General features: G+C 39.7%; 10 protein-coding genes across 24 annotated transcripts; 6 read left to right on the forward strand and 4 right to left on the reverse strand.

Annotated features, from left to right (window-relative positions):
* The first annotated feature begins 265 nt into the window (after positions 1 to 265).
* On the forward strand, positions 266 to 2,189 carry CCDC71L (coiled-coil domain containing 71 like). The gene has a single exon (XM_063308007.1). It carries the CDS (start codon positions 583 to 585, stop codon positions 1,396 to 1,398), a length of 816 nt encoding a protein of 271 aa, XP_063164077.1. The 5' UTR covers positions 266 to 582; the 3' UTR covers positions 1,399 to 2,189.
* Positions 2,190 to 45,389: 43,200 nt separating this feature from the next.
* NAMPT (nicotinamide phosphoribosyltransferase) lies at positions 45,390 to 71,788 on the forward strand. Its single transcript, XM_063308009.1, has 11 exons — positions 45,390 to 45,551; positions 53,745 to 53,901; positions 56,376 to 56,479; positions 57,239 to 57,367; positions 58,258 to 58,416; positions 59,703 to 59,839; positions 61,310 to 61,535; positions 63,121 to 63,240; positions 64,698 to 64,838; positions 64,930 to 65,064; positions 66,733 to 71,788. The coding sequence occupies exons 1-11, from the start codon at positions 45,492 to 45,494 to the stop codon at positions 66,844 to 66,846; spliced, it is 1,482 nt and encodes a 493-aa protein (XP_063164079.1). The 5' UTR covers positions 45,390 to 45,491; the 3' UTR covers positions 66,847 to 71,788.
* A 13,244-nt stretch (positions 71,789 to 85,032) lies between these two features.
* On the forward strand, positions 85,033 to 92,508 carry SYPL1 (synaptophysin like 1). Its single transcript, XM_063308010.1, has 5 exons — positions 85,033 to 85,228; positions 86,757 to 86,875; positions 88,409 to 88,613; positions 89,976 to 90,164; positions 91,599 to 92,508. Exons 1-5 carry the CDS (start codon positions 85,160 to 85,162, stop codon positions 91,725 to 91,727), a joined length of 711 nt encoding a protein of 236 aa, XP_063164080.1. The 5' UTR covers positions 85,033 to 85,159; the 3' UTR covers positions 91,728 to 92,508.
* A 7,062-nt stretch (positions 92,509 to 99,570) lies between these two features.
* CDHR3 (cadherin related family member 3) lies at positions 99,571 to 136,962 on the reverse strand. Its single transcript, XM_063309359.1, is given in 20 exon segments — positions 99,571 to 100,079; positions 101,400 to 101,448; positions 102,934 to 102,969; positions 107,812 to 107,997; positions 110,863 to 111,107; positions 112,556 to 112,724; positions 114,338 to 114,567; positions 116,014 to 116,112; positions 116,239 to 116,332; positions 116,950 to 117,118; positions 118,072 to 118,261; positions 120,632 to 120,786; positions 121,328 to 121,432; positions 121,561 to 121,655; positions 127,028 to 127,122; positions 128,976 to 129,144; positions 130,771 to 130,982; positions 134,412 to 134,545; positions 135,594 to 135,667; positions 136,900 to 136,962. Coding segments are annotated over 20 exon segments (3,078 nt in total).
* A 19,585-nt stretch (positions 136,963 to 156,547) lies between these two features.
* Positions 156,548 to 242,263, forward strand: ATXN7L1 (ataxin 7 like 1). 3 transcript variants are annotated; one of them, XM_063308032.1, is made up of 12 exons: positions 156,548 to 156,766; positions 157,369 to 157,437; positions 194,158 to 194,262; positions 211,442 to 211,664; positions 220,852 to 221,129; positions 225,488 to 225,570; positions 228,202 to 228,458; positions 229,576 to 229,768; positions 232,211 to 232,332; positions 234,855 to 235,788; positions 236,805 to 236,879; positions 239,747 to 242,263. In XM_063308032.1, the coding sequence occupies exons 1-12, from the start codon at positions 156,652 to 156,654 to the stop codon at positions 239,786 to 239,788; spliced, it is 2,496 nt and encodes an 831-aa protein (XP_063164102.1). In that variant the 5' UTR covers positions 156,548 to 156,651; the 3' UTR covers positions 239,789 to 242,263. The 3 variants fall into 3 exon arrangements, with proteins under 3 accessions (XP_063164102.1, XP_063164101.1, XP_063164103.1); XM_063308031.1 differs by lacking the exon at positions 156,548 to 156,766 and having other exon boundaries at positions 157,325 to 157,437; positions 229,594 to 229,768; XM_063308033.1 differs by lacking the exons at positions 156,548 to 156,766; positions 157,369 to 157,437; positions 194,158 to 194,262 and adding an exon at positions 208,063 to 208,307.
* A 3,004-nt stretch (positions 242,264 to 245,267) lies between these two features.
* EFCAB10 (EF-hand calcium binding domain 10) lies at positions 245,268 to 253,599 on the forward strand. The gene is made up of 4 exons (XM_063308013.1): positions 245,268 to 245,484; positions 250,983 to 251,147; positions 252,320 to 252,404; positions 253,367 to 253,599. The coding sequence occupies exons 1-4, from the start codon at positions 245,388 to 245,390 to the stop codon at positions 253,401 to 253,403; spliced, it is 384 nt and encodes a 127-aa protein (XP_063164083.1). The 5' UTR covers positions 245,268 to 245,387; the 3' UTR covers positions 253,404 to 253,599.
* An 868-nt stretch (positions 253,600 to 254,467) lies between these two features.
* On the reverse strand, positions 254,468 to 269,069 carry RINT1 (RAD50 interactor 1). Its single transcript, XM_063308012.1, has 14 exons — positions 268,948 to 269,069; positions 268,023 to 268,218; positions 267,254 to 267,495; positions 265,736 to 265,909; positions 265,503 to 265,655; positions 263,707 to 263,863; positions 262,456 to 262,566; positions 262,130 to 262,355; positions 260,423 to 260,560; positions 259,147 to 259,346; positions 257,783 to 257,997; positions 255,609 to 255,789; positions 255,396 to 255,514; positions 254,468 to 254,714 (listed from the first exon to the last, which is right to left on the reverse strand). The coding sequence occupies exons 1-14, from the start codon at positions 269,028 to 269,030 to the stop codon at positions 254,492 to 254,494; spliced, it is 2,418 nt and encodes an 805-aa protein (XP_063164082.1). The 5' UTR covers positions 269,031 to 269,069; the 3' UTR covers positions 254,468 to 254,491.
* Positions 269,070 to 273,262: 4,193 nt separating this feature from the next.
* Positions 273,263 to 291,601, reverse strand: PUS7 (pseudouridine synthase 7). The gene is made up of 15 exons (XM_063308014.1): positions 291,202 to 291,601; positions 290,480 to 290,564; positions 290,258 to 290,359; positions 288,929 to 289,073; positions 284,592 to 284,703; positions 283,605 to 283,682; positions 282,821 to 282,949; positions 281,790 to 281,915; positions 280,084 to 280,145; positions 279,801 to 279,961; positions 278,506 to 278,632; positions 276,645 to 276,746; positions 276,063 to 276,192; positions 274,135 to 274,226; positions 273,263 to 274,038 (listed from the first exon to the last, which is right to left on the reverse strand). Exons 1-15 carry the CDS (start codon positions 291,570 to 291,572, stop codon positions 273,902 to 273,904), a joined length of 1,959 nt encoding a protein of 652 aa, XP_063164084.1. The 5' UTR covers positions 291,573 to 291,601; the 3' UTR covers positions 273,263 to 273,901.
* A 15,824-nt stretch (positions 291,602 to 307,425) lies between these two features.
* Positions 307,426 to 421,270, forward strand: SRPK2 (SRSF protein kinase 2). 5 transcript variants are annotated; one of them, XM_063308016.1, is made up of 18 exons: positions 307,545 to 307,560; positions 307,747 to 307,831; positions 344,078 to 344,141; positions 376,858 to 377,009; positions 383,811 to 383,919; positions 384,408 to 384,495; positions 384,824 to 384,911; positions 386,375 to 386,481; positions 387,943 to 388,108; positions 390,643 to 390,668; positions 392,218 to 392,464; positions 396,977 to 397,465; positions 402,649 to 402,749; positions 402,842 to 402,949; positions 411,870 to 411,939; positions 413,104 to 413,196; positions 413,549 to 413,641; positions 419,680 to 421,270. In XM_063308016.1, the coding sequence occupies exons 3-18, from the start codon at positions 344,104 to 344,106 to the stop codon at positions 419,862 to 419,864; spliced, it is 2,160 nt and encodes a 719-aa protein (XP_063164086.1). In that variant the 5' UTR covers positions 307,545 to 307,560; positions 307,747 to 307,831; positions 344,078 to 344,103; the 3' UTR covers positions 419,865 to 421,270. The 5 variants fall into 5 exon arrangements, with proteins under 5 accessions (XP_063164085.1, XP_063164089.1, XP_063164087.1 ...); XM_063308015.1 differs by lacking the exon at positions 344,078 to 344,141 and having other exon boundaries at positions 307,426 to 307,560; XM_063308019.1 differs by lacking the exons at positions 344,078 to 344,141; positions 419,680 to 421,270 and adding an exon at positions 414,342 to 414,455 and having other exon boundaries at positions 307,426 to 307,560.
* Positions 421,271 to 424,009: 2,739 nt separating this feature from the next.
* On the reverse strand, positions 424,010 to 478,874 carry KMT2E (lysine methyltransferase 2E (inactive)). 9 transcript variants are annotated; one of them, XM_063308023.1, is made up of 27 exons: positions 478,530 to 478,874; positions 468,873 to 468,956; positions 467,841 to 467,881; positions 465,818 to 466,002; positions 464,739 to 464,853; positions 463,171 to 463,400; positions 461,420 to 461,500; positions 460,115 to 460,173; positions 458,078 to 458,250; positions 457,169 to 457,207; positions 455,683 to 455,892; positions 451,426 to 451,556; positions 449,312 to 449,429; positions 447,198 to 447,307; positions 446,267 to 446,513; positions 442,798 to 442,896; positions 438,261 to 438,425; positions 437,285 to 437,593; positions 436,135 to 436,389; positions 435,667 to 435,808; positions 434,987 to 435,240; positions 434,551 to 434,607; positions 433,149 to 433,718; positions 431,626 to 431,918; positions 426,989 to 427,077; positions 426,665 to 426,756; positions 424,010 to 425,631 (listed from the first exon to the last, which is right to left on the reverse strand). In XM_063308023.1, the coding sequence occupies exons 4-27, from the start codon at positions 465,886 to 465,888 to the stop codon at positions 424,126 to 424,128; spliced, it is 5,415 nt and encodes a 1,804-aa protein (XP_063164093.1). In that variant the 5' UTR covers positions 465,889 to 466,002; positions 467,841 to 467,881; positions 468,873 to 468,956; positions 478,530 to 478,874; the 3' UTR covers positions 424,010 to 424,125. The 9 variants fall into 9 exon arrangements, with proteins under 9 accessions (XP_063164093.1, XP_063164091.1, XP_063164095.1 ...); XM_063308021.1 differs by lacking the exon at positions 478,530 to 478,874 and adding an exon at positions 471,554 to 471,941; XM_063308025.1 differs by lacking the exon at positions 468,873 to 468,956.
* Between the last annotated feature and the right edge of the window lie 90,040 nt (positions 478,875 to 568,914).

Here is a 568,914-nt window from a genome sequence, read left to right on the forward strand (position 1 = left end):
CATCCAGATCTCCCCCGAGCTGTGGAACCCACAGAGAGCCGCCCAGTAACCCCATCATTCCCATTCTCCAGGGAGCGCCTCTTGTTTATTTTGGGAGGAAGAAGGTAAGCCGAGTAAAGGAGGCCACTAACTCCGGAGCCTCTTCGAGGGACCTACTCCTAGGAGTTTCTGAGGGGCTCTGATACTTCAGGGGCGGGGCTTCTCGCCGTGACGCAATTCAAACAGGCCAATCCACCCAAGCCAAGGATGTGGGTAGGCGTGAGACATGCAACCTCCCCGCAGGGTCTTTAAAAAGAGCTCCATTTTGTGCCGGCTGTCCGGGAGATGGTGGGCTAGCGATCGGCATCTGCCCTGTTGCAGCGGCAGAAGTTGCGCCCGGAGGGAGAGGGAGGAGAAAAAAAAAAAAGGAAGTGCCTCTCGCCGGGGAGGAGGAAGAGGAAGGCTGCTGCAGCTGCAGCGAGAGCGGCGCAGCAAAGAGAAAGCGGGAGCGCTCGCGGACCCCGCGCAGTAGCTGCTGGACGGCGGGTGGCGGCGCTGGAGAGGACGCGAGCGAGCGGCCGCCGCCGTGGCGCGCGAGGGAGGATGAAGCCGGCGGGGACTGGACGCGCCCCCACGGCCGGAGGGGGGGCGGCCGTGGCCCCGGACGCCGCGCCCACCGCCCTGGGGGCTTGCCCGGGCTTGGAGGCGCCCGGCGCGGCGGCGGCGGAAAAAGTGGTCCACTCGCGCTCGCAGGTCCTGTTCTGCAGCGGCACCAAGGCGCTGGGCGACGCCTTGAAGCTCCTGGTGCCCCAGTCGACGGCGTTCATGAGCTCGGACGCCGAGCTGTGGGACTTCCTGTGCAGCCTCAAGCACGAGTTCTCGCCGGTCATCCTGCGCAGCAAGGACGTCTATGGCTACGCCTCTTGCCGGGCGGTCGTGCCGGACCTGCCCCAGGGCTTGGCGGCGGGCGCCAGGGCCAGCAGGAGGAGAGGAGCCGCCGCCAAGGGGAAGCGTCCGCGGGGCCACGCCAAAGGCAGAGGAGGCGGCGCGAAGCGAGCGGTCAAGAAGCGCGGGGAGGACGGGGCGGCTCCGGCCCCGTCGGGAGGGGACTCGCCGCCGCCGCCGCCCCGAGAAGCCGCCCCCGAGAAGCAGCAAGAACCGTCGCCGCCCTGGACCAAGTTGGAGGCCTGGCAGCCGGAGGCGCCTCCTCCCCAGGGGACGATTTCCGACGGGAGGTTCCTCGAGGAAACCCGGAAGGCGGCCCTCCCGCCGCTCGCCGCCTTCCCCCCCTTCAAAGTGCGCGGCAACATCTGGAATCGGCGCAGCCTGGAAGCCACCCGGCGCCGCGCGCAGCGCATCTTGCGGGTCAACCTGGCGCCCGTGGTGAGGCTGCGCCGGCTCCCGGGACTCGTCTGCTGAGAGGCGCGCGTGGGCGGTGGAGACGGTCTCCCCCCTGCCCGACGACCGCCTCTCCGGACCGCGAAGCGAGAGGAGACCCCTGCCAGTCGACTGTTTACAATTCCTTTGGGCTGGATGGCGTCCTCCTTTTTAGTCAATTAACTGCACTTTAGGGCACAGATACCAAAGTAGTCACTGGGTCTACTAAAAAGAAATGAAGGGGTGGCCCACCTTTCCTTTCCCACCCCTCGGCTTTTCGTGTCTCTTTCAGAAGCCTGGCTGGTTGCCTGTCCACTTAATCAAGTCGGAAAGTTGGGACTCAGACTTGGCTTATCTGGATCAACTTTAGCCTGCACAAGCTATTCAACCCAGAGAAGAGATGCAATCTAGCTTCAGCCATTAGTCTCACTTTCTTTCCAAGGGCTACCTCACTTTTCTGGGAAAGCACCGTTACTACCCATTCTTCCAAAGGAACTTTCTTTCCTAGCACAATAAAATGCCAATCAAGGTTTTATTTTTATTTTTTTCCTTTTAAGACGTAGCCAGTGGACTGTGATGTGTGACCTTTGTACTATTGCACTGTATACTCAGGGTTATTTGAATATACAAAGTGTTTTCCAATTTTGGATGACGCATCAGCTTTGACCAAGGACATTCAAGGAATGAAAACGTAGACCTCGTGATTGATACAATAGTGCAAAATATTTCATGCTGTTACCACCCCCACCCCCCTTTTTTGTAATTTGGACTTGATAATACAGAGTTTTGATACGGTAACATGATTTGTATGTAATAAAATTTTATAGCTGAAATGAGTTACTATTCCTGTAACAGCTTCAAGAGGTGCGTTGTATTAGATACATCCATTTTATATCATATTTGCTTTAGAGAAGCTCCTATCCTACTTTATTTGAAGTAAAAAATTTAATAAAATTTAAAATCAGAATTTGTATCTGCAGCATAGTTCAAGAAGAAATGTGCTATTTGCATAGAACAACTTCAAATGAGTGTTAAGGCACCATTGTCATTCTGACACATGCAGCATTTTGAAAAGCTATAGGGTGTTGTTTGGGACTGGAAGCTAAACAGGGATGAACCTGGTTAACATTAGGATATCTCAGGGTGGTAGACTAAAACTGGGAACTCTTGAAAAGGAAGGAGAGAAAGAAAAAAAGGTAATTTCTATTTCTAAGGAAACTGCATAGGTATGTCAAGGGCTCATTGGGGGGAGTGTCTTTATATTAATCAAATGCACTACTTAGAAGATCTAGGTATCAGTGTTGATTTTCCCATGAACTAATTACTCCAGGTTGCTCCTGCTATGTGGCTTTGGGCATTTGGGGGGGGGTGTTGAGGGGCTGCTGCTAGATCCAGATTGGAACAGAAGCCTGCTACAAAGAAAAACAAATTGGCTGTGAACAGGAGTGTTCATCTCAGACTAATGGTAGCGAGGAGACAGCTTGGGAAGCAACACAATCAGCAAAGCAACTTCTTTTGAAGACTTGGACTGACAAATTCTTTTTAGCACAGCAGCCATTTGAGGAAATACTAAACAGCTACAGTAATAAGATGTCAAACAGTAAATGGAATCAAGACCAGGCAGATGAAAGGTCTTTTCTGCATAGTGCATTTTTTCCTCCTTCCTCATGAACCTTTGGCTCTTCATGAAGGATTTTGCAGTTGATGTGGATATTTGCCAAAGATGTAGAAACTAAGTTTATGGGCCTGGGAATCTGGGTTAAAGCTGAATCTAAAGTTGAGAACGATCCCTTTTTGCTCCCTTCTGACCCAGTACCTTGCGGCCTCACTCTATTTTGTGCGCAGTAGCAGTAAGTGCCACTGGCTGAAAGCCATGAACCATAGAGTGATTGGGATTGTGGTTTTCCAGACTCCCAAAGTACCTCACTCCCAATGACTTTGAAAATGACTGGGAAATCCTAAAATCTTTCCCCAGATCTTAGTACTTCTGTAATAACAAGACTATTTGACTCTTCTCTCCACCTTCAGAAACAATTAGCCACTGAAATCTTAAGTGGCTCTTCAAGCTGGAGACCTTTCTGGACTTCAGCTACCATATTGCAGGCAAGAGAAGAGACAGGGAGACAAGATCTACTTGCAAGATTAGTTCCCAAAGAGCTGTCTTTTTTTTTTAAAATAGCAATTAGTTGCAATTGAGGGGACAAAAATAAGAATTTATGGACGTTTGTAAGATCTCTTTTTCAGTGGGTAACTTGGTAGCTGTGCTGATTAGCACGGGTTCAAAAATTGGGGATGAAATTTAAATTCTGTCTTCTAAGATCCTGGGCTGTAACCAGTTGAGGCTAGTTTTCTGAAAAGGTGCCTACCAAGAGAAAATAGAAAAGAGATTATTTGCTAACTACAAATTCTAACATCCCTGACCGTTGAGCTTGCTGATTGAAGTTTTCTGGAAGTCGTAGCTTAGCAACATCTGGAAGGTCACAGCTTTCCCACCCCTGATTTGGAGTACCTTCGGAAACTCTCTTTATGAGGATTCCAAATTCTCTGATACCCATATCAAATACACTACAGAATAATTTCCTGTATTGCAATTTTTACATAAACCAGCTGAATATTTTATGGCAGATAAATTTAAGATGCTATGCATGATTCCACCATGCATAAAAGATAGAGTGTTTCTGGAAAATATTCTAACTAAATGAGTTCTTACTTTGAATATAAGAAGAAACAATCCGAGGTCTACAATAGTTCCTTAGTTTCTTAGACAACAATTTAAATCTAAACCTGACTACCAGTTTCTTCCTGGTTTGGGGGAGAGTCCCCCAGTTAAGACTCTCATAATCTCTCAGGTCCTTCCATAGTCTAGATGGCATGTTAAATTATTGTTCAGATCTCCCCCAAGAAAAATTCTCATATAGTCAGTCCATTTTAATTAACTTAAATACTAAAATTCATGAACTTTCTCAATATGGTAACAGAGATTCCTAACAAGGCACTTTTGAACTTCTATACTCTTATAGGGGCAATAATTACTGACTTTTGTACACAGAGAGTTTCCATATTCATATTCAGCGATTCAGATTTACTTGGCTACTTGTTTCCAACTTCCCTTCCACAAATAATCCAGCAATACACAATTATTTCAAGTCATAGGAGTTGTCTACTTTTGGGCTCTCAACAGAAAAAAGAGGTTTGAGTTTTCCATCGCAGTAGGGTAAGATGCTGATTTTCTACAGTTAATGCAGCTGTAGTACTGTATTGTACTGTATGTCTGCCTACAGAACTATTATGTGGATCATCAAATTTCATTCCAGGCTCTAGTTGCTAAGTCTTTCTCATTAGAAGGTGACTGATATTCAAGGTAATATTTATGTGCCACTGTCATAGGAGCACTTAGATGCCTCTCTCCGTGTATCTGCCTTCTCAGGAGCATCTCAGATTTAATCTATAATCAACTAAATCTGTTCTGCCAGAAACCTTCTCAGATAGTCAAATAGTTTAAGGCTAGTCATTTCACAATCCAGTCATAGCAACAATTCAGTCAAAACTCAGCATCTGTATCAGTTTCTACTTTATAGCTGGGTTTACGCAACATACTAATCCAAAATATTCATAGAACACATTTTAATTTAGAGCAGCCTTTCTCAACTTTTTGACCCTGGAGGAACCCTTGAAATATTTTTCAGGCCTCAGGGAACCCCCCCTGCACATTCAGGTTCAAATACAGGCCAGAAGCTACAAAATTATTATATTCACTTCATGTCTAGGCCTGTATATATATGCATTAACAATGTTCTTAAACTAAAAATAAAGAATGAAACTTACCTCTTTAATGTGAAGTTGCCCAAATTTGAAATGATTTTTTAAATAAATCATGATCTTCCAGGGAACCCCTAGTGACCTCTCATGGCACCCTAGGGTTCCACAGAACCCTGGTTGAGAAACCCTGGTTTAGAGTGATGTGTGAATCCAGTCTATGACATATAATGTACTTGTCCAAAAACTAGTTTGTGGTAAGGACAAGGACATAAATGGACAAGTGAAATCAAGATTTAGCCCTCTGTTTTTAGGAAGCATAATTTTGCTGAATATGTTTTGCATCATCTTTTAGCATCAATTCCTGGGAGTGAAATTCACAAAATCAAAGGAGACTGTGATCTCATTGATACATTTTTTAATTAATGGCTTGTTGAATAAGCTTCAATTGATTAGGTTCATACATTATGCTATTCCATAAATTATTGTTTACAACAACAACAGTCTTTATTGCAGTCATTAACCAGCACAATTGTTTACAAAACACAACGGTATTCACACAATATTACTTTCACTTTATTACTTTATTGTCATATACATCTGGATAGTGTTGATACCGAAATGATGACATCAACAAATACTTATATTTTGTTCAGTCCTTCACTATGATGTTCCAGTTGGGACCAAGATCTTTTTATGGTTCATCCCTTCAGCTTGTTGGGGATTGTCCAAGTTGCTGTGTGTAAGTGTAGGGCCACACAAACATCTACATCTATCTTGGCCAAGAAACCAATCATGTACATAAAATTAACAAGAAATATCTCACAGAAGAACAGCAGCACAGCTCTGCTGTTAATCACACAATGTGTTAAAGCAAAATCAAACCATATTATGGTTTAATATAAAGGATGAACCTCCTTATGTTTTCAAACCCCCTTATTGTCTCAGCTACCAGGAAGAGAAAAAAGGCAGAGAGTCTGAACCTTCAAGTATTTCTATGAACTGCAGTTGTGACCTTATAAAAGTCCTGGATCAACGATCAAGAGTCAACAGAACAATCAAGAGTTCACAGACTCTTCATCAGGTTTGTATATAATAGGTGGGAATAACAGAGTTAAAGAAAAGTCAGTTCTTCATAAGCCTCATGTTTTTTGTATAAAAGTCTAGAAGAAGGTCTTTGTCCAAAGAACTATTTTCAAATGCTAAGTATCAACCCAAACTACTAAGTTTGGTAATAAAGAGCCTAGAAAGATCTTTGATTATTTTCACTTAAGCAGAGTTTTCATCAGAATCTCCCAATTTACAAACACTCACAAGATTCTCAAGAGTTCTTACACGAAGGCTATTGTTCAGTATTACTTATATTTCTTGATATGGTTTCATGAATTCTTTTATGTCATTAAGGCAGAAATATATATTTTATAGCGATCATCTTCACTTCCTACATCAAAAGATTCCTTTGGGTAAGCTGAAACACACAAGGAAAATATGCCATACGCTTAGATGTGTTTAGTGGCCTTGAGAGATGCTTAACTCCAACATTCATTATGAAAAAAAAAAGATTCAAGGACCTTTAGGCTGGCTGAAAAAGGAACTGCTTTTCTCTAGGCCAGTGTTTAGCTAGCTGGGGAATTCTGGAGTTGAAGTCAACCCATCTTAAACTTGCCAAGGTTGGGAAACAGTGCTCTAGGCTATTAGGCATGACCTCCTTGGATCCTGTCTGACGCACTCATCTAAAAGGCCCAGCAGCTTCCTTCATCGCTGATACTACCATGCCTCTTTTAGAAACCTCTAAGGTAGGGTTTCTCAACCAGGGTTCCATGAGAGGTCACTAGGGGCTTCTTGGGAGATCATGATTTATCTAAAAAATTATTTCAAATTCAGGCAACTTCATATGAAAGAGGTAAGTTTCATGCTTTATTTTCAGTTTAAGAATACTGTTAATGCATATTTACAGGCCTACACATGAAACAAATGTAATAATTTTGTAGCTTCCAGCCTATATTTGAGCCTCAGTGTGTAGGGGGTCCCCAAGGCCTGAAAAATATTTCAAGGGTTCCTCCAGGATCAAAAGAAGTAGTGTGCTATTGCTTTCTTCCACCATGTTTTTTTTCAATGGCCCAACCTCACCAACAACCTTGATCTTTTCCTGGTTCTTTCCCGTCCACCTACTAACCAGGTCCCACCTTACTCACCTTTTCAACAGCCAGGGTTAGCTCAGGACTGCTGCTAACTATGGTGCATTCATGAGAAGTCTGGTTTTATCAAAGCCCCCTTTTTTACTAGATAAACTGCATTTAGCTTTGATTCTGTTGTACACTATTGCTGGGAGACATCAAAATCCTCAATTCACTTCCCATTTTTATTTACTTGAGCGAAGATTTACAAACGTGCAATCTATTACAGTGATAGTGAAGAAAAAGAAAAGATACCATTCTGATTTGGCAAAAGTGTTCTGTTTGCCTAACACATTCTAACCATGCCTATTTCAATAGGCAGTTTTCAATTAATACCTTCAGTACGGTTAAAGAAACAAGACAATATGATTCCAGCATCAATGCTGGCAGAAAGCAAGCTGTCAATAAAATAAACTGCATAAAAAGAATATGATGGTGTACTGTTTTCTGAATTATGACCTGTTTAAGCTGAATAGTTGTGCTATTTTTATATTTATAGAAATAGATGTTCAGAGAAGAATCATTTGGTAATATGACCTTTTCATAGCATCTTTAGATTTACAAGGTAAGCTGATTGTTCAAGGACAGGCTCTGAAAAGGCATTTGCTCTTTTAATTTAATATTCATAATTAAATTATTGAGACATCTGTACAAGGAAATAAAAAAGGTATCTCTTGAACAATATGCATTAAAGATTTGTATGTGATGCAGTGAGTTCAACAGCTGGAAAACTGGCCAATGATAGTGGTATATGAAGTATTGATGAAGAAATCACATAAGGGTTTTGAATGTGGCTTTAGATTTTTTGAAAGTTCTGTATGCAATATATACATAGAAGGAAATGAAGGAAGTAGGCTGTGGAGCCAGAGGAACTGGACAGTCACTAAAAAATTGGCAGAGACACCATTGAATCCACAATCTAACCCATTAAGTGAGTCACCTAACTCTCTATGTACATTTTTGTGACCTTGACGGCTGCCATAAGGAGGTCACTGGTTTTGCCACTGCTGTTAGATTCATCACAATCTGGATTCAATACTCATTGAACTGGTCTCATAAGAGGTTGCAGATAAAAGCCATCGAGTCTGTATATGATTGTGGCAAGGTATAAATGTGATGATAGATAGATAGATAGATAGATAGATAGATAGATAGATAGATAGATAGATAGATAGATAGATAGATAGATAGATAGATAGATAGAGGTCATTGTCCTTGAATGGTGCAGAAGGGCAGGCCCTATATTTTGGACAATCAGAGAACTGCAGGAGACCACAAGCAACTGTGCCTTTCTTTTCAGCCTTCCCAACTTGCTATTCATGCAACAACTTTCTGGCTCCTTCTGCCAGCCCACGCTCTGAGAACTGTGTGGTTGTACTGGTAGAATTCATCTAGTCTGCTGAGCCACTACAATATGATTTGCAAGCTGTATATTAGAGAACTTCAAAATAATTTGGAAGCTTCTCAAGGCTTCTTAGTGTAAAGCAACCAAAGGAAAACATGTTTCCCTAACAGGCAGAATGACCACTCTGACTCATTGCCTTCTTTGTACCTTGCATGACAATGCAGTGGGTGGATTTTATTTGTTCTCCTTGGAACTTACACAGTGGAAATATCTTATCAAAAGCTTTGATTGGATCATAGGATGAGGCATAAGTCCCAGAAGAACTTTGATTATGTAACCCTTAATGAAATCAGTCAGGTAATTCCAAATTTAAATAAACATTCACTGCTTGATGACTCCCAGCTAGTGATGTCTGTGGGGTGTCAGTGTGTGTGTGTATGTGCGTGTGTCAAAAAAGTCAAAATATGAAATGGTATGTGGGGGTGACCTTGGGAGATAGGAGGAAGAGCTGCAGACTAGGGAGTAGTTAGGCAGCTGAGCCCCCAGAAGGAATGGGAGAGTGGCAAACGTCTCAGAAGGGACCCTCCCTAGTTTCTTGGGCTGTAAAGGCAAAGTGAGGGGGATATTACTTTCAGACTTGCAAGATTCTGTTAAGATATATCGTGCAGAGAGGGCATGTTATGGACCCTGTCTGTAAGACAATTCCGTTTGGCGGGGTCCAGGAAGCGGGCCTTCTCTGCAGTAGCTCCCGCCCTGTGGAACATGCTGCCCCCAGAGGTGAGACTGGCCCCATCGCTCCTGGCCTTCCGGAGGAGTCTGAAGACCTGGCTCTGCTGCCTCGCTTGGGGCGGAGAGGGGAATAGATCTACATGGGGATGGCTGCTACAGACCACTCCTCCCACATATGGACTGTTTTAGATTCTCCTGCCACTTGGACTTCTTTACTTTTTTACTCTTATTTATATTTATTAGAGTAATTTTATATTTGTATATTCTATTTTTATTGTATGGTCGTGTCATGAGTAAGGATGGCGAGCAGGGGGCTCCCATCCAGACTGTCAAGCGCATGCGTAGCACTGAGGAATTGGTCAGCCATTCAAAGAGACGCAGATCGGGACCACCTTAACCTTTGGGGTTTATATGTCTGGGTTTTCCCACGCTTCTTCAGTTTGTTAGGATTCCTGTTAAGTACTAGCAATAAATATTAGAGACCAGTTCCTTGTCTCAGTGTGTTTCCTGGCTGTTAGGACAGGTCGTGATTTTAATCAATTATTGTAAACCGCCCAGAGTCCCCCGATGGGAGGAGATGGGCGGGGACAAATTAAACAAACAAACAAACAAATAATAAGGTATATTGCAATGTGCTCTACATGGGGTTACCCTTGAAGAGTATCCGGAAGCTTCAGCTGATCCAGAATGTGGCTGCGCAGGCAATTATTGGTGCCCCAAGATTGGCACACACGACACCACTGCTGCTCGAGCTGCACTGGGTGCCAGTTTGCTTCCATGTCTAATTCAAGGTGTTGGTTATGACCTTTAAAGCTCTACATGGCTTGGGGCCAGGCTACCTGAGGGACCATCTTATTCTCATAACATCGACCCGTCCCACCTGGTCATGCAGGGAGGGCATGTTGCGGACTCCATCGGTAAGAGAATTTCATTTGGCGGGGTCCAGGAAGTGGGCCTTCTCTGCAGTGACTCCCGCCCTCTGGAACACTCTGCCCCCAGAGGTGAGGCAGGCCCCATCTCTGCTGGCCTTTGGGAAGAACTTGAAGACCTGGCTCTGCCACCTCACCTGGGGTGGGAAGGGGAGTAGTTCTTCCTGGGGATCGATGACACCTTAGAGCCCTCCTCACTGAATTAGATCTTATTGCCACTTGGATTTTATACTTATTTTTATCTTCTATTTATATTTGGCAATTTGTATTTGCATTTTTGTATGTTCACGGTTTTAATGTTAGTTTTACTGTAAACCGCCCAGGGTCCCTCTTTTCAGGGCAGATGGACGGTGATAAAATTTGAAAAATAAATAAATAAATTTAGTTTATTCTCTTCTACACTATGCATGTTTGTTGAGAAATTCAGCTGAAGAGACCTAGCTTAATACTAAGTATATTTCATACAAGACTACAAAATCCATGACTCTCAGCCAGCAGCTGGTCATGGGACTGGAAGTCTAATCTGAGAAAGGCTAGCATAAGACTTTGCTAATAGTAGTGAAATGGAAGGAGAACACAGAGAAACAGCATTGGCATTTCTTTTAGAACAGCAGCATTTAGACATACACTATTGTATTGATTATGGTTCCACCTCCGCTTGGATTTTATATTTATTTTCCTATTTATATTTTTAACTATAAAAATATGTTTTGGATATGTTTTTACCTTTATTTTATTGTATGTTTTTACCTTTATTTTATTATAAACTGCCCCGAGTCCCCCACTGGGGGGAGATGGGCAGTGATTTAAATTTAATTAATTAATTAAATAAATATATGTGTCTAACAGATAAATTGGGTAGTAATATGGCTTTTGTTTGTGACCGAATAGCATAGGGTAGAAGTCAGAAAATGTAGAAATTGGGTCCCAATTTGACAAAGCTTCTCTTTCACACTAGCAGCAACATCTCTCTGCAAGATTGTTTGCATCTCTAATTAAGAGCCAAATGTTCAGCCTGAACACTAAAACCAGTGTTCAAAACAATTCATCTCACAGGACCCCAATGATACTGCTGCTCTTTATGCTGCACATTTGTGTGCATGCACACCACCTTGATGGATTCATGCATTCACAATTTGCCACTTCACCCATGTTGATAGTGAGCATTAGGAAAACGGAAAACCAGGGACCTTTCCTTCTCAATAATTTCAGGTATTTTATTTTTAGGGAGCTTTTTCTCCATTAAGTTGCCTGCCCCTGAACTGCTCTGTATTTAGCTGAAGAAGCAGAATTACCAGGTCTTCCCAGGTCTTCCCAGGTAATAGGGTCTAGGAGACAATACAAGCCAAGAGCAGAAGAAGAGCATCTTCCCATTTCTTAAAGGAGGATTGTACAGCTTAAGGTTTCTCATTCTAGATGAAACCAATCTTGGAAATGTTCAGCTCTCACACCCCCCAACAAATGTGAGCATATGACATGTTTGTATATGAATGTGCATAGATGTATTTATGCATTCATACCTGGCAGAAGCCACATTAAAAAAAAAAGCAGGGGCAGGACAAATATAATTATATTAATTTAATCAAAAATTATTAATTTAAAATTTGCCCATAAAAATGATATCAGCATATACAATGAATGAAACCCCACCTGCATATATCAACCTTTTTGGTGACAGGGTTAAGAAGAAAGGGTAACTGCAGTGAAGCTGAGAGGAAGAGGGGTACTAAATGTGGGTGGAGGTTGAGTTGAGAGGAAGTGAAACTGGATAGGGAATGAAAGAAGAGAAATCCTGTTTAGATGTGTACAAAAAGAGTTAAAATTCACCAGGCAAGCAGCAAGAATTAACCTCTCAACTCCAAAGCTGACTGAAGACCATCGATCTTATCTTGAAAGCCTCCTCAGCATGGTCTGCAGCCATCTCTACCTCCTACCCATTCCTTTGTTCTCAACAGGGTCCTTGCAGAAAACGTAAGCCAAATTCCCCTTTCCCTACATAATTATCTGGAGAAAATAAGTTGTCTTGCTGTTTGGGTAAATGCAATGTAATTATTTAACTGTTCAATTTTAAGACACACATCACATATAGTGGTACTCACTATAAACCTAACCAATCTCCCACATTTCAGCTGATTCCCAGGAGTACAAAAAATTATGAACTATGTGAATGATCACCTCTACTTTCATATACATACATTATGTACACACAAATACTTATATCTCATACAAAGAAAGACAGTAGGACTACACAGAGAGATTTGTTGAAGGTGGGCCATTAACTAGAGAAAGAAATAGAGGATTATGGCATTTGATTATCCTCTGGTACACCATTTATTCCACTCAACCCTAGCCACAGGTTGTGCACCCATGCCGTAAAGAGATGCAGATGCCTTACTTTAGCACTTGTGATAGAAAAGCATCCAACTGCAGGCTAGCTTTGGGGACACACATTAAGATCAAGTAGAAATAGTGTTTAAAAAATAATACTTGTTGGTTATTAATTATGAAACAACCCAAGATTGGGTACTCTGTATCCAGGCATCTCTTGTTCTCTTCCAGCACTTTCCAGCCACTACTGTCCCTTTAGAACAATGTTGCTCAACCTTGGCAGCTTGAAGATGCGTGGACTTCAACTCCCAGAATTCTCCACCCAGCATGGCTGGCTGGGGAATTCTGGGAGTTGAAGTCCACCCATCTTCAAATTGCCAAGGTTGAAAAACACTGCTTTAGAATCTGCTATCTGAGCCTGAACCTTCATCCTATCTTAAGGTAGGCCAGAAAATAAAGGAGGTGTTCCCAGATGATAGAACACCCAATACAGAGAAGGCAGCAATAGAGAGACCTTCCTATCAGGAACGACTTGCATTCTTATAATTGAAGTTACCAAAGACTCAATTTAGGATCATCTCATTGTAAATATATGCACTTTCACTATATTTTGGTCCCTATCAAAACCCAAACTTTGATATATGCTAAAAATATATAGGATCCCAAAGGTCTTCATGTTGGAGGAATGTGCAGGGTGAGGGCCAATCCTGCACATAAGACAATGAGTCTATATGGGGCTTCAGAATCAAAGATCCCATTTATCTATACCAGATTTAGACCAGTTTTCATTAAAAATAATCCCAGCATAGCGTACTAACAAAATGAAATCAATAAAACATACAACAATCTAAATCCAAATCATAAAATGTCCCAGAACTTAACACCATAAAAAATTTTAAACATTAAAACCACAAAAATAGGACCATGTCGGTAGGAACAGAGACACACTAAATAATGCAGCAGCATAAATTCAGTCCAAGGACAGATAGGTAGATCTTTAGTTGATGTTGAAAGCTAAGTAGACTTGGTGCCTATCTCAACTAAACAGGGAAGGAACTCCATAATCAGGATCCTTGGATCCATGCTTAATAGCCAACGAGTATGAATTTTTTTAAGAGACTATCCCCCTTGATCTTAATTGCTAGGCAGGTATAAAAAGGATCCATCATAGTTGTTAATCACAAAGCCTCTGTATCTCAGTACAGGCCTGACTCAGTATAAGTTTGACTTCATAGCACAGAGGTAGCTCCTTCCAAGCAGGTGAAATGTGTTCATGGTTGCCTCTTCCATCAACCATACTCCAGCATGTTCCGATAGTTAAGTTCTGCCCCAACTTAACCTCATCCTGAGGGTAATCACTGTAGCCAAGCTATCCATGTCCAGGAACAATTAGCAAACTAGCCAGGTGTGAGAAAAGAAACTCCCAATTAGAGAGACTGGGATTACTGAATCTCTGTTGATAAATGTGGAAGTGGGAATGCTTCCTGACAACAAACCTGCTCCCTTAGATGAAGCTCTAACTCATCCAGAGCATCCAACTTGCCAAATTACCAGACACAGAAACCACCTATTCCCAATCCCTCCATCTTATTGGGAATTCAGCTTCAGTTTATTACTCCTTTTCCATCCAGGACACTGTTGCATCCAGACACGAATCTAGCACCTGCATATCTTGTTCTGACTCATTTTTTTAGTCCACAGTGTTGCAGGGCACATAATGTCATTGCTCAGCCAGATGAACACGTTTTCATCAAAAAAGTGTGCATTGTGTGGAGACAGTGAAATATTGAAGCTTCAGCTTGCTTGTGTCTTGTTGGGGGTGGGAACCGTTCACTTAATCAACAGTGAACGGTTCCTTTTTCCAGTGCCTTTTTCTCCTCTGAATGGGTTTTTATAAAGATAAGTGTCACGTAGATCAAACATTTATGCTCATCAGATCATTTCCTCTTCATCCCCTTTGTGCTCTTAGTTCTTCAAATGTTCTTGTTCTCATTGGTTTCTGATCAAAAGTGGGAGCTTTCTATAATGTTTGAATCAAAAAGATTATGAAGCTAGATGAATAGCAAAGAAAATGTCTTTTCAATTGACTCAAATGGAAATGGGTAGAATGGTTTTGTCTGACTGATCAGCTTTATTATAAGAGTGCTATTTTTGCCAACCCCATAGCATTTTTTTTTCAATATAGTGAAAACTGACCTTCTTATTTTGTCTGTTGCTTATTCTCAAAGCAGAAAAATGAAATTAAAATGTTTATATACCTGGACAGCACTCTTACCGTTGCTAGTCCCAGCTCCTGCCAACCTAGCAGTTTGAAAACATGCAAATGTGAGCAGATTAATAGGTACCGCTTCGGTGGGCAGGTAACGGCGTTCCGTTCAGCCATGCCAGCCACATGACCACGGAAGTGTCTACGGACAAACGCTGGCTCTTCGACTTTGAAACGGAGATGAGCACCGCCCCCTAGAGTCGGACACGACTGGACTTAATGTCAAGGGAAACCTTTACCTTTACCTATAGCTACACTTAGAGAAACCTCTATGCTTAGATTTCATATAACATCATTATTCTATCAGTAATCTGTCAGTATTCCATTATCAACAACAGTTTAAATTGGGTTGAATACACATTTAATGTTTGCCTGATTTCTGTTAAAATCAGTATGAAAGGATCAAACTCAAACCCCAAATGGGGGTTCAAACTAACATATAGGGATTGAATTCACTTAACTTTACACTTCAAAATTTTAAAAGTAAATAATGTGTGTGTGTAAGAAAAGCATGCCTCTTCTATTTCCTTTTATTATAAAAACAGATCAAAGCAAGACAAAACACAATCCAAATCCAAGTGATATCAAATGGAAAATTTTAGGAGACTTATACATGCCAGGCGGTTTAAGAGCCTCCAATGTTTTACTCAATTGTTCCTCTAGTTTTAACTGATATTAAGGACGTACTTCTTCTCAGAACAGAGAGACACACTTGCCTTTTAATTTGAAGGTTGTATAGTCTTCTAAAAAAAGTCTGATTCAGAAAATTATAACCGTTTGTCCAGATTACAAACATCCTCTTCTGCAAGAAGAGTTTGAGAGGCCAATAATCTAGTTCTTCATCTACTCTGAAGAAGTAAATTACACAAGTCATTATAATCTGGATTCAGACTCCGGTTTGATACTGAAATACCCTTAATTGTTCAGATAAGTTATCTTTGTTGGAAGGAAGCAAGAGCATTTTGACCTTGCTAATTCTCCTCAATCACCTGGAAATTTTGATAGCGTCCACCATGGTATTTGGCTCAAAGGGCTTTCGGAGGTGGGAGCAAGAAGCAGGGAGGTACAACAGATTCAGTTAAGTGACTGAGGCTGGTTTCAGAAAGCAGAACAATGGATTACAGCTTTACACAACAGCATTTCAATAGAAGAGAATATCTGTAGCTCAGGGTTGAACTGTGGAGTCCTTGGTGCTCTCTGAGCTTGGTTGTTTGCTTGCAGACGTTTCACTACCCGACTAGGAAACATCATCAGTGCTGGTGAGTGTGGGGTTTGCTCCCTGTTCATATACAGTGGCTTGCCCTGCCAGTGTTGGTGGGGGTGTGGTTCTCTCCTTGGTAGCTCCTTGATTAGGGCATTGTTTTCTGCTTGATTGTTTGCCTGGTGTTAATCCCTGCTTATCTGGGTGTTGGCTGCTGGAGAGGGTGTGTTCTGGTCTTTTTGTTTCCTTCTTAGCTTTTTAATTGTCTCTTTCGAATAGTGTGTACATGTGGTCTGTTGATGGCTGATGTGTCTGAGTGCCAAGCTTCCAGGAATTCCCTAGCATTTTTTGGATTTAGCTTGGTCTAGGATGCTCACAGTTTCCCAGTTGAAACTATGGTTGAGCCTGTCCATGTGTTGTGAGAGTAAGGAGTTCTCATTGTGTCTTCTGACTGCTAGTCGGTGTTCATGGATGCGCTCTGCTAGTCTTCTGCCTGTCTGTCCTACTGTACATAGTGGCTGTTACAGTCCTTACACTGTATGTTGTAGATGACTCCTGTTTTTTCTTCTTGGGCTAGTGGGTCTTTTGGTTTACTTAAGATGTTTTGGAGAGCTTTAGTTGGTTTGTGTGCTACAGTAATGCCGTATGGTTATCTTTGTCATCTTTGGCTTTTTGTATGTATTGTGTTCCATGATAACCATGGTTCAGCCTTTGTCTGCTGGGAGGATGGTAATGGCTTGGTCCTTCTTTAGGTTTTTGAGGGCTGCTCTGACCTCTGCTTTGGCATTTATGCCCCCACAAATTCAATCTCTCCCCACTCTATTCTTTTAATATCTACTTAAAACAGTTGGATGAGGTCATCACTTCATTTTGAGCAAAGAGTTATCAATATTTTGATGATTCTCAACACCGTCTCTCTACATTATCTGAAAAGATGAGGCACAGCAAATTTGGATGTACACTTGCAATTCATAATGGACTGAACAAAAATCAAGAAACATAACCTGAACCCTGCCAAGACAGACATCCTGAGATTAGATGATTCTCATGTTTGGAATTTGGTGTATATCCTGCCCTAGAAGAATTGCATTATTTCTTGACAAAGCACATCAATAGCTTAGAGTAGGGGTTATCTGGGGAGTGAAAATGGAGGTGGTGGAGATCTCCTGTGGTAGATTCCATGACTTCTCCTTCCTTCCTATTATGAGGGTAGAGCTGTGGAAGCACTCTCAAACGATAGGGTAAAACAGGATTTGGAATCCATTCAGCTAAAACATAATGTTTACAGCAATGAAAAAAGAACACTTACTAAAATTGATAAATGTCAGGAAGGTGAGTAATCAGAAAGTTGTCACTGTTTCCCGCTATACAACGATCCTTGCAATAGTTCTCCCATTCCTAGTTCTTGGTGCCTGGGAATGGATTACTCATAAACTTTAATCTCAGTTACTTCATGAGAAACTCTTGGGATGATTAATTTGGGTGGGGCTAATAAAAGTGCTTCATATATAGAATAAGCAGCTCACAGTTCTCTCTCAGAATGTATTTGGAGATTCAAGTAATACATGATGCTGTGGCTATATTTAATTTTATTAGTCAATTTGGGGTTTTGACCCAGCACCAAACATTTTAATGCTGAGTATATTTCAACAGCAAGTAAAACAGAACATCTGTCGGGGATTGAGATGATAGATAGATAGATAGATAGATAGATAGATAGATAGATAGATAGATAGATAGAGAAATCTGTTGAAATATCTCATTGAGTTTAATGGGATTTGGCTCCAAAACAAGAATGTATACTGTCCAAGTAGCCTGGGATGGCCCTCCTCTCATAAGAGTCCATTGGAATTGGGTAGCTAATAAATGTAGATGAATAATAATAACAATAATTACTGTCACTACAAAAGAGTTTCCATCAATAGACCTCTAGCTGAGACTCCTTTATTCTTTCCACAAGCATTGTGGAAAACATAATCAAAGCTACAGAGAAGAGAGAATTAGGCTAGCAACTATTACATTTAGTCAGGAGTCACCCCTGAGTAAATGTCTTATCTAAAAAATATGAAGCTATCCCAGGAATTGCTTAGCTACTTTCATTACATTGGGGACAACCATCTTCACTGTTTCCCCAGCCTTCTTTGCCAAAGCAGTCTCTCTTCTCTGTCTCTACAGCAGTGATTCTCAACCTTGGCAACTTTAAGACGGGTGGATTTCACTCCCAGAATTCCCTGGCCAGATGGCTGGCTGGGGAACTCTGGGAGTTGAAGTCCACCTGTCTTAAAGTTGCCAAGGTTGAGAAACACTGCTCTACAGTATTAATAGTTTAGGGGAGGGGGGAAATCCAGGATAGTCTAAACAGGGTTGGAGCCACTGTGGAAAGGCTGGGGTGGGAGACTGAGGGGGTGGGGGGGAGAAACTTTTCCAGAGTCACCAGAGCTAGGCTGCAACAATCTGTGTGATAGCTAGATAATACAAAAGGTTTGTGTTTGTTCGTTTGTTTGTTTTCTGAATCTCTTTGCTACTAATTAGTTGTCATTAGAATTTTAGCAGCCCAGCTCTGGTAGCTTTAACTTGTCTTTCCCCTTCCTGGACTAAGGTGTTCTAGGCCACCATTCTGTTTCTGGCACCAGTTAAGCCCTGTCTTAACCCTCTGCTCATGGTTGACCAAGTGAAGATACTTTAGCTCAAACCAACCCCAGGGCTGTTCTAGATTAAACGTAGGCCTCTCTATCCCCACTGTTGATGGGCTTTTCATGTTTGCACATCATGTTAACACTGCCACACCACCACATCATGTTAACACCATCACACAACATCAGTTCAGACTACTCTATTCATGGCAATGGTGGAAAGGTCATCATGACTTTTAATTTCTTCTATGACCCCTTCACCACGTACAAAACAAAGCATACTCCCAGAGTTCTGTATCTCATTCTAGTATATTTAGTGTCATAGATGACCAAATTAAGGCTTGTGCAAGGACAATTCAGCCTCTTTATAGGGGGGTTTATTGCAGTAGGAGACATAAGTGGAAGCCCCATCTCCCAATACCTTAGCATTTGTCATATTTGTTAGATCTTTATGCAGTTTTGAAAGGTGATTCACCTCAACAGGACAGCCTTGTCTAGTTGGAGGTTCTCAATTGCAAGATGTATGAGTGCTTTAGATGGAAAATGCTTGCAGCCCCTTTCAGCCATTAAGGATTAATAGCACAAAGGTCTAAGAGCAGGCACGTGGAAACATTGAGAGCAGGACTTGTTTGCACTCCCTAAATGTTTCATACAGCTGCAATCTGTGTCACTGTTCTGCAACCTGGGCTCCTCCAAATATGAAGTCCAGATGTAGAGGTTTCAAGAGTGGTCAAAGATCTGAAAGGGAGCAAGGTGGGAATGGCTGACAGATGCCTACAGCCTTCAGAAGCTTCCTACTGTAAGTGAAAATTAGGCCGTAGCAGAAAATCATTCAGGCAGGGAATTTGCTAAGGCCACATGGTTAAATTTCAATCAGAGCAGCCAAACCAGTTTCCTAGCCCTGTAAAGAAGAGACACGTATGGAAAGTCCAATTTGAAGGGCTCAATGGCCACAAGAAGTAGAAGTGCAAGATTAGACAGCAAAAGAAGAGCATCTGGAAGGGTCTCATCCTCAGTCTAGAAGATAGGTGCAACCTTATCTAGAGGGGAGGGAAGGCAGATTCTTGTCTTGCTGGCCAGAATCATTTTAGAAAGGGAAATGAAGAAAGCAAAGTTAAATTAATCTTTCCCACTTCAGAAAACACTGCAATGCATCTTTCTCCAACCCAATGCCCACATGATATATTGGGATTGCCACTCTCAGAATTCAGACAGCATGTCCTTCATTGGGGGGTTGTTATTCCACATCTGGAAAGCACCTGGCTGGGAAAGGTTGCCCTAATGCCACAGCTGCAGGAGCTCTACTGAGTGGCTAGGGCAGTGTTTCTCAACCTTGGCAACTTGAAGATGTATGGACTTCAACTCCCAGGATTCCCCAGCCAATCTTGCCACTGTTGAGAAACACTGGGTTAGGGAGATTATCATGAGGCCTTTGTGCTCTTCCAAGGCCCTGTTCTATATCTCCTTTGTTCTCCAACCAAAGGTTTCTGTTTATGCCAGGGCTATGGACTTGAAGAAAGAGCTGGGAACTGATCTATCAATATATTTGTGGAATCTGTTGTTGCAATTCATGCATCACTTTAGTTTGGCTCCAATGGCTTAAATTTTCCCTGGCAAATTTTATCCTATTTTACTAAACATCCACTGCAGTGTTTCTCAACCTTGGCAACTTTAAGACGTGTGGACTTCAACCTGCTGGATGGGGAATTCTGGGAGTTGGAGTCCACCCATCTGAAAGTTGGCACGGTTGAGAAACACTGATCCACTGTATCTTAATTTGGAGGATTGGTATTCATTGCTGATGTTTGCTCCAGCAGACCTCATCGTTTTTGCTTTGATTTCCACTCACACATTTACAGTCCAAAGTTAAACCTCAAGCTATGGTTTTCTTGACCACATCATGAAAGGCATTTACCATTCCTTTGCGGATATTTTTCTCTGCCTTTCCAGCCTATTCTAGTATTTCTGTGACATCTTTTACCCAAATACTAATCAGGCCCAAGCTTACACAGTTTCCAGTCTTTGCCACTATTGTGCTATCCTCCAAATGCCTTCACTGAGATTCCTCTGATGTCCAGATGGTTTAAGAAGCATAAATTATTCTGCTATTACTATAATAATAGTAATGGTAACAACAATAAAAACAACCACAATAACAATGATACACTACAGCACTCCTTGTTGCATAAGCTCAGAACATGGCAATGTTTAGATGTTAGGGCTCTTCCTAAAGATGCAAATGTCTAGTTGTTTCAGCTGCATTTTCCAAAATAAAGGCACCCAGAAACGCTGTGCTGAGTCTGTGGGTTTCACTTTGTTATCCGATCATAGTAAATAATGTAAAATAAATGAGGTAGAAGTAGAGCTCGAAGCAAGTTCTGTTACTAGAGAACATTGCTGCCCATTGACTTGCCGACAGAGGGCAATATTGAAGCAAGTTTGCTACAGTCTCATCACCCAAAAGAGAACCAAACATTGCTCAAGTGAAGACAGATCAGCTAGACCGTTACTAACTCCTTTTTGCTTCAATAAGCAATAAGCAAAATTATATCCTCTGAGTTAATTGCTTCTACAGAGTACTGGAGCCCAAGTGAAGGGTAATGCAGGGGGGAAATGATAAGAGAGGGAAAGGTTCACCACCGCCGCGGCAAAAACTATACTACGGTATCCTCTTTCAACATTTTACAACAGTTCAGAGGGAACTTGCATCTGAAAACCCGTTGTACCTTCTTCAAGTAGCCAGGCTCAGAGTATGGTATTTGATAACTCCCAATCTTTTGCTATGTCCTCAAGAGTGTCCCAAAATTCATCTTGATTCTGATAGGCTCTCTTTAGACAGAGTTCTGGTTCGGCCTCCTGGCCTCACAGGACTTGGTCAGCATGTTTTTTTAGTCACTATCTTTCCATGAAATCTATCCAAAGGGCCGAGCACCCTTCACAAAGGATTTGCAATCTTAAGAAAATGCTTATCAATAATTCTCTATCAACATGGAAGAAATTAAACGAGGGAATGAAAAGTTGGGCTAAAAAATATTTCAATATTTTAGGGCAATTTGCAGTGGTTAAAATGAAAATCCTTGCAAGGCTCAATTTTCTGTTTCAATGCCTCCCAGTGGAAATTCCAGAACAGAACTTAAGATAATGACAATAAATATGTAAACAGAAAGGTTTTCTATTTATTTATTTATCTGGTCAAAAAGAAAGAACACATTCTCTCCAGCAGCCAACACCCAGATAAGCAGGGATTAACACCAGACAAACAATCAAACAGAGAAAAATACCCTAATCAGGGAACTACTAAGGAGAAAACCACACTCCCACCAAAACTGGCAGGGCAAGGTACTGTGTATAAACAGGGAGCAAAGCCCACACCCACATGTTACCTAGGTGGGTAGTGAAACATCTACAAGCAAACAGCCAAGCTCAGAGAGCACCAAGGACTCTACTTTTCAATCCTGAGCTACAGATATTCTCTTCTATTCAAAGTTCTTCTCTTCTGCCCTGGCAGTAATAATATATTCAGTATATTAGATTATAATCGGCTAAAACTAGCCATGTTCTGCTTTTCTATGGCAGTCAAAACCAGCTGTGGAAGAAGGGATAGCTTCCTCAAATGCTAATGCCTCCACCAATATCCCTTGCACCAGGAACACTGAGACACAACTTTTCAGTTGCAGGTGGATATAGTGACATTGTCATGCAAAAATCAGGCAGTGATCTTGATTGCATCAACTTAAATGCCATCATTGGGAGGGAGGAAATGGCTGCTAAATCCGAAGTGATTGCAAGAGAATGGGCTATTTAAAGATCTCCAACACAAACAATGGATGGCCATAACAAAATTTGCATGTGTAAGGTGGGTAATCTTGTAAATAGAGAGTGTAAGAGGGAAGCATGGTGTTGGGGCATGTAGTCTTAGTATGTTTAACTTATGAAACCTTAATCAAATGTTTGGGATGTTGAAACTCCCCCATGGACCCCAGAGCTGAGTGCCATGCCCATGCAGCCCCTTTTTGGCAAATAACCTGGGTCTCCTTTGTAAGAGCCAGTTTGGTGTAGTGGTTAAGACACCAGGCTAGAAACTGGGAGACCGTGAGTTCTAGTCCTCCTTTAGGCACAAAGCCAGCTGGGTGACCTTGGGCCAGTCCTTATCTCTCAGCCCTAGGAAGGAGGCAGTGGCAAACCACTTTTGAAATCTTGCCAAGAAAACTGCAGGTCCTTGTCTAGGCAGTTGCCAGGAGTCAAGACTGACTCAAAGGCAACAACGCACATCTTTGCCAAAGCCAGAGTGTGAGGATTCTATGTGCAATAAAGTTGAATTCTTTTCCTCTTATTTAGGTGTTCCTGTAGTCTTGGAATTATTCAAACTGGGGAACAAGGAATTGCTTTTTCTGGTTTGCTACAGTGGCTAGGGCCCAAAAGTGCAAAGCTGTTAAGTGAGAAAAAGAGGGAAACTAAATGCTTTTTTGAACAGAACTGTCTAAATGATGCATGTAAGAGGAAATGGAAGAGACCAGGGTGGGATGGGAGATGGATCTTGGAAACAAAGGTAGGGCACAAAGACATAATACTTTTCTGTGGCAAGCCCCTGTAGACACACTTGAAGGGAAGATTGGCTATGAGGAATACAACTACTGAACAGAATTGGGAAAACTTCCAGCATTCTGAGTTAATAAGTGTCAGGGTCAGTCTCGCTTCGCAATAAGACACAGACTCACTTAATGGGTATTAAGGATTTCTGGTTTATTGGAATGATGGCTGACAGAACGAAAAACGGGAACGGGGGTTGTGGTGTGGAGGTGCCCCTTTTATACCCTCTCGTAGGGCCCCGGGCTCCTCCACCCTTCATTGTCCCAATCCCTCTTGATGGGATCCTTGATGGCTGCCTGGGCGTTTTCCCAGTGTCTTCCTTTGTCCCCTCGAATCGGGAGTGTCCTCCAGGGCACCAGGTGCGGCTTATCTCTGCTCGTCCGATGTCCTTCTTTTCAGCTGTCTATGGGTCCATGGGTGTGGGTGCTTTGGGTGCTTGTTTTAATCCCTGGTTTAATTATCTTCTTCCTCTATTCCTTAATGATCATGATCTACGTTGTGAGGCTCTTTGTGCCTTGCAACGAGGTCATGACATGCTGCCCCCCAAAGATGTCTTTATGGTGCTGGTTTCTCTGGGTATGCCTCGTGGAACTGTCTAGCTAGTTGTCTTGCCATGACATGTTGTGCCTGGACCCACTCTGGGTGTGAGAAATGTTTCCATCTCACGAGGTATTGTAGTGTTCCTCTTTGCTTTCTTGAGTCCAGTATCTCTTTTACTTCAAAATGCTGGTGGTTGTCTATCATTACGGGTGGGGGTGGAGGTTCTTCCGTATGCCATTTGGATGTGCTTGTTGGTTTCAGTAGTGCACAGTGGAATACTGGGTGGACCCGTCTCAAGTTGTGGGGCAGTTCCAGTTTGAAAGTAACTGGATTGATTACCTGTGTGATTTTGAAGGGTCCGATGAATTTCGGTGCCAGTTTCTTCGAGAGTTGTGAGGTTTTTATGAACTTAGTGGAGAGGTAGACCCTATCTCCCACTTTGTAATTCGGTGCCTCTGCCCTGTGGTTGTCCGCATATTTTTTGTACGTGGTTTGTGCGTCTGCTAGGGCCGTTTGGATGATTGGCCAGGTTGTTGCCAGCTGTGCCGCCCAGTCGTCTGGTGAGCAGGGCGGGGTTTCAGGTTGCGGCAGTTCTGGTATCGGTACAAAGTCCCTTAATGCTGCCAGCTCCCGCTGGGTCATGGCATATATTTTGGGTTTGGGTAGGGGTACCCCTGGGACCAGTTCAATGGTACAGTCCGTTTTCCTGTGGGGGGGGAGTTTGTCCGCCTCTTTCTCGCCGAAGACGTCGGCGAAGTCCGCGTATTTGGTTGGCAGTCCTTCTGGCAGTGCCGTCTCTCTGTGCTCTGCAGTCGTCGTTGCCCCCCCCATGGCCGCTCGGGGGACCCTGTTCCCTGAAGGTGCTTGATAACGCCCGTCAGCAAACTTAATCTCTCTGGTTTTCCAGTTGATGACTGGGTTTTGCTGCACGAGCCATGGGATCCCCAGTATGAGTAGGGGTTGCCCCACCGGTGCCACGATGAAAGCCAATTTTTCCTCGTGGCTGCCGAGCCTTAGCGCGGTTTCTCCGGTGTATTGGGTGACCGGGCCCCCTCCCGCTGCGGATCCATCGAGTTGCGTGAACACCAATTGGTGCTGAAGTGGATAGCAGCGGAGGTTAAGCGCGGCTACCAGGTCTGGGTGCATTAGGCTTTTGGAGCAGCCCGAGTCAATTAGTGCCCAGACTTTTTCAGTCTTATCCCCATGGGTGAGGGTGACACGGACGTAGTGGGTGGGGCATTCCTCACTCACCCCTTTGTTGTTGCGCCTGTCACTGTCCTCCACCTGTCCTTCGGCGCCCCTTAGGCCAGGTGGTTGTCGTTTCCCGTCGGCTCGTTGGGATTGCTTCCCTCCTCCTCTGAGCTGTAGGGGAAGTGTCTGCGTCGGTACTCCCCCTTCGCTGCTGGTCGCTTTCTTGGCGCTGGGGTTGGTGTGGTTTGTGCCCTCCTCGTGCTCTCTCTGGGTGTCGATTTGGGGCATGCTGCTGCCTTATGGTCTTCCTTGCCACACGTGAAGCACTGCCCTTTGGCGAAGCGCCGGTCCCGTTCCTCCTTCCATGGTTGGGGTCTCACCTTCCCCTGCCTTGCAGCTGTGTGTGGGGGTCTCGCTGCCTCCGTCTGCTGTGTTTCCCTCTTGGCGTGGAGGAACGTGTCATGGGCGTCCTCTGCTTCCCCCGCCAGCCGGATCCATTCCGTCAGAGAGTTGGGATTGTCGCGGCAGAGTGCCCACCAGAGAACGTTTAAGTTGAGCCCTTGTTTGAATTTCTCAATCAGAGTCGATTGAGACCAGGTGTCCACTTTTCCGGCTAGGGCTTGAAACTCCATACCATACTCTGCCACGGAGCGCTGGCTTTGTCTGAGTGTTTTCAGCGCCCTTTTCGCTTTTTCTTGCTCCAGGGGGTCCCTGAAGTGCAGCTCCAGCGCCTGCAGGAATTCTGTGCTGACCTGCAGCGCCCGGGCGCCTGATTGGCACAGCTGGACGTACCAATCGGCAGCCCGGCCTTTCAGCCTCCGTGCGCCCTGGGTGGCGGTTCGTCTCGTGCTTCCTCCGGGGTTGCCTGCAAGCCTGGAGAGGGTCCCTTCATCTCGCCCCCGGTGGCCCGCGGGCTCCGGGGCGCCGGGGTGGTTCCCTCCCCCTCCACTTCCCCCGAGCTGGATCCCATACTTACCGGGGCGTTACACCGCCCGGACCTCAGCCACATCCCGCCTGGGGGGAGCGGGGCTTCGTCACCGGGTGCCGAAGGGTTGCGCTGCCTCGCTCCGTGGGTTTCCATACCTAGCTGGGTCCCTCACAAGCTTGTTGGATAGGTGCTAGGTAAAAAAAATTTTGGGGTTCCCGGTTTTATGTCAGGGTCAGTCTTGCTTCGCAATAAGACACAGACTCACTTAATGGGTATTAAGGATTTCTGGTTTATTGGAATGATGGCTGACAGAACGAAAAACGGGAACGGGGGTTGTGGTGTGGAGGTGCCCCTTTTATACCCTCTCGTAGGGCCCCGGGCTCCTCCACCCTTCATTGTCCCAATCCCTCTTGATGGGATCCTTGATGGCTGCATGGGCGTTTTCCCAGTGTCTTCCTTTGTCCCCTCGAATCGGGAGTGTCCTCCAGGGCACCAGGTGCGGCTTATCTCTGCTCGTCTGATGTCCTTCTTTTCAGCTGTCTATGGGTCCATGGGTGTGGGTGCTTTGGGTGCTTGTTTTAATCCCTGGTTTAATTATCTTCTTCCTCTATTCCTTAATGATCATGATCTACGTTGTGAGGCTCTTTTGTGCCTTGCAACAAGGTCATGACAATAAGTTACTAAAATGAGTTAATTAAGGGACTAATTTCCTAAGATGGTCACTAGATATTTACAAAAAATCAATCAATCATTCAATCAGTTTTTAAGTTCACTACTGCAGGACTTAAATCATAAGCACACATACACACCTTCCAACAGAAGAGAATATATGTAGCTCAGCGTTGAACTGTGGAATCTTTGGGGCTTTACACTACTGCATATAAACAGGGAGCAAACCCCACACTCACTTGCACTGGTGATGTTTCCTAGTCTGGTAATGAAACGTCTGCAAGGAAACAATCAAGCTCAGAGAGCACCAAGGACTCCATACACACACCTTGTTCTCAAGGTTACCATTTTAATTCATTTGAAGAGTTTCTGATGTACAATCAACACAGCTTATTAGGTTGATCATACAACTGGAGATACTACACCATAAGAACAATCAAAATGCAAATTGTAGCACCAGAGTCTCCTTTAGACTACCCAACTTGTCATCTGTTGGACTACAAATTCCATCATCTCTCTCAAAATGGGATGCCTGGATCATTCCCCCAGTTGAAGGTTGTCATAAGCAACCAACAAGAAATAAGTTCCCAAGAAACACTGACTTTGAAGTTGTGTTAACATCATTCTATAAAACCCAGAGAACAATTTTTTTATGGTTACCTCCTGGAGTCTAGTCATATTCAGGAAGAGAAAGGATTTAAAAAAAAAAAAAATGGTGGTAGGTTGTACTTTCTTCTCACATTTTATGTAAGTTAATAACTGAATGAAGTTAATAGTGTACTTATATTATTCTTTTTTTTTTTGCTGTTATCTATTTGTATTTTTATTGTTTGGACAATTCAAATATGTCAAAGAAATAAATCTGCACCTTATTTAAATTTGGTGTCTCCAACACAATCACATAACTACTTTGGCAAAATCTCCCTTTCTATATATTTTCCTTCCCCTGGCTCGTAGGGAATTTTCATTGAGAAAAAGGAGGAGGAAATCGTTTATGCTATTTTATGCCTTGTGTCTTTGAGTGATTTCAGTATTAAATGCATATATCATAATGAAACTCCAAACTTTGGTGAACTTTAATGATTAGAAGTGATCAGTAACAATCAGGGATCAATTCTTTAAACATCCCCCAAATAAGTAAATGTTTCTTCACAGATGTACAAAGTGAATGCTGGCAACATATCTGGTGAGTGTCACTAGACTGCAATATATCTCTTGAGTTTCTAGACATTTTTAATTTAGGAATATCAGAAACTGCCTTATATTGAGAATATTCACCTTTGTTACTCATCCAGCACTATTTATAGTATTCTGTTCTAGTTGTATTTCAACCCCCATGCAAGCTGGGAGCTGAAGTCCAATATGTCTAGAGGTAGGGGCATCTACAGAGGTGGGAGGCGTATATATATAAAAAAAGTCAAGATGACAACTGCAACCACACAAAGCCCCACCGTTTTTTGCAAAGTTTGTAAAAAAGGGGCAGGACTGATCCTGAGATGGTGGCTCTGATCTTAATTTTTTTGACCCCTCCCCCCCAGTGGATGACTCTGTCTCAGAGGGTAACACAAAGGGATGCAGACCAATTTATTAACGAAGGGCTGTCCAGTCAAACATGGTAGGGAAGAAGGGAGTAGAGAAAAGTGGTCCAGAGAGACAAAGACAGCCTGTTGCTTTTGTGTTCTCTTTCCTGCCATTCATCTGGATCCAAGTCAGTTTGGAGAGAATGCCTCTAGGTAACAATGTGTGAGTCTTCCCTTCCTTGTGCCTTCTTCAAGCACCCTCCCACCCAGCATCCCTTATAAGGGGTCAAGCATCAGCTCTTGGGGTGCCCATCTGAATTCCTTCACCCCTGACCCTGTTGCTGTGAGCAGATCCTTCCTTCTCGCTCCCCTCTGCATTGTCTCATCAGCAACGTTGGTCGCAGTGTTAAATTTTATCCAAAAAAATCTAATAAGCCCCACTCCTCAATTAATAAGGGGCTTCCACAAGCCCCTGTGACACATCTCCAGCATAGCTCTGGCAATGTATGGAAGACTGTCTTGTGACTGCTCCCCAGGGATTCAAATTCTTGCCTGGTTTTCTTTATTCTAAAAACGTTTGTATGCAAAGTCTGCACTTCGTCACTGGCTCATTCCTAACATGCACCTTGGAGTCTCATTGTTCATATGTGATGAGCTACCATCAGCCTATTTTTCTTTATCACTATATGAAAAATTAGTTTTTAAATGAGATGCAGATTTGCTGCATTAGATAAGAATCAGAATACAAATCAGACTTCTCAGCCTCATATTGTTTCATGTTGGACAAAATGCATTTCCCATTTTTTCAGCAAAACAGATGTCTGTGTACACATTTACCTTTACGGATGTGAAACCATGCTGTCTACTGAAGTGAAAAGAGAAGTTCTTCAGTACAGGGCTGAACAAATGGGGTGACACTGATGCCACTGCCCTCAGTTCTCTCTTTCTTTACGGGATGAATGAAGAATTTGGCCTACGAAGAGAGAGCTTGCCCAGGAGTGAAAAATTAACAACCTTAAAATGAAAATTAGAAGCTCCCTTTGACTGTTTTACACAACACGTTTATCTAGTTCAGGGGTTCCAAACTGGGTGGCAGCCTTCTGGGCAGGTGGGGGGAAGCATGAAGAAATTCCCATTTTCAATTTTCACTACAACCCACCCCCTTCCCCAGTAATTTTCAAGTGAAGATTCTAATGGACTAGGAAGATCTGTAATAATTAGTTCTCTAACTGATAAAGATTCAGGAGATGGTTGGGTAAACCACCAGTTGCAAGCTCCTGTGTTTTCACTGGTTCCCACCAAAGCAGTTAAAAAGATGATCAAGAAGTCTTCACTTTACAGTAATGTATTTTGGGATATATTGGGGGAGATATATAGATATTTGAATAATAAATAAAATATTGATTTTTCAGTGGAAAAGAGTTCAGTTGCTAGAATTCTTGTAACATCCACTCTTCTTAGTAAAGCTTCTTTACTACTCAAGAGATTCTGTGAGAATTACACTCAGAAAAGAATTACTTTTGGTTCAGATGCCAAAGAGGCTAACCAGATCATGGGACTGAGGGTAGGAGGGAAAGAGGCAAATGCTGTGAAGATTGATGGGGTGTGGAGGGAAGTTAGGGCTAAGCAAGCAGATGGGAAGAATGGAGAGAAGGTGCTGCAGGCTTTAGTTTGCGGGCAGTAGGAAGATCAGCACTGGCATGAAGGCTGATGGCACATTAGTGGTGTCAGTGGTATCATACCATACCATAAATTGCTAATCGAATTGCTTTCATTTATTTGCCTTTCATCATGTAGGTGGACCTGTTCAGTTAGTGGAAATGGTGGTAGAAAGGGCATTCTTGATTTTTATAGCCCGCCTTTGAACATCTGGACTGGCACTGCTTTAGTGGGAATTGCTTTTGCTAGGTGACAATACTTATATTTTATTTAATTTATTTTCTATCCCTTTATTGTTTTTATAAATAACTCAAGGCGGCTAATACCTAATACCCCTTCCTCCTCCTATATATGTAAGAGTTAAACTAAATGCCTGTGCCAGGGTCTCTAAATTAACTTACATCTGTTAGATTTATCAAAATTAAGAACCAGGCGATTTTGTCTGCAGTACCAAAATATTGCTGCTATTGCTCTTTTCAGCCCTATGGGACTTTGTGAAATTATGGTGGCATCATCAGTGTAGAGGAGCATAGGGATTTTGTGACCTGCTAGTTTAGGTTTATGAAGGAATCTTTCTGGGCAAACCCGGATTATGAAGAAGGTCCACCACTGAACTGTCGTACAAGTTGAAAAGGGGGGTGGGCAAAAATACTTCCCTGTTGCCCTCCTGAACATTTACTGTGCCAGAGAGGGACCCTTGGAGATTGCACCTCCCTCTTAAGGTGGTGTTGGAGTATAATTTCTGTATCGGAAAGAGGAGGTACCCATCAATAGTTGTGTTTTTTAATTTTTCCCAAAGGGCATTCCTGGAAATTGAGTCGAACACATGTTTAAAATCTAGAAAGGCCACAAAGAGGGAGGATTTCTTTTAATGAGAGCATTTTTGTACAAGATGGTGGAGCACTGGAATGTGGTCATTTGTTGCCCTCCCTTGTCCAAATCCTGCCTGCTCACCTTGGAATACGCCCTCTGTCTCTATCCAGTCTTGGAGCTGATGATTTAGTTGTTTAGCATATAATTTGCTAATAACACTCAAAAGGCTGATAGACCTGTAAATTGCATGGATCATTCTTATTGCCCTTTTTATAAATTGGGATTATTATTACCAGCCCCCAGTCTTTTGGAACATGACTGATCTATGAATGTAAATAGGGATGCTAGCAGAGGCACCCACCAGCCGAGATGCTTTTTAATTATTTCAAGGCAAAACACAATCAACACCTGGAGCCTTGTTCACCTTAAGGCAGTGTTTCTCAACCTTGGCAATGTGAAGATCTGTGGACTTCAACTCCCAGAATATTCCCCAGCCAACATGGGGAATTGAAGCATGGAGAGCTGAAGTCCACACATCTTCACATTGCCAAGGTTGAGAAACACTGCCTTAAAGGATTCAATTGGGTTACCTCTTGCACAGAGACAGGGGGCCAATTCTGAACTTTGTCCAGGTTGGACCTCACTCTCATTTATGTTACTAGCAGGGTCCATGTACAACCCCCTAAAATATTCCTCCCAGGCTTGAATTGGTACTTGATTGGTGTGTGTGTGTTAATTCTTTTCTTAGTCCTCTGGTGGTTTGCCAGAAGAGGGAAGAATCCCTCTTCCTGACTGATTTAATTAGTTTCTGCCAGGTCTTCTTCATTGCCCATCTTTTGTTTTAGGAGGGCGTGTTGAGCCTTTAAATTCCTTAGGGAAAGTGGTTGGTCCTCAGAAGGAAAAAGGTTTACTCTTTCTATACTCTGTATGATATGACCTTTTCAGCTGTGCACAGTCCTGATCAAACCATTTTTTATGTTTTACATCCCAGTTACTGGAGTGTTACTTTGTTTCTTTGACAAAAGAAGATTTCAGACTAAAAATTAACATTAATAAAAATTAGTCTTTGCTAAGAGAGCCAGCCAACAATCCTGGAGAGTTGAAGGGCATAAGTAAGAGCAGGTTACTGCATTTAAATAACTTGGGGTGGTTTTCTACTCTAAAGGCACCTGGAAAGTACATCAGAATCACGTAGTGCAGCTGGCTCTTAAGACAAGTGCTATTAAGTGTTTCTTTTATACAAGTGGAGGACAATTATCCCTGTGGGATTAAAACTTTTTGAGGCCAAACCACTGGCCCAAATCCTTTATAGGGCGTGAGTAGGAATTTATGCGAAGAAGGATGCACTGGAAACAGTGCAAACAAATTTTTTGAGATCAATCCTTGCTGCACCCAATGGAACAGCAAATGCCCAGTTAAGGCTTGAATCAGGAATGTCTGCAATCCAGGTAAGGGCTTGGAGGAAGATGATAAACTACCTTTTCAGTCACACTGACCTCTTTAGTTTTAACAATTTTCCTTGTCTCTGGAAACAGGCTGTAGAGCAGAAGTTGGCATTATATGGGCTTTCTGTACCATTCCTAATTTCTTTAGGATATGACCAAGCCAAACAAATGCTCACTCAACAATAAGGAATAGGGAATTTCAGACTGAAGTTAATAGGCTGCCCCAATATGGTAGAAATTGGATAGATAAGGGCACTTGGGAACCAGCAAGATACCTACAAAATCTAACTTTCCCCAAGCTGAGAACAGCATTTTTCAAAGTCAGGCATAACATTTTACCATCCTCACTGCTGCAAGGCAGAGACTCCAAAACCCCATTAACTGAGTGTACCTGCCCATGTGCTGCTAAGGAGACTGAAACCATTTTGCATGTATTGTAAGCTCTAAAGGGATATCAGGTCTGCTTATATTCTGTCCCTAATACGTAACTTTCCAGGAAGGCCAGACAATTTCTACGTGAACCATCTTCTAGAAGATTTGAAACCATTTATCACCTGTGCAATAGCCAAATTCTGTGTTGCTGCAATGAACATAAGGCATAACTGGTTACAGAAATAATCACTTCTGTTTTATTTATCATTTTAGATTTAAGGTCCTGCAGCGAGCAAATCTTTACCTTGAGGAATATCATAGAACAGTGCATCGAGTATCGGCACCCATAGCCATCAACTTTGTTGACTTTAAGAAAGCTTTTGATAGCATCCATCGTGGGTCCCTTTGGCAGATCCTGTGTCTATATGGCGTACTGTGAGACTAGGCTGAATCTGCCATTACCTAAAGATGAGCAGATACATAAGCAGAGAGGACAAAAGCCAGGAAACTTGTCTAAAAGATCCCTTCGGGGAGGTAGATAAGAAGGAAGCAAGTCATTAAGGAAGCAAAGGAAAAATGTCATCTGAACCAGACAAAGGAAGTTGGGCCTGAGCACATGCAGAACTCCCCACCCCCAATCCCATCTACAGCTACCAAACTTGTGAAATCAACAAAGCAAGGACTTTTGGGGATAAAAGGGATCCCAAAGCCCGCCCACTCCTTGGGTCGTCTTTGGATCCAGACTTGGCAGCTTCCATCCCTCTAGCTAGTGCCTGGCAGCTTAGTTGGACATGGGTAAGTGTGGATGAGTGTGTGTGTGTGTGTGTGTGTGTGTGAGAAAGAGCAATGCACCTTGTAACCAGTAAAATTTTGCTGTTCCTTTAAATTCACTGGGTCTTCTTGTATTTCAAGGAACCTGTTGTGCCTCAGAGTTCAGTTGAAAGTTATTTGTGTGTGTCCCTAATTACTTCCCGGCTGTTGACCAGGGCTGTGTGTCTTTTCTGCTCAAGCTGCACCTATCTGGAAAACCCAGGTAGAAAGCCAGGGGGGCTGACAAGATCTGCGCACCTCAACAAGCTGTGAGTCTGAGTGATTGGTCATAAGCCGAACCTGGGAGCTTGTGTGTGTAACAGTACTGGCAGTCTTCATTACCATCTTTAAGAATTTGTACCAATGATCAAGTTGCTGTGTTAAGACTGAGAATGGTCATACGGACTTTTTTGAGATTACCACTGGGGTTAGACAAGGTTGTATCTTGTCCCCACTCCTCTTCCTTGTGGCCCTTGATTATGTCATGCAGCGAGCTGAAGCATGCACTGGGACAGGCATCCACTGGACTGACCAAAGTCACCCTGGCGACTTGGATTTTGCCAATGATATGGCCTTGCTTGAGGAAGATGAGTCAAAATTACATGCCACAATTGTCTTGGATGGTGAGGCAAACAAAGTTGGTCTCAGGATAAGCCCCAAGAAATCAAAGGTCATGCACGTGAGCTCCATGGCCCCAGTACGAGGAATTGTACTCGGACTGCAGCAGCTAGAGGAAGTAGAGAGGTTCACCTATCTAGGTAGTGTGATTGTCCGGAATGGTGGTGCAGAGGTGGACATTAAGTGCCGCATTGGGAAGGCGATAGCCATTTTCCCAAGGATTAACATGTTCTGGTCCTCGCCATCCATATCACTGAAGATTAAACTACATCTGTTCACTTCTATTGTGATCCAGACAGCTGCTTATGCCAGCGAGACTTGGAAGGCATCAGCAAGTATCAACAAGAGGCTTGCCATCTTCCAACAGAGATGCCTTTGCCGAATCTTAAAGATCCAATATTTTGACCACATCATCAATGAGGAGGTGCTCCGAAGGAGTGGCTCGTATAAACTTTATAACATCATCACTTGTAGAAGACTCTAACTGGCTGGTCACATTTTTCGCATGGAGAACAACCGGATCCCTAAAGTGGTAATGAGTTGGACCCCCCCGCAATGTTAAACAACAAGGATGCCCTCAAATAACATGGCGAAGAACACTGATACAATACCTGAAGGCATTGAATAGCACATGGAAGGATGCCAAAGCACTCACCCAAGAGCGAAAGAGTTGGAGAACCCTTACTGCCTGATATGCCATGTAGCATTGATCCAGGACGAGAGAGAGAGAGCTGTCTTGTTTTTAGATGATACATATTTTACTTCATAGTCTGTAATATTTTAGATTTACGCTTGCACAAGTTATTAATACACCATTATAGCAGTATATGTCACAGTTTTATGTTATTTTACCTTTATTATGCTAGTATTTTAGAAGCCAGTTTGGTGTAGTGGTTAAGGCATCAGGCTAGAAACCGGGAGTTCTAGCCCTGCCTTAGGCACAAAGCCAGCTGGGTGTCCTTGGGCCATGTAGAAATAAATGCAGCAGCTACTAGGATAGCAAGCTAGTAGCAGCACTTAGCTGACTTTGGCAAAGCAGAGACAGAGCTGATTAGTATTTTGATGGAAATCCACAGGAAACTCCACAGCTATAAATTAGCCTAGGAAGCCAAAAGGAAAATAATAATAATAATAATAATAATAATAATAATAATAATAATAATAATAATAATACACCTTCCTGGAAGATGTCAATAGCAAATCACTTTCAACCTGCTGCCTAGGAGCCTACATGAAGTCCATGTAGCCCATGAAGTCACTAGGAGTTGAGTTCACCTCAAAGAACTTTCCTTTTGCTATTAGGACAGTGGTGGCTTTGCTCTAGTGTGCCCTGGCAAAGTACAGGTCAGTAGTGAAATGGTCTTATGTAACAGCTTTACTACAAAGATACTTTTTCAAAGTTCAGGGCAACAGAACAAAATTGGGCAAAGGCTCCCAGGAGCAAAGTCCATGCTGCTTTTATAAAGCATCTTCTCTAATGCTAGGGAAATAAAGCCAATTTGTTGATTTAAGAGTCTCATTGATGCTCAGCTTATATGTATTTCTCATTTTACACAGATTCTACTAGCTAAAATGAAAGCGAGTGACAAAATGCTGAACCTGGACCCAGTATGTGAAATCTGTCAAACGCATCTCATTTGGGATACTTGTTTTGCTTCTACAGTCCAATCTTTCTATTAAAAACTCAAGCGTGCTTTCTATATGTTCCCAGCCAGTGTCTCATTTCAGCAATGATCAAAGCAACTAACTCCTTCATAATCATACCAGCCTCTGGGCTGTTGTGAGAGATGGTGTTGTTTGAATGGAGGGATGGCCTGTACATTGCAGAGCATAAAGCAGCTTCTCCCACTTGGATGCCCTCCAAATGTGTGAACATCATTTCCTAGAATTGTCTGCAATTTTCTGGGGAAGAAACTTAAACGAGGGCACCAAGCAGTCAGGGCTTAGCCTTTTAACTTCTGCTGCAAATCTGGCCAACAAAATGTTGCGGTGTGGTGTCCCCTCTTGATTGCACAAAAGAGCAGCTGATGCCACAGACCAAGCCCTTCTCAAGTAGATTAAGACCTGTGCCCCTGGGCTTTGTCTGGCTTTAGTATCACATGTTATGTGAATCCACTTGATTTTTACTAGATTCATTTTAAAAAGCTGGTGTGCTGCAAAGAAAACATTAACATCCATACAATCGTTACTTACAAGAATGCTTCTGGGGCCCACCATCTGTATCCTTAGAAAACAATAATGACAGATGGATGAGGACCAATGCTTTGCTAAGCAATGCACTCACCTACCCTAATGCACTCACCTAAAAGGAGGGCACAGAGTATCCCAGGGATAATAGGCTGGAAGTTATAGTAGAAAGCAACCTCAGGACTGCTTTCTAGTAAATAGGTGTTCTTTGACTCACTTTGCTAATCATAGCAGCCACTTAGTGCCTAGTGAAGCCTTCTGAAGGCAAACGTTTTGTGAAACTATCCATGACATGCTCAAAATTCCAAATGTGCTCATTGGCCCCAAAAGATTGTGACATCTAGTCCAGGACATCTTGCATGTGGCTTCCTGGACCTTGATCATCTTACTCCAGCTTCACCTTTACTTATTTGGACCTATTCCTTGTCTTAGAAACAAGCTATCCACCTCCATTTTATTCTCTTTCTCATGATTTACTGTAGATGGAAACACGAGAAAGGTAGTAAAATGGAGGTGGATAGTTTCTGTTAATTTATTATCTGCAGAGAGACAAATTTACAGAAGGCCTATCAATATAGGTCAGACTACTAGCTGTCTAGGTCCATGCAACATATTAAAAATAAGGCTATTGCTGGTTTGGGACTTACTGCAATGTATGGAAACCACCTCCCTTTCATATGACTTAGCACAGTGGAGAAACTCATTGAATTGTCGTTTATTCAACAAAAAACACCTTAGCATGATATATAAACCAAGCTAAAGTGAGCTGTACTGAGCAGCATATTAATATACTTTTTTCCCTCTAGATTCGACTGTACCATTTACAGATTCAGACCATCAGACCTTGCTTAAAAAAACAACTCCAGAATACCAGTGATTTTATTTATTACATTAATAACTGACTACAGTACAATCAGAAGCAACTCTCAGCCGTTTTCCCATCAAGGAATATAAATCTTTTAATGGCATATATGTACCAGTAGGTAAGATACCCTAGTTATCCTATAGAAAAACAAGGTGTCTTCCCATATAGTTACTTCCGAATTTGGATAGGTGTGTGTCTTAGTCACTGACAACATAGGAAGCTGTGGACCCAAAGGGCAATGGCTGCAGACATCACTGTTGCAAAATCTGAAGTAATCTTGGGCTGATTTGGCAAAAAGAGAATTTACCCTTTTTACATCTCCAAAAGAGGAGTGTGGCTTCTCGCAGATATACATGCTTACATACTGTTTGCATGCACATCTACATGTGTGTCACATAGCCACATGGGGCTGGGGAAATCTCCCAGGTTGGTTTCGGTGTAGTTGTTAATCCTCAGTTGACAAGGATGGGCTAATGGTGACTTAGAGAACAGATGTACTGTAAATGCATGAAAGCTTTAGACTCGGTTTACCTATTAGGCTCATTCAATAAACTAAATGAAGCTAACTATGACAAAATATGTAAGAATGTAAAAAAATGACTTAAACATAAACACCTTCAGAAATACAGAAGATAACTGTAGATCAGTTAGATAGATGAAATAATACTATTTCTTGTCTGTTTTCTTAGCTAGGAAGTGGAAAAATTCTGGTGTACAAGAGGAAGGATGATATTCTTTTCTTGTCACAATACATAGGGCTGACAGACATTGCATATCACCACCAGAGGGCAACAAAGGGACACAGAAAACTTTTACACCTTGTTGCCAGCAAGTGGTCATATGGAGCTAGCAGTCAATTATCCAGATAAATGATGGCCTTCCCTTTTTTTGTGTTGAAACAGAAACTGGCAGCCCTTTGTCAGGGGTGCTTTAATTTGGTTTCCAGCCTGATCAGGGAAATAGATTCAGTGGCCAACTGGTAGTTCTAAAAGCCAAGTCCAACAAACTGAATTTGAAAATTAAAAAATTATGCCTATCAATATAGAAATTTCAGTATTGGAATGATATAATGATTTCATACATCAATTAAAAGCCTAGTCATCTTTTGAGCCTGAAATGTCTGGATGCTCATCAAGGGCAGTCTTATGTAGAGCAGACTGTAGTAACTGAAATGTGACTTAACTAATGTAGAGGGCTGAGACTAGGGTACAAATAACCACTGCCAAATCAGACTAAAAAACTGCAGCTAGTGCATTAAACCTAATTACAGATTAATTTCCTGCAAGTGCTACACCTGAAGAGGTCAAAATAAGAGCAAGGTGGTTGTGAAATGCTGCCTATACTTATTTGCTTTTGGATTATTCAGTGAAAAGGAAAAACGTATTCAGAAAGTATCAGTGAAGCAAGAAATACTCCCCTAAGAAATGTAAATTAAATATTCTGCTACGTGCGTTATATCTTTTTATGCAAATATGACTGGACAGCGGTGGTGCTGCGGGTTAAACCGCTGAGCTGTCGATCGGAAGGTCGGCGGTTCGAAACCGTGCGGCAGGGTGAGCTCCCGTTGCTAGTCCCAGCTCCTGCTCACCTAGCAGTTCGAAAACATGCAAATGTGAGTAGATCAATAGGTACCGCTTCGGCGGGAAGGTAACGGTGTTCCGTGTCGTCATGCTGGCCACATGACCCGGAAGTGTCTACAGACAACGCCGGCTCTAAGGCTTAGAAACGGAGATGAGCACCGCCCCCTAGAGTCGGACACGACTGGACTTTACGTCAAGGGAAACCTTTACCTTTACCTTATGACTGGACAGCAATGAATGCTTGATTTGTTTCTACCTCAAAGAAGCAGCTTGTTCTAGGGAAAATATCACAAAACAAATCTGCTTTAAATCTCCATTTATTGCCATGATGTAGATGAACTGTGGGCAAATTAGTTTGACTTTGGCTCATACAAAAAGTGAATCTATGACTACAATATTGAAACAGATCAGTTAAAAAAAATGACAGTAACACACAACATGCCTCATTAGGGAGAAAATTCAGCCATATCTTAATGGCTGAAGTAGTAGTAAGTTCAGGGTTCCTTCCTGACCCCAAACCCCATCTCTCTGGTCTTCCTGGTGGATTCTTTCTCCTTTGCTATGCTTGTATTCATGCATAATATATCCAACTGGTACATATACACAGATACATCAATCTTCCTAGCATCTTCTTTCCCTTTAATTGTCACCAAGGGCCTTGCTTTTCCTTGCTCTCTCTCACCTTGCAATGCCCCAGAACACTTCTGCCCAAAATGTATGTGTTCTGGAATCATGCCTAAGAGATTCCAGTCCTGACACAGATCATCCAATACCCTCTCTTCTGTTGGTGGATCATCCCTACAATCACTCCTTCCCTATCCTGAGTCTGGCCTTCCCTCAAGCTATTTCCAATTTTTCATTCATTCTTCCGTTCACATAAGATGGGTACCCAAAACCGTCACACTATGCACAGGCTAGCCAACATTCACTTTATCACATTCACTCTCAAATGAGTACATGCAGAACACAGCTAAACAGCCCATGCAAAGTGAACAAAATGACCAGTTGCGTTGTATTTCTCATTTTAAACAATTTTAAGGTTCGTACTGCTCCAAGCCGGTTGCTGGATGATTAGGAAATTGCTTAGATGGTTTGTTTCACACTTAAGTTTTGCTTAGTATAATGTGTGAATCCAGTCATTATCATCTGTAAACTAATTCAATCACCTTCTTTATGAACAAAGCTAACGTTTGGCCAATAAACCATGGCTAAAGAAACCATGACAAAGAACATATGAACCTTCTCACTGTGATGGAAACAAATTAGGTGGCCCTCGACTTGGCCTTTTTATCAACACTCTGGGTGTATCCCGAGTAACACTTGGATGGTAACATTTGGATGTAATGTGAGTAATTTTCTCCTGGAATATATCCCTTCCTCCACCCTTATTAATTGCAAAATATTTTGGCCTGCGAGACACTTTTGATATTAGGTCACCCTGCTGGTAATCTTTGGAGACAGTTAATAGAAATTGCTACTTGCCCGCAGTCACAGAAGCAAGGGATTTCTACCTCATCATATTCCAACTCCCTCCAGCCAGCACTTATTTATCATTAAACTGTTAAAAGTCCAATATTTGCAGCACAACCCTGGACACATATCTATTTAGAGCAAGTATTCTGAGGGATGGTGTGCAAATTTGGAGTCACACATTTGGGTAGGCCTGCACAAGCAAAGCAAGGCCTTTCAGAGTTTGTTCCTGCCCTGCCTGAAGAAGCCAGCAGCAAAGTCAGGATGTCTGACAGTTGCTGCCACAATGAGCCAACATGGGTCCAAAATAAATGAGAGTGTCTGCCTAAAAAATAAATCCCAGACTTTTTGAAGATCATTCTGTGACAGCAGCCATTTGAAGTTCCATGTAACATAGTTACATTCGTCAGAGAATCAGGATTAATTCCAGCTTCTTGCTCCATGCAGTGAATGGCACCTCTGCATAAGTGGTGCAATTTCTGGTAATTTAAACTATGATTCCACTGTGATCCATGGACTTTACTTCCAAGAATAGGATTACAGGACTGCCACTCAAATCCTCTTTGCAGTTGTTGAGAACTGAATTCAGCAGGAGCCCTTGTTAGAGAATGTGCTCCCGAACACAAGCAGAGTGATAAAAGAATACCGAACAATTAAGTTCCAAAACACCCCTTTAAAAATGCTCACTGTACAGTATAGATGTCTTGTGTTGTGGCCAAAACCTGGCTCACCTAAAGCAACCAAATCACTTTGAAGATGCAATGTAAATTTATTAAGCATGCAAATAACGACAGTGTACAGCGGGCTTCCAGCAAAGCACTGGCAGCTTGCTGACCAGCCTTGAGTGAAAGCAGAACCATAACTTATGTACCTTGGCCTACTACATTTCAAAGACAAGACAAAGAAAAAGGCAGACACAGTGTAAATTACAGCATGGTGTTAGAATGTTTTGGATAAATGCATCTGGGTGACCTTCTCATTATTTATCCCTTCCTATTAGGTCAGCATGCTAGCTATACTATCTCTGAGAGTTGGTCAGTGAATAGAAAAGAATTTGGTTCACAGGGCCACTGGCTCCTGACTGATCCTTCCTCTTTGCCGTTTAGGGTCAATTCAGCTTGCTGAGAATGTTTTATTACAAAGGCACTTTAAGCAGTTCACAGGTATACAGATCACAGGTAAGCAGTTTTGGGGGGGGGCTGATCTCACAGATCTGGTGGCAAATGCAGCTCATAAGTATATGGGGGTACCTTTTACCAGCACACTTGGATGCAGAGTATGGGTTTAGCCCATTTATCAATGAATGCCAAACATCCACTGAAGTAAAAAGTAGATTATGAAGCACATGAGTACAGAAAAGCCTCTTTTCTATGTAAACTACATCTTGAAGCAGAAGGAATGAGAAACACGAAGCTCCCTTTTGTCTCTTAAACACAAGATCTCAGTTAACTAAAAAGAAGCCAGGTGAGAAACAGACACACGGATAGGTGTGAAGACCCTTCTCCTTATCCATCTCTCCTAATTTGCCCTAGTGATCAAAACAGTCTCATAGGTGCAAGATGATGATGCACTTTCCTATAACGATCCACTACAGAAATTCGGGATAGCTTTTCAAAGTACTTTGCATAGCCACCTGAGAAACTGATCTTCAAGGATTTCCCTTTTAAAAGGGAGAGGCCTTTCACTGCACACAAAGGGGCCACTGTCCAGTCGGTGGCATGTAGCTCACCAAATATCAAATTACTATTTATAAAGTTTAAGTGCTTAAAATAGAACACCTCTAGCAATTCTTTAAGTGTTCAGAAAGTCCTTTTAGCACAGGAGTCTTTTAAATATTTTGATCTTTGGGGCTTTGATTTTTCTGTAGCTACGTCAAACTACAGAATGAAAAGAATCACTAGTGAAAATTTATCCCTTTGTGCAAATAGCCACAGAACTCTGTAGCGCCTTTTGAAACTCTCCTGGTTAATTAAACATTAAAAACCCTGCCAAGAATATGATTTACAGGGTATCAATAGAAAATATGGTTTTATATAATTAACAGCTTAAACAGATCTCCACATTTCTCAAAGAATACTTGTACTTCAAACTATCCCGATTGGAAATACATCTGAAAAAAAAAAATCTTTATCTCTATCTCCAAGATATAATCTCTCCCTTTTGGGGGAGATGGGCGGTAGCAAAATTTGAATAATAAATATAAAATAACCCAAAAGAATTCAAAACACTTTGTTACCTGGAGAAAATTTAAATAGTACCCCCATGAAGGTGGAACTATAAAACTAAATAACTTGCTGTCCCACAGTCTTTCACCAGTCTAAATAAGTTTCTCCAATTTTACATAATAACTCCACTCTTTAAGCTTCTGTTGAAAGGTTGTCTATGTATTAATCCTATTGTTAAAGATACGGTGAAGAAAAATGCCTCTATTTGTCAATAAAAAACGGTTTTACTTTTTTGGCATTTTAATGGAGATTAATTTAAGGAGCAATGAGTTTCCACATTAACACTAGAATTTGGGTTTCCCCAGGCATTGTTCTAAACTACTACATACTAGCTCTCTTTAATATGCACTACACGATTCTTTGTTTTCTGAGATTATTCCAACCAATCTTGAGGGCCAGGAAAATTTTGAAATGATTGGGCACCAAATTCTATCATATTATCTGCCACGTTCAGCACTTCAGGGAACCTGAGTTCTGAGTCTAGTAGCTTTATTCAGTAGCTATTATCTAATAGCTATTAAGAACCCAATGACTGGAAATAGGCCAAGAGTAATAAAAGCCATTTTCTGTTAGATATTTAGCACAACGTTTCTCAAAGCACAACTGAGTCAGTGCAGTATACTGGCTGAGGTACTGGACAAGCAGGTTCACATCCACCATCAACCTTGGAAACTCACTGGGTGAGTTTTGCCTCACTGCTCTCATAGCTCAACCTGTCTCACAGGGTAGCGATTGTGGATAAATTGAACAGAGATCTCCATATAAGTTGCGTTGAGCTCTTAAATGGGATGTGAGTCACATACATAAATATAATAAGTACAGTATACACATCAATATAAGCTTGAACAAAGGACTAAATAAAACAGTGCTAAATAATAGTTATATAGTAAAATTAGTACATATAAAATTAAATATAAAGAAGAATAAACTAATAACAGATAGAACAACCAGCCTTAGAACTGGCAATGCGTATCAAAATGGCGGGTAGCTTTTGCCTTTTAAGATCAACCATCAACAATAAAGGAACAAGCAATCAAGAAATACACCGCAGACTAGCACTTGGTAGAGCAGCCGTGAAGTCCTTGGAAAAGATATTCAAATGCCATGATGTGTCTATACCTACAAAGACCAGAATTTTGCAAGCCATGGTATTCCTTGTGACACTCTATGGAAGCAAAAGGTGGACTTTGAAGAAGCAGGATAGGAAGGGTAGTGACCCTTTTGAACTCTGGTGTTGGAGAACACTCCTGAGAATACTGTGGACAGCCAAGAAAACAAACGAATGAACAAATTAACCCAGAGTTCTCACTTGAGGTACAAATGACCAGGCTCAAATGATCCTACTTTGGATATATTATACGAAGGCCTAGCTCTCTGGAAAATACACTAATGCTGAGAAAGGTGGAAGAAAAGAGAAGAGGAAGACCAGCAGAAAGGTGGATGGACAGACTGTTACAGTGGTGATGAATGTTGGGAGACCTGAAAGAAGAGGTTAGGGGTAGATTGTCATGGGAAAAAATCTACCTATGTGGTCGGTAGGAATAAAAAACAACTTGATGGCACATAGTCAGTCAGTCAAGTAACATAGTAGCTAAGCAACTCTGGAAAGTTGATCAACAGCTATGAATAATGCCTAAGTAAATATGACAAGTGAAATAGATTAAACATTTAGGATTGAATGCAATTGTTTTGTCATGAGCACTGATGGTGAGCAGGAGGGGGCCCCTATCCAGGGGGGAAAACGCATGTGTAGCAGAGAGACTTTGAGCTGTCATTCAAAGAGACACAGAACAGACCCGCCTTGATTTTTGGGGTTTATCCGTATGGGTTTTCTCACGCTTCTTCAGTTTGGTAGAATTTTCTGTCTACTGTAGCAGTAATAAAACACTAGAGACTTAATTCGTCTCCGTAGGGTTCCTGCTTGTCAGGACATGTTTCTTGCCAACAGGTGATACTGCTTTTACAAGAGATTGCTGAACCTTGCCTGTCTGGAAAAAACGAATTTGTTTACTTGTATTATGCAATGTACTACTTGTATTTTTTTTTTCCTATTTTGCTTGAAACCTTGGTCACCAGTGGCACCCATCTTAAAGAATGTAGGGCTAATTTTTAGCCCCTCCCCCCGTTTTGAAGTCACACAAAGCCACACCTTTTGCACGCCGATTCTAACGGGACATGGAAGCAGAATATGAAGGGCAGCCTTTAAGGTACATGGCTCTATAGACTGGATTAACACTTTATACTAAGCCAAAAATAAGCCAGGTTATGGCTTAATGCAGTGTTTCTCAACCTCAGCCGGTTTAAGATGAGTGGACTTCACCTCCGGCTGGCTGGGGAATTCTGGGAGGTGAAGTCCACCCATCTTAAAGCCACTGAGGTTGAGAAACACTGGCTTACTGGGACCCAGCCTTTTCTGCTTAACGGTTTCCTCTCCCGAGGGGTCTCCCCATTCAGCTCCGTCGCACCTAAGCTGCCCTGGGGTTGGCGTGTCCTCTGAGGGTCAAATTTTGATTTACTTTTTTAAACGAAGGGGGCTTCCCTGCTTAAAACTGGCGCCTTTCTCCTCTCCTTCCGCAGGTGCGACGTAGCGCCATGGCAAAACCCGACGGGAGAAGGCGCGAAGCAACAAAGCGACCCGTGCACACGTGCAGACGGACCCGAGTCCCTCCGCCTTGGAGCGACCGTCCCTCGCCCACCTCGAGGTCGAGAATCGAAAACAGGAACCCGTTCGTTTGCTGCGCGTGCGCACTCCTGCCCGCAGGCCTCACCGAGCATCACCTCACGCCCGTCCCGCCTCCCCCACCGCTCGCCCACCGAACCACCCTATCCCGTCCAACGAGAGGGAGCGACGAGGAGCCCCTCCGTGACGTCAATCTCTCAACTCCGCCCCTCTTTAGTTCCTAGAGCGGGGAGATTACGAACCCAAACAGACGCGCGAACGCGTCCCGCGCTGCTGGCGCGACGTCACTCCCCCGGCCTGGCCGTCCTCCCTGCGCGGCGGCGATGGGAGCCAATCGACGAAGAGAGCGAGAGTCCTGCTCACAGTGACCTCACAGCTCCTTTCTGCCCGACCCGCCCTTCCCTCTCGGGGATGTCGTCCAATCCAGGCCCTCGGGCCCGCGTGACGTCACAGCCCCGCCCCACGGTCCCGGAGGGTGGGCAACGCGAAAGGCAGCGGAGCCTTTTTCTGCCTCCCTTCCTCGCGCTCAGGGGCCGCCGGCGGGGCGCGTCGGACGCGGTGCCCTTCACCCTCCCCGCTGCCCTTGCGCCTGCCCCGGCCCCAGGCAGCATGGAAAGCGCTGCGCTCGGAGCCGAGTTCAACATTCTCCTGGCGACGGACTCCTACAAGGTTGGGGGGGGATCGAAGGCGGGGAGGGGGGTTCCCCGCCCGGCCTGACTCTCCTTCCGCGCGTGGCGGGCGGGCAGCGCGCCTGGCAGTGGCGCTGAGCCTCCGCGGGCGCCCAGCCGCGCTGCCCGCCCTCTCCCCCGCGGCCCGGGCTGCCCACCCCTGGCCGCCCGGCGCTGGCTGAGCTCGGGGGCGCTGGGTGCCCGAGGCGACGTGTGTGACGGCCCGCAGGCCGGGCCTCCCTCTGCGGGAGGGGGTAGCTGGAAGGGGGTCGCGCGGGTCTCGGTGCTCCGGGGGCCCCCTCGGGAACGGCGCGTCGTGCTTGACCGCTGCGGGCGGGCCTCTCCAGAACGCCCCGCGTGCCCCGCCTGGGCGGGCGCAGATGCGCAGATCCCTCCCTTTGGCCCTAGTTGGGGAGCCGTGCAGGTGGCATGGCGACGCGGGAGCGCCCTGGAGAAGACCGGGCGAGGAGGCGCAGGGGGAAGATTGACCTGGGGCGGCGGGGTCGGAAGGATGGCCGGGGAAGCGCGTCTTTAGCCCTGCATTGCAACCCACCCCGACCCGTCTCTCTTTTTGCCTGGAGCTCGGCTGGGCGCAAAGATGGAAACTCGGAGTTGTACCGGGCACGTGTTTGACCTATGCGGAGCGCGGGCAGGGGATCGGAGCCCTAGGGCTGCTCCCCCAACCCCGGCGCAGAAGTTTCCAGTGGTAGGAAAGCACGCGGAGAAGGGGAGAGCAATTGAGCAAGATAGAAAGTGAAATTTGGGCAGGCAGGAGCTGCTTCAGCTCAGAAGCTCAGTCATTCATGTACGTAACACTCCCCCATCCTGGGAAATCGAAACATACAGTAAATCCTTATACTGAGAGAGTAACCCACCTCTGCATCGCTAGGGGAGTGCAAAGGGCTAATTTTAGGTGATTAGGAAGGGAAGGAGCTATCATTGTTTTTGAGGACGGATAATCCTTTGCAAGCAGTGTTTCTGATTTGCAAACTGTAAGCTTGAAGTAACTTTGCTTCTTGCTCTCTATCAGGATAATTGTCTCTACTGATTTGTAGAAAGAAGAATTTTACAGCTATAAAGCCTTATAAGCTGCTAGTGCTTCCTGATTACAGATGTTGCTTAGACAACAAAATCAAACCGTTTGGGCTTTTAAAAATATAATTATTTGCATCATTGTAGAAGACCAAAATAGAAAAAAAAATGAAATTGATTTTGACTATTGACCATAGGGAACTTTTTTTTAATCATAAGGGGTTTGGGTTGGATTCCCTTATTGGCTGTATTTGAGTATTTTACTTGTTGCATTGTAATTACAGTAATAGTTTATATACTGTGCTCCAGCATTTTTATTCTATTATATAATTGTCAACATGGGAACAGCTGGTGTAGAAACCATTTCATATATCCACTGGATTATCTATCAAGTTGAGCCAGTTGTAGAGTCCCTGAAGCTATGAGTTATACAACATGTAAATCTATAGCCTGACTGCTTCAAAGGAAGCTGGAAAGTTTAGTTTGACTGAGATTGCGGCCAGTATTTAAACTTGCGATGCAACCTTTCTCAACACTCAATTAGATGTGTTGTGCCAAGGTATAAGCTTCATAATCTCTAAGCAGCATGGAGGTGGTGAGTGTTGCAGTCCCAACACATCCAGGGGAAATCAGTTTGGGGTAGCAATTCACTTACAGCAGGCATTGAAGCTGGACCTACTTTATGCACAATCCAGAGAGAGGTGAATACTTTTAAGACTTGTCAATTTCAACAGGGAACAGTAGAATACATTATGTCCTATTTTAATGAACAGGATGCACAATCCCATAATATATATTCAGAATTAAACTTCACTGTTACAAACTGGAAGGGATGGTAATTTAAATCTTACTTGCAATCCTCTTTTGGAAAATGAAAAGAGACAGGATAGGCTTCCTCCAGTCAGGCACAATCTGTCCAGCTAGGGAGCACATCTATCGGGGACATCACTGTTTAGCCCAGCTCTTGTGGTGGGGCAGAAATGGATCTTCCTGCCCAAAGCCCAGATATACAGAAACCTGAGCCATTGGAAAGCACAAAATATCCACTGGGCAGGGGAATTAATGGGAAAAACACACTTTGCCTGCCTGCTTGCTATATTTATATACTGCCATAATCAACATAGACCCCCAGAGATGTTATTTATTTAATTTTATATCCCACCTTTGTTATTTTTATACATAACTCAAGACGGTGAACATACCAAATAGTCCTTCCTCCTCCTATTTTCCCCACAACAACAACCCTGTGGGGTGAGTCGGGCTGAGAGAGAGTGACTGGCCAAAGGTCACCCAGCTGGCTTTGTGCCTAAGGCGGGACTAGAACTCTCAGTCTCCTGGTTTCTAGCCCAGCAACTTAACCACTAGACCAAACTGGCTCTCATACGTAAAACAGTATTAAAGCCCAAACAGTATTGTTAAAAAAAACTCACCATAAAAAGTAGATACAAATGATAGTCCCTTCTTCATCCCCAGATATTCTCTAGAGTAGTTCCATTTTTACAAACTGCCAGAAGGCCGCTAACATGGCCAGTTCACTGACCATGGGAGGGAGGTTATTCTATAGCATAGGGACTGTAACAGAAAAACATTGTCTGTGGACCCTCACCGTCTTCCCCTCTTAGGGGACTGCTGATAGATTTTGCTGGGGTGCACATACCAGATGGGTCATTTCTACACAGAGAAGCCAGTCCTGCAGATACCAAGAATACCATCTGGAATCCATCCATTGGTTTTAAATAAAGCCAGAACTCCAGATACTAAAAGGAGTTTATTGGGAAAATAAAAATACGGGAAATATAAGGGAGGGTGACAATCGCATGTACTAAATTCCAAATCAGTTGGTCAGCCTAATTAAGCTAGTTGTATATTACATCCATAATCCAAGATCCTGGATTTTGGAACATGTTCAGAATTCATGGCAGACGAGCTTAAGAGAAAATATCTGGGTCTTCCAATTGGATGTTGCTTGGCAGGCCCTCCTTGCTTCTTCCTGTTTCATCTTGTTCCTTCTTTACCCTTTTGAGCACTTTCTCAATTTTATAAAATGCAGAGGGTAAGTGAAATAAATGAAGAATCTATATTCTTTATGAATATAAATCCTCTCTTTATTCTTTATGAGTAGAGATCCCTTTGGAGAAAGAGACCATTGCTTTACTTTAGCCAATCAAGCAAAATGGCCCATCTTGGATGTCATGGATCGAGTGAATAAATTCAGAACTTACCTGGTAGTTAGAACTGCCTTCCTAATTATTGTTTTGCACTGCCTCGTTTTTGCCAGCTATGCAATTTTATGAGAACAATTGTATAGGGGAGGGTTTGGGGAAATTAAAAATGAATGCTGTTCAGGCTTCTCAGCATAAGGTGAATTTACCAGTTATTTTGGGGATACTGTAACAGAAAAGAATGGGTCAGGAAATTGTCACAAACTTAACTTCAAGCCAGTGAGTCAAAAGGTATGGCCATAAGTGCTTAACTTTGGACTGGATTTTTCTGGCAAGAAATCTTACAAATATAGATCCTCAGCAAAGTGTGATACTCTTATATTTTAACTTTAAAATTAACATAGGGAGCTGTCTGATATTGGCACAGTGTAGTGTGTAGTCTGCATCCACCTTCCCTAAATTTGTGCCCCACCTAAATTTGGGCTACAGGAACCAGTCTTATCCAAATCATGATAGCTGGGGATGGTGGGAGTCATAATCAAATACATTTGAAAGGTACCATCTGGAAGAAAGCTGGATAGATAGGGTCTGAAACTGGAAATGCTATGGAGACCTTTCTTTTTCTTTTAATGCAAAGCACATGCTTTACCACCAAACTAAATTTTGATGTAGATAGAGATTGCTGCTGCTCTTTGTGTGTATGTATAGTTATCTGTATGTTGTTAAGATTTTTCTTGGTATATAGACAAAGTTGTCACAACTTCTGACATGAAAATGTGACTAGTGTTGTGTCATTAAATCCCTTGTTCTTATCCAAGCAACTACTGCTGAGCAGTCTTCTTCAAAAGCCTTTGTTACTAGCTTTGAGAAAAGAGAAATAAACCCCTTTTTTCAGATGCTGGAATTAAAAACATAGACTATTATCGTTTTAGCAGAATAGCAAACATGTGCTTTCAACCGAATGGATTGTAAGGGAAAGTGATCTGTTTTCCCACTACTCCACATACTTGCCTGCATTGGATCCATGAGTTAGTAAAGGCAAGGTTGCTTTTCCAGATAAATAAAGGTACTTCCTCTGCTGGATGTTGCAGTAACTGACTGCAGTGTTTTACCCTGGGTGTCTTCTGAAGAAAGTGCTAGCAAACTCATCGTATTTCATAGTCCATAGTATTAAACTTTGCTTTTAACGCCACAGTGGATCTTACTTATAACTGAATAGCCACAGTTCTATCAAAGTAGTCACCATCTGCTATCTGGACAGGTGGTTATGAAAGAGGCATTGAAAGGAAACAGCAATTTGGCATATTGTGCCCAATATGTATGTGCGTATGTATGTCAGAGTTATTTGAGGAATTTTCCATCTCACTTTTGATACAAACTGACCTGATTCGTACTTCACAACTAATGTACAGACTGGAATTTAGTCAGTCAGACTTTAGTTACAACTATAGGCTACATCAGAAACAAAAATAGTTACCATAGGTTACAACATGACACAAAATATCAAATCAAATCAAATTTCATATAAAATATACCACTCACCCTTTTATGGAGAGCCAAAAGTAAATTGTTTTTCCGCATAACCAACCAGTTAATATTTTCCTTAAAACTAAGTCTTAAAAAAAAAAAAAAAAAAGCCTGCCCCCTCAAATATCGAGGCATATCTTCCACTACATCATTCCCACATTTGCAGGCTCTGGAGTCCCGTGGTTATTTTTTTAATAGCTTTCTAAAACTGTCAAACCCAGTTTTTAAAAAAATCTAAGGGGAATATCTGAAAGAAGCTTCAAATAACATTTACATTCACATAGGGTTGACCCCTGGATAGAGCAATCTTTTTTTGCAGGGGGCTACAAACACTACTGTGCTCTGTAAGCTGGGAGGTGGTAGGGAGATCACTACGAAGGAAGCACAAGCCAAGCCAAGAATTAAAAGAGATTACTTTGGGAATGACCACCAAAGGAAAGAAGTGACTGAGAAATAGTCCAGGCAGTATTCAACAGTGCAAAAAAAAGGGGGGGGGCAACAAATAATTTTTTTGCAGTGGCATTTAAATCATATTTATTGGAAATGCGGACCAGTCTCTAGCTTTGTTTGGTAGAGAAAAATATATTTATCCTATTTTTATTTATTTTTCAAATTTCTATCACCGCCTATCTCTCCCCAAAAGAGGACTCTTTTGACTTGAGAAGACAAAAGCTTCAGGGAAAACCCTGAATTAGGTGTTGGATTAGATGTTAGATTAGATTTTAGAATTAAATGTCTATTTAAGAATGTTTTGATTTTTTAAAAAAGTCCTCAAATAGTTACAACACATACAATCAAAAGGAATAAAGCAGAATAAAAATTCATTAAAAACCAATACTGGGAGAGTTAACATTTGGGGACAGCTGATACTGTGTTATAGTTTGATGCAGTAATGCATCTTTTAAAAAATTATCAGCCAAAGATGCATAAAACCTATGAGCCTTGAGGCCTGATACGCTATCGTGGAAGGGAGGTCATTCCACAGGCAGCTGGGATTTCACAAACAGGGATGCAGAGGATGGGAACACACATCCCCACTGAATATTGTTGATGTCTGGGGGCCAATGTAGTGAGAGACCCTGTTTGGTAACCTGGACCCCAGCTGCTTAAGGCTTTGGATACTTTGACAGCTTGAATCTCAGTACAATACATGGCAACACATGTTCTTTTGTAGGAGAGTTGTAATGTCTGTGGTATGGCACTTCAGGTCATAATCTAGCTGCTGTATTGTGTACTTAGCTTCCAGACCAGCTCCCAGGAACAACTTCATGTAGAATACTTTACAGTAAACCAACTTTGAGGTTATAGTGCATGAATCATTGTCATCAAGTGGCCAAACTATCCTTGCCCCAAGATAAGAAGTGCTCCTGAGAGCCAATTTGGTGTAGTGGTTAAGGCACCAAGCTAGAAAGTGGGAGACCGTAAGTTCTAGTCCTGCCTTAGGCACAAAGCCAGCTGGGTGACCTTGGGCCAGTCACTTTCTCTCAACCCTAGGAAGGAGGCAATGGCAAACCACTTCTGAAGTCTTGCCAAGAAAACTGGAAGGACTAGTTCAGGCAGTCACCAGAAGTCAAAACTAACTTGAAGGCACAAAAAAAAAAAGTGCTCTTAGCCACCAAGGTTGCTTAGGCCAATGATAGATTTGGACCATTCCTTAAATGCTAACTAGTTCCTTCAGGGAAACTGCAAGATCTTATCAACTAGGTTTTCTTCTCCTTCAAGGATCAGACAGTTTTCTGCTCAAAAAGTTACCAAAATGCATAAGTTCAGGAGGAATATGTTTAGAAAGTCTTAGCCTGAGAGAAATAATTCTAAAAATTAAATATTTTTGCACATTTTTTAAAAAAATCACTGATTTTGGCACTGCAAATGCTTCTTCAAAAGACAAAATAGTTAGGAAGCAGAATAATATAGATGGTTTTGTTCTCATAACTATTTGAAAGAGTTTCATCTTTAGTATGATGATAATTACAGCTTGACGGGTGGTATTAAACAAGCAAAAAGACCCCCCAAGCCCCTTGATCATGTGAAATTTTAAAACATTGGGTAATATAGGCAACAATCTTTGTCATGGAAGACAGTGACCTATCTTTTCTAGTTTAGATGCTACTAATTTTGTATTTGGAATGAATGTGTACAATACTGGCATTTGTACTGTATATGTTACATCGGAAGTTTAAGGATTTTTAAACCTATGAGTCTGATTGATTATATTTTCACTATTTTAATTCTGTACCTTATCAAACGTTGTCTTACAGTGTTGGAAATGCAAACACTACAGCATTGTGCTGGTGTATCAGAAACAGAGAGTGAAACTGACCAGGCTAATTCATTGCTCTTGCTGACAGAAATGCAAAAATTAAAAAAAAAATTAAAAGCATAAGTGGTGGAAAGGAAATTTTGACTTTTAAAAATCTTTTAATCTACAGCCTTAATTTTTCAGGTAAGGGAAATAAAATGCTTTTGTCTTGAAAATGTCAGAGTACGTATTTTAAAATAAGTTGGGAAATTTCCCTTAAGAACGTGTCATAAAATTGACATTCTGGGTAAAAAAAAAAAAAAAAAAAAGTTTGAATTTTTTGGATGACTGAGTTTAAGCAAAATGTGCCAATGGAAAGTTACCAGAATCATTTTCTGAAAAAGTCTTGGTCAAAATGTGAACCAAAGAGCTTTTTTTTTAAAAGAGCTTTTTCTAATACTTCTTTAGGTTTAAGTACAACGTTATAATTGAAGCAAAACGTTCTATTGACCAGTATATCAAAATCTGTATCATTAATATTTGTGTCCTATTGTAGAAAATGAGATTTCATTTACATCTTTTGTCCCCTCTGTTTATTTTTAGTTCTTACATATAATATTGTTACTCAGTCTTGCCGAAAGCATATCACGTATGGGAGAGGTGTAAAAGGTGCTTGTTTATTGACAACACTTTTGAGATGTATAGTGCAAATAAGAAACACATGGCTATATTGGATGATAACATAATCACACCACGCTCCACCCAATGAATTACTCGTGAGCAAAGCTTATGATAACCTGTGCTAGAATGAAATGTTCAGTCAATAAAAGCATGCTGCTGCTAGTAAATCTAATGGTGAAGCTGCAGAGTGAGGATTAATCATGTCCATCAGGTTTCACCTTCGCTTAGAATCCTGGTCAGTTTCACTTCTCAGTTGTGGAAAAGTCTGTTTTGTGGGCTGTATATATAAGACACAGTAGCAAATCTATAATGTTTGGAATGAAACAGGACATCCAAAATCACCTGCTCCCTCCGTTGCCAGCAACTGAAATGGAGTGATGAATGCTTCTTGCTTCCAGATCTGGGGAGGGTTGAGCAGCCCCACGTTTGTCAGGCAAGAAGATGAAAGTGAAAGAAATGCTTGTAGCACCAGTGGTTTAATTCAGATAACCTTTTTCTTTCTTTCTTTCTTATGGACTGAAATGTTTTCTTACTCAGGGTTATCTTATTGTAGGTGACACATTATAAACAATATCCACCTAATACAAGCAAAGTTTATTCCTACTTTGAATGTCGTGAAAAGAAGACGGAGAACTCCAAATTAAGGAAGGTCAAATATGAGGAAACAGTTTTTTACGGGTTGCAGTACATACTTAATAAATACTTACAAGGTATTTTTTTTCCTAGATTTTCAAATGCCACATTTCCATATTGTCACTGTCATTCCCTGTTGTCATTTCTTTGCTACTTTTTGTGGAGTAAGAGTAACTTTTGAAGTGTCTTAAGTTGGACTTGTATTAAGGATAAATCGTAAAAGAATCCTTGACTTGTCATATGCACTGCAATTGTTTTATCCTGAATTAATTGCTTATATAAATATAAGATCTGGGTTCAGGTATGTCTTAGCTTTTTAATGTTTATTCGCACTTATAATAACAGTTCCTAAAGTTTGAAGAACAGCCTATTCCAGGCCTTCTAAATACAACTTAACCAGATATATTAAATTTTCATGCAGAGAGTACATGCACACTTCCTTGTTTAAGTTACATCCTTATGCTCTAGTGTGCTTTCAGGGGAACTGTTCGTCATGTTCAGCTGCTGAAATATTTGAGAAACAACGAACCAAGCTACTTTTCATGAAGTTCAGTTACATATATTTTGGAGGAAAATTGTTTTATGCAAAAGTGCAAATTCATAATACTTAAAAGTGTGATATCTTGACATTTATGCTTAAAAACTAGTTTTGATTGTTTCCAAATTCCAATTTCTATTCAAGTTAAGTTTTATTAGAACTATGCTTATTTTATTATATTGACTTAAGTGGTAAAATGGATTTGTGTAAAGGATGAAGGCTATAAATATGTAATAAAATATTACTGTTCCTTTTGCTGAAATATAGCATGGGAATGTAGATGCTTGAAGATTCCAATCTCAAGAGGAAGTTTTTTCATCAAACATAAAAAGAAGGCATGTCTGAACTCCCATAAAATTGTACATTTTATGGTCAATCTCCAGTAATCTGTTTTTGGGCAATGTGCTTGAATGCATGGTGAAATCTCAGTTCCAACTATTTCTGGATCAGGCAGATTACAAAATCAATTTTAATTGAACTTCAGCCCTAGCTATAGAACAGAGATCATTTGCGTCACTTTAGTGGATTATCTGTGCCAGGATTGAGATTGGGGAAAGTACTTGATCAGTTGAGCTAGATTTCTCTGCAGCTGTTGATACAATTGACTAACTGCCTGGCTGGAATGGAGCTTGGAGGTACCATAAAATGGTATTTCCCTTCATTCCTGGAAAGTTCCAGAAAGTAACACTGAAGGACTCCTGTTCAGCATCTTGTCTGTTGTCCATGGTGTCTTCTAGGGTTCTTTCTTATCTCCTCTGTTATTTAACATTTAAACTATATTACCAATTGAGTTATTCAGGATCTGGGAATTTATTATCACCCATTACACTATTAACACCCAATTATTATCTATCCAGTTAATGTATTTGGATTCTGGGTCCAAATATCAATTACATTGATAGAATGGATGTGATTAAATACATTGAAGATTGCTTTTAAGCGGTAGAAAGGAATCTTGGATGTATTGTACTCTCTTAGAAAATCTTGGGATGGTTCGGATGTGTGTTTGAATTCATCTTAAAACTGGATGTCATCCATGCTTTTTCAAACTAAGATAAGTGCATTTATTTCTGAAGCTGGCCAGCCTGGCCTTAATTACATCTCATCTGAACTACTGAAAAGCCTTTGAAAAGGGTCTGGAAACGTAGCCAGGTGAAAATACATTAGGTCACTATATGTAGAATCTGATTTACGTTACAACAGTTTCATGGATTACCATTCTGTTTCTGGGCATAGTTAGGATTTTGCACCAGGGTAACTAAATGAGCATATATGCTTGCCCAAGTTTGAAGTTATTCAGCAGGAGATATCTTTATTTGCTCCAATAACTGAAGTATGTTTGGCAGGAATTCAAGATCCTTCTTAGAGGTGGTTTCTAAGTTCTGGAAATCCTTGTTCTTTTTCTGACCACCTGCCAGCAGATAGATATTTTTACTTAGGCCTTCAGCCATACTAGCCAGCTGTTACAGTCACTCTAAATGATGCACACAGTTTAATAGTTAAATTGTTTTTGTTAATGTGTATTTTACTGTTAGTTGCCTTGAGCATCACTTGGGAATGAATACATCTAAGAAAACTGTCCTCTGATACAAAAACTTGGACAAATAGGAGTTGCTGTCAATCGTCTGTTAAAAGGTCAATGTGGCTTCTTGATTTATCATAGTAGCTTCTCCAAAAGCAACAGCAGTGGAAGTAATAATATTCTAAAAAATAAACTGGGCTGAGATACTGCAATGGAGCTGTTTTTCAGATTATCATTTCCATATCAATCTGCATAAAACCAGTTTGCCTGAATCTGAGGAATAGTTTTAAGATTGGGATATATTCCCACTTCTGGCTAACCATATAATAAATGGAGAAAAGTCAATTAGCCATAATCCAGAATAACTGCACACATTAACCAGTTTCTTCTAGAGCATAATACAAGTTATTGTGTAACCAACTTTTAGAGTAGATTCTCATTCTTAAACAGCACTTCTTTAAGTATATAATACAGTTTAAATTGTTTCATAGGCAAAGTGGTAACCAAAGAGAAAATACAGATAGCCAAAGAGGTATACAAGGAACACTTTCAGGATGATGTCTTCAATGAAACAGGATGGAACTATATTCTTGAGGTAAAAAGAAACTGAATTAATATTTACATTTGGTAGAACATTGTGTCCCTCTGCACATACATAGACTTACTGAAAAGAGGGTTGTCCATGAAACTGTCAGAAATTATCTCTCAGTTTGATAGAGCTATTAGATGCTTATTTTTTTAAATGAAAGTTCATAGAGTAAAGCAGTGTGCCTTTCACATGGCAAATGGAAATTTAAATGTCAAATAGAAGGAATTGGCTTCTCTGTAGAAAAATTTGGAGAGTTGAATGTGCTGGCCAGTTGTTCATATGGAATATGAAATAAGACTGTCTAAAAGAGCTTTTTAATGTTTGTTCTGTGAGTAAAGATCTCTTAGTAATTTATATGTGTCTTTCAAGCATGGTAAGTTAGTTCTATCTCAAATATTATGGTCCTTTAAATCAGAAGTTTTGAATTTTTTCCTGGTATGTCACAATCTATTTCTTATGGAGGCTTGCCTTCCTTGTGGAAATCATTATTTTGTTCCAAAGCAGCATTCTGTTAATACCCAAGATACGTTGAATCTTGCTAATGTAGTTAAAACAAGAGCAAAGATTGTAACTGAAAAGATGACATTTATTCAATATTCTTTTGAGGCAAACCAGAGAAATCTGTAGCAGTAACTTTGGATATCTGAAAGCTGTTAGATAAAAAGTATCTATTTATATTAAAACCTATTTTTCATTCAGTGAAATAGATGGTGGTATTTGACTATTTTCCAAATCATTATTCTCTATTTCTTTTTTATATAATAGAAGTATGATGGCCATCTTCCTATAGAAATAAAGGCTGTTCCTGAGGGCTTTGTCATTCCAAGAGGAAATGTACTTTTCACAGTTGAAAACACTGATCCAAACTGTTACTGGCTTACAAACTGGATTGAGGTAAGTAGCGCTGAATTTTAAATAAATAAATGGGAGCTATGATGGAGATGTAAAAAAATTAGGCATAGAGTGTAGAAACTGAATTGGATGAGTTCCCACACCCCCAGAACGCTAGACCCCAGGTTCAGTAAACAAACTTGAGTTGAGGAAGATTTGTGATAAGATAAAAAGAAATACTATTTACAGCATGTAGTTATATTATGAAATTGCTTCCTTAAGATTTAGTAAGATCCAACACCTTTCTACAATTAAATCAGTTCATAGAAGATACAATCAATATGCTTCTCTTGTTGAGGAACAAGTGAGTTCTCTTGTACTCATATCCTGTTCCTGAACTTGCAATAACATCTAGGTTCCCACTGTAGGAACAGAATTCTGGATAGAGGGGCCCAGGGTTTTTCAACCAGGGTTCCGTGGAACCCTAAGGTTCCACAAGAGGTCACTAGGCGTTCCCTGGGAGATCATGATTTATTTTAAAAATTATTTCAAATTTGGGCAACTTCACATTAAGGAGGTAAGTTTCATTCTTGATTTTTAGTTTAAGAACACTGTGAATATATATATACAGGCCTACCCATGAAATGAATATAATAATTTTGTAATTTCTGGCCTATAGTTGAGCCTGAATGTGCAGGGGGGGTTCCCGGAGGCCTGAAAAATATTTCAAGGGTTCCTCCAGGGTCAAAAATTTGAGCAAGGCTGGATGGGCCTATAATCTGGCCAGCAGGAGTATGGTAATCTGTAAGTATATGTGATTACCATGTGCCATACCTAACTTTCAGTGCTGTGTTGGTAGTTCCCATTCCTTACTACATTTCAGTTTTTATTTTCAGTCTGCTTCAGAGTTGGAATCTTCTCTTTTGTTTATGGTGTACATTATCTTTTACTAGACTATTCTTGTTCAGTCATGGTATCCAATCACAGTGGCCACAAACTCCAGAGAACAAAAGAAGATATTGGCAAAATACTTGTTAGAAACCTCAGGCAGTTTAGAAGGACTGGAATACAAACTTCATGATTTCGGTTACAGAGGGGTCTCTTCACAAGAGGTAATGCTCAGTTTGTTTGTTTGTTTATCTTTAAAGCATTTGCATGCCACTTCCCATTGAACATCCTCAAAGGGTTTACCATAAAATACCAACACTTAAGCACTATCTTTAAGCAGTTGAATAAAGATGTACATGAAAACATCGTATAAAATATACAAAGTGAAATAAATTATAGCATTGGGAATTAAAAACTACAGGAAAATGTTAAAACTACCATAGCAGCACTGACACATTGTTTGAAAATCTGGGAGAACAATGATCTGCTGAAAAGACAATAAACGTGACACCAGGTGGACATTCCTGGGATAGACATTCCAAAGTCAGGGATCTACCACTGAAAGGATCTGTCCTCAAATAGCCATTTGCTGAACCTCAGAATGGAAAGGTTTTTAGAGCAGCCCGTTTAAGGTGATCTTAGGTCAGTGTTTCTTAACCTCCACAACTTTAATGCTGGCTGGGGGAATTCTGGGAGTTGAAGTCTGCGTGGCTTAACATTGCGGAGGTTGAGGAGCACTGTCTTAGGTTATAGGTAGGAATGTATGGAGTGGAGGCGTTCTTTCAGATGCTGTGGTGTCAAGCTGTGAAGGCCTTTATATATTAATGTTGGGGACTGGAAACCATCTGAGAGCCAGTGAAGAGTATAAACAGTATGGTCTGTTCTGTTCATATCACCCAGCTACAGTTAGTACTCTTGCCATAGTATTTTGTAGGAACTGAAATTTCTGAATCATAAAGCTTATATCTCAGTAGGAAGCGGTCTGACTATGACAAGGGAATAGATGAGATATCCCCTACTTTCAGGTCACTGTAGGAAAAAAAAAATCCAGAATGTGATTTGCCACCTCTTTTGAACCAGTATCAAATTGAGACAGATCCATGTTGTCAAGGCAGCCATGAAGTCCTCAGCATCCCCATCCAAAGCAAATCTTGCAAAATAAATATGCGGAAAGTTGGATCATAAACAGGAATATTTTGTGGAAAGTTAATTCTGCATCTGGATTTGGTAAACTTTGAATACACAATGTTTCTTTTCTATATAATACTAAATTGTAGTAAAAAATGAATGGCACTTGTTATCTTAATTTATATTTATCTTAATTTATATACTTTTTATATACTTTTACATAAGTAAAATAAAAGTATGTAATTTTATGTACTGTTACATATGTATTGTAAAACTGGAGAAAGAACTACTTAATTAGATTCTACTGTTCATTAAGATAGAATGCTCTAGTAATACTCATTTTGGATGAGTGTGCCTGCAATTTGAAATCATGTTTTTTCAGACTGCAGGAATAGGAGCTTCTGCACATTTGGTGAACTTCAAAGGAACTGATACCGTAGCAGGGATTGCTTTAATTAAGAGATATTATGGAACAAAAGACCCTGTTCCCGGTTATTCTGTTCCAGCTGCTGAACACAGGTATCTGTTTATTTTATTGACACTATGTATATAGCAGCCTATTCTTCCTGTTACCCTCAGCAGGTGATAACACATCAAGCCAATCTTAGGTTGATCTTGAAAAAGCTAAGCAACATCAGACCTGGTTGGTACTGGAGAGGGGCCATTAGGGAACCAACGGCTTAGGGATTAGATTTGGAATTTGAATTCACATCTCAGGAAAAAAAAGCTATGGTAAACTACTTCTATCTTGCCCAAAACCCAATGTGGTATATTCACTTAGCTATCAGGTATCACACCATCATTGAGGGAGACTTTAATTTTTACTCTTCCTATGTTTGCAATCAGATTTAGGTCCTGCTGCAAATATGGCTGCCACAACTACAGAAGGCTATTTTATATACATATAAAGGTTATATACATATAAACCACTCATGCGACATGGTTGCAGTTAATTCGCAATTCTGATATCAACCAGTAACTTCTGGTAGTATTCTTTTTATCTGCAGCTTTATTTGATGAGTTGAGTACCTTGCATATAAATTCATTAAAAAAGTAATGAAAGATTCAAGTTGTTGAATTAATTCATACTGCCATGTACATTTGTTTTTCCAGTTCCTTTTGGAAATCTATCAAGCTACTACAATTTATTCAAAAAATGATATTCTTCTCATTTCAAATGCATTGGTACATTTTGTTGTGCCCTGTTTTGGGATTATTTTTAGTAAAAAGCAGGGTAAGAATTGTTACAAACAGTGTTTGTCCAAAGTTTCTTTGATTTAGGGCTCCTGTGGTTCATTGCTTTGGGGGAGGGCATTTGGATTGCTTAAGTGCTGTTCAGCGTATGTCAGAGAAATATAATGTGGGAATAAAATAGTATAAAACTGGTACTCCTTTTTCAGTTAGAGATCATCATCTTGAGATCATGTTGAGCTTATGCTTACAAATGTTGAAGCACCTTTGATTGCACTCTAAGTAAAAGTTCAGTGCTATTGGTTAATCCCATAAAAAGATGGGTCTCTTGTTACTGTTTAGTCAAAATATACACTCCTTTTAAAATTCATTTTTACATGCCCTCTACATGAAAGCATACATGCCTGTTATTTTTCTAATCAGCTCATTTGGAAATTTTTGTAAGAAGAGTCTTCATGGTTAGTTCTTTTGGGAAATCTATACTATACTATAGAAATGGATGATCTAAGATTAATCAATCTACAGGGTGAGCTGTTTGAGATAGGAGTTGTGGAAAGCTTCCATAAGGCACTGAAGATTTTTAGCTGTTTCACATGAACAAAAACATTATCTAAAGTTGCTTCAAGAAAACAGCACTGTTTGCTACCTTAGGGACTTTTGATCACAAACAGAAGTATAAAAAAGTAAATAAGTATAATTATATCAGAATGAATTGTTGTTGCCTAACATATGGTTGTGAAGGAAAATACAGTTGGACTAATGTACACATCAATTTAATAAAATCTTTTGTTCTTCCAGTACTATAACAGCTTGGGGAAAAGACCATGAAAAAGATGCTTTCAAACATATTGTGACACATTTTTCTTCAGTGCCTGTATCTGTGGTCAGTGACAGTTATGACATTTACAACGCTTGTGAAAAAATATGGGGTGAAGATTTAAGGCATTTAATTGAATCAAGAACTGCAGAAGCTCCCCTCATCATTCGGCCAGATTCAGGAAATCCTCTTGACACTGTGCTAAAGGTAATGGCTCAGAGTTATCTCAAGATTTTAAAATTAGATAGTAAAATCAATTATTGCTAAATCACTAAACCAGTGCATACTGCTTAGCTGCTTGAACCAGGCTTCTGTGTTCTTCAGCCCACCCATACATCCCAAATAAAAACCACACAAAATTAACTGAATTGCCAGGATGCGAAATGAATACAATAAGTAGTGGTTTTGTTTGATACATATCTTGCTTTTCCTTCAGGAGCCCAAGGCACTTTCTCCTCCATTTTTTCCCACAGCTCTGTAGGTTGGGTTGAGTGAGAGGATCTAAAAATCACCCAGTGAATTTCCATGGCCAAAGTGAATTTTAAGAGAAACAACACCTTATTTCATCTGTGCTTCTTTAAAAGTGGATAATTTCATTTTACTGATATGAGGAAGAGCTTGATAAACGATCACAAATGTTTCACCTACAGCTTATGTTCAGGAATATAACTCTACCCCATTTGTTTAAATTGGCACTGGTTTCCCACAGACAGGTGCTGCATAATGTAAACACTTCTGAAAATATATTTACAGCTGTATTTAATTCTCAGTGTAGCTATTCTGTCTTTCTAAGAAACTTGAATGTATTTTTAGAAGATAATCTCAAAAAACTAAACTCCAGCAGCAAAACCATGAACGTTAAAATGTAAAACAAAAGCACCCAAAACATCAAAAGTACATTCCTTCCTTTATCTAATGCCGAAGACAATCCTTACAAAGATGCCTGAAGGCTAGAAGGAAGGAATATATAATTAATGTCTTATATGGGGTGACCTCTCCATCACCAGCACCTCCGTGTAATATTACTAACTGTCAGTCTTCTTATCCTAAATAAATAAGAATATCATCATCAGCATTTAAAAAAAAATTAGGAACCCAGTGGTGAAATTGTTGGCTTTTTATTGCGGTTTCCACTTCTGCCTTAGAATGACTCAAGGCTCTGGTCTTTCTAATTTAGTTTGTTCCTCATCTCTGTGGCAGAGAATTTCTCATCAATGGGCCAAATGTGGATCAATGCAGAATGCCATCCCTCATCCCAGATCACAGCCCCTCAAATAGCATTGGCTGGGTTACTGATACTAATTAGTCCTTCTTGATATTCCTTTGTTTAAAAAGCTGATTGAGGGAACCTTGAGGGCAAACAACATTTGGAGGCAAATATCTTTTCACACTCATGTCCATTTTTTGGTACATCTGTGGCTACACATTTTTTGGTACATCTGTGGCTACACTTTTTTTGGTACATCTGTGGCTACACATTTTTTGGTACATCTGTGGACCAGTTTCTACTGACAGATGCAGGTAACATGCATGGTCCTGAAAGATACACCACAGAATGACGCAATATTCTCCATACAAGCATGCTTTGTCACAGTCTTAACCCAAGGTTTCCTTCAAAGAATAATTTTAAGCAGTGACAGTGTTTGGATTTTTCTTTCTTTAGATATTTTTGGTATATAACTTCAGTTTTGAATTCGTTTGAATTTGTTATCCAGAGGGTTTATTTAATGGAATGACTGATTGAATTGCTTAACATTTACATTGGGCTTTGTTTCTGTGTTTGTTCTGGTAGGTTCTGGAAATTTTAGGGAAGAAGTTCCCTATTGTAGAAAATGCAAAAGGTTATAAAGTGTTGCCACCTTACCTCAGAATTATTCAAGGAGACGGTGTGGATATCAACACGTTGCAAGAGGTGGGGTTTTCTGATTAATGTGCAGATAGGTACTTCAGTTACCTTTTAACAACTGTACCTTAACTTGTGGTTATGTTCTCAAACTTGTCTATTCAAACATGTTTTTTAAAAGTCTGAGAAATATTTCTCTTTCCCTATAAAATTCAATAGAAAAATAAGGTACGTCTTAATAGCCTAGTTCTTAAAAAGCTGTATTTGCAGAGAACAGCTGAATCCATAGCTAAAATTCCTCTAGTTACCTTTTTTCCCTCCTGCATGTTTCTTTTGCTGGCACTTTCCCCTTCTTTCAATTTTCACTCATTGCTAGTGCAGTTTTTTGCAATCCAGGAGTCCCCCAGTGGTTGTTGACATCTGACTGGATGCATGTTATCTGACATGAAATTTCAGTTGGGACAAAAGCTTCTAAGATCTCATGTCTATCATGAAATCTTGCAAAACCTTGCCATATCCTCTTTGTTCTAAATTACAGGAAGTAGAGTAGAGAGAAGCCAGAAATCTTGCAGGCCCTGTTGAATGACCTTGGGGACAAAATGGTGCCACATGATGCTATGCTGAAGGTCACAGTCTTGGCCTGTAATGCTTTTTGATGACCTTGTTCTGTGTGTAACTTGACATGTACAAAGCATTATTTAACCTTGAACAGACTCTGTTCAAAGGAAAATAGCAATGTCTCCCTGTTGCTGTCTTTCAGCTGGGAAAGAAGTTGCGTACATTTTCAAACTTGTTCCTTGTAGTTTGGACTTTATGTACTAGGAGATAAGTAGCTGGATGCAAAGGATTGTCCTGCACAAACTGACCTTTCCAGATTGAATAACAACAGTGTACGGCCGTTGGATATGTCTTGGGCCACCCAGTCAATACCTTTGTCTTTTTTTCCATTTATTTTTAAGTAGATGTGCATTTTCTTTTTAAACCTTGGGCACCTATAGAACTTTCAGCCACCCTGTGTTTCCTTACATAAAATTCTTCTGGGCTGTATGAGAATTCTTCACAGAAAAAAAGGAAAAGGCCATGGCAACCACAAACGGGTTTTCCTATTTTTCAGCCAGCTGACACCAAAAGGAGAAATGAGAAAGGCAAGGGCACTCCCAACATTTGGTGATTGACATTGCCTCCATAGACTTTATTTGTGGTGATGAGAAGAACTCTTCTTAAAATTCCAGAGGTGCCCGTGCCTTACAAAATGTTGGAAAGATTAGCATAGGGGTTGGGAGAGGGTTAACCATGGATTTCTTAGCTACTTCAGAAGATTTCTTAAAAGGCACTGGACAACTATTATCTTCTCTTTCATAGTCTACATTTCTGTTTTTGTAAGTTATGCTTACCCACAAAAGGTTTATGCACAATTTTTCTTTTTGAAAAAGTAGAGTCAGTGCACGTGGATTATGAGGCATATGCTTAATTTAGAAACTGTACCTTACTCATGCAATGCTTAAAGCATTTTCTGTGACTTTCAGATAGTGGAGGGAATGAAACAACAGAAATGGAGTATTGAAAACATTGCCTTTGGCTCAGGAGGAGGCCTACTGCAGAAATTAACTAGAGATCTCTTGAACTGCTCCTTCAAATGCAGTTACGTGGTTACCAACGGCCTTGGGGTATGTTCTCTAAATGTAATTTTTACCGTAGAGAAAAACAGGAATTCACTGAGGTCAGTGTGTACAAACTCATTTTGAATTTGGGTTCTAGGTAGATGTCTTTAAAGATCCTGTAGCTGATCCTAACAAACGTTCAAAGAAAGGAAGATTGTCTTTACACAGAACCCCAAACGGAGACTTTGTTACACTAGAAGAAGGCAAGGGAGATCTAGAAGAATATGGACAGGTATGTTAAATGCTTAAATTTCCCTTGCGGTCTTGAGGGAATGGGGATAAATAGCTTGTAATGGTATTTTAGAATAGAAACACAAACATGCTCACGGTAATTCTAAACTAGCACATCAGTGGTGACATGATTTGGCACCTAGAGAATAGAAAAGCAATTCAGAGTTTTCAGTAGTTTCTGCCTTTTAATACTTAGTTATATTTCTTTTGTATACACACACACACACAAAACATGCAAGAACGTACTTGTGCCCTACACTAATGAAAACTAGCATTATTTATGTATTGAATTATTAATGTTTTTTCAGTTAACCGTAAGGGAAAAACAGTACAGCGATTTCAAAGTAGTCTTTCAGTCAAGAACCCAGCAATACAATAACTTGTTCAAAAATGAAAAGATAGGTAACATCCTGCAGATCATTGCAGAATTGATAAAGATGTTTATCCTTCCGCTTAAAGTAACAGGGTTTTTGTAACTGCAGAAGTACCAGAAAGGCACTTCATGCTACGACCAACCCCTGCTTTGTTTCAAATCCTCTTGTTATATCTCTTTTATAACATGCTGTATATTTTATGTGTGTGTGTGTGTGTGTGTGTGTGTGTGTGTGTGCATATATATATATATTTATGTTTGTGTGTGTGTGTGTGTATGTATATTGTGTATATATATAACAGAGTCTCTCCGTTTGGAGGAGATGGGCGGTGACAATTTTGATAAATAAATATTTTGCTTTACACCACCCACCCCAGTTCATGGAGGATAAGACTCTCAGTGGCCATTAGCCAAATTAATAATCTCTGGTGACAAAGATGATGCACATTTTGTTTGTGACCATCCTGTAGACATCTGAATGAGTGCTGTGGGGATAGAATACTAGTTAGACCGATCAAAAATGACTCTCGTATTCTTAAATTTTGTATTCAGAAGGCTTGTGGTCTAATCTCTAGCTTTTCCAGGAAAAACTGCTATCTAAATACTTGGCTACTGTGGGTGTTATTAAGCTATACCAACCAACGATCTGGCTCTGCTTTTAGATCCAGAGAGTAATATGTGTGGCCAGGCTGTTACATACAGTGCATTAATTTATTTCTAAACTGCCCCGTATCACATATCTCAGAGTCAATAGATGGGTCCTACAGCAGCCATTAAAAAATAACCTTAAATAACAAACCAAAATATCACATTCCGGAGACTTGCATAACTAGCTGAGCCATAACCTGTTACCTAAAGTAGGTCATTGTCGGTGCCTGCTAAACCTCTGAAGAGAAGGCCATAACTGGAGTGGCATAGCTGCTGTGGAATATATATATTTGCTAGTGATAAGATAAGAGGTTGAAAAGCTCCACAGCAGATCAACCAAGGAAATAATAGCATTTTTCCATCAAATAACCTGGGCTCCAAAGTGTTTTGGCTTTAGATGTCTTCACTAACACCTTCAATTCTCATCACCAATAAATTGGCAGATACCGTGGTATATTGTAATTGTAAATTAAAGAACCATTATTGTGGGGGCTAATAAGCTGCTCCAGGTGGTGTTCCCATATAGAGGAAACCTGCCTAAACCATAACACATGTGAGACCTGTAGCGGCCTGTTTAAGTCACTTACTTTTTTTGGTAGATGATGCATTATTTTTACTAAAGCTGCAACAAATAATGTTCATTTGCAGGATCTCCTTCATACAGTGTTTAAGAATGGAGTAGTAACGAAGACGTACTCGTTTGACGAAATAAGAGAAAACGCCAAGTTGAAGACTAGTGAATTTTCCATGGCATCTCACTAAAGTTTCATTCCATGTTGGTATATGTGCAACAATTATGTACTGATAATAGTTTCTTGTAGAGATCTGTGTGTTTGTGTTTGCCACATCCTAGCCAAATTATTTGTTGGTTTATGGACATCAGTGCCCTAAATTTTTTAATTCTTTTTTTTTTTTTTTGGCCAGTCTAAAACTGAAATATTTACAGCTGAAAACATGGTCCGTGTAGTTCTAGGGCCCTTTGCTAGTAGTGATTCGATCTGGTATGGATCTCAATGAGACAGTGATGAGATGTTTTATAAATAAATATATATATATATATACATATATATATATATTAGCATATCACAAAACAGATTTACCTAATAGTATCATCGCTTTATGTTTATAATTAACCTGTATTTTTGTACAAATAAGATTGTGTAAAATATATTTAAAGTTTCAATAATTCTGTCTTTCCAAGTTTTCATGATTTTTATGAGCACAGAATTTCAAGGAAATAGCCAGGGGTGGGAAAACTCATTGCCTTTTTTGTCCATTGATCAGCAAATAAAACATGGCCTTAAGTTTTATGGTGAGAATTGTGCTGCTTGAAAGTTTTAATCAGGATAGCGCGCTCGGAACTCAGAGAATGGACTGGGTGGTTCTGCCATTAAAAGCTAAACTTCTGTATCCATCGAAATGGTGTGATGCATGACTTTGATAAATGCATCCCTTTGTTTGAGAGCAGGAGATATTAATGGAATGCCAAATATTGAGTAACGTCTTGCTGCAACAAATATTGCCAAGTTCACCTCACTCTTCAAAAAGTGAGGCTGCAACCTTATGCCCGCCCACATAGGTATAAAATCCAGTGGAACTCAGTGGGATTTATTCCAATAAACTTGCATGACAACTGACAGCAAAGCTATGAAATTTCCTTCCAACTGGAACAGAATCGTGTAAAATAGTGACAGGTGTGCAAATGGTTATATTATTTGGATTTTATTTTTCCATATATTGTAACAAACTCCAAAACAAAATACTGAACTGAATAGTGCACTTTTAAAACTTTTTTTGTATTTTGGTCTTCAGTTTTGCTTTTTTGTCAGATTGGATGTTAAATTGTATAGATGTCTTAAATATTTTTTGTTAAATAATTCTAATAAAACATGATTCTAGCCAAACTCTTTTTACACTGATAGCTTTCCCTAAAAAAAGAAAACACTATGCAGAGGTTAAGTATTTCAAAAGAAACTAAATGCAATGAATGAGACTTTTTTCATGACTGCACTTGAATAATTTTCTACACATGCTCTGAATTGCTGAATTAAGAACAAATTTGTTTATGTTAAGGCAGGCTGTATTAAATTCTCAGGTGTATAGCCATACATAAGGATGGTTATTGGAAAAAGGACTTATCAGTCTTTGAGGTGGCAATAAAGTTTTGATTTGAGGGCTATGATTTTTTAATCACTGTATATCTGGAATTTATATTAAGTTTAAACTATTATTTGGAAAACAGTTCAGAAGAGCTCTTAACAAAATAAACTAAAGCAAGAGAATATGCTCTTAAACATGTTTGGAAAGCCATATTTTAATGTTCTGCTCTGAAATATATTTAATTGTCAGATACGTTAGGACAATTATGCCCAATCTCAATCATTTATTTTGCTTAATAAGGTTTTGAATATTATGTGTGCTTAAACATGGGATGGATGTATTGTTATTTGATTAGTTTTTTAAGCAATGAGTTGCATGCCCAGAAATAAACATACTTAAATACTTACTTAAACATACCCATCAGACTGTTCTTTAGGAGTATGCAGTGTTGTGTTATGCACAGAAAGGGAGTAGGAAATAGCCAGATAATTTAAAAGCATGAAGAAATAAAAGGAAATGGGGCTAAATCTAACCTTATTTCAGCCCCATTCACTATGACTTTTCACCCTTCCTTCTACCTTGTCCACTGAACTTCATTCAATCAGTGTCTTTTATCTCTTCACCTCTGATGATCTCAACAATGCCATTCGACCATGACTTTCTCAGAATTCTCTTCCTCACGACTCCTTTATTCTTCTTTCATGTATTGTTTGTATTACAGTTCGATTCTTGTTCATTCTCTAAATGTGACTTTAGCATACTTTTCTCATACTAGTCATTCACTTCTATATTCAGTCCGCATTCATTCAACGCCAATTCATTCATGACCTCTTTCTTCTTGTTTTACTGTGCATACTTGAAGTACCCCACTCTCACTGCATGAAACTTTGGATTTCTCCTGACAGACCTAAGTCTCACTTCCATATAATGAAGCAGGTAGAAATATGCTCTTAAATACATTTTGTTTCTTTCAACAAATATTTTTCAAAGCAAACCACTATTGCTACCTTTCTACCAGCATTTGCACATCCTAAAATTTCTCCATCAATTTTTCTGCCTTTAGTATATGTTCTATCAAGGTACATAAATTCATTGATTTGGTATAGTTTTGTCATATTGTTACCTTGCAATCTTACTTCACTTTCCCTATCAAACACAACTACTTTGGTCTTCAATGCGTTAAGTTTCAGATTCATGTTCTTTTAAGCTGAATTCTTCCAAATACTCTCCCAGGCATGTTCAACAAATGAAAAACTAACAACACTACAAACTCCTTGTGCTTTTTGCATACCTTTCCCTTTGTATAAGGCAGGGTTTCTTAACCTTAGCAACTTTAAGATGGGTGGACTTCAACTCAACTTCAAGCTGGCTGGGGAATTCTGGGAGTTGAAGTCCACCCATCTTAAAGTTGCTAAGGTTAAGAAACCCCAGTATAAGGGAACAATAATGGTATTCTTCCAGTCAGGCATGGATGCTGTCTTCACATTGCACATTAAACAAGTTCCACAACCATTCTGTAAGCAAGCCTTTGAGATGGGCAGCCATATAAAATAAATAGCTAGCTAGCTACCTAGCTAGCCTCTTTGGTACCTGAACATTTCTCTAGTTACACCATCTACACTAGTAGCTTGCAATTTTTCAGCATCCTCAGAGCATTTAGGACTTCCATTTCATCTGTTTTTATCCTTGGGCATCTAGCAAGGAAATTCATTTTAGATCCCACAGATACCCATGCCAAAATCTAAAGGACTTCTTCCAGCATTCGCTGGCTTCAGTTTCATCCCAAATCGTTTCAGCACTTTCAGATGGAGGCATCTCATTTTTGCAGCAAATCATATTCCTGTAGGCATTTGCTTTACTCATCCACAGCCTTTTTCACTTAATTCCACCTGGCATCCCTTTTCATACTTCTTATAAATGTAACACAGAGCGCTCTTGTGGCACTCTGTAACATAATTCTTTTCACTCTCTTTCAAGCATTTTCCGCATCCTTTTTTCTCACATCGACCTTCCATTCATTCTGTTGCAAGAATCGTCAGTCTTCTAATACTCTTTCACGCAGGACTCATTATTTTGCCAGCAGTTCTACTACTTTCACTATTTTCTTTCACATACTTCCTTTTCCTCAAGATCCACTACTAAATCATTGCTCATCCCAGATTCAGAATCTTTCATCACTTTCATATTCTTCAGTAACTCTTTCCGATTTTCTTCAAAAACAATGAAACCAGTGACCTTTTTAATTCATTACTTTTCCTTGTGTACACAATACTCTTGCCTAAACCTTGTTTTTGAAACTTGGTTCTAAGCAAATCTTCCTTTTTCCGTTCTCATTCTTCTTAGATCTTTTTCTGTATTTGCTCATCTTGTTCCCACCCATCTATTCATGTCTCCTACCAGATTTTTTTTCCTCCCAAATCACAGTCATTCAGAATGTTGCGTAGTTTTCCCTAAAGCTCATCACTGGTTCGATTTTTACCATTTTCTGGAGCATCATGCAGCTATTACTTGCCTATGGATTCCTACTTTCATGCACATCCACAACAATCCAGAAAACCCTATTTCACACTCTCTGATAAACACCTTCACTGCCCTGCGTGTATTCAAATCCACACAGGCATCCTTCGTATCTATTACATACTCAAAATTTACATTTTTGTATTTGGCTTTGAAAAGGCCTTCTTAAACATGATGAATTTTCTTCGTGTATATTGGGAATTTATATAATTAATGTTCGTGTGTAAATTATTCACTGATATAGTTGTAGGGATGTGAAGGTCCAGATTAAAAGATAATTTTTTGGGAGGAAACGAACGTTTTGTTCTTTGCTTCATTTTTAAGTAAGCTTTGTATCTGTTGAGGGGAAGATTTCCCAAGGATTCCTATACCTGCCAAACAGTATTGAGCTCTTACTGACAAATTTAATGTGAAGATGATTGGCATCTGGAAATGCGAAGCACTTTGGTTTTAAATGCAATGTTACTGTACAGCAGTGTTTCTCAGCCATGGCATCTCGAAGATGTGCGGACTTCAACTCCCAGAATTCCCCAGCCAGCCATGCTGGCTGGGGAATTCTGGGAGTTGAAGTCCGCACATCTTCCAAGTTGCCAAGGTTGAGGAACACTGCTGTACAGTATAGAGTTTGAATCTTGAATGTCCTAATTCTTCTACACAGAGAAACTGTCTTTTTGGGTTTATCTTTAAACAATTAGGTTTGTAGAAACTGGTTTTTAAGCTGCTTTTTCATTTTAGTATAAATGTCTTTAGGATTTGCAGTGGGGAGATATTTTGTGTTTCCTCTAAAAATAATTTATTTATAACCTATATTTAAGGTAAGAATTTTTTAGGATTTTTTTTTCTGAGAATGATCATGATACAGGTAATGAATCTTATGATAAAGAGGATCTACACTGGGAAGCTTTAAAATGGATTTATTGTCTGCCAGAAAAATCTAACCATAAATAGAACTTCCTCTAGTTTTACATTCCTTCTTAGCCAAGTGAGTATTCTTCACCTAGATTCTGTGTTGAAGTAGATATCATGTACTGGCATCTAATACAAATGTAATAAACGTGGAAATAAAGTTTTAGTTCCAGGAGTAAAACCTAAAGCTACTTGACTTTATTTTAGATACAGGTTGATAGACAAGCTTATGACTGCTATATCCATTATGAAACCTCTTCTAATACAGAGGGGGAAACGCTGTAACGAGGAAGCTCTGTGCTCTTTGGAGAGGCCGTATTCTCTAGGCACTAGTCTGGAGGCTGGAAATATATCCACCTGTAGCCTGACCTTCCCCTGAATAGTGAAGCACAATAACAGTTGGACTCAAGTGATACGAGATTCCCCGTAGATCTGCTTAACAGTCATACTGGCAGCCCTCCTTTGTCTTTCTGGAAGGCACATGAAATAATATTGTAGGTGTATACGTAACATTCTGAGCAACTCCTTTTAATTCTTGGCATCAGTCTTAGAGTAAAAATAGGTTAGGTCCCCAAAGAACTCTCAGAATTTCCCTGTGTCATCCTTCTGTAACCCAACTGGCTTTATTCCAACGTACAGTTCTTAAGCTTGTTAAAAAGATGTGACTACATTCCCTAGCTGATGATCTTTGGAGAGCAACAGCAAAACATGCAAGCATTTCACTAAAAATACAGTATTCATGTTAATACTTTGTATAGCACCAATCCTGATTGTCTGTCTGGGTTTTAGTTCATGTGGTAGCCTATATTCCTCTTGCCTTGATGCTATGAACTCAGTATAGATGTTCCTAAGCAGATACCAGCGAGCTATAGATAAAGCAATGTGCACTGCACACAATAATTTTGTCTAATTGCACCAAATTTTCTCACTAGATAGAATTTAAAGCACTGTATTTAATGCTGAAGAGCTGAATGGTAGAATAGTCAAGACTAACTGTAGTTGCTGTGCTTAAGTCTTTGTAAACTGCTGTGTAAAAATGCATTTGTGTTTGCACGGTGGCCTTCAATTCTTGGTCAAAACTATATTCCATATGATGGATCAAGCTGAGTCAAACTTCAAATAATTTTGAATGGATCTGATCTTCAATAGAGTTAATAAACTTTGGGTCTTCCACCATGGTAGCATAACTCCTGGTTCGTCCTCCAGAGTAGAAGAAGCTAAATGAATTGTGAAAATGGTCTCTAAATGTCAGGACTGATTAGCAATAAACTACATAACTTTCCTTACTGGTTTTGAGAGTTCACCAGATATTTTTCACAAGATGATTTTGCTTTAAAGGAGCTACATTTTGGGGAAGATAATTTTTTTTTCCTTCTTAGCGTTTTCCTGCGGGTGCAAGGTCTGTTTTTCGGATCAACCAAATGTTGATTAATTGGTTGCGACAGGAATTGACCAACCGGCTTGTCCGAGCCTGACATCGTAGGCTGAGAGGGAGTGACTGGCCCAAAGTCACCCAGCCAGCTTTTGTGCCTAAGGTAGGACTAGAATTCACAGTCTCCTGGTTTCTAGCCTGGATCCTTAACCACTAGACCAAACCAGCTCTCTATGGGAAGATACATTCTTGTTGCTTAATATCTTAAAACTACAAACACTGCCAGCTTTTCTGGCAAATGGTAACTGCTCTAAAGATTTAAGGAATATTTGCTGGAATCCTGACTCTCTTCCACTGATTAAATATCTGTGTTTCTAGTGGAAAGAAATGGGTCGAAGGAAAAGGATGCTCAACAAGGAATTTTTTGGCAACTTTTTCTTTACTACTAGTAAGTTCCTTTGTAATGTAAATTTTCTACCAGATATAGTGCAGAATGAAGATGAAGTTACTGCCTCTACTTGGCCTATTCTGATTACTTGATAACCCCTTAAGCTAGAACACTCTCTTGGCTTCATTCGTCCCTATATTTTTAGCAATTGCTCTATGAGCTCACATGGCTATTTTCAGCAAAAAACACCTCGTGAGGAAGGCATATTTATAGCATCATGCTTGTCTTGGCTACTGAATTTTGTGAGAGGTGCTGTTATAAATAATATACTATTTCATTGACCAACTAGAGCCCATTGTAACTATAGAACAGGTTTCTTAATTGTCCTGAGATAATTGGAGATCAGATACCAACAGCAAGGCAGATGAAAGGGTACTATTCCTTACCTATTTTCTTAGCCAGGAAATCTATAACTAATTTAATGACCTATGCCCCTTTTTACTAATAGGTTGAGTGTTTAATGAGTTGGTGAATATATTGAAAAAGCTATATATTGTTATTCTTGTAATATGCTTACTGTGTAAAGGAGAAATCTGGATTCAATGATACAACATTCAGTTGAACGTCCAGCTCTCTACAGATTGGCAAAGTTATGTTGACTTTTTGGTATACTCTTTTAAATTGTTAAGAGTTCTAAAGCCAAAGATCTCTAGAAATTTAAATTCTCAGATAAGCTCTGCCTTTTGATCTAGTAGAAACTGGTCTAAGACACTTATCTAAAAGTCCAAAAATAGAATACTTGCTTTCTAATGGCAGCTTGGTTGAATATTATAAAATGAAATATAACAGTATCTCACTGGATATCATGTTAGCATCCAGACATACCAATATTTCTGTTAAAATAGCTTTACTCAAAATGTTTTTCTCTAGCCAACAGTTTTAAATGAATAGGTGATTTATAAGTGGACTCCCTAGAGATATATGAATGAATTATAACCTGATTTATTTAATCTGAGATATTGCAGGTATCAACTAAAGCTGACTTCCTTTTTTAGTAAAAGAGGGAATGTGACTTTTCTGAAGAATCAGTCTTTTTAATTTTACCTGAAGTTTAGGTTCTAGTATTCTAATATTTAGGGTCTAATATTGGAATGAAAGCTGTTCTGGTGGAGTGGTTAATGGCCTTGGAGACCATGGAAACCAGGAGACCACGAGTTCTAGTCCTGCCTTAGGCATGAAGTGGGTGACCCTGGAGCATCCCTTCTCTCTCAGCCCTAGGAAGAAGGCGATAGTGGCAAGCAATTTCTGAAAATCTCACCAAGAAAACTGGACTTGTGCAGACAGTCGCCAGGAGTCAAGACTGACTTGAGGGCACACATGCAAAAAAATTTAATACTCTAATACCAAGTGGGTGCCCTTTCTTTATGACTCCTTTGCAGGGATGCTGAGGCTTCCTGCTATAGGGATTCACTGCTTTTGAAGGAAACAGGATGAATGATGTTGGCAGACACACAAGTGCAACAGATTACACTTAATAGCAGTGTGGAATGGTAGCTGCCAGCCCCTTATTGCTCTCTTTCCCACAGCATAACTGACTGACTAAAATGCTTGCTTGTACTTACCAATGATGGGCTAATTCTCACAATTAGCAGAAGGAAGGGGAACGTTCTTTTCTGGCTTGGATACTATACAATACATGGTAGGAGAAGGCTCACGTGATTGAATAATCCACCTATTCCCCCTTTCTTCACAAGTATTCCCCTACCCCCCCCCCTTTTTTTTTTTTTTGCTAAGGATGAATGTGAAAAAAGACTGCCAAAGACTAAGAAATGGAAGAAAGCAAACTGGATGGTGGAAATGGCCAAGAACAGGACAGAAGCCAAAGTCAAGCAGAACAAAGGTTTTAATAACAAAAGTTAATAAGGAATTACAGAAAGGTATTAGAAGAGACAAGGAGCACTATTACAATGACATCTGTAAAGATGCTGAAGATGGAAAAACAGACATGGAAAACAACAGAAGTTCTCATTCTTGGGAATAGTGTTGATAGGCAGGAAAAAAAATAATGGATCATTGAAAAATTAATCCAGATTTTCACTAGGGGGATGCATGATATATTTTGGACACGTTATGTGAAGGCGGATCTCCCTTGAGAAGTTTATAATACTGGGAGAAGCTCCTCCTAAGAGAAGAGAATTACCAGCAGCAAGGTGGATGGACTTAATTGTCATTGCAATGAATGTACCCATGTGAGACTGCAAATGCTGTTAGAGAGAGATTGTCCAGGAGAGAATCTATGCAGTTGCTAAGAGTCAAATTGACTTGACGGTACTTAATCAATTATATATAGTTGTAGAGAAGTAGCTTTTCTTCCACTGCTGTTTGTAAGAACTGAGTCATGGGTCAGTACTCTTTGCTTTATCATGTTAGTGACTGTGCCTGCTAGTTTGAAAAAGACTGTGAAGGCAAACACATTATCGGCTTCAGATAATACTGAATATTATCTAATATTGTGTGGAGAACACCGGTACTTAATCAGTGGTATCAGACCAAAAGGCAACTTCGTGCAGTATAATCTTCCTACCCCATCAGATTCCTGAGGACAAGTCTGACCCAACAATACTTAAAGGTCAATATATCTTGGTAAATAAAGACTTGATAGAATATAGCATATGTTTTTGCTCACGCTGTACTTCTCCAAGTGTAATACAAAACCAAAGGGGAGTCTTTAGCAGCAGAAATTAACTTGGGTGTTAAATGCAGCTTCTTTTCCAATAGCTGGAGACCTTAGAGTTGATTGATATCAGTCTTAGCTGTGTTTATAAGAACTTTTAATATGCAGATTTCACACTGTTTCAACAGCTGAAGAGGTTGTTGAGCTGAATGATTGAAACCGAAGCCTAGGAGGAAAAAGATGTGGTTGGGGATGGTGGGTGATTGAGAACCTTGCTCACAAGGACAAGAGAATGAAAGGGAACAAAATTAAAGCTGATTTTCAAAGACTGGCCATGTAGTGAATGCCTGTTTGGAAAAAAAATCTTTAACCACCCAAATGACAGTTTTCCTCTGACTGGGCGGCAGATCTACAATGAAATCCATAGAAATTTCCTCCCAGGGGCGGGAGGGGCTGGCCACCGGCTGTAGAAGCCCCTGTGGCTTCCCTGGTTTTCGTTTTGACATGGCACAAACAGAACAGGAAGAAACATAGTCTTTAACATCATGACGCAGAGTTCGCCACCAAAATTGGCGCCGAACCAAATGTAAGGTTTTTACGAAACCAAAGTGTCCAGCAAGCTTGTCATCGTGAGAACGGTGTAAAACATCAGCCCTCATAGCCTCTGGCACATAGGCACCGTTCTCAAAGGAAACCTTGTCCTTATTTGCCAGGACCCAAGGGTCAGATTGCAGTGCCTGGAGGAAATTTGTAATTGACAAGGACCTTGCCTCCACTGCTTCCTAGGGAGGGGAGGAGTGGGGAGATGCCTGTGCACGGGTCCTGCTACAGGTGACAGCAACCAACCCCAGTTGAGGTTCAGTAAGAACAGTCCCCACTATGTCTGAAACCTGCCCAGAGTCCTGGGGCAGGTGTGACAAAGCATCAGCCAAAAAGTTTCTTGTCCGGAATGAACTTCAGTTGGAAGTCAAAACGACTGAAGAACTGAGCCCAGCGAATCTGTTTAGGACTGAGACGCCGGGGTGTGCGCAGGGCTTCTAAATTCCTGTGATCTGTCCAAACCTCGAAAGGGCATTTAGCGCCTTCCAGGAGGTGACGCCAGGCTTCTAAGGCAGGTTTTACAGCAAAAGCCTCTTTCTCCCAGACATGCCACCGGTGTTCAGTTTCTGAGAATTTCCTGGACAGATAGGCGCAAGGTTTCAAATGACCGTCAGAATCTTTCTGAAGCAAGATTGCCCCAATTGAAAAATCAGAAGCGTCCACCTGAACTACAAAGGGGTGCTCTGGGTCAGGGTGTAACAAAATAGGCTCAGCAGTGAAAAGGGTTTTCAACCGCTCAAATGCAGTCTCGCATTCAGGAGACCAAGTAAGCAGTGCCCCAGGATTTTTAACCTTGCGCGTCTCCCCCAAACCTTTGGTGCGCAGCAAGTCAGTGAGGGGCAGAGCAATCTCAGCGAATCCCTGGATGAAGTGGCGATAATAGTTATTGAACCCAAAAAAACTTTGTAGTTGGCGCCGGGTGCGTGGCCACTCCCAATTCAGGACCGCCTGAATTTTTTCAGGGTCCATTTCAATGCCCTTGTCAGAGACACGGTAGCCAAGGTAATCAAGCCGTGATTTGTGGAATTCACATTTAGAAAGTTTTGCATAGAGCTTTGCCTGTCGAAGCTTGCTTAACACCTGTTTCAGAAGGCGCTCATGCTCCTCCACAGTGTCAGTGTAAATGAGAACATCGTCTAAATAAACCAGGACCCCCTTAAACAAATGATCATGTAACACCTCATTAATCAATTGCGTGAAAACACCTGGGGCACCAGCCAACCCAAAAGGTAGGACTTTGTACTGAAATGACCCCAATGGGCAATTGAAAACCATTTTCCACTCGTCACCAGCTCTTATGCGAATGCGAAAGTACGCTTCGCGAAGGTCGAGCTTGGAGAAAATTTTCCCCTTTGACAAATGGGCTAATATGTCTTATGAGAGGCAGAGGATATTTGTTACAAACTGAGACGGAATTTAACCTGCGATAGTCTGTACAAAGATGAAGCATGCCATCCTTCTTTTCACGGAAAAGCACAGGGGCTCCCACCGGGGAGTTTGCAGGTTCAATAAAACCCCTTGACAAATTCTTGTCAATAAAGTCTCTCAATGCGGCAAGCTCCTTCTGGGTCATCGGGGAAATTTTCGGCTTGGGCAGCTGAGCGCTGGGAACCAGCTCTATAGCACAGTCAGTCTTTCTGGGGGGGGGGGTAGCTGGTCAGCCTCCACTTCCCCAAAGACGTCTGCAAAGTCCTGGTACAGGTCGGGTAAGCCCTCCAGGTGTGGAGAACTAGGGCGTGGAGTGGCGAGCGCAGCCCTTCCAACCCCCACACTTTCCGGTTTCTCTGGTTTAGGAGCTTAGTAGAAGCCATCCTCAAAAGTAATAGTTCGGTGCACCCAATTTATGTACAGACTGTGCCAAGTCAACCAGGGGATTCCCAAAATCACCATGGGATTGCCAACTGGGGCCACAATGAATTTTAAAGCTTCCTTGTGGCTGCCCATTTGCATCGCTACATTTCCAGTGAAATGAGTTGCTGGACACCCTCCCCCCCTGCCGTTGACCCGTCAAGCTGGTTGAAAATCAAGGGCTGCTGGAGAGGAAAACTAGGCAAGTCTAATGAAGCAACTAGATCAGGGTGGATGAGGCACCTCGAACACCCAGAGACAACCAGAGCCCAAACTTCCATGGTTCTAGTGCGGGAGCCCAACTTCACTTTCACTGCTAGAGTGGGGCAATCAGCACTCACCATAGCGTCCTCGTGCCCATCCTCCTCCACCTGCCCCAGGGCGCAGTTCAGGGCAGGTGGCTGGCATTTCCCGCCGGCTCCTTTGTAGCATCCTCGACCTCTGTGAAGAGGTACATGTCTTCTTCGACATCGGCAGCTCCCTTGGACGCGGTCATTCGGCGTGATGCTGGGGGCGACTTGGCCGGGACTTTCGTTGCTCGATCTCCGGTCTTGAGTTTCGGGCAATCTGTCGCTCGATGGCCTCCTTTCCCACATCGAAGACACTGTCCTCGCGCGTAGCAGCGATCCCTCTCCTCGTCTCCTGCTTGGTAGCCTGGTGAGGCAGTCGTCGCTCTGCTTCAGGGTCCCCGCATCAGGGTTGGTGGTTTTTCGGTTCGCCATGTCTGCATGTAGGTGCTCTGGGCATGCTCAGCCTTACCGGCCAAACAGATCCACTCGTACAGTGACTCCGGGTCGTCTCTGCCCAGCGCCCATCTGAGGACGTCTCGGTTAAGTCCTTCTTTAAATCGCTCTATGAGCGTTGACTGGGACCAGTCAGGAACTTTGCCCGCCAAGGCTTTAAATTCCAGGGCATAGTCGGCCACCGACCTGTGGCCCTGGGTGAGGTCCTTGAGTGCCTCTTTAGCCTTTGCCTTGGCCAGGGGGTCCTCAAAAAACAGCTTCAAGGCGAACATGAAGTCTTCAAACGACCTTAGTTCAGGGGCGTCAGCCTCCATTAACTGGACGTACCAGTCAGCTGCTCTGCCTTTCAGCTTAGGGGTAATGGCCGATATTTTAGCCTCCTCAGACGTGAAATACGACCCAAATTGTCTCATGTAGGTCTTCACGTTGGTTAGGAAAAAGGATAGTTTGGTGGGGTCCCCATCGAATTTGACGGCAAAGTCTTTTACCACCTTCCCCGTTGGAGGGGAATCAACTGCGGGCTGGGCAGCAGGGCCCCAGGTCACCCCAGAGGACCCTCTTCGGGGCGAAGCTCCATCTCAGTGTCACCTCCTGCCCCGGGTTATCGGTGGTCCGTTGGGAGGAAGGGGAGAGGGTTGTGTGGAGCGAGGACTCTCGTCTCAGCTTCCCTGGTCACCCATTGCGATAGACAGGGTTTTCAACAGATCCTCCAACGAATCCATCCTTGCCTCCAACCTTCTCATCCTTTCAGGGGTCACCGCTTCCTCCCTCCGTCGAATGTCCGGCCGTCCCTCTGATGCCACTTTGGTCGATTCCATCTCTGGGGTTAGCGGGAACCGGTACTTCCAGGAAGCCCTGGATGTCTCTGCCTTGGGTTCCCCCTCATCGCTAGATCCCCCCACCTCAGGGCTTGAACTGGAGCCCCTCGGGTAGAACGAAATGTTGGGGGGGAGAGGGCTCTGCGGTGTTGTGTCCACTTGCGGTTCCAGCACCCCGGACATTGGTTTCAGCTCTGCCATCGTTAACTACTTTCCTCACAAGAATTGCACTTGGCAGGAGTTAACAGGTATCACAAAAGATTCTCAGCTTTATGTAATGAATGCCTATTCCAAAATAATTCTCAGACTCACAAGCCAAAGCTTCATAAAATCTGGTTTTATTGTAGAATAGAGTGCAAACACAAAGAAAGCTGAGAATGAGAAAAGCGTGCCTAAATTAAAACTAAATATCCCCCGATACAAATGAAGTCCCACCCCCACCCCCGTACAATCGTCTCAAATTCACAATACCAGGTGCTCCTAATGAGTTCTGCTGATCAACAGGAAAAGACCTTGAACATAGAAGATAACCCAAACACATTCCATCTTAACGAGTACAGATAGAGAGCTTGGTGCAAGGTCCCTCAGCAGCTCCCTCCCAACTAGATACGCGCGTCAGCGCCTTGGCATGCGAAACGTTACGATGTACAATGCACATTGAAACGATGAACATGACAGGCCATAAACCACAATTTTCTACTGTTTGCTCTGTGTTACTGCTTGATGGTTTCCTGCCAACATCATGTGATGGCTTGTTTGGATTTCTCTCATGGCCTTTTAATACTTTCCAGGGTTACATAATGTTTCTCTAATATATCATTCTGGAAAATCAGAAGTGCAGCATATTCCAAATAGATGAAATAGGCCAAGAGAGAAATAAGAAGTTGGATATATTCCGTTGGATAAGATAGGACTGTAGTCAGAATCTATGCCAGAAGACGGCCCAGAGGAAGCATGAGATTCTTCTTTCGTATCCAGACCAAACAAGCTGCCAATATGACGCCACCTTCTTGGCTTTGTCATTGGCCAAAACTAAGTCATTTTCAGTGCATACTATTGGTAATAATCGGCAGGTCAGCAGGTAGGTCAAATTCTGTATCTCTCCACATTCACACAGCATGACATGGGGATACAGAACAGAGGCTGAACAAAAAAAGTGGGAATTTGCAACAAAATGTTGCTGCATATTCCCCTAAGTTCAGCTTTCCTCCCAGCCAGTGAGCACTCATAACAATTGAGCATGGATTCTTGCTAGGCTTAGTTCTTAATTCCTTAGTTCCCTACCCACTAATTTTTAATTATTTACTTATTTCCCTCCCCACTTCACCAAACCAGCTGGTGTTCCTTTCTTACATACAAGCCAAGAGTCATTTGAAATGAACCGGCCCCAATTCTATATTTAGTACACACAAAAATTGATGTGTGAAATCCTTCCCCTCAGGACAATTATAAAACCAATTATACCCTAATAATTATACTAATTATACACTAAATTAATATGTATTGGTTAAAAAAAACCTGATTTAACCAAACCAACCGATAGCAGGTGGGTTATTATAACTGTCCCTCCAGATGATGAATTGGGGGTTTTTTTCTGTATTGAATCTGATTCTTGGTTTTTATATGCAATATTGCTATTGAATCATTTTTAATGTGACATCAAGGGAAATTAGTACACCCGCAGAGATGTAAGCAAATTAACTTACTTGGTGTGTGGGTGTGGGTGTGTGAAGTGGGTTTTGTCATACTGACTCTGGTAATTTTAAGTAAGCAAAAAAAAAGTTTGCTGTTGTGACTGTCATAGGTAACAGCACACAGTAGTGTGACATAAAAAGAAAATAAAAACAATAGTAATAGACTTGTCTCAGTATGGCCTTAGCTTTCATGTCCCAGAAATTAATAAACTGTTCATAGTTATGGTCAACAGAGGAAGGTTATATCAGTACAATTACTTAGTGATCTGATACAGCAAAGCAAATCTTATTTTACTTCTGATTATTGCAAGCTTCAAACAGACCAAAGAGTGTCTTTCTCCCGTTAGAGAACTGGAGCCTTATCAGCAGTAGATTCATTGACAGAAACGTCTACTGGGGTAGAGGTTAAAGACACTGGATTAGAAAGTGGGAAACAGTGAGTTCCAGTCTTGGCTTTGCCATGAAGCCATCTGGGTGACTTTGGGCCAGTCCTTCTCTCTCAGTGGAGGAAGAATAAGGCAAAGGCAAACCACGTCCAAAAATATTGCCAAGGAAACTGTAAGGGCTTGTCCAGGCACTGATCAGACCGACTTGAAGGCAGCCAAAAGAAAGAACTGCAAAATGCATTAAAAAGGGGCAACGTGCAAAGAAAACAAGCAGATCTAAAACCAGTGCTACCATTTGCAACTTAAAGATTTATTTCTGAGTTTAAAAGAGAGCCTAGCCAAAGTGGGGACCTGTCTGCTAAGAGTCAACAATCATTTCTGCAATCATTTTGCATCTTGGTTTGTCTACCACCCACAGTTCCTCTAAATCCTATCATAGAAGGGGCAGTAGAGGACATAGTGAATGAGCTTCTAAAGTTGGCTGGCCTGACGGACATTCGAGGGGGCATCTGCAAAATCTCCTTTTTGATATGCTGAAGGCACAGTCTGTAAGCGAAGGACGTAAACGCCTTCCTCAGTAAAGCTCCGAGAATATTAACCGGATACTGGAAGAGGTTCTGTTTCTTACTTGGCAGCACCAGCATGAAAACTGAGAGGACTCTACTGCTGTGCCTCTGATAACTGGTGAAATATATTCTATTCATTTTCTTTTAAGGTACTGTAACAAGTTCTGGATTGTAAAGTTCCAAACGATCATTAGGTGGCTGCAAAGAGAGTTTACAGCCCATCTGCAGCCATCAACCACTGCAATAACTCCTTAGATGTCCACTAAAGGCACCAAATCTATTCCAAACCTTAACTGGCTGATACATTTATTTGGACCAATCAGATTAATAGAAAAGGGTGTGGTGCAAGGCATCTTACTGATCCAGAACTCTTGCTCAGATTTGCTGTTACCAAAATCAAGGAAGAGGAAAAAAGGAAGATGTACAAAATATAAAATGGATACTTAAAGCAGCCACGAAATACAAGGTGTGGACTCAAGATAAGGTCCATGTAGAGCTGTGTTTCTCAACCTCAGCAACTTTAAGATGTGTGGACTTCAACTCCCAGAATTCCCCAGCCAGTGAGGCTTAGACTGAGAATGGCCAGTCTTTCAGGATTGGTTCTTCTTTACCTTTAATGGTTGCACTGGGGAGTTAAAGCAAGTGCAAAGGTATTTCACTGCTGTAAAAAGTATTGGTAATGTGTAGAGCCCTGACATTTTCTGCATATATCTTAAAGTTACAGGCAGGAGTCCTGCTCCGGAAGCAAAAATAGCCATCTTCTTTTTTATTTCTTTCTAGTAGCACTTCAGAGTCCCTGGGAAGGCTGAGGCCAACCTGCTCCAGCAAAATCCTGTTTTATGTTACACCTGCTCACCAACTTCTACAAAGAAAAACCAGCAGTTTTCACTTTTATATCTGTGCTTTTCTGAAATAAATGCACATGTTTTTCAGGGATAGGAGTGCTTCAGCAATATTTGCAGGGGTGTGGTAGGAGGTGGTCAAAAAAGTCAGGTTGGTGTTTGTGACCAGACAGTTGAACCTTTTTTTATATGTGTTGTACACGTAATGCGGAAGACTTTGATCACACAATCATGACTTTTTTGACTCTCCCCTACAAACACCTTTATACATATGGGCTGAATTCACAGGGTGTTTTGACAAGATACTGAACCACAAACTAGCTGGCCACATTTTACGCTAGCAAAATATGTATTCACAGCCGTATTACGCTAACCCAGAATGGGCTCGTTTTAATTTAGCATTTTATAGGAGTCAGTTGTGGCTTTTTCAATAAAATGGAGTTTAAAAACCATGGCTTAATGCAATGTATGCAGGGCTTGGATGACTGTTCACACTAAAGAGAATCACAATTTTCCCCCGTTTTTGGTTCCTTAATGCTTTCTTAAATGCAAAGACATAAAACTTAAGCTCCAATTCTTGAAAAAATAAGTGCTTCTTTAATGCAGGATAGCTGCCTCTACTGCTGCTGCTGACATTTTAAATATTAGATTTAAAACACTCTGTTCATTTCTTTGAAAACAGTTAGACAGGTATCCCTCTTCACTGGCAAGATAAAGGCTCCCTTTGTAAAATTACCCATTGTGTAAAGAGAGTGAAAGAGTGAAGTTTTCTTCAAGTTGAATTCAGTTTCTGGTGACTTCATGGCTTATAAGTGCCTTTTTCTGGGATAGTTTTTTAAAACTTCTTAGTCTGGTCTACCACCTTCAGTATCTCTTAGTGGTCTCCCATCCATCCAGGTCCAATCCTGCTTAGTTTTTCAAGGCTGGCTGGGTGCTGCCAACACAGCCTGCTCTCCAGAGGCAGAATCTTTTGCAGGCAACCTTTTAGCCCATTAAGCTTCCCTGGTTCTGGAATAACACAGTTCTCCCATCAGGTCAACTTAACCAAGAAAGAAGAAACTCTCCTGCACTGGGCTTCCAAAAATGGAATTTCCTCCAGCAGGGGAAATATTTAACCCAACAAATATGTAAGCAGAAGAGAGCCAGTTTGGTGTAGCGACGAAGGTGCTGGGCTAGAAGCTTGGGAGGCTGTGAGTTCTAGTCCTGCCTTAGACATGAAAACCAGATGAGGGACATTGGGCCAGTCTCTCTCTCTCAGCCCAACCCACCTCACAGGGTTGTTGGTGGGAGTGTTAGGTATGTACCCCTCCTTGAATTGACAAAACATAAATAAATATGGGTGTTAAGCAGTCCATCCTTGGAGCTTCTGACAGCCCCGCACTGTCTGTGCAGATAACGTCCCTTCCAGGCCATTGTGAGATGACAGTTGGGGAAGGAGGAGAAGGGCTTCCTATTGGCCAAGGGGTGTGGGCGGAGCCTGGGGTGGCAGGTTCTATAGGACCAGAGAGGTCCACCTGATGCTCCTGGGGACAGTGAGCTTGGAGACAGGACTGAGCAGAGCTTCTGGCCCCTTGCCCCACCATCTCTTCCGTGCTCTGATCTCTTCTTCCTCTCGCAGAACATGAGTGATTTTCACCTTGACCTTAGCCCCCTCAAAGAGCCCCTGGGTTTCATCAAGCTTCTTGAGTGGGTGAGTTGTTGTGGGGAGGAGGTTGATCATGCATGGCTTCCCTTGAGGAGGTGCTTTGCAAGTTGCACTGGGGGGCACAGGGTGAATATGACCCCCAAAGCTGTTTTTGCAGGATGTCCTAAACCTCAGAGCAAGCTGCTGTAATTTAGGGGAGTGGGTTGGGCAAACTCGCCTCCTGTGGGTAAATTCAGAATATTGGATCAATTCTTGTAATTGTGGAATAAGTGGGAGGGGGTACATAGAGTCTCTCTCCCGAGCTTTAGTGGAATAGGAAGCACAATGTTTCTAGGCCAAAAAGGCTGCGAGGCCTGTTCTTTTCTCTGCCCCAGAAATGGTGTAGTCGTTTCTCTTCAGTTACAACAGCTTTCTTGCTAGGCCTGGGGCAAACCAGGTTTTTTTCTGGCTGGTCTATAAAGTTCCCTTTGAATATTTATTCTTGTCCAAGGGGGATGCTCTTTGTAATCAATGTACTTTTACTACAAAATCATGGGATTAAATCATGGGAAAATTTCTCTTGTTCCTCTATAATTACATTGGACAAACAAGGGAAGCTCCTATCTTAAACCTTAAAGTTTTGAACCTAAGATTTCAAACATTTGTATATTATTTTAGTAAGCATTGCTGCATCACGTTGTATAGCGTTTTCATATTTATGACTGGCAAATATTTCTGATGAAAACCAGGTTACTCATGTGGTGTATATGCTGAGTTCTTACTTGATTGCATATAAGCTGGGTTCATACATCATGATGGGCCATGGTGTGTTGTAGCCCTGACAAGCCATAAATACTGGTTTATAGACAACAGCTTGGTACATGCAGCATGTTAAGCCAAAGCCTAACAAATCACAGTCTAGCATACTGTGCTGTATAAATTAGCACAGACCAAATTAGGCATTGTGTTTAATACTAGGCAAATGGATAATGTGTGAAGTTATTTGATAAATGTATTAAAATTGAATCCAATAATGCCCAACAAAATATCTGTCGTGTTGCAAAAAAACAAACCTCAACGCTATTTATTCTTGTTCCTTATTTGAACACCTTAAAGTACATTTTTAAGAGACTGCGGCTGAGTTTACACCACATTCCAAGCCATTAACACTCATTAGGTTCACACATTCAGCACAACTGTGTTTTAACCATGGGTTATTGAGCAAACTACAACTGGCTGGCTTTGCACAACCAGCTAAACCATACACCATTGTGTTTGGGTTTGCATAACATGCTGAACCAAAGCCTAACAAAAGGCACTGTTGTGTAACAAATTGTGCAAAGCGGTGATTACTCTACCCTATTATCTCAGGCTGGTTTTTAACTTTTGTGTTATAACAGACTTGTTGTTCACACACCCAGTTTGTGCTTGTTGCACCTGAAAATCCCTTGCTTGAGGCCTTTTACCCCACCTGACTTTAATTTCCCTTTTTGAGCCTTTTAATTAAAAAGGAAGCTCTACCTTTAGAAGCAAGTCACTACTCTGTTATCTCCCTTTGCAATAATGCTAGAATCAGAATGTTCTTTTTCCACAGCTCTTTTCCGTATTTGCATTTGCTTCTTGTGGAGGATATAAAGGTGTCACTACGCTTCTAGTTTCCTGTCAAGGGCTGGCGAACAAAACAGTAACAGCCTCTTTTAGTTATCCTTTCAGGTGAGTTCCTCATATGTGTGTAAATCCCATCAGGCTATAGGTTGTGAACAGGTTTCCCACTAGAACTGGTTTGCTCTAGAATGGGTCTTTATCCTTTTTTCCACCATGGACCCCTCAGAGAATCTGGTGGAAAATGTATTTAACGACATAAAATGTAGTTAAAATGTGTTTAGCTACATAAAATACCTAGATATCAATACCTAGACAGCAAAATAAACCAATTATACTCAAATACAGTTATTAAGAAATAACATATATGTGATAGAGTAATATATGTGCCTCTTTGTTAATCTGTTAAATCAGTGTTTTTCAAACTTGGCAACTTTAAGATGTGTGGAAAATGCTGGCAGGGGAATTCTGGGAGTTGAAGTCCACACATCTTATAGTTGCCAAGTTTGAAAAGCACTGTGTTAAATCCATGACAAGGTAATACTCTTTTCTAGGGTATAATAAATTTAGAGAGTGAGCTTTTGTTTGGAAGTTAACAGACATTTTTGGAATCTAGAGGGCATAAATTACTTTGTCGCCTACAGCATTATTGGATGAAAAGCTAAATTTTAGTTCGAGTGAAAATAAAGCTCTACATTGTTTTCCTACCCAAATTCACACATCTCCTGAGATCTACCCAGGGACCCCAGGCAAGAAACCCTGCTCTAAAAGATAAGCAGCTGAAAAATAGCTCAATGTTCCTAAATAATTATTTGGACAAGTTTCCCTGTAGTGGTGGCAATTGTGTAAATGTATGTACATGCTCAAGCAATAGTCTCTTTAATATTTTTTTGGCAGTATTCTCTGAAAAAATACCTGGTTTTATGGATTTTTCCAAAAACCTGTGCCTGGCAAGAGTTCTGTACAGGAGTGCTGATACTGGACAGACTTTCTAGCCAAACAACCTTGTATTGCAATTTTTGCTCAAACTGCTTTCAAGAGCACAGATGTGCACAGAATGAGCCTCATTATGTCACCTGTGTTGCTTGGTGTCAGGATAAACTGCTAAATCTTATTTGTTCAGTTTATCCAATCAGTCTTCATGATGGCTTAATCTGGGTTTAAAAGATAATACTAATATTAAAGTTGTTTTTAAAGCATGCTTAAGATAATGTATTTAGTTTTTTAGGGTTTATATATTTGCCTGCCCTATGCACATTTCAACTTTGAGAATATTACATAATCCAGTTTTCTTCAGGAACATTCGTGGGGGAGGGATAAAAAATGTCAAGATGGCGGCCATGTCTATGGGATCAAAGCCCCACCCTTTTATACATGCATTGTGCATACAACTTACATTAAAAACAGATGGGTCTTTGAGCCCATTGTCATGGTTGCCATCCTGACTTATTTGACCCTGCCATGGATGCCTCTGCTTTTCTTCAATATGTTACCAAAAACATGAGATATGCCCTCCTAATGTTCTATTGCACAGAAATTTGACTTCAGCATTCCAACTATATAGATTTTTATTTGTTAATACGCTTTTACAATAGTAGATTATCCTGATAATTCTGAGACGTTCTCCATCTTCTGTTTGTGCAGGTTGAACAAAGTTATATTTACTTCACCAGATCCTACCCGATGCAATGGCACTTGGACAGATTTCTATCTTGTGGGCAACTTTTCCTCCTCTGCACAGTTCTTCGTCACGTTTGCAGTCCTGATCTTCTTCTTCTGCATGGCGGCCCTGGTGCTGTACCTTGGTTATATGCACGTATATCGGAATGGTAGTAATTTCCCAATGATCGTAAGTTGTTAAGATTCAGGTTGGATAATAAAAGGGGGAAAGATATTATTTTGGATAGCTTTGAAGTTAACTCAACACTACATAGGGTTTACTATTAACTCTGTAAGTCAAGAGTCCATTGGAGTTGGGTGGCTAATGAAATCAAATAAATAAATAATAGTTTCCAGGCTTCCAAAAATAGACTTAAGACATTATTCAGAATCTACTGGAGAGTGACATGGGGTAGTGGTTGGACTAGACAAATCGGATTCAAATTTATGGAAGTGAGTTCTCCTCCATAGCGTTAGATAATTACTCTTGGTTCCTAACATTTGCTGGGTCCATGAAGATGCGGCAATCAATGTTCAGTCCACTGGAGTGTCTAGAAAAAGGTCAAGATAAAATTGCAAGAGATTCCTGATTATATTTAGGGTACATGGCTGTTGCTTTACACAAACTCTATCCACTGGAAGTTCAATCTGTCATTTAGAAGTACCCTTCATTTGGGATAGTGAATTTCTCTTCAGGTTCATGACTGAACCTGAAGATGACAAATCTCACATTGAAGTGAAATGCAAGACAGAACCGTGCATCTTCCATTTCTAAAAAGCTTCTCCAAAATTGTGCCTTCCTGTTTTGTTGGGATTATAATTGTCACACTTCTAGCACACATCTGGAGGGGAGGAGGCTGATCCAGAGCTGTGTTTGGGATATTGTTTTGTGCTGATGGAAGGAACTGCAGCTAAAGATTTCTGAAAACAAATCTCTACCAAGGTATATCCTATTTCCAATAGTTTCTGCCCATCTAGTAAGATCAGGCCGGGGGAAGTCCAGGTCTTCTTGATTAAACAATGTCATCTATCAGGACCTAGGGAGGGTGTCCTCTGGAATCACATTCCCTTGGAGATTCATGTGTCTCCCACTCTGACCATGTTCTGAAAATCTCTGAAAAGCTGGCTGCTCTCCTAGGCCTTGGGGCAGGGTGGTTGTCAGCCCATAGAAGTTACCTTTTTGCTACAGTTGTATGGTGTTTTTTCTCCCCCTGGGTTTATTTTTCTGTTTTACTGTTTCCTCCTTTTTAAAAATGTACTTTCACTTTGTGCCTCCTTCTGTGTGCAAATAATTTTCTGGGAGAAAGAACAGTAAGCCAGCTGCAGAATCCATAGGATGGAGCCCTCTCCATGCAGATGAAGAAATGCAACATGTTAAATATGAAAGACTATAGAAAGCAGGTTGTTCAGGTTCCTTTACTGTTCCCCACATCCTCTTCCTTTTCGTAGCTGTATATTTCAAGTGGTAGCAAGGGGAGTGGTTCTTTCAGTTCCGTAATCAGAAGTTTTGATACATCAACGAAACTGGTAATTTGACTCTCTTTGTCTCTAGGATTATGTTTTCACTCTCAGTGCTGTCTTTCTGTGGCTAGTCAGCAGTGCTGCCTGGGCAAGGGCCCTGGTTGATATCAAAGTATCAACCGGTCCGCACGTTGTGGAAGAAATACCGGCTTGCAAAATGCTTGGGACATCCTGTGTGTTTGCTTCCGTTTCCAGCATGGGAAGTTTGAATGTGTCCGTGGTATGTATGTCAGATATGGTTTAGTGGTGTGGATATAGCTGTTAATCAAACTAGAACAGGTGTTCACAGAGTTGGGTCAGAAAAGTCAAGATGGTGACTGCAATAGTGCAATTGAAGCTCTATCTTTTTTTTTTTTTATATGCATGAAATGTGTGACATCCATAAAAAACAGACTGAGCTATGATCGCACCATCGCGACCGCTATCTTGATTTTTTTGACCATATCCTGCGGACACCCGACTGCAACCGAACTAAGTAGTGGAACTTGGGGGAAGCTGGATACGAAACAAGAGAACAATGAACAGAACAGCACTTTGCTGTGTAATAAGGCTAAAAGGGGATGATGTTGGTTTATGGTTTCAAAATGCTACTCTTAAAATGAAGCTAAAATTACTTCCTTGGATACTTAGCCCCAAAGGAAAAAAATATCCTACTGTTATAATGAGAGGGCAATTTTTAATCAGGGAAAATTATCTAGAAGGGTGCTAGGAATGAGCAAGAAGGGCTTCCCATTTCTGGAAACTACTTGTGAAAGATTTTTAGGCTGTATGGAGAATGGAATGGTTGATGGGAAGACGAGGAAACACACTGTAAGTCTCTTTTCCTTAGAATTTATAGTACAGTTCTAGGTTTCATCATCTTTACCCTGTACTTTAATCCCAAACTGGCCCATCCACAGTTGCTTCTGAAGTGAAATGCACTTAGTTTATAATCTGGGTGGTCTTAACCCCAAAAGGGTTGATGGGAAATGTAATCCATCACTTACAGAGTTTTTAGCGAAGGATCAGTAACTGAAAGACAAAACTGAATTTAGTTCCCTAGCTGTCACTATAAATATTGGCCAGGCTTGATACTGGGAAGTGAAACTTGGTCACAAGTGCCAGGATCATATGATTTGGTCTTAGAAATTCTGCAGCATTACCCTTATAATCTGCGCACTTTGTTTAGGACACTTACTTTCCATGTCATAAAAAAACAAACTCCAGAATGATGCTGAAGAGTTTATGCTTCTAGAACAGTGTTTCTCAACCTCAGCAACTTTAAGATGTGCAGACTTCAACTCCCAGAATTTCCCAGCCAGCCAGTGTTTCTCAGCCTCAGCAACTTTAAGACAAGTGGACTTCAACTCCCAGAATGGCTGGCTGGGGAATTCTAGGAGTTGAAATCTGCACATCTTAAAGTTGCTGAGGTTGAGAAACACTGTCCTAGACAGTTCACAATCTTTGCAGCCTGTCTCCAATTTTGTGGCCATAATATAAAGGGGCTGGGTGCACTTCTCTAGAAAAATAGAGGCATCTACTACTTATATGCCCCAAATCTTTAAATGTAGATCTGATGTAGAATATGTCTTTTCATCATCTCATTAAAACATGATGTAAAACATGGATTGATTCGGTTATAATACAGAACTAACTAAGACCTCTATTCTTGCAGGTTTTTGGCTTGCTAAATATGATTCTGTGGGGAGGAAATGCTTGGTTTGTATACAAGGAGACTAGCCTGCATAAACCTAACAGTAATTCCCCAAACTCTGGGTTCTATCCCCCTGCATCAGGAATCTGAACAGTTGTAGATTTATGCTAAAATGGCCACGTTTCATATTGTTTACCAGTTTGAATACACTGCATTTCAAAATCTTTTACTATTAACCTTCACAAATGTACAACTCGGAAAAACACCTGGTGTGGATAGGAAATGAGTACTTTGAAAGAATTTATTTACCTTAATTGGATACTCTTAATTCAGTCAAACTCACAGACGATGTCTACCTGGAAAAGAATCTTTTTGGCAAAATACATTTCTGTTGTAATTGTTAAAAAAAACTGCATTTGACTTAATTCTTGCCTGTATGATCATATTCGTGTTATGCTGTACTTATGTTTTGTCATAATCTGAGAGACTTGAAATAATTGTTGCACATTATACTGATAAACTGCTTTATCAATAGGCAAATTAACTGTCTGCTTAAACAGTTGTCTGGTTTAAAAAGTTTCCTCCACACCAGAAAAGGTATTTTTATATTTGTGATTTCAGTGTAATTGTTCAACTGCTACTATAGAAAAGAGATTGGAAACAACTTGAATGCCATGTGATGTAATAGCAGAAGTAAATCTAAGTGTGTGGGTTGGTAATCAAATTACCACCAGTGATGTATTTTAAATTGGAAAAGCCCTCTCTGACCTTGAGAATGCAAGTTATGTGGGGGGAAGCACACAACTCATACGAAAATGCTCAATTACTTATAAGTTTGACGGTTTAAAAAATGGATGCTTAATGTTTTCAAGCATTGTCTCTGACATGTACTCCTGTACTTTGGATTCAGTTTACCCTAATAAATTGACGTTTCTAGAAATCTGGCCTGTTGTCTGAAAAATATTGTATAGCAGGAACATGCAAAACCTAAAGCAGTTTTCCTTCCACTCTGGAATACCAGTGTGCAGAGACCAGTTCATCCTTTCAATTATTGATTAGATTTACAGTATATCCTGCTCAAAGCGTCGTAGATAGTACTGTCTTCTATTTTTCTCCACAACAGCAACCTTGTGAAGGAGGCTTGCTTGAGAAAGAGTGGCTTGCCCAAGGTGGGTTTTCAGGGCTGAGGGTAGGTTAGAAGTTAGATTTTCCTTCTCCAGACCCAATACTTGAACTACCACACATGCTTGTATGTATCCCTTGAGTACGTGTTAGGAAAAAGCTTCATGTATGGAAGAGTGTTGGCAACCTCTCCTTTTGTCCTTAGTCCTTTCCATCTCAGTCAAAGCACTGGCATTATTAGGATTCTGCTGCAGTAAAACTTAACGTGAGCAATGCCCTGCTGGATGTCCCCTTGGCCCATCTAGTCCAGCAGTCTGTTCTCACGGGCCAACCAACTGCCCCAGGAAGCCCACCAGTCTCCCAGCAGAAGGCCTTCAGAGGCAGTCCCACTAATGGAGCTGAATCACCTAATAGCCACAGATCCCCCATGACTTCCACGAATTGGTCTAACCATTTTCTGAAGCCAGCCAAGCTGGTAGCCAGCACCACATCTCATGGTAGTGAATTCCAAAGTTGAATTGCATGATGTGGGAAAAAACTGGGATGCAACTTAACTAGAAGCACAAAGAACTTTGTTATTGCTATTACAGTTTGGTGTAATATCCCCTTAGATGCCGATTATTGCACACACAGCTATTTATTCTGTGTCTTGTCAGTCCTATATAAGTGGCTGGGGGTGTCAAAAAAGTCAAGATGGCAGCCACGACAACAGGATTGCAGCTCTGCCCCCTTTTAGGTGTCTCGCAAAGTGTAACATCTCATTAAACTCAACACAGGCTGAACAATTTTCATTCATGTCTGTTATGTCCAAAGTCCCCTGCTGTGTTCTGTAGGATATCTTAAATCTAAAAAGTTCACGAATCCCTTAGCTTAAATGAATGATTTTATTTCTAGGCACTAAGAAAGCTTTATCACTCCACTAGGAGTCACTGTTGCTGCATTAAAACATCTTGAGAGGCTGGAACATCTTACCACCACCATCCCATCCATGGCAAGTATTTTGAAGGTCAAAAACTGCCAGATCTCTAACAAGCACAGATAATAGAAATTCAAAACAAAGCCAGCACATTGAAATAGCAGGTGTTATTTGTTCCAGACCTTGAAAGTTATTCATATTCTGCATGGAGCTCTCATTTTAACAAGGGTATTGAGATCCTTGTTAAAATATAAGGCAGAATGCTAAGTATAGTTCAGGCTGTTCTGCCACAGGTTTTAAAAAGCTCTTAACTCAGCTTTACTTGAATTTAACTAAACTAACTCAGCAATAGTATATGTAAAGTGAGGAGCTGTATAGTTTTCTTTCCTGGAATGCTATGAATGTCTGTGACCAATGGCACTTGAGGATACGAAGTAAAAGATCACCATTACGCATTTTTGTTCCCTTTATTTTTAAAAGGAAATTCCCGTAGAGGAAGTACTTTGAGTAAGTGATGTATGATGTAGGTAGCGAACAGTATTATGATTAGATTGCAGTGTGTGTGAGAACTTAAGGCAAAGGCAGGCTGTGGGAGGCTGGTTGTGGCTAAACAGCCAATCAAAATGGTTGCATTTTGAAAGCATCTGCTCCTTACTAAGACATTGGCTACCTCACCTCCAAAATGCTAGAAATACTAAATAAAGAAGACAAAGTTGTCAGGAATGAACCCTTCTTCACCATGAGCTTCCATACCAAACCTCTCAGCTTGTTCTGCTAAGAATTAGCTCTGAGGAAGACCAAGGCAGGATGGTAAGAAGAGGTCTAAAGCACAGAAAAGCAAGAAAGGAAATGCTGGTCCCAGCACAGCCTTAAAAAGTCCCCACCATCAGAAAGAAGAGGACAACCAGAAGCAAAGTGGATTGACTCAGTTACAGTAGCCATGAGTGCACTGTTGGAGGAGCTGAAAGACCAGCTTAAGGACAGATTATTATTGAGAAAAATCTATATATGTGGCTGCTAGGAGTCGACAATGACTTGATGGCACGTAATCTATCAGTCAGAAAGATAAGAGTAGGTGACTGTGAAAGAGCCTTCATCAGAGGTCATCAACTAGCACTGACCTTGCAAAAATTGCTGAATTATCAAATGCCACAAGTAGCTCAAATTAACCAAGAGAAAACAAGGCACCCCACTGTTAGATACCTCCAAAAAGGGCCTGAAGATGCAGACACCCTCTGTGGTTTTCCAGAATTAAAAAAAACCCTTTTATAAAATGTTACACAATAGGGCTGGCTGTGCATGCTTTACAAATGATTCAGTAACACAAAGATGAGTCCAGCTCCTCTGCTGTTACTCCCTGAAGTAGGCTGACTTGGGGGTGGGGGGCTTCCATGCATGCTTGGGGAAAAAAAAGCCCCCCCCTTTGAGACCAGAGCTAACTTCCATGAGTAGTCTGAAACGGTCCTTCCAACCTGTGCACAGGGTTAGTCAATGTTTTGAGAAGATGAAGGGTATTGAAAAAGCCCAACTAATGCTTCCAGCAAGCCAAACACATGGCACCCCACCCAGCCATATTTTGTTTTGAAACACATGACTTTCCTTATTTGTGTACTGATGATATTCAACTTTACATTGCCACCCCAGGCTGGACCACTGCTATCCTGACAGCCACAAGTTGGGAGGGAGGGGGTTGAGGTGGGAAGAAAGAATATTAGATTTAGTTAATGTTTGTCCAAAACATTCTGGTTTCCATCTCCAAAAGGCTTTTATAATTTCAAAGCACATTAATTCATTTTTAGAAACTTCCTGAAACTATACAGATCCCAAATTCAAGGCACAAAACATTCAAATGTTTCAAGATTTCAGTGGGGATAACTTAATCTAAAGGAAATAGCTTTGACCTGTCACAAACCTCCCACAAAATGCTTGCATCTTTTCTTGATAGAGATTTTCATTCAAAATCCGATCATCCTATAACATCCCATTTATTTCTATAGTGCTCAGCTCAAATGGATTCTTAGTGGTATGTACAAAATATAAATTCAGCTACATTAATACAATAGATAGCCACCTAGAGGAAGAGAAAGGCATCCACACAATCACCCCATCTTACATCTCATCCCCAAATGTCTGCTCAAATCAGAAGGATGCTCCTTGGGCCTCTGGGGGAAGATGTTCCATGATAAGGAGGTTAAAACAGAGGACTGCCAATGGACCCATGGCTTCTTGTACCCACCTAGGGATGCGACCCTGAACATCCTCTCACTGCATGATGGTCCTTAAGGTAATGTGAAACCAAGCCATGTAGGGCTTATAGGTCAAAACCAGCACTTCAAATTGAACTTTGAAGCCCACTGGCAATCAATGCAGCATCTGGAACAGGGGTGTAATATTTACATACATACTAGTGGCTTTCAACCACTAATGAACTGACTGCTGCATTTTGCTTAATTATAGCTTCTCAATCACTTTGAAAAACAGCCTCATGTTGTAGTCACTTGGAAACCAGAGTGTTTTGGACAAACATTAACTAAATCTAATATTCTTTCTTCCCACCCCGACCCCCTCCCTCCCAACTTGTGGCCGTCAGGATAGCAGTGGTCCAGCCTGGGGTGGCAATGTAAAGTTGAATATCTTCAGTACACAAATAAGGAAAGTCATGTGCTTCAAAACAAAATATGGCTAAAGACAAGGAACTGAAGTCTTCTCTCTTCTCAGGATTGAGTTTTATTGACAAATGATTACTTAATTACAAAATGAACTTTTGGCAGCCTTATACATACACGCAGAGACATTACAGAGATAAACATTTCAATACAAACAAGAACAATTGTATTAAGTTCTTTCAAAGTTATATGGGATGGATGACAACTATTAAGAGCTGCTTTTCTACAGCCCTGCTGAAGACATTTCAAATCTGTGTTGAAGGAAATGGATTGACATGATAGCAGCACTTTTTTCCTTTATCAGAATGTCATCCCTGCAGAAATTTCAGGCATGCTGTTCACAGGAAATCAAGGGAACCAATGGGACAAATTTGCTCCAAAGAGCAACCCTGTGGCATTAGTGATCTTTCACCCCTCTAACAACTGCAGATTCCTAATCAAATCTAGACATGTCAATAACAACTGCAGATTCCTAGCAAAATCAGTAACAGTAATAATAGTTTATTAAATTATTATGCTGCCCAACTCCCAGCAACTTGGGTCTCGACTGCCCAATGGTTGCAAATCACTTGTTTCCTATCTCTGATCTTACGTGGTTTTTCTAATCACTGGAAGACCAAATAAACAACTTTAAATTTCCTTAATTAATGGAATTGAATGAACTGATTTTTATTTAAATGAAATGAATTAAACACCATGCATCAAAACTCATCCTGAGAATTGATGTTCCCCCACATTTATATAATTAGAATAGAGGAATTTGTATAGCCTTATCTTCCTGGAGCTTAAGCCTCTTCTAAAACAGCTTGAACTGGTGATGATAATTATAACAAGCACTAAAAGCCAATGTTCTTTCCTTAAGAATATCCAATGGCCAACTCAAGATATTAGGCTACCAGAAGTAGAAATGAGCAAACTGAGTAAATAATACTGTAGAAAAGCATTGTAAAGGTGCAGATCATTGAGAAAGTCTACCTCTGTGGTCACTAAAAGTTGATACCAACTTGATGGCACATCATCAAAAATCAATCAAAGACATCATTATTACTGGTGTGTAACATTTCCAAATTTATTTACTGGATACTATTGCCACGTGACTGAGGCATTGTTTTTTCTGTACTTAACATACTCCAGCAGTGGACAGCCTGGGATGACTTAAGTCAGCTGTCCCAGTAGCCTTATTTTTAGGCCACTACCACCCCCAAGTCCTCTCTTCCCTATTTTATTTCTACTACCAACAAAATGCTATTAAACACAGTGGCATGACTAAAGTCATGTCTCCACCATACACCAAGTTTGGATGCCATATCTCTCCTCACCTATTTCTCACCCCTTTTTCACTCACCTGTATTGCCACAGGTGAAGGAAAACCAAAAAGAAAATAGGGACAGAATGCCTACAGCAATTCTAACTAAATCCACGGTTCATAATTCATAGAATTACTAAGGTGGAGCTACTAACGAAGGCTATTTCAAGTGGTCTTGCTAAGAATGACCCCCTCAAAGTTAATACTCTGAATCATTTAAGTGGTTTTCCCTGTTCGTATGACACACTAAGCCCACATATGACCCAGTAAAATATGGTATTTGAACCAGGCCACTATATCTAAAATACACTTCTCTAGAAATGCCATTTTTTAATATTGCTGTCAGATCATCATGCTGAAGTTTTTTGCTATCTTATTAAAATGCAGAGCAACAGTCTAAGGTCTGCATGTATAAGCATGGCATTAACCATGCATCAAAGATATCTTCTGCAGAACAGTACAGGCAGTCCTCGACTTATGACCAAAATAGGGACTGGAAAATTCATCGTTAAGTGGTGTGTTCATTAAGTGAAGCACCACGTGACCACACCTGATGTTACGACCTTTTCTGGTGCGGTCATTAAGTGAGGTTCCCCATTGACTTTGCTTGTCAGAAACTGGCTGGGAAAGTCACAAATGGTGATCGTGTGACCCTGGGACATGTCAGGAGAGCTGCTTGGGGCTTGGAGACATTCCAGTGAGGAGGAGGGTGAGCAGAGAGCCGGGAGCAAGCAGCAATCTGAGCGGTTAGAGGAAGCAGGGTCAAGCGGCGAGCAGCGAGAACAGGCGCTGCTGATGGACGAGGATGTTGGACCGCTGCCTCCCCCGAGGGCGAAGAGCAGAGGCGAGCAGAACAACAGAGGCGATTGGAATTCCTCACACGTGAGAGGACATGCCCTCTTCTCGAACGGAGGCTATAGAAAGAGCGCCATGAGCCAGGAGAGGTTGTCAGGGGCACTGTTCATTTATAGATCCTTTGCCTTGCCTTGAATCTGAAACAGAATTGCCTTGTAATAATATTGACTAGGTCCATGGCTAATTACAATTACCTTGGATTGTAGCTTGCTGGAAAGCTGAGTTTTACTCCCTCATAAAGACTAATTATAAGAACATTTTGACTCTGACAGAAATTCTTGGAGCGGGGGCAAATTAACTGAACGGGTGAGGTACTGCTTTTATTGATTGTCATTGTTAATAAACCTTAAATCGTGTCTGTGCGTGTGTGTGCGCCTTAGTCAGAACAGGACAGGACGCTGCAAATACATGCTGGTTGCCAAGTGCCTGATTTTCATCACGTGACTATGGAGACACTGCAATGGTCGTAAGTGTGAGGACAGGTCGTAAGTCATTTTTTCAGCACTGTCATAACTTTGAACGGTCACTAAATGAATGATTGTAAGTTGAGGACTGCCTGTATTTTTGTTCTTTTACAACCAAGTCTTTACTGGTTTTCCTGTTGCATTTTGGGAAGAGATCTGATTTCATTCATCAGATTAATAAAAAGTCAAAGATGCTCTGAAAATGTGTAAGTTGCTCATGTTCCTGTGATGTGTAGTTTTGAGTAGTTGGACTAGATGGTTAGAATTGTTATCATGCAGAAGCTGCTATTGGGGAGCATTCTTCCTGGGTACAGCACAAATCTGGAAGTAAGTCTACAATAATTCTCTGCTGGAGATGGTCTTGAAGGGAATATTCAGAAGCCATTACAAAAGCAACAAGGGCAGAAGCATTCCTTTAGCCTGGGACATAAGATAGTATTAGGAAGAGGTTCAGACTGGCTCTCCCTGAAGCAAAAAGAGAAAGGGATGGTAAAATACAAGCAGACTTACAAAATTCTGTTACTGCAGCCTATCTCCATAAAGTATACTTCTAATCTTCTTGTGGAGTTGGTCTCCTGATCTGGTCTATTAACAGGGCTGACAGGCACCCAGAATAGCTGCCTCGTTTTCTGGGTTACAATCCTATTACACTTGATTCTGTTTTTTAAGATTGATTTTGATATTTTGGGTATATTTTGGGAGAGGGAATGGGGGACCTGCGTGAGGGAATGGGTGAAGGTGATCTTTTGCTCAGCGGGTCTTCTTTTGGCTTCTGTAATTTTAGGTTGCCATTTGGAAAACTTTCAGTCTTTTTGCCTGAGGCCCTTGGTTCCAGGTGATTTTGTCTTCTGGTTTCGTCTTCTGTTTTGAATAGATCATCTGTTTGATCACTCTTGGGAGGTTTCTTCTGCTTAAGATCTCCTTGACTACCACCAGTCTCAGCCTCTGCTTTGGGCAGATCCCTTTTACCACTTTTTGGAGGTCTCAGCTTCTGCTTGAGATCCCCTAGACCACCACTAGCATTAGCTTCTGCTTTGGGCAGATTGCCTTCACCACTCTTTGGAGGAGCTGTTAGTTCTACAAGATCCTTTACTTCAGTCTTGGAAGGCACACTGATATCTTTCCATCTTCGCGCCCCCGATTTTGAATTATATTCATACAGTTTGCCAGTAACTGTGGAGGAAATGATTAATTTAAAAATTCATTTTCAGAGTGGAAGGGATATGATTATTTATGACTGCTTATTTGACTTGGAACCCTCTATAATCTGATGGGATTCTCAGCACGTTACAACAAAATATATAACATAAAATGTTATAAAATAAATAAAATAAAATACTGTGGGTAATATATCCATAAATAGTAAAGCAAAATCAACAAAAATCTAAACCTCCATTTTAACCACCTTCTGAAATGGGACCCCAAGGAGACCAAATTGATCTCAATAGGAAGACTGGTCTAAACAACAGGTGTTGCCACAGAGAACAATGTCTCTATGCTTCATTGCCCTGACCTTGCAGAACTGGGGCACCACCAACACTCCTCCTGCAACAATCAAGTTGCCCAGTTAGAGAATGTGGTCTCTAAAGTGGTTACAGAACATTGTTTCTGTAAAAAATGACAATTTAATCCACAGCAGCCACAACAATTATTTAAGGTGTCTAAAGTTCACCAAAGATTCTTGGGTAAGTTATTAACAAGAAGGGGGGCACAGCCACCAGTGAGGAATAAATGAAATACCAGATAAAGGTACAACACTTCCAACTCAAGAGTAGCCCAAAACTGCCAATGTTTATTGCATAGTTTGTACACCATGCAGGAAAATGGCTAATTCAAGGACCAGCCATGTCATACATCTCAGTGAACTGGCTGCACTTCAATATGGACACAGCAGCTGGTATCATTCACTGGTATCTTTCATAAGCAGAAGGAAGCTCTTCAGGCTTGTCCTGTGTACAAGAGCCTCTAGCATGGACTTCCAAAATGAATCAGCTGTTGCAAGAGGAAAACTATGTAATCAATAGGCAAACTACCTGTTGGATTATAGCAAATACGATTTCTTGTTTCGTCAAACACATTTTATGTAACTACAATTCATTTAAGTTTTAGATATTATCACTTCTTTGTAATTTTAGATATTATTATATCATTTTAGCGTCTATTTCATAATTTAAATATAGACTGCACCCTGGACCTCACTCATAGATGTTAGTTAGGTTGTTTTATAAATGTATTTTAACTCTGTCTAAAATTTATTTTATTATCTATTAAGATAAATTTATATATTCACTATGCACTCTGCTTGTACTGGTTGACGACTATAATAAATTGATTGATTGATTCAGCACGCTTGATAATTTGGCTTTTCTCTTAAATGAATGTGTGGCATTGATATTTGCTTTGGAAGTATAAATGTCTTGCTCTAATAAGACTTAAGCTGTTTAATTTCAAAACCATTTTGCTCTTCTCATCCCCTTTTAGTAGTTGTAATACCTGGGTCTATTGCTTCCCCATCAAAAACAGGATTTAAGTTGGTCATTTCCTAAAGAGAGAAACAAAATGCTAATTTAGTACCATTAATTAAAGTAATGGGGGAAAAAGCTGACCAGAATGCAATCAAGTAGATTTCTACAATCTGCATGTTGTATTATAGCAATTTGGATTTAATCAAAGTTCACAATAAAATAACTGTAGTTTAGGCTACTGCTATTACATATTTGGATCATTTTGCCAAGATGCAGAGATAACTTTTAGACTTTAATGTTATTAATTGTTTAAAAATCTTGATAGGTTTTCCATCTAGAAGCAAACTTTCATTTTGCTTGATGGAAGTAAGAAGAACAGATATTATACTCCAATTGAATTGATATTATGCACACTCCGTATGTTGGCACAAGGCACTGAAGTATGGATACACTTCCCCCTTCAAGATGAGTTGAAGGTACAACTGTCACTCAAGAGAAAGATCCTAGGGTTGGTCCCAAATTAAGAAGCTTTTTCAGATGAGGGTTGAAGATAAAAAAGCAGAAGAATAAATAGGAGGTAATAAAGGAAATGCAACAATTCACTCTCAGAGCGTTTGCCATCAACAGTACTAAAGTGGATCCTCAGATTGATTTATATGTATGTAAAAAAGGGCATGCATTTTGCAAATCAATTCCTTGTAGGGCATCAATTGGTAATGTTCATACTGTTTCCAAGACAGCTCTATCATTAGGCAGTGACCTCAGATGGCAAATTCTGGGAGGTGTTAACACTAGAGCGTGACCTGTCAACAGTCATATGGCAAAAATGGGTGGGACCACAAAACCATGTGGGAGACAGGCTCAGGAGTTTTAATGAGTGAAATGGTTGCTGTAATCATCTGCAAAGGTTAACCAATGATTTTGCCCACTAAAGCCCCCCAACCTTCTCAAAGGAAGCATTTTTGGTCCTACCTACTCCGGGGGCCACAAAAAGGATATCGGAGGATGGTGGGTGCAATGTAGAATAAGAGAGCAGGACACAACCATAAGGTTAGTCTAGCATCTTTAAACTATTCTGCTGCCTTCAGGTGAGCTAGAAAATGCTGCCCCAACATCAGTGTTATATAAAAAAAATCAACTAGCAATTCAGGCAGGATATATACTGTACATGGACTATAAACCACCTTGGAATGCGGCAACTAGGAAGTGATTGAGCATTTCTTGTTTATGTTTTGCCAAGGGAAGTGTGACTTCCAATTCCAGGAAGTCTTGTGAATTGAACTAAGGGTGTGAACTTTTAAACTGGATCTAGAAAGACAAAAAGGAAATGCAGCTCTAAATTACTTTAATTTTGTGCTGTTTTCCACTGTTAACTGCTTTGAAGAGGGGAATATAAATTTTTATAAAAATAAATGATCAAGATTAAGCAGGAAGGAAAGAAAGAATTGCAGTATCTTTCCAGGCTGTAATGTAAACCAGAATAAATGTTGGTATTATACTAACCCTAAGTAGGCAATGGTATACTTTTTAATTTTTCTATTTCAATTTTAAAACACACTTACCCATATTACTTCTTTCTTTGTTTTCTTCACTTTCTTCTTTTCTGTAGGAAAAAAAATCATTATGCTGCTTTTCCTAACATTTAACTTTATGAGATAAACAAGAGGTAAGTTAAAAGTATCAAATCAAATCAAATTCTTTATTACAGGTCATCAACCTAGACTAAATAAGAGTTACTACATAAAACCTACAGTAGAGCTAAACAATAGAGCATACAAAATAAGACATACAAGATAAAAAGTTAAAAGTAAAAGTTAAGCACTTTCAAAGAACTTAAATTAATATACATGTGCAATGCAGATTTTAAAAGGGGCGAGGCTTTGATTACCCAAGTTGTGCCCACCTTGACTTTTCTCACCCTCCATGGACAGCTCTCCATGAACTCCTGAATCAACTTGTCTTAAACATGCTTAATGTTAGCTGAAACTTGTGCAACTAATAACATGAATAGACACTGATCACTTAAGTTATTAGCACCCAATAAGACTTAGGAGAATATCAATTTATGATTATCTCTCCAATAGATAGCTGCCTTTGAGTAAATAGAAAAAGAGTTTGTGAAATCAGTCATGCATCTTGAATTCTGAATTCTCATCTGATTTGCTGAAAATGCTCTCTCTCAGCCAGGGAACTGAAGAAACATCCCCACTCTTTCCAAAATTGTCTACCTTTCCTAAAGAGCAGAAGCATTACAGTAGGCCTTCATCATTAACAGCAGGACACTGCTTGTATGTATTACAGAATTCGTATGTACTGTACTATATTAGGTAAAGGGTAAAGGTTTCCCTTGACATTAAGTCCAGTCGTGTCTGACTCCAGGGGGCAGTGCTCATCTCCGTTTCAAAGCCGAAGAGCCGGCGTTTGTCCGTAGACACTTCCGTGGTCATGTGGCCAGCATGGCTAAACGGAACGCCGTTACCTGCCCGCCGAAGCGGTACCTATTAATCGGCTCACATTTGCATGTTTTTGAACTGCTAGGTTGGCAGGAGCTGGGACTAGCAACGGGAGCTCACCCCGTCACGCAGATTCAAACCGCCGACCTTCCGATCGGCAAGCTCAGCAGTTTAACCCGCAGCACCACCGTGTCCCTGTGCACTGTACTATATTACATAGTGTATATTTCCTTTGTAAAATTATATTTATTCCCTACTCCAATTCACCGTTTAAAAAGGTACGTACACATGACTTAGGTCAAATGTGGAGAAGAATGCACAATCAAATGAGCAAACTCAAGTGATCTCTGTAGAACTGCCTTTGAAGAATACTCAGAAGTTTCAACAGATGAAGGGTGTCATAATGACTGCCATACGTGAAGTGGGCTATGGTGTCATATGACCTCACCATTTCCTGAAGGAAAGTCTCCTCTTCTGTGTAGCTACCAAAATCTGAGTCTTCTCAGATACTTCTCCAGATACTCTTACAGATGAGATGAAGCGGATGGAAATTAGGGAGAAAGTCTTTTAATGCTGGAATTATAATTACAGAACGCTCTCCACAGACATAATGCACCTGTAGCTTTGTGGTAACCAGAGCTCACATTAAATATTTGGAAAAAGTGCAAAGACTGATGAAGGTGAGGCAATGCTATTCAATACTACACATGCTATGTGTTTCCCAGCTCAAGATGGTGAAAAACGGCACTACTGAGTTTTAGACAGCATGAGGTACCAAGTTGTGTGCCTTTTCCCATAATCCTTCCCCCTAACAGGACTCAATTACTGATGGAATGCCAGTTGGTGAGTGTTCAGACAGGGTCTTCTTCACTGTGATGCTCAGACTCAGGATTCTCTGTCACAAAAACTTATTTTCATCCCTCTTTGATGATAATTCAGCCTAATTATTCTGCTGGATTTTCAAATCCATAATCTGGTGTTGCTTCTGATTTTTAACATGGTCCTATCAGATTGTTTTTTAAATTTTAAAAATTGAATTCCGATTGTATCCGTTTTATCACTCTGAGCTACCTTAACATTTGAGAACTCTTCGGGACTGTAGCATAGGTGGGTAACATCCACACACAGATATACATTCAGTTTATTCCTAATGCATCTTTGAACTAGCAAAAAGACATAGACGTGAAAGTCTGTATATATATGATAAGAGGCTTTAAATTTTGACTGATTATGTGCCATCAAGTTGGTGTTGACTCTTAATGACCACATAGATAGATCTTCTCCAGGATGATCTGTCCCCAACCTGGCCCTTCAGATTTTCCAGTGGTATACCTATTGCTGTTGATCATCCTCTTCATTTTCCTTCCACCTTTTCCTGCACTACAGACTTCTTAAGAGAATTCAGCCTGAAGATTATATGTCCAGAATATGGTAATTTGAGTTCAGTAATTTGTATCATGAGTGAGAAATCTGGACTGATTTGTTCTATGATCCATTTGTTTGTTTTCTTCACTATCCATGGTATTCTGAACAGTCTTTTCCAACACCAACGTTCAGAATGTCAACATTCTTTCTATCCTGCTTCTTCAAAGTCCAACTTTCACTTCCATAGAGTGCCACAGGAAAAACAATTGCCTACACTTTTCTGATCTTTGGAGGTATAGACTCATCATGGCATCTGAATATCTTTTCCAAGGCCTTCATTACTACTCTACCAAGTGCTAAAGTGTGATATATTTCTTGATTGCTGGTTCCTTTACTGTTGATAGTTGATCCTAAAAAGCAGAAGCTATCGACCACTTCCATATCTTCATTGTCAATTCTGAGGCTGGCTCTAAGTTACATATCAAAATTCTATTTTGCTCTGTTAAAATTACAATATTATATCTGCAATCTAATCCAGTTCACAAGATTTTAAACTGTGTGATTCTAGGTCGAACTGCAACCAAAAAACATATAGAGTTTGAAAACATTGTTAACATATTAACAGTGAGACAGTGTTTTCAGATCCAGGAAAGCAATAAAAAAGAACATACCTGGGATGTCTATCCTGTCATAAAAAAAGAGATTATTATTATATTAATGGTCATTAGACAACAGAGTAAACAAAGCAGGATTGAAAAGTATTGACAACAACGAGTTCAAGTTTTGGAGGATGGACACACACTTTAGTTTCTGCCAGTCTGACCAATATCATTTTTGAGCAATATAATTAAATGCTCAGGAAGACCTTAAAATTAAAGAATTTTAGATTTAAGAATTTTAAAATTAAAGAATTAAAAAGACCTATCGGCCGACCTCCAAAGAGATGGGAAGATCCAATAGTCAAGGACTTTGGAGAAGAAAAGCCAGGATTTGAGACGAATGGAAAGCAAGTTGCAACCAGCAGGACTCTGTCCAGTGACAGTCTGGTCAATCAAGGTGATCAAGGTGCTAATTAAATGCATATGCAAGGTGAATATTGTGCCCTTCAATAACATGTGACAGCTTAATGTTTTAATGCCTTTGTTTTGGGGGGGGGGAAATATGATATGAGGGATTTTAACATCCCATTCCCCATTTTCCATGTTGTTGAAGATAATGGAAGTTGTAGCCCAAGAGCATCAAGTTGGGGAAGACTGTTTTAGGTTGTCCATCCAGCTAACATGTTTATTCCTGTTCCAGAATATCAGGGGGATTGTAAGCAGTTGGTTTATAGCGCAGCAACTGCATAGCTGTTGTGTATTTCTTGCACGAGATCCAAATCTTTCTTGTTTTACATACATACATTTTTCAAATTCAACAATAGGAATAGTGTGTGATCAACAGTGTGATTAGGAGCTATAGTGGGCCTTGAGTTCAGTAAAGTAGATGTCATGTATCTATGGAATAAAAGCTTATATAGTATCAAGGAAGGTCCCTTAGTTCTATTTGTATAAACATATATTTGAGAGAGAGCTCTCTGTAAAATTATACTTTCTGGAAATACTTTCTAGAGGGAGTGGAAAACTTTATATTCATTAACAATAGTTCAGAATTAAGATCAAATTGCTCTCAGGCCATAAGATGCAGAGACTGGGTTCGTACAATAAAAACAAGTGATAGAAAGCAGACCTAAAACACCATTCCTCAACTTGGTTGCCCTCTAGACATATTGTGAGAATTATAGGAATTGAAGCTGAACATTTTAGAAGGCACCAGGTTAGGAAAGTGTGATCAAAGCATTCTTCAAATCACGAACTTAGCTTGTGTAGCTCCTGCACATGTTACAGAACATTTTCTGCTTGCAGAAATCAACAATAGCTAGTGTATATCATTAAAACAAATTACTATATTCTGTAATACATTTCTTAATTTCTGTTGTTGAAAATTACCTAAATTAGGCCTCTATGTGAAGCTCAGGTCTATTGATCTAGCACTTTTATCTCAGCTTTCTTGAATAATTGTTAAATTTATATCCAATATTAATACAACATTCATTCTTTTTCATTTTGGGTATTAAAAATATACTGCTGTGAAAACATACATTCTACCAACTTTTCAAGCTTCTAGGACCTGGTTCAAATAGAGTGTTAAGCCATAATGTCATCTGTTTGGTGTTGGATTAGTGCAGTTTCTCAACCTTGGCAACTTGAAGATGTGTGGACGTCAACTCTCAGAGCCCCCCAGCCAGCATGCTGGCTGGGGAATTCTGGGAGTGGACGTCCACACATCTTCAAGTTGCCAAGGTTGAGAAACTGGATTAGTGTGTTCTGCAATTCCAGTCCATTCTGATTTTTTCAACAAATGGTAAAGAAAAAAGATTGTGATGTTTGAACTCAACCTGAATTTAATGCATTTGGGTTGCTTAGAAACGTAAGTATAACAGAACAATTAGGGGTCTCAGACCAAAGATCCGCTACTCTAATCTCATTAAGGGATATAGATTCTTAATGGGAGTGTTCCAGAACAGAGGAGATATACATTGCAAACACTGTACTATAAGTTGCATGATTTTATTTCAGTTACTTACAGTGGCTTTTTGTCAGCTTTGGGTTTTGGTGGGCAATGGGAACGGAGGTATTTTGCCAGCAAAAAGGTTAGATACCCAAGCAATCCAAGCAGCAACAGACTGCCAAGGACTATGAAGAATGGCACATACCAAGCTGATGAAGCATAGACATTTTCTCTGCTGGTCACAATGGTAACACCAGGCTTGTAAGGAAAAAATGGGGGTTGGAAATGAAATTGTTCTTAATTACCATGAACTCAAAAATATTTTCTTAGGTGGAGATCAGTACCATACTATTGCATGGAAAGCTCATTTGCCTAGTGATTTATTTAGGAACACTAATTTTAAGTTAGCAATTGTCATATATCATACCTGTCCAATGAACACTGCTCATTAGCTTCCATAACACCCTGTTTCTACAGCTACCATTCCTTTTCATTCATGGATCTTGCTTGCTTGTAAAGTGGATAGTGGTGGTACTCTATCTTACTGAATATTAGGGCTGTGCAATGCTCCAGATTCTGTTCCAAAAAGGGCTTTAGAGTTCATACAAGCATAACACCCATCTGTAACTCTATAAAGCAGGTGTATGTTTTCCCAGGATCTCATAGCAGTTGCAAGGGACAACAGCACAATACCAGGAAAAAATGCAGTTGCTTTAAGGAGCTGCCAACTGGGGGTGTGGTCAAGCTGCTGTGAACCCCAAATAATTTTTTTCTAAATTATTTTTAAAGTGCTGCACATACAAACTACATAAGTACCCATTATATGCCATGACCCTGCGGGATTTGCCTAACAACGGCAACTGAGACTGCTGCAACTGCTGTTGTAAGTCGGCGTGGTCACATGACATCACACTTTATGACTGTTTAGCAAAGGAGTTGCTGATCCCAACTACCGTTGTTAAGCAAGGACTACCTGTATTGACAGACATTTGGGAAGTGCTGTGTAGCCTGATCAATACTGTACCATACAAGGAATGGACATACTATATAAACCCGTCTCTACTGTTAACCAATTTGGTACTTCAAAACAGACCATGCTGTAACTAATATAGATTTATTAATAACATTATTTAGATTAATAGCCAGCCTTTCCCAAGTCTGCAGATTAATACTATCTCAAATAAAGTGGATCCAGCTGTTTCCTTATTCCTGCACCTGCCCAAAGCTCTTATTTTTATTTTTTCATTCATATGTTCTGCATAAAGTCTTGAGGATTATTTTCCTGCCCCATAGGTTATACTCAGAAAAAGCCTCCTGTTTTTCTTTGATTGCAATGAGAATGCAAGGAAATCAAGAGAACAGATTTTTCATATTTTTTCCTATGTTTTTTCTCTACTTGGGAGTTTCTTGCAAATATTTCTGGCAAAATATTATCACCATCCAAGCATTTCTAAGACTGAATTACCTTTGTTCTTCCTTTCTGTCATATGCTCAATAAGTGCTATTAGAATAGTTGAATATTTGACTTAAGCAACTATTTGGGGTTATGCAAAAATCTTGTCTGATCTCTCACAATATCATCAAAAACTTGTAAAAAATTCTGCAATCTCACATAAAATTTTACAAGGTTGGAGTGTGCTTGTGTGTGATCTGGTGGAATTTCTTTTCAGCTATATCTTTTTAATGTGGGATTCACAAACCCGTAAATGCCACGTTGCTATTATCTAAACTGAAATTCCATAAATGTGCTTATGTTATTCACACTTGGTTGCTATCTTCTGCCTATCCTGGGCAGAGCTGATGCTGTATCAAGTAATCATATTCAAAGCCACAATGGAATAGGTATAGAGTACCATTTGACTATATAAGAGTTGACTTGCTGCATTAAGTTGGAATTTTATGCATTTCCAGGTAAATACATTTCAGAGGATGGAAATGGCCTTGAAGGCAAAAGTGGCTGCGTTAGGGAAACACAAACTTAGCCCAGAAAAACAGGAAGGCGTGAGAAAGAAACTCCACCTTGACTCTCTTTGGTATATGAGGGAGGGAAGGGGAAATGCTGTCCGGCTTTCAAAATTCTGTTATTATATCAATAAGGTAGAGTTCTAGTACTTCTTGTGTCTATTCATGAGCTGGTCTACCTTGAGGGGCTGTCAGATACGAGTAAGTAACAGTTCTGTGCCTGAGCCTGGCACCCTGGGTGTGGGATGGAGCCTGTTTCTTGTCTAACGTTGAGGGCTTTTTATGATTTATTGATTTATTTATTTTCCACCCCACCTTTACTATTTTTATAAATTACTCAAGGCGGCGAACATACCTCATACTCCTTCCTCCTCCTATTTTCCCCACAACAACAACCCTGTGAGGTGGGTTGGGCTGAGAGAGAGGGACTGGCCCAAGGTCACCCAGCCGGCTTTTGTGCCTAAGGCAGGACTAGAACTCACAGCCTCCTGGCTTTTAGCCCACTGGACCAAACTGGCTTGCTGGTCTACATATGCATACATGTAAAAAGCTGGATTCTCTGGCTGCAGCGTGTTTTATTTCTTGTTTATTTACTATTGTGTGTGGGTGTGTGTGTGTGTACACATACACATATAGTATATTAATTTGTTTTTAATGATGTGAGCTGCCCAGGGTCATGTACTTGAGATGGGTGGCCATATAAATTGAATGAATGAATGGATGGATGAATGGATGACTAAATATATAAATAAATAACTTTGACTCCAATGTGTGGGACTATATATTTCAGGGATGCACAACTTCTCTCAGTTTAAAGGTCACACCTGGCCTTCTCTGGAATATCGGATCAGAGACACTGCTGTGAGATGGGTGGCCATATACATGCCTGTGAGATGGGTGGCCATATACATGGCATGCAGGAATAAATAAATACATAATCAATGTCACCACCCCCACACAGTCATCAATCTGTTTGTAACAATCAGCAGGTTACAGGGGTCTGGTAAAAATGAGTCAAGATGGTAGCCACAGTGGTGTAATTGAAGCCCCGCCTGTTTTTTATGCATGCACCAGGCAGACCTTTGATTGTGCCATCGTGGCCACCATCTTGCCTCTTTTTTCCATACTTTGCAGATGATCCTGACAACCAAGCAAACTTACTGTGCTAGGAATCACAGTGGTAGGGCTTGGAATGACTCTGATGGTCAAGGTTACCGTGCCAGTTTGAACACGAACTGTAGCTCTTTCGGTTCTTGATAACAGGTTATCATCTGTTACAGAAACTAACAGCCGGTATTCCCAAACTCTGTCCAGGCCTGTCACATAATCAAATGGAGTTGCAAATACCAGCCTTGAGATATTCGAGCCAGCGTTTGGTGAAAAGGTGAAATGGTTATTCACATTACCTAAAAGCAGAGCCAAAGACAAAATGCAGAGAAAAATATATATTTCAAAAAATAAATGAAGATAGCTGGTGATTTAATTCACTGGAAGGTGGTGGCTCTCTGATATGAACCAATTAACGTAGTGATTACTGTATTTCGCTGAAATCTTAAAGCCGGAGTTTTCCTCCCAATTGATATGCATTCTAAGTATGTGAGAACAGTTTATGGTCAATTAGAAACTGGAAGTGTTTCTCTACCTTCCTGGACTTGATCTGCTCTTAAGCTGATCTCTCCAACTCACCCCCCACCCCAGCTGTTAAATATTATGTAATAAAAATTAATTCTTTAAACAGCTGCTTCAAATGAACCAGACAAAAGCAGCTAGATAGCACCCCAGCCCAAAGCCGTATACAGCCTCAAAAGTCATCTGATCTCAGTTGCTAAACATTAATGGCATAATTTCCTGCAATGTTGTGATGGGAAGCACACCAAAGTTGTATTAAGGCCTGTAAATAAGCTTAACATATTTTTTAAAAACCCAGACCAGAAAAAGTTCTAACCTCAACCCCCTTGCATCATCAACTTGACAAGTGTAGCCCCTGCCCCCTGCCAGAAATGTTAAACTCCCCTGTTAAAAAAAGGACTTCAATACTTTCCTTCAAAAATGCTATGCGTATGTATAAAAAGGCAGGGATATACATGACGAATGCATTTTTGCGATTAAGTTCATTATGCATGCTGAAGTGTCAATAGCTTTTACAGCTTCTTGCAGGTTAAAAAGATAGTAGCAAACAATTTTTCAATTACATGCAAAATAATTCTTGTCGAGTATGAACAGGAAAGCCTTACTTTATCATTCGAGCCAACTGGCAAACTATAAGTTCAGATTGCTGTGTAACCTCACAGCACTGAGAGAATTCTTTTCGGTATTGATACTCCCCTAAATGAACTACAAGCATCCTATTAAAGGTGTCCAGTTTGATCCAGTAGCTGGATCACGAAAAGGCTGATGACGGAAAACTTGTCTGGAGCTAGTGATCATTCAGGGAGAAATGATCTCCTAGTGGAATCTAGATCAACTACATCTGGCATTTTTCCAGAGCTTTAGTAGTGTCAGCCTTGCAAGGCAGTCCAGACAAGAAGCACACCCAGAAGTACTTAGTTCTAACTTTATTGTAAGGCTAAATTAACAGAATCTTGCAAATACATCTCCCCCGCTTGCCTTTACAGCCCAAGAAACTAGGGAGGGTCCCTTCTGAGATGTTTGCCATGCCCCCATTCCTTCTGCAGGTTCTGCTGCTGCTTGTCTGACCTTGTCTTGTCTGCAGCCCTTCCTCCTGTCTCCCAAGGTCATTCCCACCTACCATTACAAGTAGCCACCAATTCTAAAACCCAAATAACATGTGTTATAATGTATATTCTACTAGCAACTAATGGCATAAGATATTCAAAGAAAAAGGATAAAATACCTGAAGTAATAGTGTATCGGAATGATCTCGGACTTGAATCCCGATCCACACAAGAAATACTGAAACCGTTAATAATGCCCAACCTTAGATCCACCGGCATATTCAGCAACTGTGAATTAGGTGTGCACTTTGGTGGTTCATCATTTGCTTCAAGAACATTTATCATTACCTAAAGGAATAATTTGAAAAAATAACATCTGAGCAATCAAGGCGGCTTTCTAGTCTATAGATTCAGGGTGGGCTCTACTAGTAGATGCAACAGAGCACTTGGATCTGAGCAGCAGATACTAAGAAAGGGGACGTCATGGCAAGCTCTCAGAGGACCAACAGCTTGGAGTAAGACATAACTTATCAGTCAGGGAGAGGCGACACCTTCATCTCAAGCAACACAACATCTTGTATCAAGCACTGTACTTTCTGAAGAGATCTAATCCACTTCCATCCAGCTTTGCATATGACATAGTGTTATATATTATTACTACATATTCTCAACCACCATGAGTTCCTCCAGATGTGGTGGCATGCAAGCATAATTTTAAAATGGAGCAGAGATAAAGGGCCTGGTCTGCCAATTCTGTCTTTATGTTAGAAAAAGTGCTTGAACTCTGATCTAAACAAAAGAACAAGAAAAGGGAAAAGAAATGCCTCATCAAGAAAAAACTGTGCTTCTAGTTTGAATCAGTTGGTTATGAAGGTCCTCAGAGTAGGTCTCCTCTTCTGAGGGTATGGGAAAAATTGAAATGAAAATGCCACTTGTAAAATGTGGACGTTGCGCTGCAGATCCACAGCTGTGCCACTGATATGTGGAAGCTGAATGCGATGGTTTTTAAAGTGCATGGCATGCCCTGCCACTTCCATTGCCTTGTTCTGTTGCAACAGATCATGAGAATGCTAATACTTATAACTCTGATAGTAGATCCAATGACTGAGCATTTATCTTAAACCATCAGCTCTGCTCTGGCTTGAAGCATTGCCTTAGAAAGTATTGAATGCATCCAACAGGAATTTGAAAGTGCCTTACAAATCCCAGAATCAAGGAACTTTTGATGGACATTGTGTAGTGCAATGTAGACTTTTGGGGTCTTCTGCTACTTCATTCTTCCCCACATTCTGATGTCAGCATGTGTTTTTCATAGTACAGGTAGTCCTCACTAAACAACTGTTCGTTTATAATGGTCCAAATTATGATGCCTCAGAAAAAGTGCTTTATGACCTGTACTCACACAACTGTGACAAAAAATTGTACCACCCCCGCAGTCACATGCGATTTGGGGACTTGGCAGCTGGCTTGCATTTATGGCCGGATGCAGCATCCTGCAGTCACGTGATCATGATTTGCAACCTTTTTTGCCAGTTTCCGGCAAAAAAAAGTCCATTGGGGAAGTTGGATTCGCTTAACGGCCAGGATGATTCACTTAATGACCCGTGATTAACAACTGTCGTAAAAATGGTCGTAAAATTGGGTCTGGTCACACAATGATTCACTTAATGACCGTACCGCTTAACAACCAGTTTTCCAGTCCCTATTGTGTTTGTTAAGTGAGGACTACCTGTATAGATATCCACATTCTGAATTGGTTCCATTTTGAAGATCCCCTGTGATGCAGACTTCAGGAAGGCGATGCTGAGAATTAATAACCCTCCCCCAGTTCAAACAAGGTCATGCACATTTTCCTTCTATGAATGTCACATCTGGCAAGTCCTACTGTGTTTCCTACCGAGGAAAGAAATGTAGATTGCAAAGAACAATAAGCTCTGCATTCAGCTCGCTAGTTTACTCACAGATGAAATTGCGTTCTTGCCATTGTTGTCAGAAGCTTGCACTTTGAGGATGTGCACTTGACATTCTTCATAGTCTAATCTCTTTGTATTCCTCAAAATCCCCAGCTGGGGATGAATTGAAAATAAGTGTGTGACTTCCACACTGCTTTCTCCATACAAAATTGAGTAAGATATTCCAGTGGAAGGTACATCTTTGTCAGTTGCAAACACTCCTCCGATAAAGGATCCAGCTGAAATGAAATAGCAGCACTTTAAGAAGACACACAGGCAGTTTTGTGGGTGTGTGGTATGTGCAGAGCTTGTGCAGACTTCAAAAAATGATTCAGAAACAGTGCTTCAGATCAGGGGTCAAAAAATCAAAATGGCAGCTACAGCTGCATGGTCAAATCCCCACCCCTTTTTAACACGAATCTGTAAAGTATGTTTAAAAGGGGGCATGGCTTCAGTCACATAGTTATAGCCACCATCTTGACTTTTTTGACATCTTCCATGGACTCCCTGCTTCAGACTGTGGACACTTACAGCAGTTCTCTGCTGTTCATTGAAGTACCCCAAGTTTTTTTAGGCTCCTATGGAAGCCTGACAAAAGAAATTTAAATAATCATTAAAGTTAATAGGACTCCTAAAAAAACAAGTCATTTTTTTCCAGGATTGCAAAGGGGTCTTAAAAACATTTGGGATGCTTTAAGGAATAATAGGGAGATGCTATGCTGGCCAATGGTACGTGGTACTTCTGAATCTCAGAGTGTGTGTGCGCCCATGAGCACATGTACAATACTAATTATTATTTATTTAATTTCTGTACTGTACTAAAAAGATGAAAATCAGCAACCTCTTACCACCACATATGAAACCACTTTAAATTGATAAATCGGACTGAAAAGCACAATCTTTATGGGTGTTTTTGACTCTCTTAAAGGCATATGAAGTCTATCCCAGTATTTATTCTACATTTTTCTATCCAGACATCAAAACAAGCTGCATGGAAAATATACTGAAGAACTTGTGAACTGAGAAGCCAGAAGAATCATGATTTCCTTTGGCTGAGACTTAGCTAAATTACTGTTAACTTTGACTGTTGTCATCTTAAGGGTTTTGAGGGGACTGGAGCGGTAATTTATGTAGCTGCTGATTTCAGGGATATCCTGAGGGCCAAAAAAGTCAAGATGCAGCCACAATCATGTGATTGAAGCCCCGCCCCCTTTTATAACACACATAAAAAGGGAAAGGCTTTGATTGCATGGAGGTGGCTGTCATCTTGACTTTTTTGACCCCCATGGACCATGCTGGCATATTTTCAAAATCTTTGCTGATTTAATTTTATTTATTATAAGTTAATTCATGCTTTCTTTAAAAAGGCAAGATAGGTGTTTTGGAAACAACATTACAGCTTTCATACTGCTATGTTTACATAGTGATTTTAACAGATGTTTGTTTCACTGACTTTCAGAAAGTTAAAAAAAACCTTTAAAAAAAAAGAGGGAGGGAATAGGTGTATTAAATTCTGAAGAGGCTTCAAACACTTCATTCCAATGGTTTATTTGGTCTTAAAAAAGCATTCGCCCCAATAGAGCTGTCTGCTTGACTGATACAGAGAAGTTAATAGACTCAGCATTCGTCTGAGAGAATTCTATTTTATAGCCTTGTAAATTTCTGAAAAAGTTACCATAACTTACGTGATGTTGTTTCAGATACATTAAAAATGTACGAAGAGCTATTGAAGACTGGGTTAAACTCATTCACCGGTTTAATTATGATGTAAATGTAGATTAGCTCTGTAAAATACAGCAAGGAAGAAAAGCATGAAGGATGACATAGAACTTCAAGTCCCATTTAAAGAGATCTCTTCTTCCAAAAAAAGAATGGGGAAAAAGGGGGCTGGAAGGAAAGTTGATACTCACCAGAAAAGTAAGGCCAAGAAATATCCCGGATGACGGTATTCAGGATATATTGTCTCTGGTCTGTTGTATTTTCCAAGTTTAGATTTCCTTTGAGCTTAAAGGAACATACTTTCATTTGATTGCTGTATTATTTTTCTTTACTGTGATTTGTTATCACATTTTTCTATCACTTCTGAGCTGCTCCAGGGGGATTTGTAGTCTTAAGGGGCATGGTGATAAAAATAATTAAGGGGGGGGAAAAAAGCTGGCTTCCTGCATAATGCAGTTGTGTAGAACTGTGTTCCATATAACTATGTCTCAAATACAAAGTGACCTTGATTTGATATTTATGGTTCTATTCTGGTTCTTCCTTAGGAAAGTGGGGCTGTAGCAACTCTGTGGTCCTCCTGAAATGTGTCAAGAATCTCAACGAGTCTAGATTAGGTTAATATTCAGTGGAATATGTTTTGGCTTCATTCTAAATAAATTGCTTGATTTTGCTTCTTAATACTTAAAAAGTCCTAGCCTTAAAGTTCCAATTGGGAGAATGTTTTTTGATAACGGTCTTCTTGAAATAGATGAAACACTTACATGTCTCCACATTAAATCTTGAGCAGCTTTAATGCTACTTTGATGTGAAATGTTTCCCTCACCGCACTTCATATGCTGATCATAATTGAAAAGGCACTCATTCTCCAAGTTTAACTAATATAAAGCAATTAAATAGCAGACCTTAATTATTCCAGAATGAGGAGGATCCTGGGTGAATTTATTACTTCCAACTCCAGACAGTTCAGTGAAGTTAAACAGGTTGTTTGGTGACTCAGCATCAACATCTTTACAATAATTCTGTAAATTTATAATTTCTAATCCAGGGGAGTCCATTTCAGAAATTATCTTCCTACTTAAGAAAAATAAATTAGCTATGGAATTTATTCCAGGTTTTCTGGTTCTTTGCATACCTTTCTTAAATGTCTAAAAGAGCTTCTCACATGTTAGAAATACCATTTTTCTGGGAGCATGATCACATCAGAAAAGGGATGAGACTAGGAGCACCTGAAGAGGTCTTTCAATGATTTTTCATGGGCCTTGGAGGAAATTATTATCCTTTCTTTGCTGCTCTTCTTCCCACTTTTTAGCATCAATATAAACAGGGGTATCTGGGGAGGGGGTTGTCAAAAAAGTAAAGATAGTACCACAACCATTTGATCAAAGCCCTTGCAATGAACTGCAGAGCATTTACAATTAAATGTGTGGGGTGGTATAGAGGAGTAGCATAGCTGTTGGGAACTATATGTCTATTGAGGTTTGTGAAATGGCATGATTAAAGTGATCTCACACATAAACTTATTTGGCTTTCGTCTTTTGTCAATCTGCCAGCCCAATCTAGAATCCGACTAAGCTTTCTGCAGTGTTATAGAATTCCACACACCTGCATCACAAATCAAAAACTAGGTGGAGCTTCAGTTGGCCTCCATCTTGATTTTTTTCACCATATCCTGCAACGCCCCCCACCTTCTAGAGGAAATGTGCCATAAAGGTGTTAAAATATTGACATAAAGCATCAAATATCATCTCCTTCTCATCCTTCAATAAACCAGAAAGGACAACATAGAGCCCTCACTTATATGTGCTGCGCATACCCCCTCAACTGTGCCACCAGAAATGACCGGATCATTATAATTAATATGAAATAATTGCCTCCTTTAAATTACTTTAACAGTTGGTAATGTTACTACCTAATACACAGTTTGATACACTGAGCACTAGGCTAAAAAGTTTGAAGTGTTTATCCTTAGCTCTAATAAAATTGCCTGAAGTTTAAGGAATTTAGAGAGTACAAAATATTATTACCTGTGATTGTATTCATTGCATATTGGTGGATTGTCATTGATATCTTCAATAATTATAAAAATACTGGTTTCAGCTGTTCTTCCACGAGTAGGGCTATCCTCAACATGAATTATCAAAGAAACATTGGGAGAAGTTTTGACTGGAAAAGCTTCACGATCTATCCGTCCAGCCACCAGAACCGTACCAGTTACTAAAACAGAAATAAGCCATAAGCATTTCCAGGGGCAAGCACAGATATAATCTTTGATTATGACAGAAATAATTTATATTTGTTTAGTGAGGTTGTTCCACATTTTACCCACCTTGGATCTATACATTCAGCGTGTTCCCCTTTCCGGTATGAGATTTATATCGTTGCTAACAAAGGTGCCCACAGAAAGTCAGGATGGTGTCTGCAACCTTATGATCAAAGCCATGCTCCTTTTTCATCTATGTTGCAAAGGAGAGGGGCTTTGATTGCTGCCATCTTGACTTTTTTGACCCCCCCACTTTCACTGTTTATATTGTTGCTAAAAAGTGGAAAGGAAAGCGGCAAAGTAAAGATCATAATTTCCATCAAAGGCCATGAACAGTCATTAAAAGCACGTTAGGGACTACTGAAATGGAAGAGAAAAATTCAATCCATTAATGAAAAAAGTCAGCAAAAAGTTGATCGCTGGCTCCAGAAATATTAATTTTTATAATTCAAGATTCTTGAAGAGAAGCTGTCAGAATTAGCAGGGGAGTTGGAATTAGCTATCCTTTTGCAAACTTAAATTGACTGGCCTATCAGTGCTTATTTGTACTCATTAAACTTTATGAAACCGCACAGGAATTCCCTATCTTTTGAACAACTCCACATTACACCCTATGCAGAATGTTATATGCCATAATGCATTTCTGGCAACAGGGACAGGAACCATGAGTATTATAAATAATGTGGCTATAGCTGTAATAAGTATGCATCTAAAGCTGATTTTATTCAGCCATTTAATTCAGCTCCCATTAGATTATTTGATAGATGTTCTAATAAAGTATGAAAAATGATACTGCAAGTAATACTTTTCATTATTTAAACTTGACAGGACTTTGAATTTTGGTATGAATCTTATCCCCTTCCAGAAATACCTTCTCACCCCACACATGCACATATACACTCATTTCCTGAAAACTTAATCTGTTTTTGTCTGAACATTGTGGCTCTGTTTGAATGTCACAATAAGCCATTATCTGTTATAAGGAGAATGTGGTACAATGACACTTGGTGTCACTTGTAACTGTCCTCATTCTTGTCTCCTCTACTGGCTTGACTGCAGAGAAGAACTTGAAAGCTTTTCCTGCCATGTTTTATTAATAATTAATTGATTATTTTATTAATGATAAGTCTAGTGTTATGTCTGAACCTCAAACTGTGGCTAGGTTAAACTATGATTTGTTGAAACAAGCTATCCTCCTGAGCTTTGCTTGGAAACTGGCTTTTTCAACAAACCATAGTTTTAGCTGTCATAGTTTAGTTCGTCAAAATGGATTTGAGAAGGTTTTAGACTTTTTTGCGTGAAACAGAAAAAAACAATCTTATGATATATGGTTTTGATAATTAGACAGGATAGATTATAGAAAGAAGAGAGACATGGCAATAAACCATCCAAATCAGGCCAAGCTGATGGGAAAGCCCAGCAAGGAAAACAAAACCACAGAGCAAGAAGGATTTGAAAGCCATCTAGTCCAACACTTGCTTGAAGTAGCAAACTTAACCCTTAAAGCACACCCAACAGATAACTGGCCAGCTTCTTCTCGGAAAACTCAAATGAGAGAGACATCTCCTTCCTGGATCCATTGGCTGCACTGTCAGACCTGTCAAAGTTAAGAAGTTAAACTAGCTCGGCTGCAAAAATCAGGATGGCCTGATTAGTAGGTTCTGTGTCTCTTGGCTGCCTTCAAGTGGTCAGTCAGAAATTTGCAGCCTACGTATGGTTGGCGTCTTCAACTGTACAGGCGGTCCTTGACTTAGGACCACAATTGAGACTGGAATTTCCATCGTACGTTGCTGCAGATGTAAGTTGAGTCACCATGTGATCGGACCCAATTTTATGACCACTTTACAGCTGTTGTTAAGTGAATCCAGCTTACCCAATGGGTGTTTTTTGGTGGAAAACGGCAAAAAATATCACAAAATGCAATTGTGTGATTGCGGGACCCTGCAACCAGTAATAAATGCAAGCTGATTGCCAAGTGCCCGAAATGTGATCATGTGACTGCAGGGGGTGGTGCGACATTTTGTGACACTCGGAAGTGCTTTACAGGCAGTAAAGCACCCATTCTGAGGCCGTTGTAACTTCGGACCAAATGGTCATTAGTCAATGACTACCTGTAACCAAACTTTTTCATTTGGTCTTTTCTTGTGCAGTAGCAGAGAACAGAGATCCATCTGCTCCCAGCGTCACCACCATCTCCATCCTCTCTTCTTCCCACAAAGCATACTGCATTCCTTCCATCTTGTGGGACCGGTTTTCCACACTCCACAACTTTCCCAGCCCTATAGCTCTCCTCTGGATTCCATTCAGTCAGATAAATTCCTTACCTGGATTGATGTAAAAATTAGGGATCGCTTCAGGAGCACCCAGGCTGAAGCGAAGGCTATGAATAAAATCTTTACCATCTGGATCCTCAGCTGTTACATTGGCAACAAAAGTTCCTGGTGGTTTTTCTTCAAGAATCCTGAAAACATTATTTTTCCTACGATAGATAAGACAATACAATTGGATATGTTTGATCAGGTGACGCTGATATTACTTAAAATGTAACTGGTATTAAGGGTACCAAGGGTTACAATATAATAGTAAAAATTAATTATATTTAATATATCCAGTGCTGGACCTTAGAACATATCCCTGCTTCAAGAAGTTGTCTTCTTCCTCTCCTTCTCTTAATGAGAAGTAGCAGATAGGCCTCTCTAAAATGGTGCATGAATGCAAACAGGAAAGTCAAGATGACCGCAGCAACCACAAGATTGAAGCCAGACCTTTTTGACTCACATTACCAAAGGGCAGGGCTTTGATGTGCAGTTGTAGGCACCATCTGACTTTTTTGACCCCCTCACAGATGCCCCTAGAGGCAAAGGTAAGCAAGTATGGGCTTTTCTTCACGACATAAAATGGAGCAATTTATAGCTGATTTTTTTTTTTTAATCTGATCTCAAAGCACCATCCAGACCTCTATGCTCAATTATCAAGCCTAAAGAGAAAAGTTTTGATGCAACTGGGATTTTTCTACTTACATGTTGAAGACAGGGTTTTCATCGTTAGTGTTTATGATATTGACCATCAGGGTCCTCGTAACACTAACACCGAGGTGGTCCGTTATGGTAACATTTAATGTATAGCTGTCAAAACAAAATAAAACATAAAGTATCCTTCTGTGGCTTAGATGCAGGATTGCTCTACTAGCCAATCCTTGTTTAAAATATCAAATCATCATTTCCTGATTTCTGGATCATTAATATGATCTTACCTGGTTCGATCCTTCTCAAAATCAAATGACTTCAAAGTAGAAACCGTTCCAGTTGGAGAAATTGCAAAGAATGGGAAATCTGAATTCAGGGAAAACTGGAAGAAATAATCAGATGTAATGGGACCATTTGTGACATAATATGTTTATTAAAAATACAAAAAGCCAGCACAATCAGTGTTCCCACTTCAGCTGGGAGTCTACTCGTAGTTAATTCTCAAGTTACTTTTCAGCACATTATGGCCTCTGTAGACCATTCCCAGATTGCATTACCAACGCTTGGTGGAAAAAGAACGCCAATTTCCCCTTTTGTTCAAAAATAGGGATAAAATGAGTATTTTGTTGCTTTAACACACACACAGACACACAAGCAGCAGTCTGATTTTTCCTTTTTTTTAAAAAAAAGGAATGGTAGAATGGGTGTTTGGTTGCCTTAAACTTTCCTAAAAACTCCTTTGGATGCCCCTCCTCCCAATCCAAAACTAAATCCCAAATTTTGGCCCTGACCATCCTGGTGACATCACCATAACCTCACAGGCTAGGTCTTCTCTTCTGCATAAAATAATATGGCTGCAGAAACATTGCAGATTGAAGAGCCACTTCTGAAGATGTGCCTTTCTACTGCTTGGAGGGGTCGTATTGAAGATGCCAAGGATCCACAAAACCTGATTCTTAAAGGTGACTTTTTAAATAAAATAATAATAATAACTAAGTTAGCATGCTATAGAGGACAGTGCCAACCTCAAGCATAATCTTTATGTCAAGAATGGTTCTCAAGATCCATGTCTCCCAAAGGTTTTCTCAGAAAATCAGAATGATTCTATTTGGTGTGGACTTCTGACAGTCTGTTAAAACATGAGAGAGATAAGCTGACATGGTAGAGCATCTTGGGAAGTAAGAGTGGGAGCAACTTCATTAGTTTGGCCTTTAGTAAATGTGTTGATGGGACTAGTGATGCTCACCATAACTGCCCTCTAAGAGGGTGCCCATAATGTGCCCTCAAGACTCCAAATGGGCCCAACTGGCTTTAAAAGTTTGAAGCCCTTGGTATTCAGTCATAACGTGATTTCTTTTGGCCCTACTTGCAAATTTAGCAATATTGGTTTATTAATAACCATGGCTAAGGAAACCATGACGAAATGTGATCTGCAAATCAGGTCTATATCTCATCTGGCTGGTCAGTTACAGATCTGCTCTATCATGATGGTCTCTTTTTATATTAATAAAGTTCTCTTTTTATATTAATAAGGTTCTCTCTATTTAGACAGAATACCGTATCTCATAGATGACCAGATAGATCAGGAACAAGATGTTTGGTAAATATACAATATATATATATATATATTTTTTTGAACTTCAGCAAAGGATCGTTACCTTGTTGTGGTGCTGGAGCTCACCTCAATGATGCCATGAGCTAAACCATGAAGGGCCACCCAAGACGGGAAGGTCATGACAGAGAGGTCAGACTAAATGCGATCCCTGGGGAAGGTAATGGCAACCCACCCCAATATTCTTGCCGTGAAAACTAAATGGATCAGTACAACCAGAGATATGTTGGTATACCATCGGAAGATGAGACTCCCAGGTCAGAAGATGGTCAAAATGCTACTGGGGAGGAACAGAGGATGAGTTCAACTAGCCCCAGACGTGATGACGCAGCTAGCTCAAAGCCAAAAGGATGGCTAGCGGCCGACAGTGCTGGTGGTGAACGGCGAATCCGATGTTCTAAGGATCAACACACCATTGGAACCTGGAATGTAAGATCTATGAGCCAGGGAAAATTGGATGTGGTTATTGGTGAGATGTCAAGATTAAAGATAGACATTTTGGGCATCAGTGAACTGAAATAGACTGGAATGGGCCACTTCACATCAAATGACCACCAGATCTACTACTGTGGACAAGAGGACCACACAAGAAATGGAGTAGCCTTCATAATTAATAGTAAAGTGGCTAAAGCAGTGCTTGGATACAATCCAAAAAATGATAGAATTATCTTGATTCGAATTCAGGGCAAGCCATCTAACTTCACAGTGATCCAAATATACGCCCCAGCCACAGATGCTGAAGAAGCTGAAGTAGAGCAGTTCTATGAGGATCTGCAGCACCTACTGGACAACACGCCTAAAAGAGACGTTATTTTGATCACAGGAGACTGGAATGCTAAGGTGGGCAGTCAAATGACACCTGGAATTACAGGTAAGCATGGCCTGGAAGAACAAAACGAAGCAGCACATAGGCTGATAGAATTTTGCCAAGACAACTCACTCTGCATAACAAACACTCTCTTCCAACAACCTAAGAGATGGCTTTATACATGGACTTCCCCAGATGGACAACACCGAAATCAGATTGACTACATCCTTTGCAACCAAAGGTGGCGGACATCTATACAGTCGGTAAAAACAAGACCTGGAGCTGACTGTACTTCAGATCACGAACTTCTTATTGCACAATTTAGGATCAGACTAAAGAGATTAGGGAAGACCCACAGATCAGCTAGATATGAGCTCACTAATATTCCTAAGGAATATGCAGTGGAGGTGAAGAATAGATTTAAGGGACTGGACTTAGTAGATAGGGTCCCGGAAGAACTATGGACAGAAGTTCGCAACATTGTTCAGGAGGCGGCAACAAAATACCTCCCAAAGAAAGAGAAAACCAAAAAGGCAAAATGGCTGTCTGCTGAGACACTAGAAGTAGCCCAAGAAAGAAGGAAAGCAAAAGGCAACAGTGATAGGGGGAGATATGCCCAATTAAATGCAAAATTCCAGAGGTTAGCCAGAAGAGATAAGGAATTATTTTTAAACAAGCAATGTGCGGAAGTGGAAGAAGACAAGAGAATAGGAAGGACAAGAGACCTCTTCCAGAAAATTGGAAACATTGGAGGTAAATTCCAGGCAAAAACGGGTATGATCAAAAACAAAGATGGCAAGGACCTAACAGAAGAAGAAGAGATCAAGAAAAGGTGGCAAGAATATACGGAAGACCTGTATAGGAAGGATAACAATATCGGGGATAGCTTTGACGGTGTGGTCAGTGAGCTAGAGCCAGACATCCTGAAGAGTGAGGTTGAATGGGCCTTAAGAAGCATTGCTAATAACAAGGCAGCAGAAGACAATGGCATCCCAGCTGAACTGTTCAAAATCTTGCAAGATGATGCTGTCAAGGTAATGCATGCTAAATGCCAGCAAATTTGGAAAACACAAGAATGGCCATCAGATTGGAAAAAATCAACTTATATCCCCATACCAAAAAAAGGAAACACTAAAGAATGTTCAAACTATCGAACAGTGGCACTCATTTCACATGCCAGTAAGGTAATGCTCAAGATCCTGCAAGGTAGACTTCAGCAATACATGGAGCAAGAATTGCCAGATGCACAAGCTGGGTTTAGAAAAGGCAGAGGAACTAGGGACCAAATTGCCAATATCTGCTGGATAATGGAAAAAGCCAGGGAGTTTCAGAAAAACATCTATTTCTGTTTTATTGACTATTCTAAAGCCTTTGACTGTGTGGACCATAACAAATTGTGGCAAGTTCTTAGTGGTATGGGGATACCAAGTCATCTTGTATGCCTCCTGAAGAATCTGTATAACGACCAAGTAGCAACAGTAAGAACAGACCACGGAACAACGGACTGGTTTAAGATTGGGAAAGGAGTACGGCAGGGCTGTATACTCTCACCCTACCTATTCAACTTGTACGCAGAACACATCATGCGACATGCTGGGCTTGAGGAATCCAAGGCTGAAGTTAAAATTGCTGGAAGAAACATTAACAATCTCAGATATGCAGATGATACCACTTTTATGGCTGAAAGCGAAGAGGAACTGAGGAGCCTTATGATGAAGATGAAAGAAGAAAGTGCAAAAGCTGGCTTGCAGCTAAACCTCAAAAAAACCAAAATTATGGCAACCAGCTTGATTGATAACTGGCAAATAGAGGGAGAAAATGTAGAAGCAGTGAAAGACTTTGTATTCCTAGGTGCAAAGATTATTGCAGATGCTGACTGCAGTCAGGAAATCAGAAGATGCTTAATCCTTGGGAGAAGAGCTATGACAAATCTCGATAAAATAGTTAACACTGACAACAAAATAGTTAACACTGACAACAAAGGTCCGCATAGTTAAAGCAATGGTGTTCCCCGTAGTAACATATGGCTGCGAGAGCTGGACCATAAGGAAGGCTGAGAGAAGGAAGATAGATGCTTTTGAACTGTGGTGTTGGAGGAAAATTCTGAGAGTGCCTTGGACTGCAAGAAGATCAAACCAGTCCATCCTCCAGGAAATAAAGCCAGACTGCTCACTTGCGGGAATGATATTAAAGGCAAAACTGAAATACTTTGGCCACATAATGAGAAGACAGGACACATAATGAGAAGATGCTGATGCTAGGGAGAGTGGACAGCAAAAGGAAGAAGGGCCGACCAAGGGCAAGATGGATGGATGACATTCTGGAGGTGACAGACTCGTCCCTGGGGGAGCTGGGGGTGTTGACGACCGACAGGAAGCTCTGGCGTGGGCTGGTCCATGAAGTCATGAAGAGCCGGAAGCAAATGAACGAGTAAACAATAATATTTTTTAAAAGTTAGAATGGGTAACTGACCTCCCAACTTTTTGTAACACCTTAAGGACCTGGCTTTTCCCCCAAGCACTGGGTCAGGAGGATTTGCGTTCTTGCCTGTTGTGATTGTGTGTCTGTTGGATTCTTGGCAGAATTTTTTGGCATGAGTTTTCTTAATTTATGGTTGTTATTGGTTGTTTCCTGTTTTACCTCTATGTTGCCCTGAGAGGGCGGCTATATAAATCATCACAATTAAATAAATACAATGACAAAATATGAACTGCAAATCAGGTCTTACTCATCTGGCTGGTCAGTCACAGATTTGCTCTATTGTGATCGTCTCTTTTTATACTATTATATTATATTATTGTATTTATATTTAAACATACTGTACACAAGCACACATACACAAACATACACACACAGCACACCTATTTTAACTGACCTTCTCCTTGGTTGTATTCATAGTAAAACCAACAACTATTCTTCCCACTAAAGCCAGTTTGGTGTAGTGGTTAAAGTCCTGGACTAGAAATCAGGAGGCCATAAATTCTAGTCCTTCCTTAGGCATGAAAGCTGGCTGGGTGACCAGTCATTCTGTCTCCACCCAACCCACCTCACAGGGTTGTTGTGGGGAAAATATGAGGCCAGAGTATTAGATATGTTTGCCGCCTTGAGTTGAGCAAAAATAGAGGTGAGATAAAAATCTAATCAACAAATAAAACTGGAGGATAAACACTCCATTGCCCCAGCTCTTTGATCTCATATCACTTTGACAAATTGGTTCAAAGGCTTTGTTGACCCAAGTGCAATAACAAGCCTTTTGTTAAAGTAATGTTTGTGAGGACTGAATTCAGCAGGTAACTGTGTTCACGGATTTTAACATTAGTTGAATTCTACTCACCTTGACTTCCCTAGAGGGTCTTTTTTCAGGATCCCCTGCATGAATTTGATAAATAGGTCCTGCTGGTGTGTTTTCCAAGATGTAGACCACAACAGCTGTACAGATAAAAGTAGTATACATTAATTTAAAGGGATTAAAACTATCCTATAGAAGCAAAAGTGACAACTTGTGATTCACTTCTTCCTTTTTTTCTGGAAGGACCCTTCTGCCTCCTCTTGTTTTTCCCCTCCATTATGCAATTTGGTTTGGGGGTTTGTGAGCCCAAAGGCGGGGTTTCTCTCTTTTTCAATCAATCTACGCTGCTTTCAACCCAGCCAACCTTGGCTGATCTTCAAACAGCTAAACAGGGTCAGACTTGTTTCATACTTGGATAGAAAACTACCAGAACATTGAAAAGTAGCATGCTATGAGGGGAAGTTGAAACAACATCCCAGAATAAGCTGTGGCAAAATAATTTCAGTATTTTTGCCAAGAGAACAATATGGACATATCAGTGTAAGTGGCTGGTGTTGAGTTCATCTCAAGAAAAAAGCTACTTTTGAGGACTCTAAATATTGGAGAACTGAGAAAAAAATAAAATTAATTAATTAATACATGGTGGTGCTATTTCAGACACCCATTGTCATTATCTCAATTTTTTTTTTACGTTGTTGTTTTATATTTTCAGTGAAGCTTTTTCAGACAGTCTGGTTTATATCTATCAATCTTATCACCTATCTTCACTGTTATGCAGATACTGAAGATCCCTACAAAATCTACTCAGCCTCCTGGATCCTTTTGGCCGTTCCCACTACTCTGATAGGAAATTCAAGATTGAGGGCCTTTCAGGATCAAGTCCCATATTTTTGGAATTGGTTTTCCTTTACTCTTCAGATGTAATTTTTTTTTTTTAGTCTGGGCTGTTTGATTCAGAGGAACAGGGCTACTCCTGTGATTAGAGGACTAGCTTCTGGTCTGGCCTCTACAACAGGTCTCTCTGGCTTTTCTGTTGTACTAGACAACCTGTGATCCATTGGGTCATCATTTCAGAAAAATTTCCTTACCAGGTTCCCCAATGCCTTCAACAATGGCAGAGCTTCTAATGTACTGGAAAAGTTCTTTAAAATTCAGGGAGAGATGTATGTGCCTTGAAAGTAGCCAATGCTGAACTACAGTCAAACATCAGGAGTTAACCAGAGGAAATATTTTATGATATTTTGTATTATGTCATAAAATGTTTTATAAAATTTGCCAAATTTCTATTCCACAGGAGTCATGGGTCCCAGTTATTGAATGCATTCTGTAAGTTAGTCCATTTGAGGTACCTTGGTTCAAAAACTGTTGCCCTATAATGCATCATTTCGCCCAGTTAAAGGTTACAAAGTATCAAACAGACACAAGAGTTTTAGTAGCATATAGATATTGTTTAAGTTAACTTGATTGAAATAGTGGTATAGGCTTTTTACCATCTAGTTTATTCTTTGTATTCTCAAGTGGTTACCTGTTTGGTATATCACCACTCCCTTAGAGTTAGAGCTGTCAAGGTTTTAATGTATCTATTTTCTATTTTTGTATATTCTAATTAATTGGTATTCCTTTATTTCTGTTCCATGCTTGGTTTTTAAGAGTGATGTTATTATTGTACATAAATGCTGTAAATAAAATAAAATGAATCTAGTATACCTAGTTTCTAACCATAAGTATGGCCGTAGCAGCTGACAGAGTAAGAAATATTGTATTGCCCAATGTCAATGCATGGTAACTGTCATATTTCTGCTCATGTGAACACAAGCTTGCTTTCCTCTAATCAGGAAGCATGCAAGTTGCATAATGCCATTGTTTATTCTTACACACTACCATGGTAAATTTTAAAAGAAGTGCTTCTTCATATGTAATCTATTTTTAAAGAATGGAAATCAGCTGTCAGCAGTATGGCAAACTCTTGTTTTAAACCAAGCTGGCATCTTACTTTGAGTTGCCAAGTTGCCTAGAAACACTGGGGATTCATTTACATCAAGCACTTGGATAGTCAGAATCTGTAGATCAGTTGCCCCAGCGGTATCAGCAACAAGGATCTGCAGTTCAAATGCATGGGGCATAGTTTCATAATCGAGAATGGGATTTCCTGTAGTAACAACCTGAAATGATAAAAAAAAGACAAATTATGAGCAAATATCAGATGAGGGTCAGATTGGATTGCATTAAAATCAGTTTGTTTAAATTAGGGCACTTCCACAATACCATTGTCTCTGCTTCTCAATGCCTACAAAGTACTTTGAAGCCAACGTGTGATTACAGGTAGTCCTCAACTTACAATCACAATTGGGACCAGCGGTTCCATTGCTAAGCAATGTGGTCATTAAGTGAGTCGTGCTTGATTTATGACCTTTTTTGATGCAGTTGTTAAGCAAATCACAGTGGTTGTTAAGCAAATAATTCAGTTGTTAAGCATGGCTTCCCCCATTGACTTTGCTTGTCAGAGGCCCCCTGGGAAGGTTGTAAATGGTGATCACATGAACTCAGGATGCTGCAACTGTTATAAATACCTGCCAGTTGCCAAGCACCCAAACTTTGTTTATGTGACTGTGGGGACGCTGTGACGGTTGTAAGTGCAAGCACCGGTCACCAGTTACTTTTCTTAGTGCCATCATAACTTCAAATGGCTGTTAAATGAATGGTCGTAAGTCAAGGACTACCTGTATCCTGAAATACTGAAGGCATGCAGGAAACACCAGGAGCCAATCAGTGCTCACCTTCCAGCTGACCAATCAAAGAATGCAGAAAGTATAATCCAATCAGTGTCCTTTCCCCTGAACTATTGCAGATCCTGCAGGAGGAAACCATCTCCTCACTCTACCCAGAAGGGAAATAAAATAAATTGTCAGTGCCTGCCCGTCCCACTTGTTTGTTCTGTGTACATTTGTTTGGTTGCTTCAGAAAAAAGAAAAGAAAAAAGAAAACCCTGAATAGATGCTATGGAGATATGCCTTCTTGTTTTCTTTTTACACTCTCAAACTAGCAAGCCAAAGATGGCTCTAAAGCAATGTTTCTCAACCTTGGCAACTTTAAGATGTGTGGACTTCAACTCCCAGAATTCCCTAGCCAGCCATGGCTGGCTAGGGAATTCTGGGAGTTGAAGTCCACACATCTTAAAGTTGCCAAGGTTGAGAAACACTGCTCTAAAGTTAAATTCAGTGCAGTAGTCATGAAGTGCAACACATTTCAGTAAACACAACTTCAGAGCCAGCAGGACCACCCCCTTTCTCAAAGAGGCATTTACTACTGCACTACTTATTCAAAGTATCTGATAGTCCTCAGTGATCTCTTCTAACAAACAGTTTTGCAAGCACTAGTAGCCACAGATGTGACCTGGTTAAATTAAAGTTATAGGTTCCTGCAAAACGTTATTAGTTTCAGAGAGCTCTTGGGGGCCTTTGCTTCAGGTAAAACCAAATCTTGATTTTCTTCAAGTAACAACCTGAGTGTTTGAAGTACTAGCAATTACGGTAATATTAACGTGATCCAGGTTGTCGGCGGGGTCCACAAAAATCAAGATGGCGGCTGCAACCATATGAACAAAGCCCCACCCATTTTTTACATGAGTTCCTTGGGCAACACATGCAAAAAGGGCTGGAGCTTCATTCTTGTGGTTGGGCCATCACCCTGACTTTTGTGACCCTCCTGTGGACACCCCTGGAAGGGATAACCAAGAATATCTGTTCCCTGCTACCAGCCTTTGCTTCTGCAGCTAAGCAAGGACGTACCTGGTATAAAAGTGGAGATATGGGGTTGATCCTGAAAGCTTTTGTGAGTGGGTTGGAATTGATTATTAAAGGATACTCATATGGTATTGAAATGTCTGGCAAAAGACCTTCTGTTAAGTTGACACGGAAAGTATGCACCACAGTACCAGATTCAGAATTTTCAGTAACGTTGCCTGTTGCAGGTAAACCAGAAAAGTTGAGGGTTCCCCCCCCTGCAGATTAGAATAAAATAGGTATTGTTGAGAAGCATTATTTCATGGTGCAAATTGTTCAACACGTGTACTTTGCATACCAATACCTCCCCATTAAGAAGAAACAACTGTGTTTTCAGAGGTGTCTGCGGGGTGGTGGGACAAAAGAAGATGGTGGCTGCAATTGTGTAATTGAAGACCTGCCCCTTTCTTATGCACAAACAGGGACATGGCTTTGATTGCATAGCTGAAGTCACCATTTTATTTTTATGTTTTTTACCCCCCTACAAATGCTCCAGCTGTTTCCTCTTCTAGTCTGTGTGCAAGGGTATCTGCTGAGGTACAACTCTTATACCCAGGCATAAATGGTCCAAAAATTCAGCTTACTTGAGCCACCTTTTCTCATTTGATATCATTTAGATCCATTAGACTTTTCCATCAACCTCAAGCTCCCCAACTTTATGCTGTCCAGGTATCTTGGAAAGTGCCCATCAGCCTAAGAAAGGATGACTAGCAAGCCAACGTATCTGGAAGGCATTGGATTAATAATACAGGTAGTCCTGGCTTAACAACCATTTGTTTAGTGATGGTTCAGACTTATGACGATACTGAAAAAACAACTTATGACTGGTCCTCACATTTACAACCATTGCAGCATCCCCACAGTCATGTTATCATGATTTGGGAGCTTGGCAATCGGTTCACATTTATGACTGTCACAGTGTCCTGTGGTCACATGTTCTCCATTTTCAACCTTCCTACCCAGCTTCTGGCAAGCAAAATCAATGGGGAAACACGTGATTTGCTTAATGACCGCATGGGACTCACTTAACGACCACAGTGATTCCCTTAACGACCGCCACAAAAGAGTCATAAAATCAGGTTGGATTCGCTAAATGATAGCTTCACTTAGCAACTAAAATTCCTGTCCCAATTGTGATAGTTAAGTGAGGACTACCTCTAAGGCAATTACTTTTACGATTACCATTATTGCAACTCTTTTGTAACTCATGGGGGGCAGGGCTGGAGGAAGGCCAACTGATGCTCCAAGCACAGCCCTATAATGGTGCCCCTTGACAGAAGTGAAACTCTCAGGACACAAGATGGAAACAAATGTGATATCTGACGATACCTTCAAACCAAATTTTTAAACTTTAGTCACTTACATGCCAAAGAAAACCCTTTTTTTAAAACAATGCAGATTAAAATTGAACATAGCAAATACGGACACTTACAAAAACTTTGACAGAAGTTGAGTGTGGCAGTGAAAGAGTTAAGGGCATGATAGCTAGGGGAAAAAACTGTGCAGTGCCCCCTTCCCTTGGTGCCCTAAGCATGTGCTTATTTTGCTTAATGGTTCATCCAGGGCTGATGGGGAGGTTTTCATGCAAGTAACAGAAGACCCAAAGCTGGAGAGAACTTTATTGTATCGGACTGCATCTATATGAGTTTATGTTGAGTAACTGCTGTGCCTCATTAAGATAATTTTACAGGGCTGGGGTACCAACTGTCTCCCATTAGTAACTGTGCTGTATTTTCCTACCATTTAGTTTGTATTTTTTTTCTTGCTACCTAAAATCTGAAAAGGAAGGAAGGAAAGAAGGAACAAAGATACTCCTGGTCTGAGCACTTTCTTTTAATTAAACAAAAACAGAAGACTAGTAGAAATCTTAGGCTCCACCTACAGGTTATACAGTAAAGCTGAATCTAAAATCACCTAGTAACAAACCATTTTAATGACACTATCAACACAGATATTCAAGCTAGAGCAGTGTTTCTCAACCTTGGCAACTTGGAGACGTGTGGACTTCAACTCCCAGAATTCCCCAGCCAGCATGGCTGGCTGGGGAATTCTGGGAGTTGAAGTCCACACGTCTCCAAGTTGTCAAGGCTGAGAAACACTGAGCTAGAGAGTGAATCACATTATGAATCTACATTTGGATATTATTAGCTGGAGGTAAAGACAAATAATATACTGTAGAATAGAGCATGTCTTTCCTATCATGGCTACAGCGATAAAGCCCAAACGGCTAGGACTCTCAGTCCCAGTTGGAATGACAGTACCCAAACAATTGGAACTACAGTTCCCAGAATTCCTGGCCCCTCTGTTGGGAATTCTGCAAGTGGTGGCCCCACCCATCTGCTTCACATCAGATAGGAAGGCTGGTCTCTTTCCTTTTAATTTTATATGCTGCACAGGCTGGCAGCTGACCAAATAAACTCTTAAAGCAATTTACAGTGAACCACTAAAAGGAATTATAACTGCAATAAAGAGTTAAGTTCCATAGCCAATGGCAATAAAATAAAATTAGATTGGTGCAAGTACAAAGCCAATTAATACAAGATATCAGTCAATTAGCCATAAAAGTTTTCTGAAATGGAAATGCTTTTGCTAGCTTTCTAAAAACAGTAAGTAAGAGATGTGTGAGATGGTTTTTACTGCATTATGTTGATTTTCCCGTGTTTTCACGTTGCCCATATGTGGTCTTTATTGGAGTTGGATTGTCTATAAAGCTGAAGTCTTATGATAAAAAGCAAGGGCATGTCCAGTGAGAACAATACAATCCATCCTTCTCCATAGCTGCAGCTGACAAATTCCAAGCCCAAAACATAAAAGGAAGTTTAGAGCTAAACTTTAAAGCTAGGTTTAATCAGGCAGAACAGAGTTTGTGGTCCTTGGTGCAGAATTCTGCTGGACGAACTGAAACTTATCTGTTGCCGGGATTCGTGCTGAAAATGTAGGACTAAGGATCAGTTCATGCAATCCCCTGTTTTTAAGCAGAAGAGTGTAGTGAATATTATTTAGAATCACTTAAATCAATTAATAATGTCAATTATTTATTCATGCATTTATTGCTTTTTAATATAATGACAGAAAAAGGGAAAAATAAAAAAAAGATACAAAGATCCGTATGTTATAAAAATACATAACAGGTGCTTAAAAATAGAAAAAATATAACAGAAAAAAATAAAACTATGAAATATGTCATTACAACAATAGAAAATTACAATTATATATATATATATATTTCTAATACAATTAGAAAATTAATTATGACATCCCTGTTAATCGATCTTGAGTATGCTCTGTTTTCAAAATTAAGAATATGGGTGAATTGTAAGGGATCTTATCTGCACTGATTGAAAATGGACTGATTTTTAGGCCTTGGGCATGTGTTATATTCTTCTTTGGGAGGTTTATTTCTAAGTTACGTTATTGTTTTGATTTTCATCTGTACACTGGCAAGAGTTACTCATGTGAGTTGCGTAGCTAGGTAAAATGTTAAAATGTATACATAAATTTAGCCAAAGGGGTGGTGGGGTGGTGGTGGACCACAAGGGGACTATGTCTAACTCAGTGTACCAGTTACCAAAAAATTAAAACTATCCTGAGAGATCATTAGTAGAACAAGTCTGTTATGTCTGAGATAAATAAAAGTAGTCTCTTACCAGATATTTCTATTACCAAAATAAAGAAGCAAAGGCAGAGCCCATTCTGTGTCGTTCTTAAAATGCAGCCATCCATGATGAAACAGATTCTGAGACTGCTCCCTCCGTCAACTGCAGTTCCATTGATTATTCTCCTTATCAGGCAGTGAGAACCAAACAAAGGTTTTGCCGTAACTAGGGAGGTCCTATAACATGAGCCTGTTTACTCTCCTATGAATAGGGCACTGATAGCATTCCCATATGAAGTTAATGAAATTTATACAACAGAAGGGACAGCAGAGAATACACACACACACACACACACACACAAATATGTCTAGATTTGATTATCTTCGTTGCCTTCTCCTTTCAGTCTTAAATAATACATGGCAAAACGACATTCATGAGATAGAAAAGCCAAAGGAAATAGAATCTCTCTACAGGCTAGGACAATAAATGCCTCCACTAAAATAGCTTTTTAGAATTACCAATAGATGATGTATAACACTATGGTTTTATGATTAGAGTATTATGATTATTTAATGGTTAGTAATGATTAAATATTACAATTTGTATGAGTATTGTTTTATTATGTCTTATGTTGCTGCTACGGGAGGTTTAGAGTCTGGCTGATTGAAGCAGTATAAAAGCATCTGTTAACAATAAACAACAAATAAATATACACTATCAACAGGATTAAATAAAAGTAATAATTTGGAGTGTGGTAAGTTTTGAAGTCTTGGTGCTTTGTGGTCAAGGTAGCATGGGTAAATGTAATAATATTTAATGGAGTAAATTATAGGATATATCAACCCTTTCGATCTCATGGTTCTCCTGCTGAGTTATGCCAAGGATCTCAGATACGAAGAGAACATTATGACAAGAGCTGCATTCCTCTTCTTCTGCTTGGACCATTCTTCTACCAAAGAAAGCTTTTGAGAGTCACCACATCAGCTAGGTGACAATACTGTGGCACTTGTTGGAACCCTAGACCCGATGACTCCCTCAGATGCCTATCTTTGGAACCCCAAAATGAAATCAAAATTAATTTATTTTAAAAAGTGAAAATCAGGCAAAATGTTACATTCCTTCTCCCAGCGCTGTAAGATTTGGGGTGAAAACACTAAAACCTTTGGAGATTTGACTATCTTCTCATATTTGGTTTTTCTTTTTTAAGTTATATTCTTATTTTGGCATTTGTACCAGAGACCACCAGCAGTACCCTTATGGACCACCAGTGGCTCCTCAAACCACAGTCTGGGAATCTCTATGCAAATCTATTGGGATTGTCAATGAGACTGACACACCACAACCAAACAGCTTCTCAAGCTGCCCCTAAAAGTGGTTAATACAGTCAGCTGCTTATGTGTCACTTTCATCCGCAACACTGGGTGTTCCCAACTGGAAAAAAAAGTGTGGGAAATGTTTGTGTACACGTCTTCCTGTGCAATTGTTTTTTTTTTCCCACAAAGGCAAAAAAGTGTAATATTTTTAATGGAAAAAAGGTGTATTTTTCCAATCTTTGTCTGGCATTCTCCCTGACATCCAGGCCTAATATATAGCCTAAAAAGAAATATACACCATGAGTGATAAGACTTGTATTTGTCTTAACAAAGAAGGCAGTTAAATGCATCTAGCAGATGTAGAGATTACTAGTTTACAGACTAGTTCATGGGGATGTCCGCAGGGGATGTCAAAAACATCAAGATGGAGGCCGCAACCATGTGCTTGAAGCCCCTTCAATCATACAGTTGTGGCTGCCATCTTGATATTTTGGAAACCTCCTGTGGATACTCTGGCTAGTTCACATACTGCTGCATGCTGTATTGGACACCCTCTTGAGCTGATAAGATTGGCAAATACCCAAGGGTCTATTCAAAATAGCAAACAGCCAGAGAAAACAGAGTCACTAATTGCTGTTCCACAAACCATGAGGTTTCTATGTACACAGGTGGTTGCACAAGTATCTCAACCAAGGTACACTTTCTCAAGAAAATAAATAAGCAATAGTTCATCCAGCCATCATAACACATTGTGCCATTACTGAAATCATTTTGGTAACCCAAGAAAGATGCCTTCACAGCTATCAGAGAGACAACAGGGAATTAGAATGAGCTATCTTTTCAATACCACTAGAGTTGTTTGATTCCATGCTGAGTTGTTGCAAAACTTTGCTTTTCATCCCCTGTCAAAAAGTTTCAATCAGAGTGCATTACATAAAAAAAGCAATATTTTCCTCGGGCTCTGAATCTGTCTGAACTCCATCATTTTTGAAAGCAGTTGTACCATAGAACTATAGAGTTTCTGTCCTCAACTGAATGGTGAGGGCAATTTTCTCTGAAAAAGAAAAGAGCCACAGACATGATCAGTGTTTCTGTGGTAGAAATAATCAACATGATGGCTTAGTGGCCTGGGAGTGAAGAGCTCCAGGGCAGTTCATTCTGGGATCAGAGACAGAAGGCTATGGATTGTCATCCAAGCAACAACATCAGTAAAAGATCACTCCTACCTGAAGTGACTCTTCAAGCCAATCTGTAGCTACCATTTTGTCTGTCTCGTTCCAGTTTCTCATTCTCCCTCTACACTCTTCCCTTTAGAGCAGTGTTTCTCAACCTTGGCAACTTCAAGATGTGTGGACTTCAACTCCCAGAATTCCCCAGCCAGCATGCTAGCTGGGGAATTCTGCGAGTTGAAGTCCACACATCTTGAAGTTGCCAAGGTTGAGAAACACTGCTTTAGAGTCTTGTCCATCTGGACTGTAAGCCTGAGGATAGGCCCTATTTCTCTTCTTTAATAACCTTTGGAAAAGTTGGGTAGAAATTCACCCAGTAAATAAAGCAAGAGGAAATGTGTAACTGACAAGCAATAGAATATGCAGGAAAAGACTAACAGCTTGCAATGTTCTTTATTTTTTTAAAAAAAGTTTGGAGGTTGAGCTTTATAAAAAAGGAATTGTGTGGAAAAAAAAGTGGATACAGAGATGTTTAAGGTCACTTGGTAAACCTGGTCAGTATGGAATTCAGGTAATGAAAAAGGAATAGTCTTTGGCAACACATAATTAGCTCGAGACACAGTATCCATTGAAAGCACAGGGACATCTCATTCATCATGATCATCATGCAAATGACTTAAATTATGTCTCGTCTGCAGATGCACATAGCTTACATAATTCACTTCCACAAATTAGCAATACTGTAGCTACCAAATGGAGGGCATTAAAAGAGAAATCCACAAATGCAAGGCGGATAGGATATCTGTTGCACCAGCTGAGATATTTAGATGCCTTCAGTAGGATCAGACGCAGCATCCTGTCCAGAACAACCTGACCAGGAGCAGAGCAGGAGGAGGTGTTTGTCTTTGTGTCCAACATAAACTTCCAGATGCAAATTTCTTCCACGAATGGGATGGAGGAATAAAGATTTTGGGGAGACAGGGGTCAGTCCAGTCCAATTCTCTATTACTGTGAGGGAAAAATCTGACGCTAATATCTTGCCTGAAGATCATTGCAGGCATTTATTCTGTACACCGCATGTGCCTGTTCGCTAATTGTTGTGAAATGTTCCGGAGCCAATGAAAAGCCGCATGTCAAAGAATGAAAAACATTCTGATGACTTATTGCTGGTCCAGGCCCTTCCCAATCAGTTTGTTTGGGACTGCTCTGTTCCAGAAAGAGGCTTTTTCCTTTGTACCTTCATTCTTCACAGCAACTTAAGGGCCTTCCAAAACAACTCTCTCTCTCTCTGCCAAACAATTCCTTTGTACAAGTGGCTGCCAAACAATTGCAAAGTGCTTTTGAACAACCCTAGGACAGGTACATTTTCCTCTACTATGTTACAATAGCTTTTCAGTAGCAGTTAAATATTTACATAGCAATGAAACAAATTAGTGTCATGATTTATGGTGAGTTAGCAAAGTGGGGCCTTCTTTAAAAATCTTCTGTGGATCTGCTCAAAGCAAATCCAGGAAAGTGTGGAGAAATACTTCTTACTTAATCGGACCGAATTTGAAATCTCCACGGCTATTTGACATTTTGGGAATGAATCTGAGATAGACAGCAAATACAGTTTGGCATGAGGAGTTAGTAGTGATTTAGTGTGAATTATACAGAAAAATCAGATTTTTTTTAAGTAGAAGTAAAAACAGTCAAAGGGAGGAAGAACAACATATACCAGTAAACAACAGCATAAATTATTCTAATGATATATAATACTATGGCAATAAACAGAAATTTTGCAACTCTCCCAGGGATCTCAGGATGCTGGTTTGACAGCAAAAGATGGATATAATTCTCTGTTCTTCCAAATCTGCTAATTACAAGGTTAGAGCATGGAATTCTATGGAAAGTGCAATGTAGATACTCAAGAATTACTTTCTTGAACTTCACATGAGCATATTTACTTAGAGATGGGGATACTATTATTTTTTCTCTCCAGTACCGCCTATAGTGCCTTTTCTCACAATCAGACAGGAAAGAATAAGTCTTGAGTAAGTTTTTCTGTTTGCTTTTAAATTAGCCTGCTGAAGAATTAACTCCAGCAAATCAGCAGGAATGGTAACATATATAGGCAGCCCAAGGTAACTGAGTAAGAATAGAAGATCACAGCATGTCTAATCAATCTTTACAGGTAGTCCTTGTTTAACGTCTACTTGTTCAGTGACCATTCAAAGTTATGATGGCACTGAACGAGGGGTACTTATGACAGGTCCTCGTAGTTGCAGTTGTCATAACATCCCTGCGGTCACGTGATTGCAATTCGGGCGCTCAGCAACCGGTTTGCGATTACGATGGTCATAGCATCCCATGTAACATGATTGCCGTCTGCGACCTTCACTGCCAGGTTCTAACAAGCAAAGACAGTGAGGAAGCCAGAAATAGGTCACAAATGGTGTTCACGTGACTGCGGGACACTGCAACTGTGCAGGATTTGCCTAACAATGGCAACTGGGACTGCCAGAACTGCCATCGTAAGTCAGCACGGTCACATGACATCGTGCCCTATGACTGCGTCGCTTAGCAACAGAGTTCCAGGGCCCAATTACCATCAGTAAGTGTACATCAGGATTTTTCACACTGGGTTCCATGGAACCCTCCAGTTGTACAAGAACTTCATGGAGTTCCATAAGAAACTAAAGGTGGGAAAAAAGTTCAAACACAGCCAATTTTCTATTGCTTTGCCTTTTGATCAGGGGTTCTGGGAAATCTGATTTTAGCTAACAGGTTCTACAGGCTGAAAAAACTTTGAAAACCCCTGTAATACGCTAGTTTACAGAGGGGAGAATGTTCAAATGAGTGAGAGAGACAGCTCTGGAGAGGCTTAAGCATAAAAGTCTAGTAGGTACACTGCTGGCCCAAAAAGCTTTCCATTAATTCCCAGCTTCCAGAGGCTCTGTGATCTTTTTGAAGACATAGAATGCTAACAAACACTGGGTCAAAGAGCCACATTGACCCAAAGTTTTTAGAGCTGGATATTCCAGGATGAGTTGAAATTTTCCTAACAAATCAGAGCAGCTAGCAATCCCCTTGTAAAATTTAGCCAACAATTAAGATGAGAAATATAGACCCTCACTGCATTTCAAATTGTGTAGATGTGTTAGAGATGCAACAAGGGACCTGAAATAAGAGTCTTAGAGATTTGGACTGGGCTCAGGAGCAACTGCAGGGTATGGTTTAAAAAATCAAGATGGAAACCACAACAAGAAACTCTACTTATTTTCTTGACTTTTTGACCATATATTGTGGACACCCCTGAGTCTGGAAGATTTTTCTTTCTGTAGGTGCATACCTGGAAACCATACAGCATCTGAAAGACTGTTGGTACTTTAAAGATCTTAATGGCCACTAGCATGTAATAGCCTCCTTATGAATAAAAAGAAACCATCATACCCTTTGTATTTCAGTCACCCCTTTCAGTAGCTGACCTAATTTGTTGCAAGGACTTGACTTACCCTCTTAAGTTTTGAGTTTATTTGCTAATGAAATTTACAGGACCAGATCCCTTTTGAAAAAAACAAAAACAAAAAAGTGAGATTCAGAGGAGGTAATAATCAGTTTTTCCTCATCGCTGTACTAAGGCCAAAATGCTTCTCCTGAGTTCAATCTGTCATAGTAAGAATGGTCACCTCATCAGCATGAAGAAGTATGGGTAATACAATCCACCACACCTAACTAGGAGGGAGAAATTTCACTTTTAGTTTGAGCTGGAGCTATAGTATTCAAATAAATATCAGGGAAAAAATACAATTCTCTTTCACTCTCCTTTCTGAGATGGGATTGCAGGAGGGAGAGGGTTGTGACTGCCAAATCCAATCTGCATGGAAATATTTTCATACAGTTTCTAAATTAGGAGAAGCAATCTCAAATCTTTTTGCTATATTTTTCCACAGAAAGTATAAAGTATCCCACTGAATGTTAATCTTCGCTCTCTAAATCCTGTTTGCTTGTTGGTCTTGTTCAAGCAGGTCCAGGAGTTTTCAGACCAATTAACTTGCATTATGATTTAGTATCACATCCAAAAGACTAACTGGGAGATCAATGCTGGGTCAGGCCTATTGCCTCTTTTATATACAGGAACTGTTATAGATTGGTTTCAATACTTGGGGATCTGCAAATTATTGTTAATGGGCATAAACATAGATGCAGAATTAGCTCATCTGATTGTGTTTCCTGCCTGGTTTACCTGGGAGGGCTGACATCAATCTTGCAAATCTGAAAGTACAAATCTCCCGCCCTCCCTATTTATTGCTTGAGTTGTCAAGGCAGGTCTTTCCTAAGTTTCTTTCTCTGTCTGCTGCTCTGTTGTGGGCTCCTTTCTCTTTTATCTGATCTTTCCCTAGGAGGCATCTCTTCCCCCTGTCTTCCAAGGTCACCCTCACCATCACCCTTTGGGACAGTCATTTTCTCTCAGCCCAACCTGTGTGGGGATAAAATGATCCCATGTAAGTTGCCTTGAGCTCTTGGACAAAAGGCAGGACATAGTTTAATTTATTAAACTTGTATGCCACCCACCTCTCAACAACTCTGGGCAGCTCACAACAATCAAACAAAGACATTGCAATAAAATCTATTATTAATATTATTATTGTTGAAAGTCCTGGCAAATCCAGCATGCCTCATTAACATGTAAATTGAGTTGTCCCACAATGCAACTCTGAGGAAGCTGTTTGTTGCCACTCCCACTTCCTCTTCCTCTCTTCCTTCTTCTCCACCAGAAGCAAGCACAGGGATGTGTGCTGCTCTCCTCCATTCTGGGCACCATCTGGTGGGCCTGGAATTCCCCTTTCTTCCACACAGCTCTTGGCAGCTGTAGGGCTGAGAGTTTAGGGCAAAACTAAGAATTTAGAAAGAAGAACGAAGGAACTTCATCTTTTCCACCAAGATGGATGTAGCAGAAACAACATTAAAGTCAGTAAGAAATTCCTTTTATTTATCTCAACCTAATGCGTCTAAGCGTGTGATTCTTTATGCTTGGGAGGGCTGAGTGTGTAAGATCCATAACCTGTATTTCTCTGGCATGCTCACTGAAGCTATTTTAAAGATAATCTTTTTCTGTGCCAGCTTCTCAGCTGTGTTATAAGCTGTGCTCCAATTCGTTGGTCCTAGCAGGCCACTAAATTTGCTTCAATTATTATTATACACAACATGAAATCACAGCTGCCAGTTCTTTAGCTGGTGTTGGCCTTCATTCGCATCTAGTTCTTCCCAAGAACCTAGGATGTTGTAATGTATCGGCGTAGTATATGTGCGGATCCTGTAACTGACAGATGGAAATTTTGTCAATGCGCAGATTTTCTAAGTGCTGTCCACATCTTTCTGGTATAGCACCCAGTGTGCCGATAACCACTGGGGCCACCACGGCCTGTTCATGCCATAATCTTTCCACTTCGATTTTCAGAACTTGATACTTTGTGATCTTCTCCAAATATTTGTCTTCTGTTCTACTATCCCCTGGTATTGCCACATCAATTATCCACTTTCTTCTTTTCAACCACAGTTAAATCTGGTGTGTTATGCACCAAGTCTTTATCAGTTTGTATTCTGAAATCCCACAATATTTTAATCTGCTCATTTTCAACGACCTTTTCAACTATGTGTTCCCACCAATTTTTCATTACTGGCAAATGATAATATTTACACACGTTGCAGTGAATCATTTTGGTGACTTGTGTTATGTCGCTGTTTATAGTCAGTTTGTGCAATTTTCTTGCATGAGTTGAGTATATTATCTACTGTTTCTCCTGCTTCTTTGCACAATCTGCATTCTGAATCATTTTCAATTCTGGCCTTGATTGCACTAGTTTGAATAGCTTGTTCCTGAGTAGCCAAAATCAGGCCTTCAGTTTCTTTTTTCAGTGTTCCAGTTGTAAGCCATTGCTAGGTTTTATCTTTATCCTCTTTCCCCTCTTTTGTAGAAATTGACCTTGTAATGCTTTTCCTTGCCAGCATTCTGTTCGTGTTATTACATTATTTCGATATTGACGTTGTGTTTCCTATACATTCAGTAAGTTCCAATTTTTAACTTGTATCAGTGCTTGTTCTTGTCTTTTACATAATCAGCCGATGCATGACTTTCTTCGACAGTTTGTTTGACTTCAGCAATGGACTCTGTCTCCATTTATGCGGGGCAGGTATAATCTATCAGTATCACTATGGGGATGTAATGCATAGTGCATAGCCATCAATTTTCTTGTTTTTGGTCCAAACTGTCCAGTTCAGCTTGTGTCCAGTTAATAATTCCAGCAGTGTATCAAATAACAGGTACTGATGGCTTTGATGGTGCTTCCACCATTCAATTTTGGTGTTTCCACCATTCAATTTTGTCTTTAACAATTGTCTCACTCTTTGGATGTATTCTTTACTGATCACCTGATTAACTTGTCTATGCTTCATGTTATCCAACAGTAAAATGCCCAGATACTTACAGGCTTCATCCTGATGGCTCCTGATGCTTTGGCCATTCAGCATTCCAATTCCATTACTGTTCGTGATTTTATCTCGATTTATGAAGGACATTTCTCTAGGCCAAATTCCATTGATACATCTGTGCTAAAAATTCTTACACTATTTGTCAGTGATGATTTCTGATTTTTCATAAAGCTTCAGATCAACCATATAAAGCAAATGTGAGATTTTTATTAGCATTTTTTGCTGTTTGGTAGCCAAGATTTGTTTTCTTCAAAATCACTGAAAGTAGGATCATAGCAATGACAAATAATAAGGGTGATAATGAGTCACCCTGGAATACGCCTCTCCTAATGTTCACAAGACCATATTTTTCATTTCCAACCACCAATTCTGTCTTCTACTGCTTCATTATTTTTTCTATAAACATTCTAATATTTTCACTGACACCAGTTGTTTCCAAACATTTGATGATCCAACTACGTGGTAATGAATCAAACGCCTTTTCATAATCAATCCAGACTGTATGTAAATTGGTTTTTCAAGCTTTTGCAATTCTCCAAAACCATTTTATCAAACAGATCTTTTGTACCCCTGCTTTTCCTTTTATTTCCTTTCCATTCTATGGAAGGATGTTATTTTCTTCCAAATAATCTTGGATTTTGTCTGCTATATGATTATTATTCTCATATGCAACTGCAGCCAGAAAGCCACAAAACCCATTTTAGCATAAGCATGTGATGTGAAGCCAAAACATGGGAAAGTCATGCCATTTTATTCTGGATATTATTTATTTCATATAAAAACATCAAGAATTTGGCAAAGAGTTCATGAGAGGAAGTCGGACTATAGGAAGAGCTGAGCTTGTCAGTTACATATATAGTATATCATTCTAGAACAGCAAGGCTGGCTGGGGAATTCTGGGAGTTGAAGTCCACGCATCTTCAAGCTGCCAAGGTTGAGAAACACTGTCCTAGAATATAAAACAAACATAATAGGCATTCTGAGAAGAATGCACTTCCACACACTGAGCAGGTGAGTATTTGCAGCAGTTTTACGCATTAACACATTTGAGCATGGGTCATCCCTGAAAATATTACTGCTGGCATTACATCAAAGGAATGTTGTGGATATATTTTGTTTTCAAGCACATTTGCTTGGAAACAGGACTGAATGCCTGTCAGTCTAACATTTGTTCAGGCTGACACATGTGTTTATTTGTGATTGTTAGGAACAGAAATCCCAGATGGGAAAGGGCTCAAAACCCCCAATTCGTATGATTGTAAGACAAAGCAATGATATGCCTGCACCAGAGTCACTAGTGGCAATATTGCCACCTAGTGTCACAAGGCCTCACTCTAGCATTTTGATTAAACATTGTAAAGCAATACCGTACCCCTGACTTTCTGGTCATTCTCAGAAGGAGGTTATCAAGAGGATTTTTCAATGAAATATTCTTCCTCTCCTTCGAGTGAAATACACTTGATTTTAATCAAAATATAGCAGAATTACGACAGCAGATGATTACATTCTGACGTATATTTCAATCACAGCTTTTAAAGTTTAAAGAACTAAATGGATGTAAACTGTGTGCGCCACAACCCTAAAAGCCATTATCAAATAAATGTTTTTATACATTTTATGTCTACTTAAGCATTATAATCTGATTTTCAACCAACTGGAAGAGACAAAGGTTTGATCCAAAGCACACTTATGTGCAGTGGAATTCCACTGGATGCAATAGAGTTACATAGTAAGAATACTAATCGGGGAATTAATTTCTACCTAATGTCTTGAGGATATTGCAGTAATTAGGTTGTTAACCAATTAATATATTTCAATAAACATGACAAGATAGCAATGGATCTTTTGAATATATTTAATGAAAACAGCAACAATTCTTGTCAAAAATTACCCCACAGACATTTTATGTATTACTTGGGAATAAGTTGATATGCGTACATTGGTTTTATCAAATGATGCATGTTGTTTTAATGAATTCATTGCCACTGTACACCATTCTGTGAAAAGCAAATAGTTTATTGATGCATGTGTCCTTAGAAATAAGACCCACTAATATTGGAATTGCAGCTGGAACCCAAACATCAACTCTAAATGTGTATTTCATCAGTTGACTGCCAATTTATTTTGTGATGTTCCAATTATTATGTCATTCCTTGGAAGGTAAGATGCACCATTCTAATTTATCTGAAAACCTGTAGGCTGAATCAGGGTGTTTTGTCACTTGATCATAGCAAGCAAGTTTGGGAAGGTATCCATATCTGAATAAATACACCTTATGCTAAAATAATTAAATTATGTTTCTTCTGTGGCAGAATTATTATGGGAAATGTTTAATAGATTTAGAAAAAGAAAAGCTTAAAAAGTTTTGAAAGCAATAATTAACAGAGGAAGGGAGAAAGACTGGATTGGCATAACCTACTAAGGCAAAATTAACCAACCATATTCTAGATCAGCAAATTTGGCAAGCACTTAGTGATGGTTGGGGACAGGTCATCATGGAGAAAATCTATCTATGTGGTTGCTATGAGTTGATGACTTGATGGCACGTAATCATCACCATGTTATACCAACATAGAAAAGTAGTTTAACTGAATAATGATTACATGAACCACTTAAGAGGGTTATATGAGACCAGGTAAAAAGACTAGGGCTCAAGATAGTTAATATCCTTTTCCCCATTTAAATGATCACCAGATGATGTTACCTAGCAGTAAGGAAGAACAACTCAAGTTTTGATCTGCTAGATCTGTGTTGCTCTAACCCTGAGCTAGAGGCATGTGATCACCCATAAACTAATCTGTATAACAAATAAACTGGAGTGCTGTCTTTCAAGATCCCTTCCAACTTTGGACACTGCAGAAGAGAACTTCTTGTTAAAATATGGAATTGAGTAAGCCTGCATCCAAACCATCTCCAGATCTGGGATATGTCTAGAATATCAGCAGAGTTAGGCCAGACTGAAAAAAGCCTAAGTGACACCTGACGGTTCTCGCCTTGTTCATACATGTAATACAACATCAGTTCATACCGTACAATCCAGAAATGGCAACCAGTTGGTTAACCTTAGAGAAGCCAGGCCATGATTAAAAGGACCCCCTGGACCCAGAGGAATCACTTTCCAATTACTCCACCTGGTTGCTTTATTATTTTTTGAGCTATATTATGCCTTTCCTCCATGAGCAAAAAGCAGCATATTTAAGATTCCCTTTCCCTGTTTTTAGAATTTTAAGCAAAACAGATCTAAGCCAAAAGGTGGTTTGTAGATTTCTTACTTAGCATAATGTATGAATTCATTTTTATGCCTTAGAGTTATGTAAGAACCAGGCCTCTATAAGCTATTCATCAAACCATAGTTAAAGAAATCCAGGCTTACCTTTATGTTGGAATCCTGCTACAGAATCCAAGGTGAGGGCCAAAACCAGTTCTCTAATTCCTGCTGTTAGCCATGAGCATTCTAAAACGACTGAGGTGGTTTCTGCTTGTTCCACCTATCTTCCAGCAGCACCTTATTTGACATCCATCCTCTAAACCTGGAGTGTGAGAAAAATAGGTCTTTCATGCCCTTGCGTGGCCTTTCTGGCAATCAGAAGGTCAAAAAGCCAATTGTGTATAATGCAACTTCCTGGTGCTATAGTGTAGAGACATGATATCTAGAGGATTCAGTACTTCCTTCTTCTCTGGGAGATAAACAAATCTCACCACAGATAAACAAAATCAAACTTTATTTTAAAAAAGAAAAGATAAAACATGTAGATCTTTTTTAAACATTTAATATTAAAATGCAAACATTCAGTGTTGAAGAAGATAAATTGCAGGATTGCCCATGTCATGAGAAAAACAGCTAGTAAATTACATAAACCCAAGAAAAATCCAAAAGAAAATACACTGTTCTAGCCAGACTCCAAAATGTCAGTGAACGGCTCTAAAGGAGGGTATTGCAAATTAATATTACAAATTATGAAGAGATTCTACAGAGGAAAATATATCCCAGCCTGAAGATGGAAGCTGCAAGTTGAACAACCAATTTTATAAGTTATGCCGGGGGGAAAAAAAAAGTCAGGAAATTTTGAGATGCTAGCACTACAAAATCAAATCTAGCATAGATTCCTTCTACACCTATATCTATAGAAATAGAAGTCTTCTACCCAGAAGTTTCCTTTTCTTCCCTGGGTTTCCCCCACATTCCTGGAAATTCCAAACTTTAACCAGAGGCTGTGGGAAATTATTGCAGTCTCATGTTTTTTTCCAGCTTTGATAGCTAGACTTCCCCCTTTGTTTTACCACAGTCAACCCTTTTCTATCTCCAGCAAAGGGAAAGGCTGGGGTAGCTGTCTCTGTAAGTATATGACAGAGTATCTGTCCCTCCTGGGGCTATGTTTATGGCAGGAATATACACACAAAAATGATGCAACAAATATATTTTCATGTAATGGGAAATATCCAAAGATAGATCTGCTAATAAAACTTTAGAATGATTGGCATGTGATTGCTGAACTGGTTTCTTGTGAGGTTGGGATAGATAAAGCATCAGTCACTTAACTGTGATTAAGAGATAGCTACAGAGCCCTGGAAATAGCCCTCCTTTCATTTAATTGTTCTTGCTCTTTCTTGTAACCATAATTATGGATAATTTTTTTATCCTCACTAACTTTAAACACAAGCTGGATTCACACAACACAAACTAGCCACTGCAGTTTGGTCTGTGGTGTGAACATGCATGCAGATGACTGAAAACCGGTTGGGTAGCTAATAACCTAGAAGACAGATATACAATTTAAAGTTATATTGATAGTTATAAAAATGGGCTGAAAGGAACAGAAACGTATCAGAGACAAGTGCTGAATTCTTCATTTAAGTAATAAAATTCACATGCACTGTGGGATACCTAACTTGGTAACACTACTTATGTAGAAGATCTTGGTACAATACAGTAGCCGATTGCAAACTGAATTATGAGTCAGCAGGGTGGCATGGCTACAAAAAAGACAAAGGCAATTTAGGGGGGCAGCTACAGAAGTATAATTTCCAAATCACAGGAAATAAAAGTTCCATTTTGTTCTGCTTTTGTCCGCCTTCGCCAGTTCTGGGCACCACATTTTAAAAAGAATTTCAACAAAGTGGAACAGGTTTGGAACACAGCATTGAGGGTGATCAGAGGATAAAGTCCTGTGAAGAGACACTAAAAAAATTAACCCTGAGAAGATTAAACTGAAGGGGGAAATGTTGGCATTTTCATATACCTGAAAGGAAAATGCACAGGTTTTGGTTAAGGCAGTGTTTCTCAACCTTGCAACTTCCTAAATCTAAGAACAGTTTGATAGTGGAACCAAGTACCTAGAAAGGTGTTTGGGCATCCCTTCACTGGAGTGATCAAGAGAAGGCTAGAGGGTCATCTGTTTGAGATACTTTAATTTGAATTTCTGTTCTGAGCAGGCATTGGACTTAATAACCCATTTCAATTCTTGGATTCAGTGATTAGTTCTGGGTGTCATATGAATTCAGAAAATTGAGTAAATTGGGTGAACTTGGTTAGATGAACCACAGGTACTTGCGTCATACGACCAAAGTCACAAATAATTCTTCTATGATTTGCTGTATAATTATTGCTGATTTCCATAATACAGATAGGAGGTTGAAGCTGAAAAAAGAATAATTTATTTCTGTGGTCAGTTCATTATGTTCTAGTGCTCTCTAAGTTGAGCATAGCACCATGTATTAGTATATGTATGCTTCACATTTCTCCTTCCTCTGGTGCTTGGGATACTGCCAAAGGAGTCTATTTCCATGGGAAATTCAGATGGAATAACTCCACAATGGCTAAGCACTCGTTTATGGTCTACCCTTGCTGTTCCTGCACTAGGTCAAGCCAAAAGCCAGCAAACCACATTTTGGCTTAGAACACAATGCATGAATGAAATGGCCAATTATCCTTTCAGGGACAATGCTAGAAACCTTCCATCAATTCTCACCCTTGGGCTGATAAGTCTTTCCTTGATGCCTGTTGGACCTTAAAACATATATATGGGTTCATATATCACAGTAAGCCATAAATGTGGTTTGTTTGGTTTTGGTTGATCATATAATGTGAATCCAGCCACTCTGGTTTATATATTATAAACCACAATTTATGATTTAGTACAGTATCTGCACTTGGCCATTTACAGCACACCACAACTATGAAAGTCATTATTTTCTTAGATTCAGAAAAAGCAGTGAGAGAGAGAGAGAGTGTCTATGTGTAATGGTAATTGCAATGTGTGTCATGCACTGATTGAAATGAGGCATTAAATGATCTTGTGTAGAATGATATGGATTCTTCCTATATGTTGTAATGATCTGTTTTATTCCAAGTAAATTTGAGCATGAAAGAGGAGCCAGCCTCACTTGTATTCTCTGAAATCCCTTGCAGACAAGACAGGTGTCAAGAATGGTTGAGTGTCTGCATTTAGTTCTTTTGCTATAATTCCTGCTGGATCTGCTAAAAAGCTACAGGCAGAAAACAGCATCCAATTTGGAGAAGGTAAACGCTCTCCAGTCAGCCATGCCTGAAGGCAGAACTAAAATCACTAAACAGTTCATACTTATTAGAAAGCTACAGCTGTAACAGACAGTGTGAGCGGTGACTCCGCACCGTGTTAACTCATTTTAATATGGCAGTGATTAAGTTTTGCATTGCTAGGGGAAGAAAAGACTTGAGCATCTCTCCTGGACTCCAGATGACCTCAGCTTCAATAGATCCTGAAATGTTTGTACATAACTGACATAGTTAACTGACGGCACTCAGGGAACATCGTATCTTTGATTAAATATTTATTTTATGGTTGTTGAAAGTCTCTGTTAACAAGGCAAATGCAGATATTGACAAGTTTAGTACATACAGGCTGAGAGAAACTACATTTTTTAAAACACACACGATATTTAGGCTGAAGAGAATGAGCGGTGAGGACTGGCTGCTTGTGGGATTCATATTTGCCCAGTTTTTGTTCCTAACAAAGAAATGCTATGGGTTTTACAGTGTTTCAGAAACTTTTTGGGCTGAAGTGACAGAAATTCTACAACTTATTTTTCCATGGATTTTTTTTCCAATTTTTAAAGGTGCTTCAGACAGGATCCAAGCTTATTTTATTTAATGGAAACCTACTGAAATTAGCAAGACTTAAGAACAACCAAGTCCTACTGATTTTATGGCTGCCTCTAATGGTAACTGGATTTAAAATCATCCCAAGCTGTAATGTTGTTGGTCTGGTTCTGACTAACATTTTAGCACTTGGTATAAAATCTGGCCACTGTAATTTATAAATCATAAATCATGGTTTACAAGTACTCAGATGCAACGGTGGTCTGCCAGGAGCTCATGTCCAGATCTCAAAATCTTCCCAGATTTTGTGGCTGAGTTTTGTAGCAGTAACTCTTCTTCCACCTGCTTTCCTCCTTCCCTAGGCTTGGCCGCATCCTGCCATCACAGCCTCTCTGGGTTGTCATCCTCACTCATCCCAGCTAGATCTACCTGCTGTCCTTCCTCCTCTGGAAATCATTCTGTGAACTCCCCCTTTTCCTCACATCCTCCTTCCAGCCCAAGCAGGAAGTAGTGCAACCCACAAGATGGTGTTCCTGATAGAACAGGGAAAATTAGAGGGAGGGATCAGGAAAGTCATCATGACAGCTGTGACCATATGAACAAAACTCCACCCCTTTTTTTACATGTGTCTGTGATGGTGGGACTTCTATCATGCAGTCATAGCTGCCATGTTGACTTTTTTTAACCCTCGCCCCTGGAAACCCCTGGATGTAGCCCTTGGTTGTAGAAAAGTTGTGCTCCCCTACTTTATAGCTTAGCATAATGTGTGAATCTAGAAAACAACAGCTTATCTCTCTACAAATCATGGTTTGGAGGGTTTAACAATGAACATGTATGTTTGTGCTTTGTAAAAGTCTAATGCATCCACTGTGCCCTTTCCACCCACTGTGGTAGCCCCAGAATCGATTTAGGTCTCCCTGTTAAAATTCTGCAGCAAAATGATTATGGATAGTAGACTACCCGCCCATCCAAATTAACTGTGTTTTGTTGAATAAGCCAGAATAGTAGTTATATCTCTTTCTATCTTCTATTGTGTTTTATGGTCTTTTGTATATTTATTACACTGTAAACCCCACGAGTTGTTGGATTTCGTTGGCCTAGAAGTCTGAGAAATAAATATACTAAGCCAAAACCCCAAAAGCTTAGCTGAAACAAGGATAGGTCCATGAATACCCCTCAAGCTATGAAGGTAGTCCTTATTTAGCAAAAAAGGTAGGTTCAATTCGAGGTTTGCTTTAAGATTCACAGGAAACTCCATACTAAGACTTTCATGAGTAGGTCTTAGCAAAGGTAGTAGAAAAAAGGTGGCATGGCAGTGATAGCAACGATAGTGAGAAAAGGCCTGAGTAGGTATGAGTGCCCCTTGGTTAGCTCATGTAACATGCTGCCTTAAAAGCTGCATTGGTTACTGGTGGGCTTCTGGGTGCGCTTCAAGATGCTGGTTGTCCCCTTTAAAGATGTTCATGGCTCAGGACCTGGATATCTACAAGACTGTCTGTTCCCAACAGTTTCTATTCACCCAACTAGATTAGTGTCATGACCCCGTTGCAAGGCACAAAGAGCCTCACAACGTGGATCATGATCATCAAGAGAGAGAGGAAGGAGATAATTAAATCAGCGCTTAAACCAAGCACCCAAAGCACCCACACCCATGGAATCATATGCAGCTAAATAGAAGGACTTCAGATAAGCAGCGATAAGCCGCACCTGGTGCCCTGGAGGACACACCTGACCCAAGAGGACAAGGACAGCCACCGGGAAAATGCCCACACAGCCATCAAGAAACCCATCAAGGGGGATTGGGGACAATGAAGGGTGGAGGAGCACGGGACCCCGCAAGAGGGTATATACAGGGCACCTCACCACCGCACCCCCGTTCCCGTTTTTCTTTCTGTCAGAACCGTTTCAATAAACCGGAAATCCTTAATCCCTATTGAGTCCGTGTCTTATTTGGAGCGAGGCTGACCCTGACAATTAGTTCCCTCCAAGTTTCCTCTTATGAAATGTCATCTACAGCAGTGTTTCTCAACCTTGGCAACTTCAAGATGTGTGGACTTCAACTCCCTAGAATTTCCCAACCAGCATGCTAGCTGGGGAATTCTGGGAGTTGAAGTCCACACATCTTAAAGTCACCAAGGTTGAGAAACCCTGATCTACAGGGTTCTTGGAGGTGGGCCTTGTCAATCACTGTCTCCCCTGCCCCCTGAGATTCAATAATCTCAGATTACTGGGATTTAGGAAATTAATCAAAACCTGGTTATTTCCAGGGATATTTGAGGGGGAGATAGATTGAGAGTTTCCTCCTTGCTATATTTTTTTTTTATCGTATGGTGTAGCAGTTTGGTGTTCATGCTGCTTTTCTTGCTGGGAAATCCTTGTGAGGTCCAGCAGCCAGATGTGTAGACTATTTAGCAGTGACAAATCACGTTGCCCGGGGTGCACCACGAGGAGGCTAGTCTACATTGCACCAAGTTGGGTTGAGAGAAAGTGACTGGCCCAAGGTCACCCAGCCGGCTTTCACAAGGTGGGACTAGAACTCACAGATTCCTGGTTTCTAGCCTAGAACCTTAACCACTAGACCAAATTGGCTGTCCCTTGCTATGTTTATGTGACCATATATTTTTATGGTTCTGTGACATGGGAATATTTTGCTATTATTATGCTAAATACAGCATATGATATTTGTTATCTGGCTCTATTTTCTTACTTGTTTCAATCCAGTTTATGTACGGTAGGACTATCCACCTTTCAGAGCTGGCAGACAACTGAAGTAGCACCTAAGCCTAGAAAAAAAGTAGAGATATGAGAATAGTATGTTCACACACAGAGTATGTTCACACAACACACTAAAAATGCATTGCAATTTTTTTTATTCCTATTTAGCTCTTGTAGTTTCCAAGTCACGGTTTATGGTTTAGTATTCTATATGGATAAACGACAATTGGTGTGGTTCATACAAACTGCTAAATTAGAAACTATGGCTTGACCCCAGTCAGGTGGCAGTGCCTAGTTGATCGTGACCGATCTTGTCAGACCTGGTTAGTACTTGAATGGGAAATCCAGCACTTTAGGCTAGATGGGAAGTCAAAGAACAAGACCCAGAAAAAGATGATACTAAACCTCATAGTTAACTGAACTCAAGTGTGAATCAAAGGCGACTTGGCTTTTTATAAACTATTCCCTGCAAACTACAATGGCTCAGGTCATACAACCTGCTAAGCTAAAATGGAACTAACCACATTATGGCTTAGTGTGTGGTATGAATGAAGACATGTTACTGACAGGAGAAATCAGTACTAAGGAATAAGGCTACAGGAAGAGATGACAAAGCAAACGCAAAAGGATGGACTTCCTGATTGACAGCAACATATAAACATCTGTGGAATTAATCAGTTCAAAGTACAGGTAGTCCTCATTTACTGACCGCAATTGGGACTGGCAACTCCATCATTAAGTGACGCAGAAGTAAAGTGAAACATCACATGAAAGCGCCTGACTTACAACATCAATTCCAGCTGTGGTCATTAAGTGAGTCACCTACGGTCATTAAGTGCGATGTCACATGAGTTGGACGTGCGACTTCGGCCGGTCACCAGCCAGTGCAGGACCTTACCTCAGGAATGGGGTGGGTCTGAATTCCAAACTCTGCATGGCTTTTCTAGGTTGGTTGAGCCGCATTCCACAAATAAAATAAAATAAAAAATGAAATCACACCTACATGAGAAGATCCTCTTCATGGGAGAAATGAAACTGACTAGTTGTTGGGCAACCAAGCCTCACTTCTTACAGAAGCGTGGAGACATGATTTATCTGACAGATATAGGAAAGCTGGAAATAAGCAACTCAGCCCCAACTCAGCCCCCCTCATTATTTTCTGGATGCTGTGCTAAGGAAAAATGGAGCAGTTGCATTAAAGCCAAAGCTAACTTTCTATGTACTCAAAGCAGAATAGCAAAAAATGCTCCCTCTCTTTCCTCAAGGAGAATAATTGAGATCTAGTCAGTTTAGAATGCTGTTCAAGAAAAATAGCACTGATATGACCCCTATTTGTCCCCTGGTGAAATGACAGAGCTGAACTTTTCTCTAGCATGTTGGAAGTCTGGAGAGAAGCTGGAGTCAAAAACAGATTGCGGGGAGAGGTGATGATCACAGAAGGATCTCAGGGAACAGAGAGGGAAATACTGGGAGGTAAATGCCTGGCGTAGAGGCTGGATAGTGACCCTGGGGAGGGAGAATGCTAGGGCTTCCCAAAACACGCCTCCGATCTCCCAGTTCTGCTGACCTCAGCTCCAATTTATGGGTGATAAAGCATTACAGATTTTACAGTCCTTGAAGGTGTGGTGGGATAGCACCAATCTAAGGAAGAAATGACAGCTTTCATATTGATATTCCCATGGATGACTGGGCTTTTTCGCTGATGGACTGGGGCAAAAGGAGGGGGAAAGTGGCATGACTACGCTGTGGTTAAGGGCAAGTTAGGACAGGGCCCAAGGGGAGAGAGGTCAACTCTAATTTTAGATTAACTTTTTAAGGACACGGCAACATGCAAGATACAGCAGTTATGTTGATTCCCAATCTCCTCCCCCAAAGAGCTCCACTTGATAAAATGATACTCACTTCTCTGCAGATCTTGCAAAGCCATGATGCTACTCGCTACCTTGTTCAAACCTAGACAGGAAACCCCCCAGAGTACCAAAGGCCTGACTTCTTGGTGGGGATCCATCATTCAACCTAAATAACCATTCTGCCTCTTACCTGCTCATCATTTTGCCAGAGAAGTTCATTTCTGCGCTAATGATTTATAAAGTCTTCTAAAGTCATCCAACCAGTCTTAGGCCAAAACAACAGCAACATAGGCAAGCTTTGTATCATTTTAACAACAGCTGGGCAATGCTGTGAAGATGCTGTCAAAAGTGAGGGGGGAAAAACAACTTTAGGAAAGGTACAAATGTTGGGTGGGGTTGCTGATCCCATTCACCTGTTCCCGGTAGTCCTCATTTAGCAACTGCCTCATACAACGACAGTGATGAAAAAGTAACTTTGTGACCAATCCTCGCGTTTATGACCTTCACAGTAAAGCAAAGGAAAGTTGAAGTAAGATCATATGCACAATCATGGTTTCACTTAGCGACCCTTCGCTTAATGACCAAGTTGCTGGTCCCAATTGTGGTCGCTAAAGGAGGACTACCTGTATATGTGATGGGGCAGGGCTGGAAGGCAAGAGACCGGCTTCTGCCTTGCAGGGCCTGGGACCCCCATCCTGAAGCGCTCTAGAACTTCTCACCAGTTTCTTCCTTCCCCATTTACCCCCCCTCCAATGGGAATTCTGGGAGCTGTAATTCCTCCTATCACTTTTGGAGAGCACAAGGCTGTTGCAGGACTGGTTGGAAAGTAGACCCCCAGCAACATCTCCTTCGTACCCGGCTGATGTGGGGCGCACGGGTTTGCAAGCCAGGGCGTGCCACCGGGCTTCGTTGCTTCTCGTCTACGGCCTCCCCGCGCGCTTTGCTTGTCCCGAGACCAGCCCGGCGTCCCCCGCTCCCCGCTCGCAGCCGCTGCTCCCTCCCTCCCGCTGCTGTCCGGCGCGCCGTCTTGACAGGTGCCTCTCCTCCTCCGCCTCCTCACCAGGAGACGCGAAAGGAAGAGTTTCCTGGGCGCCTCTGCACGGAGTGGGACGCTGAGCTGGCGCACGCGGAGCCTCCCCGGGGGCAGGAAGGCGCGCCCTCCGCCCACGGACGACCCGACCCCGGCGCGCTCCGAGCGCCTTCTGCTCGGTTTCCCCGGCGGCGGCGCTCCGGCTGCGGGCTAGCTGGCCGGGCGGGCGCAGCCCGCCGCCCACCCGGTTAGCCGCGGCGCCCTCCCGGTGCTTCCCCGGGGCGACTTAAGGGAAGCGCAGGTTTGAGGGCACCGGCTTCGCCTCCCGCCAGCGCGCCTGCGCATCAGGAGCCGGGGAGCCCGATCTGATAGGGAGCAGGGGCTGACACTACCCCCGTGTGGGCGGTGGAACGTCCCGAGGATGACGTGCGGCGTTCTCGAATCCCGTGTCTCGCTGGCTGGCTGGCTGCTCGCTCGTTGGTGCCGAAGGAAACGGGGAAAGCAGCGAAAGCGGGCGCCGCGCAGCAGCAGGAGCAGGGGCGGCGGAGGGAAGGCGGCGGAGGAAGAGGAGGAGGAGGAAGCAGCAGCAGCAGCAGCAGCAGCAGCAGCTGCACAGGAGGAGGAGGAGGAGGAGCGGCGGCGGCGGCGGCGGCGGCGCTGCTGCCATGGCGGCCCTGGAGCGGCCCGTGCCCAGTCCCGAGGCGTTCCTGGGCCAGCCCTGGGCCGCCTGGGTCCGGGAGGCCGCCCTCCCGCACACGCACTGCGCCGCCCCCCCGCACAGTAAGGGCACCCGCCAGACACAAGGGTCGGCCGACGGGCAGGCTGCGCCCCTGGTCCCCGAGCGCGCACATGCGATGCGTCGGAAGGGGGTGGGAGGGAGGCAGCTTGCATGCTCTGCCCCGCCGCTCCTCTCCCCTGCCTTCCCCGCGGCGGGAGGGGCGGGCGGGGGGCTCCCGCCCGCGTCGCTCAGTTGCATGGAGACCACCGACCCGCTCCCCCGCCTCGCGCCATGTGCGTGGGCTGCGCTGGGTCCAGCCGCGGGGCGGGGGCGGGGGCGGGAGCAGCCCCGCGCCGCGGTTCCAGACTGCTCGGGTGGGAGGGGCGGGGGGCGCCGTGCAGTTCGGGGGAGGACGGGCCGCGGAAGGATGCCCGAGGACCGGGCGTGGGATGGGGAGGTTGAAGGAGGCTGGCTCCTGGGGATGCTCAGGCCGAGGCAGGGATGGTGTCGGTGGCTGCCCTCCTTCCTTTGGCTCCTGGGGGTGAGCCAGACCCTCTGCTCTCTTCCTTAACTCCTCCTGCTTTCATCGGGCTGGACCCAAGTGCAGGGCGCACACATGCAACCTCTGTCCTGGGTTTTTTCTTACCTTGCTTTCCTCCCGCAGGTGTTGACCTAGAAGAGACCGGAAAAGAGGGTGCCAACAGCAGAGAGGTGATGAGGCTTAATAAAGAAGGTAAGGGGCCAGGGGGCAGGACCGTCTTGGATCTGACGTTTCTCCCCCTCTTTTTAGTTGGGGGGTTTGAAGTGTTCTTTCACAAGCCAGGCTGCTGCCTAAAAGCCACATGGATTGTTGTGTAGAGGTAACCCTGAAGAGGGCCAGGAGGCCTATGTTGGCTTGGTTCTCAGTATGGCTGGGTCTCTTGACCCGTGAGCATTCAACATGTCAGATATTGTTGGGCCCATTAGTGAAGCTGCTTTCTGTTTGGCATCTTGTTGTTAATTCTGGACCAGGCTGTGTTATTATGTGGAAGTAAATAATCATTTACCTAATTCTGACTCAGTTAGCTCCTGTGCTCCAGTTACAGCTCCACCATCCCAATAGCCTGTTCTTCAAGTTTGTTTTAGACTTTCTGAAGATAATATTGTGATCATCACCAGATGTTGGGCCAAATTCCGTTTTTTAGCTTCTGTTTTTCTAGTGATGAACATCTGGTTGCCGGAAGGTACATAGCGATTATGTAGGGTTAAAATTTGTAAACTGACTCATCCTTGAGTCCCTTGGATGTTCTCACAGAACCATATGTTGCTTGTAATTTAAAGAACTGTTCGTATGCTGCCCATTTTGGGGTGACTTCAGATTGGACATGACTAGCAGTAACAAATAAGCTATACTCTTGATAAAAGAAAAAACTTACATTGCAGTCAGGACATATCGATAGATTTGCTTTGTAATATGTTGGGTAGACTGCCCATTAATATTAGTAACTCTGGGCAGGTTTATGATCTCATAAACAAAGGCTTAACTTTTAGAACTAGTGGACATAAAGCATTATCTGTTACTACAGAAAGCATACTGTGCATAGAAAGCTGAACAGGACAACTTACAGTAAAGGTGATCTTGCAAGCCATCATTCTGTGGTAGAGCCATCAGTGTTAGTGCTAGAGGTCTTTTGAGTGAGAATAACTCATTTTGTTATGTTGGTTTAGACACCACCCCTCAATCTCTTTCCGAACTCTCCTATTTGTGGTTGTGGACAAATGGCTGCTGTTGTCTGCCATCGGGCAATCATATGTATATTTACGCAAAATTAATTCTCATAGGATTTGGTGTCAATTGGCTTGTATTCTAGCATGGCAGTTACCTGGGAGTAGGCCCCATGGATCGTAGTGGCGTTTCTGAATAAAGGTGGCTATGCTGTATGCAGAAATGCCCAAGAAATGTTGCTTCATGTTTATGAGTGAACTGACTTGATTTTCCATGTCATGAATTCGTGAAGAGTCAGAAGCGACTGAATGAATAAACAACAACGACAAAAAACCTAACCTACGTATTGGAAGCAATCCTTATGGGCTGGATTTCTTGCCTCTCTAAAGTTAACAACTCTCTTAAGTCCGGGTTTTTGTTGTTGTTTTAGTGACCACAGCTACTCCAAGTTGCTTGGCAGACAGATTGCTGCTATGGTTTACCAACCAGGGTCTGTATGTAGAATTGACACTTTGCATGCAGAAAGTTCTATCTTCCCACTCTGGCTAAGACTGGGGAAGAAAAAGTTCTGTTACTGCCAGCCTGTGCTGGTGTATTGGGCTAGATGGAACAGTGCTCTAACACAGTGTAAGACGGTTTCTTAACTATGTTTAAATTAAGGCTGTCATTTACCCTTGAAGCAATTGGCTGTGATAATGTTTTGTAGTCACCTCTATAAACATTTTTTTCTGCTTAATGTATCTAGGAGGTTTGCAAGCCATCCCAGAATACACTGAATGTTGTTGCAGCTGGTTTTACAGGCTATCTAGCCACTTGGAGTGATTATTACCTCTCTAAAGAATATTGATAAAATGTAAACATTTTTGAGGATGCATGGCTTGTATGTTTGCTACTTACGATAATTTGGACTCTTACAGCAATAAAGTATTCTGTTCTGAAAAGTTCAGGGCATTTCTGTATTGCTTAGTAGGGCTGGGTAAAGCTCTGAAGGGACGATTCGAAAAGTACATTGGTATTTGGGAGACTGACCCCCATGACTGCTTGGAAGGTTTTTACAAGTTGCTGGTGTGTGCATGTGCAGACAACACTTTTGCTGTTGTTGCTGGCAGAGTGGTTTTACATGCACTTGTGTGTGAAAATGATGTGGGAAAACTCTCAAAGCAATTGCAGGGAGCTTTCTGGAAGACTGGATGTCTCAATACATCAGGAAGGGGCCTTTGGTGGTGCCAACGTGCTTAACAAAGTGTTCCTTTGCAAAATTTGTGTAACCGTACTGCTGAGTAGCCCTTTAAATAATGTATTTAATTATGAATTTTAGCGCAGTTTAAAAAAAACAAAACCAAACCCTCAAATGAAGTAACTTGAAAGGGGCTGAATGTGGCATTGATTAGAAATACGCTGTCCATTTTTAACTGCATGTGTGAGTTTTCTGCCCTGGAGCCCGGAGGAGTGGTGTACTTTATGGCCCTAAAATGGGGGAGGGAGCAAGTTATGTTATACCTTTTACTGTACAACAATCAGACCAGTTGTTTCCATGAAATACATTGAATTTCTAGAATTTATTGATATACTTTCAAAACAGATACTTGGTTTTAGTATTCAGTACGTATTTAGAGGCTATAGAAGGATTTTTAGAATGTTCTAATGCCAGCATATCTCAGTACTTTGAATTAGAATTAGGAATTAATTCTTTAACTCTGTAGATTGAAAATATTATGTGACATTGTTTTGACAACACATTGAGCCATAAACTAGTCAACCGCGTTTACCCTAATACGTTTTGCAAACCCATGTGGTTAGTTTAAGATTTAGTGTGTTGTGCCAACCCTGAAAATTGAGTTCGTTGGGTAGATCATGGTTAAATTAATCATAGGTAAGTGTGTCATGTTAATACAATGTTGACATTTAGAAGTTGCAGGAGCGAATGGTTTACATGATTCCCAGTTATTTTAGCTGAATTTACTTCTAGGGTAAGTTTAAAACTGTGACCTTGAGTATCTTCATGACATCATGCACTGTGAAGAGTTTTTGGGGGTTTGAGCATTGTCATGAAAAAGGAAGTAATGCTGAGATGTTATTGGATTAATAGATTATGGAGTAATGTCAACTCCTGGATTATGATATAGAAAGCTCTTACATCTCGTGGGACAGAGGATTGTTTTCGTTTCTTGGGGGCGAGGGTGGATCAGTAGTTCTAGAACTGGGTGTACATTGTTTCCCAAAGTGCCTCTGTGGTGTGATCCTAGTGAACGTTAAAAGCATAGGGACCTTCTTATAGCAAGGAGTTTCTGATCATTTTCTGCTGTAGTGGCTTCCCTTGAAATTATTCTGCTTGTACAAATAGGTTGGCTTTGATACTAGTTTATTTGCAAAAAGGAAACTTTCTGGCTTGAGAATACAGTGTAAACAATAACATCTGAATGAGGGCATGCTGTGTTAGCTTTTCTCCTCTTAGTGCTCAGAGAGGGACTTCATAGTCCTCAGCTTGGGAAAGACTATGCTGTGGTAGAAACAGATCACGATGGAGGTTTAGGTAGCTTTTCTGAAATCTGAATTGGAAAACGTATCTTTGCCATCTATATTATAACCTGTGACTGGTGGTTTTTCATGTGTCGCAGTAATAGGTAGCTTTAAATTAAGTAATTGTAGTCTGAAGAGCGTAGCTAAGGAATCTGAAAAGTTGTGCGTTAGAGAAAAGGGCTTGTGGACAAAACAAAACAGCACACTGTATTTTGTCACTGGGTCATAAATATTTATCCCTGTGAGAGAGCAGTGTGCTGTCATGTTCTTACATCAGTTTGTCAGAGCTGTTGATGCATTCTCTTCTGAGTGTTTAACTTATTCATGTAACATGCCTAGAGAATAAGTTCTTCAATGGTTTGTACAAAGAGGCAGTTATAACATGAGTATTTAGTTAGTTAGTTATTTTACAGTACTTATTTACTGCCCAGCTCATACAGCTCCAGGGATTTTACAGTAAGCTTAAACTTACAGAAATAACTCTGAAAAACAAAACTCAGCAATAAATATAAATAATAACAACATAGACATCTACCCATAACAAGTCAACAAAAACCATGAAAATCATTCACCAAATACCCAATTAAATAATAAAGTTTTCATTGATTTGCAAAATACCAGCAGGCAGCATGCAAGGCATAGTGGTGGCAGGCACTTGGGTGTAGAAGAATCTTGATTAATATTCTATTGGATAAGCAAAATGTTCAGACTGAGAACTGCTGTTAGTATTATTTTTAATATTCTACTATTATAACAACAGGCTCCATTGGATATGTAGTGCTGGCGGAAGAAGGTCTCTGTTCTACTTGACATCCAGTAGGCATGGGAGTGAAACTTTGCTATGCTGATTCAGGGATGAGCTTCCAGGCTCCAGTCTAGATACCTTATCCTGCCATGTCACCAGCACTTGTGGCTGGCATCTTCAGAGGCAAAGTGGTCTGTTCTGTTGTATGCCTGTGTAGCTCATAGGCAACTGATCAGGAGCTGACTGAGCTCCTGCATTTGTAACCAATTTCTAACTGGACTGGAATTCTGGAAAGCCAGTTTCTGATTGGTTCTTTGTCCAAGTGAATTTTTTAATTGGTCTGATTTGAAGAAGTTATAAAGGAGCTAATTTTTGATTCATCTGTCTTTGAAACACACCACTGCTTCCCCCCCCCTTTTTTTTTTTTATATATCTAAAGCAGTCCTACCTGGGACTATAGCTGCCCATCACTTGTTGAGATGGGCGGCTATAGAAATTGAATGAGTGTGTGTGTGTGTGTATGGTGATGGCTAATTAAGGGCTGGATTTTTTTGGTGTGACGTAAAGCTGGAAACCCGGCTTTGTTAACCTTCAGATTCTCATCTTTCTTGTTAAAGTTGTTGGGATACCAACTGCACAATAGGTTACCAGAGAATTAGACCATGGCCTATTAGTCGGGAAGCTTATCACCACTGGATTGATGGTGGCCATGAAACCTGCCCTGATGTATTTGCTATGCTGAGTTGCTACTAATCAGCACCTTGTTATAATGTTAGTCCATTGGACTACAACTCAAGTTATCAGAAAGGAAGCAGATCCTGTCCCTTTGGCATCTTGATCTAATAACAATATTAGATTACTACTTTCTGAGACTTCAGAGTATTTCATATTCATTCTTGAAATCTTTAAAATAGACTTTATTATTACTATTCACGTGGTGTTATTGGTGCAACACTGAGAAATACAGGCTTGATATGGAGCAGGGAGTTACAGGCTCACAATTGTATGTACGTTTACTTGCATGAGTAAACAGGGATTCTATTAACTTTTTTCCTGGTGTAGGATCAGTTGCACATTTTGTAGCTGTCTTTCCTGCTCCATCTGTTTGTGTGCTGTGTTGCTGTATACTTAAGCAGCATGGAGGGAAATCTGACTTGACCATAATTATGTAAGAGCCAACATGATATAGATCACATCAGTATAGTCTAGAAACCCAAGAATAAGCTCTATCAAACCGAGTTTAGAAAATGGTAGCTACCTGCATTAACTGTATTGAGCATGATATTTTATAGGTTTCATTTTTCTTAAGCAATCGTATTTTAACAGATGCTTTTTAAAAAGTAGGTTATTCCAGTTACAGGCAGTATAGAAATAATATTACTATATCACCAAGATAGATAGAATTTGGATTACTAGCACAAGGAATGCAAACTTCAGAATACTTCGTAACAGCCTACTATTAATTATACTATTGGAGTTTATGTGGAGTGGAAGTTGCATAGGGGAACATTATATAATGTGAATAGGAGGAAAAAGATAAATGTTGGTCTGGTTCATACAAAGCTGTTGTCTGGTTTTGGTGTAAAATGTTGTATAAATGCAGCCCCTGTGATTTGTAAAATGTATTTTATATCTTTTTATGTCATATGTACTTAGCTCATTATGGTTTATTAAATCATAAACTGAACGTGGTTTAACTAGCCAGATGACCCCAACCAGCCTTTCCTTGGATTATAGTTGATATTTCTGTTGAGTAATGGGGTACATCGTGGTACTTTTCAGAAAAGATCTTACTTTTCAAATTATACCTCTGCCCCATTCCCAAAAAATAGAATTGCTAAGAACATGGTAAATTTTACATTATGTTGTTAACTTTGAGCCAAACAAAGAAGGTTTTCATATAAATACCTAGGCTTATACTAACTCTCTTGTGACCATTTCTATAGGATAATCCAGCTTTTTCCAGGTTGAGAAATGTGCAGTTTATATGGCAGACTTCTAATATAATTTCTTAAAGTGAAAATCCAAAATTTGAATGCTGTGGTTGTTATTAGAGGTGTTGATCTCGGTAACTCATCTCTGAATGGAACTCAATGATAAAATAAGCAAATCATTTATACTAATTCAGACTGTAGTGGTAGATAAAGCAAAATAACATTTTAAACATTCCATACTTCTGACTAGTTCTGTTAAAAGGGATGGAAATGAAAATTTTCTTTTCTTTTCTCTACGCACGAGCTCTTTTACAGGAATAATCAATGTTTGTATGGCAGCAGAGTTTATTTATTTGTTAGATTTATATCCTGTCTTTGGTACTAGAACTCAAGGTGGTGTACCTAGTGTTCCCTCCTCCTCTTTTCCCCCCCCTAACAATCCTGTGAAGTAGGTTGGGCTGAGAAAGAGTGACAGGCCCAAAGCATGGATTTAAATCTGGGTCTCCCTAACCTATTCCACCACACTGGCTCTCCGTCTGGTTAATATTTAGAGATTTTTGAGAGCTTGCACATAGACAGTTAGGTTGTTGTTTAATAATAAATAATAATAAATAACTTAATTCCTAAAGTAAGGTGGAAAAAAAATGAAAAAAGATACCTGGTACTTTTACCATTGTATATAAATGTTTATAAATAGCTGTCCTTCATAATAAACTCCTTAGACTTGATAAATTTTATGTTAGTAGTCCTGCATTTCTAATCCGAGGAATTTAAAATAAGGGGGACAGTTGGCCACAGGATTGCAACCCTTCCAGTTGCACAAACACTGATGGAAAAAAGCAAGCAAGATTATCTGGAAGATCCTCTTTATTTGTCTGATAAGGAAGCAAGAAAACCTACCCAATTATCTGAGCACTATCAACCACTTTAAGGATTTGGATAGGTGTTCCCAGCACCCAGTGCTGTATTTACAGTGTAACTATAGGGCTTTTTTTCCCTAGGAGAAAAATAACAACTCAGAGAAAATGAAATAGATTTGGATAATATTAAATACACCATGAACTTATTGGATTTATTAAGTGTATGGAGGCTTTTGATAATCGGAGTTTAGCAAGTAAGCTGGATTTATGCTGAGAAACGTCCATCCATCTTTCAGTACTACTGTTTTTAGACATAGTTTATTTCAATGTGTGTTTTTCCATTTAGGCAAAATGTATCTATATTGATAATTGTATAATTAATGGTTGGAGTCAGTAGTAATCTATAAATGCAGTAGTGTTTTTTTCTCAACCATATTTTGATTGCCACAGACTAATACTGTAAAGTCTCCTTTGTTTCAAGCTTTATTTCTAGTGACTTTGAGTGGCAAAATGGAAGTGGTTTCCCAATGATGTTTTTCAGGATATTTTTTCAAGTTGAGACTTCTTGGTGCTGCTCTATCCAAATCTAACTCTTGCTGACCTTGCTTAGCTTTTTGCAAAATATTCAGGTGCAGAGCTCAGACAAAAACATTCATTTATCCCAAACTAAGATGCAATGAAAGCATGAAGCTTCGCGTTGGGGTATAGAAAGTCTCATTCAATCAAAATGCAATGATAGATATATCTGTGTAGGTATTTTGGCAACAACAGTTATTTGCCACAGCCTTCTTCCAGGAAGTGTATGCATTTCCCAGTCTAACCTACCACCCTGATGGTCCCCCCATCCAAGTACTAAATACTGCTTAAGCTTTTCAAGATTTGCCAACATTAGCTAATTCTGATCCTAAAGTGTGAATTTTCTCAGACTTTATGTAGTTGCCATCATTCCACATATTAATAATCCCAAGTTTTGTTATATTTAGACCTCTTTAGAACCCAAATAGGGAAATGAGGAAGGGATGGTCTAAGATGGTGGTAGAGATGCCCTTATTTTAAAGAACTATCATGGAAGATCAGGATAATTCTTGGATCCTCCTTTCTTCTCCATCCCTAAAACGATTCTTGTTTCAGAGGAATTCAGTGGAGCTTACTTTATTTTTATGACTGGATGTTTAGATCACCTTTTCTTGGCAACAGAAATATTTGTCAATATTTAACTATAGTCAAACAGTAGAAAAAAGATTATAGATTAAAGGAGCATTTGGCTACTTCCCAGCTTTACTTTCAAAAGCCTGTTTGGGGGTTGGTGCTAAGTACTTTATCATGGTGTACATTGAATCTTAGGCCCCAGTTCTATCAAGTGAGATGGCAAACTTCTGTCTGGACAATATAATACTTCATACTGAACTGTCCCTTTGCACGACGAGTTGAATATTGTCCTGTTGTATCAAGAACTAACATTTAGGAAAAGGTATGCTAAAACTGTTGTTGCTGATACATTAATTTTCTTTGTTGTTCAGAGACCTGTTTTTACATAGAGGCTCAGGTGATGGAACGCTGTCTGCATTTTTAAATGATGAAGACCAGACCTGGGTTGATTTCTTCATTTGATGTTTATGAGAACTAGACCTTTGAGACTGGATCATAGGCATGTTTTATAATAGGATAGCAGCCTGCCCTGCTGTCTTGGAAGCTGTCAATATTTGTTGGCTTTCTGCGTGATACACTTTTCTGTGTTGGCTAGATAATAGCTTTTCAAAAGTCCAAAAGAAACTGTTCTTTCAGTGAAATGATCACTGTATTAGGGATCTGCAGGTATTTGGATATGTAGTGGGAAAGGTATTTTGGTTTGTCTGTGCTGTTGACAGGCACTGCAGACACTCCCATGCCAGATCCAAAACATCTGTCCCAGTTTGGGTCTGATGGCTGCACACCACTACACTATGTAAATTGAACCTATCTGTGATGGTTTCCATAGATCAATGTTTCTCAACCTTCGCAACTTTAAGATGAGTGGACTTCAACTCCCAGAATTCCCCATGCTGGCTGGGGAATTCTGGGAATTGAAGTCCACAAATCTTAAAAGTTGCGAAGGTTGAGAAACACTGCCATAGATTGTACGGAATACTATTTAATCTCTTTGCACTTGGAATTCTGTTTTAATAGTATCAAAGCAAAGATTATTCATACTTTATGTGAAATGATTTAATTCTCCTCTTACAGAACGCTGCCATTTATATGTGTGCTCTACTTCATACTCAACAAAGCTTTTAATATGATTTATTATTTCTGATTGTCTTTTGTTTAATGGACTCTGCATTATCTGGGACCCTGGATTCTTCTGAGCAATTTTCGGTGGACTTCTGCTGATTACCTCGTTCCGTGAGATGTAGTAGAAGGGCAAGGGATCTTTGTTGATCCGCAGATGAATCTAAATATAAATGTACATAGTACAACATTCATTCCACAATTTTAATTCACTACCAGTCTTTATTGCACTTCTTACACTCAGTGGAGTATTTTCTGGCTGACAAGTAAATTGCTCACTTCAGAAATAATCTATCAGTGTTTATATATTTGCTTTTGCTAAACCAGTAAAAATTACTTTTTTCCCTTGTAGGAAATACCTAAGACTCACTTTTTTGTAAAGTGGCTGCAAGATGTGATAATTGCACAGCATGGTCTGTCCTTATATTGTCATCAAACTTTCTTGGTAGCAACCTGCAGTAGACTCAAAGCAAGGATGCTTCAGCTCATTGCCTGAAGGGACAGGCCTCCGGTATCCCTCAGCTTGGCTATAAAGGACCAGCACTGATAGTAGTGGTTAACTTTTAATACTAGAAGGAGCAATTTTTCTTTGGCTACTTCCAGTGCTGTGCTGATAAAGCCTTTTTCTCTTCGTTGGTTCATTTCTGTTGTGAAGCTAGGTTGGAGAAAAGTGTCTTCAGGCAGCAGTTATGGGGGGAAAGTTCGTGGGAAAAGTTTCATCCTCTCCATTGCACAGTCCTTTTAATAATACGTATTTATGCTTCCCAACCCTTTCTTAGAGCCAACCTAGGCCGGTGACCAAGTTTAGGTAGCTATTCTGTGTCAGGTTTTGTGATCTTCCATTAAGGTTGTTCTAGAAGCAAAATACACCTAAGACTGCAATCTGATTCAGCTTAAGTCCCACAGAACCAAGCAAGGTCTCCTTCCAAGTTGACACGCAATATCCACAGTAAGACTGAAATACCTGACAGGTTTTAAACAAGGGTTAGGAGGATAATTGATAGCCAACAAGTTGAACATCCATGCACTTTGTCACTTCATAATTTATTTCCAGAAAACAAAAAAATTGTCAGCAACCATCATTGTTGACCATAAGCTATCAAAGGTTATAACACTTTACAACAACGGACTTATAACCATATTAATGTAGTAGAAAAACTAGGTATATTTCTTTGGTTTTTAGTACTCAAAGTTGAAAACTTTGAGGCTCAGACTTCTGCTTATGAAGATTATAGACCACTGAAAATAGGCCAGTTAGAATTTTGAAGGGGCATCTTTTCACTTCACAATATGTAGTGAATACAATATTATGATTACACATTGGTATGGTTACAATCAAGGACGGAATGTTTAAACCCATTTATTTAATTATTGTGCCAAATTAATATTTTCCTGGGTAGTTTGGTGTCTTTAAGTTTATGCTGTCATCCAGGCAGAATGAATAGTATCCTGTAAACTTAAAAAATGTTATGGGTTTGCATCCCACATCTTAATGTCACTGGGTTTTTCAAGCATTAAGCTCATCCTTAAACATCACATTTGATAACTACCTTATTTTAGGATGCCTGAACAGCACCTAGCTAATCTTGTTTGGGCTCTGAAGTTAAGCAGGGTCAGGCCTGGTTTGTACTTGGAAGGGGGCCTTTTGGGAATACCAGGGTTAAACATCCTGGAGTCATCACTGCTGTGCCACTTCTGTTGAGAAGAAAACCGTATGGATGTGTTTGTAAAGCCAAGTATGACTCAAAGGCTACCCTATCTTACCTTAGGTTGGAGGATTTCAGGATAAGCACTGCCGTTCCATGTTGTCCTGGTGAGTTTATATCAAGGTCTAAAGGAAGGGTGTGATGTTGTGGTGCCTTGCCATAGGCTTTGCTGGAAGGAATATACTGTGCGTGTGTGCAGACGCGCACACACACACGGGGCCAGGTTTGCCGATGTGAAATGATGGAATTGAATTCTCTGAGCATAGCTGTTTGCCTGCTCTTGTAGAAATTTCTGCTTCATATATATGGTGCCTGTTTTATCAAAAATGCCTGGCATTAATGTTACAGACTGCAGTTCTTCTGTCAGACTACAGTTCTGCCATTTCTGAGAGAGAGGCCAGATTTGGTGTGAGTGCAATTCCAGTCCACCAACAACTAGCCCAATAGATTTAGGTCTATCGGTGACATTTTATTTGCATCTCACTCAGGCAGTAAATATACTGGATTATGCACTGTATTTTTCTGGCTGGTACTTGATCACATACATTTATTGGACCAATACTGAAACTTGGGGGGGGGGAAATCCCCCATAAGCGTAGATGGAAAATAATTATTTTGTTCTAGAAACTTGTTTCTGTTGCCTCTTAAACTCGCCATTGAATAAAACTATGAGAATCTGTGTCATACCCACAGATGTTATTAAAAGTCTTAATCTACTGTTTTAGGTACTTCACAGTGTGTTCCCTCTTAGTTCTGTGGTTTCTTGGGTTGTTCTTGTTCTGTGGTTTCAGTGTTTCTAAGCTTCTATTTTGAACCCTTGCGGGAATTCTGATAGAGGCGCATTAAAACTTTTAAAGCCGTTGTAGTATTGCCTCTTTACTTTGTGGATTAATTGATAAAATGCTCAACTTAAAACACAATTTTCTAAAAGCCAGGGTTTTTTCCTGCCTCTTTCTTCATTGTGGATGTAGTAGGAGAAAGGATATATAGGTGAATGAATGATTTATTTTCCCTTTCACTGTCCTTCTTCCTCATGAACTGACTGTGTAGGCTCAAATGTTGAGAGGGTGGTACAACTGTAGTTGTGTTAGGAATACCAGGTTATAAAGGGTTAGTGGATTCTTCTTTATTTTTCCAAATAATATAAAGAGAACTCTGGTGGTACAAAAAATGAATGCCCTAAGGAAAGTTTTGGTTCTTACCACCATTGTGAAGCAAGAACTGATGGTGCGATTGGATACTAGGTTTTCTTTTACTCGGTTTTCGTCATTTTGCTTTGCCTTAAGGGTTGTGTGTTCTGCTAACAGACTAGCTGGTTTCTCAATTTTTAAGGAGGGATTTAAAGGAAGAACAGCCACAGTCTTAGGATATGTGAGCCAATTAATAATGAACTAAACATTTGAAGAAATGGAGTGGGGAGGTATTTGAAAAAGATGTTCTTCCATATGTTTTTCTCTTCTAGAGTGATTTGAAACTGGTGGTGGTGCTTTTAATTTGGTTAAAGCATTTACAGGACGGTTATTATTAAAAGTAACATTTTAAGTTCCACAAGAATAGGCTGGGGAATGTAGTGTTTCTGAAATAGCTTACTCAGCTGTAAAAATTAATAATAGCCTTTCTTTGCTTTGATTTTCAAAATGCCATGAGGGCAAATTAACAGCAATAAAACATAAAATGAGCAAGGAAACAGTATAAAAATTTCAGCTATTTTTATGTTTTAAAAAGTTAGGACAAGACGGTTTTAATTTTATGCAATAATACTTTTAATGTGGTAGTTGCATACCACTGATTTTAGTTCATCGCGCAGGAACAGAGAGCAAGGCTCTCTGGTGGTGGAAATTATTGGATGAGATTTTATGCAGACATTGCTTTAAGAGTTGTATGCCCTTTAAAAATGATTTGTAAGAAGTCTTTCAGGACTGATGAAATTAACACAAAGAAATTGCTACAACAAACACAGTGTCTTTGGTATATGCCTTCTGATTGGTTTCCAAGATGTGTATGCTTTATTAGTGAAACCATTATAATACTGCCTTTTGATCCAAACAGGGGCCAGTAAAAGCATACTAGAAAAGACCAAAAAGTACGATAAAAACTTTAAAGAAACTTCGGTCATTAAAATAGCCTTGTGTGGCGCAGAGTGGTAGGCGGCAGTATTGCGACCGAAACTCTCCCCACGACCCGAGTTCGATCCCAACAGAAGCTGGATTCTCTCCTGGGTAGCCGGCTCAGGTCAACTCAGCCTTCCATCCTTCCGAGGTCGGTAAAATGAGCACCCAGCTTGCTGGGAAGGCAACGACTGGGGAAGGCAATGGCAAACCACCCTGCTCTATAGTCTGCCAAGAAATTGTCACAAAAGCGGCGTCCCCCCAAAGGGTCAGACATGACTCAGTGCTTGCACAGGGGACCTTTCACCTTTCATCAGTCATTAAAAAGTAAAGCAGAAGGTAACTTTTCTCTCCCCATCTATGCATCACAACAGTGGAGCTCTAGTTGTGTCCTTTGGGAAGGAGCTCCAAAATCAGGGATTGACCTCACAAAAAGGTACTTCTTTAATCCTTACAACCACACCTCTTTAGTACGTATGGATAGGGTCATCTGGGAGGATATGGTCTACGCAATATCCTGGCCATAAACCATTAATAATTTTAGAGGGCAAAACCAACATTTATGATGCATGTGGATTAGAAAGGTGGGATTGAACTTCTAATATAAACACTGTAAACAAATACGTGAGGTTGTGTTTGAAACAAACCACAAGTCAGCATAGTGGATGAAACAGTTTAATGTAGTCTGAAGCAGATGTACTTGGGAGGAGTTACATTCCTGTAAGGAAGATTTGCAGGATTCTGGTCAGGAGGTGACTAAACTACCTAGCCTTGTGTGTGGATCTGCCCTTTCGAGAAGGAACCACCTGCACCAGCTGACTGCCCTTGTGGTGCCAGCAGTTGCTTAAGGTGTTTCGGAGCAATGCCAGAACCAGAGGTGCTATTAAATGATTAAACTCATCTAGTGGAGGAATTACAATCTAATCCAGAACAGACTGTATGCCAAATCCCAGATGTTCTTGTTTATTGACCAACTACACCTCTTTCCTGTCTAGACTGAATATAGGCTAATAAAACTTGGCCAGGTAGCCATTTCGTATTTGATGGAGACAGACAGACAGATATAAATAGACAGATAAAATTTTAATAAAGATTTTTAAAAAGGAAGATAAAAATGAATACAAACTAATATAAAGTAAGAAAAAAGGAAAGGAAAACAAACAAATCAAAGTCAAAGCTAAAATTGCAAGCAAGGAAAAAAAAGTAAAAGAAAAATAGAAAAGAGAGAAAAAAGATACAAAGAAGTAGTAGTTTCCAATCTTCTTTACAACAGTTATGAGTACAATTATAAATTTATCTTTTACTCTATGGTTATAACATAACTCTCTTCTTTCTATAATCTATCCTGTCTAATTATCAAAACCATAAATCATAAGTTCATTTTTTTCTGTTTCATGCAAAAAGTCTATAAGGGGTTTCCAGTCAGCAGTAAACATAGATATTGTCTTTTATCTGATCAAAGAAGTCAATTTGGCCATCTCAGCAAGTTCCATCATCTTCACCAACCGTTCCTCCATTGTGGGTAGCACTGAATCTTTCCATCTTTGTGCATGCAATAATCTCGCTGCTGTTACCACGTACAAAAACAAAGTTCCATTACTTCTTTCCAACCGTTTGTCCATCAATCCCAAAAGAAAAACCTCTGGTCTCAACTGTATATTAATCTTTAAAATCCTCTGAATCAATGTGTGCATCTAAATTTGGAATTTTCTAGCTTTTTTACCATCCACTAAACATGATAAAATGTCCCTTCTTGTTTTCACATTTCCAACATAAATCTGAAGTACCCTTACACATTCTAGACAATTTCTCTGGTGACATGTACCAACTGTCCATCATTTTACAAAAATTCTTTTTAAGTTTATAACATAGTGTAAATTTCTACCATGTATTGTCCCATTGTTCCATCTGTATATTATGACCAAAAATTTTAGCCCACTTTATCATACATTCTTTCACTTGTTCTTCTTCTGTTTCAACTTTCAATAAAAGTTTATACAATTTAGCAATTACAGGTTCATCATTGGTACACAATTCTGTTTCAAACTCAGTCTTACAGTGCTCAAAACCATAAACTCTTCTGTCTACTTTAAATCTTTCTAATAACTGCAAATAAGAAAACCATTGACAACTATCTCCCTCTGCCACCAGTTCTTCTCTTGATTTTATTTTACATTCCCGTGGACAAAGTTCTAGTATCTCATGATAAGTTAGCCATTTGTGTTTGCCTGTTATTTCTCGTCTATAAAATGCTTCTTGTGCTGAGAGTCACAAACTTGTTTTCGGGAACAACCATACTTGATCGACTTATTATTAAGATATTGTTTACCCTTTCTTTTTCACTGTATAGTTCTCTGTGCTGCCAAAGGAATTAGTGTTGCCACTGGTTTAAATTCTTCTGTGTCTTTGACCTGGTTCTCCATATTGTGATAAACCGTTAAGAGTAGAATATAGGCTGCAGGTTTGAGATCTCAAAAAAACCAACCCCCCCCCCCCACCATACAAGGTCTAGGATTTTAAGAAGAAGGTTTTTCACTGACATACCAGATGTCTTTAGTGGACAGATTTTGCTTATGGGTGTGGGAGAGCATTCAGACAAGTGAGTTTCCATTGTAGCTGGAAGTAACACAAACCCAACATAAAGTCTTTTATATCTGTGAGAACTAGGTTTAATCTCAGTTACAAAAATTGTATGAGCCACAATGACATTATATATATAAATAAATAAAATGATATTACTATGCAAATGGTGTAATGACATAAATTGCATCACGATGCAACAGACACCCATGTTCACTGTCTTAATTTTTCTGGGCTAATAAAAGCAATCCCTAAAATTACATACTCAGCTGGGGTAGCTGATGCTTTTTAAAAAAAGACAATTAGCTTCACATGTCCATTGTACCAGATGTTTTTGTGCAGAACACATATATTAATGCTTGGTTTCACAGATGTCAATAAAACTAGATTCCTTAAGGGTTTTTTGGAAGATTAGTGTTGATACCATCAAGTGAGGTCAGGAAGACTAAGAAGATATATAGCACATTTTGATATCAGATCTTCCTTGGGTTTTCTAGCAGATAATTTTTTTGGTATGAGATTATCTCTCTCTGTGTACTTAGGATTATGAAAAGGATAAAATCATAATGTAGTGAGGTCATAAAGGTGAAGCCCTCACCCTGAGTATGAATGTTTAAATTTTGAAGAATTATTTTGGTGGTTATGGAAAAGACAGGAGGAAGTTTGTAATTATCTAATATGCTAGAAATATTATGTTTTGCATATACTCTGTAGTTTTTCTCCTTCAGATGAATTTTTCAAGTCAGCATCACCATGTTGATAAAATGATCCTATTAATCTGAAAATAGATCTGCTTCTCTCAGGCTATTTGTATAGCAAAGTGATACAGCACAGAATGAATTTCACTACTTATTCACTGTGGCAGGGAAGATATTGTGATTTCATGTTTCTTAAAGAACTGGATTGCTATATTGTTGAAGGGGTGACAGGAACAGATTCTCTATCTGTATACTCTTCGTTCTTTTAGAACCAGGTAGTGAAGTATTTGTAGTCATATAACATTTGACAGTCTTTTTCTTAAACCAGCCCACCCCCCAATTTGCTTCTCTTGGTGAAGAGAAGGTAAAGGAAAATCTCGTCTTAGATAAATGCTTTTTTCTCAAGCAACATTTTGTTTTGCTTTCTTAATCTGATAGTCTTGGAAAAGGCATTTTACTAATCTGATGTTGGAACCAGCTAGACATTAATTAAGTCATGACTTAAACCTACTGTGTGTATGTAATATAAAAAATAGCACTGTGCAGCTCTTCAGATTCTAAGGCAACAAGAGAATGCACAAGTGACACCATATTGGCAACTCTTTAAAGCAACTATGTCTTTTTTTGACAATTCTATGGATGTCCTCCATGGCTGCAGCTCAGTTCAGAAAAAGACACATTTGGTTGAAGGAGTTACATATAGATGCCTCACCTATTCTGAAGCATTTTTTTGCATTTGAATTCAAACTACTACACAGCCCTAATAATAAAGTGATATTGTTTTGTTTAAGGTACAGGATGAAAAACATACAGCATGGTAGGCAACCTGTATTGTACTATAATGTCTACCAATCCTTGATATTTGTTATGCTGGCTGAGGCAGCAGATTGTCTACCCTTCCTACAGAGGACTGAGTTCCAGATTATAATGAAAATTATTGTGATACTTTTCTTTGGGCTTTCTTAAATTCGAATAGTTTTCCTTTTAACTGAAGACTTTTGGTAAAAACTTTGAACAAAACCAACCAGAGCCTTGTACTTCTTGTTAGTGTCTTATCTGCCTAAAACTGAATATGTTCACAATGTTGTTTAGCTTGCGAAATCTTGATTTTCCCTTTTCATTTCAGCTAACAGTTAATAGGCTGGATCATCTCTCTGTGAAAATCTGGAATAAAGAAAACACACATTGCTGGATTTGTTCTGGGCCTTTTAATTAATCCTTTTATTATAAGAGAATGTATAATGTATGAAATTATAAAGGTTTTGGAATGGAAGGGAGAGGTTTTACTAGTTTATTGTAGTCCTTTGGGATCAATTATGATCCCAGAGGCATAGGACAGTTATGATTGAATTTTGCCTTGCAAAGCAAGACAAGTTTTATTGTAGGAAATCTATATTTTAATTGCAATTTATCCAGACATTTTAATTGCATTTTGCCTGTTTGCCAGTTCTGTGAGCTTTAAAATGTAATAGATATTTAAAGTTTGGCCTCTATCAGTGTGGTCCCTCTGGTACTTGGATTTGTTTGCAGCAGCTTTACATCATACCATCTGGAATCTTGTAAAGATTAAAGATCTACTAGATTCAAGTGCAGTTTGCAAAATGCAGGTGCTAAGTAAATCTCTGTTAATTTCCAATAGGGATTGTTTGCACGCAGTCTATCATGGATTGGTCAGAATGTTGCTACTAACCAACAGCCTGCCACCTTTGCTTCACAGTACTCCGCCATATTTCTTTTCTTTTTTTTTCATAAGGTAATCACAAAACTGAGCCGTTCTGGGCCACAGCAATTTAACTCTGCAGCCTCATGTTCTTTCTTCTCAACTGAAACAGTTGCTGAACCTTCCACATTTGTAGGAACAGTTTGGGCTGGCCATCGTTAAGGATACCACAAGATAGCTAAACAACAACTCTCTGTTTAATGTTAATTTTGAAATAGCTAGGGGATTTTTTTAAACAAATGACTGCTGCTTGGCCTCCAATCTCTACGTCTACTAATAGCTTTTGGAAATTGGTTTACTCTGTTTGGGATAGTAAACAAACTGCTTTCACCACTGGTGGGGAGTGTGTAGTTTCCATCTATTGTTGGTTAAAGGTCTTATGCCATGGTGTCTGGCACCAACAGTGATGTGACATACAGTAGCTCCTGCCATTTCTCAGTCTGGTGCTGCTGGGTGGGTGCCCTTTCACCATCCTCATCATCTCTATTCAGGAGCCAAGGGAGGTTATATTGAAACTGATTCAATTTTTAGAGAAAAGAGAGCAGGAAACAGTATGAACATTATGAATTATATGGAGGTAACAAATTATGGTTATGGTAGAAGTATTGCTTCTTTGTTCTTGCCATACATGGGATAAACATGAAATGTACCTACACATTTCAAAGACTGGCAAATTACAGGCAACTTAAATAAGATTTGCTTCTGAGTATGTGTCTAGAGTTTGCTTTTTCATTGCAGTAACACCTTTCTTCTTAGAAACGGAAGCTTTTATGAGATTAGCAAGGAACAAAACCTTGATGTACGTCGACTTTTGTATGTCATAGTTGTTTCATTTAATAAAATGTCAGTGAGCTAGCTGGCCTGCTTATTTATTGCCTCTTTTTCTTCCTTGCTTAATCAGATTTACTTGCTCTATACAAAGTGCTCTGGATGTAAAAACTATGCACCTTCTAGAAAGGTGGGGAACACCTCCTTGCTCTGTTCTAGGAGCATTTTGCGCATTACATTTCCTTCAGTATATGTGCGAATGTGACAAGCACGTATTCATCAGTGAATGCTATATATGCAAATCTACTTTGGGAGAACTCTTGAATGACTACAACTTGCTGTTGAGTATGTATAGCTTGGGAAAGTTGGCTTTGTTCTGTGTCCCGAACAGCTCATTGTTTGGAAATATACCCGCATCATTTTTGTTTTGCACTATTTAAATGCTATTCCTTACTACTGTGACTTGGTACCTTTGCTCTATTTTTTCCCTTCTTGGTTTATGTGAAAGCAATTCACATACCTTGGCACAACTACCAAGGAAGTATATAGCTTTGCCAAGGGACTTTCTTAATGACTTGATGTAGTTCACCTGTTTTAGTGAAGTATTTTTGGCAAATAATTTGCTTGGACCTTCCATGTTGATTTTAATCTATAGAGTCCATTTTTGCCTGAACGTGGGCCCCGAAACAATGTTTTTTCTGCTTATTACCATAGCTTTTAATAGGTTATCTGCTAGAATTATCATTGATAATTCAGTGGATGAATGTAGATTTATTTTCCAGATCAATGAATCTTCAGGGCCAGCCTGCCATATTTCAAATGGTTTTGGATTTCTTTGTTTAGAAAATATAACATCACTCTGCAGCTAGAAAAGTATGAGAAATTGAACAGTTAAATCGTTGTGTTCCAATTGATCATTTTCACCTTGTTCAGAGGGTGAAGGGAGGATGACATTGTTCCGGCAGCTGAATTCTTGTTTGTTCCAAATGTCCTTTCTGTAAAATTGAGTAGTCTGATTCAACCCTAGTGTGTAGAATACCTTTCTTTTCACTCTCAAAAGAACTTGCAAGAGAGCACTCAAGAGAATGTAGGTACAACCCTAACTAGCAATTTCATCCTAGTATTACCTGAAGTTATAAACACAGGCTCTTTGTGCTGTTGTTCAAACATTGGACTATAAAGTGCCAGTAAATGACTGGGGAAGGTAAACTTTAAGGCTATAGATGCTTCAAAACTGATTTGGAAGAGGTGTTTCCAGCCTTGTGTGACTTGCAGCACCTTCCTGCTGTTCATCAAGAGTCACATTAGCATTAATGAATGGATTTCTCAGAGCAGGATCATTTTTCCCCCCTTTAAAGCTCATATGGAAGGTTGAGGAAGGTTGGCTGAAGAGAAGAGAGGTGCTCTGTTCATAGGTCCTCCAAAGCACTTTTTTTGGAATAGTTTTTGAAATGTACATTGCCCCAGCAAAAAAATCAGAATGAAGAAAACAAACCAAATACTTATATAAAATCTGCCAAAGACTATTTCTGGCTTTCTTAGTGATTAGAACAGCTGCATGTGGGGGGTGGGGTGGAGAAGGGTGTCCAAAAGACAAGATGGCAAACACAGTGTTGTGATGCAAGCTGGGCCACGTTTGTGCACAAAATGAGTGGGGCTTGCATCACAACGCTGCGTTTGCCTTCTTGCCTTTTTGACAGCCCTGGCCCTGCTCCCACTGGGAGAGACCTGCTGATGAAAGGGAAGACTTGTTGCCTTCTCACCTTTAGTAACAGAAGCAACTATTTCTTTTTCCATCCTTCTCATTATTAGCCTGTCTAAAACAGAGTACAGATTAGGATGGAGGTTGTTAAACTCCTTTTCATCAGTGAGCTGTGGAGAGGTAGTTGAGCAAACTTGAGTATTCCAAAAAAGGTGTTGGAGCCATTTTTCCCCAGTGGATTAGAACCATGCAGGTGAATAGTTAACTAAAGAGGCTTAACTACAGAGGAATATTGAATTAACAGGATTAAGTTGTTGAGATAAGCGAATCACCAAGGTGTTGAAACTCAGTTCTATGCTTCAGTATGCCAGGAAGAATTATATTGTTACTACTTGTCATGAGTAAGGATGGCGAGCAGGGGGCTCCCATCCAGACTGTTAAGCGCATGCGTAGCACTGAGGAATTAGGTAACCATTCAAAGAGACACAGATCGGGACCGCCTTAACCTTTGGGGTTTATATGGCTGGGTTTTTCCCACGCTTCTTCAGTTTGTTAGGATTCCTGTTATGTACAAGCAATAAACATTAGAGACCAGTTCCTTGTCTCAGCGTGTTTCCTGGCAGTTAGGACACTACTTCAGTGCAAGATCTTCTAAGCAACACTTGCCCTCTAGAACATCCGAGAAGCCCAAGATGGAGCAAACAAGAATCATGCCTTCAGTAACCATTACAGTACTGCCAGTGCCCGCCAATCATGGGCAGTATGGAGATAATGAAATATGTAGTAGAAGCCTTATTAAACAGCACCTGGGAGAATCAAATAGAATCTCCTTTGAATCAAGCTTGACTTCTGGTGACATGTTGACATGTTTGTGTAATTTTCATGGTAACAATAGGAAAGTGGTTTACTGTTGCCTTCTTCTGAGATTTTTTTCAACTTTCCCAGCTAGCCTACATTTCCTAGTGCTGATCAAGTCTTCCTGTATGGTATTTACATAATACTAGTGAAGTGCTCTGATTGAATGGTTATATGTGTCATATTTTACATTAACTTGCAGGTGAGGAGGAGATGGCAGATCAAGATTGGGGAAAGATCCTTTTTTCATCTTCTTAGACTGAATGAAAAAAAATTACTTGCAGCAGCCAGTTTTTGTATTAAAATTTAGTTGTTCTTGTATGTATTCAGGATCAAGTTTAGAATTTCTTCAGGACTTTCTTGATCAGTTCATAGAATTGTAGAATTGTGACGTTAGAGATCCCAAGGATCATCTAGCCCATCCTTTTGCAATGTGCAAAGAAAAACTAATTAAACTCATCTTTGAGAGGTAACTGTTTCTTCTTAAAAACCTCCAGAGAAGGAGAAACCCCAAACCCCCATAACTAGACTGTTCCATTGCTATATACATTTTACTGTCAGTAAGTTTTTCCTTTTATTTAAACAAAATTCAGGTAGCTGCAACTTACGTCCAATATTTCTGGGCTAATTTCAGTGACAGTGGAAAATAGTTCCTGACTATCTACTCTAGGGTACCCTTTTGTCTCCCCTCTGTCTTCTTTTCTCCAGACTGAACATCCCAATTTCCTTCAGCCTACTTTCATAGGGCCTGCCCTCAAGTCCCTGTATCATCTTTGTTCCCTCTGATGCCCAGAATCATACTGTATGCCATATTCTAGGTACAATCTCACCAGTGCACAATATAACAAATAAGTACTTCATGTGTCTTAGATAATTGCTTTTCCTAATGCAGCCTAGAACTGCATTAACCCTTCTACCAAGTATGTCCCACTGCTGGCATATGTGCAGCTCATTGTCAATGATCACACCTAAGTCCTTTGATGTAGTGTTTCCAAGCCACAAATCTCTCATTGTGTAACTGTGCCCTACATTTTTCCTCCCTATAAATGTAATACTGAACATTCCTCCCTGCTGAACAATATATTGTTCCTCTCAGACCTGTCTTCCAACCCATACAGGTTAGATTACAAGCTCATTCTCTCATCTTGGGCGTTATGTTAACTAGACACCCACCCATCCCCCATTTTGTATCATCAGCATACTTGACAAGCAGCTTGACCTCAAGAAAGATTCCAGTGGGACCTCATAAGCTGGTACTCTCCAACTTGATGTAGAGCCCTTAATGCCGATTATCTGATTGAGGTTAGCCAAGGCATTTGTGGACCTATTCTACCGTAGGGGTACAACTAAGAATATTGTGTGTAACCTCAAAAATCTTTCCTGAAACCAAGATTAATTATAACCACAGCATATTTTTGTCCACTAAAGTACTTACCTTGTTAAAGGAGGAGTCACAATTTGTCTCACATGATCTGTTTTTGACAAAGCCATGCTTGATCTTAGAAATCGTAGCATCGTCCTTAAGATGCTTACAAGTAGCCTGCTATAGTATTTGCAGTTACATCTTTTCAGTTCACCAGTCAATAATTCTTTTTTCCTTTCTATAAGGGAACCATATTGTTGACTCAACAGGTCCCCACAGCTTTCCAGCCAGTTTCTTCAGTATTCCAGGGTATATTTCATCAGGGCCGGAGGACTTGAAGGCATTCAAATTATCTAAAAAATGTTTTACCACTTTTTACACATCAACCTCCTGCTTTGTGTCTGTTCCCAGTTTACTATTCCAATCAACATTTCCTTTGGATGTAAACACAGAAGTAATATAGGAGCTGAGCTCCTCTGTTTTCTTTTGGTCTTCTCTCTATTTGTCTTCTGCTTGCCTCCTTTGTCTTGCACTTGTTGTTGACTTATTTCAAGAGAACATTTTCACTAAATTTTGCCTCTCTTGCTAGCTTTAGCTCATTTTCCACCTTTGATTTTGGTCCTACATTTCTGACCTGAAGTTTTTAGAGTTCCCTGGTAACTGGCCCTTCCTTCCATTTCTCCAAAGCTTATTTCTTTAGTCTGAGCACCTTTGTGAGCTGCCTTTTTGAACACATTGCCTGCATTAAATGTCTCCTAGCTTTCTTCCTCTTTACTATTGTTTGAAATTGTACTATCCTTAATTTCAAGAAGTTGAAGCCAGCTATAATACCATTGTCTTTAAGGTTTTCTTCCAATCATCATCTTTGTTTATTAAAATCACTGTTTCTAAAACCTACAGTTTGTGTTTGACTTTTTAAAACCTTTTTGTTGTTGTTAAAGTCAAGAACAATGGCTTGTGTGGTTACTTGTACCCAGAGTTCCCACTCCTTAGATGTATAATTAAGCACCAGATCCAAGGTAGCAGATAGAGAAAATTATTACTCAAGTGAAGAATGTGTTTGACATCTTGTGTTTTGGCAGAATTAGCCTTCCAACAGATGTTTGGGTAGTTGAAATCTCCAATCACAACCGCTTCATGGTTTTTTGTGAAGCTTCAGTAATTTACTTTATCTACCTCCTCTGACTGGTTTGGTTGTCTGTAACAGACTCCTACTAAGATGTCCCTTCTGGTAGTTTGCCTATTTATCTTAACCCAGATGCTTTCCATACTTGAGGTACCAGGAGTTCAGTGGACCTTTGTACAGGTAAGTTCATTCCAGATTTACAATATTGTACAATAGTACCTCCTTTCTTATTGCCTGTTCCTCTGAAAAGGGATATGCATCAAACCCAGTGTTCAGTTGGTGGGATTCATCCATCATGTTTTTGTAATCCCAATTACATTTAATCCTTGCCACTGTGCCTCGTGACATTCAGCTCATCTTGCTTGTTAGCTATACTTTGTGCATTGGTGTAGACATTTAATGGATTAAAGTCCCTCTATTCTTTATGCCTTTCTGTTTTTCCTTTGTTAAACTAGTAACTTCCAAAATACTTCACTTTGCTGCTGTAATCAATCCATTACTTGCCAATTTGTTACTTGCCAGTGGTTTTATGACGTTCACCCCCTTGTTTAAAGTCCTCCTGACCTGTTTAGCCAGCCATTGTGCAAAGATGCATTCTCCCTCCTTAGAGAAATGAATTCCATCTCTGCAAAGCAAACCCTCTTCCCTTAAGTTTCTTCCATTGTTGAAAAACCCAAACTTTGGTTGGTTGTTCCAACATTGCAACCAGGAGTTCACTTGATTTTTTTTCCTTTTGCTGGCTTTGCCTTCAGCAGTAACTATTGATGAGAACATCATCTAGGCCCCAACATCTTCATCCTCCTTCCCAAAACCATGAAGTCCCTCTTCATATGCTGGAAGTCATGCCTTGCGGTAGCATTTGTGCCCATGTGGATGTGTAGGAACAGGCTGTGATCCAATGAGCCTTGTGTCATGTCTTAAATTTGGGCACTTGCAAGACAGCACGCATGTCAAGATGACAAATGGGAGCTTTTGTGTCTCAAGAAGGAGTCATCTACAAACACAACCTTCCTTTTCTTCTTGGTGATGGATCACTTCCACTTGAATGAGGTGATAGAACTTCAGCTGTGGGTGTCTTTTGTACCTCACTCATGTTTGTAGAAGTTTCCTGGGAGGCTAAAAGTTGGAATTTGCCAAGTTCTAGGGAAACGGTCTGGGTTGTCATTTTGGTTCTGATGGTGATACGTTGCCAACTGCTTTCATTCTCATTCTTTGGTGAAATTGTAAACTTCACATTGCTCATGGTGAGTAATGGCATCCATACAACAATTCAAGAAGTCTTCATTTTAACAAATGAGATGTAGGCACGAGACTCTGGCCTCCAGTTCACCAGTCTTTCCTTTCAGAACTTTCCCAAGCTGGCATTTTATACACGCAATGTCTGCTTTTCTACTGGGAGAACCGCAAACATGGCATATCTGTTGCACGTGATTGCCAGGACCTCATCACTGGTGATCATGTCTCCCTATACACACTGGATGAAGTGGGCGGGGGGGCCAAATACATTTACCAAGTTTCAGTGCATGGTCACTGGCCTGAGCTGGCCATACAAAGTCCAACTCCTCTACTGCTTACAGTAACTTCTGCTTTCTTCCCAAAATACAATAGGAACATGCATCAACTTAGAAGCTGCTGAAGGCTAATTCCTTTGCTCCTTGCAGAAACTTCTTCCCAGAGTATACTAGGAATATGCAAATAAAACCCCAGAGCATGATATCCAAGGCTGCGGCCTTGAGCTGGACTTCCAGTTCCAACTCCTCTGCTGCTTACAGTGATTTCTGCTCTCTTCCCAGAATGCCCCAGCAATATGCAAATGACCACCCAGGCATTCTGTTTTGGGTGTTACAGTCATCAAATATATGTAATTCCACCGGCATGTTTAGTGCATCTCAGTAGCCGTTCAACCCATGGAACTGAAGTATAGGTTTGAACTGTAGGGCTATTATCATACGGCAAAATAAAACACAAGTGGAAAAACGATTTCTGCAAAACCATTTCAAATTAAGAAAGGAAAGTTGTGCTGAGCTTTTTTTTTTTTTTTTACATCAAACTGATTATTCAAATACCTTAATACATGGTGACATATGCCCCCTCATATGATTGATTCATCTGTTTTGGCTCTTTTTTTTTTTAGGTTTTAAAAAGGAATGAGGCTGTTGACTTTTGGAGGTAACAGTTCACAAAGACTACAATTTTAAGTCCTCTCCTTGGACCTCCCAAAGTGTGAGTGAAACTGAGGGAGCTTTGCTTCTCTCTGATTCAAATTAATTCCTTATTTTAACATATTTTGCAGGCAAACATTAGACACACTGGAAATTATCGTTTTTATAAAATGTATAATTTTGGTACATTAAAAATGTGCAATACATTGCTGGCTGCTCTTAGAGTACACAGTACAGTTATATACGAGACATTATCAAATCATAGGTTTCTTGGTACTGTTCTGTTATCATTTATCCTGTATTTTCTTCCCTACTTCAGGGATTAAGATAGATAAAATCAAAAATAAATAGAATCCTGTTGATTCTCTTAAGCTTTTGTGATCTGCAACATGTGTGAATTGTTTTGACTCGTTCTTCCTTCTTTTATTTTTTCCCAAGAGAGTGTAATGAGATAACTCAATATGTGCCATTCTTATTCATTCATAATTTCATTTTCCATGTGAACTATCCTTCCTGGCATATAAACTGCACTCTTTATATCTCTAGAATTGTAATATGCTTAGCTATGTCAAGCAGTGGGCAATATACCTTTCCGATGGATCAGATTTATTTGTGGCCAATCATGTACACTGTCTAGGGCCTCTGGAGTGGGGCAGCTTATAAATCAAATCAATAAATAGTCTGTCAGTGGTTTCTTTTGTCTTCAGGACTGCTCTTTGAAGATTATTCACATGGGATATTCTGAGATAATAACACTGAGAATTATATAATTTTATTAAGAATTTTGATTATAATAGTAAAATCTAACAAACTACACTTAAAGAAAAGAATAGAAAGAAGGAGTAAAAGTGCAAGAAAAAAGAAAGAGAAAAGAGAAAAGTAAGAATATAATAAAGAGAAAAGAACTGTATAAAGAATTGACTTCCAACCGTCATCAAAACAAGTATAAACAAATGTAGTGACTCTTCACTCCTTCTAAGGTTACATTTATCAATTCATCACATGAATTATCAATAAACTTATCTAATTAGCTATAAAATTATCTCTCTTATCTATAAACAAATCCATAAAACATCATCTTTTCAATCCTGGTGTCAGCAGAAAGTCCATAAAGAGTTGCCAGAAGTAACAGCATATCTTTTTTTAACCTTGATCAAATAAACCAACTTCATATTCCTTCCTTTTACTTCTAACAGTCTTAATCTTTAGTTCATTCAAATATTGTTGTAGGATTTGATTTCTCTTCATTTCTTCTTTGTCCCGTTGCAAAGAGTTCTTCAAGGCTTTAACAAGCCTCTTTTGTAAATCCAGTAAGAAAAAAATCACTCTCTTGATTTATCACTCTCTTGATTTATCATTTGTATTTCTCTTTTAAATTTTAAAACCTCAGCCACTTTTGTAAGTCCACTGAAACATCCTTTTCTAAGTCATTCCCTTGGCCTGTCAGTTGTAAATCCATTTTCAATACCATCTCTATCTTGTCAGATAAAATTTGTTCTACATCTGTCATTTCTTCAATAGCATCTTTTGGACATAGTCTATCTATAGAACCACACATCGTTACTGACATTGTTGATATTGTGACTATCATTTTCTGATTCCACTCTTCAAAAGTCTCCTTCAGTATTTTTATTGTTATAAAGTTTTGCAACATTTTACAGGCTTGTAAATCTTTCCTGTACCTAAACCTAAAAACTTTGGTCCTCTCTAGTGTCCAGTTTTTGAAACCATGAAATTGCTCATCTTTCTTTTGTCTTGTAAAACCCAAAACAGAATCTATTTCCCATGAGAAGCTGTTTGTTCTTTGTAATCAATTCCAAAATTTCATTACAAAAGTGTCAATATTCCAATTAATTCTGGACCTTTAGTCCATCTATAACTTTCTAAGATCAAAATCTTTATATAGTTTTTGCCGTTTATTTCAAATTCTTTTAAATTCCTAAGCTGAAGATTAAAATTTTCTTCCATTCAGGATTGAAGGCAGATTCACCCAGCGTTTTCAAATTTGTCATTCCAAAGGTCTCTAATAGCTTAGAAGTAGTTAATCAGCAATTTCTAAAAGTGATTAGAAAGTGACGTTTGCAAACATAGCATCCTTTAGAAGTCTCTGCCACAGTTGTGAGCAAAATGGCTATTCTCATCATCTCTGGCACTCAACCCGCAGAAAACCGCTGTCCTGTGGTCTCTTCGCAAGGCGCAGAGTACAAGTGGGCGATCTCCCATCCTCTCCTTATCCAGAGAGGTTCCAAGGTACCAGTCTACTCACTGGTACCTTGACAACATCAGCTCTGTTTTTGCAGAGCCATCTTCTGTTTTTCGTACCTCCCCCAGAAGTCACTAAGAATTAGTCAAGAAATTAATCCCTGAGAGGTAAAATAAGTTTACTGTTCTACAGTATTAGGAGATAGCCCTCAAATTTTGGATCAAGAGCAAAATATTTTCCTGTACTTTTTTTTTTAATTGTTGATCCTTGTAACCACAGGACACAGTGTGAATTGAGGACTTCCTTTATGTTGATAATTGGGTAGAGGTGTGTTCAATTGCTTGCAATTTTGAGCAATTACTTAATATCTAGGATGGATCACATATATGAATGGGTGGAAATCTCCAATAATCAGGTGGTCAAGTCACTTTTTTTTCAGTTCATTTATTATGCAGGAAATGTTTTTCTAGTATTAAGCTCTCCTTGAAAAATACAGATAAAAGGCATGAGTTTGATGTTGAGATTTTAAGTCATGGAACAATAAGTCAGTTTGTAATGTACTCATAGTACATTAACAAATGCAATATTACCTAAAATAATATGACTTTTGTGGCTTCTTAGACTAAAATGCTGCTCTGCTAAATGCATGGTTTTGTCTAATGTTTAGTTTGTTAGTCATAATGAAGTACATATTACTCTCCTTGGCTGTATTATTGCTTGCACTTATTCATGGCATGAAGGTTAGTATCTTTGCTTCTAAGAATGTGTTTCTTGTGCACTGTTTGCAGGAATGAGACAATAGATATTTGGTGCCACTTGCTTTCGCTTTCAAGAGCCTGCTAAAGTTTTTGAAACAATATTTATCTTGTTTTCAGCACAATCTATAAGGCCGGTTAGCCATGTTCATTTCGCCATCAGAAAAGCAGAATTGATTGTATCTAAGGTTTTTTTTTTCTTTTATGGAAAACCGAGTCTATAAATAAGGGAATGAATAGTTGCTTTGATGCCATCAACCGCTTTTTCCCATTATTTATTTACTTATTAAATGTATATGCCATGTGACTTCCAGTGATTCTGGGCAATTACCATTACCATAGGAATTTCAGGCTTCTGCTATGATTTGTCTGGTTAAGGCATTGCATTTCCTTTTCAGTGTGATCCAGCCTGAAAATATTGTTTAAAGGACATTATATAAATTATTATTACATAAATAGATAACACTTTTTATACATGTGCTGTCTGTGCCCAGGAACTGCTAGGATTTCTTGCTTGCACAAAAATGTAGAGAGTGGGCTTGCACTTTAGTTAATACTACTGGAAGGAAATGAATAATTCTAAAAGAAGATTCTACTCTTGAAAAGCCACCAACATGATAAATGTTGGATGGATATTTTCCATCCAATATTTTCCAGGTATTTACTGGGACTTCGTTAAATTGCCAGTATAGCTGCCCATCACTTTAAAAAACACATACTCACAAATAGGGTATTCTACTCCTGAGATAATTGACTACCTGGAGGCTTTGATTTTTGATTATGTGCCATCAAATCAGTGTCAACTCTTAGCAACCACATAGATAGATTTTCTCCAAGATGATCTGTCCGCAACATGGTCCTTCAAGTCTTCCAATAGGGCACCCATCACTAGTGTAATTCAGTCCATCTACTTTGTTGCTGGTTGTCATCTTCTTCTGTTCCATCCACCTTTCGCAGCATCACACACTTCTTCAGAGAGCTAAGTCATCGCATAACGCGTCCAAAGTAGGATAATTTGAACCTAGTTGGTTGGGCCTTGAGTGAGAACTCTAGGTTGATTTGTTCAATGATCCATTTGTTTGTTTTCTTGACTGTCCACAGTATTCTCAGAAGTCTTCTCCAACACCAAAGTTCAAAAGCTTCAATATTCTTTCTATTCTGCTTCTTCGAAGTCCCAACCTTGCTTTCATAGATTACCACAGGGAAAACCATTGCATGATTCTGATCTTTCAGGAGGCATTGACCCTGTCGGAAAACACCACTCAGGATATACCCTGTGTAAAATAGAGAAATCTCCCCCTCTCCCCCACCCAGAGGGAGAGTTAAAATCACGTAAGGCTTCCTACATGGAGGCATGACACATGCAACATCTGTATATCTCTCTCTCTCAGCTTTAAGAAAGATGTACTGTACATACCATTCTGATAAACCCTCAGATAGTAGAACATACATTAAAGCATATACTGTAAGGGAGGTCTGTATTTCTTTACACCTGAGCCTTAAGCAGTAAATAGACTTCCTATTCCTGCATCACGGAAATAACTTCAGCCTTTTCTGCTAGACTTGCTTCCTTTGTCCCAGCTGTCCTTATTTCTTGTGGTCATACGGCCTTTTGATTGGCTCTAGTGTTGATCTACTGCCAGTTCTTACAGTCACAAGGCACTTGGATACCTATTTAAATTGGTGACCTAGATAGGAAAGGAAGATAATACATCTGTGTGGAAAAAAGGTTGTGATCAAGGAATGGGACTGGCAGTAACAGAAAAGGAAGGTATTTTGTTTTCAGGAGCAGTCCATGTTGCTGTTCTTTGAGATACCTGCAGTACAAAATGAGGGATTACAACCATTTATTTATTTATTTATTAATCAAATTTATCACCGCCCATCTCCCAAAAGGGACTCTGGGCGGTTTACAATCATGATACGCAATGCGGAATAACATGACAGATAGGGGTACCCATTAATTTAATACCAGCTTTTTCACCTTGATGCCCTCCAATGTGTTAGGATTAATCTTTAGAATTTCCAACCAATGTTGCTGAATTTTGGAACATGCAGTCTCTCAATACATCTGGGAGGACCACCAGATTGGGAAAAGCTATATTATCTTCCTTTATAAACTTCCAGGACCTTTAAAATGACATTGACTAGCGCAAACCTGTTACTCTTTGGAGAAAGTTGTCGAAATTGCCACTGTGCATTTATGTGGGGCATTTCCTTTTTTTGGTTGGGAAATAGGTCAGTTTCCTGGGGTTCACAGATGTATGGTGGTCCTTGCAGCTAGTCAAGTATATACTTGCTCTTCTTTCTGACAAGGTTAGGTAAAGGTAAAGGTTTCCCTTGACGTAAAGTCCAGTCGTGTCCGACTCTAGGGGGCGGTGCTCATCTCCGTTTCAAAGCCTTGGAGCCGGCGTTGTCCATAGGACACTTCCGGGTCATGTGGCCAGCATGACTCACGGAACGCCGTTACCTTCCCGCCGAAGCGGTACCAATTAATCTACTCACATTTGCATGTTTTCGAACTGCTTGGTGTGCAGGAGCTGGGACGAGCAACGGGAGCTCACCCCGCCGCGCGGTTTCGAACCGCCGACCTTCCGATCGACAGCTCAGCGGTTTAACCCGCAGCGCCACCGCGTCCCTCCTAGTCCATTAAAAAACAAACTGTAGGAACTTGTCATGTAAATTACCTTGAGAGTACTCAGACCAGAAGTGGGTGGGGTATAAACTGAAAAGCAATAAGGTTGTTTTAAGTACACTGGCTTTTGTTAGCACTCGACTATAGGACAGAAAGACTACAAATTAAATTGCCATGTTCCTATTTTTTTCACTTAAAACATTGTTAGTTCATTTAATGCAGAGACATCATTAGATTATCTTCTGTTAAATGGCTTTAGGCTCTTGATTTATTAAATGGCAGAAGTTTTTTTTTTTTTTTTGCAATCACACATTACCATACTAGTCAATCTGAAAAGCAATCTGAAGTTCCAGAACTGTGTTAAGCATTTGACTGGGAAACGGCTAACATAACTGGGTTTTTGTAGACCACCTCAGCTATTTCAAATCTTTATAAAACCTTTTTCTTTTAAAAAAAGAAAAGTGTGCTATTTCATACACTGTGTATTCTTCAACTGTTGTGGGTTCAGTTGTCTTGAGGTGTTTTGCTACTCACCTCTTTTAATCTAAAAGCATGCATTTAACTTGCAAGCTTTTAGGATCTCAATTTACCCTTAACTGCCTTGAGCAAGAAGATGAAATTACTGAATATCAACTGCTCAGAGATGGATAGGGAATAGCACTGGGTTTGTATCATACATTCTATTTTTATATACTTACTCTACTTCAAGAGCACTGAAGTAGATTTTTGCTGTGCTTCTTAAAAAAACAAACACTGTTCATTCTGTATGTAAAAGTCTCTCACCCCAAATTCTCCCAGATGTATATTGGATACTTTATACTTACTTTATTTTAGCATAAGAATTTATAGCTTCATTATATAAACTTGCAACATTGATTTCTTATTAGCGATGTTCCTTGCAGGGAAATGCCCTATTGGGGATATATTGGCATCCTTCCATTGTTTACTGTGAGCCCAGTGTTTTACCACATTATTTTAAATATCTGCTTTTCTTTTTCTTTTGTTTTGTCCTCTACGGCAATTTGGTCACCCAGAGAAGATTCTTTTTATTTATTTGTCACGGGTTTGTAGGTCTGTGACAAAATCAGGTATACACTTAGATTATTAGATGAGAGATTCCAGCGCTGCAAGTTTTTCTATCAACTTTTTAAGGAACTGAAATAAGGGAAGAAATCTGATTTCTGAGAAGAGACTTAGATGTTATTCCTCAGGTTTATGATTCACATTGGTTTTGAGATGTGATTTTTAAAGCTACACTTGAGCAATCAAGCTAGGATCAGCCCGAACTATTTCTGTGAACATGTTAGAAAACCAGTTAACCTTTTCTGCCCAAGAAGGAAAGCAGGGCTCCTCATGTTTTGGGGAAATATTGCCCATTATCCTTCATTTATTTAAAACAAAGTAGAGTGGGCATGCAGAACATATCTATATAGAGTTCCACTGGACTAATGGTAAGACAGTGTCAAAGACATCTGTGTTAAGATAAAAGGGCAAGCTAATAGATGGGATGTCATGCTAAGAATCTTCTACAGACCACCAAACCAGTTCGTAGGTGAAGATTAATTAAAGCAGTTAACTGAAGTCTCAAAACAATTAAATGGTTGTGATGAGAGATTCAGATATCCTGATATTTGTTGGTAGACTGTTTCTACCAAACACAAAATGTCAGATGAATTCTTCACTTCTGTTGGTATTAATTTTCTCTTTTGAAAGGTTGAGGTGGGCATTAGGGATCTGTTATCTTGGATTTGGTCCTTACTAACAGAAGTTGATTGAAGATCTTCAAATGGTAGGAACTTTGGATGCAAGTGACTACATTATTAGAATTCTTGACTTTAACACAACTTTTTTTTTAAAAAAAGGATCAAGCATAAACTAGGGCTGATTTGAATATATTAAAACAGGTGGTAAGAAAGATGGCATAGAAAGAGATACTTACAGGTAAAGCTTTTCTAGTTGGCTGGGACTTCTTGAAAAGGAAATTAAGATATTAATGAGAAGGAAAACCAGGAGACATTTAAAGAAGCAGTTCATGAAGGAACTAAGACTAAAGAAGGATGCTTATTAGAAATGACAAGAGGTGATTACCAAGGAACTCTACAAAGCTTCAGGTCAGAAATGTAGGACCAAGATCAGAAGGCAAAGGTTGGAAAATGAGCCAAGACTAGCAAGAGAGGCAAAATCCAGCAAGAAGGATTTCTTGAAATATGTCAACAGCAAGTAGAAGACAAAAGAGGCAAACAGGAGACAAATGGAGAGATGACCAAGAGAAAACAGGAGCTCAACTCTTATATTGCCTCTGTCTTTACATCCAAAGGAAATGCGATTTGAATAGTAAAGACTGGGAACGCACACAAAACAGAAAGGTGATAGGCATAAAGATATGGTAAAAGATATTCCAGCTAATTTGAATGCCTTCCATTCTCCGGAGCATGATGAAATATATCCTACTATACTGAGGGAACTGGCAGAAGGGCTCTTGAGATTCTGTCAATTATCTCTGAGGAGTCCTGGCGAACTGAGAAATGCCGGAGTACTGGAGAAGCACAAAAGTGTTCCCTGTTCAAGAAAGGAAGGGGGGAAAAAGGATTCCAGCAGTTATTGACTATTGAGCCCAATAGTAAAAATGGTACAGAAGATAGTAAAGTAGGCCACATGTAAGCATCTTGATAATGGCATGATTGCTAAGAGTCAGCATGACTTTGTCTTCTTTAACAAGGTAACTACTATGGTGGACAAGGGAATGCTATGAACATACTCTGCCTCAATTTCAGAAAGATTTTGATACGATTCTACATGACATTCTCATTGATAAGCTATTAAACTATGGTTTGGATGGCAGTATGATAAGGTGGGCCCAAAACTAGCTGGCTAACTACACTCAGAGACCCAGCACTGATTATGTCAAGCCAGAGAGCAATAGATAGTGGAGTCCACAGGGATCTTTCTTGGAGCTGGTATTCTTCATTTTTTTTAATGACCTGGATGACAGAGTTTATGGGCTGCTTGTCAGATTTGTGGAAGACATAAAATTTGGAGGACTGGACAGCACTCAAGATGAAAGAATGAGTTTGCAGTCAAATCTGGACAGGTTGGAAGATTAGGCTGAGAGGCACAAGATGTCCTTCAATAGGGGACATACAAGGTTTTACATTTAGGGAGGGAAATATAGAACAGTTATAAAATGGGAGATTTGTGGCTTGGAAATACTGCATTGAAGAAGGACTTGGGTGTGATCCTAGACCACAAGCAGAAAATGTGTCAACAGCATGAGAGAGCTTCTAGAATGGCTAATATAGTTCTGGACTGCATTAGAAGAAGCATTGTTTTCAAAGACATTTGAAGTCCGTATTCCCTGTACTGGTGACACCTCACTTGGAATGAGTTCTGTGCGCTACATATCCAAGAGCATATTGGCAGAACAAGTCAGGAAGACAATGAAGATGATACAGGGATTCAAGAAAAGGCTGAAGCATTTGGGATGTTCAGTCTGCAGAAAAGAAAACTGAGGGAAGACCAGTGTTGAGGTTCATAAAAGAGGGCCCTAAGGAAGATAGTCAGGAACTATCTTCCACTGCCACAGAAAGTAGGACCAGAAATAATAGATCTGTACAGTATTGCAGTTAACTAGATTCATTTTACTGTCAAAGCATAACCATACTTCACTTCTTGACAGTAAGATCTGTGCAACAGTGGAACAGTCTACTGATGAAAGTTATGGGTTCTGCATCTTTGAATATTTTAAAGAGAAGACTGGACATTCTCCTCTTAAGAATAGTTTAATTGGTTTTCTTGCACATTGCAGAAGGTTAAACTAGATGGCCCTTGTGGTATCTTCCAACTCCACAATTCTATGATTCTGTGACTTTTGGAAATCGTTACAACCTGTTTACCATCAGTAGTTATATGCTTGTGTGTACATGTGCACGAGGAAGCATAGCATGGGTTGCATATGCTCAGTTTTGGATCATGTGACCAGGAGAGAGGCTTAGAACAATGCAGTTGACAACATCTTGGACCACTTCCAAACTTCCTCTTTCAGTGATATATTTGGAGAATTTTTCACCTCAGATCACAGCTTGATCTGGCCCATAATTTATTTTCCATTTTTCTGTTGGGTTAGAAAGCATAACAAAGAAAGTCCCTTTGCTATATCAGTTGGACTTCTACAATCCTACTTCATGTGGCTGGGGGTATTTTGGAAGTAGAAATGCAATATACCTACTATTCTGATTCTTCTTGTCCCTTATTCCTAGATTGGAAAGTATGAAGTGAAAAATGGGGGGCAGTTGGCTCATAAATTGTCCAGAATCCCCCAATGGGAGGAGATGGGCGGGGACAAATTAAATATAAATAAATGAATAAATATTTCTGCTCATGGGCACAAGAAGACATTGATCAAAATTCATTAGTAGATTTAGTCAGGACATATTCCTGACTGGGTAGCTATTACATTTCTCTGGTTCATGTCATATGCTCAGCCGTTAGATTTCCTGTTTGTGGGGCTCACGTGGCAAGTATATACTGTCCTTTCTTCCTGCCTAATGCTTTTGCCGTTTCATCAGGAGCCAAACTTCATAAGAGTATCCTTGGAAAAGGACTTCTGCTTATTTCTTGAAATAAATGCTGAAATTAGATGGAAGGGAAGGGCAAGGGCAAGATGATAGCAGTGGTGGTGCATTTGTACTCATATGTTAATCCACAACATATAGATTAAATTTCTGATACTGCAGTAATCCAGATAAGATGCTTCCTTCCCAGTTTACATAAAAAGTAGGGCATTAATGTGGAAATAGCTGGGTTCTTCCGTATTGGCAGGAGCACCACGGTTGCAGTTCTGCACATACATACCTGATAATAAGCCCCCTAAATTCAGAAGGACTTACTTCTGAAGAAACATGCACAGACATTTATTGCAATCATCCTTTTTTTTTTGGTGCATTTCTTAAAATACAGTATTTTAGCTTTTTGAAAAGAAAGTATTTTTTGTAAGGACAACTTCTAATGTTTGTATATATGTATTTCTTAACTTTCCCACAGATATGCACTTATTTGGCCATTATCCAGCTCATGATGATTTCTATCTAGTAGTGTGCAATACCTGCAATCAGGTTATCAAGCCACAGGTTTTCCAGTCACACTGCGGTAAGTGAAAATTTTGTTCCTGGATTATGGCTCAGTTGACATCACTTTAATTTGCTTCCCTGGGTTAGAATTCTGAATACAAGGAAAAATGCTTGGAGTTGCTTGTCACTGATTGTGGGGGATGGTGTAGCAGAAGATTGCCCCCTGAGTTCAGTCTATTTGGAGCTAGCCCAAGGCATCTTGTTGCTGGAGTTAGAGAAGTTAAATGGCATTCTCTTTCTCATGTTCCTTGTTCATCCATCGCTCCAGATGGGAGAGGAGTCTGGCTGTGGCAGGTGTGGGAACTCAGACACAAAGGTATTGACAGAGCCATAGGCTGCCTCCAGTAATTGAGTCAGAGGCAGATACAGTAGGCAGAGGTAAAAGAACTTCTCTATCCACCTGTTTTGAGTTCAGAGTCTCACCTGTGAGAAGACAAAGCAACATACTTCCACTCTAAAATGAAGGGGAGGTGAAGGTTGTCTTTGTGTCCAAGAGATGCTTGGAGTACCTATCTGGCCCTGAAGGGAATTCCTCCTTTTCCAGCCCTAAGCTATTTTCTGCCTGCTAGGAGCCTCAAGAGCCAGGAAAAGAAGCAGACTTTACCTTGTTTGGTGTCATGTTTGAGATGCGGCCTGAGGTCAGAGGAACCCACAAAATTGTGATGGGTCAGTAAGACTAGCTAGACTTTGTCAGTCCTTGCTGCCACTTTACCTAGGAACAATTTCCTAGGATATTCTTGAGCGAACACAGTCAAAACAATCATTGGGTCAGGTATGCCCATTCCTCACTTTGCTCTCTTTAATAGCCTAGTCAGGATTAATTTCTTGTGGTGTAGAAGCTACATTTGGTGAAGTGAATGGGCTTGAATGGGGCATGTCTGTCATCATAATCAGCCACAACGCAGACCATAATGGAGCTGTTGGTTCACATCGCAGGAGATGATTTCAGCGAGCCTCCCCAAGCAAGGTGTCTGCTATTTGGAGAACATGCTTAGATATCTTCATACCTGTGCTTTGGCACACAGGACTATAGACTTCTCAGGACTGTGGGAATCTGCTGTCTGCATGTCCTCACAATCAGCTCCCTTTTAGTTCTGTGGGCTTTATTTTAAGTCATATTATAGGATCAGGTGTGTAATTATTTTGAAGCATTTCTTTCTGGCGAGAAAGAGAGTATTGAATTAGAAGGAAATCTTGATAATTGTTAATCATCAAAACTTTGCCTTGAATCCCTTTCTTTTCAATTTATATTTAGACAGCATGATAGAACAACCTAATTATTTCGTCGTGTTAGTGCAACATAATTTATTTAAATATTAAAGTTTATACTGTTAGGTTTACTGTTTTTCTAAAAAAAATCCTTTGCATGCATTTTCCTTTCTGTAATAAATATGTAGTTGCGTTAGTTACAGTATCTTACTACATTTTAAATAACTTCTGTGATTTCCAGATCTGTGTGTTGCGTCTGTAGCTATACCTTGATATTATTTTTATTGCAAAAGCGTCCTTTATTTATTTTTTAAAAATACACTGGGGAAAGAATTTTGTAATTCTGAACTAGGATCTACACCTTAAATATGTGGACACTATTTATGTTTTTTGTCTCTCTGTTGGTCCAATTATGAATTAACACACCATGCATACCTCCTTGTTTTTATTATGGTGTCTTCTGAGTTGACTAATGAATATTGCTGCTTAGTGATTTTTATTAGTCTGGTATTGTATAGCTAAACTGAAGAGGAATATGTGAGGATTTCAGTAGAGTGCTTAATACACAGTTTTTATGAGTGCCTAAGATAAAGATTTTAGGATCTTAACTGTAAAAGAGCTTGGTCACTGCTGGCCTTATGTCCATAAGATTTGAATAACCTGATCTTTTTTAGGAAGTGATTGCAAGAGAGTGGAAGGTCCATATGTTTGGATTTCCTTGGTGTTTAAAATAAATGTATTTCATCTAATGTTCTTTTCAGTGTTGTTGATAGTAGTAGTAGTAATATGAATATGAATATAAATAGATCTTCACAAACAGTAACTATTGATCATGCTGAAATGGTTGTCAAGAAGGAAAGCAGCAAACAGTCCCAAACTCCCGAGTCGGTCAAGTTTAGTTTTAGGTGCCATGAACCAGGCAAGAACTCTGTGGAGAGTTGTAGCTTTGCTTGATATCCGAGTATACTAATACCCACTGCAGAACATGAAAGGCTGTGGCTAGGTTTTAGAAACAGTTTATCTCCTTTGTGACTCTTAAACTAGAAACCATGAATGAAGTTCTTGCTGCCCGTGTTGGACTGACTCCCGATAAAAATTATATATGGCAGAGTTGGTAGAATAGCATTTTTTCATCCATTCCTCCCTCCCAACAGCCTTCAGAAACAGCTGGAGGCCACTGCTGAAAAGGATGGGCTACCTAGCAAGAGACAGATGAGGATGACATTGTACCCACGGAAATTAACTTTTGATTAATGTATCGGTTAAATTGAAATACACTTTCAGATAAGTTGACTGAACATGGTGAAATTAAAAGCATATGCTAATTTAAATGGAAAGCTATTGATCTCAACTTACAGGATTCTGTGATTAGTGAAATGTCAAAGTAGTATACTATAAAGTGAAGCATTTTGTTACAGTTAAGGTACATTGAATTTGTGCTCATCAGTCTTAACTTTGTTAACTCTGAACTGTAGACCTGGAGAAGCACTTTCTTTTCAGATGTTATAATGGAAGTAGTTGTTTTGGTTTAGTTTTCAGTTGCTTAAATAACAGTGTACCCCAGGAGCATCCACAGGGGTGGGAGTCAAAAAAGTCAAGATGGCGGGCATGCAATCAAAGCCCTACCCCTTTTCTACATGCATTGCTTGGGCAACACACATAAAAAGGGGCAGCTTTGATTACAGTGTTATGGGCACCTTCTTGCCTTTTTTGAGCCTCTCTGTGGATGCCCCTGGTACCCCCTTCTACATTCTACTTCAAAGCAAGTCCTATAGTATTCATAGAGTTTAGTTTCCCCAAAGTGTGTTGAGGGTTTTGACCATAGTAGGAGAGATAAGATCTCCATTTTAGGAAGTTCAGTTTTCACTTCTATTTCATTTTTTGCATATGGAACCATTGCTTGATAGAAGCAATCTTGGTGAAATCTTCCCGCTGTGTTTAAACGTGCATCCTAACCTTTATGTGCTTCAGTTTGCTTATACAGATTCTGCCATTTGGCATACTGTATATCAATATAGGTGTACTATATTTTCTCATACATGAAAGTCCCTTCTGCGTGAACATTTTGCAGTGCCTAAAGCTGCCCACGCTCCTTCTTGGATACTGTCCCCTGTTGCCCTGACAACAATGCTAAGGTTTAAGAGGAAGAAGCCTTCTTTTGTCCTGGAAGTAATCTCTTTTTAGAAAGCAAGCAGATTTTCTTGCCTCTTTGCTTAGAAGAAGGCTGCATGAAGACTTAGTATCTGAGAGGGATTCTCCTCTTCCAGTTTCCCTGCTATCAACTCCCCAATGACAATGGATTAAAATAGAAAATGTCTGCTAAAATATTCATAAGGGGTATAGAGCTAACATCTTAAGACATTTGTTTTAACCAATGATTAAACATGATTACATTGACATGGTTTATTTTATTAAATCAGTACCGCTACAAATATACCCTTTGTAGTTGCTCTCAAGAACTGTGTCTGCAAAACACTGCATCGTTCACTTCCTGTCTTATAGCAGTTCTGTAGTCATACATATTTGCATAATATTTCTTGTGTGTAGAGTAAGGAGAAAATCCAGTTCCTTGTTGTTTCCAGCCCTTCGCTTTCAGTACAGTTCCTGAATGCATTCTGTTTGATTTCCTACTCTTGATAGAGATCAACTTGTGTAGTGGCAATTTTGTGTCTTCAAGGAGTCAAGTAATTTTAGATAACTTTGTGGTATAGTGCTTAGTTTCCTTAGAATGCCCTTTTCTTTAAACTGTGCATTTAACTAAAACGTGGCTAATCAACTGCTTCCTTTTCAGTTTGGTATCTGAATGTTTGCTATTACATTTCCACACTTGTTGATGGCTTGAAGTAACTTCTTTCTTAAATCAAGAGTGCTGTAATGCCGATGGATTTGTGTTTATTGGCAAAGAATTAGGGCTTCTTTCAGCAGTGAAATAAAGTTGCTGTTGTGTAACTTTATGGCCATTCTGAGAAGAATTTTAATTATAATGTATAACTGTGTTAATCTCTTCCACTCTCTCTAGGAAAAGAACAGCAAGGTGTAATGGTATGTGGGAAAGGGCGAAGAGATGCCTAGGGAATGGTGGGATAAGAGAGAGCACAGCCCGCAGCTGGATAGTGGGAGGGGCAAGAGGCTCAGAAGGGACCCTCCCTAGTTTCTTGGACTATGAAGGAGTTGGTGGGAAAATTGTAACTGATGTCAGCTTACCAGGTAGATGAGACAGGAAACACAACCAGATAAGCTAATTCTACTTTATTGTAAGGCTACGTTAACAGAATCTTACTAGTCTGAAAGTACAATTCTCCCGCCATCTCTTACAACCCGAGAAACTAGGGAAGGTCCCTTCTGACCCTCTTGTCCTGCCCACTATGCAGCTGTGGGCTATGCTGTCTGTTATCTGACTGTTCCCTCAGCAGCATCTCTTCACCTCATCTCCCAAGGTCTTTCCCACATACCATTACACAAGGTCTCATCAAAGCTTGAATCAGAAGCTTTTTATTTTCTGATTAATAAGTTTTATTAAAAGGCGTAAGCATTAGTGAGCTTCGGCTCACTTCATCAGATACATGGCTAAATTGATGTAGGATTTAAATTGGGATGAGGTGGAGGGGAAGAGAGGAGAACACAGGTTAGTTATGTAGACACAAGTACATGTGAGGCAGATTACCAGTACCTTATCAGTTAACAATTATAATGTGTCAAAAATCTGTTGTGTTTGTTAAGCCCTTCTGAAATAGCCTAAAACCTTGTCCTGTACTGTTACGGGTGAACAGGAAGTCACACAGCCTGATGGCAAGGTGTGCTGTCTTGTCATCAGTGATGATGTTCTTGATTAATAAGCTACAGCCCACATTGGACAATGTCCCTGCACCTTCTCAGGCACTGCACCTTCTCTGGTGGCAGATCCATGCTTACATACAGACAATTATCCAACCTGAAGCAGACTCTCAAAGCAACAAGAAACAACAGGACAATGATGCTAACATGGGAGCCAGTCCCTGCAACAAACTCAAATGTCTAGTTTGCACTGACATTTACACCAGCATTATCAGGCACCCCCAAAATATGCACATAAGATTAGAAGCACTTTCATATACTCTTCCTCAAATGTGGTATGTGCCATCGTCTGCTAGCAGTGCCCATCTGGGTTCTGTGTAGAACAAACAGAACAAATGTTATACAAATAATTGATAGGCACAGGACTCAAACCAAGGAGGAAGAAATATCAGAGCATTCAACTTCCCAGGATTTTCCACTGCAGATTTCAAAGAAACCATTTTTGGAAAAAAGAGATGTTAACATACCATTGAGTGAAAGGTTGCTGAACTCACGTACATCGAAAGGTTTCAGGCTATCTCAAAAGGTTCCAACAGCCACAGTGAATTTTTAACACATTACAATTGTTAATTGATATTTGCAATATTCTCACAATAAACACATCTGTATAACCAACTTGTCTTCCTCTCCCTTCCTCCCCTTGACTTCATCCCTTTTTAAATCCTACAGGTAGTCCTCACTTAATGACCACAATTGGGACCAGCAACTCCATCGCTAAGCACTGTGGTTGTTAAGCAAGGCATCACATGACCACGACTTGCAAATTTACTTCCATGTTCTCCATTAACTCTGCTTGTCAAAAGCTGGTTGTGAAGCATGTGAATGGCGATCACGTGACCATGGGACGCTGTGATGATTATAAAGGTGCGCTGGTTGCTAAGCTCCCAAATGGTGATCATGTGACCGCAGGATGCTGCAATGGTCATAAATGTGAGGACTGGTCGCAAAGCTGTTTTTTAACACCATCGTAGCTTTGAATGGTCACTAAGCAAGGCAGTCAGTAAGGGAGGACTACCTGTATATCACTTTAGCCACTCCGTGCATTTGATGAAGTGAGCTGAAGCTCCTCACAAAAGCTTATGTCATTTCATAAAATGTGTTAGAAAAGATGCTACCAGACTGCTTCTGATGTTTTCCCTGCTCTGTTCTTCACTCATATCTTCTTCAGAACTTTCTATCTCCTTCCAGGGCCAGATGTCTTTACAACACGGGATCTAGTTTCCTGCAGAGTAAGGGTATATACACTGTAGCCTTCTAAAACAAAACCTTCCTCCAAAGGTAGAAGAGGAAAATGATAAAATACATAGGGAGTATTCATCTATTTAATAAACTACATTCAATCAAATTTAAATTATATCAAATAAAATACTGTTTTTCTTCCGACCCTGTTCTATTTATGGAACACACTTTCAATACAGTGCCCTAAGTCTGAAAGCCGTGGACTCTACCCAGAGGGTTACAGGGTTCTGGTCTGATCCTCCAAGAGACGCCTTGCCTCAGGATTCACAGTGGAATGTCTCCAACAAGGATTGGAGGACCCCACTGTGAAAAGGCCTTTATTCAGGGGACTTGATATCATGGAAGCAGCTCACAGAATACATTTTCTGAAGGCATCTGCTTTCGTCTTCACGTTTTGGCAATCTTGGAAAAAAAATATCTCTCTTGGTTTTCTTAATCCAGAGATTAATTTGGGTCTTCAAAGCTTTCACAGATTGTAAGAACTGATTTTTCTGCCGAATCCTCCTCCTTCCCTCGTTCTTACCCCTCCCTCCCTCCCTCCCTCCCTGTAGGATTTCCAGTATTACTGTTTTATACTTATTGAGAGATTAGTGAGTACACTAGGCTTGGAAATCAAAAAGCGTCCTGAAAGAAGACAAAGACAGACCAAATTATTGCCAACAAAACTAGATGGAAGCACCTGGTGTTGAATTTGACTCAAATGAGACGTTATCCTTTTACATTCCCCCCTTACTCTTCCCCCAATTTGGGGGCTCCAGTGGGTATTCTAGTATATTCAGTTAGGAACACAGATAATTCCTTAAATTTTGACAAGGGAGTCTCTCTGACTTTGTGGGAAAATCATATAGGTCTTTATAGCCTTCTTGCTGGAAATATTTTATACCTTGAAACAACGAACTGACATTTTAGCAGACCTTCTGAAATTCTAAAACAAGCCACTTTGATTTCACCTTGGTTTTCTCTATCCCTTGTCCAAAACTTTCTCATTTTTCTTGAAAATGAAAGTTGTACTTTTCTAATTAATAGGAATCTGAATGTACAGTACTGTATCTTAATTAAAATGAAAGTGCGCTTATCTTTTTTTGTCCTGAAATTAGTTCTAAAAAAATATTTTGCAGATTTCAGGCATATAGAAAACCAATGTCCAGCTTGTTTTCTAAGCCTTGTAATTTTGATTTTTTTGGTGTGTTTTTACAGCTGTTCAAGACTGTACGGTAAAAATTTGTAAGCCCGCATGTGCTGTTCTCATTATTCATTTCGTTTAAGTTTGGAAAAGAAAACCGCTTTTTATGTTTGAAGCATGTGGAGAATAACTAGGTAATGCCGTATCTTACTTAGTGGGCCTGCAAGACAGATTCCAAGTCCAAGGTTCGTAACATGGGAGAAAAAAAAATCACTGTTAATAATATATACATACATCTTCTCTGTATGATTTTTAAAAATACATTCTTTATAGATCCTGAAATGTGAGTGCTGGAACAAAAAAACAGGCTGTTCTCCTTCCTAAAGACTATTGAAAGTTGTAAGTTATTGTATTACTAGCAAGATTGATTATCTATCTATCTATCTATCTATCTATCTATCTATCTATCTATCTATCTATCTATCTATCTGTCAATCATATTTTTATCACCGCCCATCTCCCCCACACCCATATCCATGATACCAAGCTTAGTGTAGTGGTTAAGGCATCGGGCAAGAACCTGGGAGACGGTGAATTCTAGTCCTGTTGTAGGCACGAAGCCAGCTGGGTGACCTTGGGCCAGGCACTCTGCCTCAGACCTAGGAAGCAGGCAAGGGCAAATCACCTCTGAAATCTTGCCAAGAAAACTGCAGGGACTAGTCTAGGCCAGGGTTTCTCAACCTTGGCCACTTAAAGATATATGGACTGGCTGGGGAATTCTGGGACTTGAAGTCCACACATCTTCAAGGGGCCGAAGTTCCATTTTCAGTTGAATTTGGGGACACCACTTGAAGCATTTGTTGTGTTGAGCTATTTCAATTGCTTTTGTTTGACTTGTTCATTGCAAACAGCTGAAAGTCTGTATGTTTTGACAATCAACCTGATTTGCAATGGGGGTTGAATAATTTCTATTACAACTGTACCAAAACAAAATTAGAGAGTAATGAAATTAAAAAGAATACAGGACTGAGATTAAGATAACAAATAAAATAACAGCAAGTTTACCAAGTTAAAGAAGTGAAAGCTATAATGAGCACAGCTCATATTTTCTTATGGACCTAGTTACCAGCATGGACAAATTTCTCTTGGCTGCAGACCAGGCAAAGCTGGCTAAAGCCTTTACTATTTTTTCTTTGGATGACGACAACAGGAAAGCAATTTTGTAATAATCAGGTGCATTTTACTTTGCAAGAGAGGTGGTAGAATTTTTCTCAAGGCTTCTGCAGAAATTAAACAGTGAAGCAAATAGTGAATGAGATCCTTGGTCATGTTTGTGCCACGTGGGCAGAAGTGAATGTTATAAGGACCATTTAGAAATCTCCCTTCAAGTATTGCTGATGGCATCAACTGCATTCATAGTTGAGCTAAAGCCCTTCTTAATGGTGGATTCAGAGTTAACAGGTAGCTTTTCACAGCAATGGAAATTCTTAATTAAAGGAAACCACAATGGCACCTAGCTGCCTAGTGCAGCACTTTGATCTGTGTGACTTTCACAATCAATAGCACACTCCTTTACACATTCCTTTGCACCTATGGGGGGAGATAGCCAAGAATCTTCATAGAGTGCCCATAAGTGCTGTGGGTGACTCTGGCCCATGTCTTAAATGACAGGTCCACCAACGTTTGTTCCAGAAAGCATTTTTTAACTCTCCTAGGACTTGTGGGCCACAGCCTAAGCCAAAGTTAAAGATGTTTTGATGAGTTGCTTCTCTTACAGCAGTTCCTGCCATTTCCACCTGAAGAAATGACGTTGGGGTATATATATTTAGGCATAAACGGGATTTTAGTCTGGTAGGATTCCAAGGCTAAAATCCCATGGGAAGAGCAGAGACCCCAGTTCCTAGCACAGAATTTTAAAACTTTGCTCGAGTAAACAAAATGCACCCCTTTGCCCCCCAAATTTTCAAACACCGTTACTTCTTTCTCAAAGTGGGAAGTAAAGCCCTATTATAGGAAACTAAAATGCCACTCATAAGGAGTGAATTGATCAATTGGAACAATTTTCAGAATTCTGGAAGCTGAAGTCCATACATGTTCAAGCTGCCCAGGTTGAGAAACACCGTTCTAAAACATGAATGCGGAAACAAGAAATAGGTTGGTTTGGCTTCCCAAATCAGTGAGACTTTTAATAATGTGATGGGTGGGTGATTGTATTAGTGGCAAGACAATATCCATATTTCCTATAATTTGAAAAGTGTACTTTTTAAATTTGACCACTTTTCATAACTTTCTGTAATTTTAGGCTGTTTGGTGGCCCTGTTGTATCCAGTAGGGGGAGCTTCTACATTAAGATTGTCCCTCCTGAACTTGCTTTTTTCTGGACTTGTAAGGTCTCTTCTGAAATAAAGCATTAATAACAAAATGCTTTTTTTCCTGTGAGCATAATTCTTACAGTCCCACTTGGAAGCTTCTCCTACAAGTTAATCATGAGTTTTCCTAATAAATGTCACATAGGAAACAAATCTGACCAAACAATGAATTCCCCTTCTCAATTTACAAATGCAGTTTTAAAGAGTAATAAAGCAAACAGATCAAATAATGGCAGACTTTCCAAATTTTTGAATCTTATCTAGTATTCATGATAAACATGAGTGTGTGCGCATGCATGTGTATGCAGACACACATAGGCGTTTGTGTTTATATGTGTATACATAAATAAATACCCTATTTCCATCTCAGTTGAGATAATCAACTCCATTCAAGCATTTGCTCATTCTTGGAGATCAGAGTGGACATACAAGCGACTGCTCTAAATTAATATTTCTCTTTCTCAACCAATCTCAGCACCAGGGACTCCAAATTCAACCCTGAGCTACATGTATTCTCTTCTATTGCCAATATTTCTCTTCCTGCCTGCTGTTACATAAATGGACCTGAGTGCTTTTTACAGAACTGGAGATTAGTAAATGGTAGTACCTATCAGAGGTTGGACTTGGTTAGTGTATGTATGGGAGACCACCAGAAAATGCCAGTCTGCATGGGAGATTTTATTTAATCCTAAATAGGAGGATAGAGAAATTATTTTCCTTCAGAGGGTGTTACGGAACTGACTGCTCTAGATCAGGAGAAGGCTCTTATTTGAGCCCCAAGGTTTGTAAGTCTGCAGTGAGAAATTGTGACCGTGGTGACTCAACATACCTTGTTTAGCAGATATACCTTCTGAAGCTCTTTGATGGAAAACTTGAATGTGAAGTCATGCCCTTCCACGGAGCCCTGACTTCAAAAAAGGCAAAATAAATAAATGGAAGGTACTGGGAAACAAACTAGGAAAAGAGGGTTGGGAAAGGAGGAAATCTACCTGCAGATTGAAGGCTGAGGTCATTTACAATAGAACTGAAAATTGAACAGTAGCTGAAGAGGACGAGGTGGCATAATAAGCAAAGGTGTGGAAATCTAAATGTTAGAGACTTAACTATGAACGGTAGGTGCAAAGCTGGGTGGTGCTTAAGCTGTCTTTGTCAATCTCCATGAAGCCCTCAGTGGCTTTGAAACAGTCCTTTCCTTTGCCAGTATTCTGAACTGACCAAGGAAAGGTAGTGGGAGTTAATACTGCTAGAACTGTTGCCTCTTTGTTTCACTCTTGATAAGTTTAATCAGTCATGAGTTCTTGAGCCTTTCCAGAAAAACAGAAATGGCAGATTCTATATCTCTTTGCCTCTCTCTCTAGCAAGGTAGTGAAATTGAGTTTCTTGATGTCTGCTTCTGTAGGCTTTAACTCTTCTGCCTCTACTGTTTCCTGCACAGTTCTTTTTTCAGATGTGTCAATCCAAATACACTCACCCAAAATAGTGAATATTTGGAGTGCTGTTTTTAATGGTGAGTTGTGAAAAATAGAGGAATCTAAACTTTTTGTAAAAGGAACTTCTCAAGCGCCTGTGGTCCTTAACTTTAAGCATTCTACTGCAATCCATTTTTGTAAAATTCTCATTGCCAGCCACTAGTATACTATCTCTGTTTATTTATTATTTGGTGGTAACACATGGTATATATCCAGTATTAGAACTACACATTCCAATGAGATGTACTTATTCATTAATAGAAGCAAGAATCCAGATCACAAGAAATAATGGTTCTACTTTACTCCACCCTGGTCAGACCCCACTTGGAGTATTGTGTCCTGTTTAAGCACCACTGTTCAGAAAGGACAGTGACAAGTCAAAGCAAGTTCAGAGAATACTATCAAGATGTTGACTAGTCAGTTAACCAGGCTCTATGAGGAGTGATTAAAGACTCTGGGTAGTTTAGTCTATGGAAGAGATGACTGATGTGAGATTTAACAGCAATCTTCAAATAACACAAGAGTTTCACACAGAAGAGGGAGTAGACTTATTCTTAATGAGTCTGTTGTGGCTCATTAAATCAGCCACATTGTTTACCAGGAGCATGTGGCTGTTACAGGGAGTAGAACTATCACATTTTTTTTGGTGCCATCTAATGGTCATCTAGATTGTTGAAGCCCAGATATGATAGCCCTAGTGGGGAGGCTTCTGCTTCATCTGTGTGACCATGGAAACAGACATAGCTGTTTTTATGAGTTCTGGACCAAGGGCTGCCTTAATGCTCTTTTATGTTCCAAAGCATTTCTTTCAAACTGAGTTGTAGCACTGCGTCTCCCTGTATCTGTGGAGGATGTCCATCTGATTTAAGACCACCCCCTAAATCAGGATTCTCAATTATAAGAAAGTTACTACCCCTAATAGATGTTGTCTATTTAATGAGTGACATAGGGAGACAGGTTAGTGAGCCCTGAATGTAAGTAGAATCTCACCAGTTTTCACAGTGCTTCTAGAGAGCCTTTGAGGTTCCCCAGCTCAAATATTATGTCAGGCTGGGAACGATCTCTTTGAGACATTCATGGAGTCTCTTCCTAAAGCACATGGTAAGTCTCCTTGCTGAAGCTTGGCGGGACTGGGTCTGATCAATGCCAAATGAGCAAACCATACATATGGTCTTTTGCTTGTAAGACGGAAGACATGTGGATAATACATAGAATAAAGCAATTAAAAGTAGACATCAGGAAAATTGATGAATCAGTCTGCCTTAATATAAGACAGTTATACATTTTTATGCAGCATATGAAGTATGAATATGAATATGAATTCAGGTATGAATTCAGGAATAAATCTCCTCTCTTGTTAATTACGGAATGCATAAGGTAATATGGTGAAAAAGTGATGCACCCTAGAGAAAACAAAAGTGTCCCAACTGGTTAAAGAGCAGCTGAAAAATCTGGAGTGGTGATTTCCAACATCTACTGTACGTGAACAGAATTTCTAGTCTAACTTAACGTACTACAATATATCATCTAACTGAGTGAACCTCCAAAATTACGTTTCCAAAACGATAGTAATAATAAAAAAGGGTTCTGTTGGATGATTGCCATCCTCAGCCATCTCAAGCTTTGTCATCCATAGAATTGTCTTATTCTGCCAATATTCTAGAAATATATCCAGGGTATTTCCAAAAGACAAAAATCATCCCTTAAATATGTCTTAAGCATCTTAGTCTTAGTTGTACAGTTGAGCTGACAGGGTGTGTAACCGGGTGTTTTGTTTTGTGTAGTCAGAGCAGTTGGTGCCGCAAGTGCAAATCTGCTGTTCGTTGAAGCAGGGATCTGCCTCACTTGCAGCCTTTGCAGAGTATCTAATTGAACTGCTGTCATTCTCTGACAGTGTCGGTAACGTGAATCATTTCGTGTTCTAGCGGTCCCAGTTGTTTACGGTCGTCCTAGAACTGGGTTAACTTGGCAGACCGAGTTTCCATGTAAGTTGTTTAGTTTACCTTTCGTGTAGCAATGTATATTGTATGCCTTCTGTCTGATTTCTCCCTCTAGTAGAAATTAAGCATTTTTAGTCATTATATTTTGGAAGATAATAATCTTGTATGTTGCAAAAACAGGAAAGCAATTTCAGCGTGTCAGGGAGTTTGCAAGTTCCACAAACTGCCTTCTATTAGAAAAGATCAGTGTTCGTAACGCTGGCAGTTCATTCCCTTTGACATTTGCACAAAAGTGGCACGGCTAAACTCCATGCCATTTTCTTGTCAATAACTGTTGTTTACAGTATTGTAAGGTGATACTCAGAAACATTTTCTTGTCAATAAGCATGAAATAATTGTCCAACATGCTGACTTTATAATTGTTTGTTTGGTGGTTTCTGTCTTTAAACTCTGCTGTAATGTTGTTAGTAGATGTGCTGTTTTCACTTAAAATCTGAGTTAGAAGGGAACAGAGTGTGCTAGACTTCGTCACAGAGAAAGTGAAAGTACTTAATATGTTTACAACTCCTGGCTGTGTAGCAAACTGCCTCTTAACTATACGCTTCCCAACTACTTGAATTCTGTTTTATGATTTTATTTTTATTTTTTTGATCTTACAATATGCCTGGCATTTGCTTTAACTGTTGAGCATTTTAAACTGGATATATGAGTCATACCAACTACTAAGATAGTACCTTACATTACTTCGTGATTGGTAAAGGGAATGCTTGCATGACTAAAATGTTTCACAGTCTCTGCAAAAGACAAAATTGATTCTTTCCAAGCTTGATGAAAATTCGAGGAGAAGCAAATTTGTGGGTTTGAGAAACCGTCATTTTCTAGTAAGTACAATATTCTAAAACTGTTGGAGCCAAGATTCTGTCATGCTCCGAGTCTGTAGTGTTAAATGTTTTAAATAACGTACTTTTGGCTCTTTGGGAAAGCTGTTGGGAAGGCCTCACTAATCTGCATTGTTTTGTGCAATATTATGCCATACTTCTGTGCGTTATTCGGTGCAAAGGTTGCTGTTTTCAGGAGGGCTCCGTGTTTTTTTACAGAAACGTTGCACATTTTGTAACCATCTGCAGTGTTTCTGCTGCTTTAATGCAATTTTTAAAAACACTCAAGAACAAAAAAGCTTTTTCAGGGCACACATCCTGCAAATTGAAATTCTGTAGTATAGGGGATGACATTCCTGCTCTATAAACAAATTGGGCTCTGTGAGAGCATCACTGAAGGAAAATCAAATTCTGTTCTTGTGTTTGCTAGGAACTTGTCACCATTTTCTAGGCAACACAGAGACCTTTTCTATTTGGTCATACTGTACTGACAGTAGATTTCATGTCCTCCAGTGGAACAAGTCATTTGTTCTGATCTCGCTGTAGTTATCTGGCTGGAGCTGAAGGGTTGTGGCAGAACATACCTAACGATGGCTATGTGCCTTCATTCTTACGTGTCCTCAGTTTATTCAGCCTTACATGGGCAGAGCAGGATAAGGTTTGGCTTTGTGGCCTGTTCCCTTATGCAATGGAAATGTAGTCCTTTCTTGCAAATAATTTTATATATTTTCACCAAGGATGTGGAAAAACTGCTGAAAATGGGCACTTCACAGGAGGGACTCCATCTCAGCTGAGAGTTAATTTTACAGCTGATCCCAATTCTAAAGGAGGATTTTAACTTGTATATACATTTTTTGCTGTATATACTGCACGTTGTATGAATAGCTGAATTCCCTAGTGTGGCAAAATAATCTACCATAACTTTAAAAACTATTATTTTAGTTATTTCCTTTAGTAATGTCACTTTTACACTTCAAATATTGATTCAGAATCCTGTGGCTCTCCAAAAGAAATTTACTTTATTGCTTGATGTTTTGTACTGTCATTTTAAGGCCGGTAAGATTATCTTGAAATAGCAATCTTGTAATTTGTTCCAATCAGTCATTTTGTATACATGGTCACTGCCTTTAACAGTGAAAAGGAAAGATTAATAATAATTTGATGCTTTGGGATGTATCTTGTTCATTTGTTTCAGGTTTAGTTACCACTGCAGCATGTTTTAGATGCTTCTACCTGATATATAAAAATTCAGTACAGATATTGAGTTATGGACAACTTGTATTGTTAGCAGAAATAAAAAAAGCATTAGTTGTCCATAGATATGGAAGTTACCAGATCAGGAATTTAGTATTAAATGTGGAGCATCTATTTGATGGTATAAATAAAATAATAAATCTAAAATATTTATTAGCATTTGCATAAAATTTTTATTAACATGCAGAGAGGGCCTGTTATGGACCCTGTCCATGAGAGATTGTCGATTGGCAGGATCCAGGAAGAGGGCCTTCTCTGCCTTGGTCCCTGCCCTCTGGAATAAGTTATCCCCAGAGGTGAGGCAGGCCTCCACTCTCCCAGCCTCCTGAAAGGGGGTTAAGACTTGGTTGTGCCACCTCACTTGGGATGGGAGGGGGGATAGTCAATCATGGGGGTGGTTGGCACCTTGACGGGGCCAATGATGGCACCGTTGTTCCACCATCTTGGATTTTATATTTTATATTTCTTATATTTAATGTGTATTTATGTTTTATACTGTATCTCTTTTTAACAATATTTTATTTCTTTTATTTTAATTTGCTTGTAAACCACCCAGAGTTTTTGCAATACGAGTTGGGTGGTAAAGAAAGAAAGATAGATAGATAGATAGATAGATAGATAGATAGATAGATAGATAGAAAGAAAGAAAAAGAATTTATTGCTTCATATGAGTTTCTTCTTCCATTCACCACTTATGAAATGGGTCTAGCCTTTTTTAAACCCAAATTTTTTCTAATGAACATTTGCAATGCTTCATGTCTTGTCTTCACTGAAGCATTTAGTAAGCACCAAACAGTTTTTGGCAGTTTAAGTTGTGTGCCTTTTTAAACCATTCACTAATAGATCATGCAATTCAGTTACATAATCCATTGATGTATAATTAGCCCATGCTACTTAACATTGGTGAATATAAACTAATAAATATCAGGGAAATGGTTTAACTTGTCTATGAAGGTTTAATTACTTAAAGCTTTCCTTTGCCTTGTTGCATTTCCTATAATAAGTCATTACTCTCTATAACAGAATTAATGTAAATAGATTGCAACTGTAGAGCAAATCATAAGCAAATGAGAAGATTAATTTTTAAGTTTTTGATCCTAGCACATTCTTTGTATACCATAACACTGATAAAAATGGGATAAAATACTTGAGACTATTTAAAAGGTTTTAATTGATTTATGAACAAGCTAATTGGCTTCAATACTTGATCCCTCTCATGTATAGGATTGTGATTAAATTAAAGCATAGATTGCACCATGGACATATATAATTCATGGTGGCCATTTTACAGTAGTTCTTTTGTTTGGAAAAAGAAACTGTTACATTCTGAAGAATTGTTGTCATATATTCATAGGCAATTAAAAATTTCCCCTTGTCCATTATTGTATTGTCTTTAATAAAAAATTTACAAATGAAACTTACGAGACATATTATGCTTTGGTATGGAAAACAAGAATTACTGTGTTTTAATGAGGAATGTAAATTTGCTTATATATTTATAGAAAACTCATGCATATTGCATAATACGTTGAGGGATGTAAAATGAAGAGGCATTATGCTTTTTTCATGTCCCTAAAGACTAGAAAATTTTGTTTTCTAGTCTTATCTATGAGCTTGGATCTGTAAGCAAGGACACTATTACAAATGGCCATGTAGAGAATTTAGGGCAGTGCCAATCTGAAACTAATACTATTCCACTATCTGTTGCCCTCTCAGGGCAAGCATCCCAAATTATATTAACATTATATATCTCCACAGCTTGGCAAGATATAGAATGTTTTGGCCTTACGATTTTCTGTGTGTTTGTGTTTCTTTAGTTTCTCTTCCATAACTGCCTTTATTTTTATCCATTTAGTACTGTTGATATTTCTTTCCTATTGTAGAACGAAGACACGGTTCAATGTGTAAACCTTCCTCATCTCCAGCATCTCCACCCTGCAATTCCAGGGCATCCCTAATACAGATGAAACCGAAATCCTGTATCAGTGGCCATAACCCTGTTAACAACAACTCAAAGCCATTCAAAACGCCCAAAGACAATCTAATTACCTCCAGTAGCAAACAGCACATGGTCTTTTCTTCAAAAGTCTCAAGAGATAAACCTTGGTAAGTTGCTTTTCTTGCAGACTGTTGATTTTGTTCTTGCTTCTCAATATTAGATTTCCACAAATTTTATATATAATAGAATAGCAAATTTCTCCTGAGGTTGAAAAATAATATATCTTAAATGGAAAATGATAAGACTAACATGTTCATGGGGCATCACAGAGTGATACCTCTTCCAGAATAGTCTGTAGATAAAGGGTATGCAACACATTATCTTATACCAGGTGACAACAAAGTAAGTGAAAATTCTAATTTAATTGCTGGGCAGATGCTGAAGAAACCTTTTTGAGATACTCCTTTCATGATACATTTATTGTAGAACCAGCTAGAATATGAGCTGTAGATTTAAATTTCTATTCTTTTAAACTCCAACATTTAACTATAGCAGCCTACCCTTTTGACAGATCAGATGAATTCTGATGAGCAGGGAACACTATAACTGAGTTCCATGACTTGATTTCAAAATTACAGCCAATAATTAGTATCCTGATTCACTCTACATCTCGTGCCCATAGCTTGAACTCTAAATACTGGTTTGAAAAGTGTGTCACTCCTAAAAAAGCACTTACATCTTATAGAGAATTAAACTTTTTTGTCTGTTTTCTCCTATTTTATTCCAAAACTCCAGTTATTAACAATGAAAAAAGAAGTCCTAGCCACAATTTATCTATGTAGGCCAAACAAAATAGCCTTGTTTTGGTAGGTATTTGAAAGTGGCTTGAGTGTAAGAGAATCTAAATCATACTGTTACAGTGTATCTCATCAAAAACCTGAGCAAGTTATTTTAGGTCCTTCTTTGCAGCCAATACCTCCCCACTCAAATCTTTAGATTTGATTTGGAAGCTCTTAGAGAATGGCCACAAATTATTAAAGAGCTTATGTCAGAGAATGTCCCTGGCAACAATCTGATTCCTAGACATGCTTTAAGCAGACATAAAGTGATGGTTTCCTATGTTATAACCGCACTTTTTACTACTGCAGATCATACTCCAATCTTACCTGAAGATTGGGGTTTAGTGATTATTGTTCCTCTTCATAAAAAGTTGGGAGAATCAGTCCAGCTAATTATTCCTCCATTAATTTCCTCAGCACTGTAGGCAACCTTGATGCCAAGCACTTATTGCTGAAACATCAGGATTGGGTATATCAGCAGATGTGTAAGTGGGCTTCAGAGAAGGGTCAGTCAATGCTTGGTCAGATTTTGGTCCTCAACCATCTATTTGAAAAAATAAAGTTCACCTATGTAGATTTCAAGTCAATATTTGATTTGAGAGAGATTTGGGGTGACATTATAGTAAACTAACATTGATAGATGCCTCCTTTTATTAATATACAATTTGTATATTGGTACCTGTTCAAGATATAAATACAATATCTGAGGCTAGTTTTCAAACAAGATTCCTAATTGAAAAGGTGTCATGCAAGATGGTTTAGCAACCTCTTGAATTACATATCCTGCCCCCTTGATGCTGTTTTGATTTTGGAGATCAAGTCATACTGAGGAAATTGTTATGGTCTTTGGTGTCCTATTATATAGAATATGTTGCATATAAACTATTTTAAAACTAAGGTTGGATTTTTGCCAAATAGTTTAAACACAGAGGGCAGATTAACAGGTGATAGAGCAAGTAGAATGTTATAAATATTTGGGAGGGGTTTTTCATGGTTCATGGACTTGAACTTTGGTAGACACGGATGACTGTTATATATTTTATCTGTTAGCAGACAGAAATATTCATTGTACATTCAGGCTTTGTGCTATCATTTATCAGCCTTTGAAAGCTAATAATTGTGCAATGTTGAATGAAGTCATTTGGTTGTTGTGGCTCTTATTACTTTTAATTCCATTTTAATTTTATTTTTTCTATTTTATTTCTTTCTGCATTATATATGGTAGTGCTGGTATTGCAGCTGTAACAAACAAAAAGAATATGAAATGTATTTGGGACTGGAACGTGGGATGACATCTACCTACCTGGGAATAAGCTTAGTGGGGGTTTTTTCCAAATAGTCATAGAAAGATTGGCACAGTGAAACTTGATCAACAGTTTGCCTTTTTTGCTTTTGTAACAGCATCTGAATATTTCCCTCAGAGCCATCTCCATGGCTCTTTACACATCCCAAGCCCACCATCAGTTGTCAGAAATTGGGACCAGTGCTGTTTCAGTATTACGTCTCGGCCTGAAACCCAACTAGAAGGGGTCCAGATAATCCTTTTCCTCCAGGTCCCTCAAACCTGTGATTCGGCCACTTCCCCAACAACCTCCCTGTCAGCCTCACTTGGTAGATTAGACCAGGAAGTCAACTCCACAGAAAGGCTAAAACTACTCTTAAGATAGGCTATAATAATGGAATCTTGCAAGTCAGATTATGCTATACCTCCTCCCCCTTCTTATACTCCAGTGAACTGGGGAGGTGTCTGCCTGAGCATCTTCCAAATGTTATCTCATTGCTCTGGACTTAAAAAATATTTCAGCCCCTTCTGCCTAGATAACGGTTCTTGCATATTTCCATCAAGGTCGTCTTCCTTCCTTTCTACATAGGGAAGGTTGGAGACTGGATGAAAAATTTCCAGATAAGTTGGATCCAGCAAGGGCTTCTCGGGCAGAAGGTGAAGCACCGCCTCTTTCAGAGCTGGGGAACTACCCCTTCTCTCAGATATACAGTACATTCACTACATGAATCCAACTGCATGTCACCTTCCAGGAAGCCTTGACCAACTAGGAGAAGGTGCATGGATATAAAACAAAAGTAGCCAAACAAACAGACCCAGGGGCTCCGTCCACTTCCTCAGGAACAACAGGCTTAAACTTATCCCAGATAACTAAGCCATACATTGTCTCAGTCAACTCTATAAGACCTACATAGCTGGTGTCCAACTCAGAGTAGACCCAAGCAACTCTATCTGACAGATGCCAACAGTAGTCCTCACGGTGGTCTTGTGAGTGCTCCCTAATATATTTTTCCTAATACCTCCATAATTGGAAATTGGAGAGATGTATCACAAAATTTAAAGCATGAATGTTAATGCACAGCTGTATAACTGTCTGAAAATTATTCCAAGAAGTGTGTAATGTTTTAATCATTCCAATTCTTAATTGTGCTCAACAGGTGCCCTGATTGGTCAGAATACAACCCAATCTATTGCTTTCTTATTCAGGGTTCACCATTTTGTTAAAGGGCATAACCTGTCAGGCCACTTTTTATTTGCAAGGGAGCAAAGAAACCTGAGGTTCATTGGGACATAGTTTCCAATTCTATAAAGTCAAGCATTTAAGCTACGTAGAAGTAACAACATTGTGTGCATACATCTAAGCTGTAAAGTAGCCTTTTAAATCTGAGGTACGTTGAAGTCTAGCTTTCCTCAAATATCATAGTTTATCAAAATGATTGAAGAAGTATCATCATGTTGTGACACAAGGCCCCTTTTTCCTTTATGTGTGCAGCATCACAATGCACAAACAGAACTGGTGGGATTTGTGTCTCATTGGTGTGATGCTGCTTTCAGCATTTGCTCTTCCTTGTTCTCTGCCCTTCCTTGTCCTCAGATATTTACTTAAATGTATAGGGGAGCTGCAATGAAGATGAATTAATTAGATATTTATAATTGTGAAATATTTATTTAGACATAAAATAAAAGTCATTTTTGAACTGAGCTTAAAAAGCCAAGTTCTTTTGTCCTGGAATACTCTAGAATCTAAAGAGGCAACTGATGCCTTCCAGATGTTTGGGCTGTAATTCCCACAATCCCTTGCCATTAATAGGAATTAGCATTCAAAACATCTGGAGGCCCCAGGAGTTTAAAAAGTCGATTTTCCGGAGCCATATCGTAGCTTAAAATAAGCCTCATGGTCTTTTACATTACCCTTACAGTCCACAGGACCATTCCAAGATGGTTTTGAATCAGAAACACAACATATGAATGTGCTTCCACCTGAGTCCTTTATAAGCCTTCCCATTATTCCATTCACAGAATTTTGAAAAGGGGAGACAGCATTGGGTTCCATTTATATACCTTCCATTTTCCACAACTATAAAATAGTTCCATGCTATAGTGCTTAGTAGCAGTAGAAACTAATCCATTAGGAAGCACAACATCTGTCCTGAAAATCTGATTTTAATAGGGAAAAGAGATACTTTTTCTAGGTACTAATTCCCAATCAATTATTTACTACTGGGGAATTTATTTATAACATCAATGGAGGAACTTCCAATTATACTCTGAGGACTCCTGTGCTGTGTTTGCAAGGGCATGCTCATACATGCTTTCTGTGCAGTGTTATACCACCACACCCAAATCACCCATTTATTGCAGCTAACATGGCAGGGATACAAAATACTGTTTCAGTAAGTCACTTCAGATTGATGTGTCTTTGAAAAATGAATGAAAACTGCATATCTGGTGGCAGGTTCAGCTAACAGTTAAGTAGCTTGAGCTGGTAGATGGTTGGTCAATGGTTAGGAGTTATTAGTATCATAATAGGAAATTATACTATAATTTTCCATGTCAGAATCCAGATATTTTGCACCATCTCAGCTGAATGAGCATAATTAAGTTTATGCTGTAAGACTCGTTCAAGGCAAAGAAACCCCTAATGAACTCTTTCCATGTTCTTTTTTTCAGCTGCTTCAAACTTTAATGTTATGTCTCACAAAATATCAATCCCAAACAAAATGCCTAAAAAAGAAACAAATATAATAAGCATGGCTTTAATTTTCAATTGTTGTACTAGTATGCAAAATGTTTTGAATACAAAACATTTTGAGCTCAAAATACTCCAGTTTGGGTTTGAAATGAGTGGTTCTTACCTTACCAGAAGTATTTTGTATTGTAGGGCACTATTTCTCAACCTTGGCAAGTTTAAGATGTGTGCGCTGCAACTCCCAGAATTCCTGGCTGGGGAATTCTGGGAGTTGAAGTCCACACATCTTAAACTTGCCAAGGTTGAGAAACGCTGGGGTAGGGAATTGCCCAGAAGACTTGTCACATAAAGTAGAGATTGCCTGTCATTTAGGATGAAAAATTCATTGAAAAATCAATCTAAATCCCATAATTGGGAGGGGAAAATGGCTGATTCTGGGGTGATTGGAAGCGAACTATTTACACCGCCAGTAAATAGCTACCACAAAATCTGCGTAGGTAGATAATCATGTCTTGTCAATGGTGCTTGTAAGCAAGGAGCATGGTTAAGCTGTGGCCATTTTGATTATTCTTTATTGCGCTTTTTCCCGTTCTATGATATGCTCCTTTAGACTGCAGGAATAGGCACCAAAACTCCCTAGTTATCTGATTCTTCCCTAATACAGAGTGGGCAGTCTGTGGCCCCAGGACAGGAAATGAAAATGGAGAATACAGTTTTTTGGCCATTTTTAGCTGGGCAGCCTTTAAAATTGTAATGTAATCCCATAAATTCCAAGCTGAAAAATGCAGCCCTGTTCACATGGGTGATGTAGCCCTACCCATTTTGCAGCTCTTAGCCACAGCAAAAATGTTAAGTGTGGCCCTGGATCACCAAAAGATTTATTGTTCTTACTCTGAGAATAAGCAAAGAAAGACATATAGCTGCTGCTGGGTTAGTCAGCTGTCCAGACTCTTATATGCCAGTAGAGAATAGCATGGTCTTTTTCTGCACCGACTGTTGCCTATGAAGTCTGTTTTAGTGATGAATAAAATTAAAACATGTTGTTTTGTTCCACCATTTCTAACTTTTTGTTTTTGCTTGAAATGTTGTGGAAGAACAAACAAATGAAGCCAGAGCAGAGGAGTTCTGATGCCATAATGGATATTGAGTGTGAGACATGGAACAGAGAGGCTCTGTTCAATTTCAGCTCAACCATGAAACTCCTGGGGGATGGTGGATCAGTTTTATGGGCATGCAAAATTTTGAAATTGGAACATACAAGAATGAAACGGCTTTGTTGAGCTTAAAGTGAGTTATCCCAATCTTACTGTAGTATTTCAACACTGTTCAGGCCATTCCAGAAGTGATATGAGATAAAAAAGACAACAGGGCTGTTTCAGCTTGGAACTCTTGCAGGATGGCTGGAACACATCCAGTCAGGTTGGAACAGCTATTTTAAACTCAAATCCTACAAGTTTTGCACCGCCCGGTTAGTCTCTCCTCTCTCTGAGCTTATCTTCCTTTGCAGGATGGCTGGAAGAGTAGAATATATATGCTATCTTTCAGTCTTGATTAAGTGCAAACTACAAATAATGTGATAAATTCACGGTTAAATTTTTTCTTAGGGTTAGTTTCAAAGCTGTGCAGTAAATATTCAAATGGAGTTCTTGATGATGAGAAAGTTAACTAGAGGTTTTGGCTCAGTTTTAGTTCCTTTAAGAGAAGGGAGATGTTTCATAATCCAGCTTCATATATAATATATACGTGTGTGTGCAGTTCTTTAAAATGATGCTTTTAGCCCAGCAATAATAATGATACGTACCTGATAGAAACAGATTTGTGTGAAGTGGCTTTGGCTCTGCTTTAGTGGTAAACGCATAATTGGAAGCAATTTAACTGGTTTGATGACTGCTTTGTAGAATCAAACTCCTAATGGAGAACAAAAATGAAAGCGCTTCTGCTGAGGACTCCTTTAAAAGTTGCACAGATTTGAATGTTGTGAATATGTGGAATAGTTAAACTCCAAAACTAGACAGACAGACAGATATGGCATTAGATAGCTTATTTCTATCATGGAAAATTTTTAAATGTGTTATAGCTGTGTTATGAGATTTTGTTAAACCGCTGAGCTGCTGAGCTTACCAATCGGAAGGTCGGCAATTCAAATCCATGTGACGGGATGAGCTCCCGTTGCTAGTCCCAGCTCCTCCCAACCTAGCAGCTCGAAAACATGCAGATGTGAGTAGATAAATAGGTACCGCTTCGGCGGGCAGGTAACGGCATTCCGTGTAGTCATGCTGGCCACATGACCACGGAAGTGTCTACGGACAAACGCCGGCTCTTCGGCTTTGAAACGGAGATGAGCACCGCCCCCTAGAGTCGGACACGACTGGACTTAATGTCAAGGGAAACCTTTACCTTTACCTAAGTGTGTTATAGTTGTGTCACAATATTTAAAAAGCATAGGAAAAAAGCCAAGAAAGATTTGGGGACTCGGTAATATTTTTTCTATGATTGCGTATCTATCTCTTATTAGAAATAAGTCTAAGTCACATGCCTGCAGGTAGTTGAAATATTGGTAACAGGAAATCAAAAAGATAAAAATTGATAAAATTGTGGGATGATATCTATCATTTTAATTTATAACAGAACTGATCTTTATGCCTTTAAAAATGCTGGTATCTTTTTACACTAACAATCTTAAAGTAAGCAGCCAGTAATTAAACAGAATTTTACAAGACAACTATCCAAATTTTTATTTGCAAATATTTCTGGACAGTTAATTCTTTCCTTGGGCATTGAGAAAGTAAAGCCTGTTTTAACAAAAGTAAAACCAAATAAACCAACATCAAGATACCTAAAATATCAAACTTTAGCAATTACAATTACAGATATTCGGTTAAATTTTAATTTAGATCAGAACAGTTTTAATCTGACTCAGATATTATCACCCAACTGATATTTGATTCTTCACAGCTGAGTACCATCATTGTCCCTAGTAGCCCTATCTCTTCGTAGCTAACTGCTCAATTCTCAAGATAAGGAATCCAGAGAAAGGCTTGTGTGAGCTTGGGCAAAAGACAAGTTCTGTTTCCCTTTTTCTTCTGAACCAATCCCATTAGCTTGTTCATATGATATACCCTTAGAGATGACTTTGGATGTGAATATTCCTGGCTTTAGAGAACCAGGAATAATTAATAGAAATAAATAGAACAAAACAACTTGAGTATGGTAGAACCAAATCAATTTGAAAAAGGAAATGCAAATGTGTATCCTTCAGACTCCCCCCAAAAATGAATGTCACACCCAAGCAGAATGCTCTTTCTTCTTCATTTTGCCTGCTTTTTACAGTGTGCTACAGGGACAAAATGCTGTTCTAGGAAATATCTTATCATGCGCGTTGACCACTGAAAGTCTGACTAAGTTCCCTTCGCTCACACATTCACATAATGTCCTGAGTTTTCACGTCATTTTCCACCCATTTTCCAATCTGTCTGCCATTTTAATACCTAGAAATGTTTCACTTAACTAACCCTGTATCTGATTATATCACATCATTGCTCTTGATTGTCCTCTATGGTGTGATGGCTCTGCCTGCAAAGCTCCTACCTTTATGTGAAATTCTGTGTCTTTGGATGGAATGGAAATTTACATGTGTATGCACACAAATAACTATGCCTGAAAAATGTTAAAAGTGCATGAGAGGGCCTGTATTACGTTAGAAAAGCTCTCAGAGAGGAAATACTTTTATCTGTTTTTAGTCTTAGACATTCATTCATTTAGGCAAGTGTTGCTTTTAACAAAGGTAATTAATGCTGTAAACTATGTTATGAAATTAAAGTTTATCTTTTTTTAAAAAAAGTAGAGAAGGATGCTGTATAGTCAACAGATTTTGAGATTTTGCTAAGTGTTTTTGTCATCTCTTTCCTAATATTCCAATTTTCTTTCTGCAAAGGTCTTTAATTTGGGTGATTTTGATAATATTATATTCTTTTTACTACTGTAGTTCTCAATCATTGAGTCTAGCATGCAGACCAGTAGAGCTAGCTATTTGTAGGAAAAAACACATTATGTTTACAATATAGTGAAATCTCATTTTACTGGATTTCAGTGCAATAGAGTTTACATGCAGCAAATTATATTTCTACCGAAATTTACATAATTGTGATGTTACTAATGTAAAAATCCATGATACTGTACTCTTAGATTCAATGGACTTTCCTTCGTAACGGGTGCACCCACACTCAACTAGTCTGTTAAATGAGGTTTCACTGTATTTACAGAGTAGATATAACACCACCATCCCCTTTCAAAACAAAGGTGTGTCATTTTCTATTTGATCATTACAACTTCCTAAATTGTCTGCAGAACTGGCCATTTCTGAAACTTACTTATTAAAATGAAAATGCACAGTGTTATTAAATGTGCCGGTTTTTTATTCATTCCAGCGTTAGTGTCAATTGTAATAGGACATTACACATAGAAGAAAGGCAAGATACTGTATTAGTAGAGCAGAAGCATGGTGCAGAAAATACATCTTGAAGACTTTTTCTTTGGTGTTTCAGTGTTCCTGTTCCTGTAGTCAGTCTAGAGAAAATTCCTAATCTAGTGAAGGCAGATGGTGCCAATGTTAAAATGAACTCTACAGCCACTACCACCATCACCACTTCCTCAGCCTCTTCATCTACCATACCTGCTCCAAATAAATCTGCTTTGACATCTAAATCAGTGCCACCATCACCAGAAAAGATTTTGAATGGCAAAGGAGTTATAGTTCCATCAGTAGACAAGAAGCACCAAAATGGCACTAAAAACAGTAACAAGTCTTACAAGAGAGTTTCAGGTAAGTAGCACTGTAGCATGACTTAATGAGATTCCCATCGTTCTTCATTAGTGATGCTGGTTGCTGAGCAGCAAGCAATTTATCATGTGCCATAGCTGTTAAGAAACTGGTTGTTCTCCCCACCTGCTCATGTCCAGCTTTTGCTTAAAATATGAATAAAATGAGAGGTCAGCTTGCCTTAGACTTCTCATTTGTGTGCTACTAATTTAGTGAAGACGAGATACAAATTACCATTCTGTAAAACCAAGAGGATGTTAACAACTTTTTGATCATATAAATGGATCTTCTGACTGCCCTCCAGTTTACCTGGACTATACATAATGGATTAGATCCAAAGGTTATTTTCTTCCATTAGAAGCAGGGAATCCTTGGGTCTAACCCAGTGCTCACTGGCCCTCATGACTATAGAGCAGTCAGTTCTTCTCAAATGAGAAATGCCACATCTGGATAAGGTAGGTGCCCATTATATGTTTCATCAGTCAGCATTGCCTTCATGTGAACCTTCATGCCTGCCTGTATTATAACCAAAGTTTGTTTGGGTTTTGTCTTCAATATGCTGTTGTAATGACATCACTTTGCTTGCTGCATTTTAGCTGGCAATCATACACTCTACGAATTACTAACCATTAAATTATTACTGCATGTTTAAAAGTGAAGGGAGAGGGGAAAGAATCCTGAAAATCTCATTTGATGGCCCAAAATTAGTAAGCCTTCTAATGAAACCACTGAATGAAGGTTACTTGGAAAGTCATATTGATTCCATCGTATTGTGGTAACAAAGAATCTCTCTTTATTTTTATTTATTGTTTTATTTGTTTTTCAACATTTTTAATCTTGCGGCCTTCAGTCCCAGCCTTTGCACAGAGGGTGTCAATAAAACTGAAGTACAGTGAAAAGCTAGAGAAGCAAAGAAAGAAAGAAAGAAGAAAGGGAAAAGAGTATAAAACAAGGGTTAAGATCAAAAAGCTGTTTTTTAAAATAAAACAAGTTAGGTCAGTAGGAATGGGAGTGATGAAAAGTATTTCAGTGATAAGGTCATTTAGAGAAAAAGGCAAAAACAAGTCAGAGGGATTTAATAGAGGCATTATAAACAGCATAAAACAATGTATTTTACCTTAGTTTTTCTTGCTAAGGGAGTGAATTAAAGGTGCCATAGCTGGATTTGTGGTGAAAATACTAATCTTTTGAAAGCAAGAGTGAAATCTAAGCAGGAAACCTTTTTGTAATGCAATGGGGTCATTTTCCAATGACACTGATTTCCAAATTAAGTTGTATTCAGTCAACTACTGTATTACCGCTTCATACATTTGGAACTCTAATGCTACACCTGATGATAGAAGATACAAAAACATTAATAATATTTCTCATTAGTAAATATTTGCAGTTTTGTTCAGAAATCCGTATGTGCCATAGATGGCTAACATTCAGCATTGTGATAATTCAGTGAAATAACTGACAAGTTTGTTGATTTTCTTAAGTAGTGATGTGATTAGAGCCGTTCAGTGAAACAGTTCTGAAAGGCTGTATTTGAGTACTATTAATTTGTCACTTGAACTTTGAGCAAATACTAAACTGTAATTTGGCTTGATAAGGAAAACATGTCAGGTTTTTTTTATTGGCAATGGTAGAAGACGTGTTATGAAGGAAGTTACAACAGTTACTTTCTGCATCCATTGCATAAGAGTGAATGACTATAGCAAGCTTCCTCAACCTAATGACTCCCAATTACAAGAAGTCATGCTAGAGCTTGTAGTCAGCACATCTGGAGACAACAGGCTTGGGAAGGCTGATTGCACTGTAGCTTTAATTAACCAATTTCAAGATGGCAGCAATAATAATAATAATAATAGGGCATTTTCCTAGTGGAACCCAACTTCTCTCCATCCATACCTCAGCTGTGAACAGTTTTCCACTAGCTGAAGAACTCAAAACTACAGTATGTGCTAACTGCAACCAGAGGACAGGCTCAATTTTGATAATAATTGATGAAGATCTACAACTGCAGGATACCTCCCCATATACCATGGTTTATTTTTTTTTCAACATTTCAACATCCTCTGCTTTGGATGGTACAACCAAGAGGCAATCATGGTTGATCTTTAAAGGCTGTGATGCGACAATCCACAACAACGGCAGTGTGATATCCTGTACTGAGAGAATAGCTGTATCCTATATAGGGTAACTAAACAGTATCCTCTTTCTCAGCATTGGCTGGTCCTCAATTGGAGTATGGTGTTCTGTACTAGGTGCCAGAATGCAAGAACGTTGTCAGCAAAGAGGAAAAGATTCAGTGGATTCTGTGAGGAGGGTGACAGAAGGTCCAGCAGGCAAGTCATATAAGGAGAGGCTGAAGGAGCTGGGTATGTCTACTTAGAGAAGATTAAGGGAAGATCAATATTGTAAAAGGATGTGAGAAAGAAAAGGAGGAACAGGTGTTCATCTCTCGCAATGATCTGATTTACATGTCATGCCAAACCATGGCTGGGCATGACATGAGCAAGCCTTGAATTTGCATGTTCCCTCCATTCTTAATGTGTTCCACCTCCCTCCCTAAGTTCTATTAAGCAGTTGTATCCAGATGGCAAAGTGTGGTTTATACGGTTTTTACTTTCCCGACTGGAAAAAAATATATATCGGAGGAGGAGGAGGAGGAGGAGTTCAGCTAAAAACTGAAGCACCTAGAAAGGAAATCTTTGTAATGATTACAAGAATGGAGAATTTTCAGCCATTCACAGGAAATGAATTAATTTTAGACTTCAGTGTGCAATCTGAAAAGCTGACGAGTGGAAAGAAACTGTCAGAAAATGGCCATCTGAATCCATTCTGAAAGTTCCTATCATATCCCTGCTTTGCAGGAGTTAAAATTGTGACAATTTTTATTGTTGGAACAAATTTCTGATGCCATTAATTAACCCCTTCCTGTCTTCATCAGATATTCAGAATTCTCAGACATTTGCATTGTGAGAGAGTGCCCTGTTTTGCTGTGTTTTTTTAATAGCATAACTGGAGAGAGCCAATTTTGTTTGTAACTATGAAGAACAGGAATTGGTGTTTGACATTAGTCAAACTCAATTTTTCATATGTAATGAAGCTTTGTATAAACAGGGCTTTGTCTAATCCTTAAATTCCAGGACAGCAGTAGGACACTCTGACACCCCAGATGTTGTTGAACTACAGTTCCGAACATCCATAGGCAGCATAGCTGAGGGTCAAGGATGGGGAATTGAAGATAAACATCTGGAGGGCCACCAGTTGCCTATACCTGCTCTAAAGTTTCCTTGCTATGTAGCAATTCCTCTCGATTCAATGGAAAAACAGTGGTTTCCTAGATCACAGACTGTAGGTGTTACAATATGCGGGTCCAGGGGTGTCCAGGGAAGTGTCAAAAAAGTCAAGATGGCAGCCACAGCCATGTGGTTGAAGCCTGCCCCTTTTTATGTGTTGCGGCTTTGATTGCTTGGTTGTGGCGACCATCTTGACATACACATATACACACACGCCACAGACACCTCTGGGTAGGTCTAAGCCAACCTAATGAGGTGTTGTCTTTATTGATCCTATGTACAAGGGTTGTCCCCTACCTTTTTTAGTAGAGCACAGACATAGAAGTGCTCTTCTGCTCCATCAATCTATTTTATTCCGTACTTCAGAATCCAGCCTTTGATTGCTTTTGATATATAACTTCCATAGATATTTTCCTCATATCCACCCACCTACAAAAAAAAATCCATTACATTTCATGTTGAGTTTGGCACAAGCTGCAGATCCTTCAAGTCAAAATTGACTTAATATGCATGCATGCATACATACACGGACCTTTGTTTTCTTGTCAGCAATATGGAAATGGTTTGCTCTTACCTTTTGCCCATCCCATCTGACCTCCACAATTTCCTGATGGCCTCCTGTCTAATTTTTGCAGTCAGGCAAGGTCAGCTAAGTGCTGCCACCTAGAGGTCTTGTATATTACACACACATGGTACAGAGGACAGACCTATTTGGGTTGCTCTTTTTGGTATCCTTAACTCACAGAGTAGGTGATTCCGGTGGATGGCCATTCTCACAGTGTAGTTTAAGGGTAGTGCTTTCAAGCCTTTTGTTAGTTCAGAACAGCGAAACTCTACTTATTAATAATTGGATTATCTAATCATTTCTTGTAGAACATATGTCTACTGTGCATATGTCTGTATATGGTATCTCAATGAAAATAGGCTAAAAGCAGAAGGAAATGAGAACAGTTAAAGAAAAAGCACTATTTTTACATATCTATTTTGATGTGCAATCTTGTAGTGTCTTCAGTTTCATTCATGTAATTTATGTTGTTGCTTTTTTTTAAGAACCTATTTATGTATTTTAAACAGAAAGAGAGTTTGACCCAAATAAACATTGTGGAGTATTGGATCCTGAAACAAAGAAACCCTGCACGAGATCACTCACTTGCAAGGTAACTTTCTTCACAGTTCAAATATAGTAATACTTTGACATAGTTAGTTGTTTCAGATGTGCCTGTTGAAGGCTATAGTTATTCTTCTGTTGGGATAGTTTTAGGTCACTGCTTTTCAACCTTGGCCACATTAAGATGTGTGGGTTTCAACTCCCAGAATTCTGGGAGCTGGCTGGGGAATTCTGGGAGTTGAAGTCCACACATCTTAAAGTTGCCATGGTTGAGAAACACTGTCTTAGATCACCAATAGTAACCAAAGGTTTCTAGTATCCAAAGAGGTAATCAGATGAGCATGAAAAGAAAAGTCTTAACGTCTCACAGTTACAACGAAACTCTGACTTTAAATTTGCGGCTGCATGAGAAATGGTATGCCCTTAATTACAAGGTTTCTTACAGTGGAAATACATAAATTATTCACAAATTATTTAATTATAATATTGGTTAACTCAGAGGAGCAGCAGTTTTTGAACCAAGTTACATCTAGTGGAGAGTGCTCCAAAGACACAGCCAGATGATTTAAATATTGTTAAGCTCTTAACAAAAATCAGACAGACCATGGTGCCTAGTTCTGGCTGGCAAATGCACAAATTATGTAGCATGTATTTATTAGCTGCTGGCATTTCACTTAATCTTACCCTGTAAAGCCCTCCATCCTTTTCAAAGCAGCAGTAATAATTTCAAACAGTAATAATTTGCACACTTTATTGGGATGAGAAGGATGTAGAAAGCCTGATCAGCCCTTAAAAAAAACCAAGTAAACTATACAGCGAGGGTCATCAGGACAGTTACAGAAGTGGGGTGAGAGTTTTATTGCCCTTCCTTCCTACAATTCTGCACACTGCTGCTGCTCTGTTGCCATTAGCAGTGGAGGAAAGGGCAATCAGTTTTCTGCCACAAGAGTAGGTTGATTAGCAGATATTGAGGGTCTGAGACTCTCTGCAAATAAAGGAAATCAAAGCTACAGGTTGTCCGTAGGTGGGTTATGCTGAATATATTTCAGTGTTCTTTGATTCTGGAGGGAAGAAACATCTATTAAAAACATGTGTAGTACTGAAAAACTCTGTAACCCTATCAGCATCACACCTTGATCCAAGGTTACCTATTATGTTCAGTTTGCTGTAACTACTTCCATCTAGAGCAGTGTTTCTCAACCTTGGCAACTTGGAGGAGGGGGGCCTCCAAGTCACTGTGGACTCCTGGTAACTGCCTGGACAAGTCCCTGCAGTTTCTTGGCAAGGTTTTTCTGAAGTGGCTTGCCATTGCCTCCTTCCTAGGGCTGAGAGAGTGTGCCTGGCCCAAAGCCAACCAGCTGGCTTTGTGCCTAAGGCAGGACTAGAACTCAGAGTCTTCTGGTTTCTAGCCCAGTGCCTTTAACCTCTACACCAACCTTGCAAATTAACAGCTATGAAGTATTTCTGTTGCAGTTAAAAAGAGGGCTACTTCCAGCTGTGACTTGTAATTCATTAACACTGCAACCTCTTCAACATTGTACTACTTCTAGTGAAGATGGAAGCTTCCTAAAAAAAAAAAATTATCTTCATATGACAGTAACCAAAATTGTCAACATACCAGTATTAAGTATCTATATACTGAAACTAGTGCCTAGTTACCCATACACTAGTAATGCTCCATTTGTTTATCCATTTAAATTATAAAATTAGCATAATGAGCATCCTTTGGTTATCCTAATATGTATAATAAACATCAAGCCCCATGTAGATGACCAAGACCAAGGAAGCAAGAGTGACATGGATTTCAAGAAGTTCTTTTTAATGCTAGTCTGGGATAAATACAGAGTCTTGTAAGCTGTTAAGAAGAATTTCCCAGCATTAATTGTAATTAATCAAAGTGGGGTCTTTTTGAAGTGCTTTTTCCCAGATTGCTCAGCACCTGGGCTGCATTGCCTTTTTTGAGATAAACTTTCAACTGATTCTCTTCCAGCTTTCCCATCAAATAACCTGTTATCCTCTAGATGTTTGAACTACAGTCCTGTAATTCTTGGCCATGCTGCCTTTGGTTACAGGTAGTTCTTGACTTACAACCAAAATTGGGACCAGAACTTTCATTGCTAAGTGAGGTGGTTGTTAAGTGAGTCGTGCCCAATTTTACAACCTTTTCTGTTGCTGTCATTAAGTGTATCACATGGTCATTAAGCAAATCCAGCTTCCCCCATTGACTTTGCCTGAAAGCCGGCTGGGAAGGTCGCAAGTGGTGATCATGTGACCCTGGGATGCTGCAACTGTCATAAATACATGCTGTTTGCCAAGCGGCTGATATTTGATCACGTGACCTCAGGGATGCTGCGACAGTCGTAAGTGTGAGGACCAGTCCTAAGTCACTTTTTTCAGCACCGTCATAACTTTGAATGGTCACTAAACTAATGGTCATAAGTCAAGGACTACCTGATGAAAACTAACAACCTAAACATCTTGCAGATCCCACGTTGTGTATCTCATACTATTTTCTTAGCAGCAAAGTAGTATTTCCCTACAGTTCAGATTCCACAGAAGACATGAACTGATGTATTAAATACTTCACCCAGTTTATCTTCCAGTTTAATACTTAATGTAAATATAGAATTGCTACTTTTAATTTCTCACCACAATTATTTTAACCAATTTATTTTTTTAGACTCATTCCCTTAACCATCGGCGAGCAGTTCTGGGCCGCAAAAAGCAGTTTGACATCCTTCTAGCTGAACACAAAGCTCGATCCCGGGATAAAGAAGTGACAAAAGACAAGGAACACCCACAATCTATAAGGGAGGTGCATCTGAGCCAACCCATATCGGGGCCAGATGTTCTGGCAGGAACATCCATGAACTCTGGGCAAGAACCTAAAGGGCCATCACCTGCAAAATCTAGACAGCCTAACTCAGTATTTCCTAGGTGAGCACCATCTGGCCTTCAGCCATAAGTCCTTTGTATTATGTTTTGCTGGGCTGCTCAATTCTTTTCCATCTCTTTATTTTTGAGCTGCATTGTTTTATGCCCCTATTAAGAAGTATTTTAATTGATTGTTGTATGCCACCCAGAATCACTTCTTTTGAGATGGGTGGCTATATACATTTGATTAGCAAATAAATACATAAATATTTTTCTAACTGCTACTTAATAGGGGTATAAAATAATGCAGCTGAGAAATGAGTGAAAAATTATCTTGAAGACCTTTGAAACAAATTATGCAGCATGTATTTGCTGAGAAAGTGGAAGATTTCTAGATTTCTCAATTCTGCTATTTTGTACAGAAGGTGTTGCAAAAATTCAGGAACTGTTATTGAGAGCTTAAATTCTGTGAAATGAATTAATTATTGAAGTGGCTCTCATTAGCTTATGCCTACTTTATATGGTTCATAAGAATGTGAACGTTAGAATGTCTCAACCTGGAATAGGAACAGGATAAATGCGTGTTGAAATATACTCTTTTATGACTAGATTTCCTACTGTGGCTCCTAAAAGGTCTAACAGAAACCAACACCTTCTGAAAAAGAATTACGCAAAATTATGTGAAATCAGAACTCAACGGTTTAGTTCCCAACTGTAGATTTCCAAACTTCTGAGCTTCTGGTTAGAATTCCATCAACTGCAATGTGATTTACAGTGATTATGGAATCACAGAATATAGCTAAGTTTCACTATATGTTTCAGTTTTTATAGGAAGTCTTTAACTCAAGTCTTTCTGACTTAAACCTATGTACATACAGTTGAATTCTCTGGATATTTTTTCAGAGATCAATCCTATTGAATACCAAGGAACTTATTGCTAGGTAAGGGTGTACCTATTTGCAAAAGGTTTTCATTCTCGGCATGCTCAGTGGGGAATATATTCCCTTAAAAGACAGACAAGTCACATCTTAAGCTAACGCTGTCAGTATTCTTTTTTTTTTCTGGGAAACCGCCTGTAGAACTTCTGTGCTGAACTGATGTGACCCTATGATGTGTTTATTTAACTGTCAAATTTATACAGCCACCCATTTCACGGACGTAATGTTTTAACCTCTCCTAGATCCTCCTCTACAAATAGCATAAACAGCAGCACTTCTTCAAATCATACCGGGTACGTACAAGAATTGCCTCTACCAGCCATGGGAGGAGAGTTACCCTGCAGATTATCCAGCGATGAAGGAGAAGTAGAAGGATCAGAAGAAGCAGAAAAATTAGACTGCTCCTATTCCGGGCACCATCCTCGGCCTCTTGGGGTATATTTCTTTCTTCTTGTCATCCTATTTGTTGGTGGCATTTAAGGCAGGCTGGATATTAGGGCTATGTCAAGCATTCCAAAGAGGCCCTTTATAAACTGCGTTGGCCCAAAGGAGCACCCCTCCTCAAAGCATTCAAGGAGCTCCATGGTTTGGAAGCCTTGATGTGGCTGCTTCAAAGGCAGCCTCTGGCTGTCTGGGAAGATGTGCAAGTACAGTACAGCTCTTGGCTTTGCTGGTATTCCCAGCAGGTGTGTTGTGCATGTATGATAGGCATGTGCAGACGATTTGGGAAGATCTTTGAAGCAGCAGTGCCAAGTCTTCTGGAGGACACAGATGCTTTAGTGCAGTGTTTTTCAAACTTAGCAACTTTAAGATGGGTGGACTTCAACTCCCAGAATTCCCCAGCCAGCCCATGGGGAGTTGAAGTCTCTTAAAGTTGCCGAGTTTGAAAAAGACTGCTTAGGTGTATCAGCAAGGGAGTGTATTATTTGTACCAAGATCCTTTGCAAAGTACTCTATTCAAATTTTTCACAGCCCTATTGTCTACCTTTTATGAAATAACCTTGTTGCCAAAAGGATGTGCATTATCTATATACTGTTGTGTGTGGACAACACAAAGTTTACTTCAGTTTGCTTAATTGCTCACATAGTAGACAGGCTGTCTTGGAATTCATTTAACACTTTACGAAGCACAGAGCTTCCTGGTCTTAACACCACAGCTCTGCCAGGTGAGCAATTAAGAAACAGGAATGAGAGTTGGCATGACTCATTTTCTTAGTCTTGAATCAGAACACAATAGCTAGCAGTGTTTTGGCCACAAGCCCTGTTGCCATTTTGGTTGTTACCCTAGTAGACTTGTATGTTTCAGGAAGACAGAGATCACATGTAAATAAAAAAACATGAAATAAATGCTTTATTTTATCCATAATGCCTTGGAATCCTCTAGATTTCATAAGCATTGTTGGTATCATTGTCTTCTGAACTCCTTTCCACATTTAATTTAATAGTGTTATATTATTATTAACCATCTGCTCTGCAGTCAACCTGCTGCAAGCCAGCCTGGTTGTCCCTGCTTTTTTCCTCCCACCCCATCAGTTTAGAGTTTTATTACGACCATCTGCTGCCAAATTAGAAGCTATTTCTCTTTTGTTTATATTCTCTTGGATTACCCGAGTCCCCCAAAATCCACAAGCAAATTAGTTAAAGTACTTGCACAATTCTGCAAGCTTAGAGGGCCTTCCCTTTGAACAGTATATTTTATATTTATTTTTTAAAAGTACTGTATATCTACAAACATTTCATTTTTGTAGAATTAGTATATTTGATCCAGCACATCAATATCCCCGGCAGGGGGTCTCTGAGATTAAATCTACCTTCCAGTAGAAGATTCAGTTTAAAGAGTAGAGTGTTGCAGTTCTATAATTCTATACAAGTCTACTTGGAAATAACTGAGTTTGGCACTGAAGAAATATGCCAAGGACCATGGACTTGAATTTAAGTAGCAAAGATACTAGGTTCAGATCTCTGCTCAACTAGAGGGATCATCCTTTTTCTTGGGGCAAATCAGGCTTAAGGTTAAGAGGCAAAACAAATGCATGCCACTATTATTTGTAATGTACAGTAATTGACTATAAACAGCCATGTATTTAAATACTTGTGTTTCCAGCAATAAATGCAAAAATGACCATGACCATGAACACATGAACATGTGGCCATTTCGTTGTTATGGGGAATTTTTGTCCAGTGGCTGTGTTTGTGCCATTCACAACTGACTGTGTTGTTTAGGTACTTTGTCATTAAATTCTTTTTGTTTCTAAACTGGCAAAACTGAGATCTGAAAAACTGTTTCCTCCTAGATTACATTGAGAAAGTCTTGATACTCCAGTCTAAATCATTAGGCCTTCTATCACTTAAAGATGCTTCACATACAAACAGAATTCTAATTTCCTTTGTGAAAAGGATAGCCATTCTTCTTCGCCTTATCTATATTATTACTGGTAGTGTACATAGGTAATTTTTTATTAGCCATAGGAAAGAAAGCACTATAATAGCGACAATAAAGGTTATAAGATCCCCATAACATACAGTTTAGTATAATACTATTACCATTTGTAGATGCAAATAACTGAAATGAAAGTTCTGGATTCCCTTCATGTATTAGTTGAGCAGTTACTATTAGTACACTATTGTAGTGAGCATAATTATTCTTAATTTTTATAAGAATCAAAAATTTTGGAAAATGAAATTCAGACAGAAAAATGTGATAGATAAGGTCACTTCTAAATGGAAGTCCAGTTAAAGGGGGAAGACCATGCTTTTCCTTCCTACAGTAATGTCACTTAGCAAGGCAGTAGTCTAATCAACATTTAGAAAGCCAGGACAAGTTGATGTGATAATTAAAATACTGTTCTGTCTTGTTCCCTTCTCTTTCTTTCCTAGTTCTGTTCATTTGGAAGTCACTTGATGGGAAGAGGATACTATGTATTTGATAGAAGATGGGATCATTTTCGGCTAGCACTAAATTCTATGGTAGAAAAACACTTGAACTCACAAATGTGGAAGTAAGTATATCTATATTGCTTATCATGGCAAAAAATATTAACTTAATAGTGTTCTGTGAAAAAAAATGACACGTCTATCAGGGAAACAAATAATGTGTAAATCTAATGCTAAAGGAGGGACAATAGTAACACTGGTGAATAATTTTAGTAACCACAATGTAGTAACGTATTAGCTACGTTTTGGGGAAGTTTATTTATTTATTTGCTTACATCTTAGGAGAAATACGCTACTCCACTCAGAAAAGATTCTTAGGGGGTTACATAAGATGTAACAATAAGATAGTTAAAAAAAATAAGAAGAAAAACATTAGAAAAAAGTAAAAAAACAGATAAAATCTAAAAATCTAAAGCCTAGCCTATTTTCCCAATTTCTAAATGCAAGTTTAAGTTTGCTCTTAAATATATAAAAATGGATGGTACACATGATAATCAAACCTGACTCTTCGTTATTACGTGGATGCAGTTTTCTTTGCAGCAGTGTAGAAGTGATATACCACTGCTTTCCTCTAGATGTTTGGTTGATATCCTTATCCAATTCTGCTTAGATTCTGAATTCATTTCTGAATACTACAAGGGTTGAATGAAAAGTAATGCCTCCAATTTTATAAGTCACCAGCGGATGGCAGTACTGATGTGCTAAAGCTCTGTCATGTTCTTTAGCATCTGTTCTTTGACTTCAGTTGGCGGGAAGTTACTGTGAGAAAAGGTTGAGCTTCTACTGAAATAGCCTACAGTGAGTACTCGTCAGTGTGCTTTAAGCAACACCCCATGATTGAATTTTTGATTGCTGAAGGAATCTCTCCAATGGAAATTCATTACCGAATGCAGATTGTTTATGGTGATGTCTGTGTTGACATGAATACTGTGTGTCACTGGGCCAAAAAAATGTAAAGATGGTGAACTGGGAAGAACTGATTTGAAGTGGAGAACCTATGGAGAAGTGGTGAACCTGTGACAGCAATTAATAAGTTTTATATGAAAAAGGTTGATGAACTGATTAAGAGGTGGATCACTCAAAGGGAAATTTCTGTCATGCTTGGCATTTCATAGGGAGGCATGGGTCACCTTATTGATATTCTTCAATATCAGAAAGTTTGTGCAAGATGGGTTACTCCAAGTTTGTGCAAGATGGGTTACTCCCATGGTGACAGCACAGGTGAAAGGTTCAAGAGTTGAAATTTGCCAGCAGTTGTCATGCTACAAGAATGAAGGTGAGAAATTTCTTCAAGCATCGTGATAGCCAATGAAACATGGACTCATCGTTACAACCCAGAAATGAAGCATCAGTCCATGAATATCATCACAAACCTTTGCCTGCCAAACCCAGGCTTCAGCAGAAAAACTCATGGTTATAGTTTTTTGGGATGCAGATGGTATTTTTCACATGAAATTCCTTGAACCTGATACCACTATCAACTCAGGTCACTACAAGACAACACTCAAAACTTTGAAACAATTATTAAGCAGAATTTGGAAGTGCAAGAAGGAAATTTTGTTGCAACATCACAACACTAGGCCTCACATCTCAGGAGCCACCCAAAAGGCAACTGCAAAATTGGATTTCACTGTCTTACCCCAACCCTCATACAGCCCACACTTGGCACCATGGGACTTCCAACTTTTCCCAAAATTGAAGGAATGACAAGACCAAAAGTGGAGTTCTTTCATGACAGCTTTAAGAAGCTTGTCCATCATTGGCAGAAGTGTGTAGTGAATGGTGATGATTATGTGGAGAAGTAAATACAGGTAACAAAAGAGCTCATTTCAAGGATTATTTTCCTGTTTCATTTATTAAACTATCCATATTTAAACTAAAGTTATGGAGGGGGAATCATTACTTTTTGTCCAACCCTTATAGGATTCTGATTATTTTTAATAAAAGAAGTTCTGGAGACTAGAATGCTTATTATATTGGATACTGATTGTTCGAGTGTATTATAATAGAGTTCTGTGATAACACTGAAATATTGAAAAGTGTTTATAATAAAGGAGATTGAATGATAAGCTTTAGTAACCTGCACGTCAGTTAGATGGAAGACTGAAGGGGTGGCATGTACATGCCCGTGCTAGCTGCATATGTGCATGTCGGCAGGGCAAATAGAAAAAACTAGGACTCGGATAAATAATGTGATAATTCATCTTCATGCAGCAGGATCAGATGAAACACATCTTTAGAATTTGGATACTGCCAACTCTGCTGGGTTCTTAATTGGGATTCTCAAAGTGAATTTAGAAGCCTACTTTATCTTACTTGGTAGGCCGAAATGTTCAGGCAGGGCAGAACAGGCTAAAAGTTGCACGTGAACCAGTGGCCTGCTCTGTGCTAAACAATCTGGAAGTAAAACCAAAGTTTCTGAAGGATTGGAACTGGAGGATAAAACATTAATTGTGGAATTCTGAATTTGTGTTCCTATTTCTTAATCCTTGTAGGACAACTCTGCTTCATTAGCTAAGGATGTTGGGTGGGGTAGAAAGCAAATGTCTCTGTCCCAAAGTGTGTTTCTTTTTCTTCCATGTTTTAGGAAAATTCCTCCTGCAGTTGATAGTCCTATGCCCTCTCCAGCAGCACATATCAGCACCCCCTTCCCAGCCTCAGTTCTGCAACCTTTCAGTAATCCCAGCTCAGCGTATATCCCCTCTGCGCCCATCAGCTCAAGAATTCCTTCTTCCTACATCATGACTTCAGCCATGTTGTCAAATGCAACGTTTGTGACGACGTCGGATACAAATTCCATAACGTCCCACTCCACCGCTTTCCCTCACGTGGCTGCCAGCTTGAGTATCTTAGACTCGGCATTTAAGACACCGTCTGCTATGTCACCCGTTCCGGCGGTCATTCCTTCCCCGTCTCACAAGCCATCCAAAACAAAAACCAGCAAATCCTCCAAAGTCAGAGATATGTTGTGTCGCAGCGACGAATCTTCTAGTAACAAAAAGAAAAAGCTGCCCTCTTCCTCCTCGTTGTCTTTGCAGACTTCCTCCTCGTCTTCGTTTTCAGGGGCGCACAGGAAGAACTGTGTCTTGAATCCCAGTTCCACCCTGAATTCTTACCAGGCAACATCTTCCTATAACAGTATGTCTGTGCACAATGCAAACAACGGAACAAGCCCACTCAGTGCCAAATCAGAGCCCTCAGGACGGACTTCGCTATCAAGTAGCTCGGTGGACTCGGTGAAACATATGAGCATTGTCGTGAACAGTATTGACCCCTCCAGTTTGTCTGTTCCTTCCCTGGTTCACCATTCGGGGGACCAGTCCCTAGCAGCGCACAATGCAGTGTCTTCTTTGCCCCTTTGTTTTGACAAATCAGAAGGGAAAAAACGTAAGAACTCTAGTCCCAGTAGCAAAGCCTGTAAAATCACTAAAATGCCTGGTATGAATAGTGTTCACAAAAAGAGCACTGCCAATCTTATTTCTACGGTGCCAGATACGCCAAACAGCTCCATCTCTCGGCCGGTGAGTCAATCCTTGGTTTGGTTTTATGAGCCGGTCATCGGGTTTTGCTTTCTCTAAGTTGCCTGGGGCAAAACTAACTAATGGGGTACTTATGCCACATCTTGTACACCCACATTTCTTTTGTGTTGGGTGGACTTATCAGTCTGGTTCATAAATAAATAAATACACAGTTATGCCACTACACTAATGTTCATTCTAGAAGTGCACTTTCAACAGTCAGGTGCAATGTGCTCCTCCAACAAACTTTGTCCTGTTGGCTCCTCAAGGAGTAATGATCTTGAGTATGCCAACTATATACTCATCTGTATGCCATGGACACTTACTACAGTTCATTGATATTTGCACATTAGGAGCATGCAAAATGTACCATTACAGAATGTGCCTTATAGGGCCGTGCAGCACCTTGGGTTCAGGACAAAAAGGTGCTTTGGAGACATTGGTCTGCCACTCCTTAGAACAAACATGTCTTTTCCCAAGACTGCACTGCAGCTGTGAAGAGCAACCCACAGTCCCACCGAAGGATGCAGGTGCTGTGTGGAGTTGTAGACAGGTGCTCTATGAGAGCCCCAACATGTTCTGAAGCACATCTTTGTCTTCAAATCCAAAACATTGTACAGTCCAAATGCCTACTGGTTTTGGAAAGTGACTGGAAGGGCAATCACTCTCCAAACCAGGCTTGTGAACTTCCCAAAGACATCCAGTTGGCGACTAGGATACTGAATATTGGGCTAAATGGGCCTATGGCCTGCTCCAGGAGAACTCTTCTTAATATTGTTCACGTTTTCACCTCAGAATGGTCCCTTTTGAAATTTCCAGAAATTCCAGAAAACTCAGAATGGTCCATTTCCGGATTGAAACATTCTGTGACGTTTTTCATATCCTAGGATATGTTGGAAATAAAATGTCCCTTAATGTTTCTGAGAATTTTTTTTTTAAAAAGACAAGAATAGTATGTTCCAATGAAATGTAGAATCTACTGGAAGTAAAGTATGGTCTTTTTTTTTTATAACTTGCAGATTGGAAAAAACAGTGGTGTAGCTTTGTCCCAGTCCAGCCCTTCAAGTACATCAAATCCAATGCACAACAAACAAGTGAGTTCTGGGCTTTTTAAAAATTATATTTAGTCAGTAATGTGCATCACTTAATTGCTGTATTACTGTCAACCAATCTGGCTTCTCCATTACTTTTCTTATCATTCATTCATTCATTTAAAAGTTTTGTATGGCCGCCCATCTTAGAGCACAACTCTGAGCAGCTCACCAGAAAACCAGAAAACTGAAAAGCCGGCACCTCAGTCATCCTCCCAGGATGCCCCAACAACCATCCACAGGCTCCCATCGCTGCCCCAGTGCCTGGATGAAGAGCCAGCTCTTGATGGCCTTCCAAGGCTGGGGGAGTGCTGCTGGATTGCTAGGGGGAGAGTGTTCCATAAGGTAGGGGCAGCCACAGAAAAGACATGTTTCCTAAATCCCACTTGAAGGCAATATTTCAGGAAAGGGACCTGGAGCATGCCTACCCTAGCCAATCTAGTGGGATGGGCAGATACCCTCAGGGAAAGGCAGTCCCACAAATAACCTGGAACCGTGCCATGTAAGGCTTTGAAGATAATAACCAGCACCTTGAATAGAAATGTAAACTTAATTGAAATTCACTCTGCATGCCAACTGCTGCGTTCAGAAGCTAGTTTGTTTTATCTGTGATCGGTTCATAAGTAATTATTTGGTCACCTCTTGATGATTCATCACATAAGTTATTTATAAAAACTATTTTTGTATAACATTACAAAGGATCCTGAAGTGGTAACATTAAAAACATCAAAGGAACTGCTGCTGCCCAAATATACATTAGCCCTGCCAGAGTTCTCAAAGAGAGTTCCCCGCTCCCCTCTTAACTGGGGATGAACCCTATTAGATTCAATGGCCCTTAAATATATACAGGATTGCTCTGCTAGGATGCAGCCATATTGTATATGCATTATCAGGGAATAACATAATGGTGTACAAAAGCAAAACTTTTCAAATTTGGAAAGCTTTGCACATCATTTAAAAAAAGCCCATTCTACAAACTAGAATTTGCTTGATCAGAAGGTCGGCGGTTCAAAACCGCGCGGCGGGGTGAGCTCCCGTTGTTAATCCCAGCTCCTGCTCACCTAGCAGTTCGAAAACATGCAAATGTGAGTAGATCAATAGGTACCGCTTTGGCGGGAAGGTAATGGCATTCCGTGAGTCATGCTGGCCACATGACCCGGAAGTGTCCTATGGACAACGCCGGCTCTAAGGCTTAGAAACGGAGATGAGCACCGCCCCCTAGAGTCGGACACGACTGGACTTTACGTCAAGGGAAACCTTTACCTTTACCTTTAAGCAAGTATAGGGTTGTGTAGTATTAAAGTTTGCCTTTTTTTAATGTACAGAAACAGAAAATTCATGGTTTAGCTCAGTGTTTCTCAACCTTGGCAACTTTAAGCTGTCTGGACTCCCAACTCCCAGAATTCCCTAGCCAGCATGGCTGGCTGGGGAATTCTGGGAGTTGAAGTCCAGACAGCTTAAAGTTGCCAAGGTTGAGAAACACTGGTTTAGTTTGTAAGGTAAAACAGCAGTGGAGCCATGAGGATTCTGTGGCTCTCCAAAATATTGCTGAACTACAATTCCCAGCCACTGTGGCAGTAGTGTGAGGGATGATGGCAGTTAGAATTTTGAGTGTTAAGATTAATTTTAAATTTTAAAGGTTTTGTAAAAAAAAAATCATGAGGTGAAAACAATGTTTTCAAATGTTTATTTTTGTGTAGCTGATTTTGAGTATATAATGCAGAGAGTTGAATGCATTGCTGATTTTTATCACAGCTCTTTAAGGCAGGCTTTCCCAATCTGATAGACTTTGGATACGTTGGAATGCAACTCCCATAATCCTGCTAGAAAAGCCTGCAACCAACACCTCTGGAGGGCATCTGAGTGAGGCTGTTTGCATTAAAGTAGTTAGGGATATATCTTTGCAGAATAGGAAACTATGGCCATTAGATGAGGTTTATAGTCCAGGGTTTAAACATCATCTGGAGAATCTCAGTTTTCCATTTTGGTCACAGAAGCTGAGTGAAAAGTGATTCTAAATGAGTACACCAGGTATTTTTGTATAGGTGCTGTTCTATTTCACAAATAACCCTTGTTCAAATATTCTTTATTCCCATGATAGAGTCCAAGTATAATAAAATACCTTTCCAAACAAACCCACCTCCTTCCCAATTTGTACAAATTCCCAGATGTGTATTTAACCATGCATTTTTGGAAGGATGAGGCTTATGTACTTTTTCAACTTTTGGACCAAATCATTTATTGCAACAATTAAGTACAGTATTCTTTAAAAGCCCTAAGTCATTTTATGGAACAATTAAAATATGCTGGCTCTGTCACAAGGCTATACGTTCTACACCAACTTTCCAGCAACTGTTAGAAGTGTTGAATAATTGCAACTCATCCAGTCTTCCACTTACCTGGAATCTGGTTTCAGTGTAAAATCTGCCTTTCACACACTTGAGCAACCTGTGATGAGCCACAACTGCAAAGGAATGTCCTTTCCCCAGATGATGTATTTTGGGTCAGTTCTTTTTCTGAGTGCCCAGAAATAAAAATGATGGTATTTATGTCTGATTATTTAGCCTATGTGCAGCACAATTTAAAATGACCTGCCAGTCATCAAGGTAAGTTATATCCATCATGGGAACATCTGTTATTATGTTTGTTAAACGCTAACTCATCACAGTATTTTATTTATAAAACTGTTTGGGAATACAATTTTTCAAACAACAAAGTGGGTGTGAACTTATCATTTCCTAAAGAAAAACAGAATTGAAACTTGCTTAGAAGCATACATCTTTAGACTGCTGAATTCTGTTTCTTTTTTAAAAAATATTTGTTATAGTCCCATTTGCAACTTAAGATGAACTGTTTATTTTCTCTTTCAGAAGACATTAAATCGGACTGGTAGGATAAGGACTCTTCCGTAACAAGGAAAGCAACCCTCTTTATATTTTTGCAGCCTACTCCAGGAGAGCTTCTTGGTTTCTGTGTCCTGCAGATTTTTCGTAATTTTGTGTTAAAATCTTATTTGAAATCTACATAAAATTGTAGTAATGGTTTACTTTAATTTCTTACACGTATTGGCCTCTGAGCTGTGCAATCAGGCTTGATTTTAATTAATGCCTTTGGAAGAAAATTGCGCATTTTCTCCTTTTTGTTTGTTGCATCAACGGTAACAGTGGACATTTCAAAATAATGCCATTTGTGATTAAAATAGATTCAACAAGCCCATTATTTTAAATTTACAGTAACTTCTGTATTAATTATTGTCCTCGGGATTAAATAAAAATGTTTAGTGCATTTCACAGCAGTATAAAACTGTTGGGGGAGCACAGCCTACCTGTCAATTTTGCTGACTTCTGGCCATAGTGTCAGTGTTCCAGATCCTTTCAACACACTGAAGGGTTTATGCATCTTGCTCCTACCAATATTAACAGGAATGCTGTGTGACCATTTCCTCATACCTAGATGGAGGGGCCCAAGAAATCCATACAATTGCTGTCCTTCGTAAAACATTATTCTAAAAGACAGAAGTTGGGCGTACTGAATTTGCATCAGTAGAATTGCACTGACAATGTTTTACAGGAATTACTGATTTTTTTTAAATGAAAGATTTTGTAATCAGGAAACCAGTAAGGTACTGCAAAATTACTACAAAGGAATTAACTTTTATTTCTACAGAATTAAAAGTGCACTTATATGCAGGTTTATTTACATCTTGGGGGAAAATGAAAATGAATGCAAATAGATGATTAGCTTCTTTTCTTTTAAAGTAAAGGCTTACGGCAGATTTTAAAACATATGAAATGTTTAACAACTGTAAACAAGGCTAGGCCTCTTGGGGGAAATTAGAAAATATTCTCAAAATAATTTTTATAATATTATTCTAATTTATGTTTTCTTATACTTGGGAAGTGACAAGTGTAGTTTCATGAACAGTATGAAACTAAGAAAATTTAAGCAATGGTTGTATTTTTCATGTATTTTGAGTTATGTTTTATTGTACATTCAGATTGAAAAAAATTATGTACATATCTTTATTTTTGCACAATTTTTGTCTTCAGTTGTAGGAACAGAGCCTTGTTTTTTAAAAACTAATTTATTTTGTGTTGTATAGCTGCAGGAGTTATCAAATTTCAGTAGCAAAACAACGCTCCAATTATTGAACTGCTGTTCTATATTTTGAGAAAAACCTGATGATGATTATGAGTTTCAGTGGCTGCTGAAGGAGCAATTTAATAATGTTAAGACTTCCTTAGCTTAACATGCATCTATTTTGTAGGAAGCTGGACATTTGAGTGTGTTTTTGGAATAATGCTTATATAGCTCTTCATTTTCAGTGACTTAGGTCTTGCAGCATTTTGGAAACCTAAGTATCAAATAGAGCCCTCCACATTATTGTCCCCTCACATTAAAAAAATCATTTATGTATACTAAAATGGTATATATAATGAAATGCAATTTAAAAATGGAAATGGACTAGACCAGCCTGTATTGTAGTGTAGCATTTGTTAAATAGTTTTTTTTTTTCCTCTCCAACCATCTGCCCTTCTACACACCCCACTTGTCAGAAGACTTTGTGATTTGTTTCCAGCAATAGAGGCACAGAAGCTTTGGTTGTTACACATACGCAATGCATAGGCCCGTCAGCCATATTAAAAAAAGAAAAAAGCAACTTGGATAACTTGTATGCCTTCTTTTGTATCGATGTTAACAATTGTACATAGTGCTGATCAACCTTTGTAGAGAATAGTTTATACAGCATATTCTATTATTGCTGATTCTCAGTGAACTCTTGTTTAAAAGAAGAAAAGAAATTTTTCTATCTACACCTTCTATTTTGTTATGCTGTTTTACCCATGGCACTTTAAGAAAACTTTGGGTTTTACATAGCTGGTCGGTCATGGGAAATAAAAAACTGTTGCACAGAAGTGAAATTTGCACCTCCTCGATTGTGCTTTCCTACTACAGATTTTAGAATCCTTTTTGAGAAGACTTTTGAAGATAGTACATCCAATCATTCTAAAAAAAAATTGCCATATGTGTACAGTCGATTTCTTTTCTACGGACCCATATTTTGTAACACTATTTTCCTTCTTCTGCACCTTTTATGTATTAGCAGTATCAGAGAGAACCCATTCCATGCTTGTGATAATTGTATGTGTTGAAAGTAGATGTAAATAGTAAAATTTATGACTTACAATTTTGGAAAAAAAGAACAAACGTGTATCTGACTGATACTGCCATGGTTCAGCACCAGGCCTGGAGATATTCTCTAGTGGGCGATTGTATTTCTTTTGTTATTTGTTATTCGTTTGTTTTGCTTTATTATAATTATTATAATTATTATTATTATTATTTGTAACATGGCTTTGTAAATAAAATAATTTATATGTTTCTAAGAAAAACGTATGCAATGCTTCATTGCTTTTTAAAAGAAAAGAGCCAGGGTTATCTGGGAAAGATTGTAAGCCCTGATGTGACTCCGTAAAAGATTTTACTAGGGTCTACTCTGAAACAGAAATCCACTTTCTTCCCAAAAGAAGAAAGCATAGCTCTGTTTTACTGCTGGTCAATACAAAGGCTCTGGCCCACAACGTTCCACCCCAGCGCATATTCCACCCCATGTAGTTGGCACCATCAAAAACAGAAAAAGCCCCAAACAACCTCAATTACGCACAAAAGCCCCAGTGAAAAGGATTTAATGACTCAATATTTGTCTCACGCTACAATCTTACTGACAACCTTTACAAAAGAAAGGCCTTTGATCTTCAAGGAGAAGACAGAGGTGAATATTTTCCGGTCATTTCAGAGCCATGTGACAATGATAGATTTCACTAGGAGCTCTGAAAAAGCCTGGCCGCCTTAAATCAACACAAACTGAGTTAATTGGCAAGCATTATGTACCATGCCCCATAAGGATATTTTAACAAAGCCATAATGGCTGGATTCACCACACTGCACTAAAGCAGAACCACATTAAAAAAATCTGGACTTAGCAAAATTAATCCAGTGGGAAATTAACCAACATTTTCCTTCTGTCTGTGGACAGAGAAGCAAGCAACAGAGCTATAAAATAAACTCACTGCTGCAGCAGGTATTTCTACCACTTTGTTTTCATCTTGTAAACAAGTGGAGGAACTTCCATGCTTCTACTTCAGGGGTGTGACTATTGCCAATAAGGCCCCCAAACGCCATACCAGCCATTCCTTTAAAATATGCAATACATCAGATTCAAAGGGAAAACATGCTTTGGAGCATGCAGAGGTACCAATCTTGAACTCCTTAAAGGAGACACACTGAAGGGTAACTAATTTTCGGATGTTGCACACTGGTGGCATTTTCACACTCATTGTTCTGAAGCATCTTTCTGCCTTGAAAGCCAAAGTATTATATTGCCCTATTAACCAGCCACCACAAAGCTGTCTAGGAGATCTGCTGAAGAGTGGGGCTGCCAAACATTGGAGAAGGTACACTGAATAAGTATTTACCAACTATTATGCAGAGGTTTACTAGGTCATGGAACGTGGTCACTGAGACAGACTTCTGATCCTCTCCAGTAACCTAATCCTATATGGATTATGCTTCTGGTTTAGCATCCTGTATGAACTGCATCTAATCTGGTTTAACATTATCTACAAACCAAACCATTATGACTTGTTCAAATGTTTTTTTTTTAAACAAAAACCTTTGCTAGCAATCTTTCAGGGGTTTCCAGCTTTCCTGGAAATACATGGAATCTGGGGTGTTCATGAATAGCCTGTGTTGTATCTCTGGGCTAATAAATTTAGGATAGTAACATGCCCTGAGACTAATAGCCTCGGGGCATGTTATTATTTACTTAAATGTCCAAATAGTCTACTTAAATGTTTAAACAATCTCCAGCTAATAAAGGAGTCTCAAACTTGTGGCCCACAGGAAACCCAAGTATTTTCTGTAGCTTGCAACAATATTGAGGAAAAGTTAAGCCTGTGAGGCTTGGGGCTCTTAGCTGGTAGGGACCAGGAAGGCCTTTTTGTACCAAGAGAGGTGAAAGCAAACTAGATGGACTGGCTGACTATGGAACCTTTTTTAAGCTGAGAAGGCGGCTCCTTGGGTCTGGATGATTGGAGTCCCCATCAGTGTTTTAATCTGATGGCCATTTTATGGTTTTAGTTGCTTTTTAAAGTACTGTGCTGCTTTTTGGTAGGGGGAGCATACTTGTAGATGATTTTTTGTACACTGTCCAGAGTCACTTTGTTGAGTTAGGTGGCCATATACATACATACATACCTAAGAAATGGTCCCACACCCTGGCAGAGCAGGCTAAAGCACATAACAGAGATGCAGGCCCTTCACAGGCATCGAACCCTGTTTCTTGTTTCTTCTCAGCCTAGGCCAGTGCTTCTCAGCCTCGGCAACTTGAAGATGTGTGGACTTCAACTCCCAGAATTCCCCAGGAGTTGAAGTCCACACATCTTCAAGTTGCCCGGTTGAGAAACATTGGCCTAAGGGAGGCTCCATGGTTCTTGGCAAGATTGGCAAGCCACTGCCTTTCTTCCAAGTTACTCTTCTGCTGTCTGCGAGACTGCTTTCTGTAGTTCTGGGCCATTAGCAAGCTGACACCCTCCTTCACTCTCCTGTATTGTCTCTATCAGTTGCACTGGTCACTTTGCTTCCACCTCACTTGTTTCACCCACTAAAATGGTCTTTTTCTTTTATTAAACCTTATCAAGATTTCAAGATAAAAGCTAACCAGAAGTGAAAAAAGTAAAGAAAACAAAATGGAAAGCAGAGCGAGGTCAACAGTGAAGAAAAAGAAAAGAAAAAAATACAGAAAAAGAATGACTTCCCACTTCCTTTGCTACAGATGTAAGTATACAAGCCCACTTACATAAAAACCAACTATTGGTTCCTTGCTTAAGGAAGCACACTGCTGCATCAGCTGCCAACATGAAATGGCAAAAAAGTAGCTATTTCAGCTGTTTTTTTTAAATAAATAAATGCAGATTTCATGGCATACCATAACACCAATCTTCATCGTCTTAATTCCTGACTCAGCAGACTTTTTAAGGCAGGGTTCCTCAACCTTGGCAACTCTAAGCTGTGCAAAGCTGGCTGGGGAATTCTGGGAGTTGAAGTCCGCACAGCTTAGAATTGCCAAGGTTGAGGAACCCTGTTTTAAGGGATGAAAAAGTTTCCACGCTGAGGCATTCGGCCAAATAAACCCGAGGAACCTTTAATAACTAGGAATTCAGGAGAACCGCTACAAATCTTGCAGTCAGCCAACCGTGCAAAGCCACCCACTGCGCCGCGCGCGGTTACTCTTCCCCGGGGCACGTGCGACTGCTTCTGCCCAGGCACCACGCCCATCCAGCCACCGTAGACATTCGTCATCACTCCTTCCAGACTACGTCACAGCCTAAAGCCCAGCGGAGCGCCAGATGAGAAAACTGATTGGCCAAGCGCCTCGCAATCTCGCGTCACGTGAGCCGCCTTTCAAGGGATGGCGCAGGGCGCGTTCTCTTCCGTCGCCTAGCAACGGCGATGGACCGAGAAACGGAGGGTCGTGAGTACCTGGCGCAGCACAAAATCCCGGAACTTTTGTACAGCCTGACTGCGTTGCTTCTCTTCCACCGGCCAGGTGAGAGGCTTGCTTGGAGACTGCATTTTCATGCCGCGAAAGACGAGCGATTTTACCGTACACGGAGTATAAACCTAAAAAATGGGGGTTGGGATTGTTTCTCATAAAAAAGGGCTGGATAGCAGAATACCATGAAAATAAAAAAAAATAGTCCACACATCCTAAAGTTGAAAAGGTATAAAAAAGGATAGTTTTTTGCATGGCCTCGTTGGTGGCATTCATTGCCCGAGATGACCTGTAAATGATTCACGCATTAGGCTAAACCAGGGTTTTTCAACCTTTTCCATGTTAGCATGTGTGGAGTTCAACTCCCAGAATTCATGCTGGCTAGGGAATTCTGGGAGCTGAAGTACACCATCTTGAAAGTTGATAAGGTTGAAAAACACTGGGCTAAACCATATCATTTCTTTGGTTATGGCTTTCCGTCTTATGCGACTGCACTTGTGTGGTTTGAAAGCTATGGCTTATAGTGTGTTGTGCACTCAGCAAATTAGTTTGCTTAACAGTCCTTTACAACTTGAATCAGGTTTTTGTCACTAAGCTTCCCCAACATGGTAAGGTGAAATGTGGTTCATGGTGATGTAAACCTAACCATGTGGTTTATTTGTACAACATGGGTATATTATAGTCTGTGAACACAGATCATATGTAGTCTTCCTCCAGTGCCCAACAAGTGGGTTGGATGAGAATTATCGGGGTTACAGTTGAATACCTCTGGAAAACACCAAGGCTGGAAGACGCCGGAGTAGGGTAGTAACAGTATAGTTTTGTGTGTAAGCTTGTCACCACCATTTCAAATCATATAGAATGATGCTGTTTGGTTGTAATTAGAGGACATACGGATAGTCTCAGCCAAATCAGATACATCTTAACTGATTTCATTTTCCTCAGCCCAATCCCCTTCTGATGTCTACTGCCAACTGCAGACAGTGGTTATGAAATCCAGTGTAGGGGGCTGGAGAGACTAAATTCAAAGCCCATATTCAACCATACTGAATCACTCACTGCTATCAGTCCCACCTATTTTACAAAGTTGTTGTTGGAATAAAACTAAAAAAGTTCTACATACACTTAGAGAACTCCCCCAAAAGGAAGACAAGAGCTAAATTTAACATTAAAAAAATGGGACAGAAATTTTCTTAGTGCTCCCCAAGGGACAGTAACAATACAATCCTAGACATCTGTCTATTGTGAAGTCCTGAATTGAGTGGTGCTTACTCCCAACTCCTTGGATAGAGAACTACAATCTAAGAATTGGATTCTTACTAGATGTTAAGTACAAGTGGACATAATTGATGTACATTACAGGCAAGAAAAGTATGCAAAAACAATTACTTGAGTGATGATCTAATATAGTTTAAGAAACTAATATAGGTAGTCCTTGCTTGACATCCACTCATTCAGCTGCCTTTTGAAGTTATGACTGTGCTGAACGAGGGTTATTTACAATGGGTCCTTGTAGTTGTGGCCATCGCAGCATCCCCGTGGTCACATGATTGCGATTCAGGCGCTCAGCTTGCAATTATGGTGTCACATGATGACCTTTTGCAAGCTTCGCAAGCAAAGTCAATTGGGAAGCCATTGCAAATGGCAATCATGTGACTGCAGGATGCTGTGACTGCTCAGGATTTGACTAACGATGACAACTGGGACCGCCAGAACTGCCATCGTAAGTCAGCGCAGCCATGTGACATTGCACCTTACAACCGCATCGCTTAGCAATGGAGTTGCTGGTCCCAATTACCATCAGTAAGCGAGGACTACCTGTACTTCTGAATAAAGGTATGTTTCTGATTGCTGTTACCCTTCCTTTGACATATAGCTCAAGTTGGAGCTATTACTGGGACAGAGGGGCATGGATAGGGAGAGGCACAGGTGGTCCTTGGTTAACAACCACTCATTCAGCAACCAAGAATGAGTGATACTTATGACCAGTCCTCAATGTTCCAGCTGTTGCAGCACCCCCATAGGCACGATTGCAATTTGGACGCTTGGCAACTGGCTTGCACTTATGAGAGTTGCAGTGTCCTGCAGTCATGTGATTGGCACTTGTGACCTTCCCTGCCAGCTTCCCACAAGCAAAGTCAATGGGGAAGCCCACAAAAAAGGTCACAAGTCACTCCCGTAAGTTGTTCCCACCATTATTTTCTCTTGAAGAGCCCGTTACGGAGTACGAGATCCCAGGGATCTCCTATTCTGTAGCACGTGCCTGCCCACAGCAACACGCTACCCACGCTCCTTAGCACCTACGTGCCTGTTGGGCCGTACTTGTGCAGTGCCACAGCACCCCCTCCCTCATCTGGCTGCATTTGCACAGCACTGCAACACCCCCTCACCTGCCTGCACTCCTCCTGCACTCACCTGCCCACCGGCCTGCTTGCAAGCCACCCGGAACGTGGGACTTCCTGCTGGCTTTCCCACTGACCTTTCTGATTGGAAGCTGGGAGGAAGTCTCAAGTCACAGTCACATGAGGTTCTCGCTTAACGACAGCAACCGGGGACTGCCAGGATTGCCATGACTAAGCGACGCGGTCATGTGATGCCGCGCTTTACAATCGCATCGCTTAGTGATGAAAATTTCGGTCCCAATTACCATCGTTAAGCGAGGACTACCTGTACAAGGAGACAGAAAGCACTGCATTACAAGTAGTAGTTCATATGTAATTAGTAGAATCCAAGCTATTATATACAGTACTATTTTGCTCACAATTACTGTTCTAAACACTAATATCATTGCATATAAGGAGTTATATTGCTTGTTAAGAATGAGTTGCCTTCTAACTCTACTCTTAATTACCAAACTAAACAAACCTATCAAGTAGCCATGTTTGTACCTGATAAAAACAGACCTGTCATGTTCCATTGGTCCTTTCTTCCACTACCTTTCTTCTACAAAATGGTGATGTCAGAGAAAACAAACAAACAAAAACTTCCTCTAATTCTTTAGGTACTTTCAGGCAAAGCTTTTGCATTGTCCTGCCTCGAGTCATAGTTTCACAGGGAGACCAGATCATGACATTCAATCTTTTCCCTTTATCCCACCCCCCATTAAGAACCGCACTCTCTCTTTTAGAATGGTTGTGTAAGAACTAGCAGTTCGGTCTAAAAGCACTTTTAAAATCCTTTATGCATGCTATACGGTTCCAGACCTTATGTGCTGCCATTGCTTATCTGTCATCCACCCCCCCACCCATCCATCCATCCAATTTATATAGCTGCCCATCTCACATTTGTGACTCTGGACAGCTTACAATTAAAACATAAACAGTACCAAAAAATGAAAAAAATAAATAAAACAGCCATACAAACAATGCAAACAACAACAAAAAAAGATTAAAAGCCATACAATACAGTCACCAGGACAGCACAGACATTCAAGAAGAGTACAGCCATTTTATGGGCTCCACGCCACTCTCTGATCCTGAGGCCAGATGGCAAAGCCAGGTCTTCAGGCCCTTCAGGAAGGCCAGCACAAGTGGGGCCAGCCTGACCTTGAGGGGAATGATGTTCCATAGGGTCGATGCAGCAGGTGCAGCAGCAGCAAAGGCCCTCCTCCTTGGTCCCTTCAGATGACCTTCTCTAGTAGATGGACCCCACAACAAGCCTCTTCTACTGGACCTGATGGGATGGGTAGATACTACTGGGGAGAGGCATTTCCTTAAATAACCTGGCCCCATGCTATATAGGGCTTTATGGGTTATTACCAGCACCTTGAATTGGACCCAGAAGCAAATTAGTAGCCAATGCATCTTGCGGAGCGGGGATGTAACATGCTCAGATTTAAGTGCACACATAACTGCCCATGCTGCTGCATTTTGCACCAACTGAAGCTTCCAAATACTCTTCAAGGGCAGCCCCATGTAGAGCTCATTACATATGGGAGGTGACCAGGGCATGAGTGACTGAGCATAGAGCCTCCTGATCCAAGAATGGATGCAGCTGGCAGACAACTTGAAGCTGTGCAAAGGCCCTCCTAGCCATGACTGCCACCTGCTCTTCAAGCAGAAGTTGAGAGTCCAGAAGCCCAGATTGTGCACCAGGTCTATCTGGGGAAGTGCAACGCCATCCAGAACCAAAGATGCTAAATTCCTAGATCCAGGTGGCCCCCCAAACCCTAAGCCACTCAGTCTTGCCAGGTTTGAGCTGAAGCCTGTTCTTCCCCACCCAAAATCCTACAGCCTCCAGAAACTGAGATAGGACGTTGGCAGCATTGCTTACTTCACCAAAGGCGGAAATATATAGCTGGGAATCATCAGCATACTGATGATACTTCACTCCATGGCTATGGATGACCTTACCCAGCAGCTTCAAGTAGGTGTTAAATAGGAGCAGAGAGAGTACTGAACCCTGCAGCACCCCACAGTTTAGGGGCTGAGGGCAGGACCTCTTGCCCCTGATCAACACTGACTAAAACTGGCCACTGAGGAAGGAAGAGAACCAGCTCAATACAGTGCTGCCTGCTTCCAACTCCTGCAGCCAGTCCAGGAGGATACCATGGTCAATGGTATTGAAAACAGCTGAGAGGTCAAGAAGAACAAGGATGGACACACTACCACCAACCCACTCTCACCAGAGATCATCAGAAACCGCAACCAATGCTGTCTCAGTCACATACCCAGGCCTGAAACCTGACTGAAAGGGGTCCAGATAATCTGCTTCATTCAGGATCCTCTGAAGCTGTTGCATGACCACCTTCTCAACAATCTTCCCTAAAAAGGGAAGATTGGATACTAGATTGTCCAGAATGGTTGAGTCCAGTGATGGCTTCCTAAGGAGAGGGCAGACCAAGTTCTCTTTAAGGGATGTTGGCATTATTCCCTCTCTCAAAGAAGAATTTACCACCGCTGAAACCCAACGTCACCTCCCTGGAAGCTGTTATGCTGCAAGCAAATAACTTTCTTGTACAAATAAGGGAAAATTGTAGCAACCTCTCTTTCAGATCCTCTCTTCTACAGCTGCTGTACTTTGTATTACTGTCTTCTTGGAAGTGCAAAAATACAAGGTTGAAAGAGATCAAGAAGCTTTTGGCACACAAGCAGATATCAAAGCACTGAGGAACCACACTGGTCATGGTAGTTTGCTGTTGAACATTACAATATCTTATTTAAATTCTATCTGACTTCTCTTGAGATTTTATTAATTTGTTAGTATGAAAAGATGCTACAGATCATTCTCATTTTCGCTATCATCGTAAGAGCCAAATATGGCTCTTACGATGTCAGCAACATGCTGTGTAACTGAAAAATTTTGATACCATCATTTGCTTTTTTCCTTTTCCTTTCCCAGAGTTTTTCCCCTTTTTTGCCTAGTCTTCCATATGTTTACTTACAATTTTTAAATTACAAACCCAAGGGTTAGGCCAACATTACAGAACATTAAACACTTTAATCCTAACAGTATCTGTCAAATAATTTTAATGAAAAAGAATGTTTAGCTTAGAAATGCTTAACGATATGGTTTAAAGTGGGTAACAACATGACCAATCTTTTGCTTTTCAGAAAGTCCAAGAGAGTTTTTGATAAAGACATTGGAAAAAGTAAAGTTTGCAAAATTGACTAATGTGGATTATCCCAATCTTATGGATGAGTCAAACTTGGATGCAATGTTTGAAATGCTAGATGTTGCAGGCCAAGGCTACATAAATGTAACACAATACAAAGGAGGTTGGTGTTTCTTCGTATTTTATGAAATTTTATCTTCATCTTTTTATTTCTGCCTTGACAAGAAGTTAAGATACATTAAACAAAATCTCAAAAATAGTATCAATTGTCAAATAAATGTAATGATAGTTTAAATTCTTTAAATTTGTACTATATAATGTTTAAAAGTCATAATTTCTTCTGCTTATTTAGAATGTACATTCAAAATCCAGTTGATTTGTTTGTAAATACCTGGGCAGCTTGGCTAGCAAGGTGCACTTTACATAGCATCACAATTTATGATGCATCTTCCAGTAAACAAACAGGGAAGGGTCATCTAGGAAAATATGAACTTCCTTCTCAGGGGATTTTAGATTGCAACCACGGTGCACTGTAAAACGGCCTAGGCTGTCACCATTTCCTGGGTGAGAAAGCAAAAATTTAGCAGAAACACTGGAGATCAGCAGGATGAGAATAGAGTCATCTCTATTCCATCCTGAGACTTTTACCTGGGATTATTTCATGCAATTGATAAGGATAGGCAAAAAAAAAAAAAAGGGGGGGACAATGTAAGGAATAGAAAAGAACAAACCAAGGTCCTTGTGAGTGAGGCATATTTTCAAGCCAGCTTAACTTTCCTTGTTATGATCCTGACAGAATTTAAGTATGTTTTTCCTTGTGCCAGGAATGGCAAATGATGTAAAAAAAGGTCCTTTGTGGTAGCAGAAAGCTGAGGATAATTCTACAGAAATACTTTGTAGCCGCTTTACATAATTATCTGTTTTTAATGTATTCAATGCAATTTTAATTTTTCTGCCATTTAGTAATATATTACAACAACAGCTGTATATATAGAGATTATTAAAAGCTGGACCTACATGGAAAAACATAAGCTAAATCAGTCCTTTACATTTTCTATCTGCCCCTATCTGTTTGCTGTATAAATAAGCAATGTGTGAACTGTGTAGTTCTGTACATATTTAGGTATAAGATCTGTCTAATTCATGATCAGTTTCTATTGACTTTTCTATTTATAGTTGCAAACAAGGAAGGGCCCTTACTCAAATAAATGTAGTGATTTCTGTAATCAAATTTAGAGGCTTCCTTCTGAGTAGATATGCATGGGGTTATATGAAGTGTGGCGTGTACTGCAACAGTGCATTCAGAAAAAAACTATTTTCTCTCTTACGTTTTAGCACTTGAATCTTTGGGATTGAGTACTCAGGATATAATTTATGAAGAAAATGCACTAATTACATTAGATACCTTCAAGGGAAATGTGTAAGTTGAACCAGGATGTTACATTGTATGTGAAATTGCAGACATACAGTACATACACTGCATATGCCACTAAATCCAACAACATATCCTGACTTGTCCCATTCAGGTCCCTTTTGTACCTGATTCTGACTCCAGCAATCAAACTGAGAATCTTTGGACATGCACGTGTGTCTAAAATCCATTGTTCCTCAGAAGATTACCTGCTGATAAAGCTATAAATTTAGGTACAGAAGGTCAAAAGTAAGATATCAAAGTAAGGTATCAAATTGTTCTTCCCCTCAATTTTTCAAACAAGCTGCCCTATAATTATTAAAATATTACTAGACTTTTCCTGATACTGTTTTTAGACACAAGACCGCTAAAGTGAGGTACATATTATTTCAGTGATTTAAGTTCTTGCAATAAATGAAATTAGTAAACTTTAGAACAGGATGGACCATCTGTGACCTTCAAACACTTTTATCAGTGATTGCCAAAAATTACTAGCATTGCATTCTGCCATTTTGAGGCAAGAAACATACAAAAGCTAATATATAAACACTCTTTTAAAAAATCAAAGGAACTCCCCAAAACTCTCCCCCAAACCAAGGAAAAATAGATAATCCTGTTCTGTTTACATCACATTTGCTTCCATTCTTATCTGCACCTCCATAAAATGTTAAAAGATTCCCACCAGTGCTCAAAATGTTACCAGTCATTGCTTTATCGAGCGTTTATGTCTCTGTGATACATGAAAAGTGAACTTTGACTCAAATAATGGATATTATAATAAAAAGTCAACAAAAATTCAAGGCAATTTTAAGCATTAACATAAAAACATGTGTAATATACACATGTGGAAATTGTACATTTGCATGCTTACTGCAGATATACTATTCACCCCTTAACTAGACTGCTGTGATAGGGAAGATGCGATTGTTTATATGTTGTTTATATGTTATATATCTTTGTTTCTCCCACAGGATGACAAAATTTGCTGAACTGTGGGAAGCATTTTAATCGTGGATATTCTCATCTGAAATATTTTTTACTTTCTGAAAAAACTAGCAATTCCATTTAGATATAATGGCCTTCACGTGTACTAACTGTACCATCATTGAAGCAGATATAAAATCTCTCCTTTTCCTGTATTTCAAAATCTTCAAAACTGTTATAATACTGAATTTGCTAAATAAACACTAGGAGTATTAGCCAACACTAAGCTTTTCTCAGTCCTTTTATTTTGGTGAGACAGATTAAACGGCTATTTTAGTTCTAACCCTTTTCATCAGAGAAAATAATGATACTCATTATGATTAGCTTACCCATTGCTACAAGATTATGAGGAGGCAATAACTTTCTAATCAAAACAAGGAAACTAATCACATTTTTCTCCTTGTTTATAGACTACATTTAAAAATCTGCACATCTGAAAATTTCTGCAGAGCCTGTATCCTATCTGTATTAGAAATATGCTAACATCAGGGGCCCAAATAAGTAAAATTTGCCACTGACTGGCATAAAGGTTGTTCATCCCTTTTCTACTTTTTGTCATCACCATGGTTATTTTATTTAAAAAGGTAGAGTGATTCTGCTCCTCTTCCCCCCATGTAATACCTTCCAGATCACCATTTTGGTAACACAAAGCTTCAGAGTCGTTGTGGGAAGACACTCTAATCAGGCTAAGCAGGATTAATCTGAGCATCACAGGAGGCAATCAGGTGAAACTGGTCATCTCCTCTCAGAAATTTTTAAAATAATTCAGTTTGTTCCTCTAAGATTATTATTTCTGTAATATGGAGTATATGTTAGAATATATTCTCTATTTAATTTCACTTGATCACCACAGTCAAGTGAGAAAATGAAAGGTGCCACACTGGCATAGACAGTAACTTACAAATGAATATAACAGCCAATGCACCAACCAGACTTTATCAAATTACAATTGTTTCTTTGAAACTGTGATATACAGCTGCTTAGTTTTCAGGGGGGTGGGGGTTAATGTATGTTTTCTTTCAAAGGCAATATACTGAACATCACATGAGAACACAAGGAAGTCTGGGTTAGAATGTATTGGCAATTAGTGTCTCTCCATTCTATTACCTTGTTTATTTGCCAGTATTAGGCCAATTTGTCCTCAGATTAAGAAGAATCTCAACATCCTTTGGAGCTAACTTATAAATTCCAAGTTCATTTAATGCTGCCACTGCAGTGGGTTGATTTGAATTAAAGGTGATTCCAGTTCTGGTTTCAGTGGCTGACTGTAGCACGTCCTTCAATAGCAGGGCTGAACCAATATTTAAGTTCAGTACAATACAAGCCTCCTTGATGCTAGACAAGAAAACAAAAACATTCCAGTTCTAAATTTGGGTAAGTTCCAAAGAGCAAGACAACCACAACTCCCTCATCCAAGACAACTTTAGGCTTCTTTCTCACACAGAAGCTTTCCACGCCACATGGCAAAAATCTAACTTGATTCTGAGAACTTTTAAAAATTGATATAGTTTCTTCTGAAAAAAGAAACCAAACCACCCACTGAATAGAATGCATATGCACTGCAAAGTTTGCAGAAAATCCTCTTTTTGTGCTTTCAAAAATACATTACTTTTAAATCATTATTGAGGAATGCATACTCTCAGAAGTAAAGCATGGTGGAGTTCTTTCTGTGCTCTCTTGATCTAAGCAGAGCTAGAACTGAGAGAATCGTCTCCCATTCAGGAAGAATGTCCCTGAGTCTGTGAGTGAGTCTGTTTCACATAACCCTGACCTCCTCATCCTCTTATATGTTACATTCTCCCAGTTGATCCATAAATGAATGGTTGCAGGGGCTTGGACAGGAATGTAAATGGAAGGGGAATGAGGAAAATCTGCTTAAAACATTTTCATGACATAGAAAAAAGAGGGAGGGGCATAACACCTGGTTAATCCCTCTCTCAAAAAACTAAAAAGAAAACTTTGATTCCCATATTCGACTTCTGAAATAAACAAGAACTTGAGACGTGCAATACTCACTGCTTGAAATAATTCTCTGGCCGTTTGCAGTAATGTGAAAACAAAGGGAAAAGATTCCGAGTCATATCAAACTGGAGCTGTGCTGCTCCTCCTTCATTGAAGTGATTGGCTAGAATGACCTAAACATATGGCACATAGATAAAAGGTAAGCAGTATTTAAAATGACTAGCATATTTTTTGCTAATGCACCAGCAATACGCTAGAGTCACTTACATCCTGATAGATGAACAAGTCCACGTTCCCTGCAAGCATTTGCCAGAAGATTTTGAACAAGGAATAGCAAAGCTGCTGCTCTAGCTGGAGGAGCCGGTCGCTCAAGGCTAGGAGCAACGGGCAGGCGGTGCTTGATAAGGACATCACTGCCTGTTCAGCCTGGGAAGGCAAGGAGAGCCACCTGGACGAAACACATGAAACCTCAGTCGGTCAATCCATGGCTTCCCTTGTTGCCCGTTCAATGAAAAGTACTTGAATAGTACATCTAAGAAAGCATCAGTTCAGTCCTCAGAGCTGTGTTTCTCAACCTTAGCAACTTTAAGATGTGTGGACTTCAACTCCCAGAATCCCCTGGCCAGTTGCTGGCTGGGGAATTCTGGGAGTTGAAGTCCACACATCGTAGAGTTGCTAAGGTTGAAAAACGAGCAAGGGCAGGCAACTCATCATAAAAGGGCAGGTAGATGCCACCAACTCACTCCCCATTGTGTGCTTTGACTATCCCTTTTGCATCCCCTCAACATCAGGGTTCACAGCCCTCTGTCACTGCCCAGCAACTGCACTAGCTAACAGCTGGACTACGTAACCACTGCCTTGGGGGCACACAGCCAATGAAGCGGTGAAGGAGAGAGAGGCTTACTTTCTTCCCTGCTTCAGTGGCCTTACCGACTATTTAAACCCCAAGGGAGCAGTGGTTTTTTCAGCTCTATGTATTGCACTTAAAACATTTGCGTCACTCTGAACAGCCTGCCTTCTAGAGGTTAGGAGGGCCCCTTCCCTGCTAATATGCTGGAACACAATGAAGAAAGTGATTTTCAATGAATTTTGGGGGCTGAGGGTGCTGCTTAATTGGAGGCAACTGCTGGGGTGGTACCAATTTACTTTGGCTGCATGATGTAAAGTATCTTTGTTTTTTTATATATGTTTTTATTGGTTTGAGATACAAGCTGCCTGGAATCTTTAGAGTACGCAATACACTCTAATTCATGGCGCAATCAATCAATTGGGAGGGCTTGAACATAGCGGTGCTTTTTTTTTCCCAGCAAAGGTGACAGTCTGATTTTGCACTTCTTTGCCAGGAAGAAAAAAAAAACAGTTTTCCTCCCAGTAACAACTATTGTGTGAGCAGTGAATGTGGAGTGTTGCATGCGGGTAATGGGCAGGTGCGAGAAAAAGCATCTTAATGTACTCATGTATATCTTACAAAACCAAATGATTTGCTTCAAACAAAAGCGGAATGACAGTGGACTTCTAAATAAAATGTCTACAGCCGTGTGTCATATTCCACTTGAGGACCAAAACAGCTCTTAAAATCAATGTTACAGAATGTTTGGTGTTCCAGCCTAGTAAAAATACTGAAGTCAATTCAGCATGATCATTTCTAAATTAAGGGATTACCCCAGTCACTTGCCTTTGTATTCAGATTCATTCAGCACCCGCTCATTTTTGAGCTGATCTCTTCTTGTTTTGCCACAGACACTTCCTAGTTACCTGACTCCCACTGCATTCAGCTTAACTTTTATTTCTCCTGACATCTACAAGTCTCACTTCCGTGTAACAAGGTAAGCAGAGGCACATTCATACTTAGCCATTTCCACTTCTTTCAACAGTCGTTCCTTGCAAAGGACCACACACTATCATCTTTTTGCCAGGATATGCACATCTTAGAATTTTCCATTCATTTTTCCTACTTTTAATAAACATTCTACCAGTGTATATGAAGTTTTGGTAATGCATTGATTGAATCGCAAAAAAAAAATAATATACAAAGAGAGAGTGAATGGGTTGAGAGGAAGGGGAAACTGAGAAAGTTTGGACAAATGGATGAGACCCTCAAAAAGAGAGAGGTTCTTGAAATCCGTTGAGAATAATTTAAGGGGAAATTTAAAAGAACTTCCCCTGGCTCAGCTGCCTCCTCAATGCGCTGCCATCTTTTGCAGCTATTTTATAACCGTATCCTTTCCAAAACTCGTGAAGGGGACAACTACTTCCCTTTTATTCAGAATTCTGTTAACAGCAACATTTACAATTCATCAGATATACTTTGCTGGACTAGGCTTTGTAAAATCCGTCAGATAGAAAAGGAGAGGGGAAATAAAGAGGCATTTCTTTTGTTTTTCTCTCCCACCTGCAAAACTCCATATTAAAGCTTTTGATTAGAAGAAGCAAAGCTTTACCTTTCCTTTTTATATATCTTGGCAACATCTTTGACCTCCCTGAAGACATGATCTACTTGGCGAGTCAGCATGTCATGCTTTAGTCGTTCCAGGAGGTTAATCATTTCATCAAACACCGAGCTTTCCATAGAAGCCAGCTGTCCTAACTGTAGCTTATTTAGAGCACTGCTCTCGGCATACATTTCCAGAGCAGCCTGCTGGAGCTGCAAAAAAAACTGCACAGACAAATAACATTGGGGGGAGAAGTATTACCACTAGTCTTCTGAGAATAAGGATCTTAAGTTGGTGGCACAGCATATGCTGCTTTGTATTCAGGAGCTCTGACATCTCCAGATTAGTAAAAGGAGCAAATAGCAGGGTACGAAAAGTCTCAAGAGAGTCTCTAATGTGTGGATAAGGAAGAGGGAACCTCCTTCCAGCTGAGGTCCACAAGTCTTTACTAACCACATGCCAGCAGTAGATAGAGCTACAGCCATTCCACATCCTAGATCAGTGTTTCTCAACCTTGGCAACTTTAAGATGTGTGGACTTCAACTCCCAGAACTCCCCAGCCGGCCTTGCTGGCAGGGGAATTCTGGGAGTTGAAGTCCACATTTTTAAAATTGCCAAGGTTGAGAAACACTGTTCTAGATTATTGATTGATTGATGCCACTTATGTGCTGCTCCATTTCCTGGAGACTGAGTGGCTTCGAGGATTAATACTATTATCTCCCACGTGGTTCTTAACTATTAAGAATCTTGAAAGAGTATGGGAGGGGGAGAATTAACTTTATGAGTAATTGGCTATGTGTCTCATGACAAACTGAATCACAGATTAGCCAGCCATATTTCAGCTTGACCATGTTCAGAGTATCAACCACACCCAGAAAACTGGTTAATGGAGGGCATTATTCAAAGAGCTTGTGACTCGGAAGATCATAATCAACCCATATCTGTTACATACAAACTCCTTACCCCACTCCATCTGGACTCTGCTTTCCTCACCAGCCCACCAAGAGAAACGCTTCATCTATTGCACAGATCAGATACAAACTAAAGGGCTGCCTTTCAAAAGTATGAGAAGCATTCTGCCAGGGCACAGGGTAAAACACTTCTGCTTCCTATATGAAATCAGAGAGATGCTGTCACAGCACTCTGTCTCTTTTTACTGATCAATGCATACAACCAGCAGACTCCTCTCATTGGGGGGTAAATATTAAGCTAAATAAATGAACCTGAGGTAAAGCAGTTTCCTGCACTGTGTGTTTATTCCCATGAATATGAAAAGCATACTGGGAAGAAACATACTTAGCTTTGCATCATAAAAATGCTTAAATTTATTTGAACAACCCACAAATGGCTACTTTTCATCACATGTTACTTACAACATTGTCAGCCCAGTCTGCTAGGACTGTTGCTATGTAGTTGACAGCATTGAGGATTGCACAGTATCGGAAAGCTAGAGGTGTTCTGGTTTCTTCCTTCATGACTTGAGTGAGTCGTATTCTAAAGTCATCCACCAACTCTTTTTGCAGTTCAAGGAACCGCAGTTTTCTAGCTGCTGTAGGAAGATGCTTGTACCTGTCTATGTAGAAAATGGCAAAACACTGGCATTTGGCATACGTAAAAGTTCAGGTAATATCAACTGTCTAACAAAGATCTATCTTCACAGATACTTTCACAAGCTCATTTTCCTTGATCCTATTTAACTAAGAGGCATGGCCCACAAAACACATCTTTGTGTTTCTGCAGGATTTACACTGCTAGGTCTACATTCACCGCGTTGTACTGTCTGAGATGGAGTAATAGAATAATGGCAGAGAATCTTTTGTTTAGCAGATATATTTCAGCTCCTAGAGCAGTGCTTCTCAACCTTGGCAACTTTAAGATGTGCGGATTTCAACTCCGAGAATTCTCCAGCCAGCATGCTGGGGAATGTGTGGAGCATGCTGGAGGATGTGGGGACAAGATATGTGGACTTCAACTCCCAGAATTCTCCAGCCAGCATGCTGCTGGAGAATTCTCAGAGTTGAAGTCCACACATCTTAAAGTTGACAAGGTTGAGAAACCCTGTCCTAGAAAATGGACCATCTAAGCTGTGTGTGGGTGAGGGTGAAGGCGGGCAAAGCTACAGCCTTCTCTCTATTTCTGGGACACACTTTCTGTCAGGAAGGACCTACCAGCCTTTGTATAGATAATGGATGGTGGTGGTAGGATTGATAAACGGAAGGCAAAGAAACAAAGAAAGAAAAGGGGGAGGAGAAGGAGGAGAAGTTAGTAAGGACATCAGGAAGAACTTCTATGCTGAACAAGGTGTCTTTGGTACCTCCATGTGGCAACAGAAACAGCAAGTTATCAAGAACTGTGGGTCTAAAAGAGGAAAGGCTGGACAGATGAGAATATATCAAGGTTGGGAATTCCCCACTTCTATTTTAGAACTTTACAGCCTAACAGTGACCCCCTGCTTAACAGAACAGGCACATTAACCTAACAACACATGGGGTTGGGCTCAGAGGACATTGCTTGTTAACCCTCTTGAAATCCATTTCCATGTGTTATTCCTTTGACTGCTAACGTGTAGTTGATTCTCTTGTAAAATATATGTCACCATTCCTGAATTAACAAACAACCGGAGCAAAATGCCAGGCATGTTGTAATTACCGGTGATAACCAGAAGCAGAGTCATAAAAGTTTCAGCACAGTCTGGGACTTTCATTTCATCTACATCAGTGATATCTTTGTACTGTGATACCCAAGCAGCATCGGACGAAAGCATGGAGTCCATCTTCTGAAGAGCAACTGCCAGGTACACACAATGATGAAACTAAATGCTTAAATACTTTTCATTTGCCTTGGTATTCAAAAGATGCAAATGTTATTTTCAAAAGTAAAGTTAAAAAAGAACACATGGTATAAAAAAAATCACACCAAATATGGCAGATTAAGATATTATTCAGCTAAAATTTATGTTGCAGTCTTGCTAATGACCATAAATACCAATATGAAATAGCATATCTGCCAATGGCTTCTTGGAATCAAACTGCTTTTCTTATACTGGCTAATAAAATTCTCCACACAAATACTATCATAAAGATTGCTATAATCACCCTTATATACATGCTAGCTGTAATTAAAATTCTTAATACAGGTAGTCTTCACTTACTGACCACAATTGGAACCGGCAGCTCTGTCACTAAGCAACACAGTTGTAAACTGAAACGTCACATGACTGCACCAGACTTACATCAATTCTGCTGCGGTCATTAAGTGAATCACCACAGGTCATTAAACAAGAAATCACGTGACTGCAACTTGCAACTTCCTGCTGGCTTCCCCATTGATTTTGCTTGTCGGAAGCCAGTTGTGAAGGTTGCAAATGGCGATCATGTGACCACGGGATGCTGCAACCGTCATAAATGCACACCGGTTGAGAAGTGCCCAAACTGTGGTCGTGTGACCACGGGGACACTGTGATGGTCGCAAGTTTGAGGACTGGTCATTAAATCTACCTTTTCAGTGCCTTCATAACTTCGGTCGCTGAATGAGGCAATTGGTGAGGACTACCTGTACCCCTGTGTACCAAATATTTGCTCCAGTTTCCCCACAGATTTCATTATTCCAATTACATTCTAGAAAGTGCCGTCTCTAGTTCTTTCACTATCCTCACTCTGAAAAATAGGTGCCCATGATAAGCTTAGTGGAGGAAGTGTGCAATCATTCATTCTGCAGCAGGTTCCTTTTTCCATTTCTCTGGGTCCTCTGGGGACACAGGGAACAAGAGAAGCAGCTCACAGAACGTTATCAAGCCTGAGCTACGAAGGAAGAGGCAGCACATCCAGTCCGATCGCTAGCTGTACGCTCTTGCAATTACCCTCTTTTTCAGGGGGAATTTACCTTGCAATAGACAGGTTTCACCACCCTCAGGTCTGGCAGCGCAACTGCTCTCTAAACACAGCACTCTGCCAGAGCTAGCTTCAATAGCTACAGACTCAGCCATAATCAATGGATTTTTAACTCTGAATTCTAATGGGAGTGGGATAGTCAAAACATAGCACAGAAAAACCTGAGTCTTCTGAGCTATAATCCACACCTAGAAGCCATCAGTTAGATGCCGTGATAAGGAAGTTGAATCCTTCAGGAGACATTAGGACTTTTCTACACGCCTCTCATTCACAAATGCAAAAAACAGCAAAATAAGTGGCCTGGTGGGAAATGCAGCACCAGCTTTTTTATCCCAAATGCAAACCCTATGAAGCGTAACTTTACAGTATTTGATCCCACCAGCTGTTTACACTCAAGGTAGCCAGTGTCCGAGAAACAAAGGTTAGGATTGTTTTAATCCAAGTAAATGACTCCATCGCATCTTACATTTTCTTTCTGCAGTTAACCACCTCTGAAAGTAGGTTTCTTCGGATAAAATGTGCATACAGCTGGGGAAACTGCTGAGATATCCATGGACTCCGTGCAGCTCTCTTTCAAAGAGAAGCATCTCGTCCACCAGGTGACAGAAGAGGTTGTCATCATACAACAAGCAAGGAATGTCGGCATCCAGCTTCTCCAGGATTAGCATCACCAAAGCGCGGGAAAACTCTAACTTTAAGAGGCAAAGAGATCAATTAAAACCTACAGATAAAAGTATGCTACACTTAATAGCATAATGGCTGTCAAGCCCTAAGAAAAAGAGAGGTGTTTACCCTCGCATTCACAGGAGTGCCTGCTTTATCCAGTATGGGTTGAACTTTGTCTTCAAGAAATGACACATGATTTCCAATCCACATGAGTACTTGGGTAAGGTACCACTCAGGCTTTTGAAGAAAAAGTCATACAAAATCAGAGAAAAACAAGCTGTGCACTGCTAGGTCAAAGATATCACGCTGTCAGCAACCTCATGCCCTACCTGACCAAGTATGCACACCTTATGTTTGCACCTGACAATACCTGTAGTCCTCACTTAGTGACCACAATTGGGACCAGCAACTCCATTGTTAAGCGCTGCAGTCACTAAACAGAACACCACGTGGCCACAATGGGCTTACGGCCTCACTTCCCGTTCAGTCATAAAATGAAACGTTATGTGACCACAACTTAGGATTTTAATTCTGCCTTCTCTGCGCTTGTAAACTAGTTGCAAAGCACACAATGGCGATCACGTGACCACAGGATGCTGCAACGGTCGTAAATGTGAGGATTGATGGCAAAGGGTTATTTTACACCATTGTAACTCAGGACTGTTGCTAAATGGGGCAGTCAGTAAGCGAGGACTACCTGCAAGCCAGAATCCTAAAGATGTGGCCTTATCAGGAATGGGCAAGTCTGTCTGCTCATGCTACATGATGGCTTCAGCTGCCAGCAAAAATAGCTAAAGAAACCTAGATTGCTCTACCTCTAGTTTCAAGTTCCCTGGCTTCTTCCTGTCTGAACAAGCAGGAGTCTAAGCCAGAATTTGGTCTAAGCTAAAAACTCTTAAGAGGTAAACAAGCCAGAGATCCCATTTAAACAGAATACTAAACAAACAGGTATCTGTCCAGATTTGGTAGGTCTCTACAGCCGGCAGCAGCAGTGTCTGAGGGGTGGGTGGGTCACAACTAGTCACAACCATCTTGAGAAGGGGTGGGGCTTTGACTGCATGGTTTTGACTGTCATCCTGACATTTATAACCCCCTCCATGCACATTCTTGGCTGGCAGGAAGAACCAGCAGGGAACAAGGAGCATGAAGCACTGCATACTTGTGCTACTGGCAACACAGCAGCAAGTTCCCTTCTTACTGAATATTAGGGAGATGCTGACTGCATATTTTCCAATTTAGTTCTGTAAACTCAGGGTACTTTTAAGAGAAAACTGAACATTTGGGTTCATTCCATCCACCCTCCTGAGCTGCAACCTTTATTAAGCACTACTTTAAAAGATAACTTCTAAGAAGAGGGTTTGTACCTCAACGCCATACCTTGCTCAGGACATTGGTTTGCCTGTTCCCCGTGAAATGGTATTTGAATCTTTTCTGAAGGGGAGTCAGCATGATCTGCATCGGTAATATAATAGGTGGAGTTGGGGGAAGAAGATACTTTTCTGGAAGCTGCTTTGGTTTGGTTAACAGTTCATCTCTGAGATTTTTTGTGTGTTAAAGTTCAATATGGTAGGGATGCATATAAGGGCTTACAGACATGGGATGGAATCAAAGAGTCCACAAAATGAGCAAGATGCATTTCATTTCACATAAGGAAAGAAAAACCCTCTTCCCATACCACACAGAACAATAAAACAAAAATTAAACACTATTTTTATTTGCCTGAGCAATAAGCCGGCTTACTCCTGATGTAAAGCCTTTGTTGACATGATGTGACACGGGAGGTCACCACTGTAAGAGCACACTATGTTTATAATCTGTTTATAAGAAACATTTGTTTCATCATATAATTCAATGAAAGGTGTGTTTTTAACCTATACAGCTTACGACAACTTGTATGAATAATCTAAGGACACAAACAGAAATTTTGGGTTCCCCTGACATGAAGGAAAAGGGCAAGCTTTGGGGAACCACAAGACCACCCAGCTACCAGCTAGTCTAAAGCTTACTAGTCACCTCAATAACATTCGTACCACTCTGCTTTAAGTCAGAAGGACCTGCCACTACTCCGATGCCTGGAAACAGCAACAGATACTGGGCCCAGATTTTGCTCTTCCTCTGAACCCCAGTGGTTAATTTCCATTGGCTCTGCTGTGCAGCAGAACTGCCTAGGCCTTCCCGCTGCTTGCAAGGCCAGGGCACCCTCTCTTGTGCTTCCAGAGGTGACAACACTGAGACACCCAAATCAAAGGGAGGCCTATCTCCAGGATGCAGTGGCATACCAGGGTTCAAGAGGAACACCTTGTGGGACACAACACAACTCAACATAGGGGTTGCTACTTGTGGGCTCCTGTCTGTGTTCTGAAGCCTGTTAGTGCTGGAAGGAACTTAGAGGAATAAAAAGGGCCAGTTGCCAAACAACTGCATTCCATTTTTAAGTTTTGTACTTAGCTAGATACCTCACAGAGATGTGTGAATAAGGGTGCACATACACACACTGTGCATGCGTGGATATGCATGTATGAATGCATATATGGGTGCATGCATATACATCTGGGTGGACATGTATATCTGGGTATGTGGGTGCATATGTTTATGTGTATCTATATCTGTAGGTGTATATGTATCTCTGCAGAAATGGCAGCTGAAGGGGAGAGAGAACGTGTGTTAACTTGCAGACATTAACGGCGGGGGGGGTGCACAATGCTTCTGCTCTTTCTATGAAGAAATTCAGCTGTTATTTTCTGCAGTTGAAGGCAGAGGAACATCTTAAGCTGGGCTTTGGGTGGGATGGGGATGGAGGGGGATATCCATGACTCCATTACATATCTCGGGATATCCTCCCAGAGTCACTGGTTTGAGATGGGCGGCTATATAAATTGAATGAATGAATGAATGACTCTACGTTCCATAAAGCAGTGTTTCTCAACCTTGGCAACTTTATGATGTGTGGACTTCATTTCCCAGAATTCCCCAGCCAGCCATGCTGGCTGGGGAATTCTGGGAAATGAAGTCCACATATGTTGGCTGTGGAATTCTAGGAACTGAAGTCCACACATCATAAAGTTGCTAAGGTTGAGAAACACTGCCATAAAGTATTATAATGTAATTCTGCACTTAAGCAAATGCTAGCCAGATACTTTTTTCAAAAGGTAACTTAAACAAAAAAAGGATACGATGTCTGCAGTTTTAGGAGTTGAGAAAACAGGGTTTCAAAGTTACTGTATATTTCTATGGCATTAGCTGAGGAGGTAGCCAGGCCCAAAGCTTGGGACTGTGCTGGTCCAATAAATGGCCAATGCAGCTGAGTCAGCACCTCTTCAAAATCACTGCAAGAAGATGAGCACATCATATCACCATGACTCAGGAATCCAATGCAAGTATAAGGTAATTGCTTTACATTTCCTACCTTGACAATTTATTTTTCAGGATCTTGTGCCAGAATTGAACAGTAGATCTTACAAAAGTTAAAAGGTGTGAGCAGGATGACTCTTGAAGCCTGATATCTAATTCAGCCATGGATGCCAGAGTAGTAGCAGCCTCTGGTACATTGTTAGTCATTAGATACTGCTGGATGTTGTCACTAGCAAAACAAAGAGAAGAACATTGGACAAATGAGCAGAGATTATACAGTGTATAATATTGCCGAAAGTTACAATAATCAAATGACACCAAAGTAGAATACCTGTGCAAAAAATTAAATTGGCCAACTACTGTTTCCACATGGAGGTCAAACAAATTATCATAAAACTACCTTTAAAATCATGTCAAGATCCCTAATACCAGAGCCACAGAAAGGTTAACACTATATACTACATATATAAATCAAAGGAACTCAAGTATATATTCACATATTCATATAAAATGGATAAATTATTTTCATAGTTCTGTTCCCCCCCACATATATTATTACTTCTGAGCCGGAAACTTACCACTATTTAAAAACACACAAGATCAGTTTATTTAAAATAAATATGTTTGCAAATGGATAAATCTCCAGCTAAAATAATCTAAATCCTAGAAAAACCAGAGACAGCTATAAACAAAGTTTTGCAACGAACATAGATACAAAAGGATTCATTTAGCTTCTCTGCAATATCCTTATCCTCTTTTACTATTATTTTAATTCCTATCTTTCTACAGCTTGTGAATAGCTGTTTCAGAATTTTTAATTGCTGTTAACAACTAAACTCATATTTCAGAAGAAATGAGCAATACACTCATCATGGTTTTTTTTCCTATTGTCTGGTTATCTATTTTCTGCAGAATTCTGTTCTTTTAGATAAAACTTCTATTTTCTGAAGGATTTACTCCCATTGGCATTGCTAACTAATAAAATTGTATTTTATTGAACACTTCTGTTTGCTTGTTCACTTGCAGTATACGTTCTGTTTTTCCATTAATACATAGAGGGGAACTTTGAGTACACTACTGTGGCCACCATCTTGACCGTTTTGACCATACCCTAAGACATCCATGAATATGTAAAATCCCAAGGATCTTGGAGATATTTGCATCCTCCTTTGACACTTTCTTATTACTCTTTTCATTTTTGAGAATGTTCTCTTTTGAAGGAAGGTATGACTGTGCTGTCCTCGACAATCTTCCCATCACACATAAATCATATTTGATGGTACTGAGAAATGTACATTTCAGATCTAACTCATATATTTATGCTAGCTTTATTCTGAAGCATAATCCTGATTGGGAAATGACATTTGCAGATAGGACTCAGAGGACACAGTTTCCATCTGGAGTTCTGAACACAGGAGTCCCTTAAAAAAAGTCAACGAAATAGCTGTTGAGGAAGATAAAGGAAGCTGGATTTTTTAAAAAAGGATTTAATGCATGCCTCTTTATATAAGTATTCCATGACTTTAAGCCTTCCATTACACTGAAATTACATAAAACTAGAAACATTCTTTACCTTAACTCTTCTATTTGTGAAATCTGTTTTAAATAAGCAAGATGCCTTTCAACTTCTTTTATTTGACTTATCAAAGCACCAAATTCCTCCATCCATGGGCTGGACATCAACAAGTAGTTATTAATTGAATCGCACAAAATTCTCTCATTCTCTAGAAGCTGATAGAGAGATTTCTTAGAATCCTCTGCATTCTGCAAGGCCTTCTGAATTCTTTTGGGAACTTCTGATGAAACTGTTAGTACCTATATAAATATGAGAGCAGCAGGCTGTTATACTTCCTGAACCATGTCCATTAAGTAATTCAAAACATTAAAATTGCAATATACTACTACTCTTAAAAAAAAATATCACAGATCTGTGGAGACCTGAGGCACAAACCACAACAAATGTGTTCAAAATGGTCTGAATAAAAAACAAATGGGAAGGGATAGTTTAATACATGAACTGACAACTCCAGTGTTACCCATCATATCCAGTGAGATAGACGTAATATTGTTCCAAGTGCCAAATGTGTCATACATACAGTCCAACATGTGTTGTTTTAAAAAGAGCCTTACCAGTTATGAATGGTTAAAATCACACACGTTGGCCCCACATGCCTGGATTTTCTGCATATGTGAAATGTTATTTCCAATATATGAACAAATGCCAAACCTTGGGGAATGCTGCTCAGCATTACTTCTAGAGTCAAAATAGCTGGAAACCTAGAAAGTGGGCTGCTTTCCCTTAAGGTATTTAAACATGCCTTCCCGAGATAAATGGAACTCACCTGTTCTTCTAATTTTATTTTGTTTTTTGACAGCTGTTTGATCAGATCACCAAGCTTGCTTAATGAGTCATAATCATTTCCAACCTTCCTTTCTACAAATTCAGACACATAGAATGGGATGTCGCAGCTCTCTGGGTCTTTAGGAATTCTTTTGTTTCCATTATTACGGTCTTCCACTTTAGCATTACCTGTAGTACTAATTTAACAAGTTTGTTATTAGGTTCATAGGCCAAGCAATTGTGAAATTTTTGCAAACACCAAATCAATTTGCAAAAAGACATTATTAAGAGCTCAGTAAAAGTATTAAATATCAACAGAAGATGCAAACTCCATCATATATCACAATGCATGCTGGGAAGCCTCTATATACTAAAGGTTGTTTTTTTACAAGAAGTTATCATCCTCACAGCAAAGAATTCCACAATATCTTCTATATTGAAAACATACCCTGCTTGGAATACTGCCCACTTCAATGGGGAAAATAGTGCAATGTCATAAAAATGGGCTCTGCTCCTAGTAATGAGAGAATGATGCATTCACACTAACAGCTAAAATCAAGGTTAACAAGAAGAATTTTAACATGATGGGAATCTGCCTTCCCACCTGACCTCCTGCAGTTCCCTGAGCAATTGGTGGGACTGGATTTGCCAAGGTTCTGCCCATTCTGCTGATGAAAGGACGCTGATGGAACTCAGCACCTAAAACAGAGTATTTACTCAGAAGAAAGCATAGCCAGGATTGAAGAAGTATCCAGCTGGAGGTTGTTTCTTGTTTATCATATTCTGGGAGGGAATTAAACATAGTTTTTACATAGGAGTGCATATGTGGCATTTTCCGAGCTACTGGTCTGTTGTGTTGCTAGAACTCCCCTTCCATTAGGATACCACCAATAACCACGCCAGAGTTCTTCTCTGCAGGTACTCACCAGAACATGTGAGCTTCTGCAGGGCGTTCTGCTTCTTCCCCTACCTTCTCCTCTCGGTCAGGTGCCTGCTGAGAAAGGAGCATATGAGAGTCAGTTTGGATTGCCCCAGCTTTCAAGAGCAACTAAAGTAGGGTATTTTTTTTTCAACCAAAGCCTCCAAATGTGTGATCACCTTCCAGAATTCCAAACAGAATAGTATTAGCTGGGAATTAAGGAAGCTGCAATCCACTATGTCTGGAACAATATAGTTCCAGGCATCCTCTTTTGCTTTCTTATAATGTCCACACATCACGTTTGCCTTAAGGAAGCAGACTGGGAAACATTTAATAGAAACAGATCAATTGCATCTCTTGACATTTGGTTTCTGACCAATGATCAGGATGCATTCTCTACTGACTTTCCAGGATATTTCATTCTTCAGGTAAACAAAGAAGAACTGTTGGCATACCTGGAAAATATCTCATCCATCTTTTAAAAATATCCATTTGTTTTTCAGCTATCCTGCACTTATCAAGTCAAAGAAAACCAAATATCTTTTAAACAATTATACAATAAAGTGGTATGCTGTACTATAAAAACAAGGTTAAAATTATAAGAATATAGTTATTCAATAATATCATGAAGACTGAATTCTATGCAATATGGAAATCAGCACTCCATAAAGTTATCATCTTGTGCCAGAACAAAAAGCAGATGAAAATGCTGGGTGTTTCCATAAAAGAGAGCCTTCACATTCTCTGATATCATACAAAACTGGCAGCAATTCTGTATCTGTCCAATTTTTAAAAGATCTAACAGGTGTAAATATGTGAATCTTCTCTATCTTAGCATACTGGATCTAACCTGTACTGTTTTTACTTCTCTGAAATCTCTGAACTATTTATCTGATAGCTCTCTAAACACCTCGCATTCAAGGTAACCAATGAATGGTAGCCTTAAAACAAGATGCCCTGAACACAGATGAGGCAACATACAGTATATGAAATTCAACTTTCAAAAGTACCAGCAGTGTATATGGAATTATCTCAAGGTGGAGATTTACAGTTACTTTCTAACAGCTAGAAAATAATACAGAAAAACACTAGAAGGAAAAAAGATCACTTGCCTCAGTAGACATCGACGATGCAGCACTTTTAATCCCTGATTGTGCCATTTCCAATTCAGCAAACAACGAAAAGAGGATGTTCTGCAGCAAACGATTTTGTTTTGGATGAATTAAAAAAAAACAGCTTAGTAATATTACTAAACTGTCAAATATCAAATGTTATATACAACAGACTGTTTTGGAATAATCAGAACATTGATACAGAATTTAGAGGAAGCTTCTATTTAGATTTGACCACTTATACCAAGATGCATGGAAGCAAATGCCTGTGTTTATATCTCTGCTTATTTTTATTCAGTCTGTTAGGACTTTATTGCTAGCTTCACTTGGTAAAGATGAGCAGGGAATGGATAGGATTAACTGAAGCAAAGGTATATAACCATCAGAACACATAATGGCACCTTGGAACTATTGCCTGGCTCCTCTCAGTGTCTTCCCAATATTTTATTTTGTATTGTTTGTATTGCCCAAATCAGCCATGGAGAACAACTCTTAGCCACATAGCAGGTGAAGTCTCTAATCCATATGTTCTTGGTTCTTTTATCCTCTCATCCATTCTTTTTTTCTTGGGCTTTCAAACTGCACATAATTCTTCCACTTGTCTAAAGAGTCATGTTCCTGAATGGTAAGTCTTTGCTTTAATCTAGAAATAATGATAATTATCCATAAATATTAAGTTCTTAGATATTATTCAATGTGAAACTGTTCTGCTTAGGCAAAAATGTGTATCATAGCACACATTACAACATACAAAAATAACCACTCAATACACTCAAGGCACATTCAATAAATACACTCAAGGCACAACTAAAAATACACTCAAGGCACAGTTCAACTACATGAATTACAAGTGAAAGCACAATCTCTGATAAATTACAAGGACTGGATAATGGCATTTCATCAGTAGTTTCATGTACCAAGGAGGTACAGAGAACACTAAATTTCAAGAATGGGAAATGCTGCAATTATTTATTAATGTGCTTATAGTAGCAATATTAAAATCCACACCATTTTCTCTACCACATTTAGAATGTTTCATGGGCAATTTATTAAGCTAAAAATGTACAATCTTGGCTTCTGGGGCCAGCTAGGGCTTCCAGAACAGCATTATTCGACTTGGCCTTTTTCAGATAGATTATCGAAACTTGTGTTTACCCGAGAGACAGATCAGATTGGCAGTAACCTCCACGATCTCTGGAATAATAAACATGAGTGCCATTTAAATTTAAAACAGGCTGTTTTGAAAACCTTAGCTCTGTTGGTCTGACCTGCTGAACAGAGCTTATTCAATGAGCCTGATTCTGGGTTATTTTAGGCAGACTGACTCCTAAACTAACCACCCAGGCTGGGTTCTGACAACACAAGTGGAAATAACGGACAGCCCTCGCCACCCCATTAAGGAGCCCTTAGGCGCAGAGGGCTGAGCGCCCTTGGAAACAAAGTGCTGGGTGGAGGGATCCAGACGTCCAAAGAAGGCAGCAAGGAAGACCGAGGAACTCGCCCAGGAAGAAGGGAAGGGAAAAACAACGCAGAGGGAGGCGTCGTGGGAATGCCCACCCGAGCAAGAGAACCCGAATGCGACCACGCACCTCTTCCTCCGCGCGCCGGCTCGAGCCACGCCCCTCCCTCCTCCCTCCTCCACCGGAGGACGCGTCAGCACCCAAGTCGCAACGTCCCTCAAAGTGGGGAAAGGGAGGGAACGCCTCTGACGTCATGGAGCGACCCGGCGCAGGGTTTAGACGAAGGCCTTCACTTCCAGTGGGCCGACGCGCACGAGAGTCTCGCACGGGGCGCCCAGCTTCCGGTTTGTGACCGGATGTCTTTCTTCGGGAAGCGTTGGACGGAGAGTGGGGAGTTGGATATAGGGCGTAGCGGGAGACGAAGGAGACTCGGGTTTTAGGAGCCAAGTGAATAAAGCCATTGGGTTTAAACCAGTGTTTTTCAAACTTGGCAACTTTCAGATGTGTGTTCTTCAACTCCCAGAATTTCAATTCTGGGAGTTGAAGTACACACATCTGAAAGTTGCCAAGTTTGAAAAACACTGGTTTAAATTATGCTAAATCTAAGGAAGTGTGCCTTTAACGTATAAGGGCAAAGCAGTTTGCATCAGCATGTCCTGGCCACTAAGATGTTCTCCTTTGTTCGCACGATGCCATCCTGAACTCATAACCCAGCTGTCTTTCAACAACCACCACCCTTCCAGTGCTGAGATGATTTTTTTTTCCTGATTAAGCTGCCACAGAATAATGTTGGGTGAATTTTGATGGGGCTCTCCTCTTTTGGGGGACAGTGTTCATATGCCCAGACTAACTTGAAGAATGTTTCTTTCCCTCCTTCCCCAGGGGAATTCCAATTAAATCTCAGGAAAAGATGCCACGCTGTTTCAAGGAATTGTGGATTGATGCTATGTATGCGCCTCCAAAGCACCTTTTTGTCTTTAAACCTAAAGCACTAATAGCACTAATAAAAGATCCCCAATCTCTGCTGCTAGATGAGAGTGGGAATTTCAATCTTTCATTAAGTAACATGGCATGCACCCCACCTACCCACATCTGAACACAACTGCCCATCCTATCTCAGCAAGCAGTGATTTGATTCTCCAGCCATGCTGAGATGTTTTGCACCTTCCCCATGGCAATAACACTGCATTCCATCTCCTACACTGAAATTGCACTTCTGGCCTTTTCTACTTTGGGGATTGTATTTCGGTGAGATGTTTCAGCAGGTCAAGAAGTGGGATGGTGATGATTTTTTTACAACTGACTTTAGAATTCTTTAGATAGACATCTTTTTTATGACAACTGTGGGTGCCCCCTGGAGGCAGTGGTCTACCTGGAGGGGGGGTGGTTATCAGCAATGCACAGGGGCTGAATTGTGGCAGCTGATACTTTTACACACACAAGGGCCCTAAAAAGCTGCAAGCACTCCAAGATTTGCCCATGTGTAGGTTAGAGAATAGGTTTGGCAAAGAGAAATCTATCTGGTTCATGTGTTAAAACAAATTCTTAGGTTTTACTATCTGTAGTAAGATATTCAATGAAAATGAGTTTATCAGGCATTTTGCCTAAATCCAGCTTTTCCTAAAAAAAAAAAAATCTATTTGTGATCCAAAAAGTGTAAAGCTGAGCAGTATCTTTCCATTAAAAAATTAATACATACAAAAAAGTTTTTTTGGCAAGTTTTAGAAATAAAACACAGACACACTGAATATCAAATTCCAAATGGGTATTTAATCCTGTTAGGTCAAGATGTAGCTAGTTCATCTATTGCCAGCAACAGACAAACCATAAATGTTTGTTGACATACTACTTCTGTTATTAGGTGTTTGCTTCTTTACAATTTTACACGTTATGAAAAACAGACACAAATGTTTAATAGTATTACAGCTCAAATAAAAGCAGTTGGAAAAGACATGAACATTTTGCCAACAGTAGTTGTGAAAGCAGGCTCTATCAGCATTCTTAAGGCTAAATAAATCTGTTCATTCGATATAAATATGTATTCATCAGTAATGTATTCCATTTAATTTTCCTGAACTGCAGTATTAAGCATATTTGCAATCATTTTTAATCTGAACACATGAAGACCTATGTACTTCCATACTAGAATAAAACATTTTTGAGCATTAAACACTGCTAACAAAGCCAATCGTTTTTTTTTTAATTCTGCCATAGGGAGCGCCATGTTTGTTCAAACTATTTAAAAAACAGAACTACGTTTTTACAATGAATCTGAAATAACATCCTTTAAACTAATACAAAAATACATTTCAATTAGAAATTATGTAGATAAAATGAGTAAATAAGAAACAAATTGCATGTTAAAACCTTATCCAGTCCCTGAAAAGGATTAGCGAACCCAGGTTGTATTTAACTGCGACTGACTTTTTATGCTGGTGTCCAGTTTTAGAAGTTCTCGAATAGCCATGGTAGCATAAGCAGATGGTGGCAGGGAGAACTCCATCTTCAGAGCCTTATATTTGCCTTCTGACATTAGCAAATCAAACATTAAAGATTAGTACAGTTCTAAAAATCTTCCTGCCCCCAAATAGGATTCCACGTTGGACTGATTTAAATACTTACCTCTTGCAAGGGCTGCAGGTAATTTTCCTTCCAGTTTATCCAAGTCAGTAGCAAATAACGGAATTTTTGGGTCATCATATTCAATCAGTTCCCTTTTATAAAAACACAAACTGAGATTTTAAAATGAGCAATGAGGAAAAGCTTGCATTTAAGTTACAACTTGAATGCTGTACAAGATTTCACCATTCCATCATACAGTAACAGGACAGTTATTAGAACGGTTCCACAAATTTGATTTCTGAGTATTTTTGCTCCAAAACATTTAGCAAGTAAGCAGGGAGAATCAACAGGAGCTGACTTGGGGAGTTCAGTGGGAAAATTTAAAGACAAATCCCCAACAAATGTTCTCTCTAACTCAAGTGTTTGTACATGCCCAACTTAAGAAATAAAATCCTCAGAGCACTAGTGATGCCCCAAGAAGAAAAGTGAAGGTGAATGGAGCCTGGATATCTGTGACCTGCAATGCTTGTGGCATGTTCGTCTTTCTGCTTGACTGTCTTCCTGCTTGACAACAATCTGACAAATTGCAGCACAAGCAGGCTTGCAGAAGTGCTTGAAGAAAATGTCAGATGGGTGAAGTGTGGCCACACTTCTGCTGATAAAAAAGAATAAGGATTTGTCCATTCAAAGAAAGAAGGTTCTACCACAGAAAGGAACAGTGGAAATAAACTTCCGAAGCAAGAGAGACAAACAGAGGAACAAACACGGTGGATAGGAATCAAATCCAGAAGTAAGAGACGCAGAAGTTATTTTCTACCACCGGAATGGCAGAATTTGGAAACATTTTCCAGCCTTTTGCAAATGAAACAGGTTCCGAGCATTCGGGGAAGGAAAAGGAGACACTACAGAATGGGTAACAGGACAGTGGATCTTTAAAAGATAGAAAGCACGCAACTATTCCTTATGATAGAAGAAGAGGAGAGTTACTGTAACAAAATGAAAGAAATGTGCCGCTGACCAAACCCATCACTTCATGGATCAAGGACATGACAGAACAACTTCCAAGATTTATCCACTGAAATTATCCCTTCCCATTGATACAAGTGGGAACAAATGATACTGCAAAGAGCTACCAGCTGTATCATCACAGGCTCTGAAAATCTCAAAAGGAAGTTCAAGAAAATCTCAAAAGGAAGTTCAAGATCCTGGGGCTTCCAGGCAGAAGACTGTAAAAGGAAATAGTGCATATCAATGAATGGCGTGTACACATATGGTGTTGATGGGGGACTTGGAACCATGGTTTATCTAGATCAGCATGCTGGCTGGGGAATTCTGGGAGTTGAAGTCCACACATCTTAAAGTTGCCAAGCTTGAAAAATGCTGATCTAGAAAATGGTCTGATTGTATGAGATGGATTTGCCTCACACTTATGAGTTTGGCCAAGGCACGGCAAACTTAATGAGGAAAACTTTAAACTGCATCTTGTGGGAAACAAAAATTAAGAAAGAATCTCCAGTACAGATGAGTACACTGAAGAAGGAAGGAGTGCTGATGAAATGGAGTCTCCTAAGCCACTAAAAAAAAACAAGAAAAGAAAAAACAGAAAGGAGCTTGGCTGATAAAATTCATGGTGTCAATTCTCTACCTCAGTGTTTCTCAACCTTGGCAGCTTTAAGATGGGTGGACTTCAACTCTCAGAATTCCCCAGCCAGAGACCTGGTGGGAAAACATCCAGTGACAAGTCTGATAAAGGAGGAAGTCTATGGGAGTGAGAGGAGGTAGGTGCCTCTGTGGAAGTGGCCTGCATAAGGAAGGCCAGAAAAGGAAGGCCTGAGCCTGTCCGAGGGAACACACCCCAAGACCGCAATATTTATTGATAAGTCCGGATAGTTGGCAGAACCCGACAACCTTGCTACAAGGACATCCATGAAGTCTTAGGAGCCAAGCCTGAATCAATTGAGACTTTACTATGTTTTTTGTTTACTTACCAGCTCACATTCTGAGGTCGGATAATAATCTTTCTGTATGCTCCAGATAATGAATAGTCTCGAATTTTGTGCTTCATGTTACTGATATCCAGATTGTCTGTAGCTAGCATTTCCTTGTAGCTTTCCCCAACTGTCAAAAAAGGGACATATGCTGAACTATAACATGGACATTAGTGTAACCAGTTCTAAAAAAATTATCTCCACACTCATGCTGAAACATCTCCCCTCTAACACAGCAATACAATACTTCTATAGCGCAACTGAGTTGTTGTTTTTTTTGCTAGGGTATAGCATGGTAATGATATTTGAGACACTGAATTTATATGCTTTCCCCTTCTGGCAGATTCCACCTTAATAATATCTAGATTAAACGAACAATCCAGTGAATTAATCCAGCTTTAGTGTCAAGTAGTTGTAAGATTTCAAACTCCATCAAAGCTTTTCCATGAATGAGAAAGTTAATATAAATATACATACTAGTGAAAGTTATGAATGCCAAACTTGATTTGTCAACCAAAATCCTCTATTTTCTCCCTTTGTGTTGTTATCTAATTCGGGTATATTTTCAAACAAAGCTCTTACTTTTATGTTTTGGATAAATAACATCAAAACCAGGCAGTGGCATCACAACATCATGGATGGTGTAACTGTCAACATCTACCTCTTCAATATGAACAGCTGTACCTTAAGGCAAAAAGAGATGTTTTCTCATAGTACATTGTTTTTTCCAATCCTCTCAACCATTTCCCTTTTAAAAAACCTCCTTCAAAAACAGATCAGAACAGAAGTCCTTCAAGAGACCCCAAAGTAAACAAGGAAAACTGAATGCAATCTGAATTAAGAACTGGGCAGACTGGATAGCACAGACCAAGAGAGCCGGGAAAGCCTACTGGCAGAAGCTTCTGCCCTCATTCTGGTTATATGTTTACATAATTCCAATGTATAGATTCAGGTTGCAGTGTATTCACTTTACAGGATCTGAACCAGATCAACTGGTGCTGGCGCTGTTCCTTCCTAACCCTTAGAACAACTCCTTTGCCTTCTGACCTACCTTTGCAGGCACAACCTCACTGGAGGCCTATAAGCAAACCTGACACATTTTAGATGGTCAGTATCACCAGAATAGGGTAGGCTGCAAAACATAGGTCCCTATAAAGCTAGAGGAATATTTCATTGCTACTGCCAAGTAAATAAGAGGGAAAAGAACAAGGTTGACAGAATAGGTTTGACTATCCCAGCACTCATAATATGCAATTGGAGTATTTTTTATTTAAAAAATAATTTATCAAGTCTAATTCAAAATTTGCTGAAAAGGATTTATTAATTGCTATGCAAAGATTGAGAAAAAAATTAAGAGGAAAAAATTACTAATGCAGACCATATAAAAGCTATTGACGATGGATCAGAGGTGAAAAGAGAAAAAGTGGGAAATGGAGGGGAAGTGTATGTAGATATATATGCGAGTAAGCATTAGGGTGGTGGGGATCAATCAAGAGTGGATTAGCTACAGGGGAGTCAAAGCCTTTCATGTAAAAGAGTCCCCCTTTTAGGGGGAGATGGGCAGTGATAGAAATGTGAAGAATAAATAAATAAATAAAATTCCATCTTCTTGTGTTTTCAACAGTGCAAAATTTTGCAACTTTTGCGTCGGTTGATAGACTGATGTCTCACGAGAAGGAACACAATTTCAGACTGAGGCCAGTCCACGTATCTGCTGACAAGGGAAGAAGTACAAGACAGGGGACAACTCAAGAGGTTGTGCACAATGCTCTCAACCTGTGCAGCCGAACAGATGCAAAGGCATCCTTGGAGAGGGATGCCATTGAATGTCGCACCGTTACCGTTGCAGACTGGGTGTCAAATCTTGCCCTACTATTTGGGGCAGGCTAGGTATCATAGAGATGTTTGGGAATGGCGTAAGAAGTGTCAGTGGAAGCAACATCTAGTGATGAGTCAGATACTGTTTGCTGAAAAAGGTACAGCTTTCTTGGGTTCCATCATAAACAGAGCAGAGTAGGGTGAGAGCCCACAGAAAGCCAGATCAGCAGCTATTTGTTTCTTCCAAGAGGAGGTGGTTTTGTCGTCTAGGATAAGGCAAGTTAAGGACTCCCACAGACTTATTTCAGCCCGTACTTCAGCTGGCAGATTCTCATTCTAGCCCACTGTTTCTCAACCTTGACGACTTTAAGATGTGCGGACTTCAACTCCCAGAATTCCCCAGCCACCTTGGGTGGCTGGGGAATTCTGGGAGTTGAAGTCCAGACAGCTTAAAGTTGCCAAGGTTGAGAAATACTGTTCTAGCCTCTATAAGGGCACGGCCTAATTCTAGCCCATTTCTCTCCAGACTTTCAGAAAGGATAATCTCACTCAGTGCAAGTCTTAATGAGAAACCAGCAAGTTGTGTCCAAATGATCCATGATCTGAAGCACTGTTAATGTTTTACCTCCTTTTAGCACAAGATCTCCTGGAACTGCTCTCAGCCCATATTCTTCTATTCTTTTGCTCACCATGTTATTCCATACATAACTCTGGTAACTATGAATATACATCAAACGATAATTTCTTGTTATCTGTAACAGAAGAATATCATTACCATTATTTGCTGCCTAGGTACACTTCGCTTTATTTACTGATCTATTAAATTTTTATCCTGTATCAAACAGCGTACATATAATCAAATATAGCAATACAGCAAGAATATATAAAACAAAAGGAATATGAACCAGACAAACACATCTGTGGTAACAATCAATAACAGCATATTTCCTGACTGAAACACCAGTCTGAATATCAGCATCCTTCCCTGCAGAACAACAACAACAAAAAAAGGCTACTGGACCTTTTTTTGGTTAATTAGATTTTACATTTAGTTACAGTAAAACCCATGTTTTGAGAAAACACCATAATATTTACTAAATATTTAAGGGTCTATTATTAATATACCAATTATTAATACGTGTATCTCTTTTGTAGACTATATCCTGCTTCTCAATGTAATTCTTCAAAGTGGCTGACAACAGCAATACAACATAATGAATTTTAAAAATGCATGTATGGCAATAGAGGTCCAGTGTGAGAAATTGTGGGGAGTCTGGGAAAAGAAGGAAGCAGCAGACCTAAACATTCAAGAGAGAGCAGGCAAGTCAACTGACAGCTTAGCCCAGGTGAAAAGAAATCTAGGAAGAAGTGTTTCCAGCTGTGCAAAATGAATCCATCTGAATTAGCTTGCTATAAGTAAGGCTGGGAAATTCCCATTTTTCAAGATTCTGTTTTTACTAAAATCTGTGTCCTTCTTGGTTTTGCCCAGTTGCACAGACATTGATGGACAGCCAGGAAATGACCCTGAAGACTGCCAAACCAGATTAACCACCTGCAAATATCTGTCCCAATCTCTTGCCTGTTCCTCCCCAGAAGGCAGCTGAGGCAATCCAGCTTCATTATGAGGGAAGAGAAAAGGTACAGGACTGTTGTCAGGTCTCCCTTTTTGCCGGCCTGCAGGCCTTCCCAAAACCATCAGAACTTGAGTCATAGAATATAATGTCAAAATTGCGTATTAATACCCTAAACGTGCATCTTAGAAACCCAAGATGTCCTAGTATTCAGTCTGAGTGTTTAAAAAGTCACTTAATTTCTGAGTAAATATGTATTTTTGCCCATAGTTGGTATTTCTCAGCATGCCCAGAGAGAGTCTTCAAACACCACCCTAACACTGGCCTGGGTGTTAAAAAAAGGACTTACCATGTTAAAGGCAGACACTATATTTTTCAGTCCATATTTCGAAAGCCCCCAGAGCAACTGGCCTTCCACACATCTTTTGTCAAGCAGTATTTTAAAGGCGGCAGCAGGGTCTTTCGTTCTTGCCCACTCTTCTCGGCATTTTACTAAGGAACCCCTTTCAACTATAACAAATGTTTACAGAAAAAGGCAAGAATTTTTATTGACAAATGACATCACAACTAGTTTTTAAAATGGATAATCGTAGTTACTCCTACTTCAAATCATATTCCAATGAAATACTTGCCTCCAGGGCGTGGTCTCAGTATTAAGTCCATGGCTTCGTTCCAATTGCTCTGTAGAATAGCTCTAAAAATTCAAACACGTACTTCAGATTGTGGAGTCGAAAGAAAATACGCCAAGGCAAATTATGCTATCGCTAAAACCACCAAACAGAAGAGGCCTAGTCTGTGATTCTTACTTCTTAAATTTCCTCTGGGTACGTTGTCATGAAACCCTGAACTACAAATCAGTGAACAACCTAGGGTAAGGCACACATGCAGACCAAGAATTAATTTAAGTATATTGTGTAAGCCCAGAAAATTTGGTTAATGTATTAAGCCACAATTCAATTCATTGTAGCTTAGCATTTCATGCAATCACAGCTCACGGAATCCACAGGACTCCGTTTGTACAAACATGATGATTGCATTGTAAGATAGTCCCATCCCCAAAGAAGAGGATGCAAGAACCATGGTTGGGTTCTGGGAGGCCAGTGTGTTTTTCATAACATTTCTGGATCAGGAGAATTTACAAGGCAATCCCATGTAGGTTTATGGAGAAAGCTACCTGATTGCTCAATAAGATTTACTTCTAGCTAAGTGAATGTGGAATTGCAGTCTAAGAATTCACTGCCATATGCAAAGCTTTAAGCAGCCATGGTTAATGAAGAAGAGCAGTTTACCAAAATCATAAATGATTATGAATCATAAAGCAGGAATGGGGAACTGGCAGCGCCCACACCAGATTCAGCTTAGGATTCCTGTAAGCCGTTATTTTTCAACCTTGGCAACTTTAAGATGTGTGGACCAACTCTGAGAATTCCCCCGCCCGCTTTGAAGAATTCTGGGAGTTGAAGTCCACACATCTTAAAGTTGCCAAGGTTGAGAAACCCTGCCTTAGGAAAAATTGCTATTGACACCCCTGGCTATGTTTGAGTGAACTTTTTTTTTGCCCTTAATGGCTCATGCAGCCCCATTCTGTGGAACCCAGTTTGAAAAACCTGATGTAAATAATGCACAAGGAATAAGCCACAGGGAAGCTGATTCCAGCTGAACTTCAGAAAAAACTTCCTAACCCTGAGAGAAGTTTAACAGTGAAATTGATTACCGAATGAAGTGGAGAGCTCCTTTTCACTCAGCTTATTAAGCAGTGACAGGAAAACTGTTATCTGATACACTTTAATTTTGATTCTAAAGCAGGGAATTGTACTAGATGCCCTAAACTTTGTGGTTGTATAATAGAATATTATTATGGTTCTATGATTATCCTATTGATAGAATATCTGGTCCTCCCTATACAACTTCTTCTATAATCACAGATTATAGATTACTATTGCTGACGGCAAAGAAAGAAAGATCTCATAACTGAAGCTGTATCTGCCAGCTTCAAAATTCTTATTTCACTGGGCTCCCATGTGCTTCAGCAGAGGGTGTAGGGAATAGCCGTGAAGGACAGAAGGAAAAGCCACTACCAACAGTCAGATAAGCAGGGTCAGATAAGAGGGACTTGAGCTGGGGCCAAGAAAGTAACTTGAGAAAACCTCTCAGACAAGCCCCTCCCTAGTTCACACGAAGATAAAAGCGAGGGAGGGGGAAGCACCTTCAGACTTGCAATATTCTGTTACTATAGCCGTTACAATAAAAGTAGTCCTGACCTATATAGCGTTGGTTTCTTAGTCTGGTCTACCTTATAGGGCTGACAGGTTTATATGTACAAACAAAAGCAGCTTACCTTCCCACTTGAAATGTAGGAACAGCTGTAGTTCCAAACCTCTGCATTCCATAATAATTAATAAATCCAATTTCCTTAAGGGACTGCATGGCTTGCTGAACTTCATCATCAGTCCCTGTTATATTTCTAATAAAAGTAAAAATAATATGTGGGGAAAAGGGACTGAAATAGCTTAAGATAAATATCATTAATTTTGTCTGATTACTTAGAATAAAGGGACGCGGTGGCGCTGCGGGTTAAACCGCTGAGCTGCCGATCGGAAGGTCGGCGGTTCGAAACCGCGCGGCGGGGTGAGCTCCCGTTGCTAGTCCCAGCTCCTGCTCACCTAGCAGTTCGAAAACATGCAAATGTGAGTAGATCAATAGGTACCGCTTCGGCGGGAAGGTAACGGCGTTCTGTGAGTCATGCTGGCCACATGACCCGGAAGTGTCTATGACAACGCCGGCTCCAAGGCTTAGAAACGGAGATGAGCACCGCCCCCTAGAGTCGGACACGACTGGACTTTACGTCGAGGGAAACCTTTACCTTTACCTTTACTACTTAGAATAAGCCGGAGTTAACCCTAAGCTTAATGATGCCAGTGGACACCAATATTGCTGACCCTTAAAACACAAGGTGGGTTTATTAAAAATAATGCAAAGTGTTTTAAAAATAGAGAGTAGCATCCAAGGTATCTTAGCCAGTCGCTTTTAGTTCCACTAAACCAAGTGGATCTTAAGTTTAACCAATTACTCTGGATCCACATCAAACATAAACATGTATCTATATCTGGGATAGATGTAACATAAGGGGCAACTGAAAATCTTGATGGTGCTACAAGGCTAATTCTCTTTAATTTTACTTATGCTCCAGAGAAAGAAATGAACATGTATTCTGTTGTATCACTGGAAGTCCTTTTTTTAGGGCCCTTTCTCATGTAAATGCATTTCTTATCTCTGCAGTAGAAAGCCATTTCAAGCCTAGTTAATGAGATTTATTCCACCTTTCACAGCTCCGAGATTTCTAATAAACAAAGAAATACCGCATTTTACCTGAGACCCACTGTGAAATGATTTCCTTGCAATTCTCCCAACTTCAGTGGGTGATTCTTATAACTAAAGTTTCCAAGCTTGCAGTTCATTAAGCATTTATTTAAATGAGCTAATCTTTGTGCTGTGATTCTATAAAAAGCAGAGAAAAAAGAGTTTTACAGGTGAAACCATTACTTTAAATATTCTGTTTCTCTTTTATTAAACCAAGGCTTGGCAAGCTAAGATTTAATGAAAACAAAATCATGTCTTTCCAACTCCTCCTGCAGATGTACCGGTGGAAGGGCAGGAACTGAAGAGTTGTAACTCCTAGAAAACTCAGTTTTCAAGATGATAACTTGACTTTCAGTATAGCCACTGAACACACACACTGCTTATTTTTCACTCAATTCAGTTTAATAAAACTAAAACTGAACAAAGGGAGCTCTCTATTCATTTTTGAATATTGTACATGTTGTATAGGCCTGTGTACAGATAGTTAAAATGACAAAACTGTTCAGTTTCAGTAGCATTGCATTCATTCTTGACATTTTCTGAAACGCACTTTTAGAAATGGAAAACTCTCCACTTCTTCATCTCACTTCTGCATTTGCTGCCTCAATACAGCATGCCAAGAATAGGGACTTTATCAAGTCATCATGAAATAGAGACACTCTGCGGGGTGAGGTGAGGGATGGCCAAATAAATATTATAATCAAATCTGCACCCAATTTGCAGCATTGGATCCCACTGTAGAAAAATCAGTATTTGAACCAGATCATTTAAACATTATCCTTTTTTTACTTACTTAAGAACAGCTATCTTTTGAACTGTAATAGCCCTTTTGTCTTTGGTTCCCATGTAAGAAAATATGGTTGGCTTAACTCTTTAAGAAACAAGAAAGAAAAAGTTTAGGCAGAGTAAAACAATTATGGGGAAAGATCTTAAAAGTATTACTTCATGTTGTATGAAAGGTGAAAGGTCCCCTGTGCAAGCACCGAGTCATGTCTGACCCCCTTTGAAGGGACGCTGCTTTCGCAATGTTTTCTTGGCAGACTATAGCGGGGTGGTTTGCCATTTGCCTTCCCCAGTCGTCACCTTCCCCAGCAAGCTGGGTACTCATTCATGTTATATACACTGCATTTTATTTAAGCCCAATTATACTCTAAAGCAGTGTTCCTCAATCTTGGCTACTTTAAGATGTGTGGACTTAACTGGCTGGGGAATTCTGGGAGTTGAAGTCCATGCATCTTCAAGTTGCCAAAGTTGAGAAACACTGGTCTTGTTCATCCTCTCCAGATCGAATGCTCCATTCCTGGTGTGCAGTATTCAGATCTGAGGTGGCCCAGGATGTTCAGATCAGGCACAGGAACACTTGCTACACTGGCAGGCAGCCCCTTCAAGGGGACCACCTTTTCTGGGGCTAACACAGTATCTGTGAAGCTCAGGCAAATATTCTTTTCTCCTCCAGAGGCATTAAGAGGCAATCACTGCCCCATCTTCACCTCCATAATGCCTCCTGAACCCTCTTGAGCTCCAAATACTGCACACTTTTACCACCACCACCCCAAGTACAATGGGGCATCTCAATCTCTCAATCCATTACGTCCCAAAGTAATAAACACCAGTATGTAGCTCCCACATCATTTTAGAAACTTAAAGGGCAGTCATTCTCCCCTCAACATCCTGCAATGCTGCTTGAGCAAATTCTTCTAAAGGAGGGCATTTCTACCACCTGCTACAAACAAGTATCTCAAACCGATTCTTCCCTTCTCTTGCTCAAAATACTACCCACCTTAAATATTTTGACAGCACATTGATGGCATCCATGGTATCCTTGTTTTCTTTATATAATACAAAGTGGCAGTAATTTCCCCTAGACTTTGGCCAGGAATGCTTCCTTGGATCTTTTACAAATAAAATGTGAAAGACACAAAGTGTTAATGCATGAAAAATGCCATTCTTTTCTGACAACTGTCCTTTGCAAATCCTGGTTGTGACTCTGGTCAGTATATTCTGCATCCTGAAGAAGGGTGGGGGTGAAGGTTCCAGGGTCCCATTTTCATCACAGAAAAACAGGTATTTGTCAGCCATTATTTGCTTTTACATGGCATGTATTATTTGTATATGAGCTGCACCACAATAAAACATACTAGTCTAATGAACCAGTTGTGGGCAAAGGATACCATCACCACTTGTCCAACCTGGTGATGCTGGAATATTGGGAATTATAGTTCCAACCGTTTTGGAGGACACCTCATTGTACTGTAGAAGACTGAGACAGACAATTGTAGCATGTTCAAAAGCAATGATGTAAAGACCAAAATAATCACCATCAGTACAATAATTCTGGACACCCTTAAAGCAATTTTTCAAATTATTAATGCAATGGCTAGCCATTATACCAGCTACTATACTCTGTCCCAGTGTGATGCAACACACTTCAGCGCGTTGGGATTGGATGCAAGAAAATCAGATTCAAGTCATGTTAATTATGCGATTCATCATGTAGCTTTCAGCAAATGGCCTAATGTGCCAAACCATTATTTGATACTGCCTGTGAGCTAACAATTACTTCTCACTTTACTGACTTGAAATAAAGTATCTCAAAATAGGGGCCAAACTATATGTTAAGAAATGGCTACAGATTCGCACCAGATGATGGCAGATGTTCTACTTAAACATCATTCATTTTTTTCCCTATAATTTAGTTATTACTTAAAGCATATTGAAAGATCAGGCATCAATGTTGTGAAACTACTGTTTGAATGTGAACATTGTTTGCAATGTTGATTTTAATGTCAACTTTCTCCCTTTTTGTCTTCTGTTCTTCCAAGTATTCAGATACCGAAAACAAAGTTGTAATTATAAAGAATTTACCACTATATTCTGCAAAAGAGAGAGTGAAAGTCCTCGGTATTTAACTCTCAGTTATTTTGGTTTAGCTACTCTGTGAAAGGTAGAAAGCTCAAAATTCTTATTATCAAAGAATTACATATATTAAGCACAGGGATGGTATTTATTACATGCAAATCTTAGTTCTAATTTAATTCCCAAACTGCAGCTGTTTACTTAGATTTGTTTAACTAAGACACATGTACTTAGGTGTAAATTAACATTTACACCTAAGTACATGTGTAAGTACATAATGAAAGGTTTGCTTCTGAATGAAAGTGGGCAGTACTGGGCAGTACATAGATTTATTTTTGTGATTTATTTCTTCAAATCCTTCACTATTTAACTTCTCTGAATTATCATCAATTTGATTGGCATTTCATTTTCTGCTTAGATGAAATGCCAACATCTCTTACCTGTTGATGTTCTGACCTCTGTTCACACACATAGGATAAAGAGCATAAGAGAGCAATGTTTTATTTTACTTCTGTTTAGGTATTGAAGTGTTTCAGATGGAAACATGCAAGTTTATGGTCTGTATGCTGTAGATGACTGGAGCATTCAACAGTTAATATGGTGACTGACAGCTGTTTGGACAGCTACACAATGGAATGTGCAGGGGCACAGTGAAGAAATGGAAAATTTCTGCTAAACACGCAACGAAGTACACTGAAGGCATTAAACAAGATCAAGTATTCCATGTGCTTAGAACAGAATTTCAGTTCAAAACTGAGAGCGCCTAATTAATCAAACTATTGGATCATATTTATTTCAATTGACACATACAGAAAAATGTATGAGTGTCTGAAGCACCTTACGTTTTATAGCATCATGTTCCCAAAGCCAACACATGCATTTTTCTCCAACAGCTGAGCCACAGAAGATGGAGAGCATGATTTGATGATTTAGTTTCCACCTGTAACCATGCATGCTCCATGCAAATGCATGCAAACACATCTTTATATACTCTGTGAAATATACAATTACCTTTGCCACAACATAGTAAAGGTAAAGGTTTCCCTTGACATTAAGTCCAGTCGTGTCCGACTCTAGGGGGTGGTGCTCATCTCCGTTTCAAAGCTGAAGAGCCGGCGTTTGTCCGTAGACACTTCCGTGGTCATGTGGCCAGCATGACTCACGGAACGCCGTTACCTGCCCGCCGAAGCGGTACCTATTAACCGACTCACATTTGCATGTTTTCAAACTGCTAGGTTGGCAGGAGCTGGGACTAGCAACGGGAGCTCACCCCATCACGCGGATTCGAACCGCCGACCTTCTGATCGGCAAGCTCAGCGGTTTAACCTGCAGCGCCACCGCGTCCCTTCTTTGCCACAACATAGTTGGGACTATATTTCGAATCATATTAACCAGTCAAAGGAACTAAGGTTTTATGGAAGGTACAAGATGCTAATTTTTTAAAGCATGGCAAGGAAACTGGATAAGGTATAAAGCGGTACAGGCAGTCCTCACTTAATGACCACAACTGGGACCAGAATTTTGGTCGCTAAGTGATGCAGTCATGATGTGAATCTAACCTGATTTTTACAACCTTTTTTGTGGTGGTCATTAAGCAAATCACCACAGTCATTAAGGGAACCACATGATTGTTAAGCAAATCATGCAGTTTCCCACTGATTCTGCTTGCCAGAAGCCAGCTGGGAAGGTCGAAAATAGTGATCATACGACTGTGGGACGCTGTGACGGTTGTAAATGCAAACTGGTTGCCAAGCGTTCGAATCTCAATCCCATGACTACAGGGACGCTGCAACAGTCATAAGCGCGAGGAACAATCACAAGTCAGTTTTTTCAGCGCCGTCGTAAGTCTAAACTGTCACTAAATGAATGGTCATTAAGCGAGGACTACCTGTATTGTTATAAATTCCAGCACCAATACCATTATGAGCTAGGACGGCTATGTTTTTTTTTTGATAGCCTGTAGTTGTGCCATTGCTGCAGATTAACGTGGCTAAACAGCAGGTGAAGTTTTCTATTGCCTAAGAATAAGTTATTGACTGATTGCTGCAAAGATCAATCTACTGTTAAGAGACATAACAAGCAATCCAGATCCTGCCCAGCTAAAGGAAAAGATTAGAAGTGAGAACTCCCAAAAGGACATGCCTAAGCAAAATCATGGTATCATCTGCTGAGACATCTTTTTCTTTAAAGAATCAGCAATGCTTGCTTGTAAAACATTCTGCTCCCAAAGCAGAGGTTAGCAGTAAATTAAAAGGGCCTTTTATTTCTTGGTGCTTGGTTTACACACTTCATTAAGCTGCCATTAAGCTAACCCTTGCTGTAAATTGTTTCAACTGCCCGCCCAACAAAATATGGACTGCTATTTAAGAACTGATGCTTTAATATGTCTCCCCCCACTTTCCATCCCTTTTTTCCTTTTGTATTATATCTTTTTGATCAGTGATTCTCAACCTCATCAACTTTAAGATATGTGGACTTCAACTCCCAGAATTCCCTAGCCAGCATGCTGGCTGGGGAATTCTGGGAGTTGAAGTCCGCACTTAAAGTGCTGAGGTTGAGAAATACTGTTTTAGATTGCAAGCAGAGGCATCCTCATGGGTAGGCAAATGATGAAGGCAAGTGTTGCACAGTCATGATGCCAGCCTTGCCCCTTGTATATGTGCCTGGTGATGTTGCACGTAGGTACAAAAGTTTGCATCATGACTGTGCAATGCTGTCTTTGTCATTTTAATGAAAGCATCAGCTCCTGTGATTGCTTCCAACTGTAAACTTTTTTTTAATTGATGGTGACAACACTACTCTGCAAGCCCTCTCAGAAGAAAAGCAGGAAAAAAGTGTCTCGCAATTTTAATTTCCTTCCAAGATTTCTCAGTTGTTCAATGCAATTTAAAAGCAACATAATTCAGCTTCATAATTAATCATTAATGGACGCAAGCTTTACATAATTAGTAGGGCTTTGCATGCTTCCAAAGCAATGAAGAAAAAGTCCTTTGGACCTGCTGCAAACCCAGCATCATTCTGCTGTTTGTTAAAGCACCCTATTTTTCAAGCATCTGCAACAAACCTGAAAAAAAAAAAGTTGCAGCTGCTTTTAAGAGTCACCTAACATTAATGAGCAGATGCAATTCTGCTGGGTTGGCATGATATCCAAAGCCCTTTTTCTGACTTCTTTGGAAGTCAGTCCAAATAATTAGATATATCTTCACCTAAGTATGCCACAAACCCACTTTTGTTTTCAATAATGGTGGTAATAAAACTCACTTGCAAGTGATTTTTTCCCAGCTGCATGGTAAGCAACAATGCACTTTTTTCCATCCTGGTTCTCTGTTTTGGTCTCTAATCCTGGAAATAAAGATTTTACAGCCTGGTGTATAATTGTCCTTTTTTCTTTAGTGTCTTCAATTACCTACGCAGCAACACAGTAACAACAACAAAAAAGTAAATACTCTGGTTACCACCATGTGTTTCCCTAAGCTAAGAAGTCATTGCGGCTTATAAACTAAATGGCCAATTGCTAAGCAAATGTGTGCCCAAGGAGGCAAGGTCACAAGGCAACAGATATCCTCTTCCCTAGAATATAGAGTAAATGGCTAGTTTCTATCAGTGCTCAACATACCCCACAGATATGCACTGCTTCCCACAAATATGGACTTGTTTCATGCATCACCCTGTGCCATAGTTGCCTGATCTTATAGTATACAAATCCCACCAAGTACAACTTATTCAATAAACCATGCTAAGCCATGGCTTACTGTAATGCATGCATCCAGTGAGAAGTGAAAAGCATCTTGTGACAAGGTCCCTTCACTTAAAACACATTCCTGGTATTTCGAGAACAGAAAGGTGGCATCTTTTTATTGAAAAAAAAAAAGCAAAACAAAGTTTCCTAATAATTAACTCTTTTTCATGTGCAGCTTTTTCCCTCATCCTGACTTGTTTTTGTTTCGTCCAAATCCTGAAACCTCATGCTGGAGCAAAGGTTCATGGTTCAGAAGCCAAGTAGGTTTTATTATATTTGACTGCAGGAGGCTCACAACTGAATGTTCCTTATTATACAGATCATTCCAAACGCATTAAAAAAAAAAGCTCAGGAGAAAGTCAGATGGAACCTTTCTCTGTGACACATGAGTTTGCGACCTATAAGGAAGCTTAAAAAGAAAAGAGGATGGTTCCATCAGAAAGGTCTCCCTCTCTGCAATCCGAAATCAAAGCTATTTCAGTTCATAATCAGAATTATTTAAAACTGCCCAGCCTCTTCATTATCTTTTTTAAAGCAGAAAATCAGTGCAATTCTTCTGAGAGCAGAGTCATCAGGTGGCCCATACAAACAGTAAGTGCACTACTCTGACTTGTGTTTCAAAGAACAAAATGCCCCTATACAGTTTTCTTCCTAATAAATGCTGCTTACAGGCTTAATACTTAACATACTGTCCAAAACCCACACCTACAAGTCTTGCATCTACTCTACAGCTCACATCTGCCTACACAGGTTGTCAGGAAATTGTATTCTAAACTGTTGGTTGTAAAATTGTTTTACTGTATAGCTTTCACCAGAATTAATCTGAACAAACATGATAGTTTAAAACGTACCTCAATGGAAACACTGCCTTCTTTGTTTTTAAAAAGCTGGAGTTCTTCCAAACGCTGCTTGTCTTCAGGGGACAACACTGTAAAGATCTCTTCAGGAGGATCCTAATATGTATATTAAAACATAGTAAACAAATGACAAACCTGAACGTTTATTAAAAGTTTTAATAATGACTTTAAAGTTTCAATTTATTTCATTACAGGAGCAACGCAAAGAAATTTTACCTCATTATCTACTGGCACAGAGAAGTCATCTAAATGAATGACGTGTCCATCTTTTCCTATTTCATGAACCACAAAATCTGAGTATCTAATACAAGACAAGACAGGTCAAGTCGGTGCAAAAAGTGCCACACGCAGTGTATGTCTGTCAAAAGATTTGTTTAGATTCCAAACATTTGCATTTAGGACTCAGGAAGAGGAGGTGAAGAAGAGGTGTTATGGAGCAGGTGATTCATTATAATGGACAAGTAAATTGCCCAAGATAATGAAGCACAAGGAGAAGTTCGCTCTCGGCTCCAAATGCCAAACCACACATCTTAACTTCAGTGTCAACAAAATAGTTTTATAGCCAGGTCTATCCAACATCAGCTTGGTTTTTCTACCTAGTCTGCTTAACAAATACTAATGGCTAAGCCAAACCTTGTTCATAAAATACAAGTTTTGGGAAGTGAGATTATGAGACTTGGGTTGGGTTCACAAATCAAGCAAATTTGTAATACGATTTTTTTTCAGTTTTGGGTTTCTGTGTTGTGTATTCTTAACGACTACAGTTTATTCAACCATTCTGGTTAGAAAATAGCGGGAACTATGTGTAAAGCTCCATCCTTCCTTAAAAGCAACCTCCGTTGAAATCAACTAAACACACTTCCATGTTTGTAAGAATCAACCCATTAGAAAGTGAAAGCACACAAGGCATTTCATCAGATCCACTCAATCGATATTACCTCTCCTTTAATATTCCTAAAAAGCCCTTGTGAGAACTAGCAAATTTTCTTATGCCAACATCTTGCTCCATCAAGCCGTGCTTCATGAGATCTGCAAACTTCTCTGGGTCACGTTCTCCATCGCTTTCCACCAAGCCATCCTCCACTTCTTGGCCTGTACTTTCTTCATTCAAGATTACTTCTCCTTTGGATTCCTCCAGCGAAGGACTCACAGGCTGCTCCACATCAGCTTCGGCTTCCTGATCAGAATTCTCTCTTTCTATCAGGGCTTCTTCGGAGATCTTCTGCCTCTTGACTTCATCCACATTATCTTTATCATCTTCAGGATGAGCACGCTTCCGGAACAGGTTTTCTATTTCCACTGTTTCCATTGTTGGAGCATAAAGATGGAAGTATAGTCCTGCAGAAGGAAGAGAATTACACTACTTAGTATAAAGGTATTTCCCATGTTTTTGCTTTATTTGGGCCTGCCCCTCAGTTAATATGTAAATTGTCCCCTAAAGCACCATTACTTAAAAAAGGAAAATAATTATTACATGGAGCTACCCAGGCATTACCACCACATTTTTACTTAGTTCCAAAATGAATGTAATGCTTATATTGTATACATATACACACTTACCTATAAGTTAATGTTGCTGAATCAGTGAGACTTACTTCTGAGAAGTCACAGAGAACATTGTGATTTTAAATTACCACAATACATTCCTCCTTCACACAGCAATAGTTGAATAGTGTGGCAGTTCCTGTGTTCCCCCAAGCATTCTAGAAGTGTTTTATGACCAGTTTAGACAAATAGATCACACTTCAGAACCGTATTTGGGCTGTACTCCTCCAACCTACAGACTTTTTCATTGTTTTGGCCACTCCAATCCTCACCATGACTTTCATGCCACCGTACAATTGTCATGACCAGGCTTCTGGCTTATTTATCGAGTAGACCAAGGGTCCCTCCAGATGGCCAGTGTGATAATTCTCTGATCACTGTTCCCTCTCAATCTTTTCCTCACTATGCATGTTTTCCAGCCAAAGCCCCATGCAGGAGAATGCCAAAGCTGCTCCTCAGATCAACAACAGTGACTTGATTTCAAGAGGTAGGGTGGGAATTCTGAAGAGCAAGAATGAGTTGCGAGTATCCAGAGCAGTGTTTCCCAACCTTCGCAACTTTAAGGTGTGTGGACTTCAACTCCCAGATTTTCCCAGCCAGCAAAGCAAAGCAAAGTTAAGCTAAGCTGGCTGGGGAAATCTGGGAGTTCAAGTCCACACACCTTAAAGTTGCGAAGGTTGGGAAACAATGATCCAGAGGAACAGCTGAGCCGAAATTAAACAGCTCAGCTTGGAAAGGCTTCTACAGGGTGTGCAGTTGTCATGGAGACAAAGGCACAGCCCCAATCTGTGGAAGGAACGTTTCCGAGTGTCCACCACCAGGATATGTGGAAGAGACTGCTCTTCCATGAGAATAGGCCTCCCGTACAGGACACCAAATGTGTCAGAGGTTCAACAGACTCCTTATTGACCCTAGTTTTTGCCTGCAGATTGTTCAATTTATTACCCAAAGCGAGAACCATTTTATAGACATCTGATAAGCAGTTCACGTCAACCTTCTTATCTGGCTGATGCATCAGGTTTCGGTTCTGATTCCTTCAACAATCTTTCCAGAGTGCACCATTACTTGATTTTATCTCTTGCTTAGAAAGTATCCTTCCTTCCTTCCTTCTTTTTCTTTCTCTCTCTCTTTTCCTTTCTTTCTCCCCTTCCTTCAACGGGAAGAAACCTTGCCTTCCAGTATAACAAGAGGCCAGCCAGCAAAAGCTAGAGAAGGGAGGGGGGCACTCATGAGACAAAATCCTGCCAACTCACTTTCCGAGAGAGCCAAGGGTTCTGCAACAGCCAGTCTCCTCCTCCTGCCGGCAACAAGGACTCTGAAGACGAACAGAAGGCGTTAATCACAACAGCTTGATCTTAAAAGACCAACCCTAAAACACGTGTAACGAATAGTCTTCCACATTAGAATGTCTTCACCCATACAAACACTTTTAACTTTGGTTCCCTCTCCAGTTTTGATAGGTAGGTATGGCTACATGGGACCGGACTGAGGTTTTAAAGTAAATACAGCATTCTTCTATTAGGCGAATGCGGGGGGGGGGGGGGCGGAAGAATCCAAATACAGATATTTCCAAAGGTAATTAACACCCACCGTGCAAAACCCACTGATCTTCCTCCGTCAGCAGAGAAAGACCCAGCACCACTACGGAATACAGTACGAGAAAGCCCCCCCCCCCCAGCACCCCAACTCAGGAGCCTTAGTCCGCGGCGGGAAAGGGCTCCTCCGCTTTTTCCAGCGGAAGGCATCCACGCAATATGGCACCCAAGGAGGCGGAGAGGAGCCGGTGCAGGGGAACAGCGTCCTCCTCCGGATGAACGAAGGGGCCGGCCGGGCTGATCTAATGGCGCTGGAAGGGGCGGCGGAGCAGAGACGACGCACCGCCTCCCCCTGTCCCCGCCAGCCGCGCTTACCCGGCGCCCGCTCGACTCACTCCCGAAGCGCAGGGGGCTTTGGCGGCGGCCGTGCAGAGACGCGGGGACGGAGCCTGGGCGCCCGCTGGCCGGCCTGCCGCGCGGCCTCTGGACCAGGCAGGAGCAGAGACGCCCTTCTCGGCCGCCGGCGCGCAGCATAGGCTGTTCCGGAGCAGGGGAACATGTGCGTGTTAGGCGGAGCTCCTGCAGGCAGCGCTCACCTTCTGCGCAAGGCTGCGTTTCTGCCCGGCGCCTTGCATCGGACGGGGCGGCCGCGTCCTCGGAGGCGCCCTTCCGCCGTGCAGCGACGGGGACTCTGCAGCTGGCGACGGGAATCCCGGATCTTCCGTGCCTCTGCGTTTTACACTCTCGCCTCCTCGCTTCGCTGGAAAGCGAAACCCTTTGCGTTTCCCTGGCCGTGACCTGAAAGCCTCCAGCGCAAAGTTAGCATCCCCCTTCGTCCGCGGAGGGTGCATTGAAACGCTCCAGAAATCTTCTTTGTCTGGATGATTTAGCGGGGCTGTTCCGTTCGCGAGAAGAAGGCTTGCGCCCACTTCCGTAGCAGCTGCTGTCCTTGCAACGGCGTTGGCACAATGGGGCTAAAACTCAGGGAAGCCCGTCTTATTACGACTCTGTTACGTTTAACCCCCCCCCCCCTTCCTTGCCAGCGTCGCTCAAACAGTATTCTTGGGTTTCAACACATGTTCAAAGTTCTTTTAAAACTGGAGGGTTGGAGAGAAATCACTTGGGCCCCCCAACTTGGAAGCTGATAGGCAGACGGCTGCAAAAAGGGGATGGGCTGCGTGCAATCATGGGGTCACAGGTTCTCCATCCCGACATACATGAACCAGCTCATTAATGCGGAAATGTCTATAACACATTTAAGAATGGTTTCCAGATGATCATCATTTAAAGATAATTGTCTCTTGCCTATTATTTCATATTCTCTTCTTTTTCCTAACAACTAGATATATAAAACTTCTCTCTCGGGACTATACCCCATGCACTTGATGATGTGGATTGCAATCCACAAAAGTTTACACAATAATCTATTTATTAGTTTTAAGTTGCCATACAATTCTTCGTGCTGCTGAAGACTTGTGATGCTATCTTCCTGGGACGTTCTTTTGTCTGAAATGTCCATTCTGTGGACTGAAATAGTAAATGAGGCTCCATAGCAGGTAATACCATCTTCAAAAGAAGGTGATACCCATGCAGAAAAGTTTTCTTCAGTTGTGACCCAAGTGGTGGAATTCAGTAATGGTAAAAGAAGTAAGAGAGTCAGACTTTTCAGGTGGAAATTGTTGTGTTAAGAATTTTAGTGGTTCGTTTGGTAGTTTTGATTGTTACACATACAACCTGCTTTTCCTCCAGGAGTGCAAGCAGCTTACATGGGATTGCTATTACTGTATATACTATTACATTTTATTAGTTTTACAGGATTGTTAAATCCCATTGCAGATTTGTTGGTCAAAAAAGCTAGTTACAAATTTGACATAAGCAGGGCTTGAATTTGTGTTTCTTGGTTTAATTATGAAGCTAAGAATTGGAAGGAATAATAAACAGGAGTTTAAATTTTGCACTTGTTTTTTATTGGTCTGGGACTGTAAATAAATAATTTGAGTTTGCATAAACAGAACTGTTTAGTCCTGCTAATTTTGAACTAGCTTCTAAAAGCCTTAATACTAAGGATTTATGAGCAGGCATTAGCTAGGGGTAAGATTTATCTCAAAACTTTCTCCCAGTGAACTCAGCCTTGCTGCTGCTGATGCAAGCAAATTAACTAATGCATTTTGCTGTATGTCTTCCTCACAAAAACTTTAATGTATATAGAAAGTGGGCGAGTTGATAGGATCTTCTTTCTCATCTCTGGCTTGCTACTCCTATGTCTGCATCTTGGCCAGATAATTGGTCTTATCATGTTAGTTGCTGAATTGCAATAGAATATACATGTAAACATCAATAATTCTCTCTACATGTCATATGAGCACAGAGTCAGTTTCAGGGGAAGGTAGTTGTGCCAGTAGGTCAGTAGTTAAGGTCTGTGAACCATCTCCTTTCACTATGGATGCATTTCAAATATATTAACCAGGTGTTTGGTCTCAGGTGCAATGGTAATTTCTGAAACACTGATTTCTTCCCATTTATTTATTTATTTATTTAATCAATCAATCGGTCGATCAATTTCTAGCCCGCCTTTATTATTTTTATAAATAACTCAAGGCAGCGAACATACCTAATATTCCTTCCTCCTATTTTCCCCACAACAACAGCCCTGTGAGGTGAGTTGGGCTGAGAGAGAGGGACTGGCCCAAGGTCACCCAGCTGGCTTTCATGCCTAAGGTGGGACTGGAACTCCCAGACTCCTAGTTTCTAGCCTGTTGCCTTAATCACTAGACTAAACTGGCTCTCATTTGTCACCATGTGATACTGACCTAACATATAGCTTTGTGAAAGAATACCATCACATATAACCTGTAAGGTCCAAAATCTAAATGTGTAAGTATGGACAACTGGTCTGAAAAAAGTTGAAAGAATAAAAAACTCCATTCTCATCCTTTTTGTTGGCATTTTAAAATAAGTTTCTACCAAAGTGAATATAAAGATCTCTTTATTGTAGTGGGTGGAAGCGAATGCAGATCTTTCAGAATGTAGTGAGTAGGAACATATCCATGGAAAACAGGCTGGGTTTTTTTCCCCCTCAGAATACACTAAGCAAACTGTCAGAAAAAAATCATAATATTTTACTATCATAATTTACATTCAGTGTGTGCTGTTGAGTCAGTCTTGACCCCTGGTAACTGCTACACCAGGCTTATTCAAGGTTACAATATATTAAAAGCCAATTACCTATTATTAGAAATATACAATTAAAACAACTAAAATTGTGCAGTATTTGATTGCATTTGATCTGCAGCTTTACAAAGTTGGTAAACTCTTTTATAAGAAGCTTTCAGGTTAAACTTAAGCTAGGTAAGGTTGGAGAGCTTTCGCAATGTCAACTTCTTATTCCAAGGAGTTTTGTTTGGAAAGACTGCAGTGAAGTGAAGCTTCCATTTTGAATGGAATTCTCACTCTATGTAACTTCCAGATGAGCACTTCCTGGTTATTGTTTTCCACTGTAAGATAAATTCCTGTATGCATGTATATAGTACACGTGTGATAGATGAAAATGCCAGTAAATTTTATACACCTTGAGGCTGTCCTTGGACAGTGTCAGAAAAAGGGGAGAAAATAAGTAGTTGAATATAGCTCAGGATGGTTTACACTCCTCATTCATGTACTGGAGATGAGATGCAGGCAACGTCCTGAAGTTCGACAGAAAAAACATTATTTGCTAGGATATATTTGTGCCATGGCTTGGTGCAAGTAGTGAAAAGCCTTCAGTCTAGCATGTCCTCCAAAGGGATTCTTTGTGATGGTTGCTGGCATGCCTGCTTACCCTGCTGGCATGAGGGCTTGGGGTTGCAAATATGGGAACCGTGTCACATGCCAAGTAAAAGAGAGAAAGAATATGAGGATAAATTAAGTGATAGGATGCTTTGAAAGCACCCACTACAAAAGGCTTTTCTTGGTCAACACTTCATCTTAACCCAAAGGCTGAGAATCAGTGATTTTTAAAATTGTATATATAAAAAAAGAAAGGGTTGGATTTATCAACATGCTCAAAGGAGATCCAAGAGGAGAATTCTGAAGAGTTATTTGATGGTGCCATCATTCAGACAACTCCTAAAAATGGATTTTAAAAATCAGTACAATTCTAAAATAAACACCTAATATAGCTACAATTATAATTAGCTTATCCTGATCAAGAAAACAAATTATATCTTTATGCATCTGTTCATTTGTTTTTAATATTTGTATGGTGCCCTTCAAAGCCATCTGGTTTCCCAGGGGGGGCTTATCACAAACTGAAATCTCACAATATGCTAAAACAGTTAAAATATACAATAAAAGACAGGAATTATGCCATTACAACAAATAAAACAGTAAGTGCAGCAGCCTGAATAAATCATTTCTAAACCGGAACAGAGCAGAGACATCACACTGACAACAAAGGCCCGCATAGTTAAAGCAATGGTGTTCCCTGTAGTAACATATGGCTGCGAGAGCTGGACCATAAGGAAGGCTGAGCGAAGGAAGATCGATGCTTTTGAACTGTGGTGTTGGAGGAAAATTCTGAGAGTGCCTTGGACTGCAAGAAGATCCAACCAGTCCATCCTCCAGGAAATCAAGCCAGACTGCTCACTTGAGGGAATGATATTAAAGGCAAAACTGAAATACTTCGGCCACATAATGAGAAGACAGGACAGCCTGGAGAAGATGCTGATGCTAGGGAGAGTGGAAGGCAAAAGGAAGAGGGGCCGACCAAGGGCAAGATGGATGGATGATATTCTAGAGGTGACGGACTCGTCCCTGGGGGAGCTGGGGGTGTTGACGACCGACAGGAAGCTCTGGCGTGGGCTGGTCCATGAAGTCACGAAGAGTCGGAAGCGACTAAACGAATAAACAACAACAACAAACCGGAACATAATGAAAGGGCAACCTCTTAAAAATCAACCCAGTTAGCATAATTAAAGTTAACTGTTTGGGAGAATAAAAACATCCTTGCCCAAGGATGACAAGACAATAATGTCAATGCCAGGTAGACCTCGTTGGGAAGGGCATTCGAAAGGTGGGGGCATTCAATGAAAAATTCTTCTTTTAGATCATTTCTCAGCATGGGTACCAATAGGAGCAAGGCCTCCCCTTACCAGTATGAACATATGGGAAGAGGCATTCCTTCAGGGACTGTAGGGTGGAGCTCTGAAGGATTTCATAAATTTATACTTGCACCTTGGAGTTTGGATCAGAAATGAACTAGGAGCCAATGAAAAGCATAAATGATCGGCAGATGGTAGAGATCCCAAACTCTGATTATTTGCCTCAATAAAAAGAAACTGAAAGGAGGCAAGCCCAGCTTGTCTGCTATGCCTTTACATGCTTTCAGGACAAAATAGTAATATTTGTGGACATTTAGTATTAATTTAAGTTATTAAGAACCTTCATATGGCTGCCCACCTAAAGCAAGTAACTCTGGGCAGCTAACAGTGCAGGCTGGTATAAAACAACAAAAATACAATTGGGAACAAATATAATAAATAGAAAATAGAAAAGCCAAGGCATCTCATAGGTACCTCCCAATCCCACATGCATATATATCATGCTGGTAACAACACTGATCATCCATTCAGGTATTTAACATCAAAGTGGCTTGTTGTGGGAAGTATCCAAGCCAAATCAATCAAACAAACATAAGCATATTTTGGAGCATTTAGTAGTCTAACAGTGTATGTGTATATGTATGCACTTGTATGGGCGTGTGTGTGTATAAAGAGAAAGTATGATTTTGTGATAAAATTTATTTTTTAACATATCTATTATTTTCTTTTAGCCTTATTAAAACAAATCTTGACAAGCTAATAGGAAGAAAAGATTAAGTACTGCTTACCTTTTGACATAAATAAGCAGCTGGGTCAATTTACAATGACTAATTATTGTCCTTTTTTTCATTATGAAGGATGTAATTGAGAAATTTCTGCTTTAAGCACCAACATGTTTTTGATTGTTTCTTTTTATGATGTGACTCTTAGTGCTATCACAAGCTGTGTAGCAAAACCCATTAACAATATTAGATGAGTGCTGTTTGTGGAAATATACCACATTTCCCCACTGTAAAGAATTGCTTCCTAAATGAGATATCTCAGGCAGATATATGAAGGTTTATCTACTACAAATTTGCAACTGAGAACCTTATTTACTATACTATCACGCCATTACCCATAATAGCCATTTGTTCAATAATTGAAAGGAATAAAATTCTATGTACATTAATTCTATTTGCCAGGCTACAGTTAATAGCCTAAACTTACCTCCAGATTTTAGCGGCTTCAGAGCAGAAGAAAATTCACTGACTGCATGATGCTCATTATGCTTCAAAGTGACTTTTCGGGGGGCGGGGGGAGTTCACAGACCCTTTCAAGTCTGCAGATCATATTTGCTGGCAAAGAGGCAACAACTCTCTCTCACTCTCTCTCTCTCTCTTTCTTTCTTTCATAGATAACTACCAATCACATGTCAGGGTGGTGGTGGTGGTTTTAGACTTGATTGGTTGTGTAAATACTCATAGAATAGTATATGTTATATCCCCTGAAATTACATGAACTGATTATGTTTGTCACTGCCCTCCACCATTAATTACTCTTCAAAAGATAAACATCTACCTTCTCTCCCCCATATTTTAAAAACCTGGTCCCTGCTATGGATTGTCACGTCAGAATAAATGAAGATGCCTTAAGTCAAGCTTGACTTCTGGTGATTGCATCTATATTTTTTCGGCAATATAATTGAAGTGATCTGCTATTGCCTTCTTCCAGGATGATTTTTCAACTTCCTAGGGATGCCAACAGCCCTGGAATTCCCAGATAGACCACCATTCCAGTATTTACTAATATTTTACTATAGGGGAGTTGTCTAGTCCCCTAACAGTTTTGCCCTTTTTCCAGCTCCACAGTATCATTTTTTAAGGAATGGTAAACCCTGAGAGTCAAACTCTGGTCATGTGTATAAGAAACAATGACTACCTAAGCTGTCCTAGAGGCTGATGCCAGGAGCTTATTATGTACCTGAGATGTAAAATAATATGACGTGTTATATACAAACTTGTGTATATATAATCGGTAAAGGAACATATCTGCAAGGACAAAAACCTGTTTTGAAGCCTACATAAAAATAATATGTATTCCTATTTTGGATGCAGCATTTCCTCAGATTTATCATAGGAGTTCTTCCAATCAGGCTGACAAAAAAATAATTATAGCTGTTGTGCTCATCACTTAAAAGTGACCAAAAAAAAAGTGCAAATATGCATGTAGAACTCATTATGACTCTTACAAAGAAATTTTGTGAACTCTTTTGAACTTTCTCTAATCCTGCAGTAATTCTGTGATCTACAGTGGGATCCTTCAGCAAAGGATCGTTACCTTGTCATGGTGTTGGAGCTTGAGCACCACAATGATGCCATGAGCTAAACTGTGAAGGGCCACCCAAGACGGGAAGGTCATGACAGAAAGGTCAGACTAAATGCGATCCCTGGGGAAGGTAATGGCAACCCACCCCAGTATTCTTGCCGTGAAAACTAAATGGATCAGTACAACCAGAGATATGTCGGTATACCATCGGAAGATGAGACCCCCAGGTCGGAAGATGGTCAAAATGCTACTGGGGAGGAACAGAGGATGAGTTCAACTAGCCCCAGACGTGATGATGCAGCTAGCTCAAAGCCGAAAGGACGGTTAGCGGCCGACGGTGCTGGTGGTGAACGGCGAATCCGATGTTCTAAGGATCAACACGCCATTGGAACCTGGAATGTAAGATCTATGAGCCAGGGCAAATTGGATGTGGTTATTGGTGAGATGTCAAGATTAAAGATAGACATTTTGGGCATCAGCAAACTGAAATGGACTGGAATGGGCCACTTCACATCAAATGACCACCAGATCTACTACTGCGGACAAGAGGACCACAGAAGAAATGGAGTAGCCTTCATAATTAATAGTAAAGTGGCTAAAGCAGTGCTTGGATACAATCCAAAAAATGATAGAATTATCTCAATTCGAATTCAGGGCAAGCCATCTAACGTCACAGTGATCCAAATATACGCCCCAACCACAGATGCTGAAGAAGCTGAAGTAGAGCAGTTCTATGAGGATCTGCAGCACCTACTGGACAGCACGCCTAAAAGAGATGTTATTTTCATCACGGGAGACTGGAATGCTAAGGTGGGCAGTCAAATGACACCTGGAATTACAGGTAAGCATGGCCTGGGAGAACAAAACGAAGCAGGACATAGGCTGATAGAATTTTGCCAAGACAACTCACTCTGCATAACGAACACTCTCTTCCAACAACCTAAGAGACGGCTTTATACATGGACTTCACCAGATGGACAACACCGAAATCAGATTGACTACATCCTTTGCAGCCAAAGGTGGCGGACATCTATACAGTCGGTAAAAACAAGACCTGGAGCTGACTGTAGTTCTGATCACGAACTTCTTCTTGCACAATTTAGGATCAGACTAAAGAGATTAGGGAAGACCAACAGATCAGCTAGATATGAGCTCACTAATATCCCTCAGGAATATGCAGTGGAGGTGAAGAATCGATTTAAGGGACTGGACTTAGTAGATAGGGTCCCGGAAGAACTCTGGACAGAAGTTCGCAACATTGTTCAGGAGGCGGCAACAAAATACATCCCAAAGAAAGAGAAAACCAAGAAGGCAAAATGGCTGTCTGCTGAGACACTAGAAGTAGCCCAAGAAAGAAGGAAAGCAAAAGGCAACAGTGATAGGGGGAGATATGCCCAATTAAATGCAAAATTCCAGAGGTTAGCCAGAAGAGATAAAGAATTATTTTTAAACAAGCAATGCATGGAAGTGGAAGAAGACAAGAGAATAGGAAGGACAAGAGACCTCTTCCAGAAAATTAGAAACATTGGAGATAAATTCCAGGCAAAAATGGGTATGATCGAAAACAAAGACGGCAAGGACCTAACAGAAGAAGAAGAGATCAAGAAAAGGTGGCAAGAATATACGGAAGATCTGTATAGGAAGGATAACAATATCGGGGATAGCTTTGACGGTGTGGTCAGTGAGCTAGAGCCAGACATCCTGAAGAGTGAGGTTGAATGGGCCTTAAGAAGCATTGCTAATAACAAGGCAGCAGGAGACGACGGCATCCCAGCTGAACTGTTCAAAATCTTGCGAGATGATGCTGTCAAGGTAATGCATGCTATATGCCAGCAAATTTGGAAAACACAGGAATGGCCATCAGATTGGAAAAAATCAACTTACATCCCCATACCAAAAAAGGGAAACACTAAAGAACGTTCAAACTATCGAACAGTGGCACTCATTTCACATGCCAGTAAGGTAATGCTCAAGGTCCTGCAAGGTAGACTTCAGCAATTCATGGAGCGAGAATTGCCAGATGTACAAGCTGGGTTTAGAAAAGGCAGAGGAACTAGGGACCAAATTGCCAATATCTGCTGGATAATGGAAAAAGCCAGGGAATTTCAGAAAAACATCTATTTCTGTTTTATTGACTATTCTAAAGCCTTTGACTGTGTGGACCATAACAAATTGTGGCAAGTTCTTAGCGGTATGGGGATACCAAGTCATCTTGTCTGCCTCCTGAAGAATCTGTATAACGACCAAGTAGCAACAGTAAGAACAGACCACGGAACAACGGACTGGTTTAAGATTGGGAAAGGAGTACGGCAGGGCTGTATACTCTCACCCTACCTATTCAACTTGTACGCAGAACACATAATGCGACATGCTGGGCTTGAGGAATCCAAGGCTGGAGTTAAAATCGCTGGAAGAAACATTAACAATCTCAGATATGCAGATGATACCACTTTGATGGCTGAAAGCGAAGAGGAACTGAGGAGCTTTATGATGAAGGTGAAAGAAGAAAGTGCAAAAGCTGGCTTGCAGCTAAACCTCAAAAAAACTAAGATTATGGCAACCAGCTTGATCGATAACTGGCAAATAGAGGGAGAAAATGTAGAAGCAGTGAAAGACTTTGTATTTCTAGGTGCGAAGATTACTGCAGATGCTGACTGCAGTCAGGAAATCAGAAGACGCTTAATCCTTGGGAGAAGAGCTATGACAAATCTCGATAAAATAGTTAACACTGACAACAAAATAGTTAACACTGACAACAAAGGTCCGCATAGTTAAAGCAATGGTGTTCCTCGTAGTAACGTATGGCTGCGAGAGCTGGACCATAAGGAAGGCTGAGAGAAGGAAGATAGATGCTTTTGAACTGTGGTGTTGGAGGAGAATTCTGAGAGTGCCTTGGACTGCCAGAAGATCAAACCAGTCCATCCTCCAGGACATAAAGCCAGACTGCTCACTTGCGGGAATGATATTAAAGGCCAAACTGAAATACTTTGGCCACATAATGAGAAGACAGGACACCCTGGAGAAGGTGCTGATGCTAGGGAGAGTGGAGGGCAAAAGGAAGAGGGGCCGACCAAGGGCAAGGTGGATGGATGATATTCTAGAGGTGACGGACCCGTCCCTGGGGGAGCTGGGGGTGTTGATGACCGACAGGAAGCTCTGGCATGGGCTGGTCCATGAAGTCACGAAGAGTCGGAAGCGACTAAACGAATAAACAACAACAAACAGTGGGATCAGAGCAGCATGCTGTTTCGTGTATTTTCTTTAAAAGCAGAATCTCTTCTTCTATGACTTAGATGAAACTCAGATAATATTGTAGGTTACAGTACTACAGGATTATGAACAGTTCACACATTTTATCTTACAACTGAACATAGAATGGACATTGGAAAGGAAGGAAAGAAAACTCATGAAGGAGGAGAGTGTTAGGTTAGCATGCTAATGAGGATTTTGTTTCATTTGGAAATTCTCCTTTGCACTTCTCATCTGATTAGCCCCTAAATAGATTTCAGTGAGATTATTTCTCCTTGACTGGGGATCTCTCTTTGTTCTTAGTGCTTGTACTAAGTGCTAGAAGCTACTTCTGAAATTCCCACAAATGTCAAAAACAGCTTTTTGAAAATGGGGCATGTACATTATCCTATCCTTTGGGATCAGAGCCCCTTGACAAACTGATGGGAGGGCCAAATTCTTAGCATGCATTCATCTGCTCTTTGTCTGACTCAAGCATTGTGTACTCACACTCAACAGAAATCAACACTGAGTTAGAAACAAAGTCAAGAACACTTGAATTCAGGGGACTGTCATGCATCCCAACTTACAGTGTCATAGGAAAATAACTTTGATTTGAACCTCATATAATTAAGCAGCCTTTTAATTTCCTTTTGGTTCTTCAGTTGACATGCAACAGGGTTCAGACTGTCTGAACTGTATTAGGATATCAAGGTGCTGGTGAACAGGCATAGTTATGTCTCTGCAGCTGGCAGAGATCACAGAATCAGCACTTATTTTTCTTGGACAACAGTTCAGTACAGAAAGCAATCAGTCCTTGATTGCTAGCCAGTAATGAGCATCTAATTCTGCCTTCTTAGTATCATGCCAAAACATACAACCCTTCCCTTTAATTCAAAAAAGAAAGGAAAAGATATTGAAATTGCTGATGTTCCTGTAGGAATGATGATGGCATGCCATGGGTCAGGAAGATAGAATTATTCTGCTCAGCTAATATCCTTTTCCATCACATTGACTGGTGTTTCCCCTAATTCTCCCTACATCCCTCTTTACCGCTAGGCTGCATTGTGGGTAATTACATTTTGCTACTTTTGCATATGGTGTCGTTGTCTATTGTAGTTACATATCTATTTACTAGGCTTACATGCTGTTCCAATTGATTTTGACTCTGATCAGTTTATAAACCCTATTTTTTAAAAAAAGGCCAAGAAAAATATAAATTAATAACAATACCACATCACAATACAAATCACAGTTCAATGCCAATAAAATAGCTCACTTTCAACCCAGTGTCAAATTATAAAAGAAAACAGTTCAAAACAGTTCTGTCCCTAAGGTCTGCTGAGAAAGCCAAGTTTTAAAGTCTTTCTAAAACCCAACTGAATAATGGCCATATGACTCTCTGGGGGATGCTGTTCCAAAGAAATTGGGGGGGGGGCAGAAAAGGCCTCCCTCCGAGGCCCCTGATTATGACAATCTCTGAGCGAAGGGGACTGGATAGACCCCATTCTACCTGATCTTATCAGGCAGGAAGAAACAATCGGGAGAATGCCTCCCCAAATATTTCTACTTTTTGAGCTGTGAAGGGCTTCAAAGGTGACAACCAGCCCTGAAAGCAAACTGGTAAACACTGCAGCCCTCAAAGTAGCAGTGTTACATGGGCAGATCATGAAGCACCCATAATGGGGAGCACATTTCAAGAGTCCCGTTGTGAGATTACAGTATGAGTGACAGAAAAGGCCTCCTGTCCCAAGAGACATCATCACTGTCAGACCAGAGAGTTGTGCAGCATTTTGTGTAAATGGTGTATGTGTGTGAGCGCATAAGTATGACGCAGGTGCGAACAGGGATGATTGTGGTATGTGTGAATGTATGTATTTGGATCAAGTGAATGGGCTGTGAATTTTGGGGCAAGCATACCATTTGAATTATGGCTTTGCCCTCTCTTTGAGGGCTAATGGCCCCAACATGCTTGCTCAGAGTCAACGCATCCTCAGGCCAAATGTGGGTTCTTGCCTACTCTGAATATCTACGGACCTCTAGCATCTAAGCCTCTGAGATGTTAGTAGGGCAACTTTGTTACCGTCTGAGATCTGTTAACCAATAGAGATATCAGAACTGCAATACAGATAGTCCTCACTTACCAACCACAACTGGGACTGGCAACTTCATCGCTAAGTGACTGGGTCATAAAGTGAAAAATCATGTGACCATGCCTGACTTACAACAGCAGTTTGTCAGTTCCAGCTGCAGTTGTTAAGCAAATCACCACAGGTTGTTAAGCATGACATCACATGATCATGACTTGCAACTTCCTGCTGGCTTCCCCACTGACTTTGCTTGTTGGAAGCTGGCTGTGAAGGTTGCAAATGGTGATCACATGACTGTGGGGACACCTCAGTGTCTGGAACTTCGAGGACTATTATAAGTCTGTGGAGTCCTTGGTGTTCTCTGAGTTTGGTTGTTTTCTTGCAGATGTTTCATTACATATATTTATGTACATACGTACATATAAGTATGTTCCATACATATTTTCTTCAGTTGGTTATAAGTCTCCTTAGTCAGTGCATCATAACTTTGAACAGTTGCTGAATGAATGGTTGGTAAGAGAGGACTACTTGTATTCTGCATGCTTCTGCCACAGAGATATTTACTTATTTATTTTCTATCCCACCTTTATTATGTTTTTATAAATAACTCAAGGCGGCGAACACACCCAGTACTTCTTCCTCCTCCTATTTTCCCCACAACAACAATCTTTCTCTTACGAATCTGCAAACCTCTGGTTATTGTGTCATTACACGTTTCCTTTCAGATCCACCAGCTTATGTGCCTTGCCCAACCTTTTACATAAATATATGTATTAATTCAACGGATGCTGTTACGCTTCAAAACCAAACATGAGCATTACCTTTCTTTCCAGGATCTCCTCCGAATCCCCAGTGGGGGACTCTGCAGCCCTATAAAGCTTAATCTGCAACTGAATAATTCATTAATAAGCAATAATAATAATAATAATAATAATAATAATATAATAATATTAATAATTAACCACCCAGAAAATGAACAAAGGAAAGGAAGGATCAACAACGAGGCGTGGGAGAAAGAGAAGAAGAGGCATCAGATAACTTTGTATCTGTTTAATTTCCCTGGCCACTATTTTGCAACGTGTTCCCCAAATCAGCCCAGAAAACTAAAGCGTGAACAGCGCTGTGCCCGAGCAACCGTACCAGCGTGACACGCATGGCAATCAACGGAGTCCGCGAAACGCTGCAAAGACGCCGCAGCTACCCAGCCGCCAAGGGTGACATCACACCACTAAACTCCAGCCGGCGCTCCCAGGGGGAAAAAAAGGCGGGGCTCCCCGGGGCTCGGCCCTCCGGTTGCCTAGTGACCACCCCTCCGGCTCCGGCGCCGCCTCTCGCCTGGCTCGGCCGAACTGCGCAGGCGCAGGCGGGAGCAGGGCGGCCCCGCTGTTCCTCCTGAGTTGGCGCCCGGCATCTGCGGCCGGAGTCGGCGGGAAGGAGCCGGAGCGGTTTGCGCGTGTGGCGCTGGAGGCGCTGGGCCAGCCCGGGTGGCCGGAGAGCGATGAGCTCCCGGAAAGGTACCGCTGGGGGCACAGGCGGGCTAGCGAAGGGTCAGTCCGGTCCCCAGAAGGATGCGGGCTGGCGGGCGGGGGCTCCGGGTTGGTTGGGGGGTTTCCCTTCCAGCGCGAGGCGCGCGCCCCGGCCGCCACCTGGCTCTAATAACCCGGTTCTTGCTTCTTTTTTTTTCCCTTCACGCCCGGCAGTGCTGGCCTTGCAGGCCCGGAGGCGCCGCACTAAGCACCCTGCGGTGCCCGGCAGGAAGGATAAGCACCCCCCGCATCACAAAAAGTGAGTATGGACGAAGCGGGGCGTGTGTTGGTGGTGTTGCGTGCCAGGCTTGTCCCGGGGGAGGGTCTCCGGGTTACGTTGGCTTTCCCCTTGCCATTTTGCACGGTACTAAACTTCTCTGGGGCAGAAGCCGCTACCAGCTTTCAGGGTGTAACCTGGCCAACCCCCCCCCCCATTTTTTCTAGGTCTTTCCGTGTGTGAATGCTTTCGATCACCGTGTTCACCTGAGTTTTGTGACAGGCGGAAAACATGGTTGGCATCTTGCACCTTTCGTCTTAGTTTTGCAGGACTCAAGTGCGGGTTCTAAGATTTCTAGAATCTCTCTTTCTGGCACGTGTTTTTGCATATTCCGTAGCAAAGATGTGCTGTTCTGGTGTGCAGGTGTGAATACCCTTGGGTAACTGCTTGAGCTGTTTCTCTTTCTGCTATTCCTGATACTGATTCTTAAGCCATAAGCGTTTAATCATCCCCTGCTCAAGACTGATTCCAAGTGCTTTATTTCAGTCTGAAAAACAGCGCTATGAATATAGCCAATGTTTATGTGGGGGAAGCTGAAATGGAGCAAGCATTATCTGCTGATGGCTCCTCAAGAACCTTGCTATGCTTGAGACATCCCAAGTTTTGAAGGTCTGCACTCTATTAATTCCCCCCCCCGCTTCAATTCAGTGTAGTTGATGTCAGAAATAGTTTATACTGACTAACCTGTGAAAGCAGCTGTCTACTTTAAGTTGTATATCTTCTTGAAAAATTGTGAAGGTTTCATACAGTTTTCCTTTTCAAGGGTACGTTGTCCATTTTATTTAATGCTCTGTTTCCCAATATAGATTGATATTTTCCATATACATGATATACCTGTTTTAAGATGCTTACTTTAATCATGAGATAGCTTTCATATAGAAAATTTGCATAACTGTCAGGGACCTAGTTGTCCCTGAAGTGAAGGGTTGTATCACCTTATGATTTAGGTGATATTATATATAGTGCTTGTTCCTCCTTAGGATGAAAGATTCTAGCTAGTTTTTTTCCTGTTATATTAGTTTTCAGGGTTCTTTCTCTCCACTTCTTTCTCTGTCTACAGAGGAGCATTCAGTGACAGGAGCCTTTGCTGCAGATTGTAGCAGTGTAGCTAAAACATATGTTTATAATCTCAGTGAGAACTAAGCTACAGGTTATTTCCTGGGTGTTTTTAGGAAATTGTGCTGGGGACTTTCGACCTTTATTAAATATCTTGGTTTTCCCCTTTAGTGTTGTCCTTTTGTATTGTCCTCCATGTTATTAACATGTTAGTTTTCTGAAGCTCAGTGACATCACTCCAGTGTCCTGACACTGCCTGTTCCTCTTTTTCTCAGCCAAGTAAATTTTTGAATTAATGCCTGGCATTAGTAATGGACTCCATAAGGCTAAACAATCTGAAAATTCTAAGAAGCCGGAACTGGTCTTACTTAGAACGAATGCATATCAAGAAGTAGAAATGCATCTAAGATAAATTGGATTGTACTTTTTTGGAAAACTAATTTTACAGTTTGCAAAGTTGTTTTGACTCTAACCTTGACCTGAACGCCCAGATTTTAATAGTGTCCAAGAACATCTTTTGTCAACTGAGGCTGTTCTACCATCTTTGCTAATTCCTCAGTAAGTCAGGTCTAGCCATAGTGACACACATGTTAGTATGGAGGACTGCAGTGTCTTCTCTATGATACTGCTTCTAAAAGTGCTAAAAGAATCCAGCTGGTTTAGAGTTAGCAACCAGGTGGTTGATCTGGATAAAAGCACAAGAGAAAAGTTAGCAATGACAGGGCTCAGGTTTGATATTTTCCCTCCTCCTTCATAAACCACCTGGATTAGAAATCACTGCATGTTTTCTAGTGGCAAATTTGATGTTTCATATTTATCCTCCTGTATAGCACCTGGGCTAAGAAGCTAAGCTGGCTCAGGCCTGGTTAGTATTTGGATGGAAGATTACAGTGGAATATCTGGGCAGTAGGCAAGATTGGAAAGTTTAGTCCCAGGAAAAGAACAGGAATCCCTGATGTCCCTTTGATGCAGAATCCCTTTTTATCTTCTTTGTATCTCCGCCCCTCACATTCTTCTACCATTTCTGACCCCAATGTCCTTCTTGTCTCCCTTTCCTGAAAAGAATAATCCTGTAAAAGGAGATGGCAACCTTAAATTGTGGCAATGAAACAAGAATTTCAGGAAATGAAATGTAATGATTAAGGAATTTTGAGTGGCAGAGGTGGTGGGCTTTGGTGCCTGAGCTCTTTTACCATTGGGGGTGCTTCATTTGAAAGGCTTGCCTTTTGCCCTTGCTCGATAGGCAACTATTAACCAGATATTATTTTACTGAAATGGTGGAGGAACTGAAGGACTCTTTATCTTTATGGGTTCAATTATCTGTTTTAGAGGAAAAAGGTAGGTCACTTGCTTTTTAGTCTTGAAATGTTGATTAAGGTTTTAAACCCTAAAACACCCAAAAGTCTATATCTATATTGTGTCCAGTTTAATGTAAACCAGCATTTTAAATAAAAAATAGGGAGACTACATGCTGTAACTGTGCTGACTTCAGCCACCAAAACGTAAATGTCAAAGTTTAATTATTTCAAAATGTGGTAGGGTTTCATTGATACCTTAGAATTTAATTTAAAAACATATCTGAAGAGTAAAATACTAATATTAAGAGCTAATATATTAATAAAATTATTAAAATATAGCTCACCATAATTTTTAATCTAATTCGAATTGTGTTGCCTTATATGAATATCTTGTTAAAGTTGAAGAAGCTGAGTTGAAAAAGTGAATCTTGTTTGAGTAATCTTGAAGCAGCCAGGTATGGCTTAATTGCAGCAAATGATTCAATAGATCTTAGTTATCTTTTATTGATTTTTTTTTTCTGAATTGCACCTTGACAGCTCTTAAAAACAACTTCTTTAAGGCTTGAGAAGCTGATTATCTGAAATCAGATATATTTCTCTTATTGTAAATTGTGTTTCCATTTAAAGAAGGAATTCCTTTTCCAGTCTGCACTTTATTCTTAGATTTTATTTTTAGAATCATGCTTGATTGAACAGCCTAACCTGATTACATCTCTTGCTGTACTGTGCAATATATGAATGGTCCTCTTCACTATTCTTTTGCATTGGCTGCTAAACAGACATTTTCTGTGTAAATTTCTGGTGCAGGCCAAAGTTTTGATGACTCAATCAAGAATCTAAAAAGCTTTGTGCTATATAACTGCTTCAATAATCTTTTAGTGCAAGTCTGAAATAAAGAGTTAGCAAACAGCTTGTTGAAATTATCAGTTCCCTAGAAAAACATACAAATTTATTTAAAACACAAAACAGTACAATTCCTTAGCTGACTGGGTAATCTTACCGACAGGACCACACTGATGTAGTTAACTGCTTCTTCTCTAACCAGCAAATACCAACACATCTGGGGAATAGATTGTGCCACAGCAATTCATAACTGAAGGGAGTTTTTATAACAAGAAAAAAGGAAGAATAATGCAAACGGTGTGGTGTAAACCTTCCCACCAATGCACTAAATCAACATATACTTCACTAAAACAAAACTAGGAACTTAAATGTTCTGTTGAAGGATTTAGAATTAGTATATAAAATATAAGGCTTGAAATGTACCTTGGGGATCATATAGTCTAACCTCTACCCAATGCAGAAAGCCAAAACTAATTGCAGATAGCAACCCAGATTCTTTTTAAAGGCCACCAGCTAATGAGAATCCTCTACTTTCAAAGGCAGTCTATTCCAATATTGATCAGCTCTAAGGGATTTTTTCCCTGATGTCTGACTGAAATTTACTTCCCTGCTTGCATCCGCTTTATTTTATTTTTTTGCAGCTGCATATTCAGCATGTGAAGCATTAAGACACCCAGATCGTTTTTCACATATACTGTGGTCCGCTGTCATTTCCCCCCCTCCCCACCCCCTGCCATGACAGCATGCCTTTCCCTGTCATAAAGAAGAATGGAAGAATATCTCCTTATTTATTTTTAGTATGACAAGGAGACCCTTCTTGCCCTTTAGTTGGCTAAAACAGAAGTTCCAAATACTAAATATCCTTCCAGCTCAACTTTTTCCCTAGCAGTAAGTTTCAGAAAGCCTCAGCACATTTCAGATGAGAGCTTTTCTGTTCCATGATATATCTGGATGATTATTTGGAGCCATTTCAGTAGTTCTTAGGCTAAGATATAGTTCTGCTTTGGTTGTCTTCATGGATGACTTTCACTGGGAGATGAATGGGGAAACATGGCCCTATTTTTTTTTCCAGGCCTCTTAGTTTCCATGATAAAATTCCAGCCTGACTAGTGAGACTTGACCCTGGGGCATTGTATTGTAGTTCTTCTTGTCCTTTTGTATTGGGGTCATATCAATAGGCTGCTGTTGGGGAGTATAGTATCCTGCAGTGTCCTATTTTGTCCTTTGCTGCTTATTGCTGCATGATATCAAATTATACTATATCATTAATGAAAAGTATACTAGCTTATTTTTAATTGGCTGGCTAAATTGTTTGTGCTGGCAGTGGAATAGCTGCCTTCCTTTTGTGTTTTCAAAAAAAGGAAGTGGTCAGTCTGAATAGCTGGATGCATAGAATGCCTTTAGCTCGTTTATGTGTGCTAGACAAATTGTTTAATACAATAATAATGTAAGATTTCAGAAAGATAATATAAGACTTCAGAAAGATATGATCAATATATAAGTCTTTTAAATTTGTATTTTGCAAGCTGATGTGGTTAATATATTGGAGATATTTAGCTATGGCTATTAAATATGGCTATTAAATATATTAAATACAAAATTGAGTGATCCAAGCTTGGAGTTTTGTCTAAAGCATGTTTCATTCCACATTATTTCAAGTGTTCTGCCATAAGGAACAACCCCAAGAAGCTTTTCTGCCCTAATATTTTGTTCTGTGGCCGTAAATATAGTTGTTGTGTTCATCAGTGTCGAGTGCTATTTATCTTCCAGCCTATAGAAAAATTGACTAAGGGGATTATTTTTTTATTTGACTTTTCTATATTGAACAAAGAAAGCAAAAGTTAAACAGAATTAAGCATATATTTTAAACGCTGCTTGCACAATGTTTAAACATTGATATCAATAACTAAACATTAATCTAATTGATACTCCCTTGGCCAATTTTTCTGAAATCAGGACAAACAAAATTAAAGGTAAGATATAAATAAATGACCGGCTTTTGAAATGTTTCAAGGTTTGTTCTCTTGGAACATGAACCTCTTAACATTTTCCTTTGGAACTTTGTAAAGGGAGGTTGTTTTGTTTGGTGTTCAGAACAAAATAGGTTTTTCATTTCATTTACAACCATAAAATACTTTCAAAATAATTCTTTTCTTTGACAGAAATGGATGCCTTGGTAAGTTAGAGCAGCACATGAAAACAAGTAGGACAAAATGTTCCTAGTCTTTAATACTGTGCAACCATTGGAGAAATTTCAGGACTGTCAAAACCCACTTCTTTCTTTTTTCCCCGTCTCTGGCAAGCCTTGCCTTGCTCAGCTGTGTTGTGCTAGTGTCCTGAGGCTGGGATTGATTTCCAGCCCCCAAATCTAAGCATGTTATATACCTGAGGAAAGTAGGTAACTCAAGGGAGGAGGAATTAAACCCAACTGGATGTTTGGCAGTTACTTTGCTACTATATTATGTAGGGATTTGTTAGGGGTCAAATAGTGGTGCTTTTGACAACTAAACGTATTTAAGGAATATGTCACTTATTCTGCAGTGATAAATATTATACCCACAAGTGAGATATATTCACCTGCTGATGAATGGGTGTAGAGGGGAAGGAACAGAGGAGAGAAGTTGGAGTTGTCATACAGGACTTGTTTGGATCTCGGTTATCAGATTGAACCACTAGGTGGCAACATATTATTTTGAAAATTATGTGAAAATGAGATTAAACTGCAATGATTAAAACTAGGCAAAACCCTATTTAGTTAATATTTTACATTTTCTAAAAAAAATTGAAGATATTAAGGAAGTTTTTGAAGATAATTAAAATCTATTTTTATAGATAGTAATTCCTTTAAAAATGAAATCATGGTGGCTAAAATGACAAATGTATTCTCTCAGTATAATGTTAAATATTCTCTATTATGTGGATGTTGTTGAGAATGCTACACACACACACACACACACACACACACACAAGCTTTCAGACATACAAAACACAGTTCTGTAAAGTATTACTATCAGAAGATAACTATTATTTACTATAAATGACTGGGTTGCCACCAAAATATTTCTTTGTTTGAATGATGTGGTTATCTGATAATCAAGATTACTGGATAAAGACTACATTTTACACAGGCCTACTTTCAAGTAATATATTTTTAATTGCAGTCTAAAATATGATTTTTTCTGTATTAATTTGTGTATGTGTGAGTGTGTTTAATCACATGTTTTTGTTGTTAAAGCCATATTTTCCATTAACTTGTGGAATGGAACACTGAAATTTCCTTCATGGGTAATTTCAGAAATATTTCTGTTCTCTTGGCACTTTCTGCATAGTCTGTATCAAACTAGGTTTTATACATGAATAAGAAGTAAATTATTGTGGATTAAGATGAGAAAACTATTAATTTAACTTAGAAGGACTCTTCGCCTAGTAACCTAACTTTCACTTGGCACAGTCATCCTGTTCTCAGTCATAACAAACAGTTACCCTGTTCAACCTTTTGGTTATCTGAAATATAATAATATTTCTCTTTTTTAGCTTCTTAAATCACACTGGAAAGAAGGCATTATTATGTATGTTGCGTCTTTTAAACTAGGAACAAATGTAGGGTTTTCTTTAGGCATTTTTCTACCCCCCTTTTGAAATGGAAAGGAAGTCAGGTATTACTAATTTCTTTATACTGAAGGATCACTTTAATGACTCAGATGTGAGATTACTCAAAATAGAAACAGAGATAAGGAAAAGTGGAACAACCAATACTTTATCCTCTATATTTTAGCTTTGTCACTTACAAAATAGATATTTTGATATACAGTTTTAAAATGCATATTAAGAATCTTGATGCCTATTTAATAATGGCTAAGTTCCAGAAGGCACTAATAATGCTTATTTTAAATATTTTAAATATTGTTTTTAAAATGTTGATTTGTGGATAACAAATACTGGATTTGTGCTATATAACTTCTTGTTATAATCTTGCAACAAAGAATTGGATCCTATTTATACTCATTCCAGTGTTTTGGGATAGTTACTAATTCCTGTACACAGACATATGTTGATATATATTAGGCAGATGGGTAACTCCATCTGTGGATGTGGTAAATACAGTATGGGTATTAGAACAGGGGTTTAGTCTATTGCCGTTGAGACAGAACCTCCACCCTGTTCTTGTTCTGTTGGTGCTACTATCAGAGATGCTGTATAGATAACAATCAGTTCTACCTATATTTAAACTTGTTCCATATAATCTGTAAGTTTAAGTGATGGAGCACTGTCCTGTGTACCTTGTAACTTTGGCCTCATTTTGTACCTAGTTGCAGCCCAGTTATGGAACATTGCGGGTAAGACCTGTGATGAAAGGACACTTGGATCAGAAAGCATTGATTGATTGACATTTTTATGCTGCCTGTTCTCCCAGTTCTGCAGGTCTAGTTAATAACAAACAGAGGAAGGCTGGCTCACTGCTTACAATGAATTCTTCTATAAGATAATGCTGCCATGACTTTCCCTTTTCTCTGATGCTGCTTCAAGATTTGTCACTTTATTCGAATTTATTTCTCATCAGTGTATGCCATGTTGTGCATCTTAATTGTTTCTGTGGCAACATGATTCATATTCTATAGTCTTGTGCATATTCATCATACACCTCTTCTTTGCATCTATAGTTCATTTGGTTCTTTTATGTTTAATTTTTGGGATGTACTTGTATACTTTGGATCCAATAACTTTGATAGGGCACATCTAGATTTCTTCCATGTCAGAATTCATATGATATAACTTTTGTGGCCTTGATTGGTAACCTGTTCTATTCTCCTCTTCTGTCAGGTATCTTGTTATATCATTTGGTGTGTACCTCCAGCACAGCATCCAACTGCATTGCTGGATCTTGTAACACACTCTGTAAAATTTTTCTAGCATTAACTTTTCTTACTGATCTGGAGAAATCATCAATAAATGTCAGTAGATACCTGTTCCCTTCTGAAGTTTTAGTTTCCATGGGTCTATGGATATCAATGTCAGTTGTTTCTAGAGTATAGCGTACCTTTTTCCTTATGGTGAAGAAAAGTGCTTTTGGCATTTTCATTTAGATTCTACATTGTGAAGATCTGTCTTGCTGAAGATACTGCTGTTGAATTTCTGTGACCTTGTACACTATTCCACAAGTCCAAACACTTCTTACGCAGGTGCTGCTTCACAGTTTTAGCCTTTTCATTCACACAATCCACTTTAAGTAGGCATGCTCCTTGAGAGTCCCTTTCATAAACAGCTTATCTTCATTTGTGACAAGTGTGCTGTGTCTTACACTTCATTTCATAGCCCCTTTTAGTGTCATACTTCACTGATGCCAAACTAGTATCTAGAAGCGGAATACGGAAAACATCTTTAATAATCAGTTCAACAGTTTCCTCTTTTTAGTTTCTTTGCTTTCTGCAAAGACTTAGCTTCCATTTGCTGTATAAATGGGTTTTGTAAACCATGTCCAACTCAGTAAGCCTCTCCCTTCCTTAAATTAAATTACTGGCTGCATCAGAGTCAATCAGATCCCTTCATAATGCTTCTCTGAGCTAGCTCTAAAACTCTTCTCTGGGTGTCAACATGACAGAGTTTCTGCCTGCCAGCTTTATCTTTCTCCTGTCTGTGTTGCTTTATTGTCCCTTGATGAGTCATCCTCTTTGGTATGTGGATTGACTGGTTTCTCAGCAGCAGTTCCTTGCCTCTTGGGGAGAGCACTTAATTTGCATATGCTCAGAACCGCCTCAGAGGTAGCATCTTCTATCTCTCTGCCTAGTTTTAAATGCAATTTCTCCATTCCCTGCTACTATCTTGTCAGGCCTTTGTGTATATTAAAATCTTCTGAATGGTTTATTACAAATTGCAAGGTAGCATCCTCTGTCATTTCTACAGCACTCACCGTACTTTCAAAACATTCTGGGAGGATGTTTTAATATGAATTCTATTAAGGTTGGTTCAGGTAGAATTATTACTTGACTCGTCTAGTTTGTGTGATATCTCTGACGTTTGAGTAATGTGCACAGATAAACTCTCTCCTTTCTTCACTGACTTACTACAGAGATTCATAACAAAATGAATTTACAGAAAATAGGCGTTTTGTCATATAGTCCCTTCAGTATTTACCATACGTCCTTTCAGTGCTGTCAGAATGGTATGTACAACCCTTAAGCTCTCGAAGAAGAGAGATACAGCTCTTACCATTATGTCATACCCCCATGTATGGGGTTTTACATGATTTCTACACAGCCTGCTTGAGTGGTGGAGATTTCTCTGTTTTTACATAGTGTATATCCTGTGTAGTATTTTCAGTTATGTTGACCATCAGGAGGCCCTGTGTAAGCGGTTTCATCTTTATTGGCACTCTTCAGATCTGTGTAACCAGATGTTATTCTATAAGGTTCAAACCCTCTATTGGAAATTTAACTCAATATCTCCACTGTAATTCTCTTACTCCAATCAAAATTGAATTGCTTAGATGAGGAAAATACTGTAATTTCTATTGTTTTTTCATCAGTTCTCTCCGCTCTTTTGCTTCTTTTTTGGTTCTCCTGTTTGCCAAGATTGCAGGATGATACTGATACTTGCCTCCTTGAAAGCATTTCCATTTTAAAGGATTATAGCTCAAGTTTGGAATCTTCCAGATGCTTAGTTGCCTGAGATCTCTGTCTAATCTTGGTAGTATTTTGACTTTTCTCATAACTCTTTAAATTATGTGGGCAGTTCTCTTCTTTCCTGTCCTTCTTTTGAAGAGAAAAAGTTACGATAGTTGTAATTGAAATTCTCCATTCATACAGGTCCTTAATTTAGTATAGCATAGTGTGTGACTAGAAAAGTCCTTTAAGAGTATCTAGAATCACTTTCTGGAATGAATTTTTTTGAGAATGGCTGTAATGGAATCTTCATTTTGTCTTGGCTATTGTCCAACTGCTGCCAAATATAGTACCATAAGATTTCATGCATATATAGTTCCATCCTCTCCATATCTTTCCCAATAAAAGATGAATTTTGATTTTCCATAGTTTTAATTAGGCAAATGTGTTGTACAGGCTAGATGACATCACTGTTAAGTGGATACCGAGCTGATTTGAACATCTTAAAGAGTGCTCCTCACTAAATTGTAGAGGGGTATTAAAAAGGGTGCCACAAGGTTCTCTCCTAGGCTACTTACTTTCCAATATTTTTGTTTATGATTTGGATGAAGAAATAGAGGGAATGCCCCCTACCAACAGAAGCAGGGCAAGCCACAGTATATAAACTGAGAGCAAGGCCCACTCCCTCTTTGCACTGAAGATGTTGCTAGTTGTGCAATGAAACATCTGCAAGAAAACAACAAGGCTCAGAGAGCACCAAAGACTCCAGAGGGAATGCTTATCAAGTTTGCAGATAACACAAAATTATTTATATTCTAGAAGGTGGAAGTAATATTTGAAGTAATCTTGATAGCTTAGAGCAGCCTTTCTCAACCTTTGACCCTGGAGGAACCCTTGAAATATTTTTCAGGCCTCAGGGAACCCCTGCACATTCAGGCTCAAATATAGGCCACAAGTTACAAAGTTATTGTATTTGTTTCATGGGTAGGCCTGTATATATTCATTAACAGTGTTCTTAAACTAAAAATCAAGAATGAAACTTACCTTTTTAATGTGAAGTTGCCCAAATTTGAAATAATTTTTTAAATAAATCGTGATCTCCCAGGGAACCCTAGTGACCTCTTACAGAACCCTGGCTGAGAAACCCTGGCTTGGAGAAAACGGCTGAAAGCTATTCTTAGCATTTGTCTCACTTCGTTGAAGGTTCTGCTTGTTTTTCCCTGCATTCACCTAGTTCTTACAGTGAAATGTGTCAATGCATGATGTGACAAGGGGGACTGTTTTTCAGCTGGCTTGTTGCAAAGCCTGATTCAGATTTGGGCTGAGAGGGAGGGACTGGCCAAAGTTCACCCAGCTGCCCTCTAGACCTAAGGGAAGTCTAGGCTGCTAGAACTAGGTCTAGGCTGCTAGTCCAGCATCTTAACCAGTATACCACACTTGTTGTCATAGAAAAGAATGGAAAATGACATAAACTTTAATAGACAATTGCAGTGTTCTTCAGAGCTTTTCTCTAAGATCAAATGTAGTACTTAAAAACAAAAAATTAAATGAACAGACAAAGGAAGTAGAATACGTGGCTTGATAACAATAACTTGAGGAAAAGATTGAAAAAGTGGTTGATGGAATATGAGTAAACAGTATGATGTAGTAGCAAAAAAGACCAATTTTTTTTCCAGCTCAATGCTTCTGTGGTCTCTGGGACATTCTGTTTTTTTCCTGAAATGTTTCCTGCCCCTCTCCACCCAAAAGCAAGCCTATAGGAATATTCTGGGATTGTTTGTATATTCCAGGAAAAAGATCTGGAATATCATTGTTCTGGAAGCTACCCTTCCATTCAAAGTACCACTGATTAGCCCATTCTAGGAGAAAACAATGTTCTGAAGATGAACTGCTGTTTTTCATTACATTTGAGATAAGCCCATTTTAGTCTGCCTTTAGGTCTGAATATAATACCAAACAGCCTTTGTCACCATGATTAATTATCCATACAGTACAAGGAGAGAGCTATCCAGAGTCGCATTGACAAGAGGGGCAGCCATATAAATCAGTGTAAACAAATAAACACCGTCTTCTTTTTCCTGGATCACTCAGGGAACTACCTTATTGCTTCTCTGGTTTTGTCAGTGCCATTTGACAATATTGACCATGGTCTCTTGCTGGAGACATAGTTTATATTTACAGGAATGCCGCCAGAGTATATCAGTGGAGGATTTATTTTTTTAATATAATTTTATTAAAATTTTTAAAAAAGAAGATAACAAAGTGACAGAAACTAGTATAGAGTAAGAAAAAAGAGAAAAAGAAAAAAGATCAGAGAAAAAGCTAAAAGTGCAAAAGCAAAGAAAGAAAGAAAATACAAAGAAGTAGCTTCCAATTTTCTTTACAACAGTTATAAGTACACTTATAAATTTACCTCTTGCCCTGTGGTTACCGTGTAACTCTATTTTTTCTATAGTCTATCCTGTTTAATCATCAAAACCATAAATCATACTCATTTTTTTTCTGTTTAATGCAAAAAGTCTGTGAGGGGCTTGCAATCAGTGGAGGGGCTTGCAATCTGTACTGCTCCATGCCATCTTGTCTTTAGGGTGCTACAGCATCCATTCTCTCTGCTCTGCTGTTTACTCTATATATGAGTACTCTGTTGAGTACTGTGACCTAGAGATTTGGGGGGAGAATAATAATAATAATAATAATAATAATTTCATTTTATACTCTCCTGAGTCCTGGCAAGTACTTCTGTGTATGCTGGTAATACTTATGTCTGTCTCTTCATTCTGTCTGAGCTGGAAGAGGCTATGTGGTGGTTGGACAGTTGCCTGGAGGCAGTGATGGACTGAACAAGAGCCAATAGACTGAAGTTCAATTCTGATAAATGGAAATGCTAGTAGATAGTTGTCTTACTTAGGAATTAGGAGATGATTTGTTTTGAATGAGGATGAGCATTCATCCAAGGCACAGGTAAAAATTTTGGAGATCCTCTCAAATTCAAAACAGTCATTAGAGGACCAAGTTGCTTTAGGATTAAATAGTGCCTACATCCTCTTCAGTTAGTCTTCCAGTTATGATTTTTAAATACATTTAAAGGGCCACTTTAGACTAAGATATAGTAACAAAGGACATCCTGAATTATCTACTGACACAGGAAACGTGATTTAAACATAAAAACCAAAGCCTAAAGCAAGAAAACCTACTTTTAAAGAATTTCAACTTTTAAACTCTACAGATACTACCAGTGGGTGTGATGCTTGTGCCTGGCTCTTCCCCCAGGATGAGGTCAGAGTGAGATGAAAATGTGGGTTGTGGCGCCATTTTTTTCTGTTTTTAGTTTATTGTTGATTGTTTTATATTGTTTTATATTGCTTTTGGTTGTAAGCTACCCAGAGTTGTTTTTTAAGATGGGTGGCTAAACAAATGTTTTTAAATAAATAAATTTTGTACCCTGATTGTAGAACTTCTAAGTTAGTCCTGAAATCAGTTCCTGTAAACCTTTAGCATCAACTGAAGATTCATTTGTTCACCCAGGTTTTTGGCTGGATCTGAACTGTTGAATGATTTTATTGTTGTTATTCTGTTTTTTAATTAATTTATTGGAGTTTTATATAATTAAGTATTTTGTGGGATCATTTTTGATAATGAAAAATGGAAGCACATTTTTTAAATAACAAATTTGAGTCCCAGTGGGTTACAGCTAGGGCAAACTATTAGAAACAATACTAACAAAGCAATAATAAACAACTTAATAATTAGTAGATGCCACTGGATACAAACCTATAATAATTCAAAGCAGTAGAATTGCTGCTGGGCAAAACTGGTGGTGAGGCTTTCTTTGCTGATCAGTTTTACGGCCTTGAATTTGGCAAATTCTTCCTTGTATGGTAGCTTAGCTCATGTTGACTGCAAGGTTATGGATAAGTCCAGCACATCTGGAAGGAGAGGCAGGTTGAGGAGGCTGGCACAAGACAATATTGAAATTTTTTTTCCATTGCTGTATGTTGTTCTTTACATGCATGGCTAATGTGAGGTGGTGGTCAAATCTGTAGTTTCTAGTGACTGGGAGCTGGTAATGCTGTGATAATCTCTAAGGTAATAGTGTCAGATTTTCCAGTGCTGGTGGTTAAGGTACTGTTACTTTGCATTTGGGAATACATAGCGGCAGTTAAGATTATAAAATGGTTCACCAAATGATGTAGGAATAAGAACTACTTTTCCTACATACCTTTGTTTTACCATTTCTTGTGGAAGTTAATCCTTTCCTTTAAAAAAGGTGGTATCACCATTACATTTTCCTTTAAAATATTACTCACTTTCTTTTATCCGTTTCTTTTTTTTAGCTTAATTCAGCACAATCTTATACATATTTATTAAGAAGGATGTTCTATTGAGTGGAACGGGCCTACCAAAATATAGGAGTGTAGTCTATCTTTATGCTACCCTCTTTTTTCCAAGTAATATATGTAGCTGTTCTTCATCCTGTTTATTTTTTGTGTCATTCAGATTCTTATAATTTTGGACAGAGTGGAGACATTTTAAATAAACATGCTAGAAAAGCATGAAAATGCTACCCTACACTAAATGGGTAGAACATTGCTTACCATCATACAGTATTCCCCAGCAGCTATCAATTGTAGTCTGTGTGTAAGTTGTACATGCCTTACCACTTGTTCGTTACTTTATCAGTGGAAATTGAGCCAAATGGCTATAATCTTGGATTGACTTGTTTTAATGGCTGTGACTGCAACATCTATGGAGCTTCTTGCTTGATAGTACTTTGAGGAAGATTAGGGTCTGTTTAGTCTTTCAGTTCTAAGCCTTGTCCTTTTCCAAGAAATATAGCATTGTTTGATATACATGATTTTTTAAAAAATGTATGCATTGCTGCTGGGAAAAAAAGATAGAAATTCAGTATATGTGTTTATGGAGGACGAAAGGAGATTGTTTGTAGGAGTTTGGGGGGCTATAAGGAGCAAAAGGTTTAAAGAAGAGATTTAAAGTACCCATTTCCTCTTTAATCCTGCAGTGGAAAAACCAACATGATTAGAGAGTAGTTTGGGAGTGATTAATAGATGAAATGGGGGCTTAAATCTTTGCAAGGCCTAAGTCATCTTTTATTTATTTATTAATTAGATTTATGTTTACTTTTCACTCAAGAGCTCAAAGCAGCAAACAAAGCTCCCCTTCTTCCTATTCATCCCCACAGCAACAACCTTGGGAAGTAGGTTGGACTGAAAGAGCGTCACTGGCCCAAACCACTCAGTGAGCTTCCGTGTCTGAGGGTGGACTGGAACTTGGCTTTCCCCAGCCCTAGGGCAACACTTCCTTCCTAACTCAGCCATCCCTGAGCCAGAGCCTTTGGCTAAGGACTGCAAATGGAGTGCTAAGGGATGCATGCCACTCATGGACTGTGGATTGCCCTCTCCTGACCTAGATAGAGCAATATAATGTAACAATTCCATCAAGCCAGGATCATTGACCAAAGAGCTGCCCCAGTTAATATGCAAAAAGCCCACTTACAGGGTCCTGCATCTTTCAGCACCTCATCACTTTCTGATGTCACAATATATTCAATAAACAAAGGGATATTTTTTAAATAACTGCTCAGACAAGATGTGTAAGATAAGGAAAACTTTACTTAGCTATACAGTCCTGAGGGAAAAGATATATGGAAAGGGGTAGAAAGATAGAAAGAAGACATGGGTGGAGAGAAATGAACCCTCAGAAGTATGGAAACACACTGAATTCTGGGAGATCAAGCACCATAGGAAACCCACAGAACAGCTGTGCATTCCTTGATATTGTTTTAGGTAAGAACCATTTATGTTTGTACCACTTCATTTAAAGGACAAACTTGTATTGAAAATGAGGATTTACATGGTCCCAACTTTCTTATGGTTAGGAATATTTTTATATGTATTTTAAATGCATTGACACAAAATTCTCTTTTCTTTTGGCACAATAATTACTAAAAATAGTAAACGACTTGCCACATTAGACCAAAGGGCCACTTAATGTAACAGAGTCATGTCATCGGCATAGTGCAGGTTGTTGATGTTTCTTCCTCCAGTTTTAAATCCAGGCTCATGTCCTTCCAATCCAGCTCCCCTTGATACGTATTCAGCATATAGATTGAATAAATAAGGGAAGAGTATACAGCCTGGTCTCACTCCTTTGCCAGTCAGAAGCCAGTCTGTTTTGCCATGTTCTGTCCATACTGTGGCTTCCTGACCTGTAAATAGGTTTTGCATGAGGATAATGAAATATACTGGGATTCCCATTTTTCCAAACACGTTCCTCAGCTTGACATGATCAACACGATCAAAATCCTTTCTATAGCCAATGAAACACATAGTAACTTCTTTTTGGTATTCGTTGGTTTTCTCAATTAACCAGCATGCGTCAGCGATATGTCTCATGTTCCTCAGCCTTTTCTGGAGCCAGCCTGAACAACTGGCATATCTTTTTCTATATAGGGCTCTAACTTGCATTGGATGATGCTAAACATTATTTTGCTAGCATGTGAAATTAAGGATATTGTACCGTAGTTTGTACACTCTATTAATTCTCCTTTTCATGGAATTGGAATGTACATTGACTTCTTCCAATCTGCTGGCCACGGTGTCGTTCTCCAGATTTGTTGGCATAGCTTGGTTAAAACTTTCTGTAGGTATTCCATCAGTTCCTTATCCTTCCAACTTAGTACTAGGGGTTCTTGTAAATAGGGGATATTTTCTAAGGTATCTTGGATGTCGACCTATGTATTGTACAGTATTTCAGTACACTCCTTCCATCTTTGTTTGATCTGCTTTGAATTGGTTACTATCTGTCCATTGGCATCCTTTAGCTTACCAATTTGAGGTTGGAACCTCGTTCTGAGTTCGGAGATCTTTTGAGAGACTTTCCTTGTTCTGAAACTTTTTGTTAAGTTCCTATTTGAGATTTTTGCCTTTCTTGGCTTTGGTGTCTCTTCTTTTCTTGGCAATTTCCATGGTTTGTTCGGACATCCAGTTTGCTTTCTTTTGTTTCTTCATTTTTGGCCATCTTTTCACATTCATCCTTAGTGACTTATTTTTCGTTCCACAGTCCCTCTGGTTCTTTCAGTGAGGTTCAGAACTTCAGAGGGATTCTTGATGTTCTGCTTTAAAATGGTGGGTGTGTGTTCAAGATCATATTGTGGAAACTGGTTGGCTTTTTTTGTTTTTCTTTAGCTTAACTTGGAATTTGCCCATGAGCAGTCCATGATCTGTCCACTCAACAGCTGAGTGGTCTTTGATGGTGTGACTGAGTTCCTCTACCTCCTTTTAGCAACCATATAGCCCATTTGATTTCTGTCTACTCCATCTGGTGATGTCTATGTACACAGGTGTTGTTTTCATTCTTTGAGGACAGTGTTAGCTATGAAACCATAATTGGATTGGCAGAAATTGATAAGTCACTGTCCTGCTTTATTTCGGTATCCTAAGCCATATGATCCAACAACTTTAATATTTCCAACTTTCTGTCCTAACGGTCAGGAACCACGCTGAGACGAGGAATAGGTCTCTAGTGTTTATTACTGCTACATAAGACAGAAAATCCTAACAAACTGAAGAAGCGTGGGAAAACCCAGACAGATAAACCCCAAAAGTCAAGGCGGGTCTGTTCTGTGTCTCTTTGAATGGCTGCTCGCATGCGTTTTCCCCCTTGGATAGGGGCCCCCTCCTGCTCACCATCAGTGCTCATGACATCACCCTCCAGATTCACATTCCCTTTCAGCCCCCTCCCTTCCAGAGGTCTCATGAGAGTCCATCTCCCCCTCCAAGCTCCCATGGGAACTGGGCAACGATGGAAATTCTTCAAAGGAAAACTCCTCCAAGGACGGTGCTGCTCTCCAGGTCTGATAACGCTTCTGGCCCAGGTAGCTGCTGCTGGAAAATAGCTAGATAATTAGACGATCCTCCCCTTTGGGAAATGCAAGCTGGAGGTGGAAGGCTGCGGCTCCCCCTCCTCCTCTCACTCTGGCCTCAGAGCCTCTGGCGGGGGTGGAGGTTGCCAACTTACAAACTCCTCTGCTTGGGATTCCTCTGCTTGCTCAGTCAAGTGAGGAATCTCTGGTAGAGTGTGAGGCTTGGGTTTGTGAGGGAAAAGCTGATGGAATCGTTGAACCAGCGCTGGTGCATGCACATCTCTGGCATTTTCCCCTGTGTGCTCTTTCTCAGGGTACCCTTTCCAGTGTATTAAATATTGGATGCCCCTTCCCCTCCTCCTAGAGTCCAGAATTTCCTTGACTTTGGATTCCTCCTCCCCATCCACAATTACTGGAGGTGACGGTGGGGGGCTCTTGGTTCTGCTGCTTGCCCTGGGGCTCTTACGGAATTTGCTTGGTTTCTCGCTGGGCAAGCTCTCACCATGTGCCCCTGGACTCCGCAGTAGAAACAGAGGGCTCTCTCTCTCCTTCTCTGTCTCTCAGCCTCGGAAGTAAGCCTTCTGCTCGCCCCGATCTGCATTGGCTCCTCTGGTCCTGAGTAGAGAGATGCTGCAGAGAGAGCTGGAAATCCTGGAAGCGCTCTGAGGCCCCTGCCTCTCCCCGGCTGCATCTGTCTGAGCTCTTCTAGCCTGGCGTCTATGACCACAGACAACTGATATAAACCTTCTAGGGTAGTTTGTGTTCCCTGGCGCACTAATTCATTTTTAATTTCCTCATCCAGTCCCTGTTTGAATTGGTCTTTCAAGGCACTCTCATTCCAGTCCAGATCTCCTGCTAACAGCTTGAAATCAGCAATGTAAACTCCCACCCTCTTGTTGCCTTGCTTGAGCTTCTGAATTTCCCGGCTGGCAGTGACCTCTCTGATCGGGTCGTCAAAGTGTGCTCGGAACCCTGACAGAAAATTCTGGTAGTCGTTGAGAATTGGGTCGTTGTTCTCCACCATGGGAATAGCCCATTTGGCTGCTGGGCCCTTTAGCGGACTTAAAATGAAGGTGACTGGTTCGGTCTGTGGGAAACTCTGCCAGTCTGCTGTCGAAAAACATTGTGCACTGTGTGAGAAAGGTTCTCAACTGTCCTGCTTCTCCTCCAAACTTCTCTGGTAGACTGCCCTGGGATCTCAAGACTACTGGCGGAGCTGCTGCTGCTGCTGCTGCTGCTGGCACTGGTTGTGAGTTAACCGGAGCTGATTGTTGTAACTGCTGTAGCATGGCTGCTTGTAATGTGTTGATCTGGAGATCTACTTGTTGTTGGTGTTGTTGCAGGGCTGCTGCCAATTGTTGGATGGCTTGCCGAATTTCCTGGTTTTCCGAAGACATTTTCCCAAATGTCTCTCCTTTATTTTTTTTTGTTCCTCCCTCTTTCAGTGGGAGTAGAAGTTTGTTAGGATTGATGTCCTAACAGCCACGAACCACGCTGAGACAAGGAATAGGTCTCTAGTGTTTATTACTGCTACATAAGACAGAAAATCCTAACAAACTGAAGAAGCGTGGGAAAAACCCAGCCAGATAAACCCCAAAGTCAAGGCGGGTCTGTTCTGTGTCTCTTTGAATGGCTGCTCAACTCCTCAGTACTACGCATGCATTTTCCCCCCTGGATAGGGGCCCCCTCCTGCTCACCATCAGTGCTCATGACACTTTCGCATTCCAGTCTCCAATCCACCACATCTTGCTTGCATGTTTTGTTGATTTAAAATTGAACTTGATCATCAAACACATCAATCTCTTTTTTTATACACTGGTGATTGGAGCTTAAACTTGAATGATCGTTATATTAAAGGATTGCCCATGAAGTCTAATATTCACTCACTGACTGCGCTGTAGCCAAGTAATGTTCTTGGTATACCGTTGCCAATTATAAAAGCAGTGTCATTCCTTCTTTGTTTTTTATGTCCAGAGTAATAAACAGTGCGAACTTCTGACTGAAAGTGGCCTATCCCAGACCATCTCGATTTGCTGATACCTAAGATGTCAATTTATAGTTATTTCATTTGATCTTTCACTGTGTTGCGCTTTCCTTTGTTCATGCTTCTTATGTTTTATGTTGCCACTGTGAGTCTGCAGCTTCGGAATTTCTTTTCCAGCATGGCAAGCTTCATGCTTGCTTTTTGAATATTTTGCCTGTATCAGCATTATTCATGCAGGCTTTAAAGGCTAGGTTGGATCAGGCCTGATGGAAGGAGAGCCAAAAGAATCCTAATATGGCCAGTATTGCTAAATGTTAAGAAATGACAGTCACTATGCTACCTGATTTTTTTTTCTTAAAATATTATTTCATTTATAAGCAGACTAAATTACATCCTGGCTTTTAGGAAGAATTGGTGTAAGATACATCTAATATCTCTTTGACGTCCAGGACATTGCTTTTATTTTCCAAGGTTGAGTGAGACTGAACTGAAAAATTGTCTGGGCAGTGCATTCTGTGTGATGTTGAGTCTCTTTTTCAGTGCCTATCACTCCAGTTTGAGAAAAATGAAAACATTGATTAGCCAGGAAGTATAATAAGCATTTTAAAATATTATCAGATTCCTCTGTTCTAGTGCAGGCACTGACATATTATGTTTTTTTATAATCATTATAACATTTGTAGGAAAATAGCTTAGAAATCCCTGTCTTCTAAATTTAATAAAGGATAACTAAGGTTAAAACCTAAGGTTAGGAGTATGTTTCATTCATTGGCATTAGTTCTAAACAACGATGTGACCAAAAGTAATCATTCACACACATACGGAAATTCTTACATATTCATGTGAATATATTGAGCCTGGAAATAGAGGAAACATTTGCAGAGATGCATTGTGCATATAACAAAGAAAATATTGTGCATGACAAAAAAGGGAAATTAGCAAATTGTCAAAATAATAAAGAATTAGCACAGGTTATTTTGCCATAATTCTTTTTAAAGAATATATATAAATATGAATATAAATGCTGGATCTTTAGACTATTTCCAGTGACCATACTACACATAAAGAGGAAAGTAGGGAATTGGAGTTGGTAAATGTAACAGGAATTGGATAGCTGTACTTAATGAGCTGGAGAATTGAGGGTCAGTCATATATTTCAAGGAAAATGAGGAAGGAATAGAATTAAAGTGGATATATTTTCAAGTTGTTTCAGGTGAAGGGAGGATATAAAAGACTTTGTTCACAGAAACATGCAGTGTACCGTTTTTGAAAGCTACTGTGTGGCTGATCCACTTTTGGTTATACATTCGAAGTATAATAAACACATTGGTATTAATAGAGCACACCTTATTGTCCACTAACATCCAAATGAAAGGCTTTTAGTTGAGTAATGAAAGGGGGACTTTACTGCAAACTAGCCATTAGAAACCCTGAAACAGTTTGATTGCAAAACTGGAATTTCTAATGGACAGCGTAATAGTGAGGTCTTACCTTGTATCTAAACACTTCCAATAAAAATAATAAACAAGAAAGTAAAGGGACTGGGAATGTGGGGAAGGATAAAAGATAGAAGGATCTGAGGTGCTTTTTCACTGTTACTGCATAGACATAAATTTCTTGGATTCTGAGGGCCCACAAAATGTCATTGATCCCAGGGTTGGGGCTAAGTATCCAAAACAGAAAGCCCCCTGGACAGAAATATTGAGCTGGTATTTAAATAGATTACACCATAAATGAGTGCAAGATGGGAAGCTGTAATCAGTGCTTCACTGGCTGTTGATATGATTGTTTTAAAGTTTGTAAAGGCAGAGGTGTACAACCTCTGGCTCCAGGGCTATACAGGTCCTCATTTAGTGACCACAATGAAGACTGGAAACTTGGTCATTAAGCAAAGCGGTCGCTAAGTGAAATGGCAACTGTGCTTATGATCTTACTTCAGCTTTCCTTGCTTTACAGGCCTGCATAGGTCATAAATGTGAGGATTGATTGCAAAGTTACTTTTTCATCACGGTCGTAACTGCAAATGGTCACTAAACAAGGCAGTTGCTAAACGAGGACTACCTGTACTTGGTATTCAAGTCTCCTTCCCTCTCCCCCATCCTCAGTTCCTTTGCCCGTGATTGCTGAAAACTGCCTAACCAGATTCATTCCATTTAGAGGTGGGAAACAGATGGAAACTGTAGTGTAAACCTGAACAGTAGGCACATCACAGTTTAAAAATAAAGAGAATCCCCATAAAAAACCAGCCTCCTCAATATGTGTGATGCAGTTATAATTTTTATACAGCCTTCAGACCCTCTGATACTAAATGAAATTCTTCTCCACCAAAAGATTGCTCATTGTGCTGATGTAGGGTAAGATAGCAAATAGAAGCTCCTTGGGTGACTTTGGGTCAGCCACTCTCTCTCGGCCGAAGCTACCTCACAGGGTTGTTGTGGAAAAAAAGAGGGAACATTATGTACATGGCTTTCAGCTCCCAAACAAAAGGTGGGATATAAATCAAATAAAGATCTCTGCCTTAGTATACAAGGCAACTGAATGGTTCAAATCAGAAATGGGAGAGAGAGACCCTGGACAGAAAAAGGCATTAGGTGGCAGAGTAGGGAAATGTGATTTCTGGACAATGTTTAGTTCTGTGCAATCTAGCCTGTCTACTGTGGCTATCACGAAAGAACAACAAGTTGGATCCACGGAATCAGTCAAGGAAGAAAACAACTTTAGGTAGAATCATAATGAGGAAGAATAAAGAGATCAGGTTTTAACTCTGGAAAATAAAAGGGAATTTCAAGGATGGTCTTGAGCAGCGTTTTTCAAACTTGGCAACTTGCTGGCTGGAATTCTGGGAGTTGAAGTCCATACATCTTAAAGTTGCTAAGTTTGAAAATCACTGGTCTTGAGCATTACAGCATCTTTTGCCTGATACAAATTCCCAAGTTAAGTAGTTTCAATAAGCATATGTGCATTTAAGCCATATTATTTGTTGTAGTGTAATTTCAGTATTGGAATCATTACCGTTAGTCTTAAATCAATATTTATGTTGCCTACACTGTCAGTAGTAACACCATGGAGACAGGTAGGCAAAAACTGTTTCCTCTGCAGCTACCTCCAGATGAATATTGTGAAGCTATCTGCACACACCTTCTCATTCTCTCTCAGGCAGAGAAAGAGAGAATATCTGGTTGTTCAAAGAAACTCTAATTGCTAGAGGCAATGAAGTGAGTGAATTTTTGCAAGTCTAATTTGCGTGTCATAATATTTTATGTCTCCATGTTGTCATAATCTTTTAGAAGCTGGCTTGGCTGGTATAATGACATTGATAATGAAAGTCACATAATTTCTGTGACTTCTTTTCCATTTTAGAAATGACTGTCTTGGGTATTCAGGTTGTTGCTTGATTTTAGTATTTTTTATATCTTCAAGTAAAATAATTTGGTATCTAACTGTAGTTTTAACTCCTTCTCCGGTGGTTTCTATATTGGAAGATAGTTTGGAGAAATTCTCAAGTCATTTGCCATGGAAAATGAAAACATATTTGATACACCTTGGGGCTATAGAATGTTTCTAAAAATATTTATTGTTTGTAATGCATATTTTTTATAAATGTTTTTGAAAGTAAGATCTGAATTAGAAATGTCTGTTCCTTATTTTTGTTTCTGAGTAGACAAACAATTACCCAGCCATTACTACATGGAATGGACAGTACTTTGACCACACACACACACACACACACACACACAGTATATATGTATTACTTCTAAGCTTCTGTATGAGCAAAGGACTTGCTCTTTTTTGGCTCGATTTTGAAACAAAATTGGAAACATGAGGATTATGCTCCCAAGGGATGGAGGGACTGTCCCTGCTTATCCTACTTTTGTGCAGGCTTATACTTTGTAAGGTGTACGCGGTGGCGCTGCGGGTTAAACCGCTGAGCTGTCGATCGGAAGGTCGGCGGTTCGAAACCGCGCGGCGGGGTGAGCTCCCGTTGCTCGTCCCAGCTTCTGCACACCAAGCAGTTCGAAAACATGCAAATGTGAGTAGATTAATTGGTACCGCTTCGGCGGGAAGGTAACGGCGTTCCGTGAGTCATGCTGGCCACATGACCCGGAAGTGTCCTATGGACAACGCCGGCTCCAAGGCTTTGAAACGGAGATGAGCACCGCCCCCTAGAGTCGGACACGACTGGACTTTACGTCAAGGGAAACCTTTACCTTTACTATACTTTGTAAAGAAAAATATATAGCATTAAATGACTCAAGGACAAAAGAATAAAATAGAGCAAATATTAAGTAGAGAGATTGTAGAAGAAGCTGGAATATACCAATAAGGTATCAGCTGTAGTATTCATTTTTATTTCTTTGCTGATCTTTAGGAGTGCCATTTGTTCGAAGTCTTCTTAAAAATGCATTGTAAGAATGAGGATGAAGTTAAGAATGTTGAACTTGGTGAATTATCAGTTATTAATATTTGGTCAGAAAAAAAAAGACAGAAGTGAATGGGGTTACCTTAAAATAAGTAAAGCTGGAATTGTCCAATCAGTTTTCAATTGCTGGGAACTGACTGCATGATTGTGGTTGGCCTACTTATTTTGGATTTCATGTGTGGACTTCTGGAAGGATTAAAAGCAGAACAGACGTGTCTAAACCTTAGCTTGCCACCCACCAACTTACTGCTCTACACCTTTAGTTTCTTGCAGTGAAGCTTGTCTAAACCTAATCTTTCTATTCACTTTGGAAGTAAGTAAGTAATAGTTCCAGAGGTATGTTAAAATACTTTTTTCCATATAGTTTTAGCTTTGAATACACTCCCAAATCAGGGATAGGCCCCAATGTTTTTGGGTGGCCTCTGAAACCTGTTCCTCATTTGCCTCCAATTTGCATGATTAATAATCTCACATAATCATTTACCTGATTTTCAGTATGCTGTATTGTCAGTTTATATCAGTTACAAAATTTATTGGCTTGCTGCCTGTACTAACTTTCTGGAGGATAAGTGGAAGTCTTAAGTATTTTTGAAGTGCAACTTTGAATATTTCTCATGCTTAAAAGACAAGAAGCTTCCTTAAATGAAGGATAGCAGAACGTCCGCCTGGAGATGCGATGGAGATATTTTACATTTTATTTGTATTCCACTTCAGTCTCCTTTCTATTTAAATAGGAGAGAATGAGTATTATTGGGCATGTTTGCTTAAATTGCTTTGTGCGTCCAAGATTTTGGTTTATAACAGATCTCAGGCTCTTACTGAGTTTTTTTTGGGGGGGGGATTGGTGATTGGTCCTTTAAGCTTCTGCAGGAATATCATGTTATGGGGTATGTTTGGACATTATGCTGATCATTTTCTGTGGTTTGTTGTGAATGCATCTGTTTGCGTGTGTGGGTATCTATCTCCCCATACGTCTTCCCATTGGCCTCTACTGGCTTGTTTGATGTTCTCTTGTTGTCTAGCTATGATTTCATTGACCTATCAAAAATAATGCTGAAACAAAATGTTAATTGTTCTAGTTTTGTTTTTCTGGTTGCTGTATTGCCAGATCACACAGAAAGTGAAAAACAAGCTCAGGCATGGCTGACAATGGGGAGCAGCTAGCAAGCAACTCATAAACCATGATGGGCATGTTATCTGATATACTAATTGTGACTATCCACTATCTTATTTGAACCTATTGCTCAGTTTATCAGTTGTAAAAACTCTGGATCTCAAATACTAGTGATACTGTTAGAGCTACAGTAGTAACTTTTCCATTTGTTCCTTATTGTTTCTCAGGTTTTAATTTCATGCCTCTAAAGAACACAATATCTTTTGGGGAAGTTGAAAAATCTATTTTAACAAACTGAATTTACTTGTTTTTTTATTTTTTTTCTGACCTTAAATCATGAGTGCATTTATAGGTCAGTTCTCTTGGGATTATTCTATCGTTAGAATTTGCTACATGACCATATAGAGCACCTTACCAAAAATGAGTCATTGCTGCTACCTTTTTGCATGTCTTAAAAACATTTTCTTATTTTTGGATGTCCTTACAGAACTGTTGAAACTCATATGATTCCTTCAATACTGTCACTTTAGAGACTTAATTTATTTTAAAATTACCACTGTTTAGCTTTTAAAGCAGCTGATTGTTTTTTTCCCAGGGAAGAATATGCTTTAAAGCAGCAGTGTTAAGTATATTTCTGAAGAAACAATTTACTGAAGTTTGTCATGTTTTAAAAAGACTGTACTTATTTCTGAATTACAATAGTTGTTCTTGGAATTATATAGTTCTTACAATGTGCAAAGGCAACTTTTGATTAGGCCCACTCCAGACCATGTTAAATACTAGCTAATAAGGAACAACTCAACTACAGTTTGAAAGTGATTTGCCCTACCTAAATCATAAAACTGTATTCCATCCAAATCTAGCCATCAGTTTAGGCTGTGGTTTACTCCCCATTTTGGCCTCTACAGAATATATTTAGGGTGGGGGTAGTGTGCTATAGGGATAAGAAAAAGGACAATCTCAAAGGGGCTGTATTTACTACTAAACAAACTCAGTCATGTACAGAATTAAATTAATTCCAATCAGTTAGCTGTTTTTTAGCAAGACCTCAACCCAGTCGGTTGATCTGTTTTCTATATCTAGTCCTGCAAGGAAAAAAAACCTGGAAAGAAAGAGTGGCTGAAAAGACAAGCTTCTCTATTATAAAACCCACTGGCAGCACAGAACATATCTCCAAAACACTGGAGCACAGTGGCCAAGCCATGCCCATTGCTGCCTGCCTGGCCAATGGGAAAGGGCCTAGTAATATCCTGTAGTCTTGCCAGTACTGTCCTGATGCAATGCAAGGGCTCATGGGATACCAGGTACTTCCCAGAGAAAGTGGGCAAGGCATCAGTAACTCTACAAGTGGTAACTTTTGATCAGGTTAGTGTGATTGTACAGTGCCAGAATTACCAGTAAGGACATTTGGCTGGGCTAGTGGCTGACTGGGTTAGGTGTATTGGAATAGAGCCATAAAGTGGCCAAATTTTGGGTGATAACCAATTTTATAAGATATGGTAATAGTTGGACAACTTCTTGGAGATACATCTGTCTATGAAGGCACTTGTTTGATTTTTAGCAATGGAAGGGCTGGTATATTGGGTTGGGATTAAAGTAAATTTAACAGAAGAGATTAAACCGCTGAGCTGCTGAGCTTGCCGTTGGAAGGTCAGCGGTTCGAATCCACGTGATGAGGTGAGCTCCCGTTGCTAGTCCCAGCTCCTGCCAACCTAGCAGTTCGAAAACATGCAAATGTGAGTAGATTAATAGGTACCGCTTTGGCGGGCAGGTAACAGCTTTCCGTGTAGTCATGCCGGCCACATGACCACGGAAGTGTCTACGGACAAACGCCGGCTCTTCGGCTTTGAAACAGAGATGAGCACCGCCCCCTAGAGTCAGACATGACTGGACTTAATGTCAAGGGAAACCTTTACCTTTACCTAGTCCTCAGTTAACAACTGCAATAAAGACTGAAAAATTGGTTGTTAAGTGATGTGGTCATTAAGCAAGGCATCATGTGACTGCACCTGATTTTGTGACATTTTTTGTGGTGGTGGTTAAGTGAATCACTGCAGTTGTTAAATGAATTATGCTGTTCCCCATTGATTTTGCTTGTCAGAAGCTGATAGGGAAGGTCGCAATGGCAATCATGTGACCCTGGGACCCTGGGACACTGCAAATCATAAATACATGCCAGTTGCCAAGTGCCCAAATTTTGATCACGTGACTGCAGGGATGCTACGATGGTTGTAAGTCGCTTTTTTCCCAGTGCCGTTATAACTCCGAATGCTTGCTAAATGAGTGGTTGTTAAGTGAGGACTACCTGTATTTTTATTTTCTGACTATAACAATATGGAGGGTTTATGTATGGATATGTTCATAATGTGTTGTTTCTCTACATTCTGGTTTAATGACCACAATAACATTGATGATGATAATGCTATCCTGGCCAGTGTGTGAAGCCATAGTGTGGTTTGTTTGTAGCTTAACATGTGTGAACACAACCATTTTGGTTTTGCAATCATGGTTTATTGTTTATAGTTTAGTATATCACGAGAATGCAGCCACTACATCCGTAGTAGAAAGATCTTGCCATCTCTCTAAATTGCTTTTCCTCTCTGAATGATGCAATCCTCTGTCCTTTCAGCAAGATGAGAAGAGTTTTAATGTTGTATATTATTTTTCCAGTGTTTACACATCTCTATTGAGTCTGATTTTTCTTTTCTAAACATAAAAGCTGTTGGCTGAGGGAGAAACTTGATATGAGATTAGGTGAGCAGATCCATTTGGTCCTGTCAAAATCTATGTTTAGAACATGGTGAGAAGCAGCCTGTACTTTTTCTGCTAAAATTTCTGTGCCTGTGGCTATTTATCAGGGCTGCATCATAATCCAGATTCAGAAAGGAGAAGGTGATTCAGAGTGCGCATGGCAATCCTTTAAGAAGCTTTGCGTTTTCTTCAGCTTCTATGGCAGAAGCCACATGATCCTAGGAAAATGCATTTGATTTAAGGATGATGTGACAGGTGCACTGTGTGCATCCCTGCATGCACCAAATCCCTTTTCCCTTTTGGAATTTGAATTGCAACAAAGCCCTACTGTTTATTCTGTTGGGGTTTAGTTTTCAGTCCCACTAAGGGGGGGAGCCTTGTGTGGCGCAGAGTGGTAGGCAGCTGTATTGCAACTGAAAACTCTCCCTGCGATGAGAGTTCAATCCCAGCAGAAGCTGGATTCTCAGGTAGCTGGCTCAGGTTGACCCATCCTTCCATCCTTCTGAGGTCGATAAATGAGTACCCAGCTTGCTGGAGAAGGTGACAACTGGGGAAGGCAATGGCAAACCACCCTGCTCTATAGTCTGCCAAGAAAACGTCGCAAAAGCGGCATCCCCCCAAAGGGTGAGACATGACTTGGTGCTTGCACAGGGGACCTTTCACCCACTAAGAGACAAACCAACCAGGTCAAGGAAGGATTTACATATGTCTGCTATAGGTCTGCTAGCAGACTTTAATACAGTGGATGCCATCTTGCTTGTAACCTGGCATGTTTTTGCTTCATGAAAAGGAATTTTTAACTCTTTTAACTAAGGGAAGTCTATCAAGAACTTACTAATCTTGCATGGAGTTTTTTTCTAGAGATTTTTTGGGTGGCTTGCAGTTGAAGAATTTGTTTAAAATATGCTATGGTCTGTAAATTGTGACTTGACTTGGTTTGATTATTGTACACATTATTGTATGCTATTAGTCAACAGTAATCTTGGATTCCACCACCACCTTTATTACTAAAATCAAGCCCCCTAAACTAACCTGACTTCATGGAAGCTATATCCATAATTTCTTCACATTCTGTACCAAATATAAATATAGATATATAGTGTAATATAATGTACAAAAAGTATGTAGCTACTGTTTAAAAGGTCTAGAACACTGTATTTCTAAGCCAACTTTCTGGACTAAGTCTACTCAAGGTGATGAACAGTATTATGACCAGAAAAATGATGCATCGTGTTGTATATTATGGAAGAAACGAATTATCTAGATCTGTTTCAGTCTGGTTTCAGTCTGGGATTTAGGACTGAGTCAGGCTTGGTTGCACTTATTGATGACTTGTGGCAGAGCTGGAATGGAGGTAGTGCATCCATAATTGTGTTCCTTGATCTCCCAGCGGCTTTCAACACTGTCGACCATGGTATCCTGAGCCAGTTCTGTGGACTGGGGATTAGGGGCACTGTTTTATGGTGGTTCTCTTCCTTTCCCTGGGGTTGGTTCCAGTCAGTGTTGGTTGGGTGGAGGACATAGCAAACTAAAACCAATCTTCAGTTTTTACAAAAGGCTTCTTGGCCTTTTGGCTAAGATCAGGTGTAGTGTTGGGTGGAAGAGATCTCTCTCCCTTGGCCCCTCCCATGTGCAGTGCCACAGGGTGCTATTCTTTCTCCCCTCTTTTTAAACATCTACAGGAAACCACTGGCGAGGTCATCTGCCAGTTTGGGGTTTGGTATCATCAGTATACTGATGATACCCAATTATATACAAAAGGTTCAGAATCCTGAGCCATTTTCCAGGCAGGCTTATCCAATATCCTAACCTAGTCCTTGGGAGAGAAAAACAAGTTTTTAAAGCCTTATGGAAGGCCAAGAGATTGGGACCATTCGAATCTCAGGGGCTTTACTGCTCCAAAGTGCTGTGACAGAAAAGGCATACCTTCTGGGTCTCATTAGATAGTATTATTTTGTGGAAGGGACCTGAAGGATACCCACCCTGTCAGATCTCATGAGATAGGCAGACATAATGGGAGATAGATCTGTGGATAACCCAGCCCTGTGCCATGAAGGGCTTTATAGATGATAACCAGCACTTTGAATTGGACCTCAAAACCAATAGGAAGCCAGTGCAGTTCACAGAGTAGTGGTATTACATGAACATATTGTGGTATGACTATAATTACCTATGCCACTGCAATCTGGACCAGTCGTAGTTTCTGGATGGTCATTAAGGGCATCCATGTAGAGCATGTTGCAGTAGTCCAAATGCCATTTGCTTTTCAAGAAGGAGAGTCCCAGAGTACTCTCAAATTGCATACTTCTGTGTGGGGGATGCAACCCTTCTGGAATTAAAGAAAGTCTCTAGATCAGCCTTTTTCTACTTTTTGACCCTGGAGGAACCCTTGAAATATTTTTCAGGCCTCAGGGAACCCCTGCACATTCAGGCTCAGATATAGGCCAGAAGTTACCAAATTATTATATTCTTTTCTTGGGTAGGCCTGTATTATAGGCATTCACAGTGTTCTTAAACTAAAAATAGAGAATGAAACTTGCCTCTTCAATGTGAAGTTGCCCAAATTTGAAATACTTTTTAAAAATGAGTTGTGATCTCCCAGGGAACCCCTAGTGACCTCTTATCAAACCTTAGGGTTCCACATAACCCTGGTTGAGAAACCCTGCTCTAGATCGAGGGGAGGGGTTAAACACAACCTTTTCAATAGGGTCTCACACCCAGTTATCTTCTGGGCGGTGCTTCTGATAACTACCAGGGTTTCTTGGATGACAATAGCCACTCTACTACCCCTGGTTTGCAGTTGTGGCTAATGCCACACTCAAAACATGATTGGGAGCATTTCCAAGAGGGTGATACCCTCTTCTATGCCCAACCAGGTTTTGGTTTTATGTGCTTGATCAGATCTCTCATCCACTGTCAAATCATGGAGGAGAGAGGCCTTATTACAGGCCGATATGGCATTCAATACCAGCAGCAGAAAGCCCCTGTTCCTAAACAATGGGTGGAGCAGATGTGTCATTTTTAATAGATAGATTTCCAGAAGCCTATCCAACAAGTCCTATTAATCCCTGTCTCCTGCCTTTTTGTAGGCAGAGAGGGAGAGGCAGAAGGAGGAAGGAACAATTTCATGTCGCAGGTCTTTAGCCTCAGATGCCTTAAGTCATGAAGTAGATCCCCTAGTTTTAATAGGAAAGGAAGGCATTATTTATAAATATATCTGATTTAGGTAAACCATGTTCTTCTGATTTGTCATTGGAGGTGATAGAAAAGAGTAGAGCACAAAAAGAGATGTATCCATGAATACAGGGCTCATTCGTGTAGTGCCAAGCCATAGCTAGTACATATTACAAGTGGATTGTCATTAATTAAGTATTGTCCCATCTTTGTCTTGATGGTGATGATCTCATTGGCTCTTCTGGCACTGATGCAAATGAAAGTCTCTCATTAGATTATTTGCTGCAAATCACTGTCTGACATACCTGTTATGAAATGTTGATCACAATTTCTAAATCTGTGTTGAAGTAGGTTTATACTTTTTATTTTCTATTTTAGTCATTTTGACACTGGGATGACTCATAGATCCAGTTGTAAAACTCTTCCATTGAGAAAAACATAAGATATCTGTGAAATTTAATCTGCTTTCATACATGTATTGTTCAAACTATGTAAAAATATTAGTATATGTTTTTGTTCTATGGTTCTGTGTCTCTTGGAGTTCTCATAATTTAACCTAGTGGGTAATACTGTTTTCTCAATATTTACCTTTCTAGGTGAGGGTTCTTATCTTCATTTGCTTGAAATAACAGGGATCCAGGCCACATTATACTATACATTGAAATATACAGTATTCATAGTATATAAGGTCAAACTATAGCCCTCTTCAGACATTCACTTAAACACGTGATGGTTTCAAATTGGACAGAGCCTTCCCAGTTATACCTCAGCCTTCACATTCTGCTGTGAGGCAGAATTAAAAATTAGCTCTGCACAATCCAGAGTCTACTAAAAGACAGCTATACTTGTACTGAAGCCAACATTAGTGTATACCTCCCAGTTGAATGTATGAAAGTTGGGGAGAGAAAGGGATGGGGCCTGAATGTGCACAATTTTTCATTTTGAGGTCTTCATGTATTCTTCAGGCTGCCACAATAGCAGTGTTATCACACTTTTCCAGCAAGAGTAAAGCATTACCTGGTAACATTTAGTGTTGGATTGTCTATTACCGATTCATCGCTTTCTCTCATGGTGGACCTATACCATTTTTGCTTAGCTTAACTTGGAGCTTGCAAATGAACAGTTTGTGATCTCTTCCACAGTCAGCAGCTGGTCATGCCTTTGATGTTATAATTGAGCTCTTCCACCTCCTTTTAGCAATAATATAGTCAATTAGATTTCTGTATATTCCATCTGGTGATGTCCATGTATAGAGGTGTTGTTTTGGTTATTTGAAGACAGTAGTAGCTATGACGAAATCACTGGATTGGCAGAATTTGTAAGTCTGTCTCCTGCAGCATTTTGGTTTCCTTAAGCCATACAATCCAACTACATTTTCCTCTTTAATGTTTCCAGCACTGGCATTCCAGTTTCCAATCACAAGCAACACATCTTGCTTAAGTGTTCTGTCAATTTCAAATTGAACTTGATCATAAAACTCATCAACCTCCTCTTCTGCCTTGGTCATTGATTGCATTGTAGTCAAGTACTGTTCTTGCTGTACCCTTCCTAACTATAAAAGCAGTGCCATTCCTTCTTTGCTTTTCATGTACTGAATAATTAACAGTGTGATTTTCTGATTGAAAGTGTCCAATCCCAGTCCATCTTAATTTGCTGATACCTAAGATGTCAATTTCTAGTAATTTCTTTTCATCTTTCACTGTGTTGAGCTTTCCCAAATTTATGCTTCTTATGTTCCATGTTCCTACTATAATTCTGTCTTTGCAGCTTCTGATTTTCTTTTTCTGCATGGGAGCATGAGTAACTAGATGTCCCAAAGCATGGGTGTCCAACCTTTTGGCTTCCTAGGGCCACATGGAATGAAGAGGAATTGTCTTGGGCCACACATAAAATATATAAGCCGGGTTTGGGTTTGTTGTTTATTCATTCAGTAGCTTCCAACTCTTCATGACTTCATGGACCAGCCCACGCTAGAGCTTCCTGTCGGTCATCGCCACCCCCAGCTCCCCCAAGGTCCGTCACCTCTAGAATATCATCCATCCAACTTGCCCTTGGTCAGCCCCCTCTTCCTTTTGCCTTCCACTTTCCCCAGCATCAACATCCTCTGCAGGGTATCCTGTCTTCTCATTATGTGGCCAAAGTACTTCAGTTTTGCCTTTTGCCTTTCAGTTTTGAAATACAAGCTGGACCGTGCCTTTTAATCCACCCCCAGACCCCCCACCTTCTCCTGCCCCCCTCCCCCACCAAACTCAGCAGCATCCCCAAAAAATGCTTGAACCCCTGCCTCCCGATGCACAGGACCGCAGCTCCCACTGTCCAGATGTAGCCCCCCTCATGCCCTGCAAGCCACGCAGCGGGCGAAGGCCGCCTCTCTCCAAGGACGGGCACATGGGGTGAGGCGGTGCAGTGCGGCGGGCGTGGGCTTGAGGGGCTGTCACTGCAGCCACCCTCTGCCGGCCTTTCTTTCCCTCCCCTGCTCCCACCGGGAAGCGGCTTCCTCTGCACTCCGCTCTCTCTGCCTCTTGTTTTCGCTTTCTGCCCGTTTTTCCTTCCCTCTTTTCTACCTCCTTTACTTTTTTTCTCCCACTTTTGGACCACGCTTGGCTCTTGCTCCCAAGCAGCGGTGGCGGGAGCAGCAATTCCAACAATAGGAGCTGGTGGTTAAAAAAAAATCACAAAATAATGTTACAAGTTTACTATTTCGGGGGGCCGCATTACTAGTCGTTCAGGGCCACATGCGGCCTGTGGGCCATGGGTTGGACACGCCTGTCCCAAAGGCTTTAATTTAGACATATCATAAACACCATTAGTACTCTGAAAGATCCTCAGCTCTTCCTCAGTAGCATGTTGAGTGCCATCTGACCTGAGGGGTCCAGCATCCAGGACTATACCGTCAATCATTTTACATTTTCTATCCATGTGGTTTTCTTGATTAAATTACAGGAGTGGTTTACCATTGACTTTTCCCTCCAGTATTAATTGATGCCTTTGCTAAAGTGATGATCTGCCTCCAGCATCTTCCTATGTTACTGCTGCCCAATATAGGTGCCTGCTTCTTTAGCTGGGCAGTTGGGATGACCTTCACGCCTTGGGTGAGCCTGCTGGGAATATATACTCTTGGCATATGTTCCCAACTTTATTTGCTCATCCCTCCCAGGAACACCCCCCACCACAATGACTTAGCACAGCAGGACTTGGGGAGGGGGTTCAGAATTGTTTGCCATGCCTTTTTTCTATGGCTGAGAGAGTGACTGGCCCAAGGTCATCCAGCTGGCTTCCTGTTTAAGGTGGGACTAGAACTCACGGTCTCCTGGTTTCTAGCCTGGTATACTACTATACCAAACTGGCTTTCTGTACCTAAGAATAAACCATATTTTATTTTTATTCTATTGCAGAATTCTTAATTCCAATTTAATACAGTGGAAGGTTTTGTAGCTCCAACCATATTAAATGGTTTAATTTATAAGACATAGATTTGGACATGCTGCAACCATGACCACTGGAGTTCATCAACTGAAAGTTGAGTGAATGACTTTTAAATTGAACCCAGGGGAAAGCTGGCAGGAATTACAGAGTTTCAGATTGGGTGAAGGTGAAAAAGTGTGCTAATAGGGAAGGATAGTGAAAAATGTCAGAGAGCCATAGAGTCAGAGATACAAAGACATTATGTGATTTTCTGTTTAAATGCTAAGTTAAGACGGGGATGCTTGAATGCTTGGTTTTCAAGCTATTATGACTGTTAGGTTTGATGGCTGTATGTTTCTAACCATCAGTTGCTTGGGAACATGAGTGAAAGAGTGCTATTTGTAAGTTCATGCACTGCTTGTGAGCTTCCTATTGATACCTGGTTGCGCACTGAACTGAATATTGGATAGACCTTTAGTCTAATCCAGCATAGTTACTCTTTTTTAAAATACATTTAACTTGGCAGGCTTCTGGGCATTATAAATACTTTGATAAGGTATCTTTATCAAAATGCTTAGAGTAGTATTTTGATTAAAATCTACCATGTCCAAGGGATCTTCCAGCATTTTTCATACAGGTGACCAATTAATCCTCTTTAGGAGCTTTTTTAAGCTATTTTTTCATCATCTTTTGGCTAAACTACACATACCATTCCATGCATATTATATTCCATACTATTCTTTTGTATTTTTAAACAGAAATACAAGGTTTGGGCTGAGATTGGGATCATGGATCCTCGGGAGGGTAATGAGCTATCCTTTTTTAAAACACTTGTGCTGTAGATATAATAAAGTTCCCTACTAGCTATTAATCAGAAGTTTCTGTTGAAATTCATGTGTAGTTGAAAGAAAGGTGGTGCATAAAACACAGAGTCACTCTTGGTTTGGAGGGGCGTATTGGGAGGAATAAACATCCATGCGTTAACATGATATCGTGACAGAGATTACTGATGGTGTGGCAGCTTCCCCTTCTGGCTTTTGGTGATTCTCTTCTTGTTAAATGTTGTTCAACCAGTTGGGGTTAAGCAAATACAATATGCCAGCCCAGCTATATTGTATGATGGTTGGGATCCTTAGGAGGGGAAAAAAAATGTGTGTGTGGTGGGGAGGGAAACATAAGGAATTTCCCTCTTTTCCTTTCATGTTACGGTGCCATTTGTAATATTAATTGGGAATGCTCTTGATTACCAATCTGGATACTAATGCATAAATACTTCAGTTGTAAGAAAATGACTCGAAAACCATTCATTTTGTGGAATCTCTCCTACAACTCTCTTGTAACCAATAGATTTCTTGCAGACTGGCTGGGTAACTTCATAAGCCGTAAGAGCTAGAATGTGCCTCAACATGCAGCCTGTTTTAAGAAGCATCTGGTAATCTCAGTTCAACCTCAGAAGGAGGAATCACCCCTCCGTGTAAAAGAAATGGTACTTCCTGCTTTCATAAACAGTCATGTGCATACTTAGCCAGGCCGATGCCTTGAGCTTTTTCTTTCACAGCCCCGTTGAATCTGTCTCTGCTGAAGTGCAGGGAATCTTGTGACCGTTTGGAACAAAGGGGATTAGGGAAGAATCTCTCTTTAATAAGGCATCAGAAATAAGGGCAGGCAGTCTTTGGTTGTGAATATTTTCTGATTTTTCCAGAAATCAAGCAGAAGATTGAGCTGCTGATGTCAGTTAACTCTGAGAAGTCGTCCTCTTCAGAAAGGTACGGCTGCATCTTCTGCATGAACAATTAATGGTGTGATATTGCTATCATGCAGCACAGAATATTTTTACTATCCAGTTTGCCTCTCTCTCTCTCTATATATATATATATATTGCATGTTTGCCTTTTAATGTCTTATCTTAATTGAACTTATATTTTGATTGAGCTATGATATTTGAAAAGGTTTTTACTTCATTTAAAAAAAAAGAAATGAAATTTAATCTGTGCAGCATGCAGAATCATAATACAGTATTATGGTACAAGTACATGTATATATGCTTATCCTGTTGCTGCAGTCGATGTGTCTTTGTGCTTGTGTGTTTTCCAGCAGCAAATCCATCTTGATTTTAAAATCCTGACTGAGGGACGTTTCATAGGGTTGTTGCAGATGCTGCTACTAAAGAAATAGGATTGTTCTTGGATTTGACCTAGCAGAAAATAGAATCTTTCAAAGCATTATGTGTGTTGCAAGGGAGTGTCCTTAGTAATAGCTTAGGAATTGCAAACCTATGAATTAGTCACATTCTGTGAGAGGGTTGAGATGCTGCTTCAAGTCTGAGCTAGGAAATGGAGCAGTCACTGCATGCAGTAATGGTTCATGCCTGCAGGTAAGGACCGAATTACTCAGGAGCATCTTAGAGCAATCACATTATCTGCCAATTTGCTTATAATCATACCCTTTTATGTTAATTTTACATTTATGTAATATGGTGACTTTTCTGCCAGAGCTAACAAGCAACCATCTTTTGCTTATGATTTTTGCTGTTAGAAATTATGGTAAATACGAATATATTTCATATGTAATATTATTACTGTTTGAAAATGCATGCATCGCTTTACATTTGACCCACAATTCTATGTTTTGTAGCCATGTCCTTTATAAGATACGATGGCATAATTTAAATGGACATAATATTAACTTCATAGCAGATATCCATCAAAATGTATAGTAGAGAATATAATCCAGTATATTAAAAATTTTAGCAAATTAGGAAGAGAGAAGGCACATAATTAAAAAAGGCATATCTACTGTATAATATGTAGAGCCTTAGAACAGGAGCAGTTTCACTGGATTTTAAGTGGAAAAAAATGGAGAAGAGTCATAAGAGGTGTCCTTTATTTTTCATTTTTCATTTTTTTTAAATGACAAAATAACACAGCACTAAGAAATAGATAAAACATGGTGTGTAGGGTGGGGTAGAGAAGCAAGACATTCGTGCTGTGTGTGAGTGTTTTCAAATGGTGCATTTCCAGAATTTGAGCAACCTATTACGAGGTTTAGTTCCTTTGCCATAGAAACAGAAAGCTCAGAATTAAAATGCTAATTTGGTTCGGTGATCTGTTTTTCCATCTCTGTTCTGGTTCTGTATAAGCTATAAATATTATGCCAATAAAATGGTGGTGATGGTGACGTGAGGAAGGAGACTAGAGATGAAAATAGCAAGGAAAAGAATGTCAACTGTGTTTTTAGGTTTTCTGTTAAGGAATGGCTCTCTTACTGGGATAAAGCCAATTTTATTTGCTGAATATATATATATATATATATATGGGATAACTTTGTCGCTAATATGCTCAGAAATATATTTTGACTCTGGATGAAAACTGGCAGCTAACTGGAATTAATCTGTCCCCTTGATTCATAAATGCCTATCTAACGATCAGGAAGAAGCAAATTTTAGGATAGACATTGCGCTAATGGAGCAATAAAAAATGTCTTTGATTTGGAGAGAGGGGAAGAGAAATAACAGGACATATCACAGCATGTAAGATAAATGTGTACTCTTGTGTTTTCTAAATGAGTGCTACCGTATGAGAAAGATAAAACTAGCCTGGAAATTATGGCTGTAATTACTGTGGAGGTTTAGGTTTTTTGTATAATTATATAAAGGTATATGCACTTTATAAAATTATAAAAACATACTACTTTACAAAATGTAGTGAATTGGAGAACTCTATTTTGTTAGTAGAAGTCCCCATCTACAGGGAGTTAATTGCATTTAAGAGCAGGTAACATTCAAATTAATGTATTTGCCTGCATAAATTATCATATTTTCTTTTGAATAGTTTTTGACATTGTACATTATTTAGGAAAAGTATGATTTTATTTTATTTTATTTAACTTCTAGGGGAGGACGTACACATTTTATTTTGTGTAAAATGGCCCATAATTCTGAAAACTGTGCACATTCACATGAAGATGTGGTGACTTTGTACACATGGACAGCATTAAGAATGGGTAGTATTTGTTCATCGGTGTAGGCCCAAATGTGGGAAAGCTAATAGAAAGCATTTTCAGAATATACTAGACTATATGCTTACTTGCATGATGCCAGTGTGTGCACAATCATTAATGTTTATGTGCACTTTATTTTAAACATGTTATGTGTATACTGTTGCAAGTTTATATAGTAATGCTTTTTTTTCTAGTACAAATTGCATCGTTAACCTACAAACATTAAGCAAAATCAAATAGAGTAGAAAATTAATTGTATGTATAAAAATACCAAATGTTTTTTTTTCATTACCTAAAGTAGTTGAACTGCATATCTGATTAGAAGTCCTGTTCAGGTAGTGTGTCTTCCATTTTATATTTTATGTTGTAATTTTTATTTTAAAATATTCTTATTGGGATATTTATATACTTAAAAGTATAACTTCAGTTCTTTTAAATTATGAAAAAAAATAAAACGACTTTTTGTGTGCCTGAAAACAGTTAAAGAAATACATATAATACTTCCTAATTGTCTGAGGTTTCAGTGCTATAGAATCAATTCATTATATGAATAGTTAATGTAATGAAATAAAGCATTTTCTTGTGAGAGAATACTTTCTGCCAAAGAATACAATCATAGTAACATTTTTCTTTAACTTTATTGCTTGTTAATCTGTAAAAGAAGAGAATAAGAGAATGAGATGATAGTATAGATTTCAGAATGAAATAAACCAGGAAATAACTAACATGTAGACAAAAAAGAAAAAGAAAAAAATCAAATACATATTAAAACAATTAAATATATGAGAGTATTCTTATTGTATATATGTTAAACCACAAATTAAATTTTGACTACGTTGAATCACAGTCAGATTTCCCATGGTCTTGTAGGAAGTTTATGTGTAGAAAACACACATTTTAAATCAGGTATACCAAAGTTTCTCCACTAGAGTAAAACAGTCTTAACTGCTGCCCATGCTTGATAAATCCAAAGTTCTTCATATTTGATAGATTCCAAATTCAGAATCATAGTCATGGTTGACCTTTATTTATTTTCCAGGGAGATTGAGTAATATCTTAGTCACCTAGTATACCTAAATAATTTGATTTTTATCTCTCTGTAGACTTTGCCAGATCTGATATTTTGTATACTGTTTACATTCCTTTATATTATATATTAATCATGATAAGAAAAAGTGGTTTGCTGATCACACTTTTTAGAAAAATACATGTATTGAGGCATATCTTTATATATTGTAGCGTTTAGCCAGTATGATGGTTTTCTTTCCTTCAGTCATATTATGGACTGTTTTCACACTATGTGCTAATTCATGTATTTCTAAGCGACGGAGGCAGGGTTCATACATCATGCTAAGCAAAAGCAAGCTTACTGTGATGTGGGGAATCCATCTTGTTACTTTTTTCTCTCTCAAAAATAGTTCAAATATATATTGCTTCATGAACTTGTTTTATATTCACATATATTCTACTAATAAACTCAAGTGTCAGCCGTGTCAAACTATGGAATGTGCTTAGAAAATGGGGAATCCCAGAACATCTTGTCCTCATGCAAAACCTATATACAGGTCAGGAAGACACAGTACAGACAGAATATGGCAAAACAGACTGATTCCAGATCAACAAAGGAGTAAGACAAGGCTTATACTCTTCCCTTATTTATTCAACCTATATGTTGAATATATATTAAGGGAAGCTGGATTGGAAGATGAGCGTGGTTTTAAAATTGGAGGAAGAAACATCCGTGACCTGTGCTCAGTTGTTGACAATACTCTGATAGCTGAAAATGTGAATGATCTGCAAGCTTTAGTAATGAAAATCAAGGAGCACAGTGAAAAAAAAAGGAACTAAGATTACATACAAAGAAGACCAAACCTATGACAGCAGGTGCAACAACCAGCCTTCAGATTGACAATAAATATATTGAAGTGGTGGATAGCTTCTGCATTTTAGGATGAGCTATCAACTGTAAAGGAACAAACATTTAAGAAATGTGCCACAGACCAGCACTTGGTAGAGTAGCCACCAAGGCCTTGGAAAAAATATTAAGATATTGGGATATATCTACACCTACAAAGATCAGAATCATGCAGGCATTGGTTTTGACACAATGGAAGCAAAAGTTGAACTTTGAAGAAGGAAGATAGAGTATTGATGCCTTTGAACTTTGAAGTTGGAGAAGACTCCTGCGAATGTCATGGACAGCCAAGAAAACAAACCAGTGGATCATTGAACAAATCAACCCAGACTTCTCACTCCAGGCACAAATGACCAGGTTTAGATTATCATGCTCTGGACACATTATGTGAAGACCCAGCTCTCAGGAGAAGTCTGTGATGCTGGGAAAGGTGGAAAGAAAGAGAAGAGGACAACCAGCAACAAGGTGGATAGACTCAGTCACAGCAGAGATGGGTGCACAATTGGAAGGCCTGAAGGACCAGGCTGGGGACAGAAATCTATTGATGGCATATAATAAAACCAATAAAAAGAGGTTGCCATCCATTTTAGGACAATGACCCTTATAGGGTCAACTCTGAGATTACAAAAATGCAGGTATAAAATGGTTAATAAAATCAGTAGGGCCTCAAAATTTGGTGAGTATGTATTTGCCAAACAGAGGACATTATAATAATTGTCATTTGGAATGTTTAATCTGTAAATAATTAATACAAATCGGCTGAGACACAATTGGTTTTTTTTTTTTTTTTTACTTTCTAGCAGTTATTTTTCATAAACCTTGATGTTTTGCAACATAGCACTTGATTTGTAAGGTAAAAGAAGAGGACATAACAAGCTGTACAGAAAAAGTATGCTCAGGGTGTTGCTTTGGAATACACTGATTATGATACGAATGTCCATATGTTCCAACTGACACTTGGAACTCCATTGTCAAGAATTGCGCTGTGCTTTACAAGTAGTGGAGATGAAATGGATGTTGTAGCATTTCTTATGCAAAAAGCTCTCCTGGGCTAGGTTCCTTCCAAAAGCAAAAAAGGTGTGGTACAATTAAATACATTAATTTGATTTCTACAATGAACCACTTCTGAGAGCAGGTCATACACATAAGCATTTTAAATCCAGCAATTGCAGATGTAATTTATTTGCATTAATTATTAGGGACCAATGATAGAGTTGTATGAATATGGCTATGACAAAAGAGATGCAAATGTAAACAAAGTTTTTAAATTTTTTAAATTTTAAGATTGTTGTGGTTTTCAAGTTGGCAGCTGATAGCTGGGGATGGAGGAGAAAATATTTTCACCCAAAGTTGCACCTCTGGAATTGATAAATTAACTGAAATGCAATTATTTTGAATCTAGCAGATTTTGATATATTAAGGAGAAACACACATGACATTCAGATAAAATTAGAGAAAAACATGCACAAAAATGTACTAGAAGAACATTGTTTCAAAAATATTTGCACACTAAAAGTGTGCAAAAAAGCAGGTATGAATATGCTTGGACTTGTTCTTTTTCCAGTTTTGCAAACTGATCCTAAAATAGTCTAGAGGAAACTTAGACCATGGAAATCAACTGATACTGACATTCACCCATTCTTGCCAATAGCTCAGCTTTTAGGACAGTACATTCTTTGTGACTATTACCCAGGCACTACAGCATGATATATTGCCACAACTCTCAGCTAGGCATCAGCAACTCCTTGATACATAATGTGGCCCTAGAGCAAAAGGTGTTTAGTAAATAATTCTGTATTTTAGATGTGTTCCCCAAAATCTTCCTGATTTTAAACTTGCTTCCTTGCTTGCTTTTGATGTCCTTTCACTTCCAGATTTTTTTTTTCTTCAATTTTTAGAGTAGATGATACAGGCACCTTTCCAAAACAGTTTTCTTGGCCTCATATTTCTTCATTCATAGCATTTTAATTTTTAGTGGCTTTTTGTTACTTTTGACTTTTGGGTTTCACATTAACAGTGCTGGAGAAATGATATGAAAAATATTTCCCTTTTTCCTCTTCTTTATGAAATGACAGAAATGCTATGATGTTTACATATGATCAGGCAGAGTTGCCATGTTCTAGGTCCCATCCATTAAGCAGTGTTACTTGATGGGACCTAGGAAATGTGTCTTCTTTGTCATAGCATCTGTCCTCTGGAACACCATCCCCACCTCAAATGTTTGGCCTCCACCTAGCCATCTTCAAGAGAGTTCTGAAAACCTAGCTCTTTCCCCAGGTGTTGGGTGGGGGCGGGGGGCAGGTGCTGCATGTTTGATTTTTTAATATTTGTTTTTCTTCCAGCATTTGAATAATTATTGGTCTTCATAAATTAAAGACCAAACTCCGCATTAGAAGTAGCACTATGAAAATGTTGGTTTCTAGTGTTTTACAGCTATTGATGAATTACTTGTATACCATAAGCAATATGGGCATACATTCAGTGTTGAAAATTAAATAGTTCTTTTCATAATTCCTTGGGAGTAAATTCTGCTGTACCTAAGGCAATTTAGTAGACACGCCTAGGATAGTATATAAGAACTTCCAGTCCTAGAGATATGATTTAATCTTGTCATTTTTTCCATGGTACTATTTTATCACAAACCATGGTTGTTATTTCATGTATAAAAATATTTGTTAGGAACTTTTAATTAATGTTTTACATAGATGTCTACCATTTTAATGTTTTTTAATATTTACATGTTATTTTCTAATGAGATTTACTTTTATTTTACAAAATGGAAATCTTACTGCAGAACTGACTATAGGTGAATTCTGAAAAGCATGTGGAGGTGGGATATTAGTGGGTTTAGTTGAAGCTAAGATGACAAAACATCTTAAGGAGACATTAATGGTTTTCCATTAATGGACTGTCATTTAGAATGACTGTTTTCATGAAGAGCTAATGTGCATATTGAATAAACCAGTATTTGGTAAAAATATATTGGGAGCCTTGAAAAAAATGGTCATGACTGCTTGGATGTTTGTGTTAGCTTAGAAGCAGAATTGACTGCAAAGTCAAGAGGGCCGTATGGAGATGATGAGGCTAAAAGGCAAAAATAAATAAAATCCCTAAATGGGCCCCCAGTACTTGGATCCAGGATCTAAAAATGTTGACAGTACTTGAATCATAGAGTATTGATAGGGTAGCAGGCAAAAAAAAAGGGGGGGAGTTGTTTTGTATGAGCTCCAATGAACTTATTTATTGATAGGAGTACATCCTTCCAGTGACACTACTTCCATATGTGAGGAGGTCCAGGGGCAGAAAGATAAAAGGATATTTTCTTTCCTCCCCCATTATATGGTAATAAAATATTCAACATCAGCAATGACAACCAACCAAGAATCTCCGCTCTCTTTTAATATATCTCATAATTACTCAGGACTTCAGTATCTTTGAGACTTGCTTGTCTGAAGCAGAAAAGAAATTCACAGAAGCTGTGGCAACTTTGGGCCTTTTCCAGTTAATCACAGGGCCAGCATGTGATACAGATCACAGTTTGATCTTTTATTTTGATCTAGAAGTATTCTATGAGCAAGGACTTGGACTTTCATTAAGATTGCATTTCAGTTCTATAGGGACAGTGGACATGTTAGGATAGTCTACCTGAAAAGGCTATTAGATTGAGTTGAATTTAGATTTGTGGTGATTCCATCTATGATTCTGTCAATGCCTTGAGTTCTAGAACAGAGAATTTGCTAGAGCAGTCAACACAATCAGTTTCAGCATCCTTTCTGTCCTCTTTCAAAAATGGGCTTGTGGTATATGGACAAATTGCAAGAGAAATAGCTAGAGCACAGATGGAGAAAGACTCAACTTGGATCCATTGGAGGGTGTATATTATGGCAAAATGTGCAGCAAAGAAGTTTGTTCTTGCATGCATTATAGCCACAAGGTCTTTGCCTGCTAAATTGTGTGGGATTTGAGGATCTGGCAGTCTGGATTCCTTTACTGATGTAGACTCAATTATAGAGTGCCTCAGAATATTATGAACAGTTCCCTTGATTCTTGCCCAACATAATTTGTTGTTGTTAGTGACAGTTAATACCATACATATCTCTTGGAGAGCAGGATGCCTCTTTGTTTATAGAAATCAATTACTAGACTGCTTCCTAAGAATCTTTGACTGAATCTTTCAGAGATGGGCAATTACAAACCTATATTTAACATTTCATTGTTGGATAAGGTCATTGACTGCTTTTCAACTGCAAGCAGTCCTGAAGGACAAATGATCTTCATCCAATCTGAACTGGCTTTAGAATGGGCAAGAGGTTGAAGCATTGTTTGACCCAATGGATTATTGTTTATGTTCTTTACTTAATCTCAGTGGTTTTCTGTACCACTAATGATACTATCCATCCTTATTGCTTGAAAGATTTGGGAAGAGGAAGTGTGTTTGGCAGTAGTTCCATTCCTATCTGTCAGGCAAGTTTCAGTTAGTGTTGCTTGAAGAAATTGAGTTATTATATAGTGTCCTCAGGGCTCTATTCTGTCTCCAGTATCTATATGAATCAGCAGAGAAAGGATCACCAGGTATTTTGGAGCTAGATGCTATCAGTATCCTGATGATGACATCCCAGTCTTTTTCTCTGTAACATCAAGAGGTAATCTTGTGGTTCCCCAGAATGCCTGCCTGCATTTGCTAATGAGTCGGTTGAGTGATAATAAATTGAAGCAGAATCCAGAGAGAATAGTGAAAGGTCACAATTCTAGTGTAGTGGTGAAGTTACACTTTCCCTGAAGGAACAAATAACACAGTTTCTATGTGCTTCTGGACCCAGATAGCTGGTATTTCAGAAAGAGGCAATGGCCAAGAGCTTTATCAGCTTTGGCATGCCAGTTATGCCCCTTTTGGGAAGAAAATGGCACAACAATTTGGCATGTACTGGCATATTCCAGGAGCTACTACTATAATGTGTTTTACTTATAGCTGTCTTTGCATCTTACTCTAGAAATTATGATTAGGACCTGTTCAACAAACAACTTGGTCTTTGCAAAGATTCAAAGAGACAGTTCACACGTCTGTTGTCTGCCAGTTTATTTCTGAATGACATATAAATTGTTGGTTATTTTTTGATATTGTATTTTTTTACTGTGGGAATCGGTCATTTTCTTCTTTGACCCTGGGCGCTCTTGGTTTTCTCTCTCTTCCTTGTTTAGCATGTAGTATGATGAAGAATATGGAATTCCTGAAAGCTTACTGTTCTGTGACATTTTAGTCGTTCCTAATAAATATATCGCCAAAGAGTGAGTTCTAGAATTTTACTCATTATTAAATAGTCCAAATTTCTGGGCTGACTTTGCATCGAGGCTCAAAATTAACCAAAGGAATCAGCTGCTGTCTTCTCAAGGATCAGCACATAGAACGTTTATCCCAGAACAGACAAACTTTTTTGGTTGATGCGGGGAGGCTTAATGGGTGTGCATTTATAATTTTGGCCCTTATTCAGCAATGCAGGTGAACAGAATTGAGATGGGAGACCATATGTGGCACTTAGCTCTCTGGTTGTTTCTCTTCCCCTTCTCTAGTAAGAAGACGAACTTTCTATCTTAATCTAAAAGGATTCTGCAGTTCTTTCAGTTCTTTCTTTACAGTTTGTAATATGCAGTATAAAAAATTCAAGAGACTATAAGTTTGAGAATGTTCTGAAGAAGGAAAAATAAAATGCTTTAGCCGCTGTAGGTCTTACAGCAAACTTTAATTTCTCAGCATTATTTTTGTCTCATAATAGTTTGATAATAGAACTCAGTTGCAGAAAGGCAGAAATTTTGGCAATTGCTTGAATTATGTTAAATTAGTTACTTGTGCATAATCTGTAAGCAGACTGATTAGTCAGGTTGTCTGGACACAGATGGGGATGCTGATCTCTGCTTGGTTTGGGTCACCTAGCCTTGGTCACTGTAAATAAGTGCAAAGGTGGCTCAGAGACTGTGGTGAATGTGGGGAAATTCCACTTCAGGAGGTCCAGATACTGAAAGGGTTAAAGGAAAATTAGTTGACCTGTCCATCCAAGTAATGGGTGGAGGCAAAAGAAGTCTGGGAAAATTAGATGCCGATCAGAAGACTGAAGGGTTTTATAAGAGTCTCCCTTTTGTCTTTTGGCATTTGTGTTTTCTCCTCCAAGGCCAGATCAAAGCAAATAATTGTGTTTTTATGGTTTTTAATTCTGTAAGCCACCTGGAATCACTGTGTATGAGTTGGGCGGCCTTATAAATTTGTATAATAAATAAAATAAAATAAAATAAAATAGTGGGAAAAGTACTCCTTCCCTGAGCCGGAACAGGGCCAGGTCTAGTAATTTGGACAGCAAGCTTGGATCAAATTCCTTTTTATTTTTTTGGACTGAATTCTGACTGTGTGAACTTCTGATGTGCTTGCATTGGAGTGAGATCATGGGGCTGAAGCAGCACTTACTGTTGTCCCTAAGTTGGTACAGGCTGAGGTTAACTTCATCAGGAAGTGGTTGTTCATTGTTTCTCCTTTTTTCTTTTCAATTTTCTTCTAGGTCTCTGACCTTGATACTTAAAATAAATTTTTTTAATTCTTAATTCTTAATTCAGAATTCAGGAAAGGGATCTAGTTTTTAGCACACCTTATGTGATGGGATGTGAGGGCGACCTTGTAGAACAGAGGGAAGAGATGCTGCCTAGGGAATGAGCAGATGAAAGGGAGTCCAGGAGAGGGTGACGGTCTAAACAAGAAACTTAGGAAGGACCCGCCCTGACCACTGAAGCGATAAATAGGGAGGGCGGGAGATTTGTCCTTTCCGACTTGCAAGATTCTGTTAATGTAGCCTTACAATAAAGCAGAATTAGTTTATCTAGTCGTGTTTCCTGTCTGGTTTACCTAGAAGGGCTGACACTTTACCAGGTAGGTGTAGAGATCCACAGAGATGACCTTGGAGAAACTAGGTGAAGATGATTACAATAATATGTACAAAAATATGCTTTAAGTTTGGGAAACAAAACATTAAGGAAAAGTTCAGAATGGCTCTGCTGTAACTCCTTGGCGTGTAAGTGGTGGGGGAAGGAAAAATGCAGTCAAGCTTTGAAAATTCTGTTACTATAGCTTATATCAATAAATGTAGTTCCAGTCAAATTTGTGGAATCTGTTTCCTGGTCTGGCTTACCTCGAAGGGCTGATAGTCAGGCCATTGAAGGAAGAGGGTTGTCACTTACCTCCTTCCTGGTGAATTGTGGGGAAGAGGGTTTCCTCATACTTAGTTGGCTGACCCCAGGAGTCGTGAGGAGGGTGTAGCAGGGTTGTGGAAGAAGGCTTTGGATATACCACATAAGAATCAGCAGGAGCCCAAGCCATCACATCCCAAGTGTCCATGTGTCTGCCTGACTACAAAGACTTAAGTAGAAAAGATGACAAAAGAGTCATTTTTCTTCATCTTTTAAGAAACATTCCCTAATAAACAAGCTACATGGCTACCAGAGCCTGTGTTTTTCCAAAGCTGCACCCTCTGAGCATTTTGTGGTCTACCTCTTCCAGGCAATTCATTAAAGCAAAACCAAAAGGAGCTACCCAAAATTGTTAGACCGGGAAGCTGATGCTAGGCACTCAGTGTGATAGTGCTCTATTATTGTCTCTGGTTCCAAAAGAAAGAAAAGGGGAAGCAAAATTCGTCCTAAAATATAACTTACTAGAGAGATTAGTGGCCTTGCATTCATAGGTGTTCCAGATGGGCAGTGATACAGAATATCTCTATCAAGCATGTATAACTTCATGTTGTAGTGAGGCTACTTATTGGAAATTTCATCATCTTCGCTGCAACAGTCACCACAGTCATTAAGCCCTGCTTATTTTGGTTTTAAGAATGCTTCATTGCAAAGAAGGAATTATTTATGGACGTTCTTATCTGGAGATTATTCTGACCAGGGTTACCATTTCTGAAAAGACTCAAGCAGCTATGCCACTGATATTGAACCACTCATACAGCTAGAATCCTTGATCAGCAGAGAAGAAGGAACACCTAAAAACAGCTCAAACTCTATATTTGAAATAAACTGTATTTCACAGTGATGTTTATAGATACCAGTTAACCAATTCTAATCAGCAAATTTCAGGTGATCAGGATTATTGGGATCAAAACACTTGAATCTTTCCTTCCTGATTCTAGAATATTCTGTTAAAAAGTCTTATTTTATTTTAAATGAAGGAATTGCTTAGTAATTGCTTAGTAATGTAAAGACAGAGCCAGGAACTAATTTAACAGAACTGGACAGAGAGATATTAACTAGTGAGGCCATCTTGAATGGAGGAGTGGCCATTCTGCATTGTCTGTTACAGTGTTTCTCAACCTCAGCAACTTTAAGATGTGTGGACTTCAACTCCCAGGATTCCCCAGCCAGCTGTGCTAGCTGGGGAATCCTGGGAGTTGAAGTCCACACATCTTAAAGTTGCTGAGGTTGAGAAACACTGGTCTATTAACTTAGAGCAAGTGTACACATTCAGGTTACTTTTTCATGCTGACTGAACAATATAAAAAGCTTACATAAATAATATAGGCAGTTTAAGTGATTTGTAAGCAAAGCTTAGATGAAAACACAAGAGAATGTTTCTCAGTGGATTCTGAATGAGCATTATATGAGCAAATTTTTTAAAAAAAATTCTTCTAGGTTCCTTTGCTTGCCTAGTCAAGAATAAGTGTATTTGTAAGCTGTTAAACCTTTAGAGCTTGCCTTATCTATCACCAGTTTTCCAAAAGCTTTTTTTTAATAGAAATATTGGAGTTTTGGATGAAAGACCATATGAAGAAGTCTTTCAAATCTTCTACTAAACTAGTTATATGATGGTCATTTTTCCTGATATACACTGTTGCTGAGATCCAGAGCATATGAAACGTATTAATAGCACAGTTCATTTAATGATAGCTAGCACATGTATTTTCTGACAAAGCAAACAAAGCAGCACTAATAGATTTTCCACAAATTTTACTTGCATTTTTTTCATTCAGAATCTGTTGGAAAGATCTTGCAATTTTGTCTAGATGCATCAGTATTTGATCCTCTAGTATAGGCACCTTGAACTCCTCAATTTTTTATAGTTAACCATAAGGGCTTTTAAAGGCAAATCTGTAAGAAGTATACTGATAGTATACTGATAATGTATACTAATGTCCCCTCTTTCACCAGTAGCAGAGAATCAGAATTCTGTCTTAAATTTACTGTAAGGACAAGTGGATCATGAACAGTTAAAAACTTTATTTAACAATAATATATGAATACATATTGTAGGATAAGTCTTTAAAGAGGTACATTTATTTATTGTATTTTATAATAATTGTGATGCTGTTGCTTTTATGAGATTTTAATGTTTACGTTTGGAGCTTGATTTTATTGTAAACCACCCAGAGTCCCTCTTTTGGGGGAGATGGGCGGTAGTTAAATTTGAATAATAATAAATAAGCAAAATTACTCCTCTGTTCCCAAGTATAGAATTAAATGTCATAAGGAGTTAGTAGAGAGTCTCTTCCCCTTTTGTTTACTACACAGTGATTACCTCCTTTTCTCTCCCCTATTTTTATGCTTATGTACCTCTTAAAAAAAAGAACTTATCCTGCAATATATATTCATGTATTATTGCTAAATAAAGTTTTTAACTGTTCATTATCCACTTGCTCTTACAGTAAATTTAAGACAGAATTCTGATTCTCTGCTACTGGTGAAATGTCCAGTTGTTAAATTCTCTTACCCCTCTTTTTTTTCCAATGTTCTCTCTTGCAGAACAAAATTTACTACCACAGAAATAACCAATGAGAACAAGCTCTTTAAGAACGCAAAAAAGAATGCATGAAAACAGTGTTGCCCTATATATTAAAGAGGGCATAGAGTTTTGCAGAGTAGAAATCACAAATGAAGAGAACTCTTCTACAGAATCGTAGTTCGAGCCCCTATGAATCTTTAAAAGGAATTTAATATTAGGAATAAGCTAACCCTAACCTTCTAAACTAGGAGTTCAGGCTGATCTTCAGATGATCTGAAAAATAATTGTTAATAGTAATGAATAGGACTATGCAGCTACACTGTTACTGTATGATTTTGGGATATTTGGTTTAAGGAGTTCCAGACAGATGCTATGTTCATGCCCCCACATACTCCCAAACATCTGCTTTTGAATCTGAAGCACTGCTCATTCGTAGTAATGAGTGATTCCTTTTAATCTTACATGAATTGGGAAAATGCATGTTATGGATGTAACAGACCACCTTTCTGTATATCTTAAATGCCCGCACCCTGTAACTAGTTAGGGAGCAACTAGAGACGATGTAATCCTGAACAGTGCTCAAAATCTTGCCAAAACAGGTTAGTTATTGAAATAATGCAGAACAGTGAGTATAATAATAATGCATTCAATATGTATGTAAGTGAATAATTTCTGAAAAAGTATAATACAGTACTATTTGCTTTTTAGTGGTGTTCCACAGAACCCTAGGGTTCTGTGAGAAATTGATGGGGTTCTGTCAGAAACTATAGCGCCCCGCCCCCAGTTCATTTGAATGCAGCCAATTTTCTGTCACCAACTTCGCCTCTTGATCAGGGGTTCCAGGACCTTTTAAAAAAAGAAGCTGAACAGGTTCTGAAGCCCGAAAAAGTTTGAAACCTCTTGGTCTAGCATGATTGTGTTTGAGTTTTGAAAAGCAAACTTTACAAAAACTAAATAGATAAAGAGGAAGTTGAAAGAATCTGGTGGGTCAGATGTCTCCAGAATGCTTGGAAATTATTAAAAACTATATTAATAAAAGAGAGTCAGTTTGGGGTAGTGGTTGAGGCACAAGACTAGAAACCAGGAGACACTGAGTTCTAGTGCTGCCTTGGGCACACTGCATGATCTTGGGCCAGTCACTCTCTCAACCCTAGGAAGCAGGCAATGGCAAGCCACTTCCAGAAATCTTGCCAAGAAAACTGCAGGGACTAGTCTAGGCAGTTGCCAAGAGTCAACAGTGAATCAAAAGCAATCCCCCCCCCAAAAGCATTACTAGAAACTCAGCTAGCATATATACCTGAGATCAGGAAAGATTAGTCCCATATAATACCAGAATGGCTAATGAGCAGATTCAAAGAACTACTAAAAGTAAAAAAGAAAAAGAAAAAGAAAAAAAATTAGAAGGCTTGAGAAAAACATAAGTACGGAAATTTTGGCAGAAAAGGACTCAGTCAATAAAGATGCAGAAAAGATGTTGTAAAGCTCTTGATTGTCATATAGAGTTGATTTGTTCAACCTTATATCGGTGTGTCACTAATAGAATTTGGCAATGCGTGGAAGACCTTTTTGAAGCAAGTGGCAAGGCTGATACCTGCCATGTTCTGGTTTTTTTCTGCAGGGTGAAAAAATGTAAGAGAAGAGAAGCTGAGCTGTGCAGCACAAAAACAAGAGAGAACATTCTCAAAAGAAAGCTTAATTTCTTTCTGGAACATAGCCTAGAGGACTTTAAGCCAAATATTTGAAGAGGCAGTTTGCAGTGCTGGCAAATGGCAGGTCCTCTAATTATTTAGAAATGTTCTTTACCTCATGAATTATAAGCAGAATTTCACCTACAGACACCGTTTCCCTCCTTGGTGCTCAATGTAGTGCTGAATATTTAACAAGGCCCTTTGCAGTGTTTTATAGAATGATATCTGCGTGCATGTTAAAACATAACAGGTAGTTTTCTGTTAGTAATTCTTATCACTAAAATTAGATGTACTGTACATCAAAATTAGATGTACTTTCTATCGAGACTGAACTAGATAGTAGATTTTTCACAAATGCTGAGGACTCCTTCATCCTGAGCCAAGGTTTAAGTTTAAAGAGAACTCCCCCCCCCCCCCCGTAAATCTGCTGTAACCCTGTCCATCTGTGAGAAGGTCTTGCAATTATTGGACATAAGAGGAATGCTATTTTGGGTGGGTCTCTTTGGGGTCAATGGAGTAAGAGACTGCTTTTGTATTTTAAAATAAATTTAAGATGCATTTCCAGTAAAAAAAAATCTACAAGAGCATACATATCAGTTATTGTGAAATCTAACCAAGACCATTGTGCTTATACAGTATGTATTACCTTTTTCTGGGTGTTTATTAAATTCTTGTTTTAATGTTTAAAAAGGTTGTTTTGAAGACTTTCATAAAAGAGTGGCTTTCTTCATTCACTTTAATTATTTGCACCCAGAAATTTTGTGCTAATGTATTTTCTTTTCTTTGTTTTTCTATACCTTGTCATCCAATATATTCTTCTTTACAGTGTTTTTAAAGTCACACTTACTTTTTATGGAGTTTTATTATTATACTCCTGCACTATTATCATTGTTTACAAACACTAAAAACTTCCCCTGAGCTAATATTGTAATTAAGATGCATATAATAGCATTTAATAGAAAAACACTGCAAGCAACAACAAAGGAATTCCCTAATTTGTTTTGTGAAATGCTTGGTTTACTGTATCTATAGCCTTGGATCCTCGCATCTGTAAGTATCTATTTTATTCCATTATCCTTACAGATATATATATCAGTCTGATTTCCTAATACAGGACATACATTTCCACATCATTATTTTTTCAGCCTTTTCTGCTGGTTATCCATAAACATACACACATACATACATACAATCCTTAGTAATGAATTGTTTACATCTAGGAGAGTTGGGGGAAGTTAAGGAATTAGTGTTTGTGAGTACAATAATAAAACTGTATTATTAGTTGTATTATTGAAAGTTGTATCCTCTGCCGTTTGCTCAGAAGTAGCAATTACCACATTTATCCAAAAGGAAAACAACCCTTACTTTAAGGCTACTTTCTCTGAAGGAAGTAGATACAGAAAAAAATGAAATAAAATAAAAGATAAAGACAGATAAACATCCTGCTGGTTCCAATCAAAGCAAATATTTGTAGCTCAGGGTTGAACTGTGGCGTCCTTGGTGCTCTCTGAGCTTTGTTGTTTTCTTGCAGGCGTTTCATTGCCAGACTAGGCAACATCTTCAGTGCAAAGAGGGAGTGGGCCTTGCTCTCAGTTTATATACTGTGGTTTGTCCAGCTTGTGTTGGTGGAGGTGTTGTTCTCTTCTTGGGAGTTCCTTGATTGGGCTGTTGTTTGCTGCTTGGTTGATTGCCTGAGTTAATAGTTCCTTGATTAGGGTGTATTGTGCTGTTTGATGGTTCATCTGGTGTTAACCCTAGTGTTGATTTTTGCATATCTGGGTGTTGATTGCTGGCAAGGAGGTGTTTTGGTCTTTTGGCTTTTCTATTGTCTCTTCTGAATGGTGTGTAAATGTTGACATCCTGCTGGTTTCATCTGGAATTGGTAATGCTGCTGGTTCTCAGGAAGGAGGGAGCACATTCCAAGGAGGAGGACAAGATAAAAGGAGACACAGTCCAGAAATGGAATGTGAAAAAACTAAGAGGTTCAGAATAGCCCTGCCCTAGAGCCTTCCCAGGTTATTTCCCCTTAGGTTAGGTAGAGCAGCTTTAGTCTGGCAAGATTTTGTCTATACAGTGTAAGCAAATAAAGAACTGAAGTTTGACTAGATTGATTCTTTGTTGTTTTTGGGCTGGGCCTGACACTTTGCTGATGATTTAGTTTTGATTATACAAGAACTTCAGAGGGACGCTGAACATTTGATGAAGAAATTGAAAGATTTTGGTGCATCAGCTGGTTTTAAAATAAACAAAAAATGAAGATGTTGGTTAAAAGTATGACTATACAGGACCAAGAAATTTTAATGAATAAGGCTGGTTTTAGAGTAGAGAAAATTTTGTTGAGGTGGGGTGAATTACAACTATCTTTTTTGGGAAGAATTTTTGTGATTAAGATGAATAATTTACCCAGGATGTTATTTCTATTTCAGACAATACCGATTTTGACAACTGAGGTACCATTTAAGCAATGGCAAAAAGGTATTTCTAAGTTTATATGGCAAGGTAAAAAACCAAGAATTAAGTACAAATTGCTACAAGATGCTAAGGAAAGGGGGGGGGGGTTAGGACTTCCTGATTTGAAATTACATTTTGACTCCTGTTGTTTGGTATGGATGAAAGAATGGGTGACTTTAAGAAGTAAGAAGTTAATGGAGTTGGAAGGTCATGATTTGAGATTTGGGTGGCATGGCTATTTGTGTTATTTATTTGTGGTATTTATTAGGTGTGCCATAAATCTATTCTTCACCTCCACTGCATATTCCTTAGGAATATTAGTGAGCTCATATCTAGCTGATCTGTGGGTCTTCCCTAATCTGATCCTAAATTGTGCAAGAAGAAGTTCGTGATCTGAACTACAGTCAGCTCCAGGCCTTGTTTTTACCGACTGTACAGATGTCTGCCACCTTTGGCTGCAAAGGATGTAGTCAATCTGATTTCGGTGTTGTCCATCTGGTGAAGTCCATGTATAAAGCCGTCTCTTAAGTTGTTGGAAGAGAGTGTTTGTTATGCAGAGTGAGTTGTCTTGGCAAAATTCTATCAGCCTATGTCCTGCTTCGTTTTGTTCTCCCAGGCCATGCTTACCTGTAATTCCAGGTGTCATTTGACTGCCCACCTTAGCATTCCAGTCTCCTGTGATGAAAATAACATCTCTTTTAGGCGTGCTGTCCAGTAGGTGCTGCAGATCCTCATAGAACTGCTCTACTTCAGCTTCTTCAGCATCTGTGGTTGGGGCGTATATTTGGATCACTGTGATGTTAGATAGCTTGCCCTGAATTCGAACTGAGATCATTCTGTCATTTTTTGGATTGTATCCAAGCACTGCTTTAGCCACTTTACTATTAATTATGAAGGCTACTCCATTTCTTCTGTGGTCCTCTTGTCCACAGTAGTAGATCTGGTGGTCGTTTGATGTGAAGTGGCCCATTCCAGTCCATTTCAGTTCACTGACGCCCAAAATGTCTGTCTTTAATCTTGACATCTCACCAATAACCACATGCAATTTGCCCTGGCTCATAGATCTTACATTCCAGGTTCCAATGGCGTGTTGATCCTTAGAACATCGGATTCTCTGTTCACCACTAGCACTGTCGGCGGCTAGCCGTCCTGGACTTAGTAGATAGGGTCCTGGAAGAACTATGGACAGAAGTTCGCAACATTGTTCAGGAGGCGGCAACAAAATACCTCCCAAAAAGAGAGAAAACCAAGAAGGCAAAATGGCTGTCTGCTGAGACACTAGAAGTAGCCCAAGAAAGAAGGAAAGCAAAAGGCAACAGTGATAGGGGGAGATATGCCCAATTAAATGCAAAATTCCAGAGGTTAGCCAGAAGAGATAAGGAATTATTTTTAAACAAGCAATGCGTGGAAGTGGAAGAAGACAATAGAATAGGAAGGACAAGAGACCTCTTCCAGAAAATTAGAAACATTGGAGGTAAATTCCAGGCCAAAATGGGTATGATCAAAAACAAAGATGGCAAGGACCTAACAGAAGAAGAAGAGATCAAGAAAAGGTGGCAAGAATATATGGAAGACCTGTATAGGAAGGATAACAATATCGGGGATAGCTTTGACGGTGTGGTCAGTGAGCTAGAGCCAGACATCCTGAAGAGTGAGGTTGAATGGGCCTTAAGAAGCATTGCTAATCACAAGGCAGCAGGAGACGACGACATCCCAGCTGAACTGTTCAAAATCTTGCGAGATGATGCTGTCAAGGTAATGCATGCTAAATGCCAGCAAATTTGGAAAACACAAGAATGGCCATCAGACTGGAAAAAATCAACTTATATCCCCATACCAAAAAAGGGAAACACAAAAGAATGTTCAAGCTATCGAACAGTGGCACTCATTTCACATGCCAGTAAGGTAATGCTCAAGATCCTGCAAGGTAGACTTCAGCAATTCATGGAGCGAGAATTGCCAGATGTACAAGCTGGGTTTAGAAAAGGCAGAGGAACTAGGGACCAAATTGCCAATATCCGCTGGATAATGGAAAAAGCCAGGGAGTTTCAGAAAAACATCTATTTCTGTTTTATTGACTATTCTAAAGCCTTTGACTGTGTGGACCATAACAAATTGTGGCAAGTTCTTAGCGGTATGGGGATACCAAGTCATCTTGTCTGCCTCCTGAAGAATCTGTATAACGACCAAGTAGCAACAGTAAGAACAGACCACGGAACAACGGACTGGTTTAAGATTGGGAAAGGAGTACGGCAGGGCTGTATACTCTCACCCTACCTATTCAACTTGTACGCAGAACACATCATGTGACATGCTGGGCTTGAGGAATCCAAGGCTGGAGTTAAAATCGCTGGAAGAAACATTAACAATCTCAGATATGCAGATGATACCACTTTAATGGCTGAAAGCGAAGAGGAACTGAGGAGCCTTATGATGAAGGTGAAAGAAGAAAGTGCAAAAGCTGGCTTGCAGCTAAACCTCAAAAAAACCATGATTATGGCAACCAGCTTGATTGATAACTGGCAAATAGAGGGAGAAAATGTAGAAGCAGTGAAAGACTTTGTATTTCTAGGTGCGAAGCTTACTGCGGATGCTGACTGCAGTCAGGAAATCAGAAGACGTTTAATCCTTGGGAGAAGAGCAATGACAAATCTCGATAAAATAGTTAAGAGCAGAGACATCACACTGACAACAAAGGTCCGCATTGTTAAAGCAATGGTGTTCCCCGTAGTAACGTATGGCTGCGAGAGCTGGACCATAAGGAAGGCTGAGAGAAGGAAGATAGATGCTTTTGAACTGTGGTGTTGGAGGAGAATTCTGAGAGTGCCTTGGACTGCCAGAAGATCAAACCAGTCCATCCTCCAGGACATAAAGCCAGACTGCTCACTTGAGGGAATGATATTCAAGGCAAAACTGAAATACTTTGGCCACATAATGAGAAGACAGGACAGCCTGGAGAAGATGCTGATGCTAGGGAGAGTGGAGGGCAAAAGAAAGAGGGGCCGACCAAGGGCAAGGTGGATGGATGATACTCTAGAGGTGACGGACTCGTCCCTGGGGGAGCTGGGGGTGGTGAGGACCGACAGGAAGCTCTGGTGTGGGCTGGTCCATGAAGTCACCAAGAGTCGGAAGCGACTAAACGAACAAACAACAAACATTAGGTGTGCCATACTGAGAATTTGGAATAAAAATAAAGCGAGACTGTCTCCTAAAGTTCCTTTATGGATGTCACCCCAAGAAGCTTTTTTCAGAAGAGAGATGACAGTGAAACCAACATGGTTGACTCATGCTACATTATTGACTTTTGTTGAGGGAGAACCTAAATTAAAAACAAGAGAAGAATTGGAAATGGAAGGTTACAGTTGCCATTGGTTCACTTATATGCAATTGACAGAAAGAGTCAATTTGGATAAAAAGATGTATAACTTTGCAAATGAGAAAACTCAGTTTGAACTGGACTTGTGTATTAATGTTGAGCATGTAGATGTATAAACTTTTATTGAAACTGAATATGGAAGATGACTATGTTAAAGATTGTATGATTAAATGGGCAAAGAATTTTGGATACAATATCATGCTTGATCAATGGGAGAACATGTGGAGCAACGGTTTGAAATTTACATTGAATTATAATCTGAAAGAGAATTTTTACAAGATGATGTATCATTGGTACTTAACACCTGATAAATTGTCGAAGATGTATGAGGGAGTGACAAATATATATTGGAAATGTTCTCAAGGTGAAGGCACTTTTTATCATCTCTGGTGGACTTGTAAGAAAGCTAAGACTTATTGGGGCCAGATACGTACTTTAATTCAAAAGATTCTTAAGGTCAACATACAGTTGAAGCCAGAAGTTTTACTTTTAGGCTTGATGGATAAACAGTTTGAAAGAAAATTTGGGACTCTGTTTCTATACATGACAACAGCAGCATGACTTTTCTATGCACAAAGATGAAAAGACTTACAAATTCCTATAGTGGAAGAATGGATGGTGAAATTAATGGAGCTGGCAGAGATGGCGAAACTGACTGCATTGATTAAAGAAAATTGTCTACTTGGAAACCACTTTTGGATTTTTTGCTTGAAACTGAAAAAGATGAAGCTTTAATCTTGGGATTTGGTGATTAGGATTGTATAAGAATATAGAAATAATGTGTTTTATTGATAAAATCGAGTAAGAGGTTAATGTATTTTTATGTTTGTATCTGTACTGGAGATAGACGGAAGTCACTCCTTTTTCTATTTCTCTCTCTGTTTTCTGTGCTTTTAAGTTCTTTCTCTTTCTCTTTTTATATGTTTTACTTATAGTTTGATGTTTAATAAAATTTCTTATAAAACAACCACAACTTGTATGCTGTGTGACTCTCAGTGATTCTGGGCAGTTCACAACAATCAAAACAAAGAAATAGCAATAAAACCCCAAAAAGGAAGAAAAAAGATAAAAGTTGGAAGATGGCAAGAATGACAGACTAGATGGAATGAAATAAAAGGTCTCTCTCTCTCCCTCATCAAAGGCCAACCTTGCCATCAAATCAGCCATGCTTGTGATATAAGAGGCTTTGATGTGAACACTAATTGGGGTACTCTTAGTTCAGGAATTCCAATATTCCAGTGGAGGAGAATATCTGTAGCTCAGGGTTGAACTGTGGATTCTTGGTGCTTTCTGAACTTGGCTGTTTGCTTGCAGACGTTTCATTACCCAACTAGGTCACATCATCAGTGCTGTGAGTGTGGGGTTTGCTCCCTGTTTATATACAGTGGCTTGCCCTGCCAGTGTTGGTGGAGATACAGTTTCTTCCTTGATTAGAGTATTGTTTTCTGCCTGATGGTTTGTCTGGTGCTGATCCCTGGTTATCTGAATGTGGCCTGCTGCAGGGGATGTGATGTAGTATTTTTGTTTCCTTACTAGGTCTTTTATTGTGTCTTTTGAATGGTGTGTAAATGTGGTTTATCTCTAAGTTTCTGTTGATGGCTGATTTGTCTGAATGCCAAACTTCCAGGAATTCTTTAGCATTTTGGGGTTTGGCTTGGTCTAAGATGCTAATTTGGCTTGATGCTAAGATGCTAAGAGCCAGTTTGGTGTAGTGGTTAAGGCACCAGGCTAGGAACCAGGACACCGTGAGTTCTAGTAGGCATGAAGCCAGCTGGATGACCTTGGGCCAGTCACTCTGTTGCAGCCCTAGAAAGGAGGCAATGGCAAACCACTTCCAAAATTTTGCCAAGAATACTGCAGGAACTCATCCAGGCAGTTGCCAGAAGTCAACACTGACTTGAAGGCCAAAAAAAAAAAAAAGCTAATAGTTTCCTAGTTGAAACTGGTTGAGTCACTCCATGTGTTCTGAGATTAAGGAATTTTCATCCAATCGCAATATTACATGTACTCTTCCAGTGCAAAAAACAGAACAGCAAAAAGATGTGTTGTAGAATCCTAATTATCTGTGTCAGCAGAAGAAATGTGGCATAGTTGGGGGGCAAAAATTGCCCCTTCCTCCTCCCACCCCCAGAAACCTCAAAACTGCTTTGAAAGATCCATTGAGTTCTGTTGCACAAGTGGAGTTTAGACTGTGTCACTAGAGTGAACCCTCGAATTCTTTCGAAAAATCTTAGTGTTGATTAAAAACAAAAAGCATGAAACCTGTGAAGTCCAGGAAAATAGCTTTCCAGAATCACAAGGACAGCAAGTAGGTGCAGGTATCACAAGAATTCTGCTCACTCGAAGGGTGAGATATTCAAGAACAGATTTTGAAGATACTTGGAGATTGCAGGAAGAGAATTGCTTTCCTCCAGTTGTCCTAATATCTACTGCTGATACAGTTATACAGTTGGTTTATACCTTAGTCATCCCCCAGCTCCAGACTGGAATTCCAGATTCCATGAGTATAAAAATTCATCTATAGTAATTTGAAGATCTTGAATTATAAAAACATTTAAAAAAAGGTATATATGCTCAAGCTAGGAGAAACATCTCACGTTGTGGGGGAACGGGTATGGTGAGTGAGACAATTATGCAGGAATTGTAGTAGATCATATAATTGATTGGTGGGGTGGATAGGATACCGTGGGTTTCTTTGAAATTAAACACAGAAGAGTAATTAGTTGTGTGCAATTATTTAATTGCAGCTGTACAAATACAAAATGTAGAAGAACACTTGATGGAAAAGTAGGCATAAACAGCTCCGAAGGTAGATTTTGGCTGAAAAAAATCCAGACAAGACCTAGAAGGTATCAAAGAGATAAAGAAAGCTCTCTTTGCTACCTTCTTTGCTACCATCTAATGGCCATCCAGAGTTTTGCATCCCAGATCTGGTAGCCCTATTCAAGGAGATTTCATGCCTGAGTACATAAGCCTTTTACTTCTACTACACTTTCACTTTAAAAGTGCCCATAGGATGTTCATGAAATCTATTAAGAGCCCACATTATTGACTTGCTGGGTCATGTTTCAATATCTTATTGATTTGGAATTATTCCTGACATAAATGTATCTCACATCTCTTCTACTATTGCATAATATTTCTAATTCTGGTGTACCAGTTGTCCCTGCCAAATCCACTCACCAGAATTTAGAAGCAAAACAATTGTTTTTCCATGGTGCACTTTTTGCTATTATAAAATTGAAATGGATGTGTTAAGGCTGTGCAACCCAAAATGCAGCCCAACTAGAGCTGGGAATGCTTGGGGGAAAAACATGGAAAAATACTATTTTTATTCCTGTTTTTTCCTTAAAGGCATTTTTTAAACAAATTGAACAATTTGGGAAGGACTTAAAAAATGGTCCTGTGTTCATATATTGCTAGCCTTTATACCCCAATTTTTTACATTGATTTGTAACAGGAAGATTTATATTGAGAATTTCAGAGCATTGTAGTTTTTCTACACAGAGAATAAGCAATGTAATATAACTCAAATGCAAGAGTAAGATGCATTTCTGCCCTCTCGGGAGGGGGGCACTGCCATTTTCAGCGAAGAAGAAATTCAGTACCTGATTTGCTTGTGAGCTTGTCAGTGGCTGGTTTTTGGAAGTGTTTTTTTTTTTTGTTAGTCTAGATGTCAGTAGATCTACTATAGGCCTTAAGAGGAAGAAAAAGCCCAAAGGAATGCCAAAATAAAGTTTTGAACATATTTTAAGGTGAGTTCAATTAGGAACCATATTTACTGCCTAAATAAATTACAATTTTATATTTAATAAATATACCAAACAAGATAATTGCATGTGTAAATAAAAATATATATATTGTGTTGTATGATCTTAAGATAACAGAATGAACTTAGACCAGTAAGGGTAATATAAGAATCAGTATTGGATATATTTAAATTTTCCTCTAAAACTTTCTTTTTTTTCAGACCCCACCTTAAAATAATTGATTTTTTCCTCCATGGCTTCAAAATTTCTGGAAATTTTACGAGCCAGAATATTTCAGTCCCAACCTTCTGGTGACATCACTGAATCATCAGGTACTGGAGGGTGGGAGAGTATAGGTTTCAGGCAGAATAAGGCTGTCTGCCTGTTTTATCCAATTCCTTCCCAAAGATTTGAGATCCACCTGACAACATGCAAACAGTTCTCTGAGGTCATAGTTTGGTTAATGAGCTGGGAAATACTTTATAGTCACAAATAAGAGATTTCCAGGAAGAGAGGCAAAGAAACGACAACCATGAAACACTGAAAAAAGGTCAAGAATCCTTTGTTCTGTCTGATGTTTATTTATTTTGTTCCTCTTGGATATCGCAGGTCGTCCTGCTGTGAATTAGGCTGCACAGGCAACATGAAGTGCTGAATAGGATCTAGTTAGGCAGAGCTTTCTTTAAATTGTATTTTCTTCACAAAGCAGCAAGCTAGCAGAGAGTGACCCTGAAGAAGAAGGGTATATCCTTGCACTGTAAGAAGGGAAGTCAGATTCCAGAAAAGTGCCACAAAACAACTGAGCTTTTTATTTTCTGGATTTTCTGGCTAGCTATTTTTCCCCAGTGCCTCTCTTAATTGGCAGATGGCTGGGTTAGGCCATTGAAAGAAAGAAAAAAGCCAGGTTTCTAAGCTTGGACAAATCATCACACTAATCAAATCATCACACTTAAGGTAAAAAGAATTCTCAACAACCTCACCAAGAAAGGCCAAATTACACAAGAAGAACAGAGGCGGATGAAAAGCACTGGACCTGTCCTCCCACGCTTCTACGGACGCCCCAAGATACACAAGCCGGGCATACCACTTTGGCCCACTGTATCATTACCAGGGACTCCCACATATAACATAGCTAAAGAGCTTACAAAGAAACTCAGACACCTCACAGAGGAGAGTGAACATTCGATCAACTCCCCACTACGGTGCCTCCAGAAAATCAAAAACATAAAAATAGAAGAAGATGAGATCATGGTATCATTTGACGTTACAGTTCTCTTCACATCCATAGACCTGGCACTAGCAAAAGAATCTATGGCTGCAGTTCTGCGCAACTCACCTGACCTAGCCAAATACACCACAATAGAAATACCCAGGATAATGGACCTCATCAACCTCTGCCTTACAACCTACTTTCAGTTTGATGGAGGAATATACCAACAGATCAAAGGAATATCCATGAGATCACCAATTTCAGGACTTACAGCAGAGATCGTAATGCAGCGTCTGGAAAGGATAGCACTCCCACACATACAACCCAAAGTATGGATCCGGTATGTCGATGACACTTTTGTCATAATACAAAAGAAACAACTGGAAGAAACCCACAAAACCATCAATAACATCTTTAATGGAATAAAATTCACAAGGGAGGAAGAAAACAACTCACTACCATTCCTGGACATACTCATCAGCAGAGGAAATGACAGTAAGTTAGAAACACAAGTCTACAGGAAAGCTACCCACACCAACCAGGTGCTCCACTACCAAAGTAACAATCCAACCTCCCACAAGAGAAGCTGTGTAAGAACATTATTCAGACGAGCACTTACACACTGCAGCAACTCAGAACACCAGAAAAAAGAAAAAGAACATCTGCACAGCATCTTCCAACAAAATGGATACCCGCTCAACTTTATCAAAAAGTGCCTCGCCACCCAACCCACTGCAACCCAACCAATGTAAACTATGAAAAGGATAACATCGCCATACATCAGAAACATCTCAGAAACCCCAACAGACTGTTACAACCACATGGCATCACCATAGCACATAAACCAACTAAAACTCTTCAAAAGATATTAAGCAAGCCAAAAGACCCAATAGCCCAAGAAGAAAAAACAGGAGTTATTTACAAGATACAGTGCAAAGACTGTAACAGCCACTATGTAGCACAGACAGGCAGAAGACTAGCAGAGGACATCCACGAACACCAACTAGCAGTCAGAAGACACGATGAGAACTCCTTACTCTCACAACACATGGACAGACTCAACCATAGTTTCAGCTGGGAAACTGTGAGCATCCTAAACCAAGCCAAATCCAAAAACGCCAGAGAATTCCTGGAAGCCTGGCACCCAGACCAAGCAGCTATCAACAGACACATAGAGGTAAACAACATTTACATACCGTTCAAAAGAGACAATAGAAAAGCCAAAAGACCAGTACACTCCCTTGCCAGCAATCAACACCCAGATATGCAAAAATCAACACTAGGATTAACACCAGATGAACCATCAAACAGCACAATACACCCTAATCAAGGAACTATTAACTCAGGCAATCAACCAAGCAGCAAACAACAGCCCAGTCAAAGAACTCCCAAGGAGAGAACAGCACCCCCACCAACACAAGCAGGGCAAGCCACAGAATATATACTGAGTGCAAGTTCCACTCCCTCTTCGCACTGAAGATGTTGCCTAGTCTGGCAATGAAACGTCTGCAAGAAAACAACAAGGCTCAGAGAGCACCAAGGACTCCACATCAGACTAATGTTCTGCAACTAAAAATTTAAACCAACATAACTAATGCAAAACAAATCTGCGTTTTTCGGAATGACTTTTTAATACAAACTATTGGGTGGAAGTTTTAGCCAGTTGAGGCTTCCATATGTATTAAGTGGAAGTTGAAATCTTTGAACCTTTTTTCTATGCAGGGTATTGATAATTAATTGTTAATTGTTCCTCCATGCAATACCCTTGTTTTGTGAGATTGTTTACTTGCTCTTACCAGTATTGGATATACATATAATTTGAAAATAACAAAAGCTCCCTTTAATAAATTCTTAATATTTAGCAATAATAATTAGACTGTTTCTGAAGTGACTGCAAAAATTTTTTTTTTTGAGAGTAAGTTAGGAATTTTGAAGTATAGGTGGTCCACATTTAGTGACCACAGTTGGGACCAGCATCTCGGTCATTAAGTGAAGCAGTTGCTAAATGAAACTGCAACTGTGCTTATGATCTTACTTCAGCTTTCCTTTGCTTTACAGACCTGTGAAGGTTGTAAATGTGAAGATTGGTTGTTAAAGTTACTTTTTCATCACCATAACTGTGAATGGTTGCTGTATGAGGCAATCACTAAACAAGGACTACCTGCATTTGATGTTGGTTTCTTTTCAGTGTAGTAGTTTACCATTTTAATTCATATTCACATATTCTTTAGATTTAATTTTGGTGATTTTGTAAGACAATGTGGAATGCTTTAAAGAAACTGATCTATCACATAATTTCAAATTGCTTATACTTTGACAGCAATCCTACAAGTATGTATGCCGAAGTAAATCTCATTTAATTTGTGTGAAATTAAGTGAAGCCGTATAGAAGTGTTCTGATAATCATATATTTTCTAGGATACAAAAATATTGATAGGTTTGCTTGATGATTTTTCTCTCTCTTTTTAGCTAGTTTCCATTGCTTTAGAAACAACACATCCTGTAGTTTTAGCATGTTAGAACTGGAAACGGGAGGTAGGATGGTGAGGGATTGCACCCAATAACATTACCCTTAGGAATTACTCAGAGGATAGGTTTTGCTGGGGCCTGCCTTGATTGCATTTTTTGTTCCTCCGGGTCAATTCTAGTTGTTTCCTTTGCTAATGTATTATTGGCTCATGAATGAGAGTCTTTGGTGCTGTTTGTTTTGAACACACCTTTCTGAAATCGCACAATACACGATCTGAAATATGTAGATTAGATTGTCCTATCTTGTCCTAGACTGGAGAAGATGGCCTTTCTCTAACATCTTGCTATGGTGATAAGGTACAGTGAGAAGCAGTTTGCATCTTCTTAATTGCCCTCAGCACTGCTTTCTTTATTTTAGTGCAGATTTTATGTTGAGAAGTCTCTAGATGATTTTGGGGGGGACATCTCAACATAAACAATGAGGCCCAGGACTTCAAAGTCATCATGACAACAGTCAGGATTTAGCCAGCATACAGTATGTGCCAAGAGATTTAAATTGTGTGTGTGTGTGTGTGTGCATTTCTCACTCTTTCTGGCATTTCTGCTCCTGTAAACATGGCACAAAATAGGCCTTCTTATCCAATGTGCCATCTCCTATGAGAACCTAAATATGTAATCTTCCCTCTTGCTAATGTCTGCACTGCCCACTGTCCTTTGAATGGTTTAAAATGCTCTAAGAAAGAATAGGCACTTCGTTGAAACTAAATGAAAGCTAACGCAGTGTGCGTAAGAACAGGGGAATATTTTCAAATTACTCATTGGAAAGCATAGGTACTTTATTTGCAGCATGCTGTATTGTATTAATATGAAGATGACCGGTTTTATATTTTAGTGCAATTTTATTTAATGCAATTAATATCCAGCTTATTTTCAACAAAAGGATAATGATACCAAATACTCGAATAAAAACTTGGTTTTGTGTTAGTATTTGTTAACAGCAAACTAAATTGATGTATAGTGTTTTATCTTTCTAGGTCCAAAATGTCATCTTAAGCAGAATGTTCTTAGTAAGATTTTCCTGCTGAAAGAGACACTTAGAGCCAATGTTTCATTTACCTAAAGTTGTCTCTGGTACTTGCTGATATGAATAGACATCTAAGCCAGTTGCCATAGTAACACTGCAGCATAGTAGAAACTTAAAGTTCTGTTTTGTTATTTTGATGTTATTGCTCATTTTTTGTGCAGAGAAAAAAATGAGTGTTACCTTTTGCTGCTTAAAAATACCTGATTGCTGAAATATGATTTTTGGGTTGAAAAATAAGTCTGTGTGGTTAATTACATTAAGCAAAAAGTTAAAAACCATGTCTATTTGGACTGTCTGTTAGGTCACTACAGTAGTGAGTTTTAATAACCAGCTTGCTGATAAAATGAATGGAGCAGTTTTTCATCTAATAATTTATAGATGACAAGGTTTTATGAATGACATGCATCAATGAATTGGTTGCTTATCCTAAGGCTATGTTCTGTTCTCTGTTGGTCTAATTTAATTTTCAGAGTTGTGCATTTCATACGTTGATATTGTTAGTTGTATTTCCATTGTATAAGCCTCTTCCAGCAAGAGATCCTGATGGAGAATTAGAAAAGGTTGGCTTTATGAAGGGCCGGCTGCCGTGCAACTGCTTCAGAGGAAGGACATTATTAGAACAAAATGCTATTCTTTTATCTGGTACAAATCTTATAGAAAGTGGGGATGTCCTATCCTGGGACAAAACAATGAAGTCAAACAGGCCAGTTACATCAGACGTTACAGCAGGGGGAACAGACCAAGTCCAGTCCAGGGTTCAAATTATTGGAGGCAGTATCTTTAAATCCTAAGGGTTATGCATACAGTATAATCAGGACTCAACCTAAAAATTAGTTAAATGGAGAGAGCCTTGATCACACTGATCTTCATAATATTGTATTCTTTTATGTGTCACTGTTATCTGTCACTTTTATGCTTAGACGTTTGCTGCTACTACTTTTGTTCATTCATTGTTTAAATCTCAATCAGTGTATAAAGATGTGCAACTGATTGTCTCCGTTTCAACTTTTATTTTAAATTTTAATAAAAAAACACTATTACAAAAGTGACTGGAAATTTTAGATGATTCTAAAACTCTTCATTTGATGGGCACACATACCCCAAACAATAATTCAGTATTATTAGAGTATTAGAATAACCCTTTAAGAAATCTTACACATTTCTTTATCCCCTTTCTTCTGTTGCTTGAAGAAAAATGTGATTTGCAGTTTCATCAAAAGCATCATATTATAGTATACATTTCCTGTACAAACCATAATTGGAAACCAGCATTAAAATGTGATTTCTAGTTATGGCTTTATGATAAATGACGTGTAGGTTAAGCTGAAAAAGCGAACTTATTTTCTTCAAACAAGAAAGGAGGGGAAGAATCACTGATGTTGATAACATTAGCATAATCCTTGCTTTCCCCATTTTTAGGTGGTGTGATATATGAAGAGTAACTGTGGTTTTATCTGTTCATTGTAAGGTTAAGTCAGTTATGTTCCAATTTGAAAACACATAATATGTGTGTCGCTTTTATAATTCTCCAAATTAGTTAACTATGCTGTGATTGTGAACGGTCTGTTGAATGGTCGCTAAATGAGGCAGTCACAGGTAGTCCTTGTTTAGTGACTGCCTTGTTTAGCGACCAGTTACAACAGTGATAAAAAAGTAACTTTACGACCAATCCTCACATTTACAACCTTTGCAGGCCTTTAAAGCAAAGGAAAGCTGAAGTAAAATCATAAGGACAGTCATGGTTTCATTTAGCAGCTGTTTCACTTAACAACCTAATTGCCTGTCCCAATTGTGGTTGCTAAATGAGAACTATCTGTATCATCCTTTATTATTACTTGGTCTCTCTTCAAGTTTATCATGTAGAATAAACACCAAATAGGGCAACGGAATTGGTAGTCTTCTGTGATTGTTGGACTGTAAATCCCCATAATCCCTGACCAATGCCTATGCTGTCTAGGGCTGCATGGAGTTGAATTCCAAAAGTATCTGGGGACTGTGTGATCCCTGCCAAGGACATATCTCAGCCTTTCTCAACATTTTGACCCTGGAGGAACCCTTGAAATATTTTTCAGGCCTCGGGGAACCCCTGCAGATCCAGGCTCAAATACAGGCCAGAAGTTACAAAATTATTACATTCATTTCATGTGTAGGCCTGTATATATGCGTTAACAGTGTTCTTAAACTAAAAATAAAGAATGAAACTTAGCTCTTTAAGGTGAAGTTGCCCAATACTTCTAAAAAATCGTGATCTCCCAGGGAACCCCTAGTGACCTTTCGCAGAACCCTCGGGCTCCACGGAACCCTGGTTGAGAAACCCTGCTATATCTAATCAAGACAGCAAAACTGATATTGCTATGTTAACACTATTAAATGGAAGATTAATGTGATATAATTGCCTGTGTTTTAGAGCAAAGTAAAAAAGGTTCACATCTTGAAATAAAGCAGCAGAGGTACCATTTTATTCAAAAGACTGGTAGTTTGCACTGACCAGGTAAGGAACAGAGACAGTGGATTTCCCCCATCTTTTGGTCTGATGTTATGTGTGCGTGCGTGTGTGTTTTAAATCCTTCGTTTTGTACCAACCTGCTCTTGCTGTTTTTTAGTCTTGCTGCATTTCATAACATTTTTAGATTCATTTCTGTAGCCCACACAGAGTAAATTATGGTCTTTCATAAGGAATTTAAGTTTGCAAATTGTTGAATAAAAAGCCAGGAAAAGATTAGTGGCTAAGCTCTTGAAATTTGCTCAAGCATTTTACTTACTGAATGTATATATTTTTTTCATTTATAGGCCAGAGCCTCAACAAAAAGTTCCCTCTGCACCACCACCACCTCCTCCACCTCCTCCTCCACCTTTGCCGGAGCCAACCCCACCAGAGCCAGAGGAAGAGATTCTGGGATCTGACGATGAAGAGCAAGAAGATCCTGCAGATTATTGCAAAGGTTGGTTTGTACAAATAATGTAAGCGTGATTAATTTTGGAACTTGGTGTTTACATAATTTGAGACTAAAAATCTAGAAGTTCCCCAAATCACATTAGTTTTTTCAAACCATCTTAACCAGACAAAAAGAGCCTAAATTACCGGTAATGCTTTATCCTTTACATAATTCTGGGCTGTGGAAGGTAGGCAAGAACCTTATTAAGTGTTTAAATAATTTAACATAATTTTATTTTTTTTAATACGTCAGTCAGTAGCTGAATTATTTTCTGTTATCAATTAAATCTTGCCCCTTTTCCCCAAAACTCCCAGTAGTTTGCAGTTGTTGGGGCACTAAGGAGAAAGAATTAACAAGGTGGCTCTTTATTGATGATAGAGTTTACTTAGGGTGGTCCATTCGTTATTACCTACTTTAGCAAAACTTATCATTATACTTTTAAAATTTACTTATTTATTTTATTAAATTCATCAGGCTGTCCAACTAGACTGCCTCACTGCATCTGCCTATGACTCATCTTTTTTGCCTCTATAAACATTAGAAAAGCTGTGTTGTCTGATGCAAGCTCATAAGGACAGATCTTTGTCCAGAGCAGGGTTTTTCAACCAGGGTTCCATGGCACCCTAGGGTTCCACTAGAGATCACTAGGGTTCCCTGGGAGATCACAATTTATTTTAAAAATTATTTCAAATTCAGGCAACTTCACATTAAAGAGGTAAGTTTCATTTTTTGTTTTTTAGTTTAAGAACACTGTTAATGCATATATACAGGCCTACACATGGAACAAATAGCTCCTCCAAGATCAAAGGGTTGAGAAAGGCTGGTCCAGAGTCTTGGAGGTTAGTTTTTGGAGGGACAATTAGATTTATCTAATGGATCTTCAGATACTTCCCAGATATTATAGGACTGCTGCCTAAATCTACAACTCTGATTCAGAAAACATATGTAAACATTGGGAGATTCATTGAAGATCATTTCATTATTGAACTGATGGCGTTGCAGCGTTCTTCCAGTGCTAGGCAATTCACATTCTTCTGTTAAGATATATTCACAGAGTTTAATATTCTGTTTATTACTTACCCTAAAATCACAGTTACTAAAATCACAGTTACTATATTCTTATATCTATTATATATTTAGTTAATTAAATAATCAAGAAAACTGGGAAAAATGGTAAGCAAACAATTGATGCTAAAATTCTTTGTTTTTTTCCACCGGTTCTCTTTTCTGCTTATTTTGCATTCAGTGTTAATACTATTGTATTAAACATCAATCAATCAATCCTAAATAAATAAATTTGCTTTAACTACTAAAGCACAATACATTAATACAGTAGACTCTCAGTTAACGGGAACTCAAGCAACCGGCACTCTCAAGCAATTGGCACAAAAATCAAACTGGAAAAAAACTGGCACTCTCAAGCAACCAGGAAAAAAACTGGCACTCTCAAGCAACCAGAAAAAAAATCTGTATCTCTCTGCTGCAATCTAGTGGGTATTAGGGTTTAATAATAACTCTCAAACAACCAGAAGGGAGATGGGGCGGTAATAAAAATACGATAGATAGATAGATAGACAGACAGACAGACACAGACAGACAGACAGACAGACACAGACAGACAGACAGACAGACAGACAGACAAAATCTACCAGTCCCCATGGGTGCCGGTTAACTGAGAGTCTACTATACCTAGTCTGCGTAAGCTAGGCAAGCTTAGGTAAAGGTAAAGGTTTCCCTTGACGTAAAGTCCAGTCGAGTCCGACTCTAGGGGGCGGTGCTCATCTCTGTTTCTTCCGGGTCATGTGGCCAGCATGACGACACGGAACGCCGTTACCTTCCCGCCGAAGCGGTACCTATTGATCTACTCACATTTGCATGTTTTCGAACTGCTAGGTGAGCAGGAGCTGGGATTAACAACGGGAGCTCACCCCGTCGCGCGGTTTCGAACCGCCGACCTTCCAATCGACAGCTCAGCGGTTTAACGCTTGAGGTGATAAATTGTTTATTCTTGTTTCTTGGATTTCTTGGGGCCATGGTATAATATACACAAAATGTGTGATGGCTGTTCTATATCTGATTGCTCAATTCACATTGTTTTCAAGTATGGCCATATTAGATTCTAAAATGTCTCCATGTTAACCCCAGAATAATCAACAACCTGTGAGATTGGTTGAGAACTTGAACCTACATCTTTCTGGTCCTAGTCTGGCACCTTAATCACTACACCACCCTGGCTCTTTTTAATCTATTGGCTAGCATCAATGGGATGGGAAGAGAGAGGGAGAAAATAGGGTGGTCTAGAAGTTAGGATGTAGATGATAGATAACTGGTGCCAGAAAGAGAATTGGGTACTAGAGTATACGAAATAGGTGCTGGAAAAACAAACCCTTAGATGTGTTTGGTTGGGGCTAAGAGGCTGCCTAGGCCCTGGAGCTCCCTTCTAAGGGAGGCCTCTTAAAAATGCCTTCTGGGAAACCTCTTGGAAAAGCAAACAGTGTGCTACTTGTTTATACTGACTAAGAGAGGAAGTGAGGGAATAGAATTAACAGGGACTGAAGGATGATAATGTGCACAGCATTGCTTTAACATTCCAAATGTGCCAACTGAACCAGAAAAGTTGGAAACTCCTGTAGAGGACTAGAATGGTTTTGCTTTTCTTTAGCTCTTTTTCACTCTAGAATCTGGAGATGTCTCCTATTCATCCAATTAACAATGGGAAGAATTTCCTACATCTGCCAGCTTAAAATAATAGTACATTCAAGAGGTACTTTGAAAGAAATAATCTCTGCATTTCTATTTCTTTTCTTTCAAGACCATTCAGTCATTGCATGAGACAGTTCATTCTTTTTGTTGTGATGCTCAATTACAAAATAGCTCTTTTAGAGATTGATAGAATTTATATTGAATGCCACATTTTAATATTTTTTTTACATTTTTTGCCATTCAGAATATAGACTTGTTAAAATAATATTGGCTGACGTTTTAAATTGCTGCTGAGATAACGTATTTTGTAAGAACAGTATGTGTAAAAATTCTATATATGGAAAGATTAATATAAAATAGCTTCAGTGGGTGCAGACTTTTAAAAATGGTTGTACTGTTGAACAATAATAGTCAGCTATGTTCACTTATTTATTTAAATAGATTTTCAAAGACCCTAGTGTGTTCTTGCATTTTGATTTCTAATACTAAATGATAACACATATTTTTGTACAGTATCTGTCTTTGTATTTTTGCTTGCATATACTAATTCCTCTTGGCAGGCAGATTGAAACAGAACTATCCAGATTGATTTTGAACAAACTCTTCCTTTTATAGCCTCCCTTGGGGCATATCTGGTAGTCCATATTGTAAGATTAATTGACAATGTATGTCACTAGTGAGGTTTCTCTGAAAAAATGAGGAATTAAATATTCTGGAAATCCCCTAACTCTTGATGGTAGGTAAAATGCAGATTGTTTAGAGATAACTAATTCTTGAAGATACAATGAAGAGTGAAAGCTTTGAAAACTTTGTTAGATATTTCCTCTGCCTAATCATATATGGGTTTTTTTTTTCCAGATTTTAATTACTCTTTTTCTTTCTGTACACTTTGTGATCTCCAGTTTTCTTTTGAATTAATTTATTTTCCTTTTTAAATTGCAATAGGAAATATTTCAGATTTAGAAACTAAACCATTCATAACTTTGCTGTAATTATCCAGGTATGTTCTTCATGGTTGTGCCAGAGAATTTAGATCAGGGATGAGCAAGTTGTGGCCTTCCAGATATTGCTAATCTCCCCAAATCCCTCCCCATAGGCTATGCTGGCAAGGCTGCTGGGAATTAAATTGCAACAATAGTTGAAGGACCAAGATTATCTATCCCAGTTGAAGGTGTCCTCGATCTCTGAAATTAGTGTTGTAGTGGCAAGTGTACTGTAGTTAATTGAAGTTTGGTGAATCATTGAAGATTACTCGAGCTGTTAAACAAATGAGACGCAACCGTTGAACACATTCGTGATGGATAGTGGTGTTGTCCTTATTAATACTGTAGGTTTGTAGAGAAGATGTTGAATAAAGACTTTTTCTAGTCAATGTATTTTAATAGCAAACAGTATTTGTGTAACACAGAGAGTATATTCATGCCACCCCATGGTTTGCTTTAATTGTAGTTTGCAGAATAAATTGCAGTTATTGGACTTACACACAAACATGGACATTATGGTTTATAAATCACGTGGATGGCTGTGGTTTATAAACAAGAATGAGTGTATACAATATGGTAAGCCATAACTGACTTCTGGTGGGGACATGGCGGACTGAGCCGCTGTGCCTGCAGGCTTAGCGGGTGGAACTGACAACGCGGCAATTTTTTTTGGGCTCAGGCAGGTTTTCCTGAAGCCCAGGAGTGTTCTCTGGATAAAGGAAAACACCTGGAATCACCCCATCTGTCCTCCGGACGGCTGTTTGCAGCCAGAGGATTGCAAACAGCATTTTGCGTTCGACTGGTAAGAGCTAGTTGGGAGGCTGGGACGTCATTTTTTTCCAAGCCGCACTGTAGCCTTAAAGGGACATTAAGACCGGCCACCCCATTTCTGAATCTCCAAATTTCAATATATTTTTTAAGTATATGTACCCTAAGAGAGGCTTTCTACATCAAGGAGAAGCTGGCTTTCTTGGTGCTTATCGTTATTTTTGCAATTACTTTTTAAAAAAATTCTTTTTTAAGTTTTGGAATTTGTTTTCCTTCCAAATATAAAGGAGGATTGAAAGTAAACAATTGTCTTCCTATTATTATTTTGGTATTAAATTTGAGAATATTAGCATTTTCCTACACAATTACTTCTGACTTTTACCAAGTTTTTATACAAGATATTCAGGACATTGTGGAAAATATGAGCTCTAAAATGTGTCATCTGGTTGGGGATGTAGTAGATGAAATTGTGGAATTCAACAGTGATAGAAATGTTTCTTCTAAGAATGAGATCGAGATTTCTGTTGAGATGCTGGATGAAGATTGGATAGTGGAATTGGAGAAATTTAATGGAGAGAGGGATCTGCAAGCAATAAGTAAAATTGACTTTCTGGTGAAATGCCATGAAAAAGAAGAGGTTATTATGTATGAGAGGTTTTCTGAAGAGAAGTTAGAATTTTTGAGGGGGGCAGTTGGGCTGTTTGATTTTTTCAAGAGAAAAGCTCTGTGTACATTGTGGGGATATGTAAATGCTTTGGTTTATTTTGAAGTGGGATAAGGGTTTAAGAATATTTATCGATTGATTTTAGGGTTTGACTGATGTTACTTGTTTTTAAGGATATGGATTAAGATTATTAGGGTATTAAAATGTTTGTTTGGATGGTTTTAAGAATTTGATTTAAGGTCATTGTTTCAAATTGCTTTTCTTTTTTGGGTTTATTAAGATTAAGATTGTTAAAACTGTCGTATTATTTAGTATAATGGCAGACAATTTATGTGCTTTTTAGTTTGATTTTTATTATAGTAGACAGAAATGTATATAATAGTAGGTAGGGAATAATTAAATATGTGTTATTTTGCGGGGGGAGTTGTTTAGGAGGTTTATATGATTTTTTCCCCTTTATTTTAATATAAGGGACGGGAGTATATGTACTTAATGATTTTTATAATGTGCTAAAGGGGAATGATTTATAGAAATTATGTGGTTTTGGTTTAATATAGAGTAAGAGATTGATTATGGAAATTTTTTCTATATCTTTGCTGTTAAAAGTCGAAAGTCATATCTTTCTGTAATGTTGAAAAAAAAATTCTTGTGTTTTCACACCTTTTTAGTTTTTCTTTTTTTGTGTGGTTTTTTGTTTTTTCATAGCTTTTATCTTTGTCTTGAAACTTAATAAAATGCATAAAAAAATGGCAAGCCATAACCAAACAAAATATATTTTCACTTAATACCATATAACTTAGCCTTTGATAGCTGTTTCAGAGAAAACCTGATATGATACCTAGTATAATAAGCTCTCAGTTTATTCAGCTAATGTGGGGGAGGGATGTCTGTTAAAACAGAATGTCCGTTAAATCTGAATGAGAGTTTACATATATTATTTACATATAATAAAATGACAAATCAGATTTTACACGTGTGTAAAATGGAAATGGAATGTTATATATGGGTGTTTTATATTGTGGATCCATAAAATGCCAAATGAGATTTTATCCATGTGAGGAAGATTTTGTCCATCACATCCAGCTGACTAAATTAAGGTACATTAAATCAAGAGTTTAATACTGGTATTAAAGAGTTTGAACTGGTAAACTCTTGGTAGAAGAAGAGGAAGCAAGGTCCTTTCCTTTGAAATGAATATGGACCAATGGAGAATGTGCTAGTTTTGGCAGCTGTGGTGTGAGTGTATGTGATTAGTGGTTTTATGTTTTACTCAACTTCCGTGTGGTTTTATTTGGTTTTTCTTGGTTTAATGAAATGCCTTTTTATTGTGTTCACTACCCAGATTTTCTTGAATAGATGGGCAGCCATATATATTGGATGGATGGATGGGTAAAATGTTTTCCTATACTAAGTTACAGTCTCCTTTGCAATTATGATAACAATGAAGCTTCAGAATACAATTAAATCTTTAGTGTGAAATTTGTGGCTCTTTTTGTAACATTGAAATAAATCTGGCAATGCAACCTTAGGCTTGTTTTTTCAGAATTGTTCCATTATAATCAGTGACGGTTTATCCCAATAAGTGTTTAGAGTTATAGTTCTAGAGCTAGCTGGAGATATTAAGATCCTTTCATGCATACCTAAGCAAAATACTACAAATTAAATTTATATCCTTTTATTTTTGGAAAGGTGGCTATCATCCAGTGAAAATTGGAGATCTCTTTAATGGGCGATACCACGTTATTAGAAAATTAGGATGGGGACACTTCTCTACCGTCTGGCTATGCTGGGACATGCAGTAAGATATGTTCTTATTTTTATCCAGCAGATACTAATAGATTTTTTAAAATTAGCCTAACATATATATTCCAATGTATATATGATGTATCCTGTGCATCTGCTGAATGTAGCAATTTATAGTATTAATGCTGCCTAATCGGTCAAACATTCAAAATATTGAAATCTTTTCCCTCTAACAAATGATCAATATACTGATTGAATGCATGTATTTTAAGAGGAACCAAATCTGTTTTACAAAGGGCAGGCACAATATGTAATTATACTTCTGATTTAGTTGCTAAAAATATTAACTTAAATCCTGTTAGTTGAAGGTAATTATTGAAGAAAAGGTGACAGCTGTCATTTAGTTATCTGAATATTGCTGAAATGTTGTTGTCATTTGTACTGAACCTGTACTTCGGTTCTCTGTGTTTCTTCTTTTAAATAGGAAAAAAAAAAGTGTGGCTTTGATATATATATGTATATTTTAAACTTATTATTTTAAAGGGGGAAACGTTTTGTTGCAATGAAAGTTGTGAAAAGCGCTCAACATTATACAGAGACAGCCTTGGATGAAATAAAGTTGCTTAAATGTGTAAGTATGGTAACACCATCCCAAGCTTTGTAGCAATAAGTAGAAATTTGTTTGTTTGTTTGTTTATTTTCTATCCCACCTTTATTATTTTTTTTTATAAATAACTCAAGGCAGCAAACATACCTCATACTCCTTCCTCCTCCTATTTTCCCCACAACAACCACCCTGTGACGTGAGTTGGGCTGAGAGAGAGGGACTGGCCCAAGGTCACCTGGCCAGCTTTCATGCCTTTTTGAATCTGAACTGCCTTTAAAATAAATGTTTAAAATATGAATGTTGGTGTTTCTTAAATTAAAATGTACATGATGTTTTTCATCTTTGTTTTTAGGTTCGTGAAAGTGACCCTCGTGATCCAAATAAAGACATGGTTGTACAGTTAATTGACGACTTTAAAATTTCTGGCATGAATGGCATACGTATCTTTTCAATCAGTCCCTCCGTCTTTCTTTTTAAACAGTATGAAAAACTTGTTCATCCTTTTCAAAACATTACACTAAGTTAGTGGACCAGTCCTTTAAAAATGAATGATTATGTTGTGAAATACTATAGAAGTAAATATTTTTTAAAGTATAGGGATATTTCATTTAAGATGTAGTGGGTAAGAAATTCATATATTTTTGAGCAGTCCCCTGTATTTGCTCATAAAGCTGTAAATTGGCTTTTTTTGCTTTTTAAAAAATATATGTTATGGTAAATAACTTTTATAATAATTTGAATATTTTTATATTTTTGGAAGTAGTTTTAAAATTTCAGATTATTGTTTGTACAGTAGTAGATAATGTAAGCTTATTTTCTGGAATAACTAGCCCTTCTTAACAATATTGACAATATACATTTTTTTATGTGCAGCAAATGTCCTAATATTTGTAATATTACTATATAATATTTATTTTTGCACACTTGTCTGTTTTTATAACCATGGGAATGTTTCTATTTTTATACTGTCTACTTTTGATAGTCAAAGAAATGATACATTGTCACTAAATAAAACACCAGCTGATTCTATAAGATAGCTATAATACATTATAATTCTAATTAGTTATAAGGTGTCATTGCTACAGGAATAATTCTTTCTATCTATCTATCTATCTATCATCTATCTATCTATCTATCTATCTATCTATCTATCTATCTATCATCTATCTATCTATCTATCTATCTATCATCTATCTATCTATCTATCTATCTATCTATCATCTATCTATCTATCTATCTATCTATCTATCTAATCTATCTATCTATCTATCTATCTATCTATCTATCTATCTATCTATCTATCTAATCTATCTAATCTATCTATCTATCTATCTATCTATCTATCTATCTATCTATCTATCTATCTATCTATCTATCTATCTATCTTATCCCCGCCCATCTCCTCCCCTCGGGGGACTCTGGGCGGTTTACAACAATCGATTAAAACCATAACCCTGAATACAGAGAGTAAAATACAGTAATACATAATATAAATAGAGGTAAAAATAAATAAATAATAATTTATGTTCAATTGGCTTATACTGGACTGAAAACAGTTCCTTTTGCTCTTGCATTAGATGGTTTCACAGAGATTACTGCATGTTGTATGAGCTGTATTTTTTTATTGCTCTCTCTCTTATTGCAGTATTTTTTAAAAAATAAAGTTAATCCATAGGCTGTGCTCGTATTTACTTACGTGCCTATAAATGGCCAGGATGTTTAGTTTTGATGGGTCCAGTCTGGGATTGTGCAGTTTATTTTGTATCTGTCCTTACTTTATAGAAGTACATTTTAGGAGTTCATTCCATTTTTAATTTTAGTACAGTTCATCTATGTAATGGCTTTGGGAAGATAATTGAACGCTAATAGAACTACTTGCCATTTATCCTTAATGAAATCACAGATGTCTGTATGGTTTTTGAAGTACTTGGACATCACCTTTTAAAATGGATTATTAAGTCCAGCTATCAGGGCCTTCCAATCCATTGTGTAAAAAGTATAATACGACAGGTAAGATTTCAGTACAATGTTCTTAGAAATGTATTAATATATCATTGTCTAGCAGGGCTTGAGGGACTGTGTTTTTAGAAATCTTAGCCCTAACTGTGATTTTGTAGTATCTCCAGTTATTTGTAGCGTTAAGGAGAAACTTGTCCAGTAATTTGTCACAAGCGTACAGTTATAAAATATTGACATCAGTTAACTCTTCGAAAAAGGAATGTTTGAAGAGTTCCAGCAGAGTGTAGAAAAATAGTTTCCGTCCATTCTTAGTTGCACAAAAATTGAATTTTACAATATGTAGTAATAGATGAAGTGACATTGTACTTGCCAGCCGAAGACCTTCTACAGCAGTTAATATAGCTTGTCATTCTACTTGGGTGGAATTGCTGTAAATTGGAATGTTATGAATCATTTGTCCTGCAGAACTGTAAGCAGAGATTTTTCCCCCCATTCTTCACTTACCAAGTATAGAAATTCATCAACAAGTTTAGGTGTAGGATCTTGAGGTCAATGGGATTAGTGCTATGCATATATATTTCATAGAAGATGCAAAAGCAGGCTCTGAGAAATTTTTAAAGCTGGGGAAAAAAACCCTTGCTCCTAGAGACTGCAGTTGTATGCGGTGGAGTAACAAAGTCATTGTGGCATAACCTTTTCTGCCTCGTCGTTGAGAATTCTCCTTTCCACAGATACTTTGTTGGGGCAAATGACATCACATTTCCCCTGTTTCTTTCCATCTGGGAACAAAAATGTAGGCTAGGAAGGTAATTTAATGTGGCTCAATGAGAGAGGATTGAGCAGCATTTTTTCACTGGTCTATTCCTGTTCTTGACTTCAAATTCCAAGGCTCTCTGCTAAATAATAACAGCACAAACTCACTGGGAGACTCTTCATGCATCTCCTGCGTTACTTCTAACTTACTGCTTACAATCAAAGTGGAGATTGAGCATGTGCAATTTTTAATGTAATGCTTTATTGTTGAATATTCCTGCTACTGTCAGACTTACTGCTGCTTGAAAGTATTATTTCAATTTCAATTTTTAATTGATTTTTATTATTTTTATTGTTTGTATTACTGACCTCTGTGTTGATGTATTTGTCGATTGCTTGGTCACTCAGTGTTTTCTAAATCAGTAAATCAGTTAGCCTAGCCCTCCCCCTCTAACGTTTTCTATTATGTTTGACAGGTATTTTGATAGCTAAAAACAGGAAAATCCATGGTGTTTTCTTAATGATAGCTTAGTTCCAAAGCAGGGCTGAAGAACCTGTATCTCTTCACATGTTCTATACTGCTACTCTCAGAACTTCTTACATCACCCCATACTGGGTGAGGCTGCTAAAAGTTAAAGTTTAGCAACATCTGGAGGGCTATGAATAACGACTCTTGATGCTAAAGCTGTTGAATCCTAATCAGCGTAACTGTTTTTGATGGTAATGAAATTGTTCTCCATCTGAATATTTTGTAATCAGGTATTGCAGGGTTTAGATTACCTCCACAGCAAATGTAAGATCATTCACACGGATATCAAACCAGAAAACATCTTGATGTGTGTAGATGATACCTATGTACGGAGAATGGCAGCAGAAGCTACGGAATGGCAGAAAGCTGGTGCTCCTCCTCCCTCTGGTTCAGCAGGTAGAGTTTGAGATCCATATTTTCAGTCAATGAGACAGTGCTGGCTGTAATAACATTTACTTAATTTTAGTTAATGGGAATAATGCATTAAGATATGCTTAATTTGAATGTGTAAAATGTTTCTAACATATTAATAACATGTAAGTGACCAGCACGTTACAATATGAAAGCAACATGAGTATTTTTCTTTTTTATATGCAGTGCTTTAGACTCGTGGTAGCTAAAGAAAGCTTAATTACATGGTTTAGTCGCATTGGGTACTTGCATGTCTGTGCCCCCTACAGCTTTCAGAGGCTGCTATGGATGCTGATCACAGACATATTGCCTACCTGGATTAGAGTGAATTATGACAGAGGATGCTAATGTGAACTTATTTCTGACACAAGTAGAACTGTGATGTTGCATAAGGAACTACTGTAGAAAGGAACAGATTTGTTTTTGTAACAAAGGGAAGACGAAGAAAAAGTCAGTCAGTCAGTCCGTCAGTCAGTCCGTCCGTCCTGGTCTGACCAGAATAACAAAAAGTAAGGTGAGCACTGTGCAGCTGTTAAGTTTTTTTGGGTGGGATCACAGAAATCATGCTGTTGCAAAACCTTGCTTAACATTATCCTTTTTTTTGCTCACAAACCGTTCTTTATCTAGTATTTAATTCTGCTATAGTGCTTGGAACATGTTCTATCACTTTTATCTGAGCATCCTAGTTTGCTATTTGAACAGGAGGTTTGGAGCTTGACTGGAAGCAGGAGGAAGTTCCAGTTCTACTTGGGAAAAGTGGAGATCTCTCTCTTGGTCTATAGTAATGTTGTCATGCTGGGATTGAAAGTCTCTCATGAAGCAGTATTTCATGCATGTCTCTCAAGCCAGTGCCAGTCTCCCAGGTTTCTCTGGAAGGTGGAAGGAAAAGCAGAGCAAAGCTTTGTGGAACTGTTAGCATGCATTGTTGCTTGGCTAGGAATGTGGTTGCCCAAGCAGGATAGGTAGGTGAATGACATTCTCATTTTGAGAGAACCAGTAAAAGCATTTCCGGGCAAAGAAGACAAAGCTTGAGCGTGCTTGGTTGGCTTAGGCCCAGCAAATCAGAAACACATCCTGCAGCTGAAATGACAAAGTGATGTCAGTGTAAGGAAAAAAAATCAGTGCCTGCTTCATTGAGTTGGGCCTGGTAAGGCAGAAAACATCCTGGAAGGATGACGTCAGTGTGTGGAGAAGTGAAAAGAAAAAAAATATTATTTAGAAGATACATGACCTTAGTATGATTGGCCAATTAACTGGGAAACTCACCCTTGACTGTAATAGCACAGGGTCAGTTAGCCAAGTATCTTGTCTTTGGGCTCTATTTGTTAAATCAAGGTTTCAGGAAAACATTTAGATGGTTTTTTTTTTTCCTTTAGCCAGGCAGAGCATTAAGACATTTCTTTCAAAAACAGTTGCAATCATTTATTTCAGGGTTAGCAGTTGCAACTCTTAAACACTGGATAAGAACAGCCTCCTGGCTCCCAGGATTCAGTAACTGACCTCATTACCTTCTTCCAGCATTTAGATGGAGAAAAAGGGTAACTTAAAGCCAATTCAGTATTTCTGCTCATATACACAGTATAATCTCTAGAGCAGTATTTCTCAACCTTGGCAATTTTGACACGTGTGGGCTTCAACTCCCAGAATTCCCCAGCCAGCCATGAAGTCCACATGTCTTAAAGTTGCCAAGGTTGAGAAACACTGCTCTAGAAGATGCTGCAAAAGAATTGATTTGGTGGATACTAATAGAGATAGGAAGATTTAATGGAATGGGATAGACTGTGGTGAGAAGAAAAGGATTGTTCTCTCAAAATAAGATAGAGCTAGCATCTGTGAGTCAGTCTTCTTTCAGTTGGTGCTGCTGTCTAACTTGCAGGGATATCCAAACTTCAGGCGTATGGCTACATATGCATACATATAAAATTACCCCCTTAGATTATTTGCCTTTGGTCTGGTGGGCACATTCTGTGTATATTAATGGAAACATATTAGCATATAAAAATCTTGATCAAATATAATTTGAGCTGAGTAAGCAGTGCTTCTTTCTATATTTATTGATTCAGTGCCACCTCTGCCATAGCTCTCTCGTACACTGATATGTTGCCTTCTCTTATTTGGAAGTACAGGTAGCCCTTGTTTAGCAAACACAATTGTGACCGGCAGCTCTGACATTAAATGAAGTAGTCACTAAGTGGGAAATCACGTGACTATGATTGTGCTTTCCTTTCCCCCACTCCCCCACCCTTTGGAATGCTCACCCCGGTGCTGGGATAATTAGCAGAAAGGAATCAATGTTTTATTTACATTCATTGGAGAGGAAGGGATTACAAGAGAGTAAGCAGGCACACAGTGGGGAATACACTGGGGTGTTTGCACTGTGCACTAGTGACACCACTGGATTGCTTTTGAATAAGATTCTTCTTTAAAAGTTGTCTTATATACATTGCTTGTTATTTTATAGAATATATGCTTGAACATATAGAAATATGACTCTGGGTATCTATTTATTTATTTTTTAGTGAGTACTGCCCCTCAACAAAAGCCTGTAAGTACTGTTACATTATTGTTGTTGGGTATCTGATTCTTCTCTTTGGATGGTTGAAAGATAAACATTTTAATAATTTCATTTATAAATCTTATCTGACTTCACGTATTTTGTATAAAAGTCGTCATGCATTATTTTTGCCACTGGATTTTGAAATACCACTTACATTAGATAAAACTATTAAGTATATGTTGACCTATGCAAAGACAGGTGTAGTGGGAACTTGACAGGACCAGAGGATTATTTTGGATAAAGTGATTTATTGTGTCCTTCTAGGCCTACAAGGCAAATCTTGGACTTTTATTTATTTATTTTATTTATTTATTGCATGTGTGGTGTATAGTACATAATAACTTACTTCTTCCGGCGTTTTATTATGTAGACTATATTCCTATGTGCAGTTAAGCATTAAAATGCCATTCACCAAAAATAGCTGTGAAACATATTTTTATTTGAGGATCATATTTGCATAATTCATGACAAATTGGTTCTGAAGCAAAGGAAAATTTCAACAACAGTTTGTGAAAAAGAAAGGTCTCATTAGGCTAGCACATACTTTTTAATAAGACTGTGTCTGGAATTCTATACCACTTGCCTTTATGGGATTTATTTCTGTATAGAAATATATAGAGCTGTGTGTCGTGCCCCCCCCCCCCCTTTAATCTTCAACATTGACTTCAGTGAGATTTCGGTAATCTTTCTTCAGTTTTGTAGTTCTATTAATTTATATAAAGTATCACAGAACAAGGAAAGTTGGTAGCATTTTAGACAATCATTTAAATACTGAAATAAATTTAGTATAAGTGCATATGTAATAGGACATTTAAGGTAAGATCAGCCATTCTGATACAGAGCATTCTTAAGCAATGCATTCTTAACATTAAAAAAAAGCAGATTGAAATGCCATCCTATATCCTGCTTTTGATGGTTGGAAGGGAGAGCTAGGGTCTTCCTTGGTTCATTTCTGCTGGCCTATTCCCCCCAAAAAAGCTTTGAGTGGGAGGTGAGTACATTTTGTAGCAGAGATTCCATGCTAGGTCTTAATGAACATTAACTACCCAGAAGCCTGGAAACAAGACATTCTGGGATTGGGGGAGGAAAGAACTCCTACATCATCCTGCTGTAGATTCTATTGACAGACTATTTTCTGCTGAACTATATTTTTGTGGAGCCAGATTTCTGCAGCTGATTTGGAAAAAAAGTGGATTTAAGCTGGTTGATAGCAGATAGATGAGCATGTAGCATATTGGTGATTTTCCCCCCCACAAAGATAAGAGATTTGTATCTGAAAATTGGATTTCCAGGAGTCCAATGATTTAATACGTTAAGTAGTAATAGGGTTTCTGTCATCAACTTATGCAGTATAACAACAGAATAAAAATAGTCTAATTATCCTACCCACTGAATAGACTCCTGAGTAAAACTTTTGTTGAAAGTCAGTTCTGCATTAGTATGTGGTGGTTTCTCAAATCACAGACATTAGCCTTTTACCTAATAAGCTGGTCAAGGTTATGTGATTACAAGCAAACTTGTGATTTTTTTTTTCCAGATTGGAAAGATATCTAAAAATAAAAAGAAGAAACTTAAAAAAAAACAAAAGAGGCAGGCTGAGCTACTAGAAAAGCGTTTGCAGGAAATAGAAAAACTGGAACGGGAAGCTGAAAGGAAAAAAACAGAAGAAAATGTAACATCTACTATACCATCCAATGAACAAGAGGATGAATATCATCCAGAAGTTAAACTAAAAACTGTAGAACTAGAGGAAGTGGCAGATGAAGATCCTGGGAACGAAGATGGTAAGTTTGTTTGTTTGTTTATTTATTAAATGTATTTGGCTGCCCATTTCATACACACGACTCAAGTTTCTTTCTGTAAATGTTTTTTTTTTGTAGTTGCCCATATCTCCCACGGCAGCCATTTTGTAAGAATGTCCATAATATTGGAGATCCCTGTTCTAGACTGTTATTAAAAATACTTTGGTCAGAGCAAGAAAAAAAAAGCAAGTATCAAACTAGTTCCTTGAGTTTCAGAAGATTTTAAATGCAGTCATTTGTAGGATTTGGCGAGGATTGGTCAAGCAGCATAGCCTTATAAATGAGAAGTCAAGCAAGGTGGCGATAGGCAAGTAGTGTATGTTCTTCTCTCTGGCTGACCTGAGTCTTTAATGTTTTACCACTCTTGTCATTTTTCCTTCCAAATGGTACCATAATTGTTTTATGATTTATGTTTGGACCTTTGAGGTGCTAATCTTCAACTATTTGATGACTTTAAAAGAGGCGAGAATGGGGAAATACCAGTGCAAGGAATGGAGGAGAATCAGCCTGGGGTGACAGATTCCCACCTGATATGCTAAACAATTAAAAATAGATGATCTGGTAACATCCAAGGTATACTAAGACCTTTAAGTATGCCTAGCTAATTTGCAGCACCGCAGCTTAATAGTGTGGATTCTCTAATGATGGATGGTTGGGAGGTGTGGAGCAGCCCTAGGAAAATTAAAGGAGGGCACCAACAGCTCCTTCCTTGGATGATCCCATTCTAACCCAAGAAGGATTTGAGAACATATGCCTTTACATGATATTGCTGTCAAAAAGTTTTTCTCACCAGGGATGGATCTCTTTTCTTCAAACAACTTTTTAGTCTTAAGTTAGATAATCTTTACAACTCTTTTGAGTTATTTATTCAGAACCAGGGACGTGGAGGCGCTGCTGGTTAAACCGCTGAGCTTGCTGATCGGAAGGTCGGTGGTTTGAATCCGCGTGACGGGGTGAGCTCCCGTTGCTAGTCCCAGCTCCTGCCAACCTAGCAGTTCGAAAACATGCAAATATGAGTAGATTAATAGGTACCGCTTTGGCGGGCAGGTAACGGCGTTCTGTGTAGTCATGCCGGCCACATGACCTCGGAAGTGTCTCGGGACAAACGCCGGCTCTTCGGCTTTGAAACGGAGATGAGCACCGCCCCCTAGAGTCGGACACGACTGGACTTAATGTCAAGGGAAACCTTTACCTTAACCTTTACCTATAGGGAGAGGATAGCAGAAATGCAGTCCAAGGTGGTATTGGACTATGAGGGGGTAGAGGGAGGCAGGGGGAAGGGAAGGAAAAAGATAAAATGAAAGGGAATAAATCTGTCGTGTACTGATGTTGGAAAACAACCCAGCTAATGGAACCAATGAATTGTCTATATGTGCTCTCACAGACTAAACTAATGATGCTTCAGATAACTTTAAATGACATCAGAATAGCAAGATGGTGCTCTCAGAGAGCTATTATTTATTATTTTAAGGCAATCCTCCAATGTCAGGCCTACCATACTGATTTGGTGAAAATTTATTGGCGGTGCAGTTGGACCTGGAGAAATACTATTATGTGAAGTATTCCTTTGATGTTAATTAAGATGAAAATGTTTTCACTTCACTTTCAAATACTTCCAACTCATGTTTCCAATATATGTGCAAATAAGCCCTTTCTTCAAGGAGCTAAAGGGAGAACTGCGAAGGTCAAATATGCAGATACTATTGGTGGAGCTAAAAAAAATCTAAACTGATGGGGCTATGTCAAGCTTTCCAAGGGTGAGCTTTATTAATCAACATTTGGAGGTGGCAGAGAAGGAGATCATGGATGAGATATAGGATGGAAGATGAACAAAATCCTTTCAAGCTTTTCTACTGAAAGAACAAGTAGAGATTATCTCTAAATTGGTATCAATATGCTTGTTATCTGTAGTCCCAATTGCAGCTGAATCACTCAGAATACTGGTACCATCAATTAACTTGGACAGGCAAATGGATTCTGAGGAAGTGAAAGAACTCGCAGGCTAGAATAAACAATAATATTACTCTGTTAAATCCAGAGGCCACATGGAGTAAAATAACTAGGACAAGGAAACTGCTAAGATCACCTTGACCTGATTAGACTGGTGTATAGCTCTAAGTGAAATCAATTGTTTTAACTAGGATGAACAATAAAATAATTATTTTAGGACTGCTCCCTTATATCCAGCTTCCTGATGATAGTGTGCAGTTTAAACAAGATGTGTCATATCAAGAGAGAGTTAAGTTCAAGTTTTAATGGTGTATCAAAGCCATAAATACAAATGAAGGCTGGGATAAAAGAAAAAGCTTCTGTACTTGCAGATAAACTGAATGAGTTCTTTGGCACACTACAGTGGGAGGATATTGCAGCTATTCTAGCTGAAGATGCATTGGGAAGATCCACCATCTGCTTTAGTTTAACCATCAGATTGAACTTGATTTCATGCTGAGGTAAAGCTAAGTTAGTCAGATACATGATTGCAAAATGCGTGCAACATTTCATTTCTCTCCTGGAATATAGGGGGTTGGGATATTAGATGTGTATTTTCTAGAATATGTTTCAAAATATGATATAGTAGTACTTCAGAAAACAGAGGTTTGGTCTCTGTCTATTCAGTGTTTCCCTGGATAGGGTGGTAGCTTTCTCCACTTTTGGAGTATAATAAGCCCTTAATTGGGCTTAGAAGGCATTTTACTATTACATCTGAGGTGGGTCAAAAATATTTCCAGGCACGTTTTGCAGTAGGAAAAGGGATTAGGATGAGATTGAATTTCAAAGGGATTCCTTTTCCAAAATGGCTTACTTAAGACATGTGGTTTGGTCAAATTAGTGAATTTCAAACTGGACAAGGGCCCTAGTGAGGATTTTTACCAGAATCATATCCACTATTGACCCCAATTTGATGGCTCTTATCACTGTTAACAAATGAGCAGTTGAAATCCCACAGGACTGAGGGCAGAAAGTAGTCATCTCTACATACAAAAAAGGTGAAAAGACAATTCTTGCAAATTATAGGCATATTAGTCTGCTGAGTATCAGCATCAAATTATATGGTATTCTTTGCTGCCAGAAATTTACAAATTGGTGTGTGTGTGTGTGCGTGCATGTGTGTAGAAAATTCCCAGTTACTGGAAGTTGTTTTGTCTAGGTTTCTGAAAGCTATACTTCAAGTTTTTAGATGCTTTACGAGTAAGTCCTTCAATCTCTGGTTTAAACTCTGTCACCATTGGGCTTTTATCTGTTCTAATCTTTGAAAAAGTTACATTTCAGTCTGGAAAGAAGCCTAGAAAAACTTTAACAATATCTTCCCTCCTTCCCCTATCTATCTATCTATCTATCTATCTATCTATCTATCTATCTATCTATCTATCTATCTATCTTCATCACTGCCCATCTCCCCCCAAAAAGAGTCTATTTTTCATGCTGTCATGATTTGTTAGAGCAAAAGCAGAAATGAATCAGCAAGTATTTGATGTAGTCCCATCAAAAAGATTGGGAGATGACATCTAGATCTGGAAGGATCTGGTTGGATACTAAAAGGCATTGTTCCCGCAGAATACTTGCAGAATTTTACTTAGGCCCCACACCGAAGATCTTCCTGTATGATCCTATGCTTTGTTTTGGCATATTGTTTTAAGATACTTTCTTTTTTTTTAAGTGTTTGCCCATGTCTGTCTTTATGATACTTTGAAAAATAATGAGGAACCATGTTGTATGTAAGCAGTTACTTCACTATCACATTCTTGTTTGCAGTACCAATTTCAATTTGGTAGTTCATTTTTATTTTGTCATCATATGCTAGTATAGATTTTAAACCTGTAATGAATGACACCTACCACTACCTTTCTCTGTTTTGGAACTTATTTGAATGCCATGTTTCAATGATCAATGGTATATAATTGAGGCTCTAGATTTCAAGCCTTTTGAAGGTATTTTCTGCTCTTATTGTTTGATTTCCTTTCTTTCCTTTCAAAACAGATTGTGCCCTTCAGGGTAAACTATTTTTAGAATAAATTGTAAATTCAGAATGTTTTGAGTGTACATACTTTTGAAAGTAATATTTTAACATTTGTAGAAATTAAAATTCTTTATTGAGGGGAGTATTGTCAATGAAGGAAATGGTTGTGTAAGAACTGGAACAAGATATAAGTAAAACAAGTGCCCTCATTTTCAAGGTGAACTGTGTACTTAGATGATTGTGGTGCAGAATGGTGCCTAAATTAAAATTTGTTTCATAGGCTGCTACTTTGTTGCAGAGAGCAACTGCACAACAAAGACACAACTAATAAAAAGAAAATACTGCTATGAATTAATACCAATATGCCACCAAAAAAGAGGAATTCCATGCATTTAATGTACATTAAATGCTTATATACATAAGGAGGAAAATGTTTACTATGTTACATTATAGTATAATTGCTAATCACACATTGAAACTTAGTATTTTAAAAGATGTTTTTATAATTTAGTGTCTGTGTCCTATGTATCCCTTAGGTGAAACGGAAGACCAAGATGAAAAAGAAGACACAGAAAAAGAAAACACAGAGAAAGATGATGACATTGAACAAGAACTTGCCAATTCAGAGTCTGCAGACCCCAGTTGGATAGAATCCCCCAAAACAAATGGCCACATTATAGATGGCCCTTTCTTACTAGAAGAACAGATTGAAGAAGAGGAGGAGGAGGAGGAAGAATGTCCAAATGCTGAGCAATATAACCTTGATGAGCCAAATGCAAAAAGCGATCACAGTTACAGTAGCTCTTATGAACAATTTAATGGTGAATTGCCAAATGGACGTCATAACATTCCAGAATCACAGTTTTCTGAATTTTCAGCTTCTGTATTCCCTGGAGCTTTAGATTCTGTAGCTTGTGGTTCAGCTGCTTCTGAAGAATCAACTGTAACTGAAAGAGAAGGAAGTACTCCATCCCATGATAGGAGCAGGACGGTTTCAGCATCTAGTACTGGAGACTTGCCAAAAAGTAAGCATTTTCATTACTGTAACATTATGCAATCATGGTACATAAAGCAGTTTTCTGCTTTAGAAAACTCAGTGAAGATATTTTTTCTAGACTTTCTATTTGGAATGTTGAATCCCATAATGCTGGAGTTGGTAGTTATGTCTTCAGAGTAATGTAAAAGGAAGAATAGGAATATGGTAGTATTGAGCAAATTTGCATGTTGTTAGTTAGCACTGCAGAACTGTTCTTTTGCCATTATTTGATGAAGTCTACTCTTTTTGTAGCAAAGCATTGCTTTGGGTAGAACTGAAAAACTATATAATAAGTATAGTGTACCTGATATGCCTTTCTCCCTGCACTTCTGGAACAGCAGCCATCCAGTCATAGGGCAGCTGATCTTTGAAACGGTAGGGGTGTTCAGAACGGGAATATTTTAAAAAATAAATCTTGTTGGATTTGTCAGTTTTGGGTGAGAATGTCATAAATGTTACTAGTAATATTGCTTCCCATGCTATTATTACTTGTGTATGGATGCACCCATGTAATAGAAGTAATTGCATGTAAGTTAGGTGTCATTTCTCTAAGCAAGAGTTTGTGGTACTCCGTTTTCCCTCTTGTACGATTGAAGCAACCAGTGATTCTGGTTCACAGCTAATTTGATCAGAGGAATATACATTATTACAAAGGGTTTGTGTCTTTTTCTCAAAGTTTTCTGTTTCTGTTCTGATGTACTGAGAAGATCTACCTTATCACAGATACTGGAACCTGTCAAGTGAACATGGTTTTTTTCAGAATTTGAGTACAGTAATGATTCCTGAGTAATAGAAGTGGTCAGATACTGACGTTGGACACCCTCCCCCCCGGAATTATATGGACCAGAAGGGTTATTATGTAATTAATTTGCAACCATGGAATTTGAATTACACTTTTTCTGGGAAAAAATCCTCTTAACTGATAATGTTAGCTGATACTGGGTTATAATATTTTTAATAGTCAATTCCACACCAGAATAAAGGGTAAAAATATTTTTGAGGAACATGCAACTTGCCAGTTGTTACAGTAATTTGAAGAGACAGCTATTTTCCCTAAAATTCTTTTGATGGACCTCTCCATTTATCTACTATGCAAGACAAAGCTGTACATTTATCTACTAATGTTCCTGTAGAGAAATGAGCCTGAGGCAGATAAATGAGCAACATTACGTGGGCCAGAGTTAAAAAAGCCACATTGTCCACGATACTCAAACCAATCTCAGCCACGCTCTCAAATCAACGTTCTACCATGGAATATAGGTAAGATCTTGTTTTTCAACACATTTCAGTTGCTTTATTAGCATTAAACTTTAAAAATACTGGGGTATTTGGCTGGGAAGAGAATTTTTTGGCAATTCAGCATGTTACCATAATATTTGCTTGGAGGGCCATAAAATATTTTCCTCACGTAGTTTGGGTGTGAATCATGCAGCTCTGAAGAACAGAACAGAGAAGTGAAAGATTATCTATGAGTTTAATAAGTTATGCAAAAGCACCTTTGTCTGTGCTTTCTTCCATAATTTATCTGGACAGTGATGCTCAGCCATTGGGAGAATGTCGCTTTATAAATGTCTTTATGCCTATTTTCATTGCACCTAATACACAACATTATATTTTGCCTGTTATTTTTCTTTTGCAGAATAAATAGTTGAAGGATGTTGACTTCCACCTAGCTCATTGCAGTATGAGATCTCCAGTGTGATAACAAGAAACTACTAGAATTCTTGGAATGTTGAAGAAAGGAAATTAACTGAGAAAGAATGTTGGGAGCTCAGCAGTCTGTTGATGATACAAAGCAAGAAAATGAGCAGAAGCAACAGGAGTCCTAGAACATTGGCAGCCAAAATGGAGGAAAGCAGCAGCAGCAGCAGCATAGTTTATCAGAGGGTTGGATGCTTCCGGACTCAGTTCATGTCCCTCTGTTGGATCAGATGAGTGGGATCAATGGCAACTTGGCTTCCAATACTCTTCCCTCTGCAGTGATAATATGAAAGTGAGCTTTGGATAAAGCTAATGTGACTTTTTGTGATTCCTTCACCCTCTTGAGCATCTGACCTTTGTGGGAATGCAACTTCTCTAGCAGCACACAGCTCATAGTTTTTGAACCACAGCTACCTTAATCAGCATCCTTTTATCCAAAATGAATAAAAGGAGAGGCTGGGAAGTGAGAAGGCAGACAAAAGCTGATTTTCAGCAGCTGAGCGGTTCACTTAATATTCAAATCACATTAAGAAGTATAAACATAAATCTAAAAATCATTGTTTCCTCACACTTCAATCAATCAACTGATTTTATTACGGTCACTGACCAGTTCAAGATACAATTCTATAAAAATATGCACATTAGCCATTAGCCATAAAATATGAGCCATCTAAATTAAAATAATTTGAAATTTGAGTTTACAAGTTCCAATTAAGTGTTAAAATACGTTTGGATCACAATGTAAGTGAGCCCCTTAATCAAGTTTAAAAACAATCTTATTAATTTGCATTATCATGACTAATATTCTATCAGATATAGTTTCCTCACACTTGTAAATGAAGGTGTGTTGTGTGTGTATTTATTAAGATACTACTGTGATTACTCTCTTGTCTACATTCTCTAAATGTTCAGTAGTGGGATAATTGGTTCTGTTGGCATTTGCAGGACAATTTCACAAATGCCTGAAGCTTACAGTATAAGGATATTATTTGAGTGAGTAGGATGAAGAAAAACATGAGACAAAGGAGGGAATTTGCCAGCTGACTCCTTTAATAACAACTAAAGAAATAAATTGGAGGTAGGGTTGAGGAATATGAGCTAGGTGGTTTAAAAATCCTTCTTTTTTAGTAAATGAATACGTTCCATTATGAAAGAGAGAAGAAAGGACTTAATTTTCCTTTCCACTATATAGAAAACTCCCCAGCTCATTGAAAAAAAAAATCCACTCTGGTTTCAAGCTGACAGGAAGGTGCAGTTCTGCTTGATGAACTTGTGCTGTTGTGAATTGCTGGGATGTTTTGGGGTTTTTTAGAAGCTGTTAGAATTTTGCCTAATAAACTTCACTTAGAAGCTGTATGTGGGAGTCAAAATGGCTGAAGCTTTGTGAATCGTGATTATAAGTGTGAGAATGAACGGGGGTGAGATTTAGCAGCCATTAAGCAAAAGCATTGCTGAGTAAAGAAAATCAGAACGGGAAATTGTCTACGTAATGTTCTAAAAGTTACAATAATCAAACAATCCAGACCTGTAGCATTAATACCAGAAAATAAATAAGATGGGGGGTGAATAAAGCTAAAAATAAACTAACAATGGGGACCAATTTTGTTTAATAATTAAATCACCATACCAGGATCTCCAGTATGGAAAGGTTTTTCTAAGTAATGCTTGATTTAGAGGGGCAGCTTCAAAGAAATAAAATGGGCTGGTGGATATCAGTCTTCATTTTTAGATGTTGTCCAATCAAGTTGTCTGCCAAGTATGAAGCTGTGTTGTGATGTAATCTCCCAATTGGGCATAGAAAGGGTTGTCAGAGGCCCCATGTAGCTTCTGCAGTAGCAGTTCACCATAATGATAGTAGCGGAAACTATTGGATCCATAAGATGGAAGGGTGGAGCTATAGCTCAGTATGGCACTACTGAAATGTTCACTCTAAAGAATTCACAGTTGCTGACATTTTGTGCTCATCTCAAAAAAACAGAAAAGTCAACTTCAGTGATTGACTTGCCATGTTCTTGTAAATATTCCCCTTTGTGAACATTATGAACTAGCATGACTGTATGATGTGGCAATCTTATGCTGGCTCAGCATCACAACAAAAGCAGAGTAATGGAATAGAATTATGTGCACAACTAAGAGGATGAGAGTGAGAAATAGCAGACTATGGCAGGCCATTTTTCAGAGTATTTCAGTCAGTATAAAATGAGATGCACTTTTTCAGGAATTCACATCTAGTATTTTTCCAGGAAACTTTATGCAATCATACAGTCATTTATTATATGCTTCCCTCTACTTGCTGATTTATTTTCTGGGAAGTGTACAAGTTAAAATTAGAAATTTCTCTCACAAGAAGATGATGTGTGTAAGCCATGGCCAATCGTTCTTAAGGTAACATTTTCCAATGGAGTAGAATCAGCACGTATGAAGATTATGAAGATTGTGTGATGTGGGAAACCGGACAGAGGACACCATGAAACATATTCTGTGGATGAAAAAAAAAGGGAAAAGGAGTGAAGAAGTTTCTAAAATAAGAAGGAAACGGGAGACCCAGAGGTGTGAGTTGGCACTTTTCCTAAAAAGGCTCTCACGCAGCTGATTCAACTGGAAAGAAAAATGAGCAGACGGGAGACAGAATGAGAGCATTACAGTACCAATTTGAGGCAATGCAAAAGTGAGCTTATAGAATAACAGTTTAAAGTGGTAAAGGTGTATTATTTTCCTTTTCTGTAGGTTATTCATTCTTATGTTTCAGCGTCCCTTGCATTACATTTGAGCCTTTAGCAAAGCAAAGAAAGAAACTTAGAAAGATACATGCGCCGCAAGCAAATTACGTCTTTCTCTTTTTTGAAAGCACGGCTTTGATTTATCCCAGTTTCAGGTGTGATGTGTTTTTGATCTCTTGCTGTTTAACCAGTGTTCGTTCCACGAATGGGACAGAAAAGTTAAATATTTCATTTTTGTCCTTGCATAATGGTTTACAACTGACAGTGCAAGGGGAAGCCAGATTTTGTGAAGATGCTGCTGGAGGTGATTGGCTACAGCTATTCAAATATTACCAGGCCATGGATCTATGCATATATTGTATTGATGAGAAATGCTTATTTAAGCTTAATAAAGTTTATTTACTTTGCTACGTGTGGTTTATTCTGCAGAGGTGGAAAGAAGTGTAAAAATGGTAAAATACAGATCAAAATAGTCACTGATAAAAGGGAATATACTACATAGGCTTTCTTTCTGCCAATTATATAGGTTGTTAGCCATTTCCAAAGCTGTGTTTGGCAATGTAATTTATAGCATCTTAGGTTAATAATTGGGGTGTCCTTTTTAAAATTTTCTTTCTATATTTTTCATTTTTAAAAAAAAGAAAGTTGTGGAAGACATCAATTATTCTTGCTCTACAGAACTGGATTTTTAAAATAAATGTTGGGTTATGTACTCTGAATATTAACTCTGCCATTTCTTTGCTTGTAATAGCAAAAACTCGGGCTGCTGACTTGCTCGTGAATCCCTTGGATCCAAGGAATGCAGATAAAATTAGAGTAAAAATTGCTGATCTGGGAAATGCTTGTTGGGTGGTAAGTGTGATTAAGCAGTCTACAGCTTTGCTGTTTAGTCTTGTAGCTAAGTTTGAGTATTTTGTAATCACTATTGTCTCTTCCATTTTTAGCATAAACATTTTACAGAAGATATCCAGACCCGACAGTATAGATCAATTGAAGTTTTAATAGGAGCAGGTTACAGCACACCTGCTGATATCTGGAGTACGGCATGTATGGTAAGAACCATATTGTGCTTGCTTTCCTGCTGTTGAATCAGAAATACAATAAAATTATTATGATTTCTGGCCAAAATAGTTTTAAGTAGAGTTATTTGAAATGGCAGTAGCTTAGGTAATTCTAGCTGGGCATTGCAATTTCTGATGGCCAGAGGCATTGGCTGGAATCCAACTTTGTACTGTATTTCTTTTCTTTGGTCTGTAGATTCCCCTTGCTCAATTAATTAAATTTTGCTTAAACCGCCCAGTAAGTGCCAGTGTGCACAAATTGTGCAATACACATAGTATTGATTTGCTCTACAATGATGTGAAGAACAGCTACATGAGAAATATGAGTTGAAAGCCCTGATGGGTGTGGACACATGCGTCTAGTTCTGTTTTTTGTTTTCTTCTTATCAGCTGCAGGTTTTATTTTATTTGTAGCCTTGTATATGTGGGTTTCTGTTCCTAAACTTATAATATAAATACTAACAATATGAAAAGAATTTGGGGGTGTTTGCATTAGAAAGGCTCATAAACTGTAATTCTTCATTTAGATTTCTATGATATGCACACAGAGGGTTCTGCACTGCTCAGGGCCCTTCTTGTCTGCACTTGGTGTCCCTTGATGTGATTCCTACTAATCCCCTGAAGTTTATCTTCAGTTTTCACAAATGGAGCACATGAATTTGACAACATTTCATTTAAAATTATTCGTTTCATCTTAACCGTTTAGTACTTCTCTCTGGCTCCTCTTTCTCCACATTTGTCTCACTCATCACTAAAAGGGGGTGGGGGAAGATTGAGGATTGACTACAGAGATCGTTGTCTGGCCTTGGTCCTGTAGTCTTGAAAGTTTCATCTTGTAAGTCCCAGTGTTCCAAGAATAAACATTCTTCTCTGTGTGGACATAGCTATCATGTTCTGGGCTCACGGAAGCCAGGCCAGGTTTAATTTTTAGTTTAGTCTTTGCAGATTTCAGAGCAGTTCTGTTTGGATTCCAAAAGAGGATACGGGACCTAAGAACAAGGAAGTGAGCATGTAACAGGGCCTCAGCTAGCTTGCGAAGAATTCTCTGGGTGATTTAATTAATAGAATTCTGTGTTACTACTCTCGGTGTCTGAGTCTCTGATTATTGCTGATGCCGAGATGCTATAAAACCTCTGTCACTTACGTCCCAGGGAGAAGTACAGTATGTGGTGGCCTTCCATAAGCAACGTCAAACTTTTTCACAGAAGGCTTGCTGTAACTATTTATTTATCCTGTGGTGAGCCTCTGGGAACAGTCTCTAAGGCTACAAATGCCAAGGAAACTGGGATGCTTACACCAGTATCTTCTGTCTTGGTTTGTTCATTTTGGATATGACTGTGTCTCAGACAGATGCTGGGATTTCTCAAGCTCCTTCTTGAGCTTGATTGCAGTAAGTGTCTCCATCTGTGAGCCATTTGAGTGACCACAGTATGGTCCTATTGCAGTTCATCCTTCATGCTGCCAGCTTGACTGAAAATTTCTGAAAATTTAGGGACCAAACTTGCTGTGGTATTGTTAGTCGCTTGCTGCTTGGAGAACCTCTTAAAAGGTTTTTGTTGAAGGTAGTCAGTTTCTGGTCCTCCCCACTCCATTGTGAGTTAGACTTCCCAGACAGTCTTGCAGTGGTAACAGCACTTGGCAGCTGCAGAATCAAGGCAAAGTTACATGGCTTTAATCGCAAGCTATTTTCTTCAGGGACCCTCTTGCTCCATATAGCCACCATCTAGGTTGCAGGGGAATATATTTCCTTTTGAACAAAATGGCCATTTCCTTGCTCTCCTGATGATGTACCATCATGTCTTCCAGGCACAGGCAATGGGTTTTACAAAACAGTTGTTAACTATTGCCAGCCATGCTGCAAAGTCTCTGTTGTTCTCTGTGCCAACCCAGGCTCTGTTCTACCTTCCTCACTCCAAAAGCTAAGCTTCAGATTGAGGACCAACCTCTTGATGAGAACATCTTATTTACTATGAAAACTAACAATACATACGACTGAGCTCAGAAATTACACACTGTAGCGTATCAGTAGGCTCTCCACTTAACTCAGATATGTTTTGCTCCTGTCCATGGCATTATAACCATTTTAGTGGAAGAACATTGTCATCACCTGCTGGTTGCCAATAGCAAGCATCCTCTGAAAGTTCCAGTTCACACATTCCTCCCACTCAGTGGAATCATAGACATTTGTCCCAGAAGCAAATTTCAAGCACATGTGCCTCCCCATCTCCATCAAGCTGTCAGGCACATAACTAAGTTGGCAGCAAAAATTAATCTCACTTCTGAAACTTACCCTGCAGCAATGGAATTGATGCATCTCTGCTGGGCTCTTCCTCGTGGTCCATATGGTTGGGAAGACAATATGTTAGCCACTGAGCTGTATCCAATCAACTGTACATGAAAAGAAATTTTGCCCAATGACTACAGACGTCATCTGATCTTGAGGCAGCCCTTCTATCAGATTCTTTGTATCCTGGCACTATCATCAGTATGTTTGATACTGTTGTAGATTTGCAGTCCCTTGGAGATGCATTCATCTTCTAGAATGTCCAGTCTTATTCTCACTTAGTCACAGCACATGCCAAGACCCTCAGAGATACCATCCATGCATCCTCATTAGCCCTTGCTGTCCAAGGTAATTCTACTTCGTTCCACTGCTCTGATTTCCCTGACAAGATTGTCACTGCCTCCTGAAAAACCTGGCTTCACCGCCTTCCGTCTATGAGAAGATTTCAACTCCCTGAGACTCCCAGCACAGAGGGCTTGGTCCTGACTCTTGTCTGGTCTCAGGTAGACAAGTTCCTCAGTAAACTCTGCATGAGGAAGTTCTATACTGCACACTGAAAACTTTTTCTCATGTCTGCAGAGGAGGGAGCTGCTCTGCTACGCACGAAACCCCAACCCAGAATCAGGTTGTCTATGAATGATTTAGCTTGTGTCGAGGGCTGACTGATCGCAGCAAGGGAGCTACTTAGTTACAACCACCCCTGCTCTCTGCTCTCCATTTTGAAGGTCCGCAAGGCAAAAATTGTACCAGTGCTAACGTATGGTGCCAAACTGTGGGGCCTATCAAAGGCCTCCTTACTTGAACAAAACCAAGCACACTTTTTAAGGACCATTCTGGGGACTGACAGGAATATACTCGCAGCAGCAGTAAGAGCTGAAACAGGCACCCATTCCATTTACAGTCTATCAGTAATCAAAGTCTTTAAGTATTGGTGGAGGATTCTCCCAATGGAGCATGATAGACTACCAAAAATGTGCCTTGAAGAACAGATGGGCACACCTCAACCTACCACATGGGTCAATAAACTCCTCCAAACTATCACATTCCTCAGCTTTTCATCACAATATTTACTTTCTGCCGGAGATCTGGCCAAGGCAATATTCAAACAAAGAGTCTTGGATGTTAACGCCCAAACAGACATTGAGTCACTTGTACACAATAGGTCGTTGAAATGGCTGGCTAAGAATAAACTCTCCTTTCAAATAGAAAAATACCTGACAATGGGTCTGACTCAATACCATAGGATAGCTCTTACTAGAGCAAGATTTGAGCAGCTAGATTCTATGGCCAAATACAGACGATGCCACCAAGTGCCTTACCTTGAGAGGACGTGTGTTTGTGGAGCATCCAAAGTAGAAGACATTGCACATGTCCTATTTAACTGCCAAATATATGCCCCAGCAAGGGCTCAGTACCTCCAGACACTACTTGACAGAACCACATACCGGGACCATAACAAAAGACTATGTTACTTCCTCCAGGGCACAAATACATACAGTATGTGGTCAACAGAACTGTTATTTATATTTATATTTATATCACATTTCCATCACCGCCCATCTCCCCTGAAAAGGGGACTCTGGGTGGTTTACAATCAAACTGTTAAGTTTATAGTTAGGGCTGTCCAACTGAGAACGCAATTTATAGAACACATTGGGGTGGCATGTAAAGGTGATGAATTCATTTAAACTTACATTGTTTCTGTATTTTATTACTCATTTTATTATAGCTTGCATTTTTATCTTACAATTTTATCTCTATTTTACCCTACTGTATTTTATCGTATTTTATCTTACCGTACTATATTTTATCTGTTTTATGGTATCATATTTTATATCTTATAGTGGCTGATGCCTAACTTCTTGATGTGGTCGTTTGACTAATCAGTAAAGTTAATAATAATAATAAAAGTCTGCAGAGGAGGAGTATTTTGATCCAGCATAGTGAGATATACAGTATCAGTATGCAATGGCCTTTTTGTTGAAATTTAAAAGAGAAGGTTTGGCATACCTTGTTTGAGGATTAATTTGTGGCTCTTTTGTCTGCATGAAGGGTTTACTCCATCTCTGTCTCCCAGTGGCCTCACCAGTATCAATCTTGGACATCTATTTTGATGTCAAAGCTGTTTGAGTCAGCATCTAGTGCTTATTTATTTCTGTTTGCTTTCAAGAAAGACTGAGTGGCATGTTAAGAAATGATGTGCTTGGCAGGTGGACCTGACTTTTTTAGCTATGTGCTGAGATGAAGTGGTCTTACAAGTCCTCATTTCCTTCTTCATGAAAACTGTTGTTTTTCACTTGAGTCAGGACATCATTTTACCTGTTTTTTTCCATATCCTGCAGTGCTGTTGGAATGGTCCTTACATTCTCTGGAGGAAGATGACCTTTTAATTGCATAGAATAGTCATATTCACAAAATACCAGCATTTATTCTTGATCTTTAAGGTCCACGAATGGGTTTGGGCTGTTGCCTTAGCATTTCTTCTTTTTCAAAATAGACGGAGACCATCATAAATCTCTTTCATGATCTATCCAGCATCTACTCCACACTCATGGTCATTCTGTGAAAGCAGTTGCAGTCTCTGTTTTTTTCATTGGCTTTTCTTTACCATTGTCATCTAGACCTTTGGGAAGCAGTCCCCCCCCCCCCACTTTTTTTCCTGGCAGTTTATGAACACACCTGCATATCAACCACAAGCTGACTACTCGCTCCTAAGTTTGAATCACAGGCACCACTGTAAAGCGTCATCTATGAATCACCTACTTCGGTGACATGGCATATCAGTCCATCCTCTCAGTAGGAGGATTCACACAACTTGGAACTTGTATTGGTTTCAGAAACTAAGAGGGGTTGTTGGAAATGTCTGGGTAAATCCACGGTATGCCGGAAAGGAAGAGATACTGCCCAAATCTCTAAACTGTGTAAGGTTCTAAATAGTGTTCTGCAAAGATGCATTCCACATATTGTGGAATTCAGAAATGACTTGTTGAAGAGCCCCAGTTACAAGTAAGTAACCAGTTCTTCAAGTATTGTTCTGTATGTGGACTTCCCACTGACTTCAGTGGTAATGTGTAGGAAACTTGTTTAAACCGATTTGCTACTAGGGTTTTGGTGTCCAAGTAAATCACTGGTAAGTTGCAATGGTCATATTAAGGAGAAAGGTTTTCCAGGTATGGTAGCTTGCTAAGTTTTTTTTTTTTCCAATTTCACAATTTATTCCTAAATTTATGCTCTGGGAATCTATATAGATATGCATTGAGAACTGAAAAAGTATAAAATATTCTACTGTACAAGATGCTGCATAACAAAGCAGTGCATTTTGAATTGGATTTGGGATTGATAGAGACCAACAATCATGCTTGGCTTTGGGAGCAGAACCAGTCTGTGGGATGGTGTGTAGTCTCTCCCAAGTTTCCCTGCATCATCAAGGATATTTTGTATGAAAGCTGTTTTGGTGAAAGCTTTCTTCCCTGTAACTAAAGAGTAAGCAATGCCTTTCTGTAGATTCACAAACAGTAATTTTGCTGCCTTAACTGTATATAATGTTGTATATAGTCTTTCGGAGGTGGATCGTGTTTTGTAAATATTTGTCATACTCAAATAACATGGTTCTGGAAAATAAATGATGTGTGAATTTGTTCTGTCCCGTTAAATGACTAAGTTTAACAAACTGGCTGTACTTTCATGGCCTCTTTGATCACACATGATGCATCTCATATGGTTTCAGACCGAGAATATGTGTATCAGCTTGGGACTCCCTTGCTATACAGATACTGGCAGTATCTGCTATATTGTGTCTGTGTGTCCTATCTGCTTAAAGGCCAGAATAGAGGGCAATACCAAAGGGAGGACTGTATCATTGCAATTGCTGCCCTAATAAAGCAGGATTGTGGCTTCACGTATTATTGACTAGGTTCCTGCTGAAGTTTTGCTCGTTAGAGAGAAATCCATGAAAATACAAGAACTAGATAGCTGCTGCTAGCTTGGCCAGGGCCACTGCTGAGAATTAGAATGAGAACGTGGTTCAGTTGCTTGCCTCTATTATTCATTCTCTCTGGATTGGAGCCAGAGCAATTGTAACGATCACTACCATCAAACATTTATTGTTGCATTGTGTATTCATTGGTGTTCATTAGCCATTGGGAGGGCAGAGAGCCACAAAGCAATTTTTCTTAATGTATCTTTATTTATAGACCTGTTCCAGCACACACATTATTCTTCAGATAATTGCATGATAGCTTAGGAGAAGTACCCCACCCTACAATTAAGACAAGCGGCATTTAAGAAAAACGGGAATGTATAATTCCGTTCCATTTTGCCAGTGGGAAGAATCATTTTTCAGGATGACCCATCGAAGGGAGGGTGCAGCTACATAGTGAATTCATGTATTTTGTCATAGACTTTCTCGTGAATAAGAGAACACACATTTTCATCTCTGCATTCATGGTGACGTTACTAGACACAGAAGTGCCAGGAGACCACTGCAGTTTTTTAGCCAATGAAGAACTAGTATCTGATAGCTAATTTATCTGCCTGGGAATATAATAATACAAAATAAATATGGGTAATCACCTTCTCTTAATTGGTTTTGTCTTCTGATTTTACTTTAAGTGAATACAGTTTTTGCAACAATCATACAGAAAATAAGGACAAATGCCTAAAAGTTCATTCAGTCTTGAAATACAGAAGAATGCTAAATATATTGCATTCAATATATAGTGACCAATTCTCCCTAACATTAACTTTTTTGCTTGTTTCTTTTATCCTTAAATGAAAAGCTTATTCATTGCCACACATTTCCATAAGTTTGGTATCCTTTTCAGTTTGAAATTGTAAGCCCAGCAGGGAAACTATTTTTTTCCTGAAGTGTTTCAGCCTTTCACTGTATCTGCTCAGGTAGTCATTGTAGCTTAGGTACAGTCATGTGTGGATAATTCCCAGAGGGAGGGGAAAAAAACCTACTTGACAACATTGGCTTCTTTGTGTGAAGAGGACAGTTCTCCTCAAGCTTTTCTCAGTTTGGAAAGTGGTCCTAACAAAGGAGATAACAATTTATCTGAAGAGCTGTTGGCTTCTTGCTTTGTATGATGAGTATGTGCTATTTACAGGGCTTTAGCTGAGGCCAAGCTTCATAGTTAAAATAATAATAATAATAATAATAATAATAATAATAATAATAATAATATATCACAAAGAACAGTGTAGGAAAAAACAATATTCTTCAGGCCTTGTGTAATTATTAAGTTTAGTCCCTGCTACAAGTCCATCTCATCTCCCAGATTTTTTTAAGTGGCAAAGGTATGAGAAGCAGCTACAAAGAACGCAGAATTTTTATGCTGCTCCTTTCCATGCTACATTTTCTCCTGGAACTTAGTCCATATTTTTATTGCACCATGTTTCTCTTTATATCCTCTCTTATTCCCCCCCCACCAAAAAAAACCCCTTCTGGTTTAGGATCTCAGTCTGTGGCCCTTTCCTAGCCTGACTATCCTGGATTCTGAATAGAAAACACTAGAGCTAAAATCCAAAGGATCTGCCCAGCCTGGTTCAAAAGGATTTGGGTGCTTTTTAAAAAGTATCCCCTAGTGCAGTATTTCTCAACCTTGGCTTCTTTAAAACATGGGCTTCTACAGTGTCATATACTTACCAAGCTTTGGGAGAAAGTAGTAGATTTTATTAATATGATTGTGTGACAAAAGCTAAAATTTTCAGAAGATAATATTCTTTTGAACTATATACCTAGTACATGGAACCTGACAACCAGACAGTGTAAATGGATTCTCCATGCCCTTACTATGGCCAGAAGACTGATATTGCGGTATTGGAAAAATAAAAATATGGCCCATTTATTCAGTGGATTGAAGAACTGACTGTACTTGCTGCTTATGAGCGGATTGCCTGTAGATGTAAACTTTGTATGGACAAATACATTGAAATATGGGACTTGTTTACACAAAATGCAGTAGGTTAAAAAAAACAACAAAAACATGAGTCATATATATGTATTAGAAATACATACATACTTGAATAATATTTGCATTAGATAAGCATATATAGAATTATAATTGTTTACTTATAACAACATATTATCATGCTTTTTTCCTTTGTTGTATTTGCCCTTTTTTGTTACAGCACATTTTTATGTGTTTTTTTCCTTCTCTCCTTTTTGTAATTAAAAATCAAATAAATACCTACCTACATACCTACCTACCTACCTATGCAACTTGAAGATGTGTGGATTTCAACTCCCAGAATCCTCCAGCCAGCAGTCAGGCTGGGGAATTCTGGGAGTTGAAGTCTACACATCTTCAAGTTGCCAAGGTTGAGAATCACTGCTCTAGGAAGATTTTAAGACCGGTCTTGTGATATGGCATAATCACAGTTGGAACTCATGCTGGGCAGACCCAAACACTGTGGTATGTTCAGATTTTCTGTTAAGCTTGTTTTAAATCCCAATCTAGAAATCTAACTTTGATCTTCATGTAAGCATTCAGTAGCTATAGAAATATTTTTATTTGCGTTTTAAAGCTATGTAAACACTTGTTTAAATTTATTCCTTTCATGAGAGATAAAATCTGTCCACTTCTAAATGTATGTATATATATATATATATATATTTAATCCTAGGCCTTTGAGCTGGCAACTGGAGATTATCTCTTTGAGCCACATTCTGGTGAAGACTATTCCAGAGATGAGGGTATGTATCTTTTAAATACCTAGATAGTGCTTTGAACCTCTGTAACTTCAGGGAATATGAAGGGACAGATCATGAAAACAGTTTCATTTCAGAATATGAACACCACATTTTCCCCCCTCTTTAAAATCCCATCACTAACTGTAGCCACTCCCTTGTGCAGACATATGCTTCCTCCCTAAGACTTGAAAGGATTGCTCTCCAGTCTTGTAAGATCTGCATCTGTGTGTGGAAACAGTGACGCAGTGCAGCTTGGATACAAAACCTGACACCGTGTGGGGTGCATCTCGTGACACAGCGAGATATTTAGAGTGCTGAACCCCCAGCTTGGGACACGGACCGTATTTACCTGATAGGCAGATTTTATACCCCTACCGATTACCTGTGAATTTGGGCAGTGGTGGTAGCATTCATCATCTTAAATTCACTGAAAAGGATAGAAGATGCTGTGGAAAAACGTGAAACATCTTCTACCAAGGTTGGAACAGCATCAGCATTCTTTCTGCGAAGGTAGTTCGCAGCTACCTTGTAAAATAGCCATTTCAAGCTAAAAAAAATTTTTTTGAAATGTTTTTCATACCTTTGGTTCAGTTAATATAAACTTATTTTTTATCCTGCTCTGCACATTTGTGGAGTGTGGCTTCTGGCATGTATGTGTCTGTAGATACAAACACCCACCCACATATATGTGTACATATGTATAAATGTGTCACATGCACATATTTATGGGAAGGGGAATCTCAGGGATTAATTCCAGCTGGCATTGGAAAAGTAAGTTGACATGGTGAAGAAGGTGGCCGCTGCCAGGATTTCTCCTCGGGTATTAGTCTTAAATTCAGGCTTGTCTTCCTTTTGGGTAAATACGGTCATTACTAAATGATGTAACTCCTGCTTCCATCTGTGAACCTGTCCATTTTCCATGCTTGTTTGCTTGAAATGTCCTTTGCAGTGGTGTAACAGCTTCACCTATTTTGCTTTCCTTTTTAAGTGCTGCTAACGATACCAGAACTCTGCTGGTCTTAGAAACCTCTGCATGGGTTTTCTGCAAGCATTGTTGTGTTGGGAACTTCTTTGGATTTTTAAACTAATTCCATTTTTCCCCTCTTCTTTTATCCCATCCTTTCCCTGCCCTTCCCATTCCTATGTCCTTTTTTCTCTCCTTCATAGACCACATAGCACACATCATAGAGCTACTAGGCAATATCCCAAGGCACTTTGCTCTGTCTGGAAAATATTCTCGGGAATTCTTCAATCGCAGAGGTAGTCCCTCTTCTTTTTGAAAGGCACCGTGATGCAGACAGAAGTGGACTGCGAATTGCTGCCTGCAGCCTAGGGCCCCCAAATGCATGTCCAAAATGAGGCGAGCAGCCTCTGTTTTTAGGCCAAAAGTTGTGAAGGATTTGGTGCTTCGCTGTCACAAACAGTGGCATTGCCCCCTGATTTGAATGGCTTTTCTAAATTACCCTGCAAGCAAAGTTCGCATCCCCATATTTAATAGGATTGTCAAGAACATCTATTTCTGTCTGTACCGGGCCAATGTCAGTGTGTGCATGCGGTGTATTGATTAAACTGTTGTATGTTTCTGTTTTGCTGGAAATGTTTTCCAATGCAGATCACATAGCTTTGATCATTGAACTGCTGGGAAAAATCCCTCGAAAATACGCTATGTTGGGAAAATATTCCAAGGAGTTTTTCACCAAAAAAGGTAACGGTATTTCTGAACCCCTAATATAAACAGTAGCTCTGTCCAACAAATGGCTCATCATTATGAGTGATGAAGCATTTTTTAATTTTATTTTGGATTGTTTTTAAAACATGTTACAGAACCTGTGCACAATGAATTTAATTTTTTTTTTTTAAATACCTGGACATTATATCTTTCCTTACTTGTAGTAAACGAGAATGCTCTAGTGTTGTGCTTCAAAGAAATGAAGTGGTACCCTCTAAGCAGAAAAATGTCTGTACTCAGTAGTCCTTGTCTATTGCTTATTGGTGAGGATCTTAATCTTCCGACTTTGGGGGGGGAAAAATTAAGATACACCAGTTCTTCTTTAAAAAATTACTTAGATAACAAGTCTTCGAAGCACAGGTCAGAAGAAAGAGGAAGGCTCTAAAACAACAGATTAAAGGTTAAAAGTAGAATTATATCACTGTTAGAGAAGTTGGTACCAGCGACATCTCATCCTTTCCTGAAACACCGTTAGAAAGATTGATGAGCTGTGTCGACACCAGCTGCCTCGGTCCTTTCTGCTCATATGAGCAGAACCGGGCCGTGCTACCTCTGCAGCTGAGAGGCAAATGGATATTGAATGGAGAGTGATGCAAGTCTCTGCCCGCAACCAAGGATAATTCTGATTGCAAGGAGGGTAGTACTAGTTAGCTTCAAAAGGGTCCTCCTTGTGCAGGTGCCGAGTATAACTGGGCTGCAGGGGATGTGTTTGGGTTGTCCACATCTCATCTTTGTTGTTCTTGCTGTCCTGAGAAAGGTAGATAAAATAAATTTGCTTAAAGGTATTTATACAGCTAAATAGTCAAGGGATGGCTTATATTGCCAGAATGCAACATCTCTTGTTCTGCTTTACTTAACTGAACTCAAACCATTTGAAAGCTCAGAGTTCATTTTGTAAAACATATGACTTGATTAACTATCTTGCTAATCAAGAAAAGGTGATGGGTAAAGCAGGAAAGGGGCTGTTGTATTCATTTATTTTTACGTTTATACTTGACTTTTTCTCCAGGAGCTTAAGACAGCATATATTGTACTCCTTCCTCCAGTATTTCCATGTTACAGCCACCTTGTGGGTTAGGTTGGGCTGAGAGTGAATGACTGGCCCAAAGTCACCCAAGGAGCTTCGGTGACAAGGTGGACTGGAATGTGGGTCTTCCCACTCCTGTCCCAACACTTTAAGCACAATAACTCACCAGCTGTCTAAAATGGTTTTAGAGTGGATGTGAACAATTGTGAGGGCATTTTCCCTCTCCCCCTTCTTCTCTTGGTTTATAATGCAAGTGGATTCACAGAAACTCACTAGCAATAGTTCCTAGAAATGTATGTAATATGAATGATAAGTCCTTAAAAGCACCTCTGTGCTCTCAGTCAGTTCAACAGGAGGTGGACCAAATCAGTTGCTGTTGGACTGTAATCTTTGCCAAGAGAGTCTCAGCATTAAACTTCGAGATGGAGAAATTAAATTGCTCTCTTAGAACTTGCACTATTCCCCCCTTTCCGAGGTTCTACTTCCTTTGTCCTGCTTTCTTTCTCTCCCCGATGGTGCTTCCCCATGGCGCGCATCATATTTTTTTCTGTTGAATTAGCAAATGGTTCTATCTGCAATTCGCTTTGGTAACTGGCTGGCTTGATTTTTTTTTCCTGCTTTTTCCTCCCAAGGTTGATCTGTACACAAATTACTTTATTTATTTATTATTTAAATTTATACCACCGCCCATCTCCCTCCAATGGGGAACACTTTGCTATATGTTCTGCAGCTGCACAGAAGGATTGCTGCAAATAGGAAAGTGAGGGGTCCTGTGAGAATTCAGGCAGAGATTTTCATATATTGTGACCATCTTAATTCTAAGACCATAGTGAATTTCTACTAATGAGGATCAGCATTATCACAAATGGTTGTTATACAATTATCCCATGGTTATCATATGTTCCTCCTGCCAACCTAGCAGTTCGAAAACATGCCAATGTGAGTAGATTAATAGGTACCGCTTCGGCAGGCAGGTAATGGCGTTCCGTTTAGTCCTGCCAGCCACATGACCACGGAAGTGTCTACGGACAAACGCCGGCTCTTCGGCTTTGAAACGGAGATGAGCACCGTCCCCTAGAGTCGGACACGACTGGACTTAATGTCAAGGGAAACCTTTGCCTTTACCATCATATGTTCAAAGAAATCCCTGATCAAAATTTACAAATAACATTTGAAAGTAGACCAGGAGATCTACTGCTGACAAGGAAGCAGATCAAGGAACTGTGGTTGGAAAAGTTAAGATTGGTCTGAGGCCATCTTGTGAGCCACAGACGAGGCAAGATGTCATTTAGGGCAGTGTTTCTCAACCTTGGCAACTTTAAGATGTGTGGACCTCAACTCCCAGAATTCCCCAGCCAGTATCTTAAAGTTGCCAAGGTTGAGAACCACTGATTTAGGGCCTTCTGAATGTATAGTTTTGTTTCTTAAATGCTGCAGTACGTATAACAGCTCATTCCTGACCAATTGCTTTACTCCCTCTCCCCTCCTTTTTAAGTATCTAGAGCTGTGTTTCTCAACCTTGGCAGCTTGAAGATGTGTGGACTTCAACTCCCAGAATTGTGGGCTGGGGAATTCTGGGAGTTGAAGTCCACACATCTTCAAGCTGCCAAGGTTGAGAAACACTGCTCTAGAGAGATGGGTTACAATGTGGGGGGGATCTCCTCCCCACTATTGCCAGTTTCCCTCCATGCCCAGATTTTGTTCTGCCTCCTGATGGCCCTCAGCCGTGAAGCAACTGGGCAGATTCGTCGTCCTCCTCTCCCTTTCATGTTCAGCTGCTGTCTGTAACTGGAGTGCCCCTATAAAAGGCTCGGCAGCAATGTGGCTGGTGAAGATGGCACCCAGGAGCAGCCAGGAAGTCCATTCAAAGTCTTGTATCATCACAAAAAGCCCAAAAGATAAATCTTCATTCTTTAGACCCATTTAACTTAAGAATGAGGGACGCGGTGGCGCTGCGGGTTAAACCGCTGAGCTGTCGATCGGAAGGTCGGCGGTTCGAAACCGCGCGGCGGGGTGAGCTCCCGTTGCTCGTCCCAGCTCCTGCACACCAAGCAGTTCGAAAACATGCAAATGTGAGTAGATTAATTGGTACCGCTTCGGCGGGAAGGTAATGGCGTTCCGTGAGTCATGCTGGCCACATGACCCGGAAGTGTCCTATGGACAACGCCGGCTCCAAGGCTTTGAAACGGAGATGAGCACCGCCCCCTAGAGTCGGACACGACTGGACTTTACGTCAAGGGAAACCTTTACCTTTACTAACTTAAGAATAAACTCTGCATGTTATGAGTAGGCCTGTTTCTCCCCTGAACCAAATCTCTTAAGGGGAGGGTAGCTTAAAACAGCAGAACAAATTCAGTGAAACTGGGTTTTACCAGTGTGTTGCATGCCAAGTCTGTGGCCCTGAGATCCACCAAAACAAGGCTTGGCACGCAGATATCCGCGGAACCGCCTTCGCCAACCAGCATCAGCCCAACCAATTAGAACAACGACAAGGGAGAAACTGCTGCAAATCCCTCATTTCCAGAAGGTTCAGAAGGCGCTGGTTTTTCACAGCAGGGCCAGCGCTGGGTACAGCCTACTGGTGGAGATCAGACTAGCTCCCTCCTTGCTGATGTTTTGGAAATTGTTGATGACCCATGTGTTTTGGGGGGCCTTCCCCTCCGCTTCTTTCCAATGCCATCTTTCACCTTCACTTGTATTGCTTTAATTTTGGGGCTCCTTTTGGGTGATGGTTGGTTTTATTGATTGTGATAAGTTCTGGTGCATTTCAAATGTAACCGAGAATGTTTTAATTGTTTCTATTTATATTCTATCTAAGCTGCCAAGACTCATTTTAATTATGGTGGGGCAGAAATAAATAAGTAGCAGTGTTTATTATGCACATGAGGTCAGTTTTTGAGGCAGAGGATGCGATTTGTATTTGTTTATAGCAGTAGTGTAATGGCATTATGCAAATTATTAATTTTGGGGTTTCTGCAATGATGTAATCCTGCAAAGGATACATACAAACTGACCCAAAGGATCTCTTTGGTGATGTTAACCGTGGAAATGAGCCAAATTCAGGCAATCAGTGCATTTTCCCCTCCTGCTGTGAAAAGGTTTCCCTGTATTAGAAAAGGCGGATTAGAAAAAGAATGTGCTGTTAACGCTAGAATTGTGAGTAGTAATACTGTCCTTGGCTCCTAGTGTTTTGCTATTGTAAAATCAGTAGACCAAAAGATGAAAAAAGTGCATTGAAGATAAATTTCTAGTCCTGCACTGCCCCCTTGTGGCTTGCCTTATTTTAGTCTGAATTTCTTGAAATTGGATGCCCTTTGTTCCCTGGGATGTATGCATTTGGAGTATTTCCTCTTCGAACTGCTTTGACTCAGGGCCAGATTCTTTTACTGGAGCAGAGTGGCTGGAAGTCTGGAGGGTCAAGAAGATCTGACTTCCGTGGTGTCCGTTGAAAGAGAAGAGTGCAAGAAGCGATAGGGCATACAGTTAAAAGTTTCACACTGCTATGGAATCCTACCCTTTTGGTATCAGGAGTTTTTATACTATTCTAGATAGAGTTGGAAGATGGTTGTTCCCCTCTTTTCAGAATTGTAGGGTACTCTCGTTTTCTCAAAAGAGAAAGGCATACTTAAGCACAAGGGTAATCAGTGTGTGTCCTCCAGATATCTTGAGATGTATCTTCTACAAGCCATTGCCGTTAGCCGTGCCAACTAGGACTGATAGAAACTGAACTCAGAAGTATTTGGGAAGTGCTGTTTTGCATACCGTGGCCCTAATGTGAATTAGTTTTTGGAATGCCGGTGAAAGTCTGGCTAGCTGGGTAGCTTACAGCTAAGTCAACCTATGTCTTTTCCAAAAAAGCATGGCTGTAGCGTTGACTCTGAACCAAGCATACACATGATTGCGTCCTTAATTGCAGAGTAGTAAGTAGCAGAAGTTTGCAGATTTAGTGTCCTGAAAAGTTCATTGAGGTCGTGATTCTTGTCTGTGTAATACAGGTAGTCCTTGCTTAGCCATTTGTTTAGTGATGGTTCAGACAATGGTACTGGGAAAAACGACTTAGAACTGGTCCTCACACTTATGACCGTTGCAACATTCCTCCCAGTCACATGATCATGATTTGGGTGCTTGGCAACCAGTTTGCATTTATGACTGTCGCAGCATCCTGTGGTCATGTGATTGCCATTTTTGACCTTCCCAGCCAGCGTCTGGCAAGCAAAATCAATGGGGAACCACTTGATTCACTTAATGACCACATGGTTCTTTAATGCCTGTGGTAATTTGCTTAACGACCACCACAGAAAGATTGTAAAATTGGGTCAGATTTGCTTAATGACTGCTTCACTTAGCAACCAAAATTCTGGTCCCAATTGTGGTTGTTAAGCAAGGACTACCTGTAGGAAGTATTCTTTATTTTTTATTATTATTAAATTTCTCTACTGCCCATCTCGTGTATAATGACTCTGGGCAGCTTCATAGTCCTATGCAGATTTGTAAATTATGCTTAAATGAGAGTGGGGATGAAACATATTTTAAGTGCATGACTGTTGAGAGCTTTGCCCTTATAAGCTTCAGTGTTTACTGTATTTGTACCAAACGATATTATTACATTGATTTTATATTATAAGGCCCTCCTAATTACATGCTCAGCACTTTAGATTCTAATTTTAATTTTCCATTTGATACTCAGAATGATCAGTCCAGTTCCATATACGATGCTTTTGAAATTTTACTTTACAATTTAGGGGAGGTATAAGTCTCACAGCGTGTTGGCAAAATGTGGGATGTCTGAAAGCCTCAAATAAACATGTTGTGTGAGCTTCTTTCTTGCAAGCCTTTGAATAAACGCCATGAAACATGAGGATTTTTGTGTGTGTGATTAGAATATATTTGCATACAGCTGCTTTCTAAACTCAAACCCAAAAGAATCTGATAAAACCTTAATGCACATAGAACTAATACTTCTTCCTCCACCTTTTAATAAATGCAGGAGAACTTCGGCACATTACCAAACTGAAACCGTGGAGCCTATTTGATGTTCTAGTAGAGAAATATGGTTGGCCTCAGGAAGATGCTGCAGAGTTTACCGATTTCCTGATTCCGATGCTAGAAATGGTTCCTGAAAAGCGAGCCGCAGCTGGTGAATGCCTTCGGCACCCTTGGCTGAATTCTTAGCAGAGGCCTTGGATCTAATGTTAGGCCAGCACCCACTTTCCCATACATCAAACTTAAATGGTGACTGTCATAAATGCCCTTAACAGGATCGTAAATGAGCTGGCTTCAACCCCAGACCTTTATTTTACTTTGAGGTACTGTTTGACATTTTGCTTTTTCGTGCACTGTGTTCTTGGGAGGAGGAGGAGGAGAGGAGGAGGAGGAGGAGAATTGTCTTTTTTTGTCTTCAGCTAGTAGTTCTACTGACTGTCTCCAGAAAAACACTTACTATGTGTCTTTAAGCATTGTTTCTTGTGTTGTGTGGAATTCAGACATCAACTTTTTGAACAAAATCTCCTTTATTCTCCCCTTTATGTGTTTTGGCAGGTTTGTAACTATTTATGGAAAATATTTTAGCTGAATATTATATAATTTACAAGTGTGAGACATTATCAAGTCAGAATTTGGAAATGTACAATTCTATCTTCAAGCAAAGGGACATTGTTCTTGTAAAATAGTGTCTGTAAATGCACCCTGTAAATGTTTATTTCCATTAAAGATGGGATGGGGCACAAATTTCAGAGTAAAGCTACTAAATTGAAAGTGACTTTAGTGTACAAATTGCATGTAGTGGATTTGCTTTGGGAGTTGCATAAAGTTCCCTTTCTGTACCGCTAATCTTACTGGATTTTGGAAGGAAGTGGCTCTTGATTTCTAAGATTTCATTCTCCAGGAGGCACTTTAAAGGAAGACTGAAGCGTTTGAAGAGTAAAAATATATTTTTGGGTGACTTTAATAAGGTGTCATTTACTTTCCAGTTGCGAGGTGATGGCATAGCAAGAGAGCACTCCTTTTTCGTAGGAATAGTGGCTATGTTAGGCTTCAGAATTTAAAGAAAGCCTTGGAAGCAGTTTTGTGCAGGATTGTTAACTGTTGATGACAAAAAGGTAGCTCTGTTAGTGGAGGGGAAAAAAAAGCAGGAATGATACAACCCTTACATTAAAATGAAAGATCATGCACCTTCCATTCATAGCTTTACATGTTTCAGAAACAAATTGCACTAGCTTATTTTTTCCCATGATTGACATACTGAGGAACTAATCTTCCTTTGTAAGTTGCACACAAAAGTTAGGTGTTTTTGTATTAAAAGAAAAAAGCGAGTAGATTCTAAAAGAGAACTCCTAGGCAATACAGATTTTAGAATGTAAAATACGGAGGTGTCTTTTAGCCTCTTTTAAAAGTCAGTGGGAATGAATGTAAATTTATTTCTGGTTTTACACATTAATTATGGTGCCACTTTGTCCATCTTAAACTTATTCACATGCCTTTGCAATACCTAGATTGTGAGATGATCCCCCATGTTGTAACTATAATTAACTGTTTGAGGTGCTTGCAGTTGTCTTAATTAAAGTGGTTGTTTTTTTTTTTTCCAGAATTGTACTGCTCCCTGGATTGTTTTGGTAGTGGCAAATGCAAATGGGTTACTTGCTCAATGTTTGTTAGAAAAATCATCAAATGGCAGTTGCTGCAGAAGGGCTTGCCTTTTTATTTTCAAATATTAAAAAAAAAAACACCTAAAGCAGAGCAACTCATAAAGAGATACCAGCCTTGCTATATATTTGTATGCCGAGATCAAAATTCCAGAAGGCTTATTTGAGTTAATTCATTTGCAGCAAATGTGGCGCTAGGAGATAGAAAGCTTATTTGTAACTTCAAGAAATCTGTTGTGCAGTCACACACATAGATTATGGGTAGGCTCTGTGGGTGGAACTAGGCAGAGACCATAAAGGACTATCAGTACAAACCACATTTCTAAAAACTATGTATCATAAATTGCTTTGGACCAGTGTTTCTCAGCCTTGGCAACTTTTAAGATGTGTGGACTTCAACTCCCAGAATTCCCCAGCCAGCATATGCTGGCTGAGGAATTCTGGGAGTTGAAGTCCACACATCTTAAAGTTGCCAAGGCTGAGAAACACTGCTGTAGACCAACCCCACCGTGAAGGATGCATATAACTTCAGGTTAACAGTCTTGCGTTCTCTATCCATTATGAGTTAACAGCCTTGCAAAGAACCTAATCAATAGGAGATCATATTGTAACGCCTTGCCCTGATTGGCTATGGCAGTATGCAAATCCCAGCACAGGAAGGGAGCAGAGTTCCTGGGTGGTGACTTCCCTGCCCTTCACTAAAATCTCCCAGTTGGGGTAATATGGTGGAAGGGGATGCAAAACAGGATTATGGAGGAGGTTGCATTGGTTAGCATAGCTTAACTCCCATTATTATTTGAACACTGTATTCCAGTGTTTCTCAACTTTGGCAGGTTGAAGATGTGAGGACTTTAACTCCCAGAATGCCCCAGCCAACCATTCTGGCTGGCAAGTTCTGGGCGTTGAAGTCCACACATCTTCAACCTGCCAAGGTTAACACCGTTGCATTCTATTTCTGTAATATATGGAAAAGGGGGTGATTTTACATCTGACTGAGGCAGTGTACATTTCCATGAAGTCATACACAGGAATACACTAAACATTGTTAAAGTTGCTGCTGGATCTCAATTTGACGTTGGTTACATGACCCAGCAAAGACCCTACCTAGCAATTTTTTAAAAAGGTGAGCTGCTGCTTGACCCTGCATGTTCCCCAGTGACAGCTTTGCTTATCAGGTTTTTTATGCCTCTCTCTGAAGCCCTGCGATGTGTGCGCACATGGCACCACCTCATGTAACATTAAAAGAAATTAATCCCACTTAAACAACCTGCTTAATTGAGAAATCCTTTATCGTGTTCATCTAACTGCTGAAGCAGGCAAGAAGAAATCCTACTTCATGTAAACCTCTCTTCCTATCCAGGAACGAGATACTTCCCACTCAGCATATCATGGTATGAAATTACGGTATGCTCATTATGGTGTAAACTCTCAAGGCTGGAATGGGCTATAGTTCACAGAAGTTTAAATTGTAGTAACTGGCTAAAGTTTATGTTGCCGCAATGTACTTTGTTCTCCTCTTCTACCACCAGTTTTATCAGGGCCAACAACACAGGCAAGGTCTGTAGCCTGGAGGTAGAATATATAACATTGTTATATCCACCCAGCTATTCCAGCCTCAAAGAGCCTTTCCCATCCTTGTGCTCCCCAGATGTGGATCATGCTCTGGGAGCTGTAGTCCAGCAAAGGCTCGAGAGACCAAGTCTCATCTGGAGCTGTGATGCGTTTATTATGTAGCGGGAGTAGCGACAGGCATTTAAGAATGTCACTTGATAAATAGCACACTTAACATTTCCCTCAAGACAGCATTGTTATATTGGACAAATGACTGCCAGATGTTAATTTCTTCAGAGTACTGTGGATTAAGAGACTAACCGGTTCCGTGTTCGCATTTGCTTCACTCAATGAACACACGTGTCCTTTGTCCAAGGTTAGTCTGCTGAACGACTCCATTCCCCGCGGGAACAGCCGAGGTACCATGACTCACTAGCAACACCATTCTATTGCTATCGTTTCAACGTACGTTTTCTCAAAACAGCAAATTAGCAGAACAGATGGTTAAAACTGACATAATTGTGATTTATTAACATGAATTAAAATGCCCAACCAGTGCTGCAATGTGACAGTATATTAAAAAATTAAAGTTCATATACTGTACTACTTCCACAAAGATCACACGCTTTTGCAAAAGACTTGTATGTACAATACTATATCAAATGAGAAGCATTAAGCAGTTTTACACGCAAAAGAAACAGTATTTACAGCACTTGTCAGAGACATTAGAAACAATCTATACATTAAATTACAATGTCGGAAAATAAGTATTGAAAATAAAAGAGCCATGTCCACACCAAACTATAAAAATCTGTATTGCATCTTCTACCTATATGCACACAAAAACTGTTGACAGATGAAAAATCTGTTAGTGCCGTCACTTAGCTGTGTACTTTTTTTAATTACATATGTATAAAAAGTAAATATAGAAAACATTCACTAAATGAATTTAACTGCAACAATAAAATTTAAAGTTATGCAGCAACAAACCTACTGCCAGAACAAACAGCTGGAATGTTCATGTACAAAATAAAAAAATGCCTAATACTGGCTTAACCGCACAGTTTTAGGGATTTTTAAAAGCAAAACTGGAAAGAATACAATGAAAGCACGCGCGCACTGGTGTTTGCTTTTATACAAAGTATAATGTACAAGCTTTAAAAAGTACCTTGAACAGGTACATATGAAATATACAGTTTTTACAGAACATTTTTAAAATGTTTAGAAGCAAGGGGTCCATTTTAATGCCACCCTGAACCATGATAATTGTTTTGAAACGTTGGCGGCACCTGTGCTCTGTGAATAGGTATTTGCCCAGGCACCGGAGATGCCTGCTGAGGTCCTTGCACACCGTGAGGAAGGGAAACAGAGCCAGGATGAGGACAGAACCCTGAAGCTGTAGGGGTTGGAATACTGGTTGGTCCTTGAGGCTGGATATGAGAACCCTGGCCTGGGAGTGGACAGTGAGGTCCCGTTCCAGTCGGCTGATGCTGAGGTCCGGATCCCAAAGGTGTGTGATGCGGAGGCTGTGATGGGTAAGTCGACCCCGCTGAATGAGCACTCGAAGGAAAAAGGGAGGGCCCTTGATGAGGTGGATGATGCAATCCTTGTGCCGATGCTGTGTGATGACTGGAGCTTAACACGCTGGAGGGTGGCGGTGGGGGTGGCGGGGGTGGCGCTGAACTTACTACGTGCTGGTGTTGTGCTTGCAAACCTTGATGACCTGTTGTGGGATGAGTAGGAAGGTGGTGAGGAAGGGGACCAGGAGGCGGTGGCGGCGGCGGCAGGTGATGACTGGCAGCTTGAGAATGGATGTGTGAACTGGCAGCCACAGCAACTGCGTGCACTGGACTGACCCCGTGGGCCACTGCATGCTGCTGGTGCGTACTCTGCTGCTGCACGAGGTGTGGTGCTGGAGCAGCGGGTGGGGGCGGGGGCGGGGGCGCACCAACTACGGGAGTCTGATGGTGAATACTGGGGTTTTGAGATGGCAAAAAATGCCCGCTGTTTACATGGTGCCCTGAAACTGGCTGCTGACATGTAGTGCCAGCAAGGGCCTGATTTGGTCCAGAGGGAAATACAGTTTGTTGGGGTGGGATGCTACTTTTTAACTGATTGTAATTCTGAAAGTTTCCTGAGGGGGGTTGCTGGTTTTGATAGTACGTTGAGGAAGGGGGGGGAGGGGGAGGGGGAGGCGGGGCGGCCGTGTTCAAATTTTGTTGGTGAAACTGATTGTAAGATACTGAAGACGTCTGGGAAAACAATGTTCCAGTGCTCTGCTGCTGGGCACTAGGCTGAAGGTTTTGGGTGGCAGCATAAAAACTTCTGTGAGAGTCTCTCTGAGGTGTTCCCACTTGAGGAGACTGAGGATGATGAGGTCTGTATGGTGATCCTAATTGCTGAGAATGAGGCTTTGGTGACAGGTAGCCATGCTGTACAGGGGTGAGTGGGGTAGATGACTTTGGAGGATTTTCTACATGAGGTGAAGTGGGGCAAGGTAGCTTCAGTGGTGCAGAAGGCAGCTTCTGTGAGAGCTGATCAGCTGTGCTGCGCAGGTGGGGCTGGGCCTGATGGGTTTTTGAAAGTGCTTCAACATTGTTGGAAAGCGGTTTCTGTTGCTGGTCTGGTTTGGGGTGAGTTGTGTTCTCAGGCCCTGGAGTGTCTCCTGCACTCTCCCACTGGGAATCCTGTTTTGTGGGTGTTTTTCCAAGTGATTGAACAGGAATTACAGGATTTGGTGAAGAAGTCTACATCAAGAGAAAGAAGTGTAAGTGCCTGTCTATTGTCTAAATCACATTTATTCTGGATAAAAATATTGTTCTGTGTAGGCTCATGAACAAGGACCACAAAGAACAGCATTTCTTCACACAAGATGTACTGATTTGCCTCCAAACAATTGTACCATCTTTAAAATTTCAAGCGCCATGAAATAGCAGAAACAATATTCTTGTTCTGTGAGATACCTTGTGTGATTGATAAAAATAATCAAAACTTCTGGAAGAAGTCATAGCATTACTTGCATTTTAAGACATCGTTTATCATTTGTCAACTTTTTCAAGAACTAGCTGCAGCCCAAAATGTCACGCAACTGCTGTTTTGCAGCAGTGAACTAGCAAGTGTCAAGGCACCTTTATATCAATGTATCTATCTGATACCTTAAAAAGCAAATCAATTAAGGCAGTATTTAATTGGTATAGTACACCTGTTTCAATACCTGGCATTACTAGGATAATGGCTTCAGTCTCATTTCAAAAACAAACACATTTTGAAATCTTACTTGAAAACAGCTAGATTCTGTTGTACTTCAAATAATGCACTAGCTTAAGAACTCTCTAACCAGTCTTGAAACAATCCTGTGCAATTACTTAGTACTGTTGTTCCTACTTTAGATATGGCGATTTGTATTGGTAGAATCACTATCTGTAAACTTTATTTGATGAAAAACTTCTGCAGTTCAAAAATGTACAGAATTATAACCTCAAATTTGATATTGGCGCTGTTTAAAACTGCTCTGTTGAACGAATAAAGCACCTCTAATCCAGCATTCTTTCCCCCATCTTAGCCTTTCAAATGTCTCTAGGGATTCAGACTAACAGGGTATCACAGATCTCCTTTTTTGTCTACAGCATTTGGCATTTGAAATTATACTGTATGAAAACCGTACATCTGAATTCTAATTGAATTCAGAAGATAGATACGCATATATAAAATTCAAGCTATCTGTCTGTCTGTCTGTCCGTCCGCCTACAGGAAACATGACCATGCTGTGTAAAAATGTACCTTGCTCAGTTTTAGAGGACTCTTGCACGTCTTCAGAGGTGTATCTGGGGATGGACATTCACTTGTAGGCTCAGGATTTTCAGCATCAGTTTCTGGAATAAACAAGTCTATAAATAGACATCTTCCTGGGTCTGGACACTTTTATGGGGGGATAGATTAAACTTTTGTAACCAGAACGGCTAGAAGCCCAAATCACTGTGCTTAGATACAGTAAACAGTTTTTGTGGTGAACAGTTGCCACAAGTTGAAACAGACCACCAGAAGCAGGGAGCTGCTACAAAAGGGGCGAGTGTTATCGTCAGGAACAACTAAGTGATCTCTTACCAGAATCCTTGTCTTTCCTGTGATCACTAAGCAGCAAAGCTCGCTGATAACTTCGTTCTCTCACTTGCTCCACTGAGGTTGAAGCAGTCCTTTAAAAGAAAAATAAATTCTAACTTGCATTTGCTTCTTAATAACAAATATTAAGGCAACTTTAATTCGGCTCTCTTGCTATCTAAGTGGTCCAAAACATTTTGGTACCTTACAAATTACTATTTTGCAATATCTATACTATAATGATTAAGGAAAATGCAAAGGCATGGGATTATTCTACACCCTGAGAAGCTGGAGTTTTTTGGTTTCAACCCCCCAAAAAAACTCTGTATCTGGACGTTCTGCTGGATGTTCCCCTCATGGGAAACAGTGGGATGGATACGTGAGAGGCCACGAGAGCAACGGCAGATGAATCCCACGGCAACTCATGTGGGGCAGGAGCTAGGTAAAATTCCTGTGGAGTCTCTGTGGTTGCTCAGGACCTGAACAGGACAGTGAGGTGAGCCACATGGATTTTTACACTCTGGTGCAATCTGCAGCGCGACACATAAATGAGTAGCCCCAGGTCCCCCACCACTGGCAGGGTAGGCCAGTCCAGCAAGAAGGACTCATTTTAAGTAAGGTGAGTTGCTTCCACAAGTCAGCATCCAGATGAGAGTGATGGGGTGATCCCATGTCTCTGCCCTAGAGAACACCACCTCCCTAATGGTGTGGGTTGGTGGGCAAGAGATAATGCTGCTGGCCAGACCTTGGCACTGTTTACCAAAAAATGGAGCAGGTTCATTCCTTCACTTCCCTCTGGTACTGTTGGAGCCACCAGACAATGTCTTTCTGCCCTGGCATGTGCTAACCATACTGTTCCAAGGTAAGGCTGGCACACAGGGTTTGCCAAAGAGAGCCCCATACCAAAACAGAGGCCCTTGCTGCTATAGCTGGAAGAGTTCTACAGGGTGGGAATGTTCTGAGGAATCAGGTACTAGAATAGGTGGAACTTGACTCTGGTGTTACCATCTGCCTTCGGTGAAATAGCCAGTGACCATACAGCAGCGAAGACAATCTTGGAGCAACTAGAATGATTCTGGTGCTGGCTTCTTGCGGACTAAGACATTTCTGCACAATCACACCCAGCCTGTGAGCAATGAGGCTGATGGAAACAAACTGCCTCTGATAGGTTGCCCTTTGTATGTTAGACAAACTGTCCCTGACCATGAAGCCATGGTTGAAATTTAGCTGCCCTCAGCCAGGAAGTTCCTTGCCATGCTTACCCAGGGAATCTAAATACTGGGCTCTGCTGCTCACAGAAGGTTCTTGATTCATTCTGGATTGGTGATACAACGAAGTAATGCCAGACTAGTCAACAGCAACCAGATAGAGGTAGTGTTGGTATCCAACATCTTCCAATACAGTATACTGAATTAAAAATCCTATCAGCGGAACAGTACACCTAATTGTCTCATGCCTTTAGATCACCCTGTCACTTGCCACTCTACAGCTGCTTCAACCACAGCACAGGTATCTTGCTCTGCTTGAGAGAAAGTGTTTTGCTGATAGTTGGTAACATGGGTTGCCTAGTGCTGCCATCTCAAATGTAGGACCAAAATAATTCCTAATAGCTGAAACAGAATGGAAGACTCAAAACACTTCCAGCCAGAACAAGTGTACGTCAGCCCATAATCAAACTACAACAGCCCTATTTTGGTCTGTGTCGGGGGAAAAAAAACATCTAACCACATCTTTCATTCAGTTCAGAAATGGGCCACCTAAAAGCCAACTATTTTGTTGACAGAACAGTTCACGTGTGGAACGTTTTGCACACTCCTACGGTTGGTGCTACAAAGAAATGCCAGCATGGCTAGCTATCTAGTTAAGCACACTGCAATGTGTATCTTCAACAGAAACAGCCTGTTGGATTCAGAACTATTAGTGTATAAACCAATCCACGCTTTTAGCTTTTTAGCCTACTATTAACGTATTACTTCTCAACTCAAAAGTCCTTTATTTCAATGAAATTAAGGAACATGCAAAATGTTGTAATAGTTATAGCTATTTTCTTTTTTAGTGGGAGTAAACTTTTCCAGTGCAAGTCATGAGTAGTGTGAGAGTTAAGCCAAGAGCTACAAGTTTCCAGTGCACAGTTATACAGGTTCAACTACTACGCGGTTTTAAGGCCATGAAACGCACAGCAAAGAGTTCACTGTAACGCTGTAAGAAGAGGTCGTGGGTTTGAACTGTACTTCATGGAATCATCTACATGCAAAAATGCTCTCAGCCTATTCAACCTCCCGTCACAGTTGAGATTTTGATGGCTAATCTCTGTGCTTAGGTTGCAAAAATTACAGATTATCCCCCACATCAGCCCTGTCTGGAACCCAAATTCCAGCTAAGCACCACTACCTAGTATCACATGCAGTTAGCCCACCTAAAGAAATTTAGGATGAGAACTTACAGAAAGGCCTGATCTCTCCCCCCACCAGTGTACCTTTTTAAAAAAAAATCTAGAAAAAAATGGCTCTGTATGGATAGTCCAGGATTACCAACTTCTGAACCCCTACTGGGAATCTCTATTTTCTTCCCATCATTTCAAAACTCCCAGACAGTCACAGAAGGCCCAAGTCTTTACCAAGATGGACTTTAGGGGGACTTGCAATCTAATTCACATGAAACAGAATCGTGAATATTTAAGTAACTTCGTTGGCACAAGAGGTGCTAATGGCATACATGCTAATGCTTTTGGATTAACTAGCAGCTCATCAGTCTTCCAAACGTGTGTAACTATTATTTTTCATGGTTTTCCGGAACAAGTTCTTCAGAGTTTATTTAGATCATTTGCTGATCTACTTTGAAGATTCTGGCCCGCAATGACTACCCGGTACATGGATTTCAACGTCTTCATGACTAAGGCCTCTATTTTAGGCTGGAGAAATGCCTCGTTGAACACCTGCTTTAAACTATTTGGGATACCATATTTCCTGTTCAGGAATTCAGATGGATCCAACCAAAGTAGAATTCTTTTTCTTTTGGGAGCTCCCTTTCATGATCAGAAATTACGTTTGGGAGGCTTTGCCAATCTTCACCATAAATTCTAATTTTGCAGTGCTGACCACACCACCAATTCCTCAGTTCTTTTAAGTGGGCTTCCACAGCTAAGACGTATAAATGCTCAGCTGACAGTCATCATCAGGAAAACCCCACTACCATGGTTGGAGGTCATACTTGGTTCTTTAACAAGTTTCTCCTGTCCACCTGGCCATCTAAGAAGTTGGGTGCAAAGCGTGTTGGACCATTCCCTGCCAGGAATCAATCCTGCAGCATTTTGGCTACACCGTGTGACTGCACTAAAGAAACACCCAGTTTTCCACCATTCTGTTCCAGTTTAAAAACACCCTCCTTGCCCCTGGCATATCTTGGTCCTCAGCAGAGGGAAGAATTTGAGGTAGAATGCATTCTTGATTTTTGGTGCAAGCGGGATACGCTTAAGTATGAAATTCATTGGAAGGACAGCCCAGGCTTCAAATGTTCCTCGGTGGCAGGAAAGTATGTGCGTACATCCTGCCCCCTTCGCCACTTCCATTTAGTCCTCTCAGGTCAGCCCAGCTGTCAGTCTCATAATAAAGTATCTGCAGTTGCCAGCAATTCAGAGTAGGAGGAGAGGTGGGGAAGCAAGAGGATGGGACGACCAAGGAGGGGAGCAGAGGGGCTGCACTACTTGAAATAGAATTTGGAAAGGGAGAGTCATACCAGCTCTAGCTAAAGAAATGGAGGTGGGGGGCAGGGAAAGAGCTTCCCTTCCTGCTGTATAGTTGTGATGAAGGAGTTCAGCAAGGTTCTGAAATGGCAAGGGGTTCACAACTCCACTTGAAGGGGCAAAACACTCCCTTCTGCTGCTAAGAATCGGGGAGTAATGAATTCCAAAATCATGTAGGTCTTGAAGGAGCAACAGTTCCCTTCCTGCTGCTGTTCAGAGCCACGAGGAAAGAAGTATCTAGTCCCTCCAGATACACAGCAGGGAAGAGGTGGAGAACAGAGTGAAAGGTGGTGTGAGAGTTACGCCAGGAGCCGGCAGTTCCCCAGGCAAAGACGTGTCTTATAAGCAGCTACTTAGTTTGGAGGGCAGGGCAGGGTCCGCCAAAGTGAGCAGGAAGCAGCACCAATGCGTCTGAACTGCCCTGGGGTATAAGAGATCCTTGCACTCTCACTCTCAGAGGGCAGTCGGTTATTTCATATGGCTCCAGCCCAGTACACAAAGAGATTCTCACCTACTACACATGCTCAAACCTGGCAGCCAGCCGAACTACACACACTGAGTTGTGGGCCTGGGAATTTCCGCCAAAAGGTTTTTGGGAAGCCTGGCAACTAGCTATCCTCTACTGGCACCGTATGTGGTTTTCTGTATTTATTTGCTTGCCTGCGTGAATTACATGGATAAGACGACCTGAAAGGCTGTACCATCCAGCAGCTCCAAAAGCCTGTTCAATTTATATTCAGACCCTTTATATTACTCTTACGTTTGTCAAACCGATACACCCACAGATCAGTCAACTGGAAAAAGAGCTTCACCCTAGTCTGAAGGCTTAGCCACTAGCATTATCCACAACCTATTTCGCAATGCTAGCAACTACTCGGTGGTAATTGAAAAAAGAGCTTACCACTGAACCTCTGGATCGCTCTTTTCACCCGAACCATCTTTCAAGGAAGAAGAGTTTTCAGTTTCTTCAGAAATGGCACTATAATCAGTGGCTGGCAAAGACAAGGGGAGGCTAGCGGTGTGTTCCCTCTCCAGTTGCTCCCCATTTTCACTACTGTTATAGCCATCAGCAGCAGCACTGTTGTTTCCTCCCCCAGCAGCATGAGGGGATATGCTCAGAAGAGAAAAACTCTCTGCCTTAGAGCCACTTTTTCTGGCTTCTCGCTGCCTCTTACGGTATTCTAGAAGTGACACCTAAGAAAGGAGTGGAAAGGAAAGTATTATTTCTCTAACCTAAAGCATTACAGCACAGATTTCCCCCCCCCAAACTCTTTTGCGCAGCGCTGTAACATGTCTACTATCTTGAAAAGACAGTGACACGTGGCTCTGTCACCAGAACGGTCTGGGTCAGTTTTTTGGAACAATCATTATACAAAGCTGTTTTCCTGATTTTGTGTTCTCTATTCTATAAATGACCATCTGAATAATATGTCAATTTGATCACTGTTATTTTAAAGCACTCAACAGCAAAAGTTAGTTTAAAAATATTTGGCATATCTGTATTACCCTGACTTTTTATTAATGCAGGACTAATAGTTTCTGCTTATAATGATCCACCTATGATAATCCATTAAGATAGTGGGATCAAATGCAATGTTTCTTCTGCACAAAACACAGCTTGACTTGAACAGAGCCCTGCTGTTGGTTCTCATAACCAAGCCCGTGCTATTCCAGCCCTCAGAAGCAGCTTTTAAACTGTTTGTTCCAATAAAAAGCACCCATTAATTTAATTAATAAATCTTCTCTTGGCTACCAAAGAGTCTAATCCAGTCAAATAAGGATATTCTAAATAGCTGAGAGCTATTTCCAGTCTTGATTCAAAATTTGCATTCAAAGTATTCAAGTAGCTACATTTAGTAAATGCTTCAAAATCACTAAGTAATATAAGGGGGAGTATACTCTAGAGCTTGTGCTTTACCAGTTGAGATTAAATATTGGCAGCTCTGAATCTTTTATCTTCAATAAGCTGCCTGACTTATGCCTGATTTTCCACAGACAAATCAACGAAATTACCAGACAAGGGGGCCAATTTCCAGATAAGCTAAAAGCAAGGTAGTGCCAACCCTAATATGTTATGGATATTCCCCCCACAAGCCTACTTCAAACTAACCTGCCCCAGGGGGAATAATGCTGTAGACTATCAGGCTTCAACTAGCCCATAAACTGTCTGTTTTATTTCATTAACATTATTTATCCGCCCCTGTAATAGATAATAACTGACTGGATAGCTATAAAATGGTACAGTTGAAGTGTGCATAAGTATTTGCTTCCAATACTGAAATGAAATTTCAATATTGCTAGTTCATAAATTGATTTTACAAAGCAGTTCAGTTTACTAGTGGGTGCCTACACTCAAACCTTTCAAAAGTCTTAAGAACATATGGTAACGTTTCAAAAAGGGCAAGTTATACTTAAGTTGGTAACCTTTTTCTTTTGTGGAGGATTCTGGGGTGTGCAATTTCCGTCCATCATGTTGTCATTATTGGCAGTCCTTCCAAAGCTAGCTGTGAGTCCATCTTCAGAAGTACAAAAAACTGGGGTTTCCACAAACATGCCTCTAGCATCATCTGGAATCAGGCACTTTGACTCATTTATTCGGAATCCACCTCCTACTTCTAACTGGTGTGAAGGAGTTAAGTCCCTCAAATTAGAATTCATAGAGAAATTTACACCTGTCCTGTCGGGACTTTTTATCCAGGTTGGATAAACCGTTCCCCGTCCACAATGAGCAGTTTCCAGTTGGCTGTTTGCATCAGTCCTGTGGTGGCAGGGAGTGTCCAGTGTTTTATGCGGTGCGCTTTGCTCAATTGCTTCAAGTCCCAGCTGGAGCTCTGAGGCTGTTTCCTTTTCTCCCGAGCACTGCCGGGGGCCATCGGTCCGACTCCGTGGGCTAGAATACCCAATTGTCTTTATCTCCTGCAGGCACATTTCTGTAAGACTGGAATTTCTGAAAGGATTGAGTGCTAGCATTGATGAGGACGACTGTTCGTATCCCTATTCAGAAAAGATCGGGAAGGTGACAGTGTTTGGGAAATGGTATAAAATGACAGCCTGAATAAAAAATATCTCTGTGGTAACTATTCTGATAATTAATTTTTAATCTATAGTTAATTTTTGGTGTATTCACCTTTAAAGCCAACTTGTAGAACTATTCACTGCAGATGTATAAAATGTGTGGATTTCTCCTTACGATTACAGGTGTGTTCATATAGATACCCCTAGGGTTTTTTTAAACCTCTCTTAGTTCTTTCATGTTATTCTTTATTTTTATTTTTAATATTCCAATTGTTCTCTTTTTACACTGCTTTTTACTGAAACAACCTTGAATCATATCTGGTGGGTATACACGTTCCTAAAAACTAAAAGCCAATCCTGGAAGAATAACAAAAGTTATGGTACCCATTAGATATCCAATTAATTTTATTGGGGCAAAACTGTTTAGAGAAAAAAAGACATCAAATTAATTCCTTTATTCATGACTATGATTGCCATTATAAAACAACATTGTTTGAGCACTTTGTCACACCTGATTACTTGTAAGTTGGTTTATTTTAATTTAGTATGTTAGACCTGGAATGCACATTATCTCAACATTCTTTTTGAAAGGAAAATCCGGCTTACCTTGAGAAACTGGGAATCTGGGACACAGTGGCTCACCAGGATTTCACATAGTTCTTCCTTCTCATCTGCAGACTGCACCTAAGCTCTCCTCCCTGCAAACATGCATTCCTGCAGGCCCTCCCTGAACAATACATCCCAACAATATCCAGTGTAGAGAAAGATCTGCAAAGCAGACCAGATAAAACTTCCTGCACAAACTTCTTACCTCTTGATTAAATGTTCGCCTCTTAACTTCTGGGGAACTTTCAGGTGAAGAAATATTCTGCAGCAAAAAAATTAGGATTGTTTAAAAATTGCAGTACCAAACAATTCTGATGATTCTTGAAAATAAAATAAAAACAAATGGGAATAATTTCTCATCAATCATGTAAAGCTACCTATTACTTAGTTCACCATCGACTGTCTTGCAGAGGCTGACCAAGTGTGAAGAGAGAACCTAAAACCAGGGCACGGGGGCCGAGGCCCACTCTGGCTCCCTAGGAAAGGCTATGCAGAAGCATGCTTCCTTCAGTTCTAGAGGCAACAGTGGCTACTGATTATAGCTTTATTCTTTATGGTCCAAGCGGATTCCCCCCGAGATAACTAGCTACCCTTGTAGCTTTATCTGACAAGCAAGAAAAACACAGCGTATAAAGGCTCACCTCAAAGTGCACTGCGTTTCCATGTACGCACGGAATCACCGAAGTAACAGCTGAATAAATAGGCTTATAACCATTCCTACAGGTTTCATCTTCTGCTTTTATTCTAGGAGGAGTAGCAAGCAATAATGGGTCTGAGGCAGAGAGATCAGCATGGGTTGGCGTGGCGTATGGAGAAGGAGTCGGAGTTGAGGTTTCTGAATAGGCAGACTCCAACAGCTGATAGAGCCTTCGCTTCTTTAGTGGTGTTGTGAGGTCTGTATGTCAACATGGGGAGAAAAAGCAGGGGCCCAATTAAGTCATTTTTCTTTGTTGTACAGAAACGTAACCACTTTCATCCAATTTGTGATTAGAACAGGTTTGTGAACTAGTAACCAACCACAAAACAAACAGTTTTAGTTTTAAAGAAATTAACACTTGTGGCTGATTTAAACATTTGCTGACTATGCTCCACCATTTAAAATGAATTCATGTGGCAAGAGGTCTTCTCTGGCTTCAGAAGTTGAAGCTAAAATGGATACATACCATGGGGGGTGGAAAAGCCTCTCCCCATCAACTTAGTGCAATGCTAAATGGGCATCTGAGAAACAGATGCTCTCAACTGGTGGTCTGGAAACCATAAGCCACCACGGCCCTGAACATCTGAAAACAGGGAAGCGCATTTTAGAAATCACCAACGTCACCTGGCAAGCAGCAGCTGTCAGTCAGCAATAAGGGACTTCTACTTTCACCGTTGACTGCAGGACTTCCAGATCTTTCATGAGGCGAGGAAATAAAAAAACCGACAACCGAGTTTTCTTCTTCCAGAGCTTGCTTTAACCAACGCTGCAAAATAGTGTTGTTGTTGATGATGATGCCACCAAGGGACATGTAAAGCTCACCTTACATGAAAGTAGTTTTTAAACTATTAAGTTATTATTAGGACAAAATATGAATAATCGGGAGCTCAAAACAGGGAACAAAATAGATTTAATCAGCTTGAGAAAATAACAAGGTCTATGCCCAATGATGAAATGACAACTGATTTGGTGCTACTACTGAAAAGGATTTTCATCAGGAATTACTTGCTACTTCCTAAACCAGACAGTTGAATTATCATTATTCTTTTATGTTCTGTTTTAAAACTAACCATACATTAGTGGATACATTACCTTCTTACAGGAGCCAAGAATGCTTTCCATCGGTTCTTTTCTCCGCCGTTTTTCAGAAAGGAATGGTGATGTGAAACGGATATAGTGCTTAGGAGTGGTGTATACGTGTGGGCTGAAGGTGAGCCCTGGTAAAGAATTCAGCTGGGTAGCCAAGACCTCTGGGTCAGTTGTTATGCGCAAGGGCTGCTCTGAGAGGCTTTCTACCGGTTTTCCTGGCTTCTCGTTCTTCTCACTTAACCACTCACTCACCAAGTGCTAAAACAGAGAAGGGGGGAAGTCAGCAGAGCCCTTTCCCAGCTAGCAAGGCTTTCCAGTGCACATGAAAGAGAGGGAGAAAGCGCGCATTAAAAAGCCTAATGAAGCTACACAGCCCAAAGTAAAAACAATTAACAAACAGTTAAAGCAAATTTTCCACTTGTGATTCTCCTGATCTAACCTGGAGGATCAGCCTTCCCTAAATTGGTGTCCTGCAGCTACGCTGGGCACGACGGCTGGAGATTACCAGGCATGTGTCTAACCCATGTTGCTGGCCCTGCAGGATGCCTTCCTCTGAACACATTTTCGGGGTGGCTACTGCCTGCCTTCCTCTCCCTCTCTTCTGGTACACAAAGTCTGTAACTGAGTGCCAGCCCTCACACTGAGGTGGTAAGCCTAAGTACACATCTCCTGAAAAAAATCGCCCCAAGCTCCCTCGTTAGTCAAGAAGGCTTCTGTTTGCTCTGTTGTGGGAGATGCTTATAGGACACGTGCAGGACTTGACCTCAGGGAGTGTGAGCAGATGGATGGATACGCTGCGGGCTAGCAGAAAGGCTAACACAGGGTGGCGTGTTTCACTTGTACTTGATGGGGTTGGACTCCCATTTATGAGCCCAGTTTGCAATATGCTTGTTCTCTTGCAGACTCACATGGCTCTAGTGGCCAAGAGAACTGCTCTTCTGTTTGGTCTGTGGGTCTCTGTGTACGAATGAGAGATGAGAGATATCCTGTCTTCTTGAAGTCACCTGGCAACCAGCTAAGGGTTTGGCTGGCACTTCTGCATTATGCTGTGCATTAAATTAGCCACGTTTTCCTTCTCATCCCAAACAGAGTAGCAATGCATGGCCTTTCTGGTTTAGAGCAACACCAGATAGAAGTTTAAACCCTCACCTACCTTTTTTGTTTTAGGGTATTTAGTGGGGCATTTATTAAGTGCTGGGGCTTCAGGTTCAGGAACTATTTCAGCAACTGGTGTCTCTGCTTCAGGTTCAGCTGAAAGCACGGCGTTTTCAGGTTCATTGTGCTGTGAAATAACTTCCACATCAGGAGAGGATGGCTGGATATCTGAACACATGCTAACGGTTCTGTGCCTTCGTCGCTGCTGTCCAATGTGCGTTCTGTTCCGGGAAAAGCTTTTTCTCTGTTTTGTCCTATTGACTTTGGCAGGGGTTGGCTTAGTGGCAGTTTCCTCTTTTGCTGGTTCCTGAACAATACATATAACCCAAAGTTACACAATTTACACACCGTCTATAAATAAACTCTTCCTATATTTTGCCAAATTGGAACAAAAATACATAAAGGATAAAAAGACATGTTTGAAAGTGCCACTCATACATCTAACTTAGGTCCATGTTAGTGTTTCTGTGCTTTGGCAGTAATTTTTTTTTAGGTGAAGACTTTCTGGGTTAAGAAAAAAAAACTTCAAAGGTTCTAATTCATCTTTCTTATGCACATACCATTTGCATTGATTATTATGAATGACAGGATTGGATTCACATACAATTTAGAATTTCAAAATTTGTTTTCTTAAGCAATCCTTAAGTAACACAACAGTTGATGAACTGGCATGAAACGACCAATTTAATGTAGTGGCCAAAGGGCTGAACTAAGACCAAGGTGACAGAGGCTCAGGTCTTCACTGAATCAGGGACCTTCCTGCGTGACTTGGGTTGGGCACTCTGTCTTAGCCCAGCCCAGCTCTCAGACACAGCCGGGGCACCCAAATGTATTGTCCCAAGAAGTATGGGACACGAATAGAGCAATAAAGAAGTAACACTGCTTGACTCTTGTCCAAGAATCATGCAAAAAGCATCAAAACAGGTAAGAGATTAATTTCCAGAGATACCACTTAATAAATCATAGGCAACTACCTGAACAAATTCCGTGTCATTGATGATCTGCGTATCCCTGCATTCTGATTTTATTTCTGTTTTAGCTGTACTGATTCTTTCCAAAGCTTGTTCTCTTCTTTTTTCTCTTTTTTCTAACCTGGCAAAAGCTTGAAGGATGGCTTCCATTTTCCGTTCTTCTCTGGTCTGAAGAATTTAACAACACTGATGTTTAAACAACTTATATGTTTAATGACTCAAAATACAAGAAATATATATTGTCATTTGAAGTATTCTTTACAGGTCATATTCAGAAAATCAAGTTTACAGAATCCACTTTATTCTATACTAGTGGTATGCTATTATATTTTGAACCTGGTACATATGTGCACATGTATGTAGTATTTACTAATAATTTATTGCAAGTTTCAGGTGATGAGGGGCCAGTATGAATTAGAATTAAACATGAGTAGTTACTTAATTTTAGATTTAAAGCAATTTTACTAACATTTTTTTCTACATCAATAAATCAAATTATTTTTAAAATGCACTGTGATTTTATAAATATATTATATAAAATATTATAATCTATGAATAGTAAACATGCAATCTCCCATCTTAATCTTCCCTATTAGAAGCACGGCCAGATCTACATATATCAAAGTCTGAACAATCTGCTAGCGTGCATTTGCAATGACTGGAATTTAAACCTCTTAGAACATAAAAAACAGCACCCTAGGGCACTGACCGTCCTTTATTTGATGTATACAGTTAACCATCTAAGGATCATCAGATCAGACAAATCGTTATATTAAAATAAAAGTTATGTGATTACTTATTGTGATGGTGTTTATTACAGCTATTAACTCACCAAATCCCTGCATCTATGAATCTAATTCTGAGTCTTCATTTATTTCATATGTATCATTTTTTCAGAATACTACCTTAAAAAGTTTGTCTTCATGCATGGCATAGTCAAGGCTTCATGACAGCAGCCCAACTGTCCAATAAGGGAGGATAATATGAAAGATACAACTAATGTTTAATTCCATTTTTTTTAAAAACTATTTTTGCCCTTTCTGCTTTCTGATATACCTGTTTCTTACACATGATAAGTGAATTCTCTGTAGATAATAAGAATTCAGAATGTTCAGGACACTGTTGATGGCAACAGGATGTTCAAAAATTTCTATACATCAAAACTGTAGATAGCCATAACCTAAGCTAGACTTCTAGATTCTATTCTGACAAATCTGGGCTAATACCTAACGTAAGATAAAATTTTCCACTACTATTGCGACAGAATATACAGATCAGAGAAAGTTTCCCAAAGATTCTAGCATGTGTACTGTTTAATACATACTGTAATGCAATCTTAATTTGATTCAAGTGCCAATATTACCCAAATGGCCATACATACTCAGCATCTATAGTTAATGATTTCTCTTATATTTTACAATGCTAGAAATTGTTAAGCTATTCTTTTTATTAAATATACTTTAAAAATTGGCTGAAAACTGAAGTCCTGGAGAGTGAAAATACCTTCTTATTGGTTGACAGGATTATGACATCACTTCTGAATTTCCCCAGCAACTACAGATACACACACACACACAGTCACTGTTCTCACTCTTTAGTCTGCCTCCTTTGATAGCTCTGCTGTTACTCATCAGGCATCAAAATCTTTTAAGATTCTTAAGGTGAGCAAGTTGATCTTTTACATAAGAGGAAGATGGATGCTGTTTTTCCAGCTACTGCTGCGATCTGAAATTTCAGTTTCTCCATCTTTCTTATTTAGTTTATTGCCCATCACTCTTTCCATGTCACAAAATCTGGTCTAGAAATTGCAGCCTTTTTTGAAAGGAAAGGATGCAGCACTTTCCTGCTCTAGGAAATGGGGTGGAGAGTTGTGGAACCCTTCACTTTTTTTCCTACCATCCCTAGAGAACGTTGGAAAAAGGTTACTAGATTTGTCTGGGGAAAAAAAAATCCAGTGTCTTGGTTGTCTTCCATGGCCATAAGATTTCTCCTTGCACATGAGAGGTAAACAAGCTGAGAAAGAGCATAAGTAATATCAACACAGTACAAAATAAGCAAGGTAGCACCTTTTATTTGATGGCTCAAACTCAGGTGGTATGGAAAGAAAAGGTCCTCGTTTAGACATTTTAGCCAAGGCCCAAAAGAGTTCCCACACAAACTTGGTGTGATGCTTTAATTTAGTGGTTCTCTCACCTCTGCCAAAGAAATGTCGTCAGTTTTAAAATCCTTACACTTCAATTATAAGTGTGAGGAGGGAAGGTGCATTTGCTATGCCCTACACAGTCCTAAGTTTCTATAAGCAATGAAAAATAATTATTATGTATTATGAGTGCAAGCAATCACTCAAAGCTAACTATCTGAAGATCTTAAGAATCTTTTCTAGCCATCCTTCTCCTGAAATTGCCTTATAGACCACCATGCTAAATGGAAGCTTCCTGCTCTGTACCCTCATGCCACTGAGAACAGTGGTGGCAGCCTCTTCTGCCCCAGGAGCTAAATTTACTATGGGAACAGGAGCCAAACATGCACATATGCATACATTCTCTTTCTCACATACAAGCATGTAGGATTTTGCACTTATTTTTCAAAATGATCTTGCAGCCCAAAGCAGCTGGAATCCCATAAATTGTTTTGGGCCTCCTTTATTAAACATTTATTTATTAAATTTATTAAACAATAAATGAAGTTCCCAGAAGCTATAAAAGAGCAACACCCCCTCCCAAACCAGATGTGAACTCTAGTACTCAACAACTCTTTAGGAAGATTACTCTATAATATCCCCTTACAAACAATAATGCACTCCGCCATGGATTTTAAACTCACCAATTACTAAACTCATTTACAGGGCGTTAGATACATACCATGCATAGAAATACATAGCCTCTGACACAAGACTTTTAATCTGTATTTAACTTACAGATTTGTAATGTAAGAAAGGTATGGAAGTGATGCATATACAAAGAAGTAAGGAAACAATGAAAATGCAACTAGAAAATTTGAAAAACAACTATATATCAGTTAGGAGCAACCTGAAATGGAAAAGAAAATAACTCAATAGATAATGTTGCAATGTTTGTTTCTGTCCATGGAACAAAACTGCACAATGAATGGACATGAGTGTACATATAAAATGCAACTGGAACTGATCTGTACAGATGAGAGGCAAGGCTGGTGAAAGCAGAACAAAGGTGCAAAGACCAGACAGCAACAAAGACAGACATATACTACAGGGGTTAAGCTATAGATCTTTAATGGTAAAGGCCTGACAGAAGATAACATAGTGCACATATAGAAGTTGAGGGGAATGAGGACCCAATTACAGTACTGAACTGCTGAATATATTCACACTTTAAATAGGGGAAGATAATAGCAGGGGAAAACCCCCAGCGTGATAATCATTTTAGTAATCTAGCTAAAATGCCAACAAGGGCAAATGCTTTCAGCTTTAGATACTGTACAGAAAGAGAAAGTAATGATGATTAGTATCCCAAAGCAGATACTAAAATGTGGAGCAACTACAAAAGAAGGAATGGCAGGACTTCAGGCAACTGCTTATTATGGGGAACAATCAACATTTTAAGACCACTATCACAGATAACATTATTTCCTGAAAAGGTGGGCTGAAAAGGATGAAGAATTTGGCTCAAAACTCAACATTCAAAATAGGTGGAGTATCAACACTAAGTATTGTGTAGAATAGCTATTTAGAGAAAAAAAGCAGTAGCTATTACAACTAATATTAAGGGTCTTGTGAGAAGAGAAGGTAAACCAAGTAAAACAGGAAGTATACACACCAAGCTCTGTAATGGACTCACTCAGACCAAGAAAGAAGATGAAAAGAATTTTAAATAATACCTCCTACTCTATGCATACAGATATAGAATAGATTAATACATAATCAAGTAAGTTATTTTATGCCCAGCATTAAAAATTTGCTTCAATTTTGCTCCATTGCTATTGAAACATTCTTTTTCTCATTTTCAGTTCTTCCCAAACTTACGCCTTTTCTTAAAATCTAACTTGTTCAGCCTGTCATCAAAAGTTGTGTATTTCATAAAATAAAACAATATTCAGCATGATTGTTCAACATATTAAAGGACAAGTATATGGTACTTCATGTTCAAGGATTCCTGTCTTTATAGAGATAATTGTTTTCTATCATTATTAGAAATGTATTCATAATTAGTGAAAACACTGGGATCTTTATGGACATGGCCAATCAAGGTAAGTTAAAATAATCAAAGAGAAAATATAGAAGATATTTTCAGTGGACTACAACAATGCATCAGAAGCAGTAGTAAATAATTCATAAGCAAATTCTTGAGAAAATATAGACACAACACTTTTTCAGAAATCACTGAAACGAAAAGCAGAAACACACACACAGAGCTTTAAAAAGAATTAGCATGTATCAAGGAGCAGATTTCAAATATTCTCAAATGCTAAATACCTAGGAGAAGCAGCAATGATTAGCATGGGAAGAGCAACTGTCACTAAACTTTAGTGACAGCTTTAAGCAGCTACTAGCTTCCCAACTTACCATCTTCCTTTTCCTTTCTGCAATCTGCTCCTCTGATTCCATTTCTACTTCATTGCTAATAGGAGTTTTTTCTTCTATATCATCAATAAAATCTGGCTCCTGAAAGATGGAAATGACTGCTTTACAGAAGTTCTGCTGCTGCTGCTGCTGCTGCTGGTATAACCGAGGGAACTCTATGATACTGGTGCTGCAATCCTATACACACTTACCTGGGAGTAAGTCCCACTGAACTCATTAGGACTTGCTTCTGAGTAGACAGGGATAGGATTGCACTGTAAAAAATCTCACCTCACAGCTAATGCACAGGGCGATCTAGCTAGTGCAACATGTGGAACCTACAAGCCATTATTTAATAGCCCACTCAATTAATATCCCCGGTCAAAGATACTTTCCAAGGTCCAAAGGTATCTTTGCTATCTTTGCATACCAAAACACTGAAGTAAGATTTACTTTAAAAACTTCAGCATTTTAAGCTATGTTATTTTAGTAAATTTTAATGCTAACATGAAAAATATTTCATTTTGTTTAGATTAATTTACAATTTGAAGGCTAATAATGTATACCAAAACTTTGTTAAACTTTGATCAGTGGCCTAGCTTTACATGCTTCCAGTTGTTTTGCTAATGGTGCAATCCTATGTATTTTTCCTATCCCACTAAGTACAATGGACTTTCTCCCAGATAAACTGTTACAAGATGTTAGCATTAGTATCTGTACAAAATTACCTAGTAAGGAATTTATCACAAATTACATTTAACAGGGTATCATATTTAAATTCTAGCTATTTTAATTGTACTAAACATAAAATAATTCATATGATTAGTCCTATCCTGAAAAACCTCAGAGCTAATTTATGTATCAAAAAATTTAAGGATATACAAACTGGATATAAGTATTAAGGCACTACTGAGGACAGATAATATGTGTCATCCATCAGTTTTCTATCAAGTTAAAATTTATAGTTGCCAAAATAAAACAAAAACAAAGCACAGTACGCCTGTCAACAAATATTTTCACTTCAGACCTGTATCATCTTGTGTACTTTATCTGCATTACGATTTCTAGCTATTGGGGGGGAGAGGGGTGTAAACTTTTTTCCTTTACAGCTTCATTTTTATCTTGTTTAGAGAGCATGTTAAACTAGCACCAGTTTCATAAAAAAGGAAAGGATTGGTGAGATGCTGTGGGCTTATTTGCATGAATCCCAAATAGTTTCCTGTAGTTTCCGTTTTTTTAAACTCTCAGATGAGAGACTGAATAAAAACTCCATAGCCAGTTGCCTGCCTTCCAATTAGAACAGCAATTAACTTAAAATTTTCTTTAAATTCATTGGTCTGGTTTCTAGTGGATTTGGATGATATGCAGCAATTTATGCTGGTGTGCACACAACCCTTCCCCATTTGTTTTAACAATGAGTTTGAAGGAATTGGTTACTTAGTTTTTGTTTTTTAATCACAAAACACTATGTGTATGTTTGATAGGCATTTAACAAGTACTATGTCATCACCAAAAAAAGACAAAAGGACCATATGTAATCATCATGTAAATATGTCTTTACCAGAAGAACAGTAAGCTGAATATACTGTCTCTATAGATCAGTGTCTGTAGGAATCACATGCTGTACCATGTGCAATTGGTGGCAAGGCAACTGAGGATTCAGATGTGCACCCTCAAAGACAGCTAATACAAAAATAAACAACAAGCAGCTTGCTTCACATCCACATTTTCTTTCAGCGCGACAGTGGCCATGTTCGTATGTAAACTAGAACTAGAATTCTAGCTTACCGTGAAAAAGTGCTGCACCTATAGCCAATTCCACCAAATCTGGCTCCTCCAAACAGCAGCCATGGCTGACTTACCAGGAGTAAACTGAGTGCCAAGTGCACCCGGTCCGTAAGCTCCCACCATTAGCAGCTGCTTAACTACCTCAAAGCTTTGTAAGTTACTCCTCCTAGGGCTCCTGGCTTGTTGCACGTAACAGATCAGGACGGTAAGTCTCAAACAAGGGAGACAAGATCCTATTCTTTTCATTCCTGGTTAATTTACCCACCTCTATGAGTGAATGAGCTGTGTATATAGGCAGGAGCTAATTCCCAGTACATCCAGTTTCTTCAGAATTCTAATTCTAGCTTCTTGTTCTGCTTTGCTCAAAGCAACACTGCCTTTATCTCCTACCTCTGTGTGCCTGCGTGTGCGTGCATTGTTAACTATATCAGGTAGGCTAAATGTTAACTAATTTATACACAAGTTCAATACCATTTTTAAAAATGCCAAATAACATGACTCATTCTAATAGCATTACTTTCATTAACAGAGCAAGTTTGGTCTAGTGGTTAAGGTGCTGAACTAGAAACCAGGAGGCCCTGAGTTCTAGTCCTGCCTTAGGCGTGAAAGCCGGCTGGTGACTGAGTGGCCAGTCCCTCTCTCTCGGCCCAACTCACCTCACAGGGTCCCTGTTGTGGGGAACATAGGAGGAGGAAGGAGTATTAGGTATGTTCGCCACCCTGAGTTATTTATAAAAATAATAAAGGCAGGATAAAAATAAAAAATAAATAAAATAATTGTTTTTCCCAATATTTTATATGGAAGTAGTTGCTTCAGAACTAGAAATCATAAATATAACCTGTTTATAAAAGTTTATAAATACTGCTATCCTAAGGCCTCCTACTGGCTTCATCCTCTGACAGGTAAACACCCCCCCCAAAATTGTTACGAAGTCCTGGGTCCCAGTTCAATTTCAACCTTCATTCCTAATTGGTATGGTGATTGTGTAACCTAACAATTTTTCTAATGCTTGGCAAGTCTCCACTTAACACTGCTTCCACTGTTCTATTTTTGCAGTATAAAACTATACCTGCATGCCAATTATTTATTTAAAATATTAAGATTCTAGACTATGTGGGTAGATCTATAAAACTACCTTGCATTAAATAATCTCTACCTATCTGTAATTTCTTGTCTAAAATAACCTACAAAAATTTAACATTAACTCCCTAGAGCAGTGTTTCTCAGCCTTGGCAACTTGAAGATGTGTGGACTTCAACTCCCAGAATTCCCCAGTCAGCATGCTGATTGGGGAATTCTGGAAGTTGAAGTCCACACATCTTCAAGTTGACAAGGCTGAGAAACACTGCTCTAGGGGATGATCTTGGTATCTCAAGGCACAGCATGATATCCTTACATCAGTGATCTGCAAAAGTATTCAAAGCAAACTCTGTTGCATACTGTTGGAATTCAGCAAGAATAGTTGATTAAGGTTGAAGAAATCAGGGATGAAATTAAATCAGTACCTTTATTTTAGAAAAGGCATCAGAACCTACTTTCTTTTGTAGGATCAGGAGACAAGTAAGAAAACTATACTCCTCAACCCACACTGTATGTGCCATGGAGCTCCCTCCACCTCTACAGGAGGAACCTGCTTTTGCTGATGTTCTCTGTGTAACTAGATTATCCACAGAACACAAAATACCTGATTATTTGAGATGGACAACCGAAGGGGAGAAAGTTTTCTCTGTCGGTTATCTGGAAACTTGGTTTTGCTTGCTGCTCCTTCACAATCCAATGTGATGTTCTGGTTTTGAGTTTCCTTCTCCTTTTTCCCCTTTTTTCTTCTGGTTTCATATCCTGTATTTATATTTTCAGTAGGCTCAGAGGGACGCTTCAACACTGGACATTCAGGATTTTCTTTGAGACAAGCGCAGTCCACTTTGTATTTGCTTGTTAGAAAATGAAAAATTAACATGAGAAAAGCTTGTGGATATGAGTACTGGATTTTCAAACAAACATAAATTGTAGCCTCTTTTTACAAATACTCAAAATTAAACACCATTATATTAAACAGAATAGCAACTTTAATGAATATCATGATCAGCTCAAATCAATCCACCACAGGATACCCACTGATGGGTATGGACCACGATTTATCACACTGCTCCACTACGGGCTGGTAGATTTTTTTTTTAAAAAGACTTCCAGTCTAGGTCTGAGACAGAGTGACCGGCCCATCCAGCTGGTTTCCGTGCCTACAGGAAGGTAAAATCTTGGTTCCTCTAATCCTAGTCCAGCATCTTATGACTCTCTCATCTCTCATAAGATCTATATAGCAACCAAACTGCTATTTTAAATAATAATTTAGATTCAGCGAAACTTTCATTGTATGAAGAAGGCCAAAAAGAATGAGGATTAAAGAAGATTAATATGTCTCAAGTGTCTAAAAGGTTTTTGATTTGTTACCAACATTGCTATGTTAACCAGTTTTGGAAACTGACAAAATCATTTTGTGGTATGGTACGCAAGACTGCTCCCCAAGAAAGCATCCGGAGCCTTGGCCACAACTGATAAAACTTAATATATCACCCATGAACATGTTAACAGCATCTCTGAAGCTCAGCATTACTTACCAATTTCCATAATCAAAATCAAATGCTATTGTTATTTCTGTTCCTTTTGGAATGTCTTGGGTGGAGTATATATAGAGGTGAATCGTTCCATCTTCAATGGCATGTCTAACCTAGATGAAAAATAAGTATTTAAACATAGTAATAGTAATATCACTTTATTGATTAGTCAATTGACCATATCAAATATTTAAATGTAGCATGTTTATGTGTTTTAAATTTTAAATATAAATTTGTTCTAAATAAGGACTTTTATCTTCTTATTGTTCCTTTGGTAAAATCCTCTGTTCCAAAATAGGTGAGTACAATAGTAATAAGATCATTTTATATCATTAATGAAATATAGTCTATTCATAATGTACATACAAACATGTAGCACTCTAAAGCTGAGATCCCTTATATTCCATGTTGATTAGCTCAAAACATTCCATTAATTTCAACTGGCTAGCAAGCAGCCAAGGAACTTCCAGGTTGTGGCCTGTCAAGAATACATGAGCCACCATTTTTTCATTCAGAATTGGTTATTTAAAAAACCAATTTAGCTAGAATCAGTATTTAAGGAAGCAAGAAAATGAAAAAAATAAACATTTATATTCATAAAATGGATTGTTCCAGTTATCAGGTTTAAAATAGTACATTAGTTTTTAAAATCAAGCAAATTCCAGCAGTTTTGTCTGCCTTCAGCTACAAACAAAAAAGACACACCACTTTGAAAAAAACTAAAAGAACAAAAATTTTCATGCAAATGAATTTTGTGTAATTTATACATTTCTATGCTTTTTCAGCCATTAATTTGAAACAAGCTTTTGTATCTTAGAAGCTCTCATGTGAGGGAAAGGAAAATAATGCAACAATTTTGTTCAACAAATCTTGCAAATGAGTTCTCAAGATGCTATAATAAATAGGCTCTATTATGACCTAATTCCTTGCCTGCATGAAGGATTGCATAAGCAGAATACCTCTGAATTTATTTTCATTTCTAGAATTTCTATTAAAACACTAGCTCAAATTTTAATACAGGCTTTCGATTTCCATATCCTAAAGATGTAATTAAATGGAAATGCACCGAGCAAGGATTTTATCTAAGAAACAGCACCCTTGACAAATGTGAAAAAGATAGTTTAACTTAAGAAGAGTAAAGAACCAGACAACCTCTAACTTTTATTATTTTTTTCACAATTTCTAAATTTCTGGCATAATTTTAAGGGATTAACCAGAGTAAAATATTTCCTAAAATTTCACATCCTGATTTTTAAAGCCAAGTATTTTGACTTCATTCCTTGTCTTTACTTTCTCCATAAGAAATACAACAAAAAGCCATTGTATAAACTCTCCTCCCTCCCTCCCTCCCATTTCCCACTCTTATCTAGCCTAAGTTAACATTTATCATTAAGGGTTCTTATCTATTAGCATATGCTAATCAACTCATGAATGCAAAAATGTCTTTTTCACATCCAACTGTGAATAACCATTGTCAATAGATCAGTATCACTATCCACACAGTCTCAATTTCATTCGTTCTGACCTCACTGTTTACTTTTCCAGCACCCATGGGCATCTGCCAGGGGTGAGGAGTTACATGTATGACAACATTTTAATGTCATGATATGCATGACCTAACGGTGGCTTCTACTGCAAGCCTATGCCAGTACCACTTCATATGTGCAGATATACTCCTTGCTCAGGATAATGCTCCCTGCATCTGACGAAGTGGATGACACTGCACTAAATCGACAATCTTTAAAAAATCTTGAAACTCTAATTTTGTTGCATCAGGCTGTCATAGCTATCTCTCTGCAAAATCTTTTAGAATTTCGGGGGCTGGATGATAATCCTTTCCCTTCTACTAGATTAATAAAATAATTTATTAGCTTTAGTGATCTAATTCTAGTATAGTATAGTATCATATTGTACTGTGTCTTAATAATACAATACACATTCTTGCCTCAATTTATAGTAAACATAAGGTTCTGTAAAGAGCTTACATTCCCTGGAATTTTCAAAACTAGAAAATATTTTAATTACTGGAAAACAGCTATACACAACTGGGTGATATTAAGATTTTGGCTTGTTGAGCAAAACTTTATTAGGTAACGTTTATAATAATAAAAGCCTACCTCAGCATTAGGTGTACAAGAACGTCTGATAAATCGTGCTTCATTCCCAAAGGTTCTTGCATCCACACACATTTCTAGCCCATGAAATTTAGAATAGAACAGAACAAAGGGATATGGCCTAAAACAACAATGACAATAAACATTCCATCATCGTGAAAATATAGTTAAAATTTGTTTGCTAATACTTTGTTTTTCAAACGTGTAGAAAATCTGGTACCAGTGAGAACATATGTTGCAATGTTATAGGCTGCTAAAACTGGGGTGAGTTTCACTTAAGAGCTATGATCAAAGCGGGACTTTTATGGCAGATTGAAACAACTTAACTTGCTCCAATTTACCATGCTCACTCTTTTGGTATTTCATAAAACAACTGAAACAATTTAGCTTTATTAGCCAAGCAGCTGCTAAAATAGTTGTGCAGTTGTTACCATATTGTCCAGTATATAAAAAAATAATTCAACCCATCATGCTTGCATTTTCTCTGTCATCTTCCAAGATTACAGTCTGAGATGCGGAGAACTAAAGGGGGATCAATTTCTCTTCTTTAGCACACTTGCAAGGTGTCTTGGAAAGTCATTTGTAAATATCTATCTTCATGATAGTGTCGTGCTGTAAGTGCAGCCTCCAAGTTGAGTTTTATTTCTGGTAACTTTGGGACGCATACATATAAATTTCTTGGCAACAAAATCTAAGTAATTTGCCACCTCTTTCTTTCGTTTTTTTTAAAAAACTTCCAAGTTTAAAAAGCCAAGTATTATTACCTCCTGAGGCTTCATTAGTTAGTAAACTTAAAAAGCAGTATCTTGAGTAATTATTTTGACTCATATTGGCATCAATATTACCAACAATTTTACATTTGCATGATCCTACTTTTACCTGCACTTCAGTTGCCATCATTTGGGAGTATGAAAGAATTCTATTTTAGATCAGATCCACTGCTGACCCTCCTTGGGCAGGCATTCTAGGGCTATTTTGATCTGGGGCAGAAGGCTGGCATGTTAGCCGAACACCCCTGTTTTCTGAAGGGGAGTCAAGCAGAGCAGTTCCTCAGAGCTTTTAATTGATAAGGAAGAACAGGAAGTTGTCTATTCAGATGCTGGCTTATGGAGTGAGGTTATGGTTTTATGATTTTGTTATGGTTTTATGTTTCAGGTTTTTGTAAAGTGCCAGGAATTCTTGTGGAGTCAGCATATATAAATACTGTAAATAAATAAAAAATTTCAAGAACATTTGGAGGGAGAGAGAGAGGGGCTTAAAATCTACAGATAGTTTTTTTTTTAAATCAAATTATTTCTGCTTTGCTGTTTAGCTTCCAATCATTCAATCAGACATTCCTTAATAAAATCAAAATATAACCTTAAACAGAGAAAGGAAACCACTACTGTTTATTCATTCAGCATCCTCAGTGAGAATGGAGAGAGAATATTTCTTTCTTGGCAAGCAAAGAAAGGGAAAATATAGGGAGAAAAATTTAAAAAGCAACAAAGCAGTAAGACATGTCAGAAAAATCAAGTGTCTAGAAGAAAATACATTTTCATGTGGCAGCCTTTTTTTCTGAGTATGAAGTAACTCATTTACTCACTGCTAATTAATTTAACACAGCAGTTATAAAGCTATAGGGATCAACCCGGGCAGGGTATAACATCTGCTGTAATGTCTATTCTTTGAAGTTGCCTTTTTTTCATAAGCAGGCTTAATTTTACATTTACTAAGCTAGTAACTATCTAGACTCAGCTTTTATTTGTCATTTGCCAGGCAAAAGGAAGAGAATCAAAGTCAGTTGAAACAAGCAACTTCAAATGATGGTACCAGACTGAGGTATAGTGACAAAAATATTGAGAGCTCAAGTGACAAACAAAAACTTAAAAGGCTGGAGGTGATAAAACTGTGTATATAAGATAGAAGTGAGAAGGAACAACAGTCTAATTACCAAAGTGAATATTAGCTGCTGAGTTTTCAAAAGGAAAGCTGACTGAGATGGGAAGTAAAGACCAGGGAAAAAAGTATTTCAATTGTCTTGACAATTATAGTATGTTTGACAGAAACAGAGAAAGAGAGAAAGGAAATAACTGAAGAATGTTAGTAATTTAGAACAAAATTTTAGAGAAAAGTACCTCTTAAAGAAATATCCATTTGCTTCAAATTGTTCCCTCAGCATGAATTTTCCACGATATTCAATAATAAGTGCATCTGGAGGCAAGTCTTTGGCAGCTTTTAGGATTTTCTTATTTTTTTGAATATAGCTCTAAAAGGAGAAAAGAAGAATTTAAGAATCTTATTAAGCTGATTACACCGGCACACTAATACAAATTACAATGTACCCTTTTACAGAACAACTTGGAAATTTTAAATGTGTTTTCTTTTAAAAAGCTAATTGATTTTATTCCTGAAAGGGCAAATTACCAGAATTTGATTCTTATATTTATAAAGACATCCCAATTTACATATTGGAAAGGACAACAACTTGAATGCATGTATAAATTCTATAAAACTGAAAATCAAGACAAACTTTTCAAAATATGTTGGGGAGCTCTTCCCTTAAAGATGTTTCACACCATCTTATTAAAGGCCAGAACTGGGGTGGCAGAAGGAATGAAAACACATGACATATGCAGTCTCTTACATTTGCTAGCAAGAGCAAAAGGACAGGTGCCAAATAAGATACATTTCAACAAAAATGCCAACATGCTGACTCTTAGGTAAAGGAAATTTCTTCTGCATTTGGATAGCCTTAGGTGGGCATATGCCTTTCTAAGAAAAAGTCTTACTGTACTCTGACACAACAACTAAGGAACTCACACCTCTTGTAATTGTGTCACTTCTGATCAAAAGAGAATTGGCCTATATCTAGGCGAAGGTCTCTGCAAGCAGGGACATTCCTCCAAGGAGTGCGTCACGTGCGCCATGCTGATTGATGCTAGAGGGAAAGAAGCAAAGATGCTTCTTATTACAAGATCTGAGAATGTAACTTTCCTTTATGTTTAGTCTCTTTCTACCGACATTAAATTTATCAAATAGCTTGCAGATCCCTTCCATAGATTGCATGACACATAGTTGATGGTATAATTTTGTACTCTATTCTCTCATTATAGTTAACTGACAGGGAGCATTTTCTTGGAATTTGGGGAAAATATTGCAGGATATATTTGAAGGTGGATTAGCTTGGTACTTCAAAAATTTGTACAAATAAAGTAATTAGCACCTTCCTAGCCATTTGCTGTTTATAACCAATCGCATACAATGAACTGAACAAAACATTAAGTGCTGTAACCATTCCAATATGCTATTTAAGCGTACTAGCATATTGTGCATATACTGTTTCAGCAAATAATTGCAAGTCTGTTTATGACCATGTCATCTAACAATGTACATTAATTTAAATGTACTGGATGCTGAAAGTACCATTGTTTCTATCCAAGTGATGTGTTCCTCCATGGCTAAGTGGCTATCCATTTATATTTATGACACCTCTCTTAAAATGCATTATACATCCCAGTTTGATTTTCCCTGAAAACTGCCACTGTGAAATAGGAGAACAAGCATCCAGAAAATCAACAGGGATATATAAAAATCCTACCATGTACTGCTTCTACCCAGAATAATACAGCTCCATTGTCCTTCTAAGACAGTGGCAATTCTGTTGGGACATTAGACATTCCTAAGGATGTAAAAGACAGAAAGAGAGCAAAAAGCCACCACCTTTTACTTTTCGTTAGAGTTAAATTAGGTTTTCCTAGAAGCATACTGGGTGTTTGGCCAATGATGATCCTCTCAGGAATTACAGAAACAAAGAGGAAGTAAAATAAAATACATTCAAAAGGAGACGAATTTATGTGATTGTTATTTTCCTATTACACTTAGTCCATGGTTCTGTGAAAACAGAGGCCTACGTACACTGCCAGAACCAATAACTACGGATGTGCAAAATACTCTGTGCACAACAGCTGGTTTTAGATAGTTTGTGTCTGAACCAAAACATGCCCATTTGGGCTGATTTGTTCCATGGACAGAACATAATGGTGATTGCTCTATTCCAGACAAAAGTGGTTGGGAAGAAGACCTGGGAAAAAGCCAAAGATACTGGGCAGTTTGGTGGCACAGGCAGGGTGGTGGAATATGCTATGCTGGGACCCTGCTGTCTGTGTCTGATAGGAGGAGAAATATTGCTGGGAACATCAAAGGAGCAGGTAGGACAGCTGTTGGGATGTGCTGGAACATGAGCAGTGGTAGCTGAGTGGAGAAGGAAAACCACTGAGAAGACCAGGGATTTAGTAGGCCAGTAGGATGTGCTACGATAGATGCTGTGGAGGGGAGAGAGTAGGTAATGGACACCATTCTCCCCCTCTTTGCCCTCCCCAGAGTTTGCCAAAACCAGGAACAACCAAAGTAATCCAGGTTTTGGTTTGGTTCTGCCAAACATGGCTGACCTGAAACAGTTCAGCAAAACCTCTAGAATGCACAAGTTTATCCCAAGTTCAAAACATTTATCATGGAAACTAAGATCTATATAACAACTATTTGGGGAACTCTGTTTAAAACATTTTATAAATATCCTTTGTTACAATCTGTAATTAAACATTATTTTTCAGTACTTATGTATAGGTTGTCAGTATTTTATAAGACTCATAAACCATTGCAACCACAGAAAAATACGCTTAGGTTTTTCAATTAGTTCTCAGTTTTACTACTGAAGGAGATGGGAAAATTCTAGTATATCTTTGTTTTGATCAATGATGTTTAAAAGTATATGAAATTGCACTGGCTGTAAAATTATTACAGCAGGTAAGAGTTTTGTAGAACTCTTCAAGTAAATGTAGTACTGCTAACTTCTGGTCTCAATTCTTTAATATAAAACTATGCATGTTACTGTTTCATACTCATGTTTCTATACTGTGAGCTGCCAGAGCCAAAAAGAACTCAACCAACCTCTAAATTTAATAATAAATAAATAAATAAATAAATAAAACAAACAAATAATTTAAGAAATGTTTAAGAAATAAAATTTAAGATATTTAAAAATGAATACTTCATCTATACAAATGTCATTTTCTGTATATCTACTAATTATGTTTAAAGTACTTGTGTTTCCTGATTAAGAGCTGATGGAGAGACAGATGTATTCTCAGGCATGGTATTGTTCAGTCTTGAAATGCTATTTGACACATTGAAATTGAGAAGGTCACACAGATACTTTTGAAATGTCCTATCTATCACCCTTGGAGGACGGAGCTAATCTCCTCTTGTTACAAATTATCTGGACCGATTCCAACAGACAGTTGTGTGCTTCATTTTAAATGACCAGGACTGCCAAGTCTCTAGAAAGGTGGTGGCCAAATTCTGTGCCACAGAAATGGTAGTCAGAAATTCTTGGACCTCAACGTAACATAAGCCAAATAGGCTTTTATCATGGATATTTTACATTTTAATATTGTTTCTTTTCAGTCTATCCATGAATTCTCCAACAAATAACTAAATAAAGATGTATTCTCAAGTACATGTACAAGTAAGTTGTTTTTTAGTTCCATCCCCTTATCATTTTTCCATTATCAGTATTTATGAACAGAGACTTTTGAATATAAAAATACTAAAATATATGATTGCAATGGCTGTAGCAGAGATAAACACATCAGAATGCAGAGTGGAAACTTCATTGAGGTTCATAATGGAAATGAAGATCGTGCAAGTTTGATTTTGTAACATAATCTCATTACGTCTCTTTCCAGTTCTTACCTCTATACAACAGAACCATCCAAACATCTATTTTCTCCTAGTTACATGAAACTGTGCTTAATATTAAGGGAAGCAATTTGTGAATGAGATGCCCCAAAGCTGGCACTGAGTCATAGGCTGATCAGACTCAATAAATGCACAGCTCCTTCTCCAACAACTTCTGTTTATGGCACAAAATGACTGTCAGCTACTGATAGCAGGCTGAAAGCTTAATTTTCCATTTTACTCAGTACTTTTCTACCTCCAAGTTAGAGACAAGCCTTTAACAAGCCACTGAGGATTTAATTTTGAAAGCTTGAGCTGTAATGGTTCTGTGGACAAATAAAATTTAATCTTCTGTAAAACTGTTAACACTTCATTAATGTTCATATACAGGTATCTCAAAACATCTGTCTGTAGTATTATTTATGGTACTTTATAAATAAATTGTAAAGTATTTATTGTGATAGTTGAAGGTCATGACTGGAAACCATTTCCCAACAATAGTTGGCTATTTTAGAATGTAAGTAAATAAATGAACTGGGAAAGACTGTTCATAAGGAAGGGGGAAGCTATGCCTTCAATGCTATGGTATGTATCTAAGGAAATGCAAGATTTTAATACTATGTTATAGTAAGTTATTTCAATATACATTCATATACCTCTACTGGAGGTTTGAAGATTGAGTTGCTGGTGACTTCTTTTTTTTCATCTCCATTTCCTAACCTCAAAACTATTCTTTGTGCCTCTCTCTGAACACCTTCACTGTATTGATTGTTGTTTGCTTCTTCATATCGATCCATCCAGGCCTTGATTTTAGTTTCCCACCCAAAGTTTGAAATATCAGAAGGATCAATCGCTGGAGCTGAGCCCTAAATGAAAACGTACAGACAAACATAAAATTAGAGTATGTTTCAGAGCCAGCTGAGTCAAAACATTGGTGAAAAAATAATTACCTAATTCATGCACAAGCTTTATGAAATTTAGCGACTTTTCTACAGAACACACGGCTCAATGGTGTGGCCTCTTGACATTCACCATACCTTCCCCTGGAAATGCAGTTTCAATCAAATCCTGCTCCTGCGCCTCATCTTTAACTGAAATAAAAACCTGAAAGATCTCGAAGTTAAGATAGTCTTAACTTTCCTAGGTTTTTGTCAGTCTCCCTGTTCAGGTTCTAATCCCACTAAACCCAACTGCTTTCTATGATTTATGGAAGCCAGATTCTAAATGGTTTACCGTCTACACACAAACTGACCATGCTATGCTGCTCAGCTGATCATTGCTAGAGGTCCAGTAAAATTATACAAGAATGACAGTGCTTCTGTAGTTGCAAGATACAAAAGTTTCTATTTGATTAAGATTTCGGGACACCATTTAATTGTGGTTCTAGTCTTCCTTAAAGAAGCCAGGTGCAATGCTACATGTCTATCTGCTTCTTGGAATGCTGTCTCTTCCCCCCCAACACATTTCTTTTGCCCCCTTAAGACAATACAACATGTATATGAACTCCTCTGTGAGAGGATTTCAAAGTGCATTTATCAACAACAGAATGGGAAACGGTCTTTTTTATAGGCTCTTCCTTGGCTCCGGAAATCCCTTTCTTAGCAATCGACCTCATTCCCTCCCTACTAGCCTTCCACCTTATGCAACCCAAAGCTCTCCTTGAAAGTATATGCTGTAGATGAAGCTGTCATTTTACAGCTATCCTGAATTCGGCACCCAACAGATATGAGGACTTCAACTCCTAAAATTCCCCAAGCAGCACGGCCAGTGTTGAGAAGATTGGGAAGTGCAGTCCACACATCTGGCAAGCATCCATATTGGTGAATACGGGAATGCTAGTTTATTAACTGACCTTCCAGTTATTCTAGTAGCTTAACTGCATTACAGATAATATTTATAAATCTTTGGGTTTTTTTATATTACATAGTACTTTCACTTCATGTATTTTTAATAGTGTTAATGTTTTATGAACATTCAATGCTATTGCCTATCTTATGCATTATTTTTGGAAATGTGAGGATATAAAGATTATAAACAGAATAAAACAGCGTGATAACTAACCCGCCCATACTCTTTAATCAATGAACAAAAGTGTATTCTTCAGTACAATGAAATTAATAGGAACAAGAAAATATATTTTACCTTAACTCTTGAAGATTTTCTAGAACCTTCACGAAAAGCCTGAAAAAACATTATATTAGCATATAAGATTAAAATAAATATTCTCTGAAGGAGTATGTCATCTGAAAATATTCATCTTGCTGAAAAGACAAAAATCCTTCTGTGGCACTATAAAATACAGATAAAAATTTCCTTAGAAATGTTTTACCAGCAGTACGATATACAGTCTGTACATCTTCTTCAACACATTTAAACCCAATATAACTCCCACTAAATTGTGGTGATGTATGTAGCAATGTGGCTATAAGAAGGGGCTGTAGCTCCATAACGCAGTGTTACTTCCTGGGCAACATTTCCCTCTGCCACTTTCACCTTCTCCTTCTCAGGGCCACTGTTGCTCTATGGTATGTCTTGACCCTTTACATCAATCCAACACTGACTGGTTCTAGTTACTAATACCCCTTCTTGGAATCAAGCAGTGAGATCCTTCAAACCTTGATTTTATTTCCCCAGCCTCTTTAATGTCCTATTTCTAAGCATCTGAGATTATACTGTGTATACCAGGATTTCTCAACCAGGTTCTGTGGCACCCTAGGATTCCGCGAGAGGTCACCAGGAGTTCTCTGGGAGATCACGATTTATTTAAAAAATTATTTCAAATTTGGGCAACCTCTCATTAAAAAGTTTCATTCTTTATTTTTAGTTTAAGAACACTGTTAATGCATATATACAGGCCTACACATGAAACTAATAAAATTTGGTAACTTCTGGCCTATAGTTGAGCCTGAATGTGCAGGGGGGGTTCCCCAAGGCCTGAAAAATATTTCAAGGGTTCCTCCAGGGTCAAAAGTTGAGAAAGGCTGGTGTATACCATAATGTCTAAGAAGATCGATAAACCGTTGAACAACTGAATAGTAGATTTTAGCTTACTTTTTTACATTTTGTGATGTTTTGCTCTTTCTCTCCACTTTTTTTCCTTTTCTTATCTGTGACCTTTGTAACTCGTGTAGCAGTTAGCGTAATTGTAGTCGGTGTATGTTGAAAAGCAGTATATAATTCTACAGGAACTTCATCACCACTTTCTGTTGCACTGGTATCCCCATCTTTAAAATACAAGTGAAACAGGGAAATATCTCACAGTACTGAAATATTCCATGAATTAAAGTCCTTGCTTACTTAAAGAACTAATTGCATATACAATTATCAAAATTTATGGAAAAGGAAAACAAGGAATTAGTAATATTAATATCCACTAGATCAGGTGCTGCAGGGACAAAAGAAAATTGTTTAGACTTATAGTCAGTTTCTTTAAACTCAGTAAACCTTCATTTTTTTCAAAAGCACTGAAAGATTTCCATACACTGAGTACAGTTTAAATCAAATCACATCTCAAGTATGAATTCATGTATTTACATAAGCTTAATCCAAGTGTAGTAGGGACGCGGTGGCGCTGCGGGTTAAACCGCTGAGCTGTCGATCGGAAGGTCGGCGGTTCGAAACCGCGCGGCGGGGTGAGCTCCCGTTGCTCGTCCCAGCTCCTGCTCACCTAGCAGTTCGAAAACATGCAAATGTGAGTAGATCAATAGGTACCGCTTCGGCGGGAAGGTAACGGCGTTCCGAGTCGTCATGCTGGCCACATGACCCGGAAGTGTCTATGACAACGCCGGCTCCAAGGCTTAGAAACGGAGATGAGCACCGCCCCCTAGAGTCGGACACGACTGGACTTTACGTCGAGGGAAACCTTTACCTTTTAATCCAAGTGTAAGATTTTCTTTCTCTTCTCAATTTGTATGTATTTAAATGTCTCCTTTGGGCCTTTATATATTTATCATTTTCTCAAATTTAAGACTATATTGCATAATAGGTGGTTTGCAGTTTGGAGATATATATTTTTATTCAATCATATATTTTGGAATTCTAAAAAAATGTTCTGCTGTTGGAAAAAAATTATCCAGCATCCATTGTTAAGAACCAAGCCTTTTTCTTCCAGAAGCAGAAAGGTTTGCAGCAACATTCATTGAACATATTTAAATATATCACAAACTTCAGAGAAAATAAATAAATAAATGAAACCAGACCTAGAACGTTATGAGATGAGGCACACTAACTGTTCTAGCAGAAAACAAGCAAGTATTTGAAAAATATTCCAATCATAAAATGATTGGTGAAGCAATAGTAGCATTGCAACGCAGCCTGAAAAACAGACAACTTTTACCCCTGAAGAGATGATATTGCCAGAAAAGCAGATATGGTACTTCCCCTTTTCAATATAAACAGGATATAAACCTAATACTTTATTTTGCAGCAAAATTATTTAAGAAAACACACCCTGGTCTATACAGGGTTCAGCAAGGTGCTTAACACCGTTTCATTCCCATTTGATTCTGACTGATTCCTAGTTCTTGTATTTTGTTATTACTTTTGTTCTGTATTTTATTTCTCTGTGTTGTAAACTGTCCAGGGTCTTCAGTGATTGGGATAGTCAACAAATATTGTCAAATAAATAAAAGAATAAACTTCATATCAACAGTAGCCAACTAATTTTGGGGAGCTAAAAAGCAAGACATAAGGATTTGGCACAGCCCCCCAAATTCCTTCGTACTGTTATTTTTATCACAACCAAAATAATAATAATTAAAAATACAGGAAATAATTTTAAAAAGATTTAGTTAATCCAAACAATGTGCATTTGTTTTAGCAAGGAAAATATTCAAAAGATGTTCTATTAGCAAATATTGTTAATTTAAAATTTTTGCATAAAAACACGTCAACTATTTGCATTAAAGCAGGTTTTTATTAACAGATGAAAACATTCCATCTATATTAAAGGATGTTTATTTTTTTTAACAAAGCACTATTCCAGTTGCTCGCAAAACCAAGAGGAAAAAATGTCAACAGCAATGGAGTTGCTGCATCAATATAATTATCAAGTACAAATCTTAGAATTTAATTAATTTTTTTACCCACCTGACATATTTTCTCTTTTTCTACGCTGGAGCAACACTGCTCTTTCTTTATCTAAGCTCCTTTTAAAAATAGGGGAAAAAGGAAACCGTAAGTAAATGTTAAGATTTTGTTGGAATATCAAAAGTTTTCTAACTGATGGTATATACACATTAAATGAAATAAATAATTAAAATAACAAATTGCTGTATCCGCTCATCATACTAATTAATTCATTTTTGCTGTTCAAATACATTATCAAACTTTTAACAAGGAGCTCTCTGCTCTAGGAATTTTATACTTGGTAGAAAGCATCAATTTCAAAGCACAGAATTTAGCAACACAGTGACGTCTAAAGCTCTGTTACGTTAGCATTCTATCTTCATACTTAACGAGGCAGAATAAACCCACTGAAGTAAGATGTGTATTCTGACAATAGTCAAAACCTAGAAAGTGCTTTAAACTGGGGGTGCTTCCTCTAACACAATAACAGAGTGCATATATTGCACTGTGGCTATCTTTTTTAAAATTTTGGCATATGTTGTGTGAACAGAACCAGATGGAATTTATTCAGTAAATCATGGTTACACAAGCCATTTCCTGGCACTGTGTCATTGCTCTGTTATAGGCTGGTGATCTCATTCTTCCACCAATTCTTGTTAAGATGCTCCAGCTAGTTTTATCCTATCACGTTCCTCCAAAAGTTGACTGGCCATTGGCAAGTCAATTGGGAGGTCATACAAATGCCTCCTTCTTCAAAGGATCACTTTTTTTTTCACAATCCCCATACAGAGACGTGTGCTATGCCTCAGATCAGATAGCAGTTGACTATGAGTAGTCCTGATCCAGAGATGAGCAGTAACAAAAAGTTGGTTAATGCATGCTTCAGTTTGCAATGCCTGTGAGTAAACTTCCACATAGAAAAAAGGAAAGAGATGAGATTTATTCTGTCATCTGGCATACACTTTTACCCATAATACAGAGGTTATCCATATGCGTAAGTAATATCCTCCATAAGTACTGGAGCAAATGATGGTTTTTTGTTTATTCTAATGAAAAAATAAGGTAATAATAAAGGTAACTTTTAAAGATAATAAAAATCAAATCTTCTTTAACTCAAATATCACTATGAAGAAGGACTACTTTGGATACCACTTTTACTGAATGAAGAGTGCCACTTTTTAAAGTAAATTGTATCCTTTAATATAATATTAAATGTATTGTCAATAAAATGAAGAGGAGATGCTTATCGTTATCAGCTCATACTCAGTCCGTGTTTCAAATTGCATGCCAAGAAAAATAATGAATTTTTAATTATGTACCACTCACCTAGGCTGACAACGCTCACAAAGGTATGTATCAGGAATATGCTGCCTGTCAATCCCCATGCAATCAATGTGCTGCCAAACACTTAAAATAATCAAAAGGAGAGAGTACAATGTTATTTTCATACCATTTTCAAGGTTTACATAGTTCATCCAGGTTTCCTTGTGACTGCAGTAAATAATTTTCCCCAACACCTGCTATCCCTTGGAAGAGCAATACGCAAAATGTAGAGAGTGGTCTATCACTCTGCTGTTTCAAATACTCTCCTCTCTGAACAATGCAGGATGTACTATACTACTATGGTTTGAGTGTTCGGATATCCTGCAAGTGGCTTGTTTTGTTTCTGTAATTCCTCTAAGCCATGAAGATTTGAAGAAAGCATTAGCTAATAAACGGCAGCCACAGGTTTTAACCTTCTGCCATTGGCTGAAGCTAATTGAACGGGGCTGGGATGAGGGACAATCATTACTCTATTTATTACTCTTTGCCTAGCTATGTTTGCTATTGTTTTTAAATAATCTGCTGTGAAGAAGGTAGTGATGTTGCTGTGTGTGTGTGTTAAGCTTTTATTACCAAATCTTTTATATTCTGTATGTACATTATAAAGTATGTTGCTATGCCATCAAATGTGGAGAGAGTCAAATGCAAAAATTGTGGCTTTGTTGATGTTTTAAAGTTAATGTACAGGCAGGTTGGCAAAAGCAACGTATGTGCATTGTGAATGTTCATTTGGAAGAAGCATCAAGCCAACTGCCTGAGAAGTGTATTTTTGCTGTTGGTCATGGGCTGTACTGGTGTGAATTCATTGCTCCTGCTTCCTTCTAGAATTATTCTGCAGCTACTTGTGAAAGCAGGCCAGGCTGCAAAAGGCACTGTTGCTTCCTTTGTTTGCTCTGGTAATTTTTAAAATGTTTGCTTCGTTTTTTGTTGGCTAATTCGTCTGTAGGTGGGATAGCAGGTAGCACTCAGCATGGGCCCTAGGACAAAAGATAACAGAGCAATGGGCTTGCTTCAAGTTCCCGTTGCTTGGACAGAATGTTCTGATGGGATCATTTTATTTCAAGCTAGGTACAAACTATTTTTCTTTCTTTCATGCACTTCCCTATTCTTCATTTTTAACAATATGATCATTCAGAAAGTCACTCTGTGACCGAAAAGGAGTTAAAGTGCACACAGATGCCTTTCTGGATAGCAGTTTTCCCAATAAAACCCACAACTGCCCTCTGAACTCAGTAGAGATTTTTTTTAAAAAAGAAAAAGTTCAAAAGAAAGTTGCTGCCAACAAACATGCTATATTACTATCAGAATTTCCTGTTACAGTGCTCTGAGATTTTAATTTAACTCTGAGCATGCCTCTCAGTCATACAGCACCTTTGACATTATACAATTGGCATTAATAATCAAGCTTCCACAAACCAGAGCTTTGCTCGCTAGCTCATCACCCAGTGTCTCCCTCTTACTCTTCTGTGGGGTTAACAATGAGTTTTCAGCTACGACCCTCAGCATGACCCTCACCTGCAGAGAGTCTGCTGACTTGACTGGTCTGTCATCTCCTCTATCCATCCTGAGAGCAAAAGGATAGCTATCACAATGTCAAAATGGTGGAGGCGTCTATTACTGTCACATTTGCCTAATGCCCTACAAATTTTGTTAAGGAGGGAAATGTCACTGAGCAGCTAAGGGACAAGCACAGCTAGTACTAATAGTGCTGGGTATAGACATTTTAAAATGTCTGAACATGTGAGCTATTTTACCTGCATTTGTCACAACAGATCATATAGCCATCATCGTGGGTGAATCCACAAATGCACCGAGTTATATCAGTTCCATAGCTTCCATCCTCAGATGTGCTGATAGTAGTAGCACTGGATGTCTCATCAAAATTTGGAGCAGTGTATATACCTACTTCATTCTTGCTTATAAGAACTGAAGGAGGCGGCGAGGCTGGGGGTGTTGGAGGAGGACGAGCGCCATAATTATGGTCCTGGAAAATTAGTTACATAAAATCATCCATCTTTTCATAAGTCCTTTTTTTCAGAATCATGTATATAATTTTAAATCTGGCCTTTTCCACATTTCTCCTATCATCTCAACTTCGCTCATGGTTATGTAAACAAATATATGTTTAAAACCTCCAAAGTGAACTGGTATTAAGTGATATTTATTTACTATTCTTTTAAAAAGTAAATGCACATTACTTTATCCATCCTGACACTACTGACAGAGGTTTTGTAATATTCATTTCTTATCCATCTTGAATAAACAAAATCTGTTTATCATTAACAACTACCTCGAGGGAAATAGTTAGCCATCACAAAGCATGTTGCTGGCTAAAGCTCTACACATAAACCAGGGTTCTTCAATTATTATACAGCAGAGATACTTATTCAGGCTGAATGAGTATCAGCTAAAAACACATCTTACTTCTCGGCATAGATACTAATTTCATTTAAGCAGAAGATGAATCCTTCAATGCAGGATTAAAATTTCACCACTGTATATCATTTCCATCATTTCTACATAGTTAGTTATTATAATTGGTTTAGGGGGTATTTACTTACAGAAGGAAAAGGCCTATTTTATCAATTTATCACTCTAGAACAACTATTTTATAAGCTGATATATTAAAGCATGTATTGATATGATCAGATGCGAGTATTACAATGATTGTTTAATGATAAAGCAGCTAAGCAAATTGCACCAAATTCTATTTGAACACAAGTCATGATAGTAATATATGATTAAAATGGACATGAATGGATTGTATTACTCTCAGTGCTCCAAGTTGTTTTTTACATGCAACTGGAACAACACAGAGACATAAGCTATGCTGTATAAAGATGGTTTAAAGGGAAAAAAATGGTAACAGCCTTGTGCAGATTGTTTAAGGGCATAAGAGTCAAAGGAACTGTAATGGCAAGTAACACAAAACTGGCTCTTTTCTACTTGTCAGAGATCCTGCTTTAATTGCGTAGAATTAGTTTATAAGATTAGACTGGTCACAGGCAATACCATAACAGCTTTAGCTTCAAGTTTATAAGTCCAATTTTACTGTTCAAAAAGAGTATTAGTAAAATAAAAGAACAGTAGTAAAAACAATGTTGCTTAAGAAAGAACAGTAACAGTAGTAATAGAAGAATCTGAGATAAAAAGTGTAAGAACCATTGAAATTAAATTTTTTCTTCTATAATGATGCTGAGAGTTTGGATATTTCAGTAAGCTATTTTCATACCAAACCAAACTAACTAGCCAAGACACAATTAAACGTCTGGAAACTTAAAAGGGACCTAAAATAAATATTAAAAAAAAAACAAAAACATACCGCATAAGGCAAACCAATGTAACTGTGTGAATGATGAGAGCTGCTATTATATAGTTGGTGTGGATAACTGTTTGACTTCTCAACTACCACAGGGCTAGCTTCTACAGATTCAGGTCTGAAAAGCAAGAAAGGTGACAAAACATTACAATTTCACATTTAATGGCTCCTGCATTTTTTTCTCCCCTGCTTATTAATGCTGAATATATAACTACTGTACTGTGAAAACGTATACAATACACACACACACAAAGAAGTTTTGAAGGAACCCACTGAAGAAACTGGTAAAATGTTGCTTATGTCACTCATTCCAAATTGCCACTGAAGTAAGGGTACGGACCAGCAAGTGAACGCTATGAATTTTAATAACGCAGGCAATGTTGTACAACAGAACACAGCTGTACAAAAAATGATTGCGAGGAAGAGAGTACATTAGTATCAATCCTTGTTTCTGCGATCACATATGAAACGTAGGAGGCATCCCATATGTTGTTAACAGTATCTGAAATTCCAGTAATTTTCACCAGTGACATCTAGTGGTAGCATAAGTGTAGTTCCACAAGTTCCCACAGAAGTTGATTTTCATGTGTTTATTTTAAAGGAGACTAAATGAAAAGCTCTTGCTATTTTTCCTTTAAGATGCACCAGCATTCTGAATTTCACATTCTCCCAGTTTCTACTAGAACATATAATTCTGGGTAGCCCAAATAACCCAGAAGTAAAATACAAAGTTTCCTCATTAAAAATATAAGTAACAAATACTCATTTAAGACTTGCTTTAAAAAATGAAGTGTCAACATTTTTATCTAAAAATCTATTCTTAAATGCCACACTATTTCAAGCTATAATTGTGCCTGAACATATTTAACTTACCAACTTTACCAGGTCGGAAATTTTAAGAAGATATTTTTTAAAAATCTGATCTATCTGTTTGGGTAAAATTCAGTGAACCTTGATCCTTCTCCATTGACTTCTTGCAGAAAGTAAATCTACTGAAATTTGGTAACAAATCCTGCATGCTATCAATGAAAACAATGTAACACAATATGAAAATAAAGTTGCTGTTATGCTACAATACTTACTCTGAGCCTGCAGCCATTTCCAAATAAGATGTTTCTGCTGTATCAACCCCCAACGGGACCACTATGCTCATGACGTTCGTTTCTGATAAATTCGTTTACTATGGATTTCTATGCATGGGTATCCAAAACACTGGGGCATGCCAGCCACAGTGCTCATTGCAAACATCTAAGTGCATCCACAAACTCTGTTTAACAACAACAACAAGTTAAAAAGTCACATCTTTTTCAAGAATGAAGCTAACATTAAAAATTAAAACACTGATTCATAGCATAATCTTAAGCAATTGTATTCAAACAAAATCTTGCTGAGTTCATTGATACATTCTCAACTGTATTTAGGGTTGCAGTCTAATATATGATACGGGTAAATATACTTCAGCTAGTTTCTCTAATCTGACACACATTTGTTAATTTTATTAAGATCCCCCCAAGATAAACTTGTTTGTAATTAGTAATTAGTTAGTAATTCTGTATAGCTGCAGAATGCTCAGACATCAAAACCTATACATTACTACATACAGATTTCATTTGCATTATTCTGCTCTAATACTTATATCACAACAAACAACTGGAGATTTCTTGGCAAATATATGTGGCGTATTAGAAAATCTGATAATTTATTATGAAGACTCATTATATGAGTGGCTAACTGAAGACCTCCATTAATCAATCAATTCCTCTTGCACAGCAGCCAGAGGAAGTCAAAACTCTTGGGCACCTTTGGCCCTGCAAGTGCCAGGTTCTTCAGTTTGACAGACCAAACTCTGGCCTCCAGTGCAGCTGTCAGGATTGTAATGAAATGTGATCTTCAACAGAACTTAAAATCCAGTAAGTACATTTAGGACTGTTGCCAAGGAAAGTAGTCCTGCCAGTATGGACAGAAAGATCCCCTGCTTTTTTCTGCTTTTGGGTGAACCTGTTCAAGTCCTATAGTTCTGAGGACTTCTCCAGTCCCTTCACAATAATCCTTTAAGCCGGGGGTCCCCAACCCCGGGGCCGCAGACTGGTACCGGTCCGTGGCCTGTTAGGAACTGGGCCGCACAGCAGGAGGTGAGCGGTGGGCAAGTGAGCGAATTTACAGCCTGAGTATTTACAGCCGCTCTCCATCACTTGCATTACCGTCTGAACTCTGCCTCCTGTCAGAGGAAGCAAGCCCACTGGCTATCTCCAAATGGCGCGAAGAAAAAAGAATAAAAGGTAAGGAAAAAGAGGAAGCGCTTGAATCATCCCAAAACCATCCCCCCATCCCGGTCCATGGAAAAATAGTCTTCCACGAAACTGGTCCCTGGTGCCAAAAAGGTTGGGAACCGCTGCTCTAAGCACATCACCTTTCTGTTCCATTGTCAGAGAGGTAAAGATTATAGAATTTTCTGTAGTGCTTAAGAGGAGGCATCAGATGCCAGCTTTCCCCTTCTGAGACAGAGATCTGACTTACCTAGTTTTTGGAACGTCTTGCTGGGGGCCAAAGAATTTTGCTCTTAATGGTTCCATTTATGACCATCTACCCCAAAGCTGATACTATTCAATATGAAACCTCACATACGTAACATTTCTGGAGAATATTATACACCTTCATTTTTTATGTGTTCTCATTGTTTACATTCCTTTGACTCTATATGCTATCTTTTGACAATCCTAACACTGTGGACAAGGTGGATTTACAGTTCCAGAAAACCAAAGGAAAAGTTACTTTTGTTACCATTAATTTAACTGTAATTAGTGTTTCAACTTATAATACTGATAAAATAGCATTTATGTCTTACTGTGATGCTTAGATCTCATGCAAATGTATTTTTTATCTTAAACTTCTGCCTCTGCAACTGAACTCTTTTTTAAATGAAGATACCCATTCAAATATAGTATTTTATCCAGTTTAAAAAAAGCCCTGCTTGATCGAAAGGGCTGCAAAGTTTACATTCACTGCACCACTCTACCTATTAAAAAACATCTACTAATTGTAAAATATGCATGGAACAGGACATACCAAGCACACCTAATTTGTCTGAACTATTTCATTGCTTACCATCTGTTCTGACTGCCTCAGCAGGAATGAAACTGACACATCTGCCAGAAAAATGCAGAATAGAAAGAATTGGTTTCTAAGCAGAGAAAGTCTCACTGAATATGAGATACTACTTATATATCTCAACAGTTATAATTTTTAAATTAATGGATCAGATTTGGACTTAGCCATGTCTGGAATAGGCCCACTGAAATCAAATGGACAGGTTAGCTATTACCATTCTTCTCTAGTATGACTAAACCTAGACATAACTCATTATTTTGAATAATACTGCTTTTTAACAGTCGCACTCCAAACTGTAAAAAAGTGGTGATTTTTATGTTCCATTCTGCTCATTAAGAACATAAAATGCAAAAACATCCACATAATTTTAGCTAAGATCTTGTCCGGCTGTAATAATGGAAGAAATACAGTGTCCTATTAGATGTCTTCAGAATAAGAGAAATTCTTTTTGGACCATTATGGTTAAATGTAATTAATACATCAAACATAACATGTTACAATAGGTTATAAAGCCTTCCACACCACAATCCCAAATTATGCCTGCCCCCTTTTAGCATTTTTTATAAGGGGAAAGCATGAGTTATGGCTCCAACAACTACTTAAGAGAAGGGGAGCTAATAGGCAAATAGCTAACTCCAAGACGGTAGCACTAACATGCATCAATATTCTTTCAGAACTTAGTTTAAAAACCAAAAATGTCCTGTTAGCCAGAAGATCAAAAGGGGTTTTTATATGTGTGTTCGTCTTCCTGGGACTTTTAAAAATGCCAAATCTTGAATCATATCAAGGGAACCTAGGGACATGAAGAACAGTCAGTTCTGCTACTTAAATCCATTTATTAAATAATTTACTTCTTTAAATATAGCCTAGAACAGTATCGCTGCCCAGTTGTCTACTTTTTGTAACCACTGGAAAAATTTCAAACTATTTCCAATTTATTAAGGTGTATACTCTGGGTATTCAGTTAAGTAGTTAATGAAGATAACTACACTACATTCAGAACTGTTTCTATGGAATCCCACTTGATACCTCTTTCCAGTCTGATGCTGTTCCATTCATTACTACTGTCTGGATGAAGCTGTTCAACCAACTGCAGTAACCCATCTTTATTACCTGAAAGCAATAGGCATCTTATAACCATGTTGTTAATATCAACGTTCTAAAAGATTAAAACTTGTCCATATAACTTCATTAGTAACAGGAACTATTTTAAAGGCACTGTATTCTCATAGTCAACTCAAATATTTCGAACAAGGAAATAATTCATACGGATATTTACTGAACAGCAGTGACTAAAATAAAGTTTTGGAACAAAATTTGCTGATGGATCAGTACTACAGAAGTAGTTTGCAACTGAGAGCCAAGGTGGCAGACATAGGCCTCTTTGTTTCAGGCAGCAGAGGATTTTCCCAAAGGAAAGTAGAGAGAGGCAATCAAGTGAGCAAAGATGCGTGGTTTAGAAGCACTGAGTGGTACAGTCCTTTCTAGGCAAGATTCACATATATTTCCACTTTTGGTATAAACCGAAATGGTGAATATTATATAACAATACCCTGCATATCTTACACACTGCTGCACAAAACTTTGCAACACAGCATGTTAGAAAATTACTGTCAGAAAGTAAGAAAAACATGTTACATTGATTAGAGGATCTGACATCCTAGTCAGAATGGGAAAAATAGGAGCACTGTGAATATAGAGAGAGCGAGCTGACAATCCAAACATGCTCAACTGTCTCAACCTGTCCATCTTCAAATTGACTTTGTATATGCGAAAAACATTTGTCATAATTATTCAGAAAAAATCTGAAGGGAAGGGTAGAAAACATAAGAGATATTTATCAGGTTTCACTCCCATTCCTAGAGGCTTGAACTCCTATTACCTTCAACATATTCCCCATTCTCATCCTTCCTTTTTCTATTTTGTCTATTAAGAATGTAAGTTTCCTAGAAGAACATCTTAATTTACCACATATCCCCAATTCAGTCATCAAAGCTGATTGAAAACAGCCACCCCCTCTTTAAAATAACCAAGTTCCCTACTGCAGCAGTGAATGAAAAAGTCCATGGTTTAAGGTACGCTTCATGAAGAAACCTGGATCCTAACCCAGTTTGATCTTTACATCTTTTGAACTAGTGATAGTTGAATCAGAGTCCCTTAAGTTTAATTCAAAGGAAATGTCTTTCCTTGGCTTACAGACATTTCAGGAGAAAATGTGCCACCCTGAGGTTTGCCAAAGCTCATGGTCATGTTAAAACCACTATTTTAAATTGCATTTGAACATATACATTTGCTTTAATGAAAGCAAGCAGAAATGATAAGGACTTACCTTATCATTTCTTATCTCCAAGCATTTCCTTTGTATTAATGGGCATCACCAAGTAAGATTCACTCAAATTAAATCTTTCTAACCCTTTGACTCTTTTCTCAAAATTGAGTTCATGCTAAAGCCAAATACCCTGACTCAGAGTTTCATCTATTTTCATCCTCATTTTGAAAATGAATAAAGTAAGTAAACATAGGTTGTTTGTTTATTTTATACACCACCCATCTCACTATAAAAGTGACTCTGGGCGGCTTACAAATAAAAAAGCCATTAAAAACCATTATAAAAATACAAAAAATCCAGAAGATAAGACAGTAAAAGAGGAAAACTAAAAGCGTCTTCCAACCACCTACCACCCCCAGGGCTGCTTATCACTCTTGGATCCCCAAGCTGGTTGGCAGAGCCAGGTCTTGACGCTCTTCCAGAAGGCCAGAAGAGCAGGGGGCCAACCTCACCTCAGGGAGCAAGATAATACCGAAGGCAACAAAATCAGGAAATATAAAACTATTTCAGTTAATCATTTCCAAACTTTTCTGTTAAACGAATTCCCATGTTTATGCCAAAGAGAACACAGCAATTAATCAAATTGATTAAAAATTTGTATTTCCCCACACAAATGTGGAACACCATTTATAATGTATTCAATACTTTTCTGCAACTGGTACAGTTTCAGTGATACTATTAAAGAAGCTCAGAACTTCTAAAGCTACTGATCTACAGTATATCATATGCAGTCACTAAACGGTGCTATTCTAAGAACTGTATAAAGGTGGAGGTAAAGATTCCCTCAAGTCAGACTCAATTCCTAGTGACTACATGGACACATTCAAGTGGTTTTCTTGACAACAATATCAAAGTGGTTTGCCATTGCATTTTTGAGTCTAGCCTATAGCCCTTAAATCTCTTGATGGTATCCAAGTACTAACTAGATTTATCCTAGCTTAGTTTTTTTTTTTAACAATCAGCTAAGATCAGCTAGATGCTGCCACCTGCTGTGACAAGAACCAAACAAAATAAACAATAAAGTCCCAAAAAACTAGCAACCAAAAAAGTGAGAGACAGTGTAGGGTAACAGGCTTCCTTGGATAATCTGAGGCCAGTTGCTTTCTTTCAACCTAACACACAGGGCTGTTAAAAGAATAATCTGAGGGGAGACTTCCATATGTATTGCCTTAAGCTTTCAGAATATAAGAATATAAATATAATAAAAGTAATAAGATAAACCAATGACAACTTATATGAATTCTATATTATTACCTTATTCCCAATATTAAAGTGTAATGCTGTTTGAGAAGACAATCTGATCCTAATAACTTCAAAGCAACATATATGCAATTATGGCTAAAATCAGGCACAAAATATTTTGATTTACTTATCTGCTTACTTTTATAAATGGATACATATGCTCAGGCAAGTTTTATAAATTTCTTCTCTGTCTCTCTGGTGTTCTGCAGTACCCAGATAACTTATACTTTATGTACCAAGAATTATAAATATTTCCAGCTGGGAATTCTATATTCCACATGCCATTGAGGAGAATAGAAAATGTTATTAGAAAAGAAAAACCAACCAAGGAACTTTTAATTCCATCTTTTTTCTTATTTACATTGCCTCTCCTTTCACTTTCTAATGTTACCCTTCCCCTGCTGCGGAAGAAACACTACTTATATGCTAAACCTGGGCATCCTGAAGCAGACAGGTGGCTTAGCAGAGTAGTAGCCTATGAACAAAGAGCTGTTTTGATTGAAGATCTAGGCCCGAATCAGCAGCTTTAAAAGGTCAGAAAAGACTCAACTGCTCATGTCATCTCATTCTTACTAGCCTGAAAGCTGCAGAAGAACACTTTAACAGTGTGCAGCAAGAGCAGCACTATAGCAATTTACTAAGCTTGTAAGCTGCTACAGTGAATAACTGTGGGCCAACTAGGATATAAGCTAGCTAGTTCTCTTCAATCAACTTTCTCTATGGACATCTTGATTTACAACTACAATCCTGCTCTCTTGACAATACTATCTGTACAATGTGTTGACTCCCACACAGTTTTACATCCTTCCCAGAACACGATGAAGGAACCAAGACTTTCTGAATTATATATCCTATATGTGGGGACAAAATGCCAGGAACAGTTATCCAAAGAATTCATCTCCAAGTCCTTAAGATGAGTACACTCGAAGTCAGAAGATCTTCCTCATTTAAAAGTTTATTTCACAAATATAATTCAAAATTCAGTACAGATATTTGCCTTTTTTCCTCAGCTGCAATAACCCATACAATAATAGAGTAACAACAAGATAATGGTAGTACCATTCCAAGATAAACTAGCATTTATAATATATTCCTTCTGCATTTTTCAGAAACGTTGATCTGTATAGAATAATATATCCTTGACCAACAATCACCCAAAGTATGTGAAAATGGCAAAACCGTTTTGGAATTATCACACAGGAGGATGCTTTTTTAAAGATAAAGATAGAATGCCATTCTGAGAGGAATACCTATATACTGTAATATCACAGAAGTGGCTACTCCTTGACAATTCCATCTCAAGCTGCTATGCATAGAAATTAAGATATTAAGAACCTTTTCCATCTCGTTTAAAAAAAAAGAGGGAGGAAAAATGTTGGGCTTTTGTGTTACAAATGTTATGAGGAAAAGCTTCCTCAATATAATCTACACTTTCTGAAAGGTTTATTGAATTATTATAGCTTTATTGTTTTAAACAGAGTAAAAATACTGCAGGATTTTTTTTTTCAAATATAAAGCATGCAGAACAATTTTCCCCAAAGCATTTTTTTGCCTTTGAGTCAGTCTTGATTCCTAGTGACTGCATGACCAACATGCAGTTTTCTAGGCAACATTTTTGAAAATGGCTTGCCACTGCCTTTTTCTTAAGGCTGAGAGAGTGACTGCCCCAAAGTCATGCAGTTGGCTTCTGTGCGTAAGGAAGGATTAGAATTCAGGTCTCCCTGCTATTAAACAGCACCTTAACCACTAGACCAAGCTGGCTCTCTTAAATATAATAAATGACAGGACCATTGTTTTCCAGAGTTAAATAAGCATATTTTTAGCTCTACAATTAAGGAGTGTATTTGGTTCCATAACAACAGTGGGTATATAACACATGCTACCACTAGCACAGAACCCAAAGTTCACTCAGTCTTAGAATGAGAACCTGTGAATCAAAATGTTTTGTATCATAGTATCAAGCAAAAACGAAACTAGTCCAAATTATTTGAGACTAAGCTTTATTAACTCACTGATCACTCCTGTTAAACGCATCAATTATTTTGTAACAATTCACATTAAAAATACATTTAATTTCAATTAATGAGGAAAATAGGAATTATTTTCCAATCTCCAATTCAACATGCAAAACTTATTGCCCTTCATGTACTATTTCAAAATAGTAACTAAATGTTTCACAAGTTAACTTGTCTGATTCATAAACTTTCAACATATTAAAAATTAAGGCCTAATACAAAATCTGCAAATGAGATTAATTTTAAAATCAATTAAAGCAAAAAAATCAGAATGCATAATAGTAATTACAGTTTTAAAGACACAGGTACGCATAATTGATTGAAATTGACAGTGCATTTTCAGTAACTCCTGAAAATTGTAAATATTATATAGTACAATAACTTATGTTGTCTATTGCACATTTAATTTGTGAAAACTTAATTGTACTGAAATTGCAAGTTAAAGCACATAATAAATAGTTGAAGTAATTTTATACCCTTTATATATACTGCATAAACATCCGGTTCATTGTGCATTAACTATACAGTACTAGAAATTATACAGAAATTCTCTTGTACCGTTATCTTGGTCAACATTTTGAGAGAAATCCAGCATGGTGATGTCTTCCGTATGCAGGCAGAAGCCAAAATTTTTGTTATGCTCTATTCTATGGCCAGAAGCTCCTTTCATGAATAGAATGGAATATCTGAATCATCCCTATACTGTATTTTTCCTTAGCTGAATTACGAAAATTCATTTGGTGTAGTCTAGATTTATTCTAGAGCAGGAATAGACTAATTTCAGTCTTGAAGACCTACATTATTTTTTTAAATAAAAAAACTGAACTCCACAGGGGAAACACAGTTGGCATTAATCCAAAATAGGAGACCTCTGACTAAATGCTCAGTTAGCTATTTTCACTAGCAGAACTGAGGTTATAGTAGTTACACACTGTAAATCTGTTTTATTTTCCTACAAAGTAGTTTTAGTAGCCTAGTTGGGGAAGGGGGTGAGCCTTTATGTTGTTATTACTGTCAAACAATTGGGAATTGGAAACCCTTGGCAATCCACTGCAAATCACCTAGAGATCTACCAGTAGATCCCAAGACATCTTGTATCCTATAATTAGTATATCAGAAAACCTAATATAATCTATTACCTTCCAATTAGTATATCAGAAAGCATACTAATGGATTTAAGTTTGTTCATTCTTTTATTTCCTAATTCTATGGTTCAGTATTTAAATTTTAGAGTTTAAATTAGGCTCAACCACTTAAATATTTTGAGACTTATCACATTCTTTAATGTCATTTAAGGTACTAAAATGTGTCTCAAAATAATTTATGAAGTTTTTAGACTAGCAGGAATAAAAACATACTTCCTTTATACTAAAATGCAAGTTTTTATGAGATCTGGGTCATATATCTTATGTTTTCATTGTTGGACATGCTTAGCATATTAGGTACTACAGGGTTACTGCCACCAAGCTATTAGTAATGCCCTTATGTTTTCATTTCCACAGTTTGAAAAAATTAAATGTTATGTGAAGGACTATGATCACAATTCTATACTCCTATACCTGGGAATAAGCTTCACTGAACATTACAGGACTTACTTTTGAATAAGCTCTGGAAATTAGAACTATTCCTGAATATCCATATATGGAAATAATGTGCACCATGTAATAATTTATTAAATCCCATTATGACCTATATCATGTTAAAATGTACAGCAAGATCCAATGAATCAATCTTATTTCAGGATGACCGTTTTTACTCAAGAGCTCGATTTTCCCCCTAATTTCTGCTCTTTACACAAATAGCCAAATAGGTCCTGGAATTATTTAATAAACTTTCTTATTTTAGGCCTTACTGCATATCTTTATACACTTAGAAAAGTGCTATATTATCATTTATCTTCATGTGTTTTATTTTGTGAAAAATAATTTTACTATGATGAAATATTAAGTCACCATCATAATGCTCAAGATCTGCCTAATGAGCATCTCTACTAAGAGCAGAGATGAATGCCATCCAACGAGTTAAACAGAAGATCAAGAACAGTTCAAAAAGACAGTATTTTGAATTGGAAAGCCATCTTTCCAATTCAAATGACTGAATCTGTAGCATAATTGTCATTTACACTGCAATCCTATTTATTTCAAAGCAAATCCCAATAAATTCAGGATGTTTTTTTCTTAGTAAACATACACAGGACTTCGCTTGCTAGATTACAATTCTATGAACAACAGAGAATGTCCACTAGAAAAAAGTGAGTTATTTCAAAGTAAGGATGCATAGGTTTAGGCTGTTGGATCAATAATTTCCAGAAATTATTTTGGCAGTTTAAAGCCTATTACTAGGGAATGCAAGATTGTCAGAAGAGAGCAATGTAGAACAAAGGCTTTAAGATGGTTTCATTTCTATATAAAGAGACTGAACTGACAAGATGGTTTCTGCATAATCTAGGATTCTACTCATAGCTTCCTTAAGCAAACTAACCAGAAATCATAGAGTAGATGTCAGAAACCAACGAGAGCAATGCAGAAAGTTACTGTAAATTTTGTTTTGCAATCCCATTTGGGCCAAATATTAGCAATAAAATTAAACCAATCAATTTTTAGGCATGAATAAAATTGACTAAGAATTATAAATGTATGATCAAAATGTATGGCTACCAAAGCAATATCCTATATCAAGAAACTATCACAATCTTTACACAATTCTTGGGAATCTTCTGAACTTATGAGTGTTCCAAAGGATGCAAAAATACATCCTAATGGTTCTTCTGACAAAATTAGTATTTTGGACAATATACTACTACATCATGCTGTAGGCCTCACAACATACTGAAGACATACACAATCAGCTGTCTAAATACCATTTTCCCTGTCATTTGCCTAAAAAAAGCAAATATTAATGCAAAGTAGTAAAAATTAACATTATAAATTAGTTACATCAGCCACTGGAGAATATGTATTCCTAAAGTAATATTTCTGTTTTGCTTCTAATTTCAAGAAATTTCAGCTTGGAATTTAAACCTGGACTACAATGAATTTAAATAGCAAAATAATGAAGATAAAAGGAACTGAAAGTTTCATACACTTTTATGCAAACATGCTATGTCCTTCAACAGATTAGGAAAATATCCTTTTGATGGGGACTATGGAAGAGAGAAGCTAGGCAGCTTGCTAATGATTTGTCTTTTGCATTAATCACTATTCATTGGTCCATGGTAATTATACCTTAAGTATTATTGTCAAATAAAAAATGAATTTCAGATACATGAGGAAAATCTAGAAAAATTACATATAGATCATATTTAAATCCAAAAAGGAGAGAAACAAAGCACAAGTTTAATTCTACAGTATGTAATTTCCCGGCGGGGGGGAGGGCAGGGCACTTTGGAATATTTGTCCAATAGCAAGATCTATTAATAGATTTTGATATTGTGATGGTGCCATAATTTCAATAAAAACACAATGTTGAATAATTGGTCTCATTTCCATATTGTTTTTAGGTGCGTGGAGAAAGTACCACACAAATCTAGCAAGGAACTTGTCCACCATTTTAAAAATAAAAGTGAAAAGATTAATATGGCATGTATCTGAACTCACTTTAAACATACACACGGTAAAACACAGCAGCTACACGAGACCATCTTTCCCCTCGCCTAGGAAGATTGGTCTAGCTAATTTGCCTTTCACACAAGTAACCAATAAAATTAATCAACCGGAACACAGTATCTTAACTGTAGTAAAGGCGATCCATGTTTTGTTCATGATTTGACGAGGAGTCCTTGTTTATTTATTTATTTATTTATTTAAGCATATGAAGCCTATAATGTGCTGCAGACAAATGCACTGCATGGGGTGTGGAGGACCCGAGCTGATTAGATTACCACAACATCAGCCTGGGGCCGCCATTTTTAGAATCTCCAAAGGACAAAAGAGGGAAATTACAGTATTTACTCCACTTTTATCGAAAGTAACTTGAGAAGTATAACGGGTGCCCTCCAACGCTCTTTGTGGGCCGCTTATCTTCTCAGATGTCGGTTTAATTTCTCCGAAGCGGGCTTTCGGAGGAGAAAGGAGAGCTCCGATATTCCCTTTACGGGCAACCGAAGCAAAGTGAGGCGAATACGCAGAAATCCAGGCGTTTTCCGCTCCCGCAACGCCTGGACGAAGGCGGAAAAGGACCTCGACCCCACGGACTTTGAAGCCCCGCAGCCCCCTGGGCGAGGGACTGCCGAGAAGCCCGCGACCTCCCCAATGGGGCTCGGCGCCCCTGCGGGGTCCCACTCCGCGGACCGTTTGTCCCCCCCGTCTGCAGCAGGAGCGTCCCTCTCCCCCAACTCTTTCGCAGGGAAGAGGCTTTCTCCACGTCGCCTCCAGGAAGACGAGCCGCACCGAGGGGAAGAGCGGTCTCTCACCCGGAGACGGCTATAAATAAAGCCGCGTCCTGCCCCTCGAGTGGGGTGGGGGCTCGCGTTCCCACCCCGCTCCAAGAAAAGTCCTGAGAACTGTTTGGGCAACCCCAAGAGCAGAGGGTGCGGGAGGGAGGATTAGGCCCCTCTCCGGACCAGAAAGAGAAAGAGGCAGGTGAGGGACGAAGAACGGCCCCCGAGGCTCCCCTCACAAAAGTCCGCGTTCAGGGGGCGTTGGGATCCTCCGCCCCCCCTCGCCCTTCTGCCCGCAGCCTGACAGAAAAGCCCCCTTTATCCCACAGCGACGTCCTCGCCATCTCTTTTTTATTCACCTCACTTGCCCCCCCTCACCCCCCAAACATTAAAGGGAAGCCTGGCATATAACTGCCATTAAGGAAAACCTCGCTGGGCTCCACCAGTTTACAATAACGCGCCATATTCACAAGACGGAGCGACTCCCTCTCCTTTTTAAATCCGCCCTCCCCGTTACGATGAGGCGAAAACCCGGAGTAAAAGCTCCACGGTTCGGGAGGCGGGGAGGGAAGGAACGAGGGTCCCCAGACGGACGCCCCCACCCCCGCCCCCCGGAGGGCGGCGATGCTCCGCCGCTGCTCCCCTTCCTCGGGGAGAGGCGCTCCCTGTCCCCCGTCCGCCGGGCATGACAACCATAACAAATACTCGCGGCCCCGACTCACCTGGAATGATCACCGGCCAGGCAGCGGCACCCCCGAACTGAGCCCCTCGCTTCGCCCCACCAAAACAATGCAACCGTCCCACTGCGGATGTCCCGCGGCTGAGCAGGACGGAGCCTTCCGCAGGCGCGGGGAGAGGGTCGAGGACAGCAACCCCCGAGGTAATTCGCTGCACAGGGCCCCGCTGCGAAGCGCCTCCGTCTCGGACCTCTGGACCACCCCCTGACTGCCCCCGTGCCGCCGCCGCTCTGGCTCCCGTGTCTCCCTCCTCGCAGCCGCCTACGCTTCTTCCGATGTCACTGCCTCTCTCTCTCTCACTGGGAAAATGGCGTCGGGTCTCCCCCCTCCCTTCCTCCCGCTGCTGCACGGGGTTCACCCACCCCGCCTGGCAGGGGCAGGGTTACCAGGGCGAAGCCAAACAGCCGCCATTTTCCTTGTGGGCTGGAATTCGGGGTCTGCCGTTGAAGGCGAGCCCCGACGACGGGTCCATGGGGTGAAAGCCCCGCCGGGCTGAGGGAGGGGAGGAACGCCCCCCCCCCGGAAAGCGGAGCGGCAGGAGCGGAGAGTCCCGCCTGAGTCGGAAAAAAGAGAGAAAAGACTAGGGGGAAGCGGAGGGAGAGAAGAAGGGGAACGATTGTGCGCCAGAGAACTGCGACGGCGGCCCGAGAAGAGGCCGGAGCGGAGAAGAGCCGCTTTGCTTGGGTTGCGTGGGGGTGATCGCGCTATCTTTAGCTCTCCCAGACGGCGTGGGAGGGACGGGGCCCAGCGGATCCCGGGCGAGGGACTGAAGGCCTGATTGGCCGCTCCGGGAGATTGGGAAAGCGCCGGATGTCAGTGGAGGGGTCGAGAATGCGCCGATCGCCGTCCCTTCACGGCACCTCGGCCGCCTGGGCTTGCGCCGACCTGAAACCAGTAGACCGGGCTTCCAGGGAGCCGCCGACGGGGACTTTCCGCCGGGCGGGCGAGCGAATACTTCTCTGGACGCAGCTGCCAGGCCCGTCCGCCTAGCTCTGCTCCCTCCGACGCAGGGGACGGTCGGAACTGGCCATCCCGGCGCAAGGAGGACGCATCAAACCTCCCTTCAAGGGATTACTACGGAGGGGGCGACAGACAGAGAGAAAGAGCGCCCTTTGTGGGTATTTCGGGCTCGGCTTGCCGCTCCGACTCCCCTCGGCGTCCGTGGGAGCCGGGCGCCTGAGCCTGTGCGGAAGAAGCCTCCGTCCCGGCGGCTCGCTCCGCGGCCCGGCGCCTTCCCGGCCGCCGGGTTGGCAGCCCGGCGCGGCAAGCGGCGAGAGGGAGGGAAAGCAGGCTGGGGTTTCATTCGACGCCCACCAGGGGCTGAGTGAGCCTCCTTCAGTGCGCAAACTCGGGGCACCAGATAAAAGCCGGGCTGGCGGCTCTGCCGCTGCTTTGATGGAGCCGGGAGGACCGAGGGGCGGAAGGAGGTGGTTAGGGGCAGGCTAGAGTAGCTCGGTCCCCGCAACGGGTCTTGCCGGGACCCCGTCGGAGCAGGAGGAGGAGAAAGCGGCAGCAGCGGCTTGGCTGCCCGGCGGGACCCGGAGGCGGCGGCTGAAATGGGGCGCTGGGTACGCAGAGGGGTGAGAAAGGGAGGGCGATTAAATGTCTTGTGACCCCGGTAGAGTGTATGGTTGTGTTTTTGGTCCCCTTTGTCTGGCCCCGCTCGCTATTTTTTTTCCTCCGTCTGGAGGGGGGGTGCCTTTCGTAGCACGAAATGGCGGCGGCTGACGATTGTCGCGTTGGGTGGCGGCGTCGGTGCGCGTGTGGCGTTTTTAACTTTCTTCCTGCCCTTCCCGCCTCCTTTTTCCTGCCGGGCCGTTTCTCCGCAACGAACCGCGGAGAACACCCTGAGTCAAGGGGCGGGGGCTGGAAGGGGGGACGGAGGAGCGGGAGCCAATCGGCTGTCGGGATGCACCGAGGAGGCGCGTCCTGATTGGCAGATGCTGACATCATCCTGCAGCAGGGGCAGACGCCTCTGCTGGGTAGGGCCGGGGGAACGGTCGGGGGTGGCTGGTGCAAAGGGAGAAAACGGGCGCCATGACACCAGGGAGGGGAAGCGGCTGCTCGGAAAAGCGGTGCGGAGCGGCGCCACGAGGAGAAGCTGGGTCGGCCGCGGGCGATCTAATTCTCCCCACTCCGTTCTCCCCAGGGGTGAGGGAAGGAGCGCGGACGAAGACTGGCTGGTGGCGCCTTTCAATCGGTAGCCGTAACTGCGTCAATTCAAGATGGCGCAACGTCTCCCTGGAGAGCCGAGGGCGCTGCACGTCCGCCGGAGGTCATGTGACGAGGTTGCATTCTTCCGATGGCTTGGCTGCGCCCCAGCTCGCTCAGGAAGAGGCGGCCGGCTGGGCTGCGCTGCGCTGCCCAGCTCTTAGCGGAGCGTCCCTTCCAGGCGGTTGGGGCGGCGGCGCTGCGCCCCGTTGCCGCCCGGTCCCGCTTGCGCGCAGTTGGGCTGAGCAGCTGCTGGGCGGGCGCCTCCGCCTCTCCCTCTGCTGAGCGCCGTAGGTGCGCCGGGAATGCCGCCGCCGCCCCTCCCTGTCTGCGTCCTTCTCGAGCTCCTGCGAGGGAAAGTTCTCGTGCCTTTGCACGCCGGGAAGAGGGACGGGGAGTTGTAAACCTCGTGACAGCCCGGACTGGAGGGAGTTGGCGGCTGGAGAGGAGCCGCGGGTGTGTGTGTGGGTGTAAAGTAGGGGGCGCTTAACTCTGGGAGTAAAGGCTGCGGGCATAGTCTGATCCCGGGGCAGTTCGGTTCCATTGAAATAGAGGTTTGGAGATAAAAAGCCGTTCAAAGATGGTCCCCTTTTTTCTAGTCGTAGGAATTGCATCCTCCGATCCTTTTTCAATTACCGACTGTTCTCGCTCAGAAAAATGAATTTTTTTTCTTCCTCCCGCCCGTTTTTAATAGATTTGTTGCACCGAAAAATACGCCATTCCATATCGCTTTTGTTGGAGACTGAAGCAGGAAATTAGTAGCTGCAGTCTAGATTCTAAGTATTGTGCGTGTGCGTAAATATATTTGCTTTGCAGAAGACAAAATAGCAACTCTAGCTGCAGGGAAATTCCTTACGTTTAAATTCTGTATTGCCTGGAATAGAATGGAGGAGATAACGTTTTCTTTTTCTGAAAGTCATGCTTCGTCGGTTTGCTTTCCCCACTTTTGAATGTAATTCAGAAAGTAAGGTTCAGTTCTTAATTATTAACTTGATTTTTAAGGGATCTTTTAAGAGTAGCAACTCCTATTATAGTATTGAATGTTGCTGGTGTATGTTGTTTGATGGTTGAACTGCAATATTCATTTTAACCTTAGACTAAGTTGGAAAGATTGACTGACTACAAGAACTCTTAACAATTTTAGTAAGCTGTAATTAAATATCTAAACATTCAAATTTTCAAGCAAATGGCTATATATGATACACATTAGGACTGAGAATAGAGCCTGGTTGCTTAATTAAAATTCTGTTAAGTCTCCAGCTAAAGGTCTTCGTTTTAGTTATTGGTGATAACATAAATTACAACTTTTTAAAGAATTCTGAAATAACAATGTATTAACAGGACCTTTATTCCATTGGTACCTGGAAAATGTAACACATGATCGGACTGCGTAACTACTTTTGCAAACAAGCTTCTTGCACATGGTTGTTTTGGACTATAAACTTTATTAACAGTTGAACTAGTCAGATTTGTACAGTTTGATTTTTGGCAAGACTTGATCACCAACAATACTGTTGCTTTTGATTTGATTTATTTTTCTATCCTGCCTTTATTATTTTTATAAATAACTCAAGGCAGGGAACATACCAAATAGTCCTTCCTCCTCCTATTTTCCCCACAACAGCAACCCTGTGAGGTGAGTTGGGCTGAGAGAGAGGGACTGGCCCAAGGTCACCCAGCCAGCTTTCATGCCTAAGGCGGGACTAGAACTCTCATACCACGCCTGACTGGCTCTTGGGCTGAGAGAGAGCGACTGGCCCAAGATCAGCCAGCCAGCTTTCAGGCCTAAGGCGGGACTAGAACTCTCATAACACACCTGATTGGCTCTTGGGCTGAGAGAGAGGGACTGGCCCAAGGTCAGCCAACCGGCTTTCATGCCTAAGGCGGGACTAGAACTCTCATACCATGCCTGATTGGCTCTTGGGCTGAGAGAGGGGGACCGGCCCAAGGCCACCCAGCTGGCTTTGTGCCTAAGGTGGGACTAGAACTCACCGTCTCCTGGTTTTTAGCCAGTTGCCTTAACCACTGGACCAAACTGGCTCTTTTTTACTAATATTTATTATACTCTGATACGGCCTAATGGCTAATCAATAAATTATTATTATTAATTACTATTGCATGGTAGGAATACTCTCCATAAAGTCATTATATTTGTGGAAAATTAACATCTTTAATGGAAAAAATAGTCAACAGACCTCAGTTCTACCTCTGTCAGTTACTCGTGTCTTCCAGCCAAGGGGGGAAGAACAATCTCCTTAATCATTTTACACTGTTGTATATCAAAATATGTGATAGCTTGAACTGACCTATTGCAAGTTACGAAAATATAACCTGTTTTATTCCATGATCTCTGGAGCTTAAGTAATGATGACAGTTCGCTTTCTGAACAAAACTACAAAATGTAGTTCATGGACTCAAGAGCACAGCATCAAAACTATAGTTAGATCTAGCTTGCTATGTGATTGTGTTGAAACAGTTATCCTTATAAGGATTTTGAAATCAGTCTGTTCAGTGAAGATTTAGAGTGAAAAATTAATCTCAAGTGAAAAGATAAATATGCTCACTTGCCCAGCTGTTTGTTTTGGTGTAGGAGAGCTTTTGGCACCTTGAAAAAGTCTGATTTGTGTCTGATAAATTCATGGTAGATACGTACTATTACAAACATCGTTAATGTCTAATATGTATCAATAGAGTTTCTGAAGGTGTGAAGAACTTGGAGGATAAGAAATAGATCTTTTAGAGAAGAGAACACATTGAAAGATAAAGAAGTAAGACTAACGTTGACTATTGGTGTGTGAAAGAGCCACCAAATAGAAACCAAGCTTCAGAAAAATAACTCTTCTCCAATGTTCTAATTTTAAGAAAGGACATTTTTATGGTTGAGAACCACTAGCTAGTATACCTACCTGGTCTGATGACATCCCTTGATCAAAAAGCAGTGTCCATTTGATGGCTGTCGAGTGTACTGACAGATACGATGATACCCAGTTTTGTACAGATCATGTATAGTAGTTTTGGGTACTGCTAAAACTACCAATCTTATGTACACTTAACTGGCCAAACTTGGTTTCTACCTGCTATGGCCCAAGTGTTCTGCAGTATTGTCAATATAGTGGGCAACGTTACGCTTCGTGCTTGGGTGCTGTTGAGTCTTTTTGTTGCTGTAATATGGCTTATGGAAGGCTTAATGCTTTTGCTTTGCATTTTTGCTGAAATCTGGGACAGTTTATGGCTTCAGTGAGTTTCCTTTCTCTGGCCTAAAAACTAATTATGTTTACTAATGCATAAGAAATTCCTAGTGATTATACCAAAAAATAGATGTAATCCTCTTACTTGGAAAAGTATTGAAAAAGACAAACCTGAGGAACTCAGTACAGTAAAGTAGTTGAATTTATTATCAAGATTTTTGTACAGGATTTTTTCAGTCTAGAATTGCTCTTTGAATGTTTTGAGTATAATAATTTTGAGCTTTGAATGTTTTGAGTATAATAATTTTGAGCTTTACTCACTAATTATATCTAAGATCTTTAATTGATTTAGAAATATAGATGCTTTTCACTAAAACAGATTCCTGCTATGTAGCAACTTTTCCCTAAGCTGGATTTTTTCCTATTTATGTTATCTATTAAAAGAGCATTTCCTTTTCTGGTTACAGGTAGTCCTCAACTTACAACCATTTGTTCAGTGACCGTTCAAAGTTATGACGGTGCTGAAAAAATGGACTTACAACTGGTCCCCAAAGTTATGGCCGTTGCAGCGTCCCCTGCAGTAATGTGATCAAAATTCCTGCGCTTGGCAGCCCACCCGCACTTACAGCCGCAGGGGAGCTTCAGCTCCCCTCACCTGCCTATTCCCCACCCCCACCCCAATCTCTGCCCTTTTGGCTGGCCTGCACCCTGCCTTGTGGGGCAGCAAGCAGCCCCAGAACCACATGGAGAGTCTGCGGGTGCTTCTGGCATGCTCTGCAGCACATGTTGGAAGCTGCTGGCTGTTTGTGAAGCTTTCTTCTTCCTTCTGCAAATTTCCACAGTGCAAAGCCCAGCCCCAGCCTGGCCCAGCAGTGTGGTGCAAAGAGGGGTTCTTGGCATGAAGGCCCAGGCAAGGCATGCCTCGTTAGAAGACAGTGAAGGTCAGCTGGGGCGGCAGAGGGCAGGGTTGTGAGGGTGACTGCAGCTGGGATTGGGCTGGGGCAGCTGAGGCAGCCCACCTGCACTTCCAGGGGTGGCTTCACGTTGCGGCTCAGGGGCTTCTTGCAGCCCAGAGCTGCAGGGTGGCAAGCAACCCCAGAGCCATGCGGTCCTGGGGCTGCTTGCTGCCCTGCAAGGCAGGGCAGCAAAAAGGGCAGAGATGGGGGGGAGATAGGCAGGTGGGGGGAGCTGGGAGACAGTCCCTAACCTTACTGAGGATTGGGGCTGGGAGGGACCGAACCCAGAATGGCTTGGATTGGGGTGCGTCCTCAGCTAACGACTGGTGGCATTGAGTGCTGGGACTGCTGTTGCTAAGAGATGCAGTCACATGATGTTGCGCTTTACAACCTCATAGCTTAGCAACAGAAATTCCGGTCCTAATTGTGAGTCGAGGACTACCTGTACTCTAAATCTTTTTTCTTGCTGAGAGACTGCATTAGAGGCCTTTAAGCATATGGGCCACTGGACACTTTCTCATTTTGAGAGCATCATTCTGGAACTGTCATCACTAAGTGCAATCACATGATGTTTTGACTAACGATCACTTCACTTAGCAATGGAAATTCTGGTCCTAATTACAATTGTTAAGCGAGGACTACCTGTAATAGATAGACCTTGCCTGCAGTATCAAGTTCAATAATACTGATTTACCTGATCCATTTGAGCCTAGAATAGTAATCTGTTCAGTTTACATGGGTTTCTAACAGAGTTACTGGTGCATTTTTACAGCCAGCTTATTAAACTTTCATAAAGTTCAATTTGGTTCTTACATATACAGTTTGCTGGCCACGTACTTTTTTTAGTAGAACCTGGCAATATTATTTAGAAGTCTGCATTTTTTCAGGTGGACAGAACCACACAAGATTATATGGTGATACTTTTCAAATGTTCTTCATCTATAGAAGTTGAGCGAGGTGTATGGTAGGACTCTATACCGTGTTGACTTTGAAATGCAGATTCTGGGGTCTGTGGCAAAGTCAGTAAAAAGCCTTGTGCCACCTTGAAAACTAGCAAAAGGATTATTGTATAACTTTCATGGGCCACAATCCATTTCACCAGAAGTTTGGAGTATAGTCTAAAAGAAAATATAAATACATAGATGCAACTTGGTTGTTGAGGGAGAGAAACAGGTAAATATTAAAAGGAGAGGTGAGAGGCAGACTTAGCTAATGAAAGTAATTATTAATGAAACCATAATTAAGTATGATACATTCTTGCATGGAATGCTGGCTAGAGCATGTAGTTTGGCAAGAAACCTTGTTTTCATTCATAAAGTATAGAATTTACTATCATTGCGATCCACAAAAAATGTATACAGTAATAAATGTGTTAGACTTTTTAAAAACCCTTTTGTATGTATGATATTGTCAGTTACTTTGAAAGTAGGGAATATCATGTAATAAGGATGTGTGAAACTAACTGATTCAAAAATGGAGTGTTCTGGAATTCTCCAGAACTTCCCTTTCTCATCTAGATAGTTCTATTCCAAGGATATTTCCACAATTTCTGGAAGTAAATCCTCCAAACGGGAGATGATCCACAGTGTCCCAGACATAGTGCTCTGGATGAAATCAACCTGTTTGGGGCTCAGAACAACTTCTGGCTCAGAGGATGTACTGTCATCTGAACTGTCCCTAGTTCAGATGAAAGAACTGCATGATTAATGGAACATTCTGGAGTTTCCCAAAATGTTTCATTCCTGAATCAGTGAGTTCTGCGTATCCTTACAAAGGAATTCACAGTATCTTCCCAAGGCCTTGGCCCAGGGCTTCCTTGATTTTTGAAGCAGCCAACAAATTGCTATGCATGATTGCCTTCCAGCTTAGAACTGGTGGCAAGAAAAATAATGCATTGAATGATCTGCATATTTACTAGATGTTGTGAATACTTTTTTTCTTGACAATTTATAACATGGGGCTAAAACAAATTCCGGGGTTCTGTCTTAGTTTAGAACAATGGAGGGGCCTGGAATATTCTCTGCCTTGGAAAATACTGGGGTTGGAGGATTTCTGGCTTCTTCCTTTTTCCAGAAATTGGAAAAAGGATGCTGATGAGATAAGGATGCTGATTTTGATTGGGGAAAAATGTAAATCGGTCAGTGGAGTAGTAATGGAAAAAGCTTTTTCATTATACTCTGGAGCTTGGCTACAACAGTGGTTCGTGCACTGCAGCTCCCTGGATTCACTAGCCAGCAGTCGTTTGGCAAAAATGGATCAGATGCTGTAAACCAGTGATTCGCTGAAGCATTCAAGTACTAATACAAGTAGCAACATGAGACTAAAATTCAGGAAGCTTTACATTGCTAAGTAGAACTCTGATGACACACAACCCCAGAAGAAAACTCTGAATAAAAAATAAAACAATACTTAATAAAAGGCATTTCTTCGGGCTATGGAACCATTCATCCCTAGTCTCCTAGTACTCAGATTTTTGCTGGAAAATAATCAGTTTTAAAAACGAGGAGAAAGGATCCTGGAAATTTATATCAAAAGAAAACACTTTGTGTTTTTAAGTCCTCTTAAAAAAAATAATTGACAACACATATCAGCAATCTCAGTATACAAATCAAGGTAGATTTGATTTAATTGTGTTATATGTATAATTCTGTGTATCTTCAATGTGATAGCATTTGTAATTGTATTTAATCTTTTGAAATGTTGGCTTCTGGCCAAGAGGAACATCTGTATCTTTACACATGCAACAGTCCATCTAAATTCATGGTAATTCTGTGGATTTCAGCCCAAGTGTGACTGTTGGTCAAACCCAAGCCATGGGAGGTCATGTTCTAGCTTCTGAATCATACCACCACCAGGAAGGCTATTGCTGAAACCAGTGTTTCTTAAACATTTTTCCCTCAGGATACCTTCCCACTTTTAAAAATTATGGGGGACCCCAAAAGAGCTTTTGTTTGGGTTGTATTTATTGATTACGGTATTAAAAATTAAAATTGACACATTTGCTTCTGCTTCTCATGATTGTTTGATGGGATTGGAATATTGTATTGAATATTAACAATACTGATTTTGCAGACCCCTTGGGGGACCCCCAAGAATCCTACAACCACGCTTTAAGAAACACTGGCTTAAGAAATCTCTAAGGTTCCAAAAAGTACAAAATAAAGAATTCTGTTAATGTCTTTGTAAGATCAGAACTAATTGCACATTTAAAAAAAACCCCTCAGATTTACAAGAACAGGACATTATTCCAAATAACACATAACTATTTGTATAAGTATTGATTGCATCAAATTCCTTCAATTTACAAAATTTGATTACTGTGTTAGAAGCTACTATTCCAAAACCTTTAATAAATGTGGAATTTCAGAAGCAGTGATTACTGTAGAACATATCAAATAATAAATGCTTCAGTTGAATAAACTATCAAGTAATATAGCAAACTAGGTTTTATTTTAAATTCAGTAGAAATTATAAGAACTGCTTCATGAGAACTGAGCTGATCAAAAGTAATATGAAAACCCAGTGTTTCCTGCTCATATTAAACTAAGCTTGATATGAGAAGAAATTGGAGGAGGAAGTGTATATGTTGCCTTGAGGTCCTAGAGAAAAGATGGGATATGTGATGGGATACAAATGTAATGGATGAGTAAGAACAAGAAAATGTGGATGTGAAAATATTTACCGTGGACATTCATTTGATGTTTGCATATGATGTTAGGTAGATTTTGGTGTTGGGGAAAGTTCCTATTACATGGCTGTTAACTGAAAAGAATTGTCTATTTTAAATCTTGGGATGACATGGTTCTCCACTCTTCCATTAAGTTGCATATCCCTTGCAGAGTAGATCTGTTGAATCTACTACTAGACCTTGCTGATGCATGTCCTCAGAGAAACATTGGTAAAGAAACTGCATCCTTTTTATTGGTGGCTCTGCAGTTAAAGAGGCCAGAGAGACATTGTTTGTAAAGAGGAATTCCTTAGAAAGAACATCAACATGAGAGGCTCTTGAGTTCCAAATAAGAGAAAGTGCTCACATCTGTGGGTTCTAAATGTGTTTTTCCATATCTATTCATTTTAGATATGTCTAGTGGAGAGGCATATTTAATGCAGAAGTGTGGGCATACAGTAAACCTCTTTCTGGAATATTTTCTGTAGATTCCCTTCCTGAGAAATCCATTCTATTCTGATGAACCTTTTAATTTGCGAGGGGGCTCAGAAGACAATGCAAAGATATTTCCATGTATATGCAGGAAGAGTGGGGGGAGTTGATACTCTGGCTTCAAACCAGAGTTTAAAGTGAGCCTGAATTATATGGATTTTGTGGGGAAATACGTTGAGAGCTAGTGCAGATAATCATTGGTGTTATAGTACAGTATTGCGTCAGCCACTTTTGGGTGTGTGTGCATTCCTTCAGAACTGTTACTGCGTAATGTTTATTGCCATGAGTGAATAAAAACAGCTGCATGAAATGGAATGCAAGAGATTCTTGCTTAGCTTTTCCCACTAGCATGAGCAGAACTAATGTGTTATATTAGCCAAAATAAGGCTCCAGGCTTTCTGTGCGACCTAGAGGGGGGGCTCCTGATATTCCTGGTATTGTTGTTGCTACTTATTCCCAGTTAATGGCTGAAAAATTGGGCAGGACTTCCTGGTTGCATAGCAAATCCAAGATTTGCGTGCAGTCCACAGGCTTTTCATCTGTGCTTTAAACTAATTTTTAATTTGCTTAACTTTAGTGGGCATGAGTTGCATTATTACAGTTTTCTTAGTTTTGCTTCTTTTGGCAGTTGAGAAGAGGGTGGTACTTCAACATCACTTGCTGGGTTCAGAGGTTGACATGCTTCATGGTGACAAATAACGTTTGACATAGGAGAACATTGTGACTGGGGTTGAAAAGGGAACTTTTGATAAAATGGGAAGCAGGAACTTGGCTTTGCCAATTTCAAAATAGCTGTGCTTCCTGTCCTCCATTATAGAGGCTCCAAATGTGTGCCGAGTGAAGATTATTGTATTATTTGAAATAAATTGCTCTTCTCATTCTGTTTTCCCCTCACACAACTAACAGGAGAAAGAATATAGAGTTTGCAGCTCTATATAATAGAGCCTGTTTGCCAAAGGTGTGTCAGTTTTTTCATTCTAATAGCTGTAGGGAAAATCTCAGTTGATACGGATTTCCTTATTACCATTCCTGAAGGGCTGGGAAGTAACCTCTCTCAGATTTCATTTTGGATATTAAAATTGTACAGGTGCAGCTCTATTGCCAAATTCTTAATTGACTGTCACTTTGTTGTTATTCTGTATGATTTTCTTCAATCTTGAATGTAGGTCAGCTTAGATTTATAGGGGTAAGAAGGGGAGGTGACATGACAGCTCAACATGAAGACCGCTTTCAAGACTGCCACAGTTCTGATAGCTTGTCTTGAACAAATCACTTAGTGTAATTATGTGAGGTGAATGACATCTTATTTCAGCCTTCTGGGTATCATGTTTCTGACAAATAAATCTATTAAAAAAGCAGCTGGAAGTGTATTTTGTCACACAGATAAGGCTTTCATCTTCTCTGGTCTTTCTAATAAAGGTTTGATCTCTAGTTCAGCATCTCCCAGTCTCTCTCTCTGTACGTGGCCCACTACCTAATTACCAGTAAGCTGAGTATCACCACTGAAGCCAGGGAACGTCAACATGGTACAGGTGTGGGAGCCAGGCCTGACCCTCTCCCATGCAGTGCATAGGACCCCCCTTTAAAAAAAAAAAATGGCAATCTCACAGCATGCTGTAACCAATGGATACCTGTAAATGCCAAAGTCTTGTAAGATTTCAAAGGGAAATATGATAAGATATGCACTGTAAGATATGATGAGTCCTCAGGATTTCATCCAATTAAATGTGTTTCGTTTGGTGCCCCTTCTGGCGACTTTCTGCTTAAGTTCTGTGGACAGCCATTAATTCCTCAGTTGTAGTTAGGGAACTATTGCATTAATTAGCAGAGTATTCCAACCGGTACATTGAAGATCCAAATGGATGGATTGTAAGGTATGATTGGCCTTGATAAGGTTGCCAAACTGTATTTAAACGCAAGTCTGGATTCAAATGGGGCAAGGAGAAATGGTTAGATTTAGAGCATTCAGTGTGGGAGATGGAGAAACATTTCCGTAAGTCAACTTCATTGCTAAACCCAGTTTTCATCATCAGCAAAAAGACAGACAATAGTAACAGCATGACTTAAGCAGTAGAAATGTCTCCATAGTGACAAAAGTGACAACAAACAAGCAGATTCAGTTGGGGGAAGCAATAGCAGCTGATGGGTTTTTAAATAGAGTGAGCCCTTGCAAGTGAAGACAGCAAGTATATAATATTAACAGGCAATACTATATCCTGCTAACTTTATTTTCTCTCTCTCGAAACACTTAGTTTCTGCACAAGTGTGCAGTGAGCTATAATTATAAGAATGGCTGTTCTCAAACTGTAATTGGGAAATTCCTCCTGTTATGTGGAACAGATTCTGACTAGAAAGAAATGTATTGTCAGTTCCTGCATAGTTCTTTTTCTCACGATTGCCTCCTGCACATCCCTTGGGGAGGAGAGAATGAACTGTGTTAGATTTTAATTTTTTTTCTGGCAAGTTGGGGCCTAAAAGCAGAGCAGTCATCCTTAAAGCAGTTCTGTGATCACGTGTATTTATATAACAAAGTCTTAAACACAAACTGCTCTGAAGTAAATCACCCAGCCTAAAATAGTACTGGCTTACATAAATGGTAATGCAGCAAAGCAGAGAGCAGGGGAAATGCTCTGAAATTATGTTGTCCCACTTGCTTTTGCTTCTCTTTGTGAAATAAGGAAGGTAATTAAACTTTACAGTTCTCGGCAAAAGCAAATAGGTTTTGAAAGCTGCTTGTTCTATTATTGGTTTATGTTCCATTGGCTCATAACGCTGTAGTATTAATTTCCGTTCTGTAAAACAAAAAACAAATGGCAGTGGTACTGGTTAGCTTCAACATCTGGAGTTTGAGGCTCCTGTACTACTGATGTCATTGTCAAGTGGTGGAAAGGCTATTTCACTTAACCAGGAAGGGCATCTGAATTCCTATTCGATCAGTTAATCCTTTGGCTCATCTTAATTCAGATAGTGGATCACGTCTAGTGCGTACTATTCAGCTGTGCTTTCATGATTTATGTCATCCTGGGTTTGGAAAGGTGGAATGTATATTTTAAAAAGTCCACTTTAAAACATTTTATGGAAAGTAGCTACTTCCTAGTTGAAATTTTGACACTCTTATGCAGCCCTACACTTAAGTTGTATTATCACAGTCTTGTCTTGGAGAGAATTACCAATCAGTTTGCAGTATCAATCAATTTATCAATTGATTAATCAAGTATCATTCAATTTGCAGTATTGATTTTCTGGTCCTTGCTGCCTTTTTGTATATATGGAGGGCAGCTGTTAACTCTTGCTGCTTTCCTATCCATTCTTCCAGATCAGGTTCCTTAGGTGCAAGCTAGAGTTGCTGCTTCAACATGGGAACTGGAACAAGAAGTAGAAGAGCAGAACCCCCAAGGTCTCTACTGCTGCTGCAGAGTTCGGTGTAAGAGAGGGTTTTTTTAAATTTCTGTATCTGACCTATACCTCTCATGTTCTGTGGAGGTGTCCACCCTCTGAATAATAACCAAGCCCAACCCCGCTTATCTTCCAAGCTTGAAGATACTCCCACTGAAGGCAGGCAGATATTCCTAGGTATTTGTCATTTCTTAATGCGCTGCTTCTGAACAATACATTTTTTGGTTTATGTATTCAATCTGCAGTTGGCATCATATGGGTGATCATCTGTTAAAAAACAAAAGTTGGAGCCAGTGACATTCTGTGGTTCCATTAAAACACAGGAAACCTGTCCTTTGGAACTGCATTTCCTCAGTCTTAATTAAATATGGTCTTGGTCTAAATGCATGTAGACATGTGTTCTCCCTTTGTGTCCAATAAAACTGATTAAAAGTGTGTGCATACTGGCTATTCATTAAAGGGAGGTTTTGAGACAGGTTACACAAGCTCTCAAGATAGCCTGTCACAAAAACAGCTGACAGGAATACCTATTGTTCTGCTTTGCTTTTCTGCCATCTAATCTGATTCCTCAAGGGCTGTGTGGAAAATGCAATAACTGGAAAGGCATTTTGGAACTTCCTGGAGGGAACAGCCCTGTGTGAACAAACAAACTGGGCATTTTACAGCTTAACGATGCAGTTCTGCATAAGAGAAAACTGGGAATATTGATAGTAAAGTTGAAAAGAATTAGATGACTACATTTTTAAAATTTTTGACAAGCATACAGTCTGGGTATTCAAAACACAACTTTTTGGTGCTGTTTGTGCAGCAACGTAATTCACACCAAAATATTGAGTTGTATAACTAAGGGAATTACATGAGTCATTTGATGCCAAGGTGGCACTTGGAAAATAGGTCCAGTTTCAGAATCGTTGGAGTGGATCTAACAGCTGATCTACCTCTCTGCCTCTCCATTCCCATCATCAGTAAGTGGTGGGCTTCTGAAAACAGGTGGAGGGTATGTGAATGTGGCCTATTTTAGTGGAAGACATTTGTAGTTTTATACATGGTACATCTCTGATACCTCTATTCCTCCAGAATTGATTTGGCTTCTGTACATCAGGCCTTATCAGACTTGGAATTAGATGTGAATAGGTTTTCCCTGTTATCCATATGCTATTAGACATGAAAAACCAGGACTATTATTGATATGAAATCGATAGCCCTCTGATTGTAATCTTCCCTTTGGCAGCAATGCCTCTTCGGGAAAGGGGAGTTAAGAGGGAAGTTATGAATGCGGACAGAACAGAAGCAAGGAATGGTAGGAAGGAGCAGAGTTTGAAAGACCACCTCACTGACATGATCTGGGACCTTCTCTTTCTACCTGGCTGAGAGAGAAGTATGCTTTGGTATAGGTAGAGAAATTGCAGACATTGTTGGCTTGCTAATAATGTATATAATATGAACCACAATTTTGATAGTACTACATGCTTTTAGTTACGTTTGTTTAGTTATGATTTGTGTGTGCCTAATTTATAAGAGGAATGTATGAGTATGAAAGTGAGACTTACTCCTACAGTATATTCCTTGTAAACATGGTGTTCTTTAGAAATTAGCTTTGGTTGTAGCTGGATCAAACACTTTTATCTATCAAATTTCGTCACCGCCCATCTCCCTCAAAAGAGGGACTCTGGGCAGTTTACAGTAAAGCTAAAAAGATTAAAATACAATAAAAACAATTTTATTGTTTTTGTATATTTCTGTTTATACTTTCGTAACACCAGGAAGGCCACACTTAACAATCCACTTGGGGATGAGCCAGGGATTTAGACATCCCAAAGACAATCCACACCTCCATGGCACAATTAACAAGCCATTCAGGTGTAGGGGCAATGCAGCCACCCTGGAAGACATATATGGGGTCCCCTCACCAACATTTGCCCAGACTGAAGAAGCTGCTTGGACAAGCAGCGAAACGTTTCAACCAAAAAGAAAGAAATCCAGTTGCCATGACTCAACCTACAGATAATTCCACCTGGATGCCTGAGAATCTTCATCGACATGAAGCGGGAGAGTTTCATGTAGCAGAAAAACAGCATTCAAGTAAGTTACATCTGCCTTCTTTCTTTCGATCAGCTACTCTCTTCACAAGCCAGGAGTATAAATTTATATGTCCACGGTCATAACAGTTGGCTGGATTGACCAGGGATGATGGGAATCCTGATCCAATACTTCTCAAGAGTGCTAGGCTGTGAAAGGTTCCTAGGCAATACTAAAGCAGAATTATGACTCTAGTGGGGTTAATAGTTCTCTTGCCAAGCAGGAAGTGGTGACAATTAGTAACTAATTCAACAATATTTGAGTTGGGATGAATAAAAAAAAAACCTGCCATAAACCTGTTTCCATTTTTCTACTTTTTAAGCTCATTTTAGAAGACCGTAGAAATGAAAGATCCAGACATTAACAAATTCCTTTTTCCAACCTCTTACCAAAGATCTGCAGGATTTTCATTTTGCAAAGCCAGAGAAGTTCTGAAATGAAGTGGCTGGGTTGTGCTAGGAATACAGTGTGGGTGGATCTGCATCTCTTTCTTAGCTTGCTTTGTGATGTAACAAAAATCAATATCGCCTGCTATAGATACTTGGATTGCAGTCAGATTGTTATTGGCTTTGCAAAGAGGTGCAGAACTTGACACCAAATAAAAAAGACATCCTGCTACATTAACAACAAAAGAGGCATTTTTATATGAATGAAAGGCTGATGATATCAGAACAGATTATTTACAGGGATGGAGAGTGGAGATAGGGCTAGAATTTTCATCCCACGTCTCTACTGCTCTACGGAAATGCTAACTGCTTTTCCATGAACAGTTGTCCAGCTGACCTTGGATGACTTTGGTAAAAACTAAGCAGGGACAGATCTGGTTAGGATGGACCTCTCCCAGGAGAGAGAGAGGAAAACACATCCTAGAAGAAAGGAGTGACAAACTACTATATTGTTGCCAGGAAAGCTACATGGATGTGGTCTATTAAGTCATCACAGTTTGCTTTTTTTTTCTTTTTAACTTTCCAGTGTAAATCACACATTAGAGCTTGATTCAAAGGAGACTTTTGCCTGAATTACTCTATGGTCCCTGCCCTCTTGTGGTTCCTGGCTTTATCCTTAATTCAAGTTGTTCACACATTTCGCTAGCAAATGTTTTAGGATTTCTCCCTGGCATGAACGGATCACCTCTTTTAAGCTTCTAAGTTTCTGTATTACATGAGAGCAAAAGGGGAGTCTGTTTCCAGGGTCCTCATTTGCATTTCTTCTAAAAGGGTCGTTACTGACGCCAGCTGTCTAACATCAAAGCTATACCTACTGTTAGTGCAAGAGAGTCTGTTCAGACTGAAAGCTCCGTCCTGTAAGCTCTGTGATATTTTCTGTGTTCTACACTGTGGAACCTCTTGGTGAAGTCTCCTGCCAATACTAGTAGTAAGAGTGGAATAATCCAAGCGATAGTGATGTTCTTTTGTGGAAAGTAATAGGTTAGAAAAGAAAATACTCTGGATGTGTGATGCAATAGGGAGATGTATGCAAAAGGGGTGGTTGTGAATGGAATTCATAGACCGGCATTGGCTAATCTGATGCTGGAGCTGTTTGATGCCCTCTAGTGTTCTTTTCTGATTTAAAAGGCATTTTTATCTTGAGGAAAAAAAACTATAACACTTCTTGAGAGAATAAATATATTTTTATCCCATGATGTTGGTAAATGTTTTAATTGTGTTATGGGTGTATCTTAGCAGCAACAACAACAAAAATCAGTGCGTGCTGTTCAAAGCTACTGAAAGTATGGATTTGATTTGCAGCTCACATTACTAATAGACGGTTGAAAAATAAGTTTATAACAGAAATGTGTATACCTCCCCAGTGACAAAAATACAAAAGTCTCCTGCAAGGCTGAGGGCAAGGCTGCAAAAGGAGTTTTAAGGTATTTAACTTAAAGGCAGATAATGAACCTTGGAAGCTAAATTCAGTTGGGAGTTGAAATACAGCAAAGTGTGCATTTACCTCCATTTTGTGTCCTGTTAACCTTGTTTTAGAGCAGGGTTTCTCAACCTTGGCAACTTTCAGATGTGTGCACACCGGCATGGCCGGCTGGGGAGTTCTGGGAGTTGACATCCACACTTCTGAAAGTTGCCGAGGTTGAGAAATAATGTTTTAGAGAGTTACGATTATGCCATTTAAATGCACAGAAAACGTCACATTAAAAATCTGCATGCTGCATCTCAGTGCTATGCACTTCGTTACGCTTACCCAGAGTATTTAGTAAAGATCCTGGTGTCCTGGGAAGCATTCAGCACCCTCTTCTAGTTCTGCACTTCCCCATGTACACAGAGGTCTATTAGTTCTAGACAGAAAATGGTATAGGTGCTGGAATTCTTGTAACCTCATCTAGATAAATCTTGCTCAAGGTAACTGAGAATCAGGCTCAAAAAAGAACCATGGTTTAGACAGCTGTCAAAGAGCAGGATGGTCTGCGCTGGAGCGACTAGCTGTTTTGAGAGGACAGCTTTCAGTAACAGCACAGGGTGTGAGGAAAAGCATGAGAAGAGTCTTCCCGTATCACAGTTTCAGTTCTATTAGTTTCCACCCATAATTGATACTTACAGAACATGAAGGATTTGATTCCCTCCTGGTGTTTGGGGTTACAAGTCCCACAGTTCCTTGCAGTCCACCATGCTGGCTGGAGGAGAATGAAAGCTGAAATTGAAAATACAGGAAGGGTATCAGGATACCAGGTTGCCTCCCCCTGGTCTTGCCCTAACCTCATTAGATAGCTAAAGATCGCTACACCCTCCTACCCCCAGGTATGCAGGATAAAATTTGAGTTAAAATATACACGACAATAAAGGGAGCTGGAGCATTTAAAAGCATCTTTGTATTACGGTTTCACATTAACAAGGTAGAACATTTGGCTTCCTCAGTTAATTTTCTCCACATACCTAGTTATCCAACTGTTCTTTTTCTTCATGTCATTGAACTTCATATTGAAGAGTTTAAATACCTCTGCTGAATTGTCCAAGATTAGAAAATAAGCGATCGCAGCCAGAATCAAATTGGCGAGGCTGCCTCAGCCATCAGAGTACTGACATGGTATTGTATCTTTCCATCATTAATACTATGACTGCTGCTCTATGGTGTAGGACACTTTCTCAACCTTAGCACCTTTAAGATGTGTGGACTTCAACTCCCAGAATTCCCCATGCTGGCTGGGGAATTCTGGGAGTTGAAGTCCACACATCTTAAAGGTGCTAAGATTGAGAAACACTGGTATAGGATCTTGGACTTGCTTAAAAAAGATTTGAAAAAACTTGACGTTCTCCAAATGCATTGCTATGCAGAATATTAGAGATTTCAATTGTATTGAAATTGTAGTGTTAGACGAAATACAAAGTGAAATAAAATGGTGCTCCTCCCAGCCTATGGTAGCTATTGAAATTCAGAAGCATCGAATGCAGTTGGACGCATGTACCACATGGTCCCATGCCTATTTCCTTATCGGTGGTTCTAGAAATCATACCCCATGGTTTGGTAAGTACAGCAATCCACTCCAAAGAAAACTTGGCTGAACAATATGGAAGATCATCTATCAAAACTTAGACCCAATCTGACAGAAGTGTAACACATTAAACAAAAATGGAAGAATATCCTGTGCCATCAGCAAACTAGCACCCACAGCTGCTTACTGGTTACACTGTGGGTTGTTACCAGATGTGAGCTAAGGATTTCAAGTTCGGCCTTTGTAATAGGTGTACCAATTTTTATAAGCAATGCAAAATAGAATCTATCATGTCAAACCTAGTTCCCTGTGATTCAGTGAATTAAAAAAAATAAGATGTTCCTTTTCTTTTTTTGATACTTTATTTGTAGATTTATAAAACATTCTTCAGATGTCCTGAAATAATTCCAGGTTCTCTCAGTTTTAAATGCCTCTTTTAGCAGCTATAAAGATTAAGAAATTGGGCCCAACATCAAAGGAATGTTATAGTTCCAGTAAGTGCCTATCTTTAGCCATCATAATCAATGGCTGAGCTGTTGGAAGATTATGTTGGTTGCAGTCCAGACTGAAAGGCCACCAGCTTGGGGAAAGCTAGTATAATGTTTACGCTTCCTTTCACTAGACAAAGACAATTAATGGGCTTGTTTTTTCCCTGCCATTATTACTTAAGTCCTATTGCATAAGTCAGAATGAGCTGTTGCTGTCTATAGACAATGGGCAACCTCTGAACCCAGTGTTTGCAGTTACCAAATTTAGCAGCAAATTGCCAACGTTAAATGTTAGTTTTTGGCAAGAAACAGCACGAATAAATGCATTATGCCTTTGAAATGTAATTTCAAAATCTCAAGAGTTGTACGCCTATCTGGCATTGCCTGCCCAGATCTGTTCCTGGTTATAGAATGCTTGCTGCTCTGTTGTTGAAATCTCGAATCAACGATTGATAATTACAAAATAAGACATTATCAGTCATCCCCACTTCATACGATGTAATAAGCACAATGCATTGAGATGGAAATGGAATTTTATCTCATTCAATAGAAAATAAAATGTATTATTATATGCTCTAAGGAGTTCCATGGATAGCAAATGTATCTCACTTTTAGATGAGAGAGGACCAGAACAGCAGGCAGTAACTAACCTTTGTTCCAGTCTCCAGTCTCTTGGTGTTCTTTCTTTTTTTTTTTTTACATGTTACTGCCTGTTCCCTTGCTGAACCTTGGTGAAAATAACAGGGATTTGGCCCGCTGCAATCTCATTTCAACTTTGTGGCCTCTGCAGATGATTTGCCTGTAAATCTATCTTGCCTGTCAGTTCTTCACCTTCTGAGCCTTCCTGACTTCTTCTGGATCAGGGATCGGTCTTCCAAATACACTATGTGCCTTACAACTTGAAGAATTCAATGCCACAATCCCTTCAGATTGAGGTAGACAGGTTATATGAAGGCTTCTCGGAAGCCTTCCAGAAGATCTCCTTTTGCAACTAAATTGAAGTCCTTCATCCAGGAAGAGCCATTTAAACCCCTCTAATATGAGATCCATTAAATACTAGCTTTTTGCTTGTATTGGAAGCTGTGAGGTTGGCTTGCTTGTTCAATTAAGGTGCAACTTCTGGCCATCTTTTTTCATTTATCTGGAGTAACTTTTTGTTTCAAGAACTGTGTGCTTTATGAAGTGATCCTCATTTTTCACAGAGACAAAGAGTAGTCCTTCACGCAGATCCATCATTCCTTCCATAATTTCACTCAGTATTCCACTTGAATCAGTATCTCATATTGCCCACTTTTCCCCCCAATTCCTGAACATTATTGTAAAATTTATTTCATGCTTTGGATGGCAATCATGCTTTTGCTTTTTACTTGGACTGTATGGCACCCTTTTGCGGGACCAATGTTTTTTCCTGGCCTTCCAAGAATGTGGCCTTTTCCTCCAGCATGGCAGTAGATCTCCTGCAGGTAAGATGCCTGTTACCATCACAGAGACCACAATGAGGGACTAGCTATCTTTTAGTGGTGATCTGTGAAATCACATAGCCCAGCTTCCTCTCTGACTTTGTCTCAGGTGACCTTACAGTTCCTTAGTATCAACTGTATTAGATTTAGAAAGATTTGGTGGTAGCTGCCCACAAGTGGTAGGCATGGGATGCAGACCTCTTGTCAAACAGTTCTACAAGCCATAAAGGCCCTGAACAGAGTTCTACAGCTCGTGTGTGTGAGTTCAGACAACCACTTGAACAACTGCAGTTACAGGCAAATTGCCAATTCTTTCTACAATATATTACAAAGGTTGCAGACCAGTTAGGGTTGGATATTCATTAATCTCTCTCTAACAACTTGCTTTCATAATGGTCAGTAGTAGCATTTATTGTGTTTATAACTAAGCCTAGTGCAGAAATAGAATAAAACAGCAATTGATATATTACAGAATAGACGGGGGGGGGGAACCTTTTGGATGTTGCTTTTACTGAACAACTTGAGTATCTTCTCCATGTAATGGGACAGAATTAAAACAATCTTGCCTGGCATTCTTTGCCAAGTATATGCCTGGATGGAATCCTCACCATTCAGCCTCCAGAATCTTCAAAAGGACAAGCTATTTAAGGATTAATGGAAAGCTATTAGCTTTGCAGCAAAGCCTCTCCTATTTTGTTCACAAGAAGGTAAGAATTGTGAATAAACTGGGGAAATGGATAAGGGTGGTTCAGCAAGGAAATAATCATTGGAGACCCAGAACTAAAATGAACAAAATAACCTGAGTAATGTTCTACAAAGAAGCAGAATTACACCAGCTGGCAGTGTTATGGTTTCCATCCCTGTCTCATCCCAGTTTTGAGTAATAAAAGCCCTGAGGTCATGGATTTAGGCAAACAAAGTCAAACAAGGTTTACTTAAACTAAACTGATCTAAGGATGAAATTTAAGTACATTTGTGGTAGTAAGGGATTTCCTCAGCTGGCCAAAATAATTAGAAATAAGCTATTGCAGTGAGGTTCATCAGCATGATTTATGGACCTGCTGTAAGTTAGATGCAAAGTTCTTGGGGCTTTGATGATGTCATCTGGAGAAGAGTTGAAAATGAGTTGTAGCCTAGAGCTTGCATCAGAAGGGCAATATGGCTTTCATTCTTTGTATCATGCTTCACACAGCATTTTTGGTAATCTTGATATGGTACAGGATTTTGCTTAGTAATTTTTGCCAGGATCTATTTTTATGTTTTAGTTCAACCGAGATTGAAGCATGCTAAATCAGCCTTTTGGCTGAAAAATTTATAGTGGTTTTCTACATCACAGCTTCTCTTGGAGTTGCTAACATGCAATGTAATGGCTAGCTAAAAGCTTTCGCGGAGGGTAACGAAGTCCCAAAAGCTCACCTCACTGTCTGGTAATTAATTCAAACACTGAAAAATTAAGGGGTTGGTTGGTAATTAAAGCAAAAGATAAAAGAGTAAATCCTTTTTACTACTAGCCATACCAAGCAGATCTCAAGGGGAAAGAGATTCCAGTTTAAATGAATGGGCCTCCTGTACGTGCATAATGATTTAAGTTAAAAATTTTTACACTGAAGATTGGCAATCGCAACAGTGTATTATTAAAAATAGGAAGCTCTCCTCTGAAATAACGTTAAGCAGCAGGGATATTGCTTGGAGAAAGAGGAACCAGGATACCAAATCTTACATTGTAGCTAATAAAACACAGGAAGCACAGGAATTTCTCCTAGACTATTAAACTCCCTGACCATGGTGTTTCTACATTAGATTCACTGGCACCAACTCAAGGTTTCCTCTCAGAGTCTTCCAGCTCTTTTTAGGATTGATAGGAAGTTACCTTGGATCTCATTACAGGCAAATAAGATTTCTTCAACTGATCCTTAAGGGCAGCGTTGTGGAGGAGATGGATAATGCTTCTAAAGCATCAGCCATTTCCATGCACAGCATTGTTGGTTATTAATCATATGTACAGTCTCAACCTGAAAGGACTGTGTTTGTTTATTCAGGTTGTATGGCTGCCCAACCCACAATGACTGGGCAGCTTACAAGACAGACAAATTGGCAACTGAGAATGCCAGTCAATATACTACTGTGATTCCAGAGATGAACTCCATGCTGTGGCCTTACAAAAGGCCAATAGGGTTAGGGCCATCAGAATATCAGGGAAGGGGGCAAGCTGTTCCACATGGTAGGTGGTGCAACAGAAAATGGGTCCCACTGGATGGTGTTGCTTGAGAGAAGGACCCAGAACATACCAGCTCTGTCAGAAATAGCAGACAAGGAGAACAAATCAGAAACAGTCCTGCAAATAACCTAGCCCTGTGACATGAAGGGCTTTCATACAAGCACCCAGAAGTCTACAAGAAAGCAACACAGCTTGTGAAGTATGGACATATCAAGGTATGCCCATAACCACCCATGCTGCTGCATTGCGAACCAATTACAACTTCCGAGAGGCCTTTAGGGGCAGCTCCACATACATTGCATTGCAGTAATCCAAGTGGGAGGTGATTAAGGCACAAGTAATTGCAGACAGGGTCTCCTGATCCAGGAATGGGTGCAATTGGCTCATAGGATGTGCAAAGACTCTCCTGGCTCCAGTCCAGGAGAATACCAAAATTATAGACTGCTGCTGCCTGGGGCAGTACAGCACCATCCAGAACCAAAGATGAAAAATCCTAGTGGGAGAGGAGGGACCTAAAATCCATAACCACTTGGTCTTACTAGGGTTTTGATGGAATGTGAGGGTGACCTTGGAAAACATGGAAGAGATGCTGCCTAGAGAATGATCAGATAAAAGGAAAGGAAGTCCACAAGAGGGTAGTGGTCTAAAGAAGAAACTTGGGAAAGACCTGCCCTGACCATTCAAGCGATAAATAGGGAGGGCAGGAGATCTGTAGTTTCAGACTTGCAAGATTCTGTTAATGTAGCCTTACAGTAAATTAGAATTAGTTCATCTAGTCATGTTTCCTGTCTGGTTTACCTGGAAGGAATGGCAAAGGTTGAACTGAAGCCTGTTCCTCCCCATCCTGACCCCAACAGTCTCTGGACAATGAAACAGAACCTTGACTATCATTTGGTCAACCAGGGTCAGAAATGTATAATTGATTATCACTGACATACTGATGATACTTCATCCCATGCCAGCAGATGACCTCACCCAGCAGTTTTATGAAAAGGAGGCAGGGAGAGGGTAGAACCCTGAGGACCCCCAAAGAACAAGGATTTGGGGTTCATTCCATCAAAACTGGGAACTGATACTGGGAGAAAGGAACACTGCCCTCCAGTCCTGGCTCCTCAGCTGGTCCAGAAGGGTACTGTGTTCAGTGATTTCAAAAGCTGCTGAAAGTTCAAGAGGGGCCAGGATGGGCGCACCATCTCCATCCCAAGTCCTCCAGAGATCATCCACAAGTGCAATCAATGCCATACCCAGGCCTAAATCACGCATAAAAAGGGTCCATATAATCCATACCTCCCCAGTCCTCTGAAGCTGCAACTCAACTGCTTTCTCCACAACCTTCCATAAAAAAGGGAGGTTGGAAACCTGGATGAACATGGTTAGATTTGTATCTCCAGTGATGAGAATGGCACAACCAAATCTTGGATAAAGAGACATTCTGTCCAATTCCAGCTGTACTATTTAAATCAGTTAAATCAGTCAAAGCCAGCTGAGGTGACATTAACTCCAACCACTCTGATTGAAATTCTTTGTTGGCTGGCTTAATTGCCGGCATCTTAGGGACTAGAGCTTCGATTATTGTGTTGACAAAGATACATGCTGGAAAAATCCCTTTTGTCCAGAGGTCCTTATGATGTTTTTGGATTAGTGAAGGCAGTCTAACAGCCTTAAATACTAGCATAGTTCTTTGTGCCCATGGGATGTAAGCACTGGAAAACCACTTTTGCAAGAACTCTTATGAAGGTGTGTCTTTATTATATTTTAGATACACACAAGCCCTGGCAATAGTAATTTTAATTCTTCATTGGCAGTTGTGAACTATAGTTCAAAGCACACACTGGTCCACACACAATCCAGAAAGCACTCTCCCTGTTTTCTGACAAATCTGCAGCACAGGTGACAACCTTCAGGCAAGATTAAACGTGATTTACTTTTTCATGGTAAGTGACAGGCAACATGGGCAACCATGTTCAGACAACCACTGCATTCCTGCTTTCTTGCAATTATGTGGTTGATTTGATTTTGATTTAGCACTGTTGTACAAATACAGCCATTATGGATCATAAACCACAGTTTATGATAAGCATATGTGAGCCCAGCCAGCTGTTGTTCGTTGAATAAATCATATTTAAAACAAATCATGGCCTGGAGCAACTGAAATAAGGGGATTAAGGAGAAATGTGTTCTAGATAGATAAAAGGCCTAAGCACCCAACACCCTGGCAAGCTAATATCTGGTAGGAAGAATGAAATTTTGGAGTAAGTGACTTGAACAAACATACCTGAATCTGTTCTTTACTCATGCCAGGACACAGGCTGGCATTTTCATATGAACATACTTCATTCTGGCACGTTTTCTGGGAGATGCATCCGTCTAACAGCTGCTTTGATTTTTAAAAGTTTAAGATTCTTAAACCAACTATTTCTAACCCAACAGTGATCCAATTCTTTAGACACATAATTTTCTTCTTCCACAGCAAGACAGCATGGACAGTAGGTATGGAAAGAAAATGTCCATCTGGAACTGCAAATGTGAAAAAGTGGGGCAATGAACAAGCATTTGAGGTGCAAAACGACCTGTTAAAAGTTGTGTAGCCCTATTGTAAATAATTGAGTTCCTGCCTTTCCTTAGCTGGAATACACTGAATACTTATACATTTTATTTCCCTTTATTCTGTGTGTGTGTGAGAGAGAGCACACATGCATCCATGCACGCACTGAGGTTATGCATGCTTTGAAAATGTCTCCAGAAAAAGGCTTTGGATCTCCTGCAAGCAGAACACCAATGTACAATTCATTAAAATATCTTGACTTTTAGGCTTCTGCACAAACCTGGAAAAAAAAAGTTGCATCTGCTTTAAAGAGTCCCATTAACTTGAATTATTTGGATTCCTTCAAGCAGCTCCAACTTTTCTTCAAATTCATTCAGGAACCTGAAAAAGGGCTGTGTTAAAGAGAAGTTGGGAGGTCCAGGATGGGATCTGCTGCACTGCAGAATCATTTCTGAAGCCTAAGACAGCCCTAAGACAAAACCCCAGAGATGCCCCTGAATTATCACTGCAAACTTTCTATAACTATGAGAAAAAAAGATCCTGCAGCAGAAAGAATTTTGATTGCTCTGCGACTGGATTGCAGAAAGGCAGCAAGATTAAGATTATTATTATTAAAATAGGAGGAGGAAGGAGTATTAGGTATGTTTGCCGCCTTGAGTTATTTGTAAAAATAATAAAGGGATAGAAAGTTAAATTAAGTTAAATTAAATTAAATTAGAATTCATTCATCACTAAGGATCATTTGCAGGGTGGGAGGACATTAAGCCCTGAATGTGGGCTCCATCCAGCAGCCAAAGAAAAAGTGGTCTTTTTTTCAGTTTTTGACAATGCTGCATTTTCCTTGATCATCATCTTCTGTATAATATTTTAGCCACACAAACATTTCAAGACCACCCTTCTATGCGTAAGCATAACACATATTTTAATCAATGTTTTATTTGCTGTCCATTCTATCCACTCACTGAGAAAAGGCCATCCATCGGTCTGGCATAGTCCCTCCACTTCTGATCTTCATAAAGCATTTCCACAGCCTGAAGATTGATCTACCAGCTGAATGGCTGAAGAGAAATTGCGATAAAAAATGTTGAGGGACAAGTAAAAATTCCTTTAAAATGGATGGCTTTATGTCCAGAAGAGAGCTCACCACAGAGCAAGATACCAATTAAAAAAATTTTTTTAGAAAAGATACTTCATCTCTCTCTCTTTTTCTCTCTCTCTCGTTATTTACAGCAAAAAATAACAATTTTGTGGGGCTCACATACTGTTCTAAGGAATAAAGTGAAGTGTTTAGTTTTCGCTTAGCATGATATGTGAATCCAGCTATGGACAGCTAAAAAGGCTAACTGGTAACGGCTAGTTAACCTTGGCTGATCTTGAAAAGCTAAGCAGCATCAGACTTGGATGGGAGGCCATAAGCAAACCCAGATCTGTAGGCTAGACTGGGAAATTGAAAAAAAATTCCAGGACAAGGCAAAAGAAAATATTTATTTATTTATTAAATGTATCCACCGCCCAATCTCGTTCAATGACAACTCTGGGCGGTTTACAATAAATAAAAGGATACAAATTTGTTATACAGTATAAATATAAATAAATAGTAAATATAAACTGTAAAATATAACACATAAAATATAAAATCCAAGATGGTCTTGATGGAATTTACCAAAGCCGCATCATGGTAGCAGCCACCTCCATGATCGAGTATCCCCCTTCTCGCCCCCAGCAAGGTGGCACAGCCAGGTCTTAAATCCCTTTCTAAAGGCTGGGAGAGTGGGGGCCAGCCTCACCTCTGCCGGTAAGTTATTCCAAAGGGTGGGGGCCACAGCCCAGAAGGCCCTCCTCCTGGACCTGCCAACTGACAATCTCTCACGGACAGAGTCTGCAACATACCCTCTCTGCCAGATCGGGTGGGGCGGGTAGATGTAACGGGGAAGAGGTGGTCCCTCAGGTATCCTGGCCCCATGCCATGTAGGGCTTTAAAGGTGGTAACCAACACCTTGAATTGGACCCGGAAGCAAACTGGAACCCAGTGCAGCTTGCGCAGCAACGGTATTATGTGCGCCCTCCTTGAGGCTCCTAGGACTGCTCACATGGCCTCATTCTGCACCAGCTGTAGCTTCCGGATACTCTTCAAGGGTAGCCCGATGTATAATGCATTGCAGTAGTCTATGCGGGAGATGACCAGGGCATGAGTGACCGTTTGGAGAGACTCCCGATCCAGGAAAGGGTGTAGCTGGCAGACAACACGAAGCTGTGCAGCCTCTTTGTGACCATTAAGGGCCTTGGGATTTGCTCCCAATGAGAAAAATTGGGAGCAAACCTCCACCTCCGCTTGGAATTTATATTTATTATTCTATTTGTATTTTTAGACTGTAAGGTTGACATGTTTTTATCATTATTTTATTGTAAACAGCCTGGAGTCTGCTGTTGGGAGAGATGGGCAGTGATATAAATTCAAAGAATAAATAATAAATAAATAAAAAGGAATTGTGTCGGTCCAAAAAGAAGCGGAAAAAGACCCGTATTCATACCTACATTTCAGGACAAAGGAGACAGACTTGTCTGTACCCCAGCTGAAGTTCAGATGAGAATGCTGTGTTTATATTCTGAGCAGGGCCTTAGGGGAAAATATTAGTTTGGTTGCTATGAGGTACAACATCTGACTGCTGGTTGATCAGAAGATCCCATCGGGTGTTACTGCTGAATGAATGTCCTCTGTGTGCTGAGATTTCCTGTGTTTGATGTGGCAACAAGCTCCAACCAGCCACTCCGGGAGGCTGAACATGTGCCTATAGGGAACAAGTGTGCAATTTTAAGCCCTCTGAATTTTCCTAGCAGGAGACTGACAGTATCCTCCAGAGTTGCTGACTTCTGCAGCTGCACAGAAGAGACTCAAGGTTCACCTAGAGCAGTGTTTCTCAACCATGGCAGCTTGACGATGTGTGGATTTCCACTCCCAGAATTTTGCAGCCAGCATGGCTGGCTGGGGAATTCTGGGAGTTGAAGTCCACACCTGCCAAGGTTGAGAAACACTGACCAAGAGAGGCAGAAGACACACAAGGCAATGGAGGAATGAAAAGTAGAACTTTATCAAAATGGTGAGGATGGGAATGGTGATAGTGGTGGAAATAATGTAAAGGACAGCTGAGGGTAATCAAGCTAAAGGCCCACTGAAGAAAAACTACTCCCAGGGCTTTCTCTTAACACCATATGCTCACTGAGGACAGTTGTCCATCCTGCTGCTTACTTCATGACACTCCTCTTTCTCCTTTAAACTGATTCTCAAAAAAGCCACCACATCTGTGCCTGAGAATATTCTCTCCTAATCTGCAACCACATTGAAGCAGGTGCGACATTTGCTCTTTTTCATTATTTTTCCTTCTTCCCCCTTCTCTCCCCATTGTCATACATCTTGCAATCCCCTGGAAGGAGAAGGCCTACCATGCTTGGCTTATGCTATGGAATTCTGGGAGCTATAGTCCCTACTCACTAGGAGGTGAGATCTGAGCCCCTCCAGGCTGGTACCAGGAATGACAGGCTGAGTGCAGGGGGTGATAAACACATTCTTGAAAAAGAGTCATGCCCCCAGCCTTAGAAGACACAGTGGTATAACCATGCTAAGAAGCCACCACTCAATCCTTTCTAGGGAAGATGGTACAGGAAGTGATGGGGCAGCAGTAGATTAGTTAGATCCCTTCTGATCAGGGTTGAGACCAACACATGAGATGGAATCCAGATTGGTTGCTCTTGCTGATGACCTGCAGTGGGACTTGGTCATTCAGTTCATTTTTTTATTTCAAAAGAATATAAGGAATAAGTAGCACAAAGAAGAAAATCAGGTATAGGGCCCAATATACAGGTAGAGAAACAGCAAATCTGAAATGGGTATATTCCAACACATCATTAGAAGCTTATAATATTATGAGATATTTCATACCCATTTTCTAGTCAAAATCTACATATCTCTGTTGACCTTAAACTAAAAAAATATTTGATTAACATGGTTCAAACCATTAAAAGAAAACTGTTATTAATAAACAATGTATTTCACCAGTGCTATACATTAGACAAGATAAAGTATAAGCTTTAAAAGACAAATTATTCGTGAATAATTAGGATTCAGAATCCAAACAAGTTAAAGATTGTAGGATTCAATGGATGCAGAACATGAATATAGTTACAGAGATGCAACCGCAGGAATTTCAGTGGAAAAAGAATATTAAATTTACTTTGAACATTATTCTCAGTACTGCTATGTTTTGTCACTGATATTTATCAAATTTGTATAGCTGCCCATCTTACAGGAAAGTCACTCTGGGAGGTATCACTTCAGTTTTGACTGCTAAAATTAGTAATTCTTTTTCTAAAAAAATGTTGGAAATGTAAAAAGCAGGTATGCATCCTTGTTTCATACATGGTGGCAATATTGTAAAGCCCAACAATATCAGAAAATACCAGTGTAGAATGGAACAAATTTTGAAAGTTGCAATCCCATTGCAAACCATACATCCCTTCCTAATTTACTGATTTAGCATTGTATATGTTAACAGCTGCAAGGATTTTATATGCCTTAATAAAAAAAAATGATTCCCTCTTTGGAAGAATGGCTAACTAAATTGTAGGCATATTCCTCGATGGCTAAGATAGCTTTGTATTAAAAAAAAAAATAATCCAACACATTTAATTTTAATTGGAAACCATTCTTGGATTACAATCTTACACATTGTGCCACACCCAATATTATTTATTTGTTTTATCAGGCTTGAAGGACACCTGACTCCAGAATTACTTTGAGCAGCTTATAGTTTAAAATCAGAAAAACAACACAGAAAGCACCTGAAGCATTTGGACAACCCTATTCCATACACAACACACACAAAAATACCAACAGGGCTCCACAGCTGCCCTACCTCATGGAGAACAGCCATGTTTTTAAAGACTTCTGGAACATTGCCAGGGTGGGAGCTACACAGATCTCTAGTGGGTGGTGATGCACCTATACTGGTCTTGTTAGATTCCTCAAAAGCTTTTGTTGGTGGAGTTGGGGCACTGTTCTGCAATGATTTCACTTTTTCCTGAGTGGGTGGCTCTAATCATTCTTGGGGGAGAGGGGAGGGCAAGCTCTGGGCACTTAGTTAGGGATGCCTAAGTATCATTGGTATCCTAATGATATCCAGTTGCACCTCTTCCCGCCACCCCAAGCAGGAGATGTAGTGGAAGCCTTGACCTAGGGCCTGGAAGCTGTGACAGACTAGAATGGCCTGGAACAATTCAGACTGAATTGTAAGAAGACTGAGTTGCTATTGCTACAGAGGCCCTCAAACAATAGTTCCTAACGGGGCCGCATTGCATTTGAAGGAGCAGATTTGCAATTCAGGGGCACATGGCTCCTGCTACAGCAGGAGGTGGAGGCTGCATCCAGGAGAGCCTTTGACTGGCTTTGGCTGGTTCACCAGTCATGAACTTTTCTGGATTAGGAGGCATTTGAAGAGAGTGACTTGTGCCGTTGTCCCAGTTAGGCTACTGCAATGTGGTATACGTGAGATATGAGAAGACAATCCAGAGCCTACCTACTGCAGGTCGCTGGTTTAGCAGAGTAACTGGGAGTTGAAAGGGTTGCTGGTAAACTTCCATATGCAATTCAATGTCCTGACTGTTATCTATAAAGCCCTTTATGGCACAAAACCTTGTTTTGGGACAGGTGGAATCTGTCTCCCAATATGTGCTAGTTGGGCACTTGAGAGAGAAGGAGGGTGGGGGCCCTGAGGCTGGCCATCCTCATAGCAGCCCCTCACTCTATAACAGCTTGCCCCCTGAGGTCAGGATAGCCCCTGCCCTATGAATCTTCCGTAAGACCCTAAAAGTGCTCTTCCCCAAGCCATCGGTAAGGGGAATCTTGAGTAGGCAGATACCAGTTTTGGGATTTTAATTTATAATTCTTTTAACTGATTTGTTACTATGGTTTGATGCTTTCATGACTGTTTTGATAACTATAAGAGAAGAAAATAGGCGGCATACAAATGAGTATATAAATTAAATAAATTTGTCAAACACCTGACTGGTTGATCCCATTAAATTCTTTGGTTCTTTTGTTAACTTGTAAATAAGTCTGGTGTGAGATTCATGACCAAGAAAACATCTGGAAGGCCAACCATGATTAATCAAGATGAGATTGAACTTGACCAGCAGCAGTGGATGACCTATTATTTGATCCACCAGAGGAACAGAGACAAGGCCTTCTATTGCCCCTCCTCATGGCTGGATCTCCCATGTGCCTCCATTGCATCCCAGACACACATGAAAACAGGCATAGCTTTGGTTGCCTTGTCACAGACAACATCTTAATTTTTTTGACATCACCCTGTGACACCCTGCCTCATTTAATAGTCCTCCTTTCTTGTGAATTAATTAAGGTGGAGTCTCTGAGTTGTTTGAGCCTCTTTCTCCCAGATTACTTATCTGAAGGAGTTGCACCTTTTTAAGAAGTAGGACTGAAACATCCATCTGGCCTTTGTTTCCCAGGTCTTCCTTGTAGGAGGAGGGCCACGTTGGTCTGTGTTAGTAAAAAGTCAAGAGTCTGGTAGCACCTTTTCCAGCTAACAGCTTTTATTAAAGGTGGTTAAATAGGCTGCTGCTCTTTTTCCCTTCTTCTTTCTCAGATTCAAAGTTTTCATGCAAGAGCCCCTGCAAAGAAACCAAATAAGGTCTTGCACTGGGCTTTTTAGATTGGAGGATCTTGAATCTTTCCCGCTGAATTAACCTCCTTCAGCTGTACAAGACGATTCTGACTAAGATTACTTTAATTAAAGCATCATATTCCACAGGTACTTCCCACACAAAGAAGCAACAAAGCAAAAAAAATAATAGTAATAAAAAAGACTCACTGGTTATATAAGACTAACAGGTTTTGCAACTGGGTTCATTGTGCAAGAATAGTTGTTAACATCAATGCGCCTTTATTGATTTATTTATATTTATAATTTAAATTTCTAGAACCACCCAACTCATCACTCACTCTGGCCAGCTTAGAAAGTGAAAAACAACAACCTGATATAATACATTAAAGATTTAAAAAAAAAAGGATGGTGATAACAGGAGAACAGACATAAACTGCAAATATACAGATCAATGTCATGGTGGACAGGCACACCACCATAAGACCTGGGGAAAAAGCCAGGTCTTCAAAGTCCCTTCAAGAAAAGCAGGATTGGGGTTGTTCAAACCTCCTGAGGGATGCTCTTCCAGAGGGCTGGTGCCATGACAGAGGAAACATGCCTCTTGGGTCCCATAAAGTGGCATTGCTTCATAGATGGGACACAGAGCAGGTCAACTCAGTCAGATCTTATGGGTCAGGTGGGCCAATAAAATGCATTTAACTGAATTTAGTTAGCCTTAAGGTGAAAGGGTTGGGAGAGTCTAGGATACAATGTGTAATTTTAACCTATCTCAAATCTTCAAAAGCTAATTTTTTTTACAGGTGACACAGCTAATAGAAGATAAAAACTCTTTGTTTAGAGACTGGGTTGAACAGATATATTGGCCATTCTGGTTCATAAACCTCTCTCTTTACAGGTCCAACAAATTATAACCAATACAAAGGGTTGTTTCTTGATTTTAGTTGGTGCAGTTTTTGGTATAACTATAGTTATGATTATTGCTTACAGTCTAATTTCCATATTCCACAAATGTGTTCATCATTTAGAACAATGTCTCTGATTACCATATTTTAACAAAATATTAGATCCTGAAGTAGATAGGAATGCAACCACCCATAAAAACAATTATTAGTGAGAACTACAATTAGATCATTGTAAACATGCAAATGTGAGTAGATTAATAGGTACTGCTTCGGCGGGCAGGTAACGGCGTTCCGTTTAGTCATGCCGGCCACATGACCACGGAAGTGTCTACGGAAAAACGCCGGCTCTTCGGCTTTGAAACAGAGATGAGCACCGCCCCCTAGAATCGGACACGACTGGACTTAATGTCAAGGGAAACCTTTACCTTTACCTTTTACAATTAGATCATACATAGGTGAATTAAATTTGATTGATCCCTGATGTTTGTTACATCCCAAACAAATGGGAGTGCATCAGAATTTTGTTAGATTTGACTGTCTTTTGGATTCTTCCATTATTTCAACAAAGCCAAATGTTCATGACAGACATTTGTTGTATCTTAGATCACAAACCAGTCAGCTTAAATTTATAACTACAACAATTTACTAGCGTATCCAGTAGCTGGTATTTTATTATTTCTGAACTGATTGACAGTGGATTTATTAAGCAGATGAGTTTGGAGAGACTGCAATACTTTTGAGTTTCACATGGAAACAGCCAGTGCCTTAATTTTTGAATGGGAGGTTTATAAGTAGTTGCATCATCAAGTACAGTATGTATCACATAAGAAACTTTTAAAAAGCATAAAAACACAAGATTAATTTGAAGTCAAATTGAAAAATCTTTGGACACAGATGGCCAAGTATCCCACTACTAGCCTATATATACAACCCACTAAGTAGGAGTTGAATAATAACTTATTGCATCAACCCCCAGTCCCAGGTCTGTCAACAGCATACCCAAGGCTGCTTCTTTTTTACAGTACTCAGGTATTATAAGGCACCCCTAGCTAATGTGGATTTCACCCCCACTTTCTCTACATCCCCCCACTTCCTCTCCCCCCTTGCTAGCCCCCGATCCCACCAGGCTAGCCACTGGCACAGTTCTGTTCCCACATTACAGTACTAATCTCTAAATGCCAGTCCAGGCAGACCCAGGATCTCAACAGTCTGATAGGTGATCACAGCTGCCAGCAGATGGAAGTTGGTCTTCAGCAGTAGTCCCAGCCAACAGTTACCTGGGACTAGAAACACACTATCTATGTTTGAAAGTTGGTCTATGCCTCAGTAGCCATAGGGGTCAGACTGGCAGCAGCCTTACCCTTCAGCCCAACCCCACTCCCACTCCCACTCCCACTGTGATGCTTCTGAGGAAGATGCAGGGCTTAGATTCAGCAGTCATGGTTACAATCCTGATTTTCTTGCCCCATGGCCTCCCTGCATCCACTCCTATCTTCTTTCCTATGCTAACTACACCCATGGCTTCCTCACCAATGTTTCTTCACCCCCTTGATCATCTTGATCATCTTCTCCTACACTTTTCTCAGCCTCCTCCTGTTCTTTTTAATGCTGAGGAAGGTAAATTTCAAGTGTGGTGGCTCCATTATGATAATGGAGGTGGCCTCTTTATTACTTTTCTGAAGATCTCCCACATTTGCTTTTTCCTGTTAAGACCAGCCATATATCCGGTTGAGTTTCCATTTGAACACTCCTAACACCAACTCAAACTTAGCACTGGAAATAACTGCATTCCTTTTTCTAAAGTGCAAACTATTTGATTTTAAGACTTTGGCTTCCTGTAGGGAGACCTTTATAAGTCTACTTGTTCGAGAGTTCAGATGCTTCAATAAAGCATACTTTCTAGGTTAATGTGTTACGCGCCTCCAAGCAAAGACAGCTTTCAATCTATTAATTCTTGCCCCACTTCAAAGTTTGTTGCTTTATGTGAGTCTCCTGGATTTTGTTGCCATGGCAATGCCATCTTGTTTTACAGTCACAAGTGGGTGTGTATATATAATGTTCAAAATGGCAGAGTAGTTCTATCTTTTGCTAAACTTTCCCAGTCAGCAGATATTCAAAAGTGCCCATTTTCAAATGAAATCTTTTTTTCCTGATTCTTTCATACTTATCTTGTCAGGTAGTACAGTTTTGATAGAACCACTGAAAATCAAGGCTGTTAATGTACCTTTTCAGAAATGGTTTTCATTTTGGCCTGCCTGTATCTGTATCTGTATCTGTATCTGTATCTGTATCTGTATCTGTATCTGTATCATCTATACAGTGGGTATAAAAAGTCTACACACCCCTGTTAAAATGCCAGGTTTTTGAGATGTAAAAAAAATCAGACCAAGATAAATCACTTCAGAATTTTTTCCACCTTTAATATAACATACAAGCTGTACAATTCAACTGAAAAACAAACTGTAATCTTTTAGGGTGAAAAAATAAAAATAAAAAAACTAGAATAATGTGGTTGCATAAGTGTGCACACCATTACACTAATACTTCGTTGAAGCATTTTGTTGAAGCCTGGATCAGTGTTTCTCAACCTTGACAACTTTAAGATGGACTTCAATTCCCAGAATCCCCCAGCCAGCATGAATTCTGGGAGTTGAAGTCCACACAGCTTAAAGTTGTCAAATTTGAAAAACACTGGTCTAGATGGTAACTTCCTAAAGGCCAAACTATCCGCATTAGGAATTCCATTCCTTTGTTTGATGTACACATTATTTTCTAGGATTATTTCCCACCACCCAACCCCCCTTTTTATGCAATCCAGCATCTTCCCCTTCTGATCTTGGCACTGATGCCTATGCCCAGTGGAAAAATATACAAAAAGGACCAGGCTTTGATCATCCCACCATGCCCACCATTTTGCTGACTTGCCCCTAAGGCACCTGTCTTCTCAAGCAGCCATGGAACTCCACAAGCATGAATGATACATGTATCCCACTAATTCCAGTTTGCACTGAAAAACAAGCTTTATATACTTTCAGAAAACCTTAGGTGACTTTACAGCCTTAGTTTGGATCAAGAGCCACGGAACTGATGAAAACTGCATAAGGAGATCCTCTTTCCATCTGACATCTGTTGTGCCTTACAGCTTGAAGCTTACTACCCCATCTGCCCACAGGGAATGCCAGATTTCTTGCAATTACAGGGAGGAACAAAGAATTTGGTAAGAGAAGGGGATGAGGCCAACTTCTACATTCCTCCTCACCCTTTTAAAATATCAACCATTTGTTTCTTCAGGACAAGTTGGGAAACCTCATAGTTGGCTAGGCCAGGCTGACAGCTGCTGCAATCACCCAATGATCACAGGTCTTCTGTGTAAAGATGGAGACAGGAAGAAGGAATATGTGAGGTCCATTAGTTCCCCACAATGGTCAGAAGTATTATGTCCTGTGTTAGAAGAGGCAATCTGTGAGCCACATGTGGTTCTCATTTCATACAGCCCTTGGCTTAATTTAAAAAGTCTGCTGTAACCAATAAGCTCAGCTGTTTCAGTCATCTAAGACCACTTCTAAGAATATCTGTCTTTCATCCATTCCCTGGATGGGGGAGAAGGAAAGACAGAAAAAAGAAAATGCAAGCAAGAAGGCCGTGTCAAGAGAAGAGAGAAGAGAGAAAAACAACAGCAGGAAGAGGAGGGCTCTTCCATTTCAAAGGAGGAAGTATAGACACAGCACCTGCCACCAAGTTCTTAAACCAAATGAAGCTTATTCCTGGGATCAACGGTGCGACTGTATCTGGAATATTGTGTGCAGTTCTAGATGTCCCACCCCAAAAAAGGATATTGTGGACCTAGAGACGGTTCAGAGGAGGGCAGTTAAAATGATCCAGGGACTGGAGCAGGTTCCCTAGAAGGAAAGGTTGCAACATTTGGGGTTTCTAGTCTAGAAAGGAGGCAAAAGAAAGGGGATGTGGTTGAGGTGCCCAAAATTATGTGTGGTGTGGCTGGAGTGGACAAGGAGAAGCTATTTTCCCCTTTCCAAAATCCTAGAACAAAGGGTCACCAGTGACATTGAATCCTGGAAGAATCAGGACAGACAAAAGGAAATATTTTTTAATACAATGCACAATTCAATACTGGAATTCGCTATCACAAGATGTGGTGCTGGCTACCAGCCTGGCTGGCTTCAGAATAGGGTTGACCAATTCATGGAAGTCATGGGGGAATCGGCTATTAGGTTATTCAGCTCCATTAGTGCAAGCTTTCTCAACTTTTTGACCCTGGAGGAACCCTTGAAATATTTTTCAGGCCTCGGGGAACGTCTGCACATTCAGGCTCAAATACATGCCAGAAGTTACAAAATGATTATATTCATTTCATGGGTAGGCCTGCATATATGGATTAACAGTGTTCTTAAACTAAAAATAAAGAATGAAACTTAGCTCTTTAAGGTGAAGTTGCCTGAATTTGGAATAATTTTTTAAATAAATTGAGATCTTCCAGGGAACCCCTAGTGACCACTCGCAGAACCCTAGGGTGCCACAGAACCCTGGTTGAGAAAGCCTGCATTAGTGGGACTGCCTCTGAAGGCCTTCTACTGGGAGACTGGTGGGCTTCCTGGGGCAGTTGGTTGGCCCCTGTGAGAACAGACTGCTGGGCTAGATGGGCCAAGGGATCATCCAGCAGGGCGTTGCTTATGTTCCTAACCTATCGAAGCTGCAGAGGGAAATCCTGCAATCCTAGGCAAAAGACACTATTGTTTAAGGAGATGCTGACCAGTGCTTGTGTGTGGCCACATCAGGGCCAGATTTAGGCATAAGCTACAGAAGCTGCTGCTTAAGGCCTTATAGTCTGAAGGGGCCTATCAACATTTCAGACTATTTCTCCCATTTGTTCCAGTTTTATTAAAAACTCATAGATCAAACTCTCCCTAAATTAAGCCCTCCTGTACGGCTTGCATGACCTGCATTAACTGAGTAAGATCTGCTTTGTTTCTGCAGGCATCCACGCCTTCTGGTCAAAGAGGGACCTTCCCCAACACATCCAGCATCTATTATGCAACTTGGTGGCACTTTTACTAGCTGTGACCCATCCTCCTTATCTGTCAGCTTGTGCCAACAGAGCCTCTCCAGATTCTCATAGTTTAGGGCAGTGTTTCTCAACCTTGGCCAGCAAGGCTGGCTGAGGAATTCTGGGAGTTGAAGTCCACACATCTTGGCTGGCTTGTGCTGCTATCTGAAATGGATAAAGACCCTAATCAGTTTCACTCCAAAGGCTTTCTTAAGTGGCTCAGGGCCTGCAGGGCCACCATGCTAAAGCAAGCAGCTGGTGCCAAGGCATTCCTTTCAATGGGTGTTCCCCCATTGTGTACTCTAAGGCAGGGTTCCTCAACCCTGGCAACGCTAAGCTGTGTGGACTTCGACTTCCCAGCTGGGGAATTCTGGGTGTTGAAGTCCATACAGCTTAGAGTTGCCAAGGTTGAGGAACCCTGGTCTAAGGCATTCCCTTTAATGCATACTCTCCCATTGTGTACTTGCTTACTTTTTATTTTTTATTTATTTATCAAATTTCATCACAGCCCGTCTCCCTCAAAAGAGGAACCCTTACTTTCTTGTAATCGCTTCCTCTTCAATAAATGTAAATACAAACATTAATTTCTCCTTGCTAGTTATCCCAGAACTGAGGTGAGGATTCCAAAGGGTGGGGGAGTGGGTAAAAGGGCCATAAGATTCACCCGGTTTTCCCAGCTTCCTTGTGAACCGAGTTCCGGAACATGAACTTTCCCCGCCGTTTGGGCTCACCCAGCTGGGTCATATCCTCCTGATGCTGTAAGTATTTGGGTGCAATTTTTTTCTTTCTTTTTTTAAGATTAACCACCAACCTGGTGTCTCCTCTGGTGTTCTCTTTCTTTGGTATCTGACCTGCAAATTCTAAATTAAATGTCGACACGCAAATGAACGGGTGTGCTTAGGGCATCAGTGGGCCTTACTCCCGCCCTGGGCCAGCTAGAGTCAGGTGGAAGTGGAAGTCCTCATGAAGGCCAGACTAGGTTGCTGTAGCTGGCAGATGGCTATCAATTGCCAGAGAAATCTACTTGGAGAATAACACAATCCGGAAATACATAGATTTTTTTGTTTCATTTCTGCTTCCTGGTTTAGATTCTGTCTCCAATTTGTGTCTGTGAACATGGATTTTCTATCAAGTCACATAAACTGGAATTATTATTGTTTTGGACCCATTAGAACACGTAGCTGTCTGGAGAAGGTTCTAATGCTGGGAAAGGTGGAAGAAACGAGAAGAGGCTAACCAGCAACAAGGTGGATGGACTCAGTTACAGGAGCAATGGGTGCACTATTGGGAGACCTAAAGGACCAGGTTGGGGACAGATCCTCCTGGAGAAAATCTATGTTAGCTAAGAATTGACACTGATTGACACTAATCAATCAATCAATCAATCAATCAATCAATCATACAAACTGATAGATCGTGTGCCACTTGAATTTGCATTTAATTATAGATTAATATGTTGCTTTTTTCCTAAGCTTCCCTCCCACCCTCTGTGTCACCAAAATGTTAATTTAAATGTTCCTGGAAAAAACATGGTAAATTTTTCCCAGAATCTGGAAAGATGGCATTTTTAAGTAACTTCCCATACCATCTGCAGAGGAAAAGTTAACATGATGGGATATGAAATTCTACTTTAGCTTAATGTGCTAGCTTTCCCCTTGCAAGGCCATAGGATGAATGCTGTGTTAGTCTATAATGGGAAAAATTGGGAGTCTGGTAGCACGTTTCCTGACTAATAAACTGTATTAAAAATTGAATATGTGGTGTGCAAAAGGAGGGAGGTAAATGCAATGGAGTATTCTAGAAGAGGACATGAGCATTCTCCATTGCAAGTTCTATTATTTTATATATCCTTTTATTAGCAAGCTTTCTAGCTTTACAGGCAGCATATGTTGAGAAATGTAAAATAAGCTCAAGGAGATTGGCTGCCTCTAGCTTCCTTCTCCCTGTTCCAACTTTCCGGTAGTTTGTTCTGTTTTTTAGAAGATGCTTTCCTGCCACCTGGTGGACAAACTGGCACATTGCAAGCCACGCATAAATGAGAGCTTCCCTCTAGCAGATAAAGGCTCCTTTGTGCTTCCCCATAATAGGTTTGCACTACAACTATAACTGTTGTGGGCCTATGAAATTCAAAACACAAAGCTGGTAAGCTCAGGGTTTTAACTAGCTCCAGTGTCCCTCTTATTGGGGTGTGCTGGCTTTTCACAGAAAGAAACTGCAACTAAGTCTGTTTTTTATGTGCAGAGAGAATGATAACCAACTAGCCAAATGCAGAAGACAGACATCTGCTCCAAGAGGCTTACAATGTAAAATTCCCAAAGAGAATACAGATGAATCAGGAGGGAGCAAAGATATAAGTAAATGATTGAGGTTGTGGGGAGGACCCCACTGTTTCAATTATATATGCTTAACCAAAATTTTTAAGCAGAAGCAGATGTTTTAAAAGTGTGATTCTTCTCCCTGGCTCAGAAAGATCAGACCCAGGCAAATGTAATGGAAGCAAAAAATAAAAAATCCAGATCTTTGAGGACCAGAACCATTGAGAAAATCTAATTACGCCATGCAGTGAAACAGCTCCAACCGAACATCTCAAGATGGGTCTGATCTTTCTGTGTTAGGCTTACAGCATTCTTACAATCATGGTTTTTGCTTTGAGAGCCAAGGAGGTTTGATTCCAGCTGATCTTGCAGCCAGCTGTTGATAAAAGAAGCTAGTTAGGGATTGTAGAGGCCCAAATGGACCTGGGTCGGGTGTCAAGGGAGAGCACAGAAATTAAACTGGGATATGACATGAAGGTCTGCAGCCCAGCCGCATGGAACGAGTAGAAAGGGGCAGTGAAGAAGCAGGACCAAAATACAGGCTCCACCTGGGTAGATTTAGTGGGATTTAGTTGCCAACTCAGTTTATCTGGTAGATGGCAACCCTTTGCTGCCAATAAAATGGAAAAATCTGCATAACGTTGCACAAACATTGCATCTACCACCAGATGGCAGCATTTACACTCACAGCACCACCTCCTTTCCACATAATATCCCATTGCATGACAAGGATTTTTGGAAATCTGGCTTGGCTTTTCATCACCCCCCCCCCCCGCCCCTTCCTCTGGAGTTGAGCAGAGGCTAGAGTTTATTCTTCCATTACAGACATTAATTTACCCTTTCCTTTGAATGCTACTGTAGAGACATTAATTTCATTTTTCTTCATTTGTTTTATTTCCTTCCTGTTCTATCCTCAACAAGAATCCCTTGAGATAGTTTGAGATCATGATTGGCCAGCCACGCAACAAACTTCATGACTGAATGATGGATTTGAACCTGGTCTTTTCAAGGCCAAAGCCAGTGCTAGACCTCCTCGTCCACCAGGGCTGTATAAACTGCTTTCACGCAGCTGATGAAGACCACCACAAACCTACCAAAGCGTCTGCCATGATAAATGTGTTGACTTTCAAGGTGCCCCCAAACTCTTAGGTAAAGGTAAAGGTTTCCCTTGACGTAAAGTCCAGTCGTGTCCGACTCTAGGGGGCGGTGCTCATCTCCGTTTCTAAGCCTTGGAGCCAGCGTTGTCATAGACACTTCCGGGTCATGTGGCCAGCATGACGACACGGAACGCCGTTACCTTCCCGCCGAAGCAGTACCTATTGATCTACTCACATTTGCATGTTTTTGAACTGCTAGGTGAGCAGGAGCTGGGACTAGCAACGGGAGCTCACCCCGCCGCGCGGTTTCGAACCGCCGACCTTCCGATCGGCAGCTCAGCGGTTTAACCCGCAGCGCCACCACGTCCCTTACTCTAATAAAAATCAGTGTAGTTGCATTTGAGGGCATTACTATTTGCCTTTAGAGGTCCCCCCCGCCCCCCAACTTCCCAAACTCCATCTGACATTCTCAACGTGAAAAGTGCAGGGGCCTCTGCAGGGAGGTGTCAAAAAAGAGAAGATGGAAGCCTCAACCACATGATCAAAGCCCTGCCACTTTTTTATATGTGTCTCAACACCCCACTCCCTGAAGACATCCCTGTAAAAGTATGTTTAATTTTTTTTTAAAAAATAAAGAACTGGGAAGGTGGCATATCCTCAGCATTATGACTGAAATATTTTACAGCACTCAAGATGTTAGGGTCAATACACTTAATTCAAAACAAATTATATTTAAAGCTATCTCATCTACTACAGTGTTTTCTCAACCTTAGCAACTTTAAGATATGTGGACTTCAACTCCCAGAATTCCCCAGCCAGCATCTTTTGCAGTAGATCAGTGATCTACTGCAAAAGATGCAGCAAGGCACCCTCCAAGAATGAATAAGTTAATAAACTAATACAGAAATAACTGTGTTTCTAGCCTCGGGAAGAGCTGAACCACTCCACCTATTCCTATCCGAAAAGCAAAAAAGGAAGAGTTGGGAGGAAATGAAAACTGAACAAGACACAAAACAGCCATTTCTTGAAGGAATTGGAGAAAGGCACTAGCACACTTTATTTGAGTATGCTACAAAAATCCAGTACTGACCTTTATTAAGTACTTTAATAACAAGCATACTTTAAAGTAACAAAAATTATTGTTCTTTGATTGGTCTGAAAGTCAGGAATTCCAACAGGTTATTTTACAAGAGGGTAACCATTTTCTTAAAACAAAAACAGAGAAATGGAACCATAACAAACTCAAACCGGAACCCTAGGTTTGAACAGGTTACCATGAGACGGTATGAAGAAAGCGTTCATATTGTAAGCAGTTAAAACATACTCCTCTTACATTTAATGATGTACATACTTAAAATGAGATGTGTGTGTGTATGCATGCACATACATACACACACACATGCTGCACACGTACACATAAATATCTACACACAAATGACAGCAGAAACATCTGACATTGGTTTACAAGGTATTTGTATTAACACCACCGGGTCACAGTGAGGAATAGGATACCAAGGGATGTGACCGTATGCTACCAAGCCTGAAGGAGCTGTGCTTCCTAATTGGAGGCTCACCCCACCATTTTGGGGTGGACAACCTTACAGGTGGTTTTGTCAAGATCAGGTAATGGGTAATGGCTGCTACTGGAGACTTCACCTATGGAAGCTGTAGACCTAAATGCAGAAGGAAGGCAGGCTGAGAAGGAAGCAGCTAGACATTGAAGAGCATTCATGGGAGGAGAAAATGTGCAGGGCTAAAGCAAGCAAAATGAAAAGCAGAACCAAGAACTAAGAAGGTTAGGTTGCTTGGAAAATGGCCAATAGCAGATGAGAAAGGCTTCATATTGTGCCATAGTCAGCAAGGGGTAATGGTAAGTAAGGGTGGAACCATTATAGATAAAAGAACATGGCCCTATTCTCATTTTTTTCTCCCCTCCAACACAATAAACTAACACCAGCAGCCATCCTCTGTCTTAGATGCTCCCCAGCTGTGAACCTCTGCCACAGTGTGTGATTCTAATCCACCTGATGATCATTCACACTGATGTTCTTTCTCACACTTCCCTGGAGACAACATTTCTGTTTTCATCATCCAAGACCATTTCTACCAATAGCTCTGTCCTCACGCCGCTCTGTTTTTTGGTGGAAGTATAACAGATCAAAGAAAAGGGATGCCTTCAGTGAACTTCTGGTCTGTTCCAATCCTAAAATGTTTTCTTTTTCAACATATCACATTTCATTTAAGGAGGGTTTTTGATCAGCAATTCTCTACGACTTGGGTTTTAGCCTTCTGAACTCAACAGAATTGACTTTTGAGTGTACATGCCTAAAATAATTCAGCAAGATTGAACCTTGAGGGTTTGTATTACTGAAGTCTGCAATACTTCTGGGAAAAATTCTTAGGATTGGACTCCCTGATGCACAGCTCTGTGTTTATTACTATCATTTCTAACAAACAAAGCTAGAGCTGCTACTATCTTGAATAATTTTATAAACCCCCAGAAAATAAAAGAATCAGGGCAATATTAGAAAATAATCACCAATCCTGGTTACAACATTGGAGATTAATTAAATAGTGCTGGCCAACCAAATAAAGTCATGATTCAAATCCTTCCATTACTATTCCATTAACTGGATGATGGAACTGTGCAATTTAAGAAACATGGTTGCTAATGAGAATTTCTCCTTTCAACATCTGTTATCCTAACATTGTTAGGTTCAATCCAGATTTGGTCATGGAGTGGACCAACTGAAACTAGTAACTTATGTCCCAATTATTGCAATGGCTTTACTTTGAATATGACTTAAACTGAATCAAGCTGATTACATCGAAAAATTTTCCAGCCGGAGTTCTACAGCATTGGGTGCCAGTGGTAGAGAACCAGGGTAATGATGCCAAGCCATGAGACTCTTGACAGTGTCTTACAGGTCTGCCTTTTATCACCACCATCTTGATTATCTGAAAGTTATGTATTCCTCAATTTTCTCGGTGTCTGCATTGTAGTCACAGACATACATGATCATATATACATGAGCTACTCTTACTTTGTCATATCAAGGCATTCCCCCAGGCTGTTCAAGAAGAATAAGGCTCCATTGACTTTGGTTCAAGCCCTTGATGAGCCATTTTGCCTTTGCAACCTCAAAAGAAAATAGCTTCACAGAGTTTCTGTAAAAAAAAAAAAGTTGTGAATATCTACTTATGTTGTATAATAAAGTCATTAGTAACTTGCTCTGGCTAAACACTCAGCATACAGTACTAGAATAGTAATGGTGAAAGGAGCCACATAAGAACCTAAAAATCAAATGAATTACTTGCTGGAAAACAATCCTCCTTTATATATTGATAGTACGTCCATGGTGTTTTGAGCAGGAAAATGAGATTTTTCTAAAAGTCACAACCTACTTTCTGCAGATTGATTAAAAATATAAAACCCACTTTGTTTACTTGGAAAGCCTTTTCTCTTGTATGAGAAGCAGCTGGCAACTGTTCTTGTCATGCCATTTGTGGCAAACAGTAATCAGCTTCTCTCTGGTGTAAGTGTTTAGTAAGCATTCTGCAACATCAAATAACATATACTGAGGTTGGGGATCTGGACTTGCCATCCATTATTCTCAAACCAGGTTTTCTGATGCAGCACAGGAGGAAAATAAAACATTTCACACGAATGGCCAAAACAAATGCTACGTTGCTTCTGAACCTCTTGAGTTGGATTTCCCAAACTGGTAGCGCCTACAGTCATGGTTCCCAAATGTTGCTGGGTGTGTGCAAAACATTGGGTTGAGCACATTACTACCCCACCATGATGCCAAGCAAGGTCATTCAAAAAAGGAGCCAGGATGAGGTAGCTGCCCTTGGAGGCAGATTTAAGATCATGCGAAGGGGAGGCAAAATGTCACATCACTGGAACATTTCTCTCCTTCAAGAAAGAGAGGACTGCATCTTATGCCTTAGCCACAACAAGTATGTCTTGCGCCAGCCATACTCACCATACTCCCCAGCCTGGCCTTATCCCCAAAAACTGGTAGCTTTGAGTCTAATTTCATGAGCTCATTCAATTGATTCAAAAAATCATCTGGAAAAGTTCATCCCTTCTTTGGTGACCTGTTGAAGAAAGGATGATGATGGAAGGGGACAGAGAAGGTGAGGCAGTGACCCCACCTCTTTTGGCTGTCACTCTCCCCAGCCACTTCAGTCAAAAAAAGAAGGTCTCAACTTCTCCCTAAAAAGACTGATGTTCTTTTCCTTCCTTGCTAAGAAGCTAAGTAGCTGAGAGGTGAGGAACAGGCAAACAGGCAAGACAGATATTTAAATGGCTAGTCCATCTCCTACCAGGGGAAGAAGTTCTTTTTCCACTGATTTTCAATGAAAGATCCCCCCTACATACAACCCACATACACAACTCCACCTCAGCAAGGTTTTACATTGGAAACCATCATCTTAGCTACATGAAGGATTGCATCAGAAACACCCACTTCGTTGTAGGTTTGCTAAACGCAAAAGAAAGGAGGAAGATTGAACCATGAAGGCCAGATGGAGTGTGTGGAAATGGTGGGTGAAAAATAACATGGGTTTATCGGTAGCATGAAAGAAGAGGGTCTGTTTTGGGTGCGGCAAGACAGCAGAAAGGGGTATCCTATTTTCTTCCAGGCGATTAGCAGAGGAATTCTCTTCAATTAAATTCCTGCCCCTTGAAATGTTTTCTTTCCATCAAAGCATTTCTTTAAAAAGTGTGCAAATTTCTTTGATGGATGTATATTTATATCTTTCCCTAGTGACAACCATTCCCACTTTGAAGTTTATTCCCCTGATGTAACTTTTCATGCATGCCTCCCGAATGTTGTAGAGAGACATAGTTTGTAATGAGCTGATGGGTAAATCCATGACTGAATCCCCTCTCCAGAGAATTCTTCCACATCTGGCTGAGCTATGTTTAGAAGGCAGCTTTTTCATTCATTCATTCATTCATTCATTCATTCATTCATTCATTCATTCATTCATTCATTTTCATTCATTCATTCATTCATTCATTCATGTATGTTCTCTTCATCACAGGCTCCTTCCTCAGGATTCTTCTTGTTTCATGTTGATGTACAAAAGCTGTTACTTGGTTCTGTTTGTGCTCATTCTAGTGAGGACTGACTTAACAAAACTGCAAAGCAAAACACACAGAGAGAAAACAGGGTTAGTACTCAAGAACACACATTCCTGGAGTTTCCTGCAGTAGTGCCCTCTGATTGTGACAGCCAGTACTTCTACTTCCTGCGGAAGTTTTTATTTTTAAGTCAAGCCCAGGAGAACATTTTTGGAACAAAATGCAAATTCTGCTTATGCCTTATTTAATATTTTATTTTAAGCAACAGGAAAACAAAAACAAATCAAACAGTTGCTAGGAATAATGTTATAGTATCTAAAAGATGGGAGGAATAAAGAAAGAAAGGCGGGGCATTCACATGTAAAACGGGCGGGGTGATCATGGCAGCCATCTTGATTTTTTACCCCCCACAACCCCTCTCAGATGATGCTCCTGAGGGAAGGGATTGATTTTCCCAACTATTATCTGTTTGTCTATCTAATCTTTATCAAAAATAGCGTTATAAATGCATAAAATGCTAAGGAGGTTTTCGTTGTTGCATCCAAAGTCTACTTAATCAACTTTTGGTAAATTGAGGATTTTCCTGTATTTTAGAACTGTTTTCTGCCTCCTTTCCAATCTGTCCCGCTCCAAAGTCAGCTTTCAATTGCCATAAAAATGAAGCGTCAAGCAATAGAAACCCAAAGACACAAGCTGAAGAATATAAGCAAATATTTTTGTGTTGCTGTTCCTTATCGATGGCAGATGACCATCAACTCAAGGCTGTGCACTGGAAGTTGTGTCACATTGGAACAGTCTAGTTCAGTGTTACTCAACCTCAGCAACTTTAAGATGTGTGGACTTCAACTCCTAGAATTCCCCAGCCAGCATGGTTGGCTGGGGAATTCTGGGAATTGAAGTGCACATAGCTTAAAGTTGCTGAAGTTGAGAAACACTGGTCTAACCAATCGGAGGCATGCTAGGTACTGTCAAAGAAGGGCTATAAAGGACTCAAACAATCTTTGACTACTTCTATTGTTCCTTGTGGCCAGTAAGTTGAGAAGGTGAAATGAGAAGTGGACCTTCCAACAGGATCTTTTGGTTTGTAACCATGGGCTCTACCATAAAGTTATGTTCCCTCCTCCAAGTTCTGTCATTGGTGATACATTTCTAAAGGTCCATTGTCACATAAAAGTAGCATCTGATGCTGAAGCAAGGATGTGCGGAGCATGCAAATGTTAACTCAACCAAAGACATAGAACCATGAACTGGATCATCTAGTCTGCTCCATTTGATGGTTTCTTCTCTCCCAGTCACAACTGAAACTTTTCTAGAAACACGTCTTTGGACTCCTAACTGCTCATGTAGCTTGCCTGTATGCTATGGCAGAATGGTCCTCACAATCCTTCCTCCCAAAATACATTACCAAGCTTGGCAGCATACCAAGAGGTGGATGGCAGATTTTCTGTATTTGCTAACAAAAGAATATTAAAAGAGCTAACACATCCCAGAAGCAAAGCAGAACACAAACACACCTTTTCAAAACAGACACCCAGAAATTTACCCATTTAGGTGATATCACTGCATCACCAAGCATAACTCTCAAGTGTCCCAATAAACTCTGAGTTCTAACCGCAGATAAATCAGTTTATTTGCACTACAGTCTTTTAAGTAGATCTGGTTATGATAAAGTGATTGTCTGGAAGCCATTTTCTGGTATGCAGTGGAAACTTGCCATTGAAGGAAGAGAACAAGGAAGTAATTTTTACCAACTCTCCATTCCTTTACAGCTTCCTACCTTTCCTTCCACACTGTTTAGAGAGTCTTCAGTGTTTCTCAACCATGGCAACTTTAAGATGAGTGGACTTGCTGGCTGGGGAATTCTATGGGGAAGTCCACACATCTTAAAGTTGCCAAGGTTGAGAAACATTGGTCTAGACAGTGGAAAGAGGAACTGTTGATTCCCCCTCTCCTCTAGCACAATCAGAACTCCATTAAATGCTACCTTGGATCCAACCCAGGAGATCAGAAGATAAGAAGAGATTGGATTCCGAAAGATGGTTACCTGGGCCAGAGATGCTCCCAGGGAAGGAGTGGGGGCGGTTTACAACATTATTTAGAGTTTTACGAAACAAAAACATTGCCCAGGTATGAGTTGTGGAAATGCGCTATTTTTTCTTTTAATCTACTAATTGAAGCAGCTTGCCAAGAAAACTGCAGGGACTTGTCCAGGCGGTCTCCAAGAATCGGACATGATTGAATGGATTAAAAAAAAAGAATTGAAGCAGATGATGGGAGAGAATGGCTTGGAGGACTTTTAAGTCCCAATTCCAGTAGCAGCCAGTTGTGTGTCACCGCACACATAACTATATACACACAGTCTGTTGCCTTTTTCCAATTCAAAGCCTTTGTAATGTGTTATTGGGGAGAGGAGACTGAAATTTGCTCCAGGGACAAAACACATGGAACATTTTTGTTCACTTGCCAAGTTTTGTACATATCAGGGTTACATCAATGAAAGAATGAGCTTTATAAATGTTGTAGGCTGGTAGTTAATGCTACAGACAACCACCACTGCATAAATAAATAGTTGTTTGAATCAATCTTCTGGCCTTGTAATTTATCACATGCGCCATGAATCCTTGAAAGTTGACTTCATGCCAGTTATCAAAAAATGTGTCTTTTTTGTCCTTTCCTTCTCAGATAAATCACAGTTAATGAACCTGGCATTTAGAAAGGCAGCACCTTCTATTTGGACTGTTCTGCTTTCTCCCACTGAAGGAGTTTGGAAGGCCTTGCTGTCATGCTCACCTCCTGGTGAGATGGCAATGCCTTGTAGCTGACTTACTCAGTTTGAAACCTGATCTGCTGTCCTGCAACCACTCCTAACTTCAGAATGATGGGGCAAACTTCAGAATGATGTCTTTTCAGTTTTTTCACACACACACAGAGACACTTGGGAAATAGCCATGTTTATAGCCATAAAGCAGCCTTTCTGACTGAGGAAGGGTACGGACAATGAGTCAATGCTTTTCATTATACTGAATTGGGTGGTGAAGATGATGGGGTCCTTAGACTGCAAAATGCAGTGGATCTTGATACAAGACCTTTTGCATCCTGCAACTGAAGGCTGGGGTGCACTCTATTCAAGATGAAGATTAGGCTTTGCTACCATTCAGTGTTTCTAAGTACTGCACTCAATCCATCTCAGAATGTTATGAAAATAATTATATGGAAAAGAGAAAGAGGTACTATATCAGTAGCCAGCCCATTTAGCTTTGATGAATCCAGTGCCTGAGTTTAGCGCCAAATTTGATCCTCTTTCACCTACATCCCAGATTACTCTGCCTTTATCCATTGTAGACAACATATCCATGAGACCTTGTAAACCAGTGTTTCTCAACCTTGGCAACTTTAAGCTGTGTGGACTTCAACTCCCAGAATTCCCCAGCCAGCATGGATGGCTGGGGAATTCTGGGAGTTGAAGTCCACACAGCTTAAAGTTGCTAAGGTTGAGAAACACTGCTATAAACACTTGCATTGCTCCTTTCCTCATCCACACAATATTTACTTACTATGAAACATTGATATTCCATCTTATTTCATGCAACAATGGTATCTCACCTTGGTATGCTACCAAATGGTAAATAAGAAAATACACAGTGAAGCAAATGCCATAAATTGCTGTTAAAGCCCAGAATTAAGTTAAAAACAGTGACACAGAATTATACTACAAATGATATCATTAGGCAGGAAGTAAATTTTTTCAAACGAAACATTCCTAAAGTCTTGGAAATGAAAACTTGCCTATCATCCAAAGCTCAGCAGAGAAAGAAATATGGAACATCGTATTTCTGGTGTCACTGCTTTGTTACCGCACAGTATATTTCTAATACAAAGGCATCCAGAAAGATCTTCAACTGTGGTTAAGTTTCATACATTTATTATCAAAAATAGCATTCTTACATGGTCCTCAGACCATCTGGGAATCAAGGAAGATCTCCTAAGATTATTAGATCCTTCAGCTGTCCAGCCTTGGATATTTTGAATCAGCAGTAGATTTGCCTTTTGGTTTTGTTTTGTTTTGTTTTTTGGTATGATTCTGTTACCAAATTCAGAGTTTTCAGATATGTGAAAATGAGAGTACCAAACTGGAAACCTGTGGCCAACTACAAGTATAACAGATTTTTCACCAAATGCCAAAAGAAGAGAAAGACACCACTTTGCATGCATCAAGGTGTTGGTCTCTGAAATTCCAAAAACATTGCAGTTTTTCATTTTCAATCTTCCTTTTCAAATTTAGAGGATTTTGCAGTTTTCCAAACATTCCTCTCATATCTGTAGTTTATAAAATTGATAGGAGATAACCTCAAATTCAGGAGCACCCTCCAAAAGGGGAGAGTAGTGTGAGTTGTCTACAATACCTTTTATTTTTCTCAGCAAATGTAAGATGATCCCATTTGCAATAATGGAGGGGTATTTATTGGGTCCACCACCCGTCTGTCACTTTGTCATACTGTGGTGGCTTGCATGTTGCTGTGATGCTGGAAGCCACCAGTAGTTCTACTACCAGAAGGCTCACCCATGGTGGGCAGGTTTCAGCAGAGCTTCCAGACAAAGAGCAGACTAGGGAGCAAGGCCTGGCAATCTACTCCTGAAAATGTGCCAATGAAAACCCTACGGATTGGAGGAAGACCTTCAATGCGATGGATTGATACAATTACCGCAACAATGGATGCAAACATTGGAACAGTCAGGCACATGGCACAAGACCGAACAGCATTTCGTTCTGTCATACGTTGGGTCGCCATGAATCATAAATGACTCAATGGCAACTAACAACAACAGTTATTGGGTAACTATTAATCTATTGGGTAAATATGGTACTGTAAGAGTATGCAGTATAATCCAACCCACATCTGTAAACTTTTGGGAGATATCTTCCTTATACATTCCACAACCTTTATCTGAAAGAAGAAAGGAGAAATATATATTGATATTAAACTTTAACCTTCCCAATAAGGAACTCTAAGCATTTGTCATAAATTGCTATCCATTCTCTTTGGCAGACCTATCTTTCTAGTCGCTTGACTGTTCAACCATCAATTTTTATTTTCCTTTACATGACAGCTTTCAAAGGCTTAAACCTTTACTCGCTTTCCACTCTGCTATGATTATGGTAGACGTTCACATCATGCTAATGGAGAGCAAATACTTCCTTGATGAAGTCAAACCCAGGGTTATTTCAGTATCCAATTATCTGTCAAGAGGTCCATTAACAATGTTCAAATAGCAAATTTCCTTTTTGCCTTGCCAAAATAATAAAAAATAAAAAAAATTGAATGATAGAACGAATTAATTGGAGAGTATTTCCTGAGTTGATGGCTATATATTTGGGGTACAAAAATGAGAAAGAAAAGTAGGTGATTAGAATGTCAAATTGAGAAATGGGCTCTTTGGACACAAAGAATTGTTACAATCAGGGGCCTTTTCTGTTGTTGGAATTCTCACAGACATGCCAGCAACAGCCTTCCAGAATCCCAGTGCTCTGCATGCTTGGCCACTTTCTGACGTTACCTATATATTGTATTTATGCTGCAACTTTTCTCCAAAGAGTTTTTGGACTGAGAGATAATGGAAGCTGCAGGATGGTACCTTTGATTCTCAAAACTACCCTAGGAACTAAGTAAAGCAGAGAGACAATCAAGTGACCCAAATTCACTCAGTGAACTTCATGGCTGAGTGAAGTCCCAGCTGAAACCTTAAACCCAATGATGAGAAACATGTGACCCTCCTGATATGAGAACAGCCACCAATCCTAGCCAGCATAGTCAATGATTAGGAATGACAGGCATTATACACAAGCATCTGGAGATCTGTAGGTACCCCTCCTTACACTGTTAAGCTACTACAGTAGCTACCTCAGAGTAATTCCAAATTATGTATGGTGAAAAATAAACAGCATAAAGTCATATTCACACAACAAGCTAAACCAGCCAGTTAAAGGCCTACTTTTGTGTGTGTGGTTAACATTATTCAGTTACTTTATGAGACAATGTGCTTATTGTGTGAAGCCAGAAAATGGCTTAAGTCAGCAACCGTTGTGCAAAGCCAACCACTCAAAGCAACACAACCTTCAACACTTTATGCATACATAGGACCAAAATATATGTCTCTTTCTGAACAGCTAGTCAGAATTTTCTCTGAGACATGGTTTTCAGATTATTCCCATGGAAGTAACTGAAAGACTGGCATAGACTTATCAAAAACTGGCTATTTGTACTCCTATGGACAGTCCGTCTTGGTGGTGGTAACATTGCTTCCAGTTTTAGTTCAGAAAAAAATGGTGCCCTATCAAATACCTGAATCTGGGGAATTCACCAGATGTAACAAGCAACTACATTGAACAAGAGTGCCCCCTTGGGGGAGATGGGCCGTGACAGAAATTTGAAATATAAATAAATAAATAAATAAATATATAAATATATAAACAAACAAGAAAAGGAAAGGCTCCCCCCCAAAACAGGCAAAGCTTTGATTGCACTGTCATGGCCACCACATTGACTTTTTTGACCACACCCTGTGAACACCCCCATCTCATTGGTTTCACCAAGCATTTTCCTTTTAAGAGCAAAAGTGTTTTTTCTGAATGAGCTTGAACCAATGTCTCTAAAATAACAGCGATAATGATAGGAAATTGGTGGATTTTACATTTGTTCGGTGCTCATGTCTTTGTGCCATTTAGGCAATGGAGGCGTACTTAGTGAAAACAATCCAGTCCTGGAGGCTAATGCTTTTGATGAATTCCTGCAAGCTCTGAGAAAGTTTCTAGATGTACAGTTAGCATTTCCAGGCAAAAATGGGTATGATCAAAAACAAAGATGGCAAGGACCTAACAGAAGAAGAAGAGATCAAGAAAAGGTGGCAAGAATATACGGAAGACCTGTATAGGAAGGATAACAATATCGGGGATAGCTTTGACGGTGTGGTCAGTGAGCTAGAGCCAGACATCCTGAAGAGTGAGGTTGAATGGGCCTTAAGAAGCATTGCTAATAACAAGGCAGTAGGAGACGACGGCATCCCAGCTGAACTGTTCAAAATCTTGCAAGATGATGCTGTCAAGGTAATGCATGCTATATGCCAGCAAATTTGGAAAACACAAGAATGGCCATCAGATTGGAAAAAATCAACTTATATCCCCATACCAAAAAAGGGGAACACTAAAGAATGTTCAAACTATCGAACAGTGGCACTCATTCCACATGCCAGTAAGGTAATGCTCAAGATCCTGCAAGGTAGACTTCAGCAATTCATAGAGTGAGAATTGCCAGATGTACAAACTGGGTTTAGAAAACGCAGAGGAACTAGGGACCAAATTGCCAATATCTGGATAATGGAAAAAGCCAGGGAATTTCAGAAAAACATCTATTTCTGTTTTATTGACTATTCTAAAGCCTTTGACTGTGAGGACCATAACAAATTGTGGCAAGTTCTTAGTAGTATGGGGATACCAAGTCATCTTGTATGCCTCCTGAAGAATCTGTATAATGACCAAGTAGCAACAGAAAGAACAGACCACGGAACAACGGACTGGTTTAAGATTGGGAAAGGAGTACGGCAGGGCTGTATACTCTCACCCTACGTATTCAACTTGTATGCAGAACACATCATGCAACAAGCTGGGCTTGAGGAATCCAAGGCTGGAGTTGAAATTGCTGGAAGAAACATTAACAATCTCAGATATGCAGATGATACCACTTTGATGGCTGAAAGCGAAGAGGAACTGAGGAGCCTGATGATGAAGGTGAAAGAAGAAAGTGCAAAAGCTGGTTTGCAGCTAAACCTCAAAAAAACCAAGATTATGGCAACCAGCTTGATTGATAACTGGCAAATAGAGGGAGAAAATGTAGAAGCAGTGAAAGACTTTGTATTCCTAGGTGCAAAGATTACTGCAGATGCTGACTGCAGTCAGGAAATCAGAAGACGTTTAATCCTTGGAAGAAGAGCAATGACAAATCTCGATAAAATAGTTAAGAGCAGAGACATCACACTGACAACAAAGGTCCGCATAGTTAAAGCAATGGTGTTCCCCGTAGTAACATATGGCTGCGAGAGCTGGACCATAAGGAAGGCTGAGCGAAGGAAGATCGATGCTTTTGAACTGTGGTGTTGGAGGAAAATTCTGAGAGTGCCTTGGACTGCCAGAAGATCAAACCAGTCCATCCTCCAGGAAATAAAGCCAGACTGCTCACTTGTGGGAATGATATTAAAGGCAAAACTGAAATACTTTGGCCACATAATGAGAAGACAGGACACCCTGGAGAAGATGCTGATGCTAGGGAGAGTGGAAGGCAAAAGGAAGAGGAGCCGACCAAGGGCAAGATGGATGGATGATATTCTAGAGGTGACGGACTCGTCCCTGGGGGAGCTGGGGGTGTTGACAACTGACAGGAAGCTCTGGCGTGGGCTGGTCCATGAAGTCACGAAGAGTCGGAAGCGACTGAACGAATAAACAACAACAGTTAGCATTAACCGTTGCAACCCTAGCTGTCCTCTGGAAGGGAGCACTAAGTCTCTTCCATGAAACAGAATCAGTGCATCTTCTTTGCCTACAGCTCAGCTTTGTCTACAGCTTCCTGCCCTGTGCGAGGTAGAGAACAGAGAAACAAGAGTGTCAGGGAGACAGGGACGTATGAAAGCCTTCTCTTATTTCTCATGATGGCAGGTCTGTCTTGCCTACACCAAATTATGTCACTTTTTGGTTATGGAGATACCACCATATTTCATCCTCTTCTTCAACAGCCAAAAGTTGTGTGGGAGCCAACTTGTGTAGGTGATCGGGAAAGGGGTATTAAGGGGGGAAGGATGAAAATAGGGAGATGGGGGAAAATATCAGTAACAGCCCACCCCCCAAAAATCTTCCTGATTTTGCTCCTCGACTAGCACCGCCTTCTATTTTTATAACGGCAAGCTTACATTAGCATTTATTTGCTAAAAATAAGCATCATTCATATGTAGTTCATTACAGAGTGCATTGCATTAAAAGCTTAATTCACTGCTCCCAGTTAAGAAGAAAATGTTTTAAAAGGCAAATTGTTTTATGCAAATATTCACTTGTGGTATAGCAACCCCACAATCTTGCAGCTGCCTGTTTTTTTCAATGGCCTCAAGAAACTCTACATCAATGGCATCATGTTTTCAGTGGCATTAGATTTCTCAGCAAGTCAGTCTTTTCGTTGCGAAAATGGCATGCGCACGGTATGGATTTCAGTGGATCCTGAAGAGATTGACGAGGCTGCTCAATCACCTAATTGCCTCTCCAGAGAAGATGTGGAGCATCTTTCCTTTTGTAGCTATTAATCAGGAGATCAGGCTGATGACATTCTTACCCTTTCTAAACTCACAAGGAATTTTAGTGTTCAGGAGACAGAGTTTACAGACTGCCAATGCATTCTATTCATTGGCTGTTTCTGTAGCTGTGCCAATTTGCTGCAGTAGAAATCAACAAGAGCTTTGTAGCACCTTAAAGACTAATAATTTTAAAAGGTATAAGCTTTCATGGACTATAACTCATAGCATGGGCTATCATTATCATGAACTAGAATTCGCATCCATAAAAGGATGGAGGTGTGGATGCTAAAAGGGAAGGGCGGAGAGAGGTCAATGAAATGTAGATGCTGGCAGGGATAATTACTAATATCAAAGCATTTATGAAGATTATGGTTCACTTATGGAATGAGAGCAGAAAATACCAACTAATAACAATAGTTAAGGTCTGGCCTTTTACACTATTGAAATCAGTTATGAATGAAAGAGAAATGATCTGGAAATGATGGGGGGATTTGCTATATGAACTCATAGGCATTTGTTTTTCAGGAATGGAAAGAATTTTTAAAAGTATGAAGGAATCCAACTAATGGAGCAATTTTGGGGCAAATCTTGACAATATGAGAGTAACTTTGCTGACCATGTTATCATATTTGAGCTAATAATATCATATTAATAACTTTATTACTTTCTCACTAAGCCCAGGAATCCATTTTTAATGGTTTGTGAAGTCAGAAAACACTTCCTTTAAGTCTAATAAATTAAACATTTCCATGACATTTGTTAATTACTGAACTGGTATTCCACTGTCTTTTGAAGTGTACAGCCCATGATCTGTGGATATATTTTAATTTTATTTAAGGATGGTGAAGGCAGTCCAAATGTTAAAGGCCAAAATAGAGCCCTCACCTCACTTCTGTTGCTGCCACAAATGTGCAACAATCTTTGCCTTAAGGTTCATAATGGTCCTGGTCCCTAAATCCTGAGTGTAACTACGACATTGCTTCTAAGTTCTCAACAGCAGATGGCAAATGAAGGCTGCAGTACCACCCAGGACCACCTGATGGCGCTTTTCTTCAAAACTTTACCAAGTAAGCACAAGAAGTCAAAGAATGCGTTTTCTGCCACTGTATTTTATATTTTAACATTTCCGCATCTCTGGCATAACATTCAATAGTGCTTATAGATACTGTCTGCTGAAAGAAGCATGCAATTATGCAGCCTATTCAATTTTATGCAATCACACTTTTCAGCCTCATGCCTGTCACTTCTATATTTAATTCACACTTTCTGCAGATAGGAAACTCAGCACTCAGCTTTGATTTATTTAATTTTACCTGGCATATGGAAGGAGATTTTGATGAATTATAAGAATATGCCTAGGCTGTAGTTTGATTTCCCAAAGAAACTGAGCCTCAGCTATTGGCTTCTGATCAGAGGCTTCTTTTCCTGGGGGGCCAGTTTGTGAATAGCAGCAAGTTAGCATGTTTTCCATTCATCTTGAAGCAGCTGCCACTCAACAATCAATCCACAGGTTTGTTTTGTTTCTGCACACCTCTTAGACTTCCAGTTTTGCATGGGGAAGAAATCAGACAATTCTCTCAGGGACATCTGCGGGAAATGGGTTAAAAAAGTCAAAATAGCAGCCGCAACTGTACAATTGAAGCTCTGCCCCTTTTTAATGTGCACTCTTCTTTCTAAGGCTGTCATCTTGACTTTTTGACCTGTCCTTGGATGCCCCTATATACTTTCTTCCAGTTCTAGTCCCCAGGTCTTAGGTCTGTACAAGTAAGCATGCTTAAGGAAGGTGGAAGAAAATTATGCATTAGAATTACAAATTTTTCTAAAAGTTAGTAAAGGTAAAGGTAAAGGTTTCCCTTGACGTAAAGTCCAGTCGAGTCCGACTCTAGGGGGCGGTGCTCATCTCCGTTTCTAATCCTTGGAGCCGGCGTTGTCCATAGGACACTTCCGGGTCATGTGGCCAGCATGACGACACGGAACGCCGTTACCTTCCCGCCGAAGCGGTACCTATTGATCTACTCACATTTGCATGTTTTCGAACTGCTAGGTGTGCAGGAGCTGGGACTAGCAACGGGAGCTCACCCCGCCGCGCAGATTCGAACCGCCGACCTTCCAATCGGCAAGCTCAGCAGAATGGCAAGAAGGAACAATGGAGGCAGAGAGAGAACTGATACAAATATCCAAATGGAAAAATAATTTACTGTATAGTAAGAGAGCTTTAATTGAACTTTGCCTGAGCAGGTCAAACTAAAATCATTACTCTGAGCTCGAGGTGTGAAGATCAGCAATGTTCCTTTCGATCTCTATTGGTCTTCCCTATTCATTCTGTAGCTGCTGCCAAACAAAGGTGAAATGTAGGCTAAAGGAGAAGGCAAACTTCTGGAATAAGGGGCATCTTCTTTAAACCATTCCACTATTTCTATTTTCCTTAAATGTCAAGAACCTTGATGCAACTCCCTCAAAATTTCATGTAGTAGTAGAGGTTGGAGGCCGTGGTGGACTCTGAACTAGATGGATGAATAGCTAGATAACATCAGGGCAATTGTATAGATTCATCCAAGATAATACAGGTAGCCCTTGACTTACGTCCATGTTTAACGACTGCTTAACCTTACGATGGTGCTGAAAAAAGTGACTTATGACTGGTCCCCAGCGGGCTTCTGGCAAGCAAAGTCGATGGGGGAAGCTGGATTTGCCTAACAACTGCGTGATTTGCTTAATGACCCCAGCAAAAAAGTCATAAAATTGGGTGCAACTCACTTAACAACTGCATTGCTTAGCAATGGAAGTTCTGGTCCCAATTGTGGTCGTAAGTCAAGGACTAAGTGTGGAATGTAGAGAGAGAGGATCCAGATTATCCACCCTGTTTGATTTTACTGAGAGGGTGAGGAGTCATAATATGACTTTTATTGTTCAGATGTCTTGACAAGTATTTGTCCCATAAATAAGCAGAAAAAAACATTGGGGAGGTTAGAACGATAACAAAAGCGTGTTTTCCACAGGGGTTGGAGGTCTACAATATTGGCATTAGCCACCACACAAAACTATGAAGTAAGGAACATTTAAGTTGGGTATTTCTTTGAATGGAGAGTGGCATTTGTTTGTTTTTTAAACATGATTAAACAAGCCATTCCCAGGGTTATTTGTTCTCCTACAAATCTGAGTTTCCTAGAGCCACTTCTTCTTATTTTGTTTTTTTGTCCCACATCCCTGCTCTTGCTAGCCACTGTTTTTCAAGACCTTACATGTAACTCTGCAGTGTCTGGGAGCTGCTTCTTACTAGCAAAATGCAAAGTTTTGCAGAAGCAAGCAAAGAGATTCAGCCCAAACAAGGTAGGGCTCTCCCCACCCCCAGTTACAACTCTTCTAAGTAAGTAGGTCCCTTTGAAGTGAGAAACAACCCTGTTCAAAATGCATGTCGCTTGCTAATCTCCCTTAAATCGAGTTTAATATTGATAAAGCCTGCACTATAAGCAGGACTTTATCAATATTGAACAAAAGCTAGAATGTCAGTTGCAGGGAAGGCTGAAAGAGGGCCGTACAATGAGTTTCTTTGGGCAGATTAGAACACATTTTAAATAATTTAAAGAAGGAAAGGCTGTCTTGCAGAATTCCTCACCATTTCCCCTGTATTACAAAACATACACACACATACATATACACAACCAGAAGGGAAGCAAAAAAAGCACATTTATGTAGCTTAGCCAGATGGAGAGGAATTTAAAAAGCAAATTAATCATAATTAGGATCACAAAACAAGCATTAAGGGTCAACACAATCCTCTTAATTGCTTAGTGAGAATTCTGGAATTGCCTGCTTTAATTTAAAAAAGGCTCAGAGAACAGACAGAAAGGCTCTGAGCACCTAACCCACTAAGCTGCCCAGAAGACAAACCAAGGTTAAAACAAACCAAGTTTAATGTGTGTAATGAACCAGATAAAGCATATTTAGGGAACCTAGCCAGGTGATCAGATAAACAACTTTAAATGGCCTCTGAAAATGAAAGCACAAGAAATAAAACAGATAAAGAAAATGTATACATACATAGATCTGCCTGTAAGCCAGGAGTTCCTGCAGAGTGTGGTCAAAAAAGTCAAGATGGCGGCCAAACAGGGTGATCAAAGCTCTGTTTTTTATGTGCATGCGATATACATAATAAAAATAGCACCAAGGGACTATATATTTCTGGAGTCATAATTGTCATACCCATTAAGAGAGGGTGGAGATGGTGCAAGGGCAGTAAAGGGTATGTGTGACAGGCTGATGTTACCAGAAGCACCTTTTTTGCATGTGTGTGTATGGGGGGGGAGGGGAATTAGGATTTAGAAAAACCAAAAAATATCTGTTAAGCCTAGGAGAGGTTTAGCAAATCTTTGCCCTCCCTCCTTCTTGTTTTTAATGCAACTCGTAAAAAGCCAGCCTCTGGTTTCCACATTTTGCTGCTGACTTCCCACTCTGCGATTCGGGGCCATTTGGCCTCTAGGCTGTAGGGTGCTGAACTCTATTAAGAACACACATTTACTGATATCCTTCATAAACCACGTTTACTTGATGCGTTCAAAGTGTCCTCGAGGCTGCCTTCCATGGCAGAAGTGGCACATTTCGTCTTACCAGACTTGGGGACAGGGAGATCTATTTCATCTTGGATTGGATGAGATGAAGCAGCTCAGCCAGGAAGGGTGTCCAGAAGGCATGGTCGAAAGAGTTGGTGGTGGCCTCAATGGTGTGATCCATGCTCCATGCTCCACCTGTCCTTTCTGTGTACTGGCTGTGCACACACCCCACAGACATCCCTGAAGCCAGGCTGCTTTAGAACGGTGGTGGTGAGATCTCTGCTCTGAGGGGGCGCTTGGCTTCAGGAGTCATCTGTAAAAACACTGCCCTGCAATTCGAGGAGTTGAAGTCCATGTGTCTTCAAGTGGCCAAGGTTAAGAAATACTGTTAGACCAAAGCTTTTCACACTTGGCAACATGTGGGCTGGGGAATTCTGGGAGTTGAAGTCAATACATCTTAAATTTGCCAAGTCTGAAAACCACCATGTTAGACCTTATTGGCAGCAGGAACCTCTGCTGTCTTCTATTGTCTCCTCTTACGACCCTTTGGCTTGAATCGGCCTTTGGAGCCGATTCCTATCAGCCTCTTGATCTGGAATCTAAACACTCCATTATTAAACTAATTTCTAAGTATGGCTCAGGACCTGTTGTCTGGCTTTAAGTACCAAGGACCCTGACTGTTATTTTCACACCTCTGTTCTTTGTCCTTTCTGTATCTCAGGGTTTTCCCCCCCCCCCTCTGTCCTAGTTCACACAAGCCTATTTTTGTCCCATCTTTGAGATGTCAGTTCCATTTTTTCGCCCATCTCTCCTTTGTTCCATTTGACCAATGACTCATTCTGGCTGATATCTGATGTTCTCAGATGTCTTCTCTCTGCATATTTCAGAGATGCTTTTTTTTGCCATTCTATAACTTTCTCTGCTATTCCTGCAAAACATTTTAGATCTCAGCAAGATTGACACAACCCTGAAAGGAAGTCATGATGTTGTTCAAAAAAGTATAAAACTCAGGGTTACGTGCTGGTTAAGGATCATTTATCCTCTGGTCTGGAGACCTTGATCAGAGGGTTTGTCTCCGTGCATATTGCTGTATCTCTTCTGTATCATCCTCTATTGTCCACAGAGGATGAGAGCGTAAAATAGGTCTTACTATGAACACACAGGCATTTTAAATGTCTATACATATTGTACATTAGTCAGAATACAACAAAGGGAAGTTAGAAACAAATATTTATCTACAATTTTTTTAGTAGTTTTTTCTTCTTCTTTTGTATTCTTAAACAAATAGTGGCACTCGGCTCAGAGATTCAAATCCTTACGTTAAAGTAATTCAACGTACTTTTTTATGGTTAATTTCTCATCAATGAGATAGTGAGCATTAACTGTACAATCTTGGTAATTCCTTTGTCCACTTATAGATATATTTCTATATCAATTATTTTTCTTCTTTTCTTTTCTCCTCCTGCTTGCTCTTTTTAAAAAAAAAATATGATTAATAGTAAGACCTATTTATTAATATTGTTAATCAGAATATATTTCAGTAAAAGCAATTTGTACTGTTTATCTGTGTCCTGAATTGCAGGGTTCCTCAACCTTGGTGACTGTAAGCTGTGTGGACTTCAACTCCCAGAATGCCAAGCTTTTCTGGCTGGGGAATTCTGGGAGTTGAAGTCCGCACAGCTTAGAGTTGCCAAGGTTGAGGAACCCTGCTGTATTGGGCATACTGATAATCAACACAGACAGCACTGATACCTTCATTTTGAAGTTGCAGCTAAGGAGCACAGCCAATTGGGACTTAGTAGAAACAACTCCTGAAATCAATTTCCTGCTATAGGAGCTCAGGTCTTTTCAATGCCGGACATGAAGAATTTTTTGACTAGTCCCAATTTAACAGGCAGCAGTGGAAGCAATACAATCTGACTAAATCAGTCTCCCCCCGATTGTTAAAAAGTTAGGTGGCTGACTTGAATACATTATGGGCTGAGTTTCTGGTCACAGATTTGCATGTAGAAGGTCATAATTTCAACCCCTGGAAACTCCAGTTTACAACCTCTCTTATAACCAGGATGGGAGAAACCTCTGTCTAAATGCCTGGGGAATGGTAACGTGTCAAGGGTTGAACTAACAGTGGGGAGACCCAAGTGGGGGGCCACCTGCAGCCACAGGAGCTCACTTGCTGAGCCAGCCTCTCCCTCTCAGCTTGAGCTGAGTTGCTGTGATGCTGGGATTACACCCGGATATCAAGGAATGCTTCTGGTTAATTATGTTAAAATGCACCATGCTTCTTGGCCTCATAATCTGGGGAAATATTTTAACCATCTTTCTAAGAAGAATTCACATTTGTTTAGCTGCATTGTGATCCTATGGAATCTAAGTACTTTATCAGAGAATGTTCTGTGTACTAAAATATACGAATATTTTTTCCATCATTCCAGACCTTGAGTAAGTTGCTCTATCCTCACACATTGCTACTAAAGTGAAAATTACATTTCCAGTAACATTCAGAAGCTTCAAATGTGGTTGTTCTGACATATCAGCCACATGGCCCATGCCAACTTCTTTATTGATTGCTGTGGAAGTCACAGCCTGTGGGTTGGAAAGTACAACAATCAGCCCCGAGAAAACTTGGCTGAAGCAGGTGGAAGAAGATCTAGTGAAATTTAGACTCAACCCAACAGAAGCGAAACAACTGGCCCACAGCAAACAAAAGTGGAGGAATATGCCATGTAATGTCAGTGCACCCACAGCACCAGTTGCGAGCTAATGACTTCAAGTTCAAATTTTAACTAATTTGTAATTAAGACTAGAAACATTCAAGGGAAGGCTTGAAAATCAACACTCACTCTACGATGGCTAACCTCATAACCTACTCTCTTGGAGGACTGATTTCAGGCAGGCTGCTTTCTTCTTACTAGGTAAGAAAAAGACTGGGCAGGAATTTCACCAAACTAAAAGCACACAGATGAATCAACCCCAGTTTGATGGCCAGGATCAGCCCAGTTGCCCCTTATCGTAGACGAGAAGGTCACAGTTAATCAAATGGCTAGGATTCAGCTCTAACAGAAAAATATTTCCATCTGTTAGAACTGTAGCTTAAGCTTACTTTGGTAAATTATTGAAAACTGTCAGAAACAACGATGTGCCCTCTTGCTGCTTGAACCTAGAGTGGATTACAACATGGCTATTAATCTAGGTCAGAACAAAACATTAAGCTATTAAATATTATCAGATAAGAAGGTGCAATGTTCTAGGTGAGGAATCAGCCAACCCAATGCCAGTCCAATTTAAAACACCTTCACAAGATAGCAAAGTGAGTCTCCCTGGGTGGAAACTTTCACAGCCTGGATGAGGCTATAAACATTTATATCCCCCAAAGTCAATTTTAGAATCTAAGCTTCATATACTCTTCTGACAGCAATTGGTGCACCACATTTCCTATAAATGGCAACCCTGATGCTGTTTTGAAAAGTGTGTTTGGGGTGGTGAGAATCAGGAGATGCAAATCTAACGTTGGCAGACAAGCTTTCTACCTAAGCTACATGGCAGATTTCTGATGTGTCAACAACAACAACAAAGAAAGGTCACTGGCAATCTATTCTGTGAATCTGGCAGGAATAAATGGAGGTGTTATATATGTGAATGGAACCAATGACTGTAGTGCAGGAAAAAGAAATTGGATGGTATTAGGAGTAGCAAGTTCCTGGCTTCTTTTCCTGAGTTTCCTGAGAAAATTCTACAATTGCCTGTTCTTCTTCCCAACTAATGCTCATCATTTTGTGGCTTCTTCAGGAAACAAGGTTGCCTTGTCAGTGATTAAAGTACTTTGTACATCCGATAGTTCGCACATGCATGCTTCGTTCTTGTTTCTCAGTGGCTCTGTTTTCAGCACCAGTCCTATTGGTACTAAACCACCTGAGTCTGCTGTTAGAGGGGACAATGCATTTCTGAAAAATTGGAAGAATATGTGATTATATGAAGTGTTTCCTGGCCTCTTAACTTGAGGCAATTTACAAAGGTGTAAATCCATTAGGCAGTGAGTTCAAAAGGAATAGAGTACTGTTAGTCAAAATTCACACAGCAAATTAGTGTATGTCATCAGAATCAAGCAGGGATCTTAGGAATCTATTCCTAGCCACAATGATTTCAAACTGATGAAATGTGCATCATAACTTCACAACACAAACTCCAACCTTTTGCAGTTTGTTGCAACACTGCATGAAGGGGCAGGTTTCCATCACAACGCATTAAACACTTGCCCACCACAGATGCCTATGGAAGGGATGCAGTTTCTCAGAGAGCTTCATAACAAAAGCTAAATATGGAATACACTCAGCTTAAAGCAAGGAACAACACATGCAACATTGCGCTCATGTGGGACCTTAAATTTTGAAAGCTCTCAACTTCTATCTGAGATGGGTTGCTTTCAAGTAGTTCTATCCGTCTTGGATGTTTCTCTGTACAGTGGAGCACTCTTTCCTTGCCTACTCTCTGATCAAAGGTATCTGGTACAAAACACAATGAAATCACATGTATTATGATGTCATTGTACAAATTACATACTTTTCATCATTTTTTCAATCAACTCATGATGAATGTGACATCACTGTTCCCCTTCCCACATCCCCAGGACTCTGTCTGTCCTGTTTTGGGTTTCAAACTCACACACAGAGCTGTTATGTGATAATAACAATTTACTCAAGGCTGAGTAGATAAACAGCAGCTATGCAAAGGCATGTAAATCAAAGCAGAATCTCTTGAAAAGAAAGCTTGCCTGAGTACTTTTGCTCTCAACAGGAACATACAGAAGAGAAGTCAAAATCTAATCCAAAGTTCAAAGAGCCAAGCCAGGTTCATCAGCCAGTCCAAAGGTCAGAGTTTCAGGTGGTTGTTGTGTGTGTGTGTGTGTGTGTGTGTGTGTGTGTGTGTGTTTTTACACAAGGAGAATACACAGGAATACCAGAACAGGAGATAAGACAGTAGTTTCCAACAGAGAAACAGGTCAGGGCTGCCTCTTAAATCAGGCTGCAGCCAGCTGTCATTAATTAAGACAATTACTCCCTTGCTTGGCAAGGAGCCTCACTGAGCATCTTTGCTCTGCTCTCAGCTCTACTTGTCAAGTCTGAGGGCTTGGAGGCCATACCTTGGATCTGACTGTTCCAGCTGTTCTGATGGTGTGTGTGTTTGATTAGCCTCAGGCGACTCCTGGCTCGGTGTCTCCTGAGGCTGACATTCCACTGGTTCAGCTGGAGCAGCTTCTTCAGATTCAGAGTCTGAGTCCTGGGCCATGACACTGTCCAGTGGGCAGCAAGAGGGGCAAGTGACATTGCTAGTGTCATTATGTCATTGCCTAAATGATGAACATTAGGTACATCATTTTGACATTTTGTGCAGTGTTCTTTTGCATTGCATAATTTTGATAGCACCATGTTTGTACCAGAAGCCTTTGGTTCCTGAATTAACTAATTTTCTGGCTTTATAGAATACACTGCGCTATATTTCAGCTTGGTTAATTGCCATCAGTAGCTCATCCCTCACAATGACAAACGGGGCTAGTCAGCAATTGGTCAGCTTGCGTGGGCTTTATTCTAGTGTTTCAGAAACCTTGATAACCATTCATCAATGGCAGTGAGTGAGCAGACCATGAGCCTGCTGCTGATAAAGACTTCAGTGTCCAAAGAACGTATTCATCATCAGTAGACTTGTAAGGGCAAGATCCTGAAGGGTGAAAAGCTGTGAACAGGTTGATGTACTTTGTTAAACCACAGCCTTATATCATGGTTGGAATAAAGCACACTTTATGAATTAATGCATTCTGCTAAGCTATAAACCATAGTTTAAAAACCACAACAGCCAGGTTAGCATAATCTAATGCTAAGTTAAAATTAACGAATTAGTGCAATGGGCAAACCCTTAGTAGTATCAGTATGCAACTGAAGGAAGGGAATAGGCCTTCGTGCTTTTATTCTTGAACGCCGAGCAACTTGGAGTGAAAGCTGTTGAGGTTCCTCTAAAGCACAACTTCTCAGCAAAACTCTTTCCCCATCCATTAGAGAAGAAGCCTTTTTCTATTCTTTCTGTTCCCAGCAGAAAATAGGCATCTTTCTCCTGGACTGGTTCCAGACTACTCTTTATTCTCTGTGGGTGTTGAATTTCTGGAATCCAATCTGACAGCTTTAAGAGTGTCACCAGGGACTTATCTCCTTACCAGAATAGTAGGGTAGGCTCCATTTTTGCAAATGCGACACGAGGAGACCCATTAAGCGAAATTGTAGTTAATCCTAAGAACATAACACTACAATCTCAAGAGACAGTTCTCAAAACACACATAAACTCATAAATCTTATGAGCTCCCTCCATTCCATTTCAGCTATTGTGGGAAAGTTGCAATTGCCATCTTTGTTTAAAGCCATTTTTCTGACTGATGGAAAAACATAAAGTTTTTATAACATTTCCAAGATAATATTTGTGCAAAGGGATTTCAATATACAGTACACGGCAAGCACAGTAGTGTGGAACAGAAGTTCTAGTCCACTGGGGCATTTTGGACGTATGAACACCACCCAAAAATGGAACAGTGTTTCAGCATCTCAGCACGGCTTCCCATAATTTTGATAGCAGCTCATCTCCCACAAATGGGACAGTGGGACAGTTCCTCTGAGGACATCACTGAGGTCCTCCTTTCTTTGGACTGGGAAGTTTATGAAGGTGGAAAGTTTATGTGTGAAAGGTAAACAATAAATGGCCAGTTATCCTAGCAGCTCAGGAAAAAAAGGAAAAAAACCCTCTTTACACTGGTATTCCAGCCTGTTAAAATCGGGCAGTGAAACAAAAAGTTAAAAGCTGAAATTGAAAAGAGGCGAAGTCAGCTAGGGTGGATGTAATTATCTGGACCACTTTAAACTTAACTATTTATTTATATGTTATACTTATATTGCAGTTTTCTCTGGAAACTCAAGGCAGCATACATGGGGCACCCACCCTCATTTTATCCCCACAACAATCCTGTGAGTTACGCTGGGCTAGAAGGAAAGGATTGGCCACTCATACACTTGGGACTTTGAGAAGGGCCAGATTGATATCATGTTGTCCTCACTGCTCTGTGAGGCAAATAATGCTTAAAAAAAGAAGCGACAGGCCAAAATTCACCGACTGCCTTGACTTACAGTAGTTCTCAGCAGCAATGTATGGCTTCTTCCTTGTGAACACCAAAGGAGTTCTACTGATGTTTTGAAGCTAGTATTGCCCATCCAACTTCAGCCCTAAATGCTACTTCTGACCACCGAAGAATATAACCAGGTTAAAATATAATTAGGTTAAAATTCTGTAATGATAACCCAGCTTCAAATAACATAGAATTCAGCTCTATTAAAAATAAAATAAAATCCTATTCTGATATTCTGAAACAGGGAGGTACCTGACATGTAGGTATGGAAAGATGATGGATCCCTGTCCCTGTAACATGCTTAACCAACTCAGCTACTAACCCAGGCAAATCAATTTTCTGTTGATTTGCAACACACAATCACACTGACTGGGTTAATAATCACCATTTTGGCAATACAGAGTCCCCATCTTCTTATTCTAGAAAGACACTGAGGTCCTAGGATTCACACATTAGCTTTTTCCTCACTGGCTAGGAAGGCAGCATTAAGCGTGGCTTGGCTACAGTGGAAAATTTTCTTTGCTTTCAAAGACAGCAAAATATTGTGGAATAACAAACCCCATGTTGAAGATTTATCCACTGACCTCTGAATACTGAATTTACCTGCTGAATTTCTGGAATTTCCTGCTGCAGCCCCAAATTGACACCTAATGGGGAAATAAATGGCCTTAAAAATATTCCTACACCTCTGAGAATAAAAAAGATGCATTAAGATCTACATATAATAATGTTGATTTTGACACATCATCCAGAAATATTCTTTGCTATATATATATGGAAACTTTTAATATCACAGATATATTTCACATTTTATTTTTGGAACGTCTCCCACCCATCTAATCTGCTGGGAATGCGCCTTTTTAAAGAAATATCAGGGCTTACTTATTAATTGGAAACAATTTAAGAGGTTGCTGTTGCCAGTCAGAGCAATCCCTAAAATGTTTAGATCTAAGATAAGCTATTGTCAGGGGAAGGGAGAGAAGGGTTGCATAAAACCTCTTTGATCTTGCAACTTCTGCTTAATAGCTTGGAGGTCTTTTTTTTTCCCCTGAAGAAATGTTTGAAGGAAAAGTCTTGATGATTAAAAAGGTACTGTTCTTAGTTAGCTAAGATTTCTGGTGATGATAATATTAATTAATGAACCTGCTCAGTTTCTTAGATGATCAGAAGATGAGCCCTTCTGAAGATCTTCCCTACTGGTAGAAGGCTCAGCTATCTGATCACAGATGTGACCTTCCCTTGCATGACTTGAGTTATGGAAAGCTCTCTCATGCATTTGGCCCCACTCTGCCCATACTTATCATCTTCCTTAGGAAGATGATCGGAAAAAAAACCCACCACACTCTTTTGGCAAGCATGTGAAAGGAAGGTGAAATCAAGTGATTCCTCAGATAATTGTTCTCTGTACCAAGGCCTTGTTCGCTATCAATATAATCATGGCTCAGAATCAGCCATGTATGTAATATGTAATATGTCATTACATCAGCTATTTTCCTACAATCCATGAAAAGAGGACATTTTTAAAGGTTCTGCTTTGGGTGCCTCTTCCACTCCAGGATGGCAGGTGACTACCAGAGAAAGGCATTTTGGGGGATTCTCACATCCATCTTTGATAACAAGCAAAAGGAGAATTCCTTCCTCTCTATTTTTAAAAGGTTGCTATGATGCAATTAGTACGGTGTTACAATCTATACTGAATTTTGTCATGTCATGTCAAATTAGAATATATTCTATTCTATTCTATTCTATTCTATTCTATTCTATTCTATTCTATTCTATTCTATTCTATTCTATTTTCTATTCTATTCTATTCTATTCTATTCAATATTTTATATGTTCTGATAGACATACTGGCTCTGGAAAAAAAATGGAGTAAAGTCAGAAAGACCAGTGGGTATTTTGGGGACCTGGAGACATGGGGACTGGACCTTATCCAGACTATCTGCTAAGACAGTGTTTCTCAACCTTGGCAACTTGAAGATGTGTGGACTTCAACTCCCAGAATTCTGGGAGTTGAAGTCCACACATCTTCAAGCTGCCAAGGTTGAGAAACACTGTTCTAGGAGCTTTTAGAGCTGGACAGCATGATGTGACCTTTAGTTGCATCGCTTGTGCATATTCATTCTGTGAATTATCCAGATCGACATTTCATGACACTTGGAAGTCTGTGCAGAAGGGGAGAAAATCCAAACACCACCGTCCTCAGTGGTCCACACTAATAGAAACTATGGCTGCCCAGTCCCCAATTCATTTCTCCAATTGTGTCCCGAGTGCCAGCTGAGCACTGTTGGCTGCTCCTGCTGTGCATAAATTTCAGCCATTTCTGGGACAGATGAGACAGTCATTTTTGTTTCATTCCCATGGAAGAGGAGATACAGATTTGACATCACTGTCTACTTCCATTCCACTGTTTTGTATATATTTCATCCTTATATTGTGATGGGCATCCTGCAGCCAAGGGTCACATCCACACCTTGATCTCTTTTTTGTAGTTGTGGAGAATCTCTGAATTGCACAACTAAATTCCCGTGTTGCAACTGATGAAAACTGACTGCACAATTTCCCAGCATTAATCATTAAATTTATGTAATGTAGCGGAGTAACATTTAGTTTTATAAGAGTAAGCTAGACACAGTTTAAAAGAAGATATCCAAATACCTCCAACTCAGAAAAAAAGAAGAAATCCCACATTTACAATGCAGCTTTGCCCATTTTGTATCGTTACCCTCCACTCTACATTACTGTCCTACTTACTGTAGCCTTTAACCTCCAAAGCATTAAACAAGGATCCCACCATCAAACAACTGCCTTTCCTTGTCCTACACCTCTAGGTGTGTGTGTGTGTGTGTGTGTGTGTGTGTGTGTAATGCCTTTTAAAAGCTCAAAACACCATTTGAAAAATTTGCCCGCTTTCTAGCTATATGAAATTTCCCTTTCAGCTTGGGCAACCAGAATAACACATAATATCTCAAAAGCAATTTGAGTATATAACATTAGGAATACCCTTGTTCTAAACATAAATAAGATAGCTTGTCTATCAGTTTTTTTAAAAAAAACATTCATAGTTGTAGAATGTATGGCTGTGAAATGTGCCTGATCTTATATCACACATTAGGCAAACATATACAGTATTTCTTAAATGTATAACCTGCCTCTGGAAGATCTGATTATTTTGCTCAGGGTAGCCAGATAGTATATACAAAATCCTGTCCATCTAAGTCACCACTGTGGCTGATTTACTGCCAACAGTACAACATCTTTGGAATGATCTCCCCTCTAATATACTGTTGGCCCTGATCCTGCAGTTAAGACCTGACTCCTTTCCAGGCATTTGGGTCAGGATGAGAAGAGTTCCCAGTTGGTGAGATATAATACATTCTAGTCCTGATTGCCATTTAATTGTTTTAGTAGTATGGGTTATTTTTCTTTTGTATTTTTCTTCAGTGATTTTGTATGCTCCCCAGAGTCACATTGCTTGAGCTGAGCAGCCATATACATGGTCAAATGAATAAATAAATACATCTTACTTACCCTCACCCTTTAGCCGCAGAATCAAATGCTACTAAATACTGCATTTCACTCCTAAAAGAAAACTGCTCTTTGTAGTAAAAGTGTAATGACTGCTACACATTCAAACTAAAACGGGATGATACTGTCTAGACTTGGAAGCTAAGCAGGGTGGAGGACTGGGCCGAGTTAGCCCTTGGATGAGAGATTACCAGGGAATACCAGAGATGTAGGCTAAACTGGGAAGTTGAAAAACATGCCAGGGCATGGCAATTGAAAGCCACTGTGGAATCATATCCAAGAAAACTGCATGGACTTGGCATAAATTGAGCTCAACGTGAAAGAAACCTGGTTTTCTTGATCCAAACTGAGAATCAATGAAGTGCTACATTTTAATACATCTTTCACTCAAATACCCTCAAGTTTTAATTAGCTTTTATCCCATCCCTGCTTTTATCGGTGCTATGAGCAAACTGCGATCTCACTCGACTCCTCCATAGAACCAAATGACACCCTGAAATTTGGCCACCGTGCTGCTGAATTTTAGTGCTGTGACCATTCAAACATGGCCTGTGGGTTACCTACTTGTATCCAGGCTAATAAATCCTTTGAATAATCCTTTCTCCCTAACTACAATGTTTTAAAAATATGGAATATTCAAATGAACATAGCTGTGTAAGACTTGTCAGTGAAATAATGAATAAGCCTTGTCAATGAAATGTTCTTATTTGATTCCAGCACAGCATGTAAACTACTCTGTAATGTCATGATGCTACAAAAGACCTCAGAATTTCCAAGTTCACAGCTTACCCATGTGGCTTTGTGCATATATTGTATCAGTGTAAAAGAATATGGGTATGCTCAAGCAAAATTCATCCAGCCCAGTCCAAAACATTTAGGAAGTTTTGGTGGAAAAACAAATGGCAGTCTTTCACATGATTATGGGCAAAATACATGGAAGTGGCTTAAGAGCAGAACTGAAGCAAGCAGGAGAATTTCCTGATGGATGGTATCCTATGGATCTCACCCATCTACATCGCAGACCTCACCTTGCTACACTGGAATGCCACATCTGGATTTCCCCCTGCGTTGCCTATATTGTTCCTCCTACTTCTTTTGTTCAACGTGTGCGCACGCACTTCCATTGACTCTTTTGGCAAAGCAATGCAGCTGGCAGAAGTGATCCATCCCGACACCTTTTTTCCCACAAAGCACTGTAGCGCCCATTTATGTAGAACTACAAATCACTGTAATTCTCAATAAGACAATAATTACGGGCTGCCGTCTCATTAGTCTCTAGAAGCTCGTCCAAAGTTCCGTGCACAGTTGTCTTGAGCCATTTATGGCTCGGCAGCCCTCTATTTGTGATTAATTGCATGCTGTTCCTAAACTCTACCAGGAAGCATATTTCAATGGGAAAGGGAGAATAAAAAGCTGACAGCGTATGCAGATACTGCATGCCGGTTCCTTTGGATCAAAAGCCATGGTTTATTGGAATACCATACCACTTCTCTCCTGAAAGAATCAGAGCAAAAAAACAAAACAAAACTGTAAAATTAGAATACTTGCAGAATAAACAGTTGGAAATGGAATATTCAGATTCAATATAGATTTTACAAAGGGTGCATCACTGTGGTGTCCCATCCAGTCGTTGGCTGAATTTATTTTTGGGTTAATAAAATGCTGATTCTTCTGGCTTTCTTCTTTGCCTTCCTCTTTTCTTTAGGTTGTGCAGATGGAACGAAATGAATAAATAAATAACAGAGAGAAGAGATTATAGTGTGGGGCACACATTAATAACGGTTTTATTAGACTATAACTGCAAATTACATCTCTAGATAATGTCTTAGTGCTCTGCTACTCGGTCTCCTAAGTTCTGCCTAACATCCCCCTGATGTGCCATTTCCCTGCAGCATGGAGTATAAGCTCTTCAAATGTGCAGCCCTTTAATTACAACCTGAAGCAATACAGTATAATCCAGAGAAAACTTTAGCACTGGAGGATCAATATAATGTTCAATGTGTTATTAGGAAAACATCATTTTTTTAAAAAGGGAATAATAGGTGAATCAACCCCAACCTCCATGATTTTATAGGGGCCACAGCTTGAGAAGTGGGTAGATGAAACTCCTCTTTATGTCACTTGTACAGCCTTCTATTATTTTGTCCTAAAGGGGGGAAAATCCATTGCTTAAAGCACTCTTCCCTATGCTCTGAGGTTCTAGTGAAAATTAAAAATGGGAGTTGCACTGGTGAGATAATTTAAAAAAAAACTTGGCATGTTTTTGTATAATGTCTTATGCTGCCAAGTGCAGAAACATCTCTGAAAATGGCCTCATCTGTATTTCTGTGGAAGGATGCCTAATCTGCAGTTGCTCTATCTGCAATCACCTGGAAGCCACATGCACTCATGTTAAGTTATTCTGCTAATGCCCAAAGCCTGCTGCAATTCCACAGGCTCTCATAACACACCTACTAAATGCAGAAGAGCACAGTGGTGTATTTCTGTGGTTGCTGCTATGAAAAACTGAAATAGCATTTGGCTTCCTCTTTGTTCATTGCCCTAAGATGAAAAGCAGATGGAACAAACCTGTGTAGGGCAATGACCGGTCACCTTTCAGCTTAGGACATGTGAAAACATAGTTAGCACTTCCAAACCATCCACTATTTATAGATATCACAGCATCTTGGGAAGATTTAGTGGAAAGGGGCATCCGGAGAAAACCTGTCTGGAAATCGGAAGAGCAGTGTAGGAAATTAAGAGGGGTTTTGATGGTCCAGCTTAGAAGCGCTGCCTTCCTTCTCTTAAATAAATGTAACTGCAATGAATACTTTAAGTCAAGATGCTGCCCATGATTGGAGAATAGAAGCCCTGTGTCAGACTCCACAATCAAAGGATTGCTGAATCGTCTGATTGTGTTCGTCTGCCGTGATGAGTCAACGCGTGTCAAGAGCTGGATGGGAGTGGAGAATTGTAAGGAGCGTGAATCTTTTCTGTTTGGGCTGGAAAGGGGGGAGTCAAGGTCGTACTGCCAGAAGACATCTGTGCCTGGTATGGTTGACTGTTAGAATTAGATGGGAAGGGATAGGAGGGGGGAACGGAGTGCTGGAAAGTTTTAATTAGTTAGGCAGGAAGCTTTCAATTGCAGCTTTTCTCTTGAACTGTACAGTAATCTCAATAAATCTGAATTCTGCATATTTCAACTGTGTATGAGTCAAGTCATTATTGGGACCCATGGTGTCAGTTCTTACACCCTGATCCCTTTTTTATGTGTATTGTACCATCTTGACTTTTTTTTTTACTTCTCCCACTTGGTTAATTTTGTTTTGAAGGGCTGTAACCCAGTGTGTCTGCTGTTCTTGATCTCACTCCGACATCCTGTTAAAAGTAGCACAGAGCAGGCATTGAAATAAGGCAGTCTGCAGATATAAGGATGCCACAGGCAAAGTGTCATCTATGGAGCCCTCCTTTCATCTGGGGGGCTCTATGAGTGCACCTCAAAGTGGATAGGAGCAGTAGAACTTCAAGTAGTCTGGGTTTCTTGGTCTGGACACCATTAAAATTTCCCATAAAATACCCACCATAATGTCATCCCGGGGCACTGGAGAAATTACAATAAAGTTTGATCAAGGTATCCCAAGCCAGGCTGGGATGGTCTTTATAAAGGGGAGTATCAGGAGGAGAACTTGGTTCCAGCAGGGTCCCAGATCTTGATGCTGAGTTGATAGAAATGACACCTACTGGTGTGGACAATCCTTGGCCAGGTGGACAGGCAGGGCTGGTTCTCACAATGCCTTAAGCCAATAACTACTAATGAATTGAGCTGAACCTGGAGGATACTGTAACGATTCCCTGTATCACAAATTGGAAGAATTGAAGTAAGTTTTATATTATATACCTATATCTATAGCTACATCTACGTCGTCTACACCTATATTTAAAAAAACAAATAACGCTGGGAGAGAGAGAATTAGATACAATTTATGCATTTTGTTTTGCTTTAATTTTTAGTTTTGTTTAGTTTCTTATAGTTTTTTTTCATTCCCCCCCACTTCCTAGGTTTTTCACTCTTTTTTTGTTGTCTAGGTAATTTCATGTAGCATAGTTCCCCCTCCCCTTTCTTTATCATATCATTTTTTTTACTATAACAGGTTAGGTTTCTTTTTTAAAAGTGTATAATATATAGAATAATAGTTATATAGTCATATTGCTATTTAGTTTATATATAATATCACAGGTGTCCATGGTGGGGGAGAGCAAATATGCATCATGATGGAAACTCTCCCACTACATGCTGACATGGGATGTGGTGATGCAAATATGATCAGAGACTTGCACTTTTATATTATGATGCATAAATGAAGTTATATCATTTTGTTATCATCATGGTTAGGAACAGACACCAATTATATGGGTGTATACGTGTGCGTTAATGGATTATACCGAAAGAATAAAGAATTCCTTTGAGTTTAGTTTGATTCCAATGACCATAAGGGCAAGTCCATGTAGTTGTATAGTACAGATATAGTTCATCCCTGCCTTTTTCTGAGATATTCTTTCCCAATCTAGTCCATTGCTTTGAGATCTCATAGTGGTCTCCCATCCAAGGACTAAACTGACCCAACGCTGCTTAGCTTTTAGGTCAATTTTTTTTTTATTATCAATATTCTCAGCCATGTTAATACCACACAGAGCCTCCAGGAACATCCATTTCCTTGCAATAGCACTGCACCAATGTCTCTGCATCTAGTTAGAAACTTTTTTTATTCAACAGAATATGATGCAATGGTAGAAATGATGGATAATCAGGTTTCTAAATGAAATAAATAAAAAAGATGGCTAGATAGGGGGGGAAAATTAAGCCATGTATGCTATGCTAACAGATGGGTTGCAGAGCACCTTAACAAACTCACAAACAAAAACTTTGGTGTTTTTAATTTGAACTTGGAAAAAGAAACATCTGTATAGCTGCACAAGGTGTGGAACACACTGCTTGGGTCACAAAATGACAGCAGAAAGCCATGCAACATCTTTGGCAGAAGCACACAAAAACTCCACCGCATCTCCCAGCATGTCATGCTTACACTTACATTAGCTTCATACTCCCTTTGCCTTAAGCATTTCCATCATCTGCACAGGAGGGAAAAACAGAAAGGAAAGCTTAAAAAGGCCGCGCACATGCACAGGCTAAACAATTCATTTTCCAGTTGGTCAACCACATGGATACATAAAGATCTCTGCACTTATAAATTGGTCTGCAGGATGGTAGTACCACTTAGCGTCACACCCAGAGACGATGCAGGCCACGAGTATGTTACCAATTTGTATAATTCCTCTGTCATCACACGGACATTGGCACCTTGTATGCTAATTAGATAATATTAGTCCATCAGTTTCCTTCCTGTGTATCCTGTTAGCACTACATACAGACCACACCAGAAGAATGTTTAAATTTGATTGGTGATCTGTGGAATGGTGCATATTGGCAGACATTGCTACTTTAGCTTATGTTGTGTTGCTTTGAAACAGAAATCCAGCACAGGAAGTGCAGAGGAAGGGCCAAACTCAGCAGTCAGTGTCTGGCTTACTTTCAGCAATTTTTATTGTGAAAAAGTAATTGTTGCCAAACCACAGGAGACAGCGGGACTGTTACGGACAACTGGACAAAGGAGACCAACTGTAATTTGTCATACAGCTGAGATGAGGCTAAAAGGGAGACTAAATATTGGCTCCCCAAGGGTGGCTTGTATTCCCGCAGCATCTGCATGTCCCTCTTAACACACATGAATGGCTGGCCTCTGCTTCTGTCTGGAGTCAAAGAAACAGCAGGCTCAGGATTATACTGCTGTGGGGACAGATGCTATGGACTTCTCTCTAAAATGTGTTGGCCATCAAATACCCCTTTGGTTCTTCTTAAAAATTACTTTTTGTTAGTATAATAATAGATTGATCAGTTCCAGATGTCCTCACTGAGAATGGCAGCAAACACAGTAAAGAATCTGGAAATGAATCTGAAAATGAACCCATTGGAAATAGACCATGATCCACACTGTCGAGGTCAACACAATAGAACTCCCCCCACAAACACCCAGTGGTCATCCAGGATAAATTGCTGCCTGAATCGTGCAACAAATGGTGATTCTCCACTAGTCTACATAGAACAGTGACCTGAGAGATAGGTCTAGCTTAGTTTTGTTCAAAACTAAGCATCTGTGTGGGATGGTCAAAACAGCTAATACGGTACCCACGCTTGTGTGATCAAACTCCGCCCCCTTTTACACATAAAGCATGTAAAAAAGAGGAGGGTTTCAGTTGCATGGGCATGGGTGCCATCTTGACTTTTTTGACCCCCCTTCCATGAATGCCCCTGGTTTAAGCTTAATTTATGGAATAAATAAATATATCAGTAGAAGGAAGAACATACTTCCCAAAGAAAGAAATGGCACAGAGAATAAACCTAGAAGGATAAATGTCACAAGGATATAAAAAGATTAATTAACCTTACCTGTGGTGTGGGAGAAGTAAACATGTATTAGACTTCAGTATTTAATACATTTAATCATTAGAAACTTTAAACCATTTACCTCTTCAAAACAATGGCAGTCATACAAACCTTGACTACCTAATTAGATAGTTCTATAGATACGTCAGCAACCAAAGGTGATGAGTTTTCTTCATATCAGGCCAATAAGAAAAATATAGCTACCCAATAAAACATGAGAAACAGATTCAATACTCCACAACTGGACACAATCAATTTTGGGCTGGGATGTTGTGATATCTCCCTCCTACTAGCAATGAGTGATAGTTAAATCCTCAACACTAGAAATGGGGAACTTGGGGATTGCAAGATTAAGCACGGAGTGCGCCAAGATCTTTGTCCAACAATTACTTATTAGTGTGCCTTCCCCAAATTGTCCCATTAAGCATCTTGAGATGTGAACATCTCATGATGCTCTATGGTAGGCCAGTCCTGGGGATACCATGGTATGGAAACAAACCTAATTTGGTGGGCTACAGTGTCCTCATCAAATAAATGGGGCAACTTTTAATTTTTGTTCAGTTACAGTCTTTGCATATGCCATTATGTCTCAAAAATATAAATACATAGTTTTAAAAACTTCTGGTCCTTCATGTTATTTTTATCACAAACTAAGTAAGCTTGATATCAGGCAAGCAAATACCAGCTTGACATTTGTACACTTTCCACAGATGTCTGCTTCCAAGAAGAAGCTTTTCTTATGCCATTAAACAGAAATTCAGATAGTTCTATTGAACAATTCTCTGCATGCTCATGCACTGAAACGGCACCTTCTAGAAGCAACAAGGAGGTATCAACAATCTTAAGAGAACCCCAATATTTGCAGAAGGAAAACATTGAAAAAGATAAAATAATGTGATGAAAGAAACTGGTAAAATCTTTATGGTGCTATTAATTAATAAAATACATTGCCTTACTCCAAAGGGCTTTATGGAGAATTAGAATAAGAACTCAAGTTTAATCAGTGCATAACTATGAGTTCCTTTTATAAATATGATATTGCATATGTGTTTCTTTATATATTGAGATGTCCTGCTATCCATGCTATATCTCTTATGGGAATATACTTAAGAATTGAATTTTTATTATTATGCCAGCCTGTGCCTGGTAGTGACCCAACTGATTACAGAATTCACAACCTGAAAAGAGCATGGTTTAAAGATATATGTGGCAATACCTCCTTATCTTGTCCTTCTTCCATCGTAAACGCAGGGTTAGTCCGTTAGAATAACAAATAGAGCCTGGCTCAACTCATATATCAAAGCTACTAGGTCTCCTATCTAGGAATCTTCTGTAATGATTTCACATCATGAAGAATGCCACTGTCTTCCTTTGTTTCCTTATTTATTGTAAAGCAATTTTTTCTGTATTTGGGATCCTCCGCTAGCATATGCACCTGCTCAAACTGTCTTTGAATAATATTTTAAGTAAGATTTAAGTAATCTTATGGCTCTCACTTTTGGCTTGTTTGGATGCAAGACACCAGTGACTCATGGTAACCTGCTAGTTTTGGAATTAATAAACTAATTGTTTGGATCCCCTTCAGTTGCTAGTGGTCTGGTGTTGATTTTTCCACCACCACTCTAAGAACTGTACAAAGAAATGTAAGAGTTAGCTTTTTGGTATATTTCTTACACTTAAGTTTGCAACATGACAACCCCATTGCCCTATCTACCATCTATCTATCTATCTATCTATCTATCTATCTATCTATCTATCATCTATCTATCCTTCAGCAAAGGATCGTTACCTTGTCGTGGTGCTGGAGCTTGAGCACCTCAATGATGCCATGAGCTAAACCGTGAAGGGCCACCCAAGACGGGAAGGTCATGACAGAGAGGTCAGACTAAATGCGATCCCTGGGGAAGGTAATGGCAACCCACCCCAGTATTCTTGCCGTGAAAACTAAATGGATCAGTACAACCAGAGATATGTCGGTATACCATTGGAAGATGAGACCCCCAGGTCGGAAGATGGTCAAAATGCTACTGGGGAGGAACAGAGGATGAGCTCAACTAGCCCCAGATGTGATGACGCAGCTAGCTCAAAGCCGAAAGGACGGCTAGCGGCCGACGGTGCTGGTGGTGAACGGCGAATCCGATGTTCTAAGGATCAACACACCATTGGAACCTGGAATGTAAGATCTATGAGCCAGGGCAAATTGGATGTGGTTATTGGTGAAGAGGGGCCGACCAAGGGCAAGGTGGATGGATGATATTCTAGAGGTGACGGACTCGTCCCTGGGGGAGCTGGGGATGTTGACGACCGACAGGAAGCTCTGGCGTGGGCTGGTCCATGAAGTCACGAAGAGTCGGAAGCAACTAAATGAATAAACAACAAAAAATCTATCTATCTATCTATCTATCTATCTATCATCTATCTAGTCTGAAATTTCACAAGAACTCCACAATCTTGTAAGAGAGATCTCTCCAAAATATTAGGAATTGAGTTGCATAAGATGTAGTGAAATCTTGAATTGTGTTTTCTCTGTTTTCTTTTGGTAGTTAGTCCATGGCACAAGAGCATCAAAGTGTCAGGGAAGGAAAAGTTTGCTGACCCTGGGTTACACCGTTCACCTGTAGTAGCAGCAGCTCATTTTAAAAAATGTACATTTTTTTGCAATGAAGGAAAAGATATCGCCTGCATTTATAGATTTTTTTTTAGCCCAAGAATATTAAGTGTGGATGTTAAGGGGCTAACTTCTTCATGAATAGATGAGGTGTGAGATGTGTTTCTAGGGTAAGTGTTTATTTTTAAAGCAAGGAAAACATACATATATTTTTTCTTGATCTAGAAACTGTTACATTGCCATATGACCTTAAGACAGAGGAGCTGGAATTATTAGCACAACTGGGATATCTTTCGTAACGCCTCCATTCTTTTTACAAAGATATTGCTTCTACAACAATTTAAAATAAATACATGTACAATCAATCACATCTTGCTAAAAGAGCACCCACAATTTTTTGGATTGCTTTTAAAAAAAAGTCTCCCAAGACATTAAAACTGTAGCTTATGTGAATCTATAGAGCAAATTGTTAACACTTCCAAGTTAAACAAATTAAGGCATGAATTCTTTTCCACATAAATCAGAATAGGCCATAAGAAAAGCATAAACTTTTAGTACCCAAACCCATTTCCATAAATCCTGAAAGCTTTAATTGAATCTAGTACCCCTCACAGTCCTTAAGACAGCGATTGGCTTGGTATGACTGCATACATTATTCAAGCAGTGAAACTTTTACGGAGATCTTACAGAGTAATAGAGAATACTGTAAGGCAATTGATACTTTCATAAAGATGGGAGATCAGGAGAGGTCACTAACCAAAATGAGATTTCTAACAGACGATTGCTACATTATCACCCCTGTCTGTAAATAAAAGCAAGGATATCTCAGCCTGCATATTATTTTGTTTTATCAACGAATTGGCCTCCCTTCAGTGTAAAGTCTTGCACTGACAAGAAGTACTGTTTATAGTTTTGCAGCATTATAAAGTACAGCAGATAATGATAAAATGGTTTGGAGAAGTTGTAATTTATAAGCACAGAAAAGCAGAAGTTGAACAAGGTAGTTTGAAAACATATCAGCACATATTTCCTAATCAGTATTGTGTCCTCTTGTCATTAAGTCCTTTTCTTATAAATTTCTTATCATCTGCAATATTCCTGCACTCTCAGTACCTTGCATTTAAACCCATACCCTTATTTGACTTTACAACGATTTACAACAATTTATTTTGTTTACTAATGTAGCACAAGACCTTATGAATTTGGGTGGTTCTGCCATGTCAATGAGGCAAGACATCCATTCTTGTTCAGTTAGCACCCTTTGCATGTTTTATATCTGCTCAAAAGTTTATTAAAAATAATACACACACCCCCCAAAAGAAAGTTCTTCACCCTTTTGCGTTTCACAGTACATTTTAAATCACAAAACAAGTATTTATTTTATATCAGTCTGTAACACTTTCTGCAAGATTTCTGAATCTGAAAATGCTTCCTTTACTCCATTAAAACTGAAGTTTATAAATTTTATAAACATTGGCTATATTGAATTCAGTGTTTTGCATGCCAGATTGTAGATCTGAAACAGTTCCACATGCAATAGAGATGTATCAACGCCCAATTTTCCCTTTAAAAATTAAGAAAATATTATTAAGAGGAGGAGACCACCACTGGTTTCTGTGGCTAGAATGCTTAGTTCAGAAAGAACACTGTACTTCCAAGACATTTTAATTTGCTCACCCAAAAGCTCTAAACTTAAGGCCTGCCTCCTTCTGCACTGGATTTGAGAACAAATATCCTGGTTTGATGAACCTTACTTTTTCCTTATGCCCATCAGAAAACTTGTTTAAATGCTTGCCACAAACAGGGACATTTAGGAAAATGATTTACCAAAGCAAGATGTCTGTTCTCAGGGCATACACACAGAAGGATCAGAAGATGGTTTATATGTTGTTCCACTACAGTGAACCACTTTGCTGAAATGTCAGCATAGGTTATTCATAGCCTGTTAAATCTAGGCAAGCAATTCTAAAATGCTTTATATGGGACAGTCTTAAAGATGGTAGAGAAACTTGGTGTAATGCGGCTGGAACGTGTGCAACGTGACGCCAATTCTGTATCAGCTGCATTGCTTCAAAGGACCAATGTTAACCCTTTGAGCTCTAAATCAGAACTGGAGAGCCTGAGGTCCACCAGATTTTGTTAAACCACAACTGCCAGCAGCTCCAAGGATGACAGCTAATGCTAAGAGTTATATCACAGCGGAAACCCCAGAGTTTCTCCACCTGGCTTAAATTTAGGATCATCTACTTCCCCTCCACCAAACAGGGCTATATTTGGGCTGGGAAAATGCAGTCAGTTACAAGATGGCAGCAAAAGGTTAATTCTGCATCTTTGCTGCCATTTTGTTCTTTCTTTGGTTGTGCAGCCCAGATATTGTAGTCCTACCTCTTATCTCCAGATTGGTTTGAACAATTATATCAGCTCTAGAGCTCTATGTCATCAGGGTCTGAATGGGGGACACAAGATAAAGAGACTTCTTGGCAGCAATTCCCAGGTTGTTATTCTACCATTTAGGGCAGTGTTTCTCAAACTTGGCAACTCTAAGATGTGTGGATGTCAACTCTCAGAATTTCCCAGCCAGCATGCTGGGTGAGAAATTCTGGGAGTTGAAGTCCACACATCTTAAAGTTGCCAAGTTTGAAAAACACTGGTTTAAGGGATAACTATAGTTTTAATTGAGCAGGTTCTTGTCTCACCCTCATTTCAAAACAGACACCCAGAAATTTACCCATTTAGGTGATATCACTGCATCACCCAGCATAACTCTCAAATGTCCCAATAAATCTGAGTTCTAACTGCAAATAAATCAGTTTATTTGCACTACAGTCTTTTAAGTAGATCTGGTTATGATAAAGTGATTGGCTGGAAGCCATTTTCTGATATGCAGTGGAAACTTGCCATTGAAGGAACAGAACAAGGAAGTAATCTTTACCAAGTCTCCGTTCCTTTACAGCTTCCTACATTTCCTTCCACACTGTTTAGAGAGTCTTCAGTGTTTCTCAACCTTGGCAACTTGAAGATGGGTGGACTTCAACTCCCAGAATTCCCCAGCCAGCCATGCTGGGTGAGGAATTCTGGGAGTTGAAGTCCACCCATCTTAAAGTTGCCAAGCTTGAAAAACAGTTTTTGGGGATAACTGTATTAATATAGGATTCTTGCTTATAGGTTCTTGCTTTAATATGAAGGTTTTTGCTTCACCCTAGACTTAAATACAGCTTAGAATGGGGTTCTAAAGGTCCTGCTTTCAGATGGTAGGCTTCAACAGCTGGTTGAAATGAACTAATGTTGCTGTTAACTATTATTTTTCATTTATTTATGAAATATATATACCACCTCAGGCCAACTGGTTTCGAAGCTGTTTACACTGGATATAATAAAATACAATAATATAAAGAATATGTAACTTTTATAAAACTAGAACTTACATGAATGGCTTCAATCCCAAAAGGCCCTCCAGGGGAAAAAAACCACAGAATTTTACAACTTTCCAGAAAACCTTAAGATCGGGACCCTCCTTGGAGGGTGAGCTGTTCCATGTTTTTCACAAGGATGTGGGTTTTAATTGATCCTCCTTTATTCTTCCTTTTATGCCACTCAAAACAATTAAGATTAAAACAATTAACACTTAAAAGATTAAAAAAACCTGTAAGTTCTCTTCTGAATCCCCCCAATCAATTAATCGGATAAATAAAATGAACCACATGAAATACTGTAGTTTTTCCAAGTATTGGGATGACTGTGGAAAATATAAATACTTTAAAACCCTTTTTATTCCTGAAGTATCAAATATGTAGTATTTTATTAGAAGCACTGGCAATGAATAGGAATTGTTTACTCTTCAACAGGTTTAGTTCCTCTTTTTTTTTAATGTGTTTATTTTCCTGGCCACTTATCAAGCTTATCTGCATTCAACCAGTTAAAGAAAACAGCACATTTTTAGTATATGAATGAGTACTGCTCAACTGTAAAGATATCAAAGTACTAGAGTTGCTTGTCAATTAAATATTAATTATATGATTAATGAAAAACAGAAATCATTTCTTAAATTTTCTCCACTTACTTTTCCTAACATCTCCATGCCATAATCATAGTTCCAATGCATTATTAAAGAGGGTAGTATTATCTGTCCACTTCATACTGAAAGATCCATTTAGTCTTATTTAATCATTAATGTAATCAGAAAAATCTTTCTGGAACTTCGCAGAAAGCACCATTTCGAAGACTATTTGAACATGCTTGGCCTACTTCTACCCCCCAGTACCTCCTCCAATCCTATCCCAAACTGCAGTATGATCCCTGATTTTCTGGTGTCATACCAAAATCTGTGAAGACCAAAAGTAGCAGCAGAACTTAGGAATCACTGTAATCACTGCTCAGCAATCAGGTATTTACTAAAGAAGGAAGAATTACCTGCAAGAGAATGTTTACTTGGAGGAAACAAATGCAAGTAGTAAGGGAGAAAAGAGGCTACCAGGAAATATATAAACTCACAGCTTCCTCCACACCCTCATTTGGTTAACGTTTTCAGTGGCAGATGTGAAACATGGATAGATTATTTGGAAAGTGATTTTAGAGATGCTTGCTTTGGTTTGTCTTAGTGATACCATTTCTGGGCTACAAAATCTGGATGATTTATAGATGGCAGCAAAGAGTCTAGCTGCACTCTGGATTTTTGTAATTTGTCTACCAACTTCTTTGAGTTGTTAATTAGAAGTCTTCTAATAGATCTCATGAAATAAGCAGCTTTTTTAACTCCTTGGAATGAAAGCAGAGATAGACAAAATTAATTCTATAAGGTTAGTATTAACCTAATTGCTATAAATCAGGAGGATAGAAACCCGAAGCCCTCCCTATATTGCTGAATCACAACTCCCATCACTTCTAATGAGCATAACTAATGATGAAGGATAATGGGGCAGGGGGGGAACTGCAGTCCAATAACACCTGGCAGAGAACATGTTCCCTTCTTCCAAATCATATTTCTGGATGAGATGTTTAAATTCATGCTGTGTTGGAAAGCCAGTAAAGAAGACCTGGAACCACATACGGTGGTTAGGGATTGTAATCCATCATTTGCTTAGGACCTCAGCTTGGAAGGATTAGTTGAATATTCTGAGGTTGCAAATTAAGTCTTGGAATATTTGGGAGGGTTTATTTTTACCTAAGTCCATTTTAATGCTTATAGAGCACCCAATTCATAGTTGAGCAAACTTCTCAGCAAATTCATAGATGATTTATGGTACCTACTTCATGCACTCCCTGTAGCAGAACATAACATCAAAAAGCTTATGTCAAATTCAATGAGATGTGAACACATCCAAGAAGCAGCTAATCTTAAGAGCAATGGCTAGATATAAAATCTAAATCGTGCCTCTCAAATCTACAGTACCTTTCATTGCATACATATCCTACATCATTTGGAGAGAGCGAGTGATAGGATCTTATGTAATCTAGTAGAGCTGCATATATTATACTTTATAATTTCTCTGTATTACCATACATGGTACATACATGGACTAGCCCCATCAACACAGTACTCCAACCACTAGATACTGATCTAAATCCACCCTCTACTAGAAACTGCACCACATGTCCCCTGTCCCAATAAATAAATGTTGGAAGTTCATGAGAAAGAGTTCTCTGTGTGGACAGATGGTTTTTTTACATTTAAGGAAGAACCTTCACTGAACAATGCCCAACCCCAGTGTAAAATGTCCACAAAATGTCATTTTTTGGTGAACCTCCAGTGTCTGTTCTTCAGGGCAGAAAGACTATGCATGGTTCTGATGGGGGAAAGGTCTACACCAGCCTTTCTCAACCTTTTGACCCCGGAGAAACCCTTGAAATATTTTTCAGGCTTCTGGGAACCCCTGCACATTCAGGTTCAAAGATAGTCCAGAAGCTACAAATTTATTCTATTTGTTTCATGTGTAGGCCTGTGTATGTGCATTAACAGTGTTCTTAAGCTGAAAATAAAGAATGAAACTTACCTCTTTAATTTACCTCTTTAAATGTGCCCAAACTTGAAATAATTTTTAAAATAAATTGTGATCTCCCAGGGAGCCCCTAGTGACCTCTTGCAGAACCCTAGGGCTCCACAGAACCCTGGTTGAGAAACCCTGGTCTACGCTATGCAGTCCAGAGAACTCTTAAGCTGTATTTATTGTATATCCCAGCTTTCATGTGGGACTTCAATGTGGTTTAGATAGTTCTCCCCCTTGCTATTTTTCCCCACAATAACAACTTTTGTGAGGTAGGTTGAGCTGAGAGAGTGACTGGCCCAAAGTCACCCACTGAGCTACTGTGGCTGAGGGTGAAAGCAAAGACTTTTGGAATATCTGAATCACAGAGTTGATAAGGGCCGTTTAGACCACTAAATCCAACCTTCTAATCAGTGTAGGGATCCTAATTAAAACATCTCAGACAGATGGCTTTCTAGCTTTTGTTTGAACATCCCCAGGAAGAGAAGCCTGCCACTTCTCCAAACAACTGGTTCCATAGTTGCTCTTGATGTGAAGAAGTTTTGCTAGCACTCATTTGCAATCTGTCTTCCTGTTATTTAAATCCATTATTATTTATTGGAACAAGGCAAAACAATTCATGACCTCCTTTTATGCGACATCCTTTCAAGTATTTGAAAACCGCTATCATTTCCCTCCCACTCGTCCTCTCTCAAGGCTAAGCATATCCAACATTCACCGGATTTAGTCTCTAGTCTTGTCCTGATCATTTTCACTGTACCTGTTCCAAATTCTGCAAAACCTTCTTCAAACAAGACAAGCATAATTTATTTCTACAACAGCTGATAGAATTGGTTTATAGTGCTTTAGCATTACAGGAATACTAAAATACTAAATAGAACCTTGTATTTTTTTAAAATGCCCACACTGGATGCTAATTAATTTTTATACATTCATTTTCTTCTCATTAAGCAAAGGAAATAATCAAGAATTAATCTTCTGATGAGAAAAGGATCAGACTTGAATTGTCCTTAATCCTGGAGAAAATTGAAACCCCAGAAGCAGAAAACTATATAGCAAAAGAATGTCATTTAACTATATTACTAGAAAGGTTCCCCAAGATGAAATCATGAAAAATTGGTGATCAAATCTTCCACATTAAAATAAAAAGAGTATTCTGATTGGAATGGCACAGAGAAATCTGCATAAATAAATAATAACATCAGCCAAGGATGTGAGTTATCCCTAGGGCTACAGAGCTGGGGAAGCATTCTTAAAAATCCTTCCCCTCTTAACCTTTTAATGATCTATAATTCTTCCATTCTGAAGCTACTATTCATCCTGTTGGAGAAGACACTATATAAGACTCCATTAAGTGATTCCCCCACCCTAACCCCATACAACTGCATGTAATTCCACAAGGAAATGTGCCCTCTCCTTGAAATATAAATTCATATAGGGAAAAAATATCCTTAAAAGTTACAAACTGCACTCTGAAGTCAAGCCATAAGATTTGCAAATATGACTTTGCATCTGTGGCTGATACCTTTTAGGAACTGAGTTCATCTGTACTAATCAGGGGCAATTCTACAGTGGACAAGCTTTGGTTGGTCTGTACAACAATTGCAACCATTTCTGCTGGCTGACTATTAAGCCTCCTCAGTATTTTTTAAGTGAGTGAGCTGAAGTTCCTAACAAATGTTGCATTACTGTGCTTGGGTCTCACCTATTATTTCTGGTTTAGAAATTATCTTCAGCTTGGGAGGGCTTCTGAAAGTGCTCCTCATGCTTATTTCTGATAATTCAATCCTACTGAGATAGTTTTAGACTAGATTACAGGGAAGGATCACTCAGGTATACTGGTATGCTGAGAGAGGTTAGTGCTTGACCTTATAACCCTGCTGATTACTCCCAATTTTGGGTACTTCTACACAGACATTTGAGGTGGCTTTAGAGAAGAACCACTGCCTCCCTTTATCCCCATATTGGGATCATCCTTGGGTATGCTTTCTTCCAGTTTGGCTCTTCAAAATCTCAAATCTCAAAATATTCATGTTGTTTTGCACTCCACAAAGTTTGGGAAATGGACAAGAACTTTTGACGCTGCCACTGATGAGCTGGTTATGTGGCTGTAGCACATCAGTATCTTTGCATTGAGTTTCTGGACCACTTATTAAGCAATGCCTGTTTTCGTTTTGTTCTGTTTTTCCCCAGCAAGAGAAGGGTGAAGAAGGGCAATGAGAGAAATGTGGAAACTTCTACCTATTAGTAAAACAGAATCAAGAAGACAGATAGCCAGCTGTTCAAGGTGTGTGTGGGGGGGTGTGTGTTAAAAAATAAGACACAAGGATAACAATATGTATGTCAGAAAAGCTTTTTTCCTTTTCATTTTTGTTACCCTCCTTTTCTTGACAAGATGGCTTGTTAAAAAAATTCATAGCTGCATGACAAGCCAATATTCAATATCTATGCCAGAAAAACATAAATTGCATTGGTTGGATTTCTGCCCCTTACACAGCTGTTTAAAATCACAACAAGCCTGTTGGAGGGAAATGAGATCCCTATTCTGACAAAGTTGGAGGAAAACACCAGAGAAGAAAGTAATTACTTTCAAGTTAGGACCTCAAAATGTCAGGTAAAGTTGCCCTGAATGACAGGTACATCTACATTGAAGTTCCAAGAGTATGTGGACATCTCTGGAGCTTTCTGAGGGCTTGTTGAAGATGGAAAGATGCTTGAGGGCATTACAGTAGAGTTTGAGATACACCATCAAATATGGGGGTGGAGAAGCCACAGGCTTCCCTTCCTGTAAAAAGCAAAAGACAACATGCTTAATGGTCTGGGAAAGCTGAAAGGAAGACTTCAGGCAGAGGTTCTTCCTCCCAAAAGTACTGGTACTTGGGCAGTGAGGGAGAATTCAGGATCCAGCTGGTAGAAGAGGATGTGGAACTGACATCTCAAATCTTAGCTCCAAAGAATAAATATTACACAGCCTACCACACCATCCTTACAAAATGGAGGGACCAAGCAAAACATTTTGGCAGCCAAGAGCTTGTGTTGTTTGAGGCAGCTGTGAAGACAGAGACTGTTTCCTTATTTGGACCAGGTGCATTTTTTTGGAGTGAAATTGACATTTTATTCCCTGTGCCTATCTGGACTTGTTCTTTTGTGTTCTAATTCTTTGTTTTTAAGAGTAATTTTATTAATTTTATTAATAATTTTATTAATTTTATTAATAATTTTATTAAAAATTACAACTACAATGATAAAAAACCTAATGCAAACTAAAAAAAGAAAAAAATAGGTGCAAAAAAGAAAAAGAAAATAGAAAAAATAGAAAAGAAAGAAAAAACAAGAATATAGTAAAGAAAAAGAAAAGAAATATATAAAGAAATGACTTCCCCCTTCATCACAAGTATAAACAATTTTAGTAACATCACTTTCTCTTAAAATACAACAAA

Source organism: Candoia aspera, chromosome 7, assembly GCF_035149785.1.
Source record: "Candoia aspera isolate rCanAsp1 chromosome 7, rCanAsp1.hap2, whole genome shotgun sequence".
Classification (NCBI taxonomy): domain Eukaryota; kingdom Metazoa; phylum Chordata; class Lepidosauria; order Squamata; family Boidae; genus Candoia; species Candoia aspera.

What these genes read in the sequence shown, in the direction of transcription:
- PUS7 (XM_063308014.1), bottom strand. Translation starts at nt 291,572, where the DNA reads ATGGAAACAGTGGAAATAGAAAACCTGTTCCGGAAGCGTGCTCATCCT. An exon ending in TGGGAAAAAATCACTTGCAA is followed by an intron (nt 284,704 to 288,928) that starts GTGAGTTTTATT and finishes TATTTGTAAAAG; the next exon opens with ATCCAAGGAAGCATTCCTGG. An exon ending in ACCTGCAGCCCTTGCAAGAG is followed by an intron (nt 274,039 to 274,134) that starts GTAAGTATTTAA and finishes TGCTAATGTCAG; the next exon opens with AAGGCAAATATAAGGCTCTG.
- CCDC71L (XM_063308007.1), top strand. Translation starts at nt 583, where the DNA reads ATGAAGCCGGCGGGGACTGGACGCGCCCCCACGGCCGGAGGGGGGGCG.
- RINT1 (XM_063308012.1), bottom strand. Translation starts at nt 269,030, where the DNA reads ATGCTCCTTTCTCAGCAGGCACCTGACCGAGAGGAGAAGGTAGGGGAA. An exon ending in GCAGAAGCTCACATGTTCTG is followed by an intron (nt 268,219 to 268,947) that starts GTGAGTACCTGC and finishes TTGTTAAATTAG; the next exon opens with TACTACAGGTAATGCTAAAG. An exon ending in CTCCTAAAACTGCAGACATC is followed by an intron (nt 263,864 to 265,502) that starts GTATCCTTTTTT and finishes AAAAAATCTCAG; the next exon opens with AGATGAACTGTTAACCAAAC.
- SRPK2 (XM_063308015.1), top strand. An exon ending in TCCTCCCTCTGGTTCAGCAG is followed by an intron (nt 388,109 to 390,642) that starts GTAGAGTTTGAG and finishes TTTATTTTTTAG; the next exon opens with TGAGTACTGCCCCTCAACAA. An exon ending in TACTGGAGACTTGCCAAAAA is followed by an intron (nt 397,466 to 402,648) that starts GTAAGCATTTTC and finishes TGCTTGTAATAG; the next exon opens with CAAAAACTCGGGCTGCTGAC.
- EFCAB10 (XM_063308013.1), top strand. Translation starts at nt 245,388, where the DNA reads ATGGACCGAGAAACGGAGGGTCGTGAGTACCTGGCGCAGCACAAAATC. An exon ending in TGTAACACAATACAAAGGAG is followed by an intron (nt 251,148 to 252,319) that starts GTTGGTGTTTCT and finishes CTTACGTTTTAG; the next exon opens with CACTTGAATCTTTGGGATTG. An exon ending in GATACCTTCAAGGGAAATGT is followed by an intron (nt 252,405 to 253,366) that starts GTAAGTTGAACC and finishes TTTCTCCCACAG; the next exon opens with GATGACAAAATTTGCTGAAC.
- NAMPT (XM_063308009.1), top strand. Translation starts at nt 45,492, where the DNA reads ATGGAAAGCGCTGCGCTCGGAGCCGAGTTCAACATTCTCCTGGCGACG. An exon ending in ACTTAATAAATACTTACAAG is followed by an intron (nt 53,902 to 56,375) that starts GTATTTTTTTTC and finishes ATTGTTTCATAG; the next exon opens with GCAAAGTGGTAACCAAAGAG. An exon ending in CTCTTGACACTGTGCTAAAG is followed by an intron (nt 61,536 to 63,120) that starts GTAATGGCTCAG and finishes TTGTTCTGGTAG; the next exon opens with GTTCTGGAAATTTTAGGGAA.
- SYPL1 (XM_063308010.1), top strand. Translation starts at nt 85,160, where the DNA reads ATGAGTGATTTTCACCTTGACCTTAGCCCCCTCAAAGAGCCCCTGGGT. An exon ending in TCTTTTAGTTATCCTTTCAG is followed by an intron (nt 86,876 to 88,408) that starts GTGAGTTCCTCA and finishes CTGTTTGTGCAG; the next exon opens with GTTGAACAAAGTTATATTTA. An exon ending in GAAGTTTGAATGTGTCCGTG is followed by an intron (nt 90,165 to 91,598) that starts GTATGTATGTCA and finishes CTATTCTTGCAG; the next exon opens with GTTTTTGGCTTGCTAAATAT.
- KMT2E (XM_063308025.1), bottom strand. Translation starts at nt 465,888, where the DNA reads ATGAGCATAGTGGTCCCGTTGGGGGTTGATACAGCAGAAACATCTTAT. An exon ending in AATACCCTAAAACAAAAAAG is followed by an intron (nt 436,390 to 437,284) that starts GTAGGTGAGGGT and finishes TCTCTGTTTTAG; the next exon opens with CACTTGGTGAGTGAGTGGTT. An exon ending in TTCTTGGCTCCTGTAAGAAG is followed by an intron (nt 435,809 to 436,134) that starts GTAATGTATCCA and finishes ACTATTTTGCAG; the next exon opens with CGTTGGTTAAAGCAAGCTCT.
- ATXN7L1 (XM_063308032.1), top strand. Translation starts at nt 156,652, where the DNA reads ATGGCGGCCCTGGAGCGGCCCGTGCCCAGTCCCGAGGCGTTCCTGGGC. An exon ending in GGTTTTCCAGTCACACTGCG is followed by an intron (nt 194,263 to 211,441) that starts GTAAGTGAAAAT and finishes TTCCTATTGTAG; the next exon opens with AACGAAGACACGGTTCAATG. An exon ending in GTCTCAAGAGATAAACCTTG is followed by an intron (nt 211,665 to 220,851) that starts GTAAGTTGCTTT and finishes TTGGTGTTTCAG; the next exon opens with TGTTCCTGTTCCTGTAGTCA.